At 36.1% G+C, this 576,716-nt stretch overlaps 6 protein-coding genes and 1 long non-coding RNA gene across 10 annotated transcripts; 4 read left to right on the top strand and 3 right to left on the bottom strand.

The window, feature by feature from the left end:
- Positions 1-93,538: 93,538 nt before the first annotated feature.
- On the top strand, positions 93,539-118,865 carry KATNBL1 (katanin regulatory subunit B1 like 1). 4 transcript variants are annotated; one of them, XM_075151804.1, is made up of 10 exons: positions 93,539-93,673; positions 101,839-101,966; positions 103,440-103,480; positions 103,854-104,136; positions 105,575-105,693; positions 105,879-105,929; positions 106,014-106,103; positions 106,672-106,761; positions 107,196-107,289; positions 108,848-110,724. In XM_075151804.1, exons 2-10 carry the CDS (start codon positions 101,853-101,855, stop codon positions 108,878-108,880), a joined length of 915 nt encoding a protein of 304 aa, XP_075007905.1. In that variant the 5' UTR covers positions 93,539-93,673; positions 101,839-101,852; the 3' UTR covers positions 108,881-110,724. The 4 variants fall into 4 exon arrangements, with proteins under 4 accessions (XP_075007905.1, XP_075007904.1, XP_075007901.1 ...); XM_075151803.1 differs by lacking the exon at positions 108,848-110,724 and adding an exon at positions 118,209-118,865 and having other exon boundaries at positions 93,573-93,673; XM_075151800.1 differs by lacking the exon at positions 108,848-110,724 and adding an exon at positions 107,940-108,835 and having other exon boundaries at positions 93,573-93,673.
- A 6,618-nt stretch (positions 118,866-125,483) lies between these two features.
- Positions 125,484-135,906, top strand: EMC7 (ER membrane protein complex subunit 7). The gene is made up of 5 exons (XM_075151799.1): positions 125,484-126,640; positions 129,680-129,799; positions 132,360-132,498; positions 133,040-133,120; positions 135,252-135,906. Exons 1-5 carry the CDS (start codon positions 126,405-126,407, stop codon positions 135,402-135,404), a joined length of 729 nt encoding a protein of 242 aa, XP_075007900.1. The 5' UTR covers positions 125,484-126,404; the 3' UTR covers positions 135,405-135,906.
- A 17,649-nt stretch (positions 135,907-153,555) lies between these two features.
- On the top strand, positions 153,556-158,598 carry LOC142082957 (fibrinogen-like protein 1-like protein). The gene is made up of 2 exons (XM_075151798.1): positions 153,556-153,788; positions 156,899-158,598. The coding sequence occupies exons 1-2, from the start codon at positions 153,641-153,643 to the stop codon at positions 157,597-157,599; spliced, it is 849 nt and encodes a 282-aa protein (XP_075007899.1). The 5' UTR covers positions 153,556-153,640; the 3' UTR covers positions 157,600-158,598.
- Positions 158,599-166,294: 7,696 nt separating this feature from the next.
- On the bottom strand, positions 166,295-167,881 carry CHRM5 (cholinergic receptor muscarinic 5). Its single transcript, XM_075151796.1, has one exon. It carries the CDS (start codon positions 167,879-167,881, stop codon positions 166,295-166,297), a length of 1,587 nt encoding a protein of 528 aa, XP_075007897.1.
- Positions 167,882-173,499: 5,618 nt separating this feature from the next.
- Positions 173,500-276,190, top strand: AVEN (apoptosis and caspase activation inhibitor). Its single transcript, XM_075151797.1, has 6 exons — positions 173,500-173,818; positions 196,684-196,864; positions 268,657-268,727; positions 271,630-271,725; positions 273,243-273,603; positions 274,809-276,190. Exons 1-6 carry the CDS (start codon positions 173,567-173,569, stop codon positions 274,925-274,927), a joined length of 1,080 nt encoding a protein of 359 aa, XP_075007898.1. The 5' UTR covers positions 173,500-173,566; the 3' UTR covers positions 274,928-276,190.
- Positions 275,358-531,498, bottom strand: RYR3 (ryanodine receptor 3). Its single transcript, XM_075151795.1, has 105 exons — positions 530,992-531,498; positions 479,724-479,843; positions 470,723-470,830; positions 462,574-462,648; positions 461,501-461,579; positions 458,853-458,965; positions 458,305-458,404; positions 455,208-455,301; positions 448,541-448,615; positions 447,456-447,612; positions 441,152-441,325; positions 437,345-437,466; positions 433,933-434,101; positions 432,770-432,905; positions 431,058-431,153; positions 430,235-430,353; positions 427,659-427,792; positions 426,780-427,021; positions 422,762-422,954; positions 418,737-418,953; positions 418,435-418,539; positions 416,821-416,924; positions 416,281-416,364; positions 415,618-415,777; positions 415,051-415,198; positions 413,895-414,100; positions 413,007-413,181; positions 411,132-411,340; positions 409,691-409,875; positions 408,924-408,960; positions 408,420-408,580; positions 407,702-407,867; positions 404,205-404,291; positions 403,605-403,831; positions 401,749-402,550; positions 401,004-401,204; positions 400,302-400,404; positions 395,760-395,897; positions 381,206-381,479; positions 379,214-379,328; positions 374,705-374,837; positions 373,596-373,699; positions 370,391-370,526; positions 365,740-365,920; positions 365,177-365,279; positions 363,858-363,978; positions 361,354-361,523; positions 360,473-360,693; positions 359,116-359,206; positions 357,522-357,662; positions 354,995-355,176; positions 353,953-354,031; positions 352,440-352,529; positions 350,828-350,977; positions 349,178-349,240; positions 348,659-348,734; positions 348,366-348,489; positions 346,210-346,325; positions 345,852-345,919; positions 344,886-345,007; positions 342,607-342,656; positions 341,846-341,906; positions 340,565-340,803; positions 339,548-339,629; positions 331,602-331,732; positions 329,929-330,249; positions 328,325-328,565; positions 326,715-326,802; positions 326,515-326,607; positions 323,647-323,667; positions 321,754-321,768; positions 318,594-318,764; positions 318,073-318,132; positions 316,805-316,936; positions 315,848-315,960; positions 312,981-313,080; positions 310,141-310,250; positions 309,238-309,289; positions 308,505-308,561; positions 308,130-308,229; positions 307,814-307,893; positions 307,503-307,579; positions 305,793-305,866; positions 305,529-305,546; positions 304,944-305,024; positions 304,435-304,523; positions 303,886-304,014; positions 303,407-303,511; positions 302,172-302,253; positions 300,528-301,852; positions 297,279-297,337; positions 294,517-294,685; positions 293,780-293,866; positions 291,234-291,431; positions 290,470-290,600; positions 287,377-287,419; positions 286,674-286,801; positions 285,678-285,738; positions 284,470-284,616; positions 282,395-282,529; positions 280,201-280,357; positions 279,010-279,074; positions 278,798-278,898; positions 277,146-277,197; positions 275,358-276,283 (listed from the first exon to the last, which is right to left on the bottom strand). Exons 1-105 carry the CDS (start codon positions 531,040-531,042, stop codon positions 276,188-276,190), a joined length of 14,658 nt encoding a protein of 4,885 aa, XP_075007896.1. The 5' UTR covers positions 531,043-531,498; the 3' UTR covers positions 275,358-276,187.
- A 7,791-nt stretch (positions 531,499-539,289) lies between these two features.
- On the bottom strand, positions 539,290-542,043 carry LOC142083282 (uncharacterized). The gene is made up of 3 exons (XR_012674009.1): positions 541,991-542,043; positions 539,450-539,510; positions 539,290-539,355 (listed from the first exon to the last, which is right to left on the bottom strand). It is a non-coding gene; the product is annotated as an uncharacterized LOC142083282 (long non-coding RNA).
- Between the last annotated feature and the right edge of the window lie 34,673 nt (positions 542,044-576,716).

The following is a 576,716-nucleotide window of genomic DNA, read 5'->3' as shown; positions in this document are numbered from 1 at the left end:
ATCTACTCTCCCTTATTAAATACTTGCAGGCTTCAAAGCAACTCTAATTGTAGCAAAGTAAATTATCAGGTTTATACATCAAAGAATTAATTATTTGAATTCTTAGTACAGCCAAGATACACAAGAATTACATTGTGCACCTGAGTCCTTGAATTTAAGTCACATTGGGAACTAGTGTAAACAAAAGGCAATCTTGGAGACAGCCAGGATGAGTGTTAAAGCTCCAAAACATGGAGACATGTTTAGTTTGTAATTAGTCACAGTGTTGATTTCTCTGTGTTTTGTTAGTTGCTTGAGAAACATTATAAATACCTCTACAATGCCACACCCAGTGAAAAAGGGTTGGCATGTGGTAAGAAGGAATTTTTTCCTTGTTTTGTTAGTTGCTTGACATATGTCACAAACAAGTCAACAATGCCAATTTCAATGAGAAACATTTGGTGTGCGGTAAGAAGAGATTCTTGCTATGTGACCTCCAAGGGAATTGTGCTAGATGGGCTGTCTTATGGTGATATACCTTACTAGCACTATAGCTACTTACAATAGCTGGTTTTCTGCTAAAGATGATGTTCGATTTAACAGTTTCTAAACCAACACAATTAATTGGGTATCTAGTTTATGCAATCCCTCCAACTAAACTACAAAAAACAAATGGAAGTTTTCTTTAGTTTGGGGGTTTTTTTATCAAAGTGAAACTCATCCGCTACCATCTTTTCGATATATCATGAAATATCAAAAAAACCCCGCAAGATACAATAGCAATATAAGGCAAGGATGCATGGCAGTGAAATCAAGTCAGAGTCCTGGGAGGCTGAAATTCCATCTGTAATTAAAGCATGACTTTGGATGATAAAGCAACTGCCAGATGCTGAAATTACCTACCTATTCATAGGTCATATTTTGTGCAAGGACCTGCTGAGTAAATTCTTTCCCACTATTCTGGCAATGACTGCAGTCACTTTTGCCAAAAGTGCTATTCCTCTTAATAAAAACATCAAGTGCAGGACAAAATTCAGGGACAGGCTTGCAAGAAATCCCCAGAAACAATCTTAAAGCAATGGGAAAACTGAATTTGGTAGCAGGTCCCTGCACCAGAGATTAGTACAAAGATATTATTGGCTTCAGAATTTCTAATGCAGATTAATATATTGAGCATTATATAGGTTTAAGGCATGTAGAATTGAGATACATTTTCTCCACGTGTTTTCCAAAAGCTGCTGTGTTTATTTTTAAAAAAAAAAAAAAAGTGATTAACAACAACTCAACATGTAACTCAGTGAAACATGTTTCTGGGATAACAACTGCATTGCACATAGCCCCAAAAGCATCCTTGTGACCCTACTCTTGCTGGAGTAACACTAGGCAGTGAAAGTAAGCAACTACAGACCAAAATCAATTTCTTATCAAACTGTTCAAAATCACAATTGGCTTGATTCATAAAGAATATATATACATATCCACTATTTGGATACTAGTAGAATACAGTTTCAAATATACTAAAATGCCATTGATGTTGGTTCCCAATGCAGGATTTCAGCACACAGTTTGAGGGCCACACATTACTCTAAAGAAGTAAAACAAATACTCAAACACGTCTAACATTGAAAACTCAGCTAAGCAATGTTACTGAATGTAAATATTCAGGATGGAGAACAAAACCATGATTCAGCCTTCTAAAACAGGTGTTGCTTACACAATGCCCTCACAGTATGTTTCAAATGGAAAAACTGAACCCAAATCCTTTCCTGAAGAAAGATTTAGAACAAAGTGATTGAAAAGCTGCTTCTTGACCAAAACATAAGCGAAGCATTTCATGTTCCCACAATTAGTGAATTTTATCAATCATAATTTCCTCAGAATACTTTAAAAGCACCTACAGTGTTTTAAATATGCATATAAAATAAACAAAAGGATTAATTATTAATTTATATTTAGCTGAGATTTGCTAAATTTTAGCACTGTATTTGTTTATAAAAGTTTTAATAAGGTATGAGTAACTTAGATGTGTTACACAAGACACCTAACAGCAAGAGCAATACACTTACCAATGTATCTGTTGATCCTATTCCAGTCTCATTGACTTGACTAGAAAGTTTTGAAGTACCTTGAAATCCCCCGGAGTTCTCAATTCATTTACCTTAACATGGGAACTTGCCTAGAGTGCATTTGCATATCCAGTGGAGAAATCACTGAGGATAGATTACATCTTCCTACCAGAGAACATCAGTGCCTGTGCTACCTGCAAAGTGAAGGAATTTACTTTGGGTTTTCCAGCAGCAGCAAGCAACTGTCATCTAAATGATTGTTTCCTCTCACCTCAGCTCCTCATTCGTAACTACATGAGAATTGCCATGGAGGGAAAAACGTAAAAGTAGCATTTGCATTTGTCAATCCCTTTATGGAAACCAGAACTTAAGAAGGCAGTTCAATGCAATATGGCTATTTCAGTGCAAAATTGTATCTCAGTTACAAGAAACAATTCAGGAAAAGAGCAATGCTTTTTAAAGGAGGAGGGGAAGAGAAAGGTTGAACAGTGATGGATCAACTTCCTCTGAGCTGAGGGACAGGCTACACGCTCAGGAAAACAAGAGCAATAAGTTCAGCAGAAGCAGTGGGATGTGGAGCAGAAATGAAAAAAAGTGTTTTAAAAAAGTCTTGCTGCATTCACCACAGCCTGTCCTGCCTGACAGTTCTTGTATGATCCAGTGATCAGCGTGTGTTAAAAGTCCCTTTCTGGGCTATGTTGCTGAGGTGTTATGTTTAACCAGTGGAAACCTGAGCTTCTGCAAGCTAGCCAAAAAGCTAGCATTGCACTTATTTCTAGCATTTTTTGTTTTCCATACAACAGGGACAAAAATGTCAGTTATGAATAAACAACTCTTTATCAGGCATGTGCATTGGTGAAAAATCCATGATCCAGGCAGCCATAATCTTTCAACTTCAATTCCAGCTCATGTGCTGTTCTATCTACATCTTCTTCCTTCACCTATCACACTGTGCGTGGTGTGACAGAAAGACTGTGCGTACCTTGTGTCCTGTCGCAATAGTAAGGAGTCACCAAAGAATCACTTTTGTTTAATACTAAGGAAGAACTTTAGTATCAGACTCGGAAAAATAATCTTATCCCTAAATTTAGCCCATCTCTCTCTCTGCTTTCCTGCAGCACTTCCAGTTTCTCCAGCTGTAGCCAGAAGCCATCTCCAGTTCTGAATGAGTAGATAAGCAGCTGTCACACATCCTTCTGCCATTCACAAGAAACAGGTGCTTCCAGAACTGAAGCAGAATCTAAGTGTCAAATTTTATCTTCCCCTTTGGGTACATATTCATTGTAGTAAAAATGCCACACACCACTGTTGACTGAGTTTATTACAGTAACATGTCTTGACCACCAAGAGGAGCCTTTCATTGTGCTAAGCCATAGAAGTTTGCCCATCCAACTTTCCATTTGCTACACGTGAGTCAGAATTTTATCAACCTTTCTTTTACTCTTGTATGTTATGTAATTAACAGGAATCAACAAGTAATGGAAAACTACTATGATCTTTAAAGTATGCAGAGGAAAAGTAGCCAACTTATGCTTATGCATGTGCCAGAAACCAGAATACACATTTTTTCCAGTTCACAAACACTTGAGAAAGGAATTTTGGTCCTGGCATTTTTGGGAAAAATCGGATGCCTGAAGGACATTTAGTTCCAGCAATGGTGAGGTTTTTCCTTGGTTTGGGGGGGTGTTGGCAAAGTTATTGAAAGATGTCATTTTAAAAGTAAATAAAATCAACACATTTTATTAATGTTTTTCAAAAGACACACATTTCAGGGAGCTTATTTTCGGCCAATACTTACTGAAGCCATTTTTCAAAACTTGCTCAGGAAAGCTTATTGAAGTCAACAGGAGTTTTGCTGAGTGAGGACTGCAGGATTTGTTTCTAGGAGTCATCAAAATAGTGTGTTTATAACTGAAGCGGTAGCAAAAAAAGCAGTTACTGTGAATCATCCAAAATAACTATTTCCTTTAAAGGCTGACACTCAGCCAGATAATTCTATCAGATCTTTATGGATTTGGATGGAGTGGTCTTAGCAGACATTTGGATAACTTACAAGAAGCATATGGGCACACTAGAGTTAGAGTACAGGTGTTGCCTCAAACTAGAAAATCATTCTTTACCTCTTCTTTTTATGTGTGAGGGGGTATTAAGGACAGTGGGAAGTTTCTGCCAGGATGAAGGCAGAGCGGATTTCTGGAAGGAAACATGTTTTCACCAAAAGAAAAGGGAAAAAATAAACAAGGTGGAAAAAGAAACCAACACTTTCCACTGAAAGAAAGAAAAACTATTAAAGGGAAAGAAGAGGTAAAAGTAAGTCTCCTTTGCAGACTTGTCACTTCCTACTGCTCTTTTTGTTTGATGGAGCCGAAATCATGAATTTACTTTTTACTTCTGTATTTAAAGGCTACATTACTTTGCTCTTCCTTTATTCATGTGTTTGCTTTTAAATTCTGCTTGCTTTCATGTTTCCATTGCCTTTCCTCCTATGAAAAAAGCAGGTATGGATATGGATTTCCTATAGAAGAGATGTTAATGCCCTTCTTTTACTTTACAGCCTTCTCAACAGACTGAGGATAAGGGGGAGTTTTAGAAGCAAACCATATTCTAGTAAACAATCTACTTTGTCTGATGTTTGGTGTTTGACATCAGGCAGTTTCAAGATGCGTTTGAGGAAAGCTCTGAATCTCCCATTCCTTGACAACCTGGCCAGAGGAAAATACATTTTCTAATATTTGTTTATTTACTGAAGTTGTTCGTTTCTCTGATTCAATCCTTACACTGGCATGCGTTAACTTTTCCTCTTTATTTGCTGAGTGCCTGATTTATGATTAGGGCGGGTAGGCTTCATCACAATACAGTGCCGATAGTCTGGCAATAATTTGCCGTTTCTTGAATCTCCCACATCCCTTGTTTAGGAAACCATCAAAACTCCAGCCCACATGTGTTCTTTTGTAAATGGACAATATTCAAAGACATTCCTTTGCAAACGGCATTTAAAAAGAAAAATTATTTAAATATAAAGATTGCAAAAAATAGTAACTTATAGGAGCCAAAATGGCTACCAAAATTAAAAAAAAAAAATTAAATATGTCTGGTTTAGACTTAGCACTTTGAGCTGTCATATTATTTTTTAAATATTATTAAGAGCACCATACATGTTTCTTTCAGAACCTGGCATATGATCTCTATGAGAAATCACATTTTAAATCCTACATTCAGCAGATGTCTCTGCACTGTTTTCTCATGAAGAAGGATTCATCAAGTTTCATATGCAGAGTATATCAACCTATTTTCAATCACTGACCAAATGCATCCAAATGATAGATCTGACAATTTCCAGGAGACTTAATCTGAGGAAGTATTTCTAGAGCTGAGTCAAGTGAAGAAGCAAGAACGCTGAAGTCAAAACCCCTCTGCTTGAGGACCCATCTGTTATTTAAATGATGTATTAGTAGGGGGCATGCTCATTGAAGCAACCCCTAGATACAAGATATCTCAAAATATGGAATATTAGACTTCAGACTCTCTTGGCACTATGACAGTAGTCAGCTTAGGTTACATAGCCCTTTGCTGATAAATTAGTGTAATTATTTCAGTGTGTTTTTTAAGAGGTGCACAGTGTGTTCCCTTGGAAGCCCCACAAGCAATACGTTGTTTTTGGAGTTTTTCCTGCCTGAGCTGCAATACCAGTCAGAAGGAAACACAGAACAAAGTTCTTGCATTTAGATAACCACCAGGCACTTGGCTAAACCCAAAGTAGCTACTTAAGATTCGTGGCAGATGTGTTTATTATGTGGATTTGGCCTTATTGCACCAGTCTGCGTGCATGTATCGAGATACTAAACACCTATCCTCATGCATTATCTCATGGACACTTACAAAGCTCAGCTTGGTGGTCTCTTGAAAAGAAAAATTTGTGTCCTGGAAAGAATGACTATTTTCCTGTAGAATCAGGTTTTGGTGATGGATACTATAGCTGGTTCAGAAAAGGGATATATATCATGGGATAGACCCTGGCTAAGGTAGAAGCTTTCAGAGCAGTCGCATCATGTCTAGAATTCACTGCACCTCTTTATCCACACTAAGAAAAACAGTGTAGTTTCAAGCGGGTGAATGTAATTTGTGTCCCTACAACAACTTTCTTTTTAATAACTATTTTACCATGACCAATGAGAAGCATTTGCAAGCCACATGTGGGCCTATTCTTGACCAAATGGAAACTTTCTGTGGAAATTCAACTTTGCCAGGAAATGTTTCTTAGATGCAGGATGTAAATCAGACAGAGTCCTCACGCTAGAAACTCCAGTTGTCCTGTGGCTGCAACATTCATCTGACGCTAAAGTGTTCCGTCCTTGCATCAAATCAGGCAAACAAGGACTCCACTTGCGTTTCCCATTTCCTAGTATTGTATGTTGAGTTATTGACTATTGCAGGTAAGATATGTCTCTCCTCAGAGCAGTTATACTCCTTCATTGAATTGCCTTCTCTGAATATACATAAAAATATGTCTAAATAAAAGAAAAACTGCAAAAGACTTGTCCCATAAAGAGTAGAAAGATTTGGAAAAACTCAGTAGATTCCATTACACAGAAGAACATTTCCCAGGCAGCTCTTTTCAGAACACAATACTAGCCTTCAATACAACTTAGCTTAAGGCAGAGTAAGTAAAAAATGTTGATCTGTTCTACCAGCTTCTCCACAGTGCCACCATCAGTTCTTCAATATAAAATGAATACAAGTGGATCTTGGACCCAGAAGGGAAGTCAGATCTGCTGTAAAACAGAGGATGCCGAGTCAAGCAGCATCCATCCCAGAACTATACCTTGTGTTTACTGGGTGAGCACGGGGATTAAGCACAAATACTCATTTCTTTCCAAAAGTGCAAAGAGATATCAATCTGTCCAAAGTCCAAAGAACAAAAAAAGCAGTCCCCTTCTAGCCTTCACACTCCAGACTTGCTCTGAAGAGCTGAGCAGAGGGAGAACGTTCTCTCCTGGTCCTTCTCTGACGAGAGCTTTCTAACATCTTTGTAATAGGTGTAAGTTTTGTAATCTGGAAAAATCGCCACTGCACATACACTGCTAGGCAGAAAAATTTAAGGCAAATGTTTGACAGCTATATTCCTGCTGTGAATTGTCATAATTATAATTTCAAATAATAGTTTCAAATTGTTCACAAATTATTTCTTATATAATAATCATGAAAATGTGGATTGATTTTGAGCCAATCCTGGCAAATCATAACCAATCATTATTAAATGCAAGCTATGTTCCTTGGATGTGTACAACACAGGATTTTTTGACTGACTGAATGCAAGACTGGTAATAAGTGTATTAAAAATTCATAATTCCAAATTAGTGAAGATTTGCTTTGAATTTACTTTAGTTGCAAATATTACTGGTGATGTTTCAATTAGCAGAAATCTCAATGCAAAGGGAACACAAAACATTGATTTGAAATGTACGTTAGAGAACTATGATAGCACTGAGTTACCTCTAGAATAGGAGCTGAGCTACTGCCTCCAAATTCAGATGAGGATTTGTAATATTCCAGCATCTGAGGTTTTTGAATCAAGGATTTTGGGAATGGTATGTTTTAAAGATTTGGTTCGGCCATTACATAACAATCTGAATGAGGGTTTTCAAACCCTTGCACAAAAAAAACCTAAAATTTTTGGGTCCAGGTATTTTGATGCGATCTGCATTTTAAATGAAAGCAGTACTTGTTTGCATAAAATCTTGTGTTCACTCCCTTTGGCACCACAATGTAACATCCACTGGTAGCACTATATTGACAAAAATCTTCCCTGACACCACACAATCCCACTGAAATGATAGGCAGTGACCCGGACACCACTTCCCTAAGGAATGTGAGCCAATTTCCTATCATGAAATCCCATGACAGCTTTTCAAAAGATTTTCAAAATAAATAAATAAATCCTAATTGATTATAACTTCAATTCTGCATCTTTAATGTGTCATGTTACCTTTTGACCTGTAATCAGCACAATTCTGGAATACGTTAAGAGAGTAACTACACAACTCCATGATGTCAAATGCACAGAGTATTACTGTGATTTAAGGGCAAATGCTGTCTGCCGCTTAGATGGTTCTCTGGAGAGGTGACGGCCAACAGGAAGAATGTTCAGCATCATTACTGTCTATTTTGATTTGAGGACATAAAGGCTGTACGATGAGACACCCTCTCCTAACCACTGTTGGGATATATTTATTTACAGCTGGAATGATAATTACATGGATGGTTCTTTTAAGCTGAAGTATGGTTCCTCCTTTTCACTTTAAAGTAAGGGTGATTATACTACATCTGTTATTACAAGTGGTGTTTTCTTTTTCCTGATACTATATAAGACTGCCAGTCTGCCAGCTCAGCAAAGATATCAACAAGCACTTGTTTTGCTGAGCAGATGAAAACAAGTGCATTTCAGTTTAAAAATTTCAGCATTCAAAAAAACATACTTTGCAAGCAAAAAAATATATTCTGCAAGCAAAAAAAAAAAAGTAGCAGTATCTGGCAATTTCTAGAAACAAACAGTTCTCCCATGTCATGACGACAGCATACAACAAAGTTTCCAAGGCATTATTACAACAATATATTAAACTGGGATGTATAAATCTGTCCCCATGGTTGGCAAAGAGAGAGCTCCACAACTTCTGCCTTGCCTTTTGCATCTTTGTCTCTCCACACACAGGCAGATTCTGTCATATTTCATTTCCAGTTATGGACCTGATTTGAATTCTGATTTGTTCTGAGAAATCAAACAAGAAGAGCAGAAAAAGAATACAGCAGGGAGCTGGTGTTGCCTAAAGGAGGTGGAAGATGTCTTAATCCCACGCTAATCCAGAGACACAGGCAGGACAGAGGACCTCCCTCTCTCAGGGAAGGAACACCGCTTGAGTGAGTTCTCCTGTACCTTCCTCAGCTCCAGAGGACCCCGGACCTGTCTCAGAGGAAAGATCCACTGGGGCAGTATGCTGTCCAACCTGTGGCCACCTACTGCAGTGAAGGGGCACGTGACTAAACAAAACTGAAGTGTGTTCCGTAGGTGAATGTGTCACACGCAATTTTAATTACTACTATAGAGTTTTAGACATCAGTACACACAAATGCTTGCCGGGTGCAAGCATTCAATTTCTCAACACATGCTCAGATCCCAGATATTTGCTAGCTTGTAAAGTAGCTTTAAAAAGTATCCTATAATTTACTACAGACTGTCAGTGCTATAGTCCTATATGTACTCTAAAAATCTATTGGTCTGAGTAGAAAAAGATTTTTCAGCAGTTTTGTTTTGGGTTGGTTTTTTTTTATCATTAGACTTTTATAAAAATATGAAAAGAAACATTACAGCTTTCTATTAAATTTTATAGAATATTTTTGCCATAAATAAAAAAAAAATCACACCTATACAGAAAAAAAAAACATCTAAATAAGAAGAGTTAGAATATCTGATCTTTGGTAGAGGCCTGGCTGAAAGACCTATCTTCACTATCTGGCTTTCCAACAATTATAGCATTACATATTTTCATACATTAAAACCAGATCCATTAATATAAACCAGAAATTACTTCCATGTGTTTCCATATAAAATATTCCCTCTTCTCATGTTTAATAAATTTTGTGTTTGAAGAGATGTAAACTGATATCCTCATCCAGCAAAGCACTTAAGCACGTGTTTAAACTCATGCACATTTGTAGTCTTCTCGATCAGGGTCTAAATGAGGGCTGCTATCATTTCTCTCTGCTGGAGTCTTTCCCCTACAGTAAGGTGATGTAAAACTATGTTGAAAAGACACAAAGCAAGTCTATTGCCAACCATTTAATGTAGGCATTATTGGGAACCAGTAGTGGAGCAGCTTGAACAGATCTCCATCGTGCCACAGGAATGGTTCCCTCTCAGGTCCTGGATAGCCAGAGATAAAATATGAAATTGGAGGTCATCCAGAAAAAGTCAGCAGTGAATACATCAAAAGAAGCATACACCCTTCCACTCCCAGTTTCCCCAGAGACCACAAATACTGGCGTTTCATGCCTTTTACAGTAATTAATCTCATCCATGTCTTGGCTTTCTTGCTGAAACATTCCTCTGATCAATATTTTGACTGAACTGAATCATTAAGTTCATATTCATAATTCTAATACTTTATTCCTCATCTGAAAGCCACCAGTAGTAGAATCAAATTAAATTGCTGCCTCTTCTCTTTATTCCTTTTTCCTGCCTGGTTACCTCTCTTTTATCTTCTCATCTTCCCTTGACTTCCTTCACCTAATACATTATTTTACAAATAATCTGTTCTTTTTCAATATTCTTCTGTCTTCTCTTTCCTTATTTCTTTCTTTTCTTTCCTTGTCTTCTTTCTACCTTCCTCCTTTTTCTTTTTTCTTTTCTTTCCCTCCCTCCCTTCCCTCCTCCCTTCCCCCTTTCATTTCTCGCTTCCCCCTTCCTTTCTTCTTTTTCCGCTTTCCCCTTTCCCTTTTTCTTTTTTCCCTTTTTCCCTTTTTTCTTTTCCTTTTCCTCTTTCTTTCTTTTCTACTTTTCTTTATTCATCCACTTCTCATTTTCTTCTTTTCTTTCTCTTCTATGCCATGATCTTTTTTCTCTCTGCTATTAAAAAATAGTACATATGCTCTTGCGCATATGTGTAAGTTAAAAATTTTAAAAATTCATTAACTGAGATAATTTCTGGACGGTTCGTCCTTCTAGAATTTCTTCTTTTAGAAAATGACAATTCTCACTGTTCACAATGACTTAAGCAAGCTGAGAAGTGTAACTGGAAAGATTCTATTAGAAAAATATATAGACATGAAGGCTCAATTTAGCATACAAACACACATACTCACTAAATAAAATCCTGGTCTACATAACTGCACGTGCAATATAAATATTTGTACATTCTTCCTGGAGAATAAATAAAATGAAAGCTGATGTTCAGTAGTACTGAATCTCTATGCTTTTTAAAATTTGGGCCTTGAAGATATTTGTGTTTTGTAAGAATAAGCTTATAAAATTTTCTTTATGTCTTGCACATGTCACAATAGGCATCATAGGGAAACTTTGAAGTCAGTTGCTTGAGTACACAAGGCAAAGCCGAAAGCTTGGCTACTGAAAAAGTACTTCAGAACTTATGGTTTTGATACAGAAAACCAACAGACAAGAAATAAACTAAAACCCCTTCTAATACATTTTTGTGTAAGTGTATAAACTAATCCTCATGCAGAATTGACTTAAAATAATCTTAGGACACCTGATGCTGGTTCTGGTGAATTAGACAACACAGTGGGACACTAGATTTTGCAAAACCCCAGGCACATTTGTTTTAGTTTGAGAGATAATTTGCGTATAAGCAATCCTCCAGTCTCATCAGTCCATCTTAAAGAGAAAGCATCATACGGCTGTATTTTTAAGTAAACAAGGCATTTCGGTTTCTTTGTATGACTGAAAATTCTGAAACTTGAGGAGAAAATAAACCAGCATTTAGTTATGGTGTGACAGAGTCACTGTTATTTAGACGCTTAAATAGCATCCTGTGGTGGTGCTGGTCAGCAGCGGCCTGCTGAAACCCTGCGTTGAACCACGGTGCCCTCCGAAAAGGGAAGCATTGTAAGGAGGCACCACCTGTAAAGAACAAACGTTACACAAAGACACAAAATTCAGCTTCATTTTCCAAGTAAAAAGGGCTATGTCTGTACAAGAGCACTGTAAATTTCTATAAACCATATGGCTGCTCAGGAGTGAATATAGTTACATTCAACTCAGTGCCATAAGAAATGCGGGAGCAAGCCAACTTAGCTACTCAGTTAAAACAAAAATAACGTAACATTTAATGTGAAGATGAGACATGGCATGAGATGGCTTCCTATTCCAGGACTCTTTAAAGCATATTATACATGTTGCTATTGTTCAATATAATCCATCCGTCACTTTTCTCAAGCATTTTCTCCTCAAACTGAATTAAAATTAACAAAACCAAAATCCCATCCAATAGCTAGGTAATATCTAAGAACACAAAACTCTTCACCTAAGGGACATGAAGGAGCTAATAACTTAACTGCTCTCTCCTGTCTGCTGGTCAGATTGAAACTGCAGGACGTGTTACAGCTACATTTCTCCTTTAGGACTCCAGTAATCACTCCAATTTTGTGTCATACAGGCATATTCAGTGACTTCGTACAATACTCGCCAGGAGCAAAATACCAAAATATCCAAAAGTGTGGGGGAAAAAAAAATAGACATCCTTTAATTCATAAATAACAGGAATGCAGCCATGTAAAAACTATTACTATCAAACACCATTTCAGTATAGGATAACTCCTTATATCCCTTTGGGGAAAATAAGGAATAACTTACCGTAAAATGACATATTTAGAAATTGTCATGGGCACAAACCCACTCTAAAAGAAACATCACACTTGTGTGACTTATTGCGACTAAATATTCAAAACCAGCTAAGTGATTTTACCCATAAACATGGATATTTTTGCTTATGTTTTTGCAAAGTGCAAGTTTACTGAAGTCTGAAGATCGGTCCTCTTACACCAGCCTGCACAAAAGGACTCAGAGGGAGACGTCAAGCCACCTCTCTACTCCCTTTGTCTAAGGCCAAACATGTGCCTGGCCAATTTTTCAGTACAAATTTTAACGTCCTGAAGGCTGCTCTAATTTGTACCCGTTGGCGAGGTTCCAAAGCAGCCGTCTTTGTGGCCATAGCTGACAGGGGCTCAGGAAAGCATCCGTCATGACTCCATGCTGACACTGGCACCGAGACAGAACACAGCTTTTTCTGGCTCTTTGCTAGAAGGCATCCCACCCACAATTTTAGGAAAATATCAGATATCAGAGCAGTACCAAAGTATTCTTGATGGCAATATTTCTGGAATTTGCTATTTTAACTTGTTTATAAACCTATACAAGCGATTACAGTTTGCATTTACTGTGTGTTACATTAACATGCAGATAGTTAAAATGTACATTGTTAGAAAGAGAAGGGCTGGATCCTGAGGCAGGAGACCTGTAGGGAGAGAGAGTTTAAAAAAATTTTTGCAGTTTTCTTTCACGATACGCAATATTGAAATTTCAGCTTGCTATTTATTTTACACTTATTTATTTCTCTTCATATTTCTTTGTTTTATGAAAGCAGTGTCTATGTATCATTAAATGGATCTTCCTTTTTCTATAGACATGTAAATATAAGATATAATTATAGGGCTTTTTCTGTTGAAAATAATCATATTTTACACCTTTTTTCCTCCTGCCCACTAGGTAGTGATTTTCTTTCTTAGCCACGGATTACTCTCTTTCAAATCCATCATTCCCAACCACTCATTTAGTGGAGCACAGCAAGCTTTTTCAATCACTCCTTTTTGCTGACCATGCAGATGAGGTTGCAGAACTCACTCTTGTCCTCACAAGAGAATTGTTTTGGTACAGTTTTGTTGTAAATTTGAAGTAATGCAGTTACAATCTTACAAGAAAATGTTCTGATTCCAATACCACAAAACTTTTAAAAGTTTGTTTGCATCACATGGAAAGAGTTCTAAGCTAAAGTAAGCAAGCATTTCTTCTCCTCTAATAAAAGTGTTCATGTAGGAGATTATACCCATGCAATAGCCCAAATGATTTGTCCTGTGTCGAGACAAAGTCCTAGACAATGACGTGCTCCATGCAGACATAGAAGCAGCATCCAGATGATAGGTCTCCATGTTGTCTTAATTGGTTCAGATAACATGGTTTTCTTTTATAATAGCATGTCTCTATTTTTTGTCAATTTTTAAAAGGAAAAATATCCTTTCAGCTGAAATCTTACTATGACTATAAGTCATTAAGTTGCTAAGAACCCTTCAAAAGCTTGTTATAAAGGCCTGGTAAGCCCCAGCCTCATAAAATTTCTGTAGTAAATAATTTCTCATATTGTATTTTCCATATGCATGACACGTTCTTTGTACTTTCAGCCATCTAAGGAACAATAACATCGCATGCCGTGGTAGTCAGATGAGGCAACAGTCCAAAGAGCCACTCTTTTATAGACTGCATGTATAGGTACTTGGAGAGGAGATTCACATGGTAGAAAATTAAATAAAAGCATCTTAGGGGAAAATTCAGGTTAGAAAAGTAAGATTTTTCCCACCCAACAGGGAAAAGAACCAACTTGTCAGAAAAGGCTGCAAATGAACTTTATCATCTGAAAGAATGAGTTTTCTTAGTAATTCAGTGAGAGAATTACAATTCAGTGACAGATTCCTATAATGAGTTCTCCATGGATAGATTATTTTCATGTACATTGAGGCAGTTTTCATTAAAAAAACTCAAATTAACAAATTAGATCTGCAAACATTTGCATGTTTTTGTCTGGTTTGTCTAATCCTTGTGCTCTGAACACTCCATTTTCTGCTTTCTATTTCATGAAACGTGAGGGTTAGTTCATCATTTCAGAAATGCTCATGTTGTCCTTTCTGTGGAGTAGAGGAACATTTCAGATCATAAAAGTTAAAGAACTACTACAAATGGAATTTTAAGTCCAGTGGGTAGCTGCTGGTGACGTGAATGCTAAGCAAGAAAGTAATCACCTTTTTTAAGAGTTTAGGTGAGAGTACAGGCAAACAGGTTTAGATAACATTAAACAACTGGTCAATTAGAAATTTCTTGCTCATCAAGCAACCACAAAAGCCTTTCCTTAAAGCTGCCTTTGCTCTATACTTGACCATTCCATGGTCAAATAGAGATAGCAATTTAATTTTCAGTATGCTTGCAGATCTTCAGAAAGCCTTATTGCTTTTAAATCCTACGGCCTCATATAACTGAATACATATTAACTTAAAAGTCTGTTTAGCCTCTTATTTGTCATGTCTTTGTTCTTGATCTGTGGAGAACTCAAATCCTTCAGTTCCTACTACAGTTCCTGAAAATAAATCTGCTTTCAACTGGATTTGAGTATACATTGCACTTTCTATGGTCATTTTTTCCTACATAGGGACACTACAGGCATCTGTCAATTTATAGAAGCAGTTTATAAAAATAAGTGAGAGGGAGATATGAAAATGGGTAGAAGTAAGGAAATTGTTTACCAGGTGACCAGAGAACAGCACTACTTTATCTATTGCAGATGAGAGCAGACACTGAGAGAAGGTTAATCTTGTATTTAGCAGTCCTAAACTTTTCTCCTGAAGATTGCTAGAGGAGGTCCTGGATAAAGAGGGGTTTTTTTTCTGGGACTACTATATGAGGAATTATTCAATCTTACTTAAAAGACTAACTGGCTCTCTATGTCTGTTTATCTTGCATTCAGTAGACTCAAGTCTAGCTGATTTACACAGATTCAGGTTCCTCCTTCCAGCCAAATTGTCTACCCAGTCTTACAATGACTTTTTTTTTTTTTTCAATTCTGATATCCAGAAGCCTTAAAGGCTAGGTTATATGGTACCTGTTTACCCATAACAAGCTCTCATTCATGATGAGGAGACACTTTAGAGCACTGAAAATCTTTTCATAATCAGTTAAACAAATTATTTTGAAAGTAACTATGATCAGATCAAGTACGTGATTTGCATCAGCATACTTTTAATGCCCCATAGAGGTTCCTCAAAAAGCAAAACTTCTAATGCCTCTCTATATTTTGGTACATTAGAATTGTAAAAAATACAAGAAACAAAATTTCCATAGAAACACGCTAACAATTAATGACATGCTGATTACTATGGGAACAGGATGGAGCCAATGGAAATCATATATATTACTGTAATTCTAAACTAACTATCACTTAGTAGAGAGGACAGTCTTGGGTTCAAATCCCTTCATTCCACTTAGACAATGCCCTGCATTGTATGCTTCCAATTTATTTACCGCCTACTACAGACCACTTCTGTAACACTTTTCATTAAAGGAAACATGGAAAAAAAAACAGCAGATAGAAACAGCACCGGGTCCACTGCTCTGACCCCAAAACCATTAAATGCTTAAGGCATTGTTTAAAAAGAAGTTTACAACCTCAATTTTTGTTTAAGAAGAGGGAAGAGTAACAGTCCATGTCTCACAAAATTCTAATGTAAAAGAACTTCAAGAGTATGTAGGAGTTTGGCCCACAGAACTTACAGGACAGCAAAGGAGTTTTTTTTACACGAATTCTCCATGTGCAGCTGGGAATCAGAAGAATGAACGTCCACAGTCTCAGCCATATCTACATTCTCCATCTTCAAAGACACGATTCCACAATGTCCACTGAACAGAGTGATCTGAGGATGTTCTGTATTACTTAGCTGTAACATATTCTAAGCATATGTAAACATACATGCATGCAGTATTTGTTGTATTGTATTGATTGGTCAGGGCTACCTCTAGACATGTAGAAGACAGGAAAAGGTTTAACTACATTTAAGGAATGATGGTGCTTCCCAAGCTGTTCTTTCAGAACTGCAATACCAAGCAGTAGTTTAACCACAATCACACACACAAAGCAGCATCTAAATGCTGTCTAGCACTTCATTAAAAATAAACAGAAGTTTCCATCCCCATTTATCACAATAGATCTTCAACACGGATTTCTCTGATTGGAGAAGAACAGTCTGCGGGACATACAGGAAGAGATTGCTCCTCAAGCAGCTTCTGATGGCAGCATCCCTTAAACCCTGAGAGCTTATTCCCAGGCATCCAGCTTCACTCTGAAAGCTCCTCTGATTTAATTTCTGGACAATTCAGAGGAAGCACAAACAAACTATGTATTTTATATTCTATTTCTGATTCACAAGCAGTTTTTGACAAAGACTATTTTTTTCCTTTTATTTACATTTTTCCCTTCAATTTTCTTATCTGTATCCTGGAGTAATAACATTTCATTTCTGCAAAGAATCAAGTACTGTTGAGTGCTATATAAATGCCAAGTCTGGTGAGAAGAAAATGGAACCTGGAATGAGACCCTGGAAAAACAATACCACATGGGCAAGAAATGAAAGAATAGGAAAATGAGGGATAATAAAGACTTAAGAAAAGCAAGAATAAATTAATAACATGTAAGACAATTGCTTTTAATCTGCTTATTTCCCCTAATCTGTCAGTTCCTCTACATCAGGAGAAAGACAGGATAGATATTTGGTGAGCTCAAATTGCATTATGAAGCCATACCTACCTGGAGGGGCAAAATGACTCACCAAAATGTACGTAGAGTCCTCTAGCAGATGAGACTTCACACACACGGAACTGCTGATGGAATCATTTTAGTGTTTACAGCTCATTATATAAAGATGGATTTCATCTCTACCATAGAGAAGGCTGCCTTGGTCCCACCTTTATGCAAGTCGAGTCTGCCCTGACTATAATATGCTGCAAGTAGAATAGCATGTCTACAAACTGCCATGATTGCTGAGAACTTCCACTGATACCTGGAATTTCATTCATGTGTCGGGTAAATATCAAATATTTTTGACAGCATTAGCAAATGGATACCTTGCTCCACAACCAGTGTGACCAACACTTCTAACTAAAAAACACTGTATTTCTACCTTTTCTCCGAAGAAGGAAAAAGTGTGTGCTCCTGGAAATAGGTCTGGTTTTCAACATTGCACCTTCTGCTTCTCAAAACAATAAAGAAAAAGCCAGTCTTCTCTGTTTGCATAATATCTCTTTTAGCAGCTGCTCTTTCTTTGCATAGAGTGCCTTTAAGCAAAAATGATAACTAAATAAATAAACTGTGCCTCTTTCCCTTCATCTGCCTCTTGCTCCTAAAATGTCTCTTTTTTTTACATAATTGATCAGCGTTATTTGGACGAATGTGTTTGCACAGCTTTGGCAAGCAAATGTGTATTTTTTCCTTCTCATCCTGGAAGGAACAGTTTATTTCAAAGAGTTCAACAGCCACAGGGACCCTTGAGATGTTCTACATCCTCTAGCTGTGGTATGCACTCTGCTAAGCTTTGAACGATACGCTATGCAGCAGCCCCTTTGAGGATATGACTATGTAAACCATCTTACAGACTCTTTTCCTACCTATACTAAAGGCCTAGTGTCTTCAGGAAAAAACCTCACGATTCCTGTAATTGGAAAAAATTACTGCTAGAAAGAATCAACAACAGGAAAGGATTGAAATGCATAGGTAATCCAAACACGTGCCTGAAATTCCATCATTAATAATATAACGTTCTCACCAATGCTCCACTGTTAGTCACACATACCATTGTTTACATTGTTATGATGCTTAGATTAACACAGATATAACTGTACCTTAAGTCTGGGACATTTGTGGCATAACATAAGTCAACCTCCTGTCACACATCCGTTTATTTTGCCACCTTCTAAAACAGAAGAGGGAGTCAGCAGCAAAGATACAGATCGCACATGTGCTCAAGTCCCAGAGCCACATGGGTTTCTTTTGGAAACTGGGATCATTAAGTGAAAAAAGCTATGAAATAACCCCTTTAAACACAATAGCCAAATTCTTTTCTCAGTCACTAAGTGTAGCTCAGGAATTTCGACTCTCTTTTTTTCAGCTGACAAATGAAACCACAGTAGGAGTACATGGTTGGTCTTATGAAAAAACATACACATCTGTACTGGTGCAACTCTTAAATGCACTGAAAAAAACACTTTTTAAAAAATTATTATTTAGTGGAATCATTCCTTTTTCTCAGAGAATAGAAATTAATAATATGTCCTGTGTCACCATGTGTGATGGCTCTGTGTAACTTCATCTTGTAATCTCTCCCATTCAGTATATACATGCAGCCACTTGGAAACAGCAAAACATTTAGCTAAGTTTGTGCAGCAAAGATCTAATTTGGACAAGGTATATTAAACTCCACATTTCCATAATTAATTTACATAACATTTCACTTCTGAAAATGATGAGTTGTCAGGCCAGTCACTCTCTGCTTCTTCATTTAAAGACAGACCACATTTCATGACCACACTTCACTAGCTACGACATATCAGGAACATTCTAACCACTTCTGAAAGGCTTCACGGGAAGTTATCAGGTTTGTCTTGACAGAAAAAGGGTATTTTTAAACCTGCCAGTCCAGACTCCTTTCTTAACAGTCAGTTGGTTCTCCGTTATTATAAATTCTGACACCCTTTTTTGTTGCTCACGTAAGTATTATATCACTGTAACAGAGGGGGGACACAGAAAAAGTGAGTCAGGGAAGGAAAACCAATCAAGGGTGAAGGTAAACAACGTGGGAAAAAAAGATTCCTAAAACGTTTTTTCCTGATGGAGAAGACAGGCATAGGTCATATGAACAATATTGGGGATCAAGGAATCGAGGAATCTATCTGCATCAACTGAAGAAAGGATTTCTGGATACAAGACATTTGCTATTATTGGAAGACGAACAGGAGGGACAGAGACAGAAGCTCTGTAAAATGAATAGACCCAAAGGAGACTGAAACACAGCATTCCAAATAATTTAGGAAAAACAACATTGAGGGCAAACATTTCCTTTATATAACTTGGCAGGCCAGTGCTAAAAAATGAAATGTGGATCTCTAGCACTTGGCAACAGCAGATGGCCAAAAAAGGTCTTGTGTGAATAATATGCAAAGCAACTGTGAGTTTTAATACAATTTATCACAAAAATTATGAAAAGAAAGATTTTCTACTTTGCCAAATTTTAAACTATTTTTCCCATCTGTTTCTCTTCTTTTTTTTGTTACTGCAGTCAAGTCCTCTTAACTTTAATCAACATTGCATACCAAGCACTAAAAATTATTTTTCTATTACAAAATATTATTCAAGCAACATAGAATTGATAGCACAATGCTGAGAATGTTCCCAAATGTCTCTTACTAATTTTGTTAGAAGGCAACTTATCGATAGTGGGATAGCCCTGGAACAGCACGACTTGGAGAAAGTAGTCTGTCCATCCACGCACATTCCTTGTCACACAGGCAAAGTTCAGCCAAATTATGTTACTATTTATCAGTCCACAGGTTATCATGTCCTTTTTTCCTAATCAAGAAATTTGCTCAGAGTGCACTAGCTCACCGCCAGCTCTGGAGATACGTCCCTATGAAAGAAAAACATTTTTGATATTTTATTTGTTCCACTTTTCACGAATTAAAGCTATGATCCTTTTTCCTAGAGAATATATCCTCCTGAGGCCAAAATACTAAAGATACAAGACCTTGTTGCACGTATCCACAGGTTTTGCTCTAACTTGAAACATCCTGAAATAGAACAGTAGATTAGAAATCAGTCTGCCTTAATGACACTGCTAATAAGAGAAAATATTCTCAGGTTAATAGACAATCAGCAAAGTTACAACTGACTAAAACACTGAATCAGATAAACAGGAACTGGCCTAACTCGCCTAATAAACCAAACCACATCTGGAAATTGTGGGGGAGAATTCTAGGTGGAGCAGACCTGTTAACAGTTTGACAACATTGCCTACCCTGAGACTTTAGTCCAAGCCTGGACCTTAGCAATGCTTAACTTCCTAGCTTGCTGTGAAGTGTCAGTAATGACCTAGATATACTCACCTTGAAGGTGAGTTTATTTATTCTTAGGGATGATAATGTATTACAAATTACTTGCAAGAACAGAGAAAAATGTCCTGTTGAACCAAGTTTTTCAGAAGAGAAGACACTGTAGGTTCCCCCCTGCTGCAGGGAGAATGGCCAGGCCTTAACAGAGAATTTGAAGAATTCTGACAGTGGACCTGAGGCAGGAGAAGACTAGGTTTTGGGGCATGTGTGTTGCCTCTACCCTAAACCAAAAGTGATGACTTCTTTCCCTTTCAGGAATTTTCTGATCACTTTATTTTGTAGAATCTAATTTTGATTTTAAAATACTGTAGTTCTTCTGTTATAAATACAATTCCAAGGGCAGGGTAAATCAAAGCATTTTCTCTTTGAGCAGGGAGCAGAGCCTAGTACTAGAATACAATCACACCATTTAGCCATATTTTGTCTGCATGTTCTTTATGTGCCATTTCATCCTCTGTAATATGAATTAGATTTTACAGAAATCAATAACCTCATGCCATACTATGGACAGTCATGGCAAGATTATGGTTTTTTGCATCATGCTATTCTTTTCCTTGAAGTTCATTGTGTAATGCACTAAAAAAAAAAAAAAACCAAAGAAAACTTAGTAAAGGAAAAAGGTTAGTATTAAGTTTTAATACAGAAACTTAAAAGCACATTTTTAAGGAAATGCTTAAGTGTCCACCAAAGAGCAACTCAAAGTAATAATATGCAACCTCTTCTTCTTTGTTTGGGCCTCCCCTAGTAAAAGAGAAGTTTGTAAAAGATAACAAAGGGAATTATTTGAGAGATCATCAGAAAAGAAAATTACATATCCAACAGCCTTCTCCATTAATTGCCGAGCAAATCTCTACCTCCTTTTCAGCCACGTTTATTTCTCCAAAATATGCATTGCAATTAGTTTTTAGTTTACGCAAAGGAGCTTTACAAGGTTTCTGATTTTTTATAATGAACAGATGTGAAAGAAGGATGGGTCAAAGACACTATTTCTGCGTCTGTTTGTTCTGAATGGTCTTTTATGTAAAAAACGTATTTTCAGCTGCAGGAATTATTCAATTACGGAAGCAAAAAGCCCACGGATTTCAACAGAGCAAGAAACTGGCAGACTGTATGATCTTGGAAATGGAAGTTTCTGAAGAAGCATCAATTTTCATTATAAGATCTAGAAATTTGTCAAGTCCTACTAGGCATAATTCCTTCACCATCCAATGAAAAAACACTTGTTTAATTTCTTTGTCTTCCCTTTGCCATTTCATAGGCCCAGATTATTGCATTGAAGCTCTTACGATTTATCAGCTACAGGTAGCAAATCCTGACAAAAATTAATCCTACAGAAAGTCTGATAGGAAATTATGGCTTCTTCAACGAAAAGAAAAGAAATTCAAAGAACAGAGACTGAAAAGAACTGAAAGTCTGGCAAGTCTCCAAAATAAGGCCATTTTTAGGACCTATTGATCAGGAAATTATAGACTTTTTCTGCAGTTTTGCATCGGTTGTGGGGAAAGCCTTGGAAATGGTTGCTAAAGAGCAAATGGAAGGATGGTCAGTAAACCACATCTTGAATCAAGGATAGCCAGCATGGTCTCAGGAAGGAAAGGCCATGCCTCGCTTACTTGCTGGAATTGTTTAAGCCTGTGGCTGCCAATACAAACACGGGGAATGCTGTGGATACTGTGCACTTGGATTTTCAGAAAACACTTGCCAGAATTCCTAACTGAGATTACTGTCTAATGTGCAAAGCCATAGCCTAATTCAAAAAGGGCAAAGGGGCCCTCACAGAAGTAAAAGGCTGGCCCTCGGGCAGGAAACAAGGCAAGCCCCTTTAAGTTGCAGGGAGGTTTCTGGTGTTAGGAGTTGGCCTTACTAATAAGCTTATAAATGCTCTGCGAGATGGAATTGATATGTACTTCCACTTGGAGACAATAAGTTATGATACATCCAGAGGCACAAACAGAACATTGTATTATTAAACATGAAGACTAATTAATAATCAAATTGTAATTTTGCTAATTTTGTAAAAGTAAAAGTAAATTTCAAGATTAAAGAATCTCAAGGCGAGGGGCACAGCTGTAAGCTCACTCACCAAACCCCTACAAAGCTTATTAGAAATATAGGCTTGAAACACAGCAAGACAGTTTTAAGCCTGAGCCTCTAAGAAAAAAACAAAAGTTAGAGTAACTGTGAAGTTGTAAATAACTAAATTGTCAATTTAGCTACAGAACTGAACAGAAAAATCCAAAGTTGGTTTGATCTGAAACGAAAGTCGAAAAAAAAATTTTAAGGTGAAAAAAATACTAGGGACTAGGAAAAACAAACTGATTCAATCCTTCCAAAATGATGTATTTCCAAATACTAGCAAAAAAAGCACGGCTACAAAGGTATGAAATAAGAAATAGGCAAATATTCTCTTTTACCTACAGTGCAATTGAAGCACTCACTCAGAATTAAGGAAACACATACCCTCTGCCATTTTCCTAGTCCCCGGGAGTCTGACTTTAACTAAACGCGCTATAAGGCTTTTTTATACTGTTGAATGTATTTGTTCTTCCATTGAAACTGTTCTCCCTGAAAAAAGTATTTACATATTCATTTAGTTGGATGGGGGGAAAAAAGTACTTACTAACCAGTAGGGAAACAGCCTAGTCCCTGATTTAATTATTATTTTACACAAAGTAAATCTAGTGAATTTAATGCTGACACCTCCAGATTGGACTAGATGTCTTCCTTCCAACCAGAAAAATGTGAGCGTTCTGTGCAAACCTCCTCAACAGAGAGGACACTCTGTGGTCTGGTGAACATCAACCTTGGAAGCATTTTAAGTATCATAAACGCTACTGGATTGAGACAGCTGTCCCCTTCAATTCCAGGCAAACTTGGTGAATCACTTCAGAGTGAATCACTTCACAAATTTCATCTGTCTGGTTATCATAAAAATCCACTGTCACTCTCCCAGAGCAGAGAATATGAAACACAATGTGTGAAGTATTAGTATTTTTACAAAGACTGGTCTACAGGTATGCATTTTAAAGACGAATCATAGGAGTCAGAGATTGTGCTTAATTTCTGCAAAATCACCTAAAACTTTTGCTTTTTCAATTTATAAAATGAAAAAAAAGGCTAGTCATTGTAATTACCAGGGACATCTGTAATAATAATGAAGTAACTTTCATTCTGTAATAATTTCGGAGATCATTAATTGGATTGTTTTGTACTCATTTTTGTAGGTTAAAATATGTCTGTGATGCATTAATGAAACAAAATACTTTTGCTTCATTTTAGTGCTTTCATAAAAAAAAAAAATCGTAAGGCCTGACCCTGTATAAATAAGTAGAGGTAACACAGGGGAAGACATAGCCCCGACTGGTTTAGGAGGATTATGCCGCTGTCCAGTATGACTTCTTTACAACATGGGAACACCTCCACTCCAACTGCCACTACTAATAAGAGAAGAAATATTCACATTTCACCAAATCTGCAGCCTGATAATAAAAGACTGCAAAATATCAGACACAGGACGGAGCTCTGTGGCAGCTGATTCAGTGTATTGAGAGTGCTGTTCAGTAGCACCTCAGTTCTTCCTATTTACACAACAGGACTAAAATAAACAGGAGTTTATACCAGTGATTCATTTGCACCTTGAAGATTTCCTTGAAACCCGCACGTCTCCTGGTCACACCCAGCCCTTCTATTTCAATGACCCTATAAAGAAATAAGGCTATTGCCACAAGAGTTTGTGGTTTACTTCTCAATGCATTTTGCACAAATTCAGTATCACCTTTATCATGCCAAAACCACAAAACTAGGATTGGGGTAAATGAGCAGTAAGTATTCAGGAACCAAAAGCAAACTGCGTGTGTTGCATGTTTATACTACTACTTTTTTTCACATGCAATCAACTACATGGGAATGAAACCTCATGTTAAAATAACTTTTTGCAACATCAGTTTTGTTTTTAGGTTGGGACTTCTGCCTCAAATTACAGTGAAGGGCTTAACTGAATGAATGAAGGACAAGTTAATTTTCTGTGCACTATAGAAAATAGCAGTAACAATGGAATGGTATTTTGCAGAAGAACAGAGAAATGCACAGTTACACATACATCACAAAGTGATACAGTGTTTACTATTTGTTCACTGAAAGTTTGTCATAAATCATGAATGAATGTAATTGCAGCACTGAATTACAGTACTGTACTTTAGAAAGGCATGGTACTGTGATAATTTAGAGATTACTTAAGTAGTAAAAACCATGGCAAGCTATATAATTCTAGAGCATCAGGTCAGCAAATGCAAAAATGGCAAAAGATGATTTTAAGAAAGGTTTTTAAAAACCTCAGTGGGATAGCTGTGAATCCAGATTTTATTTAACACAAACCACTAAAGCCTGGGGAGAGAAGGAGTTCCTCAGGATGGCCCTGGTTTTGGCATGGTGCTTGCCATTTGAATAAGACACGCAGAATGTGTGTTTTCCTAAAACAAAAACTAAGTTGGCAAACATTTTTTTCCAAAAACAGGAGAGAAAAAGATACCACATTCAGGGTCTCTATCCCAATGGCTGGGGTAATGGAATCAGATCAGTGATCATTGTTTGAATCAATCTTCACAGCACACAGCAAATAGTAAGATACAGGCAAAGGGCAAGTTAGGGGCAAATCACCAGGTGACCCCTCCACTCAAGAGGATTTAGCTTAGCGTATTGCATGGTTCTTCTCACTGCTACACAGATATATACAGAGATAGCCTAGCCTATATGTTAAGCGTCATATATAGATTATAGCCATGGGTATTACAATTTGAAGCACGAGGCTGTAATTTCATGAAACAGCTTGTAAGAATGCTACACTATCCCATGTAAGATTTAAGCTAATGTTCAAAATTAGCAAACACTATGGCTCTTACGTTGGTTTTTTAGCCCCGTTAAATTGTCCCACACAATGATGGCAGGTATCCTCAAAGAAAAGGGCTATTGTTTAATGGTTTGTAGTTAACCAAGCACAATTAACAACCTTTCTGATCTTCACTAAATTGTGGAGTTTCTCATATTTAGTGCAGTATCTTTACAGGACTTTCAATTGTTAGACCTCATTTCTTGCCACCACAAGAGCTCAGAACAACTGCATGCAAGCCAGCACGGGCATGGCTCCGGCAGCAGTGCCTGCACGCAGGGCCACGGGTAGGGCCTTACAGAAGGAAGCCATCAGCATGCTCCACGCAATCACTACGTACCGCACCGCTCCTTCCCGCCAGAAGCATCAATACTACAGCCACATCCATCTTCAGAGGGATGGGCAGAATGCATCCATAAGAAGTAATTTGGTCTAGACCTGTTTGTTCAATGTGAATTGTTGGAACTTGGTGCTTATCTCAACCAGTTCAGCTTCTCTCCTTACAGTATTAGGATGCCTACCTTTACCTGTTGGTATAAACACTCTTTGAAGGCAAATCTTTATCTTATGCTGTTTTAAACCCAGCGACAAGGACCTGAAGGGTAGGTTTGAAAATTAATGGAAAGAAAATGAAACTTTGAAACCCTGTAGAATTGTGTTTCCGATGCACTCTGCATTTCATGAGTGTCTGCTGTAACGATGACCAGACCACTGCACTTCTCCATTCCTGGATGCCGAGAACCGAGGCCAACTGAGGCTGCAGGGCTCCAGGGGTCCTCTGAGCCTTGTGACAGTGACAGCAAAACGGTTCCTTGGCAGACAAGGTGCAAGCGCTCCCACCTCCCATTTCACACTGGGAACCCTTAATCTGTTTTGACAGTGTCACTCGCAGCTTTGTTCTGTGGGATGATTTTCTTTTCAGTCCCCTTTTCACGTGAATCACAATACAGACAACAAAGGATGTATGGTGATAATTATAGTCAGGTTGGCAGGTAGTTTTGTGTGCCTGTGTGTGAGCAAATAAAACAGGGCTAATAAAAAAATCTGCTTGCTAAAATCTTGGTATTTTTGTTCTTTCTTTTAGATGTATTTAACATTTTAAAAGTTCCTTTGTGCCATCTAATGTGGATGTAGATGGAGGAGGAAAGCAAACATTCTTAAATTTATTGGGGTAAAACAACTCTAAGAGCGTGTCTGCTTAAAAAGCTAATGTCACTATTAGGAAGATTACTAATTATGGTAATGTGCCTTGGATTTAAATGAGGAATACAGCACCGGAACCAGTAATATTTCCAAAAGTACATACTTATTTTTAGAGATGACTCCAGTTCAGGAACCGCCGGATTACAAAACCTAACTCTCCACTAATTTTTGGCATTTAAAGGTACTAAACGCAAGTCTCCTGAGAAGATGCGGTGCAACATTTGCTCACAGATTTTTGTTGCTGAAAGTTTTTAAAAACACGTAATGAATTAATAATATCACTGCAGAGCATTTGATATCTATCTTGTAGTTTGACAGAATTGGAAAAGGACAAAAATTGGAAAAAAAACCCACAACATAATTTTTCTACAAAGTTCTCTCTAAAATGAGTAACTTCAGTTGGAAGCACAGATCAAAGGACTAATTCATAACAAGACACAAAACAGCTATAAGTCATGACAATTACAGTTGTTTAGACATGCTTCTTAAAGGCCAGATGCAGGGAGCCAGCATCCAGCAACAGATCAGCTCCGAGAGGTCTATAGTCCCAAATGACTCCTTCACCTCAGCACATCCACCAATCTGGCTATGCCCTATCCCCGTTTTCCATTTTATGCAGCAAATGTACCCAGGTCTTACTGCGCATAAGGCAGGAAGCATACCACATCCTGAAATACCTTCCAAATACAGTCATCATCTCGTTGCAGAGAACCGTTCAACTTCTGAGACAACTAAAACACCCTGAATTACCTTCTCTGCCCACCCCTGACTTCTGTGTAAGAAGAAGTAGGTTTGACAAAAAAACTCTGCTGAGCATTAATCCCCTGCTGACAGAACTGTCATATTCAGTCAAGTACGTTTGATGCTGATAACGATTTAGGCTCTGTAAAATACCAGTGTTGATAGTTACAATATTTAGCTGTCAGATTATACTTCTCTACTAGCAACCTGTTTTCTACTAAAAATGCTAACTGGTTCTCTGAATTATAAAGGGAAAAAAGTGAAACAGGAAGATACCATGGACAAAGCTGTAATTACAGAAGGATCTGGTAACAACAGCAAGCTCTGGAGCCTTGCTCCTCTGGTTAAGTATGATGTAATCATCCCCTCAATGCACAATGTTTATAGGACTTTACTTCAGGGCCTATCATTTATTCTATATATTAACATCTAGAACTACAACCATGATATAACCTAGTCATTGGGAAAGGCCACAAACCCTGCCATGGTATGTCTCGAAGCCAAAGCTGCTGCTTTACTGCATGTGAGACAGAACCACAGAAAAGACATGGCTTTTAAAACTGATCGCTGAGGTACGTCAGAAAAGCACTGCTAATCGGAGGTGCACTGAAGTAACTGATAGCTTTGTACTTCTGGTGCTGTGCATTTTAAAAAAATGTCTGCAAAGGATGTTAATTAATTAACCTCCACAGGCAAGTCAGTTCTACTGGAGATACGTCTCAGTTAAAACATTAAAATGTATGGACTGAAGTTTAGATGTTAGGTTTCGGTTCCAAGCTATTTTTCCCACGTGGAAAACCAGAAACAGATGTGGAATATCTGGTTCTGATTTCCACTGGAGTGTATAGATCAGGAGGAACTCCACTGAGCAAAGCCAGATTACATCTGAGCGAATTGCCTTGTAAATATTGCAGAGGATGTGGGATTAGAGCCCTGAAACTTCTTTCAGGCCACAAGATCTCCCTCTCTCTCTAATGTCTCAATAACAAATCTCTCATATCTCTATTTCCAAATGGAAGATAGTATTCCCAGTCAGAACAGAAGCAAACAAATATTTTTAAAGCTTAAAAAACAAGGGTTTTTTGCTCCAAAGCCTCCCATGGTTGTGTATCAATTAGCTGGTACATTGCTAAAGAAAATGGCATTTAAAAAGAAAAGTATAGTATTGGAAAGTCAAGTTCTTGCATTTGACAGAGTATTTGATACTGCCCTTGAGATTCTTTCACTTCAGATCCAAGATGTTGGAAATGCCGTATTGTGACTTGCTCTACATTAAAAACTAGCAACACTTCTAAATAAAGTGCAGCGCTACAAAATACATTGGAAAAACTCTCAATGCCAATACAATGTTGTTCATATGTAGGCTTAATTGAATACCATTTTTAATGGTGTAGATACACACATAAAAAGAAAGGCATGTATCCACGCAGAACCATTACTGTGCCTGGATCTTCCCGTGCAGAGACAGACCTCTTTCTTCTCCTACCTTTTGAAATTCACACTTGACAGATTTTAAAAGTACTGTATCGGGAGTTAAGACCTGAAGAGGTCTCACCAGCCGAGTTCTCCGGGAGGCGTCACATCCAGGTAACGGCTTGAGAGGAGACCTGCAAGAAGTAGCGCTAGCAGAGGGAGACAGGCGGTGAGGGTGTGCACCTGGCAACGCGGGAAATGCTTCTAATGAGGAGCAGACACTGCTGCAGCGATCTCCAGAAGGTGGCTTCCTCCCCGTTTGTTACTTGGCCGGCAAAGTGAAAGGAAAGGTGTTTAAAATTTGCCTTATACAATTCACCTTTATTTTATCAACGCTGTAAACGACCTTTCAAGGATTTTCAGCGGCAGAACACCCGAAGAACAGATTCAGGCCGCTGTGCAACCGGAATCCACCGCCCAAACGCTCTCTCCGAGGTCGCTGCTCCCGGAGCACCCGGGGCGGGGGCGGGGGGTCCGGCGGGGCGCGGCGCGGCCTCCCCCCCCGCGGCCTCCCCCGCCAGGCCTGCCCGGCGCGTGCCCGCGCGCAGCGGCGGTGCGCGGGCGCCCTCTGCTGTCCCGCCCTGGCAGCGCCGCCCGCGCGCGGGTGTCCGCGGCGGCGTCAAGGGCAGAGGCGGGAAGGCAGGGCACAGGCGAGCCGGGAGCCGGCAGCTGTTCGGGGCTTCGGGGGAGGCAGGCGTCTGTAAACAATGACCACCAGAAGCTACCAGTGCCTTATGAGATAAGCGCACACAATTTTCTCCTCGGATAAAGGGTAAAACTGTTGGAAATGAGAGGTGAGAATGCCGCTGCACCAATGGGCGCTGCCTTCGTTCTAATACCTAATCGGTACCATCAGAGCTGTACCTCAAACCACGCAGCTGTGCTGACTTTGTCAGTACAGAGAGAAAATCGGCCAGTGAAACATCACCCCGCTTAAGCAACGGGGACTCCAAAAGGAGTTGAAGTGGTCAGGCTGGCATCGCACCAACGCGGAGACAAAGACGAGTCCTGCTCTCTGGTCTCTTAACTTGCCGGCAAGTGCACCAGCCACAGAAAATGAAATTCAAGTGGTAAAAATATACAAGCAATCACGTGGTCTAGACCTTCTGCTTCTTCCATACCAGCAAATCTGCCTAATGGGGTACAAGGTGTGCCATTTCATACGTACTAGATCAAACCCAATCCAGGCTAGTAATAATCGAAGCTCTCGCACTTCAGTGACTGTCAGAGACTGTTTCACTCTGTCACTGGTTCAGCAAACCGCCTGGGGCAACTGCCAGTATTCAAGTTGGGGTGTTTTTTGTTGTTGCTGTTGTTGTTTTAATCTTCACAAAGGACCAGAAAAGCAGAATGATTATGGGAGATAAATTCTCATTTGTAACACTGTCCACTTCAGGAAGGCGGAGGTAGTGGGCAGGCAGCATCCTACACTAAAGGAGTGTGGAATGAGAATGAACAGGCAGTATCAGCCCACAGCATTTAATCCAGTCTTATGAACAAGTCTTAAAGCAATCTTTTAAAAGGATTTATGACATAAACCAAAATAAACTAACAGGTCACTTTAGGATGGCTATATCTGGACTGTGAAAATATTGGAACCTTTGAAAAAGAGACCCAAATTCTTTCATTCGCATCAATTGTCTTAAATAAACAGTGTACTGAGATGAGGCTTCATATTAAATATCATAATTTTAATGGTTTTCAACAGAAGGAAATGGAAAACATTGGTGAAATTAACCTGACAGATGAGGTAGCAGAGCTGCAATTTTAAAAGTAATATCCTTCCGCAAGATCCAATAAAAACAAAAGTGTCTTGTGTTTTTCTGTAGGCTCCTGATTTTATTTTCTGTTGCTTTGACTGGCAAGTCCAAGTATTTTAGCATGAATTTTATTACTGAGGAAAAAAAACATGATTATTTCATGAAGATTACGTTGGAGATGCACCTCGTACCTCTAATAGCGTATTATTAACTTTAGAAAAAATGTTTATCCAGCTGTTCTTCTTACTAAAAACTCAGTAAAACAACATGACAATTATAGCTATGCTTTTTTCCCAGTGTTTTTTGAAATTAATGTTCACAGAAATTAGCATTTCTGCAAAGTATTTTATCTTTGCTGAATCTACAATTTCTGATAAAAGATTCCAGTGAAAAAATGTAGAGTGGACATCAGTCAGAAAGATACTCTATAATACCTGTGTGACTTATCATTTTCCCCATTGATGGTTACTGTGACCTGAAATGTGATTGGGCCCCATGAACTAAACACTGAGGAGAAAAGGAAATTATGGAAATGTGTATTTCTAGTTCACATGGATTTTTCAAAATACCTTCTTCATGAATTTACTGTGTGGATTCACACACTTGTTATTTACACTCCAGGACTTACATTTCAGCCTACCAGAAAGCCTGAATTGCAAAACCTCTCAATGACCCGTTTTAAGATATTAATCAGATCCGCTAAACAGTGGCACAGACTTGCCTGGAGGTTGCCATCAAAGATAGCAAATCTCTTGACAAGCCTGAAATGCGGGACACTTGCCAAAGTATATACTGTTTAAGATCCTTCTGATTTGTGTAAAGGTAATGATCATTAGAGCAGTTTCAGAGATAGTTATTCAAGAGGAAAGAGTGAACATTAAGAGGACTCTGCTCGCTCCCTGATAGCATTACCTGGAGTTACCTAAACACCAGAGGATTGTTATGGACAGGGGAAAAAAGCTAGTTATAGCATAGAAAGGAACTTAATTATTTCCCCATAGCTGATGCAGTCTTTTACACCTGCTATACAAGCTGTGTATTGTATATTTACTAGCTATACTAGCAATATAAATGTTTGCTGTGATAGGAAATGTGTTGTGGAGTTTTATTCTAGAAAATAGCTGTCCACTTCTAACTGGACTGAAATAAATTTATTATAATCCATGTAAATAGCCTTTCAGTGATATTTAATATTCTAGTTAAGGCTGACCAGTACAGAATTTGATCTGTTGACTAGAACAGTTAAATGTAACTAGTAGAACTGTCCCAAGAATAATGGATAAGGATTTATGCTGAAAAATAGAAGGGGTAGATGTTGTCTGGCTGGGAAACACAACTGAGAGAAGGTAAGAGGAACGTGAAATACCTGAACTACAGGTTCCATGTGACAAAAGAGCAACATTACAGAACGTTTTTCTTGGCCTTCACTAAACAGATGCTTTTTCAAAAAGACGTTCCTTAATTACAAGAAAAAGAAAATAAAATACCAGTATTCCCTTGATTTAAAAAAAAAAAAAATCATAACCAATACACTGCAGACTACTTGTTTTCAGGTTTGAGTTATCTACTTCATGCATGTAGACAATAGTATCCTCTTAACAGGTATTGTAAAGCTCCTTAGCACAGGAGAGTATGGCATCAGATAGCAACTTCAGTAACCTTAGAGGCTTTTTGGTTCAAGATTCTGATTGAGGCTGAAGTTGTTTAGTGAAGACTGAAATTTTGTGGGCTCCGCACACAGACAACATATGTTTTGCATCCCATACACAGGGATTAGTGCAAAAATAGATATGGTTATTTCAGACTGCAAAAGGTACAAACGCTTCAAGTCCAAGTGTTAGAGAGCAGAATGAAATATTTGTGCTTATCACACGGAGCTTATCCTTTCAACTGGAAAAGAAGAAATAATCACATTTACAGCAGGGTCTCTCTGTACCTGCAGTTCAGTTGCTGCAGTCCATCATCTCCATTATCTTTGGAAGTAGACTATTTAAAAAATGTCGAGCCACACTTACGAAGAACTCTGAGTGCTTCCTGTGCTGTCTCCTTGCCTCAGTCTCAACCAGGGCTGGAATCTAATAACTCGGAACTAGTGATTTCCTGGCAGAATATTATATTTCTGCTTACAATCATTCTTTCTGGGAATTGAGGTAGGGCTGTGAAGAGCGCTGTATCCCTAACTGTGCAGGCTGGAGTAGATTTACTCTAATCCAATGTTTAAAAACAATATTTACCTTGCTTTAGCGGAATTTTAGTAATTTCCTTTATTACTTTGATGATACTTCAGAGATAGTTCTAAACCTGGACAGGAAGAAAGAAAAATTGTTCCAGGGAAAATTGCAGAAGCCTATACAAACATGACTTTTTCCAGCATTTTGCTATATGCATGTATATATTTCTATATAATTTATATATGTATATAATATAAAATCTGTTATGAAGAAATAGTTTACTGCAAATATTTAAATAAAACATGTTGGAGCCAGGGAGTTCATGGTATTTGGCATATTCTGTTTTCATTATCAAATGAATTTTGGTGCTTTTCTAATGTGCAGATGATATGAAGGCAACCATAAGGTTAATCTTCCAGGTTTCTAACACTCAAAATCTCCTTCACAAGAGATAACACAAAATGCATTCCAATTTTTATATTCTTATAATAGATCTATGTAGATCTAGCAAGCAACAACTTATTTTAACCAGTCCTGAAATTATTTGACTGGTATCAACCCAGATGCAACTTGGAGATTTATAAATACCACTGTAAGGATCAAAGTTCATTGTGACCATGTCTGGCTAACACGGGCAATTATCAAAATGAAGGAGAAAACTATTTGTGCCAGAACTTGGACCCCTTAATAAGTCAGAGTTCTATGTTTAGAACAGAACAAGGAGTTACAACACACAATATTTTGAGGCTTTATTTCCACTCACTTTATTCCATTCAGGATTTCAAATAGAAATCCTAAGCTGCCACAGGTTTTGTTTTTGTGTGCACAGTTCTTCCACAAACAGGGCAGAAATTACTTTCAGACAGGAGTCATTATTTAAATAACACATGATTCCACCCAGTTACAAATACACTGGCTGAGCAAGAAAATTAAATTAAGGGGGAAAAGACTTTTCACATTTCACCAGTTTAAAGAATTACGAAATGCAGAAAAAGTTCTAGAGGATCTGCAAATCCAAAACACCACAAAGGTCTCTTATCCTTAGCTATTTATGCTGCTATGTTTAATGACAAGTTTTGCAAGCAAACCATTTGGTAAGAGTTTCATCCTGAAGAAATGAAAATAACAACAGTAAAACTTAGTATTTATATAAAATCATATATGTTTGAACAGACATACAAAAACATCTCAAAAAATTCCTTCTAATTGATACCAAGTGGAAATGAGAGGCCACTCAAAGGATTCGGGGTGATTCAAGTTCCCACCTTCCTCAGGGATAACAAAGAGTTCACAGTCATTCCTTGAAATCCAGAGGATCATAGAATCAGTCTTAGGTCTCTGTCCAACCTGGGATTCATTTGTTCTTGGCTCCTTGTCATCAGGACGATCACTTCTCTTCTGCAGAAACAGAGAAAATGAGATCCACCTTCATCCCTGTAATGCTTGCTGGCCTGAATCCCCACCTTGTCCCTTTGATCTCACAAGCAAAGCCTCTTTGAGGCAGTTCCCAGCCTGTCCGTGTATTTCTGTGGGCAGTGTTCTTTCATAGCACCTGTTTTTAGCAATCATCTTGAGTAAAGCTGGGGACATAATTAGGTCCTCCACGGACCCTGATATGCAGGGTCATACCCCTTTACCAGGATGGAAGAGTAATCCTGAAATTAAAATATTCACAATCATCTCTGGGATTTTGTAAAATGTGGACTTTCCCTAAATTTTCCATTTGTTCACAATCTTCACATTAAATTAAGTAGCAGTGGGTCCATTAAAAGCATATTTATATGTTCTATATAAAGAAGTGAACACCTTCAGAATACCTCTGACATGAAAGTAAGAAGAATTAACTCATCAGAATTCTTTCCAGTTAGTTAGGAAGTTTATTTCTTATACAGACTTTAGCGTTACCAATACTAGAGAGCTCCAGAAGATACAGGAATTAAGGAATAACATCAAGGAACTAAAACCATATTTCTCAGCTCTTGTTGATTTGTAATAAATCTTAACAGTATTAAAGCTCAGGGGAAATTATATTTAATTTCCTTTTGTTCACTATCTTTTTTTGAAGATTTCATGGAAAGTTATGAGAGACTCATTCTGCCTTTCGGAGACCCAGTCTATCATAAATCCTTAAACAGACACATTGGTCTATTTAAAAGACTCTGCTGCTTTCATTTTTCTTGTGCTTCTGCATTTCCTGATACCATCTGGGACCACAGGTGGAGTGTTGAAATAAAGCAAGAAAGAGTTTTCTGCTGATGAGATGGCCAGACAGATAAGTGTAAAGAGATGTGCCAGCTGCCCATTTCCTAACTCTGAGGTTCCATTGTTATATTACCCAGCACTGGGGGTTCCATCCAGTTTGTTCAATTCATTTTAATACTTAATTTCATGCTGATATTTTTCCCCACCTCAATATACTGCGACCTGGGGATTTTTTTAAGAGACAAAAATCCTTACTCTGAGTAATATTGTATGAAGAAAGAAAAAAAAACCAAACCAAAAGAATTTGAGAAACATGTTCTAAATTGTTTCACAATACCTCACCAACATTCCTTTTTCTTTAACTCTTTGGACATTAAGCACTGTCTTTATTTTAAATTAACTCCATTTAACTAAGCAGCTAACAGTAATTATAGCCACATTGTGATCTTCTGTGGTAATTGCCCATAAGAGAGTGGAACAACAGGGTAAAGGAATAGGTCGCCTAGCCTTCTTTGACCAAAAGATCTATCCAAATATTAAAACTAGCCCCAGTCCCAAGTAATTTCCTGAAAGACAAAGGAACTTATCACACTTCTGGCAATTATTAAGATATCTTTAGGGAGATTTGAAGCATTTCTTTCATTCTTCAGACTTTAATTCATGCACACAACAGTGGATAAGTAGGAGAAGTATATGTAGATGTATATATATACACAAATTATCTTGATTTCACCTTATCTCAGAAAAACCTGCCCAATTTCACCACTCAGTAGATGAAGTGTCTGTTCCTTGACTTTCCTTTCTCTCAGTTCCCATTGCTTCTGCCTTTTCCTAATTCATAAGGAAAATGAATTGCCTGTGAGATTTCAATGTCCTTAGTCCCTGGGAATATTCCTTTCTGTTATGACTGCTGGTGAAGAATTTACCCCAGGAAAGGCTTTTAACATCCAATAACTTTTTTTGATCAAACTGAATTGGCAGTTAAAGCAGCAAAAGTCCAACCTTATAACTGGCAATAATTAAGAATCTTGCTCAAAATTAAGAATGTTGCAGGCACAATATTATGGATTCAAGGCTAACAACCCATAATCACAATGCAAAGGCTGACTTCATCATGGCCACAGGGAGACCATTCCATGTTCTGGCAGCTTTGCTTAATTCTGAAAGAGCTGCTTCTGCCATGCCACATTTACGCCAGGATATATATTCAGAACAATTCATAAGCTGACACAGGAGGTTCATTGGCCCATTTCAGAGTGATTCCCTTCTGGGCTTTCTGGGAAGCCTCGAAATATGGAAATAAACTCTGCAAAGCTGTCACGAAGTCCCATCTGTGGATGGTTACATGGTCAGCTATGTTGTTATGATGATGGAGATGAAAAGCTTCTGATATTTTGTGATACTTTATTCACCTGTCAAAAAAAAAAAAAAAAGATCAAATCTCTAAGCACAACTGCTTCATAACAATATCACCAGCTACAGAAGATCTTACCATATGCTTTTTCTTGTTAAAGGCATCTTGCTCCACAAGTTAATCCATCTTCTGAAAATGAACAGGGCAAATAAAAGTAGGGCCTAAACTGGAGTCTATCACAGCAATTTCAAACAGGACCAAATTAATGTAACAATTGTGCAGCCACCGAATATAGCCCTCAAGACCTGCATGAGGGGACCAGAGTTAAAGTACCACTTATGACAGGGAAGGCACAGGAGCATCCCAGAATAAAATTTCTAAATGAATATATGCCAGGATGTTTACTCTGAAAGTTCAGGAAAAGAAAACTGACAGGTTAGAAGAGACTTCAATCTTGACCACAGATTGTCACAAAGCCATGTTTTAATATCTAAAATACAAGTTACTTTCTGTCTCACAAGTTTTTCTCTCCTACTTCCAGTACAAATATGTCTTCCAAATTATCTGGAAGGCTGAGGAACAGCTGACAAAGTGAGTTTTCTTCTATGCATATAAAAAATATTTAGAAAAACTGGTTTAGCCTCCGTTTTCTTTCTTCCTGCAAAGTAAAGGTAGATAACCAGCCTTCAGGTATAATTTAGATCACAGAAAAATTCTATCTGTGCTAGTTTGAAGGTCATCCTTTGAAAACTATGTGTAGTATGTGTCTTGTATACTTCTATACACAGTTATTACTTTCCTCGGATTTGTTAGCATGTCCTAACTATCAACTGCAATTCTTGTTTTGTTTGGCAAGCCTCCCAATAGTCAACAGATGTTTTCTCCCTCCTATCTCTTCAGCGAGCAAATGACTTCCAAATGATATCCATCTCTCCTTGAGATTAGGGTGACTCCTTTTGTCCTGGGGTTCTCTTCTGAGCCCTAAACACCCCTTTCTAGTGTTTAGAAACTTGGTAAATGAAAAGGACCCCTTTTCAGAGACCATGCACACTCTAACTTTGTGTTTACAGAATTATACTATGGACCACCAAGGTTAATAGACAGTATAACCAACCAGGCTTACCTCGCAAGTGTTGGAAAACAAGTGTCTTAGATAGGAAAATCTGTATTTTGAAATGGGTTTGCATGGCATGCTTCTCTGCCCAATAAAACTGATTCAGTTTACCTGCTTGAAAGCTTTACATTTGATAAGTGATTTGGTAATTGCCACATACTGTCTGACTGCCAACACGAACTGCTAGGATTCAAAGAACATGCATATATCATCTGATGCTTCTTCCTTTTGCACTTTCATAACTGGAGGCAACATAGGAGATGGAAGGAAAATCAAGACTTCTCAAGCTTGTGCTGAGTTGAAATATTACAGTTAAATTAAGTCATCTAGCTTTCTCATGCTAAAGGTCTAAAAATAAACCAGACATTTTTCAGAGTTAACATTCTAGATCAGACACAAAAATCCCCAGAAGTATAATCAAGAGAGTATTTTTCAATTAGCACTTATTACAGTTAAGGATCTTAGACATCTTTTAAGACTCAGCTGACATCTGTTTATTCACCTAGAAATCTCAATTAGTTAAAAACATAATTTTGCAATCTCTATTTTTGAAATTTGTGTTTGATAAAGTGCAGTAGGAATGCTTTCAGAAAAGGATATATTTGTTAGCACTTGAAAAGCATATATTTCAACGTATATTTGAAAGATAAACTTCTAGCAAGTACTTCTCTCTCTCTGAGAGAGAAGCAATTTGCAATTCTGAAAATGTGATCTGCAAAACGAGCACACACATGAAGAAGGAATCTGTGAAGAAAGAAGGATTCTGTGTATCTTACTCCCTTAGTTTTCAGCACAGAGAGTTACGACTGTTCAAACCAGCATTCTCTTTCATAGCCAGTTACTCTTCCAGGCATGCTGGTGTTAGCAGGACCTCTAATAACCCTTCTCAGAATAGGCTCTACCAGTGTGTTATCCAAAATGCTGGACCCACAGACCCTAATAACTGCAAAGTGAAGTTGCAATAAATTAAATACTATTAGGCACAGACACATAGCACAGAATGTAATGTAGGAAGAGCACAGACAGCTTGCTGGTCCCGACTAATGTTGAGCATTTGCCTTAGAGATGTCTTCTGTGCCAACCCAATGGTGGTCCATGGCCTCTCCCCACACAACATGCATCTTCTGGCCTGGAGGTCCCAGTGTTCAATATAAAGCTTTGTAGACCTTAGACCTTGGTGAGAAATCCTCCTTCAAGGATTTTTCATTGCCCGACATTCTCTACAATGGTTCCAATACTACCATTTCAAGTGAGCTGATGGACTCTTTCTGTCTCAGAAGAGTTGCTGTTCGGTGAATAATCTGGCAAAAATGGTATTGTGAGAGAAGAAAAGAAATAATCACCATGAACATGAAAAATGCCATCCAGCACAAAATACAAAACCAATCTCTAACTGGTACACTCTGTGACACTAAAATTTAGCAATTATATTAGGCTTTATTTTTAAAACCCTTTACCGACATTGGCAAATCCTAGCCATAGTCTTGTGAGTGACTGACATATTATGAAACTACAAAAAGGCGCAGAAAAATTAAAAAATTACTTATCCAGACCACAGAGACAGACAGTGTTTCAAGCTTAAAATAAGAAGAAGCAGAAATTCCTGGATCTCAACTCCATAATCAAATACAGATTCTCTTTGCCCACATACAACCAGAATACACAGGCAAATGTAAACTTTACAAAATGTGTGTTATTATTAATGTATCCGATGCATTGGGCATCCATATATTTCATTTTTTCACAGGGTGATTTTTGGTGTTGGTAAAAATTCGGTCCACTGTCCGTGCAGATGAAATCCTGTATCTGCAGGAGGAAGTATAAGAATATATGTCACCTGTCAGAGAATCATCTGCTCTTTGATCATTTTTGGCCTGCAGGAATGTAGTCATTTCTGAAAACAGGTAAAAATCTGACACGTAGGTATGTTCAAGGAGAATCTGATATGAAAGTGAGCTTGTTACAGGAAATACTGTGTAATAGCAAGTGGAGAGCTGAGAAGCTATTAAAGAAATAATGCAGATTTCATCTGCTTGATAACTGACTGTATCAGGTCAATGCAGGCTTGCTGTAGGCTCAGGCAAAGCAAAAGGTTTTCTAAGGCAGACTGGGGTGTTAGCAATAACCTTAGCCTGGTTGCTTCCTTTGCCCACACCTGAGGTCTGGAAAACCAGTCTGGCTACTTCTGAACCAGTGTGGGTTTGGCATAAGCTCATTCTGTGGTGTGGAGAGGTCCCTCCAACAGCAGCTGTCAGACCATCCTTCCCATGGCAGTGGGGAGCAGCAATCCCTACTCTCCAAGGTCCTTCCCTATACCTGGCTTCCTGGTTGTCTGTCCACCTTTCCCTGTGATAGGACCCTCCCCTCAGACAGCAAAATTCATATTTTCCTACTTCCTGCTGAGAAGTATTGGGCCAGCTCTAGTTCAGTATCACATTTTTTAATGACCAGTAAGTGGTTAGTTAAAAAATCATTACTCTCACAAAAGGCCTATGTTTTTAATCCTAAAGATGGACTGGCACCAATGCAAGGAAAACCACCCAGTGCCAAGGCTTAGTAGCTAATAAACTGATCTGCTTCACTGCCTGCCTCCACCTTTCACTAAGTTGGCTGCAGCCTTAGACTCTGGCTTTACTGCTGTTCAGGGATCTCCTGAAACATCTTTGAGACCTAAGTCAAAATTAAAACACACAATTTATGAGCATGGACCACCTACACAGAGTTAAACCATTTGAAATTCTGTACTTCTATGATTCAGTGTTAAAATCCTTACTGTTAATACAGTTTAGCTTCTTCCAGATTACAAATTCTCAATTTTACTTCGCATGTAAAGCCTGGAATCGGGGAAGCCAGTTTTCACTATATGCAATATTTCCTCCATTTGATATACACTAGGAATCATCACTGAGCAAGCTTTTCCCCCATCATTACTTTTTTCTCATAACAGAGCTGTTGGATTTGAAACAAAAATGTGGTTCTCTAACCACAAAAATCCAACAAGGAGCACAAAGCAACAGAATCCTTAAAAGGCTCCTGTTTTTGGTTTTGATTTTAAATATAGTATTAGTAAAGCACTTTTAAAATTAGATATGGCACAAACCTACAAGCAGAGCACGTAATGTAAACTGAATGGAGCCTGAAATCACAAGTGTTCATATGCCAGCTTCATATGCAGCTACTTTAAAAGTATCATTTTGAACATCAGAAATTCAGGGATGAGAAAAAAAGTTGTGATATGTCCCTATTCCATCCCATCTCCTCTCTGCAGAAAGTACTGGCATAACTCTGAAAATTTGCTGTATTCTGAAGAATTTATTACCTTCATATCCATTAAATGAGCTGTAAATTTTACTACAGTTTTGCGATAATGCCTTTAATAAAATAATGGATTTCAATAAAATGAAATTACTATCCTTCTAAGTATATATTATATGTTTTATTGAAATTGAGCCAGAATTAAAATTTAAAACAATAGTTTTTAAATGTGAGTTTAGAGCTCATGTGGTGCTTCCTCAACTGCTTTGGACATGAAGTGCCACATTTTTCTCAGTCATGAAGTCACATTTAAATTGCCCTTATGCTTGATTATCTATTGGCATATGTTTCATTATATTACATTTTAGAAGAAATTACATTACTGAGAAAGACACGTTTTCTACAAATGTATGTTTGTTGAATGCTTTTTGGCAAACCAAATGAAAATGCCAGGAGTTTTGATAGTTCTTTTTCATTCCATGATATTCAAAGATTGTTTTCTAATAATCTGGCACATTTCAAAAAAGTGCACAGTCACACAAATCCATATTTCTGAGTTCACTGACTTTAACAGAGCTACACAAAAGAAAAATTTGGCCTATTTTTGCTAATAAAATGCTAGCAGAGAAAAGGAGGGGTCGTATGAAGGCAAAAAATCACTGATTCACTCAGACTGTACCCCACAGTCTGAGTTTGTCTTCTGTATTTGTGGTGATTTCCTGGACTACTGGGCCAACAAGTATGAAATAGTGAAAGACCTATGGGACAATCATGACTACATCTCAACACCCCCATCCACTCAGAAAATGCATATCTCATGAAGATATCTAGGTGCAGAATTTGCTATGTCTAACAATCACAAATGGTCCTGACAGGAAGTCTTGATAATTGTGACAAAAAATTTAAATATACCATTGGTGTTGTGCCAGACACACGCCCCATTTACTTTTTTCTTAGACAGAGGTTTTCTCAGTTGCAAGATTTCATTGCCCAGATAACTGCTTTATTTCTTCCAATTTCTGCCTCTCATAGGGTATCTAAAATGCAGAGCAATGGCACTCTGCCATCTATCTTAGGATATCACTTCCCCATCTGTCCAAATCAGGTACCTGTCCAGACTGAAATGAAGCTTTTCTCTGTTGCACATCTAGATTTAGTTCTGAAGGAAATCCAGGGCTGTGAATGATGGGGTGTGCACCTGCATCTGACCCCAGCACAGAATCAAAATGCTGCTTGGGCACATGTCCATCACCAGCTTAACGTGTGGCAGGAAGTCCTGGATCTCTTTCATAGTGCCTCTGTAGCTGCTGTCTCTTATGGATGCCTCTTACATAGATCAGCCAGATCCTGTCAGATCCTGTGCTGGAGACCATTTGTCACTTCCCTCTAAAATCTCGTCAACGATACAAATTCAATTACCGCTCATGGTGCCATTAACGGTTCTGTTTCTTATCACAACCAAGCATTAGGCTTTCTCTCGAATAAGTAGTCTTGGCCATTGAATCAAGTTCACCATGAATAAATCAGTTCTGAATCATCTTCCACCATGTTCTCACTGCAGACAAATGCTATTCCATTAAGATGCCTAAATTGGACTTTGCCTTTGCTGACCTGATTAGAATTTTTGCAGTGTTTAATATCTGCTGTCAGAAATGATTTTTCTATCCTTTTTCTGGATCTAGAATAGTTCTGTTTCCAAAGTATTAATAAGTTCCATAATTTAATTATTCATTCTCTGAAAAAACATTTTTGCTTCTTCACAAATGTACTGATAATTTCATTGTGTGCCACATCGTTCTCAAATTGTGAGATATATAGTAAAAAATAATTCTGCAGTTAAGAATGTAGTACAATCAAACAGCAGCACTCCTGACTGTCCTAGCTTTTTTTTAATCAGAAATTTATTGTTTTTTCCAATGACATTTGGAACTCACTTTCCTGTCCAGTCTGTTCTTGAACCATTTATTGCTCACATATAGGCTTTGAAATCTCACAAAAGGCATCAGTTTGTTTCTGATGCCATGCCTGAGCTTTTTCATAATAATTTCTCATTTAATGTCACCATCACCAATTTTGCTGGAGGAACCATTAAGCAAAGTTAAAAGACATTTAAGCAAATAGTCCAACGTACACTTTAACTAGCCATTCTACCCCAGGTAAGGAAACAACAGTGGCAAATTACACCTATACAGCTCAGCAATGCCAAGAATGCCACAGGACGTCAATGACAGAATCAGACTTATGCACAACTTTCTGCTTCTACTTCCGTGCTCAGTCCACATCCATGAGCACTTGCAGGACAGAACTTCAGTGTCTCCAGAAACTGCAGATTTGAAAATACCCAATGATACTCTCTACAACAAAATCATGTGGGTAAAGTTCAGGATCAAACAGCTCAGCGTATGAGTCTTAGTCCAAAATGAAATTGGCCTCTATGGCATACACAATAAGAGTATGATAATAAACTTACCATAAAGACACTCTTTTTTAAGCATCTTTGGCCCCATCCACACAAATATAGATCTATACAGCTGTTTAGATTATTATCTACTCTCTTTACCTTTCTACATTTTACAGTTCTAGAACACGTTTGAATTTTTGGCAAGCATCTCACTGAATCTGTACATCATAAACAATCTTGGAGAAAATGTAAGGTTTAATTTTATTATTAGGGCTAGCCAATAGAAAGCATCCAAATATGTTTTCTTCAATATTTAGACTGGTGCCTAAACTCATGGAATAAAAAGTGTAAGAAATTTTCCAGATGGACACATCTGGAAACACCTTACTACTTGCTTAGAGTCTCACAACACAAACACTTCGTGTTGAACAGCTGCCAGGATGTGTGTGTTTGTGTGTGTGGTGCATGCATGTTTGTGTATCATCTCTCTTTCTCTCGCTCTCTTTTCCTATTTTCATAGAGTCTGCTCTCTGGCTTTGCTTTTTTTCAGCACTTTTTGCCAATCCAAAATATGTAGACACTAAGTTAAATTACTCATTTTGTTTATGTGGCAACAAGTTCAGACTTCTTGCCGAAAAAATGTTCTTGGCTTTGTACAAAGAAGGCTTTGAGATGCTTCCATCTGTTTTAAATACACCACAAATCGTAGTATGGAAACCATTGCCCTCAACTGGTAGCCAATTTACTGAATAAACCTATATTAAAAAAAATAAGAATGATTCAACTGCAGACTGTTTTCATATTTTTATATCATTTAATTTCAAAGGAATTCAATCCTTGTATGGAAGAACTTTAAATACTTGTGAATTTGTCTTACTGTGTACAGGGTCAAGTAAGTAAATTAACAAAAACCGGTTCTTTCAAATTCATGAATTGCTATTATCAGTGTGGGAAAAAGCTTTAGGTCCTTTATATTCTTATATAGTACCTTTCATAATGGGACCTGAACACTGTCATAAAGGTAATCTTTCAATCTCTCACCAGTTTTACTTCTTTTTAGGTTCTACTACTGCTTGAAAGGAGGCATTTGAGATAATTTGTGAATCAACGGTATACAGAACCTTGGAAAAAGCAAGATACTCTCTGCTCTGTCTTTGGTCTGTTGTGGGAATCTGGGCACATCTTTTTACTCTTCCTCTTCTCTCACTTCCTTTTTAACTTCCACTGCTAGTTTTGGAAAGGAGAAGGGTTTCTTTAACAACATGTATGAGCAGCACCAGCAATAAGGACTCCCAAACAGTGAGATCTGTCTCTTGATAGTGGGAGAGCTCATGAGAAGTGATACATAGCAAGGAGGAGGTTATCCATTTCCTTTCCATTCTTCCTGCTTAAATATTTGTCTTGGGGACCTGCAGTGGCAGAAACAGCAGCTCAGGTACCGCCTACCAGGTCCACACCAACAGCTGCAATGAAGACTTCTTGAGGGGGCAAGGAGGAAAGCAGAAGAAACAACAGTCCCGATTGATAGACTTTTTTCCTTACAGTCTCATGCAGACCTTCTATGGCACAGAGCTGAGTCTCAATCTGCTGAGGTCTGATATTACCTCTCTGCTCCCTTCATCTTCTCTTTACAAGAATAGCATGACTTGTTGCAGCCCCTGGTCTCCTCACTGATTTGCTCCCTTTTTTCTTAATACGATACAGCCGCTTTAATTTACCACTTATACTCCCCAAGCACAATCCTCAAGATTCTTCTATAGTGTATCACCATGCTGGAAAATTGACAGTAGCTGCCAGAGAAGCTAGCAAGATATATAGCTCTTTGCCAAAGACCAGGGCACCTTCAACTTTTATGTCTTGTATAAATATATTGCTTCTCCCATTTTATTAGGCCTAAAAAAACAAGGCAAACAAATGCTCATCACAATCTGGATCTCAGAATTGTTTTCAAATAGAGCTCTTTTGGACTCCAGAAAATTAGAATCATAGAATATCTCAAGTTGGAAGGGACCCGTAAGTATCATCAAGTCCAACATCTTTCAAGGTAGTGAGAAAAATGTGTTAGAAGGAATAATTATGTATATACTTGCGTATGATTTTACATGAAAAATAATTACAGGATTTACTCAAAAGATCATAGCAGATACTGGAGTAAAACCTTGAGCAACCTATTCAAATGTATTTTGCAGCCCACAGCACAGGTGTCCACATTATGCTTCTAATATCAAGCATAGCATGGGAACGTACTCTAATTTATCCTACATTATGGAAAACTGAGTCATTCTGATATACATTTCTGTCTTGTGTTCCCTTCCAGGCATGGTCTGTTTTCAGATGTACAGTAAACCGAAAATATACAAAGTCCAGAAGCCAAGAGCCAGGAGCAAAGGACTCCATAACTGTCGTGGTAAATTGCCTGTGACCAAATCTAGGGGCTCATGGCTGAGTTCCAAACTTATTGCAGAAGAACCTGGCTTAGGAAAGCCAATGATGGCAGGAGGCACGTCATATTGCAGCATCCAACAGTATTTCCCAGTTCTAAACCAAGGTGGGTGTGATATAAATGATTTAGCTGAGCTTGAGAATGACCTGAAGTTTGACCCTATCAATAGAGGCACAGTCTCACTGCAGTGTTGAAAAAATCAAGCCATAAGCAAAGGCTGATGTGTAACAGAGCTGTTAATAAGTACAAAACATTGGTTTCCATATGCAGTATTTCAAAATATACCAGGAGAAACTCATTGGAACAAGGAACTTCACTGTAGGCTGGCAGTCAGTATGTTAGCTCTGTCAGACTTTATGCCATACTACATTCTTTTACACATAGCCAAAATTTAGAATAATATCAGGGTTGCATGACTTCAGTAAACGGAAAAAAAAATCCTGTTCCTTCATTTGAAAACAATTCTTATGTGTCCTAACTCCCATAAAGATTCCCTCTTATTCTATCTACATGCTTTTTATGGTTGCAGATGTTGTGGAGTATAACCTACAGATAATGCAGAAGTAGTATCTAAAGGTATGCAAAATCAAATCAAAACTATGACGTGCTAATGCTAACAATTGACCTGTGATGCTAGTCTTCCACCCCTTTCTATATTAATGTTTCTACTTCATCAGGTCTCCTAGTGCTGCCTGAACTGAAAGGATGAGAAGCAAGAGGCAGCTCTGCTCTGCACCTCAGCTAGAGGTGCTCCTCGCCTCAGCAGAGTGCAAGGCCGAACGATGCTGCTGCATGCGTGGAACTAGTGGCAATCTGCGGGTGCTGTGAGGAGCACGAGATAGGTGGGGGTTGCATACCCTAAAGATATAAAGGAGAAAAAATCTCATTTCCTCTACCATGTTGGTGCCAAGATACCCCTGAAAGAACAGACCCATGAAAAGTTAAGAGTAAGAATTCAATCCCATCCACAAGCCCACATCACATCTTTAACCCTTTGGCCAAAATATTTATTAGTATTGCAATACATGTTGATCCCTTCTGCTATCAGTATTATTACAAATTTAACTGATGAGATATTTCATTGCTAATCTGCCAGTGCTGTTACTGTTTGCTTCCTGGGTTGGGACTTGGCCCTCTTTTGCTTTCCAATAAATTATATATTTTTTATCTGTTCCTAGTAAATACTTATTGTAATTTCTTCTGAGGACAATACCTCATACCTTAATAGCACCAAAAACATGAAGAAAGGCATTAATTACCAAACCATGCTTACCTTCTCACTTCTCTAAATTTGCATAGCATGGGTTAGGGACAACTGGAAAGTACTCCCATACAACAATGAATTGTTTCATTCACTCATTTTGGACCCTGAACACCACATATTTAAACTTTAACAGTTTTAAGCATAGCTTAAGAATAGTACAAAATGACCTTATATCAGTAACTTCTCAGCATAGTAAAATCTCTCATGCCATAAAAAGAGACCTTTAAATGACTTCTGTGTTGCAATTTTCACTTCATCACCTCTGACTACTCCTCAGCAGATATCACTGCTTAAATCACCAATTAGATATATCAAAGAAGGCATCTTTCTGCTATATTCCTAAATTTTTATTAGCTTGATGAAATCCTTGGAATCTGTAGCTTTCCTGAGTCATTGCTGCAGTTTGGCAGAGTCAGATGGATCTAGTACTCTGATCTGGGAGTAGGCTGAGGCTCTGGTGCTTACAATTATGTCCTTATAAGGCATCTTGGTTCACTTCAAATCATTGCTTTTTCTATAAAGCTTTCATATTGCAGTGAATTATTTATGCCTAGCAAACCGAGAGCTCTCATTGCTGATAGTATTACAATGTTGTTAGGTAAGAAATAACAACTGAGTTCCTGACTTCTATATACCTCCACAGACAGAGTGAGAAATGAAGCAGCTCTCTGTCCTTCCCCGTTAGCAGCTAGCTAGAATACTAATGACAATACAAGCTGAGCACAATGTACAAGGAAACCCTAGCCCTGGACTTTCAGCAGGTTGTCAGCTTGTGCTCACTCACGCAGCACTCTATAGACCTGTTTGACACCACATATCCTTCACCCAAACCTGCCAAACATCAGAAGGCAACAGTTTTTCTCTTCTGAAGTTCTGAACTGTAATTTAAGTGAGGGAGGGAAACCACTCAAAAGGAAAAACCCAGATTAAAAGAGGGGCTGTCCTCCCCCGGTTAGCACTGGCTGGAGCAGAGCATGCTCTCACGTTAGGGGACACTTGGCACTATCACGGCTGTGTGTTCTTTTGCCTCCTTGTCCAACCAAACTTGCTTCCACCACAGCCTCCTAACAATCCCTCCAGTCACTTGCTCTTAAATCCCAAATTTAATAAACGTGCTTATTTTTCTCCCACGCTGTGCCACTCCCCAGGTGCTACAGTGTTTATCTCAGTACCAATGACCTCAATATCAAGGGCAGAGGCTTACGGGACAGACATTGCTTTTTGTTGTGCGTACAGTATATGCACGCTGAGTTCTCTCTGATCAGGGTCTGGAACAACTGCAACACAAAGGAATAAATGATATCAGCATATTGGAAAGCTCTGGCATCATCCAGCCATATCCAGCTACTAACTCAACATGCCAAATGGGTACCTACAGGGAGTTTCTGAGCTTTGCCAGCAGTATCTGCTATCTAGATACAAGGGTAAGCAGCACCTTATAGGATTAATATAAATCCTATCCTTTGTTCTGATCTGCCTGCAGCGTCAGGTTGAAATACCAGCTAGTTTAGCAGGAGGCATGCGTATATGTCTGTGATTCAGTTTTGATGCAGACAGAGTATCAACGTAAATTTTAGTGAGAGGAGGAAGGTTTCATTCTTATTGGTAATTTTATAATCAGACAAAAAAATCAAAATGCAAAATTTTCTAATTATTTTTAACAAGGAATTAATCAGAACTAACTGGGAAAAGGCCATAATCTCAGATTTTAAATCACGAAAAGTGCAATCAGTCCTTTTTTAAGTAGTGCCAAGTAAAGCATTCTGGCTGGCCTTTCGCTTCACTAATCTGCTGTTCCTGTGAATTCAGTTTGCTTTGTGTGCTTTGTTCTCTTTTCCTACAGCAACCCCTACTGTTAAAAATAAAACTGGAATTTTCAATCACAAGTCCACAAGGTTGTTTTTAAGTAACCACTAACTAACAGCTCAAACTTTCAAAGTGATCCAAATCCTGTTATACAATGTGTTTTTTTCCCCAACAACTCTTTTAGGGAGTGATCTCCTATCTAAACTGGTCTCTGCATGCAAAAGATATGAATTATAGATTTATAAGAGAACTCTCTGAACCTAACTAGGGGAACCTGATTGAAATATCTGAACTGACATGCCACCCTGTGCTAGGTCAGTGACAAAACTCAGATGTGGACTAAGATTTTTTAAATCCAGCACCCAACCTCACTTCTGACTTAAAATGAAAATACTGAAATAAAAAGCAGATATTCAAAACAAGCCTAATTTAAGGAAAAAGAAAGCCATCTTATAAAATTGGATCTGGTTTTACTTTAAGATTTCAGTTTCAGGGGAGTATGATCCCAGGTTTTGGGTTCAGTTCTATCCTTAATTTTACCTAAGCTGTGAGGTAGAAGCTTAGATTTATAATTTAGTGTTCATGCTTTGAAGAAAAGTGATTTGGCACAGAAAATGGAGGCCTACAGAAAGTCCAAGTACTGTGTCAAGTTTGGTAGGCTAAAAAGTTAAGTGAATATTTAAAATGGAGTAACAAAAAAACATGCACTTTGTGGCTTATTAGGTGATTGTTTTGACAGAAGGCTGGTTCACAGCTTCTGTTCCCAGATTTATAGAAACTGACAGCAGAGCTACCACTATTTCTTGTTTTGAAAAAATGTATTCTATGTTTTTCTGTGACTAAGGTCACTGTGTGTCATCATGTTCCCTAGAGCATGCTGCGAGCAAAGTTCAGCCCCAAGTAGACCGTTAGCAGACTGTTTTTCTAAGTCATGTTCTATGTCAGTCTTTTATACCTACAAGGATTTAAAACAATTTTATAGATAGAAACACTCTGTGACTATGTTATACTTTGTCTGAATTTGAATTACTCATATATTCAAAAGATAAGCTGTTTAAATGAAACACATCCTTTGACTTGAGCTAGCTGCAAAAAGATACGATTTTTTAATTTCAAAAGTTCTCACAACTAACTTTTGCTAACCTTTAAAGATGAAAAAAATCTTTTAAAATCTCACAAATTCTTAGGAAAAGAGAAGCATTTTCTATTTCCCTCCTCAGTCTTCCCTGATCCAGTCCTGAGGATATGAACTTTATGCATTGCCCTGACATGTTATTTCATACATGCATGAAGGTGAGAATTTCCTACGGACACAGTGAGAAAGTTTGAATAACAGGATCAGTGAATAGATGGTAGCCCAGTAACACCACTAACTGCTTGGGTCAGCCAACAGCTCTCAGCACTTTCTGTTGACTTGCCCTGAAGTCTGCACTGCCACCCGTTCATTGATCTTAGTATCCAAGCAATCTCTGTTTACCCATTCAGTCATCAGAGAGAAGGATATGTGTTACATACACTGGAACGGGTTGCCCGGAGAAGTTGTGGATGCCCCATCCCTGGAAGCGTTCAAGGTCAGGTTGGACGGGGCTTTGAGCAACTTGATCTAGTGAAAGATGTCCCTGCCTATGGTAGGGGGGTTGGACTAGATGATCTTTAAAACCTTCCAACCCGAACCATTCTATGATTCTATGTTTCATTGATTTACAATGTCAGTCCTCAGCAATCTTATCTAATAATAAAGTACTCACTACTGGAAACTTGGCTTTTGTCATCTTCATGTAGTAAAATACCCATGGCTTAAACTGAAAAAAAAAACCTTCCAGGATAACTACAGAGAAAGGCAAGAAATACATGTTACAGGAACTCAGCACAAGACTGTACAGAGGCTGCTCTTCACTATCAGTTGAAGTTATTTCCTTGTTCAAATTGCCATCCCAAACCAGACTCCAAAAAAATACGGAAGAGACATAGGGGCTGAACTGCAGGCCATACCCTAACTATTTACATTGCTTGCCCTTGTATAGTAGAGTTCCAAAAAATCTATCTTCATGAAAGAAATTGCCACAGGCCTGGTTAATAATCCGTATGTCCTTTGAAGCCAAATCAAATCATCCTTTCTAAGCAGGACAATTGGTGCATATTAAGAGGACCCTTCCTCTCTATGGAGTAGTCTAAATATGCATAGGCTTATTCTACAGTGAATGCAGTCATAAGATTTTATCAACAGAAAATGGGCAATGTTCACCATTGTTTTACTGCAGCATGATAATGGATAATCATGTCATGAGGCTAAGTCTGGCACAGATAGCAATCTGCTAGCTTATGGAGTTACTTTTTTGACTTAACTGGTAAAGGTGGAGCTAGAACCTTGATTGAAAGAAAGCCTGCTGCAGTCCATGTGAAAATTTCCACTGACTTCAATAGTTCAAGCCTTTTCAGCTGAGCATCTCCAGTGGAGTTCAACTGATGAAAGCAGCATTTGTATGCGGATGTGATTTGCTATGTAAACATATGATGGAATATGCTTTCTATGGATTCTCTGGCTGGCAACAAAGAATCTGGTAAACATTCACCGCCTTCAGACTGCAGTTTCAGCAACTGGAAGTTTTGTTGTTTCTGAGAACTATGTGAACAGAAGCTAAATTTCGTAATAGCTCTCTAAACACTGCTGTCTGGATTCTGTTAACATTTCCATTACCACGGCTTCTCAGATGGATTCACAACAATGCTGAATTCTCAAGGAGGCAGTAGGAAAAGAGACTGTTTCCCAGAGGGTGTTTTTTACTACACAGCTATGTGTCACGGTGGAGATTGACTTTTATGAAGAGACTCACCTAGGGAGAGCAGAATCACCTAGGTACCCAAGTCTAGCCAATAATAAGCATGCAATAAACTTGCAAGCAGAATGAAAGCTGAGCACCTATCTATTGTTGGCAAGAAATGGTCTAGAGAGGGTGGTGCATGGCTTATCAGAAAGAAGTGTTACGAGAATTGGCTGTGGATATGTGTACTTGAAATTGCACAGATGCACACAGACAAATCTTTGTAGCTTGTATGATTGTACCTTACTTATGTATAAGTAAACTGTCTAGTGTGACCAAGAATCTTAATTTTTTCATTCTATATATATAAAATATCTTTTTAAATGCTTCTGATTAGAAAAAAAAACCTTCATTATTTTCTGCCAGTCACTTCAGCAAAGATATTACAGCTAGTGTATTCCGTAAAAGAATTTCTCTTGCATTTTGGCCAAGATCATCTGGTAAAGCTTATTTGCACTCGATGAAGACATAACACAAGGGACCGGGGTAGCATTAAGCTTTATCTCAAGGACAACTTGGAACCGACCTGTCTTTTCTATTGCAGGTAGCTATAGTAGAAGGGCATTTCTAACAATAATAATTCCACTGATTTTGTGGATGCACTGCCTTTGTACAAGTGAATTGACTTGGAGAAAACTTACCCCCTTTCATAAATCAGGCTGCAAGATGCAACCTGGAAAAGGTCAGGTGTGTACCTCTTTCGTACATACCTGGATAAAGCCAACAAAACAGAGAAAGCTGCCTACAGGGAATGAGTCTGTTCCTGGCTAATGGATGCAGAGAAAAGCTTCTGATAATTCTGACCTTTGCTTTCAGCTTAAATTACTTTCTAACTATGAAAGAATAGCTATAGGTACAAGTTATATTATTTCACAATACCTGTTCTCCTTCACTGGCACTGACAAGTTCTTCAGTTGAGGCAAAATTATTTCAGGGACAAGAGCAGATTGCAGTTCCAATATCTTGCCTTCCCAGCATGCACAGAATTGATCTCAACATCTGACAGAAGCACTAAGAACGATCTCTGAAGGAATTAAAAAGCAGAATCTTGAAAGTAAATGTACATGAACCACAGATCATAAATGTTGTCCCAAAGGAAAGAAGAATCTCTGAGAACTTCCATGGACATTTCTGCTCCACAGACCTATGTGTATTGCAAATTATTTGCATTGCAGTAAGATGTGAAGTACATATGCATTCATGTGCTGTATAAAAGATATGTGTTACGTGACAGTGTTGTAGGTATAATCTTGTGGTGCTCTCAAAACTGTCTGCCTTACTCCACTTCTATAAACATTTTAGTTGTTAAACATTTTTTGGCATCGACTTCAGCAGAAAAGGAGAATATAGTTTGTAATGCACTTTGAGATTTACCATAAGGAGAGACGGTAAATATATTTGTATTACTTATACAGATATAAAGATAAAAATACACATTTGCACACACACATACACACACACACACGTATATAAAAAAATACACATATATCAAGCTAACAAAAAGACAATAATAAATTATCTAGATTACTTTTATAATGATTGAATAATATGAATATGAAACTAACATACTCTTTCCAGAAATTCACAAATGGCCAGTCCCTGTCCTTAGGTGACCACGTGGCAAACTGACAAGTACACAAAGGTTAGGAAAAGAATATAAATATTTTTTCGTATAGTCTGGCAGAAAGAAATATTTTCACATATTTGAAACATTTCCTATAAAGTTGACTATTTAATATTAGTCAAAAATTCATTAATCCATATGCTTTCACTGCCAGGGACATCTGAAGGAAGCTTTGAGTGCAGTTTCAGACTCTAGGAAGTGCAAAATTCTGCCGCCCAAAAGAGGCATAAAAATGCCGGTTTCACAAAATAAACTCTGCTAAAGTGATCAGACTGCAGACTGAAAAATCTAGTTCAGAAGTCAAAAATGTAATACCAAACCACGGCAGTACAGACTAGATATAACAACATTTTCAGCACCAGACAAAGAGGACAAATTGGCTCAGCGGCAGTCTTGAAGGAAATTCTTGACTGCTCTGTAGTATCTCTGAGCAAAAGGACAAATGCTGGAAAGTGACAAGAGCTTCAGCTGCCTTCCAAAAGGTGTGTTCAGAAGGCCTTACGCCCCACGAAATCTGCATGCAGAGTGCTGCCAGGGCTATTCTTAGTTTTGCCTTCTTTTGTGTCTTGCTACTTCAGTGGTTCAAATCTCTTTGCTTTTTGTGCTTTCCAAACCTATAGTTAAGTTCTCTTCCAGTCCAGGATATTCCTAAAGTCCAGTTTTAAAATATGACTTTTAAATGTCAGTATTTAAGAAATATAATAAAGTTATATATTTCCTGTCATTTCTTCTAGAATAAGCATAATTTCTCACATATTTCCTTTAAAATGCTCTTTGCCAAAATAGTGACCTTGAGGGCATGAGTCTCATCTATTCATGGAAATGTTTTCTTAACAGAAAACAAGGGTTCTGTGGTTTCATCCTGTATTGCAACCTTTCAGCCTAGGACCATCTATGACAAAACAGAAGGAACAGAAAGCCTTGTTTACTTAAGGCAGCAATTGCTTGTAGCTGAAAAATGAAGGTGACATCTCCACTCCATTACAATGGCATGGCTTGTTAAAAATTTGACATAGCAAAATATAAACAAATCAATGCACAACTACTTTTGTTTGTAGAGACAAACAAAAAATATCAAAAACGTTATGTCCTCAGCTGGCATTACTTGTAGACTGGCTGGCAGCCTCTGCAGAGAGAACAAAAAATACTAAAATACATTCAAAGGTGCTATTTCCAAGTCACTTTAAAAATACGCTGACCAGGCAATGTGGGAAATGGGCCTTCCACTTGTCTGTGACACCCCTATCAAATTTAGAAGATAAAGTAAATGGACTAGTAGGGTTTCTTCTAAAGTGTTTATTGTTGTAGATGTATTGGCACAATTTTTCTCTGACAATCACAATGTATGGACGCCCCATAATGAAGCCTTCCACCATTTAGGATTGCCCTGCAGGGCTAAGCTAGATGTTTCTGCTCTGTCAGGCAAGGGTAACAGCAGAAAATAAATAGATACTATCTTCTGCAGGGGTTGCAGGAAAGGATATACTGCTGTAAAGCTAAGGCGTATTACCTCGTCTAATTCTATACCACATTTTTAATCCAGTTTCTGCCATTGCTAATCCCAGTAGAACTGCACTGTAGATATCAAAGGCTCTGAATTTTGTCAGTCTTGAGGGTCACATAGAAGCTACGGTCTTGCAATTCATCTTTAATAGTTGTTTACATGGAAGTCAAACTGCCATGGAATTTCTTGAAAATAGCCGAGCATCATTCCTAGCTCCTGTCCAGCACTCTCTCTCAAAAACAATTTCTGTGGCCATACATCAATTATCATCGAGTGAGATTCAGAGCTACAATAAAGCTGTTTACTGTTTCACTCTGGACACGGTTTTCTTATTCATGTGCCCCAGCCCATAACTGCTAAAATATATACTATCCCTTATTGCTGTGGCCTGGATTTTATTAACAGTATGCAATAATAATTTACAAGGAACTTCTCTCACTTTTATTCCTCTCTCAGGAACAGGCTGGGAACCTCTACACATAGCTGTCTGAACTTGAATCATTTTCAGATAAAAATACTATTTATGCTCTAAAGTGTCCTAGAAGCCTCCTAGACAGAGTTGTACATAGTTATGATCTGCCCATTTTCACAAGTGGGGAAACCAGGCAAGATTCATAATGGAAAATTTCAGCTCAGATCTGCATTTAGGTGAACCTGGACCATGCATATGCACACACAAAGTTTAACTAGCTGCTTGGGAGGTCATTGGACCTTCAGCATGATCACTTCAGGAAAATGCTGAACTTTCTCATTGGTTCTGCTGAATCTGTTTATTCCTGTGTTCCAGTTTGTTCCTTTTTCAAATATCCCTTCTTAGTCTGACTATGCTTTTTCCAAAATTGTATATTGTTGATTTGTATTTTGGACACCAAAAGTTTTAGCTCAGTTATAAGACACGCTGTTCCAAGTAAGCGTACTTTGACAGTGGATACAATCCAGGATGAAATATATAAAACCTGGGCAGTCACATCAAAGGATACTCAGGAAATTCAGTCTTTTAACCTTATGGCTTTCAGCGTTTTTAATTATACTTTATTTGTTAGGAACTTTGTGCATTCAGTCTGTAAAGGGATGCTGTATTTGGTGCAGGAGCTAATCCTAGCCCTAGTGTAACAGAACTCACACTCTGCTATCAAAGCTCTCAGTAGCACCTGCTAAATTCAAGAGCTTGGTGTGTGTATTCATCCAGTTTTGTTCAGGTCTCTGGGATTAAAGGCACTGCAGAAATGCAAAACCCTATCACTATTTATTTAATACCAAGCCAGAAAGCCTAGCAGGACTTACACAAGGTTTACATTTGACAATGCTACTGTTTCGTCCTGTTTTGTTTTGAACTAACATGTGACTGCAGAACTTAAGAAATTAACTTGCCAATCTATGTGTAAAAAGACCCAAATAGGTTAAATAAAAATTTCTGGTTTAGTTTTTCTCTAGCCCTTTAAAACAGAGAAATACCACAAAAATTTAAATTAAGACTTTTTATGTGCTCATAGGAGAAAGTAGAGACACCCAACTGGAACAAGATCTAATGGTATTAAATTACAGTCATACTATATAGTAATATAGTTATAATTATCTAATAATGGCCTATCAGACAAAAATAAATGTTCAAAGTTTTTAACTGAAAGTTTATTTAGAATAACTTATGGGCTTATAATCAAGCCTGAAGCCTCTATCACAGACAGACTGGCATTTTACTGAAATGCAAGGCTTCTATGGCAATAAAAAAGAGATAATTTTGGACCATAGCTTGTAAGCAGCTGGGTAACAGCAAGAGCCCCATATAGAAGATAGGTGGAGTATTTGTTAGGGCAGAAAGATAACTCGGGAAGCTTAGCTTCATGTATGTGTAAGTGTGATCTTGTCCCATATTCCCATTATGTTTTTAAAATGGCTCATTTTGAAAAACTCTAAAGCTTAGGTGAGAAATACAAAATGATACCTACTGATCGTTCACCAGTGAAATGCAATTATTGTGGAAGAAAACAGGCCATTCTATGCCCCCAACCATAGGCAATTTTAATGAAAGCGAGTGGTCAGGGTAATATTTTTAGATACAGAGTTTCCAAATTAAAATTAAAGCTTTTTCTGGGGTGATGGACAGACACATATCAAGTAGACACTGCACACCGGAAAATAATTGACCTAATACTCACCAGACAACCGGTCACAATGTTTGATTTGAAATGTCATACAGCTAAATGAAGTCATTTCACTCTGACAGATAAACAATTCAGAAAATAAAGAGGCAGAAGCCAGACAGACTTTTTTCCTGAGAAAACTAACAGAAAATGACAAAGCTGTTATGAGTTACTCTGTTTACTTTCAGTAGTAGGAAATGACAAGACTCACAGCTACAAAGCAAAAAAGGATGGATCTGCTTCATGAATTAGAAGGTTCCTTTGAACCATTTTCTATTTTTCTAAAGAAAAGGTTGCCAAAACATAACGTTTTTAATTACTTTCAGAGATATTTTTTGTGTTTCCCTTAAATGTCTACAGCTGTCCCTTGCTCAATCATTTAAAAAAAACAGATGAACTCGCCTAAAAAACATTCCGCTCAGAAGCAATTTTTATATATCACATATTCTCCATATTTTTATTCCTTGACAGTTTCAGTCCTTTGAACTTTGGAATGAAAATAGGATGATTGCTTCAGAAAACAGGTTTTTGTTTCTGCCACTTATTTTCCCATTTGCACAATAATTCCTTGGATTTATGAACACAATAAGGCTTAAAATATCCCTAAAAAATACTTAATAAAGCAATAACATGATAAAAATATACAACGCTGTCAACTGCAGGCATTCCATTCCCCAAAACAGGCAGCATGGGATAAACTGAACCAGAGGAAGAGCTGTGTTCTCCTCTTTGTGTACAGAAATTTCTTTATCAACATAACATGTCATCACAGAAGACAGAATATAAAACTTTGGTCCTTCTAACAGCTTCTAACAGGAGTTTGAAGAATCAGTGTCAAGGAAAGGATTCAGGACAAAATTTTCATGCAGTATTTTGTATCTCGTACTCTTTGAAAAGCTCTGTGTGCATCCTTCAAGAATCATGTCAGAGAACATACTAGGAGCAATACAGCTAAAAGCACTCCTGAAGTCATGCTGTTCCTCAGCTGCTGTAAGACATGTAGCAGAGCCACCTGTACTCCAATATATATGTAGAGCCATCAGTACTTCAATAGCATGTAATAGGAACTGAAGTATTCATATTTGAACCATCTCAGTTGAAGTCTTTAGCTGAAGTACTTCCTGGCTTCTGACTGTAAGTAGAAAATGGGTATCAGGAATATATATTTATATTATTAAGAGTTTTACTTCCAAATATGTGTTTACAGAAGAGCTGTAACAGTGAAAAAGAGAGAAGCATATGTAGTTTTCAAATACTACTTTTAACTGGCAGAACCTTCAGTTTCTATTATTCACATTAACAGAATCCGATGCAACCTCAATACGAATCAAGCCCACACTATGCAAGGCCTTGAAAAATAAATAAATACATATATAAATAAATAAAAATGGACAACTCTTTAAGAAAGGATGTAACAAAGAATTTGGTGGTGTTTAAGAGGTATCAAAGTACAATCATATGGATGCATGGACTATCCATGTGTACAGTTTTCTACAGTAATACCTAGAGATTTCAGATGCTCAATTAAACCTTAAAAGGTATGTAAATGCCAGGTCTGTAGAGGTCAATATGGCATTCCACGACAAGCCTCTTTCTTTTTCACTTCTGCAGACATTACACCAAGCCACAGTTCTCTTCTTTATCTCAAGTCATGTCATCCACTTTTAGACAGAACTCCATGTGGTCAGTAAACAGGAGTAGGATTGTATGAAGAATGAACAGAGCCTTTGCTCGTTCCTCTCCTTGGTGCACACACCACCAGAGTTATGCCAGAAATCATAGTCTGTAAGAGATGGGGCCAGTACAGTTCTGAAGGAAGCTAAAAGAAAAGTCACAGTCCTGTTGCTGCTGCTGCTAGAGAAAATGTGTTTATGAAGTTGAAAATAATATAGTAATAGCTGACCAACCCTCTATCTTCCTACATCAAAATTATAAGGCATTAGTCACCTATTTTAAAATTCATATTATTTAGTTACACAGCATTTCTAACTTCTGGGGTAGATATTCTAGAGGTACAGCTGCCGATCAATTTGTGTCAGTCTTAGATGCTTCTTAGAAACTATGTTGTGAAAGTACCAACAGTTTAGGAATTATTTTATCCAGAATTTTAATCAAGAAAAGAATACTGTATTTCACTATCAAAAAATTTGTTTTCTGTGTAATAATTCCCCACAGGCTGCTTGCAGATGTCTAGACTGCCAGGCCCATTACTCTGCAGGCTAGCTTAAAAATGAGTTTTCAATCTATTGATCCTAACTGATAGAGACAACAACAGCATTTTACAAGACAAACGTTGTTTCTGCCACAACCTCATAATATAAGTTGTGCTTCAAATTCAACTATGGAACCTTGGCCCACATTCTGCAGGAGCCTTATTCATCCTTGGAGCATATTTAGAGTCACAGAGGTGGATTACTGAGAAAAAAATATTTGCCACTGAAATGGCAGATCAGTAGTAGAAAAGAACCAGAACACTGCACATAAGTTTGTAATTAGGGGCCTGATTCTACAATAGTCTGAGTATTTCCTGAATGGTCTGGTGCTGAGTACCTTTAACTCACCAAGTGATGTCATCAGTTTAGTTTATTCAATAACACATCGCTGCGGTAGGAGGAATGAACAGAAGGTCGTTTAACAGAAGATGTGTTTCAATTGCTATGCAAAGGCAAAAAATCAAGTGTCAGACAACAGGAATTTTTTTGTTGGGACTGCACGCAAACTTTGCCAACCAAGGCATTAGAGCTTCTCACCTGAAGCAGAGGGAAGACCACTTCATGAATTAAATGGCTGGACAGGTGCCCAGCAGCTATGCATATAGAGTGAAAGCCATAGACTCGCTTTCACACTCAAAGCGCTCTCACAGCATTAAAATATGTTGTTGTCCAAGCCACAGAGCCACTTTTCTTGATACTGATTTTGAGGATAATGTGCAGCTATGTTGGTTGGGCTTGAAAACTGTCCAGATTGGCTCAGAGTTTGTTTTGCTTCAACTGCCTAACATGAAAAAAATTCTTCCCTCATAAATCCCTATCTTCAAGCATGCTGCCTTATCAAGCATTACGTGTTTACCCATGAGGATGAATAAGACTGTGCTATGTCCTAGAAAGTCCATATCAACAAGTTCATATGAACATTGGAGCAAGTTGGTATGATCATCTAGTCGTCTATGAAGGAAGAAAGAAACTAAGAAATCGTAGTGTACGAATTACATCTGGTGAGGCATAAGTTCAGCTTTCCAGGAGTTAAACTTTTTTCCCCACTAATTTAAATAGGACTAGTAGGAAAAAAAGAGTTTATACTTTTAAACTAGGCCTGTGAATTCTATTAAGGAATTTCCAAACTTTCACACCATCTCCTTGTGTCAGGACATGATTTTTGGATTCAGTGTATCTTTGCTAAAAAGTATTGAAATAGAAGTTAGCAAATGCTGTTTTCTTTGGCAAAGGTCCATTTAAAGTTTTCACAACAAGGAAAGACACAAGTTAGTTTCGAAGACTAACAGCTCTGGAATATCAGGCTTATTTTACAGCATTTAATTATTATAGGAAATAAACTCATAGTATTAGAAGTTAATCATATTCCCACAATGAAAAATACAGAGAAGTAAACAAATAATGTTTTTCTATTCCCCAGTCTTCATTTCATTGTAAAACCTTGAAATCCAGAAACTTGGATTGCAAGCTTGCAACTCTGATACTTCTTAAAATCTGATATCAGAGAGTGCTTTTAAACTTATAACCTTTATTGCCCAAAGCATCATCTTAACCTAATATTTCACTTCCCTTTGCTGAAGTGGAATGGCCAGCAATGGCATACAGTTTGTCAAGCTCTGAGGTCTTTTGAGCCCAAGTGAACCTCAAAAGTATATACAAGCTGTGAAAACTACAGGATTACTTAATAACAATTTCCATCTACAGAAGGCAATTTTGCGACATGCAAGTGAGTTCACATTCAAAAACAATGTCAAACCTTCAAAAAGATCTTGAATTTTTTCAGCTAGTCAGAGTGAACAGATTTATTGACCTTTTCCTCAGAAATTTTTTCCTATTTCCTCCTCTCTCAACTGAGTGAGGGCTATGAAAATCTACTACATATTCATAAATAGTTTATTACGTACACTGTTAGTTTCAGTCTTCTTGCTGGGTTTCTTTAATTTCAAGGTTTACCTCAAACTACAGTTCATATGCATTGATATTAAAATAATAATACATTTACATTGCTAAAAGAAATCAAATGTCGTTATATAAAGAAAATTACAAAATGTAATACGAGTCTTCATTATTTTTCATCCATCATTTAAATTTTGAATGATATTATACCTCTTTTATGAGGTTGTCTACTTGGCATATTTTCTAAGTGCCTACAGATAGTATCCGCAGCCAGGGTAACAACTATCTGTCTAGCCTGGATTTTCCACTCTCCTTGTTACAAGCCTGAGAATACTGGAAATTACTTTTGTGAGGCTGCAATGAAGAGGTCAGATGTCGAATTGTCTCTCTCTACAGTGTGAAAAATCCTCATAATCTCATATGAATCTCTCTTTGGTCATTTAATTCCAAAGTTTTTATTACTCTATGTTGTTAGCAGATGATAGGAAATTGTGGATGAAGTACTGTTGACTTCCTTAAGAATGATATGGCCCCCTATAATCTATTATTAAGAAGAAATGATTATATTTGTCTTCTGGCTCAGAAGGTTGATGTTCATTCAGTTTCTTATGGAATAAGCCCCAAGGCCAACCAGTTTTGACAGGATCAAGATACAGTATTTTTTTAATTAAACCAGACCCTTGATTCTGTGGATATCTGGCTAAGTTAGAATTCCAAGATTTTATCCATTCCTTTTGCTGAAGTGTAAATTGCCATTACTCTCAGTTTCATATTATCTATGAAGGCTTTTATAGCCATACAAATTAAATACAAAAAAGAATTTTCTCTTCAACACTTCATTCAGGAATGACATTTTGCACTTCATTCTTGCTCCATATGAGGAACTTTCATAGGAAATCATATATTTCTGCACTTGCCTTACCAAAAAAGAGTAACAAAGTATGAATCATTGAAGAGATGATCCACTGATCTTGGAAACAATCCTGTTTTCTCAATCATACATTGAATGATTTGATGACCATTAGATTCAGAACACAAATGACTGCAATATAAAGGGCATACCACAAATCCAAAAGGCAAGCAAATAATACGGAGGGACATGCCATTCTAATTGTTGCCGTGTTCAATATATATCACATGCTATGATAGAGTTCCTACTATTTAAAGACTCTATGCAAATCCTGAGCTTTCTTAAATAATACAGAAACAGAATTCTACAAATTCTTTATTTGGAACCAAATGTCCTTGCTCTGTATATTACTTTATTTTTTGTGACTTAATTATTTTTAACATTTTCTTAAAATAGCAGCAAGAAAAGGTACTAAAGTCCAATATGTACAGTGGCACAAATGTTATGTTATAGCAAAACATTTGTTTATGTGACTTATGAATGATGATTTCATCTTATTTTCACATTTTTACTGCAAATATTTGGAGAATGGAAACATTAAAAGACAAAAAATCTCCTGTAAAGAAGAGGAAAATGGGTAAAAGATGGAGCTTTTTCTCTAACTTAAATTTGTTTGGATATGTTATAAACCCTTAATGCTGTATCACAAGATCCTCTGGTAGTTTGTTGCAACACGAGAAATCAGACAATAATACTTAAAAATAGCACTTTCAAACTCTTTTATACAACAACATGGTGATTTCCTATCACCATTTGTTACTTCACGGTACTGGAGTTACTGCACTCCTTCCTGGTCTTCCCAGACAGGCAGGAGGTACACCTTACTATTACAATATTTTTACAAAAGTTGTAGGAACTTCACTGTTTTTGAAGTGCTTTTAAAACCAGATACCTCTGTTTTCCATCTATTTTGATCAAATTTGATCAATGGGTTCCAAAGTTGCACAAAGATGCATGTTATGATCGAGTGATCTTATTACCTTTCAAGTAGGAAACATCATCAGTAAAGTACACAATTTTTATAAAACAAAACAAAAAATGCCGATATTATGCTTCCTCGTAATTTATAAATGTTTTATATAGTTCAGGAATGGGATACATATAATGCAATATTCCACTATCCTCAGAATAAATCTGCAATTTTCAGGACAAGTCAAGCATAGAGATTTGACCAAACCAGAAATTCAGATGTATATACAAGAAGTTTACAACTTTCCTAACACTTAAGAAATGTTATAACAGCTGCCCCTGGAAGTTTGCACTTTCCGAACACAAACTCCAGAATTTGCCAAAAAATAGCTATTATTTTTAATTTTTCAGTTCAGAAAGATATTTGTCAGTCTGAAATAGACTTTCCTTGCACATGCCAGGATGAATACCAGTGATTCCAGTACTAGTTAATGTTCACTGACAAGAACTAAGGATTTCAGTTCAATCTACTCAGAGTATACAAAATAAGATAAAAGCGGCTATGTCCAACTTTGTTAACATTGTCTGCATGTATGTGACCAAATGTAAACATTTATGAATGCACACTAAGCCTTATTAAACAATGACATGTAAAACTGGGAAACAGTCTCCCAACACGCTTTTCTAAACAGTGCATTGACTTCAAGCAATGGAAGCTGTAGGTTCAGAGTCTATCCTTTGTCTGCTTTGTACCCTTGAAATGTAAAGGAATGTTTCCATAAGGGAATGCTCCAGAAGTCCTTGGTTTCCTTGTGGTCAATTACATGGAAAAGCTATTTGCCAGTACTGAATTGCCTTGTTATTTCACAAATATCTATTTCAAGTGAAGCTGCCAAGCCCTGAACACTTAGAACATTAAATGTACGTTATAGCCATGACTATTGATTGGACTAACATTTGGTTAAAAGAATGCCATGGCAATTCACTGTTATGGACATAAATCAAATAGTTTAACCAATAGTTCAAGTAGGAGTTAAATCTGATTGATTGTTTGGATTTGATTCATACCCTTGCAGCCATTATGGTACCCACCGTAAGCTACCAGTTATCACAGGTGTGCTCCACATTCAACGCATACCACTTAAGAGTAATCCAAGCCTGCTGAAATGTTTTCAAATTGCAATAAACAGAAGAGAAACTTTGCTTTCTCTCACAAACCCTCTCTACTTAAGTTTACACCACCTTCGCAAGCTTAAAATTGAAAGCATAAATAAATTGTAAAGACAATTTGAAGCCTCCCTGTAACACAATTTCTTAAGATACTTATACAATTTAGTACAACGCACATAGGTATCGATATATGAAATGCCACATGATGTCAGACAAATAATGTATGTAGAGCAGTGGCTTCTCTCTAACAATAGCTAGGAAGAGACAAGCCCCTACAATTTCTAGTAAAATTAATTAAATATTATAATAAAATAAATAGCAAATATTTAGTATGGCCAAAAAGGAACTTCCTTCTAGATCTCAGCATTAAATAGCGTTATAATCATCAGTACTTTTTCCTTGTATTTTCCCTTATTTTCTGTTAAACTCCATATTCTTGTTAGTTTTGTAGCCATCCTATTAATCTCTCAGTGTCCATGACAAACCCTGGCAATAAGTTTCAGGTGCTATGTATGCATTTACTTTTTAATTTTCTAATCAGCTAACTTTTAGTTTAACTGAATGTGGGTTTGTTCTGCTATTAAAAATTTATGATTGGGAGAGCTCAATGGGTTTATTCCATATTTCTCATTTCAGATTTTTTATTCATCTGTTTTTAAACATTAATCTTTTACATTTCTCTCTATGTCTTTGCATGTCATGGGTTATTTGCTGCCTTTTGGCCTTTTCTTTTTTTGCATAAGTAAAAATCTATGCTCTGAAAATGTTTGGTCACTTTTCACTACCTGCTTCCTTACAGAACTCTACTTGTACCCTGTGAAAAGCTTACACTGCACTTGGAGCCACCTCACATTTGTATCCACTTGTGCATTAGCAAGTTGAATGAGACATCTGATTTGTATAGGGGTGTGATGAGGAAGGACAAAGGGAGCCATACACTGAGCTACAATGAGGTCTATAAAATCATGAATGTATTAGGCAAGGTACAAGTCTATTTGATTTGCTCGAAGTTCCAAGACCCTTCATCTGGCCTAAAGTTAAATTCTCTTTAGTCTTAATCCATCACAGCTATGTTAATTGACATAAACAGATCATTACTGCACTTTTAAGGAAACCAAGTTACAAAGTCAACAATTAGAAGAAAAGAATTGCCATAAGAAGCAATTAGGGAGGAAAGAAAACATACTGCGTTCAGCTCGTATCTGTGATTAAGACTAGTGTATTCCTACATAGCTGGTACTTGGGTACATGCAAATGAATCTGCACATGATAAATAGGAAATTATTACCTGCTTCTCAGTCATAGATACTACATTCAAGAAAGAAATGAAAAGTTGGTGAAGGTGTTCAGACGCAATTTTTTCAATAAATTTCAATTAAATTGCTGTAGTGGAAAACTGTATCTTTCTGTAGATTGCTAGAGTAATAGGCTTACAGAGAGCAAAATATGTCATTTTAGTGCATCCAAACTAATTCTTACTCAAATGTTCCTGATATTTTCCACTGTCTGAGATTTGTACACAGAAAAGGGCAAAAAGTTTTCCTAAGTTTAACTATCATCAGGAGGATCAGAATTTGGCAAGTATCACAGTGGGAACAAAACACAACAGTAAGACACCTCGCATATCTTTCTTTTGAACCTGAGCCCTCTCCTGTGATAAATAACATTTCTTTAAGTAACCAGATGTGCGGGAACACTAACTGTAATATTGGTCAGGATACCTCAGTGGAGGAAAACCATCTGCTGTAATAAGAAAGAGAGAGTTGACAAGAGAAAAGTCCAAGCTAGAAAGTTCTTCACTGGGCTATGATTACAAGGCAATCATTGATGATGTTTTAATAGGTATGTTCCTTCCAAGAAAGCAGCAAAAACCCAAGAAATTGAAGAGTTAGAAGTGATAACTTTGTTAACGAGTCATCTGCAAAAACAAGCAGAATTTACCAGGATGTGGGGAGAAATCTATATTCTTATGGTCTCAGCATTCATTGGCTGTTTCTTGAAAGGGACTTCTATTAATGCTTACTGCTTTTATGCAAGGGAAAATGTACTCTCTTACCTGCCCTAACTGGACATAGTAAATGGTTTGTGACTGTTTTTCAAAATGTTAGTGCAAGTGACATCCAGCATCAGTTTCTTTCTAGTTCTGCAAATCAATTAAATATATAGAGTCTATACTTGGCTCCATACAGAAGCAGGGAAGTTCTATAACTAGAGATGCAATTCAAGTGATTTATCAACTGCAAATTTGTTTAAAACTGCCACATAGGAAGTCAGACATTTCTTCTAGAAATGAAACTCAGGTGTCTGATATTTAAAGGATAAAAATCACTAGCTTGAATTCCTATATGAGCTGTTTCCCCTTACATTAATGGAGGCAAAAAGTTATTGAAAAGTTCATTATCCAGACATATACGGACTTAATTTCAGGAAAAGCTAACTTTTCAATGTGAGTAGTTTGATACCACCACCCCCTTACTCCTCACACACAAATCTAAAGGCAAACACAGCCTATTCAGAGACTGAACTTTAGCTGACTCTTTTTTTTTCTGTCATCATCCTCTAACCACTTTGATGTTACTAGAGATTACATTGAGGTATGATTAGAAGGGATGCTGGAATTGTGCCCACCTCTCCTCCCAGGATTTTTAAGAGCGATGTGCGTAGAACTTTCGGACTTTGGCTAAAGATGAAAGACACTAAAAATATGAAGTGTGGAAACGTGAAGGGCTCACCATGCTCTCTGTATCAAGTAGAGCCCTCACAATTTTCTTCAGTGCAATACCACACATGAGAATCTCCTCAAAGGAAACAGAATAGTTAAAAAATACACATTTACTATCAAGTGTCTAGATCTATTTTGCAAAGAATCCTGATAGTGAATGTTTTTGCCCACTTCCTCAATTGGGGTTTAAAAAAAAAAAGGCAAAAACTTGTTATTCTAAGGGGGAAATACCTTGAAAAGGTATTTTGGAAAATGTTCTAATAGAAAAACAGACCCTTCCTGATAAAGATTAGTAGGATGCATATAATCATAAAGGAAGGGGACTGCTTGCATTTTTCTCAATCTCTCACATGGTGAAGGAAGTCTGTTTTGGGATGGCTTTTAACAGTCTCCAGCTGAACATCCTATGTGTTCCACCGAACTCAGTACCCATTTACTTATACAAGCAGACTGACTTCCTCTTCCTACGCCATCAAAGACGACCTGCATTATCACTATAACGCAAACAAAAATTAATTCCACTCACTTTTTTGAAGCTATTCAAAACTCAGCTCTTTGCCAGCTCCTCTCTTTCATACCATTGTGAACAGGCAAACTTAACTGAAACTGATGATGGGATTATGTTTGGCACACATCCTTTGAAATAAGCATAGAGAAAGCAAAATCCCTTTATGGAAGTGTCCTGGTTCCAGCTGGGACACAGTTAACTTTATTCCCAGTAGCTGGGGGGGAGTGCTGTGTTTCGGGTTTGGTATGAGAGGAGAGTTGATGGCCTATTGATGCTTTGGTTGTTGCTGGGTGGTGCTTGCACCGGGGACTTTTCGGCCCCCCATGCTCTGCCAAGTGCAGGGGAAGCTGGGAGGGGAGCATAGCCAGGGCGGTTGACCCAGCTGGCCAATGGGGTATTCTATACCATGTGACATCATGCTCAGTATAAAAACTAGGAGGGGTGGGGCTCTCTCCGTTCGCGACACGTGGTTGGCGAGTGGTGAGCAGTTGCATTGTGCATCACCTGCTTTGTATATTCTGTTATTGTTGTTATCATTGCTATGATTACTGTTCTACTTTGTTTTATTTCCATTATTAAACTATTTTTATCTCAACAAGTTTTCCTACTTGTGCCCTCCCGATTCTCTCCCCCATCCTACCAGAGGGAGGGCAGTGAGCAAGCGGCTGCGTGGTGTTTAGTTGCTGGCTGGGGTTAAACCACAACAGGAAGGAACCAGATAGCCAAAAGAAGTAAAGCCTCCAATTCAAACACAGCTACATTTAAACGGACGGTAACTACATTGTGAAGGCATAAGCATCTAGCAAAGCAAAGCAGACGGCCTTGAAAGCAGAAACAGCAAGGTAGCCCGGGAACAAGCACCTTTAGTAAGGTGCCAAGAAAAAAGATGAGAAGAGTTTTTTGTGGCTTAGGATGGTTGAAAAGGTTATGGAGCTTTGGGCAACTCTTACTCATTATGTCTTCCTCTTATCTATTACTGTCTGAGTGAGAGAAACAAATGTTCTTGCTGTATTTCAACCTTCTTTTCACAGTATTGACTGCACCATTTGTTTCTCCTCCTAACTGGACTAGCATCATACCACTTTTCAACCATTACTGGGATGCCATCCACATCAAAAGGAGGTAGCAATCAAGAATTGCAATGCCATCTTCTTTTATCCTGAATCTTGCTCCTGTGTACCCAACAGTCAGGTGAGGAACACATTTAATCCAGCCTTTGTTTGCATGGAGCTTGTATTGTCATCCCTGTTTATAAACACTGTAAAATTTTGTGCTGCATAAAGATTATATAAAAATAGTGATTTGTACATTAGAATCTTAGCCTTCTTTTGCTATCAAATATCCGCTTACAAAACAGTCAATAAGGACAGCACTTGAAATACAGCACCCTGCAGTGTGATGGTACGCATTATTCCTGAGGAGTAAATAACCCACACTGGATGCCAGCTCTTCCAGTACCACGCAGGAGCTGGAACAGAACCCTGTAAGCTGCAGGTCCCATGACCCCATCAAAAGTCTTTGGAGAAAGCTGCTGCTCCCTTAATCCGTACCCACACCTCATCTCTCACATTCTGCAGAGTCAACAGAAAAAAAAACATCTGAATGTCCTTTCTTTAGGAGATGCTTTGTGACCAAATATTGCAACCAGCAATAAAATTGCTGAACTAACCATTAGCTAACAAACTATGAAGTGCAGCAGTTAGGAAATTATGTTTTTATATAATGAAAGTGCTAAAAGTGAACTTTCCTCCGTCTATCAGAAAATCATGTTTTATCCAATTACTACATGATAAAACTAATTCTAACTAAGACCTGTTGAGCAAGCAGTGTTAATCCTCCATTTTGACTATCTGCCAATGTAAAACTTTGCTCAGATTAACATTTATTAATACTGTGGGGCCTGTGTTGGGAGCAAAATCAAAAAACTATCTAAATGTGATCATCTATTTTTTCTTTGACTTCATTTTTCCAAATCACCAACAATAGTAGGATGACAATAGAAAATATCTCTCCTTCATGTTTTATGAATGCTATGGATAAGTACAGAGCTGAACATGTTGCTGCATATGGTGCAGCACCGTCATGCAGCAACTATTTCCATGATACACACAGTTTTTTCTGTTTGATGCCTCAGCATAAGTCTCAGACACAATTCCATAAGGATTTTCTCAGATAAGAATTTCAAAGCAGTCTGGAGAGAGTAAGGTTTGAGCAAAGGATTGAGAGTCAGCTTTCTGAATTTTATACGCAGCTCAATTTGTTATTTTCTGCATGACTTTGGTCAAGATCACAGGTATGCATCAGGTTACTCATCAGAGCTTCAGAGGACCATGGAAACTAGAGAAGCAAAGACTAATTAAAGAACAAACGTGCTCTTCTTATTACCAAGCCAGTGGTGTCCTAACTGTGGCTCACAAGTAACACTTTGCACACAAGAACCTCCACCACTTCTCATACCACAAGCAATGAGAGATAAAGCCAAGGACCGTAGAGAGGCTTTGAGCAGGAGACTGGACTAGATGACCTCCGGAAGTCTTTTCCAACTCACATGATACCATAAAAAATGTCATGTTCCAATAGAGTGGTACTTGTTTAGCATTGCTGCTTATAGTCCAGAAATAATCATAACAATAATTTAAAAATCCAATACGACTACTTAGATCTTCACATTTAGTAAGATTTGGCTTATTAACAGTTTTCTTCCTTATTAAAATGAGTCATGTTTTCTAAATTTATGACTTTTCCAAGTGGTGATATTTAGTCTATATTCCTAGAGAAAAAAAAATTACTATCAAACTTCTAATATATATGTAGCGCTTCTCAAACTCACAAATGTTTTCTCTGAGTTGTACACAACTCATAGACATTGTAAAGTAAAATACTTGAAAAGATATAAGTTTGTGCATTTCATTATTACAGCAGGAAATGTCAAAACAAAAGCAGTTTGAAGAAAGAACTAAAACAGCTTCCTCACTCATCTTAACAGGGTCATTTGAATATGAAGTTGGGTTACAGCTTTCAGCTGTAAATTGAATAATCTAACATTTATTCCAGAAGCAGATAGGAAAATCAGGCTGTTACATAAACTGTCTTCTGTTCTTAAATGAATGAGAAAGAAACAAATATCCCAAGATTAAGGACACCTCATGAAAAACAAGTATACCGAAAAACAGCTGCTCCTGAAATGACTGATCACTTGTCTGGACTTTTGGGTGGACAGATACTGGAATACATGTTAGTGTAATAGGTCCTGACTAAATCAGCTGCAGTGAAAATTAGGCTTATAGTAAGAAATATGTATATTAAGTTATTTACCATTTTCCAGGCACTGTCCTCAGTTCCTCACATATTACACTAGAAGTCCTTGGGCCATCTATTACTTACTCCAAGGCTTCATTCTGCACATATGAAGGCAATAGATATCTTGCTCTTCACTTCAAGTGCAGAATGACTAAGTTCTGAACTTGATTTACCTGAAGAATGAAAACAACCTCAGGTTTATCACAATTGAAGGCTTGGCTAATATTGTATTGTTATTCTCACTACAACTCTTGACCTTACTCACTAAGTAATTTTAGCTACAGTCACAAGCCCAAAATTTGCTCTTAATAACAGCAGTGAAAATCCAGCCTTCCCTGAAGCCAGGGAACAGGAGTAGATCCGCACCTGTGAAATTTGCAGGAGGATGCTCTAGCAAGAAACATCCGTAGATCACCTGAAGGAGACTGTCCCCTCCATCACACTGCATCTGAGCAGAGACTGAATCATTACAATAGCTGACAGCAAGTACTGACTTTGCAGCAGGACTTTTTCTTGGACAACGCTTCTGTTGTAATTTTCAGAATGAGGTTTTCTGAGAAAGACAATGTCCATTGGAATCATGATACATTTTTGGGAGATTCTTTAGAGGGGAGTAAGAAAAATAGGCCTTCCCACTCCATATGCCTTTGGCCTATTATGGCTCTGCTTCTTCTGCCAGAATGGTATCTACACCACAGAAAATCTTACAACCTAATGCACTGAATTCAGTCAAACATAAGCAAAGATTGCTGTTGCCCTAAATTTCTGGAGGAACTCTGCCTCATAATTTTATTCTGAATTTTCACAGAAAAAATGGTGACATTTGTGTTCCTTCAAAGTGGCAATGTGTTCTGTGACCAATGTTGGGCATCCAAATAGGAATAAATTGCAGTAAGTACGTTTGTGATACTCTCAGTCTTGTCTGTTTCTGTATTCTCTTTCAAGCTACAACAGAAAGCATGCTTTGAATCAGGAATTCAGCAATCACCCATCTCTCAGCTGGGTGGCCCTGACTAACCTCAGATAATTTTTTGCACAGCTTCTTCAGGAAAGGCAGCAAGTGCCCAGGCAGAAATCTCTAGCCTACTGATCAGGAAATTCTGTTGGATATGGGTGTGAATACCTTCCGGAAAGGTTGCGAATTAAATTCAGAATATGCTCCAGCTACCACTCTCTATTCACAAAAGAAAGAATAAGCCTAACATGTGCTTTGAGGAAAAAAAGGACATCAGTGATTACCTCCAGGAGGTAATTTAGTGCTGCAGATCCTATGTAAGTGGATGTATCCCTGTAGACTGGAGGAAGTAGTCTGAGGAATGGGATTTGACATTGCCCCTCACCTCAGTTTAGCTATCGGACTAGATTCCTTCTTAGCAGTTGACCTTTACAAATCTTTCCCTTCAAACCCACTGTTGAGGGAGTATAATAATAAAAACTAGGTTCTGAAGTCTAATCCAGGGATAAAGAGCCTAAAATACTAAGTGTTACGGTGTCAAACTTTCCTGAATCTGGCCTTTAATTTCTTTTTTTCTCGTTACCAAATAAAAACATCAAAGGCAAATTATCGAGATATTGCCAGCATAGAAATAAAGCTGTATTAATTATTACTTAAATCAGCTAGTGCAGACTCAGATATACTTTCCTTCCTAAGGTCAGTCTTGATTTCTTTAAATAAAAGAAAGACACAAGATGAACAAAATATTTGGAACAAAAAATATTTGGATAGTATTTTTGTAAAACTTAGTTTATCTTACAGGTGTAAATTTTGGATTAAAAACATGTAAAATAACATAGAAGTCCAGCAATTGAAAAGATTTGACAGTGAAAATTATGTGGCTGCTCCACCCTGTCCTACATAAATGTTAAAATGAACAGTAGCAGGAAGGCATGTGTGCTCTCAGAACAATTTCTTCTTGTTTACAATTGCAGTAGGCTAAAATGACTCATCGTTCTGTAAAAAATGAGAACTGTGTGCTCACAAAAGATGTTTTGGTACTATCTGAAAAATTTCAGTAAATTAGAATGTCAAAATGATATATGCAATTTCTTTGAATATAAATTTGAACATCATAGTGTCTACAAGAATGTGAAAAGATATACAATTTCTTAGAATTCTGTTTCATGCTGATAAGCTAGGGGACAACATCTGTTTTACTTCATAACTGTTCAAAGGACAGGTGTTATAAAACTAAATTAAGACCATTGCAATACTTGTCTCTCAGGAATTTCTAAAATAGAACGTTTTCCAGAGTTATAAAAAATATATGTAGCATTTCGGAAAATGTTAAGAACTCTCTTCGTCACGAGTTTCTCCTTATACACACAATAAATATAGAGAGTTTTTATGAAAGGCTCCTATACTAAAACATAAACTGTAAAGATATAATTTTCATGTTTCCTGTACTAACCATGTGTGTGACAGTTTTAGTGATAATTTCCAAGGCAGTAGAATAGACAAGCACTTTGTGCTTGAAAATTACTCCAAAAATTAATTGTAAAGTGTAATTCTGCTCAAATTATGTTTTGGCAGCTATTATAATTTCTATATAAAGAATACATCTTTTCTCAGTTTAATAAAAAAGTTTTGCTTTTCTCTTCCCTTTAAAAACTACCATATATTTCAGTAAGTTATCAAATCAGTTGAAGAATAATGCATATAATACATAAACACAAATTCCAATATGTATTACAAAAGATGTACATACACCATGAAGGATTTAATCTATTCTTTAGCCTCAGTGCCGAAACACAAGCTGACTTCACTTGAAAAAAACGAGGTTAAGGGGTCTTAGACAAAAAATGAACCATTCTATTGGTCTGAAAATGCAGTGAAGTAGATAAAGAGGCTAAAATCTTTGCTTCAAGAATGAAAATCAAATGGAAAGAAGACATGTTCCTTCCTATAAGTATTCTCCATAAAACAAGCTATTAGAAAGGAAAGAAGTCTAGCCCTCTCCACTACTTAGAAGGAAACATTCCAGGAAAGAATATTTGTATTTTGTGGTAGAGCAGAATACCAGCATAGAAGAAGAGGGCTTTTGACTTTCTTTGAAGGTCACGAAAGGGGCAGAGCAACAAGGATTTTTAAAGAACAATATCCTTGCACATCAAAACCAAGTATCAAAACACTCCACAAAATATACAGACAAAAGCGTTCACAGCAACTTTACCAGTTGTATTGTAGCTGTATTGACCCAAAATTTCCACATAAATGAAGACCTAACTAAACGACCATATCAGGCCCATCATGAAAGCCATTTAGTATCAATGAAAAATCTAACCCAGATCTGTGTGCAAGCCCTCTGATGATATTAAGGGTGCTCTTGTTTTGCTCTATTTCACACAACAAGAGGAAAACACACAGGGAAGAAAAACAGTCCTTACCTTTGTAAAAATCTAAATTCAATGTACCCAGGAGAAATAGTCTGTGAAATAGTACCTTTATCCCTCACTGTATGTGGATCTACATGCAGGTACAAATTAGGGAAATGAAAATTATAGTGGAAAATCTGAATGGACAGTTATCACAGTCTCCTATTTTCACTGAGATATATTTAATGAGTGGAAATAAAAATATCCCCATAAAACTTCTGTGGAATATCAATTTTAAGAAATTGAATGGGGTCAGAAGTGTTGGCTCTTTCCCTGTGTTTGCTGTCTTTTCTCTATGGGTTTGGCAGGGAAGTTCATTAAGTTCATAATAGAAATTTTTGTTACTTCACAACAGACCTCATTATGAAAGGGATTTATAAAACCCATGCTGATTATAGCCATGGGGGCTTTCTTACAGAAAAAAGAAGTAGCTGGACAGGTAAGATTCCTAGAATTTCAGTCAGAGTGTAAATGAGAGCAGAATGGGAAAAGACTCGTTAACTTCTCAGAAGAAAGTCCCCTTTTGTCACTTTGACCTGTCACTGCTTGAAAAATCACTTACATCAAAGACTATTTCAGGGGGTTTGCTACAATTTTAGCCTTAAAAGAGGTGTTCGAAATTTCTGAGGCAAGTCACTAGAGCTTATTTGAACTACAAAACATCACTGAAAATAGCCGGCTACTTGATAGACAAAACAAACCTATAATCAACTTGCATTGTTATTAAAACAAAACTATTTTGGTCACATGGAATCCAAATGAAATCCTATATGAATAAATGTGTTAAAACAACCAAGTTTAACAACAGTGTTTATGACTTCATTTCCAAAGTAAATGTCATCAAAAAAGATTTTATCATTGCTTTAATTTCTGTTTTGCACAGAAAAACTCCTTAAGGATTTTGCAGACTTAAAGATGAGAAAAGCTACAGAATTTAAACAAATTTTAAAATGTTGTGTGCCCTTCGTTGTATCATGGATATGCATTCTACTTTGCAGAAACATCATATCAAGTTATAAGGGGAGGGGTCAAAGTGCAATCGCTTCACTAAACATCCCAATAACCCACCTTGGAACAGCTGTTAATTTAAAAGACAAGTTAGTTAGAACAAATCAGCACAAAAGAAACAACAGAGAAGCAAGGCAGATGGAAGAGAGAAAGGGAACTAGAAATCTTTGAATTAAATGTTAAAGTCTTCTCTCATAAAGTTGATTGGATGCATATAATACATAAAATCCTCCTCAAATGATTTCATTCCTAACTAAGCATTCAAATAAATCAATTGATTGGCGGTACTTTAATCTCAATATGTATTTACAAAAGGAAAACAGTAATTAAAGCTTTATTCCACAGAGCCAACCATGTAAGACATCAGGTTATGCTGAGAGGCTATACAGGCTGAAGCCACAATATCTTCTTTGTAAACTCAAACCATTTTACAACATCAAAAATATAAAAAAATTGCATAACAATACTTCATCTCTCTACTCTGTAAACCATACTGTTTCCTGAGAACATGTGTATATGTATTGGGAAATGGGGAAGAAAAGGCATGGACTTAAGTACACAGGAAGACTGCATAAATATTACTTCTCTAACCACTATATGAAAAGCTCCATGCTGATTATTAAATTTTTCCAGAGCATATGAGGTTAGGTCCACTTCAAACAGTTTTGTGTTAAGCTGCATAAAAAACTATTGGGAAGAAGAGATGAGTTTACTTGCACAACATTATAAATCAATATAATATACTTTATATTTTTTAAGTCCCAATGGACTTCCCACAATAAGTGTTACACAGATGTCTATTGTCATTCAAAGAGGCACCCGTCATATGGGTGGACAGGTAATCTATAAAACACAAATTATAAGGAAATGCCAAACTGACCACAAGCATTTCAGGAATCCTGGGAATTTTCCAACCAATGAATCAAAAAGAAAGGGAAAAAGCAGCAGACCTAAGAGACTGTTGCCTTGTGGTGTTTTATAATGTTTGAACAATCTTTCATCTCTAATAATCATTAAGAATGCTTATTCCTCCTATCGCTTAAAAGGAGATCTTCCCCAGGATGTTCTGCTTACGTAAAGCTAGCAGAAAGCTAAACTAATGGGGGACAGAGGTAGTGTAAATGCAATGATCAGTCTCATGTTTCTATTACTAGAAACGTGGACATGCCTCTGAGTGTAAGAAATTCCATTTTCCTTTTAGTCGTGGATTTATGCTGGCATTCTAAGAAAATGGCATTCATAGTCAACCAGATACATCATTACAGAGAAAATATAAATAGCAATATATAAGTTTTGTAAAAGTTACAAATGCAGAAATGCTAGTGTAAGTAGAGAAACTGGATAAGATTGGGTTAGTAAAGATAAAGATGGGATTAGTATATATAAGATTTGATCAGTAAAGATAAAAATTGGATTAGCAAATGTGATTGCATAGATAAAGGAATTGTTAAAAATAACAACTTATTGTATCCAGAAATTGTTTGGATTTATTTTTATTATCTGGCAGATATACTTCATTCTGATATGCATGTAGGACTCATGGCAAGCCAAGAAGAGTTTCTGCTCTACCGTATCTCGCCGTAGTAGCACTGATGTGCGTCATTTTTCTCTGTACTACTGCAAATTTTCACAGTGCTTGAAAATGGTTTGGTATCCTTAAGACTTCTACACCTGTGGGAAAACTTTTCGAAATTTACCAATAAGTTCAAGTATTACTTGGAGAAATACAGGAACAGACTTACAGACAAAAAAGATACTTTTCCTAGTCCCACGAACTGAACATAGACAGCCAGTATTTTCTATAAAATAAATTCTGCTAATTCAGAAGAATTAGAGGTGTAAATTCTTTTAAAAAATCGACATTTCTGCATTTTAATTTATGTAGGGCTGATGGTGCTACTATTGAGATTAACTAATACTTCTAATTTTTAGAAACATGTTTACATTTACTTAAAGTTTTGCCAAATTTTGGACACTTAAGATCAAATTTTCCATGTTGTTTCTCTTTATATTTCAACCATTGCATTTCATCAATTCTCAGAAAAAGCTAAACAGAAATGCATGATTTTCAGTTTTAAATGCTGGTCATCTTTATGCTCCTGTGCTTTATAAAAAGGAAAGAAGCAAAACACTGGTCTTTCTCTCAGAAAGATAACTTCACCGTTCTGGGAAAATTCACCTAAATTTGACTACTCTGTTAAAACTAAACCAGTCTGAGAAAATCAAACAAAATTGCGTCCACAAAAAGAATGCTCTCCAGAACTTGGAATTAAATAGAAGTGCCCAAATTTGTCTACGCATCTGCTACCAATAAATATCTGTGAAACCCACTGGCTACATATCTCATTCTTCTCCGGTATTACTCCACAGAGAAAATTGCAACTTTCTATTGATTATTCTGTTCGCTCAATGCATTTGCGTAGCACTTTGCAGGGTTTCTATTCTTTCAATCTGTGCTTCACTGTGATGCTGCACTAGGGAGTTTCTGGGGCCTTTGAGTTCTCTCTTTTTAAGCTAAGAAATTATCCACATTAAAAAAACATTAAGAAAATATTATTTGAGTGTCGAATCAATCACTTTAAAGTTAGGAACTGCTTAAATTATCATTGTTTCTGACTGCATTATGATATAGCCTTTAATTATATAGTCTTTTTTCCACAGCTCCTCCTCGTCCAATATCACACTTATTATGAATTCCTGTGAAACGCTGACAAAACATTTACATTGAACGTTTCACAGACTGCCAGTAGAGCATGCTTCTAGATGACAAGCTTATTACCTTCAGCAAAAATACCAATCATGCATGAATGTACCTAAAATATATTGGAAGTCATGTCTAAACATATGAAATATTTAATGCCAAGTTCAGTGACAAAATCACACCATGAATGTCCCAAGCTAGATACTCAAAATTTATGTTTATTTTTACCTGATTTTTCTGAACAATATTCAAACTTCTTAATACAGTGTAAGTTCACCAGACTGCTGTGTAATTCATAATACCAAATAGACAGTCTTACCTTCCCTTTGCTGGCAAAATCGGCAGCCGGGGTCTAGCAGCCTTGAAGAGTGATTAGCTTCAACCACTAATTGTTACCTTGAATTGATGTCACAGTAGATAGTGTGAACACAGTCATTAAATCTTTGTTTCCCCTTTGTTAAATAAGGTTAATAATGTCTCCTTCTTTTGCAGAGCTGTGATGAAAATGAGTCATATCTGTACACTTCTGAGATATTATTGATGGATGCAAGAAAAAGGTGGATGGGGGAATTAATCACTTTCTCTGAAAAGCAGAATTTGAATAATGTGAAATATATGTGGTGCTGGACTGTTTTATTCTCACTGAATGAGAATTATTGTTTTTTATCAAGGACTGTAATGAAATGGGCACTATTTTACACTATGCTTCACAAGAAGTTGTTTTCTGTGAAAATTCTCTTAAAAACTGACCACATTTGCAATTTACTAAAATGTAAGTTGACTACTCTAGTAATTAAACACTTACTCATCACTTATTTACTTACTTTACTTACTTACTCATTTAACAGAATTTGGGATTTAGCTTCTCTTTCTTTCTGGTATAGCTAAAATGGAGCTTTTTAAGAATAAACTTGTTTCGGAGACTGAGGTCATGAAATGGTGGTTCTGTGAGCATCTGCAAACTTTTTTTAACTTAAACATAATGGCTATGAACCAGTGGCACCTATTAATGGCTCATACCCTTTACACCTTATTGTTATATTGTTATATTGTTATATTACCAAGGGAATTCTCAAAGCCACAGAGAAAAGGGGAGTCTCAGCCCCAAATCTTCTTCCATCTAAATCATATTATAGATCCTCAAGAACTTTACTTGAAGCAGTTGGAACAAAAGTTACTCGTGTGATAAAGAAGTGATAAGAGAAGAAAAAATGATAAATTACCAAGTAAGGCTTTACATTGACATAGAATATCTAAATTTATGAAACAAGAGGAACGGGAGATGTCTGTACATAGACTTTTGCACCAGCTGATGACCAAACTTCAAAAAGTTAATATGAAAGACACCAAGCATGAAATCCTGACCTACTGTTGAACAAAAACAGTGCACGATTTATCATTTATTTCACTGTGGACAGTGATTTATTCAAGCACCCGGCAGGATTTAAGATCTTGATGCACAAAATTACTATTTCATTTGCCGTGAGTTTATCCCACAAGTACCTGGAAAGGAGAAAGCATGAGGAAGAATCTTGCATGACTGTAGGTTTCTTTCCCTAAAGAAAGCAGCAGGAGCTAGTTTTACATCCCGACAAAGACCTGGAGAAAGAACTCTCTTCCTCCTTAAAAGTTGCTGTCTCGCATGTAAGTTAATTTATGCTTTATTATAATAAAACTATTTACAAGCTTAATAAGAATATTTACAAGCTTTGACTTAGAGCTCTGCCTCCTCTGTTAGACACTACCTTGTCCTCCCTTCCTGCTGGAGCTGTGGCATGATTCCATGCAGGAAGGAATGTAAGACTCACAGAGTGAGAAAACTATCAGGAAACTGGGAGTTCAGTTGCTGGGGGCGCGGGGGGATTCTATGCTTTGCTCCCTAATCTTTTTATTTGAATTTTAAATGTCAATGCATGCTTAATAGAAAAAGCAGAAACATTGTAAACAGGGTCTGACACCTTGCAAGTGCCAGAATACTCCCTAAATAATCATATTTCCTTCTGGCCTTTCTCATTCTATAACAGAGCCTGGAATTTCTCTTTTTTCTTTACAGTCGGACAGTTTCAGAGGAGCAAGAAAGTGCCCTCCAACCAGCGTAGCCAATAATTTGGTGACTAAGACATTTTCCAGGAAAGTAGTAAAGTGGGTTTCAACTCCATTCAGTTAAGAAGTGAACCAAATCTAGGCCTACCACTTTCTGGGTGAAAAAATGCTCTGGACCAGCAGCTATTATAGGCACTTCTTGCCAGTAGAGTTTTGAAATAAAATAGTGCAGGATGCTCTATTATTTTACTATCTAGATGCAGTCAGGGCAAACACTGGGGGAATGTGGAGACAGCTAACAGAGCTTTAGCCCCTGCCCAGCCTACCTATTGGGACACAGAGCCCTATCACAGCAGGGACGACTCTCTGTAGTATCAACCCACTACCACTATCACCATTACAGTCACAGTACTCACGCACAGCAGCAGACACAAACTGGAGATAAATATATGAAGAACTTGCCTGCCACGTATATGAAGTATTCTTGCTCCACTAAGGCACGGGATTTTAGGCACATTCGTCTACTTGCTGTTTCTGAGTTGGCTCCCTGTTCAGAGTGAAAAATATTCAAATAATGTTTTAAAGGTTCTGATGTTCCCATACAACGGAGAGGGAGCCGAAGTATGTAACACACAGTTCTGGATCTGGAACACCAGCGACTGGCTACATAAAAGGCATAGTGACACTGCTTTTTGTAGCTTCCAAGTCTTTTATTGTCCTTGGCAATTTGCTGTGATGTAATTTCTTAAATGTATCCATTTTTCTTTAACTTACAGTTTTATGCTTTATGCTTCATGCTTTGTAAGCGCCTTCTCTATACCAAATAAAGGCAGTGTAGGCATTTCTCTTTATTTACTAATAATGAACACTAATTCAGTGAAACCTCTTACTTATATTCACCTTGACCTTTTTAAATATTAACTTTATACCCTGATTTTTGGAGGACTTCCAGGCTTTCTTATACTGGTTTTCTAATTTCAATGTACACAAAGAATTGAATATACTAGCTGTCACGCTTTTAGCTACCTATTTTTAAAAAGTCCTCTCTTCTCTTTCTTTGTTTCCATCCTAAAATTCTTCTGGGGAATGGAAAAAAAAAAAAACACCAAAAAAACCAAACACCCACAAAGCTGCCAAAATAATTTTTATCTTGTATAATAGCTGACCCGGGTCTCCAGGCAGTTCTTATCTATGAAAATCATCATTTTATTCTTGATAAAGCAAAACCAAAATATCTCACTGCTTTATAAACAGCAAATATTTGAATTATAAGATTAGGTGGGAAGATACAGCTTTCTCAGTAGAAGAGATGACCCATGCACTCCGACACTTTCTCCAATACCAATGAGAACAGTTGCTGCTCTAGCTTTCTAAAGTCTCCAACTGATGCTGTCACAAAATGGGAGAAGGAACCTGTGAAGGACTTTGCCTGACTGGATGATTTTTTATATATCGTATTCTTTTTGTATGTCTTATGTCTTTCTGCATGTCTTTCTGTATGTCTCTGTCTTTCTATATATCATATTCCACTATGCTTTGGGTCCTCATCACAATAATTCACCAGCACGCTGAAAGTGATATTTGATTTTTCTCCCTAAAGACAGATTATTTCAGACCTTTGAATTTACAAGTTAGGTAACAAGAAGAACCATTGAGTCATAGAATAGTCCGGGTTGAAAGGTGGCTCTTGAAATGATCTGGTCTAAACTTCTCCTGAAAGCAGGGATTGAGATTAGGTTATCCAGGGCTCTGCCAAGCCAAGTCTTGAGTAACTCCTGTGAGGGACATTCCGCTACTTCTCTGAGCAACCTATTCCAGGGTTTAGTTATTCTCATGGTGAAGAAAATCTTTCCTATATCCAGAGGGAGTTTTCCCTGAAGCAACTTGTGCCTGTTGCCTCTTGTCCTGTCTCTGTGCATGGCTGAGAAGAGAGCACCTCCTTCTCCACCACAGCTACCCTTTCAGGTACTGGAAGACTGCAACTGGATCCCCCAAACCTTCTCCTCTCCAGGCTGAACAAACTCCATTCCTCTGACCTTTTTTCTAAGGGAATTCTTCACCTGCTGCTTTCCACTAACTTAGTGGAGCTCAGGAAGCTCACCTACAGTGGCATATTGAACAACATTGCTTCTGAATGTATGTATTTGGAAAGTAAAGAAGAATCCTTCAAAGCCTTCAAAAATAAAATCAGCTTCTCCTAACAGTCTTAACTCCCTAAAGCAATTTAAAATTATTCATTTACTAGGTCACCTTCCTTCAGAAAAAAAAATCTAGCCTTCAAAGTAAACAGCTTTAAATCTTGTAAAGTGCACAAGTGGGTCAGACACGAGCTGCATGTTAATACATATGTGCACGGAAGAGAAGGAAAGAAGAATGAAAGGCTGGATTCAAAGGGAACTGGCTCCTAAATTATTTTTAACGATTTACAGTCCATGAAGACACCGTGTGGAGTGATACAGAATAACAGGCTTAGAAGTAAAGTACAATCAAATCTAGAGTTATAACTGGCTTCTTTGTGACATGTCTGAGATCATTTGGGCCCAGAACTAAACTTTCTATACTTTGAAGGAAGAGAGAAAGAAACAGACAGTACAGGCATAGGAGAACAGAGAGTTATAAGATGAGATTGTTAAGATATGGTACTGCAGTACTGCATTTAAAATGACGTTTCCTCACCTTGTTCTTTCTTTGCAGGCCTGGATACACATTTGTAGCCTAACATCTGCATACTATTTTTGCTCACTGTTGGATGGTGACTGTCTCAACCACAGCATTTTAGGTTGTATTTCACATTTTAATTCCACTGCAGCTTAAGAACAGCTTATGTAGTCTATTCGAATCTGATTTTGAGAATAGTTGGTTTACTTAAGTTATGACAGATTGTCTCCTACGGAGCCCAGGGCATCAAGTAGATAACCCTGAATGGAAACAAGCCCTATATCTTTAACAAAGATTGGCAGAAACTATCTGCTTTGAATCCTTATGTATTTAAATAAACAAGCAAATAACAGAAATAGTTCCAGAAGTCTCCACAAAGTGTCTTTTCAATCAATAGCCACAGAATTTATGTTTAAAAAACTCTCTAAGAATGACAGTATCGCAAAATATAATTAAAAATAAAAAAAAGGAGGTATTCTCTGAGATCCAGTAATGTGACAGTGTAGGTAAATACACCATACATACACGCTATTAAAATGTGAATGAGGAGGAGGCAACTCTCTATATTAAGTGCAGAGAGGTGCAAAGAATGCCATAGAAACAGACCAAAATAGATGGATTCTATGAGACGCAGACGACGTCTGGAGGTTCCAACACAGCCCTTTCGCAGCTCTCCCTCCCTTTTTGCGGGGACGATCTGGATGGCAGATACATAGGAGCAGGTACACAGCAAAAAAAAGACAATAAAAGAGACAGAAAGAAGAATCGTTTTATTTATCGATCTTCCAAATCTATATCTCATAGAAGTGAACCATGTAAAGAATAGAATATGTAGCCTAGAGTGAAAATACTAAATCAGATTGCTTAAAGACTTATTTCCCTTACTTAAAGAGAAAACCTCAGCCTGCAAGTTATCTATACAATTTTTTAAACCCAAATTGGAAAGGCTGTAGGAAATATTGCAAAATACAGATACAGAAGAGTAATCAGCCACAGAAAGGATAAAAATGGATTTAAAAGGATAAAAACAGAAGCTAGTCTCTCCTTACCATTTAGAAAAGTGGTAAAACGTTCATCATGTCATAGCCAACACCTGCAGAAACCAAGTAAAAGTTTAAAAACTAGTCAAATCAAAACTTCCTGAAGAATTACCATTTTTTTGTCTTGACAGACTTCAACAAAGATAGTAAGAAGATGGTAACTAACCAAGAAAGAGCTATGAAGACAGGGCTAGGATCTGTACAAGATTAAGCTGTAGAATAGACACAGAGGATTTTGCATGTTAAGGTACTGTGGCTAACATTTAGTGAAAAGAGGAAAATATCCCAGAACCTGTTGCTTACTTCACAAGTTACTCCTTATTAATAACAAGAAGCAGGTCTAAAATGAAGAAACCAGGATGATGCTTTATTGTTCTAATAATGGTAGTCTTCTGATGTTGATTGTGCGTAATGCCTATTATGATTATTACTAAAAAGGCTGCAGGGATTCAATACTGCTCATTGTGAAGAAGTATGGCTGGTCCTTAAATTGATTTAATTCACTTACAGCTTCTCTTCACAGCTGTAATAATTTCATGCAAGCAATGGCAAACTCCAAGATACTGCAGTCACCGTGAGTTCTCCTAAACAGCCAAGCAATGTAGTAGTCTAGGATATTTTCAGTAAATCTAAGCTATTTTTATCAGCAGTGACAAATGCTAAAGGAAAGAGGAAAATAATGGGTCTGACAGCAGTATTAAAATGGTGCCATTTTTGTCATGTTCCTACCAATTACAATCTTATCCCTTAAATTAGCATTATTTGTAACATTTTAACTTTAGTCTAACTGAAAACCTGTTCTCATTTATATCATATCACATCATATTGTGCTGTTTGTCTAAGTAACATCCTGCAGAGGTCAACTCCACTGCTTAGTTAATCTGTGCTGATACAGATGTTTGTTTGCTTAGTTCACATGGGCAAAAGTTGTGTGTGTCCCTAAGGTCTCCATTTTTCAAGCAGTATTAGCTTGGTCTAAAAAGCTGTATTATCTCTACCTACATATTTTGCCACAGCATCTGCATTTTAATTGCTGCTTCATAGTTTCTTTAATCTTCTCGTATTTAGGAATACAATAAATGTATGCTGGGTACTGTGCCTTTCTCAATACTCTTCATTAATTAGTAAGCTTTTTGATGAGACAGCTCTGCTCTCATTGACTTCACTGGGCGGAAATCCGAGCTCATACGTCTCCTCTGCAGATTGTACGGTGCAGGTCTTTTTAATGTGTCTTCCCTGGAAATGCCTTTTCTCCCACATCCTATCTCTTATCAAGTTTGTTCCCCCTTCTGGTACCTACAATTATGTCCTTTTTGGGATGGGATGGAAAAGTGAATTTAGGAGTCTGTTTTGTAATTCTAAATACAAAAAAAGGAATGAGAAAAAAGGAACAGCTGGTTTACAAACCTTTCATTTTCAATAGCTTAGGCTCAGTTACTCAAGCATAGAAAAAATATTCTCCCAAGAAATTGTATTGAGAAAATAGTTCCAGGCATTCTGTTGTTTCCAGCTGGGCTTAGTGTGCCTTATAAGGACAACTCATATTTTCTTAGGCAGGACCTCTCTCAAAGACATGTTGGAAAAGGTGAGGACATAAATCTGTGTTAGGTCCAGATGTGCAAGACTCTGGTACCTAACAGTCATTCCAGCTTATTTTTATAAATGCTTCCATGGTTTTTTTAGGCAGTTTAAAGTGATGCATGTACATTAGAAGAAAATCACTCAATGTACATCTGGTAAATACGTGACATATAAACTGTACATAAAAGGCACAGAGTTGAGGACCAGAAGCTGTAGCTCAAACATTTGTTAGAGAATTTTGCTCACAGGTCATAAAAACAGTAACACACAGTCTCCTCCTGTTTGAGCTTATAGGATTCAAGCTATGTACGTACATCTCTGCATAACCATGTGTACATACCCTCCATGACAGCTTCTGAACACAGAATACAGATGCAGATTTCATGACTTTTCTGTTTACCCCAAAGAAATATATCTTTCTCACTACGCAAGATATTCAGAACAGTTTAGAATTTTTCCCTAACATAGATGCTTAATGTTGAAAACAGGATTTTTTTTTCCAGTTAGAATCATGAAATTTAACAGAGCATTTTCAACTACATACAAAATTTATAGACACACATATATACTTCCTTTATTCCTTCACATTCCAGGTATTTGTTTTCCTGTACTTTCACATGCTTAATTTGATACTCCTCTTCTTGATATCTCTCTCTTTCCAGTCTCTTTCTGTCTCTATATTCTTTTCTCCTCTGCACCTTTTAGACCTTACTATCACCCAGTCCCTTAAGACATTAATATTTGCTTTCACTATTGTCAACAAGTAATTTTCTTTCAGTACTGTATGTCATTAAAATTTATAATCTTTTTCTAAAATTCCTGCCATACTTTTATTTCCTTTTTCCCCTTAATAGCATTATATAAAATTGTTCTTCATCATCTTTTTAAATATCACTCCTATTACCAAAACCATTAATTTTAATTGGAGCCTGGCCTACTCATTACTCTTTCAAAAAATAAAATAAAATAAAATAAAATAAAATAAAATAAAATAAAATAAAATAAAATAAAATAAGTAAAAGTTTGACTACTTCTTTACAAATATACCTTACATGAAAAATTATAGGTACCATAAACCAGTGTCCTCACCCTAGTGTTCAGAATTTCCTAAGGGAAATTAATACAATGTGTTTATGAAGTGTTTAGAAAAATATTCAGGCAACCCAACATAGTATCATAAAGTGCTGTCATTCTTAGATGTCTGAATTAAATTGGTTATATGCCTTACACAGTTTGTAAAAAAATACTTGTTGAGGAGACACAAAGAACTTGGGAATAGTTACTTGAAATCACAATCTAGGCTTTGGACTTCTATTATTTGGGATTACATCAAGGTCAACTATAAGTTCTGACTGAAAGAAGCAATTGTTCTAACAGCAGAAAGCAGCCACTACAATTCTTACAATGTTCATAGTAATACTGTGACACTGAGCCCTGCTATAAATGGGAGCTATGTGGCATGAAATTTTCCATGAGTATCCTAGGAAAGAAAATGCAGCAGTAAACATCATTAGTCAAGAGAGACCTACACGTCATAAGAAATAGGCAAGAGTCCAGGAAGACCATAAGGTTAAAATGCTTTGTTTGGTAATTATAGGATTTGAAGGATTAGGCTGAACCAAAAGATTTAAGGACATGGAAGGATTAAAGGGAGAAATAAATAAATTAAATTGAAGAGAATGAAGGTATAGAAGGCAGCACAAAAAATAAATTACATTCAGTAAAGTTTTTGAAACAAGAATTTTTAAATAAAATACTTGCAATTGAAAGCAACATGATTTTGCTGTGTTTGCTATTCAGTAACTGAATCTGCAGAGACAAATGTTTTTTTAAAAAGATCTATATGTTTCTGTGATTAAAGACTGAACAAAACAAGCACATATTTGAGGTGAAATGTCTTAGCCAACTTCTTTATATCACAGAATGTAAAGTCATTATGTACTCTGTAGCTGCTATGAAAGTGAAATCCCAGTATACAAACCATAGGTGAGATCCCACCCACCAGTCTGTTACTGAAATCTGAAGATTCTTGCCATACACATGGAAAATTAATTCCAATCCACCCTTTTTACAACATTTTACAAAGCTCGCAAAGCTTGTTTATTTTAAAAGCCTACTGCTCTTGTAAGCTATTAATAGCGAGAATTAACTCATTACATTTGTTCAAAAGAAAATCTACAGGCTCTGTTTCTCGAAAATTGTGGATGAGAAAAAGTATTCAAGGGTTATGATGCCTGGGTAATCCATAGCTCATGAGGTAGGAAGTTGCCAGAAGACAAAACAACCACAAGATAACCATAGGTATACAACACTAAACATAAATGAATAAAGGGGTTTTTTAAATGAAACCGTCACTCACAATTGCAAGAAAGTATCAATTTCAGCAAAGCTATGCAAAGAGAGTAAGGTTGGAAAAACAGATACCAGCTTTGACATGGAGTTACTTCCGCACATCTTAACGACACCTCTCTTTTCTTCGTTTTTCAATAATCTTTAAAAATAAACAGCATCTGGGCATCTCAGTAAGGATGTCTGAGAGAAGTTCAAGAGACTAAGAAAAAGGATGACACGATAAGGGCAGAAGAAAGAATCAGTTCCTGAGAGAGAATAAAATGAAGCAAGAGGGAAGTATTAAGTATGTAGATCCATAAAGAAACCGGGCAAGGATTCAAAACACAAAGCTAAGACGAGAGAGAACAAATGAACAAAATATGTGTTTTCTAAATGTATGTTTCTTGCTATTTCATCTTTTCTGAAGACATACACAACCTCAACTAAAACAGTATTACCGCGTTTGACTGAACTGTACTGCTCAGCCCACTGAAACTTAGACCGCAGTCAGGTTTCTGCTTTGCCGAGCCGCGGGGCGCTGGGCCGGGCTGCGGGGCGGCCCCGGCTCCCCTCCGTGCCCCTCGCCCCGGCCGGGCGGGACGGGCGGGGACGGCCGGTGTGCTGGCACCACCTCCTGGTCAGCAGCAGGAAAGCAGGAAAAACTAACGTTTAAAACGAATTTTTAATTCATTTTTACTGGACACGGCATGTAACAGCATAATTGTTACGCGAAGATGAATGCACACTGTATTACTATCTCACCGTATTATTAATTATGGGTGTGAAACTATGATAATTGTCATTCAGAAGTCTGACTTCAAACAAAAACAGTGTTAGCAACCCAGAAAATCAGATCCTAATTTCTTCATACATTATCTTAAATCTCTTTATTAAGGCCTAGGTGTTTAGTTTCTCTCAAAGTTATCACCCTAAAAGCAGAGTTTTGCTTCAGGAATATTAAATAAAGCCCTAAAGCAGTTAGTATTTGTTTATTAAAATAAAAGAGTGTAGTTACAAAGAAGAATTTTCCTTATAACCTTTTTTGAATATTACAGGAGGGTTTTTTTCTTTCTCTCTTACGTGGCTATTTAACTTGGATTTTTGTGTTCAGCTAGCAAATTGCTTCAGAAGATTACGGAAATTCAGACACTAGCCCAAATCACAGATTCTGTAATTACATCTGACTTTATTTCTAAAATAGGAAATGCATGCAGTGTTCAGAAGTGCTATGTTACAAATAATTCCAACATGGCGTACTGATTTGTAACTTATTATTCATTAAGTCAGCCTGAGCTAACCTGTCTCAGATTGCAATAAGGCAAAAACTCTATACATTTGAATAGAGCATCTCTTTCAGCTGAACTATGTCCTAGTCGAGTATTGTCAATATATGCCAACCAGAAATATTATTGATGCATATTTGCATTTTGAAGACCGGTAGGATTCTGGAGGATGTTGGTATCTGCTTTTCTGCATCACAGAAAATTCAAGTCACTTTTCTCACAAGCTGCTGTCATTTCCAGCCAAGAATTATCAGTTGTTTGCTTTTTAAACAACTAGCTTTCTATAAACTGAATACTACCATTGAAACAGCATCTCCTGGCAGCCCACACTGACAAATTTTCCTATGCTCCCTTCAGTGTGCTGAGGCCTGACCATTAGGTTTCTTGTGGGGTTTTTAGTCCTCATGTTCATTTGGAGCTGTTTATGGTGCAATCATTCTCACAGTGGGTTGTTGGGTTATTTTAATTGTAAACCTGTTCACCAGTAGCAGGGATGACTACTGATTTCTCTCATATGGGTCACTGACCAGACACCAGATGGTGGAAATATTCTGTTCCTACTAATCTGGCCCAGAGTTGGCAAATCAGAGGTGAAAAGGTTTATCCCATTACCAACTGCCTGAGCCATCCTGTCTCCAACCTACAGGCTAAAGATTAAACAGTTAATAGTCTTGAAGTAACTACCACCCCCTCAAATATCCCATCTACTACACATCCCAGACATCTATTGCGTAGATCTAAAAGGAGATCCATAAATGTCCGTACACTTGATTGAATTTAAATTCTACCTAAGGAGGAATAAAAAAGAAGCCAGGCTGGTAAAATAACAGCATCAATTGGGATAGTACTACTTTTGCAACAGCTGGAAGGAAAAGTTTACTGCAGATAAAACATCAGGAAAAATAGAAAACACAGGTGGACTGTTTGTGAGAAATGCAATTTGGAAAAAAGGGGAAGGCTTCATAACAAGGCAATGCAAACACAAATAAAAGGCAGAAAATATTAAGATGCAACTCCCTTTTGCAGGTTTCAGAAAAAAATCACAGCATCAGTATAATACTACACAGTCTGAACACTTTAATCAGTTCTGAACAGTAGAGCTAGATTTTTTCAGTGAACTTATCCATCCTATCCTTACAATTTTCTTTGCCTCTGCACAAGTACTTTGCTTTGCTGCACATTCAAGCTTTTAATTTTTATACATTAGACTTCTGCGTTGCATTCAAAATCACTATCAAAATTTCTATTTTCCACCATAAATTGCTAAAGGAACTACTGTTACATTTGTGAACACCAAACATATAATTTGGAGTTCAACATAACTGCAAAGGAAACAATTCAAAGAATTCCTGAGCTTGTCTATATCCAGACTCAATCACTGAAATTCTTTAAAAATGCAAATGTGTTTAATACCAATATAAACTTCGAAAATATGAGAACACAAGAGCAAGGAGCTAGTAGGTTGTTTTTTATATGTAGATATGTTTACATTTCTGTATGTTAAATCTGCATATATTTGGATCTATATTCTTTCACTCCTGCAGAAAAACATGATTCAGATTACATATCATGATCTTACAAAATCCTATTACACGATAATTACCTTATCTATTTAGACTCTTTTACCCTTCTGGAAGATTCACACCTGTCAAGCAGTGCACAAAGAACTCATTTACAAGGGAACCATGAAAGTAACTGTACAAAATCTGTGGGAGAGGGGAAAGGGTAAGCACACCTCCTTGGTAAGCATAGCTCTTCTTAGATGTCTTAGTGTTCATTCCTCACTTCATGTTTCATACAGCTTCACTTATGGCAAGCACAGAAAGTTGTGCAGTATATGTAAGTGCTTGGTCATTTTTATTTATGATAATCTACTTAATTCATTTACAACTATGATGTTTCTAAGGACTGAAAATACCCCATCTTTTGTCCATAAAGCCATCCTATCACATCACGCTATGTGTAATAGTAGTAATAAGTAATAGTAGTAAAAAGCAGTGTTCTAAGGTAGATTACATAAACTGGAGTCTCTCACGGGTAATTCTTTTCCTTGAAAATACATAATGAGACCTTGCCAAAAATTTTAAAATATTAAAAATTCCTCAAGTATACATTTTTCTATATTAGAACTGCAGCTAAAATTGTTAGAGGTTTGAATTTATTGCAAATAATTATTTTAAAAGCATGAAATTTTCTTTCTTCAGCTTCAATAATAAGATTGATGTAGCTCTTCTGCCAAAATTCCCTGTTTATACCAGTGTAGCAAAGTTGGCTCAAGAGGATTAAAATAAGCAATGTTAGAGAAGTACCATTTTCTTAATGCAAACTTCAAACACATTAAAAGTATCCTACAAGTGTGGTATACCAGCACTCCTCTATTAGCACTATGCAGAAGCAGCAACATTAGATCTTTCCTCTGCTGGTCAAATTTACGCAAATTAACAACCATAAAAAGGAACATGGAACTGGAAAAGAAAGTTTCAAAAAAGAATATGAATTTTCAGTACCTTGCAGTTAATACAAGAAACTCTGATTTTTCCTTTAATTTAGAGACGACAGCAGCAAAAAGTAAGTTAAAAGAAAATAGGCTAAGGAAGGTATTTAGAAAAGGTGTAAGGACGCTTAGCTAAGAGGACTGTTTTTCCAGGCCCAGATAGCAATGTAAAACAGGTGAGAGTATGCATATCAAAAACAGAATCAAAGGAAGTGGGAATTCTTAATGGAAATGACTGCAGCTGAGCTCTAGGATGGTTAACCTGTCGATAGTAGCAGCTAGACGGTCCATGGTCATTGCTAAGTAGCCAGGGTACAGCTTGTGTGCTTCTAAAAACAGAACCGGGCCCTTGACAGAAATCACATTACTATTACAAAATTTGACCCCTATGTGGACTTGCAGAACAGCTTCTTTTCAGAAGAGGTATTTAATAACCAGGCCCAGTAACAAAAATATTATTCTGTTTGGCAACCTTGACTGAACAAACCAGTTGCTCTGCCCTTTAAAAGCTAAACATAAGATCACATCACATAAGAAGCACTTCTGCCATTTCTGCCCCTGTCTAGCATCAGCACCCAACTTAGCCACATTTAGCTGGCAATGTTCTAAAATCCATTTGGTATCTAACTATGTGTTCCTGAAAAACTTCATAATAAAGGTCTGTTTTGGAAAGCCCAAGCATTTTTAAGTGTGCATCATCTGGTAATTGTCACATTCTCTAGAACAACATATCATCTGTTTCCTTTGACAAATTTTTTGTCAGCACACACAGCTGAAAGAAAATAATTTTTAAAAACCCTTATTGACCATATGTACCTGGATATCCACGGCTGAAATGCTCAGATGAGTAAGAGAACCATGTATATATTAAACACTATGCACACAGGACAGCTTGAACTGAAACTGCAACATCTGCAAAAATGAAGGTAAAAGTGACATTCGGATGATTAAGCAAACAGAAGGACTATCCTGCAATAGGAGACTAAGACTTTTAGGCTAGCAAAATGAAATTGTTGAGAGGATAAAATTATTCTCTTATGGCAAACAGACATGATAGAAGGTGAGAGTTGTTTAAACTAGAGGGTAATATTGGCACTAGAAGAATAAACAGGACATGAATACATTTAGATTGGAAATTAGAATGGATTCCTAAGCACCAGGGCATTTTGGGTCAAAAGGATAATGATGATGGTGAAAGACTCTAATGACTTTTAAGATTTATATGGTTACGAAACTTTTGAGGTTAAACATTGTCTGACCTAAGGACTTGATTATATATTTGCAGGTAATTTTTAACGCTATCAAATGCCTTCTTTGTATAGCAGTTTTGTGTCACAAAATATATCTTATGGATCACCTTGTTTTAAAGTCTGATGATACCGTAAGATGGTATCAGGTCATAAAAAGTGGTAACGTAGCCTCTGATTAAATGCAGATAGTCTTGGAGTTGTTCAGACACTGAGGAAATGCTTTAGTAACCAAATTACAATTTAAATTGTCATGCCCAGTTAATTTCTTGAAGAAAGATGTAATTTGTCAAAGCCTGCCTTCTCGTCCCCCAAAATTGAGACTGAGGTACACTAGGCAAAAAAATTTCAGCCAAGACAAAACTTACATGCCTATAACAGGGACAGATGAAGTCTCCATTTTACAGCGATGCTATGAGGTTGCAAGAGAAAATAACACACTTCAGGTCAGAATTTATGACGGGAAGGAGGAGCAAAGTGAGGGGAAATGGGAAATAAATCTCACCTTTCGCTCTGTTTATCACTAAACCAAACCATTTTTCTCACCGGCTTTATGTATGTTCTGAGATGTTATACCAGATCAAAGAGAGAATCTTAATAACACCCAAGCCTCAGGAATACTAAAGCTATTCATACTCAGCTATAATCTGGAGCTAGCATGGATTTCTCAGCCAGTGTGAGCATTGCACACTCATAACTACACTTCGTCATTAGTAGCCTGCAGACATGTTGGGGAGCAAGGGCTGCGAGGTTCCTGATACAATATAAATATTCAAGGATAATTAGACATCAGCAAGCTTTCTTTATGCTGAGCAGCACCAAGCTGGAATGCAACACCGCACTCATCAGCACCGGCGGTAGTGACAGCTGCAGTTCTGAATGACGCCTGTTGAGCCAGCTTAAGAGGTGCCTTTGCCTTCGCGCCTTCCCTGCGGGTGCTCCTCAGCGTGAGGGCCCGAGACCTGTGAGGCTGGGCGCACCCTGGGAAGCGAGGGGGCCGGCTGAACCCAGCCGGGGCCTGAGGAGGCTCCATTCCGGGCGGCGAGGCAGTGGAGGACGAGGAGCTCTTCCCGACAAAAAGCTGGGCCCGACCGGCACAGGTGAGGCACGGTCAGGCCGGGGGCTGGCGGCCCCGGGGCGCGCTCGGCCCGGCAGACGGCCGGAGCATGCCGCCAGGTGGGAAGGACGGAGGAAGCCTGAGGTAGGGCGGCTGCGGCGGCCTGGACGCCAGGGCGGAAGCAAACCTGCCCTGCCGAGCGACCTCGCTAAACACGGAGGCAGCGGCCCTAAGAGGCTTACCGAGCAGCCCGGCCGCAGGGGGCGGGCGGGGCGGGGCGGGCCGTGAGGCAGCAGCCGCCGCCGCCGCCGCGGCGGGCCCAGCCTCGGCCCCTGGGAGGTGCCGACGGCGCGGCCGCCAGAGGGCGCCGCGTGCCTGCGCCGCGCGGCGCGGCCGGTGGGGCGTGGCGCGGCGCGGCCCAGCATGCAGTGCGGCGCCGTTTGAATGGCGCAGGCTCCGGGCGCTGGGCCCCGGCGGTAGGTCTGCGTGGCTCCTCCTGCCCCCTCGGCGTGGCCCGGCCCGGTACCATGAGCAGCGGGTGAGTGAGGGGAGGGTGAAGGCTGCCTGGGCCGCGGCCGAGAACCTGGCGCTCGGGGCCGGCCGCGGGCGGGGTCCCTAGTGGCCTTGGCCCGGGGTGCGTCTCCGGCCGCTGAGAAACCGGGGGCGGCCGGGATCTTCGGCGAGGCCTTCCCCCTCCCCGCCGGTTCTGGGAGTGCGGGGCGGGCGGTGCCGTCCGGGCCGCGCTCTGCCTCGCTGGGGCCAGGTGCGGCTCCGGGGCGCCCCGCCCGGCGTGTGGGCCGGGGCCGGGCGCTGGGAGGCGGGGGCTGCGGGCGGGCTGCCGCCGCCGGTGGGGGAGCGGGGCTGCCTCCTTCCGCTCCCCGCGCGGTGGGGACGCGCGGCGGCCCCCGCCAAGCCTCCCCCGCCCGGCGCCCCTGCCTGCGCCGCCCGGCACCGCGGAGGCCTCGGCCGCGCCGGTGCGGGGACACCCCCACGCCCGCCGGCCGGCCTGCGGCGCGGCTGTCCTCGGTACTTGCCGTCTCCAGCGAGCGAGTTCTGGCAGTTTTGTCTTTTTCTGAAATGGTGGCACCAGCCACAACTCAAAGCAAGCGTGTGCAATGCAAGGAGGGTAGGAAAGGTTTCAGTGCTCCCGAAAGGGAGGATAACGAGCTGGGTGTGAGGCCTGCTGAGGGATTTTATTCCCTGGGTGTGACAGATTCCAGGGGGGGGAAATCTTCATATGCTTGAAGATCAGATCCTGTATTAATTACTTGGTTAAAAGGCCTTCAGATTTTTTTTTCCACTGTTGTGCTGGAGTAGTTTGGCATGTTGTTGAATGTAGGTCTGAAATAAATTCTGGATAGTGACATCTGTAAAGAAGAGAGATTGGGAGGTAGCCTTAGAAACTTTTTGTTGCTGTTTGTGTAACATGCTGTGCTTTGGAGCAGGGTTAAGTCAGTTTGCTTAAAAATAGCTTTCTTCCATCTCTTCTTGGAACATGAATTTTGCTCTTCCCACTCCCCTGTTTTTTTGCTCCTTCTATTCTCTGGCTGTAATCAGGAAAGGAAAAAAAGGAGAGTTACCCATGTTTAGTAGAATTAAAGCATAACAGAAGGCAGGTTAGTGCCTCTTTAGCCTTGCTGATGGGCAAGAACAAATTGTTCTAGTCAAAAGCTGTAACTTTAATTTCTTATTATCAGTGCATATGGTTTTGATTAAAATGTCTGTAATGCTATTTCATTGAACTCAAGTTACCATTGGTTTGAATTGCTAAACTTTATTATAATATCTTAGAAGTAATAATATTAATGTATTTTATATGTATATGTTTAAAAAATCATATATGTGAGTATACTGAAACATGCATATTATTACAGTAGTGTGTATATACTTGTGCTCTCTCTCTCACCCAGTTTTGAAACTTCTCTTTTCGATATATTTCCACTGGAATAATTTAAATTAGCTTTTTTAAAAATTTTAAGTTTTGTATGTTGGTTTCCAGGGTAAGGAGCCTAAGTATGAATTAAGAAGGCTTTTTAAATACTATAGACTGACAACATTCAATAATAGAAGCGTATTTAAGGATAACATAAAAGAAGTCGTGTGATCCCAAGCTATGTGAAATGTAGTCACAGGCTATCTTCAGCCAGGTGGGGATGAGGTGGGTACCCATGCCTCCACTAAGTTTGGAGCTTGAGGCGTTTTCCAATATGTCTTTCTCTGGGTTTGAATCTAAAATTCTTGTTGCAGGTTTTTGAAGCTCTTTGGGTTGAGCAATGAGTAGAAAAAAAATTACTGTATTTAATTTTATGAGTAGTTTCTTAAAGCTTGTTTAAAATATTAATGTGGGAGCTTCAGTGTATTGGAACTTTATTTCCTACATAACAACTCCCAGATAACTTTAATAATAGAACTTTTCCAACGTTATTATTCCTGGCGTGTTCATAAGTGAAAATCAACAGGTAAAAGCATCTTTTCTTTAGTGAAGGACGACTTTGGAATGGACTAAAACGCTGACAAGTAATATTATTTTATGGCAGCTGTAAATGGTGTGTGTGTGTATATATCTCTCTCTCTCTCTGTATATCTGTAAATGGTACCTCCAGATGCAGAAAACTGGGTACTTGTTTATTTGACTTTTTAGAAAATATTTTTTTCCAGATTGTGAATAAGGTTTAGCTATTAGACTCCTGGGCTAGCTCCACAAGGAGAGCTAATTCACGCCTGGATTCATCCTCAGTAAACTTAACCAAACTCTGACTTGTGGTCACTTTCAGAGGTTCATTATGACTGCTTGTGCCAGTGGGCCACATACAAATTCTATGTGTAAGAGTAGTAGGAAAATGAGCTTAAATTGTAGGAATAAGCTAACTTACTTGAACTAACTATTTGAGTAATAGTATTTGTCTTTACTGCAAATTTAATGTAATCCCTGTAATTTTTGTGCATACATGAAACTTTAAACTGGAACAAATGGCCGACAGGTATAGCACATTAAAAATTTGTGTCTTGCTGGCATGTAAGACATAGAGTTGCAGAAAAATTTTACATTAACATACTCCTTAAAATCTTGAACTCCACTTGTTTTTTTTAAGATAATTCAGTATTTAATACTTGGTGAACTGTCAGGGCATAAATTTCTAAAAAAGGAGTTTTAAAAAAAAACTATTTCATATTCAAGGGATGTGGAAGCCATCTGAAACTGAGACAGATGGATTCTGTAACATTTGTCAGAGTTAAAATGAAAGGAAATTATGCCAAGCTTACAGAATCACTTCTATATCATGAGATAGTGCTAATTTATTTTTGTAGATATATTACCCTTTTGGAAGTAAATTTGGAATAACCATTCTTGGAAGTTTCTCATGAGCATTTTAGATCTGTTAATAATAGTGAAATTAGTTGACCATTACTGGTTCCCTGATGTATACCTATTTTGAATGCTTTCAAAGCATGAACTCCCCTCCTTGGGGAGTAATAATTAATTAGCTCTTTCATCTGAGTCTCATATTGTCATCCTTGAACTTGCACTCGATTTAATATGGAGTGGGGGAGAATCACAAGAACATCTGTGATGGCAAGTGTACGTGGAATGCTACAGGAAAAATAGCTGTTAAGAATTTGGGCAGAGAGTAAGACAGGAAGAATGTTTTAAAGGGTATTTATGACTTAAGAAATCTAGCTGGTTTACCTTTGCTTTGCTGTCATGCAAAGTACTCCAGTCTGTGTTCAGTAAGAAATTAATGTTATGTTAATACATGACTAGATTACATAACATGCGAAGAAAAGTTTGTCCCTCTCTGGGGGCCGTGCCCAGAACATAGGACGCTGGGAGGGAGTGGCAGAGTTTGTTAATACTTGCCTTTGACAGATAGGCACTTGAAAGCCTTTTAGTGCTGACTTTCTTTGCTTGATTCTGGTGTGACTTGAAGAGTTGTATTGGGAGAGATCAGAGTTAGAAAATAGCAGTAGAGCCATCAAGAAAACTTTGCACAGGTACTGTCTATTGGCTGTGGGGACAAATGAGCTGACTTACCAGGATATACGACTGCTGTTACTCTAGTCCTTCTGTTTCCTGAAAATTGAGGAGAGTAAAAGGGGGAGGAAGGAGGGTTGGCACCTGCTATGAGAAGTCACCCATGGGACAGGAGAAACTGGTGGAATGTGAGCCTAACATCTTAATGAAACTGCATCTCTGTTGAGATTTGATGTCTACTTTGTTATAGTTGTAAAACAGTTTAGGCTTGTATGATGAAGAGCTAAGGCAGAGCTGAAGGGACTTGCATTCTATCCTTAGTTTATTTTTTAAATTTTGTAATGCAAAGGAGTTGCATTGGCCTTAATGAAATGGTATAACAGATTGTTCTGAACAAACTAGCTGTACTTATCACAAGGGAATAGTCAAAAATTCAAGCAGTTAAGCATTAAGTTGTTTGATCTTCTATAAATTAGATACTAATGCCAGTTTTAAAATCCTCCATATGTATCCCAAAATAACAGTGGGTGGTAGTGTCTAATTAGCTATGCCTAGATGATAGCTGATAGCAGATAGGAAATGAAAGTTGTAAAGTGCCTTTCATCCTCTAGCATTAGTCTTTTTAATTGCTGGCCAGCTAGCATTTTATCATGCGTTACTAAGCCTTTGGAAGCAGGTTTCTTGAGATGCGGACTAAGATTATTGTAGGAGTATTAGGTTTGGACGTACCAGATTCTTCTGCTTGTGTTCTGCTCTGTGTCTGTGCTACCTGCATTGTGTTTCTGTATTTAATCACTTTCAGTGAATTTCTTTTTTATGAATTTTCACAGTCTACCTTGGAACCCATGTCAACATTTGGGTCGACAACATCCTGTGGCAAATTCAGCTTGATTATAATTTGCACAAAGAGCCACCCCCTCTTGTTAGTTTTGAGCCTGCCTTCAGCTAGTGTCTTTTGCCCTTTCATTGTTATATTGGGCAAGACAGTGAACAATCTCTATGCAACTTCTCCAAGCCATTCATTTTGTAGGCCTTTGTCTTATTTCCCCTCTCTGCTGTAAGTAGCCTCTTTTCCAGACTGAAAAGGCCTGATCTATTCAGTTATTGATTGTATGGAAGGTATACCGTACTTTTTTTAAACTTGGCTTTGTCTGAGCTCTTTTTTACTTTACTCAGAAGTCTTCTGAGTTTTTTGGTTTGGTTTTTTTTGGGTTTTTGTTTTGGTTTTGGTTTTTTTTTGAAGGGAAGAGTACTAAAACTGCGCTCAGTATTTGAAATACAGGCACAAATTAGTTCTATACACTGTTACAACAGTGTTCTGTTTATTTTTCTAACTATTTATTGATCCATATGGAGCACTGAGCAATCCAAATGGTCTAAAGTAAACTGTCATATATCCAGATCTTGTTGTGGGTGGCAATTATTAGCTCTGAGCCTGTGATTCTGTAAGGGAATCCAAAATTTCCTCACGCCTGCAGGTACAAGCTTTGCTTTGCATTTATCTATAATCATTGCTTCTGCTTATTGTATATGACAGTCCTTCTCTAATTCTTCAGTTAGCCCTCATCTTCAGTGCCTGGTATAACTTTGTATTGTCAACAGTCTTTGTCATTTAACTACTCATCTTCTATGTGAGGTAATTTATTAATATATTGAACAGCATAAGCCAATGAAGATTTTCTGCGGGATTCCTGTTCCTTCAGTGTGGGAACTGCTTAGACAGTTTATCGCTGTTTCTTAGCTATTTCTCCATGCAAAAACTTTCCCTCTTATCACTTGGTTGCTTAGTTTCCTTAAGAGATTTAAGTGAGGGACTTCTGGAAGCTTTTTGGAATCTCGGGTAGACTCTATCATTTAGCTGTCCTTTATCCGTGTTATACTACTTCATACTCTCAAAGAATTCCATTAATTTTGCAGTGCAGGACTTGCCTTCACAACAGCCAGGTTGAATCTTTCCCAATATATTATTCGTTTGTGTCCACTAATCCTATTCTTGATTACATTGTTTACTAATTTGCACAACAGAGGTGTCAGTCTGGATCTTCCTTGAGGCCATCTTTAGACACTGACTGTACTTTCCACATGTGATTTCTTTAGGTGCCTCATCAGCTCTAAGGGAGAGGTTCTGCACCTCGGTTAACAACACAGCTATTTCATTACTGCTTCTGCATCATGAGGGACCCTCACAAAATAGGTTAAACTGTGGAAACCTCTTTAAACTGTAGGACAGTGAACACAGACATAGGATTTTACTTCAGTTTTACTTCACTTCATCAGATATTCCTTTATATCTGATCATTTGTTGGCCTTTTGGGTTTCTGTTCTCAATCTTTAAAGAAAGAATTGATAGTTTTGTTGTCTCCTCCTGTTTCGACTGGGAGGCTAGGGGGCATTATGTTCTTAGATCAAATTTGTCAAAGTGTGTAATTCGCTTCACTTTTCTCTTGGACATGTTCAACTTTTTGTAGGGAACTTCTTTCCCTCTAGGATAACCTCTCTCTAGTTCAGATATCTCCAGTTCTGGTATTTTGAGATGTTATCTTGGGCTCTTTAGAGCCCAATATTAAATACTAATGTGCTAATTGAGTTTCCTTGGTAAGACATTTCTTTCTAGCTGTTTGATATTTTACACTTCTATTAAGTAAAAAGCGTTCTAGTTTAACACTGCTGTCATATGTTGGAGATCAGATTCTCGCTAACTGCTTAGCATGAAAGAAGAGAGTAGTTTGAGGTCATTTATTAAACAAGCAAGGAGAGGTCACTGTTCTGCATGAAGAGTTGTAAGCTGTCAGTGTGTCACAGGAGTAGTCATAAAAATGATTCTTCAGGAACAGAGATTATGGATTTTTTAGCATCTGATGGGATGATTCTATGGGGTTTAGTTCTGGTGGTTGCAGGTTGGCCTGTCTACTGGAGTTTATTGCTTTTCCCTCAGCAACATTCTCAAACAGGGGATGAAAAAAAATCAAGGGTTTTTTCCAAGTCCTCCTAGCTTTCTGCCTTCATCGTTAGCCTGAATATAAGGCTGGATTTGTTTGGATTTTAGGGTTGTTGCATTGGGGTTTTCTTGAAAAGTTCAGTTGTTTGCCTTGTGTTCCAAGTTCAAATTTTAATATACAGCCCATTTTGAGTCCAAATAGTGGTTTCAACCACTCTGATAAGCAGAGGTGAAGTTGTTTGTTGTTCTTGTGGTTTCTTCTAAACTTTAGGGGAAAAAATATTTTTTAACTTTTTATTTATAAGCTGGAAGGCTTGGAAGCATGGAGAGCTCACAGGGTGACAACTATTCTGTCACCATCTCATAGTATGCAGGGAAAGAGTCAAGTTAATGAACCAGTCTTAAGCCAGCCTTGTATCTGGAAAAGTGCGGACCACCAACTGTTAAAGGTCATGCCCTAAATAATGCTGCCGTTTGCTGAAGTTGTTGGTCTGAGGGCTCCATGTTCCCATCTTGCAGGATAAGGGTTTCTGTCAGTAAATCTTCCTTTTCTTGAGAGATCTCAGATGAGATTCTTCAGTACTGATCCTGTTCTAAAGAAAACTGAAGCATTTGAAAAATTTTTTTTTGCGTCCACTGTATCCTACAATATGGAATTTAATATGCATTATGTGGAGAATACACCTTCTACTTTGTTTTGAGCATGCCACCTGTTTGTTTTATTTGATGGCCTTTAGCTACCGCATTGAAGGATTTTCTGTGGCTAATAAGCTGTTTCCCATCTGGCATTTTCAGTGCTCAGTGTCTTAGTGTTTTAAATACTGAAGTTCTTAATGTGGGATAAACCTGCTACATAGAGCAAAAGGGGTAGACTGTTGGTACTAAAGGTGGAGGGGAGAGACTGGGGCACTCATGTTGGGACCAGAGTTTTGCCATTTAGGGGAAAAACAATAAAATTAGAGCAAATGGTTGGTTTTTAAAAGTCAGGTAGGATGTCTTACTAAAAAATTTTAAGAATAGTGCTCCATAATGATGTGGTTTGTGTATCCAGTCTCAAGCAGTGGATTTTCTGAATCATTAGACAAAATGCAAAACCGTATGTACAACTGTCTCAGTCCTGGTTTTAATTCTTGTAGAAATATTTACGTACTTCAAGACAAAGTACTTCAGACATTGTCTTACTGGTTAACTGTGGAATAAAGTTTGGGGTTTTTTTTAATATAAAAATACATGCTGAGAAAAATGGGTGGGGGGCGGATTTGCCAATAAATTAAGGGGAGATCTTTCACTTCCATTTTTTTTACCTTCACTATTTTGATGAAGTTTGCCTTCTTCCTGAAGAACAGGGATTATTTTTATTTAGCTGCCTTTCCTCACTTGGAAACAGCTGTTCGACCAATTACTTTTCTCTCGGTGGCAGATGAAATTCATAGTGTGATGTGGAGGAAAGAGTCTCCTAAATTGCTTTATTCTTGTCTGTATGGCACCCGTCAGTGCAGGTGTACTAAGCTGGTCTGAAAACGAGATCTCTGCCTCTGTTTCTTTGGGGGGAGCTTGTTCTTGTTCCCTTTTTTTTAGAAAACTAAATGGGGAATTTTGAAGTGCTCATCAGCATGTTACTAATGTTAAGGCCTCCAGCTAATATTTGCTAAAGGATGATGTCTTGGATTATTTACATGATGGAACATCTTGTGAATAGTTGAGCTGTTTTAACTGGTTTTGCCAGCTGCATTTGAAGAAAGTTGAATGAATGCTTTAGAAAATATAACTAAATATCCTCCCTTGAAAACAGGGATTTGAGAGATTATGGCATCTGAAGCCCACAATGTTAGAAAACAGAAAGTATTGCATATTGAAGATCATCCCATTGATCTCCCCAGAAAAAGAATCTCTTCTTCCACTAAAAAGATCATGAAGGAGGTGAGTTGCTTGGGTTTTTTTTTTTCATGTTCTCTGATGAAACTGAAGTAAACATTCAAACAAGTTCATAGTTCTGAGCAGTCTAAAACTAGAAGCACAGCACTATTGGGCATTTCGTGTTTAGATATGCAATAGAACTTTAGCTTGAACAGCAATTATAATGCATAGTTTTCATAATATAATAGGCACAGGCAGTGACTACACAGATACATGCATCGTATCATCCATGTGAGCAGTAGGTACCGATATGGTTTTGCTCATGCCTACTTTTCTGCAGTCTAGCCAAGAACTGTTTCAGTAGAGGAATGTGTACTTCCACTGGAATCTTGCTAGTGAGAAACATTTTCTCACAACCTCTTACCTGTGTTACTGGAAGAATAAATAAGGCAGTGGAGTACAGAGGAAGTACTAGGGAGGTAAACTTACTGTAAGACCACTTCAAACAGTGGTGAAGATGCCAATATCCTCTATGTCTGTTTGTTTAGTGAAATTATGTATTAAAACCCATGTGGGTTTGACTCGGTGTTACCAAAAAAAGATCATAGCGTTGTTTTGCTGATGTGCACAACATAAATCTTAACAGTAGTATAAATTTTCAAGTTGAAATGCCTGCAGTATATGAGCATAGTACCTGTTTATATGAAAGTACATATTTCTAATTTGAGCATCTTAGTGCTTTTTTATTTTTAATAATTTTTTCACTAATGAAAAAAAAATAGACCAGAATGCCACAATTCATTTTCATTACATGAAGCTTTAAAACATTGAAGATTACTGTATTAAAAAAAAAAAGTCTTTAGAAATTCATCTTCAAATTGTGTTACTTAATTTTCAAAGGTTTTGCTAATCTGTGTGGCACAACCTTGAATGAATCTTGTGATTCCTCTGGGATATCACCATTCTATGCAGCCTAATTGGTGTCAGGGTGCTAATCTGTTTCTTACGAATGAATTCAGGATAATCAAGCTGGTGTTGTCTACAGCAGTCTTGATTTTTTTGTTATTGTGCTTTGGTGGGGAGATGTTCTGCTGCCGTCCTTCCCAATGCTAGCATCTGCTGTATTATGGACCTTTAAATATATGTGTGAGACAAGTAATGCAATTTTGTGATCAGATTCCAGTAGGCTTTTTATATTAGTCACAGTTTTTAGTTTGCTAGTAACTAAAGAATCTGTCTCTGATGTCATAATCCCATCTCTTGCCAAAGATACTCCAAGCCTGTAGCTGACTGTGGTGCTCCAAGGACAGCTGTGGCAGAGCTAGTCCATCTATAGGTTACTGTGAAATACTTGAAGACTATAGGAAGGTTAACGTAGCTGTGCTTTAGTTGCAGAATAGCAAGAGTGGGTGGAAGGGAGGGAATCTGTGATGAACTTAGGCCATGATAAAGCAGGACTTCTTTTTGACAAACCGTGGGAGTGTTTGAGCCTTTTTACTAGTAAAGCTTTTTTATTCTCTATTCCCTTTCTCCCAGGGTAAGAAATCTCCAAAACAGCTGGCTTCATACACAAACAGGTAAGAGGGCTGTGCTGTGTAGAGTCTTAAGTTTCAAGTGAGAGGGAGGCAGGGAGGAGGAAGCAGTTTAAATCTATTACAACAACCCAGCAGACACAAATGGAAGATAGGACTTAATTTTACTGACAATACTTGGTTCTTGTGTCCACTTCCATACTAATGAGTCTGCATTTAAAAAAGCAGGAGAAAAATATTAGTGGTAGCTCTTACTTCTGATAACCCAAATGTCATGAAAGTATATCTTGGGGATAAAATGTTTTAAGTAACCTGCAAGTTGACTGCTGAATTCATAATGATACGTTTTAACTTAATAACACAAAGTATTGCTTAAGTTTAGAGCAACCTTCACTAAAATACTGCTTTATTATTGCAGAATAACAGTTGGAAAAACAGTGACCAGTCCCCTCTCTCTTTTCAAAGTAGTATATTGTAAAAGAAAAGTTAATTGTTATACTCCAAAGCCTTGTTACAGAAAGAAACAGTTCCCTAAATCTAGGGGCTGTGACATGGCAAATAAAGAAAATGAACTGGCTTGTGCGGGGAATCTGCCAGCAAAACTGCACAACGACAGTCGTACACACTTGCTGAATTCTAGTGACTCTGGCTCATCTCAAACAGAAGGCCCCTCATCCAAATATAGTGGATTTTTTTCAGAGGTAAGTGGAGTTTATTTTAAACTAAAGTTTCTTTAAAAGTATTCCTGGTAGTTTCTTTCTGTGGTTAGCTGTGAAAGTTTTCAAAGAGATTAATTTTCTTAACATATAGATTGGCTCAGGTCTTGTGATTTACAGCTTTATCTGTCAGTTTACAGTGATACCGTTGCCGACAGTAGTAGTCCTGCCAGTTTTCCCCGTGTTTTGTGTTAGCACAGAAGCTCAGATCTGCCAGGCTAGTCTGGGTTAAAATTGTACCAGCACCAAAGGAAAACATAGTTTTGACCTGGTTAGGTTTCGTGATCTGGCATGGCGCACGGCAACATACATGTTTATGGAAGTGTGAAAGTGTTAGTGTATGGATGTGAATAAGCTGATGAGGTAGGATAGGACCATTTTCAATAGCAGTATCAGTTTAGTGTGTATGAAACTAACTTAAGTGTTCGTATAAGACTGTATTTCCTGTTAAGATTGCTTGATGAAACCCAGTAAACGCTTGCAGGGCTTCTGAAACTGCCTAAAAGGTCAGCTATTTAAATGAAACAGATTTTGTGACAGTGAAGGCCATTTAAATCCCTTAATATTGAAGTTTCCATTTCTGTCACCATAGATGTTTGTTACCCATTGAGGCTTGCAGGTGTTTAAAATAAGGCATGGCAGGGAAGATAAGATCAAAGATTTTCACCATGCTGTCTCTTCATGGTACTGTAAGTGTGGGCTGCCATGAAGAGAGAGGCCTGAGAGTCCAGTGGGCTGGAGATACAAGTCTGTGGCACTCTTGCACTCCATTGAATTTGATGGTTTCAAGGGAGGAGCAGCAGAATAGCTAGAATAAAGAGATTGCGGAAAGAAAGGTAAAAGAAATGAAGACTGGGGAAGATTCATCCTCTGAGAAACTAAAGACCAGATTACTGGCCACAGATGACCGTTTAACTGGTTTGAGAAATGCGGGTGGCTCTGCAGTGTTCATTCCAATCCAAGATTTTGATAAAATACCTAAACTTCGTTCTGAGAACAAGCTTTTTCAGAAATCAACTTTTTCTGTCAAAGTTCAGAATAATACTTGTAATTACTTGTGTCTAAATTGTTTAAGTTCTCAAAATTAGTAAGCATCTAAGTAAAAAGTTCCCAAAGTTGGTGAGAATTATAGGTTGATGAATGAATGCTCTATTTAATTATTAGATATCTCTCTTTAGGTGTGTACAGACCTTATTCTTGTAGCTTTTGGGTAAAGTAGTCTTAATCTATTTGTGCCCCCTTCTAAGGGAATTTTGTGGGTTTTTAAGACCATTGTTAGGTAAATTTCTAAAACAAACTCATCAGCATAAAGGTAGAAAAATATATTTTCATATATTAAATTACTATATTAGAGCCGCTTATTGTGTTGTTGCTGGCTACTTAACTTGTGGTAAACTTCTTTTATATTTTCAAAAATATGCAGGTTTCTCAGGACCATGAAACTATGGCTCAAGTTCTTTTCAGCAGGAATCTGAGGCTGAACGTAGCTTTAACCTTTTGGCGAAGGAGAAGTATAAGTGAACTGGTAGCCTACTTAATGAGGTAAACTGAGTGTCTCTTCTTTTATATTCTTAAAGTGGTAGCAATCCCAAATATGCTACAGTATTTTTAGGGGTTCCTTAAATGCTGTAACTTTGTTATACTTATGCTTCCACTATGATTTAAAGAATATACTTCAACCTATGCTCTACTAGTAACATTTCTGCTTTTATTCTTAATATTTCTAGGATACAGGATCTTGGAGTAGTAGTAGACTGCCTTCCTGTGCTTACAAACAGGTACAGACAAAAAGAAGTGGGGGATAAGAATCTGCTGTGACCATGCTGAAGTTTAAGCACTTCTGAAACATTTTGTTTTTTAAGTTTACAGGAAGAAAAACCATATATTTCAGTTGGCTGCTGTGTAGATCTTTTGCCTTTAGTGAAATCATTGCTTAAAAGCAAATATGAAGAGTAAGTATCAGTTTTGGATGTTTTCAAAGCACTGTTTCTTCCTGCCTATGCAGTGCCCTAGAAATTAATGGTGTTTAGTCCTCTGACTCTTGTTCCCTCTGCCCCTTATCCCAACCCTGCCTTTCTCAGGCAACACCTACCTGAAGGGGATCTTTCCTGTGAACCTTTCTCCTTTAACAAACCAGTGGTGCAAAAACTCTTTTCTGCAAGGTTAAGCACCAGGGGGAAACTGGCTTTGCCCTTATGCAGATTTATTTATCCTAAACAGTAAAACAGAATAGCACCGAGGTTTTAGTATGCTTTATAACATGAAATCAAGGTAAAGTTTTCAGGCAAAATACCTGAAGAATTTCTACTTTTTCAACAAAAGCTTCAGTTTACCACTTTGAAATTGAAAACATAGGCAAGTATTTAAACTTGCCAATTTGTCTAGATTTTTTTCTTCCAGAATAGAAAACTTTGTGTTGCTTTCTAAGTTGCTTACCAATTTGTCTTGATACTTCAGCTGACCTGTAGGTATTGGAGGTGGGGGGAAAAAAAGCATAATATGTAAAATATGTTGTTACAGATATGTGATAGTTGGTTTAAACTGGCTTCAGGCTGTCATTAAGAGATGGTGGTCAGAACTATCTGCACATACAGAAAAGGCAGAGGATGGGTGAGTATAGTATTGGGAAATACTTAAATGTGTTTCTGTAGCTTATTCCATCTCGAAATCTGTTTTAACTTTGATCAGTAGGAGCACACCTTATCTAAGCGAGAAAAAAATATAATTTGAAAGTAAAAGCTTAGAAGTACTTAAAAGAATTTGTTCTGTTCTTAAGACACAGGTGGTGTTTGTCATGGCTTTGGTTTAAGTTTCCAATCCTTAGATTTTTTTTTTACTGGAGTTTTAATACGTGTAGAACATATCAGTCATATCAGGGGTTATATAAATGCTGTAGAAGTTGGATCAAAATTTTTCTGATATTGTGGCGATATCTTTCATAGACTATGACAAGTCTATATGCAGTAATAATCATGTGTTTCAGTCAAAAAGTCTGTTGAAATGTAGTATGCATATGTTATAAAGTGGTGTTCATTCTTTTTCAGAAATATTCATATTTTAAAACAACAATTAAGTGGATTATGGGAACAGGAGAATCATCTTACTCTGGTTCCAGGATATACTGGTAATATAGCTAAGGTAATCCAGTTTCAGTTGTGTTTAGTAATGAACATAGCTGTATCACTTGCAGTATTCATCTCATTTGATGTTATTTACACTAAACTATTGGCAGATAGAAACACCTTTCCTTTATTTTCCACTAATGCTTAAGTATATTGCTCAATTTTTACAGAAGTTTGGAGTGTATTCCATATGCTAATAGTAGTGTGGTTTAGAATTATAACAATGAATTTTTTTATCCTTTTTTCTTTCTTTACAGAGAAAGCATCTCCTTAATAATAAAATAGCTAATAGTAATAAGCCTTAAAATTGATGTAAAAAAGGGCCCAGATGAGTAGGTACACTGTGAAAGGATAGATGTTTTCTCTGAAATGTGCTGTACGCATTGTTGTAAGTGTAATGCAGCATGGAGAATCTTAACCCAGCAATGTTAGCATTTCTACATCAGGTGACTGGGGCAGGTGACAACATACTAAATTCTAAAGCTTACTGCTGACCTAATGCTTAGAAAATGATGAGTTTGTGGAGAGCAGAAGAGTATCTCCATCTGAAGTGAATCCCTGTTTCCTTCTTGGTACATTGTGGTATCGGTAATATAATGAGGGTGTCTGGTAAATGCATAATTTGCTGCTCATGATATAACATCTATATTAACATGGCTTTCTGAGGTTGGGCACCAAGAGTTACACTGGGTAAGAAACCTCTCCACGTGGTGGAACCTGATGAAGGTAGACAGTGAGAAAGGACTTAAAGCAGACACTTGGTTATGTGCAGGATTTGAATGAACTTGAAAAGAAGGTGGAGATTGCATGCTTTACTTATAGATTCCACAAAGCTCCTTCAGATATGATTCTATGGCTACAGAATTTGCCACTTTGATGTATCAAACAAATAAGTTACTACTTGTTCTTCTGGGACTGCTGTGCACCTCTAACTTCAATTTTGATGTCTCTACAAGGATAATTACAAACTTCTTGCAGAGTTTCAATCAGCAGGGATGTAGAAGAACTGAGTTCTAACTCCCAACTGGTAGAGCAATGGGAGCTTGTAATATAGACTACCTAGTTCTGCTGGTAGATCAACATAGCAGTTATAGCCAGTGTCAGTTTGTTTCTCCAGGATTCAGGTTCCCTTTCTGTTCATTTGCCTACTTCTTAATGTGTATCAGGATAGATTGTGACCAAAGCCACCTGAACAAGTCAGGAGCAAAAGGAGTAGTACAAGAATGTTGGAGGGATGGAGTGAAGGCATATCATCTTAATAAACATGTTTCAAATACATGATTTCATGATGATGATTTTCTTTCCTGTGCATGCAGGGAGCAGAGGAAAAACAGACTAAATTGATGGCTTTGGAAACTAATCCCATTGTTCTTGCAGGCTTTTTAGTACATCAAGAAATGCCATTGAAAGCATTAATTGAAAGTAATCTTGAAATTGAAGACAACTTGTTCTGAAATTTGGCCTAAATATAATTATTCTTGTATTATCGTCCTGATTGGTTACCCTGCCACAGACACACAGTCGATGTTATAGCTATAAGTAATGTGACAAACTCTCCTTTTTTTTTCTTCTAGGATGTAAATGCTTATTTATTACAGCTACACTGACATGATTGGGAAACTATGTGTGCTTTTGTGGTGAAACAATCCCCTAAAGTATCCCTGAAATATGTACTATTTCTGAAAGCCTTTTGTGAAATACTGGCAGAAGAGAACTGAACTGTCAAGCTGTTTAATGAAACCACTAACAAAATCCTAACAATCTACTTCACATTGAAGTGGAAAAATGTCTAGTAGGAGCAACTTTTACTTCAGTGAGGTGAAAGTGCACTATGAAAACTGTATGCCTTTGCTGCATTTGGGATTCACTCAGTTACTAAGTATTCATTTAAATGCTACTGTATTTTACTACAACATCGCATAAAAGAAGATGAATTACACTGTCATGAAGACAAGACAGCAGAACCAGTTATAAGGAACCAACAAAAGCAATCAGCATTAAGAGCTTTTAAATGTTTCTTTCACAAGAGAACTCCAAAATGCACAACTATCTTCCAATTACATTAAAAAAAAACTTTGGAATATTCAATTACTTCTATGTTTTAATCAAATTATTAAAGACAGTTTTTGTTTGCACTATTGAGAAACTATACAGCAAAGATGCCTTAATTACTAGTGTTTCAAAAAGCCAATGTGTTAAGATGCAAATAGCTATTATGTTCAGATTGTGATGAAAAACCACAAAAATCAGGGTTTCACATTGTGTAGTTAATGAAACATTGCACATATACAAAAATTCATGTATGAAAAATATTATAAACACCTGAAGTTAAGCTTGGATAAACAGTTACTGCAAATGTCAGCAGAATGGTGAATTTGTCTAACAAATGTTTTTATATTGTAAGTGGATTTCTAACACAGTAATCTTGTTCTGTATCATTTAAACTACATGCAAATAAGTAAATATATTAAATGTATCTACTGTTTTTTTTCTTTTCAAGTTCATAAAAACAATTTCTAGAATAATCTCTTCCACAGTACTTTTTATCATAGATATTTATGTCTATTGTTTGAAATGTTTACAGCCAGATGAGGCCATGTTACTCAAATCGCACCCTTTTTATACTACCTCCTTTAAGAAACTGACAAAGAGCTGTTGCAAAATTAATCGAGTTCTAGCCTGATCAATGATGGCAAATTCATACCAACAATAGCATTGAAAATACAGCTATAAACTCTTTTACTATCCTGTTGCTATCCTGTACTATTTTAATTTAAAAGCTATAGCTTAATAGCTCTGAGGGAGTTTCGATTTTAGGCTTGCTATTGCCTTTTTTTATTTTGTGATTAGGAAGCATGCTTTTCCAATTAAAAGCTTATGAAGTGCCAGCTGTTCACTTAAAACATAAATATACATGCACAGCATGTATCACCAAATAGTCTACTTCCTTAAAAAACTAAGTACTTACAAGGGTTGTTTTCATACCTAGCATTAAGCATGTGCACTTTTATTGATGTGCAGGAGAAAAGTCTTTTGATAGCCTCAAGTGGTTTTTGCTTTGCAGATGAAATAAATGAATTTTAAACTCTTCTAGTGGTCAGCAGCTTTAGCCCTCCTGTTGCTTCATTTTGTATTTAATTTACATATCATTATTGCTGACTTCTGAAGGCCAACTAGAAATCTGTCATCAGAACTTGGTGCTTTTGGTTATTTGAATATTCTTTAAACCACCAAAGGTTTTGTGCTTCCCAGGGCAGTCAGCTACAGGGAAGAGTTTCTGGGACATCCCAAAAGTGAAAACTCTGTGGGACAATCTCAAGATATGCACATAGGCAAATTCTTTTTGCTAGAATTGTTATGTACCATTAGAGATATTTCACACTCAAAAGAGTCTGAGATAGAACTTACTACTTTTCAAATGTTCTTACTGTCAATTAAAAATTTAAAGGAACTACAGTATGATGACGTTCTTTTATTACCTTTCTGTTCTGTTGAGCACTTAAATGTAAAAAGTAACATAAAGACTAGCTTCATAATTTGGGTAACAATTGCTGAAACTCTTAGATTATTCCTCAAGGAGAATATTGTAAAGGTGATGGAAATTCAGATCTTATTTTCTCCTGTTTTTTTTAATAGACAAAATGAAGTAACTCATGGCCATTTATTTCTGATAACACAAGAAGTAATCATTGTAACTGATCAAAGTGAAATACTCTAATATTCAAAAATCCAGCTTGACTGTACATGTAAATACATGGGCTTATAATGAATTCTGCATGTGGCCATGGATCTACCAAATTGTAACTGTGGATGGTGCTTTTTTTTCTAGTGGCGAGGTAAGATTGATTTGAGAACCGTTATTGAGAAATATCTAATAAAATAATGCATTATTTTTAACTGCCAAAAGTTGTATTTTGACAGCATCAATAATACAGTATTAAACATTAAGTCATTAGTTTCTGTGCCTTATTTTATACGATTTTTTTTACTGTTTTCAGGCAGCTGCTAGACTGTAAGAACAGGATTCTGGTCTCTCCATTATGAAATGATTTTTCTGTCTGATCTTAAACTCATTTAATTTATGCTGACATTCAGGCTCAGCTTGTTGTATGCTCTTTCGTTCTCAAATGGCTAGGAATCAGTTTTGCTGTAATAGAATGTATATGTATGATATCTGTTCAAAGGTGACATGAGTAAAATGTCTTAATAGCTGTGTAACTCCATGAAATCCATGTAGTTGTCTCAGTGAATCTTAAGAATTAAGTTTATGAACAATCGTGCATAAATGCTAATCTTTGTGATACTTTCTGAAAATGCTGTTTCTGGGATGTGTCAAAAGATCTAGGCAGAATTAATCCTTATCCTGTATGTTTTTGTGATGCAGAAGCATGTATGTACTTGAGGATGAATGATGCCTCCGCAAAGCTGTTCTTCGTGTTATACCACTTGATATGAAATTAATGTCTTTGAAAAACAGTATGTCTTCTGCCTCAATGTTCCCTGAGAGTACTTGAGGCTGTTTTGCTGAAAGGGTTTTTATTTGAAGCGTGAACTAGGAGTTACCCATCCCCTAAACTGAAATTAAAGAAGCTTTCTGGCAAACTGCCTTTCTGCAGAGCTAAAAAAACCCCAATATTCTGTTAATGTAAGAATCAAAGTTTAGGTTTCTTAGTAAAGAGTACTCTGCAGTGGAACACCCTTGTATCACAGAGGTACTGCAGTTCCAGGCTACTTAATAGTGCTTACAAATTGTTACTGGTATTAAAAAAAAATTAGCATCAGCCCTCCAGGAGCTTATCTTCTGCAGTGAGAGATAATTAAAATGATCTTTCCCTTTCTGTAGGCTCCCTTATTGTTATCAGAGGCTGCAGTTTTAACACTTGGGGTGCAGGAGGGATGGGAGAATAGGAAAGGGCAAAAAAAGTACTCATGCCCTATGTTGAGTGACATCAACCCCACTGCATTATTCCATACGTATCTTAAAGCAGGCTGTATCTTCATTTTCTGGTATCTGAAGTAGGCAAGTTTGGAGTTACAGGTCTTTATGCATTTTGCATTGAAGAGAGAAAAGTTTTGAAGACGGATGCTACAGTGCTGATTTGTGGTGTGGTGTTTTGTGTTTTTTTTAATTGAAAAGGTGGACGTTTTTGGTGTGTAGAAACTTGAAAGTATCTTGTGCAAAGCTTACATTTTGAAACTAGCAAGTAGTTGCATTTGCCAGTTCATCTTGCCAATTATTCCAGTTTTACAGAAGACTGAATGTCTGTCTTAGTGTGGAGATTTGCAGCTGTATTTTGTGCCTGGTTTTCTGGTACAAAGGGAAACAGGTGGTTCATAGTTAACTATTTCAGAACACAAAACCATGCAAATTGTGCTACTGGTGTGAAGTTATTCCAACTTCTGTACAATGCAAATTCTTTAGCTTATGAATGCAGTTGGTTCTTGTGTGAGGAACTTTATATTGAACTGATGCTGCATTAGAGGAGGAAAAAAAATGAAGCCATTTTTAATAGCCTTGGTAAAAGCCAGACCACAGTAGTTTAATTTTTGTCTTCAGTCTACCTTCCTACACACAGTAATCGTAGGCTACAGATAAAGATTCACTGAGAGAATAGATTGAGCATGCTTGTGGTGTTAGTACTTCTATTATACTTCATTAAACAATTTATTTCTATTCCATATTAGTTAAATGGCTTGTTTGCTGTCTTAGAATGAGACTAAATGCAAGTATTTATTTATTTTCTTCCCCTTCCCCCTACCCTGCATTCATTCTTCAGCACTTAATGATATTTCTTCCTCTTCTAGTTTAAATATACTGGGAGTATCTTTTGTTAGAAGCGGGGAGGGGAAGATGAAAATTCTATATAAAACACAGGGCTAGCTATTTAACACTATTCATTTTGAAGTGATTGTGAAAATTTAAGACTTTTCACACAAATTTTATTAATACCTATTAATTGAAGTGGACACTCATGGTTGCAAGTTTGAGTTTGAACTTGGTTGAAAAAAATAAAGTGTTTTCACTCTAAATAACAATAGGCGCAGTATTTTAATTTTTTTTGGTCATTGAGTACTATGCTGGACTCTGATACTAACCTGCTGTATGGGAGGCAGGAGGTGTAGCACTATCTCTTAGTGGGATAAAAGAGAAATAATCACACAGACTTCAACTGTTGCAGTCCTAGAATATTTTTGTTTCCATACTGACTAGAGCTTTGTAGTGTATCTCTTCATGTAGATTGCAGCTGCTGATCATATTGCTATAAAATGAGATCTGCTACTTTCAGGTTGATTGTGGTATGTAGTTGTTTCTGATTCATACAGATCACTGCTTCAATTCAGTCATTACTTGGACCACTGCAGTGTGGCTGAACAACTAACTATTGGGGTCTCAAACACCTGTACTTTGCTGTAATAAAATACAAGGATGCCATGTTCACATTTTCCCACCCCATCCCCCCACCCACTCCCCTTATTCCTTAATTTCACTGCATAAAGCCATATGAATTCCCTTTGGGAAGTGTAGCTGCCAAAACACATGTGATAAAAATGCTTTTACAGATACGCTTGTGACTTCCTTTGATACACTTCTGTGAATCATAATGTTCTGTGAATTTGGGAAGGAGGCTGTTTTCTATATGCATAGGCTTGAAAGAAACAACTAGTGGATTTTCTACATGCATAGGCTTGAAAGAAACAGAACGAGTAGATTTTACTAGTGGATTTTTTTTCTAGGTGAGCACTATGTGTATTGTGAAACAACTAAAACAAATCTAAATATCAAGATAATGTTACATTCCAGGACTGCCTGCTGTTGTGGGTGTAAGTGTTGGCATACATACACACCCTAGCATCATTCTTTAAAGTGACCTGCAGACAGTTTCAAATAGCTCTTGTAATTTAGGTTGATGGCTATTTTTCAACTTGTGTTTAATCTACTGAGCTTCACTTTCAAAAACTCTGAATTATGTTTGGATCTTGCAGTTGCCACTCTCACTCTTGTTTCAGGTACTCCATGGATTGAAAGACTTACTCAGATAGTACAATAGGTATTCCAGCTTCAGAAAAACAGCCTGTCTTTGTGTTTTGTGACCACAGGCTTTCATTACACCTCTCTTTTGCATGAGACAAACTTGTTTTCTGCAAGAGTTAAATCATTTTGAGACACTCTTTCAGAGGAGGATTGCCACATCCACAAAGCCTGTGGCATGGTTGGTTCTAAATGGAGGAGAAGTTGCACAAATAGTGAGCTGTTAAGAGGACGCATATTTCATTACTGTCAAGTTGTCTTATCGCATGTGAATCAGCTGTGCTATTATCTACTTAGTCCAGATAAAAGTGGCGTGATGGATTATTGCGGAGTTGACGTCTTAACAACTCTTGGCTGTAAGAAACCAAAAATGCTATTTCCATGCTGACGAAACTGCTACAATGAATGCAGAAAGGAATTACGTGTTGTGTGCTTGGTTTGGAGAGCAGAAATCTTTTCTTTCTATGTCTGCTAATAGTACTTTGTCTTGAAGCTAAAAGGCGTAGACATTTATGTGTGTTGAAAATAACATTAAGTTTCTGACTGAAAAGGAGAAAAATCCTTGCTGCATTAGTTCATTTCTGGATGACTGTGTCACCCCATGTTCCAGCTGCAGAAAAAAGTAAATAAAATTATATAATTAGCTGTCATTGTATGAGTAGTGTAAAACGTTATTTTCAACATTGTAAGGTTCTAGCTATTAGTAGTGAAGTAGTAAAACAAAGCAGGACTAAAGAATAACTGGCAGGTTCTGTTCTCTGCCTTGTGTTCTGGTAAGTCTAAAAGCTCGACTTTTTTAATCAACCAAAATGAGTGGTGATCAACAGAAGCGTTAATTCTGGAGTAATTCTATGCCAATAGCCAGCTTTAGCGTAAGAATAAGCTGGGTAGCTGGTTGTGAAGTGAACCTTGCCCACCAGAGCTAACTGTCTTCTGAAATAAATTTTCTTAGAAAGAACCTTTTGGTACTTTAGGTAAAAGTTTGGATTTGCCTTTTTTTTTTTTTTTGGAAGATGGTATAGTTAGGATGCTTTCTGCTAGACAGAGAGAATTCTGAGGATTAAGATTTCAAGATCTCCTGCTATTTGGATGATGAGGTAGTGCTGCAAGGGATCCCTCTAAAAATACTTACTGCCCTCTGAATGGTGGCATCAGTAATCATTACGGGGGTTGAGGGCTTGAACACAGGCACACTCTCATCAGGACTGTGGCTGATGTGGGCCTCCCTAGTTGTCTGTTGGTGCAGGGAGTTGACTAGTATAAAACTAAAACTAGGGAAGGGGGAGCGTTTGTTTTAGATATGGTACAAAAATTCCCACCACCTGAGAAGGGTGCCTGTGATAATTGAAGATTCAGGTGTGATGATGCAGGAAGTCTTTCCAGTGCTGTGTGCCTAATTCCACAACAGTGAGGCACTTTGCAAAGGAAGGTTGGACACTTGGTGCTTGCAGAGCAGTCACGTTTCCTCCCAGTTGCTGCTTTTCCATCCCTGTGACGTGTTGAAGCACATCTGCTTGGCTGAGCTCCCAGCTCCACATCAACCTTGTCACTTAGCCAAGTGAGAATAAAATGCCTTCGTATTTGGCACACCTGGTTTCCCAAGTGATGTCTTGTATCTCAGGTCTTCCAGCTTCTCACTACAAAAAAAATCATTAGCTTAGTGTCATTGAACTGTGAAAACTTAGAGGCTTATACCTCTGATGAATAACACATGGCAACTGTGGATGCTACCACTTTGTTTATCCCTTACGTTAACGCTAGAGAAGCAGAACTATGCATGTTAATGCAGTGGCTATTTCAGATACCAGGTTTAAGATGAAGCTGTTGTATTAGATGTGTTTGTGTGTATGTATATAAATTGGTTTTAAACATAAATATTCTACCAAGTATTAATTAAAAGTGCTCACAGTTCTGAACATTTAGAAATGGCGGGCTAGCGACTAGTTAGGGAGAAATCATGCTGCTTAGAGGTGGGTGGTTTGTTGGTTTTGGGGGGTTTTTTCCTTCTTCACCCATCTGGCCTCCCCTTCTGAGTACAGGTCTTTAAATTTGTTCGTGTCTCTTTGAATTCTCATTTTTGCAATCTTATGCCTTTTAGGGTGGTTTTCTGACCCCACCGAAAATGGCCAGGGAGTTGGGCAGAGTGAGGGCATGTTTACTGGCCTCGTTCATAGGATGCTGTGCAAGCACATGTATGCACTCATTGCTGTGCAGAAGCACCATTTTTACAGTTCCTTCTGCACTCCAGTGCACTTATGCTTCTATTAGTGGCATGTCCCTTAACATCTGTAAAGGGATTCTTTCCATCTTGTAACTCTTGATTCAAAAAGCAGTATTGGTGGCTTCCCAGCTGAACAGAGAAGTTTGCTACTAAAGCTAAAAACAAAGCAAAAAAAAAAAAGAAAAAAAAAGGACACCACCCCACCCCCCCAAAAAAAAACCCAAACCAAAAAAAACCACCCCAAACCCCACCCAAACCGGAAAAGTAGAATTTGCTTGTCTCCAGCATAAAGTCGTGCTGTGGCAAGATGACAACAAATGCTGCCCCCCATTTTTCACTAAAAAAGGTACATAAGAATGCCTCCCTGAATGAGGACTCTCTGATGTTATGGATTCTCAGGATTAGTGCATTGTGTTTTGGCACTGCACTTTCTAGATTGTCTGAATATTTGGTGCATGACCTCAGCCACCTTATTCTGAAGGGCTGTAAATAGGAGAACGCCCTTGGAGCTGTCTTCACAACTGGCAGCTTGCTAACATCAGCCTTTACCTTGGGGACCAGTGAGGCGTATTTCAGCATTTCTGTATGCAGGCTTTGGCGTACGTACTTCTCATATGTGCTTCCTCAACGCAGCCTCACTTGAGTCTGGTTTGGATGAAACAGTTCTCATACCAAGAATTCTGCTTACGTGAAAGGAACTGCAAGGCTGTCTCTCTTCCTCCATAAACTTGCCAAATCTATACCCTGATTGTAATAGACTTCTGTATTGAGAAATGTATTTATCCACAGTTCATGGTATCCTCATTAACTCTTTTTTCTGACAAAATGGATTGGTCTGTTGTTCCTTTGTAGTATTTGATTAGCGTTAACTTTATGCTATTTTTCATACCTTATAGAGCAAGTTCTATCCGTTAGCTCTGAGGTATATCTCCAAGATACTGCTGCCCACGTTTCCTGGTGTTCAGCATAACTGTCAGATTTTTCAGGCATTTGTTTGAAATTGTCTTTTGGCCAGGAAACATATTCAGAACTTGAACTGATTTTAATGGTCTGAAATAGTATCTTCACGAGTGTTTAGGAGCATTGCGCTTCTTGATGAAAGTATCATTTGCGGTGGCTTTGCAGCACTATAATTGAACTTTACCATCTCAACAATGAGTGACTTGAGTGAGAGGAAGAACTAATTTGAGTCAGATGGCTCCAGCAAGCCCTACCTTTTGCTCCCACATGCAGTGGTGAGATAAAAGGAATATAAGCAGTAATTACTGCTTTAGGGAGTATTTCAACCACAGCTATTGTCTCATATATATCGCTTTTTCTCCCCATGGCACCACCAGCAGTTAGTCATGCAGAGCTGTGGCACGTGTGGAGCGGCTGCAGCGCTGCTCCCTGGTCTGCTGCTCCATGTGAGCTCCAGCCATGGCATCACCTCTGCTAAGAAAGTAGGAGACCCTTTTGCTGAACCCTCAGTGGGATTCTTTGCTAGCAGAACTTCCCTTAGATGTTCCAAACTTATATCTAAAGTTGTGTCCATGATTCAGTTATAAAAGTACCTGTTTTTCTTTCCTGTATGTGTCTCTTCTACGTCAAGATGCCACCGTGTGCTTTGTATGCTAGGAGAATCTTCTTATTTTAAATGCACAGGCTCAGACTTTTTAATCTCGCCATGTTTTGTCTGCCGCAGAGACTGTCCAGCCAGATAATCGGCTGTGTGAAAGCCCGCAGTGGGACTTGCTGGTGGTCCACCTGAGCTCGAGCTCTCTGTGGCCTTGCTGAAGAATGCTTCTATTCCAGATACCTACACTGCAGCCATTAAAAGGTCCAGTTGCTTTTTCATCGAGCATCATGCTATTTCATGGAGAAAGGAATATCATGTATAATAAGATTATCAGTTTCAGAGATTAGCAGGTTGGTGGTTTTTATTTAGTTTGTTGTGTGGTTTGGTTTATTGGTTTGGTTTTCCTCCCATCCCCCCTTCTTTCCTAAACAGGTATTACCTGGGCCCTCAGTTTGTTGATGTACATTTTTGTTAAGAGTTTATGCACTTTATTTCTTCCCTTGCCCCTCCGACTCTTGCATGAATATGAAGTAGCCCTGGCAGTTATTTGATTTTGCTTTCCCTTTCCAATACTTCTTATTTTGACATGTCAATATCTAAAAGCACATCTTTACCCTTGCAAAAAGTAATTCTAAACTAGACACTAGACACAGAGAGACCAGTGAACACCACTTTTAAGATGCTTTGCTGAATTCTTTAGGCTTGCAGGAGACAGTGAAAGCTTATAAATTAAATCCTGCAATAATTTTTCTGTGGATTATTGTTGTTGTATTTGCCTAAAATAAAAGTTCTAAAAGCAAAATACAAAATTAAATTCAGGACTTCTGGTATCTGTGGCAAAACTACTGCTTCCAGTGGGCCCTGGATTTCACCAGACATTATACAGAGCTTCCCAGGGGAGCCTGCTGTCAAATACATTTACAAATAATGAAAGCAAGTAGCTAGAGGGGGAGAAGAGGCATTTGAAGATGACTTATGCTACTATTTTTTCCAAAAACTTAACAAACTGTTATATGAGAAGTATAAAAAAAAAATATAAAAATGACTCATTCTTACATAGCTCAAAAAATTGAGGGAAAAAACTGTAGGTATACAAACCCATGAATTATATGGCAAGTACAAGACTTGATGTTGCTATTGGAAAGATTTTATGTGATAAAGCTTGTATTATGAATCTAAAAACTACGTAATTTAACCCTACAGTGGTGATCTGAGAAATGGCAAATCCTGCTTCAGGTTGAACTATTAAAGTAAAAAAACAAAAAAGTATGAATATAATGTAGAAAGAATCACTGTACTCCTATAGAACTCTTATTTACCTCTAGTCTAGGGTTGACATAGATATATTTGAGTCAAACAGGAAATACTACTACTTATTGCAAAGTGCTAATCATGTTGCTTTAATGAAGCACATTGAATAGCAATGTAGCAACGCATAGAAAATTAGCTTGTTTGCCATTGATTAATGATAGATAATGTGTGCAATTCACCACAGTGGTTCATTTGAGCCGTTCTGTGATGTACTAACTCAGGGTCATCAAGGCAAGTCTTTACCTCCACAGTCTGATGATTCAGCGTAAAAACCCACACAATTAGGAATGCACATTAAACATAAAAACAGCATTTATATTTAGCTTTCTTACAGTGTAATAGAGGTGTAATGCACCTCCAAATTATTTCATTCAGATAAACAAGGCAAAGATTTAAGGGTAAAAGAACAGAAGTTGCTTATTTCAATAATAGCTTGAAAATAGTTACAGAAGAATCACAGGCCAACACAGTGAAACAAGACAATAGGAAAAAGCTATCAGCAGTTGTTCTTCTAAGTGTTGAATTTCAAAGAAGCAGCAGCTGGTAAACTCCCTCAGGTATCAGCTGTGCATGTGTAAGGTTATATATATCAAATGCCAGTCTTGTACAAGAAAGGTACGTACAGAGGAACTGAAAGCCAAGGACAGTTACAGTTCTCAGCTTCTCAAGAACAGCCAGAATGTGTTTAAAAAAAAAAAAGTTTCTGCAGCTACTGCTGAAGATGACAAGCAGTAGGAGTAGCTAGAGCTTTAGAAAAAAACAAAGCACTGCGGAAACATTTCTTCATTTCTGAGATCAAGAAATAGCCAGCTGAATTCAGAGCCACTGTAATTTTGTATAAATAAGAGAATGAATTGAAGGCCCAGCTTTGTTTCTTTTGCTTTGTCAAATAATACAAGTGCACAGGTTTTACTACTTTCATATTTAGTTTGAATCCAGATTTGCTAACAGTACACACTGTAATAGTTTTTGTAACAAGATATTTAATACACCAAAGAGAATGTTTACCATCTAGAAAATGCTGCTCCAATTACAATTGCATTGTTATACTTTTAAGTCCCACTATAAATTGTGTAAAATAAAGACCCCCAAAAAAATTAGGGAAAGGTGGGCTTAGAAATCGTTCAGATCAATCTTCAGTGGCCTTTGGTCAATCGCTCCCTTGAAAACCAGCATAAATTTTCATGATAGGCCAGAAATGCCTGAACTTCCAGCCAGAAGGAAGCTCTGTGCCGCTTTTGGCCTTTCTTTCTTCAGGTTCTCCTAGCGCAGAAGCAGCTGTAGCGTAATTCAAGCAACTGCGTAAGGCTGGCTGACTTACAGCAGCCCTTCGCGTGTCAGGCACAGGATTTCCCAGGCTCTCTGCAGGGCAGACAACTTGCAGACCTGCTCTGACTGCGAACGTGTTGCTCCGTTCCCGAACAGGATTCTCTCTGGTAGAACATCCTACCAAAGCGCTTGCAGCCGCTTTGTGTTGCTCTGACCTCGGGTCTGACGTCAACCAATTCTACACAGCATGTGAACTTCTTGAGAAACACACGGAAAGGAATGTTGTTTTGTGGTGGTCTATTACCAATACTGCAGTAAAGCAAAAAATACTTTCGTATGTCATTCTGTAAAGGATGTGATAATGCTGTATTATGTGGAGGCCACCTTGTGGCATTATGGAAGTAGAATCTAGATGTAAAAAACAACACAGCATTTAGACTGCATACCAAGAAATAAGGATTTTAAACTGCTTATATTTTTGGAAACCAAATGTCACAGTGATGTGTCATTCTAGCCTTATGTGAATGATTACAGGTGGTGTCTGTACAGGCAACAACACAGGAATCTGAGGACGTGTGTAGCACCAGTGTGTGTGGCATTGCTTCTTACATAGTCAGCTTAATGGATGCTGTAGTTCTTAAACATGCTGCTTGCATGGTTTATGCAAGTTTAATTGCTGCTTAACAGATGTAGGGACAAATTTTACAGTGAGCAGGAGCAGATGAGGACTGCAGTCAAAGTACTGTAAAACCAACTTCCAGGTTACCATCAGGTTTGTTCTGCTTGCAAGAGGGGGTCTGGAAATTTTTACAGTAGGAAAATTAAGTAGGAAAATTATGCTCCTTTTCCCTGCACTTAAACTAATAATTAAATTTCTTCCACTAAAGAATGAAATTTGAGTTCAGTAAAGATCAGTTCAGTCAATTGCAACCAGACAAAGCTGGCTATCATTTGGCAATCTCAATGTCAGCATTTGCTAACTCCTATGAAGAGCGTACTAAAGTAGTATCCTGTTTATGGTTTTGGACATATCAGAAAGGTGGAAACAATTCATTCCTGGAAAAAAAAAACGTCCTGAAGGTGGAAAATGGAGGTGAGGTAAGGTAAGCCTGAAAAAGATCAATCAAAAATCAAGTATGATTGCTGTTGGAAAGGGAAGGTAGGACAATCCTGAGAGCTGGAACACCAGATCTTCCAGTGCCCGCCTGCCCAGTAACATCTTTAAGGAAAAGGCTTCTTCACGAAGCTGTGCAGTGTGGGAATTGATAATGCAGAGTGTCAGGGTACAAGAAACCTGTTTTATGACTTAGCTTTTGTTGGATGCTCTTCAGCATACAGCGAAACCTTGGGGAAGGCATCTGAATCTCAACGATTTCCAATGAAGTTTGTCTGGTCAACTTGAGGTGAAAGCAAACAAGGGGGGAGATGAAGGTTAGCTCTCTGAGACAGAAAAGTCTTCAATTGTACGTGCTGACTCCACACTGTGGGGATGGATGCATTGGAGATGCAGAGATTATTCTGACAGCTCCGGAGTTTACAGGGGAGTAGCAGATTTTCTGCCCCACCATGCAACATTCTGTCAGAGATGGAGCGTAGGATAATATCCAGAGCACTGACGGGCAATCTTTTTGAAGCAGACTGGTATTCTGGAGCAAGTCAAGATGGTGGCCTGCGTACCTTTCTGCCCAAGTCAGAAGTAGGACCCTCTCAGAGCATTTTGTCTTCAGGACAGCACAGACTGTCACTGAATCCAGGCTGCAATCCTGACTTGTTCTGTCCACGTTCTTTCGTTAAATTAAGTACTGTAAACTGCCAGTAGATGGCATAACGATTCCATGCTAAATTTATTAAAAAAAAAAAAAATCAGTGCTGAAGAAAACATGCTGCACAATTTTTGTTAATTCTATGTTTAATCATGGTAAACCTCCTTGTGAAGGAGAGAGCTCAGTAAAATGAGTTAACTGGCTGTGGTCTTTCACAGTACCTTTATGCTGAATTCTTCCTTCTACCTTCAGTTTATGTATTCTCATAGATCTTCTTGCTTGGGTGGGCATTTTGATTTCTTCTCACCTCTAATTAGTTTCTCAAAAAAAAAAAAAATGATGTAGGTATGAATATTCTGACACACATCTAATTCTTATTTATTCTTTGTATCAGCCAGGTCTATGTCTTTGCTTCCACTGAACTTTTGTGAACCAGCATTACTCAACTGGTGCGCTAGGTGTTACCTGTATACCTATTTTGGGGGACTGACTCAAAGACTACAGTAAGATCAGGGGCAGATGGCTGAAGCTGCTCCCTGCTTGTCTGCTGAAAGTCAACCGCTCTGCATATCGCTGCCTGAATCACACACAAAACAGACTGTGGGCTGCTGTTGCTTGTGGTCCAGTGCATGTCCGGTATATTAAAGTAAACCGGTATCAATGACAGGATCATGTACATTTTCAAAGGCAAAATATTTAAATACCAGCCAAAGTGCTATCAGCTTTATAGAAAGAGAAATTTTCAGAGTAATTGCACTGAGATGTTCAAAGGTGAATTAAAGTTTATGAAAATGCTTTACTAATGGTGAACTATAAGCAATAAATGTATAGAGCAAGTTTGCTAGAGTTCAGCCTGTGAAAAGGATTCAGCACAAAAGTAAGTTCTGCTACTTTTTTGTAAACTCCTTTTACCCTCAGGGAAGAAGAAAACTCTCTTGCTACTTAGAATATCCACCAGTATCCCAGACTACACAATTCTCTGTAAGCAGCTATGATGCTCATGGATGTTGTGTTCAGAGAGCTCAGAGGGATTTAATGGGTCTCCTCTGCTTTTTCGGTTTGTACATGAAACCAAAAGTGACAAGAATCTGGAGATACAGATTTCAGTGTTATCAGTGTGATGGCATTACATTAGTCTAGACCTCCTCTTTGTTCAACCCATTAGGGACTGTCAGCTCCCATCCATCTGGCTGACAGTTCTGTAGCATTAGTGACAGCTAGTTGAAGTAACTCAGACAAAACCGAGAATTTGATTGTGAGCGGGGTAGAACTTTTCAGAAACTTGCAAGTTTCTACATAGCTGTTACTCAGGGAGTGAATCCATCAATGAAGAGACAGCTGTAAAACATGGAGGTCATCCTTGCTTGCATTTTCAGGAGGTTGATGGAATTGTTCGGTTGTTTCAATTGAACTGAAACTGCTGCTTGGCAGTTTTATCTGTCTTTTTTGATAGGGATTCACTTGACATCAAGCTGGAGACAAAACTTTGCTAATAGTGAAATTCCTTCCAGAAAAAAAACAGGTAGCATCTCCCAGATGATATACTAAGAAAATGAGTAGTTGGTTATATTTGGTTATATTTTGATAAATTTATACCTGGACATTTTTATTTCTTTGATTCCATTTGTACTACTTTTGTTTTGGATTTTGTTCTTTTTACCTAGAAGGCAAACACCCACAGCATGATATCAAAACTCACAAATAGCATCGTGCAATCCACTCAAATGAGGTGCTGTTATAGCTAGTCTTAATCGAAAAGGCAGTAATCAACCAAATTATTTATTTTCTCTGTTTGTATGAAATAGAGCTATTAATATGTAAAGAAGTTACACAATGAGAGGAGAAGGGACTGTTTACCTAACACTAAAACAGTCGCATGCCAATACAGGTAGTAGAAACTTCGCATATATAAGAATATGCTTCTGCAATGAAAGCTGCACCCACAGTCAGGGTTTCTACATAAGGATAGAATTCTAGCCAAGAGGCTGTTTAAGTAACTTGTCAGTCTGTTAGCAGGATAATACACAGAGAGAAGCTTCTTGGATTACAGTATGAAAAAACAAATGAAGTTTTCTTTGGGTTCACAAGGCTTTGAACCAAGTAACTGTATTACCTAGGTTATAAAAATAAATTATTTGGTTGAGAAAATCCTTAAAACTGGAGGGCATGACCATTCTATGCCGTCTGACAGCGTCCTAATACAGTTCCTTGAGGATATTTTAAAAAATAGGAGCATTTTTACACTAACTGCATATGAAAACTAGTAATGTGACGTGTCACTATGAAGACGATGTCTTTCTGTGATGTTATACTGGAAACAGCATTGTGTCTCTGGCTTTAACATAAATCCTACTATTTTGTGATTCTATTGGTAAGTACTGCTTCATCAACAAAAACTGAAAAAAGTGACGCTCAAAGTTATTCAATTCAGAGAAGCTACTTTCTAACACTCTTCAGTTCTAGCATTCTTAGGTTTCCGCCCCCAAAACTGCTGGAGTTTCTGCTTTTGTGAGTTTATGTGACAGAAGATCCTCACTGATCATACGTCTTCCTGGTTGTCTCCAAAGTAGAGACACCTCAAAAATACTACCAGAGAAATAATTCACATTATCCCAGTCCCATGGGGTGACATATGCTTTCAAAATCATGCCTAGTATAATACAATGTTTTTATTGAGTATCAGCTGATGACCAGGTTCATCATCTCTAACATAATCATGCTTAATAATTACATGTTTTCAATGTGTTCAGTAATTAACTCTGACATAAGTAAGAGAGGTAAAAACGCAGGAAGTGTGGCCACGATGTGACAATGAATATGTATGACGTAGCAGGACACGCTGCCTAAAGGGAAGACAGGAGCAGGGAAGGTACTGCAGCCCTCCTGGTTTCTCCTATAACTCTGTGCCTGCCCACTAACAGCTTTTCGTACTCTTGTACTGTCAACAAGTTCTAGTTATTCATCAGAAACAAACTGCAGCACTATAAGTCATTGGTTAAAAGAAGACACTTTAGGCCTTGATTTAATGACCAATTTTTTTTTTTTTTCTTTTGTAAGCTGCTTTTTCCTAGAAAAATCTTGATTGTTATTCTTTGCATGATAACTATTAGGATTTAACTTAAACTGTCTTAATTCTAAATGGATCCATCGATTTCCAGTTTGCATTTGTGTCCTTCCACATTTTAAGTAGTAAATGATCTTATCCTTCGTTTTTACTCACAAACTGAAAAGCAAAGGAGCCCTCCCAACACGCACTCCATTTCTCATCTTGGAATAAGCGAATTCTTGAAAAATTGTGTACGGGGACAGATTTCCCAGGTTGCAAGTTACCCGTGCCACAGAGTCGAGCGAGTTCCGCAAAACATTCTTAGCAGCCGTGCTGCTTTTAGGGCCCAAGAGCACCACCTGCAAGGTCAGAAAGACGTCCGCGGACAGCCAGCCCTGGAGCGTCTGTACTGCCCCTGAGCGAGGGGCAGGGACCCGGCGGCCCTGCTGGAGCTCTGCCCGAGGTGAGGGGTTCCCCGCAGCCTGCGCTGGTTCATGCGGACGCGGGCAGCAGGGCGGCCCGGCCGGCTCGGGCCCCGCACTCCCGCCGTGCGTAGGCCGAGCCGAAGCGCCGGGCACAGCGCCGGGGGAAGCTCTGTCCGGCCGGTGCTCCGCCGGCGGGGCCGGCACGGCGGCTCGCCTCCCCACCCGGGCAGGCACCGCCCCCCGGCGCTCGGGCCCTGCGGCGCCTCACCCAAGGGAAACCGCCGGAGCACTTCCGCCTCGCTACGCGTCACAGCCGAGCGGCTCCCTCGCTCCTATTCGCCAGTGCTCTGTACGTCACCTGACGGCGCGCCACTCGCTCCCGTGCGCGTGCGCACGGCATCCGAGCCCTGTCTGCCTGCCCGGTGCGGGCTGCGCGCTGGGCCCCGGGGTCGCGCTCGACGCATGCGCGAAGGCGACCGCCCCGTCCCGCGGGGGAGGCGGCGGCGCGATGGCGGCGCGGCGCGGGGCGGCGTGCCTGGTGCTGCTCTGGCTTTTTGCGTCGCCGCTGCCCGATGGCGCCTGTGGCTCTGAGGCAGCGGGGACAGCGGAGTCGCCGGGCGGCGCGGGCCCTGGGGAGCGGTTTAAGATCGAGGGCCGGGCCGTGGTGCCCGGGGTGAAGCCGCAGGACTGGATCGCGGGGGCCCGGGTGCTGGTGGACGGGGAGGAGCACGTCGGCTTCCTGAAGTGAGCGGCGGGCGGGGCGGGGGGCTTCGTCCCGTCGGGGAAACAAGCGTCCCTCGCCGGGCTTGGGCCGGTGTCGCCCAGTGCCGCGGGTGCCGCTCGGAGATACCCTCCACCTCCGCGCCTCTGGCACGCTTAGCGTCCCTTCCACAGTCGCGGCCGTAAGATGGCCGCCAGCTGTGGCAGAGCGGCCTTGTCCCAGTTAGCTACGCACAGCTGTGGGGCGGACATCTCGCGCCCGACTTCGGCTGCGCTGGTGCGCTTGCACCTTACCCGTTTAGAAACGGCCAGGCCTGTGGTGGGAGCCTCTAGTGCTGTAGGTATGGTTGTTCTCAGCCTCCTGCAGATGTAACCAAATCGATGACTAAGGCTGCTGGCTTTTTAGCGATCAAAAAATTGAAACCGAGTTTTAATTAAAAAAAAAAACAAACCCACGTTTGCATTAAATTCTGGAGTACAGTGTTCTCAGCTTTTGTGGGCGCAAATTCTGACACTTCTTTTTTAAGACCTTCTTTAGCTATGAGGGTAAATTCTGGAGAAATATTTGTGGCAGAAAGTTAAAGTTGTAGTTATCAATTACAGTACCTGTGAAAAACTGTTTCACTGTACCAGTGAAAGCCATTTCAAGGGATGTGGCTTTATTCCTTCACACAAGAGCATGCAAATGCATTTGGAAGCCGTCAAGAATCATGTTAGCTTATTCAATCTCGGGTGGTAGTGGGTATATTCAGATCAGCAAAGGATCTAGAGATATAAAGACATAGAAAATGTCCTCAGAATTGAACTGATCCCATAGTTTCAAGAGTAGAAGCTAATCCTAAAATCCTATTTATTATTTTTAATACAGTATAATACATTGCTTTTAAAATCATGTATTAAAATGAGAAAGTTTATATGGAATTAAGTTACACCACTTCATAAATATCAATCATTTTTAATTATTCCCTCTGCAGTAAAGGTTGAACTGAACTTTGACTCTGGGAACTGTTGATAGGTTAACACACAGATTTTACTCTGCAAAACTTGCAGAATCTTGTCAGGATAGCACCTGATAAGCCAGTACAACCAAGTTGTGGGAGCCTGGCATCATATTTAGGAGCTGATTTAATAAATACTATGAAGTTGGTAAGTTTCCAAATGCTTGCTTGGAAGTCGAGTTGTCTGAAATATGAGGAAATAGTCTTAGCTAAGAGGATACTATATTTATGTTAGTGTAACCTAGATATCAAGCTCTATTGATTACATTAATTTGATGTGTCTATTTATAGACATCAAATTACATTGATATAACTTAAAGCCAAGCAATTAACATTATATAAGTTATTCCATTTGATAAACATATTTGTAGATGTTGCACTACCATAAGCATGGTACATTTTAGCAAGAATGCTTTAATGTTGGTTGGGATTTTTTTTGTCACTTGTAATGAGCACAGTACTGGATGGCAGTATACTTTTAGTAAGAACTGTGTTAGAAGAAAGAACAGTTTTCTTAAATAACAGTGGTATTTCAGGCTCAGTAGAAAGATCCTTCACTTTCAGTGACAGGTTTAAATGTATTTGGTGTATCAGAAGGTACATTTGTCACCATCTCTCAGGCAGGTTTTCATTATACATTACATGGATGTCATTCCAGTTATCAAAAAGAGGAAAATAATTATTTGACATAGCAAAGTTGCTTTTTGAGTATTTCAAGAGTTGTTCTCTAGTATAAGCGTTTTTATAAATCTGATTAGTTTCCCCACTATAATAAAAATGAAACTTTTTTTTTTCTAAAAAGGCAGTATTGGATACCAGTATATGAAGTGAGAATTTGCTTTGTCATATAAATAAATCTTTAGGAAAAAACTATAATTGAATTTTATCAAAAAAATACTGAAAAGAATGAAAAACTAAAAGGAAATTCCTAGGGAAACATCCTTATAGCAGTTGCAATATAAGATAGTGTAAGCATTCTTAGGGGTTCAAATCATCACATAAAGTATTAGTGAAACCCACCTACACAGCACTGTTTATATGCTTCTGTCTTCGTGGTGGAAAGGTCCTTAAGTGATGTACATCTTTGAGAGAGAGAACTTGTGTGAAGGACATAAAGATAAAATTCTTTTTGAGGGTTCACTTTTAAGAGGATTCATTTATTTGTTTTCCTGATGCAAGTTTCTAATGTATCAGGTTTGATTACTTTTTTTTTCCCTTTGAACAACTTCTTTTGTCTTAACTTTGAGTCTTATTTTTAGGAGAGATATCTTTTATATTAATTTTAAAAGGGTAGAAAACACTAATTTTTTCTTCCTGGAAACTTCTGGAAGCATGTAGGAGGAAAACTACAAGTTTCTGTACTTTAATTTAATGGCAACTGGTGCTGAAGCTTTCAAATATCCTTTTACTAACATTTTCACCGAATATTGAAGTTACATATTTTAAAATAAAAGCAGTCTGTCTAAAAATCCCTTCTGTGTATATGTTCAGAGCTCTTAGTTTCCTTATTGTTGTGATAGAGCTTTCCAGCGTGGGCTAGTCCTAAAGGGAGCAATTAAAAGTAAAAACCTCTATTTTGCAATAAAGGCACGAACCACAATTTTTGTGCGTTGCAAGTCATCTCTAATATCTACCCACACTATATAGGATGTCAATTTTGGGTTTTTTTTGCTTCCAGCAGAAGTACTGAAGCAAAGTAAACTTCATTGTATGTATTTCGGAAGGAGGAAGGAAGGTGTAAGTTCGTTCTGCCATCATTTGAATACATGAAATCTGACCATTTCAAATCTTACTTAGGCTGTTAAATTATTCCTCCAGCAAGACAATAGCTTGAGGGCATGAGAAAATCTTTAACGTAACTGGTAATTTCTGCTACTGTTGTGGCACACATTGATGACCTTATTATGAGTGCTGAGCGATTCAAATTTTCCTTTTGGTCATTGTTGTTATACTAAGATTTATAATATAAAATGATACTATTACAGTTTCTTCTTTAAAAAAATAAAGCATCCTCTCTTGTGTACTGGAGCATATTGAAATGTAGTGGAACTTACTGTTTTTTCAGGACAGATGGAAGTTTTGTGGTTCATGATGTACCTTCAGGATCTTATGTGGTGGAAGTTATATCCCCTGCTCATAAATTTGAGCCTGTGCGAGTTGATATAACCTCAAAAGGCAAAATGAGGTGAGCCTTTCCTGATTTGCTTCTGTATTGATCTGTTAAGTATGCCTGACAGCACAGTATAAGAAGTAATGTAAACAGTACTGTAGAGGTGATCTTCCATTTCAGACAGTATGTTTCAACTTCTTTTGACATCACTTCTAGGAGCACATTTCTTAAAATCCAAAGTCTGATTTCTTCCTTTCATATTTATGGCCTTAAATAAGAGGAGATAGATAAAAAGAGTCCTTTTATTTGTTTACTTTTGTTACTTTCTTATGCAGCTATCCTGGAATAAAATCTAGACATAAATCAGTTAACCGCTTTATCTTTTGCCTATTCCTTTTTTTTTTTCCCCCCCTCCTTCTTCCCTTTTTCCTTTCTTTTTTGGTAAATGTTCTGTCAAGACTTGTCACAATGAAATTCTAATTCATTCTAATTCTAAATTCTAAAATGTTTCTGTTACACCTCCATAAGATAACTCCTTACAGTTACTGGCAAATGCTAGTAGTTGCCAGCCTGCAGTATTTCTGTAGCATTGTTAGCTTTTTTTTAATGTCACGGCCAGATACATTATTCCTAACAATTATAACTGTATCTCTGTAACTGCACACTATGCAGTAAGTAATACAGAAAAATGGCTATCCTATCTAATAAGGTCATTTTCGTTTAAATAAACATTTTTCTTTGTACAGGCACACGTGTAGTATCTTACCTTCAAGTTTGTCTTTTACAGTATCTTATAAAAGATGCCCTTACTTTTTAGGAGTACAAACATCAGTATAAACACTGCAGCAGTATTTTTAGGGGAGGTTAAAAATTGAAATCTCAAAACTGAAAACAGTGCAAATGGTCTGTTTATAATAATAATAGCACAATTTGTGCTTAGATTTTTTCCCAAACTTTATGAATTTTTTATTTTTATACTTTATTAGGCACTATCTCATTGGCAACAATTAATATGTAATAAATGCGGAAGGAACTCGGTGAAATAGACATAATAGTGTGTGTCACTTCTCACTTAGCACTGTTTTGGTACCTGAGGACTAGAGGTAACAAATTTGACATTAAGTAATGTCCTGGTTTCATCTGGGATAGAGTTAAATTTCTTCCTAGTGCTGTGTTTTGGATTTAGTATGAGAAGAATGTTGATAACACACTGATGTTTTCAGTTGTTGCTAAGTACCCTGCTAGTCAAGGACAGCTTCCATGCTACCAAGCGCAGAGGCTGGGAGGAGGGAGCACAGCCAGGACAGCCAACCCAGCTGGCCAACGGGGTATTTCATACCATGTGACGTCATGCTCAGTATATGAAGGGTAGGCGTGATCCAGGAAGTAGCGATCACTACTTGGTTATCGGTCAGCGCGGGTGGTGAGCAATTGCATTGTGCATCACTCATTTTGTATATTCTATCATTATTTATTATCATTATTTTCCCTTTTCTGTTCTATTAAACTGTCTTTATCTCAACCCATGAGTTTTTCTCACTCTTACCCTTCCGATTCTCTCCCCGTCCCACTGGGGGGGCGGGGGGAGTAAGCGAGCGGCTGCGTGGTATTTGGCTGCCTGCCAGGTTAAACCACGACAAGTAAATTGCTAGAATATGTCTGCAGAGCAAAGTACCAGTAGGCTTGACATCTCTACCAGTCAAACAGGTAGAAACTGTAATGAGGAATACAGTTGGGAGATGCATGAAAAAATGCGATACACGGGGAAAATGTCAACTGGGCTTTTCTAAGGGAAGTTCTGACGTAAAAAAATACTGGAATTCTTAGCAAGAGGAAACAGCATGTGGATAACGGATATGTTTGATAAGATCTACTTGAAAATCTCAAAAGGTTTTGAAGAAAATGTGTAGTCATAAGGTAGGAGGGAAAGGCATTCTATGGATGAATATTTGGTGAAAAATTCAGAAGGAATAAATGATTTCTGTTGTAATGGGCAGAAGTCATCCCTGGAATTGCACAAGGCCGATAAATATTCATAAATCATGAAAAATGGGTGAAGAGTGACAAAGTTAGATGATAGGACCAAGTAACTATCTAAATACTAGGCCCAAGTGAAGAATACTAGTGAAGAACTGTGGAAAAATAAAGACTGAGATTCAATATTGATAAATAAAAAGTAATGCTCTTAGAGAAAAGGTAGTATTAACTTCATATATAAATAATTGTTGCCGTGAGCAAACTCTGTTTAAGCTACACTGCACTGTTCAAATCTGTACTTTCTTTTTAAACATTGTAGCTTTTCTCGCTCATTACCAAAGCGAGAGAAAATGTTTTGCAGAAGTCACATCTGAACAAATAGTTCTGATGTTTCTGATGTGCAGGTCTGTTTTCCGTATGAAGTTTTTTAGCCTGCTTAATAGCTAGCCTGGAAAAAAAGGTAAAGTATCATTTGATTCCATAAAGTATACTGTGAGAGAAATTAGCTTCTGAAAAGTGAAGCCTCGCTGACACTGCCTAGCAGATAGTTTTGTTTGTAGTCTATTATTAGAACTTCGTTTGGAATATTATTAAATAATCTTTATTTTTTGATAAAGATTGTATTTATATTTTTAATTATTTACATTTTGCTCATTAGAGCAAGATATGTGAATTACATCAAAACCTCTGAAGTTGTCAGGCTGCCATACCCACTGCAGATGAAATCTTCTGGACCTCCTTCGTATTTTATAAAGAGAGAATCTTGGGGATGGACAGATTTCCTCATGAACCCTATGGTATGTACGAGCAACACACAAAGGTTAAAAGTATGCTAAGGATCCAAATATAGCTATTCTTCAGAATACGGAGAATAAAATAATTGAGAAAAGATGTGTACACTTTGCTCTTCTGAGAGGATTTTTTTATTTCTTTATTTGTAAACAAGTGAAAAACAAAGTTCTTCTGTGACCTCTCCTCCCCTATATACCCACTCTGTTAATGTATATCCTCTGAAAATAGCCCATAGTGTGGTTCCTTTGACAACATGATGTTGTTCTAGTAGTGTGGAGATCAACATGTTGCGAGATTGTAATTACAACAGTTGAAAGAGATAACAAGCATTTACTTTAATGGTCCAACTTTGAAATCTGTTATTTAAAGCATAATACTTCCTTATCAAGTTTCTTTCTTGACAAGAGGATTACTGTTACTGGGTTACTGACTCAGAATGCAGTAGTTCCAAAATTCGGCTGTTTAGCTAAAAGCTTTATGTCAGTACGTCTAAAAATGTCTGGAACAATAAATAAGCTGAAGAAATATTTGCTGTTTTCTGTGTAGGTGATGATGATGGTTCTTCCATTACTGATATTTGTGCTTTTGCCTAAAGTTGTCAACACCAGTGATCCTGATATGAGACGGGTAAGTACGTTCAATTGATGCAGACATAGAGAACAAAGATAATGAGATTTTAAGGTACAGAAAACAAATAAAAACAAAAATGGACTTTTAAAGAAGTCTTAATGGGCATCATTTATTCAGTTAATACAGTGTTGCTGTTCTAACAATGAATTCTGACATTTCTGACTCAAGAATTTGCTGTTAGACAGCACAACACAATTAAATTGTTTGGCACAGCCTTGAAAGTACTACAGTATGAATGGTGTTTTCCAGAGTTTCTTTAGAGCGATAAATATAATTTCTTGAAGGCCATTTTTTCTATAAATTTCCAATGTATTTCTGCGCTATGTTTAAATCTAGCACTTCATTTTTAGACATCATTTAATAAGTATCAAGTGTGTTGAGAAGAGTATCGTGGGGTTCTCTTATCCATTAACTTAAACCACATAGTTTACAAGACTGTTAAATCCAGATGTCACAATAGTGTATATGATATGAAGTCTTATTGTAGTCATTAAATTATCTGATTTATTGTCCTTTCATCATGCAAAATGCCGAATAGCAGAAGGCTAGGACAAAATGGAGATTCAAGGTGTTTGCTAAATCTTTTCTTATTTTTAGAAGTATTCCTTGTCTGTCCTGGGTGGCTGCTTTTTAAGGGTTTGGTTAATTTAAACTCCTTTTCCTCTAAATGACCACTGTCTTCAGTAGTACTTTATAGGTGTTTGAGTCTTTTTTTTTTTTTTTTTTTTAAAGTAATACCTATAAAAACCATATCGGAGCTATGTAATGCTCTTCGGGCTTTAATATTGATTAAAAACAGGATACGAAGATATGCTAGATATCCATGGCATGTTCTTCAAACCAAGCTGAACTTTGGAAGTTGAATTTTAAAAAAAAACACTTAAATTCCTTACTTTTTTCACTGATCTGACACTGCTTACAAACAGGCTGTTCTGATGGTGAACCATCAGAATGTCTGATGATTTAGTTCTTATTAGCTGACTGATATGACTCGTTAAGGAGAAATTTTAAGTTGAAGGAATCTTGCTTGTAATTTAAATTATTTTTAAAGAATAGGAGAAGGTAGTTTTTAAGAACTCAGTTGCAATGGCATTCTCTAGATGACCATGTATTAAATTCTTAAGCGTATATCCAACTTCAGTTTGCTTGCGGAGGGTATGGAGCTTGTATTACATTTTTCAAGTCAGCTTGTTTCTTCTTTATGGAATCAGCACAGTACTAGTTTATATAGAAAGTTAATGATTTAGTAACTGCTTGTTGTAGAGGCACTAAGTACAGATATGGTATAGATGCAGTAACAAAGGCTACCATAACAGCTTTTTCTTCATTTGTACCTTGAAAACAGTTAAAGCTGTATCATTCTGAATGGTAACTAGAAGAGCAAGGTGACAATCCCACATTAAATTCGCAATTACTATAAGCATTATCACATTGTGGATGTGCAGTTCAGCTGTTGTATGCATTAAAAGCACTTCAGGGTTGGTTTGTTTGTTTTAAACCGTACTAATTCGTCTCGTAGAGCTACTATCCTAAACTCTAAAGTTACATTAAGCTTAGCTGGATATATGGTCTCATATTAAAATCCTTCCTTTCATGAAACAAAGAAAACTTAGCTGCTGTACACTAATAGCTTGATGTTACGAAGTGGGGCAATAAAAATATCTAATCCCTTCAATCAGCTTCAAAAATTTGTTAGATTTAGCATAAATAATACTAATTTGAAAACACAAAAGTATGTGAAATCTATGAGAACACAGATCTGAAAATCTAAACAAAAGCTTAAATTTTAAAATGGAGGAAAGTAATGCTGAAAATAAGTAATGGCATTTTTTTCTTTTAGAATTTTTTGTTTTAAATCACATGATTGCCCTGTAAGACTGCTTAAGACATGGTTACCTTTTTCCATACACCTGTGCTTTTAGTTCTGGGGTTTTATGTTTCTGTGTGTAGCTGGGTATTTGGCTGCGGTTGCATAAAAATATGTAGCAATATGTACCCTGGAGGACTACAAATAGTAAAACAGTATTTGGGAAAATTTGACATCTTCCTGATACGATCTTTCAACTGATGCCTTAGAAACAGCCAGAATTGTTACGAGCTATTAAGGTTATTTAATCTTTGCATGCAGGAAATGGAGCAGTCAATGAACATGCTGAATTCCAACCATGAGCTGCCGGATGTCTCTGAATTCATGACAAGACTTTTCTCTTCAAAATCTTCCAGCAAGTCTGGTAGTAGCAGCAGTAAAGCAGGGAAAAGTAGTTCTGGAAAAAGGAGGTAGTTAAGTCTTCCTCCTAAGCCTGAGTTTGCACAACCGTTTGTTATGTGGTATCATGTTTATTTGTCTTGAAAGATCAAAAAGCCACTACTGTAAACTTTAATCAGGCACAAAATACGGTATGCTACAACTGTGGTGTGTAGCTTTTTTTAGTCTATATAAGCTGTTTTGTACTTGACAGTAAGCAAAAGAGGACATGGCTTCAATACTGTATCTGTATAAAGTTATTGATGATACTGAATTAACTATATTGTTCTGCAGAGAATTATTATAAATTATATGATGTGCTAAACAGTAACGAATGTCTTAATCATAAGACAATGTATTAAAAAAAATTCAAAGATAATAGAAGTGGAGTTCAGTCGTAAGATGGCTTTAATGTTTTATACTTGCTGTTGAGTTCTGAAATGAACAAATCTTTCAAAATTGAGTCATGGGTTTACTGAGTAAGTAATTTGCTGTATCAGCTTGTCATATGTGTTACATATAAAATCATTTTATTTTACATTGTTTGCTGCCTGTACACTTTAGTTCAAGGACGTTCCACTTTTTATTGCCCACTTCTATTCTGATCTACTTTCTCCTAAAAACTCTTTGGGGGCAAAAAAAGCAAAGCATCCTGTATCAGAAAGTCTTTTAAGCTCTGTCAAGTTAATTATGAATCCAAGGTATCTATATAACATGGTGAACCTTTATCTTGGATCTTTCGTTTCTAAATCACATGTATCACTTCTGCAACACTTTTGGTTCATACTGTTTTCTGTGTGCTGTGCATTCATCTTATCAGTGGTATGATTTGAGGCCAAATACAGAACAAAATTTTTAAAATGAAAGAAAAAAACTAAAAGTATAGTAGGAAGGTAAATCCCACTCATCTTTTCAATTATTTTCCAAAGTATATGGCTATCTCTAGGTATGCTAAGTAACTGGCAAAACTTTGTTCTTTGAGCATGCGTGTTTGTCTGTACTGCAGTATCTTTTCGAGCTACCCAGGAACTTCAGAGAAAAGTTGAAAAAATTGATTGTTTTCCACTAGACTTGCACAAATTTGCAACTTAAAATGACAGCAGTACCTGCCAAACCCCATTTAGCAGCTGTCCGTAAGTTTTTTCTTTTTTTTTTTTTTTTTAGCATAAATGCTGTTCTCTTCCGTTTTTACAGTTGCTAACTTCTTAACAGTATCCATGCAGTATGGGTAATGTATATCTGATTCCAAAAATGGTATTTAACATTCACCTAAACTATACCTGAAGCAAAATCAATTCTAATGCATTTATTTGTTCTGCCAAACACTTAGGAGGGCTATAAATTGTCTTAGAATATATACTTAGAAGTATGCTGTGAAACATAAAAGCTGCAAGAGAGTAAGTACTCGTTTGCTTAAAAGTCAACTTTTAAGATGTTGGAGAAGAAATAAACCAATGTTTTTTGGACAATGAAAGATTTCAGTCTTTGCAAAGTAAGCTGCACATTTTTGGTCTTGTTTTTGTTTTGCTTGAATGGTCTTTTTGTTTTGTGTATTAAGTAAAAATATATCCAGTAGAGACAAGAGGATATTTGGATATTCTAGCTGGAAGGATTTACTGAAATAAGTGTCATGTTGCCTTTGGTTTTTAAAAAAAAAAAAAAAAAGAAAAAAGAAAAGAAAAAGAAAAAGAAAAAAAAAAACAAAAACAACCCCCACAAAAAACTCCTCTTTCAGCAGCATCTTACTGAAAAATTCATAGGAAAAACAGGGAGCAGTTCTTTGAAGATGGAGCAACTAGCTTTGTAACTATGCTGTCCTGGAAAGTACAAGCCACGAGTTACTTTTGTTTAACAGTAATTGGAATGACAATTAAATTGCATTAACTTGTTTTAATCATGATTTGTTCAGTAATTAATCATACTGATGCATTTTTCCTTGTTACAAAGGTAAGAACAGCAATATTTCTGCCTTCTTTCATTGCGTCTGTTCACAGTCTTGATCTGTCTTTAAGGGAGAATGGAGAATTTAGGCCATGAAAAGATGAAAGTCTCTTGAGGTCAGAGTAAAAAAATTGACAGGGATTGTAAGGATCCTAATAAAACTCTGGAAGGAGCATATGGAATATTCCACACTTCTCTTTTTCTTAGGACTGATATATTAAGGTCCAGGCAATTTCTTTGTACATCAGGATTAGATGCAGTGTATCACTCCCCGGCCTTCCTCAACAGAAAAGTCTGCCCCACCCACAGAAACGTGTTATCTGAACAATCCAAGCCCAAAAATCTTGTTACCTAATGTTATTTCCTCAATCATGTATGTTATTCCTCTCCTTTTCAGACACCTTTGTGATAAAATGATTTGTAGAAGTGTATTGGTCTGCTGCTGAACTAATGCTAGGTACAATGGTACCAATTTTTTTTTTTTTTTAAATTTAGAGCTGGAGTCTGTGTGTGTCAAGTGAGAAAAAAGGTTCTAGCCAGAGTGCTTTGGTCACTTAAAGTCACTTGGTCACTTAAAGTTGTAATGTGGTCTTGGGCCATCATAAATGCCACTAGGCAAAGCTTATTTGATAACTTTCTTACTGCAGTTACTAGTATAATGCAAGGTTGTCTTTCTGTAGAAAGTAAGTGTTTGCTATAGTTCAGTTTTAATTCCTTAGCCTTATTTACAGATTTTTAGTAGTCTTTCTTCTGTGTTACGTCTGACATCTCTGTTTTTCAAAAAAAACATAGCTGCCTTTTAGTGAGGCTACTTGAGAGAATTTAAGGCAGACAGGAAGTTGAAGCAGCTGATACCTCAGAACAGAAATTAAAGGTGTACAGAATCTGCTTGGACTATAGACAAGCTGATTTCCTCATTGCCAAAAGGAGGAAGACTTGCTGCCTCAGCTTGGACTAGGTGATCCTGCTGCCTTCTGCCTACAAGTTCTGGTACTTCTCAGGCTTTGCTATTCGTTGACTTAACAAGAGAAATTTGTCCATTTTTGTGCTGGATTTCTGTTATGTTTTTAGAGAGTTAAATCAGCTCACAGAAGGATCGAAGAAATACCAGAGCCAGCAGAAGGTAAGCACCAGAGGCATGCAGTCAGAAGCAGGAACTCTGTTTCTGGCAGTGAGTGTGAGTAATACAGTTGGCTCACTGCATCTTGAGGATTTGTAGCCTAAGAGCTCATTTAGCTGTGTTCTGAAGGAGTGGGCAACTCTGAGTTTATGACAGGCTGTGTAGAAGGGAGGGGAGACATATTTTGCTGAAGTCTGTTTCAACTATTGGTCATTTAGGATGGCCTGGAAGGTGTTTAGAACAGTTTGAAATGATTTTATCAATTACTTCATCAAAGATGCTTCCATTCTTCACATGTAAGGAAGAAGTTTAATGTAATATCTCGCCTTACTATTTTAAACAAAATATTTGTTGGTGCTCTTTATCTTTTTGATGAAGTGGGTATTATAATGGCTCTGTAAATATGGTGTGTATTGCTTCAAAGGGAAAGGCTGACTTGCGGTTAAGATTTGTATTTGTGAAGAGGACTTAAACTCTAGAATCAGGTGCCTTGGGTTCTGATGCAACTGTTGGGCTTTGTGCAAATCATTTATGATTTCTGTTTCAATTTCTTGCATATGAAGTATGAGAAGAGCTTGTCTCACAAAAGTAATTGTAAGGATAAATTTAGTAATGAAAATAGTATGGCTATGAGCTTACTGAAGAAAATCCAGTAAGTAATCTTCTTAAAGAGCACTTTTATTAAGCATTTTTATGTAGTTCTTTATACATATTTATTAAAGCAACCTTTTTAAGTAACCACGTCAAGATTTCCAGAGCAATCTAGGCAATTTAAGTACATATTCTTTTCCAATTTAGTGAAAAGTGTATTAAAAACCTAAGATCCATTTAAACATCTCCACCTGGGTGTTAATGGACCTCTAATTGCATAAAGGTTGTGTGTGATCAGTACCTCAAAAAGGGCAAAGTTTGTTTTACAGTTTGATAAAAGGACCCTATTTTTACAGGCTAACAGTGATAGCAGTACCTTAAGGTACTAAAAAGATTTCACTTTCATTTTTAAGACATCATGTCTGACCTTCATCCTGCTACTATTGATAATTAGTAGATAGTGAATTTGTATTCCTATGATTTTTTGTTTCATTTGAAACTTCTTTTAGGAAGATAACCAATATGAAATATAAATAATAGTAAATCCTTAGTGGCAATGCATGTTTTTCATTCTGATGTGTCAGAATGATATATGGATATGTATGGCTATATATTATGCTATTTAATGAACTGAAGGAGAATAGACGTGTTTACATCTACTGTTGATGGGCGAAGGAATACAGAAAGAACTTAAAATTTTGAACTTCAAATTAGTGGAAAAGCAGATTTACTGAAGAAAGTATGTTGAAAGGTTAAAAAAAGCCATATGCACATTTTGCACATTCTTGGACAGGAAAAGCACAAGATGGACCTGTGCTGCACAGGGCATTGGGAAAATCGTCTTTAATAGGTTTAATTGTGATCTGTAGCTCTAAAGGCTAGTTGCTGAACAGGTAACTGGCACTGAGGCCAGCTTGCCTGCAACAACTTCTGTGCATGCTGTACACTCCAAAACAGCACATAGACACTGCATCTCAGGAGTTGTTTCTTGCCCATGCTAACTTCCCTACCATATCCAGGAATTATTGGGACTGGAGGGAGAGTGTTGTTATTTGACATATCCAAAAGTGTATTGACAACTATTGCACAAGCTTAATACTATGAATCAGCGGATTCCCATGTCCTGGGAATTTTTCTGGCAGTGTTTCATTTAGTAAGATACTTGAAGCTATACATGACTGACAGGAGAAAAATTCGGAGAAAGGCCCCCAAGGTAATGTAAGGACATGAAAAAGACTGAAGAAATTTTAAGGATTGTTGTCATGGCAGATTTGACCCAAATATTAAGATTTGAAAAAAAAAACTTTAAAAAAAATTGTAGACGAAAAATATTTTCGTGATATTTTATAGACGTTCTCTTCTAGGTCATTGTAACATTAGCATTAGTGCTAGCATATGTGGACAAATGATTATAAGAGAGCAAATGACGATGTCTGGCCCTTTCATGACTCATATGTCTGTATGTCATAACTGTAGTTACAGCTTTTGGGAGAGCACAGACTTACGTATTTGCCTATTACCCATGTGAGTGAAGAAAAAGCAGTGATCCCATGTTTCTCTCCAGCTGGGTAAGATTGCTATACCATTCAAGAGATCAAGCTCATCTGTCTTTTCCTTAGTCACTACATAAAAACTGGGCACCCATTTAAGGCTCTTCCCTAAATGGTATAATCTAGCCACCAAGCAATCCACCTTTCCCCCCACTATTAGTGTAGGCTTCATTCTGTGTGATAGTCTGCCAATGGACTGACTAAATACAAAACACATTATTACACTGTAAGTGCCAAAAAGCAAGCAGTATCAATTGTGAAAAAAATAGGATTTCAAAAATCTTACTGCATTCATCATTTCAGTGTCTGTAAAGACAGGACCTTAGATCTTAATGACTGTTTTGAACTTGGTACTGTGTGTAAAATCTGGTGATTCAGACCATAAAATAATAGAACATTCAGGGAGCTTTTAGTCACAAAATTGTCTGTAGGAATAATACTGAGTTTTAGTCTTATTTTCAGGTTAAGCTAGTGAAAGCTTCTTGAGGTCACAAATAGGTGTTGGTTTTTTTTTTTTCTGTTGTTTCAAAATCTATAAAGGATTATGGATCTCTGTCACAATAAATATTGATTCTTCAGGAAAACTTGTCTACTTTTGAAATTACAAGGTTATTCCTTAAAATTATGCTGGCAGTGACCCTCATGTAATACTTTGTTTCCAATAAGGTTATGAAGATCTAATGACAATATCATTTTCTGTGCAAGTGGAACTTAGCTAGTTAGCTCTTTTATTGATGATGCACAAAAACAGATTACAGTTGAGCTTAGTTTTATTATGTATTTGGTTCTGCATGGCTGATAGGAATAAAAATTAATTAAAGACTGTCATTCAGTCAAGGGCAAATGGTAGTGAATATATAACAGAAAGAAAACCTTTCATGGCATTTTTCAACCAAAGCTGGATTTTGAACTGATTCTTTAAAGCTGAATACAAACATCAAAAAGTAATATAAAAGGTGGTGAAACTCATTTGAAAACAGAGCAAGTAAAAAAAGTAAAAAGGTTTTTAAAGGAATATTTTCTGTTTGAAATATTAGAATATTCTCCTCAGAAGTTCTCTGGATTCTTTAAGGATCTTCTTGCTGTCTGGTACACACAGGTGTACCATTTCCCTTTGTGTTTCAGAACGGAGAATAGGACACCCAAGCTCATAGTCTGGTGTGTAGGGCACAGGACTGCTGTTTACCATGCAGATGCAAGGAGAACCCAGTTAAATACTTGAAGTAATACTTCCCGTTCCTGGGATCAGAACAGAGTAAGAGTTTGAACTAATTTTGGGGGTTGGGGAGGAGTGTTTCTTTTTCCACCAGTTTGTTTTCTCAACCATTCATAGATGTGGTTCAGATGGCTTCAGCTTGACAGATGGGGAATGTATAAGCTGTATTAATAAAGACTTAATTTTTTGACTGTGGTCATAGAACACCCTGAGAGGAAAGAGTACCTAAAGAAATTGGAGATCAGGATTAAGCCTCCTAATGAGGTTGTATTTTTGCAGTGCTAAACGTTATCTCTTACAAAGAGGAGGAGCTCAGATGAGAGGTGGAGCAGCTACTAGAAGACAGGCTTATAGTGGAATAAGTGCAGCATCCGTCATCATATGTACCAAAAGTGATGAGAATTGAACCATGGCGTTGTTACTGGGTATGTGATTAAAGGATCCAGATGGTCCTTTCATAAAAATAATACTTCTACCTGTAGCTTTGTAAGGGTCCCCCACATGTTAGGCATGTGTATAGACAGTTGGTAGAGATTCCTTGAGAAACCTTATCTTGTAATCCTCTAATTTTTGGATTTGAATTGTAGTGTTGATACTCCCTCTTTTGTTTTGGTTTGTTTTCCTGCTAATTCTATTCACATGGTATTTACACAGTTTTTTCACTTCTATTTGTCCTTCGTTTTTATGAAGACTACAAGGGTCTTGTTGAAATTGCTGTAGCAAAATCTATTCAGCTGGTGCTGGCAGAAATAATTGTATACATCACTTGTGCTTTCAAGTGTTTCAGTGGTAGCAACCAATTATTTCTACCACCAGGTAGCTAGCTAATGGTGGAGAGGTCATTTGTCCTGGAAAGATCAAAATTGCTGTGCTTTCTTTGTAATATGTCTGAGGGTTATTTTATTGTAGAATTTTTTTCAAACCTTTTAAGTGTACCCTGAGGAGAGTATCAGAAAGATTGTTCAGAGGCAGCCACAGTTCACTGAAAATACAAGAGTTTAACAAAATGCACTGTTTACAGTTTTTCCTTTGGGGGGGGGGGGAATTGAAGGAAATGTCCAGAGGGCCTGGGAAGCTCCTCATGAAAAATGTCAACTTAAATCCCAGTACTTAACACTGAAAGTCACCTGCTGCTTTCAGCCCACTTCATTAGTACCACATAGGAAAGAAACACACTTGAATTCTGCCTCTTTCTTAAATTTGTATTACGAAAAATCTGCATGCTCTCCTTCATACATTCTAGCTTATGCAGAAGGTTTATGCACCTTTTATATATGATGGGCTAAACTTGCCCTCTGAAGCTCATTAATAGCTTTGCAGTACCTTGTTAGCCTTTTTAAATCTTTTTACATTGCTCAAATTTGATAGCCTTTTTTTAACTAGATAAACTTCCACTTTCTCAAATGTGCTTCTTTGTAAGAAGTGATTATGGCTATAAAGACTTAAATTTCTAGCTTGATTTAAGCACTGTTCATTGGGTTTTTTTCTTTAAATGGTGCTCACATTGCCTACTCTTTCTTCATGTATTTTTAATACTTTACCTATAGTTTGTGTTTACACACTTTTATTGCCTAATAATTCTTTTATGTTCCAAGTTAGGAATTTGAATAAGCAAGTATTTCTGCAATAACAGCATGTGTTACTGAGAATATTAATACAGTTTATCAACAGAAGTCCAAACCATGAAATGGGCTCTGTTGTGTTTGCTATTTTTAGCAGTGCTTACTTGCTTCAGTTAGCTCCTTTATGAACAAAATACGGACCAAAATTACCAGTGCAGCCAGGTTATATAAATACCTGTGAAAAAATAGGTAAAGGCATCTGAAGATCTTGCTCTGCTATACAATGTTACTTTTGAAGGGAAGGTTAGTATTCTTTTTCCAGCCAATGCAAGGGGTATTGGTCTCAGCTGTTGAACATAGTATTACGGCTATTCCACATGATGGCTGCAGATAGTAGATGATGAAAAACTCCTAGCCTACACTGTAGGAATGTACTTTTTGCATGTGTATGGCGTTGTACTGCTGTAGCACCTCCCGATAGTCTCCTCTGAGTGACCATCATCTGTGGCCCAAGTATGCCATAACCAGGAATGCTTAAAATGCAGTAGTCAGGAAAGGTCATTAAGCTAACCAAACTGAAGCAAGGATAAATAAATGAGAGTTTAAACCATAACCCTGAGATCTGTGCATGAACTTCCCTTAATATCTAAATTCTATAGGTTAAGTTTCAGAATCAGTGTGTTAAAGATTACGGGTTTTCTAGTCTGTATAGGTTCTTAGACTATAGGGTCTTAACACCACAGTTCCTTAAAACCTTTCAGTAGTCATTGAGCAATCTGATTAATTCTTATGATGTGATCTCAACCTCTCTCCTGGGGAGAACTGTGGGCAGTCAAATGTCTTGTTTTGGTAGAAATTTTTCTGCTCCCACCCTATCCACCCCCTGTGTATTATTCACATTGCTGTCCATTTTCCTTAACAGCAGGATCAAGAAAATAAGTCATGTAGTTAGTGTGAGACAGTGAGATCTGTGATAACCATCATTTCCAGGAGAGATTGATTCCACAGTCAGCTGCACAGACACACATTAGTGTGGTGGGATATATGTGTTTTGGGTTTGGTTTTTTGGTTTGTTTTTTTCCCTGGGCTCATCATCAAACTGAGAATTTAATTTGTTTATTTAAAGCCTGCCTTATGTTCCGAAGCATTCTTTTTACGATCCTTCCAAGCATTTCTTGTGATGGTATAATGCTCTATATGAAAAGCCACTCTTTTTTCTTGTTTTTTTTTAACAATGCTACTTCAGCTGTGAGGTTGCTAGAGAGCCACAGAAGTCACAGAATCTCTCTTTGGAAATGAGATGGTTGCCATGACAATGCTCCCAGCTGCTTCTTGTCCCAGATGAGAAAATCATTTTTAGACTCCTATATTTCAAGGTTAGGCTACAATGTTTTAAACTAAACAGTATAGCTAATTGATTCAAATCAAAGAGCAACACATTGCTTGTTAAAAATCTTTGGGCTGATAATCAGCTGAAATTGTTGAATCAAATATTTGTGCAGGTACTTATCAAACATTTCTTGCTTTTTTTTTTTATCAGATACTGGAGGTAAAACTGGTGCATTGAGATAGAAAATATTTTCATCGTACTGATTTTACTAAACGTCTTTTTTGTACTAGAAATTATCCTGAAAACTGACTGATATCTAGATAAGTAGTGTTTAAAATACGACTCTGAGTTTGAATCGTATTTTGCAATATGCCAAATCTGGATCAAACCTGAAATGCTAGATACTTTCAAGGTTTATTATCTCTGAAGTCCAGACAGTTGATGATGAAAGTGTTGATTGTTTTGGTGGTCTCTAGTCAACCTCACTTTGAGCAGGATTATCACCAACACTAGTTCAGTTCAGTCGTGCTGTGTCTAACCAGTATTAAAAACCTCCAAGCATGGAGGTTTCACAACCCATCTGGGAAAGCTGTTCCCATGCTGCCCTACTCCTGGTGAACAAGCTTTCCCAAATGTCCAATTTGAACCTCCCAAGTCACAGGTTGTGGTCATTGCACCATGTTACTGTTAGACTATGTGATTAATCGCAGTAAACAGAAAAGCCTGGTGAGATTCAGATGGATAGTGATAGGCAGAGGAACCCTAGTTAACCTAATTAGTGAAAATTGGAAGATACAGACTTGACTGCTCCTAAGACTACCAAAAGAGAATGATTAGACTATTGTCCCTGAAGTGAAACCCAAAGAAACCAAAGAAACTCTCCCAGAACTCCTCAGAGTGAAGTATTGTATACAGGGGACTCACTGTGGGATGCAGGGGGAAGGGCACTTTGGAATTTTTTAAAGGTAATTATGGGATGCTTTTAACGGGACTGTGGGAATGTGTGAAATTTTCTATAGAATGTTTAGAGGAAGGACCAAAGGTTGGGAAAGGGAGGGTCATGTAGCAGGGAGGAACAAGCCTGGTTTGATTTCTTGACCAGTCTACGCTGACTGCTTTTCATCACCTTATCATCCCCTGGTTTTTTCCGTTCTCCTATTTTCTGAGTTTTGAAATGTAGCTCACTGTTCTTTATTTCTCTTAGTTTTTCACCTTTTTAAAAGACAGGCCTCTACTATGCCCGCTGAAGTCCTCTGGGACCTCCATGACTTCTAAAAGGTAATTGTAAATGGTTCAGAGAGGACTTTTGCTAGTTCATAAGGTGCCTGTAGAATTTAATCTGTCCTTGCCACTTTGAAAATACCTAACTACTTCAGTATCCTTGAGATGTTTTTCACCTAATCTGGCTTCCAGTCCTACTCCTTCATTAAAATTAATTTCATGAAATAATCTCATCACTGTTTATGAAGTCTGCAACAAAAAAAGGTATCAAATTTGTGCCATTTGCCCTCCTCCCTTATTAAATAATGGATTTTTGGTTTTGACTTCTTTTGCATTTATGCAATGCATTTATAGAATATTTGTCTGTTTTTTATGTCCTTTGCTAACGGTAGTGTTTTTAATCTTAACCTCTATTTTAGTCATAGTCTGTTATTGTGTTATTCCTATATAGTCACTCCTAGGAATTTGTCCTTTTATTCCACTCATTTGCACAACTTCATTCTGACTTTCAAATTTTTCCAGTGTCATCCATGATGATGGATTGGGATGTATTTTTCAAGTTAGGTCCTACTTCACTGTGTTTGTTGAAAGTGAACCCTTTTCAATTCAGTTAAGGTTCTACGCTCAACAGGAAGACATGAAGAATATGTTTTTAGTGTTTACTTCAGACCTTGGAATATTTTTATAAAGAAATCTGAAAAAAAAAAAAGGTGCTGAACATTTGAAAAGTCAAATGTTTCTAAGAGGGAAGCACTTGTTTTGTTTTACATTCAGTCAAAAATATATACCTTGGTTCATTTCCCAAATAATGGTTTATCTCACAAATAATGAATGTATAAAAAGAGATTTAGAAGCTATATTGAAAATAGTCTTATGTGTAATGTGTTTCAGCAGTTAATAACTGCTTTCTGCGTTGTCAGACAAAACACACACTTCATATGCCATTGTCAGCTCAGAAGTTCAAGAACAAGTGAAAACTGTTACGAACATTTTTTTTTTGTTACTGATCCTATACAAAGATACCAAAGTGCATTTAGCCAAGGTTGCAAAGCAATTCAAAGTCACTCAAAGTTGCAGAAGTATTTCTATGGCCTTGTTTTGTTGTTTGTTTTTTTGTTTCGTTGTGTTTTTTTTCCCAAAGCAATCACTTGGGCTGTGCACCATAAAACTTCTTTCAGGAAAGATACTCAGTGAGTCCTTTTTTCTATGTTTTATATATTTTGCCTTGTTAGAACTTTGTCTCTTGAGTTCCTTGGTATGCTGAACAAGATTATTGCATGAAAGTTAGCATTTTTACATGTTTCTGGCAACAATACAAAGCCATAAATCACTCATCTGAAGCCTTTTGAAGACCCTGGATATGCAAAGTTGCTAGCCTGGGTCAAAGCCTTTTGACTAATGATGGAGGCCGTCTTGGGCGTAGCGATCACGAAATGATAGAGTTTCGATTCTCAGAGAAGCAAGGAGCGGGGTCAGCAGAACTGGCACCTTGGACTTCCGGAGGGCACCCTTTGGCCTGTTTAGGAGACTGGTTGAGAGAGTCCCTTGGGAGGCAGTCCTGAAAGGCAAAGGAGTCCAGGAAGGCTGGACATTCTTCAAGAAGGAAATCTTAAAGGCGCAGGAGCAGGCTGTCCCCATGTGCCAAAAGACGAGCTGGCGGGGAAGAAGACTGACCTGGCTGAAAAGAGAGCTTTGGCTGGAACTCAGGAAAAAAAAAGAGAGTTTATGACCTTTGGAAGAAGGGGCAGGCAACTGAGGAGGACTACAAGGATGTCATAAGGTTATGCAGGGAGAAAATTAGAGGGGCCAAAGCCCAACTAGAACTTAATCTGGCTACTGCCATGAAAGACAATAAAAAATGTTTCTGTAAATACACTAGCAACAAAAGGAGGGCTAAGGAGAATCTCCATCCTTTATTGGATGTGGGGGGAAACATAGTGACAAAGGATGAGGAAAAGGCTGAGGTACTTAATGCCTTCTTCGCCTCAGTCTTTAATAGTAAGACCAGTTGTTCTCTGGGTACCCAGCCCCCTGAGCTGGAAGACAGGGACAGGGAGCAGAATGAAGCCCCCATAATCCAAGGGGAAGTGGTTAGTGACCTGCTACACTACTCAGACACCCACAAGTCTCTGGGGCTGGATGGGATCCACCCAAGGGTACTGAGGGAGCTGGTGGAAGTGCTCACCAAGCCACTTTCAATCATTTATCAGCAGTCCTGGCTAACCAGGGAGGTCCCAGTTGACTGGAGGTTAGCAAATGTGATGCCCATCTACAAGAAGGGAAGGATCCAGGTAACTACAGGCCTGTCAGTCTGACCTTGGTGCTGGGGAAGGCTATGGAGCAGATCATCTGGAGTGCCATCATGGAACACGTACAGGACAACCAGGTGATCAGGCCCAGTCAGCATGGGTTTATGAAAGGCAGGTCCTGCTTGACTAACCTGATCTCCTTCTATGACAAGGTGACATGCTTAGTGGATAAGGGAAAGGCTGTGGATGTTGTTTACCTGGGCTTCAGTAAAGCCTTTGACACTGTTTCCCACGGCATTCTCCTGGAGAACCTGGCTGCTCATGGCTTGGATGGGTGTACTCTTCACTAGGTAAAAAACCGGCTGGATGGCTGGGCCCACAGAGTTGTGGTGGATGGAGTTAAATCCAGTTGGTGGCCGGTCACAAGTGGTGTTCCCCAGGGCTCAGTATGGTGGCCAGTTCTGTTTAATATCTTTATCAATGATCTGGACGAGGGGATCGAGTGCACCCTCAGTAAGTTTGCAGACGACACCAAGTTGGGCGGGAGTGTTGATCTGCTTGAGGGTAGGAAGGCTCTGCAGAGGGATCTGGACAGGCTGGATCAACTGTATGGGGTTCAACAAGGCCAAGTGCCAGGTCCTGCACTTCGGCCACAACAACCCCATGCAACGCTACAGGCTTGGGGAAGAGTGGCTGGAAAGCTGCCCAGAGGAACAGGACCTGGGGGTGCTGATCAACAGCCGGCTGAACATGAGCCGGCAGTGTGCCCAGGTGGCCAAGAAGGCCAACGGCATCCTGGCCTGTATCAGAAATAGTGTGGCCAGCAGGAGTAGGGAGGTGATCGTGCCCCTGTACTCGGCGCTGGTGAGGCCGCACCTCGAATGCTGTGTTCAGTTTTGGGCCCCTCACTACAAGAAGGACATTGAGGTGCTGGAGCGTGTCCAGAGAAGGGCAACAAAGCTGGTGAAGGGCCTGGAGCACAAGTCTTATGAGGAGCGGCTGAGGGAACTGGGGTTGTTTAGCCTGGAGAAGAGGAGGCTGAGGGGAGACCTCATCGTGCTCTACAACTACCTGAAAGGAGGTTGTAGTGAGGTGGGTGTTGGTCTCTTCTCCCAAGTACCAATCAATAGGACGAGAGGAAATGGCCTCAAGTTGCGCCAAGGGAGGTTTAGATTGGATATTAGGAAAAATTTCTTCACCGAAAGGGTTGTCAAGCATTGGGACAGGCTGCCCAGGGAAGTGGTGGAGTCACCATCCCTGGAGGTATTTAAAAGACATGTAGATGTGGCACTTAGGGACATGGTTTAGTGGTGGACTTGGCAGTGTTAGGTTTACGGTTGGACTCGATGATCTTAAAGGTCTTTTCCAACCTAAACAATTCTATAATTCTGTAATATTTACTGGCACTTACTGACATCGTTATCCAGACTACTAAGGTTAAATTAACACTACTTTGCCCTTGCTAGAACTGATGGCTTCATTATATGGGTTAGATATGGATATTTTTCATATCCCTTACACAAAGAATCTGATTAGTTGCAATATAGTAGACAGGTTGTCTTTGCAACTAACTTCAGAGCTTAATGAAGTAGTAAGTTGATAAATCTTAGTCAAATTCTTCCTGTGCAAGGGTGTGCCATGAGTTGTGAAAATACAGAGAACTTGTAAAGAGACTTTCCACATAGGAGAGGCTGCACTGGAAAAATTCAAATGAATGCTTGCCAGTTAAAGCTGAGCAGAATCAGAGGGATAATTAAAACTTCAGCACATTGTGGAGAAGGAATATGCGGTCATTGGGCTGAGAAACTAAGCATCTTAATTAACATGGCTAACAATAAGCCATTATAGTAATGCATTATTTTGAAATCTGTATACGACCAAACCATACCAATGTAAAGTAGTCCTACCTTAAGATCATTATATAACTTTCAGGGCTGAAAAATTATTCTCAAAATACTTGATCAAGAGCAGAGAGAGATATGTAATGATTTTTGTTGTTTTTCAAAGTTTTCATCTACAGAAATAGATGCCTTTCTGAGCACGAGCGAATGAACGCTGTTGCCCTTTCTTCTCTCTTCTAATTAAATGCTTCCCACTTCACTTCTGCTCTGCCAGCTCAGATGAAAGTTTGGAAATCAACAAAGAGAAGCAAACAGCAAGAAAGTAAAGAAAAATGGAAAGATGGGGGAGGAGATAAACAGTGATGGAAAATGTAGGAATCAAAAGCACAAAAAAAAAAAAGATGTATCCCAATTTGTATCAGGGTGACATGAAACCTATCAATAAATACCATTAAATTCACTGGTGTTTTCTAGAGTGTATCAATATGGCCAGAGTGGAAAGGTACCTTCTCCTGCCCTTTCTTAGCATACTATTTCAGCAAGATCTGTATCTGTTCAAAGCACTTTTATTATTTCATAAGCTACAATACAGTATTTTCATGCCTTGGCCAAGGTTTATAAACCAACCAGAAATTAGATAATGTCAAACATACAGATATCAGAAATTCCCTGAGCTGCATAATGCTAAAAGCGGAGAGAATGTGTTCTTAAACTTTTCCCTGTAGCTCTGCTACTGACCAGCATCAGGGAAAAGATACTGTTCTGACTCCCTGTGGCCATCCTCGTGTACAATAAAGCGTTGCTTGTACTTTAAAAATGAAGAGAAGTATCACTGAGTTTTAAATGTTACAAGCAAATTTTCCCTAAAACATTCGTTATGTGTATTTATTTAATTGTGCATGAAATACAAATCCTCATGTTGTGCTTTCACTGGGGATGAATTATTGAAGAACAGAAATTATGCATAGTACAAATCCTCAAGTAGAGCTTGCACAGGACTTAAATTCTCCATCAATTTTAATTGTGGCTTGTTTCAGGGATGGAATCTGATCAAAGTGGGTTGCAGGCTGGGTCAAGGAGCACAAAAACTTGTTTGCTCATCTTGAAAAGGGTAAATGCTAGATTAGACATCATCTAAAGGCCATGCAGATAGACAGTACAACTTTCAGATATATAGCAACAATTAATTGATCTAATTCATTACAGTTTTGACCTGAATTAATGTTAATTAACTCTTGTTAATCCAAATGAACTAAAATAGAAACCTGTTGACCAGCCTGTTCTGCTTTTGTTTTTTGCATTTTTATAGCTTTGAGACACTGCTTCTGATTCATTCACATTAAAACATGAAATAACAAAAAGGTTAACAGTTAGTTTGTTCCTAATACTTAAAAATCACGTTGTCTCTATGCAATTTTAAATGTGACTAGCAGTATAGCATCTAGTTAATTCACCTATGCAAAATGACATAGTAAATTTGAGCATCTGCCTATGTGTATTTAAGCAACATAAGTAATTTCCTGAACTAAAACCTCTTCATGGTTTTCCATCACTGTGTCTATTTATTAATCAAGGAAATTTAATTTAGTTACTATGTTGCTTTAATCCTTGTGGAAGAACTTTGTACTTTATAATTCATATATACTTACTTGCAAGTGTAATATGTCAGAGCAAAGTCCACCAGAGTAAGTACACAGTGTGAAATAATGAAGATGCAATGTTGCTGCATTTGAGATAGCGTGTTGGAGCTGATTTATTCACCTGGACTTAAGTAGCAGGCAAAGTACAACTGTAGAGAATGAGCTCATTCATTTGTGTGTGTTTTTCTTTGCCAAGCTTCACTTGAAAGAGGTAAGGTGCCTGCCTAGTGCTGTTTTCCTCAGTTGTTTTCTTAATAATTTATAATACCAAGTTCTATTCTGGAATTAAATGGATCTGTAAACCATTCCAATGTGTAAATATGAGGGAAGAAAAAAGACTGATTCACTCAAAAATGCTAAAGAAAAATAAAACAGCTAAAAAAAATAACTCCAGATCCAAGTACAAATTTCCTGAAGTTTAGTGATGCTTGTGGGTTAGGTTTTGATTTTAAGTCATTTATAATATAATAATTAATAATAGCCACAATAATAGAAGCTGTCAGGGAAAAGGACACATGACAGTGGGAAATGCAGGCACAGCAGAACTTAAATGCTTTAAGGGAAACCCTGTGCTGAATTTCATGGAAAGTAATTTTCCAGTTTATTACGATCGCAATGTCAAATGACCAGCTTTGCATAAAATCGCAAATTGTATGTTAATAGTAAATCAGAATTATTACTGAATAGTTTTAGATAGAGTAGAAAATTCTGTTTTGCTCGTTTTATGTATGGTAGGTATAAAAATTAACTCTCAAACCTGAACTTTATTACAATGATTTATCTTGGACATTTTTTAAAAAATGTGCTGAGTATTTTTTCACTCTGGAAAACTGTTTGCTGAATCTGCTGCTAAGTCATTAGATTTATAAGGAGTGTGGCTCTGTTGCAACATAAACCACTATGGAGAAGAGTACTGGCCTCTGTAGACTCTGTGCTGACGCTGGCAGGAAATAAGCTCTGACTGAAGAGCTGCTTGCTAGATCTGTTTTCTGCCTTCATCAAAGCCACTGTGGGGAGCTCAGTCCTTAAAAAAAAAAAAAAAAGAAAAAAAAAATTAAAAGAGTTTGGCTAGAGTCGAAGTAAATGTGTCCTTTGAGGGTATGGGAAACATTTGTTATAATTCAGTCTAAGCTGTCATTGATACAGAAATTCCTCTTCAGTCAAGCTGGGATTTGCCTAAGTGAGGACGCCAGGATTTAGTCCAGTAATAGCCTATGCCTTCTTGCTATGTTGGATGGAGGGTTACTAGATGTGTAACCCCAAAAGGAGGACAAAACGAGGCTCAAAACTGTTTTGATTCAATATATTGAACCCTTATGGGTTTTGAAGAGGCTGAAGAAAAGTTCTTTTTGGTTTGTTTATTAAGCTTTTCTTTTTTTTTTTTTTTTGAGCTGATTTAAACCTGTGACCTATTATTTAAAGCTGTAGATGGAAATTCATAGAAAGCGTAGTCCAGATGTGCTGAAGTGAGTTCTCCAGTGCATGGAAATATTCCCAGCACTTGGAAAGCCATGTCTTTGAGTACTGTCAGTAGACAGTCAGCAGAGCTAGTGTTACTGTTTCTGCCAGTTCGACCATTGATGCCTCTATTTCACTACAGTTTGGACTCGGCGAATAAGCAAAATTCACTCCTGATAAATCTAAAATGTGCTTTTTCTTTTGTTATTACATTACTTTCTTGTGCTTTTTGTCACACACAAAATTCCATTATGTTTCATTGCCCAGCATGGCACAAGGTGACAGAGGTGAGAGACGTTCTAAGTGTCGCAGCACAGTGCTCTGTGTCAGAGGAATGACCAGTTAGAAACAGGGTGTGAGACATCAGGAAAAGGAGAGGTCCTTGAAACATGGGAGAAGACAATTTTGGCAGAGGCTTACTATATTGAAGCTAGGTATTTCAATACCTTTCTCCTTCAGGACTTTCATACTAAAAGTCATAAATCTTTTCATTTTCAATTCCAGTCTGTGTCAAAGTTCTGTATTGCTGCAAGGCGACTGACTTAGAAAGAAGATGCTGTTGACGAGCTCAGCGGGATTTATTCTGTTCTTGCTCTCTCATTGCACTGTGTCAGTGAGCACCAAAGAGGCAGTGGTCTTGGCTAATGCGCACCTTCTCCCCCAAAGAGGCTATGAGAGACTGGGTAACACCAATGAAAAAGGTACTCACGAAGAGAGTGAGTGATTTGGATGCATGCTGTGGTTTACCTCATTGCTTTGCTGTGACATTCTCAGCCAACGTATTTGAAAGTTAGCCCTGCAAAAATACTTTGCAATATGAACATGTCCTGCCCCGAAGTCCAGAATCTTTAAAACCCTTACTCAGCTGTATCTAATTCAAGAGAAATTAAGTTTTTTTGTAAAAAAAATATTTTGTGGCATTTGAAGACTTATTCTAAGGACAATCGTATCTAGATTACATCTGACACCTCAGTACCTAATTCCCATTGGTACCTATAACTGAGGCATCCCTCTGCCTGTCTAGCTTGCAAGGACCAGCTTGGTAGGTTTTCTAATACATTTACCAGAGTAGATCCCACATAAAACGTACACAAAAAGAGTAGTGGGATTGATTCATTTTCCCCTTCTGAGTGATGGCACTTGAGGGTTTATAAAATTCACTTTCCAAGTGAATCCTGTAACAATCAACCTATATGATTTTCTTATTATCTGTCTATAGAAGTTGTTCTATTTTACACGAATAATATTCACTGAGAAGGGCAAATACAAGTGTCTCTGTATATATCGCTGGCTTGGACATCACTATATAAATCACTTAAATAATCATTCTATAAAATCATAGGATCATGTTGGGAGTCTATGTCTACCAGGCGAATGTTCTAACAACTAGGGTACAGAGGCATGTACACAGTTCTGCTCTTTCAGGATACTTAATAATGTCATGCAGATAGTATTGAGTTTTAAAGTGTTCTATTCATGGCTGTAGATTCTATTAGGCAATGAAAGGCATAAAAGTAAGACCTCGGGAAGCCTATATACTCCTGTAAATCTGTCCTGAGTGGCTTAGAAGTACCAATAAACTTCTGAATATCAAATATAAAAAATTGTATTTAACACAATACTGATACTATGAATAATACTATTTAACAGATTTAGTCCATCTGGGCTTCTACAAAGCCTATGATACAATACTTCATACAATATTAAATCAGAGAAGGTAGGGTTACGTTATAATTTCAGTAGAGATTGAAAAGAAAATGACAATGACTTGGGTAGAAAAGTAAACCATAAAGTCAAGGGGAGGCTGGAAGTATGTGCTTATAAGTGATCTTTTCAGTATTCTAAGTATACTGATGCAAAAATAGGAATACGCTGATAAAATTTAATGATAACATGAAGTAGACAAATGCCAATACAAAGAATCAGAATATTACACAGAAAAAAAATTCAGATGTTCTTAAGTAATACCATTGGGATGAAAAATAAAGTGAAAATTCTAGATTTTACTGCAAGGTGAGGACCTTACCAGTTACAAAGACCCAAAGACAAAACTCTGGATTAAAGGAAACTAAGCCATACAAATGCAGTCCTAAAAACAGAGATGTTTTTAATAAGACTTGGGAAGAATCAGTGGCACTATATAAGGCCATCTGCAATACTGTGTGCAAATTTTACCTGCATTCTATAAGAACAGTTTGCAGTGAGGAGGTGCAGAAAAGGTACTAAGACAATTAAGGAACAGAAGATGTATCATACACTAAATAACAAAAGAACTTATTTATCCTAACAGAATTTACCCTCACAAAACAAAGGCTGATTAAAAATATAGTTGTCCTCATGGTACATCCGGGCTTATTACCCAGGAAGAAGCACTATTTAACTAAAGGACATCATGACACGAGAAAGAAAAAGATGGACAGTGGACATTAATAAGATTAGATTGGGAACCAGAGGAGAATTTCTAACAGCCTAGTGACAGTTATTGAAGTCTACAATGCTTTCCAGTTGGAAGAGAAGAAATTTAATAATTCTGTGAAGACGACTGCATGGTATAATTCCCTACAGGACCAGTAGTAGATAAAATAGTCACTCATGGTCCCTTTCTCTTTCCAGAAAGTTGGGGGCTTGCTTTTTTTTTTTTTACACTAACCAAACTGTTCAGTGTACTTTTGATCTGTTGGTCACGAGACCATACAATGAGATTGAGTCTTTTCAGACTCTGTTCTTCTGTTCAGGAAAAGAAAAACAACGTGTTCAATAAAAGGATCAGCAGGGGCTCTCTGGTCAGTGATTTGGGCAAAGAGGAGTTTTTTTCTGAGCTTTTATTTTAAATTTTTATCTTTGGAAATATTTTTCCTTGATTGCTTTTTGGGAAATTTTGGAAAAAAAAATTAGGACATCTTGCCGTACTTTTCCTGAATTATCCCAGTTTCCCAGAAGAAAAAATTAAGTTCTAAATACAGTACCTAAATTCCTGTCAGTCATTGTCAGGATATAACATAGGATTTCACAGGTCCGAAGAACTGTCATTTTCCATCACAGGCGGTCTGTAGGAATTTTTCTCATAGAGATATTAAAATTGTCGAGTTTTTATTAAATATAAATTACAAATATTCCATAGTATAATGACATAATGACATGCCTTTCAACTCCATGGAGAAGTGCGTGATTTCAGTTCATAAACATGTTTCTGAGTAATGGAAAAGAAATTGAATAACATCCGTCTCTACAAAGCAGAGCATTGTGCCTCAGTCTCAGAGATGCTTGATACTATACTATAGCAAGAAGTTACTTTATAAGCAAGTTACATTTAAAAACACAGTATTTATATTTCAGCCCAATAGAGAGGGTCATCCCAAACCTTATATGCCATTTTTACCGCCCTCTGAGTCTACTGGATAAGCAATAAAGTGGAAAAGCACTTTCACCTATTTTCCTGATATTGGTGTTCAGCACTGCACAGCACTGTACTTCTACCTGCAAATCAGTGACAAGATTTAGCCTGGAGTTTGAGTTCCTAAGAAAATCCTCATATGTTTATAAGTTTTGGCTTTTCAACCATATTTCTGTCATAAATGCAAAAATGATATGACGGGGTAACAACCCTTTTTTGAATTTCTGAACGTTTTCTGCATGTTCTGCCCTGAAATCTTCCCCCTTTAGCTGAGTAGGTGCCCACCAGCTGGGATGAAGTCAGGGTCAGCTTCCAGTCAGAAGGCAATCATTCACCCACTCTAAAGGACAGAGTTCAATATCTAAAGTTTACTATTTGAACAGAAATTTACTTTAAAACTTTTTTTTTCCTACTCAGACTATCCAAGGGATTGTTTTGAGATTTTTCAGCGTTCCAAAGGAAATTCCAGAGACGGTCTTTACATCATCCAGCCAAAGGAGGACCCAATTGTTGTCTCTTGTAACATGCAGGATGGTGGCTGGACAGTAATCCAGCACATTACAGCCAATAGTACCGTTGACTTTGATAGGACCTGGCAGGATTACAAATACGGGTTTGGCTCTGTTCATGACAACCACTGGTTAGGAAATGAATATATGCATCAGTTAACTAGCAGCTCCATGCAATATATACTCGGAGTTAAACTTGTAAACCTAAATGCTGAAATCAAATGGGGACAGTACGAACCATTCCTTATTGAAGATGAAGAGTCTCAATACCGAATCAGGGTTGGTCTATACAAAGGCAATGCCACTGATGCTCTGACCCTGGACACAGAAGCTTATCTCCATGACAACCAGAAGTTCACCACCAAGGACAGAGACAATGACAATTACTTTCAGAATTGTGCTAAATTGGAACACAATGGCGTTCCCGGGGGAGGCTGGTGGTACGACGCGTGTGCTGGAGCAAATCTAAACCGAAGGAACGTGATATACTGGCAAAGGGACTGCAACAAGCAACGCATATGCAAGTTTGCATGGATGATGATCAAACCCATTGACCACAGCCTGTCATATCCAATCAAGTCCTGTCCATGTCAGAAAGTTGAACTGTAGATAAGCTGTGTGTACTTTGAAAGGAACATGGATTCTTTGTCCAGTGACTGAAGTGAACTCACACTGACTGAATAATCAAACTAAGTAATTATGATTGAAAATTTAATTTGGGCCTCTGCAAGGGCTTTATGATAACATATCGTCCAGGACTAGAACAGGACATAGACATCTACTAACCACACAAGTGAGAAGTCACTGTCAGAAACTGAGGCCTCTACCAGAATATTTAAATAATTAATTTTATAGTATTTTAGCCATAAGAGGAGTCAGGTATGAAATCCAGGATATGATGTCTTGTGTGAGATATACATGAATATATACGCATTTCAGAAGGTTTTGCTCCAGTATGAATGTTCATGGTTGATCTCCTATAATTGCACATCTTCACATATCATGCAGGAAGGAAATTTCCAGTGAAGTACGTACATTTACAAAATGCATATTGGAGAGTATTGTGTACCATAGGGCAGCATCAGGCCCTTCCTTTTTACCTTTAGTGAAAGGTATTTTAACATATAAAATTGGAATTAGCCTCATCTCCCATGGCTTCTTTTCTCCTTCATTGACTCTTCTTTTTATCTCTACTTTTTAATGATCCCATACACAATGAAGTATTCAGCATAGGCTTTTCTTCCTTCTTTTTAGAGCACCCAGAGCTAATGGGTTCATCAGCCTTCGCATTTAAAGCTACTAATCCAAAGCTTAAAACTCCTCTGAATTTTTCCCCAAGAAACTCAATGAGCAAATTTTTTAAAAGATCAAATTGATTTTGCAATTGTTTACTTATTGCTCCATTTTTTTTTTAAATATTACTCCACTTTGTTTACCATGTTTTGACTGTTGCTTCTCCCTGTTCCACGATGTGCTTCAGCTTTCTTTTTCTTTAATACCATTGTGAGAAAAGAAGAGTGTTGGCTTTATTTCACATTTGCTAGTTTCAATTGTTTTGGCACTAAACCTTGACATTATTTAAACAATGCCTTTTTTCTGATTATAAAATAAAGAGAGAATCTTTAAATTTCATGATAAATTAATCTGTTTTAAAATAATAAATAAAAGGATTTCAGTTTTTATAACCTTGAAGACCTTGTTTTCTTTTACAGCTGTTTGGGTTACTTCACACATTTCTGTATCATTGGAATAGCTGAATGACAACTGAAGAGTTTTCATTGTTGCATTATTCAAAATGACAGGATAATAACTAGAATATTTTGTATGTTTTCTTAGATATTTCAGTTACAGAAACTCAACCAACAGATCCTGCCAAACTCCTGCTTTTTAATTTAAAAATGGAGTCTCATAATTTTCCTGAAAATTACTTCACAGAAAATAAATTGTATTGTGTTTTGAGAAGACCAAGACTGCCAGGATTACTTAAGAAGAGAAATTAATTGGGAAGTGGAAAAGCCAAGAAAGCAATTTTTATTTTTTACAATGCACTGCAACATTTTCAGAAAGAGATACAAATACGTTACGTGGGTGAGGCCAATATAGCACATGTGTCTATTTTGCAGCATCTGATTTTTTTTCCCCTGGAATTGTGTTCAAAGACAGAAGTGTGATAGGGGAAGAAATGGATAGTAGCTGAATTGAGTTTATGTCATTGAGTCAATTTGATGTGGGTTCTGCTGTAACTCGATCAGGATGCCTCCGAAGTTGTAATGAGGATACAAGAAAATCACCCGAGTGCTGCCAGTCTCCCACAGCTTTTATTTGAATTCCTGGCCATATAGCCAATTCTCACACACCTTCCCAAAATGCGTTTTGAATAATCTTGACATGGAAGCGCACAACTGAAAGCCAGCAGGCTGCATCTGATCCTCAAAGGCAAGTAACCTGCTCTGCAGCCCACCCTTGGCCTGTTTTGGAGGAAAGGACTGTGCAAATAAGCTGTATGAATGACTCGGGCACCAGCAGCCCAAATCCAGCTGCCCAGTTTTGGATGCACTCTCTAGTATTCATCGGAGCCCTACAAACCTGTGCTGACACTGAATTCCAGTATGGGAATTAGATTAAAATGTAATAATAACTCGTAACAACAAGTCTCCAAGCAAAAACAAGACAGAAAGATTAATCCAGTTCAAACAAAGACATTTAATGGAACTCAGGGACTGAGGTACGTTCCACACGTCTAAACAAAGTATGGGTGGAAATTACTACTGGAGCTGGATTTGGGACTAAGTAGTGGATGAAAATAAGAAAGAATTTTCCAATACACCCACCAGCACTTCTTTCTAGAGCTCTTAAAGGAAGGGCATAGAGCCTTAAGAAGTGGACTAAATTCTACTTCATAATTCCTTAGCAAAAGGCTGCCTTAACTGAACAGATTTTTTTTCTCCATCACTGAACCTTAATCACCAGATACCCAGAACAATGCTGAGAGCAGCTGGCTGTCAACACTGAATCAGCAAAATCACAGTCTGAAACATGGGGGTTTCTATTCTGTCTACTCCTATTTTCTTTTCCCTGTCACATTTCTCCTACCCTCTCTCTCTCAGCGCCTTTCCTGATTATACTGCCTCCTGCACAGACTTGAAGAAAGGAGGTGGGACCTCCCAAGAATATCTGATGGAAAAAATTTATTTGGTCAAATAACTACCTTTCCAAACTGAGGAAGCATGACAAGGTCTAGAGCAATAGGTATATGGCTGACTTCCAGCTCCACTCACCCCTGAATGGGAGGCATGTTCCACTTTAAACATGCAATCTCCTAACAATCGCAGAAAAATAGGTTTCTTCACCTCTTTGCTACTTTGTATTTCTCTCCATACTGTTTTTTCAACTGCAGGAAAGGTAAGCATGTTCTCACATACAATATCACATTAATCCACTCAGAATTTAGCAGAAGGAAAAATTCTTCCTAAAAAAGTATCAACTGACAAAATAAGAGAGCCTGTTTTTCTAGCAAAAACACTGATCTATTATTATTTGTCTTTAAAAATCATTCAACTTTCATATGAGAAAGTGCTTGCTTTTGTTTCTGATTTTCATATGTGTAACCTAAACAATAAATTTCCAGACTTCCACATAACCTTTTTTTACGTGTTAACCATAGGTTTGAAAGTACAACAAAGTGGTTTTAGGATCAAGCATTGAATACTGTGCATCAATAAATTAGCAAATTACCTGCCTGGGCTCATTTTTTCTCCTATAATTAACAAAAGAAAGAGTCCTTTAGTCACTCTCACATCTTCTTTTGCATTTCAGAAGGCACCAGGACCCAGGCAGAGTGGTGGGGTACAAAGCTGAATCCAGCCACACTCGGCAGCTGGTATCCTCCACTGTACCCTCTCTCCACTCTTCTTCCTATAGCTACCTGATGAATTGCACGTCTAAGGAGGCCTTATGTACAGCATACAGTAAAAACAACTGTCTGACCACCACTATGTCTAGATGGCTGCCTCCTGTAAGGAGTAAAAGATATTCTAGCTTATATCTTGGCATTGCAATCCAGGAATTCATTAAAAATCTCCAAACTTCAGAGGTCTATTGAAACAGGAGCCATCAGCGACCAGGCTTTGGAGAAGTACTTGTTGAGAAGAAAAACTTTTAAAGGATTTTAAATGTCTAGTTGTTTGAGGAAGACTGACTTGTTTGATATATCAGCAGATACATGAAGAAACTAATGGCATTTAGTAGCTAATGGCATAAGTATTGAATAAAAGGCGGTGGTTTTACTGAGTGTAATGAAAACTGAAGTTCCTAATCAGATACATAGCCCAGCAGTGTCTATTAAACCAAAATGGAAAAAACAGTTGCAACTTTTTTTTTTTCCTAAACTAGATATAGATATGAGGTAACTATTAATAAAAACATAAACAAGAAGTTTATCTGAATGATCAAAGTTTAAGGTTTTATGACACCCAGCTGTCAATTGTATGTGGAAGAAAACTTCTTAGTGGGTACAAAAGGCAGCAATGGAGATTTGGGATGACCACATAAGAAATAAATTTTGGTAGAAGGAAAGCCAAATATTTAAGTGAAAAGACACAGTATCCATTTTTGGAGCTCAGGTTTGGATGGGTATTTCAAAACGGAGAAGCCACTGACTACCCAGCCGCTGCGGGAGTGTTTCAGGAGCTGATGGAGCCCTTGGACTCCCCAAGGCAAACACTGCGGGGGAGCCTTTCAGAGGGAAGTTCTGACCTGTAATGGTCTGGAGCTTATAAAAGTAGTGAATGTGGGGGGTTGTTTGTTTGGTTTTTTTTTTTAAAAAAACCCTTCTGTAATATCAAAAAGGAGTAAGCAATATGGAGTTTTTTGTGCAAAGTCCTTTCCAACAGAGGGGCACCTAGATGTACGGGTCACAGCAAATGGTAACTCCAGCTTGATTGTTATGTACAACTGAGGAAACAGGTACTTGTTTCTCACTATACCTGGGCGATTCCTTCATATTATTTCTATCTCTATAGAAAGCAAAGAAAATTAATTTCAGAGGAAAGTTACACATTCCGTTTGTTTGTTTGTTTTCCTAGAGCAAAGAATCCAGAGAAGGCAGAAGTACATATGTCCCCTAAAAATTACAGAGTAACTTTAAAAAGGAAGCATCCAAAAATTCTCCTTCAGTATGAAGATTTTAGGAATGCCAAACTATGAAGGGGTGATTTGGAAACTGTGTTTCCTACCACAAGTAAAGCAGCATCTTACAACATGCTATTCAAAATCCAGAATCTGAAAAAAGTCCACAGGTATTCAATTCAGTTTCAAACTGGGTATCCAGTTTCAAAACAACTGCGTTCTATGAGAAAGCAGCATCTTCCAGATTGATATGGGATTCTTTAATTGTTGTAATGACTTCTCATTTAAATTTAACATACTTACCACAGCCCAGTGACATTTTTATTCCTTCAGGTATGTGACTATCCTTAGCTACATTTGCATTAAGATTTATCAGTTACATTACTTTGACATGTTCAGGTCATCTATCAAATATGACAAGGAGGCAATGCCACAGGTTTCTGAGAAAAGCGCTACGTGGGAGATAAAATGATCAGAATAATTAAATTAGAGATGGGGACTTTTCATGAGACTCAGTTCTAAAACTGGAACAGTATCTAAAGGGTGATAAGGAAGTGCAATTAAGGATTTTGCCTTGAAGTGCATCATTGTCTTTGGATCTGGACTCCTCAAGTCCATATATCCCAGTGCAGGTCTCGTTATGGGTACAACAGAGATGAGGAACAAAAATCCACATATAAAAATAACTTCCAACAGTTAATAGCAGTTACTAATTGAGTGCATAGTTGAGTAGGATAAGCATGATTAGGAATTGAATTATATAATTAATGGCAAAATATGTTCTATCATATTTTTCAGGTTCTTACAGTATTTTCTCTATAACCCTTTTGATGTCATCCTTCTTCAATTCAACAGGATTTTTCTATAAAGGAAACCCCTGCATTTATGTTCTATCTTGACTTTCCGTCCTTTGCAAAGCTCTTCACTCTGTGCTAAGTAGTCACAGAAAGTGCACAACTGTAACTATATATATATAGATACACACACCCATTTAAAAATTCTGGGAACTCTTCCAAGTATTTATCTACAAACATAAATTATATTTACAGAAAATGAATATTACTTGATAATTTATGGGGATCTGGAATATATAGGGAGGCTGGTATGTATGAAAAGGGAGAGACAAAAATGATATCCCCAGTTTGTGCGAAAATTCAAGATTCAAAAATATTAAAGTGTGCTGGGTCTCTGAAAACCTTAGTTAGGGATGTATATTTATGCATCTATATATATGTTTGTGTGTGTAATTCTGTCTAAAAAAAATGTAATTTTACAAAAAAAGATCTTTTCACCAGTCCATGACCATGACCATAATCAATTATAGGATCAGTAAAAGGTTCATTAAGAGGACAGAAATACAGATAACAAGATTGTTCTACACTGTAAAAGTCTCACAGCACTTTTTAAAAGTACAAAATATAATTTGAAAACAAAATATAATTAAGTACTAACTGATACTCTGATGAGGATCACGTTTTTCTTTTTGTGGTTTTGATTTTTTTTAAGAATAAACATCCTACATAACAATAAAGCAACACACACCTCTTCATATAATTCTAGGTATTTACAATGTACCCATGTTTGGCCATGTAACGTCTCACATGGTGAAGTGCTAGCAGCATAGTTTGAGCACATATTTCACAATTACATTGAACCAACACTGTTGCATCCATCACCGTGTATTCTAACACATTTACTGAGTACAGAGTCCATAAACATTTACAGAACATTCTTGTTCAACAGAAGCCAAAACCAACAAAAAATATCCCATTTAATTTCAGTAGAAGCCAATGCTTTACTTTAGCAACAACACTGCGGCTAGCAGGAACTGTTACTACCTCATAAATTTTGCCTTTAACTACAGCTTATGCTGCAGAGGGACACATTCATTTGCTAAAACTCAAACACAGTTTACTGAATGTCTGATCCAATGTAACATAAAATAAACCCACTATAATAACCAACTTGTACATAGTTACTGTACACAGGAAAAGCTCTGGATAGTGACAGAGGAAAGTTGATGAAAGGGTCTTTATAAAGACCCATACTTTCCTTTAATAAGCAATCATATGCTAAAGCACAAAAAATAAGAGGCACAGTATGGTGTGTTACAAAATCAATCATGTGAATTTAGAGAACATATTTACATTACTACACTGCTAATCTTTCACTGACACAATTTTCCCCTCTGGAGGCTGGGGATAAAAAATATTAATTACTTGTACTGTGGTTGTTGACATGGAGGAATTATTTATCTGTAGGGAAACATTTTGATGGTATCATAATTTAATAAATTATACAAACAATTTCACTGAGATCAATGGTACATTCAGGATGACTAATACAATCCTGAAATGTGCAACTGGGCCATGTCACCACTGCAATGTCCTGCTAAAGTGTATAGCAGATATAATATGAAGATTGGCCCAAACTAATATTCCAGAGCATCTCACCCCGAATTTTGATAGAAAAATTAGAACTGAATCTGAACTTTGTGTACATGGAGATCTTTCTCATTTATTCATAAACATTTGCTTACTTTAGGACTTCATTCCTTATGACTCCTGTTGCCATTAACTTTGTTTTCTCGTGGCCTTTTCTGAGGCTTCATGTTTGTTCCCACCACAAGGAGCGAGGTCACCAGCTCCGTTCCAAAGGCCTTCTGCTGAAGGCAGCCCCTCGCTTCTGCACTCACTCGGTCAACGCTGCAGGACTCCTGCCAATCTAACACAGACATCAGGCAGGCACATACAGTTCAGCCCTGCCACAGAAGTGCCCTCACCACAAACCCGAAGTCCCAGCAAACCTCAGCTAGTGGCCAGAGTCTCAGCTCATTGTCACGAGGCCAGCACAGACCAGTCCCAGAAGCCACAGTCGTCAGAGGGGTTGACTCCAGCCCCCAGTACTGTAGCAGATACGGTTCTGCTGGACCAAAAGATGGTGACTGGAGGCAACTTAGGTTTCCAAACACCTGATGTTGACTAGTATTTGTAAAGCTATTTAAAGATAAAAAGTGCTATGAAAGTGCAAAGTGTCCTCAATAGTTTTATAGAAATATTCAAAAATTACTTAATAAATCTTTCTTCTTTCAGAGATGCCAACTCTGCCACTGTTTGTAATAATTTATAAACATAATAATTTATACCTATAATAATACATAGGTAAATGCACAGGACATCAGTACATATTCTTCTCTTGTTCTGCATCATTCCATCAGTAATGGAAACTTTTGGGGCAAGGGGAAGCACAAAGGAGATTGCAAGAAAGACTTTCCTTGTGTTGTAAAGTAGACAGACTATGTCCATTATGTTTTACAGTCAGTTCTGATTTGTACTATTGTCGCTATTGCATAAAATTTTAAAAATTTCCTTCAGAGGCATTGGGAAATGCAGAAATTCAGAGGTATCTGCTAACCATCACCATTTTTTACAGATGACAGTGACTTGCATGATGGAACTGAGATCAGGTCTGGCTTCTTCATATACAAAATACATTATCTATTTCTTCCACTATGAGCCCTTCCTAGGTCTCCGCAAAAGTCATCCTTAAAGTGGAAATTTTCTCAGTATTACATTCTCCTATAATATGTGTGTTCATTTGGAGTATTATGAATCTCCCTAACCATTTAGTATTGGGGATGACAACATTTCCCCCTTTAAATAGTCCTTGTTTCATTCCAACAGCAGGTGGAAAAGTCTCAAAACAGAAGTAGTACGAGCTCCATTGCTTGCTACACTGAAAACTAAATAGACAATACACTAGAAAGAAACTATAGGAAGAAACAGTTCTGCACTACAGGGAGACAGACTGGATGACCTGACCTGATGACCGGATGACCACCCCATTCTAATTTCTAGTAGTTTATAATTTACTGTACATATTCTCAGGCTGAAAGAAAGGACAGAAGATCCCAAATACAATAACTTTAATGCAGATCTACTGCATAATCAAAAAGCAGTGAGTATTCAGAAAGTAATCAAAAAACACTGCACAATCAAGAAGCAGCCACCGACATCTTTATCCCAAGCACACTACTTTCATGCAAAATTTTACTTTTCTGCAGAATTTTTTTAACTCCTAGACATATAAAGCAACGGCTTTGAAAAGACAGAATTACAGTCAATTTACTAGGTTACATCAATATCTATTTTCCCCCTCATCCCTAATATAAGAGCAATTATGGCAGTCTGGTATTGCCCTGCCAGTATAGTTTCTCTTCCACTTTTTTCTTTTTCCACTGGCAGAAAAGCAGCATCTTAAAAGTTTTCCTGAAAGTTTTGTTACAGAGGGCGTAACAAATGGGGTTAACAGTGCTGTTCACATAGCATAGCCAATATCCAAGGTGCCACAGTGTCAGGGGAATGCAGTCAGAGCAGAATGTAGAGATCAAAACCATGATATTGTAGGGAGTCCACGTGATGATAAAAGCCAAAAGAATGGCACTTAAAGTCTGTGCTGCTTTGCGTTCCTTTATAAGAACCATCCGTTTCCTTTTGGTGATTTGGTTATTTATATTTGGATCCATGCTTTTGATGGAAGGCTCCTTTGACAGAGCAGCAGAACAAGGAGTTATTTTTACTTTACGGCAACCATTGTTGGCTTCCTGGGTGCCATCAGCCTTAACCACCAACCGGAATTTATAGGCCACACATTTTTTACTTTTTTGTATGTGGCCTTTGGCAGGTGACAAAAAGTATTTCTGGTTCTCAAAATTGCTTTCTTCAGGTTGGTCTTTGACAACAACATCTGTACTCTCATTAAACTCTTCTGCTTTACCTTTAGATGGACTTTTGTAAGTTACTTGGAAAACTGAACCAGCCGCAAGTTTATCTTCTTCTTCTGAAGATGCGTAGCTGCTGCAGGTGGTTAACTGGTCAGCCCTAGCCCAGTCGTTACAAGTACTCGCTGCCTGAGAGGCTTTCACGGTAGCTGACGTACTTCGACTAGATGAAGACCAGGAAGCCTGACACCTCTCTCTTTTGACTAAGTTTTGTTGCTTGCAACTGAAGCAAGACTTCAGGAGAGCTTTCTGTGGCTTTATCATCTCAAACTCTGCCACAGACTCCGAACCCTGCAGTTCAGCAAGGTCCTTGGTACGTTTCTCCGTCTCTTTATAGATGCGGCAATACAGAATGGTCATCACGGACACTGGAATGTAGAAAGCAGCAATTGCAGTACCAAAGGTGATAATGGGCTCATACAAAAACTGTATCTGGCACTCTTCAGGTGGTACTGTTCGTTCACCCACAAAATACTGCCAGCACAAGATTACGGGTGCCCACAACACAAAGGAAATTAGCCAAGCCAGACCAATCATGATGCCAGCTCTTTTGGGTGTGCGTTTGGCCCTGTAAGTTAAAGGCCTTGTGATGGAAAAATATCTGTCAAAACTGATGACTAGGAGGTTCATTACTGAGGCGTTGCTAGCTACATAGTCCAGTGCTAGCCACAGGTCACAGGCAAGGCTTCCAAGAGACCAGTGACCTATGAGTATATAGGATGTATAAAGGTTCATAGAAAATATTCCAATGATAAGATCTGCACAGGCAAGGCTGAGCAAGTAATAATTGTTGACAGTTTTGAGCTGACTGTTAACCTTGAAGGATATCATTACAAGAATATTTCCCACTATGGTTATTAAGCTTACAATTGCAGTTACAGTGGCAATAGTAATGACTTCCCAGAGGCTATGCCCTTCTAACTGCTTATGATTGATGGATGAACTGTTTACAACAGTAGAATTGCTGAATAAATTTACTTCCATTCTTGTATTGTCATCAGGATCTCAGCACTTTTGCATATTGCTTTCTGTACCCGAAAATATTCTTTTGGAGACAGCTGTAAAGATCAAAGGAAAAAACGGAAAAAGAAAGCAGCTCATTAAATAGCACAGACTTCCATTAGAGTTACTATAAAACACTTGTAAAATAATCTATCAAATTATTTGTGCTCTCTTTTTGCATTTTGACTATTGTTTCTACCATCGTGAACATAACTAAAACACACAAATGTACATTCTAGGGCAATGTACTCTGACATTTTATGACATTTCTAAATGCAATCAAAACAACTATCGTTTCTTAAGACAGTTAATCACGCCAGCTCGTATATTTTGAGTACCTTAGGAGATACTCTACACATTCTTAAAGACAGACATTTAAAGTTTTGCAGTGTAATAAGACAGTGAGTCACTGTGTTGTTTCCTACAGTACTATGTAGAAGACACATCAAGATTTCAGAAATTATCTTTGGAAAATTTGGAGAAGTCACCAGCAACAGAAAGAGAGTAAGAAGAAACTGAGGATGCATGGGGAGTTAGGAACCATGCTGGCATGGTGGCAGTGGGAAACAATTAGGTGTTAGAAGTGCTTGGGGCAATTGAGGGGGAATCTTTGAGTTAAGGAAGCAGGCAAGGCCAAGAAGATGTTTTTGGAAAAATAAGCTAGGCAGAAAAGACCTTTCCTTATTGGGAGATCTCTGGACAGAGGAGACTGATTGGGTGAGGGTGGAAGTGCAGTTTGGTTAGTTTGGATGAGTGAACAGTAGGGTTGAGGATAGAAAAGAGTAAACTGAAGAGGAAGCAGCAGTGCATGACCAGTGACAAACAATGCAACAAAAACAATTTAATACTTGCATAAGCAGCAAAAGGTGGAAATGGCACCACTATCACTCTATTAATGCATACATGCCTCTTATGTCCATCCCTTCCTACATTCTTCACTGCTGTTTTCTTGTCCCAGTGAATACATGCCTGAATTAGGCAATTTGGTTCTTTCACAGATATCTGCTGTTTTTTGAGTCATTCCATCACATCAGATGATGCTAATCACTTGTTCAATGTTTAATCGTGCTAGACTGTGTAATTGTGGAATAGTCAAAGAGTAATTAATTTTTTAAGTCAGAAATGAAAGATAAGTTATTAACAGTTTGTTTATTGGGCATCTAGCCAGTATAAAGCTGGTAAGATGACCCCTTTTTTCAAAGCAGACACAGGTTCAGCTAAAATTATCACATAAATCACCTATTAAAGTCCAACTCTAAGTCTTCAGGATTCTCTCTGCATCAGATCTCCATTATATGGTCCTCCCTATCCATCTACACCACTTCTCTGTGTTTTCATCTTTCATCCTAACTCTCAGAACATTATTTTCTATGGTCTTAGCAAGTGTCTTCTGTTAACTGCAAGCTTTCACAGCCTATCGCTTTCCCACATCTATCATCTATCTTTTGTATCGAGTAGTTGGGTCCTTTCTCTCATCAGCTGAATACATAGATATTTTATAGCCACTTGCTGAATTTTCAGAAAAGCATCTTATTTTCTTTCATTATCCTCTTATTTGCTTTCATGGTTTTCTTCACTTTTGTCCCAGGTCTCCTAAATATCCACAGAAGTGTATCATCTTTCGTCTTCAAACCCTCCCTAATGATGATCTCTTGTGATGAAATTCGGTAATGGTAAGTTTCCTGGTGTACTGAGACCACTGTCTATCATACTACCCAAAATGGTTCTCCTCCATCTGTGTGTGTCTGTCATATATATTACATGTTTTATATTTAGATGTCTTATATTTAGATGTTTGTGCATCTGTATTCTGTTTATACACAACGTATATTAAACATAACTCAACAGGATTCTAGTTCATGTATAGGCCTTGCAGCCTACTAATAATCGTAATATATGCATGTTGACCATCTGTACGTTTGGCTCTCTAGAGCCTCCAGAGCCAGCGTAGCAGCCAAGAATAGCTAAAATGCCACAGCAGTCCTAATGAGCCCCATGCAAGGAAAGAAATTTCATCCTAGTTCTGCATTCTGCAAAGACTTCCCCTATGACAGAGCTGTCCTGATGGCTGGGTGCACTGTTTTACAAATCTTTACACAATCTTGAAGTGTAGGAATTAATTTAATGTGAAACAAAGGTGTGTAGAGCAGCTGCATGGCAGCCACCTCATGTGGCTTACGCTTCTTTTTCTGTGGACAGTCAGCCCAGTTCTGCACATCAACAGCTCCATGTGATTAAATTTTTAAGCGTGGCAGTGCGGTAATGGGTTTAGTGTGGCAATGTCGGGGGCAGTGAGGGCCGGCTGCTCTGCAAGGAAAGGTGAGCCACGGGTGGAGCACGATACCAAGGTCGGTGGGAGCAGAGACCTCACCAAGAAGAAGCAGGATGTGGAGCAGCACGTTTGGTTCATGATCAGGGTCAGACATAATCCGGTGATTGCACAGCAAGTCCGTAGTGATGAGGCAGGTCCGAGACCAAGCCAGGAAGCCAAACCAGGAGGTCCGAGTCAGGATCAGAGTCAAGATCAAGGAGGTAGGAGACCAGGTGTAGATGTAGCTGCTGCCCAGCTGTGATGTAGCACAGGTGAATGCCAGGGGTACAGCCTCAGCTTAAAAGCAGTTCCCCAGGGAAAGGAGAGGGAGGCCCTTGCTTCTAGCTTTCTTCACAACAGGTCTTATCAGCAGAGTAGCTGACCTTGGACTCACCAGCTAAACCCTAACATAGCCAACGGCACTCCAAGAAGGGGGCTGCGCTCCAGGCCTTGACAGCTAACGTACCTGAAACACTGATAGGGCTCATGACTTTTTTGCAAGTTGCAAGATTTCAGCAAGGGCTAAAGATGGTCTTAAAAAGGCACCAGCTATGAAAGCCAGGCACATGGATAAACCTCTACTAACTTCTACATTTGCCTAACACCTGGGGTTGAGCAGCCGCTTAGGAGGATTATAGGAGATTGTTTGAACTTTCTGCCTCTTTTTGCCAGAAGATGACACTTTTCTCAGAAGAGGGGAGACTAGAAATTGCCTAGATGCTGTAGCCTGTAATGCTTTGTCTTTTGCCATAGGTAGCAAGTGTGTTCCCCTCTTAGGTCACTTACCCTCCCTAACATTAGGATTTAGGAGGAAAGACTGCTGAAGCTACTCCATGTGGATTGCAGACTTCAGAGCAACAGGAGAGGCAGAAATTGATGTTGTCCTGACACAATTGTTCTTGGTTTGAACTGACATGGGCGGGAGGAACACTGGTAATATGGTATAGAAACTATAATTCATTTCTAAATAAAAAGCACTCTCATTATCATCATGCAAAGCCTTCTCTCCCTAATGGGCTGTTTTACTGTGAAGCCTCTAAAAATTGACAGTAGCTAAGCTGCTAGGATGCAAAGATCTCTTCTTGGCATGTTGACCATTCTCGTCATCTCATCATACTCATCTTTTGTCTCATAGGTCTGTGTTAACAGACTTAGCCATGTTACCTTTTGTTCTCTATTTATGTATCACTCAAGGCAATAATGCCTGTGAGTGGGACTTCTGTGTGCTATGGTAACATAATTTATGTTAACTGTCTATCATAAGAGATTATAATAATAGGGAGATCAAAATTAAATTACAAAATCAAAATGCACATGTACAGTATCATGACTTTGCTATCTGTCTCATAACTATTGATGCATGAACTTCACGCTTGTGAGTTGCAATGATATTTGCTATTTGTTCCCAAATATTAGTGATATTTTATTCAATCTAGCTGTAAGTATTAATTAATGTGAGTTGTTAAATTTGTACATATAGTCAGCTTACAGTTATCTGCAGGCAGATTGTTCATGTCACAGATTAATTGCACCACAGATGCAGGCACAGCTTGGGTTCGCCAGGTTTTATTAGCTCTAGCTCAGCACTGGGTCTGCCAGGCCCGAGCTGGCTGCACAAGGAACCGTTTAGATGTCTTTGCAACATGCTTGCCAGTGCTGCTCCCTGTCACTTGATTTATTTGCTTGTGTTGCACTGGAGTCATGCTAAGCTAATTTACTGATTTGCTGCAGGCTATGCCCCAGAACTGAGCAGCCCTTACCACAGGTAGCAGCGCAGAGACACTACAGCCCATGATTTCACAGTATGGGAGTTTTGGTCACATTTTGCTGTAAGAATTACTGAGTTTAAAAACCCTTAAAAACCAGATTGATGTTTTAACGTGTGTTGTCAAATGACAGTCTGCGCGCTCAAGAGCCATCGGGCAAGCCTGCTGTTAGGGAACTGGTGAACTTTCCTGAGGACAGCATGGGTGCCCGCCTAGTTCAAGCAGAGCAGGACAAACCAGCCTAACTCTACGGCGCAAAGCTGTTCCCGTGTCCCTGCTCTGTGTCCTCAGAGCAAAACGCTCCTCAAGGGGCTGCAGAGTCATCTCATGCGCTTCACGTAGTGCAGGCTGGTGTGCAACACCCTGTCAGCCGGGGCTTGCTGGCTTTTTCAGTCATTTGCTACAGAAAGCTAACTTTGGGTCCTGCACTTGGGTCACAACAACCCCATGCAACACTACAGGCTTGGGGAAGAGTGGCTGGAAAGCTGCCCAGAGGAAAAGGACCTGGGGGTGTTGGTCGACAGCCAGCTGAACATGAGCTGGCAGTGTGCTCAGGTGGCCAAGAAGGCCAATGGCACACTGGCCTGTATCAGAAATAGTGTGGCCAGCAGGAGTAGGGAGGTGATCGTGCCCCTGTACTCGGCACTGGTGAGGCCGCACCTCGAATGCTGTGTTCAGTTTTGGGTCCCTCACTACAAGAAGGACATGGAGGTGCTGGAGTGTGTCCAGAGAAGGGCAACGAAGCTGGTGAAGGGCCTGGAGCACAAGTCTTATGAGGAGCGGCTGAGGGAACTGGGGTTGTTTAGCCTGGAGAAGAGGAGGCTGAGGGGAGACCTCATCGCGCTCTACAACTACCTGAAAGGAGGTTGTAGCGAGGTGGGTGTTGGTCTCTTCTCCCAAGTAACAAGCGATAGGACGAGAGGAAATGGCCTCAAGTTGCGCCAGGGGAGGTTTAGATTGGACATTAGGAAAAATTTCTTCACTGAAAGGCAAGCAGGGGGACAGGCTGCCCAGGAAAGTGGTGGAGTCACCATCCCTCGGGGTGTGTAGAAGACGTGGCACTTAGGGACATGGTTTAGTGGTGGACTTGGCAGTGTTAGGTTTACAGTTGGACTCGATGATCTTAAAGGTCTTTTCCAACCTAAATGATTCTATGATTCATATGGCTTTAGCCGAGTGCTGTTTTCTAAACATTAAATGCATTTTTGTTTGTTTGAAATATGTGGAAAGCTACTTGTTTTTCATTCCTTGCTCGATGAGATTTGCAGAGGGTTCACGGGCAAACGCTCCCGAGGCGCCTGCCAGGGGCTCGCCCCCGGAGGAGCGGGTCAGACCGCAAGTCGCCTCCGCCGGGAGGCCGGGCCCGCCTCCGAGGCCCGCAGCTGCGCTCGTCGCCCGGCCGCGGGGGCTGCGCTGCGCGAGCCGCCGGCGCCGCGGGCAGGGGGAGCTGCTGAGGGCGCGGGCGCCTGCCGGCGCCGCCATTTCCCTCTCTCGCCCTCCGCGGGCGGCCTCTTTCCGGGAGTAGGCGGGGACCGGCGCGGCACAGGCCGGCCCGGCTACAGGCGGCGCGGGGAAGGGCGCGGCCCGGCCATGCAGGCTGAGCGGGGCGGCAGCCGGCCCCGCAGGGAAGGTGGCCGGCACGGCCGGCGGCGGCCCGGAGGCGCGGAGAGGGCGGCCGAGGCGGCGACCGAAGGAAGCGGCGGGGACGGCCACGGCCGCGGAGGAGGCGGGGGCCGGGGAAGAGGCGGCGCTCACGGGCACCGAGGAGGTGGGGGCCGGGACAGGCGGGAGCCTCGAGGTCGCAGGGCAGCGCCGCCGCCCGCCGCCCACCACCACCGGCGGGTAAGGAGGAGGAGAGCCCGCCCTCCGCGGGAGCGGGGGGAGGCGGGGCTGAGCGCGGCGGGGCTCCGGGGCGGCCGTCGCGGTGGGGGCACAACCCTTCCCTCTCCTCCCCTGCTCCTCCCCTTCCCGAGGTGGAGACAGGCCGGCGGCTGCACCCCGCGGCCTCTCCCAGGAGTTTGGGGTGCGGGGAAGGGTTGTGGGGCGGCGGGCCGCGGGGTGCAGGCGTGGAGGGCGCCGGGACTGCCAGCGTTACCTCCCTGGTCAGCTCGGCACCTGCACCCGCCCTCTGCTCCCCTCTTCCTCCCCTGAAACAGCAGCAGCCCCACCTACGTTCTCTAGTGGAAACACAGATAGGGATTTTCTGGCCGAAATACGTTTATAATTTTGAGCTGAAAAATACAAGTTTCGTTTGAAAAATGCGTCTGAAAAAGAAGAATTACTGAATATTTTGGCTTAGTTGACTGAAAGTTGAAATGAGCTTGTGTCTTGTCCAGCCTGTGGTACTAGCAATGAAGACATGGTAACATAGCTCCTCTTACAGAATTGGTACCTGTGATTCACTGGAACACGTCTTTGTTACTAATGCAAGTTGATGGTTGTGCTTTGACCAATTATTAAGTGTTTTAGCAGATTAAAAGTAGCACAGACATGCCTAAGTGTATCACAACTGCACCTTCAATTTCCTGTGGAGTTGTTAAAATGCTTTGTACAACCCACCATGGTATGAGATCAATTCTGTGCCTTTAAAAACAGTTTCCATTTATAAATGCTTTGACAGTACTACATTCAGATTGTCTTGCTTCCGTTAGCGTTGTTGCAACATAGAAATCATGGTTGTCCCTGGATTGACAAAAAGATTACAATGATGACCTAATACTGATTGGTGTTGGCAGCACTGGGAGTCTTAATGTACATGGACCAGCTGCTACCCCATTTTCAGCATCATGTTGATTAGATTCACTTTGACTTTTATGATGCCGTGGCTTCAGTTGGACCCAGCCAGTGTTTTATCTATATTACAATTCCCATGGTTGCTGGTGGATTTAAAAAATGTACAATATTCATCCCTTTTGTCATTGTGTTTAGATACACTTTAGCACCTGTGTTTTGGGTGATAAAAGATGCAGCTGGATTGGTACTGTTATCTAGAGTGCTGGTCAGTAATTTCACTTGTAAGTGATATAAATTGCTGAGTTCATACTGATGTGTGCAGACAGGTTTGGATTCTGGATGTGAAACAATAGTGCTCTCTCATAAGCCACAGAGGCATAGGGGGGAAATTCAGCACCTTATTAGTTGAGGAAACTTCTATCCTGGACTGATGTTTTTCAAGTCATTCAACCATTTCTTACTAAGTTGAAATACATTTATATCTATGTTCTCTCTGGTATTGTTGACCCAGCAGGACCCACTTCATAATTTATAAGGTGCACTCAGGAAGGGAGTCATGTTACATGCATGCGTTTTTGTCTGGATTATTGTTTGAAGTATTTCAGGAAGCAGTTAAAAAATTTTCTTTTGGGACAGCTTACAATATGTTTTGCCTCATCACTGTGTTATTGACTTTGATTTGCTCTTCATCTTAGCCTAGCACAGCCTTTTGGCCAAGGCTAACATGGGTTGGGTCTTTAAAAGTGAAGCAATAGCTAAGATTTTCCCAGAACTCTACTAAAGAGTGTTTAAGTGTAATGCTTTTCCTGCACTGGAGGCTTTTGATATTAAGCACTGTATGGTCTCTTAGCACACCTGCCACAAATCTTGTGTTTAGCAGCTTAGACGGGACTGGCTTCCAGCAATCCAGCCATAGCATCAACAGCTGTGCCAGCCTGCAGCTGCTGATGTCTAGTGTTACCTCTGAGACAATTTCACAACTTCTGAAACAGGGAGGACCTCATTCTTCCTCTTCTTTCTTCCATCTGCATGGTCAGAAAAGCTCCCTTGTACTGTCTTTGATGTGTGCTAGACCATGTTTTCTGAACAGATTAAGCTCTTACCTGGCAGAAAATCACCCTCTTTTATTTGCAGTTCCGTAGTGTTCTCTCTGTTCAGCAAAGTGACTCGTTTTACACAAGTGCACCAGCTCAGTGAGAGGGTGCTTGGCCCAGAGTAAGTGGTTTGTGTGAGAGGAGACCCTGCTGTCTTTCAGCAACAGGGGTCAGATCTTTCTCAAGTGGTGATGTGTAAATTGCAAATCTGGAGAGACAGGTAATAATACGGGGAATGTGAGTGGTTTTATCACATCACTTTCCTTACCGTGTGCTGAGAAGTTGGAGTCTTCTCTGAAAATCTCCTTTCTTTTTTTCAAATGGGCCTTGAAATTCCCTGGAGGAGGGAGGCTAAGAACACTGTAATTTTGTAATATATAGGATTTCCAAGAGCAATTCCAGCCCTTCTGCTTTCTAGGGTAAAAATTATGGAGGATTATACTCTGCATTTCCACACTGCTGGTGTCAACTTGGCATTTTGGAGGAATTTTCCTACCAGATTGGGATCATTCTAGCATTGTATAATCAGGATTTAGATGATCCAGTATTATTTCCTGAAAATAATTTTAAGTCTAAGTTCTTCTATAGTTTTAAAGCTATGCTAAATTTATAACTTTATTTGTTTATACCCCATTTGTTTATAAAACTAGTGCTGCTAAGCTTGATATTTAAGTAATTCTTTATTGCTGGAACTTTAGTTGTTGCCTGAGAAGTTTCTTCTTTATTGTGTCTTCAATTATGGAAAGCTTTATGACATGATCTACATCAAATTGTATTAAACTGACTGGATTTGGATTTGTTGAGTCTGCTGTGAACAGACCAGTAAAATGCAAGTAAAATTACAGGTGAATAGATTCAGTAAAGTGTAATAAGAGTGTTAATAAAACCAAACTTCATTAAAAACTCTTGGAAATACTTAACAATTTTTACAGTGAAGTAGAAATTGGCATTAAATTGCATAGTATTTTGGCAGCAATATTTTTTAGTCAATTGCTTTCATTTAAAACTACTATTCATCTTCAAATTTTGTGTTTTGGATGTTTTAATTTAATGGTTCCTAAGCTCATCTCCTTTGCAGCTACAGGAGGACGTTATTTACAGCAGGGAGAAGAAAGTGTAGTGGTGGCATGTTCAGTTCTCAGTTTTTTGTGAACCAGTGAAGGCTGGACACCACTTTACATGTTTTACACTACTGTAAGTGTAATGTAATTCTTTGTTTTTAGTAATGGCTGGTCAGTCAAGACCCAGTACATGCTGAGTCAGTTCTCCCCTCCTCTGCTGGGTGCTATTTGTTTATAAATAATTGACTTACTCATTCCCTGCATGGTAGATCCAGCTATGGATCAGAGTCTTAAAGATGAAAGCTTTCATGATTTCTGTCAGTTCTCGAGGAGATAGCTCTCTGAGGAACTCCCCAGCTCCGCTCTTGAAACAAGATGCTGCCTCTCTCAAACATGGAATTGGTTTAGAAACTGTGAGGAAAAGTGTTCTTATTCCTTGTGAAGAGGAAAAAGGATCTTGCACTTGTTAGGTCTTTTTGTAACGTGTGCATGTTGATTTAACTGGCTTGATTACTGAAGATTCTGTGTCCTCCCTTCAAAAATGAGTCCGAGTCTAATTATGACCAGCTGGTTTACCAAATGGCAGATTTCTTTGTAGATCTGTCATCTTGAATAATTTTCCGTTGTTACTGTCTGCTTTAACTCGTCTGTTCTATGTTAAATAAATAGAACGCATTCGCAATTACTCATTTTTAGTAAAATGATGTGGAATTATAATGCTTAAAGTAAAAGGTCTGATTGACGTTGGCCCGATATTATCTCCTATTTTTATTCTAACTCCTCTAACTTGCTCAGAATTCATATTTTATGTACTGTCAGAATTTTTAAATTGCTCTCTATGAAAGATAATATATTAAAACAAAACCAACTTTCTGAAATTGTAGACATGATACTGAGTTTTATTTTGATGGTCCTTGACTACATCCTTTTGTGGGGGGGTTTAAGGAGACTTTCTTTTGTCCTTTGTTTATTGTATTCGCAATTTACAAACTATTCTTTTAACTTTCTTTTCAGTGATACCCCAAGTGGGCATGTGATGCATGCTATTACTTCAGTGCAGTTGGAATTGGAAGGTCTATTTCAATGTTCCTTTTCTGGCTTTGGGCATTGGTTGCAGTAAATATTTTATTGTTAAAGAATGGAGGTTAACAGATCGATTTTAGTGCAATCTTTCTTACTTATGGTTCGTTTCAAGATGACATCACATTTATTTAGTGTTTATTATATCTTCATTCTTGTGGTCCATGCACATGTAGAACTGATCTAAGAGAACATCTAATGCTGTCAGCATCAGATAAATTTTTCCTAATTAGTATGAGCTAAATCTTTACAGTCTAAGCAACTGCAAAAAGCAATCTGTTCACAGGCACGGTAACAGAAGTTTGGATTTTTCAGATACAGATACATTTGATTTCCTTTAGAATACTGTAACAGAGCTTGTGCAAATAGGAGAAGAATAGGTTTCTGGATCTTGGACACAATAAATCTTTTGATGTTTTATGTTAATGTTCTCAAAAGCAGCTAGGAAAAAACTTATTTAGATTAATGTACATCAATTTATGAGCTGTACTTAATTAATAATTAGGTGCGAAGAGCTTTGCTTCTCAGGAGTTTCTCTATTGTGATGAGGTGTGAAGAGGCACTAACTGATTGTGAATGAAGTGTGGATTATTTTATTTTGAGTGTATTGATTTAGATTAAGCCTCTTGAAAAGTGTGTGAACAACTGATTGGAAACTTCTTTAGGGTTGGTTCAGTGTCAAACTGGTGTTTGTTAAATGGGATTTTGCAAGGCTTCATTCTGTATCTGCTCATGTGCAGTGTTTCTATTAATAATTCTGATGAAGGAGTAAAATATACAGTGTTAAAATTTGCAGACAGTGCTAAGCTGGAAGGGTAGGCAGGAGGGTGGAGCACAGAACACAGTCTCAACAAATGGGAGAAACAGCCTGCATTAAGGTGTAATTCAAGTCAAATACAATACAACTGCATTTATGTAGGAAAAAACTGCAGAGGTGTGTGACTGGTTAAGCTGCAATTTTATAGAAGGGAACTGGCAGCTTAATGGATGAGAAAGTATCAGTTGGACCAGCTGGGGAAAGTTCAGAGGGAAGGAATGAAGAAAGATGTGAAGTCTAGAAGGTATGACCTAGGAGGAGAGGTTGAAGGACCTGGTTCTCTCTTCCCTGCCCCCCCCCCCCTTTTTTTTTTTTTTTTTTTTGTCTGGCAAAGACTCTTTGGGGAGGCCTGGATAGCAATGTTGCATTAAGTAGGAAGGTTGCTGCAAACAGATCCATTTTAGGCAGGACAAGAAGAACAACATTATTAAGAAAGAGGAGGTTTAATTTGGGCATTGGGAATAATAATTGTGACTGAAAGGGTAGATAGATTGTGTAATGCATTGTGTACAAAGTATATGGAGATTGGTACAGAAAAATATTGTCAGAGGTTTTAAGAGTATGGTGAAGGTTACTGAGCCTGCTCACAGCCCTATTTTTTTTCTTTTATTTTTTCGAGGCTGTCTTTGCAATGGCAAAGATAAATGCTTTTTATCCAGCCCAAGTGAATTTATTCTTTTCAGTTTCTAGACAATAGAGAAACCTGCTTTTCACAGCGCTGGGGACTGCAACATTTTGTAATAATCCCTGATTGTTTAGCATGGAATGGTTTTGTGATATTTATTGTTAGCCTTTCATTGTATTTTATCCACTTCCCTGCTGATTTAACTTGAGACACTTGTACTGAAAGCATCCCATTACACAGGGGAACATGCAGCATCATTGCTGCGTAACAGCTTCATGTCTGACTTCTTTTTTTTTTGTGTAACTTCCTTGGGAAGAGCTTGGTTTTTTTTATCATTTGGATGGCTGTGCATTTTTGTCCTCACCTACTTAAATGCTTTTGTTCCTCTTTTTTCCCTCAAGTCTCTAAGGTAGTAATTTGGTAACTTTCAAAAAGGTTGTCCTGAAAATGTGCTAGCTTAAACAAATAACCTTATCAGCTCCCTATTTTGTTAATTGTATGAAACACAACTTTCAATCATTACCTTATTTAGATTTAATTATCCCATAAAATTGAGTGGATTTTATTCAGGAGAAATGTAAAATGGTAATACCTTGAATAATGGAGAAGCTCTCCTAAGAACTTCCCATCATATTTAACTAAAAGTTTTCAAATTTAGGGAAGAACTAAAACTACGGATTTAAGAATCCATCCATCTGTCCATCTTGGCGATGAAATGATGCTGGTAGGGACCAGTGGGTGGGGCAGGCAGCCTACCCCTTAGCGCTGGTGGCTGCCCATGCTGCCGTACGGCACAGCCGCGCTCCTCGGGCGGGGAAAGTGCCTGAATTAAATGATGAAGAGTAAGGATGTGTGCACATCATGGAGTGGGAATGTTTTGCTCATCTCAGGGTGATGTTTTCTGAACATACAGCAGAACATATGAAAATCACACATACGTATGAATTATTAGGACTTGCTACTGGGTATTTGTTCCAAACACAACTCCGAAGGAAAGTTATTTGTAGGAAGGGAACGCTTAGTAATTCTGAGCTAAAAATCTTGTTGTCCTACTGGGATGAGTAGTTGGTCCCAGAGAACATCATACAAGGTTTTGTGTAGGTACATCAAATGAGAGATAGTAGGCATTTATGCTGAAGAATAAACAAATTTGTAGAAGTGATGAAATTTGATTAAAAAATTATTCCATAAAATACTGCTTCTGTTTTCCTCACAAAAGTAACTGGATAGTTTCAGGAGCCATGTTATGGGTTTCCAGCCAGTCTAATGGTGCTGCACAGCCTTTTGTAGCTGTCGGAAGGTTTCACTGTATTTTAAAGAAATAAAAAATTGCTGATTATTAATTTAGTGGTGATTTAGAGCCTTAAAACAAGTACAGAGGAATATTTCTTACAGGTTTTCCTAATCAAAGGATTTCAAGCCTGTGTGATTTGGTGTTCTGTGGTAAGGCATAGAGGGGGTCCATTTCCCACTGTTGTCTTTCATGTATGCGATTCCTCTGTATTTTTATGTGCATGTGGTTTTTCATTATTTTTTTTTAAATAAGGCTTTAACTCTTCTGCAGGTAGACTTAATAATACATCCTGCTGGTAAAATCCGTAAAACTGCTGGAGTGTGAGAACCATGCCTCAAGGTCCTGTTTCTATTCCTGCTTCACTTTTTCCAGAGGATAACCGCACAGTTACAGACTATACAGACTCTCTCTTTAACCCTGGAATAGCCAGGATCTCTGTCTTGTAGAGAACAGAGTGATGATTCTGGGCCACAGCTCTTCCTAAGCTACTGCTCTGTCACTGACATGTTGTGAGGCCTTGAACTTCCTCTGATTGCCTGACAAACTAAGGGTTTGTTTTTTGGTGTGGTGGGTTTTTTTTTTATTTTCCTTTCTGTATTCTGTTTCAGGCTGTACTACTCAGGTTATGCTGCTTTGCTGACTTCAGTGGCTTATTATGTTCCTGTTAATTTGTAACACTAAGTAGCACGCCCATGGAGGCAACAGAAGCTCAAATGATCCCATACTCCCATACTTACTTCTTTTCCTTCCACTTCACCCTAATTCTTAGCAAGGATGTTAAAAGGTTATTGTCTCAGAGTGAAATTTATTTGTAGAGGTAAAATTCAAAAATGAATTGTGCTAATGAGAAAAGTTAGTTCCTTCAGTATTTTTGGCATGGCTCTTTGTACTTAGTTTGAGTTACTGTCAAGGATGGGTTTTTTGGTGCAAATTTGCCTTGTGAGATACACTTGAGTGTAATACTGGTGACTCAAAGTGGTTTCCCTCCTGATGGAACCACAGTTGAAGTTGTCCACCAGTTGTCCAGACAGTTGAGCACTGTTTAGAGCTCACCACTGCAAAATGGATGCAAAGTTCTCCTGCAGTTAGTGTTCTGTATGCACCTCAGGCTGGCAACCAGTGCAAACTGTTACAGGTAAAGATGTGATGTGCACATAAAATCCTGGGATCATAGTGCATCCCAACAAGTACAGCCCAGTCCTCCTTTACCTTGTTGGTAATTTGGATGTGTTTGTACTTTCAGCAAGTTCTAAATGATTCTTGGAGCTTTTTCACAGTAGTGTTAACTGCAGGATCAGAGCATCATTCTGCAGTAGCTCTTACTTTTTGGAATTATACTCTAGACCAATGGCAAAATAAAATGACATTTTAACATCTTGTTTTAATAAGTATGGCATTAGGGCGTTGAGGACCTCGGTCAATGATTCTCCACTATTTTATCTCATGATACATGTTGGGTTTAGGGAAGCACATTCTTTAAGGCCATTTTGAAAAATACCTTTCAGAGGATTTCACCTGTTGCATTCAGATTTAATATACAAATAAAAAAGGGTTTTTTCTGAGTGAATGGAAAGACAGATATTTGACAACATCCACGGTACTATACCACCCTGGTGTAGTTATAAAACAATTTCATAAAGATGATTTGAAAATGAAACAACATTACTGCTTCTTGGGCCTCTCAAGAGGCTGATAGTTGCAGAATAAACATGGAGATACAATACACAGTGGAGTTTTTCATGAGCGCTTGATAGGTTTACATCTGTTTGTATAGAATTATTTGAACCTTGTTTAATGATAGGCTTTTTACAGATGTTCTGTCTAGATAGGAGTCATGGTTTTTTCTCCAGCTGTAAATAGGTTTGAACATAAGAACTTGTCAGGATCTGGACTTTTTCTTCTGTTATTTCACGTTGGTTTTCTGCAACTGCAATGATACTTTTTGGGGAGGAAACTTTGGTTACACTCTTTGTCTACGAGTTACATATTGTAGAGGACTATAGTTCACACTAGTCACATGACTAATCTGTTTGAATTGCCCATAAAACATTTTAAAAATCAAGGGGAGAGAATATTTTTTGCTCTTGAATTTAGTAAGACAGCTTCTAGAACCATACTTTGTGAGTGTTGGAGCAGCAACAGTTTTATGTAAAAACTTCAAGAACAAGTCTCTTTCCTGTGTGCTTCATGAGATGTTTTTCCCTTTAACTGGAGCATCATTCTTGTTGTGCAAAACATAGGTTTCAGAATAGGATGTCTCTCTTGGCTAATTCTCTCTTTAGCTAACCCAAAGTGATGAGTTCCAGTATCCAACATTTATGAAGCAGTCTTAGGATTTCATCCCTCTCTCAAAAATTCTCATCCTGTACAATAAAGACTAAAAGCTTTTTTCTTCATGCTACCTGTTCTCTCAGCTGCCCCTTCTGCTAATTAAGTTTCTCTTTAGCTTTGGTAGATCTCTCTAAAGGTCACCAATAGAGCAAACTAGTGAAGAGGATTACTCTTTGCAGGGATATTTTTTCTCTTTTCATGAAAGAACCTCTCTTGAGGCTCTTCCTTCCTTAGTCTAAAGGAAAAAAAAAGCATTAACTTTTCCTTTTTCCCTCAAGTTGAAAAATCGGTTTATGATGGAAACTTGAACTTGTACTGGAAGAGCTATGATGTCTAGGTGAGCAATAAGGAAGTAAATTGTTTCTGTTAATGAGAGGCAATGCTTAAAAATCACTGGAGGCTCACTACAAATTCATCAATAGGTAAATATGCCAATATGAAAAGACTGTGAACATACAAACGTATGTGTATGACCTCTTCCCCATTAATACTTTTGGAGAAATAATTTTTAACTTACTCTGTCATGTGTGTCACTGTAATGATGGCATAGATTTAACATTTGGCAATACTATTTAATCTTATTAATACTGTTGAAAAATCATAAAGTGTAATGCACAAAATATTAAATGTCAAGATTTTTTTTTTTGTCTTTGCATTTCATTAGGTGTAGTCTGGAAAAAAATAAAGCATAAAAGCAAAAGAATTTGCAAATACCTATACTATCTTGTCTAAGCTGCCTGCCAAGAATTGCAATTAAGTGACTTTTACAAATGCTTGTTTTCTGTTGAATAATTGGAGGGGGAAAAAATCTTATCTAAATTATGTGAGACCTTGAAGGAGGAAGTATAATGAGAAGTGGTTTAATTATTTTCAGTGAGACAGCAAAGCATATTGATGCGCTTATCAATAATAATAGTTTATTTTCTTGCCTTATTGTATTTTGTTAGCCACTGAAAATGCTGTTGATGATGCAGAAGAAATGTCTCTTAATGAAGTAATGTATTATTTTCAGCTCTTTCTCAAAATACATAGCGAAATCATCCTTGTGTCTGCCAGTTAGAACATTAGAAACAGCTTGTGCATAAGGTTACGGAGCCATTAGCAGTGATGCTTTTTTGTAAAAAGGCAGTCAGTGGACACACAGAGCCTGTTTTAGATACAGAGAGTGCATGATGAAAAGGTTTCAATCTGCAATGAGTAATGAAGCGAAGGATTTGGAGAATGTGGAGAAAAGGAACAAATTCAAGCTGTGGTCTTTTTTCTCCCACTTTCGAATACAAAGTGCAGTCAGGTTTTTTTCACTTCTCAGATAAGTGACCTGCCACTGGACTTTAAATACTTTCTGAACTGAATTTCCCTCAATTCCTTTTTGTCAGTCCCTTTGTACTTTATGTAAAAACATGATATTGTCATAAAGATAGAGCAGGAATGAAAGCAAGAATGACATGAAGTGTTATGGTTTTTTTGTTTCTTTTTTTCTTGCATGTGTGTGTGGTGGTTGGGCATCTGCATGGCGCATAGGCCACCAGCTTCTTGAGTTCTCCTGCCGGGAGTGTCCAGTTGCTGTATTAAGTAGAATAGGTCTGGCTGAGAAAACAGGCTAGATCACCCATTTCAGAGTATGTAGAGTCACTGTATTCTCATGGGATGTGGGAGATGTGACTTGAAATGCATTTGTGCAGAGAAGAGCATTGAATTTATTTCCACTTTCTGGATAAAATGCTGTAGTTCTGCAGTAGCTGAATAAACATGGATTGTATTTATTTACACTATCTCTTTGAGATGCTTTGTTTTGGCACCCCCCTCTCTTACGCCCCAGTCCCCATCTGTTCTCAGGTCATTTCAGGACAAACACAACTATTTTTGCTGGAGAAAGTTTTATGTTTCTGTCAAAAGTGTACAGCGGTGATGTGGTTGTTAGAGGTTTTTGATAAATTCTCGTATTTCTGTTGCTTGCAGCGGGCCACTGCTTTGAGACCAAGTGCATGCCACACATTGGTGGTATAAAATTCTGCTTCTAACTTACCCGAATCAGGACAGTGTGATGTCTCTACATCTTTTTTTATCTGTGTTATGTTGATATTTTGATATATAGGCAGAATCCCTAAACATGTTCATCATTAATTCTCAAACTATAGTATAGCAGTTGGAGGACATATAGGAGGACTACCTGTACCATCTTTGAGCTATGCTATTAAAAGAGCTTGAAAATGGGGTGTGTGGTGTGTTGCTGCCTTTTGTTTTGGAGGAGCATCATAGAGACACATTATCCATCATGCAGCTATATTTTGAATTACAGTGCATGTGGATTCAACACAAGCCTATCTTTCTTGGAGGCAAACCCACCACAAATCGGATGTTTGGCAGTAATTTGCTGCGTTATGGGACAGCACATTGCACGGTGCCTGAGGGAACTCCAGCTGATTAGCTCCTCTTTCTTGCTGAGTTGGTGCTAGGAAGAGGGCTACTGACTTGAACAAGGAAAGTTGATAATGGAGGGTGTGAGTGGCTGCTTTTTGCACCGCTTGGTTACACTGTCAGGGAAATCCTGCCTTGATTATGAGGCAGGGATGGCAATCTCTAAGTTTGGAAGCGTATCCTTGGTGAATTACTTTTTTGCTCATTTCCCCTTTCCTTGCATCACTATGTTGACTGTGTGGTTTGCAGACATCTATGAAAATGGAAGGGAGAAGAACTGGGCTTCCTCACTGACCAGCCCATACATTTCTCACATCATTGAAAAGACAAGGAAGAAGGAGGGTTTTGGTGTCTGTTTATCAAGTGGGTAGTTAGCACTCTCTGCTTCTTTTCTGTTTTTCCACCATCTAAAGAAAGAAATTAATTTTAGTATTGGTCTCAGAAATGCTGTTTAAAACCCTGGGAGTTAAGAATAGTATCTTTTTGATGTAGCATTGCTGTAATATGTGGTTATTTTGTCTAATGTGACCTGATTCTTTTTTTAATCAGTGTCATTCAATATATATATCTCCTGCTTGCTTGTTCCTTGGTACGTGGGTTTGCATTCAGCTTTATAGTTATGCATTTTGTTTGCGTGTTAGGCAATCTACTTTTTATGCTTAGCATCTTTTATATAATTTATTGTTCATTGACTTACTCTGTAGCTGTGTCTTGGTCCTAAAAATTATTGCTTTTTGACCCCTCTTTCTGAAAATATCATCAAATGAGGCTATTTGTAACTGAAGTCTTACTGCTTCGTCGTGCCACACCATGAATGTAATAATGCAACTTAATTTCAAAAATGCATGATAGCTGCATCTGGCAGTTTGTTGATAGAAGGGTGGTAGAGATGTGAGTTTTTTCAGTAGCATGTGAAATTATAATTAGGAAATGGCAGTATATTAGTAATGAAAGATGAAAAACTTAAGGACTGTGCTATGACAATGTTGCAGACATAGTGAAAGGGGGGAGGAAAGTAGAATGCAGTCCTTTTGAATTTCTTACATAGTACCTTTTTAGGGTTTCAAATTAGTAGTCTCCTTTTACAGCTTTAATTTTCATTATGTGAATATTTTTGTGTTTGCAATATGTTTGTGAACCAAACATCAATACTTGTATACTGAACGTCTAAAATGATGCATTACACATGTCTCAGTGACTATCTTAAAGCAGTAACTGAAAAAGGGGACTAAAACCAGTCACGAAGGTTCTAAAGTTCATGTTGAAAGTTTTACCAATCAACATAAATATTTGTAGCAAAGTATCTTTTTTCAATTTTTATTTAAAAATATGTGAATTTAACAAAGAACACCTGTGTGTCCACATGTATTATGTGGAACAGGAATAGTAATGGAGAATCTGCAAGTCATTAATGGAAGGAGAAAACAAAATTGGCTTTGAAAAACAAGTTTAACATTGCAGGAAATTAAAGCCAAGATATGGCTTACCAGTACACTTAGCCAATCTAGCAGATAACGGCCGCCAGATATAAAGGAAGGACCCCCTTCCCAGATCCCATGTTTCATGGCATGCTTCCAGCCTATCTAACCATTATTTGTGCTTGTCTGATTCTGCTGTGAACTGATACAAGGAACTTAAGCTGGCAGAAGGTTAACGGTAGGTAAAAGAAAACTATTGATTATTTTTCTGCCAGTTTAGGTGTACAATTTCAAAGAATACTGTTCTATTTGGTGTCTTTCAGAATTTTTTCTTCTTCAATGCTGTGCCAAAACATTTCATGCTTTGAAATCCATAGCAAAATAATGTCTTACTCCTTATGTGCTTTCCTTTTTGCAAAATAGATGAATTTTAAAAAACCTAAACTTTTAAATTGGTACTAAATATTATCAAATATTTTTGAATTTAAAGGGGGGAAATAGTTATCTTGTTATTCAAATGTAACATAAGTTTTGGAGAACTCTTTTCATTCGTAATATGGCACAGCTGAAGTCTTTCAAAAGGTTGGGGGTTTTTTCTTTTTTTTGTGGGTTTTTCTTTTCTTTTTTGTTCGTTGTGGCAAAAAATTGATCTATTGAGAAACTTTGTCACATATTTTTCCTTGCATGAGAAACCCTGAAGCTTCTTCAACATGTTGGTTTTGATCTTGGTAGAAAGCTGCTGGATTTGTGTTGGTTTTATTCTAAAACTGTGCATGTAGGGGGTGTTAAATAAACATTAGACTTGTCTGTATAACTGAGGTTTTCTCTAAACTTTGCTCTTTTGAGCAGACTTTGTTAAGTTTATGAAGTAACCTTTGTGGGTTAAGATCAAGACTCAAATTTTTCTCTGTTCTGCAGAGGGATGCTGCTTTGAGTGAGCGTTTTACATCATTTGTCATACTTTTACTTCATCATTGATATGGTTGCAGAAGTACAAAGCTTTTCAATACATATCAGTTTATAATAGATATATGTTTATCGAGAGAGGCTGTCTTACTCAGTGACTCATGAAGACTGGCAAAATAGCAACATCCTTTAAAAAGTCTGTTATTGAACTGTTGAGGTGAACATATACCCTCAATAAACTTTGATTCCTTGATGTTACAGAACTCCTCATGTGTGTTCTTTACAAGTTATTGTTAAAGCTGTTAATATAACTGCTTTGGCAATTTTAGAAGTGCTAGAATAAAACAAAAAAACTAAACACTAAGAATTAGGTGTACCATTGGAGGTTTTCAAGCCCTGAGTGGACAAAGCCCCAACCTGCTTGGTCTGATTTCAGTTTTGACCTTCTTTTGAGTAGGTGGTTGGATGAAATCACCTCTTGCAATCCCTTTCAGCTTGGATTAGTCTATAATACTGTGACATTAACACATAAGAACTCAATCAATTTCTGAATACAGTCAATCTCTAATGTAGCTCAGGATACTTCTATTGAGGAACGGCAGATTTGGTAAGAACAAGTAGCTTTCTATAGAAATTTTACTTAACCTATCCAGAATACTAAGTAGAATTTGGTTTTAGAACATGACATAGAACACTTTTATATGTGGATCCATATGTATGCAATATATAAACCCCCTGACTTTGACAAATAGAGCCTATGCACAGGAACTATCAGTAATCTAACTGAAAATGCTATAACCTTTGTGGCAATATACTTACTTTGTAAGGTTTTCTTGAAACCTGTTATTTCTGTCAAGACAGAGGCTCCTATTTTATGTTTGCACTCATATTTTTGACTGAATGTTTGTAAGAAAAACATTCAGCTTGCTTAAGTTAGTGTCAATTTGAAAGTAATAGAGCTGCCAGGTTTTGTGCAGGTCCATGTGACAATTTTATGTAAATTGCTTGATGAGTTTGCATAGTTGCCAGTAACTTTCATATAATCATTTCCACTGAATTAAAGAAAAAGTACAGTTGACTTTCTGTTGGTGGAAATGTATTGGCTTGGCAAGTTTAGAAAATTAAAAGTCTCTTTATCTATAGGCAGCAGCTGGACAAGCTTCCTACAGGTTCTTTGCTCGCAGCATGGCTCAGCCTTGGGGAAGGGAGGCAGTTTCTTCTCCTACAGTTAACGCAGCTTGTTGATTCTCTACTGAGTTTCCCAATTAGTGCAGAATGAATGCTGAATTTATAATGATACTGTTCTCACAACATGCCCCATCAAATTTCCTTCAGTTTGGAATTTTAATCTAAATGAGTAGAGCTAAATTTTAGCTAGTGGCTTTGTAGTTTGTAAAATCCTGTATCTAATGAGCGAAGTCTTGAAATATGCAGTTTCCGAAATAAATACTTACTTGACAGGCTTTACAAGTTCCCAAGTCTACTTCTAATGTTAGAGAATAGAGCTTTTGAGACTTTCTTCCTGTGAACGTACATTGCATGGTTATTAAGTTTATTTTATCTATGAGTCAACAGTTTTCAAACTGGGTCTTTAGAAGCTGCAGTACAAAACTTCAGCGGTGGGTAGTAAAGGTTGGTTCATTTTGCCCCTGTAAGCCACCCATTTGAAGGACCATGCAGCTAATCATTGCTAGCAGGTTACAGAGGTATTTCTGAGATAGCAGTGGAAAGTGAACATCAGTATTTATGGATTCTTTTCTAGTTCTTTGAAAGGGAAGATAGTCTGCCGTTTAAATCAGTAGTTACAAACAACATAACCAAACTGTTTGCCTGTGGGGCTTTTTTTTTTTTTTCCCCCGCCCCGGCTCAGTGAGTCTAAGGGAGAGATTTGGCTCCTAATAGAAGCTGTTCCAATTCAGTGAGGCATAAGATTCATACAAAATATGGCTATAGCTTGTGGAAATATTAATAATGATCTGTGAGAAAGATGAAGTATGACTTGTAGCCTCCTGGTGCTTGATCATGTTATAACTTCACTGAGTGCAAAGAATATTTTTAGAGGTGTTTTTTTCAGTTAAACAGTAATGAAAAAACGGTCTCATTCATTTGAAGTTTTTAATCAGTTCCAAGTATTTGCATCTCATACATAGAATAGGCAGGTACTTTGAAGCCAAATAATTTGGTGATTTTATATTATTATATAGATTATTAATAGATTATTATATTTACTTTTTCCTTGTTATTGTGGTCAGACTTGTGAATATGTCTATTGAAAACAAATCAGTATAGATAAGCCAACAGCTCACAGTTTTTGGCAGGTGTTGGTGAGTATTATTACAAAATATTCTTTTCTGTCTCTGAAAGAAGCAATGGTATCTTATGGTATCACTGCATTAGGAAAATCTGATTTTGGGGGGAAATTCACAAATCTTCTATTTCATTTGCTTTTCTAAACTCTGGATTAAGAGTACTAAATAAGAATAGTTTGGGGGATTGTATTCTACTCTTACTTCGTACTGACCTTTTTATATTGTTCTAACTTGCTCTTTTTTCTCTATACAGAAATTTATCATTAATATTTCTAGGTAGACAGAAAAATGTGTTGGCATGCTTCATGGGATTTTCCCAGATAATGGATTATGTATATAATATACTGACAGACATGTTTACCTTGTTAATTAGCATTGGGTTTTTTTTATTATTTTTAAAACTAAATTCCTGTTTGTCTATATCATTGTGAATAGCATTTCAAATTCTATCATTGAATTTCAGCGGTCTGTCTAGGTAACTTCATAAAGATTCTGTATTATTTCCTGTAGGCAAGGACATCTTGATTCTAAACACCTACAAACTTGCATCAGTATCAATAAAACTGCACTATACTTTGTCTTTTGTAAAATAATAACATTAATCAAAGAAATGCATTTAAAATGCATTAAAATTTTGTTTGCCATAATTCTGAATATATATTCTGCTTTTCTTTAATATAATGTACAGTTCGTATTTGAGAGGGCCCATTAAATTTCCACCGCAATAAATCAGATAATGTATTCCTTTGCCAATTTTAGATTTAATGTTAATAAATCTCTAATTACTTACAAGACAGAGAAGAGGGACATATATCTAGGGGTTCTAATTAGGTAAATGTGGAAAATCAGAACAACTTTTTTTAAGATTGTTATACTATATATAACTGTCATAAAGTATAAGCCTATCAATCATTGTGATAGAGAAAATTAAGCTGTCAGGGGATTCTCCTGTACTTTTCTGGATTTAAGGTAAAAAAAGTGTATTTAATGAGCACTGTTACAAAAAAATGAAATCTTTTTGAGATTGTGTTGTATTCGTATTGTGCTAAGATAATTCCTGGTGTAATCTCATTGCTCCTGTTTGGTTACACCAGCAATAACTTTGAACCATGAAATTAAAAGCAGGTATGTCTTTCCAAGAGCAATTAAAGTGTAAATGTAAGTCTTTCACATTTCCACTTACGTCTGCCTAGAGGAACCACTCAGTAGTTAATATCAGCCAAGCTACCTTACTTATTGTCACGCATACAAGCCTCTGTGTACAGACTTTTATTCTGTGAAACAATTTAAAGTGTAGAGATTGCAAACTGCTTTGTTGCTTAATTATGTATGGTTTTTTGACCCTATGACTTACGAGTTCCATCTGTGAGAATTTGACTGTAATAGATGCTGCTCAAATTGGGATGAGGAGGAGAGGAGAAATTGGCTCTGCACAGGCACCTTACTATTTTAAATACAAATAAGGAAAAGATATATGCCCATTCATGGTGCAGCTGATAATCTAGGTCACATTCAACCCATAGGATATTTTCGTTTTGTCTTGCTAGCCTTTTCCCCTGATGACAAGAGAAATTGGGATTGAGACAGATAAACCTGAATGTCATCGCACTTGGCCACAGCCTTACAGTAGTTTCAAAAACAGGGGATCAAGACAGAAGTTTACTCAAGAAATTGGTGTGTGTTGTTGCTGGTTGGGAGAGCAGCAAATGTAGTGGAGTGGACAGTGGTTATCAGCGTCCATGAACATGCAAGTGTCCATGCATGGAAGTGGTTAACTGTTTATTATGGACTCTGTGTGGATATATAAGATGTCTGGGGTATTGTAGGTAAGTGTCCCTAATAAAGAATGGAAGAGATTAAGGAAATGTGTATGTTTTTGAGAGGTGTAATATTCAAAACAGTAATACAGAAATTACAGTAACAAAGGGGAAAAGTAGCACTTGATCAATATAATTGTAAAGAGTTTCTCAAGATAAAATGAAAAGGGTGTTGTATAAATTTGGGAAGAAGGTAAAGAAGAGGAATAGGTATGCTCTTTCTAACAGATTAACAAAAAAGCTCAAACCATGTTTTCATACGTTCTGTAAAGTGACATTCTCACGAAGAGAATTGGGAAAAATGCTACAAAATAAATAAGAAATCTAATAATGCATGATACCTACATAATGGGGAAGGGCAGTTGGCCCAAAAGAAGGCAAGCTGAATGTATGTTGTTTCTGTGTTCCTCCCAGTCACTGTAGAATATTCTAAGTACTGACAAAGATTAAATGTTTTAAACTTTTCTTACAGAGTTAAGAGAACTGAACAGGAAGAGGGCTATAAGCCTTAACTCCTGTGGCTTCCTAAGGGTAATAAATACAGTTTTAGAAAGTCTTAGTGGAAGCTCTGACTTTTAATGCACTTTTAGTTTTTTTTTTAAAGGGCTGTGAGCTCAACAATTCTTGTTGAGTGTTTGCACACGTATGCTTAACATGCTAGGACTGACTGCACTTACAGTGAAGAGTGGATGAGTAATTGAAGCAGGATGTAAGAGGTCTCTGTTGCACATTCTCCATTGTGTACTTCAGCCTTGGTTTGATCCAAACCACTCTGGGTTCCAGGGAAGTGCAGAAGGATGACCCCAGGGGAAATTGCCTGTTCAGAACAATGTTTACTTCATTTTGACACCTTCATTCCTGAACTGTGTGCATCAACATGTTCTTGTCTGTAAGAAAAGTCAAACAAAAAGCCTGCTTTCCTATTTTTTCTCAATACCATACTGTCCCCAACCCAGTATACAAAATTAGTATATAAAGGAGGGTGTACTAAAATGTCCTTTTGCTGTGGTTGAGACTGTAGATTGGGGTCATGTGTGCTATGCATTTGCTTTCCTTCAGAAGGAAAGCGGAGTCGTAGGCTCTGGTAAAGGCTGAAAATACATTCCTTGGCGGAAGACCCTAAATCGTGCAAACTCCTCTGCAGAGGATCTTGGCTCTTTCACTGTTGTTTGAATGACTTTGATGAACTTAGTGTTTAGGGAGAACACTGTATATTTTTTTGTTCTTCTGATATGCAAAACAGTCTGAAGGTTTCCTGGTTTTGTTCAATTGGGCTTTTGCATACTTTCCCCACTTCCAAAATTTCAATGAAATGTGCAAATGGTAATGCATGTAATACTACTGGAAACAGAGGCACAGCAGATAAATATTATACCTCCTGTCATATCATGGTGCATTATAGCACTGAGCAATAATGTGTAGATGTAGTTCAATACTGTTTAAAGGCATAAGTTTTTCTCCTTACCTGAGTAATACTGTTTTAAAGGTTATATTTGAGTTGGCTTCTAGAATTTGTTTCAGCTTGTATCATTTGTTATTTGAGGATGGGGCAGGAGGGAAGTTATTTTATTTCATTACACATAGGACATATGTTTGCTCTGTACTGATTAAGACTCATTTTCAGTACGGTATGATGACAATGGTAGCATCATGTAGTCTAGCTGAATAGGCAGCTAAGAGGAAAGTAATGAAGATTTATGTTTATGTGTTTCTGAGGTTGTTACTTTAGACGGTAGCTGTCTCGTGAGATGGCAGAAGCAAATTATTTTCTGAAGCTTCATTGATCAGAGTTTTTTTTATGTATTTGATAATTTTAATGGTGAAGACGTATCTTTAAGTTGTTTGAAAGTTGAACATTCAAATGTGATTATTTGCAGTTTTATCTTGTAGCACAGCAGTGCATCATGTAAAATTTTCCGTTAAATATTTATTGGAAATGTAAGCAGAGTTGTACTTGAGGTTTACTAATTTCAAAAGTAAACCCCAGGACAGTACTTGGGGAGCCAGGTTGCAGAACTGCTATTAACACTCCTGTGAATTTGTGGTTTATTTCTTAGAGTTCGAGTTAATAATTTTACTTCTAAGAAACAAAATTTCCTTGAGGTGTGCTGTATAACATAGCTAATAACAGAATGTGAAAAAGAATTTAGTCCAGTTTAAGAAAAAAACATTTGAATACATATTAGTTTACTGGAAGCTTGTTAAAATAAGTAGGTGATACTCCTGTATTATTTATGTTGACAGCTGAAAGGAGTGAATCCTTTAAACAGGTCTATAGTAAGTAATTATAGACCTAGTTTGCTGGATTATAGCAAATCATTCAATTTATAGGAGAAGAAAAGGAGAGAAATAAGTTGATTCTTATCTTGATATAAGTGGATTTGGCCTTTGTTCTCTGGAAACTATAGCTCTGGATCAGTCCCCGGTAATACAGAGTTGTGACTTCATCCCCTTGCTCTCACAAACAGCCATTTGTCCACAACAACTATTTTAGTGTATTTATCTGATGAATAGAAAGAAAAGAGAATTTACCTAAAAATGGCACAGAACCAGTGAGAATGCACAGAATATTTTCCTTCTTGTCAGCTGTTTGACAACTGGAAATATATTTGTATAATTATGACAGCTTTTAATCTGTTTTTAAGCTCTTTGATGATTTTACCACTCCTTTATGCTGTTCCTAACAGATCTCTCAAACAGTGCTGGAAGAAGCTTGTTTGTGAAAATTGGTGGATTATTTTTCTTGGGAAGTTATTACTCTAGTTCTGATTTTGCTACTTGAATGATATGCTGGGCAGTCATTTTTAAGACATCAGACATGGGAGAATCTAAACTCTCACAATCGTGTTTGAAAATGCTTTGCCTTTCAGAGGATATTTGTGTAAAAGCCATGAAACAAGCTTCACTGCTACTTTTGGTCATTTTTACTGTATTTTCAGAACTACGGAGTAGCAATGCTCCACTGTCCACAAACTGCTACTTCCTACTCTTTTGTCTGTGTCGGTCGTCTTTTTATGATGATGTACTTGCATATAAATGTAGTATTTGGTGTGCAACGGGGATTTATTTGGCGTTGATAGAGGTTTTTCTGTCGCATAATTGGACACTAAAGGAACATGAAAGTCTCAAACAGTTTGTCCTTGTCTAGCTGAGCCAAAACATAACTACAAAATTTTCTATGGAATAGCTAAGCCTTCTTCACGATGGATTTCTAAAATCAGTCTAAAACATGTGTTGCATTGCTCTGTGTCTTTTCTTGAGCTATGAAAGCAGCTCATCGATTATAAAACAAGTTAATGAAGTGATGGTGATTTGTTCCTGATAGTGGCTTTGTGCAGTTGTTTTTACCAGGTTGTCCAATGTTGTACCAGTATGTAAGTTGACAGTATGTGCTTAAAAAAACCCTAATGTAGTTTTAGAAACACAGTAACTACTAGAGATTTTAGTAATCCTTCTACACAAGATGTTGCAGCTCTTCACTTACAAGGGCTTTTTTTAAACATAAATAATTGCTCTTCACATTTATTTCAGGATTACCTTTGGTTTAAACTCTCAAAGCCAAGGTCCTCCTTAAAGCCAGTGTCTGGTGGTGAGCTGCAAGGGTGTTTTCGCTTATGGATATATAATGACTTACTGAAACGTAGCTTGCTATTTAAATTATTTATGGCTTTAGGCTTTGCAGCAGTGTAGATAAACTTGAATTTCACTGCTCTGGTCATGAAGAATGTACTTATTGTTGGGACAGTGAAATTTAATCTTATGGCAGCAGCACACTGCTTTGTGAAAGGAGAGATGGAGTAATGTAGAGAAGAGAGAGTGGAGCTATCAGCAGGAATGTTTGGGAGCAGACACAGTGGGAATTTCTTCTTTCTTGACTCCCTCACTCCACCTTTTCAGAGCTTTAGACCTCTGCAGAAAGTATCTTGTACAGAACTTTTCTGGTTGCTCTCAGTTCTTCTCTTGCCTGTTGAGTGCTCCTGCCTCCAGGAAGCAAATCTTTCTGTTTGTGAACTGATAGTCATTCCAGCTGAACCCCAAGCTCTGGGAGAGGAGGGCTCTGTTGATACAGAGGATTCAAGGGAGGGGAGAGTTTTCCATGGCTGTTGAATATTTGTGGCAAATGCCTATTTTGCTTGCATCTTAAGCTGACTCTGCAACGAGTTCTCCTTTTTACCCTAGAGCTTTTTAAGAATTTGGGCTAGTAGATTGGCTTCCAGCAGTCTATTTAATTTTTCCATGTGTATGTCCGTAAAATGGCTTTCATGAAGGAAATTCATTTGATTAATTATTCCATATTACTGTAGTTAAGAACCTGTAGTTGGTTATAATGGAAGTTCTTACATAGATCACCCTTTCCGGATGTTTTTCTGCAGTATTTGTTACGTTATCTTTTTCCTATTCTGCTCTACAAATGTCAGTTCTTCCAGTTATCATCTGTATCACTGCAACACTTGGACAGAGATATTGTGATTAAATTCTTAGTTCTGCTCCCTACACGTTGCTCTCAGTTTCAGGAAGGAAGCTGTTCATTATGGGCTTCCAGAACAGAAGGGATACCAGTGGAACTTATATCAGTGTCACTGCTTGACCCCTGTGAGAACTGAAGCTTCACTACGTGCTTTTAATTATACTGCTGATGAATTATATACAATTCAGGAAGATGGTAGCACCTGATCTAAAATTTTGAGGGGAATCCAGACTGATTTGTCTTTCTGGGTTTTAATTCTGTGGTTGGAGCTGTTTTTATGAATGACTGTCTAAATACAGAACAAAATGCTATTGGCTGTCCATTTAAATGTCACAGGTAGAGGAGGATGATGATACTGAATCACGAGAGGAAGAAGAGAGGGAAGAACTGAAAAACTATTCAAGAAGAAAGATTTTTTCCAACTGGAGCCGCTATGAGGATACAGAAAAAGAGGGACAGAGTGAACGTGGGGAATCACAGAGAGGAACAGACTTCAGTGTTTTGCTTAGCTCAGCAGGTAAGCATTTTTTACTCTATGGATAGTTTTTTAGTTTTGCATTTTGAAACGTTGCTACTTTTCTGGCTGTTGTCCTGGATGATGAAACAGGACCCTAGAATACCATTGCTATCTGCCTCAGTAAGTCTGCCATTGATGTATTTAGGAGTGTTCAAAGTCTCCATGGGAGCAGCCTTATAGCATACAGGCTGCATTGAGCTGTGGCAGATAGGGAGTAAAAGAGCGCTGCTGCATTTATAGCCTTCTCGTGAAACTATGTATGGGTCTGAGTGTGTGCAGCATCCAGTTACTTTGAGCCTATTCTTGCTCAATGACAATGAATTTCTTACTGATCTTGGTCATTAGGTTGCTTTCCAGAAAACAAAAAAGGTTGCTAGTATGACTAAACACAGCAAAGCAGTCAAGCAGCTGCTTGCTGTTGTTTGTTTTGACAAAGATTTGTAATCAGCACTGTACAGATGTGTGCATGAATAGCAAGTGTTACTCTCCTTGAAAATAAAGATCAGTTGTTTTCCCCTCTTTAAAGGAGATAATAGAAGGAGGAGGTGGAGGGACAGGCTGTACTAGATCCTTTTTGTTTTTTTTAGCTATACATGAATAGTATGGAGAGTTGCACAAAAAACCGTTACCTAAAATTATTTTAGAAACTCTTGATGTGCCATTGTGTTGGAATACCATTCAGTAAAAAGCTGTGAACAATGTATTATGGGGTGTTTTAGAGCAACCTGTAAGCTCTGAAATCTCTCAAATCTAAATAATTGGATTTTTCAGCCACAGCTTGGAGGGATAAGTTAGAAATTATCTATGGTAAAGAAACAAGAACCAGAGCTTGCTTTCTCTGTGCCAGAATCAGTTTCTGAAGTTCAGTTTTGCATGAACATTACAGAATTGGGCCTAAATTGCCAGTTTTAATCATGAGATCATGAGATGCGTATTGACTTTTCTGAATGGTATGTTGCATGGTAAACAATGTTGGAGTCAAGATGCCTGGTACGGACCTCAGAGCTGGATAGGTAACATAGCCTGGGGAGCAAAGTAGATATCACAACTCAAAACTTTTTAAATCAAGAGACCTACCCTGAGCTGCATGTTGCCATAGTTCAGCTTTTTAAAACAAACTTTAATTTCTCTATACTTAGCCTTCAGAATGTCTTTAAAATGTTCTGATAAATAGTACTTTTGAACTGAGGATATAAGGAACTACTATATATTTCTGCTAATTTGTATTTTTGGTAAGTTGTACTCCAATACAGTTACTACCAACCCATTTATTTTACTCTGTAGATTCTCTTAATGCCTAAAATTAAAATCTTGTTAGTTTGTATTCTTACTAGTTATCAATTCTAAAACTTGCTTTGCTTTATTTTAGGATATATTGTGATTGTTCTTGACATTAAAATAAATTGATAAGAAACAGCAATGAAATAAAGTACTTTCTTTCAGAGGAAGAAAAAAGTACCTTCTAAACAATAATGCAGATTTCTTGGAGTCACATAAAAAAGCAGTGTGTGTCAGCAGGTTTCTTTGTACGGTTTCTTTGGCTTATGTGTGAAAACTGAGAATGCAGTCATCTTTATTTCTAGTGGTCTGAGAAGAAGCTTGCATTGCTGCTTTATCTGGTAATTTTGACTTCTGTTAGTATATTGCTGTTTAGCATTATGAAGTTGCACAGTGGATCCAATTCAATTGCAACAAGCAGTTAGGGAAGTACTGGAGAGGGAATGGAGTTAAAGTGCCATTTTTCATGAATGCAAAAGCTTAGAAAGGTCTTGCAATTTACTATTAATACACAACAATGTAATTAATGCAGCCAGTTAAGAATCCTTTGGCAAAAGCACAGATTAAAAACCTGTTCTCCTATGTAACATTTAGGTTCCATAATACTGAAAGCAGGGTCTTAAAGAGAGTGCCAATCTTCAAGATACGACTTGGATTTATTCCCAGAAAATATCCTGTTAATTGAATGAGATAGGGTAGAAAAAATAGTTTGGGATAATGTAGTAACAGAGACAGAATTAATGCTAGTAGGCAAATTTAAATGGAGGAATTCCTGATGTCCAAGGAATTGAAATTCCAAGCTTGGTATTTGTTTAATATTTTGTAAACATGTAATTTTCTAGTTAAAATCAACCAAAAAATAGCAAAATGAGAAGACTAATATTCTGTGATATGGCTGCCATGTTGATAATTAACAGGATTGGAGCTTTTAAATCTAGTACATGAACATTACTGTTGCTTGAATTAAGGAAGTAACAGTTATGGGTTGTTATACTGTATTTTTATCAGTAGTAAAGTGGGATATTTTTTCTTAGAGGGGGAGGAAGGGGTTTGCAGATATTTGCAGAGGAGGATAAGTCTTTAGGGTATTTTATTTTACGTTTTTCAATAGCTTCTGAAGTCACACATTTTTTTTTAGTTTTTTGCCTATACTTCCAGCTTGTCCCTGCCTCAAGCCAATTTCCAGTGCAGCACTGATTCTGTCTTTTCAATCAAGTATTTAGGCCTGACTAGCCCCAGACCGTCTCTGACTGCACCTTGTTTCTCTGCTGTCAGCCTTTGCCTGCCTACTAATTCTTCTCACTCTCCCTTGCTTCTGTTGATTTTTCTTCCTGTCTATGTTTCTGATTCCTGGTGGCGAGTCTTTTCTGTGTCTTTTGTTGTGAGCCAGCTCCCTTCCACATATATACACTAAAATCCAGCTGTCAGATATATTGTGTCCCTTGCTCTATCCAGTCCTGGCGATCCCCAGTTCTGAGTTGTTCTGCCTGGGATTGCTCATTCGGCTTAATTTTTCTCTCATCCACTACCACATCTTCTTCTTACGTTCCTCTCAGTTTCTTTCCTTGTCTAGTCAATCCCAGTTTATTTTTTCAAGCTTCCAGTTTAGTCTCCACTACAAGCTGTTTTCTCCATATTCCCTCCACACGCTCTGTTGGTATACCCTAAGTCCTACTCAGTTACCCAACACTATGAAGTGACAGGCCACTGTTTTCAACTATGGTAGGGATATCGGCGTAGGTGAGGTTGCAGAAATATGCAAGACGACACTTTTTGTTCAGTGTTGTACCTAATGCCTGTTAAATGCAGACTTCTCTTACACTGAAAACCTGGCTTTCACTCATAACCACATTGAGATGACGTACAGAAGGTCACTGAGGATGGGCTGTTTGGTGATTGGTTGTTAAGCTCCAGCAGATCTTGCCAAAAGATACGTACAAGCTGATTTCTAGAAGCTTGTAACTTGGCTAAATCAGGTCAGATTTTTCTCAAATGGGGCAGAGTATACCTCTCATACAAAAACATTGTCCAGCCTGATATCAAGTTACTGATTCAGGGCAGGAAAGTGGTTACAGTTTTTTCAAAGGAAGAGCTTACAAGGGCTTTTTTCCCAGGTTCTTTCGTGGTAGAAAAATGAGCCAGCCGTTCTCTGACTTCTTTTAAAAAGTGGTGGTGAGGGGAGGGTGAGGAAAAACTACCTGAAGCAGACAATTGACATGGAAAATTTCAGACTGAACAGTTAAAAAAGCAGCTGAAAATAGTCTTAAGTAAGAACTGCCAGGTGGCTTTGATAATAGCTGATGTCACTAGCCTGACAGAACTTCTTTGTTAGGGCTTATTATATTTGTGTGTAAAGTAGGGTGATAACTTCAGTTTTTAAGTCTGTTTCTTTCCTTTTTTTAGCATTTTATAATTTTTTTTTTAAATTAACCTTGAATGTAGCAAAGCAAACTTTTCTGTATTGCTTTTGATGTCTAGCTGATGTAAACTACCAAGTCCATTGTGAAGCCTTCAGGGAATACGTCTTGAATCAATTTAGTAAAAATACTGTTGAAGCGTAAAGAACAAGAGAAGTGGAAGTGATAGCATAACCTCACTTTGCTAGAAGAACCTTGCCATGTTTCAAGAGCTGTCCTCATTTTTTGACTGATGAGGGTTAAGTGTCCCAAAATACATTTAAGTCCTTCGTTAGGTTTTTGGCTGTGAATAGGTGCTTTAGGTTTAAAAATGTGCTTTTAAAATCTCATTACAGAGCTGATCAAAATGTATCCAGGGACCTGATCACTTTCCTTTAAACGTGGTAGCCATGACCAGTACAGCAGCCAAAAGCTGCTTATACACCCCTCAATAACAGTGTGCCGAGTTGCAGGATGTGATGATTATCAAAATGAAAAAATATAATTTTGGACATGAATTTTTTCTCATTTGGTTTTTTGGCCATGGCTGAATAATTCTGATGGCCTTAAAATATAAGAAAGAGAAATGCTGTGTAGTTCAAACAAAACTGGCAGAATGGTTTTGATATTGTAAGAATACATAAAATTTCTGTAGGTACCTAGCACTTGAATACATAGGAAATGTTGAATAAAAATCAAAAGAGCAGTCACTGGAGCATAATAGTAATGAACAGTAAGTGTAGGAATTGTGAGGTAGCAGTTACTTTCCGTTCCCTAAAACCCTGTTGTTTTCGGTTTTTAACCTCTTGCTTTGGGCCTCTCTGTTTAATTTTGATGTGTCGGTTGCAATATATTGCTGCATTTTTGCCATTTTCATGGTCGATACATACATGAGAATTAGCAGTATACAGAAGACCATTGGCTGTCTTGGAAAAACTGAACAGATAAACTTGTGGAGCAAGGCTTGTGTTAAAAATAGGTTTTCCTTCAACTTTTCTACCTTAAGTATATACTGACAGAGATTTGGAAAAAAAAGTAGAATGAAGAGTAAATGAGTTTTCTTATTTTCAATGCTAATTCTGCTCAAACAAAAAGAATGGCAATGGCAGGGCATGGTTTGGATGCTAAAAAAGAATCCTTTGAGTTTTAAAATTCTAGAGAATAGCTGAAAATGAGTTTTCTTTACAGAACTGCCGAACTCATTGTTGGTTTGGATTACTGTGTATATATCAGGGGTCCCACTTTCCAGTGGTATTTGATTGCCAACTTCTACTACTTTTCGTTTTGTATGTCTGTTCTGCAAAATTATTTTATGTTCATGTCTCCATAGAACTCTGTTTCTGCATCTGTTTCTTGTACCATTGACATATCTAAACTAATGAAGAATTGTTGTTTATCAGCTCCGAAAGCATTATTGCTCTGTGCGAATAATAGTGAAAAGCATTTTTTAATGCTTTTTTGCATGTCTTTATGACTGCGTGTGGAACAGATGTGTTTTCAACTAGTGTATCTTATTTGGTCAGAAATTCAGAAAATGCAAGTGTTCATGTCCTTGCTGTTCACCAGGTGACATGAGCTCTGTGTACAACATAGAGGTATTGGTTACTTCTTATTACTTATTAACAGCTTTAAGATATTAGTACCAGGTTACTGGTCTTGAAAGAAGAGTACACTGTTGCAGCTAAGGATTGGTAATAGGTAACTTGAATATTCCTAGTATATGTGCTCCTAAAAGAAACAGTTAAGGGCATGTGCTTTATTTGCATCTTTCTTCGTGTTCTCCTTTTTTTGTTACCTCGTTCCATAAACGTTCTCTGAGCTTCCCAGACATGCTCTCCTCTCCTGCTTCTCCTTCTAGCCCCATTCCAGCACATCAGAACTTTCCTCTCCTTTTTGGTGGTCGGGTAGTAGATACCATTTCCCATCTGTGGAGGCTCTTTATCCAAGTGGTCTCATTTCCACTTGCAAAGATTTTTGCTGTGACAGTTATGCCCTGGGCAGTCTCCAACTTTGGACTTGTTGATAGACCTGAGACATGCTGCTGTTTTATATACCTGTAGGTATCTGAAATCAACAAAAATGCAGCCTCTCCTCCTCTCCCTCTCTCCTCCCCAGCCAAAGTAACTTTCCCAAACAAACAGAAAAACCTTCCACAATAAAGATTTGCAGTGAAATCACAGGACTTGGCATCAGTGGAAGCTGGGTCTCCATCTGCTCAGTGCTTCCTCCTGAACTGTTCCTAACATTACAGAAATTCATCTTTTTTGTTCTAATCAGGCAAGCTGTCTTTTTTTTTTTTTTTTGGTCTGAACTAAAAATAAGAAGTGCCAGATTTTAAGTATTAATTACATTTTCTTGATAAATGATGTATTTTCCTGTAATAGGTAATCTGTGCTCATTATATATGCTTTCATATCTGTGCCTTTTTTCCTCCTAAGTTTTATCTAAAATGTAACCAAAACTGTATGATTGAAGTATAGAAGTATAATGTGATTGCATTGAATGCATATAAATGTAGGATAACATTTCTTATTTGCATTTTAACATTCTGATATCTTAGGACTATGTGACCATGTATAGTACTGCAAAACTAATGGTAAGTAATACAGGAAGAATCTGAAAGGTTTTAATGTTTCAGAGAGATTTGTATGCTTTATGATTTAGAATTGAATAGAGTAAGATTCACAGAATAAAGGGGTTAAATATTAATGCCATTAAAATCAGTGTGTTAGGCTTTTTCCCATTCTTTTAATTTTTCACACCTTGATTGCTCTGATTGATTTGTTAAGTTCCAGACTTCTGGATTTAAAAAGTTTTCTGACCAACATCCTTCTCTAATCTTGGGCCTTAATCTTTTGCTGCTACTGTATGTTGACGTTATTTCTGCTGAATTGTGTTTAAGTATGTTTTGGTTATGAAATCACAGATCAGTAAGTTTAAATGTGGAACAATTTGTCCGTATTCCTGTCTTACTGTTGTCATGTCCACTACTTGAATTTGTAGGCTTGAGAGCTACATAAAAATGTATACTCACCCAGTTCACTGTTTCTCTTGTTTAATCATGTTCTTTGTTTTTTTAATACCCCTAAAACCAGTTCTGTCTGACTAGGCCTCATGTTGGTCATTGTGATTTCTGCCACATCATCATGTCTGACTCTCCTGCCAGTGAAATCTCCTAACTAAAAATGAATTACTCTGACTCTTGTACTCAGACAGTACATTTAGTATTCCAGTCTTTATTTGCAAAATTCAGTATGTTATTGCCACTACATTCCTGTTCCCTTTCTCCTATTTTTACTTCTTTTTACTTATTTTCTGCCTTTCCCCCTTCCTTCAAATTTTCCTTTTACTCCGTGAACTTCGTGATATTCCTTGTTGCCGTATATTACTTTTAATTAATTTTACTCTTTTCTTTCGGATTCCTTTTTATACTTCTGATTGTGAACCACTGTTAAATCATCTGAGTTAGACTGTAAGCTTTTTAGAGCAGTGAGTTTCTTTTGCTTGCCCGTAAAGTATTGGTTCTTTTCCAGTAATGATGTTAGTAGATATTACTTCTATGGTAATATTAAAAGATGTTGATTGATTTGGGAGAGCTGTGTTTGTTTTAATTGTAATACTTTTGTTCCATCTCTCAGCAGCCTACATTAGAGAAAGAAATAAAAAATAGAAATAGAAATTTTATAAAATTCTATAAAACCAGAATTTTTTGTTTATGGTAAAGATAAGAGTATCAGATGTAGCAGACTGGTTTAACTGCAGAAGCCAGACTTCATTTACTGTTCTGTTTCTCATAAGGATAAATTTATTCCTAATATCAGTTTACAAACAAAATAACTGTGATAGGAACGTTTCCTTGTTCATTGACAGATGCTCCAAAGCAGTGTTGTGATCAGACTGCATGTGAACCACCATCAGAAGAGACTGACAGGCCTATCCTAGCAAGATTCTCAGAAATTTGATTGCAGGGAGCAGTGCTATTTCTAAACATTGGTTTTGGAGTGAAAGAGGGCCTATTTCTTCCTTAATCTCAGCTGCAGCTCCTCTTTTATTCTTATGTTATTTGTGGTCCTGAAATTCCTCCTCAGGTTTGCTATTGATGCCTTGGGCTCTCCTAGTCCTTCTTTTCTCCTTCTAATGTTTTCTGATTCACACCTATCCATTTTGCCATTGTTCTTTCCCTGATCTCATCCTGTTGCTCAAGAGTTCCCGGTTCCTACATCCAACTTCTAGTCTTACGCTTTCTTTTGATCCTTCCCCCGCCCCATATTTTTGTACCTGTCCAAATCACATGTTGGCTTCTCATTTGCTTTGTGTTCTCTTGCCTATTGTTCACTCTCAGCTCTCTTGGGAGTGGCATCTTTGGCATTTCTGGCTGTTGTACAGGAAGATGGCTTTTCAGCACACTTCAAAAATTTGTTTTTTTTCCCAAAGGGCTTATTTTTTGTCTAGATTTGGGTAGTTTCCTTGAAGAATGTCAAAGGCATATTGAGCCTTGCCAAAGTCTTTGTTTCAAAACAAGAGTTGTATTAACTTAACTGTCTGTTCCACCCTCAAGGGAATTCTTCCATCCTGTTGTTGTCCTTTCTTGCAAACCAAACCCTCTGCATGTGTAAAATTGTGAACTAGAAACTTTTGTAATAAAAAGCATGTTTTAGGGACAGAATAGGGTGCGAGTGGGGAGGTATTATGTTTTCTTTGGTTCTGACTCATTTTCAACCTTTACTGGAATGTGAATCAGATGACCTTCCTTTGACAGTACACACTCATCATCTTAGTTTATAAAATGTGGTATTTCTGAATCTGCTGCAGATAATTTGAATTGTGAAACTGATCATACTCTCTCTATTTCTCTTTAAGCTCTTGATTGAAAACAGCCTGTGATAATGTGGTATTTTCTTCTTGAATATGTGCATGTGCTTCAACATGCAGAAAATGTGTCACTGAAAAGTGTGTATCAGCTAGCTACAAAATGTAAGGGGGCAAAGTGGAAGAACTAATTCAAGATGGGAGTGCTTTAATAGAATTATATGATTCTACTGATTTTTGTGTCATAAAATTTTTGTGTCATAAAGGCTAGAGGCCATAATTGCAGATACTTTATAGCAAAGAAATTTTCATTCGAGACACTTGTTTAACATTCTGCTGGGAAAATGCTGGCAGAATGGAGGTATTGGAAAGCTAAGTATTTTAAATTGACAGTTCAGTCGTGATAGGAGGTAAACTGCGTTAGATTTTTCTGAGTAAATAAAGTGCTAGGGGTGCAAGAGTAATAGTCCTGGAGAGAAAATCTATACAATTTTTACTCTTTCAGGAAAAGATACCCTGTTTGCAGTCTTCATTGTCACCTTTCTGATGCCCAAGGAAGTGTACCAAAGTGGTTGTAATGGAAAACAGCACTTTTGCCCTGGCTTCTTTACTGATGGAGTCTTGTTACAGTTATTTTTCTTCCTCTAGGTGTACTTTATGTTTCTGAAGTGGTTAGAGGATAGAGTTCAGTGTGACAGATGACAAATGTTGCTTGGCTTTTGTAACATAAGATTTGCTTTGGGCTAAGCCGTTTCTTGACTGAAGTCCTTAGACACAGAAGTAAGAGTGACACTAGCAAGACAGAAGTTACGCTTAACTGAAGAGGCAAACAGCCTTCAAAGGCAAAGAACATTCAAAAAAGATGTTTTGAATCTCTCCTGTAGATATATTTCTTAATGCATGTTGCTACCCTATCTGACCGATTGGAAGACAGACTTGTTCTGAAAGCCAGTAACTCCATCTCACCTGACTATCTTGCTGTCTGCCCAGGGCTTTGTCACGGTGTGTCTGTGGGCCCAGGGGTGAGGGGGAGCAGTTTGAAGAAGACTGACTGGAAATTGAGATAGCTTACCCAACCCAGTAACATTAGGTCAGTCTAAAGACATTATTACTGTCCTTTGTTCATTATCCAGGTTTTCCATGTAATAGTAGCTTCATTTTGGGGGATAAGTCATCCATCAACCTGGAAAAAAAATCTAAAATGCAAATAGGATCCTTTGAGAAAGTCCTTATAGTCTGGGACTTTCAGCATTGCCAACTGTCACAGGTCTCTGCACATTACTTCAGAGACTGCTAATTTGATTGGTCTCCTGAAAAATCAACAAACCCTGCTCCTTGTCACCTTCTGTTGTACGCAGGGAGCAAGTTGTAGGTGCTGGTTAATTATTCCAGAAGTCATTCTTAGGGCCTGGAGCATTCATTCATATTCTGTCTCTCTCTCTCTCTCTCCACCCCCCACCGCCCCCCATCTTGGACATGGTTAATTTTTGTACACTTTCCTTTTACCTTCTTATCTTGAAAAGCATGCTTTTCCTTTTAAGGAAAACACCACCTTTCAGGTGCCCTTTTCAGGACTACATTACCCCTAGGACAAAAACTGACAAGGAATTGTATCCAGCACTTACTAGTGGTTTTGTTTAATCTGTGTTTGAAAGGGACATGGTGCCACTGGCATAAAAGTGAGAGTGGAAGGTGTTTGCATGTTCCCTTTCACCTTACGGTGTCACCTGTCACTTCAGATGGCAGTGGGTGCAAAAAATAACTTCTGTGTAAGTGGAGAAACTGACTTTTACCTCAAGTAACAAATACTTTCATTTGCCCAAAAATGGGCTGGCTAACACTGCTTGTTCCAGCTGCAAAAAGTGGACTCGTATTGGCTTTCCCTGCTCCTACACATTAAATATCAGAGAAAAAAATCTGTAGCTGTTACCAGTCACGTTTGTGAATTGGCTTAATTTGATGACGTTTTTCATCTCTAGGTATTTGTATATGTAATTATTAATTGCTTTAGTTGTCATGTCAGTCACTACTAAAACATGAATTCTGATGAAAACGACTATAATTTATTTTGGATTTTCTCTCCCTTTTGTACATTCTTAGAAGGAACCTAGTGGATGTCTGTGTTTTGTTCTTGCATGTCTCTGCTTCTCTTGCTTTTATGGAGTGTTTGGTTTTGTTGTTCTGTTTGTTGTGCAACTGTGGAGTTCTTATCAATAAAAATGTAATGAATTTGAAGTTGCTTTATATTTTGCTTCTGCGCTTGATAATAAATTCAGATCAGCTCCCCTATTCTGAAGAAATGAGTTTGAAAGACACTTCAGTGATATTATGGATTTGGCCAATCACCAGATACGGATCTAGTTGCCTGATTTGACTGCATGAATGGTGCAAAAGAGTTGGCAGGAACATGAAATGGAACAGCTGGTGAGAAGGGAAAGATCTTGGCGAATTGGGAAAATACTAGGATTGATATTGGTAGTAGTAAGGGAAGAAGCAAGAGCTCCTTATTTGGTGGTAGCATGCATGTATATTGGATTAAATTGGATTAAATCCAGATGCCTACTTCTGATTTATCTTGGTATACCTTTGCAGTTAGAATATTGACAGCAAGTAAATTTTCTAATGCAAGTAAGAGACTAAGGTCTCTCTCTCTTGCTTTAAATTTTCTAGTCTGTAACTCCACATCATTCTGTCTGCCCCTTCCTTTACCTTTTTTCTATTGTTCATTTCATAATGCCTTATTAAGTGTTCACTTACTCTTATTTTTATATATCCTCTTTCTATCCCATAGAGAACTTTATTTCTCCGAGTTGTATTTGAATATAAAAAAAGAAAAGGAGGGAGAGAAGGAGGAGGAGGGGAAATCTCTGAGAAGAACAATCTAGTCACTTAGAGAAAAATTGCTTACGAGATGACTAAATTAACTTGTAGAAATGTAATGTGAAAGCATCAGATCTCATACCTGTAACTTACAAGCACACTTTAGCTTGTCAAAGAAAATTGATCTTTATAAATATCTCTGTGTAAAGTAACATTTAACTAGAGACAAAGCATTTTAAAGTCTCCAAAGTGTTTGATTTGATCATGTCATCTTTGTGTTAAAAAAAAAAAAAAAAACAGCAACAAAAAAACCCCTACTGATTATTTGTGTTTAGTGCCTGTACTTCAGAATAGTTTATCTGTACCTGTTCATCTGAACTTTAACAATTTTCTTTTGGCTGTTTGTTTATTAATAGTAGAGCCCTATAATAGTTCTTGGGGGTTGTCTTTTTGCAAACTTTCTAATTTAAAGTATTTTAATATACCACCATTTTCTACTGCTGCAGTGATTATAGGAAACTGAGGAAGTGAACAGTGGAACCCCTTTGGGAAGCAAAATTGGAGTATAAATTAAAGACCTGTGTTTACAAACTTGCTCGGTGGAGGGAAAGAGTATTTATGATCTAAATTTTAGCATGAATAAAAAAAAACATGGAGGACATTTTTTAATTTAAAAAAGCTGCAGAGAGATGTAATAATTTTTACTTCACAATTGCAAATGTTTTTTGGTGGTGACAGATGCTATAGACAATGGTTTTTTTCTATGTATCTAGAATAAAATAAGCTGAGCTATGTTCCTGAATTCTGTCAATCTCCCAGACTGGTTGTAAATTGAAATTATTTCATTCAAAAAGACTAGTGAAATAAGTTTGTTCTATTACAAAAATAACTCACTGAGCAAGCTATAGTATATGATAAAAAGGTGCTGTAATGCATTTTTGAAAACTGAGGCACTGAACAACTACACTGAAAATGTAATTTCATGTGAAATTCATTTAATCACGAAAGGAAAGCACAGTAGATTAATCCAGGGAGAATATAACATGGACAAGGTATATTTTGGTGACAGTGATAGTGTACACCTACGATATCAGTCAGGAAGAGATGACGTCCACATAATGACATTAGGGATGATTTATCTAATTTACATTACAATAGGTAAAAGAATTCTTGAACAGCCTATTAAGGAGAGTATGTATGGGTGTTTAAGAAAATGTCTTTTCTAGAGTCTGTTTTTCTGTATCTGAATTCTGACAGCTTGGCACTGCTAAACTTAGAAACGGTTCCATTTCCCCCTCTCCTTGCAACACTTTTTAAAACGTATATAATTTTAATAGTTAGGTGACACAATATTTGCCATTATTTGCTTTTAGACGTTGGGGGTAAAATACTACCAACAAACATCTTTGAATTTAACATTTTTTTAACTTGCAAAACGTGTGAAACAGCAAACGTAATAAAAAATCAGTTTCAGTCAGGTTTGGGGCAAGTATGAGGAAGTGAATTGCTGTTCTTTCTTTCCCTAACTCAAATCCCCTACGGGCTTGAAGAACAGTGGTCCAGGTTCTCTCTAGTACGTAATTGTACGTGGAAGGCTAACCCCAGCATAGCCAGTAAAATTCATAGATCACAAACGGTTTCTTTGGCTTTGTAATCGGGTGAACTTTTCTGGATAACTGAGCAGTCAAAACAAAGAAAGTTATGAACTAGTTATTGATTGAATTAGGGCATGTCTTTTAGTACAGCTACTGTCAAATGCTATTGTCAATCTTGATTTAAACAATTTCAGTGACAGAGAATCCCCCAGAGCTCTTGCAAGGTTGTCCCACTGGGCTCTTGGATTGATCTGATGTGCTGTTACCTTCACTGTTAGAAGTGCGCATCTTAATTCCCCTCTAATTTTGTGTAGCCTGAGGACTGCAAAGAGTTGCAGAAAAAACACACAAAAGACGGATTAAACTCAGTGCAGATGAAGATTAAGTGATGTACATGGTGTGTGTGTGTGTGGGAAACAGTCCCCTGTCACATTTAAAGACATCTGAGGTGATTGTTACTACTCACTAGTTGAAAGCAAATGAACCCTAGAAATTAGGAATAGAACAGAGAACAAATCAGAAAACACATCACAGTGTCACCATATAAATCACTGACACAGGCATATCGTGTAACTTTTTCCAATTTGGATCCCAGGGGCTCCACAAGGAAATAGTAGTACTGAAAAGGTACAATAAAGGGCAGCAGGACGACTAACAGTATGGAAGAATTTACATATGAGGCACAGCTGAGGATGGTATGAGTAGAGTAGAATAGAGGTCTTCAGCCTCAGAGACAGGTGACGGTATGGTGTAGCTGTCTGTAAAATCATGGAAGGATGGATATGGTGAATAAGAAATTATTATTGTCTCTCTAGAGAGAATAAGTAGGGAGTATTGAATGAAGCTGGCTGGCAGCAAATTCACAACAAAGAAAGAAGGTATTTTTTGATGTATCTCATAATTAAATATGGAAGATTGTCACACGACCTTGTGGAAGTTTAAATTTTTTGCAGGTTGAAAAAACAACTGGAAAAATACTTTGAAGGTTATCTTATAAATAAGACATCATCTCTGGCTCAAGAAATCCCTGAACTACAAATAGCTAGAGGCTGGCAGAATATTTCTGAGGAGGTGTCCCTGTGTGTGTGCCCTGTTCTCAGGCTTCTCTAGACTTACGCTGTTGGGCACTGTTGTGCAGAATTTGAGGCTATATGGAGCCTCTGGTTTGATCTGGTGTGACCTTTCCCAAGTAATGTGCTTCTTTCTTCCCTGTTTGTAATCTGCAGCATCAATAAATTAATATTTAAAGTTTGAGATGGTGTCAGTTCAAAACTGTTGGAAGGTATTGAGGTCCTGTAAAGGATTCACTTTTCTGTAATTTTAATATTTTCAGCAAGCTTGCTGACTTGACCACTGTTTGATACATAAGTATATACCGGGGGGTAGCAAGTTGAATTCCTTGTAAAGCATCAATACCGCTCAATAGGGCAGAATATACAAATGGGTATTTTTAATGTCTTATAATGGCAGGAATATTGAAGAAGACCAAAGAATGTCTTCCTTGAATACTGAAAAAATGCTATCAAATGCAATGAGTTAGGTAAATGTAGGCCCATGTACTTGACACCAGTCCTAGAAAAAAAGAATGGAAAAGCTGATACAGGATTTGGTTAATTAAGATTTAAAGTGTTGAGGCAGGCCTTGCTGGATCTAAAAGTTGGTCAAGGACCAGCAGCATCACAAGCAAAAGAGGGGGATGAGCTGAACAGATGTGAATTGAGGCTGTAGGGCTGCAGGTTTTGAGCACGCAGTTACATCTGCTGTAACAAAGCTTCCTTTTACACAGACGCTGCTTTGCCATATCAGGCCACTTCGCAAAGCAGTTTATATATGCCATAAATGTTTATAAGCCCTCATGCTTTTGTTTTAAGTCAGAGTTCATATTGATAGAGGGCTGAATGTCTGTCGCTATGCATTCTCTCCTGTAGCTATAAACTGGTTTTGCCTGACCTGGCTCTGCCTGTTTATTCCATGACAAAACGATATGAATATAATATGATATTGGTCAATTTGGCTTTCTGGAAGATGTCTCTTTATGTGAAGTTGGAAATACTGCATAATATTATCTGCATGTATTTAAAGTGCAAATGGTCCTGAAGTGTTTTTTTACAGTAATTCTCAGAGGTGGGGGATTATTTAATGAAGGGGCTTGAGAGAGATGCAAATGGCCATGGTGAATTTTGGTGAAATGGACGTATTGGGCCAGTGGTTTAACTATAGGACTAGAAGTTGTGGATTTCACTCCTTGCTTTCTATTATGTTATGTAAGTTATATCTCTTAACAAAAAATGGAAGTGTAAAAAAGTATGTCATGTTTTACCTGTAACATAATAGTCTTGAGTAGACATGGAAGTGAATGCAGAAGATAGGCCAACAGTTTAGGAATATGTATACCTACAAGTCTGTACTGCTACTTGTTGATTTCTTTTAGCTGGTAACTGCCCAGAAGGGGCAGCTTGGACTTTTGGTCTGTGTCTCATTCGCATAATTTCTAAAAGGCTCATTAAGCCATGCTATGCCACTTTAATGTTTGTTACCTTCTGAATTAGTTGGGAAGGGGGTCCCATTTGTATGTACCATGCATGCCATTTTGCTGAGCAGATGTACTCTCTTTAGGCAATTAACTGTAGTTATTTTGTGATGTGGTTTATTCATTTCACGTAGATGAGCAACTTAATACAGAGAGGAAATGAAAAGATATCCTTGTCAGATGCTTAGTGATCCTTGAACAACTGATTATGATAGAGGTGGAAAATAAGTATCGACTCCCTGCTTTCAGGTGAGGTGATCTTACATAATTACACATTTTGGAAAACATTCTGTGATATATTTATTTCTGGTTGCACAGAGATTTAGGATTTGAAACTTGATAATGAACTATTCACTTATGTTAATGTATCTTAATTCTGTGAAGATAAGTGAGAGGAATAACGCACTTAAAAATAACATTTATCTTGATGACTTAAAAATTATTAATGAATACCTTTTCTTTTAAAAATATTATTGTATCTAGTCTTTTAAAAAATATTAGTTGTATCCAATTCTCCTTCCTACAAGCAAGCTTTCCACTTATTCTTAGCCCTCTCATTTTTTCAACAGAGAGCTTAAAAAGTCTTAACTGCAACTCTCAGTTTAGAAGTTTCTGAAACACTAAGTTTTGAGTAAGCTTTTTGAGAGCTTCATTGAATAACAACCTGATTTTTCTTAAATAGGCGTGTTGGCTAGCTGTTATGTTTGGGTTTTTGGGTGGGGTTTTTGTTTGTTTTTTAAGCCATGATAAACAATATCTTTTACAAAAGAGGAGACAAAAAACTCACACACAATGTCCAAGGGAAGAAAACTTTGCCAGTGTGAGGGCAGTAACTGGAGAATCAAAACTTGAATTACAATTCGTATTTTTCTCTCTCTTTTACTTCCAACTCTGAACCAGATTCAACAAATACAAAGCTGTCTTCTGAAATCAACTGACAAAAGCTGTATTACATCTACTGCTTCTTACAAGCGTTACCAACTTGTAGTAGGCTTTGATGGTTCAAGCTATGGTGCCATTGAAGCTTACAGCCATATTGTTTTGTTTTGTATTGTACAGAACCTACTTCTTAACTGATCATTTTTTCCTGGTATGTTAGATGAGAGACAAAGTATCAGTGCGTGTTGTATAGGAGCAGTGAAGAGGCAAGAAGAATTCTTACTGGATCGATGTAATATGTGAAGTGACGCATAGGAAAAAAAGATTGAGAGATTTTTAATTGAGCAGTTGTGAAGAGAGCAGTTGGAGCTACTTATAAAAGAAAAGGACAGAAATTGGGGAAACGTAGAGAGTGCTCTAACCTGTCAGCAACAAAATGGCTGAGTGATAGGTGCTCTAGCAAAAATTCCTATCAAGTTCTCATCAAATACACCAAGTGGGAAAGTAGAAAAGGTTTAGAATAATGGAAACTTCTTTGCCTGTATTAAGTGGAAAATTTACCCGTGAATGTTTAGAGAATATGAAACCTTTTTTTCCCCCCTGTCATGGCAGTCAAGAGTGGGATCTTGCAGGAGGAATTTCAAATATATAAAGCCTTCTACAGTAATATGCATGAGATGAGCCCTCTCCTGCAGAAGTTATTTCACCTATCTTTCCTGGTAGGAATTCCATTATTTTGGGAGTATGTTGTTGACTCTTGATATGAGACAACGTTCAGCATAGTATCAACTTCTGGTTTTTAGTCTCATGGTATTTTATCAGTCTTTGGCAAGTAAGTTTAGTTGTCTAGCACTTAGTAGAATTCATAAACCCCTTGTGCATAAGTGAAGGGTTCAAAAGAGGTGTTTGTGAATGGCAAATTAGTCTGTCCTCAGCAAGCATCAGGCAAGAGAGAGATTATTTTAGTAAGTTAGCAAAACTTAAAAAGAAAAAAAAACAGGAAAAGGATTGATGGATACGTTAAATAAGAAAGACGTGCTAAATAGAAATGAGGGAAGTGATACAGAGAGAAGTAGAGGAAAGATATTTAAAACAATGCTGGCAAAAGAAATATTACGTCTTAGTAAATAGAAAAAATGGTGTGAAACCAGTAAAAGACAGTAGGAGCAAAGATGTAGGTTTTCAAAGCTAATATTACATACAAAATTGACCCATGTGATACTATAAAATGGTGTGTTAAATGGTATACAACTATTTATGCTTTTTTAGTTTCAAGGGGTGTGGGGTTTTTTATGTGTCTGAGCACAGGTACCTTTCTCCATGACTCATAAGTGTAGTTTTTTGACTAACAGATACTGTGCTTATTTTTCAAGCCCTATTAGATGTTAGAATCTCATTCTAAAATGTTTTGTATGTTATTTCCATGTAGAATTCATGGCTGTGTGACTTATGTAGTGGATGCTCCAAATGAGTGAAATAACTGAGGTGACCTGCACCTTCTTTTTTACAGTTTTACTGGGGCATCGATGTCCAGTGTTCTTATTGAAACTCTGTACATCGGGGTGTATTAACATGGTGCTGTTTCCTTACTGTGCTGTAGTTTACCTTTCATAAATAACTAATCAACACTTCTAGCTTTATTTAATATCCTTTTATATAAACACATTATCCTATAATAAAAGATATCCTTTTACATTTACTGCTGTGGTGCAAAATGTTGTTTGCTTTGCCAGATTAAATAGATAATGAAGTACAGTAAATGTTTTTTGGTAATATTAACAGAAGCTTGGCACTTTATTAATTTCTTTTTTCTTAAACAGCCATGCATGGAAATATGTATTAAAATATTTTGAAGGACTTAAATCTTAGGAAATATTTCACTCTAGCATAAGTCAAGAGAGAAAGCATTTAATAGTTTTCCTTTGAATAACCTTAATATCAAAAGAGAGCTGTTATTTGAGCAGTATAGGAAATCTCAGAACATTAAATATTTGTCATAGAAGGATTTAAACTTCAGTATCAGTATAAAGAAATTTAAATTCATTGAGTTATTGTCCATACATTAAAGTATATATTGATGTGATAAACAATTAAAGCATTATATGAAATAAAAACTTACCTAGGAGATACTTGATTGAAGCTTTATCTGTGCTCTGTCAGAATATACTGAGACTCACTCAGGAGATAGGAAGCTTTTTTCTATTTGAAATCCATTGTGCACTCTCGTCTTGTGATTTCTTTTTCACAGCGTCTTCTTGTTCACTGCTGCTTCGTCTTGTGGTATTGGTTGTTTCCAGTTTATTTCTAGGTATCTCCAATATCTGATTTCTTCCACATTCAGCATTTTTGTTTATTCTGCCCTAATCAGGTAACAGAAAAGAACCTGTGAACTTTGCATCTTCCCCCCTTACCCCCCAAAAAAAAAGGCAAAAAAAAAGGCAAAAAAAAGGCAAATGCACTGACCCCAGTTAACTCAAGTATTCAGCACCCATTTAAAAAATCATTTAAAGATTTAGTATCCAGTAAATTCCATCTGTTTTCTGTAGCTATTCCAACACTGAAAAGTTATTTCCCTACACATTTTGGTAGCCTCCACGTTTCAGATTTTTGTAGGAAATATGCAGGATCAGTAGACATCAGGTCTTAACTTTTAACCCATGCAACATTATTCTGTGAAAGATGATGAAGGTCTGCCTCTCTCAGCTCCTTATGCTTCTGTCAGACACAGATGTGAAATGCTGCTTTTGAACAGAGGGAAAAAAATCCCAAAGGATGTAGTGTTTTGTCATCTCTCAGGACAGTGAGCACGCATGGCATCAATGAGTAGCAGATATGAGCTATTCAAACCAGTCACTGAACTGACAGGATGATGCTTTCATACATAATAGACCCATTAATTATTTCTTCTGATGGACAGCAGTGTCTACTAGAAGAAAAAAGCAGCAGATGATAATACTAGGTTTGCTAGGTGCTCTGTGTTTGAACAGCTTGTCATCAAGAAATGAATCCAGGAGAAAACTGCTGTTTTGGGATATAATCAGGTAAAATGGACTAGAGTTGTTTTGACATGGTAGATGTCATGTATAGGGTTAAAAACTCCATTCAGGTTAAGGTCTATTCATAGCTAGCTTTTTATTAAAAAGATGTTCCAAAAGATTTGCTTTAAAAATCGTGGTTTGTTTTGCTTCATGTAGCCTTTCATTTGGGGAATCTGGCTGTAGTCTTGTGGTTTTTCATTTATAACTTAGTGTGCAGGTTAAGCCTACACATTCATGGGTGCTTTGTCTTTTTTTTTTTTTCTTTTTTTTCTTTTTTCCCCTGCAACAAGAAACCTTAATGTTTTAAAAACATGTTTTTCAAAGGACTGTGTATGGAGATGATGTTCAAACATGTTTGTATCAAACAAAGGCTTTCTGACTCACAAATCCATTTCTAATTAATTTAGATATTTAAATTGTCTGATTTAATGTTAATTAACTGCTCTCTTGAGGTTAATATGTAGGAAATAATATATATTGAAAAACTCACTTTAATGTAGCATAAGCCCTTCATAAATCTGTCCTAAAATATGGGTAAAATCTTCATTCACTGTACTGATGTTGTTAGGGGCAACTTATGCTGATTGTGGGGAAAATAACACAACATTTGGAATTTTTCCTTAGAATATAGTGTCATTTTTTTCCCCTTGGAACCTTATTTACTGTAACTTTTCTTTTAAATTTATTGACAAGAAAATGTTTACAATCAATTCATTTCTTTTTTTGCCTTCTGTACGTTGAAGGTGAAGAAGAGATAAAATGATGAGAGAAAGAAAATAGACTATTTAGAACTGGGGTGAAACATGAACCACACCAAAAAGATGGTGGGAAGAGGGGCTACTTCTACAGGTTTGTACTTGTTTACTATAAATATGAAGAACCTCTCTCATAATTCAGACTAGATATAAGAAAGAAATTTTTTATGATGAGGGTGGCACAGGTTGCCCAGAGAGGTGGTAGATGCCCCATCCATGGAAACATACGAGGTCAGGTTGGACGGGGCTCTGAGCAACCTGATCTAGTTGATGATGTCCCTGCCCATGGCAGGGGGGTTAGACTAGATGACCTTTAAAGGTCCCTTCCAACTCAAACTATTCTATGATTCTAAGTGATGGTGGTTTGTTCCTGATAGTGGCTTTGTGCAGTTGTTTTTACCAGGTTGTCCAATGTTGTACCAGTATGCCCTAGTCTTGTTTCATTGAAAGAGCAAAGTTATCTTTATCTTCCTTGTTATGAAGCGATGGAGAGCATCTGGATAAAGCTTTTTTGGTTTGTCCAGTCAATAATGATGAGCACAGTTATGTCCTTATATCACATCAAATAACTTTTGGAATACCTTTGGCCTCTAGCTTGCATCCTATCTAGCTCCAGACCAAATCCAAGCCTAGTAGCATACGATGGCTGTAACTTTAAATCTAAGTTGTCAATCTTGTCTCTTTAGATAAGGAGTTGAGTTGCCAAGGATACAATGGGTATATGATGTAAAGTCCATGCTGAAAGTACTGGAATGAGGCATACTTTCTGAAATAATATTAACACTTGCTTTCTCATGATTTCTGTCCTCAAGCATACAATGCACATCTGGAGTTGGTAACCTGAACTGAAAGTGTCCTAAATTTATTAGGATATTTCATAAAGGTGCTGATTCTTATGAAACCTTTCCAAGCAACTGGAAACCAACAAGGCACAATCTTTGTGTGTGTAGCAATAAGATAACTTCATACAGTTTGTATTCTCAGATAATCTTTCAGGAGACGAAGAACAAACACTAGCCCCAGTCTGCTTCTCCCTTGCAAATCCCAAAACGGGCACTCAAATATCTACTCTGTGATTATCCCCAAAAGATCTGAAGCGCAAAATAATTGAGCCTTTTTTATACACACATGTGCGCGAGTGCACACACACATATATATGTATAAAACCCACTTTTTTCCCCTCTTCAGAACTAGGTAAGCTGAGCTATTTGTATGTTATTCTGTGTCTCAAGCCTGGAGATGAGGGTAAACCTGGATAAAGCAGCATGTTAAAATTTAGGGGATGACAGTGATCCTGACATCCTGGTGTGCAACCTGAGTCTAAAATAAGGAGATGATTGGTGTTAAGAATTCAAACTCTGAAGACGAAGCTGGTTAAAATTTTCAACCTTGAATATAGTACAAAGAAGAGGAATTGTATTTTTAGCATGGTGTTCTGAAAATCTCTTCTGTTTGGTCAAGCTACGACAGGAATAAGCGATATATATAAGCTGCTTAACTAAAGGGGATAAATAATACCTCCAGTGGAGAATGTTGCTGGTATGTCTGAAGTAGCAAAAGCTTCAAGCGTGCACAACTATAAACTCCGTAGGGCCTATAGTCTGTCTTGTGACTGTATGCCTACTATGTGACAGTCAGCGCTGTGGCATGTGATCAATTCTTGCAGAGTTTGGTTATCTTGCACTCACAGAATGGCGTGATGAGGGATTCCACGTCCGCAAATAATGTCAGTTGACATGAAGTTCTCATACCTCTAAACCAGGAGTAGGGAATCACAGGGAACTGGCTACATCCCTCTGCTTCGTTTCATTTGGTTCCCAGACATATTGTTTTCTGCATTACTTTCTGATAACAGAAAAGTTAATTTGTAGTGAGGAAGAAGTCCTGTACTTCTTGAACAGGCTTCTGTTTCAGTTCCCTTTGGTTTTTGGGTGGTGGTATGCGCGCACACGTTATAGCCAGAAAAACCTCAAAATAACTACTATGTAGCTTTGGTTAACAATGTATTGAAACTCTGCACCTGAAAATCAGATCTAGGGTGAATAATGCACTTACCTGTTTTAAGAAGATTGATTTTTTTGAAGTTGCATAAGAAGTGAGCACAGAAGTCTGCTTTTTTAAAAAATGTTTTACATTTTAAGTGTGTGAGCATTCGAGGTGAAAGCTCACTGAAATTTCATTGCAATCTCACTGAGATTTGATATTTACCGTATCAAAGCTGATAGCTTTGCAAATAGTATTAAACCATGTACTACTGTCTGTGTTAATCCATTCATGATTAATAATTATGGATTCTTCAAGTCTAAAAGGCCAAGTGTTACCCCTACTGTATGAGAGTAATTTGTCAAATATTATTGGGAGAAACATTTTTCTAATAAAACTGAGTGATCAGTAAAGCCATATCTCAATGAAATGTTTCTACAAATTATAAAATGTGTGTGGTAACTGCTAATGTTAGTACTGCAAATAAATTTGAAAAAAATTGAAAGAAGACATAGTGTTAGAGAACGCTTCTAAGCATTTTCCTTTTTGAGAATTTTATCAAGTATTTATCATTTATCTAACCAACAGCTATGCACATGGAAATCCCATTTCTACCTTTTTTCTGAATGTTGTCATTCAGCTTTTATAGATCTGTATGATTACCTGTTTCAAGCGAGTTGATAACTGTAGTGGTTGCTTTCCAGAGAAAAGCAGTGTATTTATCAGAATTTTTAAATTGCTGAAGAGCTAATGTTCTGAAGAAAATGTCATCATTATTGCCGCTTCTTTTGTTGCCTGCAAGTAGTTCTTGCTTTTTGTGAACAAAATTATTTTCCTACTTACTCTTCAGCTTTATTCTTTTTTCACTTTTTTTTTTTTTTGGGGGGGGGAAAGCATTTTGTTGTGACCTCATATCAATAATTATTTGTTATTGCAGATTAAATAATTCTGTTTCGTCAGTGGAATATGTGATTATCTTCCGGCTAAATCAAATTCGTCTGCAAAACACTAATTTTCAGTGATCAATATAGAATACATTGTACGTTTCTTAAAAAAAAAAAATCAATAAATGTCTATATAAATGAAAACAGTCTTCAAAGTTTTAAAATTCTGCAATCAATCAGAGAATTAACACTGAGTAATTTTTGACTTAAACTTAAAAACATGACAACCTGAATCTTAAAATTATTTTGAATTTAACAGGAATATCTGCTAGCTCTCAGTGAAAATAAATACTTCCGCATTTCTTAGTGAGACTATTCCTCATAAAATGGGTCTTCCCTGTAGTCTGAAAACTGGTTTAGAACAACAAGCTCAAAAGAGAAATGGATTGAGATAGCTTAGAAGAAAAGGAGTTTTTGTTACCTAGGAAATGAGTGAGTATAAGTACTTAGCACAACTCTTATCATGTCAGACATCTGAGGGCTTTTGTGTTTTCTAGATTTCAGCTATGGCAGTCAAGTTTAGACTTGAGACAAAGTGGCTTTAATATTAAATCCTTTGAGAAGAAAGACAAATAATTTGTTTTCCACTTTTCTAGTGGAAGTATTGCTAGTAGATGTATTTGGACAGAATGCTTTAATACAAATGTATAATAATGGTGATTTAACATTATTTCTAGGACTGTTGGTTGCTACTAACATTTTGTTGGAAATTTTATTCAGTGAAATTTTACTAGAATAATACTTGCAATTAAACTATAAAATGTTTTTTTGAGAAAGGTAACTAGCATGCTGGCACAGGTTTTAATGAATATGTTTTATAAATTATACTTTGTGCATTTTTGTGTATTAAAATGTGACTGCCTTGCTATGTTTTTTTCCCATTATTTTAATATTGGAAAGACCCAAAGATTTCTGCTTTTGTCTAACACAGTATTAGGAAGGATAAGTAATGACTGTTTCACAAATATATGAGCTTCAATTATATTTTTAATCACATTTTAATTAATAGATCAGTATTTGTGAATGTGCTGTCTGTTTGATTTAGTCAAATTATAGCAGTGTGCTGTTACTAAACTATTCAGATCGGTAACAAATTATGAAATCGTATTGAAGATTGAACAGTTTTGCGTAATTATGGTTTGTTAACTTGTGTTATCTGATGAATATGTGCTCAGCAGATGCTGTCCAGATATCTTTCAATTGACTGTATTTTTGTAGACTATTGATATGTATATGCACCAGATGGATTACGACCTTGGATTTGTCTTAGATTTTACACTAATGTGGAACCTCTCCCCTCTCACCTGTGTTAAAAGAAAGTTTTGCAGTTAAATTTTTGGTTGTAAAGGTAAGGAGTGATAACACTGTGACCACAAATTTTAGAAGAGTTTTGGGGGGTGGTGTCAAAGATTTTTAAGTTTTGCTTATGCGCACTCTTCTTCTTTCTCTCCCAACTTGATCATTCTAGTTGCCATAACAACTTCATAATAGCAGCACATTTGCTGCTGTAGTTAAGGTTGTGTCAGCACTTCCATTATAAGCTACTGTTTTCAGGAATTTGTAATTTATCCACAGGCTTTAAAATGACATACAGTAAGCCTATGTAATTGGTTTTAATGCACGGTACCAACTTTTTGAAAACTGCTGTTTTCTGATCTCTGATGGTATGTACAAAATAGCATATTGTCTCAAGTGTTTTTTTCTTTTTTACCGAGAAGTAGCAAAATATTTTTAGTCTAAAACTAATTTTGACTGGTTCCCATCTGCCAGAGGTATGAGAATCAACATGTTCTTTTGCTCTACCACAGTGCTCTGTCACGCCTGTATCCAGTTAGATCCATCTGTTCCTGTTAGTTAAAAGGTTAGTGTGAACATGGTGCTTTTCTGGGAAGTAAGAAAAATATAACCTTTTTAGTAAGAGAATTTCATATCTCCTTAAGAAATAAGGGTTTGACATCTTCAATGCTTTTATAATTAATTTTATGTTAAATAAAGACTAGCTATATTAGATGGCGGATGATTTTTGAAATGGAAGAAGTAGAGGGGGAGTCTATGAGCAAAAGCTAGTATTGAAAAAAGGTCAGTTATTCATTGTAGATACAGATCCCGTTGTAGAGTTTTAGCAAGGAATTGTGCATAAATTTAATGCAGCTTTCTGAAATCTGGAGATTGTTTAACCTGGAAAACCCTTCTAAGCAGTTACATAATTTGCCAAAGATCTGCTCCATGCTCTGTAACAAGTGATTCCACTAGGAGCTTGATAAAGGGATTGTTCAAGCACTTTTTTCCACCCAAATGCATTTAAACACGTTAGTTTCAGGCAAATTTACAAGGCACAACACCAACTTGCTGCCCTGAATAATTACAAATAGTATACTTGTGAGGATTTGTGGGGTTTTTGTTTGCGGTTTTTTTTTTTTTTTTTTTAAACTTATCTTATTGCCAAATGTACTGCAAGATACTTGCCCCTAAAACAAAATGATGCCTTTTTGCTGTTGGAGATAACACTATGACAGTACATTATACAATTTTAGAAATTGTTCTGTAGTATTGTTACTCACAGTTTAGAAGGGAACAAACTTTTTTCTGCCTTTTAATCCCTTATTGTTTTTATGTTACTTTGAATTAAAGTCTTCATTTACATAAAATGAGTTAAATGTGAAGCAAGTATGGTCTTTTTTAGTTCATCTATGTAACTTCTTCACTGTAATAACATCTAATTGCAGGTATTTAGACATTTTTTTGTATCACTTCAGTTGATTGATGTTTGAAAAATTTCAGCAACAACATGTAAGTTTAAAAGAAAGACTCATTTGATTTGATTTTAATGGTCTGTAATAAGTGTAGCTATTCATTTCAAAGGCCAATTTCTTTGATTTTATTTTTAAAGGAAAATCTAGTTCAAACTTCGAATATATTAAATCTAATTTAATAATCCTATTTAGAAAGTATTTGTTTAAGTATATCCTACACCAAAGAAAGATTGTGGATACTTCTCAACTGAAAAATACAAATAGTTTTTTAAAAGCCCATTGACGTCTTTGGCACAGACTTTCTGTTTGATTCTAGACAGGTGAAATATTCAACCTGGATTTCCTATGTCTAAACACTTTACCGTCCTTTTATTGGTTCGCTTTTTAATGTATTTTCCCCTTCCCTCCCAGAATCTGATTAATTTTTAGCCATTTTATATTATGTTTTTGAAATCATGTTCACAAAATTGATTTTGGAGTGTTTTGTTTCCAACGGGCTATTAGATTTTACAGCCAAAACCTATAAAAGTTGCAAGAAAAACCACTTAACTCCTGAATAAAGAAATTACTTTTAAAAAGCTACATCATGATGGTAGTTGCAAATTGCATCTCTTTTTCTAGGTTTTACAGAAGTCTGCATTTGTTCTCCTATCATCTTCTGTTAGTTTCTACTTTTACTCCCTCCCCAACCCACCCCCTTAATTTATAGAGCTTTGAATTTCAGAGAGTTCTTTTACCTGAAGGATTAATTTTAAACCTTAGCATGAGTGGTTTATTCACCTTAGTTGTTTTCTAGGTTCTGTGTTCTGTTTTGGTTTTCATTTTAAAAGATTTTGGCCTCTCTCTGATAAGTAAGAATTCATGGAAACATTTGCATCCTTGCAGATTTCATAGCTATCAGAAGTGATAGTGTCTCATCTCTGCGACTTCCTTCTTTTGAGTAAATACCTGAAGAGAAGCCTAGCTTAATATTAGCTTGGTACATTTCTTCATAGTACAGTTCAGATGAGAGGGAATATTGAAAAGAATAGTTTCATGTTGCAGGCTATGGGTAAACTATAGTCTGTTTGCTTTTGTTTTGAAATTTGTAATGCAACTCTGTGGAGCTATTAAACTTACATTAGTGAAAAGGGTTTACTAGAAATTTCTGTATCAAAAATCTCTCTCTTCTGTCAATGAAAATTGGGGTAAAAGATGAGGTTTAATGTCAGTTGCATTTTGGAACAGCGGTATAGAACTAATAGAACTAATAAAGTCTGGGTTGTTGGGCTAAGTTCCAAAAGCGCTTAAATTTTTTTTCAAAGATATGTGCTATGTTGATCTTTAATGTATTACAGATTAGGTAGTGGAAGTATCATATATTTATGAAGGGAAAATTAAATGGAATTACAGAAATCAGGGTTTTTTTTTAAAGCCTGTGTTTTGCAGATCGTAAAAATGATTATCCATAAATGCCTAGGTACAGCTTGTTTCCAGAAAGCAATCAGCTATAGATCCCTTCTCTTCTTACTTCATGTCTCATATAATTTTGAAAACAATTTCAACAAATGGTTGCAAAACTACTGAAATTAAAAAAACTTTTTGGACGTTCACTAATGTAAAATTCTATGTCTCTGCTTTCTAATAGATAAACATGCATTTCACTGAAATGATGTTGTTCAGCCTTCAATTGAGTTTAGGTTCAAATTTTGTTAAGTTTCAGCCTTATCTGAAAGGTTATTAGTTTCCTGTATTTTTTTTTCCTCTAGTGTAAAGAATGTTCTCTGTGAGCCATGTGTGTAGGTCTGACCCAGATAGTCACACATCTGAAAAACACATGCCTATAATTCAGGTGGTTTTATAGTGGTGTTGTGTGGTCCTCATTCTCTGTCTTGTGATGTGACAAATGAGCTAGACATTTATATTCTGCAAATGAGCAGGGCTATCCTGCAAAGGACAAACAAAATTTGCCCGTCTCCCAGTGAATGAGGAATGATTTCTTGAAGTCTTCCAGAAGAGGTAGAAAAACAGGTCTTGTTCAAGAACCTCTATAATCTTCCTGTTGTCTGTCTGCTTTCGTGTATGTATTGTGTGGGAAAATAAATCCTTTCTTCCTCCTTTCAGACTCTATGTAGGATTTTCTACAGACTCGTTTTATAACCTTGGCAATTTTGAAGTGAAATCAGTACACAAAAAATATAATTTGGGCTACCTGATAATTAGGACAGAAACAATTAAGGACTACTGCAGTGGTACATTAGCTCATTATGCAATGAATTAATAAATTAATATTAAAAAATATTGGAATTTTAGTTTACTCTTGCTAATTATGTATGTTAGTGTCCAGTCTATTAAGTAACCTTTTCTGGTTTATACATTTTAATCCTATAATTTTGTCAGTTTAAAAACATCTACTGGAGCCTTTGCAAGAAATAAGAAGAATGAATGAAGTAATGAATTTGCTTTCACAGGCCGGTTAAAAACCAGTTCTGACAATAGATCAAGAAAGTCTAAAGGAGAAAGGAATCCAGTACTGCTCTCTTTTGGAAGGGGAATGTCAATGAATAAGGGACCATTGAGAGGCCAAAAAATCAGAAGAGATGAAAAACTTTCATATGTCCCTGCATCACGACATACAGTGTCTTGCAGTTTTATATGGATGAAGGGGTGTTCTTTGTTGATAGCTTGGTTCTTTTGCATTTTAGTCAACACTTTAGTATTTGATTAATGAATCCTGGGAGTTGAGCTTTATCATCTTTGCCCACTTGAAATGAAGGAGGGACCAGGATTCTTTCTCAGGAGGAGGAGGAAAAAAAAAACACCTAGAAGAGATGCCTCTTCTAAGGTAATCTATGAAAATAGTTTTTGTAGGGGTTTTTTTGTTTGTGGGTTTTTTTTTTTCCCCCTTCCGTCCTGGGGATTTATTACTGCAGAGTTGGGAACTGGAAAAAAAAAGTAGAACACCTTTATAACCATTTATGACAGATTCCACATTGTAACTCTCAATTTATGAACTGTTTTAGAATTATTTTAGAATTTTAAGATTGTATTTCGGTACCAGATGTCTCTCTTACAATTTTAAGGATGTTTATATTTGTGGGAACTAAGGGAAGGAGGGAAAAATAGATTATGGGATATTGTTTGCAACATAGTCCATCAAGTAACTGTCTACACTTCAACATTTGAGTAAGCAAAAGGAGGACAAGCTGACCTATATATAATGCATTACTTATCTCTTTACATGCTGGGTGTTTTAATTACGCTCAGTTACAATTTTTTGAATTGCATTTTTAAAAGTTTGTCAATAAAGATGTCCCAGGAGAGAATTAGCTTCTTGGTGAGTAGTGCTGGGGTAATGCAAATAGCATCTTCAAACATGATTTGGGCATGCAGCTCTGGTTTTGTCACTGAAACTATAGGTCAAAAAGTGTTCCTTATACCTTTAGCTGTTGATTAGTGGCCAGTGCTCCTTTCTACATCTAGACTGGGAATGTACAGTAGGAAAGACCCAATAACTTTTAATAATTATCTACTTATTTAAATGGTACTTGAGTGTAATTCTCTTCCATTTCCGTTTTTTCATTATGTGCTTTTTTGAGTGACTCAATGTATGAATGCATTTGTCAGTTGGATTATGAATATCATGCTTTATGCCTTATTTCAGCCTTATTTTTAAGGAATTTTCGTATTTTCTTTCAATTACACAAGTGTCAAGTCTCAGAGGCGAGTACAAGACTCATGCTTCTGTTATTCATCACATGATCTCCTGCCACACTGCAAGCATCCTGCATACTGGCAGCAAAAGACTGCTATCTCAGTACCCTTCTGTCAGCCCACGTGTGAAGCATACTTGGGTAGAAAATGAAAGATTTGCAGACTGAAGAGGCATGGGCATCAAGAGCTGGGTGAGAGGCAATAGGGCTGTGCAGAAGCACAGAGAAAGCCTCAGGCCACATCTTGCAGTTGCGGCACCTGTAGGACAGTGACGTGCCTGCGTTATCACTGAACTGGACTGCCCATTCCCATTGTTTTGCCTAAGGCATGCACCTTCTACATTTGATTCTGGTATGCTTCAGAGAACTGCTTTTTGGGAAAGCCTGTCTTGTTGATTGCCACTTTAAAATGGAGCCGAATATTAAAATTCAACACTTGCAAAATAATACGTCTATTCAGTTAAAATGTCTCTGATGGAGACAGGACCAATTTTGTGATGAGAAGAAACAGGAAGTTAAGCTGTGATTCTGTTCATCCTGGGCCTTCGAGTACCTTTGGAATTGTCAGGCTTTGCTTCCTGCTGGATATTTGAATGGAGAAGGGTTCCATGAATCTCTACCCTCAGATGGAATTGGCTGTGTACGCAGGTGGCAGTTTTGTTGTTCCATCCTTTGTCTCCCTAGGAGGTTTCTTTGACCTGCCTTTTTAGGATGGTGCGTCTTCCCAGTCACCTGTTTTTTGCAATTTGAATTAATTTTTTTGGGGTAGCTAGCCAAGAGGCTTTTTTTTTTTTTCCCCTCTGGGGGTGAGGGGATGGGAAAGGTATTACAGTATCGTGAAGCACAGTTAAACAGAGAGACATAAAAATAAGAAATTAAATCTTAGAAAATAGAAGTTGAATGTTTCCTGTATGCTTCAGCTTTTATTTGGCTGGTCCAGGAAATGTAAAAGAACCACCTTCTAGAAGCAAATGGGACCTATGAAACAGCTCTTTGAGTACCTTTAGGAACAAATCAGAGGAACGAGAGCAATTTCATACACTTTATCAATCAATGAGATACTAAGAATATTTTGAGACTATTTTGTGTATTGAGACAGTTAAAAGACATTTGAGTGCTTTTTTTTTTAATATCATTCTTTGGATCTATGGAGAGATATTCATGCTTCAGAGACCTCCCTCTCCGTCATCCACTTCTCTGTTATCTCAGTAACAAAACCTGCAAAAAATATCTTAAATATATTAAAAATATGTTAAATATATTATGGCTGACAGCATTTTCTGCCTAGGAGAAAAGAAGTGCTGTTTGTTTAACTAATTAAAGATGACATTTACCTCCAACAGCCTAAGAGATGCTGCTATGTGTAGGAACACTTTGGTGAACAGTCTAGCTTTGAAGCTAGTCCACATGAGGATGGCTGAGTACAAAACGTACCTTCTGTTATAAAGCACGGTTTCTTTTGATCAGCAGTCTACTTCTGAAAGTAAAAGAGATGATGAATGTTCTGTTCATGTAACAGAATATAGTTGTATAACTGGAATGAGAGTAATTAAAAATGTATGTTGAGGATGGCATGTTGATATAGACATTTGATTTCATATGTGTGTTCCAAATCACTGTAATCTTCTATGCAGACTATGCTGGTAGGACAACTTCAACATTTATTGTAGCATTTTGAGATAATCCATAGGATATACATTCAAAAAGGTTAAATTAAACCTCAATTAAAGAGTGGAAACAAAATACCATGACCATTTGGAAGTCCTTTATTGGATGTTCTTAGAGTAAGCAAGCACCTTCTTTGGTGAGAACGATGTTCAGAAAAATGACATTGGAGTAATCAATCATAGAAGGCTTGTCTCAGGTAAGCCTTAATTTTATATTACTGATAGTGACTTTGAAATAATAATTTTTGATTTGAAATGGGAATTTCTCATGAATTTTATAATTTATACTTGAATTTATACTTGTATAAGAACTATAACTTTGTAGTGGATGTGAGGGCTGCTTCTTTAGTGAATAATGAGTGATGATATGTTTTTAATGGAATATAAAGGAGAAACGTCTTGAAAGCTGAAAGTAAATGCTAGCATTTAGTTCTTGTCTTGAAGCTGCTGTTTTGTTTTTGTTTTTTAAACAAATTAAGATTTTAATCAAGCTTTGTTTTATGGCACTCACTAAGAAAAGCTTTAGATAGAGGCAGAGGTTCAGGTGGCTTGCTGCCGGGAATTCTGTGAATGTGGCTGTTGCCCAGATATTAATTTATTTTTTTTATTATTATTTATTTATTTATTTTTATGATCATGTTCTTAAATAGAATAGAAATAGTGATGCCACCAGTGGAATCTTCCAAGGAAATCAGATTTTTTTTAAATGAAGTTACTTTATGCTTTTTGTTAATAAAAATAAGAAATTAAATAATAGGAAGCTATAACATTAAGCATTTCTTCTGTAAGTATGACAGACCTCTTTTCTGGTGTAACTGATTGCATTTTTAACAGCAGTAATGCCCATCTGCTTCTCAGGCTTTCTTGGCAACTTCAGTGCACTGAAAGTTATAAATGCTTCAAATGATACTGCAAGTTGTATAATTTTGGTTTACTGAAGCCCATATTGGAACACACTGTTCTAACAAACTGTAACTAGATATAATATGTATTTGTATATTTTTTTGTGAGTTTGGCACTGAGTTTTCTCAACATTTATGATTAAATTATAAATCTCTTGGAAACTTTGGCACTCAATACAGAAAAGTGGGCTATTGTAGAATGCATGTATTAAATTGTAAAGTATTATTTCACTGGGGTTGTGTCTTTAAAAATGGGATGTATTAATTTATTGCCCAGGTAGACACTTATTGTAATTCTGTTTATTATGATGAAAAATCAGATGATAGGAGGGTTTTTGCCATACGTACTTGATCTTCCCATTTTTGCACTACTGATCCGTTAATTTTGGTGGAAAACCCAGGAAAATAATTTGAGAGAGTGAATGCTAAAGAAAAAAAGAAAAAGAAAATGGATACTTTTTAAAAACCAAAAAAACAAACCACAGAAACTCTGAAATTGGCCTGGTGAAAAGAGATTACTCAGCAGTTTGTAAACCATGCATACGTTTTTGATACTTTTGATAGCGGTGGAAGAAAGGAGGTGATCCTGGTGTCATCAGGGAACAGAGCAAGAGTCTGCTGAGGCAAAAAAGCAGAGTGGAAGCATGCAAAGGCTCTAGCATAAGAATTATTAAAGACACCATTCTTCTCTAATTATCTCTGCTACTAGTTGTGCTGCAGGTTTTTGAACAAATATGAGCAAAGAAAATAAGGAAGGAATTGTCCTGCTGCTGAGCAGAGAGGAAAGTTGTCAACAGGTGAAAGCAGGAAAATGGAAGCTTTGAATGTCTTTTTTTGCATAAATCCACAACTAGATCCTCTCTTGACTGGATAACTAATACATTTGACAGGACTTGGAGAATTCTGGAAATGTTGTCAGGTTCAAAGGTCCACTTAGTTGAAGTATTAGGGAGGAGAGAGTATCCTTCTTGTTGTTTTACTTTGCTCTAGGCAACTACTTGTGACCACTCATGGAGGTGAGATACTGTGTGATGGATCATCAGTCTGAATAAGTACAACCATTCTTTCATTGTAAAGGAAAACAAGATGAAATGAGGGGTTTAGCCTTTGCATGTTTGACGATAGAAGCTGTATGGTTGTTATAGTATCACAGGATAATTCAGGTTGCCAGGGTCCTTCAGGAGGATTCTAATCCAGCCTCTTCAACAAAGCAAGGTCAGCTGTGGTCAGACAGAGTTGCTCAGGGCTTTATCTGGTAGGAATCTCACAGGTTGGCAGTGGCACAACCTGCTCCACTGCCTGACTCATGATGAAAAGGTTTTCCCTTATATCCATTCTGAACCTCTCATTTCAGTTTACCCCTGTTGTTTCTTGTCCTCCCCCCATGCACATTGGACACCTTGGCTCCATCATCTTGGTAACCTCCCTGTAGGCACTGGCAGGCTGCTGTTTGGTCCCCCCGCAAGCCATCTCTTGTGCAGGCTGAACAAGCCTGGTTCCCTCAGCCTCTCCTCACAGGGCAAGTGCTCCAGCCCTCAGTCGTCTCGGTGGCTCTCTGCTGAACACGCTGCAGTTTATCGGCGTCTGTACTGGGGGCCTAAAAGAGAGTGCAGTATTCTCGGTGTGGTCCGACAAGCTCCGAGGGAGCACTGCTGGCTCCTGTGCAGCTTGCTGCCTGGCAAGGCCCCAGTTGCAGCCAGTCAGCTGCAGCCTGGACATATCTTCACGGTGTAGACCAGTGACGTAGCAAGTACATTGCAGTGAGATAGGTTTTAGGTTAAACATGGGAGAAAAATAATTCTCATGTGAGAACAGCAAAACGTTTTGAGTAAACTCTGTAAAGACACTGGGGCGTATCTGTCACTGAAGATCATCTACAACAAGTTAGAAAAACATCTTCCAGGAATAGGTGAGCCTGCTTGGGAAAGAAAACCCTCACATTTTCTTTCTAAATATTAGTAGCTGTTTAAGCTATTGTTGCATGAAATTATTATGTTTATATGAATGAACATAGCCCTACATACCATAAGCTGTAGAAATGAAAACAGAGGAAAATATATGAGCATAGGTGTCACCATTTCTCTTCCGCATTCTATTTCAATCTGTGTATCTGAAACTGATGACGTATTAAAGTTCAGTTCTCATGCAAAGCTTGTTTAGCAGTACCCTTTTATATTTCTCACAGTTAATGATACTGTTTCCATCATTTCTTTGATTATTGTTACATTGTTCTTATATATTGTTCTTTGATTATGGTATATAAAGTGTTACCATATCACTGACAGCTGAAAGAAGAAACGGCTGATGCCACTGGCAGTCGTAGAAATTACCACTTGTACTTCTTTGCTGTTTCTCTTCATGATCTGCCTTTTAAAGTTTTGTTTCAGAATCAGATTGGTTATCTTATCATCTTATTAAATCTTCTTTGAGTTAATAACCTGTAATGCAGTGAGCATGATTTAAATTGTACACATGATTGTAATAAAGAGTACAAGTATCATGATGATCAAATTAAATTAAATTATATACTGGGCTTCTAGATGACTGTGTAATTACTGTATTTTTAAATTTTGATTACAAAGCAATAAATAAACTTTATTAGAAATCTTTATTAGAAATTAGGAGCAATCCCTCTTGTCATTTGTGTCCATTTAAGTGATAGACTTTATATTATTTAGCACCAATGTTTGTATCAAAAATAGAAATTATGTATGCTACGTAGGAGTGATACTTCAAACATGGTGTTTGTCTCTGAGGAAGCAGAAATCTGCCCTGAAAAGATTTCTTTTCTCCCCCATAGCACCAACCAAAACCCAAATCAAAAGACATCTGTCCCATGTGTGTATGCGTTCTGGTGTGTTTGGCAAATATGTGTTAGGTTTATTGAGGACCAGGACTACTGCTTTCACTGCTTGATCAACATACATGCATTAATAGTTGTGTTTAGGTAAACATTAGATAGCAATATCAAAATAATAAAAATGTATTTAACACCTCATTCCTTCCTCTGCTCCCCAAATAAATAATTCAAGTTAATCAATACAAGATTTTTTTTCTCAGAGCCTTGAGAAACCTTTAGTTTGAAGAAACATTGATAGACATTGCTTCTGCTATATTTGTGTTCTTAGAAACACTTTAGTAGGAATATATCTGAAGACCTTCCTATTTGCCATTTGTATGTTTAAAAGGGACAAATAAATTAATCAAAAAATATAATTTCTGCTTTTGGGGATTTAATAAACTTCCGTACTTTGCACTAAATCTTAAGAACTTAAAGGCTAAAGGTATAACTCTCTAAGTATGCTATGTATGTGAATAATTGTCTTTGCATGAATAATCTTGCTGAATATATTACATATTTATGTTTATTTAATATTATATATATATTTACCTGAGTGTTCTGTTGGTGTTCCAGAAAAAGTGAATAATTCACATCCAATATAATACAGAATCTTACTAAAATACAAAACCAAACAATTAGGAAATAAGTTCAGGTTGCATTCTGTATTTGTGCATGTATTCATGCAGAAATATTACTTATTTTATTAAGATAAAATGTGGAATTAAGGCAGCTATTGTGATGTGGGATTAATTTGATTAAAACCAGAGAATAGCTGTAGTAAACCAAAATGAAAAAAAGAAAAAAAAAAAAAAAAAGGTGCAATGACTGCTTTCTGCTGCTGTCTGATCCTCTCCTCTTGCAACTGGTATCTATAGCTGTGTATAAATGAGAGACTCTTAGGACTGTAAATATGCTTTTTCTCTCTGACATGTTTCCTGCTGGTTGCTTGGTTACCAGTACTTTGCCGTGCATACATGCAAGATACTAGCTTATTCTTCTATCTTCACACTTTGAGCTTTAATGAGAAGATACATGATCAAAATTCATGTTTCTATTTCTCTGCATCTAGCTATTAAGGGTTAAGTGGCTTATTGTCCTAGAAGATATAAAAGTAATCGTGCATAATTTATTGACTTCATATGGAAGAATAGGATGTTCCATATGACTCATGTGTATGAGTCTTTCAGTTTTTTGGGGGTTTTGTTTTTGTTTTGGTTTTTTTTTTAATATTAAAAAATCAGAGAAAACCTTAGAGATTAGGGCTTTTGCATATTATCACTTCTAGCATTTCAGTTTTTTAATGGTTCATAAAAATAATGAAATACACTGGGGATGGTGAAAGAGTAAAACTAGAAGAAAGTCTTAAAATTAACAATTTTTTTGTTTCCACACTTGGACAGTCAAAAGAGAATTCTGTTCTTTCTGATTTTAATCTCACACAATATTATAATTTCAAGATAGTTGCTTTTCTATTTGTAGATTCCTCCTGACTTAGGTTAAAAAAATACTCTTGCATATCATTTAATGAAATTGCTACAATTTTTGCAGAGTTTTTATTGACAAAGGCATAGCTGTTAAGTTTTATCAATTTGACAATGTGTCCATATTTTAAAATGTTTTCTTTCTCTTTTAAAATGTGTGTGTGTGTGTTAATTTGTGTTCAGACCTACACACCAACCAGAACAAACAAATAATTTCCTCCCTCCATGTTGTTCTATGTTATATCCTCCTCCTCCCCCCCCCCCCTTTTTTTTTTTTGGTGTGTGCCTTTGTTCTCGCTGTGGTTAAATAGATGAAAGAAATTGGTGCTATCTTCCAAAATATGAATGGTTTATTCATGTTTCTTACTTCCGTGCTTGTTTGAAAAGATATTTTCATGTTCAGTTGAATCCATACAAGATGGCTAGACACTGCATTACTTTCCTAGTTAGGAATTTTTGTTGGTGTGATGGGTCATATCCAGAAGGTGTGCATCCATATTGGACTAATTTCCCATGTGCTAGAGCCTTCAAAAGCTATGTTGAGAACTACATTGAGACTTTCTGCTTTTGGGAATTCTATCCTTTGTAAAGATTTAACTACGTTTCTTGTAACTGTCCTTATGCAGCCTATGCACCCCTCTTCTTTCATTTCACCTATAGCCATTCTTCACTAGTTGCAATGAAGGAACTGAATGTCTTACTGTAAACTCTGAATGTCTTACTGTAAACTGTCATCATTACCTTTCCAATGATGGTGGTCTTTGCCATTTCTCCTCTAACTTATCAACAGTATATTGTTAGTGTCAGGATCACTACGGAATGACATGTAGTATTTTAGGTATTTCTATCATATCTGTCACCATGGTACCTAGTAGCTTTCTAGCTTTCAACTAAGTGGAGTAAGGGGTTAAGAATGCAGGTTAATATATGTTATTATATTTATTTATTTAACTGCCTGTTTTGAATTTTTTCCCCATATTTTCCATGGATAGCCACGGAAGTAGAAAACTAAATTAATGGATCATCATTGAATAGATGAACACAAGCATGGTCATGTCCCCCCATCTCATGTCATCGTGCCCTCCCTTCCCCCCCCCCCCCCCCAAAAAAAAGAACCAAACAAAAAAACCCGATTAATATTTGATTTGTAAATAGTGTACCTGAGTCAAAAAGGCAAAGGTGTAAACAAATTGAGAAAATTCTTTAATGTCAGTTGAAGGTGTGTTAATAGAATGATTATAACTTGAGAAGTGCAGACTTTCTAAATTAGTTTTCAATGCATTGAATTGTGCTTTCTTAAAATATTTTTTCTGTACATCTTAATACTGCTAGCCATTTTATAATTTCATGAATGTTAACTGATGCATGTTACAAATGTGCCATTTTACAGTAATTCTTGTAGTGAGTATGGCTTGGCATTTGATAACTTCTTTCCACTATGTTGGAAAACATAGTGATGTTTTCTGAAATAGATTTCACCAATGAAAAATATATTCAGGTAAGATTGCATATTTAACTCTTTAGAGTACAAACGTCTTAAAGTAATTTAAAAAAGGCAATGTCAAAGTGTTATTTTGGTATAAAGGAAAAAGTAGATCTTAATATTCCAACATATTTTTGACAAGTCCTTGAGTATTAATACATTTCCTATAAAAGTGTATAGAAATCTGTAAATGTTTCATCTGCCTTTTATGGTTAAATTATGTACATACACATGGGCATATGTAAAAAAATATTTAAAAGTTGAACTCCGCTTTACTTGCCCATAGTTATTAGACCTGTGATTTTTTTCCAAATTATAAACTTTAAGAGCTTCTTTATTTCATAGTTATCTTCTTTTGAAGGTTTTAATGCAGATGTGTTTATGACACTGCTTTCAAAAATTAGTCCTATCTTGAGACTTTAAAAAAAAAAACTTACTGTTCTTTTCCAAATTCCATTTTCAAAGTTGTGCTCCCCCTCATCTTTCATCCCCTAAATACTTAGATATACTGAATTAATGGCAGTAGAAAAGTGAAACAGGAAAAACAACTTTTCAGACTCTCAAAATATCTTCTTAAAAGGTACACTTCTTGCTAAATCTGCCAGATGCTTTAATATATACTACACAATAAGAAATTTGCATTTGCAAAGTGCTTCAAAAAATGTACCCAAAAGGTCACTAACCATCTTGGGAGAAACAGAATATAATAAATTTCTATTAAGTGCATTTTCTTCTGTTTTCCTTAATTTTTCTTCTTCTTTCTCTCTCTCTCTTTTTTTTTTTTTTTAATGTTTCTTCAACAGCTAAAGCAATTTGAACTTTCCTTAGCCTAAACCTTATACTGTTATTGTTCTACTTTTCTTATGGCTACATGTATTAGCCTAGGACCATAAAAAAGAATCACTACTTGGAGCTTCCAGAGTGGAAGACAATTTATCACAAGTATGAAGCAATACGTGCACAGCGGTCAAACTTATTTTCTTGGGTTTTCTACGTATCTTTAGTGAAAAATGGTATGCATTCAAGAACCCAAAGCATTGCAGAATGCACAAGTGGATTAGGATTATGAAGTTTCATTGCCATGCAACGTAAAAGGCTACCTTTTCTCCTTAAGGTGGATGAGGAAAGTTAGGAAATTCTCTAAAACAAAATGAAATAATGCTTAAAGCCCCTTTTAGATTCTTTCTAGGATAAAGTAATGTAGGATGGTTTTTTGAGAAAAGGAAAGACGGCTTCTGCAGAAGTGGGAAAAATACTAATCATATTGTGAATTTCTACTGCATCATATTAAAACTTTAAACTGAATAAAATATACTCTTCCCATTATTTATGAGGCGACAATAAAATTCATTGTATTATTATCTCTTTGACATTTTTAGATTTAGATAATATTTTCAGAAAAAGAGAATAAATATCATAAGTGAGTTTAGGTGCTCAATGCAGGTCAGGTCTGATTCTGGTTCTTTCTACTTTTTTTCCCTCATATTTTAGGCATCTGCATTGAAAATGTTAGCATTGAAAAATCTAATGTAGATAAATGTATAGGTTAAAGTTTAAAATGCTTCTTTGTGAGATAGTTAATTATTTTATAAAGTGACTTCTCTTCCTTTTAGGAAGATTATGTGCATAATAGATGAACTGTGCCTGTAATCTGATAACTTCTTTAGGAGCTACCAATATCATTCTGATTTTTGGACTATCGCAATTAACTGCCTTAATAAAGGGAGAAAAAAATTCTTAAATTGAACTATACAAATATCAATCTTTACTTTTTTAATGAAATTCAGTTATCTCTGTTTCAGTAAATCCAGTTTAAACTCTTTACATTCTAAAGATAACACCAGTAGTACAACTCTGAAATTATTTAATTCACATAGTAGACTTCTTGTATATCATGCTAACTAAACTGTATACAAACACACGTGGAATGTGTCTACTTGCTGTTTCTTAAGAAGCTGTCCATAGTGTCAAATAGTGTGAGTGGTTTTATGATGTGTGAAAATGAAGGGTACAGAAAAAAATCTGTTGCTTTCTTTTTGTAGTATATAAAAACAAAGACAGATGACTGTCCAGTGGAAGAAAGTAACTTGCAATAAAATGAAATGGTATTAAATGAAGTGTATTAAAAATTGGGAGGGTATATAATAGTACTATTTGTTAGGCTATTCCGCCCCTTCCTAACACGATTCAGTTTGGGTAAGCTGCTTTGATCAGGGTCTGTATCAATCAAGACTATGACAGCTACTGCTTGGTGGTTTGTATGTTGGAGTTATTTGTCTTTTTGTGTATTGGACCGAGACCCCCTGGCTTATTTAAGTATGTTTCTTGTACAAATTAGGTAGTGACAGTTGTGGGATGTCTGGTCTTGCATATAGAGTCGTAAGAAATCTGGAGGTGAAACCTTCACTTCCAAGTTTTAATCCTCTCATCTGCCCGGTCTCTCCACACCAAATGGTTCCGGCATTATTACTGGCTTCTGATGGTACTACTACTTCTCCGATGGTCTAAGCAAGAAGTTTCCAAACCATGACATGTGTTTGTATGCATGTCAAATGACACAGAAACTGCTTCAAGATGTTATTTAAAAAATAAAAATTATCTAACTTGCCTGTTCTTCCAGAGGAGATTGGAAGCAGTTCAGGTAGTATGTGCCCCATCCCCAGTTCTGTGCAGGCCTGAAGAGAAGCGGTGAGCTGCCACTGCTTGTCCCCCCCACGGGAGAAGAAGCAGTGGAGAAGCATCTTCTTTCCTCAGGGCTACTTAAAAATTGTGCCCGAAAGACTATGTAACTTTTAATCTTAAAACATGAATAATCTTCCATTATTCTTTTTGAATCCTTTTCCTTCATAAAATAGTTTGGTACTAAAACGTCAAATAGTGAAAAGTTTCTACAAAAATTGTAAATATTTCCTCTTACATCACTTTCCGTGGCCATTAGGGAATGGGAATGTGTCTTCACTAATGGAGCTAGAAGCAGGTATTGATTTGGAGCTTTATGGCTGTCTATACATGTATTGACATCTGCTGTTCTTTAATTGCTGTTGTTTATTTAATTACAAACAAAATGATTGCTTACGACTAATCCTATCCCAATATACTATTGGTATCATATTAAATTTTGAGGGCAGTTTGCTCAAGAAAATGGTCCTGATTTTCTAAATGAACTGTTAAGCCTATTTAATAAGAGCAATAAGATAAAAAAACCCTCAGAAATAGTAGCTTGAGATGAATTAAGCTTTTATTTAGAGTTCCTTACTTTGCAGTTCTTAGAGGTCTCAAAATGCTGTCTCCAGTGGTTTTCAACAGTGAAAGGCAGAATGTTGCTTTAAAAAATGCCAGCTCAGCAGAGTGAAGAGCAGTTAGCCTGAAGGCAGGGGAGAGGCTGAAGAGAATGTAAAGGCTTCTTTCTTTCCTCCAGTTCCTCAGTTTAGTTTCAGTGTTGTCATTTGTGTTTAGGTAAACAGTTGACTGAAATTTTGATCTTAATGAAATTGGAGAAATAGTAAATTCACATTGTAGTTCTGGTATTAATTTTTAATGCTAGCTTTATCTTGATGTTTTTGAACATGTTTGCATGGCTGATCATGCTTGTGAGTGACTGTATCCTAAAGACACACACGGAACAAGCCTTGTTGTTATTTGTCATTATTTTTAAAATGTTTCCTCGTGAGTCTAAGTTTGTATTACCTGCACTTGATATTTTGTATGTGTCTAACTGAATATCAGTGAAATTCCCCTGGTATAGATTTAGGTTTCTATTTCTAAGATGGCTTATATAGCAGAAGCTCCTTTTAAAGACTGAAGTAGAGAGATTCAAAATTAAATGCTCCCTTTTGCAGCCCTTAATTTCAATGTTAATGATGGTAATAGCGGAAATAATCAGTGCCATTTCCTCTGTCCCCTTTACAAGAAAAATCTATGTCACTAATTTGTTTATATAATGCATTTTGCAAACTAATTTACTAGATGCAGCAGTACAAATAATCCTTTAAATAGCATTATAGATTAAAGGACAGATTCTGCCACCTTCATTCATATTAAGTTACGCCCTATTTTGCAAGCAATTCTTTTGGTTTTAATAGGACCACTGTAAGGGTGGAACTCCACTGAAGTAGAACCTGTTTGTTTCCCTTGGGATTTAGTTGTATAGTTTTAAATTCATTGTACCATTTTATGCTCTCTCATATAAGTAGCTGTGTATACTTAATGGAAGTGTAAGTTTCTTAGAAAATATAATCATCTCATTTTCTGAGATTGCCTTTCAGCTTGCTTCTGTCCTCTGTCTTTCTCTCCAGTAGATACTCTGTTTCTTCATTTACATGTAGAGGAGTGGAATATGTGTGTCAAAAAGCCTTGACAGTAAAAGAATCTGAAAGAGGTAAAAGAGGGTTATTAAACAGTCAGGTATGAACTGTAAATCAGTCAAGTAAGGCAATAATAGCACATTTTCTAGCTCTCCTTCCCATATTCTATTCATTATTTGTTTTATAATAACATCTATATGCTTCACAGTAAGATTCACTGGAAGATAAATTCCTTTCTGTGAAGACCTTATAAACTAGGTATTCGGAAATGTAGTATGTTAAAGTTCCTGCCAAACTCAGCTAGTAACCAGGAAACACAATGTATAACAATTAAATGAGAAAGTAAATGCGCATTAAGGTGTCAGAAAAATTCAGTTGTTTTTCTGTGATTTAAATGAAAATGTTTGTGAAGGTTATAGCCTTCTGTCTGTCATATTTTAATGATTTCATTTTGGAAAGTCATTAATATGAATCAGAGTAAGCCATGAGATAATACCCTGATAACAAAAAGGGTCTTTTCTGAAAGCTCTTCTTTAAAACAGATTTTCCCATGGGCAAGAGAACCTAAGAAGTTTATTTTCTGTACAATTTGTTTCTACATGCTCTTTTCTCTGATCCTAGCTTTTTTGTCTGGACAGTTGTCAGTCTGTGCTGTTACTAGTTTAGACTTACAGATTTGCTGATTGCCCTGCTGGTTGCTGCATTTTTTTGAATGAGTAAGAAGGTGAGTTTTAATTCTCATGCCTTTGATAAACACATTCAGGGGCTCTTTACCTGATGAGTGTTGGTCACAAAACTTGGACCTTCATCTGTTCAAAAGCTTCACTTGCTGTATATTTAATTGAAATTTGCCAAATAGATCAGAAGTTATGGGTAGGTAGACAAATGGTATATCTTATAAATCATGTTTCCTTAAGAATTATTCTTTTAAGTAACTAAATATGTCCCAAAATGAACTAACTCAGTGTATGTTCTTTTATGCATTTGATGGGTTTTTTATTGTTACATTTTTGTGTGGTCGTTAAACATGTTGCACGTACATTTTTAATACGATATTTGTCATATTCCTTTAAAGTAATTTCTTGCTGAAAGATCAATATCCTCTGAAAACAAGTCTTTGTATAAATGGTTATTGCTTATTGAAAGCAGTGTAAATTGTTTTAGTTACTTAAACTATCCCAAAGGTTGTAAGGAAGAAAACGCTCACAAGTATTTTAGGAATAGTAGGGAGTATGGCCCTAATCATATCATTAGTACAGCAAGCTATTCCAGCTATGGATGCAGTTAATTACAGCAAAAGATACTTTCATTTTATCTGGGATTGGTAGAAAATATTCCCCCTTTCTTTCATATCTCACTTCAGTCCTGTAATAATTTCAACTCTTCTGTTTGTTCATAAATTCCAAGTTGTTTTCATTCTTTCGTATGAGGATAAACTTAGGAGAATGTCAGTCATATTTATGTATTTATGTATTTTTCACACTCATTAGCTAATGTTATCCTAGAAGTAATACGCAGGCTCGTGAGTCTGAGAGAAAAGAACCCATCTATCCTAATTTCTCCGCAAAGATTTAGATACTGAGACGGCCACGTTATATGAGGCAGCTGCATGCCATAGCCTTGTTCTGTCCAAATGCAGAACTAAAATCAACAAAACTTTATTATATTTTGTAGTTATTTTGTCCTCCAGGTGCTTAGTTAGATGTTTTTATTTTTGACTACTCTTGATTTCATCCAATGAAGACATGGGGGCTTAAGGACAGGGAGGGAAGAAAAAAATTTAAAAAGGCCCAAAAAGAATGGCTGTGTTGGAATTTTTCTGTCTGAATTAGAATGTCATTTGAAGGGTCACCTTTTTATGATTTAATGAAATAGCATTTATAAATTGCTGAAAGCTTTTCTTGTTTTGTTACCGGAGAAGGATGAGGATACAGCAGTGAGGGATGCCTTAATTATTTTCTTTGCTAGACCAGCAACTGAAAATGCTAGCTTCTTGCCAGCTTTTAATAAACCACTTAATAAGACTTGAATTTTGGGAGAGGATAGGAATGACACAATATGCTGGTGGAGTAAAATGAAAAATAGATCACTCAATTCAAAAAATTTCTATTTAAAAGTGCAAACATCATTTCCAGCTCTAATCCTGTATTCCTGTAAAATAATTGAAAATATATTGTTATATATTAATAAATGCTGGAATACTTAATTCCAGATTTTTAATACTCCATTTTGAGGCTGTTGTGAAGTATGACAAATTAAGGTGTAAGAAGGTTTACGTTTTCCTTTACATTTTCTTCTGCCAGCAGTTAATAAACTAGATCATTGGTGTTTAATATAAAGATACAGAACGCCGGTAACTAATAAGGATAGCACGACAGTGCAAATGAAAACTGTTAACATCATGATCCTGATTTTTTTTTTCAATATAGAACAATCTTGTTGTCATGTTCAATTATAATTTGCTGGTTAACTGCCCTTCCGAGTCAGCCATTATATCACTTATGAAAACAGAAGCACTTAGTTACTTTCACTAATTGCTGTCCTTTTTTTTGATAGAATTGCTGTTGAGCTCGATTTCTGATTAGCAGTGCAAGAAATAGCAAGGCTGAGGGCTCTTCAATTCAGATATAGAAAACTATCACATTTGCCGCTATACACAAAAAATCCCAAGGGCTTGTTTTGTTTTTATTTTTTTGTTTGTTTGTTAGGCATAGAATTTTAATCCTTTTCTCCTACCCAGGTTTTGTAGGGTTTTTTGGTGTTTTTTAAAAAATCTGGATGTGTTTATACATACATTGATGCATTGACTCTTAGTTAGTGAGTGGTGTTTTTTTTTTTTTTAGTAGATTTATATTAGGAGCATAGACTGCTATCTCCTTTTTCAAATTCAGTTGATATTGGACTTTGTATCCAGTTCTTCTATATTGACAAAGAGACACACATATATGCATATTCCTACTGTAAGCTTCATTTCTTTGGGAGACCAGGCTAATACCTATGTCAGTGCAGAGAAAAATACAAAATTATTCCTGTGGTTAAAAATGGAGAGAGTTATACACAGTCTTGACAATTTGTGTTTGAGAATGCAATTAGAAGAACAAGGCGTGGCAAGGGAATTGCACAAGAAATTCGTGTTAGTGTAGTGAAAGTGAGATGTACTATCCAAGATTTTTAAAGAGAGAGAAATCTAAAAACCTGAAATAAAAGATTGATTTAGAAGTGGACAGCATATCTTTCACTCTTTTTTTAGTGATGAAGCAGGATTGTTTGTGATATCTATCCCTCATTGGAGGAAATGAGCTTTACATCCTTGTTTTGCTTTTTTTGACAAATTTGACTTCAGAGATGATTATTCACCTCCAATCTTCATTTTGTATGGACTAGAACTTAAAATGAATCCAATGCTGTGTAGCCAGTTACGACTGATTCCCTTGCTACTGAAGTTGAAGAGAGATACTCAGTCTCTCCAGAGTTTTGTTTTGGATGTCAGAGTCAGTGAACACCTGTTTAGTTAATGAAACGATGTCTTTGAAGTCCCGACTATGGTCAATGAGGCAACTGGACCTTTAGACATGGAACAAGCTAGAAAAAAGATATAATTCCATGTAACTGTCTTGAAACTGTACAAACTGTCTTAAAACTGTACGTGTATATGCACATCTCATGTATTTTGAGGAGAGGAATTGCAGACAGTGCAGAGAATGAAAACCACAAAATACTAAAAATTCAGGGTAAAAGTTAATTTTAAGGGAGAGTTGTGCCACAGTTACAGAAAGATTGCTGTCCTTAGCAAGTATTTTATAGAGCTTCTGGTATTTTAAGTGTTGGTAGGCCTTGTAATATAGGCTTTATTAGGTAGGCTTTATAAGTATTAGGGCAAGACTACTGTGTGACAGCACAGGCACTTTACAGTACTTTTAGTTATAAATAGTTTTATCCATGCATAGCCATGTAACTTCTGCAATACCACAGCTGATATTATGCAATTTAATTTACCTGCTAAAGAACATAATATTTTAATAAGGCCTTTGATTTTCCAGGTGTGGAGTATTTGTACTATGGAAGTGGAAGACTTCAGGGTAAAGTGTTATTAGAATGTGTCTTCCTTTTAGAACAAGTACCTGTGCCAGCCTACACGCAGATACTTAGAGCTGTTTAATAATTGCTTTCTCCCATGAGGCTCCTTGGCACTGAAATAAGAACCAGCATGGTTAACCCTGATTAAAACAAATAGATTAATTTCGTACTAAAATGAAAGACCATCATTCAGCTTCATGCTATTTAGAAAAATTTTCAATTATTAAAAGGTTGCTGTAATTTAATGGACTAGAAAGACTCTGCGCTTCATTAAATTGTATGAAATGCCATGTTTTTGCTTGATACACAAATTATTCACCTTATATTTCTCTAACTATCTAAGCATTCATCTTGTTGGATGTCAACTTAAATCTTAAATTTGACCCATAAACTTTGAAAATTAAAATCCTTTCTCTATAAAGTACTCATAAAAATAATGGTGAGTACTTTCATGAGTCTAAGTCTTGTAACTTCAGGAGCAATGCTTCTTGTGAAGTAGAAGTGCAGTCTACTTCCTTATTTATACGAAGTAGGAAACATGTAAACTGTAGGCATCTCACTAAAGCAACAAGAACAAAAGGCAGGTGTTGGAGATGGGTACATCTATCCATGTGGTTGCCCACGGATGGGCTCCGGGTGCGAGCCAGCTGCACTCCAGAAGCCATGGGAGCAAACGAAGTATGTTGACCCCATGTTAAGTGTGAGTGTGGTTATTGCTTTGTTGTCAACTTTTTTGTCAGCTGACTACTTGAAATGAATTTTGACTTTAAATAACACTGAATCTAATTGATTGTTTATTTTAATCTGAGGTTTAAATCAGAAGAATACCAGAGAAATAAAAAATACCTAATAGTAAACAAAGCCAAATTAAATGAACGTTTGGTGATGAGTTTTACTTACATGGTTTCAGTTTACAGGATAAACCTGCTTTTTCATTTTGTGGCCAGGGTTCATATAATCACACTATGCTTATTGCAGGTATGTATAGAAAAAGATCTCTGAGCTGTCTTATTTGCATGCCCTGTATGCATCTGTGCTGGTGTTTTAGTTTGGGTAAAGAAATGCAGTTTTGAAGTGAATTTCACAGTCATCCCACCTTACTGTGGTTTGGTTCATACCACACATAATTGTTTGATTAGTACAGATTTTTTTCCCTTTAGAATTATAGCCCTATTCATAGAGAGCCTTCACTATAGACTTCTGAAGAAAACTTAGTAAAGTTGTTTGGAAAGTTATCAAGCTTTTATTTCCAGTGTGTTTAGCTTAACAGATAGAAACTATTTGTGAGAAAAATTGGTGTAGGCACGCTGTTCCCAAATCTGATGTACTTGCTTTTAGGTTTCAGGATATACTAATTTCAACAGGTTTACTGTATTTGTTTACATATCTCAGGAAATTTGTGCTTTGTTTTGGTTTTGTATGAGGCTTATCTGTAGAGTTACGCAACTTTTGTTAGTTATCCAGTTGTGTCTCACAGAGAGATATGATGTTTAATTTCTTCAGCTGCATCGGTTTTAAACCAAAGCTGCTTGCCTCTTCCACATGTAGACAGTTGGCTTAAATCTATCCTTTTTCTAGGAGTGGACTTTCACCTTAGTTGACATCTCAAGCTGTCATTTTAAAAAAGATGATTTTCTTTAAAAATAAGACTCTCTTGACTGTAATACGATGCCTGCCTGTATAATAATAATAATAATAATAATAATAAAGTGAGGGTGTTCTAGGTTAATTTAGAAAAAGTATGAGATAATTGTTTTTTAATAATTCATTGTTTTGGTTGAGCCACAGAGCTTCTTAAGTTAGTTGTGGGGACAGAAGCTGTTGAGAAACAAGTTTAATTGAAAAGGGTAAAACAGTTTTTGCAGAATGGAGGATTAACAAAAAAAACAAGTTAGCATTCCAGACATTAACTCCATTTACATATCAGTTGTGCATGTGCTGAAAACAAAAGTTTTATGTGCATTTATCCAAAATTTTCCAAAACAGCACTTAGGTGCAAAGTAATTTTTGCACCCATTAAAGTGTTTTATTCTTTAAATTGAAAAGTAGCATTAGTGAGACCAAGATAGAGATTTTTTTTTTTCTTTCTACAGGATAAATCTCTCTAGTAGCAAACTGATACCGTAGATATGTATGTATATCTTTTTAAATACTGTGACTATATAATCCTAATTTGCAAAGGAATTAAATGGCTCTACCCAAGAGGACATTTCCTGAGAGTTCTGTTAGTAAAGACATGCTACATTTGCATGCTAAAATGTGTGAGTGTCCTTTAAACAAAATGTGTGTAATCTGAAAACTTCATATTGCTTAACTTTCCTCTAACTAAAGCCAGATAAGTTGTTTTTGTTAAAATTACTGGGCTACATTTTTCATTTAATTGTCTTTTATATCTTTAAAATTAATGTGGTCACCCATCTGATATTTTTTCTTCTAATTACAGAAGAAAAAAATCATTAATTATAGTTTGAATGTAGTAAAAAATGGTTTGTATAATGCTTTGCTGGTGAAAATGGTGCATTTTCTTTCAGTTTAGTAGTTACTCTTGTTAAAGCTTTTTGTAACAGTTACTGTGCTCTCCTTGCTCTTCTTCCTCCCCTTCATCCCTGAACATACATCAGGAAATTTTATTTAATGGTTCAAATTCCAGCCCATGGCTACTCTGCCCCAATTTTGTCAGAAAAAATATGTTCTGAAATATTTATCTCTCTCTCACTGAGGATTCACAAATGAATGCTTTTCTCTATGGCTGAGGAAAAAGTGTTAGAGAGAAGTGATGGCCAATAGTTCTGCTGTTGTGTTATGCTGACTTCATCACATGCAGGATACATGCAAGCCCATTTCTTACTTGGGCTTTTATATTACATCTTCAGCTTTGTAAACATTGTACATACTTTCTTGGGAAAATATTTTCATTCTGAATAATATGCTCAGTTTCAAAGCAAATGGATTTTTTAACATTAGCAATTAATGTTATTTTCAGACATTCATTTCTAAGTAATTGAGCTTGTTGCAATTTTATTTCTTCAGTTTTAGACACACAATTATAGGGATTCATGTAATGCTCTGATCTGGAATGGAGCTAGAGTCCTGCTTTACCCTGGTTTATCATTTCGCTTCACGGCTCCTGACAGCATGTATCCATTTTTTCACTGTGCCGGCTCTGATGCTTCTTGGAATTTGCTTGCTAAAATGGCAGAAAGTTTAATTAACAAACAAAAAAGCAATACTTTTCTGACGGTTTAGCAAGGTGAGTTAGCTCAGTAAGGATTCAGTACGAGGGAGGATGTGCAGCTACACAGATAGGACCTGAGCAAGAGGAGGTGTGAGTGGAAGAGCCCTCAGAGCCAGCGGAAGGGAGAAGGTATATGATTATATAGCTAGGGTGGAAGGAGGGGTGAGTGGGACAGTCTTCCTTCTGACATGACTGAGCGGTAGATTCTGTGCCAGAAGCCCAGTGCTTACAAGTACTACCTCTGTATGTTAGCCACTGCTATGCTGAACACTGCAATTTATATACTTATGCTAGATGTTAAGAATGACAGCATAGATTAGCATAAAAAGCCCTCTACCATAAACTTCACACAGTAAATATTTGTTATATGGGAAGTTACCTGGTATTTTTTAGAATGGAAATGCAGGATCATAGATATAACTGTGTACTTCCTAGAATGAAGTAGTCTGATTTTTTGCTGGTAGCTTGAAATAAAAATTGCCTAAATATTTTGTATTGTTTGATTGCTTCCTTCATAATTTGCTAAACAAAATGTTATTTCCATTTTATCTGCCTAAGAATGTTATCTAAAGATAATGGAGCTGAGGGGTAGAGGCTGGTCAGAGTACAGATTGCTGGGGATGTGTTTAGTTGTGGAAATGAAACTTCTGGACAGATTGATCACTGTTTTAGCAGAAGTAGATCCTTGTACATTTTTGTGCACTTCGAAGTGCAGCTGTCTTGCAGAAACATCTTACTCATTTTAAAATAAGATTTTTTATTTTTTGATATTGTTCCTTAATTTCAGTTTCTGAAACAGTCTGTTTTCACTTTTAACTAGCGTGTTTATTTGGAATGTGACACTCTCAATTCCAGATTTTCTTTTGTGTTTCTGTTTTACATATGTTTGGCTGTCTGGTTTTTTTGTTTGGTTTTTAAACGTTATTGAAACTTTCATTGTATTTCTGCAGCTAAGTAGGTGTTTCAAAAGATATAAAAAAATTATTAGTAAAAGTTTTCATTTTTATATTAACTTGAGCCAAGTATTGCAAAATATGCAGTTGAAAAAATAGAGGGGAGAAATGACAAAAGATTCTGGCACATAATTGACAGTTTTACTTCTGCCCTTAAGTTCTGACTACAGGAAATACTTTTGCTTTGTACTTCATAGATCTTCAGTAACAACTGAATCTTGTTTTAAGGGATTGTTTTAAAGGAACTTTTTATTGGAGCTGAAGCTTAAAACTTGTGATTTTATTTCATACACGTACTATATAATGACCATTACTTTCCTTTTCTCTGAAAACTTGCAAGGGAAAGTATGTACTTTTCTGAGAGTAAATATCAAAGCACAACAGCTTCTGTTTCAGGATCTTCAAGTTTTCATTAAGACTAGTTAATGTAGTCTTCCATCATTAGTCTATTTATAAATTAAAGGAGACCTTTTTTTTTTTTAAAATATCTGCTGAGGGGTGTTGTAGGCTACCACAGGAAAATGCAAAGAAGAAACATATTGCCAAGTAGGGTAATGTGTACCTATTGATGGTAGATTGATGTACAAGATATTTAAAATGAGAATGCAGTAATACAGCAATTTTTTTTTTCAGGCTTTAAAAAAATTGTACTTGCATTTTGTCTTTGATTATTTTCAAAAATCTTACAAGAAAGAACTAGAATATCATATGATATTTTCCATACATAAAAAAACTTTCAGACCTGCTTAGAGGGTCTGAGCTTAGGAGCTAAGAACTTCTGGCCCACAGGGAAAAGAAATCGAGTATCACCGTAAGGTTAGTTGTCATATTCTCAGACTGTGAAGTTCAGACTTCTATTCTGAAAATTATCTTCTCTTTGGTTGTCACTTTAGTGACAACAGTATGTGAACGAAATTCTCTGATCCCTCATTCATTCTTCATGTTCCTCTCCGAGGACATAGTACCCTGAGATCAAAACTCCCATTTTACCAGATACATTACTTCTCTATGTTATGGCTAGATTTTAGATAAAAATTACAGCTTATACTTAGATGTCATATGCTTCAGAAATAGAAATAGATGCTATTAAAACTTTTGATTCCACCAGGATCTGTTTAACAGCAATAAATATTTGTTCAGTAAAACAGAAGCCACTAATATTGCATTCACTGACTGATGGAATGAAAAATACATTGAGAATTTTTATGTAACCCACTGTTCTGTTTCTGGGTAGCTATAACATCTGTACATATAGCAGTCTTATTTGGGCTGCTGATGGAATAAAACATTAGCTACTTTTATTAGTGTTAAACATCAAATTTGTAGAAACTTCTATAAAACAGCAGTATTTCTTGCTCTTGCATAACTCCAGAATTTAACAGTACCTGCCCAGAGAAACAAATTTAAAATGTATCAGTATAAAATTATCTGGTGCACCTTTACTACAGGGATATTCATTACCAGATTTTTGGGACTATGTTCTGTCAGTGTTTAAAACCTTCAAAGAAACCCAGGAAGATCACAGCAGATCAGTTGACACAGCGTTCACCAAGTAAGCACACTTTTTGACGGGATGTTTGATCTTGACTGTATCTGTTCTTCATAATCCTCTACTCATAAGAAAAGTGCCTCTTATTAATTTTTCATATCGTAGAGAACACTGATGAAGATCAAAAAGGTAAACAATCCACAAAATGCACATGCCGTCTGTTTCCAGCTGTCCTTTTTCTACTCTCAGGAATGTGTCTCATTGAAAAACTATTCAAAGAGACAGTAAGCCCTTATCGTCACTGGAGGGATGGGATTTGTGTCGTCTTATCTCAGAGAAGGAGACTTTATTACTTCCTGTTTCCAAAGAAGAAAGGAGGTGAATTCAGTTGAGGGAATTGAATGATTTCAGCTACTGTGTTGTATTCACATTGGTCACTTTTTTATTTCCATTACCAGATTAAAAGCAATAGCAAAGGTGTCTACTTTCGTAAGTATCCATCCATCCAGATTCTGAGATCCTCACGTGGAATATATTATATTCCTGTATTAAGCACCTGTACAGGGTGCTGCTTTGACCTTTCAGTAGCAGTGAGAACATTTAGGAAAACACTGCAGTGGTAACGGCCTCTGTATGCTGCCAGGTTGTGCAGTTGTTCATATATGAAGATGTCTGGCTTACGAAAGACATTTCCTGTGAACAAATTCAAAGACTACCAAATGCAGTCATCGGTGTGGTACAAGAATATAAAAGGTATCAAAGGAAGCCTGCAAACAATATGTAGCTAAAGAAAAGGGCTGCTTCTTTTCTTTTGAGTAGCCTCTTCTGAAGGGTATCCCTGAAAAAGTACAGAGTAGATCTTTTTACTATGCATGCCCTGTAAAATTTATGGCCACGGTTCTGGGCTCACAGAAGCATGAGTAAATGCACTATTAATGGATGCCAGACTGCACTGTGAAATCAAGTTTGCAGTTTCCAGTATGAACTTGGTCACCTTTTAAGGTCATGTGACCTCTTACAGACATGTAGCACCTCATGCGATAGCTTTTTTCATTATTTATTTATAGATACGGAGGAAGCGCCATGAACTACAGTCCAGATAAGTGCGTTGTAGAGAAACTGCGTAGAGGGTTTTTTTGAGAGAGCAAAACTTTCTGGAATTTTGGAAGATAGGCTTAGTATGGAGTTATGTTTTTATGATTGAATCAACTGAGCTATTGCTGTCAAGTAACTTAGAATTACTTATAACTCAAAGTAGCCCCAGCAATTTTCTTTTTCCTAATTATCTGAAACATGTACAATCTATATGCTTGACTTTCAGGACACATCTGATGGCAAAAGCTGGAGGGAGTAATTTGATTTACTATACCCAAGAAAATGTTAATGACTGTCTGAATTAGAAAGATTTTTTTACACCTTTTAAACTCATCTTCTCTAGTTGTAGAAAGAAATCATACAAGAAGACATGTTTTCAAATGAAAAGATTTAAATGATAATGTAATCAGTATCACATTTCTCTTTGTACTTAACATTATCAAATATGTTGGATTATGCTTTCTCCATGTAGTCAGTGAAATTCTGCATCTAGCATGTATAGTCCTCTCCAGTTGACAGTCTCTTGACATTTTCATGTTCACTTAGAGCAGTGTTGTACAGAGGATATAACATTTCTCATTATACCAAAGTGATGAAAGTCATGAATCTGGCTCTTCTCTAATGATATCTCATTCATCTGGTAGCCATGTTCACTTCTACATCTTTTCATGAAGGATGCTTTCCTTATAGCCATGAGGAAAAAAAGTCTTTCTCAACCACGGTGAACTCATCTACTGAAAGAAATTGGTGTTAATTGAATTGTTGAGCTATAGCTTTAGTTTTCTTCCATACATTCTGTGATGATTACGAAAAGGTTTGCCGTTTTTATTCAGACCAAAAATTTTAGAGCAAGTTCCTTGATTGTTTTTTTGTTAAGGGGTGTTATAAGTAGCCACCACCTCCAGCAGCTCCTGGGGATTCCTTCTGCTCAGCCCAGAGACCCTGGGGTCTCTCCAGCTCAGGCCGATGGATGTGGCTGCTGCTTTCCTGTTTGCAGGTTCAACCAATAGTGAGGGAAGGTCTGGCTTTACACGAGGCTGATGACTTCTATCTCCTTTTTATTACCCTGCTTGGAAAGTCTCACAGTGAAATGCAGACATGATAAACGGAAAGATTGCTTGTGAATTTAGTAGGTGGCATTTTCCAAAATTTCCTGGTGTGCATTTTGACAGTCATAGAAAGAGAGCTTGTTTCTAAGATTATCAATTGCCAAACTGTTTTTTATTCTTCTGAACTTAATAGTCAATTGAGGCTGACAATATTTTTCATAAGTATATTTTAAATATGAGTCATTTTCAGCTGTTGTGTCTTCATTTTTGTAGAACCAGAGATGCATGGCTTTTCAGTGTTTAAAGTATTTACCTTTTTTTTTTTTTAGGTGCAGTACTTATAAATTACTAATCTTGGATGTTGTGCTACTGTACAATGTAATAAAAAACATTTCTAAAAACACAGCAACCTATTTTTTTGCTCACTAAGTACAACAGGTTGACAACCCATTGTACCTTATTTCCTCCTGACGTTAATCCAGGAGTCCTGTGATAGGTTCCCCACCACCACCACCTTTGAGGGTTTAGGGATAGTTAAGTTTTAGTCTGAAATGTGTATTTGACTAGAAATATGTGATCTTCCCAAATTCTCCTTGGTTTTGCTTTTCCCTCCAATGGTTGCTAATTCCTAGTTCTGAGTCATCCATCAAAACTGGCCTTGCAGTACGTTTAGCTTCTGCAATGACTCATCATGGATTTGATGTAGGTAAGGAAACTGCAGCTGGCAGGTTAGCACAGTTTATGTCTCAAAACTGTGTATGAATAAAGTGTACGTGAGCTTTTACAGTTCAAGTATATTTTTAATTTGACTTTCAGAAAAACCTAGATGCCCATATATGTAACATAAAATAGAATTATTGCAGTTGTTAAACTGACCTGAATAGACTTTAATCTTTTTTTTACTTGCAGACCTTTAGTGGTTCTTTTTTTTGCAGTGGGGTGTGGAATCCTGTGGTGAAAGTATCACAGTCTTGTGTTGCTTTGGTCACCTTTCACAGGTTTCCTGAGAGGTAGTCCATAGGACCCATGGTTGAAAAACACTGATGCAGAGTTCTCTGAGTAGAGAAATTAGGAATGGATAAAAATGTGCTTAGTTGAATTGAAACATGACCTTGAAATTTCACTTTTGTTTTTTTTTTTAAGCTTAAATCTTAATTTTTTAATATAAGTAGTTTAATTAATATATCATTCTAACCTTTGTTTTGTCACTTTTTGCTAAGGAATTGAACTTCTGCTGTATTCTGAGTATTTTCTAGTCAGTGTGACAAAGTACTCTCTCTGAGTACTTCTCTGAGAAGGCTCAGATACCTAACTGCAGTTTCCTGTGTGTGCTGTTTTGTATTCTCAAACTGAAGTATCTGTAGAAGTTTCTGTAGGAAGTACTCATTTCACTATCACTTTTATGACTTTGAAAACACATACAAAAAAAGTATTGTGGAAGGAAGATACACATCAGGGAACTGGTTCTCCAACCTCTGCATGGTATTACTGGACAGTTATGTTGAACCTCTGAATACTTTGAAGCCTGTCCCTTGAAAACTGAAAGGTACTCAATGGGTATGCAATACTCCGGAAGAATTTGTGGTTTGTCATTGAAGATATGATCAATCTCTTAATTCACTTCTGAAAGAGTTAAAAGCCTAGCTTTGCTGTTCAAACTCAATTTTGGAAAAATTGAGAACCATCAGTAGAACACCTGCATTGTGTATTTGCACTTAGCAAAAGCAAGCCATGCGATGTGAAAAACACAAGCAAAACTGACTTCCTCCCTTTAAGAGCTGTGGATTGTAGTAAAGCAGAGATGTTTTTAAATTTGAGCTCAGTTGCTTGTTTTGTTAGAATTTGGGTAATTCATTAAACCAGACTGTCATTCATCTAAGCATTTTATCTCTTTTTGCTTCTGCAGTAGCCATAATCTTTATTTTTAAGTGATTTTGAAATGATTACTTAAGTATGAGGCTTCAGCAGGAAGATGCTATTTTGGTGGCAGTAGGACTGGCAAAAAATATAGGTGTTAGATCTTAGCACTTCTGTGTAGATCTTAAGGTGCTTTATGAATAACGGTTTAAGTCTGTAAACGGGCTGTATTTTACAAGTGTGAGAACTGGCACTGTAGTACCATGGATTGTTTTCTTGGTAACAATGGAGAGAGGTTTTTTTCCCTTCCATCCTCTACAGTACATTCCTTCCTGGTTGGGAAGATTGTTCCCATTTTTGGGTTGACCTTCAGATGTGCAACAAAACTGTTTGCTAACTGAAGCCTGTGGAAAAAATCCTCTGATCCAGAAAAAGAGATGGTATCTCTGAGGTTGTATATTAGGCTATCAGTAGAGTCATGAGTTACCTTCTTGTCATCCTAAAACTTTTGGTAGATTCTGATTCTTTTCTAGTCTCTGAAGCTTAAAAACAAAATGAAGAAAAGTACTTTAAGCGTTAATTAAAAAAAAAAAAAAGTGCTGACTAAAACCAGAAGAGGTATTAAAAAAAACCCCGAATGTGTCTTTAGAGAAAAGGTCATTAGTTTTTCATCTGTAGGGAAACACATGCATGAGCACAGCATCTTGGTGAAAGCTTTTTTCTCTTACGCTATGAAGACTATTATTTTTCCTTTTTACATATATATGGCTAAGGTTTATAACTGTTAACTCAAGCATCTTTTACTTGTTCTAAGCACATTTTCATTGTCCGTTATTCGTTGTTCTCAGATTACTTGAATGAGCTTTGGCTCTGTGTTATTGCAGGTTTGTGTTGATTCAGTGGGAAGGATGTGTTGTGAAACCTTTCCCTATGCGATTGCTGAAGAAAAGTGAGAGTCAGTTGATTATTTTGTGGAAGAAAGTAATGATAATCCAAAAACTCGTTACAAATCTCAGTGTCCCCGATACTGCTTTTAAAAATAAATTTTTATTAGATTAAGAATTAGACAATTTGAACTGCTCAGGAAAATTCTGCCTGAATTATTTTTTCCAATGAAGAATGCAGTTTCTGAAAAATTGAAATTTTTCACTGAGTGTTATGCCTTCACTGCTTAAATGCTAAGCCTTATTCAAGTTCTATACTGACTTGGTATATACTACACAGTGACTTCCCTGTTGACATGCTAAATGAGAATCAAAATTAGTAAGCCCAATAAGGCAAGGCTGACTGAAAGCATTTCCTTAAGATGGTAAAATAAAATAAAAATATTTCTACTCGATAGTAGAAATACATACTTGGTACTGATCTTTTTCAAAAAAAAAAAAAAGAAAAAAGAAACATTTTGAAATTTCTGTGTACAAAAGAAAAATGTTATAACTTCTTGTTTTGAAATACTATTTTCTTACCACATTCAAAATGAAAACAAGCAATGAGAATAATGTTTGATAGATGTCTTGCATGTTCCTGTGCACAGTGAAATGTTTACCACAAAGCAATGCAATTTGAAAAGAAAGAGCAAAGAGAGTTCTTCGTACTTTCTACGTGATGCACAGGTCATTTCCTGCTAAAGTAAAGAATTCATTGATCAGCACCTGCTTATTATGTTCCAAGTAGGCTAGAGGGACTTAAAGTACCATAATCACAGTCAGAAATCTGGAAGAATTGATTTAAACAAGGTAAAAAGCTAAAATAAACCTAACAAACAGGGCTAGAACAAGCAGGGCGATGGATGAATGAATAGGCAGGGAAGGCTTTAGCACAACATTAAAATACGTCATGGAGTAATGTCCTTGGAGGGTGCAGTTGTGCGAGCCATTTTCTTTGGGCTGTATAGAACTAGATCATAGAAAAATCTACAAGTAAACAAGAACAGAAAGTAAATATGTCTACCGAATAGCTATGATACAGATGATTTTTCATTTTAGCATTATTATTATTACCAGGTATGTTACTGTCTTCAGTATCTTAAAACCTGATTTTTGATATTGCTATGATGCTATTTAATAGTATGCCAATACTGTGATGGAAAATAAATTCTCCAAATGAATATTTAAAAATGAACACTGGCGTGCACATTTCAATTCTGTGCTGTTTTAGTACAGAAGATAATTAAATAAAAATCAATACTTCTGCATTATTCAGACCTGCAAAACACTGTGTATCAGCAGTAAATATGTAGCCCAGATGGTGTTTGTCATCCAGAAAACTGTAATTCTCCATTCTGTATTATCTCTTCATGTTTTTTAATTTGAGGGAGAGCTGTAGTTCTTGTCACTACCGTACAAGGAGAACTTGCGTAAGAAGGCTACGGGATGTGTTGCTAAGAGAGTATTGTAAGCTATAGAATGTGGAATGCTGTAGTGTGTTCAGCGCAAAGGAGCAAGCGCACAGGTCAACATGGGGGATACGGGTGTTTTCACTTGAGCTAACCCGAGCTTTATTTACTTACAATACATTCGTTAGAAAGACGCTTAAGGTACCTGATACAAAAGATGAGCAGAAGCTTGTACGTGGCTACAACTTGCTTTTTAACATGACCCAAAGAATTGTAGATAGTAAGTAATTATTTTTCTCCTTTTCACTTTACAGAAGAACTCTTTCATTAATACAGGTTTTGAAACTTCGCATTGACCAATTAATCTGTAGGAATGGGAAAACTCCGTTGCAGATAATCATAACTTTTTAAAAAGCACATTTCTTACAAATGTAAGTTGGACCAAGAATGTAGTGGCTTTCTAAGCCTTTGGTAAGACAAATCCAGTATGCTACTTGCTTGTATTCTTGATCTGAAGCAAATGCTTACCAATCTGCTGTTAATTTTAAGTTGATGTTCAGAACTCTCTGATAAGCCATCACACTACTGGCTTTGAAGAGTTATGAGTAACTTGCATGTGCAAAAAAATACTTTCCAAGCTTCTGCATGCTTATAGAACTGGAGCTTTACTAGATTTGCTCTTTGCTAATTGTAATCCGTGTGGTTTTATTAACATATCAGAAGAAAATCCTCCTGTTTTCTGAAGCTACTTCTGTTTTCTTGTTTCATTACATTAAACAAAAAAATCTTGCTAGCTTGTGTTAGTACTATGACTTGTCGTATCTTCCAGAACCTTTCATAAATGCAAGAAAGCCAAGCCTCGTACTCAGTATATCAAACTGCTTGAATATTTTTAGGCCTGCACCTTTATGTATAATTTATGAATACTTTTGAAAGATAGTCCCATAGACATGGCATACTGTACCACTTGCATGAATAGTGAATTCTGCTTTAGGGAAGAATGGTACTAATTTGGATGTGATGATATTAAAAATATCCAGCACAGCAGTACAAGGAATATTTATTGATTATATAATTGCATTCTTTGCTGTAAGTGTTCTATCAAATACAGAGCAAGGATTGAAACTGTAACACTAAGAAAAAATTAGAATAGTTTTTTAGGGTTATGAAATTCTAATAATGCATGGGCTGTCAACTAATGTGTACCATCATCAGAAATTAAGTCTGGCTTTAAATGCTTAAAATGGAAGCTTGAATAGTCAACTGTCAAAACTGTTGTAAACTTTCATGACTTGTCTGCTATGAAAATTAGAGGGAAGGGGGAGAGAGAAAGGGAAGTTTTCCGGTGTTTGTGTGGCATGTAAGAACTGCAGATAGCAGACTTTTTTCTCTAATTGTGTCAAGTTAGTGGCTATTATTAGAATAAAAATAGCATACTGCTTAAAATAAAGTATTTCTTAAGTTTGTTCATGTGTTTGCTCTAAGAGTATGGTGGGGTTTCTTTTGAAGTATAAATTTTTTGGATGGAGGTACAGTGTGGAATAAAGGAGGCTTATTTTGTATACTCCTGCTGTTTGTGGATAAGAAAGATATTTCATGAATTTTGAAGTTTTCAGACCAAATATTCTGACAGCCTACTTACAGAAATCCGTGGTTGTCCTAGTGTAAATTTATGCAATGCAACTGCTCTTAGTTAAGCATGCCAGTTAGATATAAAGTTCTGTTAAATGGAAAGGTGCAAGAATAAATCCAATCTAATGAATTGTGTGACATTCTCCCTCCCAGATACAATACAGCAATGTACTTGCATGCACTGTTTACACAGGAGGTAGAATGAACAATAATCCAAATAAAGAATAATTAGGAGGAACTTCGCTTAAATAGGACAAGGTAAAGAACCTAGGCCAGTGAGTGCCATGCCGTTTCTGATGTTCTTTCTTGTAGCTAGCATGATGTGAAATATCTAAACAACAGTAGAAGTTTTATTGCGTTTTTGAAATACATACGTTACTTAAACTTTAATTGGGAAGAACTTGCAGGTTCCTAACAGAATTGAGAAAGAACCATCTACAAAAAAAGCGGTAGTTTAGTGGGTAGAGCACTCTGCAAAGTTTAGACCAGCAACCGAGTTTTGAATGTGAGCTTTCTAATAATAAGTGATCTAGCTAGCATTTAGCAAAGTTTGAAATCTCGTTTGGTTTTATACAGTAGGACATTCATTATATCTGGATTAGGAAACATTGTAAAAGTTGGTCTTCATGTGTAATTTAGAAAAAACGAAAACTTCCTCAATAAACTGCAGAAGTTATGTCATCCATTATGGAATTTTTTTTTTTTAACTTCTCACAATATCAGAGCTCAGAAGTGTAGGATGTTGAATTACTTACAAGCTGTACTGTTTAAGGTATGAATGAAGGGTGCTGTTTCAGCTTTAACCTCAGAGTTATTTGTCTCTTTTCTGTATAAAACTAAACTGTTCATCAAAGCTCTCATTTCCTCTTCAAAGTGTCTGTGAGCTTAGAGGTACCATCTGCCCCAAGGTCTCAAGGCAGTATTTTTACTTTAAAGAATCTATAGGAATGCATCCTTCTCCCCTCTCCCTCATCCTCTGATGCCCATTCACTGTGGCTGCCGCACAGCAGTTCCTGTCAACAGGCCAGGCAAATCAGGGATCTTTTTGGATGACCGGGCTTCCATTCTGCTTGAACCTTGTTCCTTTTGTTTCAGATTCTCTTCTTTTCATTGTGTCTCTTCTTTCCTCACTTACAAGCCAGAATCTGACAAGAGTACCTTGTGCCAGCACATGCAAACGGATTCCTCTTTCAAGTCCTGAAGTTTGATGTTATGCAAATCTTCCTTTGTGGGTGGGAACCTTATTGTTTCATTTCTTCCAGTGTTGAATTTAAGCTGTGCTTCCTGCTATGGACTCATGCTGTACTGATATTAGCTGCTTATATAGTCTTGGAGAAAACAGGGTCTTCACAAAGGGCCAGATCATTAGGCTCCTTAACCTGTTGGTCTGCAGGGATCAAAAACTCTACTATTAAGCTACTTTTTCCTCTGTTGGGTCCAGGCTTATGAAAATCCCTGAGTCCTCTCCCTTTCACCCAAAGGAGAGTTGTCTACCCCTGTCCCTAGGGAGAATCACAAATTTCACTTCCTGCTGTGTCATGCTGATGCTACCAAAAAAACCAAAAAAAACCTCTTTGGTCTTGAATATTTATGCATTAAGTTATGCAGCGATTTTTGCCTTTTTTTCAGCCTTCCTCTTGAATGATATTGCTCAAAACCCATATTGCTCTATGGATTTTTATACTTTGTCTACTCTAGCAAGCTGGTTGCAGTGACATTTAAAAATCACTAAGTATGTTATAAATTAGTGACCTGAAAAAAATGACACTAGAAAATGTCATAAAGCATCAGGAAAAATGTAAATATTTAAGGTGACTAGCTTAAACTTAATGAAAGGTTTAAGCTTAAGCTATGGGGAAATCAGTAACTTTACACTTAAATATCATTTTATTGTTTATTCAGTAAAAAAGTGAATAAAGGAGAAGATGGGATTGGTACTTATGGGTAACCACATTAGGCTACTGTATTTGGGTGAAATTTTAAATATAGTTTTTTGTTCAATGCATTTTGTTTTAATATTTTGCATTTTTGTTGCTTTCTAAGAGCTATAATCATTAAATATTTAATAAAAATCACATATGAAAAATAGTGATACATTTAAGAAAATGTGGAAAAGTTAATTAGAAAGCAGAGAGAGTCTGCTTGATGCTATTTATACAATTTCCCATATGGTAGTGTTGTCTGTTGTCTCCTTATACACCCTGCAGATGTAAAATGTGCATTGACTTGAAAGAACTCAGCTACAGATGAAAAATAAATTTGTGGATTACCTACTTCTCCTTCCTATTTTTCCTGCAGAAAGAATCATAGAATCATAGAATCATAGAATCATACAGGTTGGAAAAGACCTCTAAGATCATCGTGTCCAACCGTCAACCCACCACCACCATGACCACTACACCATGTCCCTAAGGGCCTCATCTACACGTCTTTTAAATACCTCCAGGGATGGTGACTCCACCACTTCCCTGGGCAGCCTGTTCCAAGGCCTGACCACTCTTTCAGTAAAGAAATTTTTCCTAATGTTCAATCTAAACCTCCCTTGGCGCAACTTGAGGCCATTTCCTCTTGTCCTATCGCTAGTTACTTGGGAGAAGAGACCAACACCCACCTCGCTACACCCTCCTTTCAGGTAGTTGTAGAGCGCGATGAGGTCTCCCCTCAGCCTCCTCTTCTCCAGGCTAAACAACCCCAGTTCCCTCAGCTGCTCCTCATAAGACTTGTGCTCCAGGCCCTTCACCAGCTTCGTTGCCCTCCTCTGGACGCGCTCCAGCACCTCAATGTCCTTCTTGTAGTGAGGGGCCCAAAACTGAACACAGCATTCGAGGTGCGGCCTCACCAGTGCCGAGTACAGGGGCACGATCACCTCCCTATTCCTGCTGGCCACACTATTTCTGATACAGGCCAGGATGCCGTTGGCCTTCTTGGCCACCTGAGCACACTGCCGGCTCATGTTCAGCCGGCTGTTGATCAGCACCCCCAGGTCCTTTTCCTCTGGGCAGCTTTCCAGCCACTCTGCCCCAAGCCTGTAGCGTTGCCTGGGGTTGTTGTGGCCGAAGTGCAGGACCCGGCACTTGGCCTTGTTGAACCTCATACAGTTGGCCTCGGCCCATCGATCCAGCCTGTCCAGGTCCCTCTGCAGAGCCTTCCTACCCTCCAGCAGATCAACACTCCCGCCCAACTTGGTGTCGTCTGCAAACTTACTGAGGGAGCACTCGATCCCCTCGTCCAGATCATTGATGAAGATATTGAACAGGACCGGCCCCAGTACTGAGCCCTGGGGAACACCGCTCGTGACCGGCCGCCAACTGGATTTAACTCCGTTCACCACAACTCTCTGGGCTCGGCCGTCCAGCCAGTTTTTTACCCAGCGAAGAGTGTACCTGTCTAGGCCGTGAGCCGCCAGCTTCTCTAGGAGAATGCTGTGGGAGACAGTGTCAAAGGCCTTACTGAAGTCCAAGTAGACCACATCCACTGCCTTTCCCTCATCCACTAGGCGGGTCACCTGGTCATAGAAGGAGATCAGGTTGGTCAAGCAGGACCTGCCTTCCATGAACCCGTGCTGGCTGGGCCTGATCCCCTGGTTGTCCCGGACATGGCTCGTGAGCGCCCTCAAAACCAACCGCTCCACGATCTTCCCCGGCACCGAGGTCAGGCTGACCGGCCTGTAGTTCCCCGGATCCTCCTTCCGGCCCTTCTTGTAGATGGGAGTCACATTGGCGAGCCTCCAGTCGTCCGGGACCTCCCCAGTTAACCAGGACTGCTGGTAAATGATGGAGAGCGGCTCGGCAAGCTCCTCCGCCAGCTCCCTCAGAACCCTCGGGTGGATCCCATCCGGCCCCATAGATAACTAATAAGATAACTAATTAAGAGAAAGATAACTAATTAAGAGAAAAGTAGAGCTCTACAAGTAAAAAATATAGCTATTTGCTTTAATTTAAGGTTGGTTCTATTGAATTAGACCTAAGGTCCATCTGGAGACACCTGAGGTAAGGCACATGAACATGCTATATGATATGCTACTTTCCCAAATACTTTCTTGACCTGCAACAGTTTATGTCCCAGGGACTTCCTGAGCCAGATGTGGAATCTTTGTATTTAAAAATAGTTATCTTATATCCCTCTTTGCATCTGTGGAAACTTGTGCCATCTATGGAAACTTGTGGCATCTGCACCACCTGATGGTATGGAGTCCCAAAACTGAGCTTCGACTTACAAAGATTTGCCACTTTTTATTTGTTTTGAGTGCATTCTCTGCTGGCTTCATTTGATGCCTCTAGGTCTTCTGTGAGAAGAGACAATGAGCAGTGAGTCCCTATCTGCCCTTTATATGCCTTTCATGGTTTTTAGATCTCTGTCATGTTCCCTTGCTTCCCTTCCCTTGGCTTGAGTTCCTAAATCGTTTCTCATACGGGAACTGTTCTATGCCTTTTCTAATGCTGTTATATTTTTTGAGATTGGCCTTGGGAAACCAAGACTGTGCACAGTATTCAAGATAATGATACATGATAGGGGTGTAATGATGTTCTCTAATGTTGTTCACTATTGCTTTTTTAATAATTCCAAAGAGTTTGTTTCTTTGAGCACTGTGGAGCTCTGAGATTCTGATTCTGAATGATGTTGGTCAGCTCTGAACATATTTTGTATGTGAAGTTAGAATTGCAGCTTTTTGGTATTGAGCTTCATCTCCAATTTTAAAATCTACTTTCTCAATCTTGTGAAGTTCTTGTGTCATTCTCCACAGCCTACCTTCATCTGCACTACCATGAGAAGCTTAGTATCATCAGTAAACTATGTTACTTCATTTTTTCTCATCTTTTTTTCTCTTCTGTTTTAATTGAGTGAAGAGGTTAAACAGATACGACCCCAGAGAACTGTACTGGTGGTTTCTTTTAATGTGAAAATTGGCAATTTACTCTTTTTCTTCCCACTTGTAGGCAATTATTTATTCATACAAAGCCGCCTCTTCTTTTTGCGGCTCTGAAGTCTTGGGTGGGAAAGGGAGTGGGATGTCAGTGAGAGCTTTTGGAAACACATGTAAATTATATGAACTAGATCCTGCTTATGTGCATGATTTTTTGCTTCTTTCAAGAAATTGTCTTAGATCATGCAGCAGAACTTCCCTTTTCAAATGCTGTGTTGACTCTTCTCCCAAATATTATGTTTATCCACATATCCATTAAATTTCTTATAGTTTCTACTAATTTGTCCATCAAACACATTGAGCTAGTATTGTACTGTCCTCTTCAGTCTTCCTTTCACTGCTCCCAGTATTCCCGTGTTGTCATTTAGCTTTTTGAAGCTTTAAAGGCTTAAAGGCATTCCAGTTTTTTCTGTCTTATTTCTTAGTCACCTGGTGTTCATGCAGAAGCATGTGTACTACCGCTTGTTTTTCTGAACCTCTTCGAATATAATTTTATTTGTTCTGTTTTCCTGTTTTGACTCTTGTTAACATCTGCTTTAGCTTTTCATAAAAAAAAGAGAATTTGGGGGGTTTTTTTGTTTGTTGTTTTCTTTTTTTGGGGGGGGGGGGGGGGGTTGTCTTTTTTTTTTTTAAAAAAAAACCATAATGTTCTTTGGTACTTGTTGGCTTCACCCTGCTCCTCATTTGAAACACTGGCATCTGACCTTGATTTCAGTAGGCTGCAGTTCCTCTATCTGTTAAATGAGTTCTGTTCTTCCTGAATAGACACTCTTTGTTCCAGAAACACCACTAGTTTCCAAAGATCCTTCCTTCTTACTCCTTTATCTGCGACACGTTTTAAATTTTGAGGACATCATTTAGCCTTGATCAGATGTTTCTGCTGTTTGGTCAAATTCACGTATTTATTTTTAAAATTGTGACTAGTAGTACTGTGTAGTTGTGCCAGGGAATTGACTTAGAATATTGTTCCTTTTGAATCTGGTTACAAACATGCTTTATAGTTTGCAGTGCAGGCTACAAATATCCTTGACATGTTTGCACAGAGCTCAAGAACTTCTACTGTTAACAGTAGAAGAACGTTATTTGAAATACATTCTTTGAGATATGTATTCTGCTGGTAGCTAGAATTTTTATGCTGAGCTGTTGCATAAGCCTTCTGGAGTTTGTAATACATGGCTGTGCAACCTACCGGAGAACAGCAGAACCAGGGAAAAATGTGGGTTGTGCTAAAGTATTTGTGGTGAAGGCATGTTGTCTGGAAATACTGTCGTGTTCTTGATAAAAGACAGACTTTGCAGTGACTTGCAATATTACTGATCTTAATAGTATCTGAAGAAAATTAATAGATGTTGAGTTCTTACAGGGTCTTTATCTGTTGTTTTTGTATTCTCACATTCTGAAAATTGCTATTACTCAATCTATGCTCATGGCAAATTGCATAAGTAGCACGTTGCAGCCTTAGTCATAGTAAAAGATAATAGTTACAGCGTGTACTCTACTGAAGTAGAGAAATTAAAAAAGCAGAAATAGAAATTAGTGATGTTATTAGAACTGCCATGAAGAGTCTTTGGAAGCTTTGTGTCTTCCAGAAGTCTGTTTCTCAGTATTATATGCTACCTCATTGTGGGAAAATTATTGTATCTGGATGATTATCTGTTTATGATGTGTATAAAATTATTCAGATAAAGCCTTTGCAGAACATACATTTCCTAGTTTGGAAGAATATTTATTATGAATTTGTATATATGTAAGTCTCCTTTTGTAGGAGAAAAAAAGGAAAACCATTAGGTGTCCTATAAAAGGAAATCTTCAGTAGTATTTATCCAAAGAGATTTTTATATAAAATGAGCATTAATTGTAGATAGACAGTTAATATATATATAAAAATATATAAATATCTATCTATATATATAATATATATTTATATATATAAATCGCACTATGTGGAAACACTGTGTAAGGAGAAAAGACATCTTTTCATTCCCATGATGTTCCAAAGCACCCAGTCTGTGGTTCTTGCTGTTTCCATGCTGTTTTCAAAAATCTTCTAGTTAGAGCAAGCCATGGCATGGATGGATGGGAGTTCTTCCTGATGCTTTTTCCTCCACTTTGAGAAAGATTCACTCACACCTAAGTCATCCCAAAAGACTGGTAAGCTTTAGTTTTCTCTTTCTGCTCATAAGTTAGCTCGAAATTCATGACTTAGTACTTGCCCACCTTTTCTTTGATCTATAGATTTCTGTCTTCTCTTGAACCTTCTACATGAAGTCTTGCATTATTAAAAGAGAAATATGTTGCTTATCTTCCCCCCGACTCCTCAAGAGAGTTAGTCAGTCTTGTATGAACTACTGATGTTGGATAAGATTTCAAGCATCATGCATGCCTAAACTCTGCAATTCAGATTGTTTTTCCCTGCAAAAAAGTGTTAGATTGGAAGATCTGGTTCTTTTTTTCACCTTAAAAATAACATCTGTTTCCTCGTGCATTATTGCAACTCATGAAGAAGACTGGTGGAACAGTCAGGTAGCTTGTTCTGATATTATATCCTTCATAAATAGTGGTGAACTCTGTGGATCAATATATATAGAGAGAGATCTCTTGCAAGTGAAAATTGCAAAATTGCTTAAAATCTGTTCTAAAGATGGACTGTCTTTGGAGGGAATCTTCACAATTTAGTAACTCAGGAAGAACTTTGACTAGTGTAGTAGATAGAGGGTGCTTTCTGAGATATTTTAGGTCTCGTTGTTAATTTCCCAAATGTAGCTAAGTTGTGGTTTTCTATTTGCTTTATTTGGTTCAGCTGCATACTGCCATCATAAATTTATTGCATATTATTTAGCTGACTAAACAGACATGTAGACAGAGGCTTGAATTCCCAAAATAAAATAAATGGGAGATGAACAAAGGTTGGAAAACCCCAAATAAGTTTATCAAAATCATTGGTGCTTATTTAGGAGAAGGTAAATTCTGATTAAAAAAATGGGTTGAGAGTCTTGTATTTGCCCTTGCAGTGCTTCTGAACAGTCACAGCAGTCTTAGAAGGATCCTGTTACACTGTTTGTTTGCTCCCCACCTCCAATTTTAAAATGTCTAAGAGTATAGAATATTTTTCCTCTGTCTTCAGCAATGTTTTGTGTCTCTTGTTTTTAATGAATTAGAGAGTTAAAATGAACAAAATCATCCCACTTATATGTCAGTTTTCCTACTGAAAACAGTTTTTCTTCAATTTTTTCAACTTTTAGACTCATATAATTTCACAGATTGGAAAATATTTATTACAGATTACAGATAGGATTTGTTTGATTCTGCTATTCAATGAATATTTATATGAAGGGATAATTGGGCTAATGAGACTATGAAACGTGTTCTATTTAAATCAATTGATTTAGCTTTAAAATGTATTCAAGTGATAGGAAAGCATGCTGGTTTAGATCTGCTGTTCTTTCATAATAAAGTTACATTTTATACAATAAAAAATATTAAGGCTTATTATGAATGTTACCAAAGACTGTGTGTGAGGTTTACTTGAATGCATTATTTTTAGCTACTCTGTGTTTGAAAGCCAAGTGATATTTATAAGTAACATAAAAACTATTCACATGAAGAAAAGTATTTTTTTATGTTGGAAGGAACTCGGAGTCATTGCAAGACATTTGATTAGTATTCATGGCATAAAAGGAAGTTATTTTCAGGGTAAAGGAATTTGTGAAAAGATAATTGGTTAGACCAACATTCTCATTAACATAATTTGCATTAAATGTGCTACTGTGGATTGTAGTTATTGCTTTTCCATTTGAAAGGCATGCTTTGTTAACTTATTTAAAGAGCCTCATTAAACTACAATTTAAGTCATACCCTTTAATTCAGCAATACAATATCAAACTGAAGATCTGTTATTACCAACTTTGTGAGTATGAAGAATCATAAACCAGTTCTTGATCCCAGTGGATTTTCCTGATGAAGTAGGTTTGTTTAGCTACTTTACGTCTGGTCAATCTCAGATACTGAAAGCATTTGACTAATCCTTTAGTTTAATTTTACTCCTTTTAAGAGCAGAGGAAACTTTGTATTTCCTCTGTGACACAGCATGAGAAATAACTGAAGGAGTCTTGGGGATATTGGTAGAAAATACTTATGCCTTTGTTCTAATAGTATGAAGACTTTGAGGATCACTTGGTTTAATTATTTTGCAATAAAACTTCTTTACATATGTAACTAAATTGAGCCTTTAAAATATGAGCTGTTAAAACATTAATTTGCACATTTTCATACCCATTTTAAAATCATGAGACTGAAGAATGAATTTGGACATTTCTTTAATTTTCAGCATTAGTTATTACTTATGAGCAGTATTCTAGATATTTTGAGAAGGATTTATTTATTGTTGTGCAATGAAGAGGAAGGCACCTTTATCGGCAGTGAGTCCACTGTGAGTGCTCAAGTTAAGTATTTGCATCTGCAGATAGATACATAAAGACAGGGTCTTATTCTTCCATACAGCTGAGCATACCTAGCCATCATGGAACCTGGTGTTTGTAAATTATATGAACTAAACATTTATAAAATTAGGCTGCTACTTAGATATCTAAATGTTAATTTCAGTGCTTAATTTTAATTACTTGCACTTGTACTGTTTGACGCTGGTTGTTTTCAAAATAGTAGTATCTGAGGCATTGAATGTAAACCAAAGCCTAGTTGATCAGGCAAGGTTGTATGTCAACCCAGTAATGCTGAACAATGTTGGATAAACCTAATGAAAATAGGGAGATGCAAATTCAATCTGGACATGGTAATGGTCATAAATATCTATATAAATCCTCAGCTGAGAACGTTCTTGCTGGAACGGTTCTGAAGATGACGATGATGGACATATCAGGTACACAGTCTGATTAGTATATGAGTACATTGCATACCCAATGAGCATACATGAAATGCAATGAATTAGAAATGCACTTTAGATATGACAAAAAAAAGCCATGCCAATAAATTTTACATTCCAGCTGGGAGATTGTTAGGTCTCCCTTTTTTTATTGTTTGGCAAAGAAATATGCCAATTACTATGCCATTTTGCTGTTTATTCATTCTGTTGGCAAAACAGAAGCTGGCTGATGGTTGCACTATTGGGTAAAATTGCTGAAAGGCTGAACTCCCCTACGTTTTGGGACAGGCAGACAATGGAAAAGAAGCCAGTTTCGGATACAGCACATTATATGTTTGGATTTTGCATGCAGGATTAAGGGCATGATTCAGGAATTGTCAAAAGTATGAATGGCAGTTAGGATATTGAGAGCCAAATGGAAGTTAGATGCTCAGTTGTTGGTAATGCTATTGAAAACTTCCTCTAGTGCATTTATTCTCTATTAGAGGTTGAGAAAGAATGAGCTGTTGCTTCTCAACTAACTGCTGGACTAAATCCTAGTGACTTATAGGTGATCTGCAATTCTTGGGATCATATTTCATCTCCTTCATGCAATAATTTAACAGGTTGGTTTTTTTCCTAATAGAGCTTCTGAAATAGCTATTTGTCCTCAAACTGCATGGTCTAAGAAGGCATATGTCCCATACTCTGCATCAGCAGTATCTTTGTTTTCTCTTACTCGAGACCTTTGGCCATCATCTTGCAAGCCTAATCTTTCATGTTTCCTCTGTCACAGACCTTACTAATTTTTCTGAGTTCTTGGAATTTTTGTGTGTTTTTTCAGTGAATAAATTTATAGGACTGTCTTTTGCAACCCAGCATGATACTGCAATAGAAATATCACATTGTCCTGCTTTCAGCTGGGATAGGGTTAAATTTCTTCCTAGTGCTGTGTTTAGGATTTAGTATGAGAAGAATGTTGATAGCACACTGATGTTTTCAGTTGCTAAGTACCTTGTCAAGGACAATTACCCTCTGCTACCAAGCTAGACTGGGAGGGAGCACAGTCAGGACAGCCAGCCCAGCTGGCCAACGGGGTATTCCATATCATGTGACGTCATGCTCAGTATATGAGTGGAAAGCGTGTTCCAGGAAGTAGTGATTGCTACTTGGTTATCGGTCAGCGCGGGTGGTGAGCAATTGCATTGTGCATCACTCATTTTGTATATTCTATCATTATTTATTATTATTATTTTCCCTTTTCTGTTCTATTAAACTGTCTTTATCTCAACCCACGAGTTTTTCTCGCTCTCACCCTTCCGATTTTCTCCCCGTCCCACGGGGGGGAGGGGGGGTGAGCGAGCAAGCAGCTGCGTGGTATTTGGCTGCCTGCCAGGTTAAACCATGACACGCATCTAAAACAAAATAATAACCCAAGCCCCGCTATAGTAAGAGGAAGTTCCTGCTGTCTTGGAATGTGGTAGGAGGCTAGAAGATCCTATAACTAAGGTTACATCTGTAGCTTAATTAGCCCTATTTAAGGTCTCTTTAATTCAGTCCCTTATGCATGTGAATTGGAGTTTGGGGTTCAGTCATCTTTTTGATGACATGCTGGAGTAGGGACTAGTTCAAGGAAGAGAGAGTCTGGAGAATTTAGCTACCAGACAACAAAAGAAGTCTTTACTTGGCCTGTACAAACTGATTTTTAAAACATTTATAATCCATTTTAAGAGAGATTTACATGTTGATAAGAGAAGGTTTATCTACAGCACATTCAAAGCTGTTCATAAAAAATGCACTCTCTGAATACTGTACATATTCCTAGTATGTTGTCCAAATTGGACTTCTCAATTAAAATCTTGCTTGTTGACATGGCACCTAGCACCTCCTCATTCAGTTTTGAATTTGTTGTGCCTTTTACAGTACTGTTTTGCAAATAAGAGATTAAAAGGTCTTTCTATAGAACTTTGGCTTAAAGAAGTTTAATATTGTGAATGCAAGCAGCATTAAAATTAAATGCAAATTTGTTGAAGATGTGATGTTTATTGATTGAATTTACTTCTGTAGGGTTGGGAACTTTGGAGAAAGCTTGTTATTTTTTTTAAAAATAAATATATTTTTTATTTCTTTTCTGTAGGAGATTCCTTTACACAGTTCCGATTTGCTGATGAGAAGGAATGGGATAGAGAAAGCTTATGCCATAAGCAGGTAACAGAATTATCATTCAAATGAGTTTGTGTGGATAATCGCCTGGCACAGAATACCTAGGCAGTTGTGCTTTCAGCAACAAATTGTTTAATACAATAATAGCACTCTTTATTCTGTATATGTTTATTAATTTGTCTCTGATGCTGGAGGCTTTTGGGTCTTGTCCTTTTTTTTTCTATTGAAGACTAATCAAAGCAGCAGGCTAGATTTTTAGTTCGCGTTGAAAGAAAAGAACAAGCAAATCCATCCAGTGAAGGGAAAACAAGGAACTGTCACTTTGCTTGACTGACATATCAAGTCAGCCTTCCTTTTTCAGCTGTATTCAAGAGAAAATAGTTTAGTAAAATGCCTATAACAAAACCTGTAAGAGTATATTGATATATTTGGGTATGAAGCTTGTTCTAGTTCTTTCAAATTAACAGTTCATATCCTCTGGTTGAAACTTCACCTCCGAAATGACTATGGGACCAACTAGGTTTTAGATTATTTGTATGTGGATTCTCTATGCTGGAATAAAAAGGGGCAAAGCAATAGGAGTCTGCTCTTTTCTGTATCAGGATACTGGAAAGTATCTAATCTCTGCAGCTGTCTTCCTCACGTAAGTCACCTAAATTATTGCAAGATAAATGCTTTTGTCTTCCAAGCTTTTCTTAAAATTGCTGCAAAATTGTGCTTGAGTGTTTCTTGAAACATACATATGTACTCATATTTTAAAAGTTTGCTATTTATTTCCTAAATTATCGACAATAATTATTCCCTGGGAAGTGATATTTAAGGGTACATTAAAGCTGCAAAGTCAAATTAAAATGAGGAAATAAAACCAAGTGCAGCATTTGTTTAAAGCATCATATGTTTGTTCAGTGGGATACAGTCTTTCAATGACTGTGTATTTTTTTCTTATCAGTTCCTCCTGCTCCTAGTGTGCAGGATGTCAGCATCCAGAATATTAATTTCTTCATAATTTCCTTACAGGCTTGTCATTATAGCATTTAGGTGATTTGAACACATTAATTAATTTCTGAATGGCTAAAGCCATTGTGAGCAGAGTGAAGTTGCACGTTGTCAGTGGATTTCACAAATATTCTTCTGGCTGCCAGTGATGAGACTGCACAGTGCTGGAGCCCATCCCACGCTCTCACTCATTGTGAAATGTGCTGTGCGTTCTTGTGCCTCTGTCCCTACCAAACTGTAGTCATTCGTCCTGCCCCATCCAAATTTGTTGTTTCAAACTGTTCCAAACTGTTTCCTGTCTTTCACTGTTCTTATGTCAGTTTGAAATAGTTTACTGCACTAGTCACCATTACCCTTCCTTTGATTTCTTATTTTAGTCCAAATCCTGGCCCAGATGGTTTCATAGCATTATCTAATTTTTCACATAAAATCTTTTTGCAAGTGTACTTAGCTCTTCCCAAATGCACTTAAATGTTATTCAATAATACTTGGCTTTTTACAATTTTTTATGTTACCAGATTCATATGATTTCCTTGTCCTTTGCAAATGTGTAGAAGCCATGTTTAATCTTCAGTATTGATCTGTCGAAACAACTGGTTTTTCTGAAGTTCCAGTTCATTGGTGGGCAACAAGAATTGCTTGTTGAAGACTTTTCCAGGTTACTTGTACCAGTGAATCATCTTTGATCACTAATCCATTGTAAAATAAAGTTGTTAGTAAAGAAGAAAAATTCTAAAAGTTGTTTAGTCCTTTTACTGTCATTACTGGATACCAGAACCAGAATTTGGGTACAAGAAAGTGTTAAACCAACTGCATTGTTTCTTTTTAAAATTTATTTTAATTTTGTAAATATGCTATCGGAACACACTGTATCTTTGATGTTCATTCTTGCTCTGTGTGCAGATGTCAAAAGCCATCCTGTTTACTGGCTTTTGGGAGCAGTGTGAATTCCTTTTACAAATCTCTTATGATATGCACAAAACGCTCTCTCCTAATTGAGTATTTGGACTTCTAAATGTCTGTGTCAGTCTATACCATACTGAGAAGGACAAATTTTTATCTCTTTAAGCTAGGTTTAGAAGCAGCTTCTCTGCTTCCATGAAAATGAGAGTATAGACTGAACTTAAGCATTTTGTTGTCAGATTTTAAAATATGTGATGAATAACGAATGACCTTTTTCATTGAGGGTTAACATGCTCAGAATGTTCTGCTGTACTGTGAGCTCGAAATATGTTTAAGTCTACCAAAGCCCAGGGTGTTCTGTAAAAACATCAAATATTGCTGGTCCGTTTTGTGTAAATTTGTTAGTAGTTTACAGCCAAAATAAAAAGGGGTCAAGAGAAAAGGAAACTTCAATACCTGTCACGTTAATAAGTGAAAATTCCACCTTTTTAAGCAACTAGGCAGCAGTAATCTTTCTTGAATATCATTTTAGAAGTGTATGTAACTATAGTTTGTCGCTTTTGTAAGCGTCAAAACATTTTAAAAGATGGGGAAGTATAAAAAGGGCCATGTTGTTCAGGCACTAAAACCAGTAGAGCTACACACAAGCTACATGGTTTGATTGCTTAGAAAACAGTAGCAACTCATTAAAGAATGGCGATTCCCACTGCATAGAAACCTTCACAGATTAAAAGATGTTTAGTTGGAAAAGCCTCTTATGACATTACCAACTTGCAGAACTATTTCCTACTTTGGATTTTCAAGGCATTGCCAAAGCAGCATTCCATTTATACCTTTTTAAACCTTTAAGTGATTATTTGCATTGTAGGTGTTTATATGGTAATTTAGCCAAACTGCTTTGTACATGTGTAACTTAAAACTATGAATTCCTGTATTTCATTAGATTGTTCTTCACATTCCTTGAATGCGTGAAACAGGGGAATGTAATAGTCATTATTAGTTCATATTTTTTTTTAATAAGTGTACTGTGTGTTGAATTATATTTCAGTTATCTGCACTTTCTGTTGACTGCCAGTCTTTGGCCCAGGCCCTTCAGGAATTGCCTCTACATCTGAGGTTGAATGTAGCTGCTGAACTTGTGCAGGTAATGCTGTGAATTTTCACAAGAAAATGCAAATATTTTAAGTGAAACAATCTATGCAAGAATGGTTACTTTAAACTTGGTCTTCAAACATAAGTAGAACGTATTTTATAAGTAAATGCATTTCTTGAGATTAGCATGTCAAATGGCATGTAATGCAGGATACCCCTCTATCAGCACTTCTTATGCTTTGTTGGCTTTAAATAGAATGCTTCAATGTGCAGCACATGAGATTTGAAGCGAGGTATTAGTGTTTGACATGGAATGATTGCACTGGTTTTGTATTTGCTTCTCTTTTTAGCAGCTGTTGAAAGCTTGCACCAAAATTTTGAAAGTGCTTTCGCATTCTTTTCTGTTAATTATTTTAATTGTGATTTACTCTTCTACGTAGCTAATATCATCATACATGTTTATTCCATGAATCAAACTTACATCAGTGTTAGAACAGGTAGAACTGTCAATCAAACAGGTGCAGAAAATGTCATTTATGCTCTGGTGAAAAAAAAAAAAGCAACAGAATATTAGGAAAAAATGTTTCTTCAGGTTGTGAAAAAGAAAATATTCATGTAAGGGCAAAACAACCAATAAGATGTAAATACGAAACCAAAATTCTTAAAAAAAATCCATCTACTCAAGCAAGGAAAAAGAAACATGACCCTTACAGAAGAAATTTTACTTCTGTTTGGAGTTGTATAAAGTACTTCTGTGACTGACAAAACTATGCTTTTTCTTAAGGGAGCTCAAATATATCTGCAGATGTGATGTCTAAGGGATTGCTTTCAAAATGTTGCTTTCAAATACAATTTTCTTCTTCAGAGTTCTAGTCACGGTCTTTAACTTTTATCAGGGTTATAAAGTATATGTTATGACATTTAATCTTTGTCTCGTCATTCTGTCCGGTGATGTGGTTATCAGATATGCTGCAGTGTTATTAATGCCAAGGCATCCTGATAAAAGCAGAATCTGTGTTCCACAGTTAAATAATGCGTTGCCATTTCTTGTTTCACTATTTGATAACGTTTTGTAATTTGGTTTCATTTTTCAAAATATACAGCTATATACTATAACTTTTGCTAAATGATTTTCAGCAACCTGTAGTATGGTTTGCTTTCAAGACTGGAATTTTGGAGGGAAGGCCTAACATGGGATAATGTTTCTAGCCAAATTCTGACTTCAGTCATTCCAAAATTCAGAATATTGATGGGATTTCATTACAGAAGAATTAAAGAAAAGTAACTCTCCAGGAAGTATTTGTGAAACAATGGAACTTGCTGATTTAGCATGCAATCTCATATTCCATAATAAGGGATAAAAGGAGTTTGTATTTTGTAGTTGCTTCTGTAAAAGTATCATCAGGATAACTTCAGTTTACTTTTAGTTCTGAATTCAATTCTGCTGAAATTCGCTGTACTTTCTTAAGTGATCAAATATAGGAAGCATGAACTACAATCCAAATTAGACAGAATAGTAAAAATGGAGTTAATCATTAGAAAGACTCAAGTCCTTTCTTGTACTCTTAGGCATCAACACCTGTAGAGCTCCCACAGATGAAATCTAAAATTATTGAAGACAGCAAGAGGAGAGAGCTCCTGTTCCGACAGTCTCTGGCTCAAAGTGAAACGGTGTTCGTCTCCCATCCCGTTGGTGAATCTGTTGCTCCATCAGAGTCTGGAAGTAAAAATGGTCCTAGGGCAAGTGCAGCAGAACCATTTCAGAGAGCCCATCCACTATCAAAGCAAGAGACTGACCATTTGGATGAAGAACTAGATCTTCTCCTAAATCTAGATGCTCCCATTGATACAGAAAACAGACCTGTGTCAGATGCATTATCCTACAACATATCAACCAAGAAAGATTTGAAAATGGATTGTAAGGAAAATGGTAAGATTTCTCTTCTCCCCAGCATGCCCTTAGTTAATTTCCATTGCGCTCTGTTTTGGTGATGTTTTTGACCTCTTGATTAGCCAGTCTGCTGTCATCATCTCTGTCATACTGCATTTCATTTATCTGGGGCTGTGTTCTGACCCATTTGTTCCTTTTCAATTTTAACTCCGCACTGAACTGAAGTTTCACCATTGTCAGTTCATTTTAAGCATTAAGAGAAATTATTCTGCAGAACAGCATTGGGCTTATGATTCAGGAAAATTTTAAATTAAAAAGAAAATTAAGGTACTGCTAGAGAATTTTAGTGAGAGGAAGCTAAAATAAAGTCTTTATATAACATTATCAGCCCTTAGTTCACTGTGCTAATTGTATACAGAATTAACAGCTATTTCTGATGGTTTGTTATAAATGCTATTTTCAAACTTTACTAGCATTGATTTTACAAAACTAAGTTTAGTATGGAAACAAAACATACACAACAATTTTCGTATTTCGGAAAAATCGGCAAACCCTTCCTTTTGTTTGCATTCCTAGAAGTTATGTTTGTACTGTTTGTTCTGATGGAGATGGTTTGCTACTCCTCCCCAGTCCACAATGCTGTAAAAGAATTTTTAGCATCTCTGATTTTTTGTGTATGATTTTCTTGCTATCTTAAAAATTAAGTCCAAGATGGTTGAACATGTAAGATGTCACCACAAGCAATACAGCAAGCCTTGTTACTGAAGACAATCTTGAAATGCTCTTTCATTTCAGCAGTATGTCATACTTTCCATTCCAAAGCACAGTGTAAATCCCTTAAGCAAACAATGCCATCAGAATATGGAATCATATCATGCTGTAATAATCATGCAGGGCGATCTGCTGTTGTGCAGGGCTGATCTGCAGGGCCTCCTGCTCCTCTCCTACGCTGACGTAAACTCTCCATCAGACAGGATTGCGAAGAGATCACAGTAGGGGATCACTTATAATCTGTCTGCTGCAGACCAGGCCCAGCCCCCCTTGAATCAGAGGGAAGCCACATTGCTGTGGTTGAGCTTATTAAGCTGCCTCATTTTTTTTATTGTTGCTACTATTTTTAGACTATGACTTGCTATTCGTCAAGGAAGAGAGATATTGTGTTTAAATAGAGTCAGTTGTGCATTAAAAAGAGCGGGTATAGAATTGTTTCCAGATTTTCAAGTCTGTTCTTTTCATTTTTCCAGAGCCTTTAAAACAAGATACGCCTGAAGAGAAGAGTACAGCATCGCAGCAACAGCAAAGTACATCTAAAAATGTTACCGAGGAAGAGCTTGAAGATTGGCTGGACAGCATGATTTCCTGAAGCTCAAATTTTCTTATGTGAATAATTGAAAATAGCAAACATTAAGTAGAAAGTTGAATCTTCTTTATCTCCTCGTTATTTCCTTTATCTATCTGTTTCACTTTGTTCACTATGCCAAATGCCTGGGTTTTTTGCAGGCACCTAAAATTCTGTGCAACCAACATTCATTTAGATGTGATTGAAAATTGTCTAAAAGACTAATATTCTTAGTGATGAAATTAGGATTTGTGATGAAATTAGGATTTTCTTTGCTAAAGATACAGGCTACAGCACACTAAGAGAACAGTTACTTCAGCTTGTACTTGCTCTACGTAGTCCTTAAAATAAAGCTATGAATGAACAATGAATACATGTGGTTTTTAGTCACCGTCCTCACGCCACATCTCCATATTGTAGAAAAATAAGAAAGACGACAGTGATGGTAATATTTGGTTTGTAATACTTTATTGCAGTGGGCACTTTTTATTAGAAGAAAAAAATCTTAGCAGCTTCTACTTGCAGGTGACCATAGAGCATTGTTTTATTTTGGCCTAAGGTTTAAATTGTGTTCATTTTGATACAGTGTATGTCTTTTAACAGCAGCTTCTAATAAGCTGTTATTGAAGGTAGTATATAAACAAACTTCAAGTGCCATTTCATACAGAAAGACAGAAAAGCAGTACAGTTAATGGATCTGTTCATCTAGAACACTAACATAAATAAAAAGTTTGCATAGCTATGTCTACAGAGGTTTTAAGGCACTTAATGTTTCAAGGTCGCAATGTTTGAAAATGTTTTCTTTTGAACCGCTTAAAGCTTTTCAAGCTGTATCTTAATACATTCACTAGCACATACTGGGGGGAAAAACTGGACAGCAGTTAGGTAAAATATTTTTTCTGAGGCATGGCCTCTGATGTTCAAGTCCTTAAATGTCAAATGTTGTGCAATTAAGACACCTTTTAGCCCTTTCAACTGTACTGCCAAACACTAGGTTAATGATGTGGTTAAAAAGTTGTTATAATTTCCGACTATGTTTGAACTGGAAGGCTTAAATCAATCTGGCATAGTTCTCTCTTTTCTAATTAAAATTCCAACAAAAAAACTGTTTCATATGTGGTAGGTACAAAAAGCCTATGAAATAGTGTCAAATTTTATGTATGTCTTGAAGTTTAAAGACATTTAAAGCAAATACAAGCTGTGGAATTACACCATGAAAAGAAAAGAAGTTTTTTTGTATACTGAATCTTAACAGTTCATGAATAAATAATTTCTTTTGTGATATTAGCCAAGTTGATCTTCATACTGTTTCCGGAAGCAGTCCCCTGCTGGGAAAAAATCCCAACATCTTTCTTGGTACATCTTCCACACAAATGACTCCTGAAAATGATAGAGAGTATTTATTTTAACAGATACCTTGCAGTTAGTGCTCTAGATAAACTTTTAACAATACCCAGGTACTGTGCCTATTACCATGTGAAGACGTTCAATCTCAAAGATTGTAACTCAAGAACGTTTGTGAAAGTATTGTTCTGTACTTTTCTTGATTCAGTACCACTGAAATTTAAGCCCTATTAGAAAAACTGTGTAAGTGTAAATTAATCAGTCTAGTTAGAGCAAACCTGTACACGATCTGTTTATATAAAATGTGTTTTAGTTTACTTGGTGTAAGGTACTTCTGTAGTGTTTGCATAACAGCTTCTTATTTGAGATAAGATATAATTAAATCCTATTTATTTTCTTATTTATTTCCTTTTAGGGCCTAACAGCACTAAACATATGTACACACATCCATATACCTATCTCTGTGTGTGTGTGTGTGTGTGTATATATATATATTATATATGGATTTAGACTATAAATACAGTAGCTTAACTACTTAATCTTTTGGGAATAAACTGCAACTGGTATATGTCAGGGTTTCATTTCAGAGGTAAGATGACAGTAAGATTACTAGTTAACTGACTTCTGCCAGAGTTCAGTGCTAGGTAGAATAGCACACTGCTGCAGCCCACCCCCTCCCTTTTTTTTTTTAACCCTTTTCACTTGCAGAAGACTGTCACCGGGGGGGGGTGTGTGTGTGTGTGTGTGTGTGTGTGTGTGTGTGTGTGTGTGTGGCATCATCTCCACTCCATGGTGGAACATCAGTTCCACCTGGTGGTACACAACTACAAGGCTGGAGAAGATAAAAATGTTGAAAGATAATCTTAAGAAAAAAAATTAAGTTTTATTTTCTACTCACCTGGCCAGTATGCTCAGTTTCATCCTTGTTAATGAGATACATTAAAAAGAACCTGAAACAAGCACATGAAGCGGTTATTAATGCAGAAGACATAACATCTCTGCCTAACCTTTCCTAGACTGGGGAGATTATGCCAACCAGCAATGTAATGATATTGCTAGGTGTCTAAAGTGCTTATGTAAAAGGAGAAAATTCTCCAGCACTTCTCCTGTGGAAGTGCTAATGTGTAAAATCTGTAGAAGTGGAAGAACATGGTTAGCATTTTCTTCATTTCAGTGCTGGGAGCAATACCTGAATTAGGCATATGCCAACTCCTATACACATATGCTCCAACATCTCACCTTGGAAGAAGTTACTATAGCTACTATGCAAGAAGTTGCCCCAAGATTTCCAAACACTCATGCTATCCAGCTCATGAGCTGAGCCTATCTATCTCAGATACCTGTGCTCACTCAAATGTAGAGAGCTTGAACTAATTAGGAAGGCTGTAGAGTACAAACAAAGGTCTGTTTATATGTAACACAGCTCTTGGTTAGCCACTTTTGATGCAGTGCATTTGGACTTAAACTTGGTATGTGCTTTCATTGTAAAGAAAGGAATGTATACTAACTTTAACATTTGTGTAATTAAAGGGCAACCTGGTTAGAAAAATTGTTCACTATATATTATAATATTAAGGAAGTGGCCATTTTTAATTTACTGTGAATTACAGGTTCCCATGTACCAATTCAGCAATTCAATATAGTAAGAAAAGCTTGGAGGTTGTAGACGGGTAGAACTACGGATGTTAATGGAAATTTGCCTCACAAAAGTAACATGCATTGATTTTGCAGTGTCAGTAGCTATGCAAGGAATAATGCAGCCTCCACTCCAGCAGGCACACTTTTTTTTTCTTTTTTTTTAAATTTAGGAAGTCCAGATGCAGTATTCCAAAGCCAGACTTCTATAAGATACCAGCAGTTCAGCTCCTTTGGTTTTGCTGGCACAATGCTCATGTAATTATCGTTGTTCTATGAGTAACTAATGCCACCAAATTAACTTTTTAAATACCCTCCTTGATCTGCTCTGTATTTACTAATGAAAGTAGAAGATCACTGTGTTGGGAGTCTGGGCAATAGTCTAAACACGTACAACTCCTGATTGCTTCGAGGTTTTGCAAAGCTGCACTATCACTAAAGAACTGTAGGACCAGACTTGTGTATTATTTTTTGTAGCTTATCTTTCAGGAATCTTCCAGAAATGCTTTTTTTTGTTTGTTTTGGTTTGGGTTTTCTTTTTGTCAAATTGAGGCTAATTTTCAATGGTCTTGTCAATGTTACCAAGCCCCCAGAAGTCACAATCATCAAAACTTCCAAACTAAAGCAACTTACTAAATTGTTGTTCCCTATCATTCCACATATCTGGGTTTCCTTCCAGAGGAATAAGGAGTTGGTGTGCCTTCAGGTCTCATTCCACTAAGGTAGCTCATGTGTAAGGTGAGTACTTTAAAGATAAGCAGCAGTAGGGAGTAGAGGAGGGGAGACCAGAAAGGAATGGAGATATTCCTCAGTTCTACAGAATTCTGTCTTAGGATTGTCAGCAATGTGTGCACCTAAATTACTCTGGAGCTGAAAGGTGTCTCTGTCGTAATTCCAGTAGTAAAATATACTTACAGATAGTTTGCCAAGTTGTGTTCTTGCAAAGTATGTGTTTCAAAGCCATGTGGGGTTGTGTCAAAATAATCATTGCCGATTCCACAAATAAAACATTTGGTCTGGAAACACAAGTTGTGGTTACAAATGAATTTTAACTCAAAGACACTATTTTAACTGGTAACAATCTAAATGAATGAGAGTAATGAAAAATGTAGTGTGCTTACTCATACCTCCATATCTTCTCTCACTTGTTCTTGCTGGTCTCTTAATTCACCAAAAGCATCAATAATCAGACCTATTTCAAATGGAAAAGTAGCAACACTTCAGTACTTAGCAATATTCATATTTCAAGTAATGTCAGACATCCCCCACTGTCTTTGGAGTTTAGCATACTTATGTCTAGGTTTGACAATTCAAGTTACAGTCTATCAATTTCCAGACATCTAACATTTGTTTACACTGCACTCCTAGCAGTAAGAATTTCTCTTACATGGAAGTACAATCTTGAGAGGGGAAAGGCTTTTCTGTACTTAGATTTTGGTCAGTTTAAGCTTCCATAATCTCATCTCTTTTGTTCCCATGAAAGAATTTAATTTTCATTCTCCTTCTCATGGAACTCTTGTATCCCAACTTTTGTTCAACGAAGACAACTCTACTCCCACAGACCCCCTGGCCAGTTTGTGATGCTGCTTCACATTTGAAGCATTATTCCTCCACTTCCAACATATTAAGAATAGAGTTGGATCATTTTGGGGACTGTGACATTCATAACTTTTTCTCAATATAAATGTATTACGTTTTTCTTTGCCACCAGATTGCCATAAAACGGCGTTTTTTCCTAACAGCCTTAGGTCAATTTATACAATGAGCGTTGAATACTGACAGTCATTGAAGAGAGGTCTCGTTCTCTGTAAACCACAACTGCAAACCAATTAAAACTGCAAATCATCCTCTAAAGAAAGGGGGAAATGGGTATGTGGCCATGGTTACTTTCTCCATGTCATTTTCCCTTTCCAAGGGGAAAGTCTCCGTTCCCCAGCCAGCTGTGGTGGTTCCAAACCAAAGGTGTGAAAAGTGTCTACAGCAAGGCTCTCCAAGTTTAAATGGTTATTACAGGAAGAACAGTGATGCTGCACAAGCTGCATCACTGCTGGATAGTTGTCAAAGTGTTCATAAACGCTGTAACCCAGGTAAGTTATGCTTCTTGTGCTTTGTCTTTGTGTAGTACTTGGGACAGTGCATTATTTATGAATTAAGTATGAAATTATTATTTTCAGAATTAATGATTTTATCAGCTCAGAAATGAGTCTTTATAGCAATACTGCTGAATTTACCTCCAACACAAATATGGTTTAAATAGATTGCAGAACTTCTTAAGTAAACTAAATTCTAACAGTCTCTACTAAGGTAAGTGACAGTACCTTGAATAATGGCCAGTAGGATAACGATGACAAAGAAGAAAAATGTGATGTCAAAGACAATTCGATACATTTCATAAGGGTCTCCAGCAGGATCCTCAATTTCATCTCCAATGCCGCCACCAGCTCTTACACCCACATACATGTGGAACAGGTAACACTAAAGAAGAGAGGAAAATTACAGATATATTTACCATGAATGATTCTGCTTGTTTTCTTTTTCTTCTTTTTAAAATGATTCTGTTTTGCTAATTCTCTTCACAAGTTATAGTAACAAAGAACACACAATATCATTCCTCATGGATCACACACACTGCACCAAAAATCTGTTGTTGTCTTACAAGTACATTTACTAAGAGTGGGAGTCAGCATCAGCTGTTACCCTCTCCTCACTCCCTAGGTCATACTTACAGACAAAGACCATTTCGGGGGCATTCTTCTTGTATTTGTTACTGTATTCAACTATATTCTACCCCTTATATTAATTCCTACGGTTCTAGCTTGCTCTGAGTAAGCAGAGGACATCTTTTAAAATCTTGTAATGGAGTTTAGAAACGTTGGCCAATATTGCCATAAAACAAATAGTGACACATTCACAACAGGTAGATCTATCTATGTTTAGGTGTGTTTTGCAATACCAGATGTCTGGTTTAGTATATTGTAAATTATTTCTGATCTGGGAAACATAGCCTATGTTCAGTTCAACGCAGAAGAAATCACTTTACAAAAATGTTGCTGCGTGTCATATTTCTTTGAACATGTAAGTCTTCGTGGAAGAATCTTTAAAAATCTGGATATTTAAGCTTTGTAAGTATATTAGAATGGAATCTTCTGCTGGAGTGATACACTGCGGATGTTCCTGTATGAATCCGCTACAGAATCTTGTAAACCACCTTCAGTCACACAATGTGAGTTAAAAACAACAGAAATATCTAAGCCCAGCCAGTGTTCTGAAGTCACATTAGACAGCAATGTTGGTGTTAAATAATCAGTGTAAAATCTGACAAATCTGGTCTTTCATAAGCAAACACTAAACAGAACTCTACATCCATTTTTATAATGCAACTTTACTGTTGATGTAAGATGCTGGTACTAGTTTAATCATACCTAAAAATGTAACTTGGAATTGATTTACCTCACTTGGAAGAGTGGTCTAAAATGTAATACAGTTTCATTATTCCAATTACTCCTACATCTATTTTATGACCAGACCATTGTATCCAGCTTGCAGAGGGACCAGTTAAACAATACTGCTTGGGCAGTTTTCACATTTTCTATCATTTGCACACCTGACTTGCAGTATGCAAACTTGAGTGTTTGAAAGAAAGTTCAAGAATAGGGAAGATCATTTTGTGAAGTCTATGACACACCTCTGTTCTGAGGTATTTTATTCTATCTTTGGTACAAACACAGGGCAGAGCGTGACTATTCCATGGAAGAAATGAGCTGGCCACAAACTCAGAATATTACGTTTTTAATACCTGAATTTGTGCTGTTTTCTGTATACAGTAAAAAAATCAAATCCTCTTCATACCATAATATGTAACTGTAGAGTATCTTTTAATATGACATAAATAACATTCCGTGGCAACAGGTGGAAATCAGAAGGGAAATCAGCAGCATTAGGTTACCACCCGTAATAAGTTTTTCCCCCTTCTCTACTCACCCTTGACTTCTTACTTCATGACTAAATTACTAATTGTAAGAACTTTGGAGCAGGCTTTTATAACTAGTGCTGATAACATCATATACTTCATATAACCTAAATAAGGATAGGAAGAGCTTGCACACTTGCAAACATTGGGAACAAATTGGGTTTATTTTTGCTGTGACAACACAGCTTCTTTTTGCAGGGCTGTACAGTTTGTCGTGAAATTTCTTCCATATACCTTAAGGGTTTGCCATCTTCACATGTAAAAGAGTTGCAGCAAATCATATACCACACAGTATTTAGGAGAAAAATCCAGAATATCTTCCTATACTGGTGAGTGTCATCTATCCACTGTTGAGCTTAGACCACTGGAGAATGCAGAGGGAATTTCAAGACCATTCACATTTTCAAAATGACATATAGCAAGAAGAAGAGACCCATGGATTTATGAGCAAAAACATCCCTCCCTTGCTTATCATTTTATCTTAAGTATCAATTTGAAAATTCAGGATGAAATTTGAAGCATGCTAGTGATGTTTTAGTTACCGTCATCATGTCATCACATTTCATGTCTGGTTCATCTTCATCTTCACTTTTGTTGTAGAATTTGCGGAAGAAGTTGAACGCCACAACAGTGTAAAGATATACTACTACAGCAAGGAGTCCTACAGTAAGCACAAGCTGTGTATGGAGACATGACATGAAAGTAGGTTTCAATTTCATTCTGTCAGAAGAGATATCCTAGCTCAGTGTATTGCCTTAAGTATTGAAAATGTATCATCGTATTATACCCTTCCCAATAAGGAAACTAAAAATAGCAGTTATGGTAGCTTTGAGGTGTCCCTATTGCTTGGGTCAGTATAGAGGTGTTACTTACCCTGCTCTCATGTGAAAATCAAAGGGAAAAACGGTATCAAGAAACTGAAGTTTCCATCTTTCTGAGCTATATGCATATAAACTATATATCACTGAAGCAATGTTTCCACTATTTAATTTAAAAGTTACATTCTAGTACCTTGAAAAATTGGATATACAGTGAAAATTAAATGTTGTTAATTTGATAAACAATTTCAACTCGGACTTATTATGACTTATCATAGCCTATTTTCTGTTCCAAAGCTAGTTAGCAAAGCCATCGATAAAGTGGATAGAAAATTTTTTAGATAACCAAAGAGGAAGTAATTTCCAGGTCCTGCTTTTAAGCAAATAAAATCCTTAGGTGAAAAATTTCAGCGGTTAATGAGACTAGATTAGATTGTTTGTTGGAGTTGGCATTAGAAGATGCAGCTCTGGAGAGGAGTTACTGAAGACTACGTCTCTTAAAAAGTGCAACAATTGGTATTACTCTTTTAAAAGAAATGTAAGAGTATCGAACAACGAGCTGATTGTCAGTTTATCACTTTCTGCAGATCTGTAAGTATGCTCCCAAAGTGAACATTTCAATTGGAAAATCTGCAGCTGTCTTTCAGTGTTTATATCTACTAGCGAGAAAAGCAACAGGATTAGAAAAAATAATCTTCGCTTGTTAAGAATGTATACTAAAAGCTGTGGTCTTGAGTTGAAACAGTTTTGTCAATTATGCTCAGTTTTGAGTATTACATTTAGAAAAATCTCATAAAGTAAGTATATCAATCATTAAATTAAAAGTAATATGACTTTGGTCATCCTGGAGGAAAATGAAGGGAATAAAACCAGAGATTTCAATTGTTTGTGCGGTGATACTGAAAACATTCTCATATGTACTATTTTAGAAACTTCCTTTCCTGATAAGGGAAGAAACTTCCATTGGTCAATTTCTGCTGAAAGAAAGAATTAAGGAAACACAAAGGATATATCAGAGTTAAGCTAAGGAAATATTCTTATGCCTCTTGCAAAACATTATGTGGTTTAAAATGTTTTGACAAGTCTAACAGGGTGTAAGAGTGGGCTTAGAAGATATGTTACTGCATTTGAGAAGAAATGGAATGTGTATGTTTAAAATTTTGGGGAAGTTCTGTTATATTTCTTAACTGTAAGTTAAAAAGTCTGTTAGTGAAAAACTTGTTTCTGTTGGTATGCTAGCTAGGAAAACAGAGCCTTTAGAGATCAGAGGAGGATTCCCTGCATAAGTTTCAACAATTAGTTTTGGAAACAGATTTTATTAATCTGATCTTTGCATGACAAAGTGACATATAAATATATTCCACAGTGCAGAATGCCCACACCTGTAAACACATTCTTACTAGCTAAATATTGAAATCTCAGTGCCCAGATCATTATTACTGCTGTAGCTAAGGAGAGATTGTGAATTCTTATTAGTTATCACCAATCAGTTCATCATTGAGCACAGAGAAGGAGCTGGTTAGGTCATAATTCATATTCTTGTATTTTTCTAAAATGATGCATTTTTCTATTGTGTACAAAACTTCTTTAGCTATCAGCACTCTGTGGGTATAGATTATTAGAATTTCATAGGATTTAACATGTATTAAATGTGCTGCAGAAGACACAATAGGATCTATTCTTTAATCCAATCATGATCAAAATGGATTGCATTCCAATATTTCCTAGGTACCACAAGATTTTTTCCAGAACTGTTACAAAACGCATTCATTTTTCAAACCTTTGCGTGGAGCACTAACCTGTTTCCCATTGTGAGTGACTGAAGACAAAATGGTTCGCAATGTCTTGAAACCCATAGCAATATCCAGCAGATGAGCAGCAAAGAAGAAGTTGTTGTAGTGCCCAAGGATAGACATAGTCGTGTACCAAACTAAGTATAAAAATGACTGCAGAGAAAGTGAAAAGTGGCAGAATGTTAGCAAGTGCTAATGTGCATTATTGGATCCAGAATATAGCTTTCTTTTAGTCACTCAAATTATGAAATGAAGTAATATTATCATGATCTGATTTGAATCACAGTTTGAATGTAATACCTCTATTTTACATGTTCAGAAAGACTGTCTTATTCTGTCTCTTATCATCTCTACTGTTCATTTAAGGAGTGTTTATTGCTTAGTTATGCTAATGAGACCTCTATCTTTACATATTCAAATGCAGCCTTCAGCATATATGTTACTAACATCAAAATCCCCTACCTTAAAACTGTTTTGGTTAGGGAGGTTGTTACACAGTACTTTAAATTTTAATACTGATTCTGGAGGAGAGAAAATGCATTATATTACTCTTGAGACACTTTGCTTAAGTCTCAGACCACGTCAACCAGGACACCCAGAAAACCTGAGGCACATAATACAGCTTATTCTTTTAACAAGCAGTGAACCTGAAGCCACTTTGACGTGAAAGCTCTTATTGAAGAACAATGGCTCAGTGTGCTTTTTGTGCACAATGAATTTATACATCTTCAATTCCCTTGTTTGGGAATGCTCAAGAGGATGCAAAAAGAGGATTCACAAAAAAAAGGAATTTTAATATAAGTGTGGTCCTTTCAAAGGAGAAGGTATGAAAGAAAAGAATTAACCAATCATGCCAAACAGATGATTCAAGAATAAAAAAGGATAACTTTCTGCAGACTGTGCTCGATTTTAGAAAAGACACCTTTGGTTGCTAGATTGTTTCTACAAAATTCAATGAATGTACCATTAGCTTCTAAAATGCTGACATTGTATTAATGGTGAGGAGGTGCATATTGCCCTTTAGAATCAAAAAGAAAATTCTAACATAAATTAAAGCAATTTGCTACAACACAAGACAGAAAAAACTATTTTAAAATGGCTCTGTAATGCAATATTATTTGTGTATGTTTGTTTAAAATAAAAGCAGATGGTGGAAGACATACAATTATGTTTAGAATAAATCAAAGCATATTCTTCTAGGCTAACATACTCACATTATCAGTGAAAACAACTCCGAGCTTCCAAATGTGGTACTTTGTATCAATGGAGCTTAACCTAGGAAATCCAAAATTTTTGAAATACATCAATGTCAAAATCAAGTATTGAATTCTGTAAATATAAACAACAAACTAGGTTTGGCACTTCACATTTGTTTGCTGAAGGTGGTGATATACATTAGCTGTTTATTTTTTGAGTGATGTAGGTGCTTCATTTTTCAGAGAGTATTCATTAACTCTGAGCACCCCCACACAGTTTCTAAACCATTGAAACTGGTGGAACAATTTCAGTGGACTATATTCCACACTTACTTCGAAAAATTAAAATGTGTGTTAAAAGTAGTGAAATATAGAACCTGAATTGCTTGAATTCAAGACACAAGTGTTCTGTCTAGTGTAAAATGTTGCCAAAACTACCAAGAGAAAAGGTAATGCCTTCTGCAAGATTCTAAATATTTTATTAGCCATTAGATGACATGCGAATGGAAATCCTTCTTCTTGTGTGCCTTAAGTATCGAAGAAACCAAACTCTTGTAGGAGCCTCAATCATTTGGGACTTGGATACTTTCAAACTCTCATCTTCACTGATGAATTAAGTCAGGAAAACATCTCTGAATTTTTTCTAGGTACTTCGCATCTAGGTATTTGTTATCACTACTTTTTCTGTCCTTAGATTGATAAACTAACTCTGTTGTAACACCTAAAGAACTTTTAAATGCTGCATTGATTATTGTTTAAAATAAAAGAATGCCCAACTATATCAGTCAGCATCAACTTGTGTGATTTTTTTTCTTACTTTTATAACATGAGTATAAGTATGTTTTAGAACAAACAAAAAGTTTTTTATTTTACTTCCACACTAGGAAGACTTCTCCATTTGAATTTTCCATGCCAAGGAAAACATCACTACAGTTTCAGTATAATATCCATTTTTATCTTTGACAGTGAAGTTATGCCAACACATAATTTGTCTGTGAAGTTCAGAAGTCATACCACGATACAAGAGATGCTTCTTCTGGTTCGCTCTCTTCCACTGGACTAAAATCAAGGGCACTTTTGTCCAAACCCAAAAGTTCTGCTATGCGCTCTGCTCCATACAAGTCTCCGTACTTGTTAATAACCTAAAAATGGAAGAAGAGAAGCTTTTGCTCAGAGAAAGACCTCGGTGACATTCACCCTACTTTAAGCCAGTAGTTGTCAGAAATTTAAAAAAAAAAAAAAAGTCTTTCACAATTAACACTACTAGAACAATCAGAACTCCCAGGAAGCCAGGCGAGGGGAGCATAAAAAAGAAAAATAGAAGCATTAAAGGCTATTATCTGAAAGCTTATGTATAATTTGCCGTCATTTAAGTTGGCATGTTTTTCTTTTTTTAGGGGGATGAGGGGGCTTTGTATCCTAAAGATGACAATGACTGTAAATTAGACCTGCGTGGCTGATTGACAGCATAAATTTATTTCAAATGCCTGAGTCTAGGAAGGAAACCACAGCCTTGTCTTCCTCCCTCCTCCCACCCTACGCTGCAGCTGCCTGTTCACCAAGACATTTACCACAACAATGACTTCCATAAAACAAATTTCAGCTCTCAATTATTTGTATCTTTATGTGTACAGAAGTATATTACACATAGATATCCAAATTAACTGAATAGTAGATTATTGTTATAACTAACATAATAGGAATATTAAAAGCCTACCTTCCGTTTTACAAATTTGTCCCAGTAATTGTTAGGAAAGGACCTACATAGATAAGGCAAAGATATTTCAAGTTATTTAACTTGTTAGGGGAAAGGAAAAAACAATGAAAGAAGAAAATACCCTGTTCCTGATCACTGGAGATTCTGGTACAATTTCATTCACTCACACACTGCACTTCGAATTACGAGAACAATTTCTTTTCATGTGGACAATAGCTGTTATTAATCATCATTCGCTGCAAGATCATCTTTTTTTCCCCCCTTCTTTTCTTCTTCACATCCACAAATATGATTGACTACAAAAGGACAGCAGGCTAAATATTATCACCTAATGAGCCTAATAACTCAATAATAGCAGGGTAGTCACTGTAATATCATTTATCTCCTCATACTCCTAAATAAATACTTTATTGCTCCTAGCCATAAAATCAATACGGACAATGATTTTCAAAATAAGAGAGTCTTGTAGCATAAATAATTTTTAAGTTCACTGGATTACATTTCAAATAGACGCTGAACACTTGGGAACTAGTAGACAATTTGCTAATATAAAATTAAAATTCAAAAAATATTAAAAATCCCCCAGAAAATTGCAAAGATCATTTGGCAAAAACAGGGGTTAGTGGTAATCTTGTTCTCAGGTGTATCACATTGTTGTTACTGGATCTGACATCCCAGAACAAGACAAGGTAAAAACCATTTATAATTCTAAAGCTGCAAGACAGTTCAGCTAAAGAGCATTTTGCATCATCTGTCTCTGAGCAGCCATGCCCACACTGGTAATTAAAAGAAAAGCTTATTGTGTATACAAAAGAGAAAGAAATGAAGCAGTAAATCTTAAATATTGAAGAGGTGTCAGGGTATCTTTCACTGAAAATTCCCTGCTTTTTTTGAGAGTAGTGAGCAACCATGATGCTTCAATAAGCAACAAGTTTTATCCAGGGGAGATCTTACAACAGACACTAGGAAATACATCAGCTTTGACCTGCAAGGAAAAAGATAGTGTTCTCTCTTATCAGTGACATTTCCCTGATCTTCAACTTGATCATAAAAAATATTGTTCTTGAACTGTCTTATGAATAGCAGTGCCAAGGAATTCCTCATTCTGATGGTCTTACTATATATTATGTCAGTTTTGAAGAATGCCAATTAGCCGGAAACACTACAAAATTTAAGGTTTTTCTTTTCCCATTTCCTGGATGTAACACTGAGTTGAGAAAATATGCAGAAAGGTGAAGAAAAAAAAAAGAACTGCTTAAACTAAAGGACAGTATTGGTGAAATAAAGCAAGTGTTAACATCAGAAGGATGAGATTCCAGAACACCCTTCTGCTGGGATGTGAGGCAAACTTCCCAACTATTCCTAAGTGCTCGACTTTTTATTTTTCTGAATTGAAGTTCTGAATGAAATTACTCCAGATAAAGGCAAATGGTTCCAGTGACTCAGATGGTATATTCTGGTCCAATGCTCTATATTATTTCTTTCTTTGATGTCTCAGACTTTAAGCAAAGTATGTCTCTAATGTAGCCAGCTTGTGTTTATCTCTTTTGCCACAAACATCTAACGCTGCTCCATTTATCAGGGTACCTCTTTTGCCTTTTTAATTACTTTTTTTTTCACTTACAGAAAGCACATCTCAGTATATACACAGCACTGGGTACCCTCCAGCAGTGGTTATCCTGATGGTACAATACCCACACTAAACCTCGAGAGTCACTTCACATCAGAGGGAGGATTAGTCTGCTTAAATTAGCCTTAATCTTCTATTCAACTTCAGCAGATAGTGCAACACGCTGAGAACACGCTGTACAGCATGTCATTTGGGATAACCTGACAATATATCTCATTAATTCATGCTTGGTTTTGCTGAGGATAAACTTACTGGATATCTAGATAGCTCACTATCAATAGTTAAAGAAATGGGTTGGAAATTAAGCAAGCTCTTGAGTTTCCCAATTACCTTCTGTTGTAACTTTAATAATATGTGCTAGTCTGTATTTCTAACTGAAATTAAGGAAAACTCCTAAAATTCAGATGTAGGAAAACAAAGCATTCAAGCATTTCCAATATTTTAGACATTCTAATTTTAATGAAAGTACTAAGGGCACTATTTTTAATGTACAAAAATTGAGTATGACTGGTAAGATAGATATTTTGGCTATTTGGCAGCATATTGTCACTCTGATGCATTTAGTTGATTATTTTTGCTGGCTTGGTTTTATCAAACACTTACTTATGCCTGCACAGCTAGCCACAACTACTTTGTGACTTGTAAATAACTTTGTTCTTTTCCAGCTTTCTGTTACTGTCCTTAAATTATGATGCTATTAGGGAAAGACAGGAATCTAAGCCTAGGTGTACTAGTACCAAAACCTGATCCTAGTTGTTTTGAAAGAGTAAATTCTGAAAAATAGCCTGTAGACAAGGCATTGTTTCAAAAGAAGAGAGTTGACTTGCTATATTTCTCTGTGTCACTCCTACAGACTGCTGCAGCTTACTGATATTTTTCTGTTTCTTGCCTACACTTGTATCATTCACTCATAGGATAGCAGGTGAGTCCCCTAGCATCAGCTCCTACTACAGCACTTGCTAATGCATACAACCTGACAGTAATTCCTGTCAGACCTACTCAAATTGTGGGATTGCTATTTTACACTAGATTTACTTCTCTTGTCATATACAAATTTTGTTAGCAAGAAGTGGGAAAGAAAGGCAGGAGAATACTGCTATACAATATGAATGTGAAATTGAGTCACTGAAAAGGATGGAAGTTATCTTTTTAAAACTTTCTCAGTAGTGACTAATATGTGAAATGACTTGGAGACAGTTTGTGAGGTAAGAGGCAGAATCCTTGCAAACCCTAGAAAAATGAAAAGGAGGTGGAATATATATGTTATGATAGTATTTATTAAATAAACAGATAATACAGGATTTCACATTAGAATCTACTACTGTAACATCCAAAATAAGGTGAAAAATGCCTTTCTTTTAGGTGAACTAGGTGGCAGGTGGACAGGGACAGTTCTAGATCAGTGGCTTAATGAGCTATAATATTTATAAACAGTTTATGTATAACCATTTAATTTTACATACGGAGTATTTATAACCAGACGATCCCATTGTCCTTTAATATCGTCTTCAGATGGCTGTTCAGTTATGTATAGTCCGTCAAATTCCAGCTTTCTAGCTACCTCCTTTTCTCTCTTGAATACAACCAGAGGGACCTACGAAAATGACAGTGGACATCTTTGTCATGGTTTATATATTTTTAGAAACCATGATATCTACTTACAGTATTAAGCACTCTTTATAATACTATATAAAACCAAACATCAGACTAGCACCTCCCACAAGCAGACCAATGCCTAGCCACTCTCTGAGCAATGGCCATTTTGGAGGTCAAGCCCCTCCCCTCCGCTCCCCCGCAATTTTTATTGCTGACCATGACTTTACATGGTATGGAACATCCCTTTGGCCCACCCAGGTCAGCTGTCCCAGCTGTGCCCCCTCCCAACTTCTTGCCCCCTCCCAACGTACTCGCCCGGGGATGCACAGAGTGGGTAAAGCAAAGAGAAAGTCTTCACGCTGTGCAAGCACTGTTCAGCAGTAACCAAAAGGTGGGTATGCTACCAACACTCTTTTAACCACAAATCCAAAACATACACACTGCTATGAAGAAAGTTAACTCCATCTCTGCCAGACTGAGTACATGAGGAAAACATCTACATATTGAATAGTGAGAATTTGTAAACAACTAGTTACAAATAGGTATTCCAATATTTGCTCCAAAAATCACGTTGGGACATAGCCAACGTGCTTTAACAAATAATACATTACTAATAAGATTCAGAACTTGCCTTTAAGCAATAGTATCCAATCACACAGACAAAGGAGATGATAGTATGAATAACTGCCAGTGCTCTGAGAGCAGGTGCCATGTAACCTGTACTTTCCTCTAAAACAAAAAACACCATGCCCTCTTCCTCTTCCTCTTCATCAAAAGAGTTCCAGAGATTAGAGTCTTCCTCTACTTCATCAAGTGGCTCTTCTGTCACCTGTGAGAAATTCAAGCACATTGAAAACACACAATAAACTTAAAAGCTTTTCCTTTAGTATAATGACAAATGATGTTTGCAAAGCCTGCTTATGGGAAGATGATAGAGCATTAGCTTTGAACAGTAATGTCCTTCATTTTCACAGCAGAAGTCTCCACATCATCTCATGTCACTGAAAAGAGAATCTAGAAAAAGCAAGTACAGGCATATGACAGTTTGCAAATATCTCCTTTAACAGTGCCATAGCAAAACCAAAACAAACAATGAAAAAGTTATGTAAAAATGTCTTCTTGGAAGAACCAAGCAATGACAGGGTTATCTAATATGACTGAATTTAGGGTTTGTTTTGTAATCTACATTGTTCCTGATTACTAGAGTCTAGAAAGAAACAAAGTTCTCATATTATCAGCTTCTACATTGTCCATAAATTTTTATTTCATTACTTAGTTTAAAGCTTACAAATTAATACAGTATTTAATCAGTATTTCATAAATACCCCAAGCCATAAAGCTGACATGCTGCCCTAAATTCTTCCAGCAACTTTAAAAATCTGGCCTTTAAAATAAAAGCCCTAACTGCCCTTCTTTTCACACCTTTATCTTAAAGCTGATGTCCTGTTCAGTCCTGTTTGGCTCCCACTGAGCCTTTCCTATCTATGATAGATGGACTTGTATTGATAAACACAAACTTTTGTCCTCCTCTGCAATAGAATGGGTTGTTGGCTGACCCACAAGACCCAATGAAAAGCAGAAGAGAGTGGGGAGAAAAGGACTGGCATAGACAAAAGCAGACTTCTGCATATACCTTTGAAGTCCATCTTCTCTAACCATTTGGGATGGAAAAAGAGAGGCAAGAAGGGAGCCTGATGGTCTTTCTCCTGGAATAGCGCACATACATTCTACCCAGTTTTCAAGAGCCTTTTGCGTCTTTACCTGCCCTGTCTCCGAGACTATAACTGTGTTGTAGGAGCTGCTTTTCAAAATACTTGAGATCAGGACTCTAGACTGAATGTTCAGCCAGCTGCTTTTGTCTTCTCTGAAGTTTTTGGTTGTAAACAACAGAACTAGAAAATGTAGTATTGGAAAACACAAGATTCATCAGCTTATTGCAACTTGGACCCTATATCTAGAAGAGGAAAATCAAAAGGGCCGGATTCCAGGACAAAGATAAATGTGGACTTTTCTTATGGACTTTAAATCTGTAAGGAAAGGAAAAAAAATGAGGCTTTTATGGATGGGAGTTCTCTTTAGTGAATTCTACTCCTTTTCATTGATAAAGGTTGTGAAGATTCAGGAATAAAATTACTGAAGGCTGCTAAAGATGTTCTACTTTGTATCATTGGGTTATACACCAGAACCTGAAACAATTCACTAGATTCAGGTAAAACCCTAAGATTAATTTTAAAGCATGGATGTATAACCTTCTTCATCAATGATACAAAAAAGAACTGTAGCCTACTATGAAAAGGCTTCTCTTGCTTTATATTTCTTCTGCCTGCTCATACCAATCAATTACAATCCCAGTATAGAAATACCTTCATCACAACAGTCACTAACAACCATATTGAAAATGACAACAAAGAAAATGGAGCAAATAAGTATGAAAACTGAATTATACTCTCACCATGGAAACACAGAATGGGAAGAAATACACATTTGATGTTCATTAGAGATTACTAAATTTATGAAAATATATGAAAAAAGAAATTAAATAAAGCAAGCACTCCTCCCAAAATGCCAAACCCCAGGCCTGAAAGGCATGAAAAAAAATTATGAACAAATCAAGTATAACTAAAACATATGAGCTCATCTAGTTCAATAGAGACATTAATCTGATTTTGACATTATGTATAAACTATTTCCCAGTCAAAAATGAATGTAGTCAGTAGGATTCTTTAGAAAAAGCAGAAATATAGTCAGTGAGAATAATCAGGTGAACTAAAGTCTCTCAATACCCTTAAAACAAATGAGAAAAAAAAATGCTACAGTTTTGACATTTGAGTTATTTTAGTCGGATTTCAAATTTCCCATGACAAGATTAACAATCCAAACTATAACAGACTTATGTGCGTAAATGAGAAAATGCCTAGAAACACAAGCTCAATTATAAAGGATAAATGAAATAAATCTGTTTTCATTCAGCCTGAGTAAAATAAAAACAGAATAGTTTTAATACCACAAATTTTAGTTACAAATTTAAAATATTATTTTAACTACTTCATATCTAAATGCTTTAGTTCATGTTTGAAGGGCTTGTAATAACGGCTTTATTAAACAAGCCTTGAAACCATCATTAAATATTCCTCTGGAAGTAAGCAAAAGCATTTAAAGAACAATGCATAATCTTACCTTGTAAAATAGAAGAATGAAGTTGATGGCAAATGCAACAAATAGAGCAAGAAACCTTAAGTTATAAAAATTTCTTGCTAAGTAGTGCTGAAAGTAAAAAAAAAAAAAAAAAAAAAATTAGAGGTGGCCTGTAGCTAATATCAAGATAAGAAAAGTAGGCAGCAAGGTTTCTAAGGAAGTAAATACATAATTGTGTTGCCTTCATACACCAGTTATAATGAGCAAGGACATTTCTTGGCAGCCTATTCTCCCCTTTTCATGGTAAGCGGGATTAAAAATAACGGGCTTAAAATTGCAACAGGGAAGACTGAAATAGAGTATTAAAGAAAACTTTCTAGAAGGAAGTCTTGAAAAGAAATGCCACAATACTGGAATAAACTACTTGAGAAGGTTTCAGAGAGTTCATCATTTGATGTTTTTAAGAACAAAGAAAAATCTCATAGAAAATAGAATTACAATTCTAGAAATTAGATTATGGAAAATAGGGAGCTCCTAACAAGGAGCCCAAGAGGTTAGTCTATCCTGTTAGACCAAGGAGAAATTACACACACAAACACTTTATTTATATAACTCTATGAAGTATTACAAAAATCACAAAAGACTGAATACATTCAGTCATTTGAAAACTCATGCCAATGTTCCTTTTATATTAACATTTCTCCCTTCATTATTAAATAATATGTTCTATATTACATAAATAAAAATTCAATGACTAAAAGAATTTAAGAAAAACTTACAAGCATTTTTGTTTGATAAATTTCCAAAGCTTTGAAGAAGTTAGCCATAACAGCCTCCGGTTTCTCAATTTTTTGTCCATGCCTTCGCTTCTTTTTCTTCGTTTTTCCCTCTTCCAGCTGCTCAGATTGTACTTCCTTTGCTTTATCTTGTTTCTCACCATCTTCCATGCTAGAAGAAAGGTTATCTAAACAAAAATACCTAGCCAAACTTCTGTATTGTAAATGCATTCATTTAGAAGGAATTCCAATTCAGAAAGTTTGGCTTTGAAAGTTAGTTTTAACACTGGGAGAAAAATGATTGTAAGTAAAAGATTTGAGGTAGACAGTAAATCCAGAGTAAAAAAAGTGACCTTAGTTTCAAATGATACGCAAGAATAGAGTTGTTGAGGGGAGATCAAAAGGGTAAAAAGCCAAAAACCAGGCAGAAGTTACTGCACCAAGTGTGAAGTGGGTAATGCTTGCCAAAACCAGTGATGTACATATATACTCAATACAAGCAACATAAAAATTGTAAGAGTTCATGTGTATTTTCTTGAGTCTGAGGCTGAAGAAGAGAAATAAAGCTTTTGGGATTTGGTACACAGTATCATAATTGAATCACAGTATCACAAAATGAATTCATTTCAGTCAAGGCAATCACTGTTGTTACAGAGATGAATGAGTAATAACAAGGGAGTTTGCTTCAGAGGGTTGCACGTTACAAAATATATAGAAGATTACAATAGTTCCTCCTGTACCACTGAACTGCCTTTATGAAAATTAATATCAAGACTGTATGTACTAATACGGGAATTTAGTTACTAAACTAAAAAAAAAGCTGAACTTGCATATATGTAAAAGAATGTTGAGGCATCAAGGTGGTTGAAAGTTTTAGGATAAAGAATTTAGGATAAAGAAATGCAGTGTGGTTCACTTCATCGCACTACTACTGCAGTAGGAACCATACAATAGGTTTCTAAGAATGTATTTATGTTCTACCAAAAAAGGTCCCTGTTGCGGCCTCAGAAATGTAAGCCATTTAAACTCAAATTTTTAAGCTGATGGCAATTTGAATATGCTGCAAAAGTACTTGAGAGGAGAATTAAGCATGGCAGACAGGGAATAGGGAAAATAAGTCCAATAAAATAACAGAGGTAGAAACAGAACATGCTTATGGAAAAGAAGAGGTGAAAAAGCCTAAAATAAGAAAATGAATGGCACAGGAGATTTTTAGCGAGTTCCTAGATATTTATAAATTGCTTCAATGAAGCACTGCTGAATATGCTACTAGTGTCTAAATCAGGACACCAAAATCAGTCAAGAAAGAAAAAAGCCCAGTAGTGATATGATTTAAGAAAACTTTTAAAAGGGGTCATTTGACCAATCTAAATATTAATCAACTTAATAGTATATTGTAACATGGTCTAGATAAAACAGTTTCTGAAACTGCTTATTTTGAAATTATTGTCTTCATACTGAGTAACACTCATCAACAGGTTCTTTGGATACATGGTCCACAAAAAAACATAGAAGAGTTTAAGTGCACTTTTTAATTACCAGAAGTGCTCTGAACAATGAAAATAATATGCTTAACATCCCTGCAGGGATTGAAGAAAGAAACAAATCATATCAAAACAATTCTGTGACACTAAAATGTAAGAAAGGGACTTTTTAATTGAAGAAGTATGTTAGACGCAGCCTGAAAGGTAACAGATAGGAAATGAAAATATACTGAACCATCATAGTGTTGATGGCATACTTTAATGAGGTAACAGAAAAAAAACCCCAAAACCCATTTAAATGCACACCTGTGTAAGCATATGTATATGTGTACACATTCTTGTCCATGTAAGACATACATATATACATATATGTATATACACATACATATATATATATATGCATACATACACACATATAAACATAGATACACAGAGATTAAAAAAAGGATACTTTTCAGACAAGCTACACAAAGTGTATCCGGTCCCAAAATATTGACCCCAATGGCACATTGAAAAAAAAATTAACTTTGGCAGATAAGATAAATGAGGCTGAAGTAAACATTTTAAACATGAAGCAAAATAGAAAACAAAGAAAAAAATGATATATACCTTTTGAATATGTAAGAATCTCTAGGAGATCTTTTGCACGTGTCTACAAATATTTTAAGGGCATTCGTCAAGCTGCAAGCCTACAATGTGGCTGCAGGTCCAGAAAGACAGCATGCCCCTTAAAAGTAGGATGCTGCTAAAGCAAGGTAAGCATTTTAAAAGTTGTTTATAAGGCAGTCATATGTAGGATGACTGGACAAAGGAACATATCTGCTGTCAAGTTCACAACTTGAGAACAGATAAAATTGCAATAATAAAAATTGTTGGGTTAGTCAAACCTTGTGTTTCAATGATTGACTATTGTTGCCTGAAAATTATAGTGGGTAGTAGGGAAAGTGTAAATAGCAGTAATGACAAGTTGCAGAGCTTTTTTCAAGACTGGTGCTCATTTTTAAAGGTAGTTATGGGAATTTTTAAAAAGACAATGGCCACAGATTTATATATTCAGAATTGTCAAGGGCCACAAAAATCAGATTACCATTTTGTTACCACATCTCAGTAGTGAGATGTTACCCACTTCTTAGGGACTGTGCTGGTTTTCAAAATACTGATGAGACAAAGTGTACATAAAGTGCTTTGAATACTGAGCATTGCTTGGATTCTTTCTGGCCAAATTATCTAGCATTAGGAAGTAGCAAGGAATTAAACAGGAATTGTGTAAAAATAACTTACTCGGCCTTCTCAGCCTCTGCTTTTCTTTCTCTTTCAGCTTCTTTTGCAATTTCAGATATCTGCAAAAAGTATTTTAACTGTCAAAATGGATCCATTCAAATAAAATTTTGGTAACTTTAGATTCTGTTTTCTAAGAAACAAATCAAATAATTACCGCACAATACTTTTTATACCACTTTGCACTTTTAAAGTTTTAGATTTTTAAAAACAGACAGCTCAGACTAGATTTTAACAGTGAAAACTACAGAAATTCTTCTGATAGCCTTTTTCAGTATAGTATTATCAAGACTGTAACTGGCCGAGTTGACTGAACAACTTAAAGTAATTATACATCGTTATCAGACAGATTATGTGACCAGTTGAGGATGAAGGTAACTACATCCAGATCATATCCTAATACAAAAGTCACTCACAAAGACTCAGTGCAGTTACTGATTATGTGGAAAATGAGCATCAATTTGCCTCATTCCAAATATGAAACAAGAAATAATATATCAATAATAGCATCAAAAATCCGAAAAACATCTTTGTAATTGTAAAAATATATTACAAAACCCTATTACTTTGTCAAGATCAGCTGATGCAATTGGAAACAGACAAATATTTAAACAACTTTTACTTATGAAATGTTTTCTTCAAACTATTTATCTTAGGTGGGTTGATGGTTCATTAAACCTTTACTGTCACACCTCACAACCATTTAAGTATGTGTTTACAACATCCCCTTGAGATAAGGAAAAACCAATATACAATTTTACAGATGGCTAACTGCAGCAAAGAAACTGGGGCCTGGATTTCAAACACCTTTAGGCTCAGTGCTGCAAAGTAAACTCATTTCAAATGCAGTTTGGGTATCTAAGCTTCACTGGAAATCAAAGAGATGCAGGCTCCGAAATTCTAGATTCACAAAGGAATCTAAAGTGTCTAAATTTGTTACCATTCATTTTTGCAAAAACCTATCTTAACTCTTTACCCTCTTCTGTATTCTCTCAAAGTGCTTAGACACCAGTTGTGCATTGGTGTATTCTCCTACATTTCTGGTTAATACATAAATACAGTTATCTAAACTTTTTCCCCAGTACGCACCTGGATGCCTATCTCTCTCACATAAGTAGTGAAAGAATTTATGAAAGAATTTACTAAATCGATCTTGCCTTGCTTATCTCACCTTTTATCTGTGGAACCTCATCTAGTACACATGATGATGGAAGGAACCTCATCTAGTACACATGATGGAAGCATGTGTAACTCTTCCACAAAGAGTTTCCCCTAAGATCTCAAGCTGGTGGAGGGTAATTCAGAGATCATTTGATGACGCCTAGTTCTTCTAAGGGGTAGGGTGGGGGAAGAATGAATAAATCCGTATCCATCCTCTCCATCTCTTTATCATATGCTCTCTCAGTTGTCTCCTTTCCAGGCTGAAGAGCCTTAACCTACTTAATTCCACACACAAGATTTGTTCCATATCAAGTTTTGATAACTTTTTGACCTCCACTGAACCTTTTTCAGTTTTATCACATTCATTCTGAATTGGGGGAACATGGTCTTCAAGACAGATACACTTGGGGTTCATGGAGCATAGTAATATTCTGGGGTTTTCCTCTCTCCCTTTCTCAACAACTCAAAATTTCAGTTTGCTTTTTTGATCTGTGTTGATTGACATTTTCACTGAACAGATACTTCTGTATAACTCTATTATGTTCCCAAGATTTCATACCCAAACAGTAAAATGATCTCAAAATCCAACATTTTACATGTAAAATTATAAATTTTCCTCCCATATACATCACTTCACTGATTTGCATCTGCTATTTTAAGGCAACTTTGCAGTTAGCTCTTGATTTTACTGCTACGAATAACTTAGATTTATCAGCAAACTCTGTTAGCTCACTACTCACTTCTTTTCTTATTTGTGAACCCACATGGCGCTCAGCACAGATTGCTGTGGAACTTCACAGTAAAAGCTAAGTCCTAACAATCTTCATTATATACAATTCCATAGGTTATTTTGCAGTTTCTCTGGCTATGTGGTAATGTCATTGATCTTATCACTACACAATTGCTTTTCCAGTACATAGAAGTGAATTTCTGTTTCTATCCATTTTTTTAAGTTTTATTATTGTAAATGCTTAAGAAAGACATAGTGACTTCCTGAAGGGAATTTTTGATTCTCACATTGCTGTTTCTTCTTTGAGCTCTACTTAATAGTTATATCCCGTGCTGTAACTGGATTACTTGAGCCATTCACAATGTGAATAGCAATTTCTATAATATAGAATTAGTGTAAAAATTATTTTGGTAAGTTTCACTAGATAATATATTAAAGGTAAAAGCTGGATAAATTGCATAGCGGACTTCACGTTAATGACTCAAAGTATCTGCATAAATTACTGAGTATTTTTATCAGTAGTTACAAACAAATCTGAGAGAAATGTATAAATCAAAGTAAAGCAGAGAAAATTCTAAAATATTTACTCAGATCTGAAGTAAAACATTTATTTCAACTATTGTTCAATAAAATTCTAAAATATTTACTCAGACCTGCTAAGATCTTTAAGTTAAAATAGTATTTTTAAATACAAACCACATAACATTTATGCTAAATGAGACAGGATTTTAAAAGACTGTCATTTTTAAGTACACAAATAAAAATGAATTAATAAATAAATAAGAAAAATAAATGGAAAAATACAGTCCGATCTAGGCAATAAACAAATCTTGGAGAAAAACATATGAATGAAGAGGAAATAATGAAATAAGTTGTTGTACAATGGAGGTTTATATGATTATATGATAAACATTAAAGTAACAATAAATTCTGGCAAAATTATTTCAAATAATAGGAAAAAAGGATATTTTATTGTACATGATCAGTAAAGCATGTAGAAGAAAGATGATAATGATAAGGCAGTATTATGGAAAAAGTAGATTGTAAAAGTAATTGAAATATACTGTGAAAAAATGGGGTATGCAGAATAAACAAGACTGTAAACCATTTAAAGCAAAAACTGTGCCTAGAAAGCTGCTAGCAATTTACTGCAGTGAAATCTAAACACACTGGGCTGAATTTTTCTGCCACGTAAACTCTCCTGTTTGTTTTTTAAAGAGTACGGATTATAAAGTATGTTCTCATTGAGAACATTTATTAACAATTAACTGGCAAATAATTCAGTTACTAATAGAGAATTCAGTAATATATTTGTATTATTATTATTCTCTGCAAAGAAATACAAAATCTCCTTAACATACCTGTAATCCTTTTTTCTTACGAACTGTGTTTTCCAAAGATGACTGGATATCAGTACCAAGGATTTCCGCAATATCTCCAAGTCCAGCATCATGACCATGTTTTGAGCCACCTTCTTTCTTTGTGTGAATGCCAAAAATGTCTGAGATTATGTCAGTTTCTCCTTTTTCACCCTTCACGAACTGCACAAGTTCAGCTGTGATGCCATGCTCAGCACCTTCAGCTTTTTCTGCTTCCATAACATCATCATGGATTCCAAACTGTGTTGGGTCAGGCATGTCCCCTAATATTTTAGTAACTTTAATGTTTTTGGCTCCTTCAACCAGGCCACCTCCAAATACAGTGCTCCAAAGAATCTGGAAAATTCCCCACACTATAGTAAAGAACAGTTGGAACATCCCTACAAATAGGATCCAGAAAAAGGAGAAAAACACTTTTACCATCTCTTTTACTGTCATCTTTCTAACTTTCCTGTATTGTTTCCTTAGGTTCTTCACAGTGACCATTTTAAAAAAGTTGGCAACATTCTTCTTCACTGCAACACAGGCCATTGCAAAAGCTGAAGCAGATTCCAGGGACTTTTCTTCTTCCTCATCACTTCCAATATCCATTACATAACAAGGCTCTGACTCTTCCTCTTCCTCAGGTCTCTCAGATGAATCTGTTTCAGAGATCTGAGATGCTAACTGCATTTCAAAGATCGTGTCTTCACAGAAATTCACAAAAAGTTCCATTTTTTCTTGCTCTCCACCTTCATTTACAACGTCAAATATGAACTGCCTTTTGGATTCCTTCACCTGCGGCTTCTCCCATTGCATTCTACTGGATTCACTGATTTCAAAGTAAACTCTTTCTATTTTCTTGGCTCCACCCATTATTTCAATACGGCCAAGGTATGGTTCAAAGTAATTAAGAACACTTTCCGCAGGTTCAAGTAAGCTCTGAAGACGTGAATCATTAGGCATGTGCTCTGAAAGGTTTGTTAGCAATACTGCTACATTGAATCCAATGTCTTTGGCTGGTTCATGGAATCTTTCCACAAAATCAACATAGTTAAACATATCATTTTCATCAGCTTCTACACAGGACAGCAGGAATTCAATCTCTGACTGTATATATTGTTTTTGAGCCTCCATTGATTTCTGGAATTCCTTCTTTGAAATGATGCCTTTACCATCTGGGTCATGTTCTTTGAAAGCATCTGAGTTAGTCAGATCTTTTAACTTGAGGAACATGTCAAAGAACTTCAAAATCATTTCTACATTGCTAGATGATTCTACAAGCGTGTCTACCATTTGTTTTCCAATAGTTCCATTTACAACGTTACCTAAGTAGTGTGTTAAAACAGGAAGTTATTTAACATCGCTACATTTTAAATAAATAAATTTCATATTCATGCTGAGAACAGAACAAAAAAATTCTTAAATCTTCGTAATTTTTCTTTCAACGTGCTTTTCTGTAGCAGCCCTCTTTTCCATGACTATGTATATTCCAGAATAAATATGAAATATATATGAAATAGTTTTTTTTCCTGGCATTACATAAAGGCAACTAAAAAACAGTTTAGAAAGATTAACATAATTATTGTACTTTACATTATGAAGCTGAAATAATCATATTTGACCATAAAGAAAAACAGGTCCAACCTTCAAGCAGTGACAAGAGCATCACTACCATATCCTTTAGCAGATCTAGCAGTTCTTTAAGCAATTCAATCTGAGCAGAGTCCTGTAAAAAAAATGGAGTATAAGTTGTTTTTTCTTTGTATTTATCTGGAAAATTAAATATATTTGGAAAAAAGCAGTATGCAGGATGGTCACCTAAATGTAGTTCACGTTCTTCAGCAACATTTCATTGTCATTTTATTATGATTACTACCAGAAGTCTTATACAATATGAGGGTAACTTACTACAGCAGAGGTATTAATACCATAAAGATAAGCTTTAATAAAGCATTAAGGAGTATCGAAATGCAGATAAGGGACAGCAGAAACTCACAAAATTGGTTACTCCACAGATCTGGCAGTATTCATCTCAGAAAGAATCCATCCTTTCTCACTTCACAGGGAATATTTCATGGCATAATGCATTACCACTCAAACAGAACTAGAACTGTTTAGTTTAACTACAGAACATGGTAAGTCTAACATGGATTTGTGACTAACATTAAGGAACCTAAAAACTGTTAAGTATCCTCAAAATTCTGATATACTTCTGTAGGGTGGGAAGAAATCTTATGAGTAAGTCAGAGGGTAGCAGAGACATTGAATAACACGGAGGAAGTTACTCTGCACTGTTGCATTCAGTGCCTCGTGGCTTGAGCGTATGAGTACATTAAGCAGAAGTCGCAAAAGAACATAGAAGCCTGAAACTGTGAAGAGGGGTGGGACTCCACAATGCCCTGCACAGTGAAATGAACACTGCCTGTTGCCCTCCTGCTCAGTGTCTGTGATGAATTAACTCCACAAGTTGACTGACTGTCACATTCCCTCCCTCTTTGAATCTTTTTCAGCTTTTCTCTTGCCCTACTTAGCTGTAGCATGGGAACCATGCTTTTAATGGTGCTTCTGCTCTGACAGATCATCAGGTTTTGGCAACAGGGAGGAAGGAACCAAATGGCCATCTTCATTATCAGAAAGGTATAACTGAGTTGGAAGCAGTAAGTTTGATATTAGAAAAGGTGAGTGCACAGTGATGATTAATGCTGAAAGAGTGTTCTGAAGATGCTAGTCCTGAGATTCAGTCGTGGACCTCTACATTACAATAGGCCCATGCACAACCAATGAGTATCAGCACATTAACTGCTTTACAGCTTTCAACATTCACTTGACTGTAATTTATAAAAATAAGCAAAGAAGGATTACTTGACTACTGAAAATACCTGTGAAAGTTTCATCTGCATATTGGCAAAGACATGAAGAAAGCCAACAACTGCATCCCACAGCCTACTGTGAGCCAGACTCTGTTGATTACCTATGCAAGGGCCCTAAAAAAATTAAGAAAAACACATTTTTATTCATATAAAATAAAATAAAACAAAACAAATAAAACAATTTGCTTTCCTAGGATTTCTCCCTGAAAAAATAAGAAAAGAAACTTCAGGCTTCCATGAAGCTACATGAGAAAGCTTCCCAAGGTCTCTCTGGTATCTAGTGCATAAATACTAGATTGTATCATGTTAAATATGCAGCCATTCACATGTTTTAGTATTAACTTTACACTGGGCCAGTGATTCCATGTAACCTGATCAAAATTAAGAAAAATAAAGCCAAAGTATTTACAAATTTATGATAGGACATGACCAGGCCATGTAATCATAGAACTTCACTGTTAGTACCTTGAGCAAAACATTTTGTTTACCTGGATATATTCTGTAAGGGAATTGAATATTTGTTTGGTGACAGCCAAAGCTTTAGAGAAGTTACGTTGTCCTGATTCATCAATGACATCCTTTCCTGAATAGTACCAATAGAAGTCACTGATTGATTCCTAAGAAAAAAACAGTAATGTTATATTTTCTAATTTTGTATTCTGTATGCAGTATTTACTGCCTGCATTTGTATCACCAAAAGTTGAATCAGCAGCAGATGAAATTTAGTATTTCTGTGTCAATTTATTTCTCATGACAATAACTTTTTGCTTTTTTACCTAACTGTGCTCCCTGCAGAAGTGAACAATGAAATAAATTAACAAACATCTGGTTTCACACAGAATTCTGAAAGGTCATCTATTGTCAAAGGAAAGAAGAGATGAAACAAATTAAATCAGAATTCTTTCTTTTATCAGAATTCTTTCTTCTTATATCCCTGAAGAGAGGATTTTCACATTTGATTCCAGTAAAATGTGAATTTATAAAAATGAAGGAAAGACAAATATGTTATACTCCATTTTCCTCTGTTTTTTCCTCACCTGAAGACGCAAGAGATAGTCAACTGTACTGATGATAATATTCACTGTTGTGGTGTTGCCCATCTGAGTACGTAGGTAATTTTGAAAATCTGAAATAAGAAGTGATTTGTGCTTGGTTAGTATATATAGGAATAAAAAATACAAGGTTATTTTCATATTTTCATGGAGACATGGAGAATACATTCTTTTTAAGTCCTTTGTTGGGTACAGATGCCTATGTGGTGGAAATTGAACTACAGTAGATCACAATGTAAATAAAACTGAAGAATTGTTATCCACATGACTTGCAATAGGCTTTACTATTAACGATTGGCATAAAAACTGAAATGACATTGAGACTTAAAAATTCAAATTGAACTCCACAATTCAAATTGTTGGCATGCCAGTTTCCCCTCAGAAAACTAAATGAATTAGAGGAAAAGAAACATTAGAATTCTATTCATCTATTCAAGTCTGTTTTAGAACAGACTCATCACACATTTTCCCCAAAATTAATTCAGTTCACTTACCATTGTTATGCCCTTCACAGAGCAGTTGTAAAAATCTAAATAGATCTCGAGTAAATTCGTCATGCTGCAACACTTTTTCACCTTTAATATATATAAATACAATGATTATGTGACAATAGTTATGATTAAATATGCAGAACACATAATCTTATAGCAACCTTTAAAACTGGAATTCTAATAAAAAACAGTATTATAGAAGCATTAAAGCAATTTAAAAAAACAGACTGATAATAATGAAAAGAAAAACTGAGACAAAAAAAGCAAAGCCAAAATATTTAGCACTCCAATGCATCCATGGTTAAAAAAAAAAAAAAAGAAAAAAAAAGAAAAAGAAAAAAAAAGAAAGAAAGCAACAGGATATATATCTAATAAGTAAATGGTTAGTCATAACTAAAATCATGCCTTAAATATGAATGACACTTCTTTAATAAGCATCAAACTCTTTATCCAAGCTGAACACACAACCTGCTGCAGACCATAAAGCTAAACCTAAAGATATTTGGGAAGATGCAATGAAAGATTTCTCTCTGTATTTGCAACACATTTTTGCAACAACAGTATCGAAAACTGTAAACCCAAACATACCACGCTCACGAACGATGACTGTGGATCAAAGAAAAATAACAAGAATACAGGATAAGAATATTGGAAGTTACAATGTTTTCTTAAAAATTACTTCTAAAGATTTTGTAAATATAAAGCATATTCAGAACTCAAAGCCTAGAATTACTTATAGTAAGTTTATCAACAGAAACCTCAAGCCACAGTAAATAACAGTTCTAGAAGCACAGAAGAAGGAAGCACAAATAATGTTTAAAGCACTACTGGAATCAATTTCATTCTACTTACGAGTTCCTTCTTCAGTAACCATTCCCAGGCCTTCTGCTTTATTTTGTCTCTCAAACGCATTCAAGTCAAGAACACTTATATTGAAGAAAAAAAAAAAAAACAAACAGGAAAAAGTACTATAGTACACAACGGAAAATTCTTTTCTTCTAGGAAATCTCAGGAGGCCTTCAACAACTAGTCTTGACCCACTGTGACATGCATTGCCTCATATTTTATTTAATATGAGTATTAAATAAAAAAGCTTGGGATGAAAATAAGGGTCCAGTGTACATTTCTGAAAAGAAATGAGTCTCAGGTCAGGTCTCACCACTTACCTAACTTCACTTCCAGTAATGTCATTCATGGTTTCATTTATAAATTAAAAGTGGAGAAGGAACCTGAAATATTACTCTTTATATTGACTTAAACCTGCCTGCCAAAAGGACATTACTGCAGTTATTTCTTAAGTCATTTTTCCACTTATTATTTCTCTTATATTGTTACTGTATATATTATGCATTCCTATGTTATTCAGAAGACGTATGGAATCTCTGATTCCATATTCAGAAGACATATATGGAATCAGAGATTCCGTATTTTCTGAGGTCAAAGTACACTGATATCTGAATTTTCTTTTGCTAACTTGGCATAGCCTAGCATGTGGAATAGCAGATGATGATTCTTCTCATCACTCAGTCAGTATACTTCCATTCAAACAGTCCAAACATAATTTATGATTATCTAATTTTTTTTCAGTTAAACAGCAATGCAGTCACATATTCTACTGTCTAGTGACATCATTAAAACCAAAAGCATTTTTAAAGCATCATATTCATTCTCTTGTCACTGTTCAAGTAATTTTATCAAAGTCTTTGGTAATGAAGTCCTGAATGATACACATACACAACCGGTAATATCATCACTGCAGGTCCTGTTTGAGCAAGTCCTTGCTAAATTGTTCTACATAAATGGAAAAATTACAAGATAGATGTTATTTGATTAGGCTGCAACTACACAGTGATAATTTCTGCAGTGCAAGTCACCATTCCTTCCACATTTCTTCCTGTCTTCATATAGCTTCTCCACTTCTAATTTCCAGTCTACTCCTTCAGAACCCTTCTGTTGCTTTAAAAGGCTGAGAAAAGGAGGTTGTCTACTGTAAGAGTAATCAGAAACACCAACAGTTTTCCACTTTCTTTATGGGAGTCCTTTACCTTACCTAATTTGAACTTTTAGTTTATCAAGGGAATGGACTACTATAGTCTCACCGGCCACGTGCCATCCCTAACAAACCTGATACATATGCAGAGGATTCACATAAAGAGACAGAAATTATGTAACTCGTCAGAGATGTGCAGAAACTGAAAGCTTAGTAAAGCTCTGCTGGCCTCTCTCCCTTCAGTGATGGCTCTTCTCCATCCTTAGAACCACACAGACAGAAAACTTGAGGGATCTGGGACCCTCAAGGATCCTAAAGGATCCATTACATTTTACTTTTCTGCCTCCCCAAACTAAGCCTTCAAAGGCATACACAGTCTTTTCTTTATTTTCTCCTTTGGAAGAATACTCCAGAAGATTAACGTGATATTCCTCTGATTCACAAAAATTTCCCACAGGAGTTCTACAATCTGTGACTCCTGTAATCTAAATCTAACAAAACCACCTGCACTGAGCAATAAGCCACCAACCTGAATAAAACTGAAACTGTAATAATATGATTTATGCTTTTACCTGCAGGACTGCATCAAGCCAGACAGACTTTGAAAAAATCCAGCATCCTTTTTCTCCTTCAGGTAGTCTAGCATTTTCTAGAGGGTATACATTTTTGGGGAAAAAAAATCTATATTAAAATTATATGAATTTACAATTTCCTGAATTGCCACTGGCAAGCAATAATATCATTGTTATTGTACCAAAAATCTGTTCACTGTTTAGCTTAAAATTAAATGCACTAAAATAAAAACATGACAGAACACTAAAATTCTCAAAATTACTTGCCTCCTTTATACAAGCAAGACTCACAGTACTTAGAAAAGCATTACCTGTTGAACTATGGTATTCCCACCATTTAGAATAGCAATACCAAGTTTTAGTGTTTCAACAACCATGGGTCCTGTATGACCTGTCAAAACAAGGGTACAGTCATTAAAACTTGCAATTATTAATTATTCAATCAGAAAAGCAGACTGGAAATTTTACCTAATATAGTTGTAATTTACATTTATTTTGCCTCATTATATAAAGTTGTATATGATATACATAACACAGGTATAATGACATAATACACTATATATATCTATAGCATTATACATACGATATGTGTATCATGTATACTTTTAATACTGCACAGAACATTACCTTTGCTTGCACTAATCATCTGAAGGACCATCTCAGCAGCCCCACGATCATGTAAGCGAGCTTGCTGATAGAGAGTTCTCTGTTTTTCCATTTCTTTCTCCTAGGTTTGGGAACAAAAATGAGAACAGAATACAGACTGGAATTGATTCAGGAAAAATAGGAAGATGAGAAATCTGAAGTTATTGAAGGCCATCTGCCTCCATAATCCATGGGTTGTTTGAGTCCAAAACTTCAGAATACACCGTCTGTCTTTTATACGAATAACCTAGTAAACTAGCTCAATACACACCGTGTTATTCTTGCATTTATTCTAGTGAACGTATTTAAAATACTTGCACATTAGGTATGAGAAAGAAATGTTATTTAAACTCTCACCTCAAATGTCTTTTCTTTTTCTTCTTCTTCCTCTTCTTCTTCTTCTTCCTGACAGCTCTTTTTATGTTAGAAACAGAAATCACAAGATTTTGCTTGTTATGAAACATAATGACTATTTTTACTATAGTAAAGACATTTTTTTCAAGCAATAATTAAAGCCATTAGGAAGATTTAAAATCCCTGTAATCGTAAATAGTGCTCATCCGCACTAAGAAGCTGATATTCCCTAATGTATGAGTACTTCAGGGTATTCATCCAACTACATATACACCCTGTAACTGCAGACTATGTGTTCTTGTGTCACATCTCTATTTATATCCATAAGGTTTATCTTCACAAACTCTCCTCACATGTGTCAGCTGTAATCAAGATGTTGCAAAAACTGATTGTCAACTTATTTTTCACAGTCTGCAAATATTAACTCCAAAATAATCACCCAAAAAATAAAGATAACTAACATGTTAAGACTGTTCATGAATTAATCCTGTACGAAACAAAGTGCCAAGTGATATCAACAGGATTACACCTACTGGAATCTTATAGTATTATTTTAATGTAGGAATTTGTTATTATATATAGAACTCTGAAGAGCATTTGCTTCATTAAAAATATAGAAATTACTAGTATCAAGCAGTCCACATAAGAAATAGAAGGAAAAGGTTTAAAAAGCATCTAGAATTAATGGGAAGTACCTGAGCAGAGTGAGGGATGGAGCTTGAAATTATGTATTTACCTTTGCCATCATGGCGGAATAGGCAATATATAAAGGATCATCTTCTAGTTTGCTATAAAGAGTAAAAAATATTTAAAATTATTTTACGATGTAGTAATAAAAAGATGTCATACTCCTACTAATATTTAAATACCATTTTTATTAAAGGGTATTTTATTAAAGTAGATACACATGTCTACTTGGAATGCTATTACACTTGAAAATCATATTATAACTGTATTTTCTTATCTCAAACTAAAGTCTCTGTAACTTTTTAATTAAACAATTTAGACATATATTTGGACATCCAACTTAGTCATGTTGGATAAGTCAGGATCACTGGCTGTTGCAGGTGCAGAAAAGTATTATGGAGATGTAAGTTAGAATAATTATAACTGTCAGATGGCCAGATTATGTTAGTCATACAGAAAAATTATATGAAACACTGGAGTACTCTACTCACACAAAATACATATTCTAATCAACAGTGTAAATTCAAAACAGAAACTGGCACTGAAAGAAATCAACGCTAATCATCAATGAAACCTTTTCTGACATACTGAATAAAATGTAATGAATACCAACAAGAACACCCATTTGTTACCAGCAGAGACCAGGGGAGGATACTCTGAATGAACCAGCAGTTTCTGTAGACTTCATGTTTCTATAAGAATTCATGCTTGGTTATTTCTGTATTGGGTATTTACCAAGCTTTTAAAATGTCAAAAATAGTCAATATTTGTCTCAATATAAAGGTTATACTGGGTTTAATTACACGAAAACTCTAATGAAACTGAGAGGCAAAAAAGTATTCACCATGCACAATAATGAGCTGCAGTTGTGTTAAATCACCTCTGTAATGTTATTAGAAATTCAATTACTGTGGCTTTTACTCAGTGTGCTTTTCAACACAGCTCTTTTTACCTTCTCTCTGTGAGAGCACTGCGACTGAAATAGAGGATAATCTGATGAAGTGGATCAGGCTGTTTTTTCTCAGTTTCTTCCTCTTCCTCTTCACCTTTTTTTGGAGGTGTCTGTCTCAAGATTTATATCAGAATATACAAATTAAGCTTCATGAGTAAGAAAAAAATTGAGTAATTAAGCTTAGGAAAGGATTTCGGTAATTTTATTCTGTCCAGTTTGTATTAACTTCCAGTATTCATCTTATTCAGCAGCTTACAGCATAACCTGCAGCATTATGTGCCTGTATGACTCAGAAGGAGTTAGAGTATCTGATTGTTATTCATATTTGATAGTAACATTAGAAGTTTCTCATTTGTAAGGTATTGAGAACGAGACAGTGAAAATCTTAGGGAAGCCTTATTCAGCAGAAATTATGTGTTTCCAGTGGACTAGAATTGAAAAAAATTCCCAGCTCAATTACTTAGCAGGAGAATTATTGGTAAATGGAACTATTTTTAATAGTTTGCTACAATACTTTCATATATCACTTCTAGGTAACCTTGATTCAACAAATGTAAGGACTGCTCTTATTGTCAACTTTAAACATTTTTTGGCAGCTTGAAATATAACATAGCCAGCACTGGCAAAAGAGCAGCATATCACCTCTACCTGTCTTGTGTTATTACCCTCTGTAGGGTTTGTAATTATTGTAGAATTACTGTAATTATAGCAATAATTGTAATTACAGAAGTTCAATTCACCTCTCTAGTAAATCTGAAAGAATTGTAATTACTGTTTTGATTAATGGTCTCGTTCCTTCCTTTAAAAAGAAGCAACAAAGTCAAACAAAGACTGTGACCATATAATTGTCCAGAGTATAAGAACATATTGACTATAATTTTGAAAAATCATACAACATTCTATACCAGCGGGTCTTTAAAAGCACAACATGACTACTTTTGCTAACACTGAAGCATCTCCTGATACATCTTCATGTGATCCATGAAGCTATATATTCATTTTCATGATGTTTAGATACTATGGAGATAGGCCCCTGGGAAGTATTTTAGACAAACAAACTACAGAGAGGGAAGAGAAAAAGCATTAGGCTTTCTGAATCAATATTTAGTCACAAAGTGCTGAAGTTTACCAATCACTTTTACCAAGTACACATGTAAACTAAATTTTTGCTGAATATGGCTGCATATATTTACTTCTCCTTATGATGTATCAACAAGAAAACAGCAAAATTAATTTGTATTAAAGCTGAAAATGTTAAAATTAAATATTATGCATCAACAAAAATTTTAAAAAGGGGAAAGGATCAGTTGTGTCAAGCTTTAAAAAACCAGTAAATAAAATATAGGAACATAGGAATTACCATAATGACAAAAATAGTCTGACAGTTCATCTAATCCATTTCTCTTCCCAAGAATGAGTATCACATAGTTCGTCTCAAGGCATAACCACCTTACTGCACTTCAGTGCAGTATCGTCCTGCATCACAGGACGAATGTCTTTTTGACCACAGTAGAAAATGACCTTATGCCCTGAAGCATAAGGATTAGCATTTTATATGTTTATGCATATGCATACAGTACACAAAAATTAAATATAGGCTATAATAGATACATAAAATATACACTAAAGTGGGCACTGAAAAATATGCCCAATTATGTCAGTACTTACAGACAAATCCTGAACTAGTTTCTCCTCAAATGAATATTCCTCTGTTTCTATCCAATAGTTCTGATAGCCATGGAGGAAGAGGTTAATAGAACGGTGCCTGGGGGGGTTGTGAAAGTGAGATCAAGAGGGGTAACGGAACATTGTATAACAGCTCAGGTGGTTAATGATTAGTAAGGATACGTATTTGTACAATTCTGATCCTCTGATTGGTCAGTGAAACAAAATGCAAAACATAACTAACATTCAGTGACAAATCTGCATGTACTTTTGAACATTCTTACTATTTTTTTATACACATATGTATACATTACTTTTTGTTTTGAAAGCTTTGGGAGTACTAATATACGTTATATGTGAAACTGCAGGACTGGAACCTTAATGCAAGCATGGGAAAAATACACACTTGAACAGACTGAGAATGAGTGGGTGGGATTTACACCTATCAGATGTAAATCTAGTTTACTAGATTTAGGACATTGAGACAGCAGAAGTTGGCCATCAACACCAAAATAATTATCAAGTGCTTTCCAGCATGTTATCTGCAGACAATCATTGCCTTCTTCCACACAGAAAGCCTAACCTCAGCTGCTTTTCTTTTAGTTCCAAATCAGGGCAGTATTAATGTGTCCTCAAAGAAGCTGGATTAGAAATACACAAAACCTGCTCTAGAAAATGACCAATTTTAGAAAACTCTTAGGCATATAATTACTACTATACAGTATTCATTAATTTAACTTTCCACAGAAAATACAGCTCATGGCAATAAGACTACACGTAATAGTGGCTAAGCCATTCCATCTTTACATTACATTTGGGGGAAAATTTTGTTTTGAGATGCACTACATGAGGTTACAAAGGTTGTTCCACACAGCCTTTTCATTTACTTTTATCCTGCACCACTAACAAAAGCTATACTAATTGGCTATATATACTATGACTTGTTTAAATACACTGTGCACATGAATTATTATTTTATAATGGAATAGCTATTGAGCCAACCTTCTAGGCTCTCCTGTTGGCACTGATGCCATTTTATTATCAAATTTCAAAAACTGACCAATCAGAATCCCCTCTGAAAATTGTACAAATTCATGTTTTATGATAACATCAAATTATGGCTGGGAAGGAATAAGTGTGCGCATAAGGAAGAGGCTCTCCACAAGTTACATTACCGTTAACTTGAGTATAAGCCTGTCATACTGAGTTTTTTCATGTACTTTTTCCAGCCAAACTCGTTGAAAGGTGCTCAGGAAGAAATTGCTAATTTTGTGTCTGAAGAAAAGCATATAGGTTTTCATTGAAGAAAGGTACAAGTTAAATTCAATAAAGTAGTCAGAAAGAACGTATTCGTAAACCGTGTATGAAAAATTGCCATGTACAACTTTGCTGTATCTATGTGCATATACAAATGACAGACAATAAGACAAATTTTTTAACAAATTAATTTCCTTAAAACATCAAACATAAATACAGACACCTCAGAGAAAACATTTATCACATAAGACACTTTTTCAAAGCCATGTACATTCATTGAACACAGAACATGAAGAATCAGTAGTTCGTAACTTAACTAATGTTTTTTTCCTTGAAAAATAAAAATATTTTAAAATACAACTATTTCTTTTGTATCTCCAGGCAATTCTCAGAAAAGGGAGTACTTGGAATATTTATGGTAGAAGTTGAAGTAATTTTTCTATGATTTAACAAAATCTGCACATCAATAGACATTTCAATTTCTGAAATGTCTTACTGGAATTCCTAAAAACTGATTTGTATAAGAATGTATTTTGAAGAAAATTATATTAAAATATGAGATTAACATTAAAAAGCCACCTAAATCTCCAGAAAATTTTCAAAAGAAAGAACTCATTATTCATTGAAGATATTAATCTTTTCAAGAATAAATGAAAGGGTACCACCATCATGTTTGCTTACTGCCCTTTAAATTAATTGATTTTAACATCAAATTTAGAACTAACACTCCCAATATAAAGCTGCAACTAAAATGAGGAAATATAAAAGATAAGGAGAGCTGCATTTGAAACTCTGGTTCAAAGGGATTTACATAGCTCCTAGAATTAATCATACCCTACTTGAAATAATCTCCTCAAGGGTCAGAGATATCTTAACAACACAATCAGTTTAAATGATGGAGATAGTTATAGGTGCATAATAGTATGATAGCCTTATTTTTCTATCAGAACCCTATCATTTATCTAGGAAAAATATGTGTCTATAAACTAATGAATTTTAAAACTTTGTTCTGCACCTATCAATTGAGCAATATACCTAGAAGTCCCTGCTCATTGCAGGGGGTTTGGACTAGATGACCTTTAAAGGTCCCTTCCAACCCAAACCATTCTACGATTTTATGATTCTAAGTCCAAAGTGTTTTTTCACTCTTGCCTGTTTTGAAGTGCAGACACCACAATTAATTGGCTAAAATAGTTTTATGACAGTTCATTTTTAGAATCTACAAGACAAAATAACTGGACAGATTTGCCTCACATTCATATTTAAATTAGCAGTAAACTCCACCACAAAATCTACCATAAAGTTTGAAAAGAACTAACCTCAATCTTTTTAACATAGAAAAGTTTTTAATGAAAATTACAGATAATGTAAATGTTTTACTTCAATGAGTATTACTCCATATTTTCTTGAAAATGAAAATACAGATTCATAACCCATCTTGCCCCTTGGCAAGTGTTCCATCAACCTCAAAAATAATAAATAAAAGTGTTTTTTTTAAAGGCAACAATAAGATGAACGATTTTTATCATTGGGGTGCTCATATATATTCCAAACATTTTAAGAATTTATAAATCAAAAATATGGTTGTAAAAAAAAAAAAAGTCACAAAAATGTTATACTGAAATGGGTGCTCATCATACCACTTCCTCTTGTTTTTCCAAACACAATTCTTGAAGATGAAATGGTTGATACTAGCCAGTTTGTTCTTATGTTGTACTTAAACCTTTTCATTTTTCTGGTTCGTCAAAGATCGCCTGGTGGTAGTGTGACAACTTAGAGACGTTATATAGTCTAGAACTACTACTTTTTGTAAAGGAAGGATGTGTGCTTTTTACAGTATAATTGGCTTTTTATTTTTCTTGTGCAAACCTAATATTCTTCCAATATGTTAGTGGCAGCTACAGACCTTTAGCCAATATCAAGCATGTAGATTGGCTTTAATAAAGGCATTGAAAAATGCAATGCAACTCTTCTGTTAAATACTTTGCAAACAATCTTTGAACAAAAATATTAAACATGAAAGGTGAAAAAGTGCAGAAGAAGGTGAGAAGCAAGCTTAATTAAAGATGTGCTTAGGCTGTGTCTGAATAAAAAGCAGATTTGTTGAGAAGGAACAGGGTAAAGGAAATGACCCCAATGCCGCATGGTCTTAATATTCCGTTTAAAGCAGTAGATGGATCCAGGCACAGGATGCACTTTATCTCGGACTTTGTGGTATCTACATTCAACTGGAGTAAGAAGCAGAGCAACACACAAGTCCAAAATATCATTCTGCACTGCTCTGCCCCAATAGCTGCTTTAATGCATGTAACATTCTGATATAGTAGCTAAAGATTGCCTCAGACAAGTTAAAGAGCGTGAAGCATTCATACAATAGGAGAGGAATAGCCATAAAAGTTAAAAAAAGAGAAAAGAATACAAACACAGGAGAATAAAGAGTAAAAAGAGCAACTAATCAAAGGCAAAAAAGGGACAGAAACAGCAACATCTTAACAATTTTCACAGGTAACTTGAGGAACTATACAGAGTAACAGCTGACAAAAATAAAGCATTTTGGTTTGTAAGCAGCGTAATTCCTATGGTCTTTTTGCCCTCTGTTTATTTGTCATGAGACAAGTATTTTGCTACTGTGAGGAATTAGCTGATAACTAACCAACTCCTTTGTCTCTTAAACAAAATTACATAGGCCTAACAATTAACAAACTTGTAGGTATACACACAAGCAATATTTGCACTCAGAAATGTAAACAAAAATTACAAAAAAATGAATGTTTAAGCCATTTACCTTGGCAGGTTGTATAATGGTGCCATTCTGAAACAAGCAACAACAGCCCTTTTGCGTTGTTTTGACAGGAGTTTGTGCCAAACAGCTTTCTTTGATCTCAGTGGTTGTTCAACCTATGGGAAAGTATCTTCTAGTACATACAATGGAAACTCTTCAACTTTTATTCAAAATTTTCTTTTTAGCTAGTGGTTATTGTAGTTAGCAAATTAGAAAATGTTACAGACGCTTCCCATCATCTGAAAAAAATGTTCTTTTTGGGTTTTATTTTGGGGTTTTGGGGTTTTTTGTTTGTTTGTTTGTTTTAATAAGAAAAAATACTGGAGGTATTATATATAGTACCTCTCAGTTTATAGAGAAAAGCTCAAGATGCCAGAGTATCTCATGGGTGAGACTCCTTGGTAAAATTCCAAAATGGTTATTTTGTCTGTTTCTAACTATGCAATTGTTCATGTGAATGAATTTCTCTGCTATATCACTTGTGAATGAAATGGATTAACTTTATGCGGGAAGAATACAAATGCCTTTTTGTATTTAAATTGTATCATTTGAATGAACAGGCAACCGATTCAAAAATTGCTATAGCATCCTCAGGTGCAGAAATAGGAGATGGGCTAAAACCAGTATATTAAAACATCTCTTCCTAAAATGACAGAGTTTTCAGCTACTGAATAGTGATGATGTATACAATACTACTTGCAACTGTTCACAAAGTTTTGCAGAGGCAAGTACATCCCAAGTTTTCCCTGAAGCTAAACTGAGGCACTTCAACAGATTACGTTGAAAACTTTGCGTATATACACATCTGTATGTACGTGTGTGTGTGCATGCACACAAGTGCAAAAATAATTTTTATCTGGAAACTTTAATAATGACACTCATTGAAATCAAAATAATCTCTACAAGGAAAAAAACTCGTGCTACTTCAAAACAAACACAGTATAGACGTTAACTTTTTACCTGTTCCAGATGATACAGAGCAGCTGATATCCTCTGCACACGTTCCACATTTCTCTCAGGGTCAGTAGGTTCATCACTCTTCAAAATGTCTTTGTATAGATTTAACTGCCATTTCACAGCTGGATCATCAGACTAAAAACCAACATATTTTGTATGTAAGCTGCTGAATGAAGATACTGAATTTGACTACCACTACTATTATTCTCATAGCATCATAAAGAATGTTATAGATACTCCCACTTCATCTGTCCCCTTTTAGTCAAAATTAACATCTGCCAGCTGCTCCAAAAAATGGCATTAGATTCTGTATACTGTTGGGTAACTGGACTCAATTCTTAAGCAAGGTTCTGTATTTTTATTTCATGAAACCAAATGAAGCACCCTGGGACTTCTATATCCCATTTAATTGCATTAAAAATAAGGAAGCACATTTAGTACTGGGATTGAGTTTAACTCCTTGTAGGACTTCTGTACTGACAGTGGAAAGCTGTTTTATAGAGTCTATAAAAGACAGCTGGTGTTTCAGTAGGTGAAGAGTTACAGCCAAAGGTTTTGGGTTTTTTGCAAGACAGAAATAGAAAAAACACATTAGAATTACTTAGTGTGTCCAATTTAAATTTATGTAAGCACAAATTTATGGCAACTCGACAGTCATTTGCCATGACAGATAAATGAGTTACTGCTATTATGTTCCAAGACTGTAGGCAATGATCTAAATTATTTGTTATTTACAGAATGTTGAGGACTCCATTTTAGTATCACGTTTGACAGTGTATTCAGCATATAAATAGTAGGAACATAAATGTGCTTGTAAACCTCTTAAAGTGTAAGATGACACAAGCTTTTCTTATTTTATCATAGCCACTTTAAAATGCACATATTCTTAGAAATACTATTTAATCATTAGTGCAAGTTAAATTCAAGAACAGAAGCTGAAATACTATAGTTTTCATTTTATTTTCTTCTTGGATCAAGTTGATTCTAAGTAATTATAGCTTTAAAACTACCGATGTCTCAATTCTTTACACTTGTCCCATTCTATAGGACTTCCTGAAACTTGAAAATACCAGCCAAAGCTACAAATAAACTAATTATTGTCATGAAAAAATTATGAAGAAAAATGTAAAAATGGCAATTTTTCTAGTAGCTTTTCACATTCTTTTTTGGTTTTTTTTTTTTTTTTACATATCACAATAAACAAAACAATTGTGACTTCTGTGTTTTAGAAGTGCGCATCAGCGTCTTTAAGACAGATTTTTTTATATTACCTTTTCCTGCAAATGTAAGTTATTACGTAAATGTTCTTTGACTTCATCATCAGTGTCCCTCTGTAGAAAGGAAGAAGTATTTTTCAATTCAGATTATCATTCATCTCATAAGAACACGTACAACATACAACAGCTATTATTTTAATATTGAAACTTAACCTCTTTTGTTTTCAAAGTACTTAAATTACCAGAAAGGCATGGGACAAAGGCTTTCTTTAATTTTGAGCAAAAAACAAGGATTAAACTTTGAAGAGAATTAAAGCTAACTAATGGTATTTCAGTATTTGGTCCAAATGCATATATAAAAATGTGCATTGTATACAAATGGAAAATGACCTGGAAATGATGGCAGCTGTCTATACACACCACTTTTTCTGTGAAAGCACAATTAGCAGCTATAAGTGCTTACAGTACATTGACATATTTAATTATATTGACTGCTTAGATATCTATGTCTCAAAGTTCAGTTTATAAAGTTCTGCTTATTTTGCATTAAAAACTATTACAAAGTATACACTTACATGGCTGTATCTAGTCTTAGCCAAAGAGATGAGCTCTTGATCTCCAGGAGTACACATATTCAAACCAATAGGAAGCATCTTTTTAAGTGCAGCTACAATCAATGATGTTTGTATGGAGTACAAATCCCCTCTACGTTTTGATTTTTTTCTCTCTTGATCTTGTCCTCCAGACTATAGTTAAAAAAATGGAAAAGTAAATTACTATAATTCTCTGATAGCACACTTTTCCAACACGCTCTTGCCCTAATGGTCCAAGGAAACTATGTTCCTGATGTAGTACGATTAATTAAAAAAGCTACATTAGAGGAAGGGTGTACAGTCTTGAGTGGGAAATGTAGAGGAATACTTTTGGTATGCGCCAATGCAGAAATTGCAATAACAGTAATATTTTAATAGCAGTAACATTCTTTTGTGTGCATTCATACATATGAATTTTCTGGATCTTACCTCTCAAATCAGAAACCACCCTAAAATTAAAAGCTGAGGCAGTCTCAGGGAACACTACTAGTTCTCAATGTTACAGAGACAAATTCAGGATGTTTACATTTTTGTTAGAAACTTACACAGAGATTGTTATCCAGGGTCTGAATGAAAAAATATTTTCTGATTTGTCTCAACTGAAAAATACCAGTATCTAAAAGGCTTTGATTCAATGAAATAAAATGCCAATGATTTAGTGCCTCTGGGAAAAGCACTGCCCTTTGGCTTTGGCTTATATAAGCAACTCTGGGATGAAAAAGTAAGTCTTTTGCATCTTTGGAGATCATGAGTAACAGGAAAAGGAAAACAAAAGAGAGAGAGAAGTAAACAGCACAACAGAATAACATCTGCCCTATCTTCTTATAACAGACACTGTACAACAATATTTTACACACAACTTTTCATTTATGACCAAAATCTTTACAACAGACCCATATATTTAATGAACATATGGTAAACAACAACAACATAAAAATAGCCCAGTTCTGAATTCTATACCTAGATTAAACTCCTATTACACTCAAGGGGAGTTTTGCCTAAGATAAGATTTCAGGACTAGGCCTCCAGGCTTATACAACACTACAAAATAGCAAATGCTTGCATTTAACCCTCCACATCCTTTTCCCTCTGTCAATTAAGTTTTACTGACTATTGTTTTTATAATACATTGTGTAGTTACACATACTGATACAGCAGAATCCATTGCAATTCATTATTTACCAATTATTACCACACTATTATCATAGTAATCAATGGGAAAAAAAAAAGACAGACAGACATATTCTACTCAGTGATAAATTTTGGCAAATTCTGTCTTCTAGATGGTGAATCTCTGTGTATGTAGCTGGTCTTGAGCATTTGCAGGTCAGAGGGAACACACAATGGATGTGGCTTCCTTTCTTAAGGAACTAACAATTGCAAGAGAGTACTTTGCCTCAAAGCTTTGCTTTTGGAAGTGCCTTAGAAATAGCAGTGATGTAATGGCTATAATAATGACATTATTTGTACTCTACGTTGACAGCAGACAAACAAATCCCACAATGTATCACTGTATTCCAGTGGCGTCACTATGCATCTTAAATAAGGAATACAAAATATATAATAGATATATTAAAAAAAAAAAAAAGGAGAGTTACTGGTTTACTTTTCTGCATCTTTCTGCTTGAAGACCTTTTACACATCCAATTTTCTTTATTTTCATTTGAGATTAATAACTAGATATGAACAAGGTAGGTGAACCTTAAAACCCGAACATTTTTAAAACATGAAAAGAAGATCCATTCTGCCTTTGCCACGCAATTCTGCTGTCTGTGAATTCACAACTCCTGCTGATAAATGTATAAGTAGAGTCACAGACAGAAACCTAAATGACAATCAAATTATGTCTCTTTCCGTTCTAATATGAGTAAACACAATACCTTCATTTCATATGTAAAGAGCATTAAATTGGATATATTTTGCCTAAATAATTAAGTGTGCTAAAAGGACCTCAACAAGAAGATTGATATAATCTGGTTGCCTAATGGCACATAATGATCTTACTTGTCTGAGGATTTAAACACACAAATGGACATTTCTTCAACAACCATATACAGAAAAAGAACTACAGATTCTCCAGTAGATTCATAATAATTAAATATACAATCAAAAGATGAAATAAGTTATTTATACCAAAAAAAAATCAGCTAAAACTGGTTAAGATGATGGAATTAGTATTTTTAGTATTTCCAACCCTCCTTAAACCTTCAATTCTCTGAGATTATAACGACAGCATTCATTAAATCCTACTCTCTATATCTGGGGAAGTTTCACAATAGCAAAGCATGAAATCAGGTCTATTAGTTTAATACAACTGCTCACTTTTTAACTTATGCCTCCAATTTAATTGATTAAAGACTCTTCACAGCATCATGTGTGCTTCTCAGCACACAGGGTGAAAGGAAAGATGAAAGGGTTTTATGCTCCATTTTGCTGTTCATTCTGCTTCACCAATGAAGAACACACCATAGGTCGAAAAGTACTCATCTATATTAGAAATTCATATTAAAAAAAGATAAAATATGGATGATGCAAAGGAAGGTGAACTATGGTTCACTGGAGACAAAGAAAGCTTTGAATACATTAAATACATAAAAGGAACAAGGATTATTCAAAAGCTTTGTCACACCTCACATCTTTAGTAAAGATCATTTTAATTTTGGAAGAAGGTAGGATTTGAACTCTTTATCTTATTTAAACTTACTGGTTCTAATACCATCTCCTATTCATCTACAGACAGGGTATAGGTTCTAGCACATTTTTCCCATATATTTTTCTTTAATATCATAAGCCAAATACATGTTTCTGATGACTCTACTTAGGCATTGCTTTTACAATGTCTGCTTCAATGTACTAGCAAAAAAATCAAAATGCAGAAAGACAGCAGAGGCAGAATGTACATCTAAAATAATTAGAAAAGATAACTTTACTACATTTTCACATTAAGCAACATGTGGCAGTGCCAAAGGGAATTTCAGCTGCTCTGGTCAAATTTTGCCGCTTTAACTTGGAGAAAATTTATAGTAGGTGGAACCTGGGCCTTCACTTTGTGACGCCACTGCTATGATCAATGGAAAGAATGCTTGGAGCCTGATCATCTCTAAATCTAAAACAAAGACACATCATGCACTTTGACCTGTACCTTTACTTGCATGGCCTGTATGAAAGAAAAATAAAGGGAAAAAACCATAAGTAAAAGAGATGAAAAGATAATAATTTTACAAGTTAGTAATAAACTTACTTAGCTTTATCAGGACAATAAAAATGTTGTAAGTTTGTAGCTAAAACAATAGACTCTAAGTGTGTAATCAAATAAGATCTTAGTGAAATAATTTTTACTCAGCTTAATCCTTATTAAATGATTGAACCTCTGAATTTATCTGTTGCTATTCAGTACAACCATTTGTTGCTTCAGCACATAAGGAAGTACATCTAGTAAGTAAGCACATCAATATACTAATTACTGCATCTTTTCCCAATATTGTTAAAAGCAGGAAAGTGTCTGGAACTCTGGATAGTCCAATAATGAAAAATATTCACCTTTTCACCAAAATAGCTCTTTCTACCTATTTTCCCCACCAAAATATGATTGAGAAAAATTGTATTTAGAAATGGAAATCAAACTATCACTGTGAAGATGCAGCATTTCATTTATAGATGTATTTTCCCATTGCATAGCTCATTGTTTTGAAGACAGCCTGAGAGAAAATTTGACTTAAGCTCATTATGTCTCAGCAGTACCCATTTTGAGAACACTATTATAAATTCAAGTGTAAGTCCCATACATGCACAGGGTTTTTTCCTGTTTATTATGATAATACTATAAATACACTTAAATATACATGTATTCCATAGTCAACACTACATTATCATTGTGTCAGGCAATCTTAAGAAGATAACATCAAAACCATGTAGTTATGGTAAAACAGCAAAAAAATTCAACTGTTACTCAAAAGAATCTTTGACCAGGCATGGGAAAATACTATAGAAAACTGTTGGTTAAAAACAAACATGAAAAAACATAAACACAAACAAGCCCCCCCTTCTGTGATAGCTCTAATAGTAACTTTGTTTTCTTGCGATACGTGAATTAGCCTCAAAATTTTGAAGCCAAGCTGTTACGAAAATCTTTTTATATCCTACTGTATTTATATCACATAGTGAAGAAAACCAGCTACAAGTCAAGAAAGACTGAAAGAGTAATTATCAAATTAAGTGTTAAGCATCTTAGAATCTTCAATACCTTACTCAGACAAATAGCAAATTTTAATTGAAAATTGTGTGAAATATGTAGAAGCTGCACAGACATGGCTCAGCAGATGTATACTGAAGGTAAGTAAAGACAAGACATTAATTATATTTCATTTATTAGAGATGACCATACAAGTAATCCACTCATGATTTACCGTAGTATATCTAAAGGAAACATTCTATGCAGTTGAAATAGCCTCAAAGAAGAGATCTAAAATTCTTGCAGAATATACTAACATGAAATCCTCTAATTATCGTAAACTTGCAAATAATATGTATTACATATTACAAATGGGCACAAACCACAATGTTGTTTTGTAATACAAACTTGGATTTTATGACTGCCTCAAACTTCTACAATAGGTTTATCCAAATGCTTTTTAAAAACAGATACAAAAAAATTAATAATGAGGGCCAGTCAAATACAACTTCAGTAGGATATGCAAGTGTTTAACGACTGAGGTTATATATCCAGCCACACATCCATTTAGATACCAGAACTTACACAGAAAAATTGCCCCCACATATGTATTACACATTTATTATGTACATGTGAATGTATACGTTTAGTCTTTTATACCAATTAACTGTAAAACACAATAGGACATCATTGCATCTGAATCAAAATGCTATTTTATCAACAAACCTATGAAGGGTTCAAAAATAACAGATTAGTGGAGTTGAATGTGTTTAATTCTCCATTTCAACACTTCTATCACAAATCTGTTATTTCAACGCAATCTAAGTTATCAGTCTCTCTCAGACTGAAAGTTCTCTAACTTACCATTCCCCTCCGAGCAATCTGCTGCCATTTTTTTAGAAAAGAAAAATTAAAAAACTTGCTCAGCTGTTTAATACATTTATTTGAGAAAATATTAACAAAGTTAATATTGTATAATCAAAATACAATGGGTACTTAATTAATTTATTGATTGTAATGATGAATCATTTATTACCTCTGCTATTAGCTACTGATAAATAATGTAATCCTAATTCTTCATCCTCTGCATATGGCATGTAAAGATATAGAACCTTCCATACATCATATATCACACCTAACACAATAGCACTATCACAGTATCTTGTATCTTAGGAAAAATGCTAAGTCTCTGGTAAGACAGACAGTTGTCTAAAGCAGTCTGAGATCAGTATGGGGTCTTATTCCTTTAAGAGACCCGGAACTGTTCTGTCTTGGCCAACTGTTAATAGTCAATGTTCATATTCACAGTTATCTATACATCCTCATGCTTGATAAATAATGGATATGATTGCTTTCACTAAAAATAATGTGAATAAAGATAAACTGGTGATAAAGAGGAAACTGGTAATTATTCTGTTAGCATAGTACTTCCGGAGATGAATGTTAATATTAAAGCAAGAAATTATAAAAATAATGTTCCCCAATGTAATGTCCTCTACTGATTATTCTCTGAGGATATAAGTAAGTATCAAGCCTTGCAAGAAAACCTGAAATTCAGTTACTTAGAGAACTTCTTGTTCATTTTAAACTATGCAGTCTTAAAATAAAATTATTCAGATCTAAATGTATGCTTTAATGTATGCGCTGGTTTTAGAGCTCTTACATTATATATTATGAAAGGTTATCAATTTCCTGCTTAGAAACCATATACAGAAAACCAACACAACACTTCTAAAAGATGTCTCATGTATTGTGTCATGGTATTTAAGTCATCATGAAACAAATGCCTATCTAAACGATCAGCTGTTCTGCAATCACTCCTGCAGATATGGTACCATATTAATAAAATATTCAGTCATGAACAATACAATCTTTTATTTCTTCCTTTATAAGCAATAACCATGCACAGTGTCCTTTAATGCTATGATTTGATATTAATATGCTTACAAAAATTATATGCATATAAAAAATTTATAATATCTCTGTACTGCATACCCATACAAAGAAAAGCACATTTACATATGCATCTACATCCCTGTTATGTATAAATATATACATACAAGTATTTATATTTCAATATACACAACAGGCATTTGAAAATGTAATCTTAAAACCAAACTCTTTCAAATTTGCATCATATAGATTCTTGATGTTAAATTCCTGTGCAGTCATGAACTAATGATGAGCAAAAAAATCTGTTATTTTTGCTTGTAAATTCCGGAGCAGTATGAGGGATACCTATTCTTTATTTTGTAAAGATTTGTTTTGTCATTCCTGCCATGCCAGACTGACTAAAATATGACACTAACAGTTTACATCATATTATCTTATTATCAATACTGCAGTGAGACACAATTTAGATTAAGTATGAATCACCTGATTCTAATCGATCGTGTTTTTAAAAAAAGTATACCTAATTCTTGGCTCCTCAGGCCAATTCTAATGTATAAATGTTGAAGTATATGTATTAAATGTATCTGTAGTGATTGCCATATGATAAAAATACAGTGCTATGTGTTAGACTGTTATTGTACAATTGATCATCAAATAGCCTGGACTGCGCCCACTACTCATCTCGCTAATGAGGATAATACAAACATTTCAATTCTATCACACAATTTCAAGGAGCTGCATCTTGAAAACAAGAAAACACATTAAAAATTTCCTTTTCTCCAAATATGGAATTCTCTATATAGTTTGAATTGCTGTTCAGTGCCAGTCATGAACTAATGACGAGCAGAAAATCTGTTATGTTTGCTTGTAAACTTTCCACTATTGGGGTTTCGCTTAACCAAATTTCAGAACTTAAAAAATCATAATAGAAAAGAATCAAACATTTTTTAAGAGAATTAAGAAATGTAATGGCACATTTTATCTGACTCTCTATTGTCTAAAGTTGCACTTAGAGTAGCTAGGTTACAGACAATCAAAATATAGTGAAATATAAAACAATAAACCCCACCACTTCTCTGGAACCCTTTCAAAATAGGATTACTCCAAACACATTACAAATATGAATAAACCAAAGGGTTCTTTGCTACATTTACCAACACTAATTTGGACTTAGACTTCAACTGGCTTTAGTTAAGTAAGGCAATCTTCCTCAGCTAATGTCAAAGCGGCATTTTTTACCTTGACAACATGCATTTTCTCTATTATACAGGTAACAAATGTACTTTCCAGCCATCATGTCGGCATCTTGTCATATTGAAAATGAGCAAAAAAGAAATGAATATGGTCATTAATAAGAAACAAGAAAAACAGTGCACGTGGCATGCTACATGTATGAATAAAGAGCTATATGCAAAGACAGTATTCCTCCATCAACATTGACAGAACAATACTGATTGACGTTCACAAAAAAAAGATCAGACAACCAATGTTTCTTCACTTGCTTTTATAAAAGAGTCCACCTTTTTTTTTTCTGAAAGATCAACAACTCATATTATATATTACAAACCATATTCTCTTATATGTGTAACTTTTTCAAATCAAGACCTTTATTTTAATCTTGTGTCTTCGACTACTTAGCAGACATTTAATAAGTAACTCTAAGGTACATAGCCTATATTTTGCATAGTAGTTGTCATGTCTATAATCAAGAAGCAAAACTATTTTTTGTTTCTTCTACCAGCACAGCAGCTGCAATCTGAGTAGATTTTCAGAGCCTTCTTACAACATACTAAACACATGATGAAGATTTAACTGACCCACAAATTTTTATTAACTTACTTTAGACATCTTGCTCTTGGTGTCTCCTGTTAAAAATGCCAAATTGTTGATTTCATTCTGAATCACAAAATTTTGTTCTTCTCTTTTGAAATTCTAAAGATGAAAAAAAAAAATCAGCAGAAGTTTAATTCATCCGCATGTACCACATTTATATTTAAAGATAGAATGAAATGGAAGAAAAAGTATACAACTTATCTTACATGTGATTTACACCACAGGATAAAAACTTCAGCTACCATTCGAAAGAGTTCATCAGAATCTGCATCTGGTTTCTTTAGCCAATTGGCTCTAATTACAAAAACAAGAGAATTGAAAATAAGACATTTAAAATAAGACAACTGAATATAACAATCTCTATTTAATAGATCAGGTTACATTTGTATAGTTAATCTTGGAATTTAATGACAATCACTTCAATTTTCCACGACCATGGTTAGAGAGACCATTTTTCATGACAGTTTAACTCGTCTCCAAAAAAACTCCTAATTCTTGGCTACTTATTTCTGCCTGTTCCTCCCTGCAATGCTGCCACATGTTTTTGTGCCTATTCTGTGAACCAGACTAGAAAACAGAACTGGCTGAAAATCAAAACTCTTCCTCCAAGTATTTCTCTATTTCTTTTGTTATTTCCATAATAAAACTTTGTTATCAAAACTTTGCGATCAAAACTTTGTGTTGATCCAAAAGAGAACACTATAATGGAAAGAGCAGGAAGAGTACAGGGAAATGAAAGAGTGGGTGAGCTGTAAGAGCTCACTGCTTCAATTGGTTTATTTTTGTAATCCAGGAACTAATACAACTTCAGTCTGGGTCTGTCTGCACAAGGATGCTCAGAAAACCTGGGCAAATGAACTAACAGATGCAGCCCTCTTAAATGTCTCTGAATTAAAATGCATTAATATGACCATACATAAAGTGGGCATCTGACAGCAGACAGATGTTATAACTTACGCTCATTAATGTTACAATTTATGCTCATTAACTCTATCTTTCTAGTAGGATTTCTCCACAGCCCAGATAAATCTGTGTTTTTTAAAAATTCGAAGTGTTTCTTTGCCAACAAGGTCTGACATAGTAAAGCCTTGAGTTCATCTAGAAAAAGCAAATAATTCTCAGTGTAAATCGGTTCACAGCATAAACGATCATGCATGCAATGAAAATGCTCCTAACTAGCCCGATATGTACTAACACCTAAAAAATATAAGTGGACAATGATTATGTACAGAAGAACAATGTTGTTAAGGATAGGATTAAAATACTGTAGATACTGAGATACTATAGATACTTCAGATACTCTTCTGAAGAGCACCTTGGGGTCATGTTCTGGGACAAAGGAAAGGGAAAGTGTAGGCACAGAATAATCCTTCAGTAAATGGCTGAGGAGAGAGACTTCTGATAATTCCAAAGGCAATACAATGTGGTCCAAACACTTTTTATTTCCGTCTTAAAAAAACCAACAAATAGTTTTTCACCTCTTCATTACCACTTAAAGCTTTTAGCCATTTTTTAATTTTTGAAAGGCATATTCATTTGTAATGTCATTGGGCTGCAGTAGCATATATAACAAGTCTCGTCAGGATATGCGTTCTCAATGATAATAGTGCAGTTAGAATACAACCAAATAAGCCAAATGCATGTGAGAAAAAGGTGTGAATTCAAGATACATCATTCTGTAAGTTAAGAATCTTAAAGTACTCAGGGTCTGATTCTCAGCATAACATTAAATGCATTGTGTTCTTTCTGATTATCTGATCATGGACTCCAGTATATTAACTAATAAATATGAATTTAATTATTAGTTTTTATTTACCTGTTGTTGTCTACATAACGTATCAACATTGGATAGAAGGCGTAAAGGTCTCTACAAAGAACAGCAAATTCATCGAGAATGAGTAGCTCAGCTTCTTGAGTGTCAGTTTTACTATCTGCTCTCAGTTGCTCCTCTTCCATCACGATCTTTATAGCTTTCTTCTTCAATTTCTCCAGTGTTGGAATGAAGTGAGTTTTGAGCAGATCAGGCCTGGCTTTGCTGATGATGGGTTGAGCATAAACTATACATAAAAATATAGATAATCCTATGATTAACACACAATTGATGTTTTTCATCATATTAATATGAACTCCGCGGTTCCAGAAAACATATAGGTCATAGTGCTTCACATATTTCTGGAGCATCATAAAATTATTAATAAAACTATGAATATAGCTTTGTAACAACTGTGTGTATCGAGAGATTAAAAGCTAGTTACTGGGAATTCAGATTATAAGTATTTCTGTCTTACATCAATTAAACTACCATGGTTTTGGCAAGTCACAGGTCTCTAACTTAGAACCTAAACAAAGTAGGGATTGAGACACAAAGTCCTCACAAAAATACTTTTGGGTTTTTTTTGTGTGTGTGGTTGTTTTGTATACAGTGTCAGAAAATAGTCAGAAGACAGTGTTCGGGAAGAATTCCTTTACCTCTTTTGCCTTGGGCAAGCTAAAATGCAGAGAATGAATGACTAATTCAAGATCATAGATCTATTTTGTACAAGCATTAGTAATAAAATGCAGACCACCCGAGTCAAAAATCCTTACAAGAACCACACTAGTACATTATATCCTTACGTAGAAAAGCAGCCACTACAAAACTGCAAGCTGTGGTCTCTACAATTAGGCAGCAAACTTCTTACTAAATTTTAATGGAATCCTTATTATTATTAAAGACCTTTCAGTATTTAAAATAATACTGAAAACCCTGTACCAATGGGGCGTTAAAATTTAGCAGGAAATTATTACCTTTACATAGATTTTCTTGAACCACCTTATTGCATATTATACTCTTACACTGTTTAAGATGAATGATAAGATTTGGATACAGTAAGTTTCTTTAGCTAGCTAGCTACTAAATGTTATAGGACATTGAGAAATCTTTCTGCTCATTTAATAGCTGGCACAGTTACTCAAGCAAAGCAACTAATTCTGAACTTGGGTTACTCCTAGGATTATTTCACGATATACACTTTCCTTCCCTTTTGTCCTGATATTTCATGAACAGAATTCACAGGACACATACCCTCTGCTACAATATTCAGTTCTTATGTGTCTTGAAAATCAATGGAATTCACAACTCCAAATTAAATGCTAAGGCTCTTATACAGTACATTGAGAAGATAACATTTTCAAAATCCATTATGTTGTATAGAAAGCTCTCTGCTTACAGTGATGCTACAATGCATGCATAAAAATAATTAAAAAATTGAAAAAATTAAAATATCTTTCTCTTATCATTACTTATCTACTCTTTAGCTTTCTTTCCTGCTGTTTTTAATTACCATTTATTATTATTATATCACTAGGTAATATGGTAAAGTGTAGCAAAGTAATTAAATATTATTAGGTACAATTAATCTTTAAAAATATTTACAGTACCTGCAATTCTTTTCATCCAAGATGCTTCGTCTATTCCCAGATTGTTGTTAATGATTTTCAGAATGTTTCCAAGAATGATGCTCAGATGCTCAGATGTTATCATTGTACAGCAAGGCCCAGCACTTTGAGGAACACTCTCAGACCCTCTTTCCCACCAGTAGGATAAATAGTTGCATAGCATGGGTAAGATAACCTCAATTACATGAGGCATTTCAGTATACCTTGCTCCAGACTCTGCTAAATCATTAATTTCCTTTATTAGTCCATCCAACTGAGGGATCTCTGGACACATCTCTTCTACTGTATCAGGCATACCTAAAACTGCAAGTAAGGGTAGAAAAGCAAAAGATTAATTAACAAAATAAAAGAGAACATCTACGTTCACCTACGTTTAAACCCTAAACACAAAGAACATTGTCACTCAAGATTTTTTCTGTCACCATCTTGGGCAGACATAACTATAGTAAGACTTTGGGGTATACACAGCTCTCTAATCTCACAAATTATGTCTTTCTGATCATGTGCATATAGCACTGATGTAGATAATAGCTGCCATAAAGCTTTACCATAAGGTGTCCTGCAATTATCTGGTGAGTAGCCCAGCTATGTAAAAGTGCAAACTGATCAATATTGGATAAACTCTGGCCATTGTTTCCATAATCATTCACACTTTCACGTCAATTTGCAAAACATTAAATCCACCTCAGGGAAAAGGAAACAAACAGCTCAAAATTATGGGTGAGATTAAAATTAAACTGTACCTAGTTCACAAACTCTGCACATCTATCTCCCAACAAAAATACCAGGAAAGAATTCCAGCTGTCAGATGCTTGTATGAGAAACTGAAGGGTGCTTATTCAGCAATGAACAACTCATCATAATCCAATGCCATTCACTCTAGCAAAATTCTTCTGCCACCAGTGCTGCTTCTATAAAGTAGAGCTGACAGGAAGGAAGGGCTAGCACAAGCTTTTCCATGACTGCTTTTATATGGAAAAACTTACGAAGCATATGGAATCTATCTACCTACTTTTTTGTTGTTGTTTAAAGTAACAATGATTTTGGCAGGTAATGACTCTTACACAGATCAATGAGGAAAATACTGAAATACTTTAAGATATCAGAGTCCATCAAGAGTAAGCTGGGAAAGAAGCAAGCGAAGAAAATCTATGTAGAAGGACTCATGCTCCTTTGACTAAGGTTTCATGGAATCAAAGTCATATTCTGTCAGGAGTTCCCTATACCAAACTGCATTGGAGTAGTGGTAAGACAACAAAAAAATATAGATCATTTTCCTGTTCACATAAATAAGATATTACACCTCTTGCATGTTGCTAGTAAGAACATAACTGTACAATTTGCTAAAAATTTTTGTAACGTAGATATGATCTTTGACTAAGCTTCAAATATTACAGTATGCAGCTTCAGAAAAGAATTCAAAAACATCATGTTCAGAAAAATATCCAAATATGCTAGGAGAAAGGGAACAATGTTAACATAGTCTCAACAAAGCAGAGCAAGGTTAAAATGACAAGTAATGAAAGAGCAATAGTAGGAGTTCTCTATCGGGGCATACATTTGGGTTTTTTTCACTATTACTATTTTTTTCTATTACTATCAGCTGGAGAGCAGCAAACACCTTTTTTTTCTTTTGTGTGAGGAACAGTACTTACTCGCTCTTTCTCTTGCACTTTTTGTGTTGAAGACAGACAATGGGTTGTAATGGTTGAGAGAAGGTTCAAGGAATGCTACTGGAATGGCTGCTGCAAGAGATGCTAAGCACTCACCAAGTGCGGGACGCTGCCTGTATATGAGAGACACTGAAAATTACCTGAGAGGAAAAGTCTTTCACTAGGCTTTCAATGTCTAGCATGCATTATAAAGCAACATTAACATTCATTGCTGATTTAGTTTATCTTTTTAATACATTAGGAACTATTTGACAATTTTGAAAAATTGTATTTCTCACATGAACAAAATTACCGGAAATTACAGGAGTATAAGAAACACAGTTTTTAAAAAAAACAACCTCCACCAAGTGTTGTATATTAAAGGTAAACTGCTCCACAGTGCAACTGTGCAACCACAAACTATAGAAAACGTGTCTAGAATATGCACAAAGAATAGATTAGTAACTGCATATTCTTATTATACCTTCGGTTTGCTTAAACAAGGAGCAAATGCATATAATCAGTAGGAATTTGTTTTAGCGCTCATATCCTTTTTCAAAATTTCACTTCTTTTCTGTATATATAAATATATTTATTTTGGTTCACACATTATACCATTTACATAGTCAAATAATGAGAAACACTACTGCTACTTATCAAAGACTGATTTTTCATGACTTTATGGCATTCTGTGTGGTGTGTTCTGAAAGGGGCAATTCCGCATTCCCCCACACAACCTTCCCAAGTTCCTATTTGTTCTCTGCTACCACTAAAACTCAGACAGCATCTTGATAAGCTGGATGAAGGAACTGGTCCAGCTAAAAATAAATCTCACCATAAAAACAAAACTAACCAAGCCAAACATCCTCATCATCTCGCTGCATAAACACTATTTACCAGAAAAAAAACAAAAGGGGTGGAAATGTACAGATGAAGGTGCAAGAGATGCTGAGACAGTCCTTTTCAGCATAAGACCAGACTCATATTGGCTTAAAACTAAAGCTAAGGTACTCTTTTGAAGTTCTGAAGCACTGTTTATACAAGATGCCTTACAGATCTGCTACACTTGACATACAGATTGGATAAAGATAGGACACACCTTTCATCCTTTGAAGCTCCATATTTTGTTTGGAATAGACATGGACCTATTGGAGCAGGTCCAGAGGAGGTTGTCCTGGTTTCAGCTGGGATGGAGTTGATTTTCTTCCTATTAACTGGTACAGTGCTGTGTTTTGGATGTAGTATGAGAATAGTGTTGATAACACACTGATGTTTTAGTTGTTGCTAAATAATGTTTACGCTAGTCAAGGACTTTTCATCTTCCCGTGCCCTGTCAGGTGCGCGGGGGGCGGGGAGGAGTGTGGCCGGAATGGCTGGTCCAGCTGGCCAATGGGCTATTCCATACCATATGACATCATGCTCAGCATATAAGGCTGAGCGAAGAAGAAGGAGGGGAGGGGGGGGCGTTCAGAGTGATGGCGTTTGTCTTCCCAAGTAACTGTTATGCGTTATGGAGCCCTGCTTTGCTGGAGATGGCTGACACCTGCCTGCCGATGGGAAGTAGTGAATGAATTCCTTGTTTTGCTTTGCTTGCGTGCACAGCTTTTGCTTTCCCTATTAAACTGTCTTATCTCAACCCACGAGTTTTCTCACTTTTACCCTTCTGATTCTCTCCCCCATCCCACCCGGGAGGGGGCGAGTGAGCGGCTGCGTGGTACTCAGTGGCCGGCTGGGGTTAAACCACAACAGAGGGACACAAAAATGATCAGAGGGATGGAACGCCTCTCCTATGAAGAAAGGCTGAGAGAGTTGGGGTTGTTCAGCCTGGAGAAGAGAAGGCTTTGGGGAGACCTTCTTGCAGCCTTTCAGTACTTAAAGGGGGCTTATAAGAAAGATGGGGACAAACTTTTTAGCGGGGCCTACTGCGGTAGGACAAGGTGTAATGGTTTTAAACTGAAAGAGGGTAGATTTAGGCTAGATATAAGGAAGAAATTTTTTACAATGAGGGTTCTGAAACACTGGAACAGGTTGCCCAGAGAGGTGGTAGATGCCCCATCCCTGGAAACATACAAGGTCAGGTTGGACGGGGCTCTGAGCAACCTGATTTGGTTGAAGATGTCCCTGCTCATTGCAGGGAGGTTGGACTAGATGACCTTTAAAGGTCCCTTCCAACCCAAACTATTCGATGATTCTATGATTGTTCAAATTCCAGAAATAACAACAATCTTTTTAAGATTCCTTCCTGTCAACAAAGTCTTCTTCATTGTATGACCTAAAGTCAAAGATTGTGACCCATCTACTACCTCATCTTCAAGTGCCTATGTCAATTTTTATTTCACAAGCATGCTGGAATGTGAAGAGATATGCAACTACATACCCTCCAACTTCTTTTGTTGCAGGAGAAACAAAAGAAATTGGCAAAAGCAATGGCCTTACAGAATTGAAAAACATTATAAAAAAGGATTTTTGTTCACTTGGGTATTTCATGTAACATGATTCACATGATATTACTCTATTTCAAAGGTGAATGCTCATTCGTTCTCTACAGAAGTACTACAGTTTACTGTTGTTTTACTGCCATCAAAGAAATGGAAAATGCAGAAATCAATTACCACAAAATTAAAAAGAAACTATGTGCTCCACCTATATATCTGTGTCATTTTCCTTACATTCTGACCATCCATATAGTGTACATTTTGCAACAGAACACATGATGCATTATTATCACAGATAGCAACCACAGAACATTTCATTAAAAAACAAATTTTTGATAATCGAATTTCTACTGTATTTTAGAGCACAGTAATGTTCTCTTCCAATTTAAATTGTAATGAAAGATGCAATATTATATATATAGGAGATTTCATAAATTTTCCTAAAAGGGAAGCTTTATTACATCTTTGCCTTCTGTTGGATCAAGAAGGAAAAACTTGGTGTGTGTACATAAATATAAGTACACAAACACATATTAAAAAGTAATTTGAAAAGAGTAACATCAAATGCACTGAGGCTATGTAATCACATGCATGACAACGTCATAATGCATACCCATCTTTGTATATAAAAAGAAGCCAAAAAAAGAGAAGGTGAACAATTACACAAGGCTAAGAAAATTACTCTAAGTACACAGATATGTTTTGTCATATAGAAGTCCTAAATATGAGAAACCAAGGGAAAGCCTATAATTTTGTAGGACAGAAATTAGAAAAGATAAAAAGAATTTCAGAGCAGATACTCACTGACATAAAAAGCAAATAATGTAAAATAAATCACTTGGGGAACTGAATGGTTCAATAGAATTATTGGAGTAAAAGGAACTTAAAAAAAAGCCAAATTAACCCTTTAGACAAAATATGTTAGGAAGATAACTAACTGGAAACATTCACTCCAAAGAATGAGGAAGAACTGTCAGAGGCTGATATGCAAGTCTTGGAGGAAGTGGAAAACACTTGCAATGTGATCAAATCAATCTAGACTTTGAAAAACCAAAGCAATATAAAAGACCATCAACTGATGGTAGTCATGAAGAAGCATTTCCTATTATATCGTTGTTGTAACAGACTTTCTTGCATCTTTGGCAGTCTTCATTTTGAGAAGCCTCAAACAGGTCAAATTGAAGTCTTAAACTGAACAATCTGGATACGTATGTATGACTGAATACAGCAGTTAATTTTGTCATATTTAACTACACACATTAAAAAAAGTACTATAATTTCTTAACTTATGCAGAAGTTTGTATTTCTTATTATTGATACAGATATTTCATCATTTGTGCTAAAAATCCTTTGGAAATGTGTTTCTATAAACTAACCAGGAAAAGACCAAGACACCATAAAGGGACATACAACTTTTGGGCACTGGGTATGAAAAGGGAGTTTTCGACCCCAAATTTAGGACCTAAATTTCTGATGCAGTGCATGAAAAGAAATAGGTACCCGGGTATAGAATTCATAGTCAGAATGCCTATAGCAATAATACTATACTTGCCAGTAGAGCATTAGGGCTCAAAGTAGTCAAGGACTACTGCATTTTGCATCCAGTCCTCAACATTTATGAACCACAGAGACATTTAGAGAATAAAGGTCCACAGAGAAATCAGAAACATCTCCAACATCCTAAACAAAGGATAAAACCCTTGACAGTGGAAGTTTGTCACAACAAGGCAGCAGCAGCAATCCAACTTAGTATTAGTCCTGAGCCCCAGCAGCCAGGAGTCTTGTAGAATCAGCTGAACTATTTCAGCCATGAAAAGTGATATTCACCTATGAAAGTGAACTATGACTCATCCTGCAATGGAAGGTAAAACTTCTTAATGTCCCTGCCAAAATTCACTAGGATAAAAACTGCACTTTGATCCTAAATTTGAGCATTGTTTAACTTGAATAACTGCTCAAGTCAGCTCAATCATTCACTTCCAAGTTTTGCTGAAATATTGAGCAGTGTGTTTGAAATCCTACCTCCCACCTAGACACTGATGTCTGCCTAGAGCCTTCATTTAAGAGCCTGAGTGAGTCTAGTGAAAACCAAACTAAATGAAACCCACAGTTGGAAACCTCTCACACAGCCTTAGGAAACTAAGTCATTTTCTCAGATATATCTGATCTGATCACTCTTCCCTTCTAAGAAGACAACTGCAGTAGGAAAAGGTGGTGCTGCTAACATCAGTGTTTAATGTAATTGTCCAGTGCTCATAGCTCTTGCCAATCAAGTGGAGGCCTGTGCTGCGAGCTCTTATCATCAAAAGGCAACTCAAACATAATCACGTTTTATTTCCTGTGAGAAGACCCTGACTGCTAGTTAGAGTAGGGATAAGGCACTTCCTATTTTGATTATCAGATCTGTGTCAAAGACTATTTAAGATTTTCAAGTCCAGAAAGAGAAGAAAGAAAGAGTATAGCTTTGCAATTTAGTGATGGATGTACAAATGACTGAATGTGGACATACACAAGAATGAGCTTGTGCACACATGTACATGCATGCGGAGTGGGAGGAAAGAGACAGTCTGTCCACCAGACTGCTCTTGCATTTTGCATGATAGAATTACTGAATGAACTCTGGAAGGAAGGAAGTGGAGACCAGCATTCCTCATACTAGGCAAAGCCTCTCCTAACCAGACTACAGAGTTGTATTTCCTCCAGTTTAAGTCTCCCTCTCAGGCCCTGTGAATCTTAAACTTTTCATTATAAGACAGATCATGAAAAGTGCCTAACCTAAAGCCTTCAGAAGTATAAGGAAGGGTTATGATTACTTTGGCTCCTGCCTTGTGATAGACAGACCAACAATAGGGTTCTCTTTTCTAAAGCAGCATATATGGATTTGAGCCTCTTTTAATGGAAGAGGGAACTAAAATCCAGGGCTTGGAACATATCATAGCATCATCGAATAGTTTGGGTTGGAAGGGACCTTTAAAGGTCATCTAGTCCAACCTCCCTGCAATGAGCAGGGACATCTTCAACCAAATCAGGTTGCTCAGAGCCCCGTCCAACCTGACCTTGTATGTTTCCAGGGATGGGGCATCTACCACCTCTCTGGGCAACCTGTTCCAGTGTTTCAGAACCCTCATTGTAAAAAATTTCTTCCTTATATCTAGCCTAAATCTACCCTCTTTCAGTTTAAAACCATTACACCTTGTCCTACCGCAGTAGGCCCCGCTAAAAAGTTTGTCCCCATCTTTCTTATAAGCCCCCTTTAAGTACTGAAAGGCTGCAAGAAGGTCTCCCCAAAGCCTTCTCTTCTCCAGGCTGAACAACCCCAACTCTCTCAGCCTTTCTTCATAGGAGAGGCGTTCCATCCCTCTGATCATTTTTGTGTCCGTCCTCTGGACCCGTTCCAACAGGTCTATGTCTTTCTTGTGCTGAGGGTTCCAGAGCTGGACACAGTACTCCAGATGGGGTCTCACCAGAGCAGAGTAGAGGGGGAGAATCACCTCCCTCGACCTGCTGGCCATGCTGCTTTTAGGGCAGCCCAGGATACGGTTGGCCTTCTGGGCTGTGAGCGCACATTGTCGGCTCATGTCCAGCTTTTCATCCACCAGTACCCCCAAGTCCTTCTCTGCAGGGCTGCTCTCAATCCCTTCATCCCCCAGCCTGTATTGATACCAGGGGTTGCCCCGAGCCAGGTGCAGGACCTTGCACTTGGCCTTGTTGAACCTCATGAGGTTCACATGGGCCCACTTCTCGAGCTTGTCCAGGTCCCTCTGGATGGCATCCCATCCCTCAGGCGTGTCAATTGCACCACTCAGCTTGGTGTCATCCGCAAACTTGCTGAGGGTGCACTTGATCCCACTATGTCATTGATGAAGATATTAAACAGTACAGGTCCCAATATGGACCACTGCAGGACACCACTCATCACCAATCTCCATCTGGACATTGAGCCATTGACCACTACCCTCTGGATGCGACCATCCAACCAATTCCTCATCCACCGGACAGTCCACCCATCAAATCTATACCTCTCCAGTTTAGAGAGAAGGATGTTGTAGGGATCTGTGTCAAAGGCCTTACAGAGGTTCAGATAGATGACATCTGTAGCCCTTCCCATGTCCACTGATGTAGTCACTCCATCATAGAAGGCCACTAGGTTGGTCAGGCAGGACTTGTCCTTGGTGAAGCCATGCTGGCTGTCACGAATCACCTCCCTGTCCTCCATGTGCCTTAGCATAGCTTCCAGGAGGATCTGTTCCATGATCTTCCCAGGCACAGAGGTGAGACTGACTGGCCTGTAGTTCCCCAGGTCTTCCTTTTTTCCCTTTTTAAAAATGGGGGTTATGTTTCCCCTTTTCCAGTCAGCCGGAACTTCACCGGACTGCCACAGCTTCTCAAATATGATGGACAGTGGGTTAGCAACTTCATCCGCAAGTTCCTTCAGGACCTGTGGATTCATTTCATCGGGTCCCATGGACTCGTGCACCTTCAGGTTCCTTAGATGGTCTCGAACTTGATCTTCTCCTACAGTGGGCAGTTCTTCATTCCCCCAGTCCCTGCCTTTACCTTCTGCGGCTTGGGCGGTGAGTTTTGAGCACTTGCCAGTGAAGACCGAGGCAAAAAAGTCATTGAGTACCTCAGCCTTCTCCATATCCCGTTTCGTCCTGGAGAGGGCCCACATTTTCCCTAGTCTTCCTTTTAACCCTGACATACCTATAGAAGCTTTTCTTGTTGCCCTTGACGTCCCTGGCCAGATTTAATTCTATCAGGGCTTTAGCTTTCCTAACCTGATCCCTGGCCACTTGGACAATTTCTCTGTATTCCTCCCAGGCTACCCGTCCTCGCTTCCACCCTCTGTAGGCTTCCTTTTTGTGTTTGAGTTTGTCCAGGAGCTCCTTGTTCATCCATGCAGCCCACCTGGCGTTTTTACCCCACTTCCTCTTTGTTGGGATGCATTGCTCCTGAGCTTGGAGGAGGTGATCCTCATATCATATCATAGTAACTAGATGCTTAAAGGAATTGTAGACCCTACTCTTTTTAAAATGCAATTAACTGGTAAAGTGTTTTCCTTTGTAGAGTTAAAGGCCGTCAGAATGCTCTACATATGTTCAGGATTTTATGCTCAGGACAATTATTTTGAGAACTCTGTACAGACTTAGGTATGAGACAGACGCAGCCTATTTAGTACTCAGCCTTCTTACCACAGCAACATGGAGTAGCCAAACTTTGGGAACCTTAATGGCAACCCATGGAAAAATTTAGCTTTCCCTATGGGGAAAAAAAAACTCCCTGCAAATACACTGCCATATGTAGGATGAGTTGTTTGCTTTTATTTATTTTTGGGTTGGGTTTTTTTTGTGTGAAATTAAACTCTAAAATATAGGCAACTACATTCCAGCTAAAGTGTATTTTAAACATGCTCACACTGTTTCAGATTCACTTTTCATTCAACCTGCTTTATTACCTAAACAACACACTCCTAAAGAAGAGAAAATTTTACATGCTGAGTTTTTCACTCAATACCTTTCAACGTAAATATTCTTCCCAGTCCCAAGAGAATACAGGCTACAAAGAATTCTGTAACATGAAACTTGTACATCACCCACTAGAGGAAAATAAGAAGTAGATTATCAGTATTTATTCAACTAAAGACTACTTTTCAAATATTAAACATCTGTTTTACGCAATCTGATAAACGGTGTCTAAAACTTTTAGCATATGTATCACTGAACATTCTAAGCTGTCAATACTCTGCACATTTGTTATTTATCTTAAATTTCTCTGATATCTGGTCTGTCATCTACATTCATTCCAAAACTTGACAGATCATCAGACATTCCAAGAGGCCAGCAGATACTTGCAAATAAGATATTGCAGATTATCACACTTGCAGAGTACTATTTTAAGCTAAACCACATCAGTCTGTGTGTCTAGGAGCATGATCTAAAGGCTCCCCCCTTTTTAAAGAAACTCTTTTCATGGCTATCAATCTTTTAATTATCTTCTGCTTTGGAACTGTGATTACCCAAATATATACAACATTTTGGAACAGAATATTGCTGAATCTCAAGGAGGCATTTCAGTAATTTTAAACTAAATGATGCTAAAAATAAGGAAAATTTAAATTAGAATAACTAAAGTAGTTTTCAAATGTAAGAAAAAACCCACAAAGAATCAATAATGACTTGTCTCCTTTAATCTAATGAAGTAAAAATATGTAATAAAAATAAGCATAATTTCATTTTCTATAGGGAACTAGGCTCATCCACACAGTTGGTAAGAGAGCACTTAAGGGGAAATGTTAATTTCTCTCTCTCAATGTTTGGAGAAATATTGTACATAATTAACTTGAAACTTACTGAGTATTATTTTTAAACATGCAATAGAAATAAGGTACTATGCAGCTAACTTCAGATTTAATGCTGGAAATGTGTGTGTAACTGAAAACAGAATTCCATCCTTTGAAGTCATGCAATCATTACTAAAAAGCTTTTGTAATATTATAACACAATAAAATTCAAAAATAAATGAAAGACTTACAAAGTAAATCAATTCCAAACTGGTATTGTGAAATATGTTCAAAAATTGATGTCAAGATGGGTAACAATGCTACCGTAGTATAATTGATATTCTGTGAAACACCCTTGATTTGTGTTCGTGAATGGGTAAATTTTCCAAGTTTCAGATTTTCTGAAGTTTTTTCCAGGTCTTCAGCTGCATTTTCAAAAAAGGCACGCAATCCAGCTTTAACAAGCTCAGATCCTGATTTCATAACAGTTCTGAAAAATAATAAGGGAAAAATATTAACTTTGCATTGATCTTTAGTAGTTGCATAGATATATATGGACATGTTAGTCACACTCTATCAGTCTTTGAAGATACACACATGTATCAGTGAACTTTACATTATGAACTGAAAAGGACAGTTACATCTACATAGCAGTATAAGCAACAATTAGCTTGGAATATTTCATACAAAATAATAACAGCAAAGAACTTGCTTCCTTAGTCTTGTCTTTCCAGTTTTTGTGATCTTCTTTCAAATAAGATAATGCCTTCTCAGCAAACGTCATAGGTGGTGAGAAAGCTCCTCTGTACAATATGCTCAAGAAAAATAATTCTTAATCCCTAGATTTTTATAGGAGCCACAGTAACTATGTGTGCAAGTCAGGATACATGCTTACTTATCTTCAAAGCACCCTAAATCTAGAGAATGCAACTGCAATACCAGCATCACAGTCCCATTCCTCAACTGTTTTTGCACTCTTCTCCAACCCCTTAATGACGCTTTCCAGTGTTGTTATTCACAATGAGTTCATTGTCAGGCTGCTGTATAACATAACCAGTCCAGAAAACAGCTCAAATTAGAAAACAATCCTGGCCTGTGTTTTAATCTACATAAGCATTTCAATGGTAAACAGTAAAAGTCAGCAAATGTAACTATGCCCATATATTAATACATTCTGCATACTTCTAATGCCAAATTCTCCAATATGCACTAAACTGTCTTAATATCTACAGGTATCAATACTTGCAGTTCCAAAGTTTGTGTCGTTTATATCTCCCAATAAAGTCTTCAAATGCCCTTGGAAAGGGTGACAAAACTTTTGAATGTTTTAATGACAGGCATTGAACAGAAAAATGTAGATTAAACCCTTTAGATGAAATCTGCTAATATGGAGGTCAATATCTGAATTATTGATACTGCTAATATCATTAATTACAAATAAGGAATAAAAAATACAGAAACAATCCAACTGCTCCTGAAAAGCTCTGCGACACCAACATAGTTTGTAGTTGGTACAAATGTTGCAAACTTACCGTGTGTCAAGAGACTGAGCTAAGATGTGCAGGCAGTTCACCATTGTAGCAGAATCACTACCTGGTTAGAAAGAGATACTATGAGAGCACAATAGTATAGAAAAATGTAGGATAATCTAATGATCCAAAATGTCATTATTGGAGATGCACAGGTTAAACAAGACATGACATAAGCCTCCCACCTTAGGTCATTGGAGGGAGATTTAGGTCTGGTTCTAGAACTAACTTTCAATTTCTTAAGTCCATTTCCATACAAGAACTAAAAAATAACTAGTGTCTACTTATGGCTCATTTTCATCACTTGACCCTACAACATTCTGAACTTTGTATCTTGTAGTACCTACATTTCTTTTATAATTTTCTTACCAATACCTTTGAAAAAGGTATGTTATTTTTCCCTACATCCCCCTAGCTTATTGAGAAATTAATCTATCAGATTCAACAATTGGATGACAGAAATCAAAACAATTAGCGTAAGATGACTTTTGAAAAGCTAAAAGTAATTGCAAAGGCATGAGATTTTTTTAAAGTAGTCTAAAAATCCTAGAAGCTGCTACTTCTTCCTTCTCCAACACTTTACATATTCTTTTAACTGTTAACTTCAGAGCCATGTTCAATGCACTCACTAATTGTACTAGAAGATTATGCATCATTTTATAGAATTTTGCCTATAGCTTGTAAAAAGCTTCAGGTAAGATAGAAGCAATGGTTATACATTCTTTATATTTTTAACTTTATCAAGATCTTTCTTAACAACTTACCAAAAAGTGAGATCCTATGTCTAACAAGAGCAGCTAGTTTGCAGAACAGGCTAAAGTACAAAAGAACAGAAAGGGCAAGACAAGACAAGACAAAGATTAAAGATTTATTTAGAATATGAGGTAAAGAGTAGTAGGAATATGAATATGAAAGAGAAAACACAACATAGTATTTTGAATCATACATGATGATAACAATCAGTCAAATAACTGCATTAAGCAGAATAAGTTTTTGAAGCTTCTGAATTCTCTCATTTTCTAAGCTTCACTACTTCAGAGATGACTTGAAATGGGAAACTTTCTTTTGATTACAGTGGTTTCCAACAATTGCATATTATATGGTTGAGTCATTCTTTATGGCTATTATTTCTGAATAAGAAATTTTTTTTGTAAGAACAAGAAAAACTGAGTAACATTTTAGTGTTTTACTTGGCATTCTGCAAGAAATGAACGTTACAAATCTTCATACTATTTAAAACAGTTTGCGAAGATATCCTTTGTAAATAAATAAATCTGTGTTTAGCCACTGCTGATGATAAGATGAATCCTGAAACATATATGGACTAGAAGAGCTGGCAAGTATGTCAGAAACTTGCATATCTAACCTATCTGTCAAAATAACAGGATAATTAAGACAAAGGAAAAAACACCAACTCTCTAAAGATTAAAGGGGCTACTTTAACTTCTAAAAACAAAGACAGCTAGGCAGACTTGTTTATCGTCTGTGCTATGCTTTACAAATGGAACTAGGACGTAACAAAATGAAGTAAATATACCTTAGGAATTGGTATGGTCTCTTACTAACAACAGATTGTCATTGTTATCTTCATGATAGTAAGGAAATACTATATTTCCTATAAGATGAAAAAAACCAATAGTCACTTTGCTCAATGAAAAATGGACGAAGAATTATAAAGTATTTCTGAAGATATGCAGGCTAGACATCTAACTTCCTTCATGTGCCTTTATAAAGGCATTTTGTACATCCCTAGTAAGCATCTATCTTTCTTAAGCTGATCTGACTGACTTTAGGGAAGTAATAGGAGTATTCAGAGAGGAAGCATGAAATTGAAATGAAATTAAACTTCCATCCTCCTGAACCTGAGCTGACTTCCCCACCTACTGGAGGACTATCTTGCACATTTGTATATAATATATTTGAAAGCTCAGTAAAGAAGAATCTTAGGGACTTAACACTCACTCTAATGGGCAACTGCTATATAAGGACTACCACCCACCTAGAAGATGGAAACAAAAGGGTAATAATAATTTAGAGAAATGCAAAAATACATTGGAATATAAACAGAAGAATGGAATCTAGGAAGTTCAGTGCTAGGCCTGATCTTATGTAACAAGTAAGTAACCTTTACTTTCAAATTTTATATCTACTCTTCCGTTGGAAAATGTAGTCAACTCTGGTCAACGTAGTGAAGAAAAGCAAAAGAAATTTAAGAAACTAACAGTTAAAGTAAGAAAGCATGAGAGTAAAATACAGTTTGAAAAATTATGATACAAAATTTCCCAAAGAAAATAACTGGCAGCACACCTTTAAAGGGAAGAAAAAAATTGGCAACAAAAATATTAGATGACACTCATAGTTAAAAATAAATTAAATATTAATTTTTAAATGTTAGCTCCAGAAAAATGAAATTCATATTTTTGTAAAGGCAACACATTATAAATTAAAAGGCAACTGTCTCTTTTTAACTGAGTTTTCTAGAATAACTTTGAGTCAAATGGATGATTCCAACCAAATCTCAAAACCCACATCTAAAAATTACTAAATTCCAGCAATTTTTGTGCACGGCAGAAGTAATTTTGTAGAGAAGGGAAAATCCATAATTAACCCTAAAAAGCTCAATCATGGTATTCTCATGTGTTTTGATATCTGAAAATTTAAATGTGAGACCATTTCAATGACCCAACAGTGGGATAAGCTTCAACCAGAAACTGCCATCAAAAATGAAACACAAACCCATCAGAAACTAAGTTTTATTAGTTCCATTGCTCACAGAATCATTTATTAATGTTTTTGATGTTATCATCCACAATTTTGTATTGTAATATATATAATTAGTATATATACTCAATTATTTAATTATACATTAAAGAATACTAAAATGAGGAATTCTATTCACTCACTGCCATTCTTATACAGAATAAACTGCTCACATTCTATCTGAGGAAACTGAGCTTTTGAACTATCTTTCTCTTTAATCTAAGAAGAGACCTTTAATTATCTATATAATAACCCTCCTGTGTTATCTTAATTTTCTACTTACCTTGCTACCATTTCCTTTTCCTTATTTGATGCATATCCACTGCTACTGAGTGTTTTTGTTGGAGAAGACAGGAAGTAGAGGCAGTGATTTGTAAAGTACTGATCAACTAATGGTAAAAGAACCTAAGAAATACAGATACAAAATGTATTTTTCACAGAGCACAATGGTAAATGTAGCAACAATGCTCTGATTGATCAAAGTTCATTCCAAAAATTTTAGACGTTCTGTAACAGTTGTATTTTCTCATTTCAGACACAAAGTCATATAAATTAAACCCTTAAGTCTTACGATTTTACTTAATTTTACTTAAAAGTTATGTAAATAATAAACAGAGTTACACATATCTATCTATTTTGGATCTAATATTGCAGGCTTACTGTTCTCACATTCCACAGTGATAAGTATCTCTGAACTAAGAGGACCCTTCCTCTCCACTATTAAAATAACTGTTCAGTACAAATATAAAGGGAGAGGGCTTTTTTTTTAAGATCCCGAATTAAATCCTAAATGTTGCTTACTTCAAATCTGATTATTGACAACAGTTTTCTTATTAGGCACACAAATGTGTATGACATTATTATGCATAGGAATACTTCTTCCTGTTAATTAAATGATACTATGCACTTCAGTGATATACCGAGGCAAAAATTTTCAGAAATAATTTATATGTTCAGCGAGAGTATTTAATTGTATGTAATAAATAAGCTGCCTTTTAATTTCTATGTTCCTTCTCATGTAGAATCAGATATATTGAAATATTTTGAAATATTTGAATCCAGCACATATATTGAAATATTTTTGAAGATATTTTGAAATATTTGTTAACAACATTTAATTGATTACTTACCATGAAAAAAAAGGGAAAGATATATTTCTATTACCTGAAAAGCAGTCTAACATTACAAATTTCCATGTTCTGTATAATGGAATGTATATGTGCATTACTTGAAATATTAAATCACTCACTTTGGCAAAGAATTTTATTTCTTGGTCATGTGGAGATTTTTCAGTTTTTCCACTGGTTACAATGGCTTCTGCAAGGATACAATCAAGGCAGACATGAATAAGAAGTTGTCTAATAATAAATAATACAATAGCTCTTTGATATAGCCTTGCAAACTTTGTATTTCAGTAAAACTAATAAAACAGCAGAAACAGTTTAGCTAGTTACAGATGTCCAAGAATTCAATCTGCAAATTAAAATACAGAATTTAAGTTTCTTAAATGCAATAAAAATAGTGGTTGCTACAAATTTAAACATATTAATCCAAATATTTAAATATCAACAATTTAAATTATTTTCAAAATTAAATCTGCAGCTTACCCAAATGCGCAATAAACTCTTGAGCAGAATCAACATATTTCAAAATTTTCTTCAGAAACTTAAAAGCAAACCTCTTTTCCATGGATGAAGCATCCAACTCCATGTCATTCAGACCCCTGTTTTAGAAAGCATTAAGATAAATAGCACTTATGATGACAATAGTACAAATGATGACAGTACTATGAAGCATTCCAGTCCTTATTATCTTTTAATTATGGTAAATTTTCTTAAGAAGGAGAAAATTACCTTCCATAGCACTCTTAGTTATCAACTACATAGCAAGAAATTTTAAAATCAGTTCATGTTTCTCTAAGGGGTATAACAGCTTTGGATTAAAGTATCCAAAATATAGGTATTTTAGGGTAAGAACTTCAGAGGGTGAAATATTTTCATATATCTAACTGGAATTGCCCTTGTAACAATTTGTTACTTTAGAGGAGATAGTGTTTGACCTCATTGCCTCTATAACCTTGCATTAAGTAGCTGAAGCAGTAGTAAAATCCCATTGTAGCCTTCCGTTTTAATACTGAAAAAATCTAGCCTCTCCTCTCCTGGCATGACATGCATGCCAATCCCCAAAGCATCTTGGTGGCCCGCCACTTGATTAACTCTTTTGTCAATGTCTTAGTACTGGTGAACCAAAAACTGGACAACATACTCATCTGTACGTCATAAACACCCAAAAGTGCTTCAAAAGTGTTCTCAAGAAAGAGGAGCAAAAACCAAAACAGAGGCAGATGGTATATGAAAAGTACACACGCTATGCTGCCTATATGTTTCCAATTATAAAGAATTTCTATTTTTTAATGATTAGTCCAATGTTTTTAAGAATGACATTCTGGAAATGTGATAATTGCAATCAGTACTTCAAAAGATTTTATATATCCTTAAAATATGCACATATTCATCTAAGAAAACACTGAGAAGAGGATAATCTTGATTCACCCTGATATAGACAATTACTGCAAACTCTTTGCCCATAGTCCATAAAGAGTTTGAACAGGCTTTTTCAAGTTGACTTGTCCCATTAGTTAACACTGAAAACATTGTCATCCTAACCCGAACAGATGCAGCTGCAAAGAGATATTAAAACTAATATCTGAGCAATTCCATTGGTGTTTCAAAGGACCATTCATTTGCAGGAACTAAACCTGCTTTTCTTATTCAATGGCTCTAAAGCAATTATGGAGTATATAAAAATGTTCGACGGCATATCTACATTTTGGTTTCTGGCTGAGAGCCTACATATGTGGCAGGAGGGAATTTTTCTCTGTAGTCATGCAGAAATGTATATTTAGAGCTGTCTTCTAATACCTTAAGAAATGTTATTAATTGTTGAAGCCAACAAAGTTACCTGTTGCAGATGCTAATAATCAATTTGTATAAATTTCTGAGTGTATACTTTCACTAGAGACACACACTTGAAAAGCAGAAATAAATGAAAACAAGATCTGACTCTATGCACGTACAGAAAAATTTGTTCATGAATACAGTTTAGTTTACGAAATTCTTAATGCCAGCAAAATTGCAGTTTCCTATGTGCTCAGTTGTTTCACATACAACAAAAGATGATAATTGTAGTACAGTAACTCACAATTCCATCACATAAAGCCAAAAATACAGTATAATAAGTTATTTTAATTTCATTGATAGTGTAAGTCCCCACAGACCAGCTTATTTCCAGGCACAGCAATTCAATGAAGTCTGCAATTCTGCTTGAGCAGAAGTTAAGGATGAAATGACCACAAAACAGCTACTTTGTCTTACTGCTTCACAGAACTAAACCCAACATTTTTCTTAAAAACTAGATTAAAAAGCACTTTTACATAGATGTGTTTCAGACCTCAGATTTATTTTCCCATGATCCTTACTGACACTGCTGGCTATTAATTTATAAGTTTTGAATCATCTTCTTGTTTAATTACATTACTGTTGCATTTTGTATTTACTATGGTCACATAATTATTAAAAATGTTACCTGTTTGTATTATTTCAGAAGGGTCTTTCTGAACATAAAAATAACAAGGACTCTGATTTACAGAAGATATGCCAAATGTAATCATGTTAATAACTAACAGACTGCAGTGAGATAAGGACAATCATCATGGTTTGTGCACTGAATGTAAGCAAGTATCTCAAAAACATGTGCAACTTACCGAGATATGATTATACCATTGACTTGAAGGAATTTAAACAGCTCTTGTGCCTTTTCACGGTCCCGTGATTTCTCCTTGGCTGTCAATGTGTCATAAGGTACCAATAAAGGATGACTACCACCACCTTTAGTAAGTTGAAAGAACTGTAAGCTTTTCTACCATAAGATTTATTTTGCTTCAAGTACAAAAAGGAACTATTCAATTTTGGTTGTCTTACACTGTCTTCTTTCAGACTGTTTCTTCTCTCTCATTTTCCTTGTCTTTTTTGTGTGGTTCACAGGATTCTGGCTTACCTTTGCTTTCCAACTCCATTTTCTTCTTTTTGGCCCATATATTATGGTAGTTTTCTGCCATTACCTCAACCATTCCCTACATTACCATCAGAAAAAACAAGATGCAAAATTAAACGGTGACAATTAAAAATTCTGTAATTCTACATAATTTTACAGTCTTGAGTAAAGTCTATACTCTTGCAGTAATGAAACATCACAGTTAAGTGTCATTTCTACATTCAGCTGTTATTTGAAGTCAGCACAGGTACAGGATACACATATATCACATGCATGTTTACAGCCCCTTCCCTAGCCTCATGGTAACTTTTTCTAGGAACTCAGGAAGCACCAATGGGATAAACAGTAGAAATCTTTTCTTTAAATATGTAAATAGTATGGCATGCACCTTTCTACAACAGCATATCACAACCACAGGCATAAATACACTCATAAAACCTGACAAAATTCAACTCATTAATAATAACAAAACAAATCTATTAATTCTTTTCAGCACAACATATGCAAAACACAAATACAAACCTGAAGCTCTCTAGAAAGCACCACATTAGAGAGATCAAGTGGTGCTGGGCTATACCCATTTCCCTATGGGAAAAAAAGAGAATTATTTCCAGATAAAAGTATTTCAGACAAAAGAATTAAATATTCAACTAGAACATCTCTGTTGTTGATCTGATTAGAGTAACACCATTCACATTTTTAAACTTTCTTGTAGAAACTGTGTTCACCTTTTGTTTTGCAATGTGCTGAAGACACACAGGATGATTAACAGAATCCATCTGCTGATGTGGAAATAAGAAGGTTGCTGCAGATACTTAGATCTCTCTATTTGCAACAGATGGCAAGCTGCTAAGAACTATGTTTTTCAGCCTAAGAGAGGAGACGAATCATGAGGCATAGAAGATGTGCCTTCAAAACATGACAGAACAGTGTGGCAACAGCCTGAATGAACCATATACTAAAGACAAGACATCACAACAAAAAGTTAAAATAGGTTATTGTCTCGTGGAATTTACAGACTAAGAAAAAGGAGGAATGTGATATATTTCTGCAGTCTTTAAAAGTTTAAAGTGTGAAAGCTCCAGTGCAACAAACCTATTAGGTACACATTAAATGTGAACAGTCACATATAAATCAGTTATTTCAATTATGTACTGGAGTTAAATATGTGCTGAAATCCTCTACTCAATCATGTCTTTATCATGCATCTTCTTGGGCAAGAAGGCCTAACTGCAGAACAGGTTCAACTGGCTGGAAGCAGAAATGCCAGAGACAGAAGAACTCCCTGTAAAGCAGTGAAGTTTGCTGAAGTATTGTCTTGTAACAGAGTGTTCAGGGGCCACTTTTGGTAAGCAAAACTGGTGCTGGGGAATGAATCCAACAAAGGCTTAAGGTGCCTGATGCTGATGCTCACAGTGCTGGTGCAAGCGCGTATATAAGGAATCAGTTTGTGACACGTCTTTGCACACTCCTTGCAGAACTGCTTATGGTGGTAGGACTCTGTCCAATGCACTGCTCATTAAATCTCGCTATATTTAAGCGCAAATATGTGTTTAATTCACCTCGAGGGGTACAATAAATATTCCCCAACACTTGTCATAGTTTTAAACAGCTTTCCCCCCTCCAAGACACAGACATATTGAGCAGCAGTTTCAACACGCTATTACAAAAAACTACAAAAGAAAAAAGTAGTCTGTATCACATCAAAATGCTAGGTACTATATAATTACCTGCAAATCTTGCCTGCAGATTTAACAAAATGAGAAATCTTATTTGTCAGTCATAATTATAATCTTGACAAAAGCCCGTTTCAGGCTTTTCTGTTTGACCAAAAAAGAAAATTACTAGATTTATTTATTATAAAAGTCTTTAAATACCCTGCCATGTATTCTTTGAATGACTATATGAAAACTCTCTTCAGGTCTTCTGAGAAAATGAATAGATATGGTCTCTGACAGCCTTATCATCTTAAAAGTTGTTGTCTTTTTGCAATCCCCTCTTTAGTCTTACTGCACAGTTTTTATTATAGTGACATGACTTTCAATCTCAGAACTCTAACATTAAAAGTTCTTTTCATTAAAAAGAATATAAAATTAACATAGTTTTGTGTAATTTCTTAGCAAATTAACAAACAAGCTTTTTGCTTCCTAAATTTAAGCAATTCCACCTTACCTGGCTAGACTGAGATATGCTGCGGAGCTTTTCATTTTCACGCTGATGTATTATTGCTTCTCCTCCTTCCTTGGTCCTTTCTAGGCTCCATCCCATGGCCAACATAGTTTTCAGTGATTCTCTGGCAGGCCAACGATAAATTTCCTTTTCCTTTGAAGAAAATAATGTAAAATTTCTCTGTATTTAGCAAATAGCAAAACCTCAACAAAAATATTCTGTCCTTCTTTACAAATTCTCACATGCCACAAAAGCAAACAAATTTGTGTATTATATCTAAAGACATGATATAGTTCTTTTTCCATGAGAAAGAAGCTTTAAAATACTTACAATTTTTTTTGCTTCATTTTTAGTGGCATTTATTGCTCAGATATGTGTTACAAATTAACAGCACTCAAATGAGCTCTGGAGCAATAACGTAGTTTGTATCTGGAAACTTAATCATTGATTCCTCCAGCCCAAAATAATAAAAAATTGATGGCACTACAAGTGCTATGAAATTAGTTAAGCAAGTATGTACACTTGAACGCATCAGCACATGAGACCTTTTTTTAGTCTTCCTATATTTATATCCATTCACAGATACAGAAAATTACTGATCTATACACCTCTTAATGTCAATACAGCCATCGATAAAAAATTAGGGAACAGCCTGTGTTCCAACACTCCTTCGAAAAGTAAAGGTGTTATAGAAAATCTGAAAAGCTGTGGCAAAGAAAATTCTGAATATGTGAGTATTAAGACTTCTCAAATCAACCTAATAAAAGTGTTTCAGTTTTTACAATAAATAAGAATTTTTATGACAGTTACTTAACATGACAGTTTTTATGGAAAGACCTGGTTTTTAGGTTCAAAAGTTCTAATCTGAGACAATTCAGAAAATTTTCTTTGAACTGCTTTAATAACAACTCAACCAACAATTCGTCAGCTCCTCTCTGAAGATTTCAAAGCAATTTACAAACCTTGGGAAATTAAACCTTTTGAATCCCTCTTGATTTTTGTCATCTCCATTTTCTAAACAGGAAAAGTGTGGTAAAGAGGGACAAATGCAATTGACTTATTTGAGTCACCCAATGAATCATTGCAAAAATATTTAAGAGAATTCGAATTCAGTTCACTGTTCTGACAACTAGCATTCATGTCTAGTCAAGAAATTCAAATAAAAATGCATTCAAAATAGTTTAAATGTTCTTCCCCATTTTCACCTGAAGCATCTCCTACGCTTTCTTTAAATTTTTCTACCATCTTTCTTGAAGACAAAATTGCCTTCAGATATGTTAAACTACACTTTCATCTAAAACCCAGGAGTTGCTGCTAGTCATTCCTCATCCCTGAAGGCCCAAAAACCCTGTGCTATTGATACTTTGAATACAAATTGGCCCAGGCCTATGAAGACTGCCTAATAGAAGCAAATTATACAAGACTCTGTGTAAAATTAACTAAACAACAACTAAACAAAGATTAATAACAACTTTAGCATAAAGATGTTGCTTTTTTTAACTGTAAGAATTCTAGTTTGTCTCCCTTCCTTTTATAGCATATATTTGAAATGAATTTTTAAAAGTACACAAATCAATCTACTTTGTATTAATGCAGCTGAAATTTCCTCTATTACCTTTTCAGTTAAAGTTTTGAAAGGTCTTATTAATGGGTGAGTCTTCATATTTTCGTCCAGTGAAACACCATATTTCCATCCACTATTTGTCTGAAAAAAATAAATATACTGAAATAAGATGAGAACAACATCAATGAGTAATGGCAAATTGCCCAGTTTCGTTTGTCATATTGAACTGCTCATCTATTCCAATAGCTACTCAGTGCCACAGAAATTTCCATTAAAGAGCATGCATCCATCTGTGGATACACCGGAACAAAACATGGCCCAGATTAGATGCCATCTATGAGTAGCAGGTCTCATGCAACCAGTTCTGAGCCTAGTATACATTGGCCCATTTCAAAAGGACTCATGCATTAAGACGGTACTGGCTGAGGTAAAAAAAGTGTCTCTATTCTCTGGGAGGCTAAAGTCAGCAACACAGAGAAGAAAATGTAACATTAACAGATCAAGCACTAAAGAACATGACTTTAATGAATCCTTTACCTTAAACAATATTAACTGAAATTTATGGTTTGAGATTAATGTGTGTATATTTACATATCCATATATATGTCTATCTTTCTCTACAAATTTGCATACATAGCCCCACACAACAACAGAATTGTTATTTCTATATAACTGTTCTATAAAATTGCTATTCATTTGTTATTTATTGTTATAAAAAATTTCTTAACCCCACCTCTATTTTTTACCTTGAATGAAAGAGGTTTAAAATTCATACTTGGGTTGAATGAGTTACTCATATCCAAACACTTCCAACATAATTATCAAAAACTGCAACAACTCCATCAAACTTCATTTTGCTCACATTTAACTCTAATTTGCTCAAATTAAAATGTTATATTTATTAACACTAAAATCTATTTGCAAAAAGTAACACAAACAAGGCCTTTCTTAAACGTTTCACTCTAACATTAAAAAGATATAAAAAATGACTTAGTATATATTGTCTTGTCTTATAGCTATTTTGAAGTAGTGAAACAGAAACGCAACACACTGACAGAGCACTTGGAAAATGATAGAGGAAATCCATACATAACAGACTTCTTAAAGCTTAAAAAAAAAAGAAAAGCTATAGGTACATTTTCTGAAATAAAAAAAAGGACATTAGACTTCCCAGGTATTCTCTTAGATCACAGAGCTGCTGCAGTAAAATTGAATCTCTGACTCCCAGTCAAAAAGCATCATTACCAGGCAAAATGAAGCTAAGATCTATATATTCTTACTTAAAAAAAAAAAAAAAAAAGAAAACAAAACCCAAACCAAACCTTTTTCATTCCCTTCAAATCTTTGTCCTAATAAATTCTGGCCACTTTGAAAAAGTGACAAATTTCAATGCATTTTCTTGAGCAAAAGGTTTCTTCCACATATCGCTTAAGAAACATGCAGACATTCATGCATTCCGAACAAGGGCTACCAGTTAAACTGTCCAGTTTTTCTTTCAATATTCACCCCAGGTATTATTTACTAGTCCTTTTCTGACAGTTGCCAGTCTTAAAATAATTCCTACCTTATCAAAGGCCCATTTATCATGGGAATGTTCAGCATACTTGCTGACAATATACTCCAACTTTTCAGGAAGTACAAGGCTGTAAACGAAGGGAGTATGGTCATTCAATCATAAGTTATTGCAGTCTGATTTATAAAAAAAATGTCCGTATACCATAGCACTAATCAAAATGCTTCATCTCCAGATGAAGGCAAGACATTTGGCTTTGCAATTCCATCTTCTTTAGAAGAAATGCCACAAAACAAAGCAGAGCTATAATGGCATTTACAGGGAATCTTCAGATACATAGCAGTTGCACTTATTAGCGACTGAAATCACATGAAAAAAAAAACCTGCTTCACCATAACCTACAGGTATTTTCCTTGGTAATTCTTAATACAGGATAATATTAGTATGGATGTTTCACATTACATAATGATGGAGAGGTAAGACTTTGATACCAAGAATCAATTAGGGATCCTCAGTTCTTGAACATAAAAATATTAGAAATCTGTATTTTAAAAGCACAAGATTACTAGGAAGGCCAAGTCACTATTGAATCACCACACATGATCTTCTTATTTTGCCGTATCAGGTTGCTACAGATCAATTCTCGAAACTAAGTGAAGATTTTTTAAAAATTGGGTAACAGGCCAATTGAATCACTCACCAGATTTTGATGATCTTGTACCATTTGTTATAAGCCCACTCTAAATAATGACAGTATCAAATGTATTACAGGTGTATATATCCCAAACATTTTAACTATTAGGTAATAGGGTACATAATAAGTATAGAATTTACTATGTACTCTGCAGATATAATGTGGAAATATTTAACATCTGTATAGTGCTGAGAAGAATATGTTTTATATCTGGGAAACAGGCTATGTTGCAGTGAAGTATTTGGCAGGAAGAAGCAAAAATCCCTACACTACTTCTGAAAGTCAGTCATTAAAAAATCAGTCACCAGCCAACTCTCCCTACAAGGAGAAAAAAATGTTAATAAGGAATAGTATAAAAATATTTAAGGATAGGAAATTACTATGATTTATATGACTCACTTTGCTGTGCTGACAGGTTTGGGATCAAAATTTCCTTCTGGATCCACTGAAGTCTGCTTTTCCAAAGTTGACCTAATTCGCGTATCTAAATAATCAGGGGGCAAGGCACCAGCTATAGCACTTAGACAAGGCAAAGCCATTCGAAAGAGCTCTGGATCATACTTCTGCAGGAGAGATAGGAACTGGTTGGAAAATCCAATAGAAAAACATGCAAAATGTTAGTGAAAACCAAGCAGCCAGATGTACAAATATTAGAAGATGCAAACAAACAGTAAAGCACATTTAAAAATTAAGCATAGAGCAAAATTATTGCTGCTGGCATCTATTTTTCTTGATATTAACTTCATACATTTTTAAGACTACTCAAATTAACATAAGAGTATGTTGACATTTGTGTAAGTATATACAATACAAGTACGACTCTTAAGCTTTCTTTGGGCCATTAAGGCCTACATCGGAAGGCTCAAGGGTTGTTTGCCCAGTTATAGAAGTACAATCATCTATAAAATACTGTCTTAGTTCTAAAATGATTAATTCCTATTTTAACTGCAGAAGCCATTGTAATTTCTCCCTTTTCCCCTAATCTATTTCAGTTTAAATCATGCTGATTAAAGGAAATTGTGTTTTACTGTAGCAAAGTCAGTTCATTATTTTTCAAAATTGGCCTGCTAAAACGTGAACTCGCACATTTGCTCTTCTAAATAGTCATTTTAGCTATGAAGACAACATAGAAGTACTTGATATATAAAAATATAAGGTGGAATTACATTTGAAGAATCTATCCTCAGTAACTTGCCATGAAACATATTCAAAGTCAATTGTTACACACTAGATTATAAAAAACATGTGCTAGAGGAAGTAGCAGCAGATCATTGTAGGCCAAAGTTCTCCTTCCAGCTCTCAAATAACATTCTTAGTACGCTTGGGGGGGGGGGGGGTGTGGCGGAAATCACTTCTCTATCTTTCATATTCCCCATCTGAAAAATGGGCATAACGATATAGCTTTAAAAGGCTTTAAGATCTACTGATGAACACTACAGTGCAAGAGTTTGATGCTATTATAATTATTTAATAAAGTTTTACTCAGATAGCACAGGCATCTTTTTGATGTTATGACACAGGCACCAATCAAGCAATTATAGAAAAAAAATTTTACACTGCAAAAATATTTCTCTTCATTCATTATTAGAAATAGAAAGACTATATGCTTCTATAAATCTGAATGACCACTCTGTGTCAAGAAAATGCTGAAGAACCATATTAAGGTCCATTGAAAATACTTGCTGATAAAACTATGTTTGTATCCCAGCAAACAGAATGCCTACAATTTTGAGGCTTTAGCTTCCTCTAGTTTTGCGTTGTGTATGGCACAAACAAAAGAAGTGAAATCACAGGGTAAATTGCTTCCACTAAACAGCTGGAAGCCATGAAAATACCAAACCTGTGAATATCTCAGTACAAAACAGAACAATGGAGAATACTGTAGCTCAGCAGATTTACACAACTCTCCTTTCATTGGACTAACAACCATTTACAGAAAAATGAAAATGCTATTATAGAGGGCCACCAATATTGGCAGAAACATATCATCTTCATTTATCTGTAAAAAGCTAAGACACACTAACCAGAAACATTTCATTGTGTCAGGCCCTCCTGACACTTTGCACTTGTGACAGCAGGAAAAACAGAGGTAAATGTCACTAAAATCAAATACAAATAAGGCTTAAAAACCCATTTTAGAATAATGCAGAGACCACATTCATTTCCATACTATAAATCAGAATGCCTAGAGAAGCAATCATCTAAATCTGTTGATTAGAACTGGAACATAAATTCAGTGAGATGCAATGAAAATATCTGTTATTGTCCCATAGCGAGAACCTGATTTTTGAGCCCAGTCAAGTACAAAAAGTATTTACTCACTAAGGCATTTCTCCTATCAGAAATCTAACTTTTTCTTACTCGGAGAAAAAATGAGTAAGTGAAAAAATCCCAAGACCACACTTTGGAACAGGAAACTGGAAAAATGTTTATTTCTAAGAATGCTGCATCGTATTTCTTAAGCTGGGCAATACCAGAAAACTAACAAAATACAAATGTATGTCTGAAAACAGACAATGTAAACTTGCTGTGCATACACCAACAATTTGACAAGCATATACATACATTTCTTGAAATTAATTTTATGTCAGTAAAAAGTATCTTAAAAAGTTTAGTAGAGCTAATATAGGAGAGGAGACAACACTGACTTGTTAGTGCAGCAAGCAATCTGCCTCATTAACAGTGGAAGGCTATATGGGTATGTCAAGACAAAGATTTGACATTTCATTAGTTTGGAGAGAATCTTTCAAGATTCAGCACTCAATTTTTCATTAGAAAGTTACTTCATTAAAAGCATTTATTGCCATATCTCCCATATTAGGTGAAAGAATTGTTAAAATAGGAACTTTCTGCACTTGGCACGTCAAATTATCATTGTAATGTTTTTATAGTCATTCCATACTGTACTGTGAATTACAGTCATTACCTTATGAGACAAGGAATCAAATATTCCCCAGAAAAGTTTTTCAGTTAAATGTAATTCTTCTTCTGCTGCAATTCCATAGCTTCCCATGCCTGAAGGCAGACAATAATATTTCCAGCACTGCTCATAGTGATTTGTCAGAAGCTAGATTTTCAAGAAAATAAAAATGCACATAAAACATTTGTATTTAACAAAATAACATACTGGTTAGTGAAGTCTGAATTGCCAGTATCTGTTTAAACAGTTACATGGCTATTATTATTTATTTCTGTCTCTTCATTTCTAATGGCTCATAAAAATGGTCTTTTTCTTCTTTTTGTTTTTGGGAGAGCAGTAGAGCCCATGCTGTGAAAGTATAAAGCCTGTATTATCCCAAACTGCTGCTGTGAGATTCTCAGTGATGACAGTGAGTAGCAAAATTACAAAATTTCAGGATTGTCACCATCTGAGCACAGATTAGCTCACAGGATAAAAATAGAGACCATGAAATGGGTATAAAACAGGACACGATAGATTCTGGTAAAAAGTTTTACAAATGCCAATTGATTTTTCTTCTGTTATGTGTAGTTGATGGCTTCAGTATTATTCAAAACATGGCAAAAGACATCTGCAGTACACCCTTTTAGCCATGCCTGCTAATCTCTGGAAAAATCTATGGAAAGAACTATTGTACAGACAATCTGTAACATACCAGTTAAAGAGCTAGAGTATATGATTATTGGTGCACTTTCCACATAATTTCAAATTTCTACTGATTTCTTCTTTAGAACTAAAAATTCCTATCCCATGGGAAATTCTAAAACTTCTTTTAGCATCAGACTAGAATCCTGACATTTTAATTTTTCCTGCAATTTCGTTTAGGAAGGGAAAATAATAATAAAAAAACCAAATCAAACACTGCCTCTTAGCCACACTTTTGCTCCAAAATTACTGATGCTCCAGAATATGCCTGTGAATCTGGCAGCTCTGCTTTAGAATACGACAGAATTTCAATTCTGCCATAAAAAGACCTGCAGACCTAAGATCAGGCCCTTTTATCCCAACAGGAACAAGAGACAAACCTGACAGAAAAATTCTAAATAAAAGTTATTTATCATCTCACAATTGTAATTCTCTACTGACAGAACAAGAAGATGGATAAAACTTGAGTTAAAGACTGCTCAAAAATAAAAGGTGAATTCCGTTCCCTGTATCATATTCTCTGTAGACTTCACTCAAAATTTGTTCCTGGACTATGCATCCTACCAAGAGTTATTATAGTTGATATAGCAGCAGAAGAAATATCAATATAACACTAATATTTAATTTGATACTTCCAAATACACTTTTGCTGAAGCAGTGAAAAAGTCAACAGTTCGCTGAACAAAATTGCATTATCAACTCACTATATACTGTTTGCACTAGGCAAGATTTCACAAAACCTTTAGTCATTATATTCAATTCAGAAAGACTTTATAAAACAATAACATTATTTTCAATTCAGAAGTCATTTCACATTGCTTCACCCTGCCCAGTTCTTTTTTTAAAAACATGACATGACAGGTTATTGTGAAGTAAGTTTTACACTGAATGCATGTATGGAAAGTAAAGCATTTACCTTGAGAGGCATTTTACAGTATTCATTGAGTAGGGGCACATCAAAAACTAGCCTTCTCAACAGCTGTTGTAGCATAGAGGGACGTAAGTGGCTGTAATATAAAAAAATAGAAGTTCTTAGTAAAATTCATACCGTTCAATGAAAATAAAATAAAAATTGAAATCAATTTGCATATTGGAATTCAAATCACTCATTAAAAGTATTTTGAAAAACCAATGGTAGGTGCTTAAGGAATCTCACTATGCCTCATATACATGGAGAAGGATATAGAACAGAAAAATGTGCTACTTCTGGACTCTTTTAAGTGAATAGACAACATGTATGATTGGGCCATATGACAGCAGGGGGAAGAGGTGCTGGATTTTTTTCAGAATACACAAAGGGGACAATCTAAGCAAGAGAAACAGAATATTATCCTAACAGAATGGTTTCTGATATGACACTAAAAAGCAACAAAACACTTCTAACTGATCTGGGAAATACATTATGATTATTCTTATAAGAATCTCAACTGGAAGACTGAATAAATTACGCAGCATTTCTTTTTTAGCTATTTAGTTCCAGTGATCTATAGACTCAAAATCAATGTAAAAATGCTCCTTTCATATCTCCCCCTCAGTCATCACTTTTTTAGGCTACTAAGTGGTCTACTAAGCTGTTCCAAAGGAGAGAAATTATTTCTTATGTTGATCCCTCTTGCTAGGATTTTCCAAATCTTTTCCATTTCTACTATACCCTCTTTTTGGTAGGGGTCCAGTGCTATGCACAAACTGAAAATGCACCCTGCATTACTAATTTCACAGTCCACTGAACAGACAAGTAGCACTACAGTTTATGACAAAGACCAAGAATCACAACTCAGTTGACAAATCTACATTTCAATTCCTGATATAACTTCAGTGCTCAGTTCAGTTTTAGGATCAGTTTTAGGATTTGCAGAGTGGGGGGTAGTTTTTCTTCTTCTTTTTTTTTTTTTTTTAACTATGGCCAAGGTTCTTCAAACCACAATCAGAAATATTCACACGTCAATCCCTTAAATCCCCAACACACACCCACTGTCAGACTTGTCAAACCATTTTTGGTAATTACTGGGGTTTTGTTTTTACAAATGATCAGAATTTATCCTGTATCACCATAAAGCTCATATCAACATGACAGCCTGTATAATGCAGTACCCATAACGGAAAAAACAAATCTATTTTCTCTTAGGAAAAAAAAAATCCTCTCATACACTCTGGTCATTTATTTCATGCAAGAATAAAATAATCTTAGTTCTACATTATACATAAATGAAGAAATTATTAAAATACACATACGGCACAGAAGAAATCAATCTGTACACAGGTATCATACATACTGGCAAATAGCAAGCAGGCATTCTTCAATAGTGTCTCTTTGGGCTTTTGTAAGGGAACGTCCCTTGGATAACCTATATATTGTGTGAAGCATGGAGTCAACCAGAGAGGCGTGATGCTCTGTTCCAGAAAAGAGGGGAGCACATCTTTTGAGTAATGGAAACACAGCTGAGCAAATATATCTATTTAGTGCGAGAGCTGCCTCTGTTGTACTTAGAGAAACCTGTATGAAGTAGTAAATGATTGTTAGTATCATATGGAATAAAGATTACTAAGTATGAAGTCTATAAAACATAATAACGAAATACTCCTTAAGTCCCCTTAGCAACTGGGTGCTAACATGATATTCCCAGTATAAACATGAGGACAAAAGTAATTTTTTTGAACTTGAGAAAATCCAAGTCATCCACTTATCTTGCACCACTGCACTCTGAACCAATAGGAGCAAAAAAGAATATGCAGCTTCTTCCTTTAAACAGGTTAGCAAAAACCACGAAGCATTAAGTAGCACTTTTCATCTCACTTGATTTCTTCATACCTACACATATATGAATTTTCAGTGTAATTCTTGGAAGCACATATGAAATAAAAGTAATCATTAAGCCTATTACAGTATATCCAATGTACTTACTGTATAATGTAAGCCTGTATTAAAAGTTTTTAAACTACATTACACTGTTGCTTCATAAGGTGGTACTGAATGCTTATGATCAGACTTAAGCACTATAAATTAATAGTAACTGAATTATTACTTTTTGTATTTATAGCAAGCCTATACTACCCTTTTTTTTTTTAACCTGTTTTGACTTGAAGTTCTGTTTCTTACACTTACAGAGCCACTATATCCAGCCACTGCACCTAAACTCCATAGCAAAATACTTACTGTATCCAAAGAGGCAGAGGCTCTTAAATCTGGTAAAAATCCAACTTCCAGTAGGTGAAGGAGGAAGCTTTGGTCCTTAATACCATAGACACGGTCCAAGAAGAGTACCATGGGTGCTTTATGATCAGGACAGAAATTTGCAGACATGTCTGGCTCATTTACTGTACCATCTACACAAATATATAATGCAATTTTTAATAGTCGATAACTGATAAAACAAGAAACACCAAGACAATTGAAGACACTATAATTCCATTTAATGTGTAAAATCACATGTTCAATGAAAGTTATATCCTTGTTCAGTTTTCTTGTATGCTGAAAAAGAATACTAAGTTTTTATTATTTCAAAAACCCTATTATTTTGCAATTTATTAATCTTTCCCTCTTAAATGAAAGCTTAAGAATGAATGGTATTCTACTTGTTTGATTACTATTACAGAGAATGTTTATATAGTAAAATTAAAAATAAATATTACTGCAAATATTAAAAATACATAGTAACTCTGAAGGCTCCTTTGTTTGCTTCCTTCTCCAGGTCACTGATGACTCAGTATAGAGTCCTGTTTGTCCTTGCTTGATTAAAATGTTGCACATGCACATTGCATTTTAATTGCCTTTCCTGTTTCTTGGAACTGTGCTGTTTATTTCTTCGCTGGCCTATTCAGAGAAAGTGAAAACCACACATATTCACTTTGGGATTGTCCCAATCTGAAGAAGATGCTCCTCCACACCTATTGTCTTTTCCCCAGTTTCTAGATATAATGTTCCACTCTGACCTCTAATGTTCAATCTTAGAAGCCTGATTTCTTTTTTATCAAAGTGCAGGCTATTTCTGTACTTGCTCATCTCGTCCTAAAAGAATTCCCCCCTTTTATAATCAAACTAAATCCTTCTTCTCTACACCACTATCTCACCCATCCTTTGAGACTCGAGATCTCTGCCTGACTCCTACAAGGTCCTCCCATAAGGTATAGACAAGTTATCATGGGATCCTCTTACACATCATGAAGCCACCCAGCTTAGTGCCTAATACAGGAATCTCCCACTTCCACTGCCTGCTTCTTGATATCCTTGGAGACCCTGTCTACCACAGGAGAATCCTATGTGCAGTGGGACATACTGACATAGGGTGGAGGAGTGGTTCTTCTCTTAAGAGATTAGACCCTTCCTTCCCAGGTAGATACTTCTTCCCCAAGACTTACGTCCTCCTCAGTACCTCAAGGGTTGCCACTGTGGAATCGAGGCTATGCTGCTGTGTTGCTGTAGGACCTATCTGTTTTACTACTCTGATTCATCCATTCTCACCTCTGAAGACACAAACACTGTGTACTGTGTGTACACATAGAAAACCTGAAGCCAGGGCACAGCATGGACCTGCTGCTCTCCCTGCAAAGTAGAGACAGCTGCACTTCAATGCAAACTCTAAGCTAATGCATCTGCAGAAAAATAAGACATGCCTATGTGATGCTGAGTTTGGAACTGACATTACAAAGAGATCCTGAGGTCATCACTGAAATTCTGTGAAACCATCAGCTCAATGTGTAGCAGTGACCAAATAAGATATTGGGCACCATCAGAAAGAGGTATTCAGAACATGAGAGAGGGCATCATTTTGCTGCTATATAAAATAGAAAATTACTACATAAACCAAACTATTGTGTGCCCATCTTATCAGTACAACTTGCTCACGTCTTGTGTACATCCCACAGCTGTTTTCCATATCTCAGGACTGCAGAATAGAGATAGTGAAAGTACACAGAATGGCAACTAAAATGATTCAGGCAATGAAGCAGTTATCTTATGATGAGAGAATAAGAAAAGTTGAGATTCTTCAATTTGGCAAAATGAGGACTGAGAAAGGATATAAATGAGATTTAGAAAATGATTAATGTAGCTGACAAGGTGAATGAAGAACGACTATACTCCAAATCCCAAAATACTACAATTCAAGGGTGTTAATTAAAAATAGTAGAGTATAATTTAAAAAAAAAAAAAAAAAAAAGAGATGCTTAAAATGCTTCTTTATGTAGCAAATAATGAAGTTCTGGAACTTATTGCCACAGGAGTTTGTGGGTACAGACATTATTCCAAAGGGATTAGATATATTCTTGGACACCAGGTCCAGAAACAGGTATTAATGGGCAGGGAGGTACACTGTAATCTTTCTTAACAAATGACTGGATAATGTGGAAGTACAAAAGGACTGAGTCCAAGCTTATACATTCTACCTAAAAAGATAGCATCTCTACAGCCACTGCTGGAGACAAAGTACTGGGATGGATGGCCCATTAGTGTGATCCTGTAAAGTATTTCTTATGTTCTTACATTCTCTGCTCCACAGGAGTAAGTACCTGTTCTACTGGAGCAGCTCTAACTGATACATATCTAATTAAAATCTGAAGAACAGTTGTCTGCTTGTACGCAACTCTAACAAAACTGAAGGCTTATGTCCCAAAAGTTTTTTATAAAAAGATTAACTGGTCTAATAAAAGTATTGAAGTTACCTTTGTTAACTGTTGACAGCTTTAGTGGTATACTTATAATCCCAACCAAATCTTCAGTTGGCACTAGAGATCGAAGGATTGACCTGATTCGAATAGCTTCCCCTTTTCCACTTTGAATAAGCTGTTAGAAAAAGTTTATCAATTAAGAAATTTAGTACTGAGGGACATAAGAAAAATTTCCTCGAAATACTGGTATTAATATGATTATTTTCAAACACTGGAAAAAAATGCATAGAAATTCAATTTATCACAGTACTTTAATGGAATTACTGATTTTCAGCTGATTCTAATTTTGATATCATAGAAATAATTTCACAATATTATAAATTCCCAATAATACAAAAAAACCCCACATGGATAAGATTCCTAAACCAATCAGATAAAGTGATGAAACTGAAAATTTCTGAAAGACTCATGCTGCTTACAGAACCTACAGTGCCAAGTTTTGAGCTTGCCTCTCTATACTATGAACAGATGCAAACCTGTCTGATGTATCCACACATTTTTCTATTATTTCTATGCAGTACAAATTTCAAAAGGCATTAACAACAATGAGGTGACCAATTCATTTCAACTTCTAGCAGAAATTAGGTATTCACAACCTGTGTCTCTGAAAATCTCTTTCAGTAATTTTCTTAACATGAAACTATCATCTCTGGCAACAGACAGCTACATACAGCTTTACAGCTAATAAAGTTAATAGCTTTGGTAAAAGTAAGTAGGGAGGCTACAAGCCAAATTTCTTGCTTCTTGTTGTATTGAGATACATACTGCATTTTCAGCTGGATTTATGCTACTGAAGAATTTTAAATACTGACAAGCAAAAGTCAGTCTAACTAAAACCAAGTCTTGCATGTGATTGTTACAGGCATTACAGCCAAGACAGTTATTTTACATATTTTTCCATGTATTCATGTGATGTAGATACCATATTTCATCAGTGCACACAAAAGCAGCTCTGTATCACATTCTTATGAAAATAATTTTTATGGCTTTCTAGAGAACAGTAAAGGGCCAGTTTCAGAAATTTCATTGGCAGTATAAATGTGCAACACTAATAATTCCTCTTTGCTTTGATTCCATAGTCATATAAAAATTCTCAAAATTTTAGATGAATAAAAAAGCATAAGGAATCAAAAGACCATGATTCTTTATAAACAGCTTGCAGGGAACACATCTGTCTAGATACAGCAAGAAATGCAATAAAGTCCACCTTCTGGAAGGAAGAAGCCTATAAATAGAGAACAGTTTAGTTAGACATGTAGAGTTCTGTTTACAAGTCTCCTACATTTTCTGAGCAAGTGACAAAATGAACTTACATGCATTTCTGGTGCACAGCGTCCAAGTAAATCGATGAGAGCTGAGTAAAATGACATGATTGCATTGCCCATGTGCACAATCTCCTCCTCATCATCATCATCACTAAAAGGTAAAAAATACCAGTGAGCATTTTTGCTAATTTAAGTTTATTGCTCCTCTCTGGAGCTAGATCCATGATCCAGAGACTATTAATCAGATATACTAATTTCCTCTGGCTCCAGATTACACAGTTTTTATCCCTAGAGTAAGCATGCAATTGAACAGCAATAACTGACTTCACGTGAGCCTTCTATATTCCTCTTTCACTTTACCTTAGCTTCATTCCAAAAGCCTTCTCCTTTGCTTTGTCCTTCAGGCTTCTTCTCTCCTGTAACTCTTATTCCACTTTTATCTAGCTCATGCTTTATGAATTCCATATGACAACTGCTTCTGGGTGTGAATCTCTAATGCTCTATGCTTGTATAATGCCTTACACAACAGGACCTATTATCCACATATTGCAAGCATCATTAAACCAGCTATTAAATCATCATTTGCCAAACAAGCATTCACATTTACTTACCCTTCTCTTTTATATGCCTGGGAGGGAAGGTCACGAGTAGGATTCTCTGAGATCCTGATAGCTTCCTGCATAGCTGCCAACAAACCATTTCCTCCTTCTCCCCTAAGGTCTGGTCCAAAGCACTCTGGCCGTCGAATAAGGAGCTTGACAACAACACTTGCATTTTCCTCAACACTTTCACCTGAGGACCAAAAAGCACTATACATACTTTCTCCTGAAAGGTATCCTTAAGTCAGAAGACAACCGCATTTTCCCCTAAATTTTACAAAATATAAAACAAATCCTCATCCTTATTTTTGAAAACAAAAAGGAATCAAGTTGGCAACATTGGATGTGCTTTATCAAAAATATCCTGAGGTTTGAAAGTGACAGTCTAGACTTGCCTTGCAAAAGTTTACTACACTCAATCTAGAAAGGTTCATGTTAGAAGGTTAATTTGCTTTTTATGGCAAAGACTACTCTCTCTGGTATAAGGGTTAATAGTCCCATGAGGCAAGAAGTCTGCTATTGGGGAGGGCAGGAAGGAAGTTTTGACTCCAGCCAACCCTGCCAGCCTCTTGTTCTCTCCCCTCTCCTGCAGGACAGGGAAAAAATAGAAGGAAGGTGTGATGACTTATGGATCAAGAAAATGACTGTCTAGTAGAGAAAGCAAAAGCTATGCATGCAAGAAAGGCAAAAAGATAAATTCATTCACTGCTTCCCAGGCAGATGTTTAGCCAGTTCTTAGAAAGCAGGGCCTCAGCATGCGTAATGGTTGTTTGGGAAGAGAAGCACCATAACCACGAACGTCCCCCTCTTCCTCCTCCTTTCCCTGAGCTTTTATTGCTGAGCACAACCTTATGGTATGGAATATCCCTTTGGTCAGTCTGGGTCAGCTGTCCCAGCTGTGTCCCCTCGCAACCTGAACCCACCCTGAACCTACTCACTGGGGCCAGGGAAGGAGGGGAAGGGGCAGAGTGGGGAAAAAAAAATGAGAAAGCCTTCATGCTGCACAAGCACTGCTCAGCAATAGTCAAAACGTTGGTGTGTTATCAACACTGTTTTAGCCATAAATGAAAAGCACAGGACTATACAGGTTGCTATGAAGAAAGTTAACTCCATCGCAGCCAGACCTAGTACAGGGCGTGAGAGTTATTTGATTTTTAATGGGCCAACTGAAGCAAGGAATGTTACTTAACATTATGTCCTTAATACTTCATCAGTGGAAAACTCGTCTCAGAGTTTAATCTTCTCAATATGAAGAATAACAAATCATATTTTAGGTTAAATATACCTAAGAGTAAAATCTCCTGATTCTTTCTATGTTTAAACATTCGTTAAATCTTCTGCTTGCTATTTAAAGCCTGAAATGGAATACTTCATCTTTTCTACATACAAAAATCACATTAAAATCAGTTTTAAAGGTCATGGCTTGCCTGAAACAACCCCATTTATAACAGCTTTGTGTGGAAAAATGTACATATATTTGAAAAGGGAAAAGAGTGCCTTTAACTATTGTATGAATTCAGTACAGGCACACAGGTTGTGATCTAGATGCTTGCTGAATAACAGTCATTAGGAAAAGGAACCTTCATATAAATGATCTCTTTGTATGTAACTAACTGCTTTGTGGACTGCAGTTAGTGGCATGTGGAAGCATGATAGGAATAATAATTGGGACAAAACCTCAGCTTATGGTTAAACGCAACTGTTTAGAAGTTCACAGTGGCTACCTTGTAACAATACTGATAATCTGTAAGAAGGTATGAAATTAATGGGACACGTAGGAAGAAAACAAATTACAGGAAAAGAAACAGTTCGCAGTCACTGAACTTGTGATGTCAGTAGCTTGGATCATCAGTATCTATATTTTACATGCAAGCTACAATACTAAACCAGTACAGAAATGCAAGTAGCACATTTATATTAAACTGAACATTGCAGCTTTAGCAGCCATCAAAAAAATAGGATTAGAAAGTGTGGTTTAGCTGGGAGCAGCAGTGGTGCTACCAGGAAGTCAGAGTCAACAGAAGGCAATGGTAGGTGAGATAACTGGGACTGACTGGCTCTAGAAGGAGCAGCTAAACACTTTAAACACATCAGTCTTGTACTTTTCCCAATTAAAACACTAGTATGATCTTGATATGGAACACAGGACAAGAGGAAATGGCCTCAAGTTGCACCAGGGGAGGTTTAGATTGGATATTAAGAAAAAATTCTTCACTGAAAGGGTTGTCAAGCATTGGAACAGGGAAGTGGTTGAGTAACATAATTGGAGGTAATTAAAAGACGTGTAGATGTGGTGCTTAGGGACATGGTTTATCGGTGGACTTGGCAGGGTTAGATTTATGGTTGGACTCGATGATCTTAAGGGTCTTTTCCAACCTACATGATTCTATGATTCTATACCCTAACAACTGACTTTGCACAGATTCTGTCTTTTTGGTTTTTTTCTTTCTTTCTCCTTTTCATTCACCTTATTTTCATACTGCAAGGAAAAAGGAGGATTTTAAATCTTAAAGTCACAATTTCAGTTTCAGAAGGTTTTAACCAAATAAGTGAAGATTTTTAAAATAATGAATTAAGTAAAATCTAATCTCAAAAAAATTCACTACATACCTCTCTATAGATAGACAAATGATCATCAAAACATGCATAACATTCAGCTACAGTTATCAGATGCTCCTGAATCCTTACATGTTTCATGCATTTTTTGAGGAGGCAAATACAAAACCCCCTTAAAAATTTTAAGGGGCTGTTTGAATCCATATTGCAGAATCAAATAGCAAATACAAATAAAATTATAAAATGTAATTAATTTTTAGTTTAATAAAAGCACTACCAATGTTGTTTTGAGTGGCTCATTTCCAATACATTTTAGATAAAAATTTATCTTAATTCAGGCAGTTTTCGACACACCAGTGATAGCTTTGTGAGGACTGCAATTTAGAGTAAAAGGAAGCACATATCAGCAAAAGCCCCTTGAAGGTAGTTTTAGTTTAGAATATGCAGGAAAGAAACTTACTTTAAGCACAGAGGTCAAATTAATCTTTAATATTGCTCTACTGAAGTCAATAAAAGTTTATCAAGAATTAATTAGTCTACATTTTCAATTTACAATTTCTTGTACACTGCATTTGCCACTAGAATCTTATTTTTTATCTATCTATCTATCTATCTATATCTTTTCTATATCCCTTCTGATGGGATACCAAACTTCTGGAAACAGCTTTAGTATCTTGCAGCCTGCTCTAATTTACCTCACAGGCCAAGTTAAAGAAGAATTTTGATTGAAGAAAGAAGTTTTGCTTATTCCAAGGATTCATTGGCCAGAATTGAAATTAATTCATGTGTTTACAAGTGTGTGTTTGTTGCTTTTATCTCAACAACCCAAATATTTTACTAATTTATATTTATCCTCTCAAGCAGAGGACACAGAGAAATTAGTAATCTGATTTTCAAAAGTGCTGTCTCCAAAGCTGTCATAATGAGAAGGTTCAAAACCCCAACCATAACTGTTTTTCAGAAAAAAAGCAGCTGAAACATTTGAAACTAAAACTTAATTCTACTGACTAGCAGTCCATCCAGCAAAGTTTACTCCTCATGCTAAATAAATATCACAAGTAAGATCAAAGTTATCTTCATGTAATTATACAGAGTACTGTTAACATTTATTTATAAAATCAACAATGAAAAACACACACTTTATTAACTCAATGACTACTTGTTCTACATTTCTTATAGCAGTTTGTCAAGTTAGTTTAGCAGCTCGCTCAATAGCTACAGGCTTATCAACTAATGAACATACTTCAGGTATGTTTACTGAACTGAACAGTAAATATGTTTACTGTTTCTGTTTCAGGTATTATGTGCTAATTTCAGACCAATAATATGTGAATAGAATAGTCAAAATCTAAAAATTAGACTGTTTAAAATTATTTCCCTTCTGGCTGTCCCTAGCTGTCCTTTAAAACACTCTCGTTTGGCAGACCAGATAGGTGGACAAATCTTTTGATCTCATCTAATCTCTAATCTAAATTACTAGTTTGATGAAAAAAATCCACTGAACTGGAGGATGCTTTTTGTTTAGTGGCATTCAGATAATCTAAATTTGATTTTAGCATATTTATTTCATAAATTTCAAAAGGAAATTGTCCACAGAAACAAGTAGAAGATAGTTATCAAAAGAGAAGGTTTTTTCTTTTTCTAAGACATCAGATTTAAGGTACAGTCAGGGTGCTTTACAAACACTGATCCCTCAGTACTACGTGACCTGTTGGAAATTTGCTTTTTGTAATGCAAAATGGCTTAATTACAAACATCTAAATCTCCCAGTGGTATAGTGGCCAAGAAAGGTCTGAAATCAGTGCTCACTGGTTATGCTTATAACCAGCATATGTGATGTATGTAAATACCACAGTTTACTTACTGAAAGAATTCCTAACATTATTAAATTATGCAAGTTGCAAAACGAGTAAGGAAAAAACGCAACTAACTACGAAGATTCAAAAAATTACAATAAGCAGCATAAACTGATAATCTTGTATTTGTAAAAGAACATTACATAAGTATGCATTAACCTCTCTTCATCCATTAACACATTTTTATGGTTAGAAAAGTAATTTTAAGGAAACCTCTTGATGGAATTTGGATGGCAAGAAATTACACTTACTATTAACAAAAACTGCAAATCTTAAGAATGACAGGTAACGTTCACCCTCTATTGGATTCCATCCAATGTCTGGATATCCTTTAGCCAGCAATACTGGACAACTCTGCAGGCCACAACCTGCCAGGTAGGTAACAACCTACAATACAGAAGCAATAATTTATTCATGTGTTTAGAAATAAATTTCTAAAAATAAGTATGAAACAAAATGAACATAGTAAATGTTTTTAAATAACAAGGTTTTTATATGCTAGGTGTTTCACCTGAGAAACTACCAACATAGCTCATTATTGCATCAGTCTTAGTTTCTAGTTCTTGCTTTTGATGATGAAAAAAGTCAAGCACTCTATTTCTGAAGTTAGCTAATTACATGATGACACAACAATACAACAACATGAACAAATGTGGAATGTGAAAAGCAGAATAAAATATTGTGGAATTCAGATCTTTTTTTACAGTACATAAACAACAGTTAAAATACTATTTTAACTATTTTAATCACATCAATAACCATGTATAGCTAATTTGCTACAATAGCAAAATAAATATTGCATCAAAAGTTTATTTACTGTAATTCCAATTTTAATAGATATGCAAACAATTACATTTTTCAGAAGACTGATAAATATCAGTGAACAGTTTTAAGAGACTGAAACCAGAAAGATTAAAAATTTTAGTAATATGTAAATTCCTAACACAGCATTTCTTACCAAGATGAATGTCTTTAAGAGCAATCTTTGAGAAATGATGACAAATTACATTAATTATAGTAAACTGAATTTCTGAAACGTACAGAATGATTTCTCAATTATTTAAAAGGAAATTTGCAGATAACTGCACAAACATGTGATTTTTGTTTTTATTCAAAATATACAAAGGACAACATATGAACATGATTATAGTACTTAAATATATTTTGAAATAGGTAATGCACATCAAGAACTTTTCATGAACCTGTAAGAAGAGATACAAATTATCATTTCTTACAATGAAAAGCAGCCAAAAACAGGTGGCGAAAGTGAGATAGGTTTTTCTATTTGGAAAAGGGAGATATGTTATCCTGCTTAAGCGCCCTATAGCAATTCCACCATGAGATCATATTTTCTTATTATCTAATGCCCTAAGAGAGAAACCAGTTATGAATTCAGGAAGAAGAATTATACTTCTGCTGATACAGTATACAAGTTGCCTCCAAAAGGCTGCAACAGATGAAAAATGTGCTGATGTGAAAAATTTGCGTATTACAGTATGCAGCGAGGAAGTTACTCCGTGCACTCGCTGGAAAAAGTATGCAATTCCTAACAGGGCTCGATAGTTTTCTAGTATCCATCCAGAAGATATGAGTGAATACACACTTGTAGGAGTCTAGAGATGCTGCTCGTATAGAATGTGAAAAAACTGAAAGAATAAATCTCTTCTCCCATCTCTTTTCAGATTTTATAATGCTACCATCAAACCCCATAATTTTAATCTATTCAGTTTACTACAGTATGTCATCAGGCCATGGGATACTTTTCTTGTGCAATCCTCTACCTTTCGCACATTCACACATTTGCAGTAAAAAGAGATCAAATTTGCAATGGCAAAAGATCAAAAGTTAAGTTGTCTACGTGTAATTTATTTGCTTTGAACACAGGCTTTATGGTACAAACTTTAGTCACACAGAAACGCTGTATCATTCTGTGAGTAGGATATGTATGCCACATTCATCGAACTGATAGCTATACGGTATTTGTTTTTTCTTGTTATTCAGTATATAGATTTATTTACTGAATAATATCCACCTACTGAACTAGATAAAGTTATTGACTCACCAAAGTCAATATATTACAGCCAATACATTACCATTCTTACAGGTAAAATGACTAACGAATTTGGGAAGCCCAGTCTGAGACACATATAACCTGATTTTTCAGCATAAAATACTGTGTATGTTGCAGCTGATATCTGTTACTGTTTGAACATTCAGCGCTTGTATGGTGCCAAGTATTCCAAGGTAAGCAATCAGTAAATGAGGAACATGCAACTAATGGTCAACAGTGAAATTCAGTTTAAATGACTTGCCCTACAGTACTTTCTATGAAAATATTAGACAGTCACTGGTGGCGTTCCAGTCACTTGTGGTGTATCACAAGGGTTGACATTGGGGCAAATACTGTTTAATATCTTTATTAATGACAGGACAGAGTGCACTCTCAGCAATTTTGCAAAATTGATAATTGTTCTCAATGGTACCTGTATCTAATTAGTATATTCCCGTGCACTCTCACACCCTTCCCGTTCATATGCTTGTCTCTGTCTTCTCCTAGCTATCCCATCATACATCCATTTATTTCCATTTCCCAACTTTTCCTCTCCCACAGCATATGCTGATCCCAAACACCCCCACAACTGGTTCTACTCTCATCATAGGATTCTCCCATACTGCACAGAGGCTTTCCCTATACTAAGCTATCATTCAGGTGCTTACCTGTTCTCCTCCATTTATATTAAACCCTGCCTCTGTTTTCTGTTCCCCAATGCTGTGCTAGCACGTATCACTTCCTCTCCCTGCTTTCCTCCTCTTCTGACTCTGTACCCATCTTCCATCTCTTAATCTGTTTTCCTTCCTGGATATACAAAGAACTTTCATGCTATTTTCTCTATCCCACCATTTCTAGTTCATCCTGCCTCTTCTCACATTTCCCTTTATTCCTAATCATTACTAATGACCCGAGTCCTGGATTCGGTTTCCTATTGCAACTACCCTTAAAATCCTGTTCCAGTTTCCCTTCTTCAAATACCTGCCCTTCCATTCTCTTAGCTCTTACCTCCATCCCCATCAATCTCTATGATTTATTTAAGCCAAAAGACCCGCTTCCTTTCTTCACATTCTTCTCCATTTTAAAATTTGCTCCTCCCCAAATAATATTTCTTGATATGCCTTTCTCCTGCTTCACACCTTTTTTCTTGTCATCCTTTCTACCTGATAACAATAGTGAAAGGATGCAGAAGATAGAAATAAATCTTTTTTGCTGTGATTCCCACTAAGCGTAAAGCAAAATCAGGGAAAATACTGCTCAGCCAATCTTACCTTGAGACAGCACATACCTGGAGCAAGTATTTCTAAGGAGACCATATCCAAAAATTACTATGATCGAACTTGCCCTTTTCCCTTCTAGCACAAGTACACTAATACATAGGTAAACAGGTCAGAGTGATCACTTACCTTATCAAGATCTGGCTCCTCCAATGCTAGTGCAAGCTCATTGTTGTCCATTACAGAGGCTGCTGCAACATCTAGTGGTGTCGAACCTCTCATTGAAGGAAATGCTGCAGAAGAAAGTTAATATACAATAATTAAATTCAGTTTGCAGTAATCATAATCATGCAGCAGAGGGCAGCAATCACACTGGAATCTAGAACATAAATATATTAATAGAACGTTGTATGGCTGTTCTTCAATCAAGAACATGGTTAACTGTTTCGAATAATGTTAAAATAAATGCTGACTTTTTTTTGACTTGACATCCATATCTATAAACATACTCAACCACACTGGTTTTAAATGCAGATGAAGAAATCAGTATTAACAATATCACAGGAAATATTATACTATTTCTTTAGCAGAGCAACGTGTTAACTATGTAATTCTGCACAACCCTATCAATTCAAGGTTTTAAAATACGCCTACATTCAGCTAAAAGAGACATTTTCAAGCTTCAGTGTTACCTGTTTTCTTTCTCTTAGTCTTATGCCATTTTCTGTGTTTAATATGGGCAAATGCAGGCATCGAAATGGTCACCGTGAACAGTTAAAGCACTGTGAAATCACATGCTATCTTGCCTTGCTATACCTTATTAATATAGCCATCTATCTAGCCAAGACAATTTTCTTTGTGTTACAAAATCTAACGCACACACATTAAAAAACATATATTCAGTGTTCCAAAAGAAAAATATGAAATTCACATCAGTGGCCTAAACTTTAGAGGGAAGGGAAATGAAACCAGATGAAACAGGCAAGCACCATAAAGGGTTAATTTAATCTTAGATTTCCAATCACACCTATTTTGAATGGAAAACATGTCAAACTGCATGGACTTAATCCTAGACTTTTCAAGTTATTTAAAAACACAGATTTAGACTATTCTGTTTCTAATATAAATCATAGACACATAAGGATGAAAGGAAAATGGAAAAAAAATGAGTTAGAGGTGAAACCAAAAAGTGGTTTAAGCTTCAGAGAAGCTTCATTGCTATACAAATTAGATACTAGTCTTGTGATACCACAGTTCCTCCCGGTTTTGCTTTTAGCTGTGACAGCTACGTGACGTACCCAGTCCAACACTGCTGTTTTCCAGTAAGTAACTAAGATGCTCAAACATGGCCTTTTGGTTTTGACGACTAATTCGACAGAAGTAGCACAGGAATCGACAACAGCTTGCCACCATCTTAGGAAAAACGATCTGCTGAAGAAGAAAGTTGACAAAGCAGTGAAATATGTTAATTACCAATATGTTCCAATTCTTCTTCCTGCACTCCTAACAAGGAAAGTATAGTGAAGTTACCAAGGTGATAAGCAGCTGACAGTTGCTTTCCTTCTAACTTAAGAAAGGACCCGGGTTTCCTTTTAACTTTTGTATTCATTAGGCCATTAGGTTTAAAATGTTGAAAAATCAGTTTGCAGAGGACTACTGGGGACATATAGGGAAAAAATGGAGAAATAACTCTCATCAAAGCAATTTGCAGACTAGCAAATGCAGTTATACAAAAACTCTATCTTAATTATTATTACGATAACAAGCTCAACCCCCAATATTAGGTCATAGCAGAATAAAGAACATTCAAGAACCTTAGTCTACCCTCTCATATTACAGTAAGAATATACAGTCTTCATATAAAACATTTCTACAAGACTCCTATGTTGTTCAATGCATAGGCCTGATAAGATAAAACAAAACATTAAATTGTATTAACTACCCAATGCTTTTAAAACCAAAACCAACCAAACAACCCCCAACACTTTACTTGCTGCACATTATGTGCAAGGATTTCTCCTCTGAAAATAATTTCATCTGTAGCACTCGTGAAAGAACGTTTCAGAAGTTGCAATTAGTCATAACATTTTCTGAGATTAACAAGTTATGTCATTCTCACCTTTTACTGAAAGGAGCTGAAAGAACAAGATTCAAAATCATCAGACAGATTTTTGATGCTTTTTTAAAGGTTTTTCTATCTGATTTATTAGATTTACCATTATATAGCACTTTTAAAAAAGTGTCAAGTTCAGCTACAGATCTATGTCCTAAGGATACTCACAAAATTAATGAGAAAATTCATTACCATCAAGAATTCTTTTTTAAATAATCTGACTAGCACCCTTCAGCCACAAGCAGGAACATATATTTTATATATATATATTCTGTAATATCCAGGGTGATATCCAAGCATTTTAATCACAGTATCATGGGTTTTTTTTCTTCCTATGACATCCTGCCTCCTTCACTTCATACCTTTCAACTATAAATAATATTGCTTATACTTTATTATAACAAAGTCTAATAAATGTTGCCTTCTTTACAACACAACTCTAATTCATTCTGAGAAGTGCAACTTTTTTACTTAATGAGACAACAATTTGCAAAGGAAGTGATTATGTAATTAAAAGCTATATGATATGTATTATCTTTTCAAGACATCAGGTGTACTTCCTAACTTCCAGAGGCTTGATTAACTGTAGTTTTACTTCGGCACAGTTTTTTTGCTAATATGTGTGGCTCATTTGTCTATTTCATTCATGAAGGAACTATTATGTACAAGCAGCATTATATATGATTTCTGTTCTTAAATGTAGGGTAGATGAAAATGAATGAAAAACATTCATTCATTCATGAAAACATTCAAAAAAGCTTCCACCCCCCAAATTTACAGGGATTTTAACAGAATGGGTGACATAACTTTGTTTAGAAAATTACAATAACAACAATACTGTAAAAAATTGTCATTTTAGAAATTCCTTATTATTGACAGGAATATGTATGAATATGGAATTCTAAAACTTTCAATCGGTAAGAAATAATTTTGAATTAAAACGATTCAATTCTGACAGCCAAAAAGGGTGTTGCTTGGGATTCGCTGAAAATGAATAACCAACACCAGAAACCAACATGACATTAAGATTCCAAAATTATAAAGTCTAAACACACAGTCTTTAAAATAAATATTTTAAGGCATTAAGATACACACTAAAACCTAACTGTGATGGAAATGCTGAAAGCTTGCCCAAGTATTTTCTGGGATATACATTTCACCAATGATGTACCTTTCCAGGATTTTGTTAGCCAGTACTAGCAAAATACTTCTAAGGTACTGAGATACCTGCAGCCACACCATATTTCACCGATCTCCTCATCTGTTTCTGACTCCTTTATTAATAGCACAGCTGGAAAAAGCCTGGCATAAATTTTTTTCAGTTTGAACTGACAAGTTTTTACCTTCTCACTGTTCCTTCAGAGAAGTGTGAGCTATAACACTCTCAGTACATGTCTCAATACAGCCTCATGATAAAATCACTTAATCCAAGAAGTTGGAGATCTAGCTTAAACCATCTGCTGTCACAACCTAGGAAAACACCCAATCCCTAAACCAGAGACTACATTGCATAGTTGCTCATTCCATTGCTTGAAGATGTAACACCAAACAGAAAGAAATGTCAATGAAGCTGGAAAGAGAAAACAAAAGGGAACATACTAAAAATCTAGCCATGAGGAACTTGCTTGAGAGCAGGAAAAGCAGTGTTCTAGTGCCTGATGCCACCACTATACTTGAACTGTATATAAGCGACCCACTGGACAAACCCACAGAGAATTTCAAATGAGTACATAAAACCATAGCTGACCAAGGCATGCTCACTGTTTCTGGCCCTACTCCTTTTTATTCAGAAGAATACCTTACCTGGCAGAGTGGAAGATCCACAGCATGCACAAACATGTACCTCTTCCAGATTATGGCCTAGTGATTCTACCTAGGGTCAACAACTTTTCAAGTGAGACTTCTCTGCCAGATTAGAAGTTAAGCATGCCAGCAGAAGATCAACAGACAGCAGATGACAATCATTTTAAAAGCAGTACTTCCTCTCTCTGCAAGGTTGCAGTTCCTATGAAGAAAACTTCAGGCTTGGAACTCAGAAGCAACGCTTCTCTGCCTGTACCTTTCCCTGCCCGACGGTTTGTTCTGTGCAATGTCCCCACTGCAATATCTAAAATCTGTGCTAATGGTGTGCAAAACTCTTTGTTAATAAGCCTTGCTGTGTTATTTCATAACATGACGGTAGCCCTGTGACTCCATAAGAAAGTATGTGTTCTGAACCATGAGTATCTGGAAGTTTCCGCACTTAAGGAGAAAATGAGGCACCAGAGTCTGGAATAGATCAAATTCCAAACACACCCTATTTCTTGTCCATACTTCTTCGTAAGATTTCTACTCCTATGCCAGTTCCAGTTCAGCAGGTGAGGTTTTGGATTCCTTCTGAGGTACCTAACTCTCCCCATGCATTTCATAAAGACAGACGTAAAATAGGACATTTTGGGTGGCCAGACACATTAAATGCTGCAACATCAGGTTACCAAGTAATTTTCTAGGTCTGTATTCCCTTTAAAGGATATCATGGTAACTTCTGTAAAGTATTTTTGTAGATCTGTGTTGCTAAAATTTCCTATGAAAACATTTTTAATAGAATTAGGAGGCACCGTGGGGTTGTTGTTGTTTTGGGGTTTTTTTTTGGTCACCTTTGACTATATGTACACGTTGTAGCAAAAACAGAGGGTTGTGACACCTATAAATTAGCAAAGTATTAATCACCTTATAATTAATTGTAGCTTGCCTTGAACTCAAATGTGAGCATATTAAAACACAATAACTAAAACCAGTATGTGAATACTTTGTAACACTGTGATTGCCAGACACAACGTATAAGTATTTTACAGAAGTACATGAGCTAAGTGACCAACGAGGCAAAGAAAGAGGAGTGTAGCACATAGAAGGCATTTAAGTAACGAAAAACTGCCAGACAGAGACAAGATAAGCACAAGGTTGTAAAATGGGCTGAAAATCATTCCAAATACAAAAATCATTCCAAATACATAAGAAGAATGAGCGGCCAGGCAAAAGAAAACAAGATAAGCAGTATTGGGATAAGAGGAGACCCCTCTTTTTGGGACGTAGGCGATAGCTTAAAAACATCAGGCATAAGTAAAGAGAAGGAGGAAGATAAGCCAGCTTCACTTCTGACTTTCTTCAGTAGCCTCAATGTCCGGTTAGGCTTCTCAAAATTTATGCCACTCTGCCTTCAAACTAACACATATATATTCAAGCATAAAGCTAAGAAATGGGAAAATAAAACACTGCAAGAAAATTCAAGTACTTGAATTTGAGCATTCAAAATTAAGTTGGTGTTAGTCTCTTATTATAGTTTAATGCTAATAATACTTTATCCAAGATGAAGAGGTATGTTTTCCTAGCAGAGCTACATCTCCCGTAAATTCAGCTAATGTATATATTTAATTTAAAATAAGAACAAAACCTTTTAAAGTCCTATTAAAAGACAAATGAAACACCTATAACCTCTCACTCACTTTTTAAAAATCAAGTCCTAGAATGCTGGGCTCCTCCCTCTAGTACTGTAAAAACTGTTCAATTTTTAACATTGATCAATATTTCAATTTGGACAAGCAAAATCTATCTTACATGAGGGAGATATATTTTCCTTTGGATACTTGTTCTTAAACAGTATACTTTTGGAAAGGTTCAAAATGCAAAACACGGAATAAAATTACGGTGAAATTACCTGAGATTTATCTCCTCCAAGCACGTTCACCATCACATCCATAACAGTCTCATGCATGCCCAAGACTCTCATTAAGTTAGGATGCTGATAAAACACCTTGTTGTTCATTATATCCCTGAAGTGGAAGAAAAAGCAAAAATGTGTTTTTAAGCAACACAATTTTAATTTAAACCAATGATACGTTATTAGATTTCAGAAATATGCATTCACTGTAGTAACATAATTTTAAATTCTTAGATTTCAGCATGATACAAAACCACCTGACAACTAAAGGCTTCAGATTTCAATATGCTATCATTCCTCTAATTTTCATGAATTCTATATACTAAGAAACGAAACTTTTAAATTATTTCAAAATGGCATTTCTTCATCTTTAAATTGCTCTTACCATCTGTTCTGTTTAAAGAAAAAATATATTCTGTGATAATCTAAGCGGAAAAGAATATATTCTGTTATAAGTAGAGAATGGGGATCAAGAAATCTAAATTTAATCTTGCGTCTGCAGTAACACCCCTTAATTAATTTTCTCAGTTCACAAAGTAGAAGACAATAAATAGACTTAATATTCAAGGTTATCTGTTACATGTGTTTCATCAATATTTCCAAAATTAAGACCATCTGTCAGAAGATGTAAAATGGCATACAGTCCCCTTAAATAGGAATAGTTTAACATTTTCACTCTGCCCACCATCCTCTCAACATGTTTTAGAATTCGCTGTATTGGTTTCATAATCCAGAACACAATTTATGTGTTTCGACAGGGAATCCAGGGATTTCTAACATTTTAGGTCAACCTGTTAAAAACAAATGGCAAATAACAGACATGCCTGCTTTAAGAAATACAGAAAACTGGGAATGGAAGATGACTCGTAATACAGCACCTCTGGGAAGGGGGCTACACACATGCCGATTTTAGACAAAACCTACCCTTTATCCCTCCTAGAATTCCCAGCAACTTTACAAACTCAGCATCAGGGACAAATTAGGTAATACTGTCACATAATAACTAATGATTTCTTACCATGACATGCTCAATTCAACTGAAGAGATTAGTCTTTGCAATTTTTACAAAATCAATGCAATTTTTACAGTGAAATAGTAAGAATAATGGAAGTTCCTTACAACTGTTGTAAAGGAGAGAAATTGTTCAAAATTCTTGATGAAGGACAAATAAATATAGTTCTCAGGCAATCACACTATCATTTTTTCTCTTTTTAAATACACTGTTTTAATTGAAGTAATTAATTTTCTGTGATTTTTTTTTTTCCTTCCAACATTAAATGGCCTAATCTGGCAATTATTCACATAAGAGGAGTAACAGACATGCAGACATGCACCATAATACCGCTGCCTAACAAAGGTAACTTCATAGCAAAGACGCAGAAAAAATATTCTCACATGAGCACACATTACATAAAGGTAATTTCTTATAATCCTGATGTTATAAAGGACAAAATAAGCAGCCTTCCGTGTTCAAATACTTTAAGTTGCCACTGATGATGACATAATAAATACTAACCAGTTTGAAATATTTCAGATAACAACAACACTTTGCTGGTTCTACCTAACTGCTTGCATAAACTTTCCAATTAAAAAGACATCAGCAAGTTTATTCACATGCATGAAATATAACGTCAGTTTTAAGTTTGGGAAAGATGTAGTATTGATACCAATAAAGATTTAAGTTACTGGTTTTCTCCAGAGCTGCTAAAACATGTACTTTGACGAAGCTTTAAGCTTAACTATAGTAAAAGGAGTCCATTTTCTTTAGATGAGAAAATACCTCAGTTCACAGAAACTTTGACACATTTGATACTGCTAGAGAGATCAATTGGAGCCATCTTGGAAATATCTGTGAAAATGAAAATTTCTGGTACATATCTGCATTTCAGTACAGCAGTAATTTTCATCCAGGATCTAAAATGAAAGGATTTACTAATATAACAAAAAGCTTTACATAAACTTAAAAATAAAATTATGTTAATTCCATACCCTAATCCATTAATCATTAGCAATTCCTCCTCTTTTCCCATCCTGACACTGAGAAGCGAGCGAATCTGGCCCAGTGCTGCAAGCAGATTAATGGTATCCTTCACAGAGGCAGCACTAATAGTGTATGCTTTCCTCAGAGCTTGCAGAAGTTCACCAATGCTGTCATATTGCCTACGAAGGAGGGTGTACATAATCCGAACTAATTCTGGATCTTGAATCTGATCTTCCTGGGACCAGCGCACCATAGTCTGCGATATGAGTTCTTTCAACGTAGCTAAAAGAATAAAATACATAAAATATTACTAGCTATTACAACAACAAAGAATGTGAAAAACATCTATTATAGTAAAATATTAGATAACAGTAGACAATGAGGCAGTTGTAAGAGAGCAAAAGAACACAAGCAGACTGAACAGGATTTTTCAACTGGAAAAATAATTTTTACATCTTTCAAGATAAGTGTGATGCTCTTGAGAGATGGAAAACAAGAAACATCTACTTAGCATTCAAGTCAATACCAGCATTGTTGGCAATGAAAACTTCTTAGTTGATCATGACTCTAAGAATCATCCTTGTAAGTTAAATGCTATATTTAAACTTTTAATTTATCCTTCATTTCTACATCAAGATTTACAAAATAGCACTAAGTGCAGCACAAACACCTTTTCATTAGGAATAACTGCAATCTAATTTTATATTATATTATATTATATTTTATAATGCCAAAGAAACATCATATTTTTGATGATCATCAGCCTAGGTTGGGAATACAGAAATTGGTAATTAAGTTTTCAGTAAACAGTTTATTGGCTGACAAGTATGAGTTCAATTATAGCAGAAATATTAATGAATGTGAGCTCAGCTTGCCAATCAATTTTGCCAGGGGGAGGAGGAAATAAAAGCTGTTCTAATGTAGAAAACTGCCAGAAAGAAGGATGAGATAGCCGCCTTTTTAAATCAAATATCCAATTCAGGGCCTAGCCAGGGTGGCTTGAGCAGCTTTTGCTACTCGTTCACTTGATGAATATTTAGCTATTTTGTTGTTCAAACAAAGGATCTACATTGTCTTCAAAAAGATGATCTATCTGGAAACATCTCAGAATTGTATGATTATGCAAACAGACTAAGGAGTCGGAGATGCAAACTGACTTAGAATAGGGGAATTTAATCTGTATTTCCCATCTGTTTGGGGAAAGTCACTATCACTTCGGAATACACTTTCTTAAAAAAGTGTATTGTTTGGAACTACACAATGCATATTGCTTGAAGCAGTTCTGTTGTATACATTACACATTCAATGACCCTGAGAACAATTTTTCTGAGCCCAGAGTTTAGGAAATTTACATGAAAACTAAACACATGTTCCAACTAGTCCTTGTTCCAACAAATGTTCATTGCTGATATCAAGTAGAACATGAATAATCACCTTCCCTCTTAAAACAATGCAAGTTCCTTTCCAGCAAAGTTACCTCTTGACTTTCCCAAAGTTCTTCCAATAGTAAGAACTGTCCCCTGCCAATTTCCAGCACAAAAGTGTTTATAGCTAGTGTAGAGCCATTTATTTTTGTATCTACACTATCCTTTCACTTGCTAAGTCCTCTCCCTTCCAGTTTACTTAATGATGTATTTGTAGAAAATAATCATTAATTCTCAGGTTTTGTTCAATAAACAGGCTTTTTTCTGTGGGGACAGATTCTGTATTTCATTAAGACAGCCCTATTCTTAGGGACATGTTATGAATGAAAACATTAAACAAGCTTTGTTCCAAAACACTGTATAACTTTCTTTGATCAAAACAATTTCTTCTTTCAGTGCAACAAGGCAATCTCCTCTTCTTTGATTCTTGCACTAAACTCTTCTTTCCAAGAATAACTAATAATTTCCCATAACTTTCCAACTCATTGAGTGTCACTGATTTCTGGTTACATAAATATATACACACTTCTTCTGTCAGAAAGTCAATGATCTTATTAAAGAATATAATTACTTACTCTGGCTTTCTGATTGGGGCGGGGAGGGGATAAACATGGGATAAAGAGCAACCTGAAGTGGTAAACTCAGGGAGGAGTTAAGGTTTCCTCCTGTGAAACTATGTTAGGTCTTTGATAGCTCAGGTGATGGCCCCTCTCACTAGGCTAAAGGACAAAATGTGCACAAATTTTTGTCTTTTTGTTTTACAAATCTATTTCCTCATTTCCTTAGTACTGCCAATAATATATATTTTTTGTTGCATTGAAAGGAATATTACTTTCAAAATAATGTGGTATTTTGGATTTTTTTTTTGTTTGATGAGGGAAAATACCATATTATTCACTCCAAATAGATATTTTCCACTTCAGCAACAAAAATATTATTTGCACTGACTCAATTACGATGGTGATTTTATACACCCGAGTTAACCATCAGATATTTATACATATAACTAAAAATTATTATATTTTTTAATACAAATATAATATTCCACAAGAAACACATTCTCATGAAATGAACAAATTAAAACCAAATTGTTTACCTGATAATGAATTGTCTATGCAGAGGTTCCCATGTGTAAGTGCAACAAAATGGTCCTGTGTTTTTTAGAGCTTCTCTCTGGAGTTTTGAAAATGTTTCTGCATAACAAGTGTTAGTGTTTCTTAGGTTTTAGTACCCTTGAAGGTTTTGATTTTTTTCTTCCGATAAGCTTTTAAGTAACGTATTACTGTATGTAATTACTTTTAGGCAGTATGGCAAACAGCCTTGGAGAAATCAATTAGCCATGTCCTTGCATGGATAAATTTTTGGTTGAAAGATAAGAAACAGAGGGTAGAACTAAGTGTTAGTGGTCACAAAGAGGAAGAAACAGCAGTGAAGTTCTGCATGTATCTGTGCTGTGTTCTGTGATGTTAACCACCTTCCTTCTCTAAAAGACCGGAGAAGGGGATAAGCAGATGCAAACAAGTTTGATGATACAAAGTTACAAAGAATAGCAAATATGAGTGTAACTGAAAAAAAATGCAGAACTTAAAAGGATAAAATTGGGCAATAAAATGGTGATGAAATTCACTTTGAATAAAATGATTGTAAATAAAATTAGGTAGGAAAATATAGTCCTCATTTATAAATAGAATGATGAGATGTTAACAGAGATAAGATCTGGCAGATAAATCCATGAAAATCACAGAATCACAGAATAGTTGAGGTTGGAAGGGACCTCTGGAGGTCATCTGGTCCAATCCCCATGCTCAGGCAGGGCCACCTAGAGACAATTGTCCAGGATTGTGTCTAGATGGTTTTTTAACATCTCTAAGAGGGAGACCTCCCTGATCAACTTATAAAAATATCAGCTCAATTATCAGTATCAACTCAAATTCACTGGCAGTCAAAAAGATCAAATCAAAAGCCAAGATTTATTAAGAAAGGAATGGTTAAAGGAGAGTACATTATGCCATTATGTTAATCCATAGTTCAGTCACACTTTTTCATCCAACACAAGAAGAGGCCATCAAATGAAGCCCAAGGAGCTTCATAAGGCAGGAGCTAAGCCAGAATGAAAGGCGTTTCTTCACATAACGGATAACACAACCCTGAAATTCCCTGCCAAAAATGTGGCCGATGCTAAAAGTTCACATTTGCTCAAGTGGAGACTATGCAAATATCTGTCAGAAAGATACAATGGGCATATAAAAAGATAAACCTCTTTAGACTCAGGAAATCTGAAGATAGCTGGAGCTGAAGATAACTGGAGACTGGGACAGCATTAAAGTTGTAAGTATCATATCTGATTGTTTTATTCTTACTTGTCCCTAGATAACCATTTGTGGTCAACTGTTTGAAACAAGGTATTGTGTTGGATGGATCTGAATCGTTACAGCCTGTCTTACCCATCATATTATTCCAAAACTGTAGAGTCTGCTTAGTGCTTCTAGCTCCAAGTGTATAAGGCTCATTCCGAGGATTAATTTCTTATCTGAATATTTCTTAAAGATACAGAACTTTGCAGTCCAGTTTCTACTGCCTAAAACTAGAGACTTCTCAAGTTGCTGCTCCCAGCCACTTACATGTACTCGCCCACATCTAAGCACAGCAGTACACTCTCAGGACTTCTAGCTGAACTCCGGCAAAGAGGAAAGCCAGAAACACTGGCAAAATTTGACACACACTGTATTAGTAATCCTTTAAGAGGCATTAGAGGAAATGCCTCAGGAAATAAGAATATAGTTCTTTCTAGACTGCTCTTACGCCTTCTGTGCATCTTAGTTTAGGTTTAGCAGAGTCCGCTTAGAGTCTCTTTTTCTAATCAGATGTATTGTGACAGTGATCTGTTGTTTTCTTCCCTCTAATCCTTTCTACCTTCTTTTGCCCTATACTGAAATGGAGAAGCTGCTGTGTTTGTTGCACTTGAGGAAAAAGATCTCCTTGCAACTCAGCCAAAAGATGAGAATAGATGAGAAACAATCAAATGTGATGACTCCAGCATTATCTCAACAATAGTCAGCAATAGTCTGATATTTTTTGACTGCTAATAAATCACAAATGTACTGTACTGCAACCAAACATCCTGTAACCAAAATTTAAAAAACTAGCAACAAAAAAATTGGAGTTAACAGCCAGTAGAAAGTCTCTTGTAAGTGACAACTCATAAGTTAACATTCTGTGGTTTCAGTGTAAGTAGCACTCTAAAGAACAAAGTCTCAAAGGACACAATCTATGATTCTTCAACTTAATGCTACAATTGCATCTTTTGTTTTTTCTTGAACATGCAGCGGATATTATTCAACAGAGACCTAACCTTTTCACACCTTAACTAGTTTAAATTGCCAGCATTCCTCTCCTAAGATAAAAGTCCATTTGTGAGTAGATACAAATGCATGCTTAGAGGAAAGGAAGATTTTCTCTAAGAAAATAGTTCCTTCCTACGAATATTCACACCCTGAGTATGTATGATCAGACGCTCAAGGCCAGAGACTTTTAGCCTTGCCAATAGGTACATGCCATGCACACCACCAACCCTCTTTATGCATATAAGAGGACTGGGGTACCTCAGGCACCCATTTTCTTTCACACTGAATTCCAAATTTCCTGGGGGGTAAAGGGGAAGTGCACACATGGACTATGTATCTCTCAGTCTCCAGCTACAGTTAGGTATATATTATAATATAATATAAGTATTATATAATTTTTCATTGTCCTTTGAATTACTTCATCCATATGCATATTTGTACTATGCATCACTCCAAGAAGAAGCCCAAGCCCAAGATTATCTGAAATTTCTAGAAAAACAGACACTGTAGAATCACTTGTCCAATCTGCATTTCTTGTGACCCAAAGCTCCAGCATATGAAATGTATCACCTGCTCTGTTCCAAGGACCAAACACCATGTGCCCTGAGGCTTTTGGAGTGAATGCTTCCTGATTCATGACAACAGAATCTGCATGAAGCCTGAAGAAGAAATGATACTTCCCAGATACTAAGCAGGTCCTACTACCATTAAAGAGAAAGCAGATGCTAACAGATGAGTCACTGGAGAATAAAACCCTTTTTCATGCAGCACATGAGATTATTATAAGATTTAATGTATTTACAACCTAGTATCAAACTTAACAGACCAAAATAAGCTTTCAGGGCAGGATAAACTCTCTCCGGTGCTTTACAGAACAAGCAGATCATGTAAGAGGTGTCCTGAGTTATAAAATAGCATTGCTGTGTAATCTCACACAACTCTTGATGAAATGATTAAGTCTGAAATGAAATTAACTGTTCCGGGTCTGTACAAGGACCTACTGCCAAACTGAGCAAATTGGAAATAGAATAAGAGCACTTACTACCATTGTTGGCTGGAAGACCAACCTCAAGTTACTTGCACAATTCTGCACATGATATTTGGATGGTGTTATAGAAACTTAGAGCTGGCAAAACCCAATCTTGATTCCCAAAGGCAATGAAAAACCTCAGCAAAAATTTATGTTCTAAAGGAAGACCTGGAAGAATTTGGCTTTTTGCCTTACTTATTCCTCACCATCCATAGTCACGACTAAGGATTGAAAACTCATAAACATATGACAGCAATGACAAAATTTCTGAGATTCACACTACACATCAACTTCACTGGGGGTAATACCTGGCAGTGAAAGCCAGGTGAGCTGCTCAAAGAGGCTCAACAAAATGCTCATGCAGATGGTAGAGGAATTGCAAGCACAGAATCCATCTCACCTATTTAGACCATGAACACTCCTCCTGTGTTAAGGAATAGGGTATGAGAATGTACATGTACAGGAATACTGCTCAGAATAAAAAGCCTGTGATTTCACATGTTTTGAGGTGGTTTATGTGCATGTATGTATGTTTGTGTGTATATGTACCCTAAGAAGAGGTAATATGAATATGAGGAATGAATATGAACACTTTGTTTTGCTACTAGTCCTTCCCTGCCAGTAGCAGAACCAGCTACAATAAATAATTTATTAGAGGAAGTAGAGCCAAAAGAACAAATGCAACATGAAATATTGTAGAGATGAAATAATAATGACAAATTGCTACTCAACTGAGAACTTGAGATATCTTCAGGATGTAGGACTTTCCTGTCTTCCATTTATAAACAAGCTCTCTTTTGCCCTCAAGTAGCAAAGAGGTTGAACTAACCTCTGTAACAAACATTACAGGAAGGTATCTGTAACATTCTTTATTTCATTGCTTCCTCTAATTAAAAGGAGTGTGTCTTTGAGACACCAGTAATACATGCAATAGTCTATTTTCAGCTTTCCATTGCTAAAATGACTGCATGCAGTTATCAATTACGTAATGCACGTGCATTATTTCTTAAATTGGTTAACCAACTAAATAATATTCTTCAAAGCATTATAAAGAAATGACCAGCTGCTATATATCACATCTCTCTGTGGTAGTTATGAACATGCTTGGTTTCTCTGAAAATCCAGCATTTCAGAGAACCAAAAATGTTCACATACAGTATAGCACTTATTATAAGCTCTTGCAGCATTTACAAGTTAAAATTAATTGAACGAAGTGAAGAAAAAAAAAAATCTTTTATTTCCTCTGTATAAATGTATATAACAAAACATATTATACCCTATAAGTGTTCAAATACTTGCTGGATAATGCTTCTGAATATGAAGAAAACTTGCCAAAACAAATTCTTAGTCTCCTTTTCTGCTTGTGTTGCGAATGAGTGATTTAGAGGCTGTGGATTGCAGGTAGTGCAACAATTCCACTGGACACCCTAAGTAAAATAGAATTGCAGATGCCCCAATCTAGGAAAGAACTACAACAGCTTATGAGTACTTTAGGATATTGGAGAAAACGTATACCTGGATTTTCTATCATTGCTCGCCCACCATATTCACTCTTACGAAAGGGAAAACTGGGAATTCAGAACATGAAGAGGCAGTCAAAACTTTAATACAGGAATTAAAAGCGTATCAATCACTAGGACCAGTACGCCCCCACAACCCTATTATAGAAGAATGGGGTTTTGCAGAGCATGGTACTTATTGAAACCTGTTCCAAACTGGTCCTGACAGATCAAAAAATGATGACAGAACAGAGAGATTCTGAGTGGGAAAACGGACTACTGTCTTGTCCGAGCAGTACAACAAGCTGAGAAAATACATCAGAAACAACCTGTACAAACCAGAAGTCCATTTCATTTACTAGAAGCAGTTCTAAAGGGGACTTCTCCCCCAGAAGGAATTGCACAAAAGCCTACAATTAGAAAATTGTATGCCTATTTGACAGGAATTGCAGAGGAAATAAAATTAACTGGAGGACATACTAAAGCTTCCAAATTACAGATGCCTATAAATGCAGACCCACTACCATTACAACAACCTTTTAAACCCTCACCTATTTTAAATGCACCTCTCCTCACCGAGGGAATGCCAACAGAAGGCATTCGGTTTACTGATGCCATAGCAAAAAGAATAGATAGCAAATGGCAATACAAAGCTGCTGCATTAAACATCAACACTGGCAAACAAATTATAGAAGAAGGTGAAGGTAGTCGTAGAAGGTGAAGTAGGAGAATTAGGGGTAGCTGTTCTAGTAGCACAAAACAGAGCAAAAGTTATCTATGTCAACTCCTATGCTGTATGGGTGGTGCATTCCAGGGTGGCAACAAACTGGAAGCCCTGTGAGCCGAGCATTCTTTGTAAAAGCTGAGCCTAATATTCCCCCTACTGATGAAAGAAAATGTCCAATAACATTACAGCCAGGACAACCTGTTATGGTACATTTAGCACAAATTGGAACTGTGGCTATGACTTTAACTAAACCCTGTGGCCCACTTGCTTGGGAATGTACTGATAGCAGTGGTGCAAAACACAGAATCAATAGTAGATAGATTTTTCCTTCTTTCTAAAAGGGGTAACCCGTTTGGCCTTCCCCACCGAAACATCTTCTTTCTTTTTCTTTAACAGGAGAAGATGAATCTATGTCAATGGCAACAACAATGGCAGCATTCCCCCAACCCAATTTTGTTTTTCCTCTTAATTAGGACAAGTGTAATCCTTCTAGTTCAGACACAAGATCCTTGGGACCATGGACTATTAAATTATACTGGAAGTGTGGGTATCCTACCAACAGATAAGACAAACCTGAACCTTGCTATTTTAGTTCTACGTGGAAATGAGGCATATCTAAAAGATGAATTGAGATAAGAACAGTTTAATAATTGAAATAAAGTAAAATAGTAATAATAATAATAATAATGGGTATACTTGGTGGGTAATGCGGAAGGATGAGGAGACCCAGTGTGTGCCTCAAAGAAATTTAACCTTGGGGGAAAAATAATCCGTGATGCGAGTTGTATGTTGTATGAAGTAATGTGGCAGGAATGACCTGAACCGATGTTTCACAAGGAACCAGACGAGTGCAACAATGACCCAAACCAAGCCGGTGTTGGTGCCCAACAATTGAACATATTGCTTATTCTGTCCTGAGCACCCATCTCGATAGATGGTGCCCAAGTCATAGCCTGTTCTTATGAACATCTGGAGGAGTGGAGTAAGCCCATGGAATGGGAGAGTAATATCTGTCTGTTAAAGGACAGGGGATAGTAGTTAATGAGAATGTATAAATCTGTATGTTGGGTATAAAGATGGTTTAAGTATGTAGTTTAAGTGCTGGTAAGAAGGGATTTCAGTAATGAGAATTAAATACAACGGGATGGTAGAAAGAGCTAATGGCTTATCATGAAAAACCCACTGAAATGAAAATATACTACACCGATTTTTCTAAACCCAAAACCAATGAGAAATCTTGTTATAAGATACCAGAACCAAATTGTTGGTACAATTTCACTTTTACACAACCTGTACTCATATTTTGCTTCTGGGGTAATCATGGTATAGAACTACTGCTTGTCTTTATGATTATTGAGCGCAAAATGTGGAATTTGTGTACGGCAGGGTGGCTGGGGGTTGATGCGTACGTACTTTTTAACGGTGGTACCTACACCTAATCTAAATTTATCTGCAATAGCACTACACAATAACATCACCTTTCATAGGCAGGAATGGATTATTAAAGATGAAAATGAAAATAACAAATTCCATCTTTAAAGGGAACCAAAGGAGACAACATTTCAATAGGATGCCAAATTGAAAATCACACCAAATGTATGACAGCAAACTTACACATTGTAGTAAACAATGTAGAAGGAAAAGACAACATACATACCTGTCCTTTTAAACACGAATGCTGGTATACTTTTACTATATCCCATTCAGCACTCGTAAGGTGTCTTTGGACAGACCCCAAGTCTCATTCCAGCCTAGGTTTTCAGTTCAGCATTGATATCGAACAACCATATTCACCAACTCAGTCTCCTATCAAACTGTCTCCTCACATTTATAACATTGGTCCCCGCATAATTAAATACACAGGACAACAGCAAGTGCTATTTAATCCATCATGGTCTCTCAAACGAGTGGAGCTATCAGTGCAAGTTAATATCTCTGCAATTAATATCTCTGTGCAAGTTAATATCTCTGCCTGCTCACCATTCCTGAAATCATCTTCTTCAGGATGGTTAACATGGCTGCATGGATGAACCCTTACCTCTCCAAAATGATCAGAGAGAGATGTGACCGGCATTCTGGGAACGGGACTAGGAATATTGAACAGCATAGACGCTGAAGTTTTAGCAAACAAAATAAGTTCGGCAACAAGTAATTTACATAAAATAGAACACCCATTACAATATTCTTTGACAGCACTAGGAACTAGTCAATGGCTTTTAGCTAACATATCGCCTAAATGGGAAAGAATTAGTGAAAAGGACCACCAACTAATCATAGATGCATTTGGCATAACCCAATGTTTCTCTAGCTCTTAGCTGTATCCAGGCTCAACTATGGATACAATCTACCGTGGCAGCAATTATAAGGGAAGGTGATGAGGGCACATTGCCCACTGAAATCCAAGAGGTAATTTGGGATGATGCAACTAAGTTTGACAGGGAATTCCAATCTTGGTGGCGTCTAATCAATTTCACTAATGACCCCACTGACAGCAAAGTCACAGCTTTCATTTTAGCAATACGCAATGCTTCGGTATATACCATATACCCAATCATCGCGCTGGGACTGAATCACAACGGAACTGTCCTCTATCTGTTAGAACATAGAGTATAAGCCCAACAAAATGGGAACAAATGGCAAACTATTGATGTTAATGCATGTGTTGTACGGGAACAACAGAGATTTATTTGTGAAAGCAATACCATTAAGGCCCAAGACATTTGTCTTGACACTGAACAAAATGTTTGTCATTTTGAAATACATCCTGATGAAACCCCTGAAACTGTACTTATGTGTACTTATGTTGGATGTGTTTGTATGAGAACTCTTTGTGATTCTATATTTATAGACAACACCACTGTGGAAACATATAACCACTCAAATATCTGTATTTGTGATTTTATCAAGATCATGGGATGAGACTTTTAACTATTTAACTATTGCTAAACCGGATTCGAAACAACGGACAAAAACTCTGATTACTGGCCATCATGATGCAGAGAAGATACACCATGTCCTAGAAAAGGTGAAGAAGATGGAGAACATTACTGATGGGATGCCTCATTTGGATGGTCGCCAACAGCAATAGGAACTTTGAGTCAGATGTTATACTCCATTGTAATTTTACTAATTTCTGTTGTACTATGCTTGTTGTTGAATGTTGTTCTCTATGTTAGAGTGTGGAAGATAACTAAACAAATGGCACTATTACCTAAACCTCCTCACATATATAACATAGCTTAATCACATTTAACAAAAGCTTAATAATTAAGTATACCAACCAAAAATTTCCCTCAAATTACAATTGGAATACAGCATTGATCCGTTTATGGGCAGAGGCAAGAGGTGACCACATCGCCACTCTGTAATCAAGATGGATTAACTTCAGCCATGCGGTGGATTGTGGTGGTGCATTTCCTCCCCCGTCTCCTGGGCCACTTGTTGATCTCAGAAATTCCTGTGAAACCTCAGCCTTGGTGTACTGAGTCTGACAGTTGAGCGCTCCTTGACCGTATCAGAAACTTTGCATAGCAGAGGCTGGGAACGTACCCCTACAGCCTGGCCCAGGTGTCATCTTATCAGAGTTGTAGCTCAAGTGGAACAACACTGAAACCTTGAGAATTTTTTAGTAATTATCATTTGGGACTGTGGCCAGGATGGAAATTTATGGATGACTAAAGCCAATCACCTTCCGAACCTATAAACAGTGGTCCTCAGTGAGAACCTTTGAGCTCTCTGGGACCACAGCGGGCTGCACCCAGCATCTCCCTCTGAGTGGGATGCCCCTCAGAGTTTGCAACACCTTGAGCCGGTAATATTTAGAAGCCCGTTGTCCGACGGGATCTGGACTGAAAATCTTCAATTCTCAAGGCTCAACCCTCGCCCATTCAGAAATGCCAAGACATTTTACATGAATATTTCTCCACCGAACTCGAAGGGAATTTTTAACAGGTGCCTTTTGTACATTTTTTTATATATATATTTCTGTCTGTGTGTGTGCGAACTAAGAGTAAGCATAATCTGTAATTAAGTCATGATTATAGTAGGCTCTACTAACATTTCCTTTGTAAATATTAAATTAGTTAATGATTAAGTGCTGCTAAAACTGTCAATGAACCCTAGACTGCTGCTAAACTCATATAATCTCTAAGATATAAACGGTTAGACATAACATGATTTTTCTTTATACGTTTCATCTGTGTAGTAAATAATAGAATGAACCTTGCCATCGAACTCTGTTAAGTCACACCTTTATAAATCTCTATTAAAATCACTTTCTGCTAATATCTTTGACGGTGATTCTTTGGGCGGCCTCTAAACCACTCAGTCGCGACAGTTTGTTTTATGCCATTGGGCATGGTAAAGTAATAAGAGGACAGATATGAAATATGGCAAGCATATGGCATTTGCATATAAATAACAACAAATGTCATTTTAATTTACTCTTCTACAGAAAAGACAAACTTTTCATCTTTTTGTATTACCAAAACCATGAATTACAGTGCTAAGTTTATCCATCATTCCTCTGTGTGTAGAATTACCTTGATTCAACTACATTTACGCTTCTTATAAGAACTAACTTCAATTCAGTTGTAAAAACTTTCATTGATTAACATCTGTCAAGCTTTGCACAGCTTTCTCTTAATACAATATACAAAATGGATATATATGTTATCAGCTGATACATACATCATATGAATCAAGTCCAACCAACATCCACAGTGCCTTGCAACATGTAGTGTCAGGCCTTTTTAAGAAGAAAGCTCATCAACCTGTCTGCTCAACATCAACCAAGAGAGAGCTTGGACTGTTTGGCCTAGAGAAGAGAAGGCTCAGGGGCAATCTTCTCAAGGTACATAAATACCTGAAGGGAGGGTGTAAAGAAAACAGAGGCAGGCTCTTGTCAGAGCCCAGTGACAGGACAAGAGGCAATGGGCACACGCTGAAACATATGAGGGTCCATCTGAACAAAAGGAAACACTTTTACTGTAAGGGTAACTGAGCACTGGCACACATTGACCAAGGAGGTTGTGAGTCTCCATCCTTGGAGATATTCAAAAGCCATCTAGATGTGGTCCTGGGCAACCTGTTCTAGGTGGCCCTGCTTGAGCAGGGGGGTTGGACTACATGACCTCCAGAGGTCCCTTCCAACGTCAGCCATTCTTTGGTTCTATGAATCACTGCCACAAGACATTACAAATCTGAAAACAGAGGAATAAAGACTATCTATTGGCTTACTCTAAACACCACTAAACTAGTTAACTTTAAATAAATAAATAAATTATTGTATTGTTGTAACAGTTACTCTCAGTTCTCTGTTGTGCTTATTCAGCTGTGCTAGGTGGAAGGACTGTTTTCAGTGATGTAATATACATTCTCCCATATATATTGTTCCTAGGTCTGTGGATTAAATTGCCTCTCTTATTAGTTTCAAAACATATACACAGACTTTCCACTTGAAATATTTAACTTGAGTTAAATATTTCTATTTTTAAGAAATGTTAATAGCTTAATATTACTAAGCAAACACACAGGGATATCCCAGTCCTCCTCCTCTATAATATTCTGCTGCAGAAAGGAACATTAAAAACATTTCTGCTAAATGGTATCTGTTCTTCTAATGTATATTTAGGCAACATGAAAGCTCACTGTTAAGGGCAGTGTAAATGAGATTTATAAACTATAGAGAAAAGTTTTCAGGCAAACTGATGATATCCAGACAGTATTTTTCTCTGCCCTCTGATTTTAGAGACACATGTTAAAGATACAGAAGCAAAGAGCAGAATAAAAAATAGCAGTACTAAATTCTGGAAAATTCTGTTAACTCAAGCATTTATGAATACAGAATTTGTACTTGTGAAAACAAAGATGTTCCTTCTGTTTAATTAGTCAATAGATTGAAAATTTATTTAAATTCAGAAAGGATATGGTCAGAAAGGATATGGTATGGAGATATATATTTATATGTGCATGTTTGTGATGCTTGAGATAAATCAGAACAATTAGTTTTTAATGAATGTGTACATTCACCATCATCAAGTGAAGTAAGTGAAAGCCATCCCTTTTTCTACAAAAACCAAGAACTGTAAAACCATTTTGTCACATATATCTTGGTACTGGGATGCATACAGCTTCTCATGCAGCAAAGAAAATTGAAATAGAGTTAAGCTGTAAAGAAGAAAGTTTTTGCATTTTAAAAAAAACATATAAATGGAAACTTCTCAAGTTTGGAATGCTGGAGTCTAGATTATTGTGCCATAATTAACTTTTTACATTTCTTTGTAAAGAATATGCGAATTTTCAACCCCAGAGTTGACGATCTGGATCCAAAATCTTCCACCCATTTTAACTTCTTGTTTAACAATGCATCTAAGATGTTCAGTATGTAGGATAATTGTTCTAAGAGGCGGAAGGAACTTAAACAGGTAATCTCCTTCTTCAGTCCATTATAAGGTTTTATTAGAAAATACACTCTTGTTGACTGTGTACACCTCTAACACTTGCATCATGGAAGTATTTATGTGGAAAGAAAACTTACTAGGAGATTTCTCTTCTTCCTCCTTAGGTTCTACTTTCTCTGCTTTTGGTGGACCTTTGATTTTGTAGATTAATGAACGGAGTTTGCCAGTCAGGGAAGAATCTTCCTCTTCGTCTTCCTCCTCTTCTAGTGGAATACCTTAGCAGATAATAAAACTGGTTAGAAACAAAACTTAACCTTTGAAGATTAACTCCTTCAGTATTTAAACAATACCAAAAACATCTACAGGAACTTTTTTTAACCAGCAAATTTCATACAGGAAAAAAAAAAATGTAGTAAGGCCAGCAGCTTTAACATGTTAGCTACAGTAGCACCCCTCAAATTATGTTTATTTCGGTACACATACTTCTTATATCCAGATTTATAGTATTATTTTTTCAGTATTATGACCAAAGAGGTGGTATTTTTTGAAGATTCTACTATGGCAACTGATTTTGCCTCAGAGTCATATTCGATTAAATATCTGACCCTTTGTTTCATATTGCAGGATGTAAGGTAAAGAAAGAAATGTATGGCTGTATCTCACAATATAGTACAATTTTTCAGTTGAAATATTCAGCAGTCATAAACAAACATATTAACTGAATTTAAAACTGTAAGAAGATAGATGGTTCAGAGATTATACCAGTGATACGTGTTTTTCCTGAAAATGTTTATGATGAGATGGGATGTCATTTTACAAGGTAGTTTCATACAGTTCAGTTCACTACATTGCTTCACAACTATTCAAATCTCTCACACCTCTTAGTGATGATCAGATGGCACACGTGTAATGCGCAGAAGCACAGAACATGTAAGCAGGTTCCCTTCAGACCAAAGTTAATTGTGCCAAGCTGAAATGTAAGTTTTTGCTGTTTGGCTGCTGGTCAAAGTGAAATTGAGAAAAGGAAAAGATTTCCAGACAGAATACTAAAGATATACAAGCTGGAGCCGAGGGAAAACAATAAACTGCAGAGGCTAAAACTGGTATTAAAAAAAGAAACTAAGAAAGGAAAAAAGAACTGAAATGTGGTATCAGGTTGGAAAAACTTTGCTGCTGGCAGCTACCAAGGGGAAGGAGTTAAAGTTGTGACTAGGAGTGACTAAGAAGAAAAAAATTCAGTGGCAGTGGGAGAGAATGAGAGATCTAGAAACTGAAATTGGAGACTACATATGGAATTCAAGGAATGGGAAAAGTGAGACTGGCTGGGCAAAATGAAAAGCTAAGAATGAAGTAAGGCTACAGAGTCTGGAAAATGTAAGAACAGGAAATGTAGCCAATAAGGAGAGGAAAGAGAAAGCAGACAAGGATGTTAAAGAAAGCAAGAAACTATCTGGCATTGAAAAAAAAGCTAGGCCCTGGAAGCAAGAGAGACACTGGGAGGAAAACTCTTGAGAAGCTGAAATGGATGGACTAGAAGAAATGCACTGGGATCATGAGTTAAGACAGTGTTGGACTGGAAGAGATGAGGTCTGTGACTGCTCCAGACAGGGTCTCATTCACTGCTCCATATCATTCATTATTCATTCTGCATCCTCTTAGAGTTGCAATCCATTCAGAAGCTGACCATCTCATGTTGCTACTGGCTAATCACTTAATTCAAGTGGCAGAGGTCGATGCACTGGAACAGATGGTTCCAACCCAGATAAGTGTCAATTTGATATTATGCAATAAAATCTGTCGCAAATTTGTTTGTTTTGTTTATAACCAAGACATTACACACAAAAATTACGACAGAGGACTATTATTTTGCTGGCAAAATTAACCACTCACAGTTACAACATGCTAGGATTAAGACTGTCTGAGTAAGTTTAATTCAGACTATTTGCATATATTCATTATGAAGCAGCTTTTAATTACTTGATTGCATGCATATTTTTCCACTTAGACTGCATAGTATACTTAGTATTAAAAAGCTGATTAAATATTCCAACCACAACTACTATTCATTTTATCTGCAGCTGTGATTGCTTAGTACTGATTTTCAGGACTAAGTCCTGAAAGATAATGAGGAGCATTTATTCGCAGTGACCACCTATGATAAATCTGTACAAAGTAATGAGTATGGTTTTATTTAGAATCCAGAGAATCAATAAATTACTTTAATCATGAGATTGTGCTTTCTCTATCTTCAATTCTCTCTCTCATTCAACATACACATTTATAATGTAGTAAACAATGTCCCGGCTTCAGCTGGGATAGAGTTAATTTTCTTCCTAGTAGCTGGTATAGTGTTGTGGTTTGGATTTAGGACAAGAAGAATGTTGATAACACACTGATGTTTTATTTATTGCTAAGTAAAGTTTACACTAGTCAAGGACTTTTCAGCTTCCCATGCTCTGCCAGGTGCACAAGAAGCTGGGAGGGAGCACAGCCAGGACAGCTGACCCAACTGGCCAAGGAGGTATTCCATACCATATGACAACATACTCAGTACATAGACTGAGGGTTGGTCGGGGAGGGGGATTGCTGCCTGGGGATGGGCTAGGCATCGGTCAGAGGGTAGTGAGCAACTGCATTGTGCATCACTCATTTTGTACATTCTATTATTATTATTGTTGTTATTATTATTATTTTCCTTTCCTCTTGTGTTCTATTAAACTGTCTTTATCTCAATCCACAAATTTCTTTTTTTTTTCCTTGATTCTCTCCCCCATCCCACTGGGGGCAGGGAGCGAGTGAACAGCTGTGCAGCGTTTGCCGGGTTAAACCACAACAACAATAATAAAAGTACATCCCTAAAAAGAAAAAAAAACTACAATCAGTAGGGTTTCACCTCATGAGAAGATGAAGAGTGATCAGGAGCTAAGCTAACTTAATAATACCAGCAACAAGATTTCAAGGTAAAATAAATATATAAGACATTTCCAAGTAAGTTGGGGGTCTTACATAATCATCCTGGAGTGTCAGAGAACTCTCTGATGCCAAATAGGTCAGATCAAGTACTAAGTGACTGAACAACAGAGATGATGGTATCTATCTTAATAAAAATGGGTAGAAAAAAGGATTAACTACAATATTAATTATTCACTTTAACGCTTGGAACAAAAATGCCGGATTGAAAGAAGCAGTTTTTGGTAAGCACTTAGAAAGAAGGATGAATAACAATCAACACAGGATTGTCAAAACCGAATTACATTATACCAACTATATTTCCACCTATAATGTAGTTAACCTTACAGATACAAATCTTGATTTTAAGGTCTTCTAATACTGTCTTATACAATATCCTCAGAAATAAGCTGATGAAATACAACCTAGATACCCACTGACCTACTCATCTTTGGCTGAGGCTAAGGCTGAGGTAATTGAAAAATGGTAATTAGCCTATCAAGAAATCACAGCTTGATGGTTGCTGGAGGTTCTAATCGGCTACTCAGAAATAGCAGCACAAGATGATAGCAGAAGTTTTCACAATACAAGCACAGAATGGTATGGGAGGCACTATGGCTACAAACAGACATCACAAACTGTTAACTACAGGTCACTAAAAGAATGCAATTCCATGAACTGGATAAAACTGGTTTTAGGGATAACCAGTGAAGAAAGAACTAGCAGACTGTATTAGTAAACATTTAAAGGTGACCTCAAGCAAACAGGAGGAGGAGGAGGAGGAGGAGGAAGAAACTGTTAAGATTACCATGCTTTTCCTGGGGAAGGACTTGAGATGCTGTCAATTCCTGCAATGACCCTGTCCCCTTCTTCTTGAACAAGATGGGTGCCATCAAGCATAGGACCAAGAAATGCACTGGAAAAGTGACTACCAATATATCTACCAAGTAGGTAGATATGAAAAAGCTTGGGTATATCAGTTTTAACTGCATAATTATTGGGAATGAGCAGTAAAAACTGGATGACTCAGACTATAAATATTAGTATCATTGTAAATAGACTAATAATTCCATGATTGTCTTGATTAGACTAAGATCTCAATGGACTAACAGAAGATTTTTGGCATCACGTATAAAATGTGATTCCTTAACCCACATAAATTGCACAGGGTATCTGATATAGCTCACCCTTGAGGATACCCTAAGGAAATACAGATCCAATGACTGGGGCAACTCAAGCTGTAATCTGCAGTGCAGTAGTGTTTTATAATGATTGACCATCACAGTTATGTATACACCACTAAACTAAAGCAGCAGCACCACCCCTCATCCAGTGCTTTTTATTAAATTTTCTACTGCTCAACTTCACAGCAATAATGTTCTTTCAATACCTTTTATCTGTGTGCACACATATACATGCCTATATAAATCTTTTAAGGTCATCCAACCTTCTTGTTTAGATCATTTTTATTTTTTCTAATTACGTCTAAAATTGATATATAACAGAATAATACCAGATTAATAGATATACAACAACGAAACTTAAAACCATGCATAGGTTTCTCATACTTTTGTAGTATGCACCAAAGTCTGTCAGGAAAGTCACCATGTAGACAGTAATACACGTAACAAAAAAAACTCATACTAGTTTTTTTTTTAACTGATCTGCTCTTTTTTCATGTAAAGTGTCAAAAAGACAAACAAAAAATGTAACAAAAAAATGCCACTCACCACAGTGAATTAGAAGATCATCATGAAATTCATATAACTCATCCCGAATCTCCTCTGGACAGGGACAATCCTCTCCCAGTTGAAAATTCAGCAACATATTAATCTTTAAGGGAATTAAAACATAGTTAAAACATTGAGATAGCATAAGACGTATTCTAATGTATAGCCATACTTTACCTGTTTATAATCAAATTTATAATCAAATTAACATAAAACATAGATTTCTAATACAGCTTAAAGGAAATGCTAAAGCAATGGTACTTCGTACGCTTTAATTACAATTAACATCAAAATACAGTTACACTTAATAATAAAGCTATTTCCTGGAGGTAGAAAAGACTATTTCCAACATACAAATGTCAGCACACCACTAACTTCATGCTAACTTTTAACAACTTAAATTATCAAATTATCATCATCTTGCAGAACTGGATGAACCTCAGCTCCTCAGCATTGAGCAGTAATGTTCAATTTTTCTATACCGTTGAGAAATGCTAAGTTAACTTTGGTTTAGAGGTTGAATTCTGGAGTACAGGTATAAGCATTCTGACATTCAGTATTTTGTGGCATCTTAATAAATTTAATTTCAAATTCAATTTTGGTTCTCTAGCAGTTCCAATGGTAGTTTAGAAGTCAGAAGTCTATTTTACCAACACAAATTATTTCTTTTATCTTTAGATTCAGCCATTTGTTTAATATTACCTGTTCTTGAGGAGGAGACCGAAATTCTTTAGTCTTCTTGGCAGTCAAAGCAGCAGACATATTCAAGGCTTGCATGAGTTCATTGTACCTGTATTTCTGATTGTATTGCAATTTTGATACATAACGGTCTGCAAATGATACAATTGCTTCCACTCTATGTTGTAGCTCACAGTCACAGAAATAATTGAGTAAATGACACATCTAGGATAGAAAAAAACAGACTTAAGTTCAACAGTTTAACAAACTCTAATTGGGGAAGAACTGCAGTGGATACTATACACTGCAAAAGACTGTAAAAATGAAAGACTTTTTTCCCGTATTATTCTTTTAAGGCTGTAAAGGTGACAAATTTATACAGTTTTATTATCTGATCAATAATACTATATTGCATTCACAATCTTTCACTCCACGCACTCAAAACATGTAGAAATCATAGAATCATAGAATAGTTTGGGTTGGAAGGGTCCTTTAAAGATGACGTGGTCCAACCCTCTCTCTTTTAAAATACACCTATGAAATAAGTATTTGCATATCTATTTTGAGTGTAGATACATGTAGAAAAAACTGTATCATCATCAAATTTGGTTATTAATGTGAGGTTATAAGGCAAAGTGGAATAAAGATCTTCAGAATTTCAAATCTTACAAATCTTACAAATCTTCTCTCACTAGAGAACAGACAAAAAACACTACCTTTCTTTCATCAATAGTAGAACATATGTAATACATTTATATTAAATGGTCACCTGAAGCTTAACAGATTCTGGTAATCTTGTCTGCAGTAAGCCCTTTGCAGGAGCTTTCGTTTCTTTTATTGCTTTCTCCCCAGCTTCTACAGCTTTTTCTTCAACTTGTGTAACTTCTTCCTTCTCCGTCCTCTCTTCCGTTTCTTCCTTGTGATCTCCAAACACATTGGGATCAATGAGGAGTAACACCTGCTTCACATCATCATCATCAAAAACCCCCATTATGAGCAATGTTGCTATCAGCTTAAGAACAGGAACGAACTGGAATGCAACCTGTCCTCCAACAGGGTCTCGTATATGAGTACCACTACATTGTACTGCCTCTGTTAGCATACTTATGGCTTTGGATTTAAGTGTATCAAGGGGTATCTCTGGGCTGGATGTTTGACATTCCTCACTGGTCACAATAAAGCATGGAGCAGAAAAATTAAAGCCTGGTTTCAGACAAGTGCTAAGCCCTACTCCAGGTAAACCATGCTTCTTTGTTTCATCAGGATATAATTTAATAGTTCGAGTTTCATCTGTAACTGGAATGATAAATTCATTGTTCATTATGAGCTTGGCTTGCTTGGCATGCTCCAAATGGATACTAATGAGCAAGTCGTAGAATCCAGAACGTAGGAGTCCAGGTAAATATTGATTATCTATTGTATAAAATAGCTGAGAGATGTCCACATGGCTACAAAGTGCATAAGCAACTCTAGTGTTTCCTAGAGCACTAACTGAGCTATAGAGTTTTAAAGTGTGGTAGTGAAACTTCATCAAATCTTCTTGTTCACATAGTTCCAAAATATCAACGCATCTGTTATGAAATAAAGAAACAGAACACCAGTCAATTTCATGAACGCTAGTTTTGTAAAAGAAAAGTTTTATAATCTCTGCACATTTTGGTCAGTTCCACTTTAAACCATTAATATTAAGGTTGATACTGACTAATCTTATAACATGTGGATCATTAAACCACAGTAAATGGTAGTAATAATTTGATGAGATTATTTACAATTAGTACTCCATAGGAAAAAAAAAGGAAAAACGTAAAATAGAGAAGCTTCTTTGGAAGCTATGGTAAATTTTTTTTTGTTTTTAAATTTTTTGCTTGTTTTTAAAAGAAATGCATTTGGAATGCTGAAACTCTGTGGTAATACTGTCACTAAACAGTGCCTTTATACTTTATTGAGGATTACTGTCTCATTTTTTCCACAAAACACAGTAATTTTTACTCTTTTCTTGAATTCAATTTTATTAACAATAAATAAAATTGGTTATTGAATTATTAAAAGAAGCTGCAAAATAACTGATAAAAGTACAGCTTTTGCTTAATAGTTTGATTTGTCACTGGTTACGATATTTGGTATTTGGATACATCTTTATTATCCTCACTCTGAAGACAAAACATAATGAAAATCTAAGAAAGTCAGGATCTTGTCAATAAGAACACAAAAACTTAACTCATGCAAATTCAGAGCAGATGAAACAGGAACAGATTACATGTTTTTATTACAGAAAAAAAATCAGCAAAATAGTACTTGCATGTTCTTTATATTTGTTTTTTTCAAGCTGAGAAAATCTCTATGTTTAAAGACCTAGCGATTTAAGAGATATTATTTTATAATTTAAATAAAATCAAAATAGTCATGTTTTCTCTTATGTATGCAAATTTCATCACATGGCATTAAAATTACTCAGCCTCTTGTATCTACTTAAACTTCACGAATATGATATTAAAGCAGATAAGATCAGAAATTCTAAACAACTCTAGTGTAAATATTCTTCAAAGCAGGTTTAACCAATATCCAGGTATCAGCTTTCAATACATTTTGTCCACATTAAGTCACTCTCATTCTTTCCAAATGTACCTGTTTTCTTCTGGGATATGAAGTGCCATCATCTGCAGAGGTTCCAAACACTGCACAACCCAGCCATGACGTTCACTGACACGCTCGGTTTCTACTTTCAGAAAGCTGTTTGGCATCCTGCTCCATAAAACAGGTGTAATTGTTTGCACATCAAGGCGAGGGGGACACTGAGGAACAGGATTTCTTTCTTCACTTTTAAAAATTGCGGCTGATAAAGGCATGGTATTCTGAAACAAGTAAGTGTATTAAAATTATTTTTGTAACATCTAATTATGAATAAACCTATAATACCAAAAGGAAGTATAATTTATTGATAGCAAAGTCCTAATAGAAACATATGCTATTGCAATAAACAAAATCCATTAAAAAACAACAGCATGAAAGGTGTTCTCCCCAAATAACTTTAGTTTATTTTGACAAATAGTTTAGATTTGTTGAACAATTAACTTCATATAATAATTACATTTACAGAGGTAAATGTAGAAGTCAAATAAAAAGTCACGCCATTGATTCAATCTTCCTAAACAAATTCAACTGAGCAGGAATGATCGTGGAAATAAACAGATTTTTAAAAGCACCTTTATAGAGAATATTTTGTACCTTTAATTTACCAAGTTCAAACTGAACCAAGTTAGTGCTCGTAGGCCGTACAAAAGTTGCTGGAAAAAGCTTTGTGTTTGGTTCAACCTAGAAGAGAAATGAGATTAAAAAATTTAAAAAATTAAAAAAGCGATAAGAATCTCCTCCCACAATATGATATGATATAAAATAAATACTATATAGCTTATACTTCATTATCAAATAACTGCAGACACTGTATTGAAGTGTTGATTACTGTCTACCTGTAGTTTACCTCTAATATAGTAAAGCATTTACTGAGTTATCTTTATAGGCCCACCTAACTTTCAGGCAGGTGTGCATTATGTCCTCTCAACACCTATAACAAGAACTTTGGTAATACCATGTGTTGATTCTTCTCAAACATATCCAGATTCAACACCTCATTCTAGAGCAGCTCCTTAAAAATCCAGCCACTTTACAGCTACATACTTTGGCTCTTGCTCCAGGAAACGCACCCCCAACACAGGGTAGAATATAGCTTTTTAGACCACCACACATATTTCAGAGTTCTTTCACATTTTATGCTGGATAAAGTAATCACTACCAAAAAAGCTCAAAAACAAATTTCTAAATTTCTAAGACAGAGGTAGCCAGAGGGGGATAAGAAGAGGGTGAAAGCGCATCATTTGATCAGGATAGTGCAAATCTTTATTTCCTGTTAAGATTAGTGAATTTCTGATCCATACTCCAAAAGTAGAAGAATGTAATTTTTGTAAAGATCTCAAAGATCTCTTTATTTCCAGGCTTAGCATTTGTCTGCAGTCTTATAAAACCACAGTGAATCACACTGAATCACAGTGCTGAAGTTTTAAAGTGTCTGCTTGGGTTTGGGGTTTTTTTGACAGCTACATTATCCTCATTTCCCCATTACAGCTGGACTCAAAGTACATGTCAGAGTAGTAATACCAGTTTATTCTGAAGAATTCTGTACAAGATCACCCACCCCTACTGCCATGGAAAAAAGAATTAAAAAGATGCTTATAGAGTAGTATATTATTAAAAAGATTTCAGTGCTCCAGGGTGGCTGAAAAAAGGTACACTCAACAGAATCAATTCAAGATTTCAGGAGTTCAATTAAATACTTTAATCACATCGTTGTGTATTTTGTGTACTATGCATATACATTATACATGCTAAGTACAATCACAATACTCGTGCTGTGAAGGAGTACAACTCCTAACTTTGAGGATAGCAAACTATCAAAAATTGCAAAACAATAAACTGAAAGAGAGTCACAAAAAAAAAAATCCATATTCTTTTAGACGAGAAAACAGCTCCAAAACACAATATAACTTAAACAAAATGTAAAATAATACCATGTGTGCAGAATAAAGTTTTTTCAGAACTATGACTATTGGGATAGACAAAATAAAGTAGTGCCAGGTATGTACATTCTAATCATTTTGATAAGGAAAAAAACCATAAACCCAAATCCAGAAACAAAAGGTATCCTGGACTGAAAGACACTACTAATAAAATGTGTCTTTTATTTCATTAAAGCCTGAAAGTAACTGAGACAATATAACTCTCAGCCTCTGACCAAAGATAGGTATTTCCTAGTAATAATGAATTTGTAATTTCTAATCTTGTTTGAAGGTCAGAAAACCATTACTAACTCAGAATAAAATAAAACATCTTGTAAACTAATATTTAAGATGTCCTTTCTGCTATGAATACTTTAACATGGGCCTGATAATTAATGACGAAATCTCAAATATATATGTATACACTATCTTTCATTTACTTTTATATTATAGACAGTGGGTTATTTTCTGAATATCACCATGGCATTCAATAGTTAGATCAAGAACTACAGCAAAATTAATTTCTTCTCCTCAATATATTGACCTGTAGGCCTTTTAGAATGAAAACACCATACAAATATTGCCCCTCTACTTCAGTTAATCAAAATGAAAAGTGCAAACAGTTACAAGGTTAGAATAATTATCCCGCAGCCTCTAGACCAGGCAAATATCAGTCATTTGCTGCAATTTGGGTGAGAGATTAGATTTACTAAAGTATTTTAAAGATTTTATTTTATGGTAAAAATATTCAAGAAATGAAAATGAAAACTACATAAGACTAGTTTCACTACTTCCAAAAATAGAGAAAAAATTTAAATTACTTGAAATAAGCAAAAGTTGAGAAATATTTCACCCTCAGACATAACACTCCTGTTGGAATATACCAGTGTATCTTTACAGGAAGTGCTGGGTGTTCTCATTTTTCAACAGACCAGGTGCTAACATGTTTATTGAAAAAACATTTCCAAAAGCAACTCCAGGTATTTTTCCGTGGAAAAGAGAGGAAACAGAAGAGAAATAATTGTATTTTCTGAGATTATTTTAAATTTAGTACAAAGAACGTGGTTATATTAATTGCAAGTCATAAGAGGAAAAACCTGAAAGTGTTTTTTGCACTAAAACTTCCATGGCTTTGTTCAGAAGCTGTCATATTAATTTTTATCTAGCTAAAAAAAACCAGCAAAGCATGGGGCTTAATCACTTTCATCTCCTGTTTTCTTTTCCCAGGATGTTGACATTTAATATCCTCCCAGCATGGCACTGAAGTCTCTGACTACTCTTACAAAATATACCAAAATCACAGCTGCTAGATCATCTCCCATCCCCAACTACAGTCTGCGTGCAACCCTGCCGCATTCATTTTCAATGTATTCAGTATACAAAGTTCCACTAAATGTAGTTGAGTAACATTTAAGTTTCATCTGTATTACAGATTTGTAGAGTTTTTATTGACATAGAAGAAAGTGACGCATTGGTCCTAACACCGGATAATCTCTTGCACAGTAGATGCTCTGCTATGGACAACTGATTTTACTAAGACCAAATCTCATCAATCTGGTGCTGAAAACTTCTCTTAACTACTGATCCATTCGCATAATGACTCCACGTTTTGAGAACATTAATAGCATTTAGGGCCCACCCCATTTATTTTGGCTTTGCACGTTAATGCGTATTTGAATTTTGGGTTTTGGAACTTATCAAATCACAAGATCTCCAAATCATAGCTATCTGCAGAACACACAAACCTGGTAATAATAAACTAAATTTCTTTTCTCAATCCACACCAAAAATTTTGACCTTATATCTAAAGTCTAATTTTGACCTTATGCTAACTTAAATAATTATTTCCCCTATATTGTATAACAGATTTAGTTGACAAAAAATATTTTAAAGAATAATTGACGTTATAAATCAAGATTATGAACCACAAGAATTGAGAGGTAAAAAAATATTTTTCTGAACATATCTACCCTCAACATTTGAAACTGTAAGAAGTTAGAAAAATGTAGCCTTACAAAAGAGAGAAAAAGAGGGATAAAACAGAATAATATAGGAAAACACATTATTGTCACACGAATAGTGTTCAGTTAGATTTCTGAACAAGAAAAACAATTTTATAATAGCATCAAAATGACCAGCTTATTAGATAGCTTCCTGAAAATCTGGTAATACCTGATAACAAGTGCCAAGCTCTTTTCCATTGGCTGTGAATGACAACATTCCAGTAGCCAGGTCAACAAAGCATCCAATTTCTAAATCAACATTACTGCGACCTGATCTCTGGGAATTAGCAATTACATCTCCTCCCCAAACCATATAGCAATTGCTGCGCTTCACACTGAAAGAACAGCAAGAACAAAGAAAACAAATCATAGGTCACACTGAACTTGACCGAGTATTCAGTGAAGGTGTACTTTTCAATGGAGTAATAGAGATCGTCAAAGGTGCTATTAGTTTTGTTTTCTCATTAACAACCCCCCCTTTTTTTTAATAATGTAAGCATTATGGGTAAGGAATTAGACTAAGTGGACCTTTTTTTTTTTTTTCCTTTTTTATAATTATGAAACAATTTCACATGCTTCTGTGTGCTTATGTAAGACACATTAAAACAAATAACAGGTTCATTCACAGTGACCAAATATGGATCTTAAAAGAAAGAAGCATCACAAAACATTATTTCAAACAGAACATTAATGATAAATATACTCACTTTAACAAGTCTATGTAAAACACATTCATGTATAAATGAGCACGGAACACTCTTAACTCCATAATCAATTTTCTTATTAGTTTAAATTAACGTTTAAAATATCATCAAGCTTTTGAATAATTCATTGTTGAACAACAGTATTAAAATACAATCTTCAATAAGTGATAAATAAATCCATACCTTTCATGAACCCTGCCTCTCTCATCACCTAAAGTAACTGTCACTGTACAATTTTTATTTAGGTCAAAATTCTCACTGTAAAAATGATAGTCTGGTGTTACCCAGCCAACCCAGACAGAGGATGGGTCTTGGCCAGCAAATATCCGTAGTGAATAAAAATACTAAAAAGAGGAAAAGAACATATTAGTAATAGAAATTGAAATTATTTTATCAAGAAATACTCAAACAGTGATTAAAAAAACCTCCTATTTATCAAACTTTAATAACAATAATTCACACTCTCTTAATAAGTCATTTAAAATGCTCCTAAATTAAAAAAAACAGACTAGTGGTTTAAGATAGTGAGGTTTATGCCTCTAGTCATACAACTCTGGGCATTATTATTTATTCACAGTGTTATATCATAGCAAATGATTAAAAAGGCTTCTTTCAACAGATCAATTTCTACACGACTAAATACTTCAAAAAGTAAGAAGAACTAAGCATCTCAACGTATTTACTTACTATAGTAGAAGGAGCAGCAATTTCTTGGCTGTGCTTTCTAAAGATAAAGGAACATCAGTAAATTAGTTTAAAAAAAAAAAAGAAAAGTAGTAAAAAAAGTACTCATTATTAAACTAAGTGTACTTACAAGATAACTCATGTTTGCTGGGTACCGAGTATGCAAATTAAGTATGCAAAGACTGTACAGGATACAAATATACCCAAAATAATTGATTGCAGTTAAGGTGGAGAGGGGGGGAAGAGATAGATTTACAGCAATTAACTAATGGTGAAGGCAATGCTGGCAGGTGCTGAACTCAGCAGCACCCGGTCTCTTTAAAAATCTGCCCCACAATCTTTTTTTTCTTTGCATGGATTAGTCACTTTTCCAATAACAATGAGCTATTGAACAATAATGTAGATAAGCATTAATTGGGTGGACAAAAGATTCTGAGGTGGTTTTACAGCCTGGCTGAAGAGCTTTGCAAATCCCAATGATTTTGAAAGGATGGCAGCTGCTTAGCAATGAATAATTATAAACCTTGTGATGCACCTCTTCAGATGAAAACGGTTCTCTCTTGTCTGGATATAGCATTCTGCAGCAAATTGTGTTATGTATTTACTAAAACCATCAAGAACAAAAAAATCTCATTAACATGCATCCCATGATAGTGTGTGCTTAGTGCAAAAACAAGTATGAAATCATGAGTGTATAGTCATAAAGAATAATAGAACATATTACACTTACATTGAAAGCATGAAATAGGGTAACTAAAAGCAAGCCTAACCGTTTATGGAAAACATCAGATGAAGCATTTTCCACACCCATGCCGAAGTTGAATGATGAGCGGAACTCAATGGGCATACTCAAACGACAATATATCATATCTGAATTGCTGTTCTGTGTGCCAAATGTTTTGTGAGTAACTTTTAGCCGAGGTGGATTCTCAATGGTTCCATCAATTCTCCATATCTAAAAATAATAGAAATAATTTTAAAATAATACTATTCCAAGAAAAATGCTGAAAAGTTTCATTAAGCAACTAGAGGATGAGATAACTTGAAGAGTCAACTTAAATTATTCAAAATGAATTAATTTCAAAACTATGCAATTTTCTTCTCTTACAGGGAATCTAGCCTGAAGAGCAAGGGAAACAACAGATTCAGTATATCCTGACTACAGTAAATATTTTCAAATTGGTCCATACAGCATTTAAAAAAGAAAAGTATAGATTTTATTAAATTAATTCACTTTGAGTGCACAAGTCACTGAAAAATTGCTTCACAACAATTCGTAGTTTTCTACCACAACACAAAGAAATATCAATTAGAATCCTTCAGATGATCATTATGAAGTCTGAGTCTGATGATATTATTTTTCCTTGTGCTGAAAAAGTGAGTATGCTTTTAAACTCAGTGATAGGAACATTTCAGAAACTTTTAAAGACAGGAATACACTTGAAATGATCCTGATAAACTGAAAAAAAAGCTGAGATCATTTAGTTGGAATTCAGTGAAGTCATTTTGTTTAAGAAGGTAATGTTCAAAGATAAGTATTAGGGAATAATTGGCTAAACACTTAAATTAAACTAAATGGCCTAGGGATTATAGTACAAAAGCTGGTCAGGAATTCAAACATGTAATTGTGGAATATATTAATATGGAATATTTTATACAAAACATAGGACATTATTCTACTCTAGAGTAGATTAGTTAAGGATTTGTGGAATTCCTGTCACAGGTGCATCATAAGAATGAATGAAACAGATATCACTCAGTGACATGACAAGTACACTTAAATGTCCCTCAGATTAGTGAAGTGGACTAAATCAGTCTTTGTTTAGCTCACACTTCCATACCTTAAGTGATGCTGAATTCAGCTGAACAATTTTTAGATATTTAAGAAGAATGTATAGTAGAGAAGGTTTAAGAAAGGTAGAATGTAAAAAATGGTTCTAAGACATCACAACTGACATGTTTCAAGAAGCTAACCACAACAACATAAATTAGTAAGACATATAATAGAATGGATAGGTATACCCATATCAATGGTAATACTACCATAAATTAAGTTGGAGATAGACAAGATCATCTGGAATTATCTAAGAGTGACTTAATAGATTTATATGACAAACTATCTGATGACAGTAAGTATTAGTAAGGGTTTAAAGTCTCAGCTTGCTAAACAAACAGTTGATAAACAGGTGTCTCCCCAACATGTAATGTTACCTCAATGTGAGGATGATTTTTTGGCACATTGACAAACGTTGGTAAGCGTTTACTAAACCACATAGCAACATCTCGGTTCATGTTGACAGCAAAAGGTTCAAAACCTTCTTGAAGGCCACACATTGTATAATACTTGAATGTACTGGCATCCATTCCAAGGTTCATACGACCAATCTGAGATAGACCCAGTGCACAAATTGGAACAAAACCTAAGAAAACGATACAACAACAACAAAAAAGTCAACAGTAATTTATTTGGAGAATACAAGCATTCTATTTTGGATTCATCTAATGTGAACTAAACTTTAGCTCCTACAAGTAATGCACATGAAGTGATGACAGTAGCAAGCATTTAAAGCCACCTTCAATACTAACGTTTAAGTTCAATACAATTGCTACCAAAAACCCTGAGGACTTAGGCAATGAATGGACATTACACACACTATCCCATTTATTTAAGCATTAAACCAGTTTACAATTGTTATTAGTAAGTAGATTTGTGTGAACAACAAACAAAAAAATGTCAAGTCAAGAGGTAGTTTTGTGAACAATCAGATTTAAAAAACCAAGATTTGTCAAATCAGTTATTCATTTATTAGAAGAATCAGTTATCTTCATCATTTTTAGACTAATAAACATGCCTTTATACAATGAGTTGGACACTGGAAGACAATGTTGGCTAGATCAAAGTTATTAACAAATGTTAAGTATGCTCTCTGAGGGCACTGACGTTTCAAAAAGGACTTTGAGATGAGGTTCAGGTATCTCAGTACATCTGTTTAAAATTTAGTTTGTCATTAGTAGCTATAAATTTGTTTCCAACCTTCATCCCTCCATCATTCATGATGGACAAATACACACTTCTTTAATGCTGGCATTTTTTATGACTGAACCTTTTTGGTCTCCATATACATGTAGCAGCCAATAGACGGGGATGAAAGGCTGTTGAATTATTTCTCCATCTCGCAAGAAACAGAACTTGGAGCAATTTCAGGGAAAAGCCAATAGTTCAACTTCTAAAGGAGAAATTTTCTGTCCTACACTTCAATTTTAAGCCTTCAGAAAAGCTCTCTTAAGACAGTCCCTCATTCTCTACCATTAGAAAAACTGTATCAATGGTCAGACCAAAGAGGGACAGTAAGCAATTGCAAAGTCTTTTGGCAATTACTAACGGGCATGAAGCTACTACTGGTTGGAGGAGATATGCTTCCAAAGAAAATGTCAACTAAAAAATAAAACAAAACAGTTTGAAAATATTCCTTGCCTCCTTCAATACAGTCATGTAGATAATACTGTTCAAAAAAGCAAAGGCCAAAAACAGAAGAGGAAAAACAGCCCAGGAAAAGGAGAAATGCAGAAAAGCTATGAATAGGACAGAGAAAAAAAAAATTACAAATCAGACTCAATTTATGTTGCAAAGATTTGTTCTTTTGGTGCAGCCTCTCACCACATAGTACTCATTTTGTCCTTCACAGACAAGGACATAATATGTGTATGCTCCAGTGAGATAATCAAAGACTACATTTCAGCTTTTGGGAATTTTTCAAGATGCTTATTATTACCACTTCTTCTTAACACTGTAGTTCAGTTCTGTGAGTAAGCTTAACAAGGCTCGAAGAAAATTTACCCATTCTGATTACTGAAATCCCATTAATATCTTCTTGTGGTTAAAGGAAAAAAAGAAAATCAATTTGTGCCATATAAGCGCTCTTAAAATAAATTTTTGTGAAGTTAATGTGTAGCACAGTCTGAAGGCTCACATCAGTGAAACACGATTTCTCAGCTCACTAAGCCATTATGACAGACTAGTTTTTCTGGGGTTTGTTTTTTTTTTTTCTTCTTCTCATAACCATGTAACTATAAAAAGAAAATTACCACTTTCTATTCCAAAGTCAGCAAACGCAAGTTCTGAACCTTTACTGGTTATAAGCAACTCTCCATTCAGAGTAAAGATAATTGATTTGTCATCCAAGTTTATCATACAACCAACCACGTCTCCTGGTTGCCAGCTTCGTCCAAAGAATCCACTGCCTTGATGCCAACGCTGGCCCTAAACAAAAAAACCAAGTAAATAAACACCATGCTAAAATTAAAAAATAAAACACAAAATAAATAAAGTAAAACAAACAAATATTTCACCTTCCAGGATCTCAAAGTAATTTGCAAACAGTACTGACCATGGCTTTCAGGTAATTAATTTAATTATTATCTTAGTTATTTCACGGAGAGAAACTAAGGCACCCTAACTTCAGTAATATGCAAACAGCAGTTTAGAACCTGGATGATAACCATTGTTCATTGGATTCCACTTCTCACATGCAGTGTCATTATCATCCATCTGGTCCTTTCGGAGTCAAGTTTTGGAAGAAAGAATGTGCAGAAAGCAGAAAAGAAAGAAAAGGGAAAACAGAACTGTGGTTCTCTCTTCCAGTCATTGAAGAATCTTTGCTTTATTTTTGTAAAACACCACTTACAAAAAAAAAGGAAGTGAATGCTGTATTTTGTTTATGCTTACAACAGACTTCTTTACTCAGTTGAGTATATCGTAGGAAGATAGATATAAACCAACATGTCTTTGTTAGCATAATTTCAACAACCAGAACCAAAATGCAGATACTATGCAGCATGAAACAGAGCTCAGAAATATCTTTATATGAATCAAAAATATTACAGTAGTTGATCTGGAGAATACAGAGGAAACCTATACGGTAGTTCTCTGCCTAGCCTGTTCATAGGTCAAAAAAAAGATAAAGATGTACTGACTTTGCTTCCTTCAAATACAAATGCTTGGTCATCAGCGCCCAATTCTATGTCAGGTCGACAGCCTGGCCTGGCCCAGCCAACACGCATATCTCCACCTGTCACAGCTTCAAATTCAAAGTACCACTTTCCAGACTTCACTGCATAAGACTGTTCTACTCTGAAAAATCGTATCTTGTCGATGCTGACTTTTTCCACTGTTTGGTCAGCTGTAAAAATAAACAGAGAAAAAACCCCCACCTTTTATAATTAGATGAAACTATAAACGCCACCGTTTAGCTCTTCATCTGTCCCCGGTATTTTCTATATCTGAAAACAGCCATTATCTACCATTTCATGTTTAAGAACCTTCACAGTAAAAGTTAAAAAAGGAGTAACAGTAATCAGCATACAGAGCCTCCCACATTCTAATTCTATACAGGATGAGTGATTATCCGCTATTTAGAATCAGAATATTTCAAAGTATCACTCAATGCAGAGCCCCAAACTCAAAACTGACTAGAGGAAACCTCAGAAGTGTAAGATTACTACATGCAATACAATCCAATGCAATAATGCAGTATTACAATACAACAAAACACTTTCCTACACAAGCCAATACATTTAGAACATTTTAAAAAAATTATCAAATAAGTTTTGTTTTGGTTTGGATTTTTGTCAAAAAATTACAGTGGCATAGGAAATATGAAGAAAAACTTCTAAACAAATTTCTGCTCCTCATTTCAATAAAAAAAAATTACTGAACTTGGTGCACTACTTTGACTACTTCTTAAGAATCGAGTTTGACTTGAAGTAGTCAAACCTAATCTGCACACCATGTAAAAAAAATCTTTTAAATTAATCCCATATTATTTTATTTCTTTCATTATTTCCAAATGAAAACCAATATGTCCACTCATGCTCCAGATTTTCTCCAATCTAAAAATCATGGAAATTAGAATTATCATATCATTAACTACAACCAATTTTTAAGAAGAATATATCTCAGTAATATACAAGTAATTTACAAAGTATATTTGCACCTTTCATTAAAGTCCACTGCAAAAATACACTACTATTAATTCATATCTTATGTTTTCCCTATTTATTTCAGTGTTTTATGTTTTTTTCCCAGCACTGAGGGGAAAAAAAGGCCATGATTCGTATTGAAAGTACATACCTATCTCTTGGTCAGGTGGCTCAATACTATAACCATAGCCTGCAAACGTTCTTATAGCTTCACGGAGGCTATCTCTGTTTGATTTTTTAGTACGTTCATCTAATAATGCATATGGCACTAGGCGAGGATTACGTTTGTTCTTAAGATCCTAAAAGGGGTTATAAAAAAAAACAAGAAGAAAACTGTGTTTAAACATCACAAAGATTTTATATGAGACAGAGTGTATTCTGAAATAATGTGAAGATTACAGGAGAGAAACAATATTGATGAAGAACAGTTCTATGAATGCAAGCCCAATTGTTAATATTAAAAACCTAAAGACAAGAATGAAAGAGAAGTATGGAAATATATTCTCATACATCCTGCAGCTGCAGCCATGCAGGTCTGACAATCTACTCAGACTTGCATGGGCAAGGCTTCTTCTCCTGCTCCCCACCCCCTCTAACTTTTCCAGATATTACACGACATTCAGTATTTATCCTCTTATTTAACACTCCCAACTGATGTTCCAGAAAACAAAATCTCATGTTATTTACTTATTCCAAATGCATCTAAAGAAGTCCTTACCTGCTGAATGCCATAGGTCCATCCTTGCTTTATTCTGTCTTTTGCCCAGACATTATGTGCATTTTCTGCTAGTTTGTCAACTAGAAATTCTTGAGAAGGTAACAACTTCACTTCAGAAAGATCAAGAGGGGCAGGTTTATATCCATTTGACATCATATAACTGTAAGTCAACAAAGGAAAACAGAGAGTCAAGATACCCCACTAATGGTATTTAAAGTTTTCTATGTGGCGTTCATAGGGTGGGGTTCACTTTCTCTCTCCACTTTTCAATCTCCTACTCTCCCATTTCTTTGAAAAAAGTCCTGCATTGCATTTGGTCATTGACAAGGATATAAATTGTGTTCTAGCAGAGTCTCATTTTCCACCTACTTGCACCCTACCTAATTAAATGTGACCTAGATCTGTATGTGCACCCCTAAATAGTTGCTACGAAAAAACCAAATTGTTATTAAATGAGTACTCTTTATACTTTTTTAATATTTGTCATTTAAAACTTTCAAGTAATTTCTATTTTAAAGATCTGCATGACCAATCATGTGCTCTGTACGTCCATATCGGGTATGGGTTCGTATCAAGCATTTTTAAAATGACCTTACAATATTTTCATTTAATTAATACCCTGTAGTTACAAATAATATATAATAGTTTTCATAAGGTACGTACTTTTTAGGAAGTTTGACTTTTTCGAGATCTTCCTCAGCTGCTGGATGAGCATGAACAATGTGACATCCAAGAGCCAAAAGGGTTCTGCCAACATAAAAAAATGGCAGTAGTGAAACACAACATAATAATCCTCACCTGTTTTATAAATTTCTCTTGGTTTCAGTATAAATACACAGAACTAATGATATTTAAAAACCAGGGAAGTAATTCAAAATAATGGAATTTCAAAACCCAAATATTTTAACTTATCAAAAATAATAAATAAAACCTTCAAAGTCTAAAAAGGTCCAAATGCGTGGCTTGAAAGTTATTCCACTTTATTAAAACCAATAGGATTTGGTGTTGTTTTTTTCTTTGTATCTCTGTAGAGACAAGATTTTTCTAAATCGCTCTGAATGTGTTCCTGGAACTTCTAGCAAAGTTAGCAGAACACACTTTGAATTAGATATTCTAATGTTTTTATATCTTACAACAGTATGAAGTGCTTGAATAAAAATAAAAAAAACCCAAACTTTATTTTCTTTTAAATTTAAAGCTCACTTGAGGGTTTCAGTTGACATTTGTAGATTATAATTCTTCTCTGTCTCAGGCAATTTTGAGAATTCCACAAGACAAGGATGATGCCTTTTATTATCATCCCGTATCTGTAACAAAACAACAGAAGAGAGTACTTTCCTGATACCAGATTCAAGCCAGAGTCAGGGTAAAAAAATCAGTTAATTCTTTGCAATAATGAAGACATTGTAAACAATACCATTTATCTTTGCTCAACGACAGTTACTCATCATTATATAAATGAACTTTCCCATAATTCATTTATAATGCACACTATAAGTACTCCTCTATAACCAACAAAATCTGAAAAAATATAGCAATTTCATGCGTTCTGCATAAATGCACGAAACACAAGAAAGCAAGCCTGTAAACTCAATGAACATTTCTGCTGAATGCCTGAGCAATATATGCTCAATAGAGCACAACCTGATCTATTGTACACATTCTGATTCAAAAACCTTAAAGAATCACTTGGTAACGTTTTCCAAATTCTACTGGAATAATAAAGCAGAGCATTCTTTTTCTGATATCAACATAAGTCTTTGAATACTTATCTGACTCTTAATTAAACAAGCTCGCTCACTCAATGGCCAGTGCTTCTATCCTGATGGCAACTGAGAGTTACAATATTTCACATACAAAAACCTTTTTCAATTGCCAAAGCTCAGAAACATTAAAAAGGTTAGTAAAGCTCAGAATTCCAACAGCAATGACATTTTAGCAGACAGTATGATAGAGTTATTGAAGAAACAGGTAAATCAAGTCCATAAGTAAAAACAGCAGAAGATAAGAGAATGAAAAAGATTCTTCTGAGGTAGAATACAGTTGTGGTGGGCATATAGAGGACTATCCCAGTAAAACTGAATTTGAAAAGAAGCAAGATGAAATAATCTAAATTCAAGGCAGAATACAGCCTTTAGAATTTTATATTACTAGGGGAAGGTACCAATTTTAATATAATTGTTGAATTTAACATAATATTCTAAATACAATATTCTTGGCCTACTTGAACTGTTTTTCATTTGGTGACATCCATTAGGCAGGGAATGCCTTGTCATATGCATTTAAATAATGTTGACCAGATGGCCTTACTCTCTTCAAGCTGTTAGGTTATACCGCATTATAAGGGATTATTATAATGATAAGTTTTAACTGTAACTAATTAAATAAAAAAACCGGAGCTTTGAGGAACTTGAATGTTTACAAAAGTCACCAAAATCCTGTCTCCATTATCAATAGAAGGAAATTTCCACAACGGACTTTTTGCTTGTTATCTCTTTGATTCCCAATGCTAGAGTAATCAAAGAGTTAGTTGAGGGGTTACTCACTATTGGTATGATTTTCAGTAGAATTCCATCTTGGTATAGCTAGTATGGTTAATTACTTACAGTGCTAAAATATGTACCTTATTTATATTCCAAATTTGCCTTCTAATCACTAGTTAATATCACTGTCTCCTGCCAGCTTACATGTTCATCTATTGTCCGTAATGTATAGATCACCATTAAATACTCCGTTCAACTTCCAAATCCAGGTTTTCTGGTAGGAGACTTAACTTAATATAGGTGACTGTACCCAGACAGGCCATTCAAAACATACCTTGCCATACGTCCAGCCCAGTTCTATTTTATTCATTCCCCACAGTTCATGGATATTTTCAGCTAGTTTGTCCCGGATCTTTTCAAGATGAAAAGGAAGAGCAATCTAAGAAAGGAGAATAACAATTCCACAAATAAGAAAAGGTTCCAGTTACCACACCTTGTAGATCCAAGATCATCTAGTTCAGTTAAATACACCACAACACACAAATGATGAATTGCTAAGAAAGGGGGCAAGCTAGCTTAGTTTTTATATTGTGAATTTAAATTTTGTTAAGACATATTATTGCATACATAACATACCTGACTGGTGTCTATTGGACAAGGGATAAAGGAAGCTTGGGAGAGGAATTGTGTTGTACCCAGCAAATCCCTCACTCCATCAGAATCTCTTTTATATTCTTTCACTGGTTCTAGTTTCATCTTCTCTTTTGGAAGCAATGCTTCATAACAAGGAGCATAGCCAGCAGGAGGCAGAAATTTAAACTCTCCATGACGTCCACCCAATAAGAAACGAACTCTGTGCAATTTTCAATGAAGAAATTATACTCTTAAATAGTCAGCATATACTAACATTATAAATAAATAATTTAGAAACTTAAACATTTATTTGAATAGTATTTACAAAAATGCAGGTATTTCATGCTTTGATAAATACCAAAGAGTTACCAAGCATTCATACTAGCAGATACTATCAATAACACCATCACCTACCCACTATTTTTTGAAAATTTTTTTGGCCAAAGCAAAACTAGTTATTCAATGCAGTAGCGTATTTTCAAAAAAAATGTTTCTTACTTAAAATCAAATGGTTGTAAATTGTGAAATTTTTAATGCATTTAAATTATTTGGAAACACAAATCTAATTTACATTGGACTGTTACTCTAAAAAATCCCATAGGGACTATTTATATACCACTTGAAAGTTTTAAAGTAACTTCTCTGTGCACTCATGCAGGCAGTTGGCACATGAGGAAAAAAAACCCAGAGGATATGGTGAAAAAAAACCACTACAATCATAATACATAAATCAAGCAAACAAAATTATACCAAATAATGCAACTGGGCATGAGTTTCAGAAGCATAACCAAGATTCCTATTAAACCCCTGAAGTTTTCTGTTTCTTCTCAGATACATATTTTTCATATAAATTTAAGAGTATACCAGGAAAAACAACAAAGACAAAAAACTATCCAACTTATTACTTTGGTCCTCATGTAGGCAAACTCTAGAGGTAAACAACCACAAAAATTAAGAGCAATTGTTATCTCTAGGAACTAGCCCATACATTGATTGTGATGGGGTGACCAGAAGCAACATATACGACTTTTTACTTACAGTTCTAGAAATATTAGAACTATCAGATCAAGATATTTCATTGACAGTAAGAGACATTAATAATATAAAAAGAGGAGAAAAATTAAGACACACAAGTTTTCTCAAACAGGATGTACATTAGCACAAGTCACAAATATCTGAAATGGTTCAATGTCCACAAGAAATGTATTATTACTGATTACTTCTATTAAGCTTGAACTTTCTAATTTCATTTTAAAAATACAATGTTTAAAAGATTTGAATGATCCCAAGGCAGCTAAGTATTTGAGATGACAACTTTGAGCTTAGACCTCTCTTTATGGAAAGCCCCCACACAGATCAAAATACTTTAAAAGGAGGTCAATTTTATTTTAAAACCTAGAAGTCTAACTTCCTAAATAGACAAAAGTCAAAGGAAGAATCAAAACGAAAAAACGTTCCTGAAATTCTTCCCTTGCCAACCATACCCCAGTAAATAGCTCCTTGCTTCCTGCCAACTTGGTCAATTTTTCTGAGTTGTGGCAAATCATTCAACCTCACCTGATGTTTGTGATGTTCTTATTCCTTCCAAGGCCTGTTTTCTTCCTGCTCTTCACTGCAGTATCTAAACCTCCACACAGGCTATATCCTCCTAATGCCGCACACTCCTTTTTAAAAACCTGAACACTCCAAAAAGTTGTAGCTTTTTGTCTCATTTTAAAAGAAATGTTCAGATCTTTCAATTTGAAAAACTTATTTTAATTTGTCTGACCTTAAACTTAAACAGAACCCTCCTGAAAATCAAATGTAAAGCCATATAACTCCTAAAAGACAGCTAGAAATAGTTCAAGAGATTGATTTAGGTTAATTACTACTCCTTTTGCTTCATTTGGAGTTGTACATAGGCAACTGCGCCTACCATTCTAGCAATTTACTAGCAGTTACACTTAGTTTTCGTAGCCCGAATGACAAGACTATGCTAAATAGTCTTTTGCTTACTACAAAGGCTGTGTGTGAAAGACAAGACTCCCATGATAACAGTATTTAACATACCTCATGTCTAATTACTGAAAGCACCAGGCATTTACTTTTGAGATGTTGACTTTTCATGTCAAGACATCCACACCCCTAACTTCCCTAAAAACATGCTGGATGGCTCATTTAAAGTTAATCTCATATTTCATTTCTTTATCTCTGTGCTTACGTACTTTTTAAGAAGAGGTTAAATAAATCTGAGTAGAAGAAAAGTAAAATAGAAGAAAATGAATTCTCAATACACAGTTGCTGCTTAAATTCCTTGATTATTTGAATGGCCATATTGTAGTACTACAAGCAGAGCTCATAGCACCATTGGTAGAAGGAGGAAAAAATGGATAGGGAGAAAATGTCTACAGTAAAAAACAGAATAAGAGACAGTGCAGGTAAACAGGTGCTGAAAAGGGTTTAGAGAGGAAAAACTGAGGACGGAATGATAAAGCAGACCCAGAATCAGTGATTGAGAAAGTCACAGAAAGCAGAGGAAAGGCAGATAAGCCACAACAGAAGTAGAAACATAAGAGTTTGTGCCCAGTGCAGAACACACTCCTCCACTCATAAACTCAGGATTCCCATGTAATAACATTTCTCTGATATTAACAGACACAGAAGGTGACATATAACCTGCTACTGCCATCAGCTACTATTAACTACAAGGGAAAATGCTCTCACAAAATACACAAACACCACCAAATAAGAATGAAGAAAAATAATTACACCAGTTTAGGCAGATTTTTTACAGAAAAAAGTAATGAAAATTTTCAAAAGCTCTTGTACTACTGCAGCTACATAGTAGGGTCATTCCCAGAGAATAAATGAAAATTGATTTATTAAGCCCTTCCCAGGCCCACTTTATTCTGTTTGGTCTCTGTTAGTATTCTCACCTGGGAGGTTCTCTTAAGCATGAGATGCTCCAGTATTTATATATTGATCACAGAAGGAAAAGCCCACAGAGAACTAGTTATCTGATTTACTTCACCTCAGAGAAACAAAGATTTCTTTTTTCTTAATTGCTACATGTATGAACCATTTATAACTTGAGCTTTCTTTCACTTACGAAAGCTATATACTGTCTATTCTGGCCATACCGAACCTTCACATCTCAAAAATTACCATTTACCATGACAGAAACCCTCCTTTAAATAAAAGCCAGCCCTTTGCATTTTTTCACTCCTTCACCACAATATCTTAGTCCACTCCTGACTATTTCTTCTAAGTTTGGCAGTTTCTGGCAGCTATTGACATCTAGACCGTTAGCATTTTTTCATAGTGAAAAATTTTCATAACTTATCCTAAAATTGTTGCCTGTCAGTACCAGCAATAAAGATGCTCTAAGATGAACTGAACAGAAATTGGTCATGTTATAACAACAGTGCAAGAGCTAGTGTTCTGTTGTTGTGTCAGCTTTGTACTGTTAACACAAGTATTTTGGCCATTTAAGTAGACTGACATTTGCAGATTTTCTGAATGAATTAAAGGTAACATGACAATAGAAGCCTGAAGATGGTAAGTTTGAATCTCAGTATTTTAGCTACAAAAAACAGGTAAGAAATGGGCAATATTAGTAACGAGATTCCAAAACCGCTTCCATCAGTTCTTTGTGTTTCCTACTGTGAATATAGTATCAGTTTTCATGATTCCTGCTGAGAAAGCCAGTGAGAATTTTAATTAGTGCCAAATGTAGTGCTGTGTTTCTAATGTGTTTTTTTCACTGATAATTGGAATGAGACAAAATTAATTTCCCCCAGGTCACCAAATACTCATAAAATAATAATTTTCAGACACTGTGACTTGGTCAAATTGCTAACAGGCTCACATTTCATCCTTTAAGCGAAATCATCACTACACTACACTACACCTTCCTGCCTCCCTCCCTCCCAGCTGCTGGTTGGGCAGAACCGAAACAACAAAACAGAACAAATTATACATGAATTTGGACAATATTTTCTGTGACAAGACACCAAAGAAAACAACAATTAAAGTTAAGTTGTACTTACTTTACACCTGCTGATAAGCTTACAACAGGGAAGAAAAACCCTTCTGTACTGAAGTTCTCAAACATTCCTTGTACAGGCTGTCCATTAATGCGGAATGAAATGCTGGGTACACCTAAATCCAAGCAGCAGCTAACCACATCATCAGATGCTAATAAATGCTGATTGACAGATGCTACAGCTCTGGGTACTCGACCTAGGATAAAAGTACTCAGTAATCAGAAGCTTTAAGCAGACTCTCACAGGTTTAATAATGGAATTATTTCCTCAAAAACACATCAAGTTTTTTGTTCGTCATCACGAAGACATGATCTTGCCTTCATCTGTTTTATGAATGGTTCTGCTTTTAGAGACAGACAGTGAGTCAACATTCTTCAAATTGATATGTGGCAGAAAAGTGCATAAACTGAGCAAATCACTTGAGATCTCTGACACTGTTTGCAAGACAGAACATGCTCAGCTGAAATCATGCAAGTTCACACTGTAGCCTGATGCAAGAGTACTGAGTCACAGTAAATGATGCCCTCTTTATAAAGCTAACATTGATATATCCAATCTTTTTTTTCTTTAGTTATTTGTGAAATACCAGATTCACATATCTCTGAATATTCAGTGGTGAGACACTGGAACAGGTTCCCCACAGAAGTTATGGATGCCCCGTCATTGAAAGTGTTCAAGGTCAGGTTGAACAGGGCTTTGAGCATCCTTCTCTAGTGGAAGATGTCCCTGCCCATGGTAGGGGGGTTGGACTAGATGATCTTTAAAGGTCCCTTCACACCCAAACCATTCTATGATTCTATAATTCTACTGGTGTTGTGATTATGACCAATATCCAGGTTTACTGTATCAAGAGGCAGAATGGTATACTGGGTTATCAAAAAATGGATCAAGAATTCAATGGGCCAGGTTTTCCTTTCTTACAGCCATACACTAAAGAGAGGGAGCTTCATTTTCCCTACCTGGGAAGGTGGAACCTTACAGCCGTGCACAAGACTCAGCAATTATAATAACAATTAACTAAAGATAACATATCTCAAGTAATCTAACTATACACATTTACACATAACTGAAGTTTTTCAATCGCACTTGAGTATCTGAGTATATTTTTAGCCAAGGAATATCTCTTCAGAATTCCTTTCAAAACAATTCCCTTCACAACATTGTATTTTAACTGTAAAGCAAGTCTAATTAAGCAGTTAAGCACTATTTGGAACTTCTTAACTGTTCAGGACAGCTAAAGTACTCTGAATTTTCCCTTACTGCAGGATCTGAGATTTAAGAAACTTTCCAGCACTGTATTTCTGAGGTTCAATTAGTGTTTAACTTTGTATTAATGATTTATTCAGCCATTTCTAATGGAGTATGTTACAAATGTCTCCCAGCCTACTCCCAAAAATCATTGTTTCTGTCATTTGAGAATTGTTCAGTAGTGCTGAAAAAAAAAATTGAAGTATGTGTGTGCACACACACAGAGATATTTTATATAAAAAATCCGATGCTAGAACAATGCTAATATAATTGAAAAGTCAAACACACCCAAATTAGGAAATGTTAGAATTAAGGCCATAAAATCGAATTCAGCTTATTTATCTACAACACACCTCTTAATTGTGTGGCCCCACACTATTTTCTTCTGAGCAATTAAAGAGTACTTAGCTGTATATGGCATTTCAAGGCACTAAGAAATAGGGGAAATTAATGATTTTGCCTTGAATGGTGTATAGTAAATAAAGCACAAGTCACAAATTGAACAAGTTAAAAAATAACCATCATTTACTATATGCAAGAGAGATTTGGAAGGAAAAATTACACGCTACTTCATAATTAAAGATTGTACAAACAAGGACTGAAATAATGTCTGCTTTTTTTCCCCAAACTTCTGAATGCTCATGGATGGCTACACACTCGAGAAACAAAACCATTGAATTAAGACAGATCTATAGAGTGTGCTGATATGGAAGTTTTTTCTAAGTCTTTTGAACAAATTTAAAAAGACTTTTAGAGGAAACATAGAAAGCTACATTCCTGGTGAAAGAAATTGTTACAAAATGTCTTTTACAACAAAATGTTACATTCCCAACTCAATGTTTGAACATGTCAGAGAAAAGGTGGCCAGAATTGTCTAACTTTGGGAAAAAATGTCCACATCTCATTCCGGAAAATGAATTCAGTTTTCAACTCAATTCTATCTTAAGGCAGAGACCCAGCCAGTAAAATTTGCTCTCAAAGAATTTATGATTTATGATACTAAGGTATAAGCCAGGGACAATACAATTTTAGACCATATTAATGCAATGTTAATAAAAGGGGATCCTTCAGTTTCATCTATATTCTTAACAAAATCTTCTATATGAACGAAAGACCTTTACCAATTAAGATAGATTGTTACACATTTTAGGTACAAAACCTAATTGCCAGAGCTCTGTTTTAAATATTTATGTAAGCAGAATACATATGTAAAATCTTGTAGAAATTTTAGCAACTGGTTCGCTTCCTACTGCTTTTCTTTCTCCTTTCATTACTTACTGATAGTTTGATTAAGAATAACGTTACAAAGATAGCAGATGATGCAATTAAGGGTATACAACTAATTACCTAAATATTTTCTTATTTTATAGCCTTATGCATTATTTCTTCTCTGATATGTTCCTTATTTAGAGAGTATTTAGGAACTTTCAGAAAGCAAAACCAACCACCAGCATTTCCTGTGTTGCCATTTGATTCTTACAATTAGCCAATAGCACTTTGCTGGTTGTCTCTACCCAAACATACATTGGTACGGTCAAAAGGTATTCTGCTGTGACAAACCTGCCTGTTTACAAAAAGTATATTCTAGATCCTTTTCCCTGGATATAGTATAGGGGAGGGATAACCACGCAAAAAAACAACAGCCTTGCTCATAGCTCCAAAGCCACTTTCCAGATAACTATGCACCCCAGAGGGATCTCACTAACCCCCCTCCAAAGCATCCTAATCAGATTCTTCTGTTTTCTCCTTTTTCCTCAGTGATTATTCTTTATAACACACTTATTGTTACAAAAATTATTTGAACTGCAATGCTTCAGATGAGCCTTCCTGTAAACTCCTTTTACTCTTCTAGAGCTCTTAATCAAGTCTATCCGATTAAATGGGCAGTGACTTCCACTTTTTTGTTAACTCAGTCCACTAACATCTTCAATTTGCTTGAACAAAGAATGGCTAATAAGACCACAAGTTTACCGTCACTGATCCTCAAGTGACCACAAAATATGCATTTGCTGGCATCCATTAACTCCCTTCTTTATAAACTGCAAGGGTAACCACTTCACTGCAGTACTAATTGAGAGTCTCCTAGATTACTACACACATTAAGAAGCATTCCTAGAAAAACTCTTTTTTTTCTGCTAAGCCTGTTTTAGATAATAAGCCTATTTTAGATAATAATTTTAGAAAAAATAAAAATATTTTTTCAAATAGCATGGCAACTACAGGTTTTCAGTTTGATATTACACCACAGAAATTTATGTTCTAAAAACAACCGAAGTTGGTAATAGTGTAAAAATTCTTATTTCTAATTGCCAAAATTATCTTTTATAAAACTATTTATCAAAATTTAAATTCAATTTATTAAATCTGTCAATGGGTGTGAGGATAATAATGTCATTTTACTTCAACTGTAGATACAAAGTGAAAGAATAATGCAAATGTAGATCCATATACAATGAATTTGCCTGAGATCAATACATCCATTGATCTTGAACAGATAGACTTAAGTCAGTATTGATCTAGATCTGGAAAATGCCATCTTTGATCAAAATCATGAAAATAGAAGCTGTCTGCTAAAAAGTTTAATTGGTATAATTCAATATTGACTAAAATCTCAGACAAGAACTCTGATCTGAAATTTCAAATAACTTCATGGTATCCTGGAGTTCTGAATGTAGCTCACTATAAAATAGCATGCTATATACACACAAGTACTGAAGGTAAAGGTAGGTAACTCCTAAACGTAAGAATAAGTGGAAGTGAACAGAGTACTTACCAGACCACAGATGAAGGCCATCAAAACCATAAGAATACAGGTCATCACCAACACCATTGCCTCCCCATCCTTCTCCACCTCCAGGATAGGGGGCATAACCTGAAGTAGAGGCCCATCCAACTCGTAAATGGGTGGGTTCTGCCGTCAAGAATGGATCAACCTGATCAATTATTAACTCAAAGTACCACTTCTTGTATTGTGCAGAGCCCTCAGCAACACCCAAAAATATGTTTGGCCTTATGCTAAGAAAGAAAATGTAAGCCAGTTAGTGTAAACATAAAATGTGACATATGAATTATATTGCTGTATAATAGTCAAATTCACTTTGCAAATACGATAAGAGTGTAGATGTCCACATTTTGCTTATAATATTTAAAATAGTGAGCCATTTTATGACTTTATACAGTTGCTGTAGAATCATCTTCTCAGGTATAGGTTCCATGCTTTGAAAAACTTATAGTCAAAAGAGGAGTAACAAGATCATTTCCTAAAATCAAAAAAACAGGAGTGAGGTTGCCAGGAAATCAAATCCCTCTTGAAACACACAAGTACTTCACAGCATGTTTACATATTCTGTAATAATTATTAGGTAAAGCCATGCTCTGTTTTGAAACAGAGAAACAAATTTCATCTTTCCCTTTCAGAACAGATCTCACTACTAATTAGCAATTTCTGTTTGAGCACAGTTTCCATTACAATTGCTGTATTGTTACTAGAAATGTTTTTTTCAGAAGTTGATACATAAACACTTCCTAAAGTGTGTGTGTCAATATTGAAAGCTGTGGAACATCTCTTAGGTTACAGTATTTTCTTCAACTAATTATCGAAGACATGCAAGTTCCATTTTTTCTAATATAACAATAAAACATGTCACTATACCTTGTCACATCATTAATCAAACGTGTTTGCAAGAGTAAGTCTCTTCTAGGCAGTAGATTGTCACAGATCAAATTTTGATTGGCACGAACTGCAACTCCATTACAGACACAGAGAGAGCAAAGCACATCGAGAATCTTTAAAAAAAAAAAAAATCAGAAGAAAGTCAGGGAAAGGCAGTTGTTAGCTTAATTTACATTCAGAATAGACCTTTAGAGAAAGGAATATAATACACATTATCATGACTGTTTTCTAAATACTTTTCACATATATGGACCAAGTGTAGTCTGTACTGCTGATAGAGGATATCAAACATTCCTGGAACACAAATTCAGAACGCAGGGTTTGCAAAATGCCTCAAAAACTTTCCTTTGAGATTCCTTATTCTCATTTCGATTAGAAAAAAGCAAAGGTAGAACAGCTGTATGTCAACTCTTTACAATTTTTTTTAATTAAATCTCATTAAAAATTTGAAATATAAAATTAAATTCTTTGAGAAATTTACTGCAGCCCAAAAAACTTTCTGAGCAAAATTAGTGGACAATTCTCAACTGCAATTCTCAAACTGCTTATGAATCTGTTCTGAAAACGTTTTCAATATGAGAAGTAATCAATTTATTTTTAAAATTAAAAACATTTAAAAGAATTCACTATAAAGGAAAATAGAATTTCAGAAAGATCTTATTCTAAAATTTTATCTTTCTTTTTTTTTGGTCACAATCTGAAAAGTGAAAGAGATTGACATAATTCTCCCACAGATTACTGAAGTAAAAGGTTTTGGAAGACAGAACACAGTAACATAGTGTTGTTTAATGCTGAGGGACAAAGCTGCACATTTTTGCAAAAAACAGAGAAGCTTAAAGATGCACTTGAGCTCTGACAAATAATCATTGAGCAATGAGCCCAAATGGTCTAAACTCTTACAGACCATCTCCAACACAAAGAACCATCTTCACACTGTTGATTACCATTTTGAAAACTGTTGTACAAAACAAGAAGCAGCAGAACAGATTATTTATTTTAGCCACTCCTGTTCTGTGCCCAGTGGGTTAGCACAAAACCATCCTCAACAGCAGTGTAAACTAATGTATTGTGAACTTTGCTATGTCCCAGCCTATGCATTTTCCTTTCTACCACCTCTGTTATTGGGCAGAAACCTCTAGCAGAAGGATAGAGGTAATAACTTAAATAACTGCAGAAACTCTGACCAGTACTCAGTGTAAAGTGTCTTAATAACCTTAATGATTATCAATAACTCAGAATTTACATATAAACTGTTTAAATAATTTCTATGCACTCGCTGACCATATTTTTGACACAAGACTTTTCATTTCAAAAATCCTTCAAATCAATAATTTCCAAGACAATTTTGGCTAATAATATTACTATTTCTTATTTCCTAAATCACAACAGAATTTCTAATCTAGCAGGAGAACAACATATACTGTTTCCAGAGTAAGAAATAAATTCATTACTTCACATTACTTCATTACTTACTGATGTTTAGTCAAAGACATTACAAATGGAAATGCACAAATCTGTTATCCAGTCTAATTCTTCTCCTGTACACAACATTTTCCTTTTCTGTTTTAAGTTCTCACTATGAGGTCTACATTAAGATGCTCCAGCTGAAAGGTTCTCTTTGCAGGTGACTGGCACAGCACAATAATCTTGCTAACAGCTAAAAAACAGTACACGAAACTTACCGCTGTAATTTCAACTTCTTTCTTATGCCTACTTATATCAGTTCACACTCCTTAACCATGCTTAAAAATACTTCTCTCCTTTTGCGCGTCTGGAGTTCGTTAGGTTCTCTGTATTACCTTCTCCTGTAAATCAGTAATTTCAGCTCACTGAAACTTTCTTTGTTCTTCCTCCAGATTACCAGTCTTTAAAATAAAATTTTAATTGAGGAAGGAAACTCACATCAGAGAATCACATATAAAACTATATTCTCCTCTCTGTTGTGATATCATCCTGATCGCAGCCAGAAACTGTGTTCACCTTCTTCTGTCATAATAAATTGCACATTGATGTCTAAATTAATTTCCACCATTATTTCTTCTGGTATAACTCAGGGTTTTTTTCCTTTCTTCTGAACACCTGTGTTTTCAGAAATTTGGATTATTTTTCCGATTTCTCATTTTATTTTGTTCTTTTCTGCTACTATTATTATTACTCAAGTTAGGAATGACTTTGCAGGATTTAGTTCTGCCTTTCTGCAAATACAACAATGGTAGTTCACTGTTTCTGCAGAGCCCTGCATCACAAAGCAAGGTACTCTGTCCACCTGCTTACAGCCACCAGAATGCTTTATTTTCTCAGCAAATCCAAAGTTCTGACTGGTTATCATATTTCTTAACTATTTGCTTGTCATACATATTTGCTGTATTTGAAACTGAAAAGCAATTATATATTACACATTTTTTAATCTCAAAGCAATTTTGCAGATGTACTTCAAGGTTATTTTATCCCTTTAAAGGTACTAAAATCACATATCTCCATGTAGACATTTCTCTGGGTTTTTTCCACAAATGATTGTAAGATTATCAATACATCCTTAGTTTTTCCAAACATACCTTGTATTTGCGCCCGTGTTTATCCAACAATGAAATAATGGATTTGATGTGCTCCTCAGCTATTATATTCAAAGCTTCTGGGCTTTCAATCAAGATGCAGTGCAACACTTCCAAAATACCTGTATGAAGGCCACAGAAATAATGTTGTCATTAAATCATCTGTGCAACTGAACACAATCTAAAAGCTCAGTAAATAACAGAGTATCTTAAGAGATGCTATCTTTTCTCCAGCCTAAAAAGAGAATGAAAACACTTTTAAAGGGTATTGATATGACTATGATGTAAACGACATTAGACACAAATGCATTATGAAGCTGCTAATTTCTGTTTTCTTTTGAAAATAGCCACAATTTTAAAACCATTTGAGAAAAATGAAAGGTTAGCTCCTTCTTTTCAATGAAAGAGATAAAGGTTTTAGTAGGGAGCATTTTACAGTATTTCGGTATTTTGTATAAAAAAACCCCTTCTCTCTCTCTCTCCATATATATATATATGTTATTTGTACTTGTGCCCACAAACAGCTCTGGTGTTATTCGATAGGAATGGGACAGTAGTCTTAATACTGTCTGACCCAATCCATTAATTCACTGAAGTCACGTTCAGCACTGATTGGATGTGGTATTGCACATACCAAATGTATGGAACCAAAAAATGCCACAAAAATGCCTGTTTAAATGTAATACTTGCTCAATTAAAAAAAAATGCAGTGTATTTGTTTTCTAACACATATTGTATTAAGGAAAACTGCTCTGACATTTATAATGTAAGACAGCTGTGTATGGTGTACTGATAGTTAATTGACATTGATAAAAGTGAGTCTTACCTGAGGAAGATTCTACTCTGTCCAATTTACTTATTAGCCAATCGAGGTTACTGGAAAACTGAGTACAATTGTTTCTGTTGCCACGAATGAGAGCAGCTGGAAAAAAACCACAAGGTGTAATTTTGTAACAGGAGATTTCCTTTTTAAATCACCAATGTTAATCATACATATTTTAACACAATTTTTAAAACAACTTCACAAAATAATAAACAGACAAATCCTAAATACACATATGTTACGGTAATAAAGAATTAAGATTTTCATTAATTTGAATATCAGCAACTGACATAACTTCTACAGAGCATGTAGTTTTTGAAGTTGACAGGGGTCTACCAGGTTAACAACAATTTCAGCAAAAAATATGTTTTATTTATGTTTTATTTTATTGTTAAATTTAAACAGAAATTATCCACCACCCTTGTTTGATGCAAATGTCAAGCACTGTCATGATCAAGAGACTGAAACACTTCTTTTTCTTTTTCTTCCTACCAATGAGTGGGAAGACCATATGCAGAAGTTTAAGCTCAAGTACAGGTTGGTTGTACTGCTCTTTAGCTCTACTTTCTGATTAAAACATGTTATAGAATGGATAGCTTTTAGACTGCAGCAGCGCGTAACACAATGTTACTTGACTGCACTTTGAAAGGTCATCAGCATTCAAGTATTTCAAGCAATACTGATTTTTTTTTCTTCCAGAAGTTGTTACTGATCATAGAAAAACAATAAAAAAGCATTTTGCATAAAATTGTCAAGGGTTTTATTATGAAGTATTAACTTAATTTTTATTACATCAGAACAAGTGTGTTCAAGATGTACCTGCAGAAGAAAATCAAGACAAAATCTGAAAAGGTCTACCTAGCACTAAAGAGGTTTTTTTTAACCCTACTTTTCTTTAAACTCATAAGACTGTAGTAAAATGGAGGCAATGGTATCTCATTACTTTCTAAAGCAATGAGAAGATTTCACCAGAAGCATCTGCATGTCTGTGCTGCGCAAATAACCTCATGGTTCATTCTTGTCCTAACTCTCGACTTGCATATTTTACTATGGTCCGGGACTAACTTTCTTTGTAATGAAATTAGAATGAATTTAGATTCCATCAGAAGACAAAATTCTCCTATATGAGGAATTACGCAACTCAGGTAGCAAATTAGTGACTTAAAGAAATACACTTATATATCTCCTACTCTATAATTTTGGCCCTACTACAATACAGAAACAGTTTGACCTAGAAAGCATGGCATTGAAATTGAAAAAAAAGATTTAATTTCTTTTTTATATAATTATTTTTATTAACATTTACATCTACGCCTTAAGTGACAAACATGGATTCAGTAGACCTACAAGTTCTGACTATCACTTCTCTTCAGGTTCATATATAAGGACTGTTTTCCAGTTTTTCTAATTTTTAAAATAATAATTCACACCTATTTGCATACCACAGGTACATTTAAATTAAACCAAACCAAAACAAAATGCATTTGGCATGCTGCACCAATCTTCTTCCTAGCTGAGATTTATTTCTCTGCTGTATCATTGCTCAATGAACTCTGTTCTCTGTAATAAATATCAGTAAGTATATGGAAGAAATCCTGTAATTTACATGATAGAATGAATAACACACAAACTATTCTTTGGTGGTGAAGCAGCAAGTAGAATATAAAGAATACATATTCTGTTTTTTTACATTAGTAGATTATTGAAGGACTTACCTAACAATTTGTAAAGGAGATTCAAAATTTCTTTCCATGCTGTACCATGTTCTTCTCTTGCAATTCCTGCAAAATGAGCTGCGCTGTTGTAGTCATTTAAGCGATCAATGCAATTCAAAACTAGTGCCAGCATTCCCTAAACATATATGACAGAGACGAAAACGAACTGTACATGAAAAAGCATCTGTTGTTGTCCTTTTAAAAGATTTTTTCCTGTACGTATTTAAAAGTTGCATCATCTTAGAATAAAAAAAAAAACAAACTACTGTGCTTGTAAGATTTGAATATGTATTTTTCTATATCAGAATCATCCATTTTAGAGAATGATTCTATACCGTTCCTTACTCAGCTAAGTATTTTAAAAAGTAAGGAATAAACAAAGCTGACAATAAAGGGTTTTACACTTTTTGTGAACAGACTCTTTTTTTACATAGGAAAAAAAAACCACTTTAAATTTATATACAAAGGAATTTTTGTTCATTAAAAAAGGTGGAAATTTTACTATCCAATAAAATATCTGTAAAACAAAAATGTTCAAATACTAGAATAGATTTTTAACTTCAGTTTGATTGGATACTAAAATGATACAGAAAACCTGCAAGCAATCCAAACATGTCTAAAAACATTGTAAAATATATTTCCTATTTATACAGAAGTGCAATTATTCCATTTTCAGAGAGAAGCAATTCTACAATTATGTAATACATATCTTTCTCTAAAACTAGCATTCTTCCAGTTTCTAGAGATAAAAAGTTCCTGTTTCACACCCTGGTGGACAGAAAAGATACCAGAAATAACATCTATCATTGATTCAAGTTTTATTTTTCATTTGGGGTATGCAGAATGTATAACTTCATAGAAAGAAAAAGAAATTTCTTGTCACAATCGTTTCTTTTAAAAATGACGTCTGTTTAAAGATGCTTAGAAGTATTAAGACCAAATTTTATGAGAGAGAGCTTGTGGCCTGTGACAAGCGTGAAGTGAAAAATACGTTACAGCAAGTTATATGGCATTACAGTCTATTTTATATATATATTTCAGCTATGGAACTCTACATTATAAATCATTTGCATGCATCTAGATGATAATGTTTAGGTTCTACTCAATGCTTGTGACATGATACACTTAAAATTAAAATAATGTAACAATTCCTCTCTCTGTACCTCTTCTTTGAATAGATTTTGTCTGTTTTTGAGTGACCGAAGCTTGCTTTGCTTATCTTCATGTTCCAGGTCTTCTTCGGGAAGCTGGAAGTAAGTAATCAGGTCTTGCAGAGTCTGAGCCATCTCCTCAACAGGCAGGGCAGTGGGTGATAGTGTTCTGTTGTTTCCACTACAAAAAACAACAAGGAAGACTGGCAGCATTATTCATTTTCCCACTGTAATTTACAGTATTTTGTAGCAGCCTATTTTCTGTTGGTATCTAAATCAAGTCTTGTTATACATACGACATATGTATATGAGCAACAGCTGATCTGAATGGTAAATCATTCAAACATCTATTGTTTGGGTGTCCAGCACTCGGACCTTCTTGAAGTGGAATTACATTTCCCTTTCTGCACTGATGTAAAGAGAGGAAATGATTTAAAAAAACTGAAAAAATGAGCAGAAGAAAACAATATAAGTCAGCAAAAAGATGAAACAGAGATGAAAGATGTACCAAAGTCCTTTCTTACAGTAACTGATTTTGTTTAGATACCTTAAATCCTATAGATGATATAGGCGTAATGTGCAGATGGACTAAAATAGTAGCAGTTATTGAGGCTGTACACCCCCAGTCTTCTAGGCAAAGAACACAAAAATAACAGGTAATCCTAACCATTAATTAGGTTTTCTGTATCAACTCTATATAGGAAATAAAGAAGAGTGGTATTTAAAAATATAAAGCATTTCAAGGAAACCTCAGTTGTCAGTAAAATAATGTCTCTTTCCTGTTCAAGCATTTGCTCAATCTTTGGTGACAACGCAATTTTTCAGGGTCTGACTCACTATTATAAATAGCATAATCTAGAAGGAGCTGATTGCTAGCAGAGGTGGCTCTGTTTTTATATCCGCAGCACAAGAAATACAACGGAGTAGTGTAGTCCCTTGTGATACTGAAGAAGTAATGTTTTAAAGGTAGTCTCATATGGTGGGTTCTGTGGAAGTGAATTCTTAGTTATAAACTCATTTTTCTTTATTTTTTCATCTATTAGGCAGTAATACAAGGATGACCACTTGATCATCATAATTAAAACTTCTGCCAAGCACTACGAAAAAATAGTTTCTTCAGTACTACATACATTCTTACCAATTTCATTGTGTATTCTTAGACATTGATCTCAGCAATTATAAATGAATATGCATTGGCACGGAATTGTATTTTACCCTAAAAATCTTCAGACAAAAACATATCGTATGGAAGAGCTATAATGAAGGAAACATGGAACTCTCACTGAATTGAAGATCTTTGCCTTGCTGCTTGTTAAAGAGCTATTATTGTATAAGTTTAGTAAGGCGAGATAAATATCATGAACAATTTAAAGAATGAGGGAAGGGAAGAGGAACAAAAGTAACAAAAGAAATAGCATAATAAAACTATGCTTCAAAATGCCCCATATTTTCAAATCAACATAGCTAAAGGTATTATTCGAAAAGTCAAATACACCACACATGTAAGACAGTTTTCATGATACTTCCCTTCACTATTCGAATACTAAAGCCCTCATCAGAACAATCAGTTTACAACTATTTCCATGTAAAGTCTCAAACTTATTGGTAATTAAGGTCTGTCAAAATTAAGCTAAACTGGAAGTGACAGAAAACATTCTGAACAGTTTTGTACAAATTGACAAGCCAGATGATGTAAAGCAGTAGAAGAAACCTTTTTAGGCACAACATATACTTAAAGAGGACTGGAAAAATTTAAGCTGAAGCAAGTGCATTAATATGGTGAAAGCAAGTCAAACCTTGATTCAAAAAAACCTGTTTCATAAATAATATTGTTTAAATACAGGCTTGAATCCAGAAACTGGGGATGAAATGTGATAAATACAGTATCTTTTCATGCTCATTTTGTCAATGGTTCATTAAGATTCAACATCTCCTGAGGACGCAAAGGCTCTTCAGTCAGCAACATACAAATTTAGATAAACTGCTTTAAATGATATTCATGTCCAACACATTTGTTTTGCTATTGGCCAACATTGTATTTTTCCATGAAAAGAAAGGTGTTATGTTGCCACATGTGTGGCAAGGATATTAGGCAACTACTTGACAAGTACAGCTCTTTATATAACCAAGATAAATAAATCAAGATAAATCAATAAATCAAGATTATGACAGAGCAAGTCTGGCGTCACATTAAATTGTTTAAATTCTCTGACTTTCTAATATCCTTTGTAGTGTTGACTCCATGGTTAGGGTATTCATATATTGCATGTTTCACAATGCCCAGGTATCCAAGGGCTTTGGTGTTTTGATCTGTGGAAATAGCCATCACTGTTTCCACATTTCTTTTTGAGTTCTATTATACAGTTAGTGGAACAACTCAATCCCAGATAATTCTTACTGAGCCATAATTACTAACTCTGTTGCCCTCTAGAACAGCAAAGATTTGGAAGATATATGCTATTCAGAAGGTAATTCTACTGATTCTATTCTAAAGTCTTAGAATCACAACTTGAATTATTCCTTAAAATCAGACATAGTCACTGTCTCACTGCTGAGATGCTGTTACTGACTTTGAATACCCATAAATCCATTCCACTGCAAAAAAACGTGTTAGTTTAAACAGGAGATTTAGGAATGCTCACATAGTAATTTAGCTGAGAGAGAGAAGTTAAGAAGTCGTTCGTTTTACCTTCTCAGCTGACAGTTAGCCTTCTGCCCTAATTGTTGTTACTGCCTATAATCTGCTATACTGCATACAGTTCACCAGAGAGAACTGCCTCTGACTGACAGAGAAGCTGGAGGATCAACAGGATGGGTGATTAAAAACGTACAGGTAAAATGATTCAGCCCAGATTTTGAAGGCAATCAATTGGTATTCTCCTCCCAGACATGTAGAGATCTATTTTGTACTTCCTCCTATTGTTTATTTGCATGGACTTGGGGCTGCTGTGGTTTCCCATCGTATTTTTGATCTAAACAGTATTAGGCATCAATATTCCTTTCTGTTAGTTTGACAAATTTGAATAGACTTAACTATAATATTTGGTCTACCAAGAAAAAATGAAAAATAAGAACCCTTTTATGAATATTGTGAAGTTCTAGCTACTGTAGAATACTTTCTAATGGAGTTACACTAAGATCATTTAGCATGTTTTCTTCAACCTGGATTATGATCCAGTTTGCTTCTGGCTTCAAGATATTAGATTTCATGTAAATAATCTTAAATAAGCTGTTTTATCTATTTAATGGCATTACTCATCAAAATTACAAACTTAAGTCAGTAAAAATTTATTGCTAATAGCTTCTAAATACAAATACTTGAAAGCAGGAAATAAGGATTCTGTTAGAGAAATTCTTATCATTTCAGAATACTTTAAAAAAACAAACAAACAAACAATGATGTATAGAAGATGGTAACAACTACCTTATAAACTGGCTGAATAAGCTTGTAGTATTGCGAATGATTCGAGCAGCCTGGGATTCCTCGTGCTGACATCTTTGTAACGTTAGACCATCATCCATATGACCTTCTTGGTGTAATATAACCTATTGAAAGTCAGTAATTATCACAATCACAATAATTACTTAAAAAAACTTTGCGTTTTTAAATATTTTGTAACTTACTTCAATATTGCACTGAAAACAGTAATTGCATATATACTGAGCTACTACTTGTTAATCACTTTATCTGAACACCTGTTTATTAATTAATTACAAATTTGTCAGTCTCACATAAAAGTTATTCAGAGAAGACATTTTAATGTGCCCTTATTCTCCTGCAATTCGTTAAACATATATGTTTATCAAATATTTTCCAATTGAAACAAAAAATGTCATTCTTTCTATATGCTGGCTGTCACGGAAAGAAGATCTTCACCATCTTAAGCATCATTTACTAAAGGATTCATGCATGAAAAGACTACTGACAAGAAAATCAAGCTGGAGTGACAAACATCATAAAAATTACAATGCAGTTAAAGGCGCAACAACATTTATGAGTAACTTCTGACTCATTTAACTATTCTCTACACATTATGTTGGATTCTTATCAGAACCACATGTGAACTTCAAGCAATAATAGAGATCCTTCGGTGGGTTTTTAATTTTTCCATATAAATAAATACCCAATTTCACAAAAAGCCAGCATAATTTTTAGGTATCACAAAAACAAATCTTGATCATTTTTTCCATATAAATAAATTTTTCCATATAAATAAATACCCAATTTCACAAAAAGCCAGCATAATTTTTAGGTATCACAAAAACAAGTCTTGATCATTTTGAGTCATTAAAATCCTACAGCATTTTTCTAAGAATTAAATGTGAGTTATGCTGCTGCTTTGCCCAAGATGTAACCTATTGAATTCTTCACTGAAAAATGTATTTTTTTTAGCTCTGAGATAGTAAAAATTTGCTGCCTAACTTCCCAGTTAGCTGAGTAATTCTGAAAGCACTGAATAGTTAACAAAGAAACTAATAATGTTACACAAGTGTTTACTGCCACAAATGGGAAGGTTATTTACCAACAGCTTTTTGTACATACTGGCATATAGGTATACCAAAGCATTGGAATGTGATGTTTTTCTATACTTGGCAGGATCCAAAGTACACATGTGCTCTGTTCCTTCCTTCCAATGCTGAGGAAGTGCTTTTAAAAGAGGCAGACATCACCCTATGAGTTTATCCGGACCCCAGAATCCATGGAAATGTGATAGAGCAGGCTAGGAAGACATTTTTGAATGAGTATATTGATAATATTATCTTAAAGGAGACTAGTTTACATATTGGTCATCTTTCCTCTTTGTTCAAGTACCTCTTTATACAGCCACACTGTGGGTGACTCTGTTAGCTGAAATATCACTGTTTCCATAAAGAAGGGTCCCAGGGTCTCTTAACTGAACAATAACTAAAGAACCGTTCTTCCCATCATAAAACTAGTAAGAAAACATTTGACAATCAGATAAGATTTTGGAGCTACAGGAATGGTACAGGAATGAAAACATTTGACAGATAGGATATTAAAGCTGCCACACTTTGCAAAGTAATTGCACCTTCACCGTTGTGTAGCAAATATGCACTCTTCTCCCGAAGTATGCAGTAGATCAGGGAAAAGTCTTTTAGAAGGACCTAATCTTCCCTATTTCTCTGACCAAAAAACACCACCCCAAAACCTCAACTAAATCATCCGGAAACACCACAATGACAGGAAAGTGCTATTTAGAATTCCAGTAAGTAGATCATGGCCAGAAGCATCCAGCACTGCCTACTCCAATTCCTCAGATAAACCACTTCGCTGCATATAAAGGGGCATTTGGTACTGCCTTGCTTGTTGAGGTACAGCAGGGCATTGGTGTTGACCAACACCCTGAGCAATGGGCTCCAGGACGTGAATCCAAAACATGTAGCATATGTTTCTCTGTTCTGTGAGCTTTGGCATTCTGGAGCTCTGCAGGAAGACTCCCTAGCCTGCACAGAAGCAAGCTCTCAAACTGAAAAGATAGGCATCCATCACTCACGCTGGATAGTGGAGGAATGTTGAGTAGAATATTGATGTAAACATCATCACCACCTGGCAAAGTCTTGAACCCTTGGTTACCAAGATCTCAGAGAAAGAGATGCAACAGATCAAAATTCCGGCAGAAATCGTGCAACAGAAGCCTGAATGATGCCTGAATGATGCCAGAATTTCTTACGTATTTGTGTCTTGCAAAGACAGCATGATAAATGGATACATGAAACGACACCAAAGCCAAACAACAGAAATTTTTACTTGGCATTTTGAGTATTTTATAACAGAACTAATCCCATAGTTGATTTCTCCTCTCTACAGATTTGCAGCAGCTGTCAGTGATAATAGCTAGTTATGTGAAAAAAACCACCCTTTGCCTCTTGCAAAAAAAAGGTATTTCTCAGTCCTCCTAGGGCTACTGAGGCATGTTACAAAAAGTGCAGATCCGCTTGAGAAGGATTACAGTGACTGAAAGTGAAAATCTCCTGCCAAAATGATGGTGAAGAATGCATACAAAGCTATGACTTCACTTCTACTGTAGAAAAATAAATTCGATATGAAATTTAAAGGGATGTGTATAACTAAACTTGCTTACAAAATTATAGTCTAGTACTATATTTTGCAGAGGATGAAAAACTGTCTCTTGCCTCCACAGGAATATCAATTACAGGAAGCAAGAAGGTCTGGGTTTTCTTCTGTTTGAAGGCACTTAACAGGAGAGAATTCTCCAGGTGAGAGGCAACAAAAGATTTGGAGTTTCTGAACGTGAATGAAAGAGTTTGAAAGGAGAATAAAAGTTTATGACCATGTGTGCTGCATAAATAAATGAGATTGTGCCAAGGGTGTGCTGAGGACCTCATTTTTTGTATTACAGTGCTTGTGTATGGGTATCCTCTTGTGAAAGTATATACATACAAGTAATTAAAGAAGAATTCTAACTTCTGTTCATAATGAACTTTTTTTTAATTTTTCATGTTCTAACAATAGGTTCAAGTTGTAAAAATCTATGAATACAGAATCAAAGAATCATTTGGTAATGATGCAGTTATGCGAAGCTAGTAGTAAATCCCTTAATTCTGAATGAAATGTAAACATAATTTGAAGAGATAACAGGTCATATGCCCCTAATTATGAACATACTCATATCCTATAATCAAAAGGCTGAGAGAAAGACCTTCTCGATGCCACATCACAATTACATCTAACATTTTGGCCAGAAATTGTTCGTTAATATCCCTTAAGAAACTTGAGTTTCTAGGGCCATTTCTTAAGTAACAAATTTAATTGCCATTTCATACAATATACTCAATTTAAAATCTAAAACACCAGTGAATGTAAGACGACTTGCAAGTTTACACCCTTAAACAGTTAAATGTAGATTTACAAAAAAGTGATTTGACCATCCAAATCAGGAATTTCCACATTTTACTGAAGTGTCAAAAATAAAAATTGAGCCCAAATTAATAATTTCTTCTGGCAAGAAAAATAGCTAAATACATTTCTTAGTGGTGAAGTTTTTCTTCAGGTTACATAGTTATGTTAATATCCACCATTGTTTTCTCTTGTAGAATGAAACATTCACACCATTTTCAATAAAACAGCACAAACCAATTAAACCCACAATTGCCACATTGGTAGAACGGCAGAAAAATAGGACAGACCAAAACCGTTATGCAACTAACATTCATATTACAAGTAATTAAAAAAACCCTCAAACATTACCTTTCTTTTCAAGGGACCCAAACGTGCTGATTTAGCGTCTTGTGCTTTGTAAGTCAACCATAAGGCACTGGCCACATGCTGGACAAAACAGATTGAATCACCGTACTTTATTTCTGGGACTCCCATTCCATCAATGTCACGTTTAAGACTAGAATCCTGTTTTTCTTTTAGCTCCTAAGAAGATAAATTAAAAGCTGGCATTTAATCTCTGTAGTGAAACAGGATAAATCATTGAATTCTACACTGAAACACATTCCACCACTGAACAATATTTACGCTGCTTATGTTGTTAAGATGCAGCTAAATTTCTTTTCACATAATTTGTTTCTATCCAATTATTTAGTCAGATTCTGATTAAAAATAATTTCAAATCTGAAGCAAGAAAAATCAAGTAAAATCCATTACCCTGTAAAGATATATAAAAAAACCCCTTTAAATATTTAACCTAACCTAATAATAATTGAGTTACCGACGTAAGTAAAGTTTCAGTTCAGTAGAGTTTGTAGAACTCTATATTACTAAAATTTTCAAAATTTACCTTAATTATGAAAAAGAAAAATAAGCAGAAACATATTTTGTAATTTAGTTAAAATATTTTTATGCTAAATAATTTTTTGGTTATAAAGAGTATATACAGGTAAAAACTTCACTTGGAATAATGCCTCTGTATTGCAACAACCAGCAAAGAAGAAAATACTAATTTTAAAGTAAGTACGATTTGGCTTTTACATTTATTTTACTTTTGCATATTTAATTTTTTTTACATTTATTTTATTTTTCCATTTATCCTCTTTATAATAGGAATTGGATTCTTTTAAATCTCTTTTAAAGACATTGCTTAATGCTTGGCTGGAACACACAGTACAATTTTTAAGCCCAACCTATTTCTTAATCCCATTATTCTTCATCCAAAACCAGAGGACTTTAAGTCTCTAGCACAAAAGCAAGTATCTTTTTCTTTAAAATAAAACAGTTTTCCTTTCAAAATTGAATCCAGGAATAAGAACAGAATTATGCAGCAAATTCTGTAATAGCAAATTATGGATACATGTGCATGTGTGTAATTAAACAAAAAACTCTATATAGAGTAATTAGATTATATAATTTTTCCATTACTTCAAATGCTGATAGACTTAACCTTAAGTGTAGATAATTGCTCATTTGTTGCTAAGTAAACAAAATATGTTAGACTGATACACAGTTTAAATTATTATATGTGTAACAGGTTTTCATATTTCATTTCAGTTTACTGAATGTTCAACATCCGTGGAGTAAAGAAAAGTTCTATTTTAACTATGCTAATCTACTTTCATTTATATGGAATTTAGCTGTCACATTTCAACAATAATTTTAGTTGAAACAGATAGCATTATAATGCCAAGATGAACTAGAATGAAATTACAAGACATTCCTTGGGGATACCATTACAATATCAAGACTATGGGGAAATCATGTCACATCATATTTATGCGGACTGCACTATCACATACAGATAAAGACTAACTCTTTCAATACACATTTACGGTGAGGCCATTAAATGAAAAATACAATAAAATAGCACAAATTCATTAACTATCAGCAATTAATTATTTGGCTTTACATAGTACCCTGAAGATTAAAACATTTTTCTCAAATACTACATCTGCGTCAAGAATCAAGCATCAATGAAAATTTCCATGAAAGAAATCATAATATGGTAACAAGTGATTCTAATTAAGTTACTGTTTTAAAAAAATGGAGTGATACTGATCCTTTTTGACAACACTAAACATAAAGAAAAACCAAGATATTTTGAATTTCAGAAATAAAGCCTTAGAATTATTTTGGGGGCCTGAAGGCTGTTCTCACTTTAAGCAATACAGCATAAATTCCTCTTCGTGATGTTTTGCTCTTTGTGCTCTGTCCAGTTTCTCTAGGATTTCAGCCAAGTCATTTGATAGCAGTGTGTAAAGAGAGGCTGTATTTTCTAATAGCTAAAAGTACAGTCAGTTAAAGATTATTGAGGGAGAAGGGGAAAAAAAAAATCTCTTATTTAGATATTTATACATATCTTAGCAGCAAAATATCCAAACACTTTCTCCTTCAAAACCCTCTCTTCATAACCTATTCTCAGTTTAACTCCCTCAGGCCATGAATGAACCAAGTCAAAGAAAACAAATCACATCATGGGTCTGGAAGATGGCAAAGGAAAAATAACAGTAACAAAAAAATAAAAAAAGAAAGAAGGAATGAACAAAGGAATTTGAGGGTAAAGCTGTCGAAGAGGCAATTTTCACAAGATACTTTATATACTAGAAGAAAGGCAAGATTTAGAAAATGAGAGAATTCATAGAATCATAGATTTCGACGTGATAGAAGGAAGGTAAAGAATGGCAGTGTGAACAGGAAAAATAAACCCAACTGTCTTTACAACGATTTTTCAATAGTTTTCTTGTAAAAAGAGTAGGCAAAAAACTCTTGATATCTCAAGGGCTTGTTTATGTAACCCTAAGAACGGTAAGACAACCTGACTGCTGAACTCTTACTAAATCTAACCTACGCGAGCTAATTAAAATTGTATCTTTTGGTGTTGCACACCATTATCGCATTAAAAGTACTGCCGTAAGCTACCCCAATTTAACAAAAGAAAAAGATAAAAGGTCTACAAATATAAGAGCAGAGGACTGATACACTGAGCTTACCTATCTTGCTAGTGGGCTTACTGTACTCTGTATACTTTGCTGTATACATTTCTACACCCCAGTAGGCAAGAAAAAAAAAAAAGAAGGTGATTTTAATTTTACCTTCTACTTTCTCCTCCCATATAAAATAAGTAGAAAAAATAGCTTAATACCTTATTTGAAATGCAGTGCTTACTGGGAAATGATAATTGTAAAATATGAACTTACAAATAAATACTTGAACTTTTAGAGACAATTGTAGGTAAAGAGATCTGTAATACTTATCATCTTATTCCAAAAACGAATTAAACTTTATGATTACTACTAAACTATTACAACATCCTAATGCCATGTTGAACCCCTAAGATAGCTACATGCTGGCAGTAATATTAAAATGATATCAAATCCTTCTGCATGAGTCATCTGTGACTTTTGAATGTGTCAGAATGTTACTTACTCAGACTACACCAATAACTTCTTCATTGTCAATTGTATATGCCATCATGAAAATAAAATATGAAATCTCAAATATTAATTCGGGGCTACAACAATTTTTAAATAAACAAATATTTTTAAATATGCTCTTGTTCTTCACTGTGTTAATTCTCAAAGAAATTTATAAGCAGAATCAAAGTTCTGCTCAGCAGAGTATACTGAGCCAAGTACATGGAATGAGAACATCCCATTTCAAAACAGGATTCCATCTGCTGTAGGGAAACTGCTGTCTCTGTGGTCACAAGACATTACAGAACTGTTGCCTTAAAATATAAAGGTTGACATTTTAAAACTTTGCCAAAAGTAAGTTCCATATTAAACCCAACAAAAGGCATAATTTTGGGGGTGTTCCGTCAATTTCTGATGCTTGTAAGCTTAGTTTGCAGTAATTTGCAGTAAACAGACATATACTGCATATACTGTTTTCATTGAAATTGGCACCATAACGTTCTTTAGCATATTCTTTCACTTTTTTAAAAACTTCCTTCTATTCTTATTTATGTAAGGACATATTAAGGAAAACTAATTTAAAATATCTGTTTCAATTTCCAGTGTTACCCAACAAAAGGAATGAAAACAGTGAAAGTAAATACATTATGAATGCAATCACAGGTTTTGAAAAGCAAGGAACACACAAGACTGCTGAAGTGGTATGTAACAATACTGAGAATGAAGGTGTGCTTTTTCAACAAGAGGGTCTCTATAACAACTGTTGGAAAAATAAGACTTTAAGCCATGTGTTACAGGCTCCTGGGAAGCCTTGGGGATTTGGTATACTCCACATAGCTCTGCCTACTGGCAAAGATAATGTCTTTTTTTCACAAAAACCCTTTTGCTGGCTTCCAATCTGGAAAGAATACCTCAGCGGAGAAATGTTTTATTTCCTTTTGGATACTCCACAGCAATGTATATTCTGAGCAATCCAGTCTGAATTCAGTGCTGACCCCACCTGGAGCAGAAGGCTGGACTAGATGACTTCCCAAGGTCCTTTCCAATCAGAATTATTCTACGATTCTAAAGGACAGGAGTGTTGTAAACAGCGTTATTCCAGCACCCTATTTTTAAGGATCTGTACACAGCTGGATAGGAAGGTATTAGACAGTTATCTTGAAATTTCCCTTAATTCATGCCATATTAAGGTCCAGGCAAGTGAAAATATTTCTTCATTGAGAAAATGAACATGAGAAAACAAAGGTTTACAAATACATATGTGCAAAAATTAAGATAATCACACTTGCATATTATCTAGTCTATTAGTTCTACAGTTCTTTTTCCCCTTAATCTGTATGCAATCAGCACTTGGCTTTAAGAGTCCTTTCCTTCTTACAGTCCAGCTGAATCTTGGGTTTATTTGCTTACAAAACCTCACTTTTCTTTCTTCAGGAAGAGTTATCACTGCTTGTTCCCCTCACCTTTGGAAACACTAATGTCTCTACACATGGGCCAGTGCAGCTTTCACCTGCCCAGACAATAAACAACTTGTCTTATTCCTGGCACAGGCTAAAGTAAATTTATAACCTATGGTGAGATAAAAATATTCTTTTCTATACAGGACAGCACAAATCCTAGGATGATGAGACAGTGAACTTAAATTTCATATAAAAATGTACATTAACAACTCTGTTATGTACAAACACAGTAGAAGTGATGAATGCATTACATAGTAATTATTGACTTCTGCATAATAAATTACTACTGTATTTCACCTTAGTCATTTTGGGAATTGTAACAAAATTCACTAATGTGTGTTTGAGGCACTCCTCAACAAAAAGAATAAGAAAATAGGGTATGTTTATTCAATGTAACAGAAGTTATTTACTTTATGAGTTTGCATACACAAACATAAAATTTATATACTTAAAATTAATACATTTATATGCATAGATTAAAATATTAAGAGGAGGACATATATATAATTGGAGGACAGCTGGTGTCCAATTAGACAGTGAGTACGTTATATGAGTTTGAACACAATGTTAAACCAGTAACTGCGGCATTCCTGGCATACTCAACATCATTACCAGGGTGCCATGATTTGCCAAAAATGGGAAAAAATTACAGCTGTAATAAATGCCCCTGCACAACATCATACATACAATCTACACTGCACAGCCTTTACACTGAAGAACGAACCCAAAACTATTTGGTGAGCATCTAGCAATCTAAGGAAATTTCCCTGGTAGTTTTTCAATTATTTTGATTGGTTAAAATAAAAATTCTTGGCATACCATATGCAGTCACACTAATAAAATAAATGTTATTTTAAACATGCTAAAGAAGTATTTGCTTTATTACACTAACAAAAGTCTAGCATCTGCCAAGACCTTTAATGCTAGATTTTATCTAGTATATATCTAACTTCAGAGATTCTTTTTCACTGCCCTTCAGGGACCATACAGAATTACACGGAACATTTAACTTCTTATACTTAATAAAAAACTCTATTATAGCAGCTATGGCAACTATTTATAAGTAATATCATGAAAGCACGTAAAAACTTTTCCTCATCTTTGGTGTAAAAACCTTTCACTTTCTGGAAAAAAGTTATTAATTTCGCCTACCTCCATAATCATTCTTCATCCTCTCTCACTTGTACTGTTTTTTCTCAGCTGCAAACGATGAAAAAGCTAGTAACATGCAATTAGCAGCTCACTAAAAGAGCACAGTTTGAAAACATATGGTTTAGAAATCACTGACTACATTTTCCTTGCAATTCACCTATCAACACCCTGCACAAAGAATAGCAAGGGCAGAATTCTGCCCTACTGAACTGAATTCAATTGAATTCAATTATGACAGAGTGGAATGAATAACATTCTAATGAGATTCTGTCCAACTAAAATGATTCTATAATGATTAAAGCATTCATATTAAACCACTGTATCTTGCATTGTATTACTTTTCAATCTTGTTTCTTTTAACCTGTTAACAGTTTAGTTTACTCTAAAATTTATTCATTATCCCTATTTTTCCTCAAGGAAAGCTTTGTTACTCTCGACTCAGGTTGTTTACCTTTATATATAAATGCATAATCCCTGCCAATTGCTTCAATTTAGAAATTACAAATAATTTATAAAGTCATTGAACCAACTCAGATCTAGTATTTGAGTGTTCCACATTTAAGACAAATTTGCATTGATGTTATTTACCTTTGACGCTCTAAAACAGAAGGCAGTAGATGTTGTGTCTGACTTCTCTCTGTCTAACATTGCAAGTCCTTCATCTTCATTCAGGGCCAAGTACTTTCCTGTTGTAATATGTCGAAGACGGAAAGGCTGTCCCCATCTGATGTTACTTCCACTCCAACTAAACATATGAGACATTAAAAAATAACGTATGAAGTAAGCAAAACTAGTATTTCTATTTTGGGCTTTAAAGGACATTCAGAAAATAGAATGTGCTATATATATTCCTTTTTGCTTTTGATTTCAATATTTGCATTAAAACAGATTCAAAACTGTTAATACATTTGCAAAGGGAACCTTGGAAAGGAGTATAGCTTTAATTTTCTTGTTTCTATACCCTCTCTCTGTTTTATTAGGGTGTTACATACAGTGTACATAAAAAAATCCTACACGTTTCTGAAAAATACTAAAGTGTAAATTAACTACTGTATTTGAGTTGACTGCCTCAACAAACAAATTAAATCTAAGTGAGGACTCAACATTCCAAAGAACTATCCTACATCTCTGTTAGTTATGGGAGTATTTCCTTTGCAATCACAAACACACCAAGAGTAAAACAAACATACACTTCAGAAGGCCATCAAAGTTAAAACATGTATACCCTTACGGTATATATTGAAATTTCACTTCCAACAAGTTAACAGATAGCTAATCACGTAGGAGGGAGATAGGGTCTAAAAAAAAAAAAAAGACACTCATGAGGGATATTACTGTTCCGATTTCCACCCATGCTTCTAAAATTCCAAGTGAAAACTAGAAAAGCATTTTACTTTTGGACAGAAGCAATGTCTCAAGCAGGTGTATCTCATAGGCAACACTTCTTTTGATATGGGACACAGACAAAAAAAAAAAAGGTCTTAAAATACTGACATTCCCCCAGGATTATGTCATGGTAGATTACTTTTTATTATTGGCAATTAACATACTAACATATATCATATAGCAGGACAAATATATTACTCATGTTCTGCCTTAAGTGTCTGTAACAATCAAATTGCTGTTAACATAACAAGAGTTGCTAACAAAAAAGTTCAAAAAAATATCAGCACCTTATTCGAAGGGGTTCTACTCTCCACAAAGACCTTGCTCGAACGCCAGCTCCTCCAGTTTCATAAAGTACTTTCCTACAGAAAAGACACAGAAGATCATCCTCTTGTGTTTATTTGTGCTACATAGTATTTATAACTTACTCCTCTGTAAGTTGTATAGGACTTGCTGCTTCTCCCCAGCTAAACAGATGGAGTTGAATGGAGAGATGATTCCTATTCATCAGTGAGAGCACGATGAAAAAACCCAAATGTCCCACGTAAGTCAGGAGATTTCCATTAAGCTATTCTCTCTCAGGAGCTGATAAAATACTTTGCCTTCAAAGTGGCTGAGAAACTTTTGCTGTTACTTAATCAGTCATGAAAATACATAATTCATACAGTTCCCAAGAGATTAATCTAAATTACTAATGCTCTTAAACACATATAAACACAATATTAAATTAAGAATACACATTTGCATACATTAATGATTATCTGCATGAATACGACATCAGAGACTTCATTTCTAGAATTACTTCTAACATTCTTATTAGAAGACAAAAATGGTGGTGATAAAACAAGAATTTTGTATTATAATCCTTACAAAACAGATAATACAGATAAAATTATATATTAGTTTTAGGAAAAACAGAGAAATAAAAAACAGGAAGTGAAGGGATTCAGCCTTTAATATAATCCAGTTTTCTTGAATTACTGGCCAGGGGTTAGTGACATGTTTTAGTGCTGAAACTAACATTCTACTCAATAATCAAATACAAACAAATACAAACTATGGTGGATTAATCCTGTTCACAGGAATACGTGCAAGAAAGTTTTTCACCTTTCAGTAATCGTTCATGTCTTGTCATCTAAGCACCAGAATTTGTATAACCTTTCTCATATATAATGGGTATAGGAAATACAATGGATAATAGGAAAGCTCTTGATCTGAAATTCAGGATACATAGAACCTTTTTTAAAAAAAAAAAAAAAAAAAAAAAATACTTTTTCATAATAATTGTATTTGTTATTTGTATTCTGCAACAGTAAAAATTTAGGAAATAATAAACTTCTAATCAAATACTTTATTTAGTTATAATAATAATTTGGGAAGTTTGATGTGCACCTTACCTATTTTAAGAATCTCTTAAACAAGTAAATTTAATTTCTTTTACACATTTTTAGGCTACTATCTGCAACATTATTGCTATTGCTAAACTGTACTAGAGTGAAGGCCTTGCTTTCTCAATGTGACTCCCAAGCTGTCCTCCATACTGTACTATGTAAGGGTTTATTGCACCACCATTATACAATAAATTGAAATGTCCTGTTACTGGTAGCAAATGCTCAGTGGATGCTCTAACTGAACAGAAATCTGTTCACGCAGCATGACAGGATGACAATTATTTTTTGCTATGCCTACTTCTTCATTTGAAAGAGTGACATGACAACATCCATGTGTAAACTGAGTGTGGTCAGAAACTGAGCCCTCCAGGCAGACACTAATAAGAAAATCATATTCTTAATAATTGTAATATACTGCAGTACATTCCTTCATAATTTGAGCAAGAGAGAAGGGTTCAGACATACAAGCAAAATTATTCTAGATGCAAAACAAACTGATTCACTAGCTTCTTTCCAAAAGCGCAGCAAACTTCCAAAAGTTCTTGGGTTCTTTAATTTTTCTTAGAGCAATAAAAGCAGACAGCCTTTTTTGTATTTCTAAACTGTTCTGGCAGTGGTTCTTTCTGTTCATATATTTCTTTATTGATACCTAAAGGAGAGGTTGGTTGAACCCTTCAGCAAGACTATTTGATTCACGCTTATTCCTAAATGTTTTCATCAATTTCTAATGATAAATTTTGTTGTAGCTTTGTCAGAGGTAAGAATGGTAATTCATATAACTTGTTTTTCCCTTTCCCAAATGAAAGGAGGGGTGAAGACAGATGAAGAAAACAGTTCCACTGTTCCTTGTTTAATTAAAATAATTGGAACTGATCCCAAGCCATAAAGACAGTCACACTGAAAAACACAGAATAATGCAGAATGAAAAATGACTGTATCATAATGTGATTAAGGTACAAAAAAAAAATGTTCAAATTGTAATTTCGTTCTTAGGAAAGCATTTTGTTTATACCTCATAAAAACAAACTAACAAAAAAAAATCTAGTAGTACAGTAGAGAAAGGCTTTTATTAGTAATTAAAAAAAAAAAAAGGTTCTATTGCATCCTGGATTTCAGATCAAGAGCTTTCCTATTATCCATTGTATTTCCTATACCCATTATATACGAGAAAGGTTATACAAATTCTGGTGCTTAGACATGAATGATTACTGAAAGGTGAAAAACTTTCTTACGTGTATTCCTGTGAACAGGACTAATCCACCCTAGCACGCACGGGAGCTGGACCTTTTATTGTACTATGTATCTGAAAAAATGTGCAGCAAGGGAATTTAAAATCTGCCTTCCTACTCTGGCAAACTTGACTTAATGCTGCAAATGCATACATAAAAATGTCACAACCTAGCTGTTACACAGTCTGTTCCGAATTAAAGTAGCATTTTGAAATGCAGAATTTTAACTGGCTTTTCAGATTGTCAAATTCTTTTTCTTTTTCAACACTAACAGGAAAAGAAAAAACTATCTGTTTAGCATTGTTCTAGTGCAACTATGGGACCTGGAATTCAACTTGTGAAAGAAAGTTGTGTTTTTCTTATCTGAGCAAGTGTTTCTACAACTTTTCTTCTATTGAGAACACTGAAAGGTTTAATTTATCTGATATTCTGCTTCTTGATCAACACCAATTGTCCTGGTTTCGGCTGGGATAGGGTTAAATTTCTTCCTAGTGCTGTGTTTTGGATTTAGTACGAGGAGAATGTTGATAACGCACTGATGTTTTCAGTTGTTGCTAAGTGCCCTCCTAGTCCAAGGACAGCTCCCGTGCCTACTGACTGAGCTAGGTACACAAGATGGGAGGGAACATAATCAGGACAGCCAGCCCAGCTGGCTAATGGGGTATTCCATACCATGTGACGTCATGCTCAGTATATGAAGGGTAGGCGTGATCCAGGAAGTACCGATCGCTACTTGGTTATCGGTCAGCGCGGGTGGTGAGCAATTGCATTGTGCATCACTCATTTTGTATATTCTATCATTATTTATTATCATTATTTTCCCTTTTCTGTTCTATTAAACTGTCTTTATCTCAACCCACGAGTTTTTCTCACTCTTATCCTTCCGATTCTCTCCCCGTCCCGCTGGGGGTGGGGGGAGTGAGTGAGCGGCTGCGTGGTATTTGGCTGCCTGCCAGGTTAAACCACGACACCAATACATTTCAGGAAGAATCTATATATTAACATGAAATATACTGGAGAGTGACAATTAATTTACATACCATATCTTTATAAGATGATGGACTTGTAGATCTACACCAGAACATTATTTAGGAGTCACATTTAAGAACACACATGCGATTTCAAAAATTTCGAAATGATAGTGCACCATAAGAGTAAGAATATGTATTCCTCATAGTAAAGGTAGTAGCATTTCCTACACATCTTGTCTTCCATAATAATGTTTTTGATACTCTAGAATCAAAATACAAAATGACAACAAAAAAAATCTAGCAATCAATTAATCTTCATTTCCAGACTCTATGAATATGATCTATCAAGGTCCCTTCCAAACTCAGCTGTTCTATGATTCTATCAATATACTGAATACACAATAACTGCCTGCAGTTTTTCTTTTCTGTTTTCATCCTAGATACTCTTTGGTCCCATTCACCTTACTGATGTTACTTTTTGCAGACTCTAATGACCTCCTCCTAGCTAAGCCCAAAACTAATAATTAATTTCCATTCTCTTTGACCTCCTTCATTTCTCCTTGGCCCAACTCAACCATTGCTTCACTGAAGGAATACCATAGATATGTCTCTGTTCACCTTTTATACTTCCTAAATTCCTATACTACTTAAATTCTCTAACCCTTTTCCAGCTTTTTGTATATGCAACACTGTACTAGCGTTAGTGACCTGCTCTTATGGTAACAAAACTGCAAGTAAAAGAGAATTGCTGCTTTTTCACAACAGCATGCACGTAACATTTCTTCTCCTTGATTCCATTCATCTTATTCTGAGTATTTGCCTAGCCTGCCTTTTTGATGTTCAATAAGTCCATCCTGTGTATTTTCACTTGGCCTGTAATAAAAGACCTTAAGATTCTTGGCAGAGAATAGTCGCTATGTGAATTGCTAAGGAGCATTCGCTACAGAAACATTCAGAAAATTAAATGTCTGTTCTATGAAAAGAGAAATTATCACTCTTGTCTTCCTTAGCTTATTTAATAGTCCTAATGGAATGCATAGAACTGATTAAACAAAGAGATGGAAATAAACACAACCATTTTCTACAACTCTTTCTCCTGTTCCTGTTACTATTTGGTTTTTTTTTCATGTATTCATTTTGTCTTGTGTAATGTGACTCCTACAACTATGACACAGTAAAAACTTGGCCTTATGACTATTATGCAGCTCACAAATCCAAAAGATAGGACAACTCCAAGTCATCAATCTTAGCACATTGTATCACTATCACACATTTGAAAATGTTCAATATAGCATTCACATTATTCTCCTATTTTAGGAATATAAATATATAGATTTCATGCAGAAAAAGAAACATTTTTTAATTTTACCCTTTTATTTACATAGTTGTAAAAAAATGGAAGCAGAGCTTAAGGCAGTAACAATACACACCAAACATATATTAAGAAGAAGAACATACAGGGCAATAGGACTTCACAATTATTTCTGGTTTTAACTACAGGCTGGATCAATGGGCTGAGGCCAACTGTATGATGTTCAACAAGGCCAAGTGCCGGGTCCTGCACTTGGGTCACAACAACCCCATGCAACGCTACAGGCTTGGGGAAGAGTGGCTGGAAAGCTGCCCAGAGGAAAAGGACCTGGGGGTGCTGGTTGACAGCCGGCTGAACATGAGCCGGCAGTGTGCCCAGGTGGCCAAGAAGGCCAACGGCATCCTGGCCTGTATTAGAAATAGTGTGGCCAGCAGAACTAGGGAGGTGATCGTGCCCCTGTACTCGGCACTGGTGAGACTGCACCTCGAATACTGTGTTCAGTTTTGGGCCCCTCACTACAAGAAGGACATTGAGGTGCTGGAGCGTGTCCAGAGAAGGGCAACAAAGCTGGTGAAGGGCCTGGAGCACAAGTCTTATGAGGAGCGGCTGAGGGAACTGGGGTTGTTTAGCCTGGAGAAGAGGAGGCTGAGGGGAGACCTCATCGCGCTCTACAACTACCTGAAAGGAGGTTGTAGCGAGGTGGGTGTTGGTCTCTTTTCCCAAGTAACTAGCGATAGGACGAGAGGAAATGGCCTCAAGTTGTGCCAAGGGAGGTTTAGACTGGACATTAGGAAAAATTTCTTTACTGAAAGAGTGGTCAGGCCTTTGAACAGGCTGCCCAGGGAAGTGGTTGAGTCACCATCCCTGGAGGTATTTAAAAGACCTGTAGATGAGGTGCTTAGGGACATGGTTTAGTGGGCATGGTAGTGTTGAATTGATGGTTGGACTCGATGATCTTAGAGGTCTTTTCCAACCCTAATGATTCTATGATTCTGGGATTCTATATCTGACTTTTAGATAAGTAACAGCAATAGCAAAGTACAGCATTTCTGAACATACTGAAAAGGTTCGACACCTACTCTAACCTTATTAAGACACGTTGTTTATAAAATTACTCTGAATATGACATCTGTTCCACACAAGGTATCTAGATCCTAATACTTTTGCTAGTATTTTTATACTAGGTGTGCACATTTTCACATTCAGTGCAAACGTCGTCTCTTTTTTTTCTATGCACATATGAAGAGAACAGCAATAAAAAAAATTCACCACCAAGTGAAGTTTTCTGACATTCAGTTTGGGTTTTCTTTTTGCTTTGGAGACATTTTTACTCCACAGAAATGTAAAAATGGAAAATTTAGAGCTGAAAAGTTTATTTGACATTACTGAATGTTACTTCTGGTATCATATTACCTAAAGCATAACTTATTTGCCACAACTGGTATAGAGATCTTATTTGTTGAATATGATTTTTAATGCTGGGATTTTTGTGTATCAAAATGATTAGCTTGTTGTACTTTTGTTGATCAGCAAAATGCAAAGTTAAATTCAAATAATAAATCAACATAGTATAGAACAACTGTAGATTTAGGTTTAATACAAAAGTGATTTAGTCTAGCTAATATGATCTAATTATCTTAAAGTATTAACCAAATTTGAGAGAGCAAGAACTTGCAAAAAGGTGCAAAATAGATAAAATATGAAAGTCATTGTAGAGGTCGAGCTTTCAGAGATTTTTTAGGGCTTTTTTTTTTTTTAAAATTACCATCTTCCCTGCTAATGCCTGCTTACCTCTGCTTATAGTGGTATACATTAAAGACAAACAACATAACAAGCTGAAATCTCAGTGGAAATCAACTACTTGAATTTCAGCAATAAAAGAACTCATGACTGATTTTCTGCTTAGTAGGTCTCAACTTCTTGTAACAATGTCACTGCCTATTTAAAGATTGCTGTAAAGAGTGTTTAACCTACCTAACCTCAAATTCAACTGACAATCAACAATCTACTTTTTTGAGAGAAAGAAATTATAAAAATGCACCACCACTTACTTGTGCTGTGAATCATTCTGATCTGTAGATGGAATTGTCAAACACTCATCATGGCCATGGAAGAAACGTACTACATGCCCACCAAGAAGATATCCTATAGAAGCAGCACATTTACTCATTAGCTTAAACATTGACAGTATGAAAATAACACCTTCAAAAAAAATTTAAAAAAATTCAAAAACCTAGGTGAAATCTGTTTTCCAAATTTTCACTCATAACTGAAATTAAGCAAGAAGAACAAATTCAGTATGACAACATATTATTTTCTAGTATCTTTTTCAGTTAAAAATATTTCTTCTGAAAATAAAGACAAAAAGAAAGCAATCTCTTAACATTTAAAAATCAAATTAGGATTCTGGGACAGAAAAGGAAAATAAAAACTTCTGCAACAATTACCGTTTTGAAAATTGAATGCTTTAGGTAAAAGCCAAATCAAATATATAATACCACAGTTTCCTCCCCCTTAATACAAAATAATTTGGTGCATTCATCAGTTTGTTCTGACATTTATAATTTGTGTCAAAATCAAAACTGCACAGTAGCAGCAGAAGACGGAGGACAGAAAAACACTTAGCAGTTCTGGAGATTAAGTTTAATGGAAGCTAAGTTTCCAACCCATTTAACACAAAGACTACAGGTCAAAACCAGGCACTTTGCCTCACAGAAAAAAAAGAAAAGAAAAAAAATGGTGTAAGAGGAGAATGATTCATCAGACCCTCAGTCCAAACTGTTCTGACCTTGTAAGTGAAATTAATGCCTTTTAAAAGAACAAACACACATAAAGGAGGAAGGGTAGAAGGAAACTTTCATACTGTGCGGCCAATTCAATATAAATTTGTAAATTAGGAAAACAGTAACTGGCAATTATCCTGTTACCAATTAATATAAAGGCCAAAGGAAAGAAAGAATGCAAAAAATATGTACTTTCCTGATATTTATGTTCCGTTAAAAGTACTTCAAACACCACAAAAAGAATGTTGTCCGACTTCCAGTTCCATTTTAGACTCAGGAAATCCCACTTTCTCAATCTGTCCATTCAACTTCAGCTAGGCTGCTAAGTCTTTTGACATATGATCATCGCTCATGTAAACCATTCTGAGAAGTGTATATACAGCTAAACCTAAGCCTAAGTAGTTGGGAAAAAAATGACACACAGAAAACCTACTTCTCTGCTTATCCCACCCTATCCTTTTTTTTTTTTTTTTTTTTTTGGATTATGTGTCCAGTTCTGAGCTACACAGTACAAGGGTTCCAAGTACAACAAAGGGCCACTAAGATGATTAAGAGACTGGTGCATCTCACACATGAGGAAAAGCTGAGAGAACTGGGACTGTTTGACCTAGAGAAGAGAAGGCTCCGGAAGGATCTCATCAATGTAAAGAGGATGGAGTGGTGCACAGTGAAAGGACCAGAGGCAATGGGCACAAACTGAAACACAGAAGGGTCCGTCTGAACATCAGGAAACACTTTTTCACTGTAAGGGTGCCTGAGCACTGGCACAGGTTGCCCAGAGAGTTTGTGGGGTCTCCCTCCTTGGAGATATTCAAAAGCTGCCTAGACATAGTCCTGGGCAACCTGTTCTAGCTGGCCCTGCTTGAGTAGGGGATTGGACCTTCCAGCCTCAACCGCTCTGTGATTCTGTAAGCACTTAGGAAATTTAGCTGCCAAATCCCTGCTGTTACCGAAATCTAAAATATACCAGCGATCTTCCATGATCTCTCTGTGTAGCTCATTATGTTTCTCATCTGTTACAAGATTTTAATTTTACTGTGGGATGGCTTTTCTTTAGTTTTGTTTTACCTGTGAAACCTGAGAACACAGGGACATTTCCAGAGTTAACCTCTATTCTATTTATGACCCATGATGGCAAGGGACCAGACAGCCATTTATAAATATACGGCTCCAGCATAATACACTTCTTGCCACAGAAAGCAATCAGAAAGTATTACAAGGAAAATCCATATCCCATATGCTCTTAAAATGAAAACCTACAAACACTGAGACAAGTTTCTTATGGGCCAGTGCACAGAAACACTGTGGGATGCTGATTGACCACTTGGGGTACGAAGGACCCAACCATAGTTCAGATAAGCCTAGCAACTGTTAGTCTTTAGCAGCAGGGTAGTCTACTTCTATCAAGACTTAGTATAGCTGATCCCAGGGAAATGCAATGTCTCTCTCAGGTCCCTTATAGCTCCATTTTTTCCTACTGTATATTATTACATCATAAATGATTAGTCTTAGGGTCAAGTGATACAAAATGATCCTGACTTAAAGACATGTACCAAACATGACTGTGGAGGGCTGATACTTCGAACAGAGGTAAAGTACAATGTTTGTTATGACAGTGTTAATGACAGAGTATGGCCTTGAAATAAGAGTAATATTGAGTGGATGAGCCTTTCGTTACAGAACAAGACATTTCTCAAACAGAATAAGGTGATGCTTCTCAAACATGGTTGTAAAGTACAGTCAAGAACCTAGAAAGAAATCCTGACCCTGTGGTTTGGGATTTAAGGCTGATTAAGAGGATGCATTTAGAGCGCTCATTTTCATTGACTATTACAGAGAGACAATAAGGAAGCATGGGTGTGAGATCCAGAAAGGATATTGAGCAAATAACCTTAAAAAACACAACTAAGAGATTGAAATAGGAACTATGAGAAACCTGCTTTCCATTTTGCATGTACCTTTATCTCTCCTCTGTTATCTCTGTTACAGGGTGATTGAAAATCCTATACGAAACCTAAGTTTACTGGCTTTAGTTATTCTGTAGCTCCTACTCCCCAAAATTAAACTGAAGGCAATAAACTCATCTGTTGCTCTCTCAGTCTTCATTTCTCAGGCAGCTTTTTATGCTTTGCTATTCTAAAGTCACAGAACTTATTTAGCTTTTCTTCAGTTAATCTGGGTGATGTGTCTCTATTTCCCCGTCTTCCCTTCCATTATTCTTCTCTCCTATGCTCATTTTCTTTATTTTCATTAAGCTCTTTGGTTTGATGTTTTAAGGATGGGTTTTTTTCATTTTCACTCATTATGAAAAGCAATACAAAGTCATCTAAAGTATATACATTTCTAAATAAATAAAATGACAAACCTTCTGTAATATTGCTTCCTGAGCATGTAGGATGAACATTCCATAGCGTCTGCATAAAGGAGGCATCCACCTGAATACTTCCATTTGACATGGAAAGATGCTGAAATAAGATGACAGTAACAGGAAACAGTGAAATTTATGCACTTAAAAATATTTAGTATAATAATTTCTCAACAAAATAGAAATACATAATAAAGTAAATATACAAATATTCTTTAAAAAACAGTAGTCACTTGCTTTTAAAATTAACTCTTTTCTAAATCTAATCAGCAGACTCCAGCTGCAGCTTAGAAATCTTTCACAGTTACAGAAATAAAAACTTCCCGAGATGGGGAATGCTGAAGTACACCTCAGGATAAAGGCATGGAAACAGTCTTGTTCTAGGCCGGGAAAACTTTTCACTGAGGAAAAAAAGTGCATTACAACCAGGCATTATTTCCTGGACTAGAAAAAATTTTATTCATAAGAATCCCAAACATTTTCCCCAACTCCTCACAGCACTTTGTATTTTCCCACCAAGTGTCCACCTGCTAAACAAACAAACCTACCAGGTATCTTTCAGAGGACACACTGACCAGGATAAGATCATCACCTATTCGAACTTTTTCTCCTTCTGACCTTTGTTTGGAAGCAGGGTGTATTGTCCACCAGCATGCCTCACCTAAAGGACAGAGATACTTATCAAGGGTGTACAAAACAGACAACTCCCAAGAAATTTAAGGATATCTTTAAACAACATTGAAATAACATAATAAAGAATTGTGTCTTGTAAGACATTCACCTTATAAAACCACCTCATTCCTCTTTTCAATCCATTTGAATTTTTTTCTTTTTCCTTGAAACTTTTTGTCAACCAATCTTTGTCATCACTGAACCTGATATTTCTCTTTTCATGTTTTTCTAAAGCAACTAGCCACTTACAAAACACTGCTTAGAATTGCCCTCCCTTCAAGGCTCTCACTGCCAGTAAATTGTTGACAGCTACCTGTCTTAATTATCACCTTTTCTGTCTTCTTTTGCTTAATGTTCATATTTAATTCACAATCTTCTGTATCATTTCCACTCTAACCTACATTTATGTTGTAGAATACAGAATTTTGAAACAAATACTCCATAACTTTACAATATTGCTACACTACAAATATCAGCTCTGGGAGCAGTTCCATTAACATTACAAACCATATGACTACAGGACAGCCAAGCCGAAGGGTGACAACCACATTAAATATAAGATTCCAGATTACTTTGCACACACACACACCCCGATTCTGAGAAGATTACCTAATTCATTCCACAATTTCACACCCTTCAGGGTTTAGTTGAGACCCTGAAGAAAACAAATTGAATACAGCTTTCTCACTGGGCTATGCAAAGTGGGAGAAAATTAAACAAAAGCAAAATTGGTAGCATAAGACAAAGCACAAAAATCTATTTGATCAACTAAGAAATTTCATGTAAAACCTCCTTAAAACAAAATTTGAAGGTTATGAAACTAATTATAAAGAAGACAATAAATAAAAGTTATGGTGTAAAGTAAAAGTATAAAGTGCTAAATCTTTAAAAGAGAATAATTTTAAATATCCAGTGGCTTTTCACTCAATATCTGCTAGGTGAAGAACACTTCCTGAAGCTGAAATTGATTCAATAGGACAGTTTCACGGGTGGGGGAGTAGGGCAAGGGAAAGTGATATTATGGTGTTCAGTTTATGAGGTTTACAAGCATGCAGTAGTTATCAAAATCCTCTGTGCAGAAACACAACTAAGCATTCCTTCTATGCATTGCTTTTTATATCTTACCTATGTGTACAAGGGCCTTTTTGTGTATGTACAGTTAAGCAAATACCAATATGGGACAACTACAGATATTTGTTACAAAATCTCATGGGCACAAGCAGACACATGTACAATAACTCTGAAAAAAAATATTAAATTGTAAAGACAGATTTCACTGAAACTATTTTCAGAGAGATGTAACACATCCTTTTATCAACATGCCTAATGAAAATGGTCTCCATCTAAGGCAGCAACCAAAGATATAATCAAGTAACAGGCTGCTAATATTTGTCTGAGACCATCTTCTGTATGACCACAAACAACTGAAAGACAAACTTCACTCATTCAAAACAGAAGATCATATAGATAATCAGAAAATCACCTAAAAAGGAAGTTTCAAAGATCATTGTCCACAAACATTTTAACACCTACACTGGTAGTGCCTCTCCATCATGAATTAGTCTATTCTGATTTTAATATATTTTCAAAATAATGAAAAAACAATAGAAAACACAGGTTTGTATTAATACAACTGGCATTTCTTTATTTGAAGCTTCACATTAATGAGGTATGTATACAGGTACTTAGATTTTTCCCTTCGAGGTATATGTCTGAGTCTGGGTACTACAGGGTCACCTGTTACTTTCTGATGAGTACTCATCACTCAGTAACCATTAACACTACGTATATAGCAGCACATAAACCTATTTATGTCTCTTTGTGGCTGAGTTGCTTTTAAACTCATTTAACACAGCCTCCAGTGGCATCTTATAACTTATATGTGATTTCATGGAAGCACAATTTTTTTTTTTACTGTATTTCCGTCAGCAGCACTGTTACTGGCTGTACTCCTGGAAATCTATTAATTGGATTTTAAAGCTTTCTCGTCATTTCTTGGTTGTGTCATATCTCTTCCACTCTGTCCCATTATCATTTTGCTCCATTTTATGCTTTTATTTTTCTTCAGCTCTTTTAGCAATGTGCTCATTACATTATTTCTGTTTTCCTGCATTACAAGTTGCATACTTCTTTTGTTGCATGGTTCCAATGTATATTGTGAATGCACCGATATATGGCTTTTCCATACTCTAATTCTATTGAAAGTGCCAAACCATACAAATAGAAAACAAATGCATCAAATTTATTTTATTCAATGGAAATCTTTTATTTTGACCATTATCACCAGTGTTATTGCAGTTGTGGTAACTCAGTTTAATTGCAATGTACTCTCACATTCTTACACAAAGTCAGTTAATTTACTAAAAGTCATCAGTATTGACACATCATCATTTACTTTCAGTCATCTTATTTCTAATGAACACATAAACATGACGTTCATAAGCTTACAGTGCCATTAATCTCAATGTCTCTTTTAAAAAAAGAAGTGTGTGACACATTTTCCTTCAAAAATAACTTGCCATACCTGCTGCATTTTCTCGTAGCCCCACATCAAATGCAAGTTTATCCGTCTGGGATCTTGATGATGTTAAACATGTCAAATACTGCAAAACAGTGAAGTTATTGAAAACAAAAAACCAACAGTATCCATTAATACACGTGCCAATTTAATACATTCACATTACTCCATCTTACTATCAGCCTGTGCTTAATTTTTTTTTAAATTAGTTAAGCATGATATTTGTATACAAGCTCTTCCTGACTTTAAAACATCAAAATCCTTTTCCACTTCAGCACATTTCTCTGTGCAATTTAGCTCCTACCTTCCAAAGTTTCACATAGATGGGAACACGCAAACATCTCATTACAGTGTTACTGTAATAAGTTTGCTTCATGAAAACATAGCAAACGTACCAAAAGGCAATAATCATACTTGCAACTCTGGTATACCAAGGCAACTACAACTTGTATGGTTCATAAACATAAGTAACAGAGTTTGAAGACTAATGTCGAGTCTTCTAGTACAGGAAAAAGGAGGGAAGATGTTTTCTTGACTTCTCATTTCTTCAACCTCCTATTAGGTATACTTGCGTGGGCCCTAATAAGTCAAAGATCCAGAACAATTAAAATTTTCCAGTTGGACAATGTAGTGAAACAAAATTTATACAAGGTAGCCTGAAGATAGCAAGTTTGTGGACATAGTCTCTGGGAACTATGGGATGTTAAAAGGAACACCTTATCTTATAAAATATGATGGAAAAAATAACACATATCACAAAAAAATTCATTTGCGATAGCAGCAACTTGCTAAAGGAATTATTATTAAAATGGATTCCTTAAGGACACAGAAATAATCCATGGCTAAAGGAGCTTTTCAGCTACATTTCTGAGTGAAATGGATTGAAGAATCTGAATTTAAAATATAAGGGCCACTTCCATTGCATTGAGACACCATAAACTATTCAATTTTTTTTTATCTAGTGCAGGAGAGAACTTAGAAAGAACATTCTTCCAAATTTATATGTTTTTTTACTTTGATAAAAAGACATTTATTTGAGTTTCATGTTACTTATTCTGTGCAAGTGCTCTTTCACTTACCATTTCACTAAACGAATGTCGAAGTAGTATAGCATGACCATACAGCAGGGTTCTGTGACCACCCCCTTGAGCTGCCTACAGAACATGACAGAGAAGGTCAGAACTCCACTGCACTGCATGGACTACGATCAGAATTATGTAACAACATGAAGAGCTACTACAGTTCAAGTAATAAGTACAAATATTCAAGCAAATTATGAAATGTATATGCTGGGCAAAAATCATAATAATGAAGTAGCTACAGCAATAGCCAAATACCTGCCAAGGGAACAAAGGTTCTTCTTGGTCAAAGACTCTTATTGTGACATAATTTTTATTATAATTAAGTAAAACCACAGCATTTTCAAAAAAATGTTTTAAATTAAATAAGATACTACTTACCTTTTTTATAAACTTCTCAGAGGCATTAAAAAAATAATAATAGAATAAGTACATATACACATATACAAACTGAAATCTGAAAGGAAAAACGCACCTATTGCCCAGAATCGTTTAAGCACATACTAAGGATATCTACTTGCTAGGATTAATGCTATCTTAAGCATTTAGCAGATTCATTAAAGCAACTGCATCCACAATGTCATCCAAGCACAGTTATTAATTTTGAATATGGAAACTTATGACAAGATGAGGGAGAGAATTGGATTTTCCATACGCTTCCTTTAGAGAATTTAACACACATCTTTTGAGCTCCTTTTGGTGACCAGAAGAAAATAAATTCCAAGGAATAATCTTAACAAGAAAGTTACCTATGGAACAACAAACAACAAGCTTTATAGGTTTTCAAGTCTGCCTCTCTCAGCCTTTTTCTGCATCTACCATCTTATTTCCTAATTAGTTATAAATAACAAGCCTATTCAAACTTAAATAAATATGACCAAGAAATTAAATTCTTGATTTATTGTGGTGCTTTCCACTGAAATAAAGATTTTTTTTTTTTAAGATATCCTCAATCCCAGATTGTATGAAGCACTTTTTTAGGAAAGTGATCTCCAAATTTTGCAGAATCATGGATTTCACGATTAATGTTAATACTAATTATACTACGGTGGGCAACATTACACTTCATTTTTTTCTCTCAGTCCAGATCATAACATTTGCACCTGGTAAGTCTTGAGTAATAATAAAAGGTCTAACATCAGGATCCTGATAACAAGTTAGAAACTGCTAATTTAAGAATATCTAACTAATTGCTTGAAACTGTTCTCACACACACACAGAGCTTTTTTTCCATATAAAAGAGCATTTACTTTATGGTCTTCTTGTTTCACGTATATTTAGACAATCATTAAATATGAAAGATGATTCCCCAAAATATAACTTTAGAATAGGGTTCATCTCTAGTACATTACATCCTGCTAGAAAGGATTGCCTTTAAAGTCAGTTGTTCTCCTTGGATTCACGTGGAAGGGACCAAGATAATTAAAGGTAGTTCCAGGAACTCAAATAGCAATTATACATGTGTAGGCAAATGATTTTTCACTCTATGAACAATACATTAGTTAAATTATCAATTAGGTCAACAGGTTTACAAGCTATGTACAACTTGTGTTCTACAGAACCCCAACTTACAAGACATCAAGCTGAAGAATCTACTACATTCTGTTGCTCGACATATAGAATACTTAATTCTAATTCAAAGGCTTAAACATGAAATTTTTTTTGTCCAAAGAGAAGGAATAAAAATCTAAAAGCAATTCAGCAGAGGTCCTTTATTACAACTGCAATAAAATAAAAATCCTAATTCTATTTTTCTAGCTAATAACAAAGACATTAACAAATAGGGACTTGGTTACACTGGAACTTAATGCTGTTAACAGATAGTAGACAGTCCTATGTAATTTTATATAGTAAATTTTATGAGAAATTTCTCAGAATTATATGGATACTATGTATAATCTCTTTCACAATATGATCCATATAATTATGTGAAATTTCTCAGTACAACCAATAGCGAACTAAAAAAAAACAAACTCCTGATAATGATTTTTGGATCCACATAGAAAATGTGTCAGATTATTGGAAAAAATTGGAGATAAATATAAGATTGTTATTGCTGGTCATTCAGAGAACATAGCATACTTTTAGGTATCATTATAAAAGGCTGATCAGAAACAATAAATACAAAAAATTCCAAGAGCTCCTCCAAAATATGTCATCCATAAAAAATGGTTTTAATAATATATCCTGCAGGAACTTATCACTGCTTGGGGACGAAAACCAGAAAAACGTCATGTAACAGTGTATATAATACTTCTTTTATAAACTACAACTTTTTTTTTAATCAACAAGGAAAACATCAACAGCAAAATCAACTGTAATTACAGACAGGTTGTCAGAACAAAATTACATGTAGTCAGTTTGTAACAAATATACACATACTGAGAACAAGCAATAAACCACCTCATGCTATGTTTTTACTGAAAGCTTTTAAGTGAATCACTTGTAATTTTAAGGCTGACTCATTAAAAATAAAACACAGCAAACCAGCAAAACCCCAAAATCAAATAAGCTATGTTCTTCCTCTAGAAAAATCTGAAACTAAGACCACACAACTCTATTCCAAACTAAATTTAATATGGAAAGCAAACCATTCAATGGAGTGATAGATTGGTGGAACCAATAAAAGATTAATGATAATTATATGAGGCCAGATTCTATTCTTAGCAATGCCTTTGTATTGAGAACAGAATGTAAATGAACATTTTAAGACGTGCATTCCTACATTTCATGCTGTCATTTTTCTCTACATATATAACAACTATTAAAAGACAGCATTTTGTATTATTCATCTCAAAAATAGCTTTTTCTGAAATCTAGTTTAGAAATTATTTATTATCATATCAATTTGCTTTCATGGTGCTGAAGATAGTGCCTCATAACGCAAAATATTTAACTTGATTGGTAGTTATGACATATGTCTCAGAACAGAATCAGTTAACTGTAACTTAAAAAATAACCCACCCATTTTACCAACAGCTTGTTGACAGAAGCTAATTAAGAGTCCACCTTCTCTGAATGTAACAAATCTTCGTGGTCCAGAAAGAAAGTTTCTTGCATTATTGTTCAGGCTTTCATTTTTTATTTCATCCTTGCTATTTATATGAACTGCTGTGTTCCTATTACAATTTCCCCAATGGATGGTACCCAGCTTCAAAATAAATGCAGGGCAAGGTAGTTTCAAAATAAATATGGCACAACAGACTACATTTTCTTTTTTATTGTCCGCTGCCCCCAAAGCAACAATATGATCATTTTTACTGAAGAGATTATTTGTCCTCTACTGCCAATCCCAAATATAAATATTCATATATTACTAGTAATCTCAGATTAAATCTTGGTTAAGTTTTTGGGTGAATATTTTGGAAATACTAAAAATTGTCTTATTGCTTAGGAGTCCTTGAAGTGTTTAAATCAATCTTACTTTCCCTAAGCAAATGCTTTTTTCATCAAGAGTTCCATTTTCTAGAAAGCAACGTAATTGCAAAAATAAAAAATTACACTTTAAACTGGAGAAAACAGTGGAAAACAAGAGGTCAATAACAATGAGGTCTGAAAACCGTGTATGCAAAGGCTGACATTGCAAGATCGGAGGTGATAAAGCAGAACTCCAGCTTCCCTGAGCTGGGCCAGTTAAAGATCTGGAGTGCAGAATAAGCCAGTAGGTTGTGGTTATCCTGCCGGTAAGTTACAGTGAAAAATAAAGGTTCTTCTATTTCTCAAAAAGTAAAAATGAAGGAAGAATTTAACACCTGTGAATCAAATGGCAGCATGTGATGAGAAAACGTTAACTGAAATACTGAAGTCTTTCTGAGTACATATAATACACAGTCTTTCTATAGCACATCTTTCATCCCCATGCAACCTACACAAGAAAGCTGGGTACAAGAATGACAAATTAATATGGAATTAAAACAATGAGTGAGCATAAGACATCAATTTATTTCACTTTTTCTTTTCAAGCTGATGTATTTTTGAAATAGAATCCATATTTGTGATTTCCCTGTCATATTTCTCTCTTAATTTGTAAGATATAAAAAAGATAGAAAATATTTAAGGGATTTTTATTTATAAACTATAATACTAACTGTTTATTATGGTAAAGGCCAAAATTTGTATCTGATAATTTCATGGTTATATCATTTAGTCTATACACTATTTAGATGCTTACCCAATTTGGTACAAAAGAGTTAATTCCTGAGATGTATTCAAGAATTTCTCAATATACGAAGTTCCTCTATTTTGCTATTTATGCTGATGTACCACTTACTACCATAGTTTAATTTTAATACTGTACCATGAAAGAAATTTTTAAAATAGTAAATAAAATAATAAGATTATTGGTTTCATGCATGTGAAACAACAACCTGATGGAGGCCTACTGGACTACTATCACTGAAGTTTTGAGTATTCAATGTATGAATCCGCAACAATTGTCTCAACACATAAGAAAATTTCTCATTAGAAATCACTTTATTCCACCAGGTATACTATGCAAACAGTGTTCACAATGTATACAATACCTTAGAACATTTTAAGACACTTTCTGTAGCTTATCCTAAACTGCACTCCTATAGACTTACTGCCACTATCCATTGATTATAATACAAAATGCATCTCATGATTTTAACCTGCTGAACTGCACCTAACTTAGAGGATTAAAAGAGCATAAAACAGACAGTAAGAATGCTCCCTCTATGCATGCAAACATACATTTCTGTATGAATATGGTTTACATACCTTGGTGCTACATGTCCTAAATATACATATCTCCTAATTGAACTGATACGATTTCCACACATAAAGTACAACAGAAACAAGCTTACAGAAAAAAAAAATTAATATTCTTTAATAGAATGAAAGGTAGGTACTGAAGATGGCATTATAAAATTGTGAAAGCTAAAACTGTAAAGTTTCACTCTTTCTTGTCAACCATTCTTAAATAGCATTTTTTAAAATTTAAATTCTGCAGCCATTTTTATTCAGACAAAAACAAATCCTAGTTTTGAGTCATTTAATATTTACTTAATATTTACTGATCTGCATGAAATCATGATTCTTAATCCAGAAGCATTCTAAACATCTTTATAATTTTATATAATTGAGAAGCAATCTTGCAAAGTGAAATTTCCTCCTTCAGAAGTAAGAGACTCTATAGCTCACCTTGAATGCTTGCAGCAATTAATTTAAGGGGAAAAAAAAAAGCAAGTTCCACCATAAGTGTTAGTTTCTCTGGGATGATATAAAGCTTTGGCAAATTGTTTGATTTCAAATGAAAATTTTATAAATTAAGATATATATTTGACCACCTTTACTTTTATCTTTTTGAAAAATAAAAATGTTTTCAAAACCAATTTTTTTTTCCTTCCTTATTACCTAGAGCATACAGTCTATTAAAAGTTTCAAGAAGCAATCATTGCACAGCCAGTCACAGCTAGAATAACACTTAGATCTCCTGCAAAAAACAAGACTCACTGTTGGGTAACAAATGCTTAAGTACAGCTTTGATGCATCTGATTTACGAATAAATAAAATTGAGAAGTATTTTAAAATGGTGAATTGTTGCACAACAATGAAGAGACTTCAGAATGAATGGCAATTTATAATTCAAGAGAAAAAATATCAAAAATTTATTCTATAGCCATTTTCATCTTTAGAAAAATAATATGCATTTTGAATGTATCACTTCTGCATAGATGGATATGACATTCAAAAAATTAGCCTCAAGTAAATAAAACACCCTTTTGATTCTCCCTTCTAGGTTATTTACTTAAATCATAAAATTCCCCTCCTCCCACATCTTATTCTATTTTATTTTCTATGTTTGCACTAAAAAAGGAAGAAAACACTAAAACTGCATGCACAGTATATGAATCCCAGAAAGAAATCAAAAGAAATCTCTCATCATGAAACAAATTCAGCATAAATTTGTATTTGACAAAAAAAAAAAAAAAATAGTGAAATGTTATCTCTAAGTAAATTTCTTTAGATAATACTGAGATTATTTGTATTTTTATGTTTGGTTTCTTCCTCAGGCATCCATTTTTCCTTTTACTTAATGTGACAGAGTCTTAACTCTGTGTGTAAGTACAATAAAAGAAAAATTATAACTCAAAGAAAATATGAGTTTTCTGGTTCTACATAAAATAAAAATGAAAACTGACAGGCCATCTAGCTCTGCAGATTATTTGCATTGTAATTAGTTGCCATTTAGTCTCATAAAATAAGTAAAACCACAGAGTTTTATCATGCTCTGTTTGTAAGAGAATAAAAGTCAAATTCAAATCAATTCAGCTGAAATTGGAGAGTTAGAGTCAAAGCAATCAAATTAAGATAAGACTTCCACCCAGGCTTTTGGATTATGTTGGGAAATCAATTAAAGCACAGTATCATAGAAGATAATAGCAAGCTGATCTGATCAGGTAGCAAAAATCTAAGAGGTATGCTAAACATCAATGCACTGAGGTTGCACGCAAGAAATTCAAGAGTTTAGTCAACTTGAAGAGACATACATGTGACTATTACCAAATTTAACTCTAAGTGAGAGTGAAATGCAGATTTTTATTTACACAAGTTTTGTGGTTTTCATGGTGCCAGAAAGCAATTACGGAATCTGTCATAACAAATAAACATTAGAAAGTCTTCTTTAATATTATTTTGTTAATAATACTTCACTCCATACATTAAGAAGTGGCATTTCCAGTTTTTTTCAGATTTTAGTTGTTCACTGAATAGAAGAAAACAATAAAGGTGATGTGACATTTTATTTTAAATTCCTAAAATTTATACACATGAATATAACAGAGCAGTGACCAACTGAGTGCAGACCATAGGTCAATTTCATTTACTTTCAGAGAAACACAAGCTCTACCTAAGTATATAGAACTAGACAATTTACCTAAATTACCTACTTACAAGTGATTCACAGATGCAACAGCAAGTGTAACTTCTAAAACTTCTGGAAGTATTAGTGCGTAGATGAGAGGTAAGTCTGTCTCATCTCAACAATTAGCAATGAGGTTCAGCTGATCATTGAAAAATGATCATTGTTCATGCAGATCATTGAAAATACAGGCAAATCTGTATCTGGGGTTTGGATTAGGCTTAATTTTTACTTACAACACTATCCATTTCTGTCAAACAAATACCTTAGAAGTTCTATGAAAAATACAGTTCTTAAATAACTTTGTCAATAATAAATAATGTATAATAAATTGTATGGGGTTTTTTTAGCATCCTGATTGCTCCAGTGTGGAAGTCTTCTTTCAGTCATTCTTAGCATATCTTAAATTTGAAGTGATAAATCAATTGAAATTTTAGTAACATGAAATGCAAGCATAGTTACAACATTTCACTTTACTGCAAAGTCACTTTACACTATACTGTAAGCATTCCAGTAGGTATGCTTGTGCTAATATAGTAAAAGATTAAGAAACCCAAAGAAGAGAATTTTGAAATAATTATTTCTATCCAACAGTTCTTGCTTGCTACCACAGATGAAATAACTTGAATTATACTGAAACAGTTTAGTTACACAACTACAAAGAAAAATATTGTATTTTTCTATCTGAACTAAAATAGATTTAAAATTGTCACTTTGTTTCATTGATAGGACTTAATTTCTAGCTGTTAATTTCATGTGAGGATAAGTCAAATTAAATCCAAATACCTGAAATACTTTCTTAGCTCAGTAAAATGAGATAGAACATTTACATGATGAGAAAATTATTTTGCTTTCCCCATTAATAAATAGCACTGTAATACAATAATGCTTTTATGGCAATGATTTATGTTTTAGATAAAACCTATCTCATATACTCTTCTCAGGTTCATAAAAGCCAGACTCAGTCCAAGGGTTCTCTTATTCTTTTTTCAGTATCCAGTTCTGGACTGATGGTAATAAAAGATCTCTGAAGATGATGTTTCTGGTTTTTGTAAATATGTCAAAAGACTAACTGCACCTGCTTCTCAATGCTAAAAAGAAATGAATATGATTATAGTAGTGGAGCAATAATGTCCCAGGAAAACAGAAAAACTGAAGAATCTGCTATGATGTGAGGCTCCTCTCCTAGAAAACCCTGGAGCAAGGAAAGAAACAAGAACAATCCATATTCAGAAATTTAATATTCTTTGATGTAAATTTACTTACCCCTTCACTAGCATTATCCCCTGTGTTGGCCAGCATTTCTTGAAGGGCTCTGACAGATAGGGACTGTTCAAGGACAAAATTACAGATGCAAAGGTCCGGAGGAACATACTGTAAAAATACATTAAATAGTGTAAAAAATACATTAAATAGTGTAACAACAGATCAGCAGAGCCAGTGAAACAGGATGAAAAGTGTGTTTGACCACACATATATTTTAATTTTAAAATCCATACTTAATGTTTATTCATTTGTTTTTGAGATACATGCTATTTCCCTGTATGAAAATAACGTAAGTCCATTCTTCATAACTTGTCAGTGCAGTAACTTTACTTTTCCTAGAGCTATACCCCTCACAGTAAAACGAAACACGTTCTGGTTCAAAAGTGGAAAGTTTTTCTCTACATATTATTGCTTTCCTGTCTTTTAGAATGACACCATGAACATTGTATTTGTTCTCTAACGTCATTGACAAAACAGAAGAGAAGGTGTATGATCTTATTTGACATACAAGGTTGACGCTCTGAATATATTTATTGCTGTCACTAAGTAGCAAATATTCAGAATCTTATGATACAATAATATAAATTATTTTAGAAGATCTTCTCAATTGTTGGATCTACTGGTTTTGAAACATGAAATTTACATTCACTTCAAGAACAGCAGACTTTTTTTCAATTTATTGGCACTGATGTGTCCAAGGAAAGATGTGTCCAAGAAAAAAAGTCTCAAGAGGAATCATCAATGTATATAAATATGTGACAGGAAAGTACAAAGAAGACAGAACCAGACTCTACACGGTTGTACTCAGTGAAAGAACAAGAAGAAATTGACACAAATTGAAATACAGGAAATTCTATTTAAACATGAGGGAAAAAAAATTTTTACTGTGAGCATGGTAAACACTAGAACAGGTTGCCCAGAGAAGTTATGGAGTCTCCATCCTGGAGCTATTCAAACCCTGACTAGACAGTGTCCTGAGCAATCTGCTCTAGCTGAACCTACTCTGAACAGAGGGATTGGACTTGATGATCTCCACAGAGCCTTTCCAACCTCAGCGATTCTGTATTCTGTGATTTATGATACAGAATATGGCTATGAATGAGCTTTGAAGTGCATATACATTCCTTTTTCTTTTGTAAATCAGTGTGACAGGAGGGAATAGAATTCTTAATAATGCTGAGTTTTAAGGTGGTGACAAAGGAAATGATACAATTAAGAGATTTCGAAACTTGCTGAAGTGAAGTCTTTATAGCAAGCTAATCAAGTATAGTCTTGGAATTCCCATCCTTTGATCTCTATTATGGAGTCTTAACTATGGTTTTTTTGGTGTTTTCAAACACATTTTGGAAAAGACTTTGAGGCCAAAGACTTGACATTGAAATTGCATATATTATTGAAGTAAAGTGAACTCTTGCATCTTTCTTATACAACTAAATAATTGTAAATAGTAAATAGTTAATAATTTCATTAACTGCAACAGGAACAACTTAAACTCTAGCACTTGTCATCACTCATCTCCACTATGGGGTACTATTTTTTTTAGCATTCATTAACTGCATCTGTACATATACACACGCACACAACATACTCTCTTATATAAACTCATACTATACATATATATGTGTGTATGCATGTATGTATGTAGCATCCATATACACACACACGTGCACACAGATTGTAACTGGAAGTTTACTCTTTAATAGGTTACATTCAAGGTCTCTCATATAACCAGACACAGAAAGGTAATGTCATTTCTCAGTGAAATGAATTACAAACGAAACTAGGTTAGATTTTGTGTCTCATATTTGTTAGTAAAGTCTGGAAAGATTTATTTAGAATATTTTATTCCTATGAACATAAAAATTTACACAACATTAAATAGTCTTTACTTCCCAATGAAGCTGACAGGTAAACAAAACCTCTGAGTAATACTTCACCCATTACTTTACTGCCTTTAATTGCACCTAGCAGGCAAATAAGCCACATCACTATTAAAAAAAAACCAAAACCAAAACAACCAAACAAAAAAAAAAAAAACACAAAAAAAAGCCAGATATTTTTCTATTGTCATCCTGTGGCAGCTTTCAGATTATGCAGCATCCATTTGATTAAGATGTTTTGAGTATGCATTAAACCACACTGTCCTTGAAGTACATTTGAATTAAAAAAAAAAAACAACAACAATCATTATAATGTCCCTCTATTTTCAACATGAAACTTGAATTCAGAAACTAAACTGGAATTTACATAGCTGGTAATACAGTTTCAATCAGCATCAGACTACCTCTGGCACTTAATACCACTCTAAACTGAATACGCCATGATCAGTATGATCCAACACCTACCAATTGAACAAAAGAACTCCCATCTGTTTTACTGGCCACTGGTCTTGTGCAACATAGGCTGCATTTTGATTTGAAAATCGTTGCAGCCCTTACTTTAGTACTGTATTAATGAAAGACACACTCTAAAACAATGTACTCCTAGTCACAGTTTGTATAAAACATACATCTTAGGTTAACACAACTATTTTTTCACTTCTTATTCTTCTTCATAGCCTATGGAGCGTTCAGCTTTATTTAAGAATATTGACACTGAGAACTATGAAATTAATGATTTTTCCACCCATGACTTAGCTTATTGTGTAACACTGCAAGTTTGAAAGAGGGGTTAGCTGCTCTAACACTTCCATACCCCATTTCTGTGGTTGGATGGCAACAAATTCTTTTTAAAATTCCACTGACCTGAGAAATACCAGTGAAAGGTAATTTATGTGGATGGTACATGACCTAAGTAGTAACTGACCTCCTTAATTAATCTAGATTGCTTCCTTTTTTTTCAAAAAAAAAAAAAAAAAACAAAAAAAAACAAAAAACCAAACCCACTATTGAGTCTGTCGAGACTCATTTGTTTTCTGGTCTTTTTGCAAATGATACTGCAAATGATAAGTTTGATATTCAACAATCTCTGTGTGGCAGACTATTTTACGCTCTTAATAATTGCACAGCTAAAAAGGGTTTAATAAAATCTCGACCATCTGCTAATCTGTGCTTTTTTCCCCCAACTCTGAGTGATGTATTGTAATGGAATCTCACAAAAAAAAAGAAAAGTGCTAATAAGGGATGTTCAGTGAAACAAGAATACTGAGAGGTCAGAGCCACGGGTAGAAGATGGGGAAATATTCATGTCAGGAATCTTTATGCTGAAATGAAAAACACAATCTGTTCAGGTACTAAGATAAGATTTTAGAAATTTGCTGTAAAGTAACAATAGGCATAGGTATTTATCCCCCTTCTGGCTACAGGAAGTTGTAAAGACCATACCAAAGTAAGACAACATAATTTTCAAGAATCATCAATAAAGAAAAAAATTCAAGTGGAGAATGAAGTATTTTAATTTACAGGCATTTAAAAATATGCTGAGCAAGCATTACTGTAAATGAATTTGTGTAGCAGAATAAGTAGACTGATAAGATATACGATAGAAGAAAGCAGGAATTTGGAATAAATAGTTCTTCAAAGTCAATGAGCGTTTTTGGGAGTTCTTCCAGCATACCTCTGCGCAGTCTTGTCCATACATACAGGAAGATAAACAAAAAGACAAATTTGATACAGGAAACCTACACAAATTTGCAAAGTAAATCTGAAGAAACAATTGAGATTTCTACCCTGACAGCTGCTTTTTTTATAAGAAGAAAATGTTTATTTCTAAGATTATTTCCAAACAGGTCTTTCATGTAGAGCTACCAGTTTTCCATCAACACACTCATAACACTGAATATACCTAATTTTTCTAAATGAGGTGTTAGGATAAATAAAACTAGCTACTGAATTGGAAACGTTCAATAGATCTGGAAAAAACTTGAGTCTTAAAATAATTCTATTTTCTCACAGAAATGAATTGAAGTCCAGGTCAAATTACTTTATTTTCATCTAAATTGATTTCTGGAGGAAGAGCAGAGAGCATGTAAAGTATATCAATAGGTCAAAGCTCATAGGAGAGATGACATGAAGAAGCAGATACAAGCTACACAGTAGCTAGAGAGGAGCAACATAAGCAGTTACAGAAAAAATAGAAGACCTACAGCAGTGAAAAGGGGCCACATTTTGTAATAAATTTAAAAAAAAAAAAATCTATCAAAATACTTTCCAGAAAGTACAGAGTAGAACAGCAAGTCACCTTTTTCACAGACTTCTGATTGACTGTAGAAACATTCATCTGCCTTAGTTTTCCATTTAAAAGGGAGACACCAGAGAAAAAATTTCTCCTGTAAGGTACACTGTGATTTACTGATAAAACATAGATTTTCACAATTTGGTATTATTTATTAACATTGTAAAGGTATGTACATACCCAGTCTTCAGCAGTGAAGGAGAGCTACCCATCCTAAGCCAGTCAATAACACACACTGGTCTAATTTTCACTCGTAGTTTCTTAGAATAGACAGCAAAATGCAGCAAAAAAAAAAGTAAGGCCACAAGAATAACCACTGATAAGGCCATACCTGGAGTACTGTGCCCAGATCTGGGCTCCCCAGTACAAAAGCAGTATGAAGCTACTGGAGAGAGTCCAGCAAAGGGCCACTAAGATGATTAAAGGACTGGAGTATCTCTCATATGAGGAAGACATGAGATGATGATCAATGTGTATAAATACCTGAAGTGACGGTGCAAAGAGGATGGAGCCAGGCTCTTCTCAGTGGTGCCCAGTGAAAGGACAAGAGGCGAAGGGCACATACTGAAACACAAGAGGGTCTGTCTGAACATCAGGAAACACTTTTTCTCTATGAGGGTGCCTGAGCACTGGCACAGGTTGCCCAGAAAGGTTGTGCAGTCTCTATCCTTGGAGACACTCAAAAGCCATCTGGACATGGTCCTGGAGACAACCTGTTCTAGGTGGCCCTGCTTGAGCAGGGGGGTTGGACAAGATGACCTCCAGAGGTCCCTTCCAATCTCAGCCATTCTGTGATTCTATGAAGAGTAAACTGCAATGAAGTTTCTAGTATCAGGCTTCGACATACAACCCCAAGTTGGAGAATAGATTGACTGAATGCACGCAGTTAATGCTGGCAGAAACATTCTTACAAGCATATGCTCATGAAGAGAGCTTCATATCAAAAGATTTCAAGGAAATGTTTTCTACATCAAAGAGACACAGCCAGGCAAGTACAAAGTGCAGTGGAGGGAGCACTGAGATAAGTTTTATGCTGAAGTTTAAACTTGTTTCTGATCAGTTTTATGTCTATTTTGTCAACCTACTATTATTTCAATACACAATAATTATTACTTATTATAAAAATAATAGCTGTGCAAATAGCTGTAGGGCAGTTTTAAACATTTTATATAAAATTATACTAAGTTTGTGCTGGGTTGCATAGGGGGAAATGGAGACCCATAAAATAGCTAATAGGAAAACACAGCTCCCACATTACACTTTGAATGCAATTCAGTCTTCTGGATTCCTCCAGGCACTATCATAACATTAAATTTTTGCAGGTGATATGCTTCCTAACCAAATCTTTGCCCACAGCTTCTGGTCTGCAGTGTAAAAAACACTGACATAAGCTGGTACAGGTTATTGATTTACTAGGTTTACTTTTACCAGACCTGTAAACTACTCATTCTGTCATTAGGACAGAAATCTTATCTTAATTAGTTATAATTCCCTTCAGGCATTTAAGTTTACTTGACAATTTTGCTACTGAAAGAGATGCTAGTATATTGCAATTACTTTTGAGGTATATTTTTCTTAGGTATTGGTAGAAGTTAGCCTTGCTGCACTAGACTATCAGCTTTGAAATACATCATCTTTTAAAGTATCACTTTAAAAACAAGGAAAACAGCAATGAAGTAATATAATTAGATCACATCGTTCAACAATTCTTCTATTTCTTGTTTAGTATAAAAAATACAGTTTTTCACCTCCAGTTAATTAGATTTTTCCCCTTACATTTTAAATATCAGATATTATTTAAGCAAACATCATCTAATAATTCAAAAAGGAGCCATATAGACAGGAGGAACATAATTTCATACTACTGAATTAATGCAAAAGTGCTTTTAAAAAGTGCATTCAAAATCCAGTCACCATAATATAAATTATTAGCAAACCAACAGTGTAATACTTTTTACTAATAAACTGTAAAGAAATAACATGCAAGTTGCTTATGGATTTATACTAAAATCTGAACAAAAGTATGTCGTAATTGTTACTCCCTTCAGCATGTCACAAAAATTACCAAAACAGCTAATGGCCAACCATAGAAACACCATTTTTTCCTCTTTTTAAGAAATATACCTTCTCTTTCCTTGCCTCCCTTTCCTTTTAGCTACTTCTATCTTCTGACTTCTACTACGTACAACTCAGATTAAAAAATTAATCATGAAGTTACAGCTTTTCATTCTGGAATTAACAGATACACTGTTTTTTACACTGAGTTTTCTTCCTGTCTATCTTGTTATGTTTTCCAGAATTACTTGAATGGAAAAGCATTTCTTTTCTTGATTTAACAATATTTAGCCATCGTTTAATGACTGAAGAAGCTGTCACATGTACTGCAAATAGATTTTGGCTTTGGTAAAGTGATCAACTGGAGAAGAGAAGGTAATAGAAGCTATCACTGATTTTCTGCTCTGGACTTCTGTTGATAAACATGCCTTGAATCTTCTTTAATGCAATTTCTTCTTAATACACAGAAGAAATCTAGCTTTATAAAGTAATTTCCAGGAATAAGGAAGGCATAAGGAATCCATCTCAGGTAAATAGTCCCATTTTAACAGGGAGGACAGTCTTCTGCTGTCTAAAATGGAAGGACTTCTGTTATTAACTTTCCCATTTTAGAAACTTATGGGCAGTGTTCATACTTTCTGTTTTTAAACCAAACAGACTGCGTCCTCCTCCAGTCATGGTTCTCATAGCACTTCCTAGAGCAATCTCTATTTTATCGACATTCTTATGAATTTGAATGCCATGACTGTACTCTGTATTCCAGCAGCATTGCCACAGAGGTAATAAAAAAACCCCCAAAATTTACAGAGATAGTATAACTTCCCATCTCCTACCAAGTTTCTTTCAATTATACCTCCAAAGACTATGCTAGATCCCTTTAGCACATCATCAGTCAGGGAACTTAGGACTGTGTAACATCTACCATGACGTTCACATTCCTTACAGGGGACAAGAATAGCTTCCCATTTTGTAAGCATATTTACATGCTCAGTTATTAGACTTTACACAGGCAGCCCTGAAATATACCTCTACTTTCCATTAACACACAAGGCACTGCAGATCTTCCTGTGTGTCATGACTTCATCAATTGCCAGCTCCCCAATGTTTTTATAATCTGAAAAAATTGCCTATGTTAATTTAAATGATGTCTTAGTTGACAAAAATACTCAACAACATAGCAGTAAGAACAAAACCCTGTAGGATTTTATTAGAAACACATCTATTCAATAATTATTTATTAGTCCACTGGATGTGTGCCATTTTGGTTTTCTATTTCTTATTTCATAACCAAAATTTTGTCCAAATGTAAATGTAAATGAAAGTAAGCGTCATCGCTAAGGGTTGTTGCTAAGTATTGTACTCTCTAATCATCCAGATCAACCTTCTACACTTCTTATTTTTCAAACAGATGTATTTACATGCCTCTTTCCAAAATTCTTCACTGTTCTCAGTCAAGACCAGCAGTTCAGAAAGCTCCTCGGTAAGCTCTTTTAAAGCAGTTACATACAAGTTTTCTGAACCTCTTAATTTTAAACAAACTTCAGAAGCTTCTGTAGTATTATCTGCTAGGAAGACACTTACAAAATGTAAAGTAGATCTATGGCATTCTACAGTAATGCATACCATTCCTCCTTTTCTTATAATAAGATGAGCAACATGCTGTCTTATACATTGAGATGGTCATCATCAGTAATAGATAGACCACATTGCAGTTGAGCTGTCGATTAATAAAAAATTCCCAATCACTGTTGAAGATTTTAAGACAGTAGTTGAAAACACATATGTGAAAACTAACTGCTTTTACTTAAGCATGTGAAAAGATTGTTGGTGATTTGTAAAGCACACCAGAGATAAATTATCTGACTGAACTCTTGGAATGCAAAGAAATGCAAATTTAGAAGAAGCATAATTTTTCACCTTAGAGATGAATAAGGATCTCTCATACTGCATAAATAAACACTGTGTATGTAACACGGTCATAATACCTAGACTAAAAATAGGACCACATGGCAACATTTCAAGAGAAAAGATACAAAGACCCACTAAAAAAAATCAGGAGGAGAAATAAATTGTCAGGAAGAAGAGAAAAGAAATAAAGACACAAAACAAAGAAGAAGAAAATGATGCAGAGAAAACAAAGAAGAGAGGGAGGAGGTCCTCCTCCGTTTGTCTTTATTCTTAACATTCTGCTCTAGTACAGATCTAAAGTTTCACCTCTTCTCTCCTTTCTCCTCTCAAGCTCCTCTCACTATTTTCTTTTATTTTTTCTTCACAGCTCTCTAGCTTCTTTTTTCCATTTGCTTGTTATCTTTAAAGCTTTTCAATTACTTAATAATTCTGTTCCTTGTACTCTCAACTTTCTGATTAATCAACAAAGAAGCAACACTTAATGCCAGTAACTAAGAGGTGACAATGCTTCTAAAATTATCAATCCAGTGTATCATGATATTTGAACCTACAGCAGTAATAGGAATACATTTTTAGTGAACTTAAATCTTAATAACAGTCTGGAGACTTAATCTGGAAAATATGAAGTCTTTCAGTTACAAGAATTATTTTAGATAAAGAATAGTGGCTTTTGACTATTAACAGGTATGCCTCAAAGTATATTTAGAATCTCTAAGAAATCTCATGTTGCAGTCACAGAAAGAAAAGCATACAAAAGATGCATCTAGCATCACATTAAAGAAACTGTAATTAAATGTATTCATGGATAATAAGTAGGTTAACATTCACTGATCAGTTACACCAGTTGAGAGCATTGACTTCTTACTTTAGCTTCTGATGTTGGTTCCAAAAAGCACAGGCGATTCCCAAGTCCCTCGGCTGCCAAGCAAAACTTCCTTTGTTCTTTGTGAATACTGGCAACACACTGAAGTACTACTTCGTCATCCTGTCACAAAACAAGAGAGGACAAAAAAAGTAAATATTTGGAAGTTACATACACACTATAACACTAAGAAATCCTGGATCACAGAATCTGTTGAAAATGAACACATTATACTCCTATAATTGATATCATGTACAGATACAGAGATTCTTTTGATGTGTATGTAAACAGATGTTTATGTATAGATTGATATTCAAGACTATATCAAAGTGACAAAGACTACATACTGTCTCCAGGGCTTTCACAAGTGTTGTGTCCTTCTGTTCCTTTGGCTTGTTATGGTGCCATAAAAAACTGTAAGTACACTGTTATTCGGTTTTACTCAGTAAAACATGTTTAATATTTACAGTAAAAACCTGTTACTGTGATTTTGCAAACAGCGGTAACCCAAATATAAACAATTTTATTTTGTCAGCACAGTAAGCCCTCAACACAAGTCCGCTGAATGCACAATCTTAACTTTTAAGGTCTCATTTAATTTAGAAACCTCTGAGTACAACCGAAGATCCAAGAGATATTTTTCAAGTGATATTTCAAATAAGTCACAAGAACTTGCTCCTCAAAAGACACATTCCAGGAATAAGAACACTCTGGAAAAGTGACATGAAACGGCCCTATTGTTTAGTTATCCTAATTATTCTAAAAGCTCTTTTAGAAATTGTTACATAATGCAATGCCAAAGACACACTTATAAAAGTGCCAAGCCCTTATTCACCTCTTAACATGTGATACTAAAGCTGATATAAGCGAGCCAAAACAGATTATTTCTAATGTTCAACTGTGTCAAAGGTATATACAGAATTAAAAATCATTTTATTTTCCAAAACTTGTCTGCTAACCAAGAAAAACACAATTTGCAGACTAGCACGTAGAAGAACTTATTTTTATACAAGTATGTAACTGTTCACCAAAAGACACTGCCTTAGAAGTTTTTAAGGGGGCGGAAGCTGATAAAACAAGAGTGATATGATATGTCAGTGTCCCATCCAGCTATGAAGTTATACTGGTGTCAATTATTATTGTCAAAGCAGATAAACAACAGCCGCCTGTACTGAACTCGGAGATCACTTGAACAATTATGTTCTAAAAGCAGCACTGCTTTTTCCAGTCCCCTTATGCAACCGCAATACTATCACAGTAGCACAGCTGGGAGTGACAAAGTGATTTTCACCAAAGGAATTAAGTGATGCGCCCTTTAAAAGGGGAATTCAAAAGCAGGTTTTTCACTTGTGTGATTTTGCAAGTGTGTGCAAGTTATATGGCACTTCACTGCCTACTTACTACTACTAAAATGGACAGCTGTTATATTTCAGACTAACCAGCAGTTACAGAAAGTGTTTTCCTTATCTAGCTTTGCATAACAATCAATAGCATTTTTAACAGTACAGAATGGGAATTCAAGAAATTTTTATAAACAATTCTAAGATGTAGTCAAGTAGGAGGTAGACAGAATTAGCTAATTAATGCTAAAAAATTCATTTTCTTTTTCCCCTGCTGCTTCTGCTTCCATTTCTGTAAAATGCTCTCTGAAATTCTCAGCTTTCAAACTCATTAGTAAAAACATTTCTGCTTTTTAAACTTCAATGTAATAAGTTGCAAAATACAAGCAATACAATTAAGCACTCATTACTACTACCCTCTGTTCATGAATTTTTAAAAAGTGGCATCAGAAACATATCTATTTGGGGGGGAAAAATCAGAACATGTGTAAGATAAAAATAAAGATATTTAAAACATTTTTCATCATCTGGCTCCTGTATCAATCTTTGAACATACATATTTTAGAGATTTAAAAAGAATAAAATACAAAAACATGAATTTATAAATACTAAGATTTAGAATAAAATTGAGATTTGCCACTTACGTTGCACTTATCAGTGGATTACATTAAATTACTTATATATAGCTGAAATTGTGTTTATTCTCCCTACTACATTAAAGTATTCATCATTCAACAGAGGCATATACATCATATCTATTGTAATTCATAGTTTTCTAAAAAATAAAATTACTCCTTCAGACAACATACATAAAAACTTACTTAAAATGAGAATTACTCAAATAAATGAACTACTTTCTTTTTAAATCCATATGCACAAAAGGACAAGAGTTTCTAGCATAATGAAATGAATATTTTAATTTCTAGAATTCAGAAAATAAGCATTTCTTTTTAGAATTTACACTGGCATCACAAAGTCTTTATCAATCATTAAATGCCATAACCCCAAAATACAAACACCGATAATGTCACTGATAAAGTAAGGACTGTATGCAGCATTCAACATTGATGTTTTACATTATTCCCCTAAATTTCCAATGTACCCTTTCATTTGTGCTACAACATTTAACAAACTATGTATTTGCTACATAGGACAAAGAACTTTAATAGAGTTTCTAAAAAGTGGCAATAATAGTGTATTTCAGAATGTTTTGCAGCAGAGTTTTAAAGAGTTTATCATTCAGGTGCAGGTGGACTGAGCATAAGGAATTAGTGGAATTTATATAATCTGCAAATAAGACAATGACTCGCTGTTAAGATGACTCAGTATTACAGTGTAATTACTGAAGTAAGATCATTCTAGCTGAGGTCTGAAATTGCTTTTCTGGCCTGAAGATGCTAATAGAAATGAGTTTTATGGAGTTGTTATCCTATAATGAAATTGCAGAGCATGTCTCAGCAGTATCTTGTTTTCTTGAGTCTTCTCTCACACGAATTCTGGTATTCTAAAACTTTTTTCCTCATAAACTCATTTTCTTCTTCCCTTAGTTTTTAAATACACATGGTGCCAGAGCCATTTAACCTTGATCTTCACGTCTCTCATACAGAATTTCATCCATTTACTTCAATATACCTTTTTTATGTATGACAAGGAAAAGCCTGCATGCCCAATGAGATGCGGAGACTCACGCGATGAGCAGTGATGAGTTGTTAGTTAAGTTATATACAGCCAATTCTCAAAGATAACCAAAAGCAAAGCAAAATAAAAAAAAAAAAACGCCACCCAACTTCCTTGAGATCCAGTTTGTCAACCAGGAATTTAACAAATTTAAATGTTTTAAATTAAGTGTTTTAAATGCAATCTTTCTCATCTAGCAGCTCTGACATTTCCATGTTTAGAAATTTAATTTGTTCTAGTTCTTTTAGTTTTGGTGGGGTTTTTTGTTGGTTTTTTTAAAAATAAAACAGGTTTAGAGTGCATGGAATCACAGGCTGGAAAGGACCTCTGTAAGCAACGGTCCAACACCTCACTAGAGAAGGGCTAATTTAGATCAAGTTTCTCAGATGATCCAATGTGTTTAATTTAAGAAAAAAGTCCACTTCAAAGTTCTGATCAGCTTGAGGTATTGTTACAGATTCACACCTCTCTCTCTACCACACAGATCAAAACTGTAATATGCAAAAGTCGTATCAAAGTTCTCTAAATTTTTCAAGATTTTGCTTCAGTGCGCAAATGGGGGGAATAATTTCAGGTTGATCAAAATACTTCTATGATTTACTAAGCACACAGAAAAATAATACCCTTGCATACCACTAGACCTTGCACAAGAAACTGCCTTCGCTATTGCTCCTCAAAAAGTACACACATTCTAAGTGTCAATTACTACTAACTGGTTTCCACGAGTAGCAGCATCAATAATTACATAAAGTTAACCATGAGATCCATTTTGTACTACCATAACTAACACCTATTCACAAATACACATGAACAGCAATTTTTAACTTTTTTCCCTGAATGAAGAGGAAGTGAAAATTCTCCCCTTCTGTCCAGAAATCTCTTATCTGGTTCGGATTCATAGCAAACGTACACAGACCAGGTAACTCCAACTCCAATTCTAAGAATGTTTATACATAGAAACACATTGATATTACTAAAATATATTTCAGGTGGTCTGAAATCCTGCAGAATCTACCAAGTGTCATGTAGCTAATATATCATAATTCTGTCCAGTACTATTCATCTATTCACACAAATGCATGACTTTTGCAAAGAGAAAAAAGACAGCTTTGGAGATTTATTTTTGTTTTTGTTTTTGAAAGTAGCTAACTGCATAACTATGTGTACTGAAAACATAGATTTCTATTTGCTTTGGCCAAAGCTGAAGCTGCAATCTGAATTTGCATTATATAGTAATGTCTGCATAGGCTGAGAAACAAAGGTATTTCTAAACAAGTCACTCACTCATTATCTTCTGCTTTTGAGACAGAAAAAGTTACCAAAACAGAACTCGGCTCTTCACAAAAGTATGTCTAATACTAAACAATTTCTTTAACTGAAAACTGATTCCTAGCCTTCAGCAATATAGCATTAAGCAGCACGCTGTCTAATTTAAAAAAAGAGTTTTTAATGAACCACAGTTGAGTGGTTCATTACCAGACAGTATTTAGTCTTGGTCTTCAGGCTGTCTTTCTCCTCAGGTTTCATAATAAAGTGATGGTGAACTTAAACTGAGATTCCTGTGATTGAGTAATAAGCTAAAACATAAACAAAATCTATTTTAATTAATCAGTGACTTGACTTGCTGCCAAGTGAGTCAATGATCAAGGTGAATCAATGTATTGTAGTCATGATCTTGCTTCTGCTCAGTTCACTAGTTTTTCAACTCAGAATTTGAGAATAAAGAAATTCCAACAACTAATGAAACTCCTTCTTCATTTATGTTGCATATATATCCCAGAATTAAGAATTACAGTCATTTATACAATACATTTAATCTGTATACAGGTTGTATTCCACAATAGACACACTTCCATGTTTCATATTAAGAAGCACAAAACCATCAATACACTAAACATACACATGCACATTTACAAATACATATAAAATATGCAAATTTTGCTGGAAAATGACACCCTAGATATAGTTTCTTACTTACCGATTCAACATCTCCCAAATCTCTACATTCTCTATTATATTCAGTACTGAAAATGAACTGATAAAATAAAATTGACATGACACTGAAAGCTAATCAGTTTTAGAAAATTAATCAGCTTTGTTCTTAAACCTGTAGATTGTAATAAGAAGAAGCTGTTACCTCAAAAAAGCATACATATTTTGCTTATATTTCACTCACAGCTGCACATAAACATGCAAGTGGGTGCTTGCACATGAATGACTAACTTTAATGTAAATTGATATGGAATTGTTTTGAAAGTATGTTCTTCTGTAACACCATGGAAAAGTTTTATTTGATAATATATCCTTTCCGTGAAGAAATGTATGTTACTTTCAAAAAAACCCCATATCTGTTAAACAAAGAAACTCAGAGCTCCTCTTTTCTATGGTAAAACAAGCAGGCATATCAAGTTGATGCTCTTTACAGGCCTGATTACTGTGATACTGTGACACTTGCTGATTATAGACCAGCGTTGCAAAGAAACGTATGAAGTAAAAATCCACAGCCGCCTTCACTCTTTCATAGACAACATCCTACTCATGCATCTTACTGTATCACAAAGCACAGGATATAAGCAAACAAACATCTTGATTAGCATTAGAACACTAGCTACAAACCGATTCTTCCACAGGACTGCATTCCTTTCAAGTTTTTTGAAATAATCTTGGAGAACAAGTAAAATTTACAAGAAATTGCCATGTACAGTGGCTGCATTCTTCTTAAAAAAATAAGGAACTATAGGCAGAGTTGACAATGCTCTAACCAAAGATGGATTTGGTAAATTTGTGGGTGCGCACCACTTCCTTTCACAAGGGGAATGGTCTCACTGCAAAGCTGTCTCCATGCACTTGTATTTTTTGCAGAACTTTGTCCAAAATGCACAGCTTCAGTGCATGGCTAATGTCACAAAATATTTTCTGTCATTTCTGAAAACAAGTACAGGAAACATACAGTCTTTGGCCCATTTTAAAAACAATCTTACAGTCTTTTAATTGAGAAATATAAGAGTATTTCTACTTTTAAGCTGGAGCCCTAGGATATGGAACTGGATTCTCCTCTTCCTAAGGGAAAGAAATCTCTCCTAAATCTGACCCCATTAGAAGAATTTGAAGTCAGGGGGAAGAGGGTATGGTGGAAACCACAACAGATGAACACACAAATCCTTACTAGAATTTTACATTTGCTAGAGTTTGCCAACTTAGTTTTGCAAAGATCTTGACATCAGAGTATAGAAGAGAATTTCTTATGCTGCCTTTGATTTCTTCTGAATTATCCAGGATTCAAGGGGGATGAGCACCATTATTTTCAGGTCAGGAAATTTTCAGATCCATACATAGTTTTTGAACGTGAAGTGGATATGCCTTCCATGTAAAATTTTAACTCGTAACCTCCTTTGCTCTGCAGTGATACAACTCAGCTACAGGAAAATCAAATTCTTGTGTTTGTTTTGAACCTGGTTCCTACAAGCTCTATTTAATATTATCAAGCTCCCACATCACAACAGTCAGTGAAGATTATTGTCCATCCTCATCATGTCACACCCAGCCTGTCTTTTTCAGGCTGAAAAGTCCTAGCCTCCTAATAAGTTGTTCCTCATCTGATCATCATCCTGATCCTCATCTGATCCTTCCCTGAATATTTTCCAGTTCTAATGGTTTCTTTTTAAAATGAGTAACCAGAATTCCACATACTATTCAAAGTATGGAAAAATTTACATATTTATGCAATAGCAAAAAGATGTTCTCTGTTGCGTTCTTTATTCTGTTCTTAGTAATTTCTAATATTTGATTGCCTTTTTTGGCCATTAATGAGTATTAAGCTGATGTTTTCATTGAACTATTATAACACCAGGATCTTACTTTTCAATTCAGACCCAATAATTTTAAACATGAAGCTGGATTGCTATTTTTTTTCCTCATGTCTTTAATTTCACATTTAGCCTGAATTTCATCTGCCATTTTACTGCAGTTACTTAATTTCAGAAGGTCCTTCTAGAATAGTTCACAGCTTGCTCACATCCTTGCTACCCTAAATAACTTCCTACCGTAGTGTTCTACCTACTTAAACTTTTTTCCAGGTCCTCTCTCTCTCTTCTCTTCCCCTCCCTACCCCCTGCCCCCCTCCCCCTCCCCCCCGTAAGCATGATCAAATACACTAATTGGTTGTGGAGTATCCATCTTTGGAGACCTTAAAACCCAACTAGACGATGTCATAAGCAACCTGCTCCAGAGATCCCTTCCAATTTCAGTGACTCTGTGGTTTAGTGAAATAAATTTAAAAAAAAAAAAAAAGAAAAAACTAATTAGGGCCATGATAAAACGTTTGTAAACATATATAAGACGCTGCTCCAAAATGGAAGGGAATATTATGTTTCCCATGTGTAACAGACAGAACAAGTAATATAAATCTTAAACTGCAGCAAGATTCAGGCTGGGTATTAAAAAAAAAAAAGGTTTCCTTCTCCTTTCATAATAGCAAGGCATTGAAATTGGGTAGGTTGTAGAGCCTGTATCACCACAGGTCTTTAAAAACATGTTATGTTAACATCTATGGGTATAGTCAGTCTTTTCTTAGGTAAGGGAATATATGCACCATGAGGTCTCCTAAAACTCTGGTCTTTCAAGATCCCATAATTGATACATAATCCTTCATGGCTACTGTATGTTCGAACATGATTTATAATACACATTAGAGTATCCATAACTTAATCCTGCAACAGACCCTCATGCTGGGTTGACCCTGACTCAAAAAGGTAATGTTGCCCTCTGTTTTCTACATATATATGTTTACATCTTGTGTCATTAGAAGGAATACACAACCTGAAGTAAGACAATAGGAAATATACTTTATTATACTGTCTTCTCTCTATTTTATTCGGAATATGTTTTATTTACATTATTTCATTCCCACAATACTTGAGCACACAAGAAACAAGACATGCTAAATTTCTAACTGCTTTATTTCCTCATTGGTGCTCACGTTCTCTATCCACCAACACTTGACAGTTGTATTATAAATCAAATTACAATAAATAGTCTCAAAAAGATTACCACTACATCTCACACAATTAGCTTCTCTACCAAATGTAGTCAGTCAAGATGCTAACAAAATAGTAATCACACTAATATCATACTGTTGAGTTCCAGAGAACAAACATCCTAGCTTTATTTACTCTATTACAAAATGCACATATAGAACTAAAGTTGTGACTTTAAAACTTTGTGCATGCTAATGTTTGAATATCTTGATAACAAAAGTCCTCTTTTTTTCTTTCTTCTTTCTTTGTTATTCATAGGGTAGTTCTCTTAGCAAAACCTAGCCCTAATCTGACAGTGACTTTTCTTCGAAGAGAAAAAACAAGACAAAGACTGGGAGAATAAACCAAGACAATTGTTCATTTCAACAAGGTAATGAAATGCAACACCACAATTAAAATAAAGTGTGTTCATAGAGATATTCCATGTCAACTCTGATGCTCCCAGGTGCAAATATTTTGTACTTGCCATTTTGCAATTCTGTTTCTGTTTATAGATTTCAAGATCTATAGGGCAAAATATATACTTTTTGCCCAGCACTTTTCACCTATACTAAAAGGCTATATAACAAAGTGATGAAAAAATATCTTTGATTCCGAACAGGTTTAGTATGACCCTGAAAAGTTGGGAAAACAGAAATTGAATCTAATTCTATTCTCATGTATAATACTGTAAAGTATGTAGAACTCTTATATTAGTAGAATAACAAACGCTAAAATTCATGTGAGGAATCAGATCTTTTTCTTTTAGAAAACATATTGCAATTCCACTTAAATACAGGAAATAATTGTTAAAAATTGTATGAATGATGCCCATTAAAATTATATAAAGCATTTAAGTATTATTTTCAAAAAACCCCAAAGTATCATAGCCAGTTTTTACGAAACAGGAAGATCATATAGCTTATCAGATATAGTCGATATTCATCTTCACCATGGGTAATACACCAGTTTTAGTAAAAGCTGTAGGTTAGACCTTTGAACTTTTAAACAGTGTTTTGCAGGGAGCAACTCTAAATCACCAGACGACAGTGACAAGCATAGAATTAAGTGAGTAGTCGAAATGCTTTTTCACTTGATCTGACAGTAGTGTTTTTTTTTTCTTTGAGTGATAAATCACTTTGCTGTAGTTCAATTTCACACCTTCGGGTATAAGGCTAACAATATATGTGAAACTGTGACCCACATCCCTTGGTTTGCTACATTAAAGAAGAAAAATGAAGAAAAGTGACTCAAGTTAGCAAGGCTTCCTAAATACTAGTGTAAAAATAAAATCAGTTACTTCTCTGTTTCTATTAATAAATGATCTGGTTTTTAAATAAAAAAGTCCGTAATTTACTTAGTTTCCAACTTCTTAATGGATACAGTCAATCATTCCACTCATTCTAACACAGAAGCTTCATACAATGCTACAGAAAACAGTTCTGGTATAGCTTTTTATTTCTGCTACTGCTTTTCTACTTCAGATGAAGGATGTGGAAAATTCTGGCTGTTGAATTAATTATTTACCAAGGCAACACAGTCCTAACTATTTAGGCTTCCTAATCAATTAGTTCATAAAAACAAAAAGCTTCTTTGATTAAATATTACTTGGATTGTTTTAGTTTTGAGGCTATGATCCAGAAAAATAACTTAATGTATTGACTTGCCATCTAGCTAAAACAATTCAGTTTGTTTAGGCTCATGTACTGAGAAAACAGTGTAATTTTCCTCTAATTAATAACACCACAATTACATGTCCATGCAAAAGTTAGATTCAGAGCAAAGTATGTATCTGCATCAGAAGTCCTGCTGCATGGTCATATCACTCTTCTTCTGCCAAATTCCCCTGAGGTTTGACCCTCAACAAAAAATTCCTTGGGGGAAATTTCCAAAGGCTCTGCTGTATTTATTTATCTATATATTTATTTATTGTGCAAAGGGCAATTCCATTCTTAATAATCAAAAACATTGTTTATTGTAACATTATGACTGATACTGATGTATAGTATGCAGTATACAATTGACTAATTGAAGTTTTGGATATTGTTTTTGTTGAAAGAGTAGATTACTCACTTGAAAAAAAATTGTTTATTATAGATACAAAACTAGTGTATGACATGGATTTTTCGCTCTGCCTACTCTTTGCCAACTTAAAAAACTAATTTTTTTTTTTTTTTGGACTAGTCATGAAAAAGAAGAAACAGGAAACCAAGTAAAACGTCAAAAAAGGTTTTTAAACCTCAAAAACCAAACCCAAAACACATGCACAAAAACAAACAACAAAATAACCACACCTTACTAAGCTTACAGACTTAGCTGTAGTTACTATAAATGCAACATACTGGTGAGGTATAGTATGTCCTTACCAATGACTCCACATTGATCAGCAGTCTCCAAAAATGACTACAGATGCCCCTGGGATCCTGAGATCAGACTGAATACCGATTAGTTATTAGAAGAAGTTTTCCCTTACCAAACACATGGGGAAAGATACATTACTGAAATGGTTATGTTAAGGAGCAGGAACCATTACCCTTGGTCTGTCAACTTGGAAATGGAGGAGGTGATCTGAATCTCCTCTTTGGACACAATCTAAGAATGTACATAGGGAAAGAAAGTTTATTATGTCTTCCAGGAGCAGATTCTTTTGTGTATTCTTCTATTCTCTTTCCCTCTTCAGATCAAAACGATGACAAGTCATCTGGTTCACTGACAAGTCAAGTCTCTCTTTTTGTTCTTTTCTTTTTTCTCTCCCGTCTCTCCTCCTCAGAGGAGTACTAAACTTTCAAACCCCAATTTCATTTACAGATACGTTCTCAGGTAAAGGAAGACCAAGTTTACTCCAAGTTTATCTTCCCGTGTGTGTGTGCGCGCGCACGTGTGTGTGTGTGTCGGGGGGTGGGAGAGGTTGGTTGGTTGTTTTTGAAACTGATAATATGAATTGACCTGATACCTTGCTTTTAAAACAGGATTGCCACTTCTTTGCCCCTTCACCCAATATACCTTACACAGGTTGAAGTCTAAACTGAACAGAAACATTTACAAGCTCAAGACAGTACTGAAAAATAGATGGGCAGAAAGACATTTTGTATGAACTCTGTTTCCGCTGGAAATTAAGAGACAAGCTACATAAAGAAATCTCAGTTCAATTAATATTAAAACATTAAGTAACTCCTCATGAAAACAGAAAATGAAATCGGGTTAATAAGGGTAAATAGGGTGAAAATGAATGTAAATCGTCCTCGTTTGTCTCAGGAACTAGTTGATGCTGACCTTTCCCTGCCTCGTTTGTATTGCTAAAAAACCCCACTACTTTAAGAAAGTAAGTTAATTCAAGCAATATGAACTTCAATCCCATACTTACACATAAAAATAAAAATAAACACAACAAAGAAGCAATATGCAATACAGATATCATCCATACTGAAGGTATGTGAGCATTTTAAAAGTTCTGAAATTTGAATAATTATTTTTTAACCTTACGTTTGGACATACTTGTCCTAATTTAAATGTTCTTATACATTACTTAACATTTTCTATTCAACTTCAAAGGCTGTATAACAGGTACTCATACTGCCATATTTTATTCTGTATTTCCATGTTTAAGAGTTTCAGTCATATTGCTAGGCAGCAGAGGGGAAAAAACCAAAACTGCTCATCAAAAAAATACATAAATCAAAAATAATAATGGAAAAAATTAAAAACCAACTCTAAACTGCTAAGAAAGATAATCAAGTTATGAGGATAAATTAAATTATTACCAATTTTTTTAAAAAATTCTACACTGCCAGTCATAAAAACATATGTAGTGGTTTTTGTCTCATATACATGCCAGTAAAGCAGATATTTCCTGCTTACAAAACTCCCAATTTTGTCCCTCAGTCTCAGCAGTTACATTCTGCCATTTTGCCAAAAGACCACGACTCTTCTGTAGTCAAGCGCTCTTGGGTGCACTTTTTTCCCCCTCACACTATCCACTTAAAATATTGAAGATCCAATTTTTCAATAAATTCTAATTCACTTACTACATAAATTAATACTAGGAATATTGTTTACTAAGGCATGTATCCAAGCACCAAAGCAAAGTTTAATATCAGAGTTAGCTTTTGAACCAAAAAAGGTTCATAAAGTTATGTTTTTCATTCCTGTAATTTAAAAAGTTTATACAGCTCTGCTGCAATACGATAAAGTTTATTTTCGGACACACAGAAGTGCATACTACACAAATATTTCGGTCCCAAAATACAGACATCACAGTCATGCAATTGAATTAGGAAGAGGTCACATGAATATATCATCTTAGGCTTTCCTTTGCTTTAAATGTCTATAAATAAATCTTCTGGCAAGTAGTATGTGTTAATTTCTAAAACAAAAGTGTGCTTAGACACAACTGTCATGTTGTAAATCATCACAAAAACCACAAAAAAATGAAGGAAACCGATATCCAGAGCAGATCTTAAATCAGTGGTGGTGGTGGGGAGGTGGATTCTCAGAACATTTAGCTTTACTTCTATTACTTATTATCAGTTGTTTTTAAGATCTTTTTATAAATTAAAAGCCTTTATTTGTTTGGTAATAACATACCAACCAAGGCCTTTCTTCCCCCAGTGAGTATACTAATTTCTCTCAATAAACACAGCCAGTTCACTGCAAATGGATCCTTACGATGACAGCAGAGTTATTTGATGGAAATTCATGCACAACCATCTGACAGTTCTCAGAAGATTTTAAAAATAGAGTTGGGGTTTCCGTGTCAGTCTACTCCTTCAGCAGTGGTTGGATCAAAGCCTAATCTCAACTCTGGAACATACTTCCATATCTTATATCAGGTCATCAGCAAAGCAGAATAAGCAAAGCATTAGACAGCAATAAAATGTAGTCAGTCCTTTTCACAAAAATTAATACTTCTGAATGAAAAATTGCTTCAGAAAGTTAAGTATTGCAGTATTGACCATTTTGCTTCTTTTTTCAATACAACCTCCAGGTAGTAGACTTGCCATTGAAGCATTTACATAGTTTGCTGTCTTTTGTATCACAGCTTTCCCCGCCTCTCCCCTCACTCAATTCTTCATGGAAATGAGATAGCATGAGATAGTGACAACTAAGGAACAACACACCAAATACCAAGACCAAAAGTAACATCCAAAATATTTATTCATTATCTGTCATAAAAGCTGAGTACTAAATATTCTTTTAAAATCACTCCTTTTATTTCAAACCGTAAGGGCAGGAGAAAAAGAAGTGTTATTAACAGAGCTGGGTGAACTAGCCATGCAGACCAGCTTGATGCAAATCAGTGGCAAAATAAATATGTCCTCTCCTATCAGGCAGAGTCTTGTCTTGTTTTAAGAAATGAAGTGACTTTAAGTACACACGTTAGTTCTCAGAATGGCAGATTGACTTAGAGCATCAATATATATTCCGTGCTGATCAAGGAAGTGGAATTAGCCAAGAAAGGTGTATCCTGAGTAAGTACCTTATCATTACTTACTGAATGGACCTGTTGGAGCAGGTCCCAAGGAGGGTCACAGAAATGGTCAGAGGGTTGGAACACCTCTCCTATAGAAAGACTGAGAGAGTTGGGGTTGTTCAGCCTGGAGAAGAGAAGGCTTTGGGAAGACCTTATTGCAGCCTTTCAGTAGTTAAAGGGGGCTTATAAGAAAGATGGTGAGAGACTTTTTACCAGGGCCTGTAGTGACAGGACAAGGGGCAACAGTTTTAAACTGAAAGAGGGTAGATTAAGACTGGACACAAGGAAGAATTTTTTTTTAGGATGAGGGTGGTAAGACACTGGAACACGTTGTCCAGAGAAGTTGTGAATGCCCCATCATTGGAACTGTTCAAATCAGGTCGGACAGGGCTCTGAGCAACCTGATCTAGTGAAAAACGTCCCTGCCTGTGGCAGGGGGTTGGACTGGATGATCTTTAAAGGTCCCTTCCAACCCAAACCATTCTATGATTCTATGAATTGTGGTGTCAGTATTGGCATACTTTGCGCACCTCTGACATTCATGACCTCTGGCATAATATTATATGAGCAAATGAAGAAATGACAAGATTTATTAGGAAAGGAGGGTATTATAGTTCATTTTAATGGAATATCTTTTTGGAGAGAGAAAAAAATGCAAGAAACATTATTGCATATGTACATACTTGCATATATTTTGTTTGCTTTCCCCGTTTCTTTTACATCTGGTGCAAGTGATATACTGACAGACCAACCAGTTAGCAACAGAAAGATATAACATAGGACATCCATAACAACAAATTTTTTTTATTTCAGCAATTAACTGGTAACTGGAGTTTGCAAATATAAGAGAAAAATTTTGGCATAATAAACTCAACCTGCAGGGTTTAACTTACAAATTTTTACTGTTTAACAGATGATCAGAAATATTAATGGAATAGCCAGCGTCTTATCTCAATTACAGATGAGCCAATTCAAAAAACCTGGCAGCTGACAGCAAGAAGGAATCCAAATAGAAGCTGTCAGCCTTTTGGAATCTTAGTGCATGACCACTACCAGATTAGTAAAGATACCAATAGCAATAAACATTTAGGTCATATCTATTTCAAATGAGAATGGGTGTGCACAGTATTTAGCATATTCTTTAAATCATGTATTCTGTATATAAGATCACTATTATCTCTAAACTATCAACTATAAATATCTCAGATGTTTATTTAAATCACAGTTTGTAAAAGAACGTAAGATTTCCCTTTTGGACTAACAGTTTTTGCTAGGAAACTTAAATGGTGACTTTGAGGCAAAAATCTTGTGGATCTTTTTAAAGAACCCAATACCATTCAGGGTTTTATGCATTATCTATATCAACTGTTGGCAAGAGGGATACTTAGGGTACAGCTTTAAAAATTAGGGACCTACAATGGGACAAACTACTATTTATCTAAAATTTTAGGATCTCAAAACAAATTGGAAAAGGTTCTACAAGAAGATGAAACAAAGCAGACATTTGTTCAGTCAGTATATGAAGTTATAGACTAGTTGCTTTCTACATGAAAATAGCAGATTTTAAAATATTTTTTAAATAGTATTCTGAGAGGAGATTTTACAGTGTCACAATTACCTGAATTTAAGTCCTGTCCTTGTCAGGTGCAAGCAGCAGAACCACAGAAAAATGGGCAGTAGCATTTAAACATACAGAGTGTTTGCAAGACCCAGGTCTTTGCACCAGGTCTCAGAACCAGAGCGAGCCTGTGAATAGCCAATAAATAGCTAAATCCTACTTGTCCAATTTTTAGGAGCAAGAAAAAAAACAAGACATGAGCTGGAATGTCACTGTAAAAATAAAAAGTTTTTGTCAAGGACCCAAAGATGGAATGACATCCAATGATAAGGCAAGATAGGTCTGAAGCAGAAATGCAGGGGACCACAAGCTCTAGAATTACTTGATGCCTGTCATTTTAACTGTAACTACTTTATATTTAGGGGAAAACAATGACATGTTTTAAAGGAGTTTTCAATCATGAAAGCAGAGATTTAGACTAAATCCCAGGCTTCTTCCCCTAACTTTCTAACAAGACTGAAATATGGCTGTGAACATATAGCAAATGAGCTGCCAGGCTTGCATAGGTTGATAAGAATGGAATAGGTATGAATCAGGTTCAAATACTTACATGTACATAGGGAAGATCATAAATTATACAGAGAAACAATTCTAAAGGAACTACAATACCTATGGTTATTCTATACTAGTGAATATACAGACATTTAAGATACAAGCATGTATGGGTATATTCAGTCAATGTACAGATATATTAATGGATGTAGAGAACATTAAAGAGCTTTTACATGCAGTGCTCCTCTTTAAACAATTAAACTTCTCTGATAATATCCTTATTGAGTGAATGTTAGAATGGTACATAATGCCACCATATATATGGTGGCATTGTAGGAGTACACGTTACCTAGCAAAAAAAATTAAATTCTGGGCAAAGCTTTTAAAATTTACTAGAAAATTAATACACTTCAATGGCATATTCCATTCTGCGGACCTAGAGGCTATATACACACACGATTCATCATCAACCGTAATTACTTCCCTAGTGTTAAATTGCAGAATTAAAAGAATCTTTTTAAAGTGAGCTATAGCACCTACAAATTACTTTAAAACATGTTTAATATGAGGATACAATGCCTTTGAAATCCAGCTACATCCTCCATTTCTTAGTCCATACTCCACTATGCTGATACTGCACTATGTATATGCACACACCTGTTAGTTTACCATGTTTTCTATCAGTAAAACTTTTCAAATAAGATTCTGCTAAGATGAATTACACTCCTATTTCGATAACAAATCCTGAAAACCATAAATTACTGTCATGTATATTTCAACTTAACTATCTGTTACAATCCTGAATTATGACTTGCTGGAAATTTATTTCAGAATTTATTTCAGAAAAATATCTGTGATATATTTGGCAATTCTTTAAAACAAAAACCTTACTATAGTCAGTAATCATACACACCTGTTACAGTTTAAAAGAGAAAAGGCATCAGATGCAGGCAAAATTCCAACAGAAATCTTTCAAACAGGATTTGATAAACACAGCAGATCTTTTAACAGCCTTCGTACAAAATATATGAAAAAGGACAGAATAAAGTAGAAAAGATGGCACAGAAATAAAACATGAAAATTGAAGTACATTCAACTGCTGTTCATCCCATGTCAAGTATTTACACATATTACTCAAGCTGGACTATAGGAAGTGGAATACTCAAGGTTTAAACAAGAACTGGCAGAGACAGGATATTGAAAGAGCATAAATGAATCACATCCATCCTCAAAAATAAAAAATTCAAACCACCAATAAACAGCTGCATGGCAGTTTCCCCTGCATAGTGATTTTACAGATGTCTTACAGTTATTTCTACTCCCGGAGGAGATACCTACAAATCTGCAAGCAGTAGCAGTCTTTAAAAGAAGTGACAAATCAATCAGTACCCTATAGCAAACCAAGTGGAAATATGTGAGCTAACTACATGTTCAGCCACAGATCTCTTATGTCAACCATGTTCTCATTATGTTGGATCTATAATTGAGAACAACTACAATTAATGCAAATAGAATGATTTCCCATAAAATTAAGACAAATATTTCTCAGTGTCTACCTAATTGATGTTACAAAGCATAATAAAGACATGTTAATTTGCTTTTTTTTTTTCATAAATTAGATGGTGAACCCCTTAATTTTGTAATTAAGTTTATTTCTATAGAAAAGTCAGTATCATTGTATTTCCCACTGTTTCTATCCCAGACAAGATGTTAGCAGTGTTTGCTTACTTGCAAATCACTTCATAGCGTTCACTTATGAAGTCTGTAGTATCTGTTCTACCAAAAATCAGCCATCACATTCACTAGCAAATTAGAGAGCCAAACCATGATAAGTTTTCAGCAGAGAAGTTCATACTATTTAATAATCACGTACACCCTTTGCACTTTACAAATTTTAACCACACAGAATCACATCAAATGATGTTGAGTTAGAAGTGACCTTTAGAGACTGTCTTGTCCTACCCGGGTGCTCAAAGCAGAGTCAGCAACAGCAAGGTGCTCAGGACCATATCCAGTCAAGTTTTGAACATCTCCCGAGACAGACACTCCACAGCCTTTCTGGACAACCTGTTCCAGTGTTTGATCACCCCCACCATAGAAAAAACTATTTTCTTTTCAGGACCAGGATTGAAGTTTGTTAGTGAAACTCTCTAGACTTACAAGTACACAAAAATTTGCAGTTCCCTCAACTACCAGCACAGGTCCTCTGCCTGTCTAATACCTGGGCCTCATACTTGCCAGCCAGTCCAGTTTGTAGTTTGCTAGGCAAATTACACACGCATGCCCACACACCCCAGGTTAGGGGAAAATATAAGCAGCTGGTGCTTAGGCACATAGGCCCTATGAGCCATAGTTCCCACTCCAGCTGCTCACACTAAGACCCTTACTTCATTTCACTTACCCCAGACCCCCACAGCTTACACCTAGGACACACAGGACCTATGACCCATGGTCCCACACCAGCAGCTGACACTGAAACCCTCATTAGCTCCAGTTGCTGGTACAGACACAAGTGTCCCTTCACCTTCAAGTCTGATTCCAGTTGCTGGCTCAAATTCATTTGCCCCAGTCTGTCTAGCAGCTGTCAATCCTTCTAAGATCCATGGCCCCTCCAGCTACTGACGGAGATACTCTTACTTGCTCCAGTCGCTGGCACCACAGACACAGGGGCCGCTTCACCTGAGGTCTGATTCCAATTGTTGGCTCCAAATTCACTCCCTCTAGTTTCCCCAGTTACTAGCACTCTTTCCTTACAGCATTCATGCACAGGGTAGAGAAAGAGATTACATGAAAGATAGTTAAGAAAGTATGTAATAGGAAGATAAACTGCAGTGATCAGGCACAGGAGTCTACCTGCTAGACCTTCTTTTCATAGTGACTTTCACTAGAAAAACAGAGAGGCTTTAAGCCAAAATATAGACAGATAAATAAAATTTCAGATTTTAATAGAATAATTTTAAATAGTAAAATTTAAATAGTGAAAAATCTGTGGGCCTCACAAAATAAAAAGGACGTTAAGGTACTTGAATGCATCCAGGGGGGGCAACAAAGCTGGTGAAAGGGCTGGAAGACATGTCCCATGAGGAGCAGCTAAGGACTCTGGGTTTTTCTAGTTCGGAGAGATCAAGACCAAGGGGCAACCTCATTGATCTCTACAGCTTCCTGAGGAGGGGAAGTGGAGAGGGAGGTGCTGATCTCTTCTCCCAGGTGTCCAGTGATAGGATGTGTGGGAATGGTTCAAAGCTGTGCCAGGGGAGGTTTAAATTGAACATTAGGAAGCATTTCTTTGCTGAGAGGATGGTCAAACACTGGAACAGGCTTCCTAGAGAGGTGGTCGATGCCCCGAGCCTGTCAGGTGTTTAAGAGGCATTTGGACAACGTCCTTAATACCACGCTTCAACTTTTGGTCAGCCCTGAAGTGGTCAGGCAGTTGGACTAGATGATCATTGTAGGTCCCTTCCAACCGAACTATTCTATTCCAAATAGAAAAAAAATAAAGTTAGTAGGGAAGACCCAACAGTATTAATAGAGGACCATAAACAACTTCTGCCTGCCCAGTTTGCCCCTGCATACAGGTCCTTGCTTCAAAGTTTGGTTTTACAAAGATCAATTACTTTTTGACTGATTGCAAACCTAAGCGCTCAGAAAGTTCTGTCTTCACTGAGGCCTCAGTGACTTCACCAGGTTCCTTTCAGAAGCTTCTATCTGAGCTGTAGCCTCCCACTTGCATATTATTTCCAAGTTACTGCTACACCACAGTAGAATCTTCCCACCTTTCACTGCTCCCAAGCTCAGTAGCAAAGAAAGGAACCATCCGTCCCTTCCCAGTCTGTGCAGTCCAGTCCCAACTCAGCCATTCCTAAGAGAAAATAACTGTGAACAAATATTGCCTATCAAAGATGGTTTTCAGGAAATAACTATATGTTCTAAAAAAGCTAGGCTAGCACAGTCAGTTTTGTTACTAGTCTTGTTTAAGATTCACATCAGGGAAGCTAGTGAAGAAACAGGCAGCAGAACATTTATTACGATGATTTTACTCAGATCAGATTGAAAATTAATTCAGTTACAAATCAGGTGTCTGAAGTTAGAGAATGGATGAGAACCAACTTTTGTATAGCTGAGTCTAGACGAGACCAAAAGCTTGGAAATAAACAGCTACTAGAGCAACTAGTGTGACTCTTGTGAGCACTCTATCATTTGTGACTCACATTTGCAACACTTTGATGTTACTAAATCTAGGATCAGAAATCTGCAAAAACCACAGCCACTATAGCCTCAGTGTTTCTATGCATACTCAGATACTACATTTCTCTATTTCTGTGCCTTTTATTTCATGTAGAGACTAGTGTGCCTTAAAATATCATGGCTTATTCAATGGGAGTGAATTAAGGGCAAAAACCTGAGTACAAACAAATCATCCATTTGTTGAGAAGTTATATGGAAAGAACCAACAGCAATTTCTAAGACAAACAAGCTAGTAGGAATTCAAGCCACTGACTTAAACAATGAAGACATAGTTATACAACAGTAGTATAGAGAAAAATCATTTCAAACTAACACACCTGGCACCACCTCCTCCCTCCTATAAAATCTGGTACTCTCTTCCTTTCATACCTTACCCTGGATTAATAAATATTCTGGCTCTGCTATAAACTTCTTCTTATCACCATATAAGCATCATGTCAAATTATCACCTTGCAGCCATAAACAAGCCAGGATGTTGAAGATGACGAAAAATGGTATCACAGAATATAGCTGAAAAGAATAACTGTAATTCCTGTAAAAGTCCAGTAATCATTAGAATGAAATACAAAGCATAGATCTTTAAAATTAGGTTATCAGACTTATTTTTTTTTTTTAAATAAGATCTGCACATCTACCTTCTGCTATCAGTTCTACCATTCAATGCAAACCCACACTTTACCACCACCAAATTTTTGCAGCCGTGGAATTTTCTGGGGTTTTTTAGGTGCTCATTCATGATTAAGTAAACAATATAGGCCAATTTATTTATTTATTTCAAACCCCATATTGTCTCAAAACCAAATTAGTATATGACTTTTTCCTTTGGTGCTAAGGCATAAAAATTCGACTGCTTAAGTAAAATAATAGAGATGTTTCAACAGTTATTACTGACATGTTCCCTGACACTGTCATCTTGGTAGCTTTTACCTAGAAAATAAAAGTAGTTTGACCTGGAATTCATAATAACTTCTAGAAAAATCTTGCTCATGAAAGAGTCATATTTATATTCTGAAAATTAAGATATTATATAAACAAACTCTTGACTCGATTTCATTCATTCAGGTTTGAAAAATACAGGCTTGAAGGTACACACTATGATGTGTGTCAGATACAAATATTAGGAAGCAAAGACAGATTCTTGCCTGAACTCTTTTTGTTTAGGTCCACTTAGTTTGTATCCCCAAGATAAAGTTCCCAAAAATCTGACTTTGGATCTAAATTTCCTGCCTCTGCCCATTTGTAGGGAAAAAGGAGCCATAATACTTTCTACTGTTATTATTTGGGGGTAGGTGGGAAATCTTCTGGACAGAAAACACCTGGAGTTTTGTATAAAGTTCTATTCGCATAGATTAAAAAGGATCTTACAGATTCTACTAAGGATAAGCTTGGTTGAATATTTGACTTCAGTATGATCTGGGGACCCAGGGGGCTCTGAGTTGATCTTGACCCAGATTCAGAATTTCATGTTAGTTGGTTAACAATGATATTTCAAGCTAAAATGAATATAAAGTAAAAGATAAACTACCACAGAGAATCCACTTTTAGTCAACTGACCTACAGCAAGAAACATGAGTTGCCACTCAGAGAGCAAATGCAAAGGGCAGCTCCTGTAGTTACCAATTCACTAGAAGTTACAAAATTTGTTTTACATCATGTCCCACGGAAAACAAAAGGTAAACATTTACTGCACCTAACACAAGCACTTCAGAGAACTGCTCTGTATAATTCTTTCTAATGCTGAGTGTTTTGGCTGATAGACAAAAAGCTAGTCAGACAGAAGTTGCTAAATGTCAACAGTACCTTCAGAAAAGCACAGCTCATTCATATTTGACAAAATGTGCATTAGACTATTCAACTATTACTTACAATACAGAGGACATTAGAAAAGATTCACAGTATCACCAGCAATAGGCAGGAAATACTTGGCAAGTGGCAATAGCCCTGCCATTCTTGACAACCAAAATTATAACCATGACTCAGCAATGGCTGGGTATTTAAAATGATAAAAAACCAAACAAAACAAAAACGCCGAAAAACCACACACCCCACAAAATTATGTTAGAGCATATTCTGCCTACAGCCACAGAAGATATTACAGCGATATTAATAAGGTAGAAATTATTTTATATAATGCTAGCAAGCCACATTAGCCTCACATTATTCTTCCTTCTCTGTAGTCAATAATGCACTCTGCCTTACAAAATATTTTTTCAATATCCACCAGAAACTGTTTTAAAGCCACAATAAAAGGACAGATTTGAACCTATTTGTCTTCATGTAAATTCTAGATAAATTTTATATGTATACTAGACATAGGAATATAAGGAAGAAATTTTTTACAATGAGGGTGGTGAAACACTGGAACAGGTTGCCTAGAGAGGTGGTAGATGCTCCATCCCTGGAAACATTCAAGGTCAGGTTGGACGGGGCTCTGAGCAACCTGATCTAGTTGAAGATAGAATCATAGAATCATTAAGGTTGGAAAAGACCTTTAAGATCATCGAGTCCAATGGTCAACCCAATGCCACCATGTCCACTAAACCACGTCCCTAAGCCCCTCATCTACATATCTTTTAAATACTTCCAGGGATGGTGACTCAACCACTTCCCTGGGCAACCTGTTCCAAGGCCTGACCACTCTTTCAGTAAAGAAATTTTTCCTAATGTCCAGTCTAAACCTCCTTTGGCACAACTTGAGGTCATTTCCTCTTGTCCTATCACTTGTTACTTGGGAGAAGAGACCAACACCCACCTCGCTACAACCTCCTTTCAGGTAGTTGTAGAGCGCGATGAGGTCTCCCCTCAGCCTTCTCTTCTCCAGACTAAACCGTCCCAGTTCTCTCAGCCGCTCCTCATAAGACTTGTCCTCCGGACCCTTCACCAGCTTCATTGCCCTTCTCTGGACACGCTCCAGCACCTCCATGTCCTTCTTGTAGCGAGGGGCCCAAAACTGAACACAGTATTCGAGGTGCGGCCTCACCAGTGCCGAGTACAGGGGCACGATCACCTCCCTAGTTCTGCTGGCCACACTATTTCTGATACAGGCCAGGATGCTGTTGGCCTTCTTGTCTACCTGGGCACACTGCCAGCTCATGTTCAACAGGCTGTCGACCCCCAGGTCCTTTTCCTCTGGGCAGCTTTCCAGCCATTCTTCCCCAAGCCTGTAGCGTTGCATGGGGTTGTTGTGACCCAAGTGCAGGACCCGGCACTTGGCCTTGTTGAACCTCATACAATTGGTCTTGGCCCATCGATCCAGCCTGTCCAGGTCCCTCTGTAGAGCCTTCCTACCCTCAAGCAGATCAACACTCCCACCCAACTTGGCGTCGTCTGCAAATTTACTGAGGGTGCACTCGATCCCCTCGTCCAGATCATTGATAAAGATATTGAATAAGACCGGCCCCAAAACTGAGCCCTGGGGAACACCGCTCGTGACCAGCCGCCAACTGGATTTAACTCCATTCACCACAACTCTCTGGGCTCGGCCATCCAGCCAGTTTTTTACCCAACGAAGAGTACACCCGTCCAAGCCATGAGCCGCCAGCTTCTCTAGGAGAATGCTGTGGGAGACAATGTCAAAGGCTTTACTGAAGTCCAGGTAGACTACATCCACAGCCTTTCCCTCATCCATGGCAGGGGTGATGAACTTTAAAGGTCCCTTCTACCCAAACTATTCTATGATTCTATACGTGTATGCATGGTGGTGAAAACTGGCTGTATGTTGAAGATCTTTTGGAACACCTCTTCTCCTCAGACAAGATTTTTAGGCAGAAATAGAGACCAGTAGGATAACTGGACACGGAAAAACTTCCAACCTTATTTAACTATTTAGTAATTAATTGAACATATAAAAGATATGTTCTCTTTAAATGACGGCACCGAGATAATTACGTGCACCAAGAAAATCACAGGCATGTATAGGGCTGTTTAGTCCCCACATACACACCTTTCGTTAAGTTGTTGAAGTAAGTATACAGTGCTTAAGCATGTTATGATTGAGAATACAATAACAAGGAGTCTTTTCACTTTTCAGTTATTTACTAAATCCTGACTGTTCATGCTGTCAGCTGGTAGATTTCAGATGAGAAAAACCTACCAATAAAACCGAAATGTCACATCACCATAGTAGGCTACATAGTATCTTTAGTCACCTTCAGCAGTATGAAATCCCTTGAGTGTGGTTGTTACGATAAAACCATAAGGATAAGCCTGAAATAATATTTCCTTTACAGGGACAAGAAAACAAATAATTGAATCGTAAAGATAGCACACAAATGCATAATACATATATAGGGCTGAACATTAAAATCACAAAAACCCAAATCAGAAAGCAAACACTTTTGACAATTAAGTGAATGAAACAAATTAACCTTTCTGCACTCTCATTCATGACAAAGATTACAAACATACTAATCATCCTTAATGATTACTTCTCCGCAGTTTTGTAGGAGAACTCAAAAAAAAAAAAGGGACTTTACTTAAAGCTGTACCTGAAAAAAAATCTTTTTTAAAAAGTATTTTTTTAAAATACTTTAATAATAATTAATAAATAAAAAATACTTTAAATACTTAAAAAAAAACAACTGGAATCAGTCATGTCTCCCACTAACAGGTCTTCTAAGCAAGAAAGGAATTACAAGATTTTATTCCACATACTTTATGGGCATCTACAGTTTACTAATGCAGTCAGAGAATGTATTATTTGTAGACATACTGTAAATAAATTACATACACACTTATACTGCAGAAAAAGCAATTGCACTGCAAAGACACCACTCACTATCTTTTTTTAAAATGTTCACAGGAGACTGCTGACATTATTTCAATTATAGTAAGAGAGAGAAAGCTATTTCAAATAAGACTGTCTCACATACAGACAAATATTTTAGACCTCTTCAAAGCTTAATTGTTTTAGTCCCCTATCACAAAGGTGATACACTGAAGTATGAAGAGAGTTACATACTTGCAGAAAGGCAGGTATGAAAATAATTATGTTAATTATCAAGCGTTTTAAACTGCAGTCAGAGTGGAAAAGGGCTCTCTGCCATCTTCAAGTTTTCTCACACCCTCTCCATCTTCAACACAGCACAGTTTTATTAGTTCAAACTAAAATTGGCTAGAATAATAGAAAACTTATAATCTACTACATCCAAACTTAGCAAAACCTTCAATTCTACATTCTTGGTTCTGTATCTATTCATTAATAGAGGGCTCAAAGATGTCTGAAGCTCCAACACAATTATTTTGTTCTTGTATTTTCAACCATGACTACTAAAGGAAAATATGCTTAAGTAAACAATAAAACTCCTGAAGTATCCTCCTATTTCTAGATGAAGTTTTCTGCATCACTACTAACTTCAGCCATTCCTTCTTTTTCAAAAGGTTGCATCACTAATTACAAAGTTCACAGAACATCAACTTAAAGCCTATACCAATCATTTTCCATGTTCTTTGTTTTAATGGGAACTCAAAAGGTGCCTCCAAAGATTCACGGCAACCTGCCTGACACTAGATTATTATAAATCATACCCTATACAGAATCAGCAAAATCTTAACAAATTTAGATGTGTTTTTAACAGTTGCTCTTCTACATGAAGATTCTAAAAGAAAGCTTTCAGAAAGTTGAACCTACCTAGGCTAGCTATCAGTTCCTCTTTTTCAATTTTGCACGTCTCTCATGTTCATTCCTTGCATCATCTGTCACCTCAGTCTTTGTCATATATAGATTTTCTTCACTCTTCATTTACCATGTCAATCTTATAACTGCTTCTCTCTGTTTGTGTATTCTGTCTGCCTTCTCCACCCCACACCTGATGTTTCTATTTTAGTTAAAGGGGAGTTCTGGCTACTTCTGATGTGTGCATGGGCATACCAAACGCCCAGCTACTGTTTTTAAAACTTAAATTGTCTTTCACAATGCAAATAGACACATCTTGTGTGATAATTTTATACCCAGCTAAAAAAAAGTAAACAAATTGTTTTAAAAGTACGCAATCAAAGAAGTTGCTGTAAACTCTAATCGTTGTTAGTTTTGTTGTTTGACAGTTGCCAAATCTCCCAGCCAGACCCAGTATAGCATATAAACAAATATACACAATTTAATACACAATAGAGCTATAAACACTTTTTTAAACCATGAGAAAATACAGATCTGTGTTACTAAACCGAGCCTCTGCTGAAAAATACGTAACTATATGCTCTACTGAGTAGTGCTAATAGGGCTCCATTAATTGAGTTAATCTGTTCCTTCTTTGTAAATAGTCCCAAATGTAAATCAAAGATCTCTTTATCCCTACACTAAGTCTGTTCTTTGAGGTATGCCATCATATATATTCCATTCAAAGCTCACTTCACATATGCTAAAGACAGTTGTTTGATCACCTATTGTCAGGATCAGCAAAACGTAACATTTACTTTTTTCACCAAATCACATAATACAGTGAAGAGTAGAGCTTATATATAGTATTAGTGCTTTCTACCGTTTATCAGTAAGCTCATCTAAAATTTAATTTAAATAATAATTGAGGAAGTCTGCTATACGAGCATTATAATACACTTAAGATCATACACAATTGTACAAATAGCCTGCACTGAAATACTAATCTTTGAAATTGTTAACAAATCCAGCTGTCTAAAAAAGCAGATTTGATTTGTAGCCACCAATAGAAACAAGAAATACTTTTAAGAGGTTATTATATTAGAACCTCCTAGTTCTTAATGTTTTCTCCATAGCTGAGTTGAGACATTATGAAACGCTATGGTATATGACAACTTTGCATCATATACCATATGATCATCAAACACTATGGTATATGATGATCTGACATCATATACCTTCATCATATGATGAAGGACAGGCATTGCTAACTTACAGTGAAACTGATCACAGGCTTGATGATTATCATTTGGTGCAAAACTGAGCCCTTCCCCTACCCTTAGTGGAAATACTATACAGCATATATATGAAAAACATCCAAGCATTTCTCGTTATACTGCAAGAATAGCTGGGATAACCATTAGCCAGTACACTGTTACACTATTTTCATATCAAACTAATTTTATTAGCAGTAGTTTTTATAAGCCACCAAGAGAAATCAGAACAAAGTTCAGAAAGCAGCAGTTCTGTGCATGAACCTCCAAATTATATAGTAAGCAGGAATAAAAGTTTTTTACTGCAGAAAATAAGCATTGTTAACATAAAATTGCTGCTAAACCTTTTCAGCCAACTGTGATTCAAAATGCAGTATACTTTACTAAGTGAATTACATAAACTATTTTTTACACACAGAAAAATTTGAAAAGGCTTACACGGTCACCCAGACAGTAAGAGTATGTAAATACTTCTGTAAGTTCCATTAAGGTTGGACGTGGATTAACATGTAAAATCAGCATTAAAAATTGCAGCTGTGAATGTTGGAAAGATCTGGACTAATCTTTAATGCAAGCCTGAGAAAACTCCTTACACAGACTTGCTGAACTTTCCAATTCCATGTCATGGTAGTTGGGACATCAGATTTCTTTTCACATGAAAAGGCTTGTCACTTGTTTAACATCAAGTGTAAAAAAAATCTTTGATGGTTCTGCTGCATGCTAGAAGAGTTCTGAGAGAATATTTTCTGAATATAATAATTTCAGAATTATTTAATAACTCCAAACAAAACTGATTTTAAATTAAAGGAATAACTCCCATCATTGATAAAAGACAAAAATATTTAACTAACTACAGAGTCATCTGCTACAGCTAGCACTATAATTTCATGGTGATTATATGTCATTTATATAAATATCTAACTCAAATTTCTAAAATAGGTTTTATTTTTAAATATATTGCATTAACTGGAGATAGTTTAGGACCGTAATGAAAATCTGGCATTTAGGTTTGCTAAGCCTCAAATTGCTTAAGAGATCTTACTATATTTTTTATTTAAACACCTGGAGTAGTGTAGCATGCTTCAGGGAGATTACACCATTGATAAAAGTACAATCTACAGTTCAGCTATTCTATATGTATCTCTAATGAACACTATATGATTATTAAGATGAACATTTACAGCTAATTTGTTCACATAAGCCTATTTTAAACCCCACATCTGGGAAAAACATATATTCCACAGATCTTAACACATTCAGATCAGTCAGCCGTTCATGACTTCAGCAGCCTTCATGGGATAGCCTTCATGTTAATCTTTCTTCATTTTTAAAAAAGTACAAAACACTTTGTCCCAAGATGGATTTCACCCTGCACAGATAACATATGCTGAGAACTTAAAATAAAACCTATCTCCCAAATAAAGTGCTTCCCCTCAGAGTTTTGATTAAACATCTCAACCTCAGCACCTCAGAACTGAACTGGCTGTTCTCAATATGACCAACAAACTTGGCAATGATAGAGGCCTATACTGGTTTGCATTTGAAGAGACTCCTGACTCCCTTGTTCCTACAAGGTTTTGTTTCTCTTTGTCTTCCTCCTTGCAGAGAAACTGCCCAATATGTCTTACCTAAATTTCTTATTTTTCTAAGAGCACAAATTCAGTGACTCGATTGGCACTTTTCTGCTTTTTGTACAGAAAGTACATAATTTTGTGTCTCTCCACTGTTTAAGTGCTAATCTCATATTTTAATTCCAATTTTACTTTATTCAATGTTTTTTATTACTAAAGCTCTTTTTTATATTGGAACTGGTCAAGCATGATAATGTTCTACTCTCTTCTGCTTCCTACCTTGCAAGTAATGTATTTCCTAGACCTCAGTCTCCTCTTGGCTTTCACAGACAACTTTTAAAAATAAATAAATAAAGCACAAAACTGATAATAAATATTCAAGATAATCAATTTCATAATCAAGATAATAATCATATTTGCATTACATTAAATTTTATCATGTGATGTTTGATTAATGTTACAAGAGCCATTTACCAGACAGATGCAAAAGATGATTGACTTTTTGAATTAAAACCACCTTTGTGGTCTGAGATTCTAGCACACCAAACATAATCAAATGTTGGCCCAAGGCTATAACTCTTTGATATCATTACTTTGAAAAACAAAAATAAAAAAAGAAATAAGTAGCTTACAAAACACAAACGGATAAGTGAACTGAATTTTCTGTACTGAATTAGGAAGTTGGTGAATTGAGGTTGAGGCAGGCACAATAGATTTGATATGACTTGCAAATCTATTGTGGATTATGGGTCATCTGAGAGAGAAGAAGAAACCATCTAATTCTACTCCTTTCTATAGAAATAGAGATGTAGCTAGACAGACTATTTACTTAGTGCTTCAATTATTGTAAAAAAAAAATTGAGCAAAGCTGTCTTATTTAAGCAGAATCTTTTAAAGGCATGTTTGGGTTTTTTTAGAAGGAATTCAAAAATTATTACTCAGAAGACTTAATAGTCTCCTTTTCTTCCCTTCTCTTCTTTGAGGCTCTAATAATCTTAATTTTAAATAAAATCCTTCGTTCACCAAACTTAAGAAAATACTGCAATAAATCAGATGTTCATTTATCATTTATTCTGCTATGCTAATGTAACAGATACCCAATTTGGGGATACAAAGAACAAGTCAACTTTTTAGTAATAAGGTAGAGGTAATAAAATAAGATGTAATAAAACTGCTGATCTCCCTGTATGCCTGAAAATATTTATAAAAGATAACTACTACTGTTCAAGTGAGACAAATTATGTGTTGTCACACACATTAAGACATGAAGAACTCATCACACTTCCTGTTAAAAGACTGAATAAAGACTAATCACAGTGGCACAGACGCAATTTCTGATCATGTTCATTTTTAACCAATAAGCTCTGCTTAGCAAAAGTTTACACCAAAAATATAGAGGAAATTAAAAAATCTATTTCAAACTAGTGCATATCATAAGCAGAAATAACAGTAAGGGTGACTAAAGGAGGCAGGGAAATATATATAATTTGATTTTTCATGTCACACTGAAATTTTAATCCAGAGAACAAAGTTTTTGAAAAAGTCTGAATAAAAAACAATTTAGCATACCAAAAATATAAATAACAAAGCTATGAAACTTTCATTGTCATTTGTATATTGGTTTGAAAATACACTATTTAAATGAGCAATGAGTATTTATATTTATCATATAACTGCATATTAAAAATAATATGGATTGGATCACCTGATTATAGACCCTTTGCTATTACTACCAGCCTTTAAAACTGTGCTTTCTCCTGTTTTAGAGAGGAGAGTATATTCTGAATATTTAGCACAAAAATATTTTAGTTAATATAACATAGCATGGCTTTGAAATGTAAGATCCTAAAAGATTTTAAAAAAATAATAAAAAATTAAAAGTATGGCTTGATTCTGTGAAGTTAATCTGCACATTTTTGGTCAGTGATAGCCACAGAGAGTATAAAATAAATTGAAGTTACATGTTAAGTGTTAAAAATATATATACATGGTCCTGGGGCTGTAACCACGACTTCCATCAAATGTGTTATTCCTGACAAACAGAAGTGAGAGGAGACTCTTATTCTGCTCATCAGTTAATGCAGCTTGTCTGGTAGGACTTGGAATAGATTTGACTTTACTAACAAAATGATTGGTGCTATCATTCTTGAGAGCATTTAGTCTTATGTTTTCCTAGCTTAGAGTTTCATCTAGGAGGGGGATCCATGTTCTCTGACAGTATTTTGTAAGCAACGTGGGACAAAGACAACCAATAATTCAAAGAAATAATTTTTGGTTTTAGTAAGATTCAGGTCCACAGAAGTGGGACATTCTTTAAAAACGGTGTATCCAGAGTACTACATGCAGTACCATTAAAGCCTCTGGTGATACAAGCAAATAACAAAACAGTTTCAGCTATAATAAAATGTGTATAGTTTTCAAGCTGTGCTTAAATTTTTATAGCTATGTCTTCTACTAAATAGAAAAAACAGTAATTCTGAATAATGACTGAAAAAAGCCAAGAGTAAAACAATTTCATCTATTGTGACTCCTATCAGAATAGTAACATACAGATTCATTTCAACACAGAATGATGTAAAGGTCTCAGGCAAGTCGTCAGTATTTCAGTATGTCTTCATTACAATGACTAAGCAATAGTTCAATGATAGTAAAATGGAAGTGTAGGCAGAACGAGTAATATCAGCTGAATTTAATGCCCTTGTAGATTGCCAACATGGTATCTGCTTAAGAGAGAACAGGTATATAGAAGGAAAGGAAAAAAAAAAATCTATATTCAGTATGCACTAGGCATCAGATGTCAAGATGAGACAGAACTTTCTCTGCTTGGTTATACACAGACAGCTGACTGGCAATAACCAAAATCCACAAAAAAAAAATCATTAGGTTTTGGATCAAATAATTTCAGAAGTAGTCAGATCAGTGGTCTAGCTACTGACATGTCACTTCCCCTTCCTCATACATTCCACAAATTACCATGCAAATCTGAAAAAAATCAGTTATCTTGGAACATTCTTCTAGAAACTTCTTCCTGAATCTTCGAATGTACAGAGGTTACTATATTTCTCATGTACTAGGGTGCAGAACTCCTTGCAAAATCCTTGTACATTTCTTATTATAAAACCTATATCCTCTCGTGTGTCTAGTTCTTTCTGAACATGAGACTTACTTCAATATGATTCTTTAGAAAGGAATGTCACCTTTCACCTTCAAAATTTATCTTATACTATGAAACAGAATGAAAGGCACTCCTATGTAACTTACAGATTATCTTTGTCACAGCATTCTTTCTTTTCTAAAGGTCACAATTATTTCAGCATCTTTTCATGCAAGAATATTTCCATACTCATCATACTTTGTTTCCCACATCCTGAACTTCAAAGGTGGCAGTGTTACTGTTCCTGCAAATTGCGAGACTAAGTCTGACTCATTATCTTAGCATTCCTTTGTCCTTACGCTGTTTTTCTCTGCTTGTTGGAAGGAAAACATGAAGAATTATTCTGAAGTGATGACATCCTAAACCAGAGAATCAATTACATTCACACTTGACAAAACCTTGCTTAGGAGAAGAGGTAGGAAGGAAAGGCAGACTGGTAAAAGGAGACTGGAGTAGATTTAATCATTACATAAGAGGGTTTCTCTACAGTGACAAGATTCCTTAAGAGTTAAACTGGGTATGGTTACCATGGAGCTAAGACTCCCACAGAAAAAATATTACAGCATTTTGAAACATTTGTTGGAAGCACACAGCCAGCCAAATAAATGACACTGCACCACTTTCAGGCTTTATTAGGTCACTTAAATTCTACCTGCAAGTGGAAGCTCAGGGGAGGGATTTTTACAGGCTTTTACCGAATATTTCAGCCATAGCCTTTCTAATTTAGAAATCTTTGCATGAGAACTGCAGATAAGTTTCTTGTGCAATGGAAGACTTCACCATATTAATATAATTACTTATTATCAACAATGGTTCCAAGTAAACTGAGGGGCATGGTTTAACTGTGAATGTAAAAAAAAAAAAAGACAAAAGAATTCTGACTTCAATCTTTCCCCTTCTTTGTTAGGAACTGCATTTCTACTGTTGAATTTGATAATATAAATGGCGTCCCATGCCTGAAAGAATTACAGCTATAAAAACTATCTCTCAGTAGCTGGGCAAGACACTGTCTTTCGTGAAATGTGTTTGTCTTTTGCCTCAGACCTAATTAACACATACTCCAAGAAAAGAGGATTTGCTAGCTCTAAAGCCATGGTGATAAGGGCATAGTTAAGTTTTCTGGGAAATTTTTAGCATAAACTATTCTATAATCTGCAGGAGTAAACTATCATGCACTCATGGAGAAGGACAGTATAGCAGTTATCTCTAGTTCTACCCTAATGGCCCTGATTGCCTGTTCTAGCCTGGATACAAGTTTTCACCACGTGCATCATGAGCACAAGTCATTTAACCTTAGGGCTACCCTTGATGTCCACTATAAGTAAGCAAAAATATTTCACTATCTCAAATAGCAAGGATAAGCATATTAAAGGACTGACATCCCTGTAAGTCAGATACTTGCTTACATTTTCTTTTGCCACCGTATTCTTCATAAACTCTCAATGGTCAGGAATGCCATTCCTGCTACTTGAGGACAGTTCTCTCAGACACAGAAGTCCAGCTAAGACTCTAAACCTGATTTGGAGAGTTTTGGTCTATAGACAACTACAGTGCTATTCCTAAATTCTTCCTTCTGACTTGGCACTAAAGACTTTTTTGCCGGCTGATTCTGTCTCAGAGTCCTGTGCCTTGTACAATATAAAGATAGGTAGATAAACACTGTTAGAAGAACTAGGTCAGTCAGTGGTAACACGTAATCTGTTAACAGACTGCTCCATCCAAGTTAATTCACCTTTGCCTCTCACGTTATTCATCTCGTATCTATTACCATCACAATGAAAAAGCAAACAGTAAGACACTATACTGAAAATGTGAGATTTTAGAATTATTTATATTTCATACTGAAATATGCATCAGAGTTACGAAGCAGCTCAGCGGTTCCAGAGAATAATTTGCCAAAGCCAGAGCTGTCATTTTTCTCGTAAGTAAAAACCCTTACACCTCCAGGGTCAGGAACCAGGACTGTTTCTACAAAGAATTAGAAAAATAAAAGATGAAACACACTCTCTCAAACCAAGGAGAAATTTCAACCATTTTAAACTTTCTACCTGTTGTAACAGGTTCTCGTGAAAAAAGTCTCTGAACAGGGTGCACTGAAGACAGCCAGAGACAGCAGAGCATATCTCACCTCAAAGTATTTCAGAATCTGAAGGTCTGCAGAAGTTCTATCCACACCTTTAAAAAAAAATATTAGTTCATAACTAATGGTGAAAAATGGCTATGCATCTCAAGAATATGATTTCAGGCATTCCTCAACAGAATTATGAAAGTAGTTGTCCTAAAAAGGATTCCTATCAAACAGCCTAAGAAACATCAGAGATTTTCATCCACAGAATTCTTCACCTTCTGACAAGATGACTTGCTTAGTGAATGAGGGAAAGGCTGTGGATGTAGTCTACCTGGACTTCAGTAAAGCCTTTGACACTGTCTCCCACAGCATTCTCCTGGAGAAACTGGTGGCTCATGGCTTGGATGGGTGTACTCTTCGTTGGGTAAAAAACTGGCTGGATGGCCGAGCCCAGAGAGTTGTGGTGAATGGAGTTAAATCCAGTTGGCGGCTGGTCACGAGCGGTGTTCCCCAGGGCTCAGTTTTGGGGCCGGTCTTATTCAATATCTTTATCAATGATCTGGACGAGGGGATCGAGTGCACTCTCAGTAAGTTTGCAGACGACGCCAAGTTGGGTGGGAGTGTTGATCTGCTTGAGGGTAGGAAGGCTCTACAGAGGGACCTGGACAGGCTGGATCAATGAGCTGAGGCCAACTGTATGAGGTTCAACAAGGCCAAGTGCCAGGTCCTGCACTTGGGTCACAACAACCCCAGGCAACGCTACAGGCTTGGGGAAGAGTGGCTGGAAAGCTACCCAGAGGAAAAGGACCTGGGGGTCGACAGCCTGTTGAACATGAGCTGGCAGTGTGCCCAGGTAGACAAGAAGGCCAATGGCACCCTGGCCTGTATCAGAAATAGTGTGGCCAGCAGAACTAGGGAGGTGATCGTGCCCCTGTACTCGGCACTGGTGAGGCCGCACCTCGAACACTGTGTTCGGTTTTGGGCCCCTCGCTACAAGAAGGACATGGAGGTGCTGGAGCGTGTCCAGAGAAGGGCAACGAAGCTGGTGAAGGGTCTGGAGGACAAGTCTTATGAGGAGCGGCTGAGAGAACTGGGACGGTTTACTCTGGAGAAGAAGCGGCTGAGGGGAGGCCTTATCGCTCTCTACAACTACCTGAAAGGAGGTTGTAGCGAGGTGGGTGTTGGTCTCTTCTCCCAGGTAACATGCGATAGGACAAGAGGAAACCGCCTCAAGTTGCACCAGGAGAGGTTTAGATTGAATATTAGGAAAAATTTCTTCACCAAAAGGGTTGTCAAGTACTGGAACAGGCTGCCCAGGGAAGTGGTTGAGTCACCATCCCTGGAGGTATTTAAAAGACGTGCAGAGGTGGTGCTTAGGGACATGGTTTAGTGGTGGACTTGGCAGGGTTAGGTTTACGGTTGGACTCAATCTTAGAGGTCTTTTCCAACATAAATGATTCTATGATTCTTCCCTATGATGCTATAAGGAGAAACGATATTCCTGGAATTACTTCTTTCTGAATTAAAATTAAATTTCCTTCAAAACTAAAATGTGATACTGAACAGAAATATAACCATCAAAAAAAGAATACCCTTAGGAGTATCAAAAGGAGTATAAAGCTCCTCTTTAACCAATGCCAATATAGTGACTACCTGAGTACCTGACATTTCACTACTTTCTCTAAAACATTACTGAGAGTGACTGCACTGACACAAGATCACACATTTAACTCAGCATGAACCTGGGAAATATATTGCCCTGTACCTACCAGAACTTGCCAGAAAATACCTTAGCATGACTTGAGGTACCAAACAGGCCAGGGACTGTTCCCAATAGGTAGTACAGATAAGGTCACCCTGGAGAATTAGTTTAGCTGTGTGCACGTAAGCTCTGCGCTTCAACTTCATCTCAAGGGTAGAGAATTGACTGTGGCTATTTCATCTACTAGCATAGCCAGAGACTTTTGTAGCCTTCAGAAAAGGGTTAAAAGCATAGCTTGTCTCTTTTTAGGTTGCTCTCTAGGATGAATTGATATTCTTTAAAATATGTCACTATGGCCTTGCTACAAAAGTTGAGCAAGTCCTGGCCAAGGAAATAGCAAAGTATTATGTCACCGTCCAAGAAGTGGTTGTCACCTATGTTTAAGGGAGACTCAGCCAGCAGGAGTGTAAACAAGAGATAACAAAATTGTGAGGAAACGAAAGATCCAATCGTATGAAAGTAAGCTAAACAAACTCAGGTTACTTATTCCAGAAAAGTCAAACTGGAGAGGGTATAGAATTTATATTGATAGGTGACACTGTTGGCACGCATGAAAAAAAAAATCTAGAAATATGTAAATACATTTAAGCTGAAAAACTGAAGGAAGATTACTAGATCAATGGATTGATCCCTTGATAAAAGCAGCAGGGGAAAAGATATAATTAGCTTCAAAATTGACCTTTAGTTCAAAACTGATTCAACGACTCAAAAAGTTCTTTCCAGTTCTATGTTCCTGTGATACGTAAATAAATGTTTCCACATGAAATGAAAACAAATGCAAGACTAATCTAAGCAAAGATACTTCAGATGGATGCTGTGTGGTAAAAATAAGGCAGAGACAGCAAACAAACAGAAAGACTGGAAAGTCTCAGTGACTTTACAAGTCTGAAGAAGAATCTATGAATATTAACTTCGAGGAGTAATGACAGAAGAATTTCAGTGTTCTCAGCAAAGTACCTTTATCTGTTTGTTGCATTCCTTCTGTACTGCAGAAGATGGGGCCTTGCTCATTTTTGAATGTAGATTCCACTTAGAAGTTTTTCTTTTCCACAAAAAATACCTACTTATTTGTAATTTTCCACCAAGAGCAAGCAAACTCCTTTTAAGACTCCCAATTTTGGCACACCATGCATGTCAAAATGAATAAAACGCCTGCCATTTCTTCTAATTTCTTGAATTTTTTATGACCTCAAGCAACAAGAAACAGGAGAACAGTTGTTCTCAGTCTGGTTTTTACAGACTCAGGTAGAGCTAAAGGGGAAATGTGTACAAAATGGTGTCTCAGCCACTCTCTCTTTCCAATCTCTGCTTGTGAATATTTGCTATTAATGCATACTCACAGTGACTGAATATAAAGATTCTTTGTCTCCCTAGTCAAGACCACCCCATACTTCCTTTTTTTTTTGATCACTATGGTATTACCATCCTTCTTAAGACACCAAAAAAAAATCTATCTCTGTAGGATAATTGCTCCTTAGTCTTATCCCTTTTCCTTCTTAGCACATTAAATAAGTCTTTCATAACTCATCCCTCCTTTTGCTTGATTGAAAGGATGGCAGCTAATTCCCATTCTGATAAATTTGTGGTACTAATCACAAATGCCCATCTACAAAATATTCAAGTTTGGGTTTGTTTTTTTTTTTCTTTTTTTTTTTTTTTTTTTTGGTTCGGGGGTCATACACCATATGGGTCCCACAGATAAGAGGGAAAAGAGGTAGTGGGTTACATCTGCAGGGAATTTCTTTTCTGTTTTTTTTTTTTTTTTAATTTATTTATTTTAATACCTTTATTTTGTTGTGTAACATTTCAATTGTGTTATGGTTTACTCCTTTTCATACTGACCAAAGTCTCATTTTCCTTGTGCGCTTATCTGCTGCCTGTCCATCCACAGATCAAAGTAAGCTCTTTGGATCAGAGAATGTACTGTTTTCTTGTGTTTGTACAGCACCTAGCAGACCCTAGCCCTTGTCTGGATGCAACAGTATCACCAATTTTTAAATCAAGACCAGTCAAGTGTTAAAAAAAAATGTTGTTTGCCAAGATAGTCTATATATTTGTATTCAATCACAGGTGCTAGACATTATTTTGCTTACTTACATTAACACCACCACTTGAAGAAGAACAGCTGCAAACATTAATAGAGTCCTTCAGAGCGTATTAATTAGGCTAAAATCCAGGTTTTAATCATGGTTCACTTGAGATGGTTTAAGATAATTCTCTCAAGTGTGGCCATCATTAGATCACTGGACTGAAACTACTCCTGCTCAGTATATCATAAGGAGTGGTTGTTCTACTTTTTCAATGTTGAATCATTGTTTCTCAAGCAAATCTTTATATAAACATAGAAATTAAATTTCTGGCTAGTTTTGGTTGTTCAACATATGCATTAGATGTCCCTTTTTGAATCTGCAAGCTTTCACGTTTAGCCTATTTGCCTTCCAACTAATTACTATTTAGCAACAGTACACTTTCATCACATGTAACTACCAAGGACTGACCCTTACACATAGCTGTAACATTTTATCAAGTTCTACATATGAACATTACACTAACTTGCAAATAACTGAACTTGCAAAAAACTAGCATGCAGCCAGTGATCCAAGCACAACGAGTAGTCACAACAGCCATGCAAACTATGCATGTACTAGACAGAAAGTAACCAGAGAGAACAGCAATTGCTATACATATATAATATTGTAACAGGAGAAGAAATACTCAGGAAGAAGCAGGTGTTGCCATTGCTTCAGACCACTATTTTAGGACAGCAGCACATAGCCCAACATTGTCTAAGGCAACATTTCTGCAAACGTTGTAACTCTTCGCCTTGTGTATCCCCCCCAAATGGTTACATTATCAATGCACAGTTATCCTACAACCAAACCACTAGCCTTGCATCTTATCAGTATGAAAAAGTACAGAACACACAACCATTTAAAGAAACCAAACAATGGTCATGTGCCAAGAACCCTGACTACATACATCTCTGCTTGAACAAAAGGAGATAGAAGTTACCCTTGAGATGCCATCTCAACCACCAAAGAACACAGCACCTGGACAGTGACATGATCTGATGGGGGCTAACTCAGCACTGCTAAAAGCTCACTACTTCTGCCATGTTTATACAATATACCTACTTTTTAGTAAATACAACTGTCTTTGCCTCTGTCCTCTGCAGCTGCATTTGAGAGGGATAGATCAGTGACTTCTATTGCAACAACTGCAAGCTCCAGTTTACTGTGAAAACACCTGACTCAAGAAATGATAGGAAGAGAAAACAGAGTACACAGAAGTTGGTATCTGAATCTGGTGTTCTGACATAGCTAAATTACACAGCTAGCTGATAGGGTGTTTCCCTACAGCAATGGGTGCTGGAGATTTAAGGGATGCACAAAAATAAAGAAGTTGGATATTGTTAACTGATGTTGCCTGGAAGTAGTCTGAGGTCAGGATAATTTTCCATCAGCTCCCATGTTATTATTGACTTCTGTTATTACTGCCACTGTCTGTTTTTTTAGACAAACAAAGAAAACAAACACAGATGTGAAAGATAAGAGTAGTAAATGGATTAAGATAAAGTTAGATTGCATGAACACATGACAGACCTATGCAATTACATGTTTAATTTTCTAAACAGCACTAGAAACATTCTATTGATGTCACAGATTACGTATAACAGAATATCACCACTACCATCTTTTGGCCATCATTTTTTTTTTCCTTGAAGACTTTGCCCCCCATTTTCTATGTTGTGGTGAACGCATTTCACCCTTTAGAATGTTGTGATTTATGATTCCAAATGGTCTTCATATTGGCAAGGATAGGAAAGGTCATATTACCACTCTAATTGGCATGTTAAGCCTTATATATAGGTCCTTATTTAGTCAATGATGTTATTTAAGCCTAAGGTCAACCTTGAGAGAAGCTGACTTGGGAAGATCCCTGGTAAATAAAAATGGATAAGTCTTTCTAACAAAAACAAACTTCTGTCATGAAATGAAAGTTACATGCTCAGAATGAATATAGACTCTTCCATACCATCAAGCTTTCTGAATTTCAAATTAATCACAGAGAGACTGTACTTCCTGATTCAGCTTCTCTCAAAGTTGGTGTTTTTTCAGTAAAAAGGCAGCAGTGGATACAACTTTACAGCCTATTGCTTGTGCAGTGGTATGACAAGAAAGAGGAACTATATTCTGCTTAGCAGTAAAAGGTCATTAACGACCCCTTCTGTAACTTATCTGCAGTTAGACTAGCTAGGGTATTCACAATGAGTCATCAAATTGTGGCATTTCAAAGCAAAAATGAGCAAAAGCCTGGATAAGAAAAACATTTGCTCTTCTGATAAAATTCTCTTCCTTAATAAAGTAAATTATTTAACAGTATCAATATATTTTCGTAAGTGGAAAGTTTAAATGCAGATGATAACCTACTCTTTTCCTCCTTGAGGAAACTCATTACTGTGTAACAACTTAGCAATTAGAATGTATTTTATACTGGAAGAACAATCTGGCTGTTTAAACAATGTTTACAATGAATGATATATCATACCAAGTTCTTCTTTTAGACTTCACCATTTTTTCATGTCTAGCTGGTTTAGTAGCTGCTATATGCTGCTTTTAAGATTCACAATCATAGGAGCATACCATACAGTTAATTTTCTGCATAAAGGAGATCGGGTGCAAAATGCACAACTGAAACAATTCTGAAACTCGGGATGATTTGTGTGAATAAAGCAAAGCAGTTCTTCATCAAGCCACATTTGATATACTAAGCTCTTACTATTTCACACATTAAACTGAAGTAACAATGGGAGAATGTTCACATCACTGGTGAAGAATATAATCCTACATCCTATACCCTTCTCCAGTAACACAATTATATTCACTTCTATGAAACAAACTTTGGCCAGTAAATTTGTCTTTTCAGTGCTGCATAAAATCATTGCTTCAAAACCGTAAGGGTGGAAAAAAGTCCTATAGTAGTTGCTGAATTTTCCTTCTCTTATAAAACACAAATTTATATACCACACTTCTATTATTGAAGCTTTTTTTTGTAAGTGCTATTATAGTTGATTTCATTATGTATGTACAAAGCAACCTTTTTTTTCATCTTTATAAAAATCAAAATATTAAAAAGAAAGTTTTAAACACTACAAGAACTACATCAACATCATTACTATACAAAAAAATACATCAACATCTTCATTAAGATAAAGAAAAACATGAGAAAATATGTTATGGGTTTGATTAGACACAAATTCAAAGATAATCCCATAATGCAAATATTCTACATTCATATCACCTGGTACAATATGAGATGCATGTCACTTAATTGTACAGGTGGGAAGATTTTTGGATCTGTACAAGATCCAAAATTTTACCTTATTTCCATTTTATGGAAGCAATTTTTAAAAGTTTATTGATATCTTGAGCAAAACCACAATACACACAATAAATCAATCATTAATAAAACCAAACACCTAAAGCAAACATGAATAATTGGCGTTTCCAGTGACTGATGGAAGAGATTTATATTGATTGATAGAATTTCTTTAAAAGGTTGTAACAGCAGAAGGTTCCCTGAAACTGCTAGATTTCAGTTTAACAAGGCTTAATTGGAACTTTTATAATCATCAATGATCACTGATTCCAGTGAGAATACCTATCCATTAGAATCAAGGTTTTGTTTAAGTGTTAGTATTGAGGTACTACTCAGTATTCAAGCACACAACTATTTTACCCACACACAGAACAGAGTTACTTTAAAGATGGGGTCAATTTAATATTTCCCAAGACAGTCACTTAAGATCCAGTATAGTAAGTAGAGAAAATTCTTGACATTTTGAAAGCTTTGAGCTCACATTTTTTGTTACACTGTGTTAAAAAAAAAAAAAAAATTAAAAAATGCATCTAACATCCCAGTTGAAACACCTGGGCGATTCAGCCATGAAGAGTGCCAGTCACCATCAGCCACTCCATGTAACTTCACCTATACCAGATTACTACAACTATTTTCAGGAATGGTAATAAAGTAACTAAAATAAATGAAGATAATGAAGGCTGAATTCCACATTATTCAGGCAGGACTTCCAAGAGATCTGCAAAACCCTACTAAGAAAGCAAATAAGGAGTCTTAAATTCAGTCTACAGCAACTCACAACTCTTACAGAAAAGGTTTAGAGTCTGCAAATTAGAAAGTTAACATTGTTCTATGCATTTTAAAAACTTCACTCCTTATTAATTCTAATATATGTAAATAGCACATAAAATAAAGGAAAAATGCAAAATTTTAAATGAAGGTTTGGCACACATTATTAATATAATCACTGTTTACTTCCCACAGATAGTGGATGATCAGGAAATCAAATCTTATTAATCCCTATTAGCACTTTTTCCTGTAATGGTCAACATGTATGCAGCAAAGAATCTTTTGTCCTGTGAATGTTCTTCATGAAAAGGTTACCTGCTAACAAGAAATGCAGGCATGACATACGCTATCAGATTGAGATTTTTCAAATTCTAAAGTCGACCTTTCCCAACTTTGGCTACATAGGAACTATAAAGTCTGTTGATTTTGATCTTTTGGAAAGTGCAATGGAAATGGATATGCATTTTAGAAGAAGGTAGCCTGGAGTATAATACTGACAGTTTTGAGGTTTTTAATTTTTTTTTTTTTAAAATCAAAATGTTAACTGTGCACTGACTGTATCAACATTTCTATACATTATCAAACAGCTTCTGAACTCTACCAACTACTGACATTACGTATCTTTAATATGTACCAGGTGTATAGGTCTTCTGGGCATTTTCCATATGCAGAAAAGATGAGACAGTGCAGTCAATCAACTTCAGAGGGAGTTTTGGGAGATGGAAGTCATTTGGCCTTAAGCATTTTAGTGAATCATCTGAGGCTTTTTAGTATATATTCTAAGCTTGATGATCCTTGTACTCCCATTTGTACATGGTACTCCTGATGCAATTTGAAAGCATGTTAAATCTTCAGTGTTTTAAATTAGTTCTGCATCTGCTGCTAAACAGCTGTTTCAAGTCTGAGTTGAAATTCTATTGTTTGTACAAGTAATTTGTAAAGGATTTTATTTAAGTTGGAGTTCTTTCGTATTATATTGTTATCAAAGAGAATTCAAGTTGTTCCAACTGGGTCAAAGGAAGTTGATTTTCTGGTACAAGGTATTGGAGAACCTGGTTGAGTGCTGAAGTAGTTGAAATGCTCAAGATTGACAGAGATGTTTGTTATGGACTAAAAACAGCTCAGGCGTGTGCTGACTACTCATCTTATTGAGGAACTAGCACTTGCTTATTTGGATAAAAGTCCAGTAGAAGGAACAAACCTGATGTTACTACTGAATCTTTCACCTTACGTTGCTATTGTCTCTGCCAATCCTTCTATTGACTGAAGCTGCCACTCCTCACTATAGACATGATGTGCCAGAAGAGGGAACTGGAAACCAGAGGTTACCTGATCAACAGACTGGCCATCAGCTCCTATTTACAGCTGAACCACATCTGTTAAGACTGAGAGTTGACTGACAGCAGGTGTGCAATGGCTGACAAACACATGTATGTATGCATCGTACTCTAGGTGAGACACTACCAAAAGCAGATCTAGGACAGCGGGGCGGGAATTGATTTTCCTGTAGGTTTTTATAATTCCTATGCTTATCCCAATCTTGAACTACTTCAGACACACTCTGAGGATGTCACATATTTGCCAATTGTACTTCAGAATATTACTGTAATTTTCAGAAAACAAGTTTCCAAAAGTTACCCAAGCGAATTAAGAATTTAGCAGGAGAACGTCTTCTGCAATTAGAACAACATACATTCTTTTTAAGTAATGTCTGGTACACAATTTTAAATCTTCCAGCATCAAAACCACTACAGCCTACTAACTCATAGACATAAGGAGTGGTCCAGTGACTTTTTAATGACATTAAAGACAGAATGTTAAATTTAAAATTTTTACATTGAGCAAATAAACTAAAATATTCATTAAGGCATACATTAATGCCTCATGTTTTCTTTCTCAATCTTTTAAAGTGTGTTGATGTTAGCAACTGTTTTCTTAAATTGAGATTATAATTTTACTGTCTATAGAGGACTGTGCTTATTATATATCTGCACTGTTACGTGCCATTTGGGAAAATACGTGTTTCATGAATGAAGTCAAGCAATACATGACTTTAAACTAGTGTCCTGTGATTGAATTCAATATCTTCTTAATAACTGCATGCCAAATTTATTTTTCTTCTCCTCCCTGCCCGCAACCCTGTTTTAATTTTTGGAATCTGTATCTAATGCACCTGGCAGCATTTGGCTGTGTGGTCACAGCACTGCCATGGGAACTGAGAAAGAAGCAATATTCACAGCTGGATTTCAATGAATCATACCCAGTTAGCATGGCAGGGGATTAGAAAAAAGACACAGAGATCAGGCAACCCACTTGCTGCATTCTACAAAAATGTGGGAACATCATTAGCAAACTCACTGTTTATTACCGAAGATATTAACCCCTCTTCAGACACCGAAAAGCAGAGCTTGAGCAGAAGACAAATCCGCACAACAGCCACCAGTGGGGCTAGGGGGAAACAGGGAAATGTACGCTTGGAGTATTAATTTAGGATTATTGCATGGTCACAAATCCTATCAAAAAGGCTTTTAACTCACTAACATTCTAAGGTGAGATTGAAGAGTTTTGCTTGATTGTAACACATTTGATGTTATTTCAGCAGACCTGCATTGACACTGATATTCAAAAAAAATAAAACTGAAAAAGAGAAAAAGGAGAAGAAACTGACAAGGAGTTAGTTAGATCTATCCTAGGACTTAAATCGATCATGACTATATTCATATTACAGTGTATTGTTACAAAATAATTGCATTTATAATATTGTAATACTGTAATATTGTAATGCACTGATTTCTTTTTGAAAATTATTTTGTAAAAATACACTGTATTTATAATATTGTAATACATGCACTGATTTCTTTTTGAAATAGCAATTTTTTTTTTTTTATGTAAGCTGTAGAAAGAAACAGTAGTAAAGCATGATGCTGAGTTCATGTAGTGCAATGTTGCTTTGTTTTTAACTGGTGTAGCCTGGGCTAATATGAAGCAGCTTGCAAAAGTGCAACTCATTACACATAATTACATATATCCCATATACATGTATATATCATGACATATGTATACACACATATACCACACATACATGTACTATCATTACATATAATACAACATGCAATGTTGTACAACACACATCTGAACATTACTGCTCTACGTCCTTGTAGGAAGAACAGGGTTTACAGTCTATTCTATAGATCCATGCTAAACAAAATGTAAGAAAGGTATCAGGGAAACAGACCAAACAATGTACCATCTCCAACAGCAGCCTGTAACGTCAGGACCTTTAGAAGTGTGTCCTTAACTCAACTACCTTCAATTTCATAGAGAGAAATCAGCCTTCACCTCTGACTAATCATGGTGCAAGTCTTCATTGTCCACCTGTTATACCTGCAAAAACTCTATTTGCCTTTTCTCCTTTCTGCCCCCCTTTACCTGATATAGTCTTTCAACATATTATCACCTAGCAAATGCATTTTTTCCCAGAATATTTATTAAAGTTTTTTTTTCCCTCATGACACCAGTAAATCCACTTTGTAATTGTTTCTGTAACTAGAACGTAAATATTACTACCTAACAACATGCTGGATATCATTTCACTGCCTTCTCATATTCCCTTTTTGCCTTCCTCTGTTTTAATTTATTTTTCCTCTTATTTTAATTGCAAGCTTTTGGTGGCATAAACATTCCACTTGTTCTGTATTTGTACCACAAGCTGGGAACAGACCTCAAGATCCAACTCAGAGAATGAGAAAGATGCAAGTATATCAAGACAAAACATGTGAAGTTCTATGAAATTATAATGCAGTTGTGGCTATATCACTTGCCCCTCTTTTCCTCAACTATAAATAGCTATAAAATTCCAACCATTAAATAAACTTCAAACAACTTCCATTATATTAAATATACCTAACTACTTAAGTGTTTCCCTTTTCATCTAAACATGGTGCAATTTTCCCAAAGAACTACTCCTTACCAGGAGCCTGAAATACTCGCTTAAATGAGATGATTTCACTCCAAAGGAGAAATTGGTACAAATGAATTGAATAACTCTGATACAGATGTCAAGCCACTACTCCAGTGTGTCCAGAGCTAAAAAACAGATACACTATACAGTCTGAAGGCATGACTGTTGTGTTTATAGTATGGTAGAGCATTTGCTTAAAATTCTGCCTTGAATAGGGGTTGCAATTAATTGTAGAAGATCTTATCTTTATTTCATCAAAAATAAACACTCACAGCATACTACAGCACATGATGCACTGGAAAATTTGTTGTATTATAAATCTACCTTATAATATTACCCAGACCTTCAGCAAGGAAATAGTCCTAGGCAAAGAATGAGCATAAGCTATCTGTTTTCCGTATAGCAAGAAACTGGGCAAACCTATTCACAAAGTTGAGAACACATGCAGGGAGTAAAAGTGGCAATTCAATGGGTGAAAATAAACAGAGCAACGTTATTTACAAAGAAGGATGCTACAAGTTCTAAGAAACTTATCTCAGGATAAACTCATAAAATTAAGTATGATTTCCATGGTAGAAACTGAAGGATAATAAGACAAGAAGAGTGACTGCAAGTAGCTATACCGGTGATAGCCTGAAGCTTAAGAAACAAAAAGAAACCTATTTGAAAGACTTTTATTGAAATGAAGTGGAAGAGACATAGTGGAATTTTTGTTTGTGGTATGTTTTTTGTTGTTCTTCTTAGAAGTCTTAGAATTATGGACTGCTATACAACTGTTAAAAATTGTGGCAATAGGATAAGAAAGGGAAGATTTAATGCACAGACATAAACAGATACATAAACATTTAATTCAAAAATCACTTAAGCTCCTAATACACACCAGTTCTCAGAAGCAACTCAAGTCTTATATAACATTATTCTTCCTTTCTTTTTACCCTTTTCCTAAAAGGAATTGACTGACTAATGGACAACTACTGTATCATGAATTGCAGTACATTTCAGTGACAACAGACAAAATGTCCTAATTAATTTGAAAACAATACCATGGGACACACTCAGCTGTTCAAGAAGCATGCAGAACCTGCACCAGCTCCCTTAAAAGGGGCTTCAGGAAAATTCCACTGATTTGATCTTAAGGTGTTCCTTAGCCTTTGTGACTTTTACCATACATAAATTTCTCTATCGCTTTTATATAATCTCATACACAACTCACTGAGAACAATTTCCATATTTTCCCAGTTTTTAATTAACCACTGCTAAAAGCTTCTCCCTAGAAATATCTTCCATTATTGTCTGAAATTTTTCCAATGTATTTGTTTGCAAGTATTTATCTGGTGAGCATTATGTAGCAAATATTCATACTTTATTGAATGGAGCCACAGAGATCTGTGCTACAGAATATCAGCATGCCACTAGTAGCATAACTATTAGACATTAAGTTGGACTATTAAGGAAGAATTATTCTAATGTTTCCACTTCACACATTCTTTGTCATGTCACTAGGGATATACCACTAGGGACACAGACTTGATAAAACAACATGTATTAAAAGCATCTAAAGAAGAACTGGTTTTATGCCACACTAATCCTGGGTAAACTGAAGTGCTTTAATACAACTCCTAAAATAATAAAAAAGGCATGATATAATTACTTTTTATATTTGGCAACAGTGAAAAGGATTGAAAAAAAGAAAATCTAACTCATACTATACCTGATAGTTCATATTGTAAAACTGAGATAACTTCCCATCTCATCTGTAACATCTGAACAGTAGAAGAGCTCATTTTCAAGCAATATAGATAGGAAAGTGTATCCACATATAAATGTGTATGAGCCACCCAATTGTCTTGATTCTGAGCAACAATTTAACACGCAACTGATCAAAAACATACCTGAAAAAAAACATCTGTAAACTTGTTGTCTAAATCTATGTACATGGACTAGATCTTGAAAAAAATTAAATCCAAATATTCTATTCAAGGTCTTTGTAACAATAGTACTTTGGTATTTAAGTATAACAGATAACTACACTCAGTCTATAACAGAAAACAATTTCCCACTCCTATCTGTAAATTTTTAGATAGTGATTGGAGAGGTTTATCAGAACGCTTAAAATTAGGTCATTGAGACAAGCTGTTAAAGGAGCAAAAGTCAAAGAAGAATCAATTGTTAAGGCCTTTGTCACTCAGAGAAATGAAAAATTTGTAACCAGTTGGGGAAAGAGTCATGCATACACACACACATGCACAAAGGCATTCACACACCAATACCCATACACATCAATACACATTCTGTTCAGATCCATTGAAAACAAGGCAAAACTTTCTCTAATGTGTTATGAGCTATCTCAAAAAAAAAGAAAAAAAAAGATTTATTTGTATTAAAATAAGTGGAAACACTTTCTATCAATACGATGAATTTCAGGAAAAATAACAAAGCAATACACCTAGTAACTAATGTTACCACCATAATTTGGACTCTAAGATGGCAAACAACTTTGACATCCTTCAGTAGAAGTACATTTAAACTGCTCCTATGCTTTGGGCAGCGCTGTGACTTCCCCCCTCCTCCACCCCATCTCCAATCATGCTCTCTGTTAGCAAGTGACTATATAGGTATTTCCGATGGAGGAAGACAAAAGCTATCTGCTCCAAGGCATCACCTCATATTTGATTAATCCAGAGCATTCGGGAATAACAGAGAACTTGGGAATAATTTCCAGAGAGGGGAGAACTTTGTCGATTTGTCACAGTAGTAAAGTCCCAGTAGCTAGGAAAGGCTCAAATGAGAATGCTTTACACGCATCCACATTGCCAAGGGCAACAGGGTTCCCTCTATATCCCTCAGCATGGTATCTCAAAACACCACAGGTTAACACATGTGTTCTCACCTAATGCTGCATAAACATTACCTTCATTAATTTCTCATGTATTCATACCTTAGGAAGAGGTAACAAGCAAACAGCAGGGGGAAGTAATCTAAAGAACATTACCAGGGCAGGAAACTAAGAGATAGCAGTATAGCATATTACACACAAGTAACAAGTGCTTTGCTTCTCCCTTCCATACACAAGTAGGCACACACACATACATTGAATACCCAGAGTCAAATCCAGATGAAAGCCACCAACTAGAAAATGAGAGAAAAAATTCCAAGCATTATTACAGAAAGAAAACATCAAATATTTCATAACAAAGACACAGCAGCAGGGTAGCAGTGTAAGAAAAAACTGTGTGTATTTATATATTTATATTCATACCAAACTTTCAAGACAGGAAAAAATTAAGAAATGAAATTACAGTGTATTAGTAACATCTTCCTTTAAATGCTATCATTGCACATAAAGACTTCACAGCAGAACTGAGACTTAACTTGAAATGAGTACTGAAGACATACTACAACAATGATGACAATGAAAGTGTTCTTGTCCTCTGCTTTCTGGAATTTGTTCTTAAGGTCTTTGTCATTCCCATTGCTGCCAAATTAATCAAATATGAGGAATGTCTTGGAACAGAAAGTCGCAGTGAAAAGCTTTCCAACAAAATTTATAAAAATGCCCACAAGTTTGCTGCTCCCTAGAAACAAATACAGGTATCATTTTTATGCATTATTGAGCTTCTAGCCCTTCTATATGAGCAGAGAACCTAAAAATGATGCACAAAACTATAGAGTAACTTAGATCCAGAAGAAAAAAGAACATCATAACCAACAAAAAATGGGGGACAAAGGGAAAGTTTCCCTTTAAGGAAGCAAAAATTAATTTTACTAGACTTTTAAGAGTTAATTCTCTTGCTCTTTCAAAAAATACTTTAGAATATTTTTGGATCAAAAGAGATCTAATCTTATTTTATACCTCACCAAAAGGTATAAAAGTGTTATCTCTGAGGGCCTAAAACATCCTAGAGCACTTCTGTCTACAGACTCAAAAATAAGAATAGGGAGATCAACAATTTCAAAGGAAGATTCAGCTGCACAAGCCTGGGAAACATTCACTAGCAATCCAAATTCCCAGAAAACATTTTGATCTGGAGAAGATCCTGACTGATCAACAATTTAACTGGAAGAGTTCCAAAGGGCTGCTGTACTTCAGGTTTGTATGTACAAACAGTGTTTAGGCAGCAATAAAAGCTGTAAGTAATAAGTACTGAAGGCTTACATCACTGTAGCACTCAGTACCTAATAAATGGTTCCTTTCTCAGTATATTGCAAAACAACAATTGTTCCCTTCTCCACAAGGGGAAGGAAGTTATAATGAAGAGGAGGCAGCAGTAACTGATATGATTGTTCACAGAAAGGAGAAGCTGGGGTTTCTTTCTCTTCTAACAGAAATCTAGCCCATTTTTTTCCCCATGTAAAAGATTTCCTAACACCAAGTAGAAGGAACACTTCTGCATAGTCTCACTTTTGCTGTTTCGATTTTTGGCTCCCACCTCTATTTAGCACTTTATTTTACCCATTGGAAAGAAGTGCAGTAGAGTTCTACCAGCATGCAAATGGGTCACAGCAGCAGAAATTGCCATCTCATGTAGCACACACAGGCTATCTAAGAATAGACAAAACTTCTCACTTCATCGCTGAGGAGGACTCTTCAGTCAAGGCAACATCTTAGAAAGTGAAAGGATGAAGGACATGCATTTGAAGCTCCAATCTGGGGTAAAAGCACCTTCTCCTAAAGGCTGAGTAATGTACTAAACTATGTAATATAGATACTCTGAAAAGTGGAGTGGAGGGAAGGGATGTTGGAAAGGATACTTCATTGTGATTATCCATTTCCCTCCCCCCATGAAATTCTCCCAGGCTTAAAAGTGCTAATGACACTTCATCACACCTAAACAATTTACATAAGCTGCAGCAGCTATCACCACTCTCCAACCTTTAATTCCCAGAAATAAATATTCCCAGCCTCCCAGAAATCAGCCTTGTAATTTCCTACTTTGGGCATTTAGCATGTTTTATTTTAGAGACTTGTCCTTTTAAAGTTGTATGAACTCTAGAGGAGTGTTTCTGGAACGTTATTTGTGATAAATGCAAAGTAAAGATAGTACGGAAAGAGGAGGGAATACAGACATCAAGAGCAGGTTTTTCATGCTAGTTACACAACAACACACTCTTAGTCATGCAGGGTAAAAATAATGAGACACGCAAAATGACACATGAAAAGGATCTTACCCTCTTCCCAAAAATTAATGCATGAACACTACTTGCTTAAAAGTCCAAATTGGTTGTCATACTAGATTTGTGTAAAGCTTTAGGAAAGAATGGTGTGAGGGCTCTTTATAGAAAATTACACCAAGTGAAGGCTATTTCACTAATTAACACCCCAAAGAAATCCTTATCTCCTTTTAAAAATAAGCTTCTTTTAAGCAGAGAAAAGACCCCAACCATTTGCAGAGCCCCGACTTCAACATCTGTTGGTATTCCCTACACACAAGTGTGCTTCTGTGTGCATGTTTATCAGAAGAGGTCATCAAGGGCTTGCTTGGTTTATTCATCGTTTTAAGGCTCTCCTATTTGCAAAGCTTCTGTTAATGTCAGTGAAATCTAACCTAGACAGAAGTTTCAGAGGTCAGATATTTGGCATGCTACATTTAGAAACCCAAGTACAAAGTTGACGAGGACGCTTCAAACACAGGGGATTACAGCGGAAATAGGTCTCCTTATACCAAACTGGCTATTGAACAGATTCAAGGAAGAACACACTGAGACTGCCTGATGCTATCAAAGCTCATATTCTTGCTTTATTTTTTTTCCACTGACTAAATCAATTTTCCCATTTGGCAAAGCCCAGCACAGAAATAACACTTTATTTTTAATACCACAGAAAAGGAATAGACATGAGACATAAAATCATGTACTACATGACCTATAAAAAGCAGATACTTACAGTTCGTAGGAACTGTATTTCATCTTCTCCTCCTTCACCCCCTTCAGCCATGGCTCTTGAGGAGTCAGCTCTGCTGAGACTCTGATCGCCTCCACCGTCAGCTCACTGCGCTCGGTACAGCTCCTCTTCTCCTATCAGTATTAGCATATAGCTAATCCACAGCCATATAGGGAGCTCAGCTAACTCCACTGCACTGCAGACTGTCAGTCAACCCCCTCACTGCCAGAGCCAACCGCTCTGCTTTTCCAGCTCATAGCAAGCAATTCTTTTCCTTTTCTCTCTACCCTAGAGGTAAAAACCCCCTACTGTTAAGGTATTGCAGGAAGCATTATATGCATCACTAGGTGTTGATTTTTTTCCCCCCAGATACTGTCTGGTCAAAACAGCAATAATGATGAAGTGTTAATGAAAGCAGAGCTTGCGCTTCCATTTTCACAGATCAGGGTACCCAATTTTGCACTGAAATGTATCAAATTCAGCAACTCTGAACATACTGATTTGTGCAGCAGAAGGATGTAAATCAGATGATCACAGGACAAGCTGATTTTGACAGCAGATATTTTCAGCTTGCTTACAATAATTTCCATTTCTTGCTTCTCTGCATAAGCAGCTGCAATCTGATTTCCAAGATGATTTAATGATCTGAACCTACTATGTGTAGTTATTTGTGCTATCCTTTTAAATGGTGTTTATACATGTATCTTAAGGACTGCAAGGGTTTTATTTGTATCTTTTCAGAACTGCACCTGAATATGTATAGACGATGATACAAATCTACTTCAAAACGTATAAACCACAGTTATGTTAAAACTTAAAATAACTTTAAATTCTAGTTGAATAATGAAGAAATCTGTAATTAATGAAAATTGCTAGTTATTACTTCAATATTAGCAAATGAGCAAGGAAAAAAAATAGATCAACTCTAGAACAAAATTTACTTAAGTGAAGGGAGGAAAAAAGGAAGGACACAAGCAAACAGGAGAAGAGAGCACTGAGGCGGCTCTAGCCAGCTAATTCATTATACGATCTTACGTTTTGTGGTAAGGTTGCAACCACAGCCTACCCATACATTCCACCCCCAAGAAGCATTACCCAAACCTTGTGCTGTCCATATTTACATCGATACATACCCTCACAGAGTATCATATGTATAGTCTTTTCCTCAGCAAAAGCATGTTTTTGTTTTACAAATGAGAAACATACACATGAGGGTAAGGGAAGAATAACCTTCCTGGGGTCACAAGGACAAGCGTAGCACAGTGAAAACTGAAACTAGATTCTCTATGTCCACAAGCTAATACGTTTACACACAACTGCGCTCTGGGCATGGAACCCAATGCACACTGTCCTTCCCATCCGCCCCTCCAAAATAATAGCATTCTGATTTTTCACTAATTAAAGTAAACATAGACACAAGCCAAACAATGAGATGCCCAATAGTTTCTCTCCTTGAAGGGCAAAATGCTTTGAAAAAATGTTTTATTTCACTCCCTCTTACTACCCTGAAAAATTCTGTCCAAAAATAATGACAATCCCATTACTCAGCAACAGGCAATTTCAGGCCAAAAGCAACTCAGAAGCCTCTAGCTGACATAGTCATACAGGCTGGCCCTGCCAGTCTGTCCATCCCCCCATCCCCTAGTTAGTTGCTGTCAGCAAGAAAAAGATAGCTTTGTGCAAGGCAAAGGCAATGTGGCAGAAAAATATTTCTCTGAACTGCCAGAAAACAAATTAGGTTGGTGTTCTGAACGTCCAGTTTTGTGTTTGTTTTTTGTGGTGTTTTTTTATTCCAGCCATCTTTGAATTAATGTTTTATCTCTTTCCTCATTAATACATAACAGATCTTCCTTACGGAATATAGTTACTCCAGAAAAAAAAAAAAAATCAGCGGAGTGGGGAAAACTTGCCTAAAGTCAAAGCATGCCACTCAGTGTTCTCACTGAAAAACAGATCAGGTAGAGAGGCCTACTGATGCTACATGCTTATCCATACATTTATATTTAGAATGGATTTGATCCATGTATTGCATGGCAAAATCTACACATGTAAGGACAGCTTTTCTATGACGTCTTATATGAAACAACCTTTCAAGCATACTACTTTACTTTGAAAGGTTATAAACAAGAAATACCTAAACACCTGAGAAAATAAACGCAGGTCGTAAGACTCATAAAAAGTACAAGTGCTCTATTTCCTTCACAAATAGAAATCAATGTCATGCAGTACCTCTGCTGGTCAGGTTTTATTTCAGTTACTGCAGTAAGATTTCCAGATAGTAAGTTCTGAATATACAGAGCTGAGATGAATCCACCTGAATCAAATGGAAAGGAGAAAAAAAAAAAAAAGTAACTTTTCAAGTGTTTTCCTCGTATATTGGAGTATTCCACCAAAATGCTTCCTATGAAACTTTGAGACTCTGAGACACTTCTTGGGTAAAATATTATACTTACGTCAGTTAATATAGATAGCTATAGATACCTATGTCTGTAACTTCTAATAAGGCAGCTACAGAGGTTACCTTTTTTTTTTTTAAACCGACATCAACATGCCAGGATCTCACTTTGCATTTTTAAACAAAAGGCAAAGCACATGGAAAAAGTAATATTGGTAATATCTCTAGCATTGTAAGAGAGATCATATAAGACACCTAAAATTCTGACTCATGTCAAATTTTACCAGCAGGTTTGTTTTTCTCTTTGTAAGTCCCTCTATTTTTCTTTGTTAGATACTCAGCTTTATGAAGTGGGCTGTGCATTGTTTTGGGAAACAATCTCCTGCCCCAATAAGCACAATATTTTGGTTAAGTTTCTTCTTTTAAAATTGTCAAGTGAACTGCAAAACCATTTCATAGCACTTCTATTCCTTAGAGTTTTGTTCTGCTTCGTATTATGCCTATATATTTAACGAGAAAAATATTCAGCTGCTACAGCATAATAAAATGTACATCTCCTCAACACATAGCTAGCTTTTTTCCAGGACTTCCCTATTGCTCTGAGATTGAGATTTGGCTGTTTATGGAACTGCACTTAAGCGGAAGCCTCATTCACATGAAGTATAATGCCTTGCATTTCTAATTTCTTAACACTAACTTGTCTTGAAAAACCTTTTTCATCTTTTTTTTTTTTTGAAATTTACTGAAATTATGATTGAAAGAAAATGACATCAGGTGACTGCAGTAAATCAATCCAAAATGATCACATATCACACACAGTGTGTATGTATACACAATGACTCTGCTTTACTGGAGATAATTGTGAGGTGCATCATTCCACTGTGAAAGCCACACAGGTCAAATAATCTGAATTGGGACCAATTTTTATGATATCCTATTCACGCAATCAATTGTAAATCTATAATTTCACACTTTTGCTGCTGAATACCTTCTGGACAGACTCTACGGTATTTTAAAGCTATCAGAAGAACTTGTCTACAACATAAGCTCTTCCCTCTTACTAAAGGACTCAGGCTGACTGACTCCTCACATGAGTTCTTGATTCTAGGTTAACTTTTGGCAGGCTTCACTGCTGCTGCTGCCAAACAATAACTCAGAATTTTTATAGTGGCAGTAGCCTGGCAATAAAATAGGGACATGAATTTTACAAAAGGAACTAAACAATCATCCTGTTGTAACTGATATCTGAATCTAAACCACTTTTTGTTGTGTGTATTTTACCTTTCTGAAGATTGACTTACACCACCAATCAAAGACGAATCAAATACCTAGTAGAAGGTATTTACAAAATCTGTAATGGTAAGTACATACACACTAGCATTTTCAAAAGCATGGGTAGTATCAGTTACCCAAGTTTCTGTTGGGTGAGGAGTCAAAATGGTATTCTCCACTGATACTTACAGGCCTAAGTGCTAAAATTTAGATACTGCTTAAAAGACCGACACGTTTCTGCATTCTTTATGCTCCACTTAAGTACAAAAATATGTATAAATACAGTTTTTAAAAAGCCATTAAAAGAAACACATTGTTTCCTTTACAAAAACTTCACAACAGTATTCAAATTCATTACGTTGACTATTTTCAGCCCATGCATTAAGGCAGTCAACTACTTGTCCAGTTCACAAACACTAGGAACTTAGTACAAGTTAACATTCCGTTCACAGAAAACTACTCCTGCGAATTTGCACTTAACAAGTTTTAGTTTGTTTATAATTTATTCTAGAGGAATTAAATTACAATTTACAATGGAAAATATAGGATCATAGCCAAGTTGAGGTAAACCTTTATCAGAAGATTTCTAGTTTGAGTAATTTAAAAAGAGAATGATTTTATTAATTTACACGCATTTCCAAACTTCCTCTACATTTTTTCCTGTCCTTTTAAAAATTATTTTTGTTGGGGCTTTACACATATCCTATGTCAATACTTTGTTATATAGCACAAAGTTTCATTTTGTTTTTAAAAATTGAGCCAGTCTTTGATGCAATTCTTTATGAATACAGAAAGAATAAAGTATATTAGTGTCACAGAATCTATAGCAAAGTATCAGTACTGCTTGTAAGGCCTAATTCAGTGATTTTCCAAGCAACTTCAACACTACTTACTTCAAAATGAGGAAAGGACAGTATCTCAGAACAGATGCTCAAAACTCATTCTTTCACCAATGATCAAAAGTTTATGTTAGATTGCCATCTGGTGGTATAAATTTAAAAAAAAGTCTGTGACTTAAGTTGGTAAGCATAACCATGCACATTATTTTAACCTAAGACATTGGGAGTCTCATTTCCAATTTTATTATAGATTATGCAACACATTTTTTACTATAGTCTATGGTGCTATGAACTTTGACATTGCATCTTCTTTATTTTTCTTCAAAAGAAGAAAAAAAAAAGCAACAAAGAAAAAGTATGCTCACAAGTTTCTTCCTAACCCTAAAATGCTGATACACAAGTAAGACTTTCTCTTGTTTCCAAAAACACGGTTACTCCAATCCCAGTTGACTGAAGTCTGCCAAAACAAACATCTTCCACATCTCTCCAAAATCTCCAGTTCTAGATGGCCCAAGCAGAGCTCACAAACACTAGCAGACATATTTCACTGTTTGGCCATAATTTCCACCCCAGTTCCCCGTCCCAATAAAACAATAACACATTCCTGTACACAAGACACTATTCCCACACCAAATAGCAAGACTTTAAAAAACTCATTCAGCGCAGTGTATTTCCCCTCGAAACTGGGGATGAAGGAGTAAACAAGAAAATATATTTCACTTGAACTTCACAGATAGATTTAATTCAGACTAGGTCCTTAAAGCCAACACTTGGAATAGCAAATAAATTAGAGTTTACATGGTGTAAAACACTAGGACCGTGAATTTTGGTTAAGCAGAATCAGAATTTAATTAATTAGAGCAAGTAAGTACAAATGCTGGTTTTGTGTCTTAGAACTCATAAAAAGTTACAAGATATTATGAGATTACCTCTGGGAAAACAAAAACCATTCCTGATCTCAAAATGACACTAATACTGAACTTCATGTTTCTGCTCCAAACTACCAAGTTTCTTGTGGATATATAATATGGACAAACCTGTATTTTTAAGCTTGCTTTATTCTTGAAATGTCTGTATTTTCCTGTCATATATTCCCAAAATATTATCCATCTGGCATAGATCAAGCATGACAGTTTCAGCACTAATCTTCTATAAGCATATGAATATAGACTGTTTTAATGACCAATTAGGAAATTTTAATGAGTTCTATGTTTCTATGAGTTTCAATGTTTTGAACAGAGTTCACTGAACAGAGTTCACTGAAACTAAATTATGATTTTACAGAAGTGCCTATGGCAACACATTATGAACAACCTGGAGTTTATGCAAAAAATTTTCAGCCCATCAGCCAACAGAGAATTGCACTAATTCAGTTTGGTTGCAATAAAAGCACGACTAACCATTTCCAAAGAACTGAGACAGAAAAAAGTTCTGAAGTAGCAATGTTGAGTAGCTGACTGTCCTAAACACAGAGTACTGACATAAATCAAATGGTAAATTATCAAAATATAACATGACAGAATTAAGAATTAGCATGTAGTTAGAGTTTCTCTTGCATCTACCATGTAGTTAAAGAATTACCACCATAAAATGCCAAGAGCATATCAGCTAATTATAGGGCTGCACCTATAAAAATCACTAATTTCTCTACAAATCTCAATGCTTTGTAACTGCTAACTGCCTGCAAGACCGTTGTAATTGCTGTCAATACACTTACTATAATTCCTCTAATCCGAACAGATCGTATATATACAGTGCTTTGTATTCAGCTGTGTTGTTGTGACTGGTAAAATAAGTCTCCCAATACTGTTTTTGGACTTCCTCTGAGAAAATTGTGCAAGCACCCTCCATTTGATTTACTGTGGTTTGTGATTTACCTTCCTTTTCTACATAAATACTTAATTACTGTATAGAAAATGATTATATGAAAATTAATCCACATTACTAAACTCCATGGAATATTTCAATATTCACTCCTCCTCTAAAGAGAATTAACAGTGTGGTAAAACACAGTCTGACTTAGAGAAAATGACTTATGGTCATTTATTGAAAATACTGAATATCTTTAGTCATTTCATATTTTCCACTAACATGACTCCACATAAAGCCAGTTCAGCTTGAGATCTCTCAGTAGTATAGAAAGAATTAGAGTCCAAGAAATGTGTAGTTTCTACTGCAAGCAATTTTTAATGTATCACAAATTAATCCTAGTCAAATACCAATTCCAGAAAAATGCTCAGAAGAAAGGACAGCTGTGACTGGGACAGGAACCAGAGAAACTTACAATGTAAGTTGATAGACTCCTACTCCCCAACACTAACACTTACCCATAGCATTTTTTTTTTGTGGCTTACGTTCTAACCCCTTATGCTTCTGGGTCTCCTACTGCCTATTTCATACATCTCCCTTTTTATTAATTGATGCCTGTATTTATGGCTGGCTTGCTTTCTTATGAATCGTATATTGTATAAGAATAGTCAGTAATGTAGTTCTGTTTTGCTCTTCCAAGGAACCTCAGAGAATGTACTTTAAGTTCCACCTACAAATATTGCAACTTAAAATAATACCTTTTAACAATCCTGAAGTATTACAATTATTAATAAGAACTGAGCAGCACTATGCCCCATGCTAGGTTGGTTGTTCCTAATGATCAAAATTACACACCAATCACTTCCTTATTATATAAACATTACTAATATGATAAAATGAGCTTTAAAATGCACAACATGAATATCCTCTTGATTCCCTGGCAGCTTGCTTCAGATCCAACCCTTGGGAGCTTTGCTGGCTTGCCTAGTTTCAACTTTCTCAGAACACCCTCTCACCAAAAGCCAACCATGAGTTTTGTATGTCATAATATATAATTTGACATTATGCAGTACGATGTGACAAGCTGTGACTACTGAGATGGATGTGAATAATTCATGAAAGCAGATGGGTCTCTACTATTATTTCAACCACGTCTCAATTGTCATTTTTATTAATCTATTATGTACCATCAAAAATTTCAGATTACAAAGTTTACAAACTATGTGGGGGAATCCACGTGCTTGGGAAAGTGCTTAGCCCAAAAGGTGCTAATAATGAAATAGATAGCTTTACTAGACTTTAAAGGAACAGAATTGTATTCTGATATAAGCCTACTTTCTATTCACAAAAAAGTACATATGAATTCAATCCCTGAAACTACATGGAAAAGAAACGAAACTGTATGCGTAAGTGTGGTTACAGATTGTAATTTCCATGGGCACAAGTAGGTCTGGTTTTTTGCGTTGATTTCAATTCAATACATGGCTGAGTTTCTATCCTCTTTAATCCAGATCTGTCTTATGCCATGTCATACTTCTATAAAGCACAAGACTTAAACTGACACAATGGTAATATGAATTCTCCTAGATATATTTTACAACTATATGAAGAGCAGAGTTCTTAATCAGTAAAAGCTATAAAGGACAAAGCAAAAGCAATGAAATCTAATCTCCCATTAGTTATGAAACCAAAATAAAGTGCAAGATTTTTCATTTTTTTTTTAAATAGCAATACACACTGAAGAAAATCTTAAGTACAGTAGAAAAACACACACAAGCCATTATTTGTAAAGCATCGGAAGCTTTTTCGGTTTTAATTTTCCAGGAATTGCCAGGAAAGATAGCGCCAAAAAATTTATTCCTTATACACAATATCTTATTTTACAAAAAATTGAAGGTATTTTATGGAAAAGAAGTATCTTTATTTTATAAACCAGAGTGCCTGGAAGGAATACATCATTTTGTATCAAAAAAAAACCCTACCTTGAAAGTCTTTAAAACAAGGAGAATATGAATTATACGGCTTGTCATCAGTAGCATTCATCAGATTTTTCTGTGGTACAGAAAAAAACATTCAAACAATTTTGCTGGGGGGAAGATGGGGTGGGGAGAGTTGTAAAATAAAGAAAAAAACCACAGCTACTCACCCACACATAAGATCCTGAAACCATACATGACAGCAGATTAGTTACTCGAAGACAAACCATGCTAGATACATTGTTTTAAATATAAGAGAGGTGAGCTCTTACGCTTATGAAGTCAAGTCCACCATAATTGCAAACAATCATGTAACGGACACACAAGCCCAAAATAAGCTATAGATACACTCAGTAAGCCCAGCACCTCCTGTAATGAATGACAACCTTGATATCGATAGTAAAATTCAGTAGAAGGGACAGTAGAATTCTTACTCTTCACATTATTTTCATATTCTATGAAATTATCATAGATTTGGATGATTATGAGCTAGTACTGACAGCCAAGACTACTGACCATGGCAACTGATGCATAAAATATTAAAGGCAATTATATGAAAAAAATAAACTGTCAGTAATAAAAAAAAAAAAATAATTAGCATATTTAAGAATGCAGCAAGCTGCAAGACTGCATTCTCAGTGTTCATTTATATACAGCAAATGCTAAAATCAATGATTGAAAAGTAAGGCCACGCTAACATACTATTATTCCAAAGTTTGATCAATTAACTTTTCTGGAATCAGGTCCCAAACTGAATTAGAATCACTCATGTAATTTTAAAGAGAAAAATGTCTGCAAACGACATTTTACCAGCTTGGTTCAATGGTTCTTTAGGAAGGTCATAGGAAAGGATTAATAGTCAAAAACAACTTTGAATTTACCATATATTGAACTCCATTCATGTCAGAAGGATCCCAAGTATTACTATACAATCAAAATTGCCTTATATATCATGCTGACAGTACAGTCTTACAAAGTTAAAGTGTCCATAACTTTACTCTAGCTTATTAGACTGTGTATTACATAAACAGGTATCATTTCTGTGTATACCAAATATACAACCATTATTTATTCAAACCATAATGGTGTTTATCTTGCCAGTTCTAGTTAGTTACACCTAACTCAAACTGGACAGCCACATAAATTCAAAATGTATATAAACATTTATATTAGTTTTGCAAATAAAATTAGAAAGTTACATAAGGACTGCGAAGTCAAAGTAAAGGCCTGTTTCTGGCACTGACCATTCGTGAATACTTCAGAAAAAAAAGTAATAGAACAGAGCAAATCTGCTGCAATAGTCTCCTCACAAAACCTTCCACCTCCTGCTAACCTACAAATACGGGACTTGAAAACCTGAAAGTTGTATTTGAACAGTTGTATGTGGTAACTACAATTCAGCTGTAGAAAAAAGCCTTTTTTAAAAACAAACTTGGCATTACTAATATAAAGCTGTAAAAAAAAAAAAAAAACAATTGAATGGAAACCTGTATTTCTTTCAATAAAGAATTCCAACTTCTACTTTTTAAGTCACCAAATTAAAAAAAACACATCTTTTTCCTTACATGCACTAGTAAAAGAACCTGTAATAAATACGAATTTATACATAGTGCTGCCTATAAAACAACTGAAAGAAATGTTATGCAACACCATTGCGACATCAAAAAATACTTTACACATGGGGCACTAAAGCATTGCAATTTTAAGATTAATGTAAAGAATGCTTTCTTTTAAATCCATGGTGCAATATTTTTAATCTTAGTATAGGTCCGCAATTAAATTTAAGTACCAGAGAAGTCATTCTAAGGAAATGGTGTAAAGTACTATACATAGTAACACAGTATACCTACAACATTTACATAACCAGGTCTTCAACATCATCCACGTGGAAGCTTCCTATAATTTTTAAAGTATCATTTCCTCCCATATGTGAACTAACATAAATACTCGATTCTCCTGCTTACTTTCCATTTCCAGTCAGATTTCCCAGCCCACGAACAACAGGGGCTTTTAGCTCCCATTAACTCACTCACATCCTTTGTTGATCCAACCTTGCTCAAACAACGTTCTCTTTCTCATCTCTTCATTCCCAGAAGGGAGTACTACCACCTCTCCACCCCTCCAGTGTCACAAGTAGCACGAAGCTAGTTTGAGGTGTAACACCCACTCTCCTCTCCCCACCTTCACACAACTATCTGCCAATATCCTGTTTGGTTTTCTGCTTGCTGCCTACTCTGGCTTACCCAATACCTCAGCAATTCCACCCCAAACCTCATTTTTGCTCCTTCTGTATTTCCATGTGCCCTTGTTTTCCAGGTCCTGAGTCCCCTTCTCCTCAGAGGATGCACCGAATTGCTAGCTGCTAACTGGCAGGAGAGGGAAGGAAAGCCTGGGCCTCTTTTCTGAGGCATTGTTAACACACACTTCGTAGAGCTTCCTTTTGCTATTTTTTTGTTTTCTTTTCCAAAACTATTTGCAAGCTTACAGCACCTGTGAGCCTGCCCCGCCCTTTCCTTCCACACTTCATCTTTGCTGTGGTGACTTTCATGGGGCAAACCTGTCTTTCTGCATAGCTCCCCTCTGCCGCTTGCCCTTGCCACCCCCAGCCTCCCTCCCCGCCTCTGCTGCAGCAGCCCCCTCCCGTCAGCCCCTTTGCTTTATGTTTCTCTCCCTCCTTGTGTCCCTCAGCTGTCACCCCATCTCTCACTCACCCTCCTCGCTGGAGCACCTTCCTTCTTCAGTTTCCGTCGTGTTTGGAGAGTTTCCACTACTCTCCCCCCCCCCCCCCCCGCCCCAACACCGCCACCTCCTCCGGAGCGGCCTCCCGCCTGCCTCCCTCCCTCCCCCACCCCGGCCCGTCCTACGGCCAAGCAGCGCCGAGAGCCCCTGCTGGCAGGGCGGCCTCGTGCAGGCGCAGCGTGGCTGCTGCAAGCCTGGCCGCCATCTTGTGTGCTCGTCTTCTGTGTCGTCTCGTTCGAGCTCTTATATATAGGAAAAAGGGGGAAAAGCCACGCCAATGCTGTATTGCAGGAGTATTTACTTTCGGTATCCCTCTTCTTGCGTTTGTTTCTAAGAGCATTCTCAGGTTTGTATGCGGCTGTGTAGAGAAGTGTGATGCCTTAAGCAAAGCTGCTGTTTTCAAAGTAGTGTAGCTGAAAGCTCAGTTGCAAACCAGCTCGAGGTGAAGGAATGCCCGTCTCCAGCTGCAGCAGGTCTGGATGCACAGATCCAGCAGTACCTAAGGGAGCTAGGTTAAAATTCTCGGGGTACTTGCAGGCCCACTTACTTCATACTTAAAATATGCAGAGTGTATGTGCAAAGGTTACAGAATAGCTCCTAGAAGATCTAACGCTTGTTTGTAAAAATGTTACATTTAGAAATAACAGGTATTTTTACATATACCTTTGCATTTCTTTATAAAGCTTTGCATAAACTTCTAGCTTAGTTGTTTTTATAAATTAGAGACCTATTTCCATCAAAGAAATTACACCCCACTGGCTCTGCTAATCAGATAAAGTGTCCATAATAAATTCTAAAAGTATAGTGGAAGTCTGTTTGCAACCACCAGTTGTCGTGTTCAACAGAACTATGTTTCTTTCCGTAAGGTATTTTCTAAGACTGGGAATGCACACTATACATTTGTGAGGCAGTACCGGAGGCTGGAAATGCACCTAGAAATATTGGGCATTCTGCATAACACTCCTTCCATCTTTGTTAAACAGCAAACTTGTTTTTATTTGTACCTTACCTGGGAAGATCTTAATTGAAGAATCTGAATCTGGTGACCATTCAGGTATAAGGATGAAAATGACTATGTGTGAATCTTAACAATAATTTCACAACAAACCAGCATTTGGTAGTCCTAGCAACTTTAATGCTTCTAAAGGTAATGTTTCGTAAAACCTTGATAATAAATTTAGTTATGACACACATACTTTTTGAATCATTGCCTATTCTTTCCATGTTTCTGCTAATGGGTTGAGGTTGTTTTCCGCATAGAAAAATCTGTGTAACAACATTCAGTGCAAGTTTTTACTTAGCGTTATTTATTTACAGAAATGTCTAAAGTTTATTTTATAAACTCACACTTACTCTCTCATAGATTTCATTCACCCACACTCACATACAAGCTCCAAGATACGTGTTCCCAAGCAGCCTGGCCAGAATCACTTATGTTCGTTGCTGAGTACAAGGGATGCCAGCTATTGAGTCTTTATCACATCCCTGAAGTTCTTAATCAGCAGCAATGCAGTAGGTTATGAACAGACCTTTTAGGCAAGATTGCTGTTCATTGTGTGTTTTCTTCTGTTTGTCTGAAAAGTAGGTTTGAATGTCTATTTTCCTGGTAGGCAAACAGGACAAGGAAGAGCATATGCCATACCCTGCAACTTTGTTACCATGTCCCTCTTGTTAGACTGCAGGGTCTGCTGGCAAGCGCTATCCTCTTATGAGAGAGCCGGCGTTCTGGTCCTGATACAAAATTTTATTCTGGAATCGGTGGACCACTGAGGACGGTGTTCCTTATTATTGTTGTTGCTATTATTGTTATTATTATTACTTCAGACCATTCTTTTAACTCTTTTTTTGCCATTTCTTCTGGTGCCTTTCATTTATTTTCATTATTTTCATTTATTTATTTCTGTTACAAATATTCACATACTGATCAAATTGCCAGCTGTCCATGTAATAAACTACCTGACCTGGCATTTGAGAAAAAAAGAATTGCAAATAATATGATATTGGCACAGCAATTTAAGAGAATTCATATTTGGGTCTCAGAATTATAAAGCCTTATAGTAACATTATCTAAACCTAATTTGTCTCCAAGGCACGTTTTTTATCCCATGTGTCAACTTGTTCTGGACTTCCAGGGTCAGAAATCTTGACAGTCTTATTTCAAGAGAGTAACAAAAATGGGGTAAGCTTAATGGTAGTCCAAGGAATGCTAATAGGAACTAAGATTTACAGCTGTATTTTGAAATGAGCTGTATCTAGGGCTTTTAAAATATCCAGCTTTTCCTGCGTTATTGTTTTTCATCTCCTAATTTTCCAGTGCAACAAACCTGTTCTTCAGTATTTTTCCTCCACCAGAGGTCTCCTCCTCTACCTGTCTTTAATTGTGTTTCCATAATTACATATGAAAGGATCTGTCTGCTGGCAACATTTGTTCAACAAGTGCATGCAAGCCTTGAACTGCCTGCGCAGATTTTCTTCTTACTAGAGTCGTATAAAAAAAACCCAGTTACACTATTTGATCTGTGCAAGTCTCATAGATTCTGCTCAGTAAATACAAAAAATGAAAATATGTGGTAGGGAAACAATTTGCTAATGAATGCAAAAACCTGACAGAGATATGCAAGACAAATGCTGCTTGTGACATATTGTGAGAAAAGGCCTAAGAAGCCTTTGCTTGACCAGTTGCTAATGGCCCTTTTTTCATCAGTATATTCGTCATATGAATATATTGAATTAGATTTCTACCAACTGGTAGCTTCTCAACAATTTCTCTAAGCTACTAAACTCCCTTCTAAATAACCATTAGAAGGCCAGATTCTGTTTTACAGCTCCTTTAAGAACAAATTAATCCTTATGTCTACTTTATCCTATTCTTTCTCCTTAAAAAAGATCTATCACTGTAACAAAATTTCCTATTTTCATCCAAAATTGCTGTGCTTCTTTCATTTGGTTCAATTGTAAATCTTATATTACCTGCAAAGAGTTCACGGAAGTGCTCCCTCACTTCTTAATGATTAAAAAACAAGAAGCCTAAAAAGTTTCTCCCGTAGAGAAAGTGACTTGTGATGCACTGAGTGCCTTTTGGTGCAGCACGAGCTTATTGATAAGTAGTTGCTGTGTACTTTAGAGAGAAGTAGTCTTTCTCACTTCTCCTTTATGCATATTCCAGTTTATGTCACCTCTTTTGTTTACTTGGTTTTACTTTCAAGTTTTGTTGTTAATTTTCCACAGCTTTAAATAGGTGATTTAATAGCCAAATATAAGGCTTTTGTCACAAGTTGTTAATTGATGCTTTTTCTCAACTGTAGTTTAGACATTTTAAATTTATTAATCTTACTTGTGTTGCAGCAAATGAAAATGTGCTGGAGATGCTTTAATTAACTTTTGTAACAAGATTCTGAAAGTATTAGATATAACCTCTTGGGAAAATGTAGAAACCAATTATGCAATTAACTTTTCCAAATATTCCCAAGATACAGGAGTCAAAATCTGAAAGAAAGATGCTAAAAATGAAAAAAAAAAAAAAGAATTTCTACTTTTGTCTACTACTTTGGATTAACTTAGGCTCAAGAGCTCTTCTAGAAATGTGTAATTTAATCATTTGCATTCATATATTGGAGATGAGAAAAGGAATATATTAACTTTGATCAATGACAAAGAGACATTGCCCTCTAGATAAAGCAGTGCCTAACTAACGCCGAGCTTAGGTAAGAACAGGTATTAGCCCAGGTATAGAAGACCACCATCACTCAGATTATTAGATGGTCTAACTAGCTTCAACAAAGACAACTGTTCAAAATTTATGTTAAGGCATCTAATAAAGAGACAAAAGAAAAAAATAAGACAAGGAAATGTTGTGACCTGTTTCAGTTAGTTCGCTATTCTACCAAGTCAAGTTAATCCCTTGGGTTCAATATATCTCAACTTGACCACAGAATGTTTTGAGATCCATTATACTGGACGGTGGTGATTAAACAAGGCAAAGGAAAGGAAAGGAAGAGATCTCCAAATTCCCTTATTGCTTAATAGCTAGAACCAAATCAGTCTATTTTCTCAGAGAGACACCTATCATTGCATCATCCCTGGTAAAGTTTGCAGTCCGATTTGTGTTTGTTTTAATTTTAAAACAGGATGTTCTAAAACTCTCATTTTGTTTTGGGTCTCGCTCCCATTACAATCCAGTCTCATATAGGGTTCCACAAAATTCTAGCAGTCCATGATTACCTCAACCATTCAAAATGTTCAAAGTGTCTCCAAAGTTTATTCCTATTTCTTAATTCTTAGTTTAATTTGATATACCTCAAATCTGTTTTTAAATAATTTTATAATTATTTAGGAGTGAAATAATCTCACCTAACTTTACAGTATTATTAGCCAAATCTAGTGACTCAGAGGAAAAAAAAAAAGGAACGACAAGCAAGAAGCTATTTTCTAAATAGTACAGACAAACTTTGTTTGCTTTCCCCCCCCACCTTTTACTCATTGCATTTCTGGAGATCCCGAACTCTGCTCAAGACTGCAGCTGCTGTTTCAGGACTGCACACACGTTTCCTTTGCTACATTTTCTCGTTCGTTTTTGTTTCTCTTTATGAAACCACATAGTGCTCTTACATGACCGTCAAGGAAGCCTGTTTTAAGAAGCTTATATACGTAAGTATTTATTTGGTTTAAGAAGACATTAAAAAGTGCAGACCCCAGCCTTCCCACGCACCACCTGCCCCTTGTGAGTCCCCCAGCTTCGACAGCTGAACCTTGTTCTGCTTTTCTAAGGCCCCTCTCCCTTCAGCAGATCCTGTCGTGAGTTACAAGCAAACTTAACTAACTGGGTTTGCAGTGGTCGTGCAGAGGGAACCCGAGTACTCCCGTCACCTGGACAGAGTAACGAGACTTGGGGCACTGGTGAAGGAAACCTCCCTGTCTTTTCCCCTCTCCTCCTTCTTTCCAGGAAAGCAGAATCACCTCAGTTCCTCGATCGTATAGCGATCTCATCCCCTCCCCCAAGCAGAAAGGGTTTCGAGGGAAGGACTGGGGAGCCAGAGCGCAGCGCTTTCCCAGGGACAGAGCGGCGGGGCCCCTGCGGGCGCCCGGAGCGCCGCTCTCCCCTGGCCCCAGCGCCCATAGGGAGAAGGCGGCTGCCGCCCGCAGAGCGCTCCGACGGGCCTGCAAGGAGTTAAGGAGGCACAGGGCCGTCTCGGTCTACCCAGCACAAGGCGAGGCTGCCAGTGGTGGCTGCGCTGGCTACAGGCAGGTCCAAACGGGTCCCTGAAGAAATGCTTAAGAAGCATACGCTTAATTAGATTTACTTAAGTTTGTGAAGTCTCTGTGCTATTAGACAACCTTGGTCTCCGCAACTTAGTCCTAATTGCACAGAGATCTTGCTGTTATGTTCAAAATAATGGTGTTCTGGTCTGTCAGAGGTCCAGCAGCGGTGCTGGGGGGTGCCGTTCTGCGGGTGACCTCCCAGCCACAGAGCCACGGAGCCCCCTGCTTCCTGAGGGAAAGACGGCCAGGCCAGACTGCTTCGGGCACTGTGGCTTCACGGGAGGTAGCTTGACCTGCCATCTACAAATGTTTAATAATAATTAAAAAAAAAAAGTAAATTCTTGGTTACTTGACTCTTATAAGCATAGTTAAATGCCACCTTCCCCAGTGAGCTGCCTAAGGGAACAGGGGGAGCAAATCTGGGGTAGCTTGATGCTGTGCTGCCTCAGTGGACAGGAGACCTCACTCCACTCAAATTTGGTTCAGTCTCCTTCTGAACCCTGAGTAGAAAGGTTCAAAACCAGTAGTTCAAAACCACTGCAGGCTGAAATAAGAGAGGTTTGTGGGAAATAAGACAGTCTTCTCACAGAAAGTTTAGTGTTGACAACAAGTGTTTAAAATAACATGTCTCCCAAGTTAAAGTATTGTTCAAAAATAAAATTTAAACAATTCTCAGTAAATATGGAGTTCTTGAAACTGGAGTTTTTAATTAAAAAAAAAAAAGTTGTGATTTAACAATTGTTAAAGAATGTGCGATAATCACATGAATTTCTAAATATTTGATGGGAATTTATTGTTCACTGGTACTTGGAGGATTAGCTAGTTATTTCTGTCTCGATCTTCCAGATAATTCCACAGAGGTCTCAAAATAAAATGGACTTCTTACTAGTATAATGCTCATATGACTTAAAGGAGGCAGCCATTCAAAGATTCATACAGTGGGATAACCCATAGTAAATAAATGTTTACAGGGCAGGAAGTATACGTTATATTTACAAGAGGATTTCTTTATTTAAAATAATGCCTAGGATAATTGTGCCTCTGTAAAATACTTCCACTAGCTGGTATAATAAGAGGATAAATATAAAATTTCATAGTAAAAGAGAAGTGTATTCTAAATATTACCAATATTAAGGTTCCAGCCCAGCAAGTTTAAACAGAGAGGCAGTATACATTATTGCTGGTTACCTCAGAAACATTTGTAGTAAGTTGGAGGTCTCTGAAAACATGTTGTTGGTCAGTGTCAAGGATTATGAGCCTGATTGTTTTTTTTTATCATGCAGAAGCTTTTTATGTTTTGTGGGTTTGTTTGGGTTTTTTTCCCCCAAAATGAATGGGTTTTAAATAGCCCACTTGATTTGCCAAATTGCCCTTTGTTTTGGATACAATCAAAACAAATTCTCAGCCAACTGGTTTTGAAACCTTCTATTTAATATGTAATTGTGTATGAACTGTTCTTAAAAAGGGTCTTTTTATGTAATTGTTCTTGTTCAGTCTTACCCTGCCAAGAACCCTGTTATAAAACATGTGCTATTACCGAGAAATACATAATAATTTGCTATTAATTTGATATATTGATATGAATATATCATAGGAAATAGAAACAAAATATAAATACATATTTCTGTTGTGAGGTCCTTGATTATATGCAGAAGGTGTCTGGTCACTGTGAAATCTGAACATATTTGTACTCTGCACTAGCAAAGATACTGTTTCCTTCTGCTAGCATAAAACCTTCATGTCCACTATTCAGATAGACCTTCATGTCCAGAAAATTGTGATTGTAAGAATTAAGACTTCTAAGAATTAAACCTTGTTAGTACAGAGTGTCTTCTTACTTTCTCAACAGGAAAGTGAAAAAAACAAACCAAAAGATGACAAGCTCTTGCTGACCTGTCTTGAATCTTCAATGTTCCACTAAACACTGACAATAAATATTTATTGTTATTAGATGAAAATAAAACAGGAGGTTGATGGAGGCATAAGAATGTATTTTCCACTACTAAATAGCCCATTTAGAGAGGAGGACCTTGAGAAGAAAGAGCAAATTAAAGGTAAACTACTACTTTTGAGATAACTTCTGTAAAGCTGTGAATATCAGTAAGACTATTGGTATCTCTTCAAAGCAGAGTCTTTGTAAAGGATACACATAGCAGATACAGCAGTCATTAACAAAAATATATTTTATAACTTCTTTTGCTGAAAATGTGGTAAGGCTTACCATAATTTAAGTTGAGGGATGAGAATATGATTCTAAATTTTGATTGAACTTGGTTTGCATTTTTAAAAGTTATTACGGACCTTCATATGTAAAATTAGGAAAGCTTTTAAGTTGAATGATTGAGTGACTTGGATTGAGGAATTAATTTTATAGCTCTGTGTTTGCCTTTATAACAGGTACTGAAGTTTCATGGAATTCTGAAAACTGATACTGAGTAGTTAATTTTGTGGTTTTTCATGAATTGTGTGTGAGTCATGATGCTGTATAGTGTGGGTAGAACATTATAATAAATATGTTTTCTTCCCTAGACAGTGTTTCCAACAAATACTTCTAATAAAAATACAAAAGAAGTATCCCAAGTATAAACAAAGTATGGCTTCACAAAGGAAGGGAGTTACAATGAAATTCATGAAACGTTTGATTATCAGCGCTTTTTCAAAAAAACTATTGTTTCCAGCTGTCATTGCAAGTTCTAAAAAAAAAAAATCATCCCAACTGTGAATCAGTTCTAAAGCAATTAGCACTTTAATGCTTCACGAAGCAGTAATAAACAAGAATCCCGTTTTCTTGTGAAAGGGAAGTTAACAAGAAAAATCAAACAATTAAGAAACTGATGGTAGTCAGTTGATAGATCTACTATAAAAAATTACCTATTTCATAAATATTAGGAAAAAATTTTCTAGTGCTATTGCCTTTTTTTTCTCCCCACTAATTATAGATGGGAAAGAAAGATGGTAGTTCAGTCAGCTTGGATTGTTTTGTGATACCATTTAAAGTATAGTGGGTGTTTAAAAACATGCTGTGAAAGAAGGATCAAAGTTGAGAAAGGACAGTCAGTAGCAGCTTTCTTCATGAGCGGAAAAAAAACATAGTAAAGAAGGATAATGTTTCACCTAGACATTAAACACTAACCGCGTTCTTGAGTTAATGAAAGTCATGGCTAAATACTGTAAACTGTCATGTTGAATCTTCTTAAGTCCTCAGTCAAAGAAAGAGCCACACAGTATTGGTCCTAATGTTTTTAATTACTCCTTTTTCAATAATATATGTTCAAGAGACTTGAATTTGCAAAAATGTGGACATTGTCTTGTTGCTTCTTGACCTGAATATGCATATCTCTTTAAATTTACAAACCATCTGGGAACTTTTGGTGTGTTCTCATAGTTACGTATGCAAGGTCATGTACACCTGACCCTGTGAATTTGGACATTAAGATCTCTACAACATTTATGTTTCTGTTTTGACTTTGTCTAATATATCCTAACCTTAATATTTGCTGTTTTTCTTGATTACACTGATGCTAGATTTATACCTATTTCAGTTTTAGCATTATCAAATGTTTTTTAATCCAGGAGCTAAGATTGATTTGCTTTAATTTCTCCATTTCTAGATTGATATCCCTATTTCTAGATTCATATTATATGAGAATTTCATATGTATTTTTATAGAAGATTGAAATTTTTAGCCCCTTTTACAGTAAAATTATCCTTCCCCCCAATTTAAAAACAACCAAAAAAATCTACTGTGGCCCCATCAAATTACCTTTTTAAACTGCAATATTTTTTTTAAGATTATCAATTACTTCAAAATTCTTAGGGTTGACATCCTGTTTTTCTCAAGGATAATTGAACAAGCGTTATTTGAAAATGTTTCAATTTCAATTACAATTTTGTCTTTTGGATTTTTGTTATAGTACATCTTTATTTGTAGGATTTATATCTCAGTAGCCAGTTGCACTGAAACATTTATAGCTTAGAGAAAAATAAAGACTTACTGAGTAATTATTAACAGATTAATATTATTATTTTAATATATCTGCATTCCAATGTTACCTATTAAGAAATACCTATTAAGAAATTCCGTACTACCTTAACAAATTGGGAAAATGTAGTTGCGTGAGCTACCATATGTGAATCTATCATGGTTGTTTCTCTATTTCTCTCTTTTGCTTTCTCTCATATTCTATCTGGAATTTGTTAACTTTGACCCCAGAATGCTGATTTATAGCACTAATTGGCAAAATATTATTAAAGCAGAATTCCTTCTCCTTAGCTTCCAGACAAAGCAGGAGATAAAGCGAGAGACTGACTGTTTGTAATTATTCTGTTCAAACAGTGATAACACCACCTGCCTAGTATTGCTTTTGTCACATGTTTAAGTTCTTCCAAGGTCATGGATCATTAAAAATATTTAAATGAAGAAGATACCTCATTTTTACCGACAGCATACAATTTGTTAACAAATCTGTCCCACAACGAATGAGAGAGTTAAATAATATTTATCCCTCTGTAGATCTAGTTCCTTTACATATACCCTTCAGTAGATCATTTGAATAAGAGATATTGTGGTAGAATACCTGCTTTCTAACAGGTTTGTAGCCTGAGTGGTACACCATCTGCACTTGTTTCCTGCTTGGGTTATGGTTGAGCTTATGCAATTAGTTTTAATCCATAAAATCCTAAATGACTGAAGACCTAGATATTTGTGATCACCTCTTGTTCAGTAGTATTAGCAGTGCTACTAGAATTAGATCGATCATATTTTATACAATAGAAGGCTATTGGAAGGTTCTTACACTTTCCATACTTTCCCTGTGTAACTTTTAATATATGGGACAATGCTGTAAAAGGTCTAACATCTAGATTTGCATGTCAGATGAAAAACAATAATGACCTAATATCTTAAACTGAATAAATGACATTATTTTTTCAGTATTATTCAATGCCCATCAATAAGGGTCTATCAACAGTGTGCTATAAGTAATGCACTGTAATCCTCTGTATGCTCTTTTTACTAATTACTCATAATACTGTCTAAAATTCAGAACAAGCTGCACACACAATGAAGAACACCATTTTTGCTAAGCAGATTACAAATAACAACCTGTACATTATACAAAGATAGAGAAATGGAAATATCAAGAGATTAAAAGAGAAGAGTCAATGATTTGAAGGAAAAAGGAACAGTTAAGTAGGTAAAAAGCCCGGTAGGCATAGACATTGAGAGTTACAAGAGTGAACAGGTGGCTAACATATCTCAGAGTAGCTAAAAGCATTTTTATCTTCCTCTGATTAATGTAAAGGAGTACTTAGCTTGTGTTATCATACTGCATAAAATTAATTCCCTACATATTCTGCTACATTAAAAAATATTAAAAGAAATATCAGATGAAGTTATACTTCTAATATAAGATTAATAAAATAAAACAATTAAATGTGAGTTTGAATGAACATATACAAATCTTAAATTATCTTTATATAATAATATATAATGTAATATATATACTATTACAGCCATTTAAATAGCATTTTTTGATGTCTTACATGATCTTAATTTGTTCTGACTTATATTTATTCCATAAATAATTTGATGGCTTTAAATTGTATTGTCATAAAATACAGCTGCTTTTTTTTTTTCCCTAGCACTTTGTTTTCTGGACACATTTCTCTGTCTTAATACATACAAGTATTATTAAAACAAGTATTATTAATATTTAAATTACCCTGCCAATATTTTTTCTGGACAAAGTGTCACATTAAAAACACTTCTTTCCCCTTCACCACCACCCCAGAAATCTGTATATACATTATGGGTCTTTCAAACAGCTGTCTTTTAAAAGGGTTTGGTAAAATAGCAAGTAGGTTGGAAGTGATTTCTAATGGGAAAGCATGAAAACTGGTCTTGTGCATTTGTTTAACTTAATTATTGATTCTGGCAATGAGATTAAATTTCATATTAATATTCACAAGTCATACTGAATTAGGATGAATATGAAGGAAAAAGACTGTCAGAAAGAGGGTCAGTGTAACATTTGATTTGGAAAAGTGTAAATACATTCTTTGTGGTTTCCCATAGAAACCATTCTTCTATGGTTTCCCATAGAAAAGTGACTTGGGAATTTATAATGTTAAAACCTAATAGTAATTTGTAGTTCAATGTGGCTACAAAATAGCTTGATCTGAAGCTTCATAACCATGAACCACATCATGGAATGAAGAAGCTGTAAGTGTATTTTTCTTATTTCTTAACTGTACTTGCATACCATTGATAAGCATTATTTCCAGAACCTTATGTCAATTCAACCTTGAAGCGTGCTTCCTTAAGCCACAATTCAACTTCAAATATACAATCACACCTTCTGCTCCAAAATTTTTTGCTCCTGAATATTTGTCAATTTTGCATACATCTCTTCGCAGAAGGTTGAATTTTTGTTTGAGTAGTTCTGTTACAGGTCTTCAACAATAAATCTGAAGGTAATCCAACTACTTGTTGAGAACTGGTTCTGGGAGCATGAAAACTTTAGGTTTAAATTCTTCCACTTCTTAGATTGTCTCAGCTGTACTTCTTCTGATGAAATACATCACACAAGCTTGAATTACCTTACTCTTTTCTGAAAGAGTACAGGGAACCTGTTTTTTCCAGCTCTTTATTTTTATAAAGTTGCTGACTCTTTTACAATGCAGGTTTAAATTTTGAAGCTTTATCTATTCTGTCTTCATTATATGTATTGGTACTCCAACTTAATGGGGGCAATAAGGTGAAGAAAGAGTTCAGCTGCATTTGCAGCCTTCAAGAATAAAATCTTAGTCTTGAACTTCCATTTCAAATGGGCAAAATCTTAATTACATGCACATTTAAACTACCCTCTCTTTCGTCGTGATTTGCACTCCTTCAAAACAACAGTTGGTAGGCAGCTGTACATTGAGACTCACTGATGTTTCTTGCTCTGTATTCAAATGGGATATTTAAGAATTTAAGTATTCAGCTGCTCTTTCTCTTTCATGATATCTAGTTAATCTACCTATTGTGCAAACAGGAAAGAAATTTATAAGTCTGTTTAAATGAATAGCTGGGGGAAAAAAATCTTACTTTCCTCTTCTTCCCTACTAAAAAGCTTTCTTTAAGATTAATTTTTTTTTTTAAAAGAACTGTTCTACTTCTGGCTATGACTTTTGAGTTACCATGTTCTAAATGTGGAATTGTTTAATTTGAATCATTTAACTCGGAGGCCTGCGATAAGACTGCTGTAATTGGTGCTATTAGTGATTTAATATGTGACACTAACACTTCTGAGCTTAGTTACAGATACTGTCTTCTATACGCAATATACAAGAAGAGTAGGAATACTGTCAGCTTGACATTGAAGAGTCCAGAGTAGTTTGCAGAGAAGCAATGAAAGAAGCCTATGATCAAAATTAAATTGAAATTTCATCTTTGTCATACTTCAGCTGAAATTTTAACAAAGCTAGGTTGTTTCACTTTCATTAAAGGACAAACCTTTCTTTTTTTCTTTTTTCTTTTTCTTTTTTTTTGGAGGGGGAGAGAGAAAGAGGAAGGGAGTAGACAGAAGAGGGAAGGGCATAGTGTGTGATCTCTAGAGACCAAGCAGATGCAGTTTGTTACCAGCTACTTAAAAGAGCTACAGAGAGAGTGATAACTCTGGAAAACTTTTCTAGTTCTGAGGTAGCTCATGAAATGTGTGTGTAAGTGCCTAATACCTCCAATGTCCCATATACACTAAAGAGCAGGTAGAGTTTCTGGTAGCTTGGATAGAGCTGTCTCATATGGTTATTTGGGGCAGGAAGAAGCATTTGTAACCTGATATTATATATTTATTACTATAAACTGTAAAATAAAGCTTATTTGTAACTACTTAAACTGATTAATAATGACCGGATGTTGGATTTTTCTATAGGGAAGTCATGTCCTCTTCTGAAGTCATGTCCTGTTCTGTACTTTGTGACTATCATTTGCTATCCTACATGTTCTGTCTTTTCTTGGTATCATAATTTGAGGTGGGGGTAAGTTGCCTTCCTTCACACTCATCTAATAGGTACCAGGCCCATTAAAAGTGCTATGTAATATATTTGAATAGAGTTTCTGTGTTAATTAGATGAATACTTTGTAGCGTGTCCATATAGAGTTTTCAGAAGCATAGGTAAGAGAAACTTTTGAAGTATGATTTTCCTGCTTTTAGGTTAAGAGAAAGTTTTGCAATAGTAGACTAGCTTCTTGGGCATGAGTACAGGGCATGAGAATGTTCTCAGTGATTCTACCGAATTATTACATTCTGTACCTCTTTTGGTAATAGATAGATGGAGTTTTATAATTTTAAAATGGCTCTGTGCCGATTTCATTCAAGTAACTGTCACTTCTATGTTCACTAGCTGTAGGAATGAAATTGGCCCTGTCTTTAGTATGTGTTTTTGTTTCTGCTAAAAGATAAGTTAGAAAGCAAAATAGTAATGAAAGAAATTGGAAAGTTTAATGATTTAAGATAGTACGAACCTCTGGCCAGCATGGAATTTATCTGAACTGAGAGAAAGAAAAATTTAAGAAAACCATACCAAGTGTAGTGTACTTAGAAGAAGAAAGAAAGTCTCTACATTCTTTGCACCTTTGACTGAGGTACAGCTGTTGCACAGACTTGTCAACAGCCTGCCTCATTTTGCATTAGTGGATTACTCTGTTAACTAAGGTAAGTTACAAGCTGTAGCTTCATCCTAAGCGAAGTTGTATTTAGTGCTGTCCAAATTGTTTGATGTTACATTGACCATGAAGTGTTTTTCAACAGTAACTACAGCAATTGAGCACCATAATGCTAAAATCCATTGGCATGCTCCTTCTCCTGACACTGTCTTTAAACAATCGGCCAGAGTTTTTTGAAGGTCATTTGTAGTAGTTTTCTCCAAGTAGTAGCTTGGTAGGTGGTTTGTTTACAATGTCCGAAGTCTGCAAAATGTAATTCACTGAGAAATGTTTGATAGCCAAATTGGTACCTGCTTTCTTTGGAGGATGCTTGACTAACTTTCAGGGTGTGCCTAACTATCAGTAGAACATGAAAAGCAGTGAATGACATCTCAGCAATCTTCCTTGCATGCCCTCCTGCCATGTGCCATTGTCATAGTCAATTGTAAGGACCTTATTTATCCAGCCAGTCTAATTCCATGCAGAACTTCCTTGTAGTAAAGATTTTTCTTTGCATACTGTGGTATCTTACATCTATATAATGTGCTTACAGAAATAACCATCTTTGGCATCCTGCTTCTGCTATGAGTATTTGAATATTTTTGTCCTAGAGGCAAATTTGTGGAATTTTCTAGAATATCAAACTACAACTGTGCAATTAATACATGAAAATATTTTGAAACATGCATGCAGAATTTTTTTGTGCACATATGTGTCTTAGAGCAGAAAAAAAATACATTCAAAATTTCAATAGCTTATCCTATTCTCCTAAAAGCTTCTGGCACATTTTTTGGGACATATTCCAAGTTGTTTCTTAATCTAGGAAGCTTGCCCATAGCTAACCCTGGCATTCCCTGGCAAATTGACTTTAGTGAAAACGAGTTACTATGTAGTAGATTTTAATAACGGAAGATGTGTTTTGTCATTCCATAAGTACTATATGATCCGTCTTCCAGTGATTGTATGACATGCGCAGTTTTGACATGTTTGTGCTTTATGCTGGAAAGTGACTTTAGATAAGAAGTGAGATTGCTGGTATTATGCAGACTGGTTTTAAATCTGATTTTCAGGGGCCAAGTTGGATGTTATAGTCATTAAGTTGAACAACTTCGCCCAAAATTTTACCATTCTAATATTTTTATGTGGTTAAACTACTGTTGAGTAGATATACCTAATGACCAATCCCTCATTGTGATCTGCATTGAAGTACATAAATATTACACCATGATCTTTGAGGAAATAAGTATAAGGCTCGTATAAGTAAAATAGGTCCTTTTTCCCTTTCAGTGTTTGCCTTTTATCTATATGAGCCATTATGCACTTTTCAAATTCGTAATAAAGTGCAGGTATCAGGAATGTTTCTAAATGAGAGACCATTTGCTCATGACAATTAATTTCAAGCACTTCCAGGTTGGTCTTTAATTTTACACCCAACTTTTCTCTTTGCAAAAATAAACCAAAGGAAAAACAAGAGATGATACAATAATTAGCTATTTTTTCCCACCCTCCAGATCTGTCTGGTGATGGTGGTGTTTGATGTTCCTCATTAGTAGCTTCAGTGACTAATGTGTGGTCAATCTGTGAAACATTTGAACTGTGAGACAGTTCAAATCAGTTTTAGATTCTTGCATTTATTGTAGCATGGACTGACAGAAAATTTGTCAAGCAAACAGCATGTAATTAAAGATAGTAATAGTTTTGGGAAGTTTTTTTTTGAAAGAATTTCCTTGACTTAAAAAAATCCACACTTTTTCCATTTCTTTATGATAAGAGTAACTTATACAAATCCAAAAAGGAAGAAAACACTATATCAAAGTATGGAGTGTCATGAATATTTACATTGAAATTTTGCAGCTTACTGTGACATTATATTCTTCTTTCTTTCTTGTAAACTGATTCATTCAGACATAGGCTTTCCTGGCCAGTGAAAAATTTAGGTAGCTTTTAAGTTAATGTTATTGGAAAATATCCAACATCTTTTTAGGTATCTTGATAAATGTCTGGATCATTTACTGATTCAGAATCAACTGCTTTGCAGTGTCCCAGAAAATTGATTATGTTTAGTACTTCAGAAAATCAGCATGTTTTGAAATGAGGAGCAATCCCATTCCTACAGAAGAAAGTTTAGTGAATATAAAGTATCACCACACTTCTTGAAAATAGAAATTAAGCTATCTCTTCTTGGGATGTGTAAAATTTTGTGTGCGCTCCAGAACAAAGTGGTATGACATAGCTGAGAATAATTTGAGCCTTGACACCAGTGATGGTCTTGAATAGCTTTCCTTGAGGCAAACTAAAAACTGAGCTAGGTTTAAAATGGTTAAAATGGAGCTAGGTTTACCATCATCAGCAGAAAAGCGATCATATGGTATCAGCCCATATGACAGCAAAAGGGCTGTAGTAAAAAGTTCTATCTATCTCAAGCTTGCAGTTCTAAAGGTGAAGTTTTCAGTGCTGATGAATAGGCAGTGAACTGTGGATTTGGAGAAGTACAAAGATTTTTCTTTTAAAAACTGCTTGCTGGTAAGTGTAAACAGATGCAAAGTTATGCACAAGTGACATGACTGATGCATCTGCAGTGATAGCTTCATATATTGTTGCTTTACTTCAGTTTGAATGGAAGAATTCCTTATGGGAATTTTTAAGTGCAACTTTTTATCTCTGCAGCTTTCATATGCTGAGTTCACTCATATTTCTGCTTTTGGACTTTTCTTCTCTTCAGTACCGAGAAGTCAGATCCTAGGGCCACTCATCTTACTGCTATGTATGTTTTTTTCCCAGCATGGAAACAAATCATTTCTTTGTTATTAATAAGTATTTTGACCTTGCTTTCTTATGTTTCTTTTCCTGTTCTCCTTCCCTGCCTTCTTTTTTCCACTTTTTCTTCCTTGATGCTGACAATTTCATGAGGCAAAGGAATAAACTTTTTTTTCTGCTTTTGTTTATGCTAGAAATCTAGCAGTAAGTATTGGTGCAGCTTTAAATGTTATTTCACTGCTGAAACCATAACAAACTTCCTCCTATATAATGCTTTCAGAAATTTAAAATAAAATTCTCACCACCAAGTGTGAATTACAACAGTTATTCAATTAAGAAGAAAAGCATCAATTAATATCTGTATATTAAAAAAGAAATGTGCAGTTGGTGATTTTACTCTTTACAGAGGTCTGGGCCTCACCATATCTCATAAAAGCACTAGCAAGCAAATCAGTCAGTTATGATTGAGTCTTATTTTCTATATTTATTCATATTTTTCATATGCAAAACAAAAATAATCAACAAGCTAAAGTTAAATTTACATTTTTAACAAAGTCAGTCTGATGACTGATCAGCTGATTACCCTATTTAACATTGCGGCCACTGCGTTCAAATCTGTTAGGATCAATGTTAGGATTACAAAGCTTCCAACTGCTTAGAATTTGAAGGTAAAATAAGTAGTATTTCTGATTCTAGTACCACTGCTACATATCAGTTCTCTTGCTGGAATTATTGGAAGTATTGCTTTCCTCTCTGTTGCCTTAGACTCGGCATGCTCTGCTTTTTTGTAGATCAGACAGTTACAAGAAGTTCAAATTAGTTAGAGGCAGAATTTTAAGAAATATAACTGCTAAATGTCTGAAGCATTTGAACTGGGATTTTATTTTGGTAAGATCACATAAATGTTTGTTATAAATAAAATATTTCTTAGTAACTTTCAGTAAATAAAGCTACATTTGTTCTAAGCTAAATGTTCTTATGAGAAATATGTCAAACTCACATGACCAATTTATGAAGCAGCTCATGTGATTTAATTATGCAAGGTTATCTGTGTTTTTCTTCTTCGAAATATTTAAAGTGTTTGCAGAGCAACTGAATGTGTGTTTTCTTTTTTTAATCTGAATAAATTGAGAAATAAAACAAAACAGAGACATAAGAAGAAAATTGTTTGGTTTTTTCATGAAGAATATAATTTCTAGACTTAGTAGCTAATTGTGATCTGGAAGTATTATATTGTGATCTACTCCCGTCACTGTTTGGACTAACATTTTTTTTCTGCATCATGTAGGAAGAAGTGCATCTTTGCAAAATATGCAGAGAATTGGGTGTTTTTCATCTCGGTCACTTACTTGCAGTGACCCTAGACAAGCAACTTTCCCTTAGTGTGTTCCTTGATTCTCCAAAGTGTGAAACTGAGATTCTCACAAGGTAATAGTTTAATTAAATTTTGTAAAGCACCTTCAGATTACCAAAAATAGTTTGAGTTAAGTTCAGTTAGTTTCAGAGAGGTTGCAAGAGCCATTGTATGGTTCTGAATTTATTTCCTAATTATTTTCATACAAATCTACTGAACATACACATTTTAGAAAAGGCGCAACTGTTTTTTGTTTGTCCATATATTACTTTTCTTCTTCTCCCCCACCTTTCCTTTCAGACTACTAGCCCTGAAAAATTCTTATTTTGCATCTAATTAATTCTACTTAATTGTTACTGTTGCTGAACTGCATCTGGTTAAAATGTGTTTAAAGCCTTTTATATAGGTAGAAAGATTATGGCTTGTTTTTTGTTTATTATGCAGAACCAGCTGCTGTTTTGTATTAAAAACATTGGTTTGTTGAGTTTGGGTTTTTTCTTAAGTAATCATTTGTAAGAGACAGTATATCTGTTGAGTAAGCTTTTGTTATTATTTTAGTCTCTTTATTTTCTCTCCTGACTTTTTAAATATTAAACTTTAGCATATACATCAAGTACAAAAATGCTACAGTGTCATACTGGAGACAGAAGTCTGAACTGCTTTATAGCTGCTTTTATTAGTATATAGTTTAGTGTGCTGAAAGTGATATGGAAACCAAAAGACTCCCCATCAGTGGTCTGCACTGTTTTTCATTTAGCCTTTATTTTGAATGTAACCTTTCAGTGTACAATAATTGGGCTTTTAGCTATAACTTTTTTTTTAACATCTCTACGCAAACTGAATCCATTTCTGCTTTCAGGAAATGTACCTGTAACGTTACATGTTTGATTCTTGTTTCGCTACTGGCTGTAAAATAGCATATGTATCTGAAAGAGAGAAAGAGAGGGAGGGAGAGATAGGAGTGGTGATGAGCTTCTGCTGTCCTAAGACATTTTTTTCCTTAAGACCATTTCTGAGGGCAGTTTGTCTCCACAATCTTTCAGCCAGTATAACTGATACGTATATCATGTCATTATATACTACCTTCTTTTTTTTTTTTTTTTTTTTGGCACAGCACTCCACTGCTAGCCTCACTTAAATAAATGGCTGTATCCACAGTTGTTGTTAGTCTTTCCCAGAAAGTATTTAACACCATACACACACACACTTTTCTCACAATCTGAGTGTTTAGTTTGCATGAGAAGTAGTCATGCCAATTTTATTGATTTCATAAGGATTTGATAGTGTAGTAGCTTCACGTAAATCTGTTACTATGTAGTAAACTCCTCCTTTTTAAAATATCATAACAGACAAATAGTCTGTATTTATAATCATTAGAGAATGTTTGAAATTTCCATGCATGTGTTTTAAGACTACAGTATGTGAACAATGTGGGTTTTTTCTTGGTATTATTCCTTTATTTTCAAATTTTAATTGCCACGCTTTCTTTAATTTCCCTCTTGTACTCAAGCCTGGCAGAGAGTACCTCAATATCAATGTGCTGACGAAATTGGTCCTACTAACACCCTTACCATTAGCAATGTTTTAGTCACTTAAATATATGTTCATTTTCAGAGAGATCTTCTGCATTAAGTTTCTGCTTTCTGCGGCAATCCCGATAATGTTCCTTTCCCCTAAAGATAAGTCATTTTTTACCCTGCTCTCAGAAATTTGCAAACGCATACTTGCTTTTGTTGTAAGATTGGCTTCCCTGTTGTCCAAAATCAGGTCATTTAATAGCAAGAGTTGGCAGCATTGTGAAGTCTTATACATTCAGAATTTTGAAAATTACAAAGATTCTTCTCTGCTGTCTTTTGAAGTTTCATATTTATTAATCAGACAGAAAGCCATTTTGGCCAATGTTACTTCATCATTTGGGTGAATTGAAAAATTAGATTTGGTATAATTTGAAGTGGGCAAATCTATATCTCTCATTAAGATAAAACTTTGATATTGATGCATGACAAATGGATTGCTAATGTAAACTGTAATATTTCTGTATTAGCTGGTTTTGGGTCAAGAATTTATGAATAAACCAAATTAACACAATGCAGTATAATATATGTTGCAGAAACAAAAAAACCCCACTCTGCTCAAAAAAAATCCATCCAATCCATTTTATAAATGCATTCCAATATATTTGCATTTATGTTGTTCGTATAAATAGTGCTATTGCCTTTTGTTTTCTGTATGAAGATACAGAGTAATCTAGGTCCTACAAGTCAAATTTTATTTATTTTAATAGTTTTTAAGAAAACAGTGTCTTACACTTAACTAGATGATTTCTTTTTTTGTCTATCAATTATGCCAGAATTGTAATTGATCCTGTTAAGGACTCCATAAAATTTCACAATTTCTTCTTAGTATTATTGAGCAGAATCTCTACTGAGTTTTAGACGTGAGAAGAAAACTGGAAGGGGGACAGAAAAGGGATCACGATCTGAAGTAGTAGTTAGTGCATGGGATCCCTGGAATGATGAAGAAAATGAGTGCAGCTCATACTGCTGTTCCAAGGCACGGGATGGTGTGGATTAAAGAATAGGGGATGATGACACAAGGGGGATTTGAGGGGGTGCGGGACGAGGAACTGAAGAATATAGAGTTCTGGGCATATATACTATGCCATAAACACATTCAATTCATGTATCTAAACAAGTCAGGAAAAAGTTTAATTCTTTTGGGTTCAAAACTGGCCATGTAAATATGAGTAGACAATGAATTGTTGAATTATGGACCTGAATTTACTGGGAATTCAAAGTATTAATTTTAAGTTGAAAATATGAAATCTTATATCCCTGTTATACTGAAGTGTCAGCTCTGATGTGCAATGTTAAGACAAGAAAATAAACATATTAAAAGATGGAAACACCTGTTCAGGGATGAGAATTTGCTGCGGGCATGAAAAAAAAGGAAAATGGAGCTGGCTTATACAGGATGGCATTTTGCTTTTTAGTTCTTCAAGTTCAAATAGACCGGTAACAACTGCTTTGGCAGGAAGCTGTGATACCTTTCCCACTCCCCTTTTTGCATCATACAGTTCATGTTTTCCTCGTGTACCTCTAGGAAATTATCCATACATTTTAATGAACATTTTTCTGACAATAGTACAGAAAAATATTCATCCTTTGAGAGAAGAGCACAAAGAATCATAAACATTCAGTTGGCCGGCCTGTATCCTCATTGTTAGCTCTTGGAACTTAGTTTAGACAGGTTTCCAGACATCAAAGTCAGTCAGTACCTTTCCAATTCAGACATTGCTTCTGAGAACATTTTTGTTAGTGTTTCATTTGATGATTGGCTATGATTTCTGGTGATACTTTTCCAAATAAAGGAGCAGCCTGAACAGGAGGCTGTTACTCATTCCTTTGTTCCATGAAGATCTTTACTTGTATGAGCCTTCCACACTCAGTTGAACTGAGACTAAAATAACTGATAATCATACTAGCTCCACTCAACAGCTTGGATTATTCACTGGAATTTAACAGTTTATAAAAGCTCCTGAAAGGTTTAAGCAACAGCTATCATTGCTTACCATCCACAAAGTCACAGATTAAGAAATTAAATGGTAGCTGAAAGTGAGGATTGTTTCATCTGAAGCAAGGTCAGTTTGCATACTACATGTAGTGAATAGCTTTCAACTCTAATTAGTGTATCAACTTAGCAAATAGATGACTTCCAATCTTTAATGTTCCTTTAAAAACTGAATGGTTTCAAGTTCCTTTCTGAATATATTTCTACACAAGCTCTTACCGCTTGCTTCATACAAATCTATACTAGTGTTCTATATAGAGTAAATCAAGCAGAAGGCAGGTTGCATTTATCCTATGACAAGATGAAAAGCTGATTACGCAGATGAGTGCAGATGAAGTGGAAACCTCTCGGAGATTAGGTTTTGCTCTCAGTGTGCCCTACATTGCAGCCTGACATAATCGTTTCATGTTGGTTGCTTTTTGTGAACTCCATCTCCATATGAACCACATGCTTGCAAAAAGGGAAGTTACTAACAAAGTAATTGTTAATCTTTGTCTGAAAATACTAAACATCAGAAGAGAAAGCCTTACTTTCAGCCAGGGTTTTTTCCATTCCCTAGTCTCAATATGCAGAGTATGCAGAGTATGAGCTAATATTTATGTATAGGCAATCGGTTGATGGTCAGAAAATTTCAGGTAAAAAGGAGAAAACTCAATTTGTTAAGTTTTCAAAAGGAAACAATGCTGAGTGGCCTAAAGTGGTAGGAATCTGATGATCCCCAGTGTTTCAAGTAGAGGTGGGTGATTTCTGTTTAAGTAAAGTAATATCACATTTGCTTATGAAAAATCTGCACAGTGAGCTAATAAAGAATTTAATAAATGTACCACATAGTAATGAAGCTCAGCAGAACCAGATCTGACATTTTCAGGAGGCTGTAAGTTACAGTGAGAAAAGGTATTTCATTGCAATGTTTAAATGTTGAGAAGGGTCTTAAACACCAATGGGAATCACAAGACCATTTCTTTCTCCCAACTGTGTCTGTTACTTGAAACATTTTAACCTTAACTGTTACTTCTGAATTGTCTCTATTATTTTCACGTAAGTTGTTCCAAAGCCCTTCTGCTTCCTTTATGGTGCCTTCTAGAGCAGGGTACTTTCAGGAAGATTACTTGTAGAAAAATAACGTTCAGATCAATAAACTAGGTCGTTTTCTTGCTCCAGCTAATATTCTGTACCTTGAAATAGCTAGCTATTTTATGCAGGAGTTTAGGAAACCAGCTTGTACTGTGATTTACCTCTTCAAGCAGCGTTAGGAGTAAAGGGTAGGATTCCTTGTCCTCTAATGTTGCAGTTCGGGGTTATGTCTGGTTTGCTTAAAGGCCTTATTGCAATTACTGTGGTAAGCAGTGGCTACACGATTGGCAGTGATGCTCTTCCAGGAGGAGAACAGATTTGATGGATTATGCAAAGACAGTTTATGACAAAAATAAGCAGGCTGGCGCCTCGATGTGTTAGCTCCCCGGAAACCCACACTTTGCTGGAGAATCCGTTTTCTGACACATCAAGCGGCAAGAATAAATGGCACAGCGACAGCCCTTCCAGAGAGCCAGAAAATACCTCCAGCCTGCCGACACCCTTCCGGAGAGGGACGAGAGCAGAAGGACCACCCCGCACGCATGTAACCTCGGCCGGCCCGTGGCAGGGCCGCCGGTGCTGGGGACGCGGCCGCCGGTGCTGGGGGCTCCGCTGCCCCGCGCCGCCTGCTTCGAGGCCGGCCGGCGGCGCGCCCGGCTCCGCCGCCGCGGGGAAGCTGCGCAGCCCGAGGATTGGTCATTTGCCCTGTCAGTCCTTCCGTGTCGCCTCCCCCGCCGGGAGGGACTGGTGAGGCGCGCGCACAGCGGGGGGCTCCTGTGCCGGGAATGATCCGAGGCGAAAGCAGGGGCGGCGGGGAGGCGGCGCCGGCGGTCGCCGAGGGGAGGCGGCCGGCCGGGAATAGCACGGGGCAGCTGCAGTCGTGCAGCCGCTCAGCATCCTGTGTCCTCCCCTGCACCTGAAACAGCAGCAGGGGCATCTGAACCCGGGCTCCGCTTCTCGCAAGGTAAAACCCTTTCGTTTGCTCGTCTGCCGCTCTGCCCATCTGCTCAGTTCCCTGCAGTGGCTTGTGTCGCAGTCGAATGGATTAAAAAATAAAACCACTAACTCAAGACTGCAGAGAAGGGATCTATTTAGTCCTCATTAGCATCTCGTCTGCTCGCTCGCTGTTTATTTATAAATAGCTTCTGCGGGATCACAAAAGCTGGGATCTCTTAGTTTCTCTTGCAGTCCTGAGAAAGTCCGTAGCTTTCTTGCCTCCCCCTTTCCTGTCAGCGCTATTAATGTAAGTTGTTACCGGATTACTTCCCCGCCCCAAAATGACTCTTAAAACTGTATGCTCTTTTTCCTCTAGCGTAATGTATGGGATAGGTATAGTGAAGTGGGGAATGCAGATTGTTATAATTCTGTAGCATTTGATGGATGCAAATATCTTCATGCACTCAGGAGGGCAGATGAGTGGAAAACGCGTGATTAATATATACAGCATTCAGACAATCTGTTACTCTATATTGTAAAGCTTATGGGAGTCACCATTGCGGATGAGGCTACTGAACTGTTACCCTGAGTTAGAATGCATTTGTATAATGACATTTGCAAATACCTTTTACATGTAGGAAAAGGACATTCTGGAGAAACTCTTCTCTTGCTGTCTTGCATGGTCTCCTTTCTTCAGCTGCAATATTAAATCACATTATGATACCAACTGACAGAGAGTTGGTCTGGGAACTGTACATACTTAGTCCTTCCGGCTGTCTTGTCTTGTGATATTTGTTTTACCAAGAGTGTAGCAGGAATCATAATGGGCCCTTACTTTCTTGGAGCTTCACAGAAAATTAGTCAATATTAAAAAAATTGCTGAGAAATTATAGAGAATTTTTGATTACATTCCTAATTTTAGTTATTTATTTCCATCCATCCTTTGAATTGTTCATGATGGTTTAATGATCATTTTACTTGGAGAAATGTCTTGTGCAAGTGTTACCATTAAGTACACATCTAAAGATATTTCTACAAGTACATCAGTAGTATTACTATGAAGTTCAGGTAAATCACTTACACATAATATGCTGAAACTTTCACCTTTCAGGTAGTTTGGCCTGTGCTTGCAGGTAAATTGGCTTGTTTTGGTAAATTTCAGCAGAAATAGTTCAGCCACTTTGGATTAAATGGAGAGTGAAAGAGAGAAAGAAGAAATGCTTTTTGTATTACTAAAAAAAGAAACTGTCAACCCCTAACATCATTAACTTAATTTGAAGGACTGTAGACAGAATGTCTAGGCATAGAGAGTTGCAGTTTGGTATGAAATCAAACCATCTTGTGAAGTGTCTTTTTAACAATGGAAATTAGTTTCGACTTGAGTGCAATCTGTCTCATTAAAAGTCAAGTGCCATGAACATGCGTGTTCCCCTGTGGTTTTTTATAGATGTATGTGTAAGGTATACAGCTACATGGGCATAGGTGACTTAATCATGTAGTAAGTAGTGAACAACTGGTGAATGTTTCCCTAGTATTTTGCAACTTGTTAGGATAAGACTAAAGTAGAGGCATGGGTAAAAGTAGATTATCTCTGTAAAGGTTTTCTTACATAGACAGGTATTTCCAGAAAATTTGAAATTTTCCTTTCAATTTCTGTTTTCAGTTTTTCATATCTGTAGAGTGTACAGATCCATCTATCAATCCTTGTTCACTTAATTTAAAATAAACTGTTAATACTTTCAAAAAAGAAAATAATGTGTTACTAGAAGATGACGACAAATTGGAGAAAATCTCACTCTGAGAAAGCTTAGCAACTAGAAACAAAAGGTCTTTTCCTTTTATGGAAGCTATAGGCAAATATCAAATAGAAAATTTAGAAATGGCTGCTTTTCAAAATAAATGCCAAGGTAATGAATGTCAACTATACTGACATTTGTCAGGATATAAAAATATGGTGAAGAGCCAGTTCTGTCTGGGATATGAAGAACTACTGTTTTTTTGTGGTTTTTTTTTTCGTTTGGTGGTTGGTTTTGGGTTTGTTTTTTTTTTTTTAAACTAGGAAAAGACTAATATCCCACTTTTTCTCTGGCAGAAAAAAAAGATAATTTTTGTGCTTTATTTAAAAACAACTCTTGATGATTTGTCTATGTAAAGAAGCGTGTAATCTTGGGCCTTTACAATATCATTTAACAAGGTGATCCTTTCTGATCCTGCTTTAACTTGCACACATAAAATGTTTGAAAGTGGAACCAAAAGTCAGAAGCAGCCTTTGCAAATGACCCCAAATGGTACTGTCTATAGAGTGGTCAAGAGTAGGGAAAGGAAAGCAAGAACAATCACAGAGGTCTTTGTTAAGGGTCTACGGAGGGACAGCTTTCTGCTCTTTACTACAGTATTTAAGAACTGAATGAGAAAAAAATTTCCATGTGCCTCTGTGTTGCTGTTTTCAAAAATTAGTTTGCATCCCTTTCTCCATCCAGTCTTCCTGGCACCTGAGAACGTTTGTCAGCTTTTTATTTCATGTCAAAATAGCTAAAGCAAAATTAATTCTTCTTCTAACTTTGATCTCGTATGACTTTTAAAATATATAATCTGAATGTATATTCCATTAGCTTTTAGGTATCATGAAGAGCACCAAAAAGGCAGGAAACTGTCCATCATGGAGTAATCAAATAGATATAACTCAATGGAATCTGAACCTTAAGTGAGTATAAATTATTTCTACTGTTTCAGCATATTTTATATATTTATACATTATTCCTTTACGTCCAACGCCTCTTTTTATTATTAATAATCATATCTCACTGCTATCATTGCTAGTTGTGACCATCCATGTTTATTTGCACGTACTTGGAGACAGTAGGAGCAAAGACTGCATTAATATTTTAATGACCAAGCACAAGAAGTCAGTTCTTGTGATTTTTTTTTTTTTTTTTTTTCCTGATTGTATGCCTAATGATCTGTTTAGTTCAACCTTCCTCTGTGACAGTGGAGCCTGTAGTGCCTAGAGCTGCCTGCAACAGGGAATCTGAGGGAGGTCTTTTTTTCTTTTTGCCATGATCATTTAAAGCCTTATGGAATTTCATAACATCTTTCCAGATTAATGTTTGTGATTTTGCTTCCCTATAAGTGTTGCCAGAGTAGAGATACAGTATGTATAGCAAGTCTCAGCACTTCTGCCTGAGAACAGGGAAAGAAAACGCATAAAATGTGCTGCATGAGTTCTTATCCAAGTAAATATCTCCTAGTCATGCAGATACTGCCTTTTCTTCCCTTTCCATGGAAGACTGAACTTCCAATCATTAGCTTGGACATTCAACTTTATGTGGTGATAATGGAGGGCTTAGTATCTCCGCAAGACCATATATGTTTTGTTGAGTTGGGCCCTTAGAAAATTACATAAGACCTGTAAATTCTCAATATTGAATTCCTTCTGTCTTCCATTTAAAGTAATTAAATCTTATAAATTATTTCAAATAGTATTACTGAAATCTTGAAGCAAAATCAGTATTTATTGTGTCAAGATTTAAGCTGACATTTTTCTCAAAACCGTTCTTTTTATCCTGCTGTATTTTAAGCTTATTACACTGAAAAACTGTGTCTTCATGTTTTAATCTTCTTGCTTTTTTCTTATGAGGGTTGTCTTGTTGCTGAAGTTAGAATCCCCTTGGGGGATCTATGCAACCCCATATTATGAGTTTTATAAATATTTTTAAACATCATTATTGGTAGAAGTGCATTTGCCTGTTGACAGACTCGCTGAATTTAATAAAAATTCCATGTGCGGCCTTCCATGATAGGGCACAGACCAAGAAAATCACAATGACATATAAGCAATTAACCATTTTCAAGACTTTTTTTAATGTTAATTGATTTACCCTTAGGACAGATAAACCAGACTAAATGTTGTACATATAAAAACCAATACTTAATATACTTATTTGTTTAACAGGCCTTTGGAAAATCTATGATCTCTCCTCTCAGGTGCATAGCAATTGGGTTTATAATTTTTTGTTAATTGTAGTCTTATGTCAAAACCATTTAGCTATGTATGAAATGCTGCTAGCAAAAAGTTGCACTGAAGAAAACAAATGCAACATAGTTCTCTGCTTTAACACTTCCTTCTTTGAAGTGTTAATATAATCATCACAAGTCATTACGTCCCATTTCATCCAGTACAACCGAAGTCTTCAAAACTTGAATGATAAATATAATTTTTGAAGCAACCCAAAATTCCTTAAGGCTAAAGTAATTCCATCACTAAAGTTTGGGAAGGGGGAAAAGTTTAAAAAGCTTTCTGAGTTTATTCTCAAAGTTTGCATAATTTTAAAAAATATTTTAAAATATGCATAGTTAAAAATAGGTTTGTTAACTTGTCAAATACATTATTTCAGAAAATTGTTCTTGATTCCCAAGAACTTAATGTGGGACAGCATCTTTGACCTTTCATTGCAGAAAGATATATTCAAAGCTTGCTGGATTTTATGGAGGGGTTCTTCTAAAGGTATAAAATGTTGTTATGAGAGGGTTTTTAAATTGCTGTTATTATTCTTTTAAATTCCATTTCCCTTCTGTCTTCCCTACTGAAGCTTCCTTAGCATTTACACCTCCTTTTGCAGTTGGTCGAAACTTTTTGCAGCTGGAATCACTTTCCTTGCTCATGAAATAGCTGAAAGATTTGCTGGACATAGCCTTTTAGTTTTCTTCTCCTTTGCTTTCCTTAAATACTGTATTGGGTTTAAAGTTCAGAATATATGGGTATGCCAGATGTGTTTCTGAAAGTGATGTTTGGCGAAAGACCTTTGATCTGAAAGGCTGTGTACTAAATGCTTCATTTAAATATCATTATGACACTAACAAGCATGGACATGCAATAATTAAATAAATAAAAATCTGTTGTCTTGGTTTAGTGAACCTAAAGATGCTAAACAATACAAACCAGAATGAGATGCAGCTCTTGTTTGAAAAGTTTGCTGTCTGGACAAGCAAAATTAAAGCTTTTGGACAAAGATTAACAAGAAGACAATTCTTTTATGTAAAAAATATTTATTCACGTTGTTTTTCTGTACAAATATCCTGTACTTACTGCCAGAAGTGGAAACAAGCTACTGTGTATCCTGTAAAACTTACCCATTGATAAAGTATTAAATAAAAAATGTTTTATTTTATGGGTGATTATTTATCTGGGTTAAAACTGGGAAAAAGTCATGTGTGCAGTTTATGACCTAAATCTAAAATGTACAAATATGATCTTGAAAGTTTATATTATTTTGTTCACTATCAATGCAAATTTTTTTGTTTTACTTTTCCTGATAATATAGTATGTTTCTGTTGAAATACGTAGACATGTGAATAGAGGTCTGTACAAGATGTTTTGGCCTAGTATGGCTTTTTTTTTTGTTTATTACTTGAAAATCAACTGACTATTAACTAGTACAGCTTTTCATTAAGACCTCTATGTGCTGAGGCAAAAGATCTTCTTGCCTGTAATTAATTTTTACATCACTATATGAGTTCAGCTGAATATTAGCCATATGCCCCTGTACACATATCCAGGAATAGTTTTCAATTTTAAGTTATAAGATTTTATTGTGAGTATTCATCTTAGGTACAGAAAGTTGTAGAGGAGGGTTATTTGTTTCAATAAGGTATATATGTTACATTAATGCATAATTAATAAAGCACAGAATACCATGTAATGCTGCTGTTGAGGAATAAACCCTGTCTTTATTTTAAGATAGATGAAATAATTCTAACATTCCTTTTAATTTCCAGATTTGGCAAAATACTCTTTTCTTACAAGCAAGAAGAGTTTGGGGTATTGTTTGTTTGCTTGTTTATAAGTATCTTTTGAATCCTTTTGAATCATAAGAGTTTGCGCATGTATCCTCTAGATATGGTGGCAGCGTAAGTCAAGTTGCTATGATAATATTGTCTCTGCTACCTTAACCCTTCTGAATTTTGGATAAATATACTCAATGGATTTTCATTTTCCTTTTGTGGTAACAAATGAAGAAAACATGGTCTGGAGTATGGTGAAGATGTCTTTGGTCTTTGTTGAGGAAGGCGGAAATTAACTGTTGTTGCTGGTTGGACTGGCAGACCTAGGCCAGGAGGGCAGCCTCATTCTCTGAAGTACTGTAATATCTATTAGCTCCAAGAGTTTCTTTTAGAAGAGAAGATCTGAGGGTCAGTGTTGGTGCTTGAAACAAAGTCTGGCTGGTGTTTCACGTATCAGGCAAAATGGAGCTTCTTCCTGTTTCATCTGTCATGTAAAATAAATTTGTTTTTCTGATACTCAATTTAAAAAATCAGCAAGACTGATTATACCATCTATATTGGAATTGTTCAGGCATTTTTCATTACAAGACTCTCTTTTCAGTTATAACTTCGTGACACTTTAGTTATTTCAGCTGCAATTCTCCATGCCAAATGTTGCCTCCCGAAATGCTTTTCCTTAGGAAAATCTCAGTAAAAAACTAAGGCAGTTGTTTTTGCAAGTAGAACTGGAGGAGTGGGGTGAGAAACGTCAAATATAATTTTGATCATGTTATAATCTATTAACCCATTTAATATCTTTAAATTCTATAAGAATTGCTGTTGCCATCACTTAGAAAAAAGTCCCTTATTTATAAGGTTATGAATCTTGGGAATGACATTTTGCTTCAACGTATATGCTGAACGTATCTTTATCTGGAATGCAATGTTTTTATTGATACTTTCCTTGCAGTTTGCCTCTTCAGCAGTCAGAAAACTCTGTTCCAGTCAAAAAAAACTGGAAGCAAGATGATTGACTGATCTGTTCTCTTGGTTCTTTCCCTGCTTAAGTGCTCAGGAGCAAGGTGGAGAATGTAAAAACCTGACTGAAGTGCAGAGGGATTTTGTTTGTTTAAATGCTGTACGTCTTGAAATATTCTGTTTCAAACAGACTGTTACTGTGTTAAGAGTGATTTCTTTGGGGTATGTGTACAGATTGCCTTTGCTCTTTCCCTCCTTTAATCTCTGCTGGTTTACTACTTCCTCATCAAAGACTGTTCATAGTTATAATATCCATTGCAGAATTTTTTATTAGCAACCTCTTAAACAGTCAAATGGGAGAGTTTGTGATGGAAATCTCATCTGGTAACTTGTTGCAAATTAGTCACCTTTCTCAAACAGATTTTGGACAAATACATCCTGTGGTGTGGTTGAACTCTGCCAACATGGTTTCAGTAGTAATGAGGACATGTTGTGTCATCTTTTTTCTTTTTTTTAACTTGCTGACGCAGTTGTGTCAGAAAAAACAACATACTGCTTTGCTATGTTGAAGTAGGCTACAGAAGGATGAGAACTTTCATGTCAGTCTCTTGGGAGGGACAGGTCTCGTTGCTTTCTGTAACTAAAATTGCAAAAGGTGTATTAGCACAGATAAAATATTAACAGAAAAAAAATCCACTTGTGCAAATTATTTTGTATTTCCAAATTACAGCAGGTTATATTCAGAAACTACTGTGGGTAGAAGAAACAAACATATTGCTTGCTATCAGAGTTTCCATTAACATCTGCCTGTGCTTCCAGTGCAGTTCCTTTTCAGTTTGCTTAGCCATAATACTGTTTTTTTCTCCAAAAATCAACTCATACCCTAACTAAGCTCTTTAAAAGCAGAATTATTTGCTTCCTTGAATGCAGCTATTTCCTTCTTTGTACTCCAAATTCAAAGCTAGACTGGACAGGAAATTATTTTCTTTTGAAAGTTATTTATGAAAGAAATGATACATTAGATTTCTTGCTCAACCTGCAGTATAATAATAAAACTCTTATCTGGATTTTTAAAAATAGAAATGTTAAGTATTACATGCACTTTTCTTTCTTTCCCTTTCTCTTTTTACTGTAAAAGACAGGAGTGTCATTCAGGATTTTTATTTATTTATTATTTATTTACTTTCCATCTGTATAATTTTTTTCTAGTGTTGAAAAATCCAACGGCAAAAACATAATTCAGTGGAATTCTATAATACTTTAAAGTTGGGAATATTTGGAACAATTGGAATGTAGGAACAGCCTGGAGAGGCTTTTTTTTAATTTTGTACTTAGCTATGTCAGAAAATGGGTTTGAGGAATTAAGGGAATAATCCTATAACATTTTACATATTTCATATAAGGTTTCTAGATATGCTACATGCTTTTTTTTTTTTTTTTTTTTTTTTTTGTTCTTTTTCCTTATTCCTGTGCTCTCTTCTGTAATAATGCATTAACAAGCAGAATTCAGTTCAAGTCTTTGGCCGTCTTAATATTTCTGTGAAATTGTAATGTTCTGTTTCAACTATAACCATCAGCAGAAAATAGTGTTTTAAGAGAGATTTCTATTCTGTGATCTAAATTCCAGCATCATTTATCTAAAAGGTGTTGTACATTTTAACAAATATCTGTATTATAAAGCCTATAAGTATCACACATTTCAAGATAATAGTTCTCCATAATCTTGTATATAGTTTCTTTTTTTGTTAATAAATAGTGATGAGTTGTTGCTCATAGAATGTGAAAAGAGTGATAAAAATAATTTTATTAACAAAATTGTGAAAACCCCAATATATTTTCATGGCGTAGAGGACATGGGCAAAGAGTTGGGATATTATTTGTGTGTTATTGTAAGAGATTTCAGTGAGATACTTAGTCTAATTGGACGACAGGTAAAACATTCTGTGAACTCTGGGATGGATTAGGTGACAAAATTTAACAGCAAATCTAAAAGTGCATGTTATCTGGAGATTATATTTCCTTTTCATATGTGTTCCATCTATTCTCATCCATGTTATGGTGGTTGTGATACAGACAGGGTTCTTTTGTCAGATCATTACCCTATATCCATTTCTTTGATTCCTGTTGTATATACCATTTCTGTTGCTACCAAGTGATTTACCAAAGCTGTCTTGTGGCCTCAGACAGCCTTGTGAGAAACCAGAAGCATTTGTTTGCAGTTCTTCACATATACCGCTTTTATGAGGAAGTAGTGGAGTGAAAATTAGACTTTGTAGTAGTGGAGCTTAAACGTCCTGGTCATATGTTGATATTGTACTTTGGAAATCAATAAGAAACCATGATTGTGGTTTGATTAGTGGATGATTAAGAAGATAGTTTACCTCTTTATGGATTAAGTTTTGTTGTTTCAAACACTGTATAAACTGCCTGGTCCATCTGTACCATGCTAATGGCCATTTAAGTATACCTTGGAAGATGTATTTGGCTCTAATGCATAGGAGTGCTGGGTAACCTGGAGTTTCTATTAGTGTTCCAAGAGCACCATTAGTTCATCTAATTAGCTGTAGCTTGTTAACACTTTGTAAATCAAAAGATTCTGCCTAATATAATTTCCTACAGATCTGAAATGAAGTCTTATATTTGCATACCTTTTAATCATAAGTAATAGAAAAGTTCTTTACAAAACGTTAAAATCTGTCCTTCCTGCCTACAGTCAAGGCTGACCTAGCAGAAGGGAGTTCTTCACGCGGGCCCTGCCTAAGCTAACACATGTTGCTACAGAAGCGTTGGTCTCTTAAAGCTATATTGGCTCATTTTTGTGACTGTTGGAAGAAAGATGGAGAACTATTTGGCACAATATTTTGCTGAAAGTAGGTACAAAGATTGATATGCTAATAGATATATTCTTTAAAATTAGTTTCTGTTTTGGGGATCTGGAATTTTTTCAATTTGCAGAAAGATGGGCATGCTAGAGGGGCACTTACAGGAAAGTATCTTACATCATTGTTTAGATGGAATATTGGTTTTTCACTAGGTGTAGAAAACAGGGGTAATGATTTGACTGCTCAAAGTTTTGTATTTGAGAAGCGAGGTTTCAAGCACATATCTGTATCTTCAGAAATCTTTGATTAACTTCTGGCATTTGAAGACTGAAGGGGTGTTTTCTTTTCTTCACTCTGCTGCCCATTTAAACATCTCCTTCCCTCATTTTTCTGTCTTCTCTTTTGAGTTTCCATTTTCTGTCATTCTATCTTTCAAACCCAAAAGCATATAGGAGAGGAGTCAGCATTAAACCATGGATTTTAAGGAGTATATTTTAATTTTTTTTTTTTTTTTTTTTAGTTTATAGCAGATAGTTGATTTTAAATAGGGATTGCAACACAAAATATCAGGAGAAACATTTTTACAGGAAGCATAGTACTGGAAATCTTTTTTTCTTTTTTAGGATCATGTATCTCCTGTAAAGTGGAAGCTACTAACACAAGGGCATGTCAGAATTTTTATTGAAGGGAATACTATGGAGAGCTAAGCTGTTGTGTAAGCAACCATTATTAAGAAATGCACTGAACAGGAACGATCAGTTTCAAGGATATCATTGACATTATATACATCTCATTCTGAAGTCTTTGAAAACACAGGTTTCTACAGATACCCTTATGATATTTATTACCCTTTAAGGTATCCTTTTAATATTTTTCTGCTTTTACAATAGCAATTTTTTTTTAATTCCCTTTTCCTTGGTTGATAGGCTTATATAGCTTCTCCCCACCATGTGACTTTTGGAAAGGGATCACTAACAAGTTAGTGCAGATGGGTGGAACTAGTTTGAACTAGATCTACATCGTTGTAATAGGGAAAAACACCATTTACGTCTGGCATTTAACTTAAATTGTCTTGGAGGTCACTTGGCTTACATCATAGGAGCAAAAATATGAATAAAGGGACTTTCTTGGTAAGAGTACAACTGAAAATATTTGTCAGGAATTGTGATGTTTTGTAGTGAAGAAGGTCACTGTTTTAAAAATATTTTTATCACTTCAGAAACTAAACTATTAGTGAAGTCAGTAATTTCCATATAATTCTAGTTTTGCGGTCTAGGTTTTCTTAAACAATTTTTGGGACCAGCTGGTGTGAGCAATATATGTATTTTATGTTTGTTTCCCAACCTGACTAGTCAAATGTAATATAAATTTTAAGTATAAATGGTGAGCATTAGTTCTAAACCCCAAAGTATCATCATTGCTTTTTTCCATCTCCTGTGCACTAAAAAGGTAATACGCTTATTTACAGCTATTTCAAATGAGGCAATCATCTATAAAGG

This window comes from Calonectris borealis, chromosome 5 (genome assembly GCF_964195595.1).
Source record: "Calonectris borealis chromosome 5, bCalBor7.hap1.2, whole genome shotgun sequence".
Lineage (NCBI taxonomy): Eukaryota > Metazoa > Chordata > Aves > Procellariiformes > Procellariidae > Calonectris > Calonectris borealis.
The sequence above is the reverse complement of the archived record's forward strand: the minus strand, read 5'-3'. Positions and strand labels throughout refer to the sequence as shown.

What these genes read in the sequence shown, in the direction of transcription:
- AVEN (XM_075151797.1), top strand. Translation starts at nt 173,567, where the DNA reads ATGCAGGCTGAGCGGGGCGGCAGCCGGCCCCGCAGGGAAGGTGGCCGG. An exon ending in TAGCTGCTGAACTTGTGCAG is followed by an intron (nt 271,726 to 273,242) that starts GTAATGCTGTGA and finishes TTGTACTCTTAG; the next exon opens with GCATCAACACCTGTAGAGCT. An exon ending in AATGGATTGTAAGGAAAATG is followed by an intron (nt 273,604 to 274,808) that starts GTAAGATTTCTC and finishes TCATTTTTCCAG; the next exon opens with AGCCTTTAAAACAAGATACG.
- RYR3 (XM_075151795.1), bottom strand. Translation starts at nt 531,042, where the DNA reads ATGGCTGAAGGGGGTGAAGGAGGAGAAGATGAAATACAGTTCCTACGA. An exon ending in CTAATGATTAATGGATTAGG is followed by an intron (nt 379,329 to 381,205) that starts GTATGGAATTAA and finishes CTTCCACTTCAG; the next exon opens with GGATATAATGAACAACAAGG. An exon ending in TGCAGATGAAACTTTCACAG is followed by an intron (nt 302,254 to 303,406) that starts GTATTTTCAGTA and finishes TTTTTTTTACAG; the next exon opens with GACTCTGCTCAGATTGAATT.
- KATNBL1 (XM_075151801.1), top strand. Translation starts at nt 101,853, where the DNA reads ATGGCATCTGAAGCCCACAATGTTAGAAAACAGAAAGTATTGCATATT. An exon ending in ATAGTGGATTTTTTTCAGAG is followed by an intron (nt 104,137 to 105,574) that starts GTAAGTGGAGTT and finishes AAAAATATGCAG; the next exon opens with GTTTCTCAGGACCATGAAAC. An exon ending in ACAGAAAAGGCAGAGGATGG is followed by an intron (nt 106,762 to 107,195) that starts GTGAGTATAGTA and finishes ATTCTTTTTCAG; the next exon opens with AAATATTCATATTTTAAAAC.
- EMC7 (XM_075151799.1), top strand. Translation starts at nt 126,405, where the DNA reads ATGGCGGCGCGGCGCGGGGCGGCGTGCCTGGTGCTGCTCTGGCTTTTT. An exon ending in GAGCACGTCGGCTTCCTGAA is followed by an intron (nt 126,641 to 129,679) that starts GTGAGCGGCGGG and finishes CTGTTTTTTCAG; the next exon opens with GACAGATGGAAGTTTTGTGG. An exon ending in ACCTCAAAAGGCAAAATGAG is followed by an intron (nt 129,800 to 132,359) that starts GTGAGCCTTTCC and finishes TTTGCTCATTAG; the next exon opens with AGCAAGATATGTGAATTACA.
- CHRM5 (XM_075151796.1), bottom strand. Translation starts at nt 167,881, where the DNA reads ATGGAAGTAAATTTATTCAGCAATTCTACTGTTGTAAACAGTTCATCC.
- LOC142082957 (XM_075151798.1), top strand. Translation starts at nt 153,641, where the DNA reads ATGCTGTTGACGAGCTCAGCGGGATTTATTCTGTTCTTGCTCTCTCAT. An exon ending in GGGTAACACCAATGAAAAAG is followed by an intron (nt 153,789 to 156,898) that starts GTACTCACGAAG and finishes TTTCCTACTCAG; the next exon opens with ACTATCCAAGGGATTGTTTT.